The sequence below is a fragment of the Solenopsis invicta genome, chromosome 1 (genome assembly GCF_016802725.1).
Source record: "Solenopsis invicta isolate M01_SB chromosome 1, UNIL_Sinv_3.0, whole genome shotgun sequence".
NCBI lineage: Eukaryota > Metazoa > Arthropoda > Insecta > Hymenoptera > Formicidae > Solenopsis > Solenopsis invicta.
In genome coordinates this window covers 14,957,396-15,534,111 of record NC_052664.1, presented here as the reverse complement: position 1 = coordinate 15,534,111, position 576,716 = coordinate 14,957,396, and the positions used below count along the sequence as shown (strand labels likewise).

Genomic DNA, 576,716 nt, shown 5'->3' with positions numbered 1-576,716 from the left:
TTTAGCAAAGTAAAATTATTTTTGGTAATATTAATCAAATATTTAATTAGCATTATTTTATTCAGCATTTGGTAGCTTTAACAAAAATTTTTCTTTGCCGAATAACGTAATAACTACCAAATGCATAGCAAAACAGTATTAATTAAATATTTGGTCAGCGTAAAATAATTTTACTTTTTTAAATATGTAGTAAAGTTATATTAGATTTGGTAATACTAACTAAACATTTAGAAAAATAAAATTATTTTTGAACACAATGACAAAATATTTAATTGATACTATTTCACTATACATTTGATAGTTACCAGACTTTTTTTCAGTGTATTTTCATGCGATTGTAACCGTATTTTCGCGAGTGAGTGAATGAGTGCAATCCTGCTGATCTGAAGGGAAGAGGCTTGCGAGGCAACCTTGAGGTAAGTTCGAATATATACAACATATCAAGGTTTATAACATATCTAGCCTATCTAAGCAATAGATAGTGTATGTTACAGATATTTTTCAAGTTGGAAAGCGACGAGAAGAGGTCAACACCCATCGTCGTCGACTTATAATAAAATAAACGAACCGCAGCCGGTTCGTCGCGTCGCGCATTTATTCCGTTTAAGTTATCGGACTAATAGACTTTTCATAACTCCCATTTGATAGAATCATAATTCAAGGGTCGGGAATCGCACCTTTGCCGCTTGGCAGTGGACATCTCCTCATTGGGACGTTACGCATGGTGGCTACGCACGATGCATCGCGACGTCCTCATTCCGAGTGCCCGTGCTTGAGGAAATACCGGGCCGCGTTATCTTAGTGAACCACTTGGGCTGTTGACTGGGCGTATGATTGAGTCAATTTTGAACGTGATTTTTGCGAGACAAGAGGTGTCGGATTCAATACCATTGATTTCGTTTTCTTCCGCGTGGAGTTCCGCGTAATTCTTGTTCAGGGGCGGGTACGTGTTCGTCCTACTTGCTGACTCGGGGTGCTGAATCCACGGCACTTCCTCCGAATTGGAAGTCTTATCATGGGTTTCATAAACCTGAAGTGCCGCAATGTGTTCGCACGGAAGACTCTCACGGATATATTTAATTAATCCACGGGCGCAATTTCAATGTATTTAACGCGAGTGTTTATTGTGAGTGCAACAAGAGGAAGACTCGACAACCTGGAGCTGAGAGGAAGAGAAGGCCTCGGAGAGGCATCGGGCCCCAGCGGAGCAACCTTGGGGTAAATGTAATTCCTTATTTATGTAAATTTAATAATCTTTCTCTCTTTCATTCAATCCTAACGCAACAAATTAAAAAAAAGCTCCTTAAAGAAAAATAATTCAGTATAAAATTTTATATACATCGAAAGGAAAGTTATGTTTAATTTGATGAAATCGTTTCTTTAACTTGATTTTTTGAAGAAAAAATACATTTGAGGAAAATAAAAATTTATTTGATTTTAAGAAATGACGTTTAAAGTAAATAAATTATTAGTTTAATTTAAACAACTAATAATTATTTAATTCAAAGAATGTACTGATAGAAATGTAAAAAATAATTAATTGTTTTGGTTTTAAAAATATATTTGTTTTATTTACAAAAAAGTTTCGTTGCAAAACAAAATTATTTCTTTAATTCTAATAAAAAGAACAATCAAAAAATTTCTTCAAGTCAAAGAAACTTTTCTTTAACCGTATAGCAGTGCACGAATTTCTTTGAGTTAAAAAAATATATTTTTACTCAAAAAACCTTTCTGTGGGTTTATAATAAATAACTTTTGAACTTATTGATTTTGAGCGCAGTTTTAATTTTTAAACCTTATGTTTGTGTGTTACAGTAATCACCGTAGCTTCGTGGCTGATTATCTCCGCTCGTTGCGCATCGGGTCGGTGAGTCAGAAATCAATTTTCGTATTATATTTTAATATTTTGCAAATGTCCTGCGCAGGATCAAAAGAAAATTGCACTATTAACATTTCAATACACATATGTACACACAGTTAGAATACGCGATCTTCGCGATGACAGTTGCTTACGAAGTAAGCGCTGAATGAGAACCCATTAGCACTATGGAAAAGTGACAACAATAAGAGAAATCGAGTATCAATTCAATACACTTTTTCAAATAGGATTTAAATGTCAAATTTAAAAAGAAAAGCATAATCTTTACAACGGAGTAAATTTTTTTGTTTTGTTTTTCAAAAAACTCACAAGGTTAGGCCTCCGTCTATGTGCATATTGCCTCTTATGATGATAGCAGAAAGATAGATTACTAAAAATTATTAAATTTGCCGATATTCAATGTTAATGCTGAGAATGTATAATTTTTGTATAGAATACGTTTTAGATGCACTCTAAATTTGTAATATTGAAGAATGCAGTCTAAGTAAGAAGCATTTTATTTACAAAATGAAATATTCGCAAAACTAATTTAGATTCTTTTATTCTTTTGTGTTTATTTGATATATACTATAATGAAAAAACTTATTACATTATAAATTAATCAATTTTGACTGGAATTTGCAAAACGGAATTTTTTTAAAATCAATATTTACTTAACTTACATAATAATACATTTCTGAAAGACTATTTAATATTCTCTATGTTCAAGTAATATAATGTTATATTACGCAATGCGTATTGCACGCTCTGCCATCTCGGGCTTCTCTTAATTACAAGTTAAACAGTCGCGACTTTAAAGTCCCCGTGCGCGATTAGAGCTTCCATTCCTGCTGTATCTTGACAGTTTGCATAATGGAATTACATGACGCCTCTCGGCCGTGACACAGCGTCTCCGAAAGGAGTCGAGATTTACTTTGGTGGCAGCTATTTCGAAGGCAGTTAGCCGACAAAAGGAATCGTTAAATACAGACAGAAGAGGTATTTTATTTCGGTCGTCTAGCACAGCTCGAAACTTCGCGCCTCTTTTCAAGAACTTCTCGCTGTTTAGTGCTACAAGTAACAGAAAAGTGTTTTCACCTTGAAAGGTCTTGGCGATTTGTCGGAACACTGCATCACTCCGTGATGGAAACGTTACATCTATTACAAAACAATTTTACACTAAAAAAATCTCTTCAAATAGTAAAATCAAATAATAAATAATAAAATACAAGTTACAATACGAGATAATTAATTCACAAATTTTAGATCTCAGATGTGTTATTTATATTTATTCATATTGAGGTATAAGAAGATTGAATATATCATTTAGCTTAAAATTACGAATTAACGTGATGCAAGCTTAAAGCAATATTAAATTTACAACTGAGTAAATAAAGTTTTAAAAATAATTTTATTATAAATTAATTCTTATTATAAATTTTAATATAAAAATGAATTATTATAAGAGGCGACAAGAGAATTAAATATTCAGATCTTCAGCTATTTATTTAGAGTAATAAATGCTTTAAAAACTAAAAATGTTACATCTGTAAGTAATATTATATTTATAAAGTTAAATTTGCAACTATAATAATCATGGCGCATACGAAATATACCGAGAAATATACCCAAGCTCGAGATTGCGATGTTCTTTCTTTTTCTTTTATGTACCGCTTTTATGTACTCTGACTTTTAGTTTTTCAACGAACCCCCGAGATCTCTTTCCTAAACCGTGTAACAACTTTCCACGTTTATTCATTTGCTCCACATACTGCCGCCACCGACTTCCTCGTCGCGGTCGCACATTACTGTTTCGCTAATCGTCTTGAGTTCAGCTGCAATTAAGCACCAGTTTAACACGGCTCTGAATAGCAGGAATTGCAAGCGCGAGCAGTTGCGCGGTTTTTTTTTGCCGATCAGTTAGATCAAATGTCAGCGAGGTACAACTTTTCTTTTACATGCGTTTCTGACGACTCAAGCATATTTATATTTTATCGGAAGAAATAAATAAACAAATTTGTTTATCTAAAACGAATCTTTTCTCAAAGCAGTCAAGAAACCAGAAAAAAAGACTAATATTAATATTTGCAATAAAATAGAGCAAAATACTTATTAATTCTGAAATATTTTGCATTTCGCAGTTCGATAGCACGGATATAGAAACTCGTTCGTTCTTCTCGAGATATCGTGCGTCAATAATGATTCAGTAGAAACTTGGTGAAATTCTCAAAGCGACGGCAACGTCACCCGATCAACCAAGAGCGATATTCAATTTCCGCGCACGCGAGTCGCGCGTATTTGACGCGATATTTGCGACCATTGCACTGCGGCGGGTGGAATTCCCTTTTCAAGTTCGAGGATGGAGTTCAAACTGATATTCGCGAATATTTTTCGAGCCTCATAGCGTCGGATACCGTGGAAGTGTGTAGTACATGCGGGAGGAAAAAAACGGGAAGGGCGTATCGATATGTCGTTATTGTTGCACAACAATACTGCTACAGTTTACAGGAGTGCGCAAATTCCGAAGTGACTATCGCCACTACATCGGTTACCCTCGTGCCATCACGATATACACACAAACAATTGGCTCGATAGTGTACTCGATTTGGAATGAAGCAGAGGAAAATGGGGGGAACCGAAGCCCAGCTATGCGAACAACCAGGAACAATATGTCTAATTGTACCCATTTAGAGCACCCGTATAAATACACGTTCACGAAAAGCCGCTATCGTCCTACTTCATGGCAGGGCAAACTGATATGATGTTGTTGCAACAAATAACATGAAAATCGAATTCGCGTCTATTGACTTCTCTGTCAATAACATTACCTTATTTCCACCATTTATGACTATTGATGAAACGGTCTTTATTAAATTTAATCTTCTTACAACAAAATTGTGTCATAATTTTTCTATTTTTAAAATTGCTGCTATTTTCTTAGAAATAATGCGTTAGAAAATGTGTCGATTCGGCAAATAATGTTATCTTATTTCTCTGTTTAGTATTATAAATTTCGAATTTTCTTAATTGGAAAATTATTTTTTTATTATTATACGTAACACTTAAGCATATAGTATCTGTTTTCTAAGGTGAATGTGTTTTGCAACGTGCTCCACAAATGTTACGTTCAAATATTTTATATGTGAATCATGATAGAATTATCAGTGAAGATATTATAGAATTTAAAGTACATATCGCATTTCCGCAAGATAAATAACATCATTTTATTATTTCTTATATGCGGATTATGTTTTAGATACAATGATCTTCATTCAGGAAAAATGAATACAAATTCTCGTTCAACACAGAAAAATCGTAGCAATATTTTATCACAAAATTGCAACATTGCAAAAATGTTGTTACAATATTGCTGCAACATTGTAGCAATGGCAGCGAATGTCTGCCTTTAGAAATATTGCAATGCAATATTGCAGCGAAATATTACAATATAACATGTTTTATGTGATGAGTCTGATAATATTTTAGTTGCTATTACATTATCTGTATTAACGCATTTTAGCCTTATAACTTCTTCCAGGAATGTTATATGTCTCTGAATTAATTTTTACATTCAAAAATTAAAAGTTTCAATGTCAAAATATATCTCACTTGCTTTTATCCTCAAACTCAATTTTTGGAAGTTTAACTTTTCAAGGAATCATTTCATTAAAATATGTGAAAAATCTTATAACGTTACGTGCCTTTCATTTTATTTCGTGTAGTTTTTTAATTACGAGAAATATAATATTGCACCGCATTCATTTAATAGCGATCCTGCTCGCTAGTAAAACATTATTTGTTGCAATATATTTGAAACGTTATTGCAACATTGCTAAAAATATTACAGAAAAATCTTTGCAATATTTTCCTAACCGCACACACAATTGAATTGCCAAAAATTCACGACGGAAAACAATGTAACAACGAATCTTATAATTTCAGGTAGACCGCGCAAAATTACATAAACATAAACGCCGCTTGTACACGCTCGCGAATCTCCGCCCTAGAACTTTCAGTTTCCTAGAAAAAGTTTCCTATTTTCCGAGTGTTTCCGCTTCTCCGAAACTTCTGAACACTCACTGAAACGAGAGCGAATTATCCAAATGCAACCGAGCTCTTGCATGGTCACGATAAAATTTGGCGTGTGTTCATCGAAAGTTTTCTTAGTGTTTCTTAGATTTCTATATCGTACTCCTACAGGATATTACAAACGCCTGTGCACACATAAGTGCGTATTTGCCATTAAAGCAGGATATGAAATTTTCGTGAAACTCTCGTTTGTCTTTCATTTTGTATAAAACACAAAGTACATAATTTATTTTGGTACCTTAATAAGTGATGATTTTGTCGTAAAAAATCAGAATATTTGTAGAGAGCAGAATTCTTTAAAGAAAGTTTCAAAATACTTTATAAAATACTGATATAATATTTACACTAAAATAGTTTGCGTTTGTAGTTTAACTATATATTGCATTTAGAACTTTCACATTGCATCTGCATAAATTTGTAGAAAGATGCAATTTAAATACAATCAAATCATTATGAATTATGAAAATATATCTACAGAATATATTTAAATTGAATTTATTAATACGTAATAGAAACATTCACTCTGTCACTAAGCTTTCAGCTGTAGCATTAACATTTTTTGTCACAATCAATTGCAATTTATACATATCAACATATTTTCGAATATATGGAATATTTTTACATCGCACATATTAAAACAACAACGGAAATAATATTTAACTATTTTTCATATAAAAACTGACACGCTGACTGACTTATTATTAGATTCACGTGCAATATTCAACGAAATAAAAGAGACACGAGCAGGAGATAGAAATGCTTTTTCTGGAGCAAATGTACGATAAACACAATGGAGAAAAATTCTCATACAGCATTTTATACCTACTAAATATACCTCTCTGAGTTTTATATCGCACTGTTGCTGTTAAAAACATATTTCTCTTTTTAATTAATTTAATTTAATTAAATAATTAAGAATAATTCTAACTGTAATTATAACTATAATTAGTTAATTAATAAACGAAAATTGTGTTATATTTTAAATTGTCATAGATCTCAAATATGACAATTTATTAATTTGTAATTCAAGAATTGTTGTAAAGCTGAAACTTTGATTTTTCAATTCTTACTTATGATGGAATACATTCTGCGCAGTATTTCAAGATGAAAATGTAGCTCGATTGAAAGTGATTACCCGAAGGTGATATCCCAATAAGACGAAGTCTTGACGGGAAAATATGATTCTCTGACTGAACGTTAAACGTGATTTCGACCATCTTGGAAAACGTTGACGAGCACAAAATTGCATCACGGAGAACGGAACGCGTACTTTGGCGGTACGTAAGTAGGTAGCATGCGTGTGTAATCATCGTGACGTCGTCCTCGTCGTTGTCGTCGTCGAGACGTTAATTTCGTGCAAGACTATTACGAGGATTGTCCCCGCGGACGCGGGTATTTTGTGGTCCCGCACGTGTTTCGTCGGAAATAACGTGTGTGTCGTTGTCAGTGAAATGAAACAGCAAGAGTAGCGACGTCGGGAACATAGTCGACGCGCAGCGCGACAGAATGCATCGGTGTAAGCTTATGTCGCATTTGAATGTTATTTAATAATCTGCTGACAGCAACATGGATTTAATGTTTCTATTGAGAAATACACGTGCATACACGGATAACCCTGTAAACTTGCGTTTCTATTTTTTAACTATTATGGTACACTGTTAACTATTAAAGGATTAAATTTAAATCAAGTTAAACCATTTAAAGTTCTTGTGTTAAATAATATTTTATTATATTTAACTTCTGGGCGTGTGTCGAAATTTATTATTTTAAAATATAAAACGTGTAGTTAGAAAAACAGGCGTATATAATTAACCAATCTATGGTTAAGTTGTTTAATTTCAAAGTAAACAGTATTTACATTAACGTATGAATCTAATAAATAATAAATTAAATTTGAATAAAATTAATACATTTCTTGAGTTAAATTGCTTAATTCCATTATGAACAGTGACAAAAATGATTGAAAAAATAACTCAAATCATACAATTTAACATTATGAATTTGCAATATGGGATTACTGTAAATACATTTTGCTTCAAAAAACAAATATATTTCGTTAACAAATTTATTTCATATTTTTTGCCTTTGCAATAAATAACAATGTATCTATGCAATAAAAATACTAAACTGGAATAGATCTTATTTTCTGATATTTTACAAAAAAGTATTTAAAAATTAATCATAAAACATTTTTAATTATAATTTCTCGCAGACAAAGAGAAGTCATAAAATCTAAAAATAATTAAATTGATTAATCTCGTATTGTATGCCCTATTTTTTTTATTTACGATGCAACTTTCTTCATGAATATGAAATATTTAATTTTGCTAACAAAACTTTCAAAATATAATTATTAATTTTTCGTTAAATTTCTAAAAATATATAAACTTTTATTATTTTAAATAATAAAAGAGAAGAGTTTTCGTGTAGTACATATATAAATTAAATATTATGTGGGAGATAGTAAAATCCCTTTGGATTTAAGTAAAATGCAAAGTAGAAATTATATGACTGTGGATGTCAGTTTATGCGAGAGAAACATTAGAATGATATTGTTTATTAATGATCATTAAAATTCATAAATAATACTTATCAAAAGCAGGAAATTATATTCTCATAGCCCAATTCAACTTTAATTTCGTGCGCATTAAAACCATTAAAATTTCAAATGACTTCCTCATTGTTAGTTAGGAACCGCAAAGTTCACTGTACTAACGACAAACCCAGTTATACTCATTCGTGCAACATTTTTATGAGCGACTTCGACATGCTCTATGTCAGCCTCACTAGTCTGCCAAATTGGCTCTCGATAAAAACCAGCCCCGTTACCGTTTCAATGGCGAAAAACGTATTCCGAACTAACGTTTATCCGGTACAAAGGTGCTCGTTACTTGCCAATTTAAAGTTTTAAATGGTGCCGATCGATAAACGAACGCCGATCGGCAAACCGGAATCTTAAGCAAACAGGACGGTATTGGCCGTGGCCTTTAAATAACGAGAACTGCTCGTTATCCAGTTTCGGTCCGTTTCGAAAATTACGCAACCGATTGAAACAATGATTGCCTAACATCCTGTGTCCGTTATACTCTTTGCTCGGCAACGGAATCGGTCCTTTCATTTCCCCAGAGCGTAACGTTTTATGGTATCGATTGATGTGCCGAAGCCGGCACGCCGTATCCCAAAGCGGAACACAAAGAAAATCTACAAAGATTGCCGACCAGAAGAAAACTTTTCAGTTAGCTAGAGCTGGCTGCCGCTTCGTTTATAATTCGTCACGTTTTGTTCGTCACACGCGGAATAAAGAGTTTAAAGCGACCTTAAGAGCAGAAATTCAGTATTAAGAAAATCACATTGTAGAATTTTAGTTTCCATTTTATAGCTTCAAGAGTTTATTTACGTTTAAATGCTCATCTGATATTATTGAGAAATACAAACTGTATTTTGCTTCGTACGTGCTTCTTATCTTATAACTTACAGGGTCTGTTGAAGATATAGGATATTTCATTATAACGTTGCAGTATCAATACCCTCCATGCTTTCTGCACGACAGCAAGGTACGTTTCCAATTCAACTTTCTACAATCAGAGATTGAACTTCTCGAGGAAACTATAACGTATCATAGTTTCATAAGCAAGTTTTGCTATATTAGCTCAATAATTGTGCGCTCAACTGAAAATATAGAATCATATAGGATACCTGTGATGATGATATATAATCTCACATATTAACCAATGACACATAAAGTTTTGACTGAATTTCGCTATCCAATAAGAACAAGATTCGCTTTAACATTACGTATAATAATACTGATATGTTTTAATCTAGCAGAATTTAGCCAACTGATAAGACCGATACAGAACACATAGAAGTTAGTCACAAAAATGTTACACGTATGATTATAATAAAAAACCCTGGAAAATATATATAAAATATATTTCCCTAAAAATAAATATACCTTGGCGAAAAATAGCACCTATATCTTTTTTTATTTATCTGAAATTCTTTTACTTATAAGGTTCTTGAACTGCATTAGGTCCAGAATTATATAAGACTCATTTTAGAATTTACTATTTAAAAATACGTTTTATGCCTAGAGTACATGCTTAAAAAATGTGTCATAGAAAATAGATAAAGAGAAGCTAGGGAATTATAGAAACGGCAGCAGTGCGTCTGTTTAGTGTAACAAAAACTTGTGACAAAGGATATATGAATAGTTTATTTAAAAATTCACTGCAAAATTTATTAAATATACATTTATTTTTTAAATTTGTGATTATACTAAAAAATGCTGTAATATGAAATAAAACGTAAAAGTTCAAATTTTATTCAAATTTTATCTATATTTTTACTTTTAATCTTTTTGTTTCATTAATATTTTTATTAAAAATTAACAAAATATTTCCAATTAGATTAGGTGTTATTGGTCCAACAGTACTTTTTTTCTCTGTGTATAATATATTATACACAACAATATTCAATTTTTTAATTAAGGAAAATAACAAATATATCGAGTTTTAGAATAAGTATATATATATATATATATTTTTAGAAACAATGTACTCATTAAATAAGACTCATTTACATGGACATTGTTATGACTATTGTTATTGACTTGTTTGTTATGTATGAGTTTTCACCAGAAAATAATGATGTTCAATGTTGTTTACAATGATTTTCAACTTTTGAAAAACTAAAATTGCACCCAAATAGCTAGAAATTTCCCAAGATTAACAGATTAATTGAAAGATAATTGTACTTAATAGTATACTTTAAGATATTTTGTTTTTGTGGTGAATAATTATCTTAAAACTAATTGAAAAGATAATATTTAATTTCTTTGTTATTTTCAATTTATTTTTTATTCTAGTTTTACTATATTCATAAGTACAATATATAATAAGGCACAATGTCAGAATTTTGAAGTTTCCTTTTTTTAAAAATATTCCACATATAAGATACATTTTATTATTCTTAATAATTGAAAGATTTTATTCTTACAAAATTTATTAGCATTTTTCCATAATTTTTAAAAATAAATTAAGTTGGGATCTTTTACTTAAGTATATTATTACCAGTATTTCCTATTGATTATTGTCTTATAAGTTTTAAGGATTTTTAAAACAGAATAATTATTTATTAATAAGCAATATATGTTACAGGTAAAAGAATTAAATTAAAAAATAAATAAATAAAAAAAGTACAGATGCTCAATATTTTTAGTTGAGGTTCTATGTACAATATTATAATTATAAATGACAATCAATGATATTGATTATTGTTATATATTTGAAACATTACTTTTTTTCTCTCTCTCTCTCTCTCTCTCTCTCTCTCTCTCTCTCTCTCTTTCCTGCTCTTCTTTTCTATTCTCTTTATCTCTCGTGTCTGATATGCTAATTAATTTAACAAATCACATGCACGCTGCACGATATGCATGCACAAGCTGCCCTGCTAAATTAATTGACGAGATACTTTATTGGTGCATTTGTTTTGTCGTTTCCACGCAATTTTTCGGCCCGTCCGTATTTAACATTTCATCATTCTTCTGTACCAGTGAGAATCATATAAAGCATTAATTGTTATTCGCTTTATTTATGGGCATAGCTCATATAAAATCACGTTTATTGTTAAGCGTATCGACCATATATTCTAAAATATTTATTACGTAAACCATAAACCCGTATATGTACAGTTAGATACGCACATATCGAAATAAATGAGAACATCAACGCCGAAACCATTTGTAGAAATTTTGTAGAGAATACGAGACTAATATCAAGTACCATATTCTCTACAACAAATTGTCAACAAATTGTTACATCTATAAATGTAAAAAAATAATACTAATGATAGTACGTTAAAAATAAAACATGAAATACACATAAAAGCAAATTTCCGATGATACAGTTGTATCTGTACTGAGAGAATACCGTTATTAATACCTTTTGCTATATGAATCGTGTAATTACTTTCCAAAGCAAAAAAATCTTTAAAACCTAGTATTTTGTAAAATTGCTACCTTTTGATTGAGGATAATTATAGAAAATAAATCTGATTATCAGTACATTAATGTCCGCATGAACCACATGCCACGCAGAATGCAGACCTGTGGGAATACCTAATAAAATCGATATTACGTGGTCTATTCCAGAACCGAGTGCAAGTTCATTTTCATTCAGTACGCATAACTACTAAAACGCAATGCTTCAACAAATTGGCATAAATTATTTTTACATTATGAAGAAGATTGATATTATTTATTTCAACAGCTATTGTAGTCTTCAGTTATTTTTTAATAAAAATATAAAAGTGGCACGTATTATCCTCTTTAAGTTAATAAAACGATATACATTTAAACTTTGCAATCATTTCAAAATGAAAAAAGTGACACACAACTAATACGATATCAAGTTGCATAGATCGAAAAAAAGATTGTTTAATTGCATAATATATATTTATAACAATTTTATTCTTAGTCATAATAAATGTAAATGATTTGTAGAATTATTGCTTGTATAATTATTTAACAACATATTCCACATTTTTACATATGTGTGATTAATCTAAATGCTGTATGTATATACTCATGTACCCACACGCACGCACGCACGCACACGCACACGCACACGCACACACACACACACACACACACACACACACACACACACACACACACACACACACACAGTGTCTTTATCAGAGTACTACACTTTTTAAAATGCCGCCATTTTATTGTTTGGGGTAATCCTCAAAAATATTTAGGGGATATCAAAATTTTATGCCAATTTTAAAAAGAGGCTTGAATGTATAGTCAAAATAAAGAGGAGCCATTTAAAAAAAATCCTACAATAAATGTCATACATTTATGATAAAAATAAAATTTATTTAAAGAATTTATCTCTTTTAATAATATAGTTATAATAATAAAAGAGATAAATTTTTTAAATAAAAATACAAAAATACTAATTGATCTATATATGCATGTATATACATAGATATGTATGCGTACACATATATAAATTTTTGTTTAATTTTTTTTACATTTTTATTTAATTTTATGAGAATATTTAAATAAAAAAATAATTTAATTTTTTAATAATATTTTGTTCAATTTAAATTTATAGCAATTAAACAAAAAAAGCATTTAAACAATTAAATATACTGAGAAATATGATGACAAAATTGTTTATTTTTCTTTTATCAACAATATTAGAATTTGAACAATTTTAACTTGCATGTTTCATATGTATGCTTCTGTTTCTAAAAAAGTTAATGCAATAAAATATTAAATTTGATTTCCCATGAAATTAAAGTTCATTTTCTCGAGGGTGATTTTAATCGGATTGCACACACGTGGCACAATTATAATCCAATAATTTGAGCTCATTTTGCAGCCTGTCAATATTTTTATTTTGTATCAGTTGATTAGCCGTTGCATTCAATATAGTTTAACGTGGTAATTTTCCACGCAAAAATCTCCCAGTCAGAACAATTAATAAAATAAATCCGCCGTATGTGGATCGTAACAGATATGCATTATTCGCATAAAAATATTCAAGATTAATATTTACTTTCAACGACTAAAACACACACAATCGAAGATATATCCAACATGTATTTAAAATTTCTACAAACGTTATGCATTCTCATATTGATTCTTGTTAGTTCCTGTATCATTTTTGCAGTATAAAGATTACAATTGAGTTTAAAACGTTTCTCTTTTTTCTTTCTATTCTACAAAGAATCTTCTCTCTCTCTCTCTCTCTTTCTCTCTCTCTCCCTCTCCCACCCCTTCTTGCATTAAGTAATTAAATGTATACCTATGTATATTGCAATACTGCATATATTGCATACGTTAACACTTTGTAAATCTAATTGACAACTGAACAAACACACAATTTTAGTAGAAATTTGTACTATTCTATTTCAACAGTATAGAATTAATCTGCAATTGAAACATATATCATAATAACGTCCATGCGCAAACATTTAATATCTAATGAAATTAATGTATACAAATATAGGACAAAAAATGTTAAATTGTTACTCTATAATTGAATTGTATCACAAAATCATGATGAAGAAAGGCTATTGTTTTAATTTCATGTTTTATTGAATTGGAACAAAGTTCTTTAATTGACAATGAAGCAATTTAATGACTACTCCGCGGTGCAGTTTTATTGAACTGTCTCTTAGCTTACGGCTTTGTTTACAATCTCTGCTATCAGTTGAAAAATATAAACGGTAACTGCCATTTGAAATGTCTGAAAGTTTTGTTTCGGCGCTTCAAGTCCTCATTACGGCCTGTCGATAAAAATCGCAGCAAAGTCGTTAGTTTGTGTTGGCCGAGCGGCGCGTTCCGGCCTGCCTTCGTTTCTTTCAGAACTTTTTAATATCATTAGGTTTTGCGAAATGCAGTTAAGGATCTTTAAGGCGCTTTTCTTGTAAAAGAGCGCGCGCGGTGGGATTTTTAAGTTTGCCCGTCATTTAAGAACGCAGGAAGATTCGCAACAACATAGCGAGAGCGGTGCAGTAAAAATAAATCGGCGGAAACGAGTGTTTTTAGAGTATTAGTTCATATCGGCCGACATACCACTACCAACTCAAAGCCTTCTAACTTCAGTGAAGCGTTCCAAAGTTGCTCCAAAGTTGCATTAATGTCTATTACGATATGTGTTCGTGTTGATCTTTAATTTCGATATTGGGTCAGCACGCGAAAATATTTGATTTCGATATACGGTGTAACAACATGGATCGGCCAACATGGTGAATGTATATCCATAGAAGTGAATTATTGACTTATCATTTATGACACCTCATTAAAAAAGGATAATTACCGCTGCGAATATATATGTGACTAATACGTAATATCCCGCGACTATTCTACGTTTATAGATGTAATTTTTTTCAAGATGTGTTCGTTACTAGTTCTTGTCTGAAATAAAAATTTGCCATTCGAGATTAAACGCCAATATAGATTTAGCCAATTAATTTTTAACAAATAAATTTTAGTAAAATGTAAGCTAAATATGCCAGTTGATTTGCATATATACTATCTTATCTGTAAAATCAAATAATTTATCTCTTTTTTAAAAGATATTAAAAGATATTAAAATGTCGATTTTTTTGCATTTTAAATAAATGAGAGAGTTTAACTGTTAATAGCAAAAATAAATAACAAAACCTAATTTTTATTCAATTTTACAAGTAATTTATATTTTTATAGAATTTACGCTAAAGAATCTGTTAAAAATATATTTAAAATTGAGCAGAAATGTAGGATAAAAGTGACGTCTAACGAAAAATAAATAAAACCACATTCACCTGAAAAAATTTACTCAATATTGAAGAGAGAATCCATAGATGAATATCACGTGGGAAATCTGAAATATTCTACATGCATGCACCTATGGTTCAATCAACTCGTGGCCATTGCATACAGATTATATACATTCCAAATGGAAAAACTTATAAGCTCTTTAATTCCCAAGTTACGCTATTATTCAGCAAAAATAGAATGCCATGAAAGAATTCAGATTAAAAATATTTCTATTTTAAGATCATGTTAAGCTCCTTACGTAATCATTAATTCATCAAATATATAGCTTAACATTGCAATCAAATGTTACACGAATTTACTGATTTCCTCTTAAAACTTTTGATAATTATACATTAATTTTTATTCATAAATAATAATATCTTAAGATAAATAAAATGGAGCTAATAATTGAAGCATCTCTCAAGAAAATATTACAAAGTTTTTTTATAGATTGTATATTGCAGCATACGATAATACATATCTACCAAATTATTGAATACCGAATTATCTTGAGCAAATTCCTACTCTAGAAATGTTCATTGAGTTTTTCGACACTAATAATATCTTTGGTGAATCTTAAGACCAAAAACAAGTTATATGCCGCAACGTTTATCATATGCAGCTTTGTTTTCGAGTTATGAATTTTTGAAAATTTAAAAAATTGAACGATCATTCCATTTTCCACTTCAATTCTCGTTTATATTACAGAGTTTTTATGATTTATTGAAAAATTTAAAATTTGCCGAATTTTTTAACTAATATATTGGTATTGCAATCATAACAAAATACCAGTTTGCGAGAAATATCGCTATTTTATCTGCATTCATTTTTATTACAAAAATGTTTATATTACAATATCAATATTGAAATTGTTTGAAAGAAGTAACACAACAAAACACATATTAAAGAAAAAAAGAAAAGTTGCCAAACTTTAAATGCGAACCCGATTCGCCAAAACGATCGTTTAATTTTTCAGATTTTTACAAATTCATGACTCGAAAACAAAGACATATGTTGATAAATATGGCTTTGTTTTTGACATGCGGGCGACATGTAAACTTTACTTGGCCTCAAGAATCATCAAAAAGATTGGCATCGAAAAACTCGATTAATATTTCTAGAGTTCTCCTTATTAAATTGCTGTTTTGCTTTTGTGTCATCTTTGCAAGATTAATAGCAGTAATGATTAAGAAAAAGTTAAACTCTTACGTAGCGTTTCTCGCTATTAACTGAATGCTCGTACAAAGGAGACATTTGCAAATTGACAATCGGAGAACGTGTCAGGCGTTTAAACGGCGACGCGACGCTCGCCGTCGTCATAGGAGCTCTTCGTCGGTTACTCACAAGATTGTACCGAACTAAACGGACAAGCGAGTAGCGTTAGTCATTGTTCGCGGGTACGACGTCGTCGTCATCGTCGTTGTAGACGATGATCAAAGCGCATTACTCGCGCGTCATTCGTAACCAATGGAATCTGTCCGACGCCGACGTCGACGCTCGCCGACAATTCTAACCAGAACTCAACCGGGAAGCGGATTTCGTGGCAATCTGCACGCTGATATCCTGTCTAAACTCTAAATTGACAAAATCGAGGAAATAATCGATTCCGGAAGTAATGGGAAACGGAATGAGCGTCTTATTTATGCTCAACTTCACTTTTAATCAACGAGTTAAAATATTTCTGTGCACAAATGTTCATGTAACTCGTAAAAGCAGACACGCATACACATAATGTCGATTCTTTGTATTTGTTTGGAAAACTATAATTTAAATACAATTTATAGTTATTTAATTTATTTATAATAAATTAATTATAAATAATTATAAATAAATAGTAATATATTTACTTTTTTCAAGTATCTTTATAAAATGTTAATTTGATGAAAAATTAAACAAATAATTTATGAAACTATATGTTAAGTATTTATGATTTATTACAGAGGAATATTATTTGGTATATAAAAACACTTGTATTTGAAATTTATAAATTAAAGCCGATATTTTGATAATTTTCTTTAATATCTAAAACACGCACGCGTTTGTAACCTTATTTTGTTAAATGTCATTGTTTTATTTTTAATATTAAATCGAGCAAAAGTTTTAACTGTATTATACTTGGACTTTTATTCCACTTTATATAATTCGATGCATTATATAATAATGATTTAAAACACTGCATCTTTTTTTAAATGTAATTGTGTCGAACATTAAGATAATTATTATCAACTGGTAAATAACATTTGAATCTTACGAATTCTAAGAAAAAAAAAACAGTTAAGTATAAATGCAAAAGTATACATTTCCGCATTATACTTACGTGTAAATTATATTGTTAGCGAAAAATAATAAAGATGATTGGAAAAAGGAGAGAAGAAAGAATAATAATAATATACAAATGAACAGAATATGCATATTGCTATCATTTGTATATATATGTAACAATATACTTAACTATTAATTTTTCAATTCTACATTTTTACGACACATAACACAAATTTACATTTAACAAAAGAATTTTACTTCTATTAAAATATTTCAATAATAAAAGTCATTAATTTAAAATTTCATTAAAATTTGGCAGAAAAATAATTACAACAAAAATTCAGCTCGATATCATACTACAGAAAATACAAGCTGGAGCATTTAAAGCGTTACAAACAAAATAATACAAACTAAAAGAAAATTGTCAATACCCATGTCTTCTAAGGCAACACTGTTTTATTTTTCGCAAAATAAATTATCCATTGCACTTTATTAATACTAATAAAATCATAATCCGAAATAATTAAAAAAAGAAAAAATTCATAGTTTATATATTCAAGATTTTTTCTATATAAAATATGCTAAAAACAAATTCTTCAAGATCAAGAATAAAATTTTCTTTAACAATTACATAGTTTAAACATTAGTGAGTATATTATTAGATTGTTTTATCTGTTTGTAACGTCCTCAATTGCTTCAAATTCATATTTTTTTCATAATTGAGTTTTAAACATCATAAAATTGAAGTCCAACATAATCTGGCTCATCTGTCACTAAAACAGATTATGAGATAGTAAAAACAATATAGGATAGAATAAAAGACATTACTATTAGGAGATTATCTATTAAGTTAGTAGTCCAATCTTTACATTAAGTTAGCAAAAAAATCATATTGTTCGTTCTGTATGTATGTAAATGAAAGGCGTTTTTTTCATACAAAGTAAAACTTTCATTTACATAGAAAACAAAACATGACTGTTTTGTCAACCTAATATAGTGTTTCGTTAAATATCGTCTTGCGGGAGAGCATGAGGTATTTGTATAAATCGAACCTTTGATATTGAAGTGAAAGACTTCTATGAATCAAATCACGAGTATTATGAGATTTATCATAAATTTGCATCGTTTAATCTAAATCCGTCTAAAATTAACAGATAGATAACATTAGTCTATTCTAGATTTAAGAATTTTACCGTTTAAGAATAAAATATTAGATAATTATGATTGTCTCTATATTAATCTTATTTTATGATATATAGAAGAATAATAACAATAAATTCAGAAATCTCTTTTCTGTGGGTGCATATACATTGCTATTAATAAAATTTATTATTAATAAAATTATATCTCATATCTTTTATTTCGCAAACTAATTTAGTGATGCTGCCCTTTTAACATTTAAATTTGTTATAATTGTCAATTTAATGTAAATTAATGTTTACGTAGAATTTGATATTGCTTGCAATTTCGTATACGCATTCTTCAAATTTATTAACTCTGATAATATGTTTTTACCAGTCGCACGAATTAATAAAGTGCACAGTAATAACAATGCTTTATTCCCCGTTAAGTTGCTTCGAAAATTTGCCCGTATGTTTTAATCATGTATTATGCAAAAATACAGAGGAGGATGCACAGCTACTCGTTGAATTTGCACTTGTTAATATACCTACTCAAAACGCTGCCAGTGGTAACATTCATTTTATGTGCAATTCATTCTGTTGTAATAGAGTATCGATCAGCATCGATGCGAATGATACTGATATCTAATTCCAATGTGCGAATGTGCTTTCTTTTCGAATGAAATAGCTTGCGTCATCAATATTAAATTATTTTCGATCTTGCCCAAGAAAAAAATTACAATAATTTCATAATTATTTAAATAAAATGGATCTTTCTCAACAATTTACAAGTAAAATTGTATGAAAATTATTGAAATGTTTGAAATGAATAAAAACATTTAATACATGTATAAGGTTCGTATAATTCTTGTTTTTACACATACAAAGTACATTATTCATTGAGTAATCAAAATATACAGATTTCTAGCGCTAACAAATCAGACGTATAAAATGCGATACGATGCGATATCGTTTCAAATCCATCAGTAAATATCAATTTATAAAGTATACACGATGCTTTTATAGTAACTGAAACATTCAGTTGCGACATTATATTCTTGCGTAAACAAAGCCGATTGAAATGCATTTTGCTGAACTTGGTGTGCAGAGGCAGAAAACTTTTTTTGAACGAAAGAATTGTGTCCACCGTTGTGTGCTAGTTGTAATTTACAAGTTGCTTTAGTCGATTTACCGTTCCGGCTAATTGGCAACGTAATTACCTCAAAGCATTGCAGCAACGAGGTCGCGTCGGATACAGATACATACGAGTATTCGACATCGCGCTGCAGCTTTGTACTTTAATTAACGGATGCAACAACTCGCACCGAATAAATTCGCCTTTGTGTTTTGCAGGTCATTATTTACATATCATGGATTCGCGGCGCCGTTTCAGCCTCTTTTCGGCTGCATTAACCCTGTTAGCACTTACAACAGTGCAGTGGATAATGTTGGCCAATAAAATTCGGTACTACACGTGTAATTACAACTAGATTTTTTGGAGGGTCAAAAATTTGAAAATTTTTTGAAGTTACACTGCGGATCGTAGCAGCTGAATGTAGAACTTATAAATAAACAGAGAAAATTTTCTCGTAAAATTTATTCTGAATATATCATGGTAGTCATCATTGTATTTCGAAGAATTTTATGTAATTTTTGCTAATTTATTATCTATTACACACATTTTATGTTTTAAACAAAGTAAAACAAAGTATAAAGTATGTTTGATTTTTATTAAATTATATAGTAAATTTAAAGTTTAATAAATTTAGAGTATCAATCAGTTTATGATTTTTTATTGTTTTAAATGAATGCTAGACATTGACATGTACAATATCTTATATAAATTTCTTATATAAATCAGCATGATATTTTCAGTCTGACTTAATCGCAACAACATGATAAATTGATCGACATGTTGTTTAAATTATAAATAGACAATATGTAACGCTATCAATAAAAAAAAAGCGTGACACATAAGACAGAGGTCTTGTGATCCAAACTCATGGTCCTGGATTCGAATTCTTACTAAGATTTTTTAAAAGACGATATGTATAATATTAAATACAGTCATAAAGATTTCGTACATGATTATACTTCATTATAATAAAAAAATTTTATCTTGAGTTAAAAAAATTTTACCTTAAAGCATTTTATAATGCTGCATGGTAATTTTTATTAAACAGTTCATAAAATGTTTTTTGTACATTTAAAAAATTCCTGTCGTTACTCATAATATTTAATAGTTTGCCAAGCTGTCCAAAGCTTACGTTACATAGTAAAATTTGTAACGAACTTTATGATCAAATATAACGCAAAATTCTCTCCATGTAGAAAAAAGTCTCCGATATCATCAGTTTGTTTTTGGATAAACAAAAACTAAAAATAAAACTTTACAAACGTAAATACAAACTAAAAAAATATCTTTTATCAGATGATGTAACAGTTTTAATATCACTTTGAATTTTGCAAAAATTAAATTAATTTTTAATTATTAATATTTGAAATTAAAAAAACGAATACAACAGTCATAACGGATCTTAGTGTTTCAATAATAGTTTTGTAGGTGATTTTATACATCTACATTTTCTAGTTCTTCAAATCTGCGCGCCGCATATTCATCGATCTTAAAACGCAGCTCTTGAATTAAATAAAAAAAATAATATAATAATTGTTTATCAATAATATATTGTAATATTAGATCATTATTATTTAAGCTACGTAAAAAAAGAAAATTGTAAAAATTCTATTTATGCCATTGAAGAATTTATTTTTATCTGATTTTATATAGAAACAAATCACGGATAAATGAATTATGGTTTTTACTTCTTTAGTTATCTAAGCAGATCATACCGATATTAGTGACTTTTCTTTATACATATATTAAATATATATATATATATATATATATATATATATATATATATATATTAATGAAATATTATGTATATTATTCTATGTTATATGTTGAAACAAATCGACGTTAGAATAATTCAGCTTGTTTTTTTTGCGAACCTTCAAGCTTAGACATCGTAGGCAAGTTTCGTCATTAATTGCATATTCCTGATATAAACTTCATCAAAACGTAATTTTTGTGTAATTGTTCATATATTTTTAAATAATGTTTTAGTGCTTTTTTAGTATTGTACAACACGTAAAATTATAAATGCATCTAATTTTATGTTGAATTATAAAAGAATTTAATTTTGAGCATATATTGTCTAAAGTTGTCTTAAGATTCAAAAATGTTGGAATTTATCATTTATTTACTTCTTCTTTACCACGGGTTATTACGTCATAAACATACATATAATATACATGTTACATGTAAAGTGGCAGTAGAAGGGGACAATTTCCCATAATGAATTTTCTCGACGAAAAGAGCAAGAAATTTACTCTCGACGGCCCATTTTAGGATTAAAGCCAGCTCAGCGGCGACCAATTTTGTGCGCGATAACGCGCGTACACCGAAATTCGCGTCCGAAATTTTTACAGCAACGCTCTTCAGCTGCCGCCGTCACTCGGTATTCATCTGGCACACGTAACATAAATTCCACGTAGTCTCGTCGTCGGCTATCTACGTGCGCGACACAACTGACGTGCATTATCGGCAAATTATGCAGCCACACTCGCGTGTATTCACGTCCTTTTCTGCCAGAGAAATATACAATATGAGGGACCGGATCGCCCGTGCGAAACCCTCCCTTTTGCCATCCCGTTCCTCGTTTATGAAAATGCCCAAATATTTGGGTTGGTACGTTACGGGCTTCATGAGAGACCTTTTTCCGAGCGGATATACACACCCAAACGGGCACGCAAAAACGTGCGAAATTGTTCGTCGAAACGGCCAACAGTAATTCCGGAAGTCTTCGCGCGAAATATTGCACGGGAAAGCTATATCCGGCGATCCTGTTGTGGAATGAAACTTTGTGCACGCCTCTAGGAAACTACGAGCAAATATAAGGTGTTCCGAAAACAGCGGTACAAATTACAGTCGTAGATAAAGGATAAACTAAGAAAAATGCAATAGACAAGGAATTTTAGCGAATAAGCGAAGAATATAAATGGGTGAAAGATAGATTAATTGAATTTCATTTTTCTCACCTTTTTAAAAGACTTTAGTGTAATATAATTTTAAATATGAAATTATTTGACGTTAAAAAAATCACATGTCAAGGACTATTAAATAATAGCCGTAATTAATTGAGAATCGATTTCTGTCTTTAACGTTTTAAATAATAATTATCAAGAAAATATTAATGTAAGAACAGAATTTCGAGAAAAATACAAGAATGTTATTTTGGGAGCACTCAGTACATGTACAGTTGTATATTCACATGCGCTTAGAAAGTAATGTGTAGTAGTATACGTAGAGTCGCGGTAATGCGAATCCGCTTGAAATCCGTGGAAAGAGAGGAAAGAGAATGGGCGGTAATGAATGAATGGCTAAAAAGGTTAATTTACAGTCCGGGATTGAATACATTAATGTTGCCGTAGGCAACTACTTATTCTGCGAGTTATGGGGAGAAACTAAATGAAAATTGGAGCTGCATGCTCTATGCATCACTTACTGAAGTTACATTTCCGTAAACATATGTATGTGTGTTGTATATGTATCGTGTATATGTGTGTGTGTGTGTGTTTATATATATAAAGAAATGTAGCATGGTTAGTGAAAATACCAGTAAGTTTAAGAGGGAACGAACGAAAATTCTGCACGGTCTTTAAATTCCACAAAGAGAATATCGAAGCATGGAACAGTCAAGTTCGAAGTCTGGAAAATCAGACTGTGCCGCTTGCCACATCGCGTGGAGAACTGCTTTCGCGTGGAAAATGCAGGCTTTCCCAGTTTTGGCCTCAAGTTTTAATGACAAATTCTTCATTGACTTTGACGAATTAAATATCTTTCCGAATCAAAGTCTAATTGCAAATCCGATAATACGATAAGTTCACTGGAATTTAAATAAAATTACAAGGCTTGTATATTTACATGTAATTGTAAGTTTAATTCGCCAAGAGGCCATGAACTCCAACAGTTATAATTAAAAGCTGTTAATGTTTGGATTTCTTGTTCAATTGGAATATTCTCTGAAAAAATTGTTATGATTGTTACTACAATATTTTCTATGTTTGGAAAAGAAACGTAAATTCAAATTATATTGATATTACATTAAATATTAACTGTTAAGATATGCCCATCTATATGATTCTCACTATAGTTGTTACGATAAGTAACATTCGGTTAGAATATCCTAATATATGGTTATTTCAATTGAAGGATTATTGCTATCTCCTTTGTGTAGTTTGCAAAACAAATAATATAGTTGCACAGCACTGAGAGTTCAGTTTCATTGCAGCAATAGAACAGATAGCAGCAGTATTATCAACTAGCGAAGAATTTTCACAATAAAATAAAATGTACGTTATATTGTAATCCTTGGTGGGTATATTATTTATATCTTAGTCAACGAAATGTTTCTAGTATGCAGTAGATTAGCAACTGTGTTCTCATTAAACTCGTATTCTTCCGACAAAGTCTGCCAATATAACTAAACTGCGCGTAGAACTGCTCCGTTTCTGCCATTAATTCCTTATACTACTAAAGTTTGTAGAAATATGGTAACGTTGCAGCATTGCAGTGTAATATTGAACAGACATTGCAAGAATCTTTTTTGCAATATTATTTCAGCAATATTGCAGAAACGTTTCAAAAATATTGTAAAAAGTAATGTCCTATGCTTCACTTACACGTTTCTGGCACTCGGATACATCGATATTCTACTTTTCATAATTAAACCATCACACAACATTATTATGAAATTTCTCACTCTCTTTGTAATGAAATGATTCCTTGAAGATGAGTCCTAGAAATCGAGGTCAAAAAAGGAAATTAATGAAACTTATTTTAATAATAAAATTTTTCGTTGTTTCGTAAAATTAATTTAAAGATATGATATTCTTGAAAGTTATACGTACTAAAATTTGTTAATATATGACATCTGAAATATTATCAGAAACACCAAAATATATCGGTCAGCATTTAGAACACGCTTATAAGATGTTAGCGCGCTTTTTCGTCATTTTACCATTCATTTGACTGAAAACAAGGATAGAAAGCCAAAAAAACACGCTAACATCTTTATGAATGCATCCTGAAGTTACTATATTATAATATTTATACAATATTATATTGCAGTATTTCTAAAGGCGGATATTTTATCATTGCTGCTATATTACAAAAATATTGCAGCAACATTTTGCAACGTTTTTGCAATATTGCAATCTTTCGCGATGAAACGTTTTTATAATATTGCTGTATGGGTTGAGCTAAGCTCTGCATGTGAATAGATTCTATTATATACTTCTGATAGCATTCTGTTATCATCTGATACGGTTCTATTATGGTTAGGTTATAATGTAACAACTATATAGCAGTTACATCTGTCAAGGTTGGTGATACCATATAGATCACATTCAGACTGTGATTCTCAAAACTTTTTTATATGGATAAGCAAAAAATAACATTATTATTCAGTTGTGGCAGCCTTTCTCCGTGTCTAAATGACTTACAGATTGCTTAGTTCGCAAAAGTAGAGAAAATGAAAAAAGTTTAAATTTATTGCGTTTTGTAATTCAGCTTGCGCTTTATGAAAATTGATACGAGGTCGCTATTTTAAGATCTTCAAAAATTGGCTTACCCCACTCGCGAGATAAATGGCTTATATGAGTGTTCTTTATAAAAAGATACGGCTGTAAACTCGTTTCTCGGAGAATGTATCGGCCCGACATTCGCGACGCCCGCGCCGCAGCCGCGCCAATGTAGAAAACATCCATATATCTTAATAAGCATCACGTTTATTTTCATCCTCAGATGCACGTATTATGGCTGATCAGAACGCCAAGCTTAAAAGCCAAGAAAAAGGAGTTACGAAAATAATGTGGACAGAAGTGCCAACGCGCACGGAAACCAGAAATGTGTTTTAACTCAAAACGTATTACCTTTACGTGTCCTCGCTACTTGACGCGTTTTGTATGCATAATACACGGACAAGTTCTGCATGATAAGATCTAGCACGCGAGTTCGTTTCACGTCCCATTTTCATTGGTTACAACCTAGCTTCTCTATTCACAGCAATCTTATCGAAACTTCTGCAGATTGCATCTACACTTTACACGGATTTTATAACAATTTAAATAATAATGTAGACTTTTACAATAATGTAGAATTTTACATTATTTTTGTTTCAAAAATTAATATTAATCAAATATATAAAATGCAATAAATTATCATTTTTAAAGCAAGGAAATGATTAAAATTGAGAAAAGCCCTTAAATGGTTATAACAAGATCTTAGTGCTGAATTAATGCTTTTTTATGATTTTATATATAAATTCTGATTCTTTCGAACCGTGCGTCGTTATTTTCGACTTCAAAAACATGTATGTAAAATTACACAAGAATTTTTATTTCAGCACAAAGATCTTATTATGACCGTCCTTTGGGTCTTTCTCGATTTTAATTATATTGTATACAAAATCGCGGTTTTTGCTTTAACATAAAAAAATAATAATAATTTTCTCATTCATTGGGCTACACTGACTTTATATATTTTTTAAATTTGTATTTATATGTGTTGCACAATATTCTCTTAAATTTGTGAATTTATTATATATTTTAATTAATTTATTCAATTTATTTTAAATAATTTGTGTGCATGATTTTTATTAATTATTCAAAATAAATCAATAAAATTAAATTATTTTTTTACCATTTTTATGTTTTTATTTCATATTTGCTTATTTTATTTTTTTATTGCATATACAGATAATGCATGAAAATCAATCTATTCAATATTCTTTTGTATATGTGTACATCTGTGTGTGTGTCACTATACTGATTACGTACACTGCGATTATTACTGGTACGAACGTGCGATTGTGTATCGTTTTAACTATACTCGAGGCAACGTTGCTAGTATGATGTACATACCGCTCTATTTCCCAAATGTATAAATTTCTACATCGAGACTTTAGGAAGCACGTACTATAATACGACAGAACGCGCGACTAATGCTCTTTACGATCTAGCGTTCTAACACTGATTACAATGACATCTTGCAATGAAAATAACGATTCGCAGCCTCAGTTCGCGCTTTTACGAGTGTGCTGATTCGTTGCCACGGTGTATCCCGCCTCTGCGGTGCCGTGAAACACATAAAATCGGCTTTCATTGTGTGAATTACCGATCATTCCGTGAGGTTCACGATACCCTGGCGAACGATCGACTGAAATACCCACGGGCAATAAGGTAACGATAAGTGACAACCGAATCTCCTTGAAGGAAATATCATTACAATGTCATCAAACTTTTGTTTTTAGTATCAGACTTCTTTTCTATTAATGTTCTATTGATAATCAATTATTTCTATTTTATGATAATCAAAATTTATGATAATTATTTCCCCTCCTCTCCCCCCATAAAAAATTTGAAATTAAAAACATGTGCATTGTAAAAACTGCTCTTTCATATGATAGAAAATACTTTCTAATTTGTATTTATGTTTACAAAACTTTATTTTTAATTTTTATTTCATTTTAAGAAATGCAAAGAGAAAGTGGTATGTCAATATTGGCGAGTTTCCTCTACTTACAAGAAAACATATCTATGTACAAAAGATGCTCAAGAATGATATGTTATAAAATATTTTTATGTTATTATTTAACATTATACTGATTGTGAATTTTTAAAGATAGTATATATATATATATATATATATATATATATATATATATATATATATATATATATATAGTATATACACAACATTTAGTTGAATAAAATATTAAATCCTTTTAGTATTGTTAAGAAATATATCTAACCAAAACTATCAAAATAAAATATTGATAAAACATACGATTATTCGTCTAGATAAATAAAGTTGAAACAAAATCATAAGATGCAGCAACAACATTGCATTTGCAAAGATAAAGATCATCATATAATACACTCGTTAACAAAATGCTGTAATTTAAAATGGATGGACATCCTTAAAAATCGATGGCATCACATTGAACGGCGCATTAAAGCCGTCACTACGGTGAACGAGTGAAAATGCTGCAATGGCAGACATTTATTGATATCCATTGGCTATCACTATCCACCGCGCATGAAAGGCAGCCAGACCAATATACCAAAAATTTTGTATTCTCGAAATAAAAGAGTTGTAGGAGAGGATAGTATTGTGTTTACTCTTTTATATTTTATGCAATAACATTGTTAATAATCAATATTTTAAATTGCAAAATTAACTATTATATTCATCAAACTGTTTTTTAATATATTTTAGATTCATAGTTATGACATATTTATTATATTAAATATTATTTATAAAAATGTAGCAATTCTGTGTAATGGATTAAATAGGGATGATAATATAATTTATGATAGAAATAAATTTAAAAATTTAATTTTAATTAAAAAAAATACTGTTCTGTTACAAAATTACATATTTATTTAAAATATAGAGAAAATATTGCAGAATATATGCAAATGTACGTGCATACACTTGTATAAGCTTTACGCATATAAACTGCAGTATTGAAAATCTATAATGTATATAAATTATAGATTAGCAGTAAAATAATCAACTTATTTTGATGTAAAAATTTTGAAAAAGACGTCATATTATGCTTATTGAAGTGGTTAAAAGGCGGTATTAGCAAAATCTCATTGTTTAACTTTGAATAACTCGAAATACATATAACCAAATAAAAAAATTAAATAATAAAAGAATCCTCGAAGGTACATTTATTCGTGTGATAATACGTTCAAATTAATAAAAATTGAGGAAGTACGTGTAATTAAATGTTAAACTAAACTTGGAAAAAGTTTTGAAATGTTCAAGAATAAAAATGTTTTGTAATAAATGTCGGTTATTGTGTATTGACATATAAGCGCTACGACAACAGGCTACTAAACAAATGCAATCCCATAAGCAATTTTACTAGAGTTAATAACGGAGATAATACGAGTAGTCATAATACCTAGACGGCCCATAACCTTTTCCTTTACTTTGCAAGCTCTTGACGTATATTCTTAATGGATAAGAATATATTCTCCTTCTCAATAACATCCTTCAAAATTAAGAATATACTTTTTTTTAACAAACAAAGAATATATTTTTCTGGACAATGCCATTCTGCGCAAATCATGTTTTGGTATTTGGCAACAATTATATTCAATATTGTTATAATTTAGCATAGCCAGTGCAGTATAGTGTTTATGCTCAAAACCTTAAACATCGTAATATTTAAATAATAGAAGAATGATAAAAAATGGCTCGAAGAACTTGTGCGTGTTTTAAAAATCAATATTTATAATTTTTAGTTTATTTTTATGTTTAACCCTCATGGCAGAAACTGTGCGTAAAACTCTATTAGAAATTATGCGTGTTCTATATAATAAAATTTAATATTTTTGAATTATATTTTCTTTCATATTTACAGAAAATTAATCCTATAGTACATTCTATAAAAAAAGAAAAATCTCTTTTGCTTATATAAATTCTTATAAGAAATTGAAAGTATTTACTACTAATTTATCTTTTAGAAAAATTTCTTCTGACATTAAGAAAACCTTTTTGCTTTAGAGAAGACTATAAAAATAAGAGAGAAATTTTCTAGTTGAGAATACAATTTTTTGGTGTACTCGTTAAAATGACGGCACTCGCTGGATCAACGCAAATCAAATCGAAAAATCGATCAATGCGTAACGTTTTTTTTTAGATTAGCAATCTTTATGATGTTCTTTGGAAGGAAAGGTGAATCGAACTTTACGCAATCTACTTTTATAGTGCCCTATTCCTAAGAAAATAGAGTTAGTAAATTCCAACTAAGATCTGCATTTATTTTTTATTTATTTAAAAAAAAAAATAGTTGTGAAAAATAGCTAAGCTAAAAGAATCGACAAAAATGTATTGATGAAAAATTTATTTATGAAATTACGGATCTTCAAGTTTTTGAATATGTAGAATTGCATAGCATTCCCTTCTATTTTAATAATATTCCAAATTAATCCATTTTATTATATATATTTAATGTTGAAGGAATAAATTTCTTTGATTTACTCTTCGAGATCAATACTCGAAATGGTTATTATTACCAACTATAAATGTCACTTTATAGACAAATTTTCCTTAATAGTCGTCTCCGAGAATAATATGCTTTTAAGTTGAGATGCGGTCTTTTACGCACTTACTACGCGACTTTCCGTCAGAATTCTGGTCCCTCCAGGAATACGACGGTACTTGGAAACTTTAGATGTTACGTGATGCTTTCGACGAATTGTCTTCATTATCCTCTGGAATTGCGACGCACAGGATATTTACTCAGAAAAATAACGCAATCAAGAAAGTCTCTAGTTGGTATTAGACAAAAATATCAGGAATGCGACATATAATAAGCAATGCTAAACGCAATAAATGTATAGAATATTTACTATTTCATTAGAAAAGTATTGAAAATCAAAATGGAAGGATTTTATTAAAAGCAGAATAAACTCTTGTTTTTTTATAAATTTTATGAAGAAAGAGAGAAAGAAAGAGAAACAAGATTTTCATAAATTTATAAAATTTGAAATAATATAACAATAACCATAATCTCAATCTCAATACAATAAGTGGAAGAATGCGTCGTAGATACGGAGGCGGAAAGTTTGTAGAAAGGTGTTCAAGTATGCTCTGTAATGTGGTCGTAGTTATAGGAACTCGAAGGTCGCTTTTTCAAAGCAAAATTAAATTTTTCAACAAATTTTCTACATCGTCGGCCGCCGAGATTTCTCTTTTTTTCGTTATGATTGCGCTTCTTTGAGACAAGAATCATGCTCGGCATCGAAACATCCGCCCTGATACCGAGCGGTGTGGATGCTGGGCGCGCGGAGGGCATGCTTTAATTAAACTTATAACTATTATCCGCAAAGTCGAGCTTAAGGTGCGCCATTATCAAGTACGAAGCAGACGGAATAGCGGCTGAGGAGTAGCGAAGAAAGGAGAAAGGGCAGAAGAATTAGGCGTCCTGTATTTTCCTAGCTTCTTTGAAGCTAAGGATGCGAGAAATAATTTCGCAGGACTGTGCGGCATACTACATAACGTAGAGCGAGTATTAATAAAATATTTAAGATACAACCGTGAAGGCAGCCATGAAGAAGGAAAAGCAAGGTAGTTCCACACCAACAAACATTTTATACAAATAAAAATAACGAGAACTGTTTGAGTCGAAACCGCTATCTCGCATCTCTCTTGAGTTATGAAATTTATTAAACCAGACTTGTTTATCAAAGCGATACGAAAAATAATAAAATAAAGCAAATGATTGCTAAATTAAGAAGCAATGTTCTCATTGACATGCCATGTGCTCGATGAGCGACGACAAAAATTAACAAATATAATCCACAGTGAGCATAAAAATTTACTATTAAAAGCATTCTTTATGATGCTTTGGTAACGATTACGACTGAACAATAAATTGCACAATAACTTTTCCTCCAAATACCATCATAAAATGAAGTCGTAAAGTCGCTGGAAGAATTATTCCACTTATCATTATATGGAATGGTTCATCGTTTGTGTCAGGACACTGAAACACAATCTAAATAATGAAATGCTTTTATATTCCGATTTTGCGTTGATTACATCCTTTAGTTGTTTGTACTGTGCGTCATATATTAGTAATATATAAATAAAGAAAAAAGACCGAATATTGAAAATCGAATCTTGTTTTTATCGATTTGGTATGCAAAAGATTCGACAAATGCGGATGATTTTTTTCTTGTTCAAACTCGCACCCAGGGACTCACAGCAGAGTCGTTCCGACGGTATTTTTCTCAACGAATGAAATTAAACCGACGGACCTACTCCTCCAAGAAAGCATCCGACTGCATAATTCTCTGCATTTAAAACGCCGCAATGCCATTCTTCCGAGACGTGAAGCGACTTAGCTTTCTCAAAAAGGTGAAGTTTTTTAGTCTGCAGGCGATCGTCTTAGACAAATGCGTGCCTTCTTCCCGGCAGACTCTTTCAACAAAGTTCCACTGCACTTGAACTAGTCGCATACATGAAACTGTGAAGAACAGATAATCTGTAATTAGACAAAGTACATGTGTATACAGAACAGTTTTGTTAAAGTATTTTAGAAATAGCTGGATATAAATCTGAAAATAATTTTGTTGGACTATCAAAATAATTACGTAAGGCAGTCGAACTGATTGCTGGAATGTTAAAATTGTTTGTTGTATTGCTCATCATACTTGAACATCTTTCATAATTATTTTAATAGTCCTTACAAAATTATCTTCACAGATCGGTATTTAGCTAAATTTTAGATACTTTAGCAAAATCGTTTCGTGTACAATTTGGAATAATAATACAACATTAATATTTTTGCAATGCGTGTTTTTTTAATTTTATATTTTATATTTTTAATTTTATGATTCGTGAAACAGATTTTAAAGAAATTTATGACAACAATTATTATAGCTATTATTTGTTAAATAGATCGAAAGGATGATACAAAGCTTGCAAAATTTCATATAACAATGCTGTATTTTCGATTAAACTATGAAATAAAATTATCAAGACAGATTGTCTTTGTTTCAAAAAACTTACTATACAATTAACAGTCCTAAATTAATTTTGTAGGCACACTGGAACTTTTTTTCTGAAAAATTTTACTCTCAAATTTCTCCGAAGTAAAGGGAGGGAAGAGTTTAATTCCTCCTCCTAAAAAAATCTTATTAATGATGGAATCTTACAATAAGACGCCAAGCGACATCATTACTCGGCGATTTATGTAAGACTAACACGAAGCCAAAGTTGTAATTATGCCAAAAAAGATTCAGTGTGCCTACGGCATTAGTATTTTCGAAAATAAATAAATCAAGAAAATTCTGGGTATGAGAGAGCAAGTCCCTCAAAGCAGACGCGACTGACTCCAAAAACGGAAAAAGTACTCGATCTGTTCTTGGAACGAAGATAAACTTTTGTTGTGCGATTTGCGTGAAATTAGTGTGTAGAGCATCGCACTCATTATTGTCATAACTGCGTTCTATAACATTCTATAACAATTTATATTATTTAATTATATCTATAATATACATATTACGAACGTATTTTCATAACAAATATTGTTGAACATATGACAGCAGTTTAACAGTTCTTTGTCATAACAATCATAGAATAGGTGCTAATGTGTATTTCAGCTATTGTGCGAAAATTTTTTTTTAATAGAAAATTCTTGTAAATCATTATTTAAAAAGTGTTAAAATTTTGAAAGCTAATTGATTTAAAATAATTAAAGAGTGTAGAATTCAAAAATATCAAGCGTTTTATGATTTATTGTAAAATTTGTTTCAAAGCTTGAAAAGACTCCAAGTCGGATCTCTACATCGGAATTGCAACCTGATCGTAGCACTGGTGATCGGCTGACCAGAATCTGGTCTTAGAACATTTTAATTTATATTGTATAATACTTTGACTTTTTTTCAAAAAATATCGTAAATTTCAGAAGATTCCGGAGAGAGAAAATTTCAAAAAATATTCAGAAATTTCACGCACATTAAAATCTATTCGGAAAACTTTCGTTTCTTGTAGAATATCACCATTTATCTTTAATTCAAACATATTCAGAACTGTCTAGGAGAAAAAACCGGTTTCAAAGTGTTTTTAACGACACTATTTGATTGTCACAGTTTCTTTAAACGTTTTGTTAGAATGTGACATAAAATGTGACTCTTCTTCCGATTTTTTTGATGAACTGGATTTCACCAAACTATCTTATTGCCCATCGAGGGCTATATTATTCTTCGATTTTATCGTTAACGGCTAAAAAAGATGTGTAAAAACGAATCAATGAATAGAACCGGAATGGTTTGCCAGATAATGAAGATGCCCTGCCGCCATTTACTGCAGGGATTTCGTCCGGCATCCTTTATCCCGTCGAACGTCCCTCTTCCTTTTTTAGAAAAGATTTTATCTTCGGTAATACAGACAATGGATATCCGGCAATTAATAGAAAAAGTACTATTGTAACGAAAACTTCTAACTTGCAATAGTTCGATGTAGGAATAGAGTATTATACATTTATCGAAAAATCTAATTAAAAAATATTGTTTTCTCTCTTTAATTTTACTTTATTCTCTTAATTTATTTTTAATTCTTTAAATAATTAAAGGGTTGTAAGATTAAAAACCAAACGTAATAAATAAAAGCTAATGAGTCTAGCCAACTTTTCGTGTAACCATGTATATTATTTGGTATTAATGTGTATGATAAATGTGTATAAACAATACTAAAATAAAATCATATATATATTTTAACCATAAATATACTCATCTTCAATGGATGTTACATGTAAATAAACATAAACATGAAAAATTAACAATAATTAAGAAACAGATAATGTATTGTATATAAAATTAAATTCATATGCAGACTATAATAACAGTTTTCTCACTAATGGAGTATAGAAGTTAAAATATTAATGTCTAAATTCTATTTTGTTGAACAACATTTATGCCGGATACAAATGATAATATTATTGACATTATTATTGAAATACATATTTGCATATTATAAAGATTTTCTTGTTTATTATTTATAAGTTAAAATTCTTAAACTCTTATACGCCTTCCCCGAAAGGGACACATTGTGCAAATACCGTAGACAACATCTTTTAAATATTTTTAAAAAATATAACGAAAAATAAATATATAAAAAAGAATAAAAAAAACATCTGTTTATTGGAACAATAGCATCATGAAATTTTGCAGTAATTGCGATAATATGCGTAGCAGTTTTACTAAATAAAGTTAAAAGCAGAATTTGTAAATAATATTTGTAAAAAACTAGACAAATCTATATTTGAAATATACATATTTTACAATTATTTAAAAAACTATTTGATTTTTTATTTAAAATATTGTCATGCCGAATGTGTAATATTTTAGATTGTAACATGTATTTCTATGTTATAATTTAGGAATAATTACTTTTGCATTTTTATAAATATGTATATGGATTAATTATATTTTTAACTTAACATACATAATTCAACTAAAATATTTATTTCAATTATTGAACAATTTTTTTTCAAATTTAATTTTGCAATTATATTGCTAAGATGATTCGTAATAATCAAATAACTCCGCAAACAGTTATCAATGTTTTATAAAAGATTAATATTTCTATATATATTTTTGTAAATATACCTATGTATATATAATTGTAGATTATAATTTTTATGTCGAGCTTCCTATAATTTAATAAATGTTATCCTGTCGGAGTTGGAACTGCAGCTTGAACATTTTGCACGACGAAGTCCAATGTATATATAAAATACATACACGTGTTTATATGAGTTATAGATGAGTTTTTCGGAATTACGGAAAAATTATCAACTATCAGAAACTCTATGTGTCATGTCACATGAGACACGACTTCCTCTTGGCTTATACCATACCTCGCTCGATAGTGTTATTGCATTTACTAGTTTCCAATAATTAATAATAAGACACTCATTTACTCAATATATGGTAAACATATACATGCGTTTTATTTATACATTGTATATTTATACTTTGTCGTGTGAAACATTTTGCAATATCAAAATATAAGCCTGAGAAACATCGAATGTAACATAGATATTATATAATACATGTATATGTTATACATAACATATATGCATGTTATATTCGATGTTTGCTAGGCGAAATCTTAGAATTTTAACTCATGGACGTACAAACAGAAAAATCTTTATAATATGCGTTTCTCATATAGTTATTTGTATCCGGCACTTTAACGTTGCTTAACAAGATAAACTGAAATTTAAATATAACATTTTTCAACTCTCTTGGACTCTACTAGTGAGAAAACCATTATCATAATGTACGTATGAATTTAATTTTATCTCCATTATCCATTTCTTAAATGTTGGTAAATTTCATATTTATTTAAATGTAACTTTACACTGAAAATGACTAAAATTACTAAACTTATGATCTAAATTATGTGACTTTGTTTTAAAATTATTTGTATTTATCAAGTTATAATATATAGGATTAACACAAATAGCTAACTTCTCTTATTAGCCCATTCATCTTTTATTTAGAATTAATTAAACATAATAATTTAGATTTAAGATGAAATAGATTCCGTACAGACAAATCAATTATATATTTATAAAAACGTTATATAAATGTATATAAATGTACTCAAAACAACAAATATAAAATATACAAACTTAAGTTAATCCGATTATTATTCTATTTCATGAACTATTTACCATTTAATGAACAAAGTCAGAACTAAAAAGTTATATAGATTAACATTATCCGTACTCGTAAACTGTTCCGTAATATGTAGCGCTGGATTTGTAGTCAAAGCGCGAGATCGTGACGACTACGCTATTATAGGAGTTCTGAGGATTTTAGTTACGTTATTTGCTATGTAATCACTATGTAACTTTACACTATGTTGCTCGATAGTATTTCGCGTATGCTGTATCATCATACACGTTTTGATATCCCATCATCTGATATCTTTATACGATAATAATTATAAATAATATAGTATAACACTCAGTCATAAACTCTGAGAAACAATACGATTTTGTTCGTCCTTCTTTCACGCACGTGTAATCACGCAATCAAAGAACTTGTCGTATTTTGTTTGTGAAAAAAGTGTGCAGATGACAGTTTTCACTATGAAACAGTGTAACGAATATTGCAAACGATATTACACAATTGGCCGTAACCAAAAATGCACGCAAAAGCAGTGTTATTGCCATAAAATAGGTGGCATGACGTTTCAATGTATAACAATAGATAAAACGATACATAAAAATATATTTATCTCTTTTTTTCAGCAATATACACGCGATACATTTTCTACCAAGATTTTGTTACAATTGCGTAATAACAAAATTGCCTGTCCAGTTTCAAATAAAAGCTATTTCGGATACTAACAATTCACGATTTACGTCGTCATATTATTACTCAGTGCAATAAAGCTGTTAAACAGAAAACACAATTAGCGTAAGGAAAATTACTTCCTTTTTAATGAAAATTAGTTTTTAACATTCAAAGCAAAATTGTAATTAATTATTTTGTTAAAGAGGAAAATTATAATTATGTTTCCCGAAGAATATACCAGAAATTACGTTTTTATAAAAGAACGTTCCACGCAAGCTCCGACAAATCTTGCTAGTTACGTAATAAAACAAAAAAAGTGCTTAAACAAAAAAATATCGGATTACTCGGCTATATTGAAAAAAAGTTAAATAATATATATAATCTAATAATCTATAATTTACATACAATAATTATTAATTTTTTATAAAATAATTTTAATCAAATGTTTGCTTCATGTGATATTTATTGATATTTAGTAACCGTTTATTACTATAATAATATAATTACTAAATATTTGGTTGTATTAACCAAAAATTTAATTAAATTATTTCATCAAAGCTTAGTAGCTTTTATTTAGACTCCATTATTTGTTTAGACTCCATTATTGATTAAACTCTTATTCGACCTCCGTGATGTTCTTAAGATAATTTTGAATTAACTTGGATTTTATCAAATAATACAAGCGTACGAACCAAATATAATATTGCGGATTTTTCGATACTCTTTTTATCGCGATTCTTACTTTGTGACTCCATCGGGTACAGACTTCGCTTCGCGAGACGTTAAAGCGCCTTTTATGGAAAAAGTGTTGGCGGAACGCATCAGATCGTACGCCGTCCTGTGCCGTTGCACGTTGGTGTGTAATTTCGCTACTCCGCCCCTTTCAGAACTCCTTTTCCGTGGCTGCATTATCATCCCCCGAACTATTAACAGTCTTATGCAAATTTTATTTGCGACCCACCGGCGTTGTTGGCAAAAAGGAATTCAACCCGCCGCCATCGTCCTCCCCGTTGCAAGTATCCGCACTTTAATGTTATCGGCATTGCGGAAGAGGGCAGGGAAGCTTTAGGCGAATATATTTTCACTTTCGCGCAAACCTAAGACACGCGACTATGGAAATTTTTGTCATGAAACTCCACACGACAACGCGAGCTTAAAATTCAATGAATTGTCATAAAAGAGCAATCTTAATATCCTATTGATCCTTCTCTGTCAGAGAGATATAATTACAAAAATAATTGAATTTAATTGAAAGGAACTGTCAAGAACATAAGCATCGCACTAATTTATCAAAATACGCAGAACTGGTGGAGCGAATCATAATGAGAAAAACACATCAATTATTACGGAACGGCTATAATTAATAGCTAATTGATAACAATCAAATTAAATGAGTTATAGCTTGTTTGATCACTTGTTCGACATAGTTAAATGCGTATGAGAAAGCTCGACTTCTCGATGCCGTGTATTATTTTTATACGACTTAGCATTTCTTACACAAAAAAGGCATAAAAACTTTTTTTTAAATAATTTTGCGAAAAAGTTTTACACGCATTAACTTTATCTTTTCATTTTTTTTAAACTTATAATTAATATCTTTCTTCACGTGTGATTTTTGTAAACTGTATAAAAGCAATTTAAACATTGTGCAAAGCAATGTCAAAATAAACTGAAGTATTAATATATAAAACGTGAAGATAGATTAAATTACAATGAAAATTACAGTGAAAATCTCATGTGTAATCAGAGAATTGCAGCAATTTTCCAAGTGAAAAGCTTGAATAAATATTGGAAAATGCAAGTAACAAGAGGAGGAAATATTTATACGTTCTAACGAATACATTTGAATATTTCATTAAGCGCAATAAGATCGGTTAGCTATTTTTCTCAATTTAAACGTACTGATATACTTCTCGATCATAATAAATTAGTTTTTATTGGTGTCGGTTAAAAAGATGCTTTTTTATAATATCGATTGTTGCAATAAATATTATTAATTGATGATCGAACTGCTAAGATATCTGCACAGAAGGTAGAAATTAAGATCCAGGTTCAAACTCTGGTCGAGGTAATATTTTTCGCTACAAAATTTTTTACAATTTTTGAAATAGGGAAGAATCGTAGATACAGATACTTGATGGCATCAAAAATTATTATTTATCAATAATTTAATTTGTGATATTAGATTGGTACAGAGGTTCTTACTGATGCGGATAAATGTCAGTACACATGCATTAGTATGATTTTATAAGCAGAAACGTTTCTGTAAGTTGACATCTTTGTATTAATATTTATGTCTAACAAACCATAATTGTTAACATAATCTTGTATTTAATACGATTAAAAATAGAGCCAAATAAAGAGTATATTCGCCACTGTTTTTTGTTTTGGTTTTACTAAAAGCTGCTAATGCACACAGAATTATTTGTGAAATGTATGGTGAAAATATTATAACCATTAGAACGTGCGCGAATTGGTTTAAATGATTTAAAAACAGATTGCGATATTAATGACACAGAACGCTCCAAACTCCCTGCAGCTATGAACAAATTGCAAACATTGCTTAATGAAGACTCGTAAGCTGGCATTACAACTAAGAGTTAATTATTCAACAATTGTTTATTGTTTAGATGCAATCCATAAATCGGGAAAAATCAAGAAGTATGAAAGTGAATGCCACATGAATTATCCATACGCGCAATTGGCAATCGATACAACGTCTACCCTTCGTTGCTCACAAATCGAAAAAAGAACAGTTTCTTGTAGCGTATTGTAACTGGTGATAAAAAATGAATAATCCGAAAAAGCCAAAACATTGGGTGGAGCCCAGCCAATCAACTACATCGATGCTGCACCGTAATATCTAGAACCATAAGGTTCTGCTGTGTATCTGGTGGGGCCGGAAGATATTGACTTCTATGAGCTGTTGCTATCGAACCAAACCATTACGAGAGACTACAGCAAGCAACTAAGGCAACTGAATAGAGAATCAATTAAAAAACGCAAATAGCCCGCAACCGTCGCAAGATTATCCTGCTGCGTACCGATAGTAGACCACATGTTGCTAAAGAGACCGAAGAAGCATTGTTGGAGTTGGGAGATTCTCCTGCATCCAACTTACTCATCAAACATTGCTCTTTCTGATTATCATTTATTCAAATCGATGCATAGCTTATTTGGTAAATGTTTCTCAAATGCCGCAGATATACGAAAATAGGTCAATCAGTGGTTTGCCTCAAAACACGATTTCTTCTTTCGACATTTATTCGCATGTTGCTGGAAAGATGGGAAAAAGTAGTAGAAAACAATGAAAATTATTTCGACCAATTCATATTATACCATTTTTTTATTGTAATAAAAAATTGCAAAAAATCAACAAGAATTTTTGCGTCGACCTAATACATTTCTGGTTCTATTTATCAGCTGCGTTTAAAGTTCGCCAAACTGGTAGCGCGCAATTTGAGGAAGCTTGGAAATTCACCTAAGAAAGTATTATTGAGCAGTGAGATCCGTTTTCGACTGGTTAGCTGTTTTTCTCCATTTAAATGTTTAAATATTTTATTTTAATTTTCGCATAAGTCAATGAGTATGTTGTGAAATTTTGATTTTTTTGTTTGTACGTGTGTACATTTGAATTAATAGCAGTCGTTTATTAAACAACGGCTTACACCTTTTCACCTTTCCACTTTCGGATAAAGAAAAAGAAAATTTAAATTTTTTATCAGCAGTAAAGTAGAGTTAAACTAGGTAAGATGTGCACCGGTCAGGTGAATAAAATTGCCGCGAACTTATCGCAGCGTGAAATTGAAGTCTTATGCGGAAAGTACGGCTAAAACACGATGTACACGTACCACTTTCATAAGATGGTGACGAGTGAATGTTCATACTTACACTTTGTCGCGGTAAAATTCACAAAATTATTCTTAAAAGTGATAATAATTCTGTGAATAATATTTCAACAAAACACGATTATATTTTCATAAATTCATATAGATAAATGTACATTTTTTTTATTATATGTATATGTTATGTATCAGTCATATGTTGCATAAAAAGGATAAATAAATGTTATAATAATTCAGATCAATAAAAAATCAATTTTTCGATTCTTTTTACGTAATCATAAAATTATAACGTAAACGTTATTAATATTTTTAGCAATTTTTTGATTTAAGTAAAAAAATGATGGAATAAGAATGTTTTGAATCGTATGAAGAAAATGTATGCACGTGTTTTAAAAAAAAGGCAAAGAAAGATAAAAAGTTTAAAAGAAAAACTTGGAGCGCATCTCAGCTCTCTCGTATCTTATTTACTACCACGCTGGTACCGACATTTTTCCGAGAAACTGTTTCAGCAACATGCATTGTTAAAGCAGTAATTGGGAGAAAAAAGTTAATCGCTTCATTCAATCGTAGTAATATATATATCGAACAAATCGAGCGTTGATTTAACACAAATTAGATTAGACATACATAGTCACGATCTGCAATTCCTCACGGGATAAATCTAAACTTTGGCATGACTGTCGATTTTACGAAGTGAGACTACATTCCGACATTCGCGTAGGGAAAACCCACAAATTTCCTGCAACTCAATCAATTCCGTTTGCTATCCTAGATCCTTTACATCGCCACTCGGCGAATTCATTACTTCCCACTGGGATTATCTTTTCGCTTTTGGGTAATTGAGTTAACATAAATATTACAGACTTATCTCTAAAATACGCATGTTTATTCTATACAATAATAAGAAAGTCAGCGAACGAGCGAGTCAGCGAACAAAAAAGAGAAAGAGGAAGAGCGGTAGAGTTAAAAAAAGAACTTTGTGAAAATTATATAATAATATCAATTATAGATGACATCAATTAACGATCAAACAATTAGATATCAATTTAAACTATATATATCTTTAATATATCATCAATAACAGTTACAGGACGTTTAAACTCTAAACGGGGGAGGGGGAGAGGAAAGTCTTCTCCAGCACTATTAACTTTATATAGATATTACGCAAATAATATTACGCAGAATATTAACTTTACATCTAGGTGATATTACGCAAATAATACCACAAAGTAAACAAGTTATATATATATATATATGAAACATTGTCACTAATTGTTATAAATAATGTATATGCATTGAGACGTTGTTATATAACCATTTTAACGTTAAAACACTGATCAATAAGGTAATTGACGTACATTATTCACAACGCTTTTAGAAACCAATAACATTATGCAACGCAGCATAGTCAATTTATACGGTTGTCAACAAATCTATATTAACGAAAATCCTTATACCAATATTTCTCTCTCTGTTTGTCTCTCTCTCTCTCTCTCTCTCTCTCTCTCTCTCTCTCTCTCTCTTTCGTTAGACAACAACAAATTCTATTAATTCACGAATAGGGAACGACAAATCAATCACGACTTTTATTATTTTATTATATTTTCTTACGTTTATTTTTTTATTTATTATTAAGACTGCCCTTGTTACTACGTTTATTATTTATATCGATTAATTTATCCAACTGTTTTCTCATCAATTGACCTTCTTCCCATTAATTTGTTGATTTCATTTGAGTTAATTCAATTTTTTATACGAAAGATATTAGTCTTTTTCTATAAATCTATTAAATTGCATATTACGATTATACACATTATACATTATTAAACCAATTCCATAGCTTGCAGCTTCAAATATGTATATGCCATAGCTTGATACGTGCCAGTATGCGCTCTACTAATGCTAACGCTGATTGTCAGTGATCTTGGTCAACTGTATTACAGGCATGCTTATAATGCAGAAAGGGTCAGCAAGTCATCAAGTCAGTATTAACTCCGGGTTGTTGATGTAACACGCTCTCAGAATCCGAACACATTCCAAACAACGTTCACCCTTACCTCACAGTCCAGCGCGTGCATACTGTTCTCTATATGGCATATCACATTGCATTGCGGGAAGGTAACTTCAATCAATCCGAGATTCGTAGCATTACAATCAATTGATCAATCATTAATCAGACTCGACTGACTGGTAGCCATTGCGAATTGGCTTCATCCTGACACATATTACTCCACAACTTTGCATTAACTACTGCAATTAACCAAGTAACCGTTCTATAGTAACATTAGCCTTCATCCGTAAATGGAGTAAATAACGATTAGCTAATGCGATAATCAATAATAGCTAATGTGATAATCAATAAATAAAGTTGTCTTCATGTATTCAAAAGAACAAATCTGTACAAATTAAGTACAAGCATTGTTAAGCGTTATTCCATTATTGAAGAATTTAAATAATAACTTTAGACGCAGATGATAATGATTCACGAATTTATCTACGAACGATAAAACTGTTATCAATCAATTCAATTAACTTACTAACAAATTTATCTCCTAAGTTTATTGCACCCTCACAGGAAAAATGACACAAGTCAAAAGTAGTCCTTGTTTAGAAGACAACAAAAAAATGGATATTTAAAAATTAATTATTTACAGCATTATTAAACATAAGTTAAGAAGTTAATAACTTAAGGTTAATTACAAATTGCTTGGTTTTAGTATTCTAAAACTAATGTAAATATTAATTTTATTATGATATTTTGTTAGACTTTTAAAAACTACCCCTTTCTATCTGTATCATTTTTCTTGTTTCTGTTCTTTTTCTTTTTAATTCAATTTGTACTACTTTTCCTGATTAAAGATCACCAATGTGAATTTAGCACCAAACTTTATAGAAAATAAAAATAGTATAGTACATTTGTACTTGCTTGTATCATTTGTCATTTCGTTTGTAGGTAAAAAGATATAGGAGGTGAAAAAATAGCCAGCGATCAACTACAAGATTTTCAAATTTCGTTTGTACTATTTGAAAGAGAATCGTTTTACCCGTTTATACCACTTCTGTTTTCGTTTGTATCTCGAAACGTTCGAAAATACAGCGTTTTTCAGTTTTAACGTTCCCCTTTCACGGAAAACTAAGCCATTTTACAAGATATCGAAAAACAGGCAACGACATTCGAAAGAGAATCGTTTGTACTCGTTTGAACAACTTTTGTTGTCGTTTGTACCTCAAAGAGATTGGAGATACAGTTCTTTACAGCTCTCCATGGAAGAGGTATATCAAAACTGGAAAGTGCTAACCAAATTAATATTTAATAATCATATTAGTAATAACCAAATAATGATAACCATCAATTACTAATGTTTACCAAACTGTTATTAAATATTATTTAATACTTGTTTATATTAATTAAACATTTAATGTAAACTATTTCTCCGAAGCTTAGTATTTATCATCTAGGTTTGATTATTGTTACAAATTCTTTTTTAACTTTACAGTAGTACGAATAAATATCAGTAAATACAATAAAGGTATAGATGACGACAAAACGTGTGAAAATAGTTTAATTTTCTATTTTTCGAATACCAAACAAAATATTTGAAAAATGCTTTCAATTTATTTCCACATTCCTATCAAACAAATAAATCAATGCATCGTAGATTTTTATGACGTAAGAGAGAGAGGGGGGGGGGGTAAATAGTGACGGATTTTTTTCTCTTTCTCCTGCAAGCTGATTTCAGGTTTTTAAGATATATTTCACTAAAAAAAAGTACTTTTCATTTTGAAATATAAGAAAAACTTAATTAGAGCTCGCATAAGTCATGATATAAGGACTAAATTATAACAATTCAAGTCTACATTTGTCACTATTTGTCCCTAGTGTGGGGCAAATAGTGACACCCTAGGAGGCAAATGATAACAATTAATGTTTTAAATAAAACCCCTTTTATATCGTATGTATATATATTAGTAAAACTACAGAAAGAAAAATAAATCACGAATAATACAAACAAAATATCGTAATTGCAAGACGGATTTGTAACTTATAAGAAAACAATGTAACAATTTAATCAAAATTTTAATTGTTTACTAATTATAATTTTGAGTAATATGAGTTTAATTGTCCACACTCTTTTTCTCTTTGTTTCTCTTTTTGTGAACAAAACAATTCTAACTTCTCAATTTAAGTCTACATTTGTCACTATTTGTCTCAGAAGCTATTTTCTCCTTTAAAACTTTACTGAGAGAAACCAATTTGATATCCAGGTATACGGTATACGGATTATATCAAAATAGAGGAAAAAAATGTACTATACGAATCAGAATAGGTTAAATGTCGTTCAAAAATTCAACAATCAACAAAACGTACCTTAAAGTATCAAAATAAAATCTTGGTTTAACCTTGTTTTCACGAAGACAAAATTTTAAGCTTTTCCTTTAGCTATATTTGACTTTATAATTTCATCGCTTTTTTAGAAAATAGTTAGATATTTAAGAACTATCTTTGTATTGATGGTAGGTAGTAGAATAGATACGAGAAAGAAAAGAAATTTAAATTGTCACTATTTGTCCCCCTCTCCCTTACATACAGAGTTTGTCGAGATGGGTTTTTTAAATGAGTTTAAATGAGTTTTAATGGGTTGGATCCACATAAAAAAACCCATTTAAACCCACTTAAGAAACCCACCTACAAAAATCTACTCAAAAAATTCAATGAAAATTTAATAATAGTAAAATAAAATATTTAATATAAAATATTATAATTATAATTTAATATCATAAATAAAATAAATAACATATAGTAAAATTGGTAAAAAAAAGCACAAAAAATTTAAATTGACATATTTATAATATTAAAATATATTTATAATAGAAAAAATATATATTTATATTAAATATACTATAAGCAATAAAAATTTTTAGACTTCTTACGGGATAAAATCTTTTTTTAATCTTTTTTATAAGAGAATTTAAAAAATTGTTCAATTTAATTAATTTTTTCTTCAATTTTTATTTTTCTTTAAATGTTAATTAGTTGAAAACTCCATTTTGTATAGCAACTTTATTAAAAAGTTTACTATACGTAACAAACATTTTAAAACTTATACACACACGATAAAAGCATTTTTAATAAAAAAATAAATTTAATAAAAAGTGGTCGGACTCAAAGACTCGATTTAATATGGAATGCTCCTTATATAAATATATGTACATTTATTATATTAATTAATAAAATTAAATGAATAAATAACTAAATAAATAAATTATATTGATAAATTAATAAATTAAACATAAATAGATTAAATTAAATTTATTTTATATTAGAATTATCAATCGAATAGCAAATTTTGTTAATTATTAGTGGATTATGAGGAATAAAAACGCATAAAATCCAAAAAACCTCTTAAAAAAGTCGAAAAAACCCTATTGGGCTGAATTTTTTTAAAAAACCCCTGTTTTTTCAAACTCTGTTTACATAAAAGTGATCGTATTCTTTATTACGAGTATTATTTTGGAAATTTTTCTTTCTCATACACGCGCATGATGTAATGGTATAGTTAAATTTTGTAAAAATATAGTTCCACATTTTCAACACAAAAGAAATTAACATATTTTTATGTATAATATATATTTCTTGCGTAATAATATATGGCAACACAAATTTTACATAAAAATTGAGGCGAGCCCGTGTAGGACGTGGTGCGTACTTTTTCATAATCTCGATTCATCTCTTAGTAATGCAGTCAAAAGATTAATCTGCGTGTGTCCGACGGCTTGCACAGGAATTTAACACATGTACAGAAACTTGAATCGTTAAAGTTAAAACCATTGGTGGAAAAGTAACTGCAAAAAAGCTTTTTCTCGCAATAAGAACGAATTGTGATTGAACAAAAGCTTTATGTCGTATAATCTGCAATGCGAGATTATCGTTGACTTTGTTTTTGTACACGAAGAGGATTTTCTCATAAAATTTATCCTGAAAATATATCATGCTAGTCGTAGGACAACATTATATTTCAAAGCATTTTAGCTATTTTATTAATATCTAAAGGAGAAGAGGGTTTTATGGCTACTGTCGACAATATGGTTACCCTATTATTTCCGTTATTATGTGATGTATTCTAACAATTGCTTATGGAGTTATTTGTTTAATAGCCCGTTGTTTTTTAGTGATGCTAATATGCAAATACATAATGACTGACAGTTGTCATAAGGCATTTTTACTTTTGAGCACTTCTAAACTTTTTCAAGGTACATCTTTTATCTTTAATTACATACCCTTCCTTATTATTCTTAAATTTGAATGTATTATCACACGAAGATACATGCACTCGAGTGTTTTTTTGTTATTTAACTTTATATTCGACCGTATACATTTCGAGTTATACAAAGTTAAAACAATAACATCAAATTCTATTAATATGGTTTTTTAAGCAAAATTTTTATATTGAAATATTTCTTCGAATCGATTGTCATTCTAAAGAGCAGTGTTTAGAAACATTAGAAACATTATTTTATGCTTGTTGTTTAATGTTAAATAGGGATAAAATGATATTTTTAATAAAATTTCTAATGATATTTCTGAAGCTTCTGAACGCAGGAAAATTCTAAATTAGGAAAATTCTAAACAATGAAAAATTAAAAATTTTGTAACAAGGTACTGTGTTTCTTTTAAACTAAACTAATTTTTTAAAATTATTTTTATGGATAGCCACATTACAATCACTTTTTTTTCTTCCACCAATTATGCAGTGCATAAGAGTTTTATAAATCACGTCCTAAATAATAAATATTTTATTACTTTGAGTCTAGAATCTGTCAAACAACAGTCTGACGAATGTAATTGTTCAAGTTTCAATAAAAAATATTAATTATAAACAAAGTTATTCAATAAAATGAAAATGGGTGCCATATTACCTTCTTCTCCTCTACTACATATATTTTTTATTTTAACACAGTAAAATTATAAAATATGTTTGAATATTTTTACTAAATTATAAAATTTTAATGATTTTAAAATACGTTAAATAGTTATGATTTTTTTTATGATTACTTTATATAGAATATGTTCCGAGTAACAATATAAATATATACAATCCATCTTATATAAATTTTAGTATGATATTTTCCGATTTGAAATTCTACTAAGATAAGCGTATTTTACAAAAAGACGATACATATATAACAATAAATACATATACAAACAAATTTTATATATGATTACATATTATATAAGAAAATTTGTCTCAAATTATAAAAATTTTGTCTTAAAGCATTTTGCAATGCTGTATGGTCATTTTTATTTAACAGCATATACAAGGGGCGATTCAAAAATTAGGTTACAAAGTTAGAGTTAGTTACAAACACCTTATTTTTCGAGATAGTCGTCATAAGCATTTCTTGCTTCGTGATATGAGGTTAAAAATTTCCTTCTCATAAAATTTGGGCCCTTGCACTTTCAGCCAAGTTTTCACGAAGTCTTTCACCTCCTTGTTCGAAGTGAACCGTCGGCCTCTTAAGTGCTCCTTGAAGTGAGGGAACAGGTGAAAGTCACTTGGATAGAGGTCCGGGCTGTAGGGAGGGTAGTCGATGATGTCTTAACAAACCACGAGGCTGTTGTAGCAATTTCGCTGGGGCGTCATCGACCACCCTCCCTACAGCCCGGACCTCGCTCCAAGTGACTTTCACCTGTTCCCTCACTTCAAGAAGCACTTAGGAGGCCGACGGTTCACTTCGAACAAGGAGGTGAAAGACTTCGCAAAAACTTGGCTGAAAGAACAAGGGCCCAAATTTTATGAGAAGGAAGTTTTTAACCTCATATCACGAAGCGACAAATGCTTAAACAGCTATGACGGCTATGTCAAAAAATAATGTTAGGGATATAATTCAATGTAGTTACATTGATTTTTCTGAATAAAACGTTCCCTCTTTACTGCAAGCTTTGTAACCTTACTTTTGAATCGCCCCTCGTAAAATGACTTTTGTATATTTTTAAAATTCCTATTGTTATTCATAATATTTGATAGATCGCTAAATTGATTCAAGTATATCATCACACAAGATACAATTTTCGACGAATTTTACGGTAAAGTATAAAAAAAAATTATTTTCATACATTATTTGATTTATTATAAATAATGTGAGAAAAAATTAGATATCCACTGAAACCAATAGCACAGAAAAGGGGAACGCCAGAGAGGGTAGTCCACTCTGGACGTCGTCTTAACAAGGACGCCAATTTAGCACAATTTAATACAATACTTTCTCATTACAAGCAAAAATTTGGAATCAAAAATTTGTAATAAAAGATAAAAAAATCATCAATTATTTTGACTGTTTGGATAAAAGACAAAAGAGGAACAATTAAAGTAGTGAAACTTTTATAGCCAACTTTTTTTTACTAGAAGAGTAGAAGTTTTTGTTGGTAACGTGGAAAATTTTGTTGTTTGTAAACTAGTTTATAATCAAAACTTATGAATTGAAAAAATCATCTGACAATTAATCTATTGATAGTCTATCAATAGTATAGGCATAATAGGAGGAAAAGTGAGGAAACGGGCATCAACTTTTTTTATTAGTGAATTAAACTATAAAATTAAACTGATTTTTTAAAATAATTAACACAAAAAAAGTACATATATATTTGAAGAAATAATAAAGAATATAATTAATTTATCAATAATTTTATTTTTAGAAAAAATAGCACATATTAACTTAAATAATCCATTTGATAATCATATTTTTTCTGTATCTCAAGTTATTATACAAAAATGTTATTATTCTTTTTTTAATTTGTAAATGCTAAGTAAATTGTTATATTGGTTAAACATCTCTTATTTACTGTTATGTATTATTAAGATACTCTATTATTTATTTTTCTTTTTACTAAATTTCATAAGAGTATGTATACTTCCAGTTCCATATGATACTCAATTATAAACACTACGAGGCAATGTTTTCCCTCGCCGCATCTTCCAGTTTCTTCCACTTTGCCTGATACTTCTTTCAGTAGATCTAAAGAGATAGTTTGATTTATAATATTAGATAATGTCAGAATGATAAATTAGATAACAATAAATCTACACGTAAAGTTTTGTATCTTTTTGTAGTAGATTTTTGTCTAAGCAATCAACTCGCAATACGCTTTAAAAATTTTATATGTCAGTTCACTTTATTCTAAAAGGAACATCTCTATGCGGAATAATTACAAACCGTCGCTGAATAATTGATTACGGAAATGAGAGTAAAAGTATTATACAATAAGCAAGACTTTGGAATGGCCGATGAATATGATATCTCATTAACTTCCGATCTCCGTTCATAATTTCGAACAATTTCTCGCGTTTGCTCTGAAATTCAACGCTACTGCTACTTCAATAAAACATCTTTGCGGCGTTTCTGCGCGTTGCAGGTGTTGCATAATCGAAAATGGAGCCGCGTAATCGATCTCTCCCCTCTATCCCCGACGCGCTTTATCCCCACGATACTACTTACGCTTCCCTTCGTCCGTGCGCTGATCGAACTTTTCCTTCGGTATCACGTTGCGTTGAAACAAAAGTTCGATGTTCGAAAGAGGTGATATGGAAAATCAATGCCTATGGTCGAGATGTACGTGCATCTCGCTGTAAAAGATCAAGGAAAATTTTTTGAAAGGTGGGGAAAATGAACAGACTTTCATCTATTTTCACTTCAAGGCACGCTATATAATGGTGCGGATTCCAGAACTCATAAAAATTCTACCTGCTTTTTATTTGTTTAATAAATCGAGTCTTATATTGCTCATATTCACATTATTTTTATGGTATAGGCTATATTGCGTGGTTTTTTTTAGAAAGAGCTTCAGATGCGCGTCTCTCTGTTGCTACGTAAAAGCGCTAGTTTTTACAAAAGCTTTCGAAAGTCTTTCTGAAACGCACCTTTAGACTCGTGATCTCATTGAGATCGCATCTATCCACTGGGAAAAGCATCTGATCGTGCAGATATCTATTGGGAGATCAACAGGTCTTAATGGCTTCCGCAATAGCACCAACGAGTTTGCTTTCCTTCCGTTCTTTCGTAATTAGCGTTACTCGGCGGAATTCAGCCAGTCTATAAACAACGTCTCTGAAGAAAAAGACGAGAGAACGAAAGATGCGAAAAAAAGACAAAAAATTTCCCAAAAAAGTTTATCCTGTGATGGAAAGCTTTCGGATTTAATAGAAATTTATACACGCTTGTTTTGCTACCGTAAGAGGAAATTATCGAGAGTTTACATCTTGTGTTAAAATAAACTTTCATAGCAGTTCTACGCTTAAACTGACTTCTCCTACTGATAACGAAGAAATGTGAATATCTATGTGATATAAAATTATATATCATAGCAGATGTGCAAAGTGCAAATTAGTTAGCCAAGAATCGTGTTGAAAATAAAATGGTTTTAAAAATATTGAAACTTTTTTCACACGCGAAAGAAATATCAATCAGTAAAATTAAAACTATATGCATAATACTAATTTACAAAATTCATTCTTAAGAAAAATAGAAAATATTAAAGCAAACCCCATTGTAAACTGTAATCTTTGGATAAAAAATTGTCTATGCATGTTATAAACTGTGTTTTATTTTTAAAGAAAAAAGTATACGAAACGAGAAATTTTTTTTAACGCTTAATATATAAAGTGAAAGAAATTGCTTATTTTTAAAAATTGATAAAGAAAATATTGTCAAAAATCAACAAAGTGAAATTTCTTTTACAAAATTTATTTTGTAAAAAAAATGATTAAGAAAAGTTATTAATAAAAAATATTTATAAATATTTATAAATATTGCACCATTTACTACAGAGTAATGGAGAGAATTCATTTATGAACTTTATCGCGACAGAGTAAAGACTTTATTTTCAATTTTCTTCGAGAGACAATTACCCCTTATCGAAGCGATATTGGATGTACTATAAGCATAACACAAACTCAACGCTTCATCGCGGGTAGATCGTAGAACCCAATCTTAGAGAAGGCTTCCAATTAACAATTACGGCGGAAAATTACTGAATGGACTTTAAAACTACATAAGATAAAAGCGGACGTAAATTCGCTTCCGCTTTTATTAGGCAGACGATATTACATAAAAGGGGTATTCTCGAAAAGTCGAATAACCAATATCTAAAGCGCGATGCGTCGTCTCTGTTATGGAAATTGGCTGTACCCGATATCATATATTCTCACGGAAAATCCTAGGAAGTGCCAGCCACGGTAAACCGATCGTATCGGATGAAAATTGCAAGCGGTACATCACACGCGACGTGACGTTAATGGACTCTAAATAATTTTAGTGATACAACGATACAAATTTTATAAAAATAAATATAAATTTCAAAGTTAAATATTCATCTCTCTTCTTCAAATGTGATAGAAATTAAGAATATTGATTGAAAGAAATTATAATAATAATTATACATCATACAGTAGTCTCCTCAACTTTGACCCTATGGGGCGATAAGAGCGGAATGCCAAAGTTATACAATATACTCACCACAGCACGAGTCTACCAATCACTGTGTACTTGCGCAAACAAAATACACAGTGACTGGTAGACTGGTGCTGTGGTAAGGATATTCTATAAAAGAAAGAGGTATGATATTAGTGTTTGTAAAAGTACGTGTGAAGGAATGCAAAAATTATAGAGGGCCAAAATTAAGGAGATTCTACTGTAATGATATTATTACTTATCACATATAGGTATTCTTTGCAATTGTTTCCCTTTAGTTTTTCGAAAGCGGTTTAAAAAACGAGAATGATGTTACGCATAACTTTATAAATGTTTCTGAAAATTTAATTCGATATCGAAGGTAAAACTTTTTTTATAATATAATATAGGAAAAAGAGGTATTATGTAGCCACTCGTATTATCTTTATTATTAAGTGACAAATTCTAATAATTACTAATGGAACCTTTTATTTAGTAGTATAATGACGCTATTATACCAATATACAATAGTCAACATTTGTTATAAAAGCACTTTTACTTTCGAGCATTTCGAAACTTTTTCAAGGTTTAATTTAACAATTACACATACTTCCTTATTCTTTTTTAAATTTGAATGTGTTATCACACGAAAGTATTTATACTAAAGTATATTTTTTTATTATTTAACTTTTTATTCGGCTATACACGTTTCAAGTTATGCAAAGTTAAACAATAACATCAGATTTTTCTAATGTGAACTTTATGTGTACTGACGAGTTTAATACAGCCTTTTTTCAAAATTTTTATATCGAGTAATTATTGAAGTAGTTATTCGCTAAGTTGATTATAGTTTTATTGCTAACTTATAGTTTACATATGTTATAGATTTTCAGTACTGCAATTTATACGCGAAAAATTTATGTGTACATACATCTATTTGCACATATTCTGTAATATTTTCTCTTTATGTTGAATAAATATATAATTTTCTAACAAAACCCTGTGTTTTTTTAGATTAAACAATTTTTTAAGTTTATTTTGTGGTGAGCCATATTATCATCCCTATTCCTCTTCGATCCATTATGCAGTGTCGCTACATTTTCACAAATAATATTCAATATAATAAATATGCCGTAATTTTGAATCTAAAATCTATTAACGAACAAGTTCAATTAATATAATCGTTAAATTTTCAATTAAAAATATTGATTATTAATAATGTTTTTGTATAAAATGTAAATGAATGGTCATAATATCACTTTTTTCTCTACTATGTAAAATGAAAATTGGAGAGATCTTTTTCTGTTATTATATATGATATAAAATCATAGAGGCTTTAGGCAAAGGTGTCAAAACATCACGATATATTCATCTGATTTCCTTTATATATGTATTATTAGATGTGTGTGTTTATCGCACATACATTATATCGTATTTCGTGGAAGTATTGAATTATTGCATTTTTAAATCTGGGTTTTAACATCGTCCCTGTCATAACGCGAGATAATTACGCGTTAAAACAGATTGCGTGCTCGACCCTTCGGAACGACTGGCGGTACTGTAATTATTGACGAAGGAAAGTGCCGCGCTGCAACTGCAAGATTACAATCTCAGAAACGAAAATGGGGGTGAGCATACAGCGCAACATCACCGATAAACAATCCGCACGACAATTTATAATTTGTGACGTCATACTTTTACTGTGTCGTTAAGTTATGGCCGTTGTTTTGCGAAGACGATGCTAAAAGGTACATTTATCCAGTCGATTTCTTACGTCTCGTATTACGTAACGTTTGCAATAACAATGACCGAGCGAAGTTTTGCTCAAGAATGAAAGACTAATGGTCGCTTATTAATGTTCCATAGTTTCCGACCACGCGATGTTCAAATTTATTTTTCGTTGTTTAATCTTTTAATTTCAAGTTAATAATTGAGATGATTAAATATGAATTTAACAGTCTTATAATTTATATTGTTATGAAATATTTATTTCTTACGTCATAATCTAGAAAGGTTACATTTACTTTATATTTTTTTAATATTTTACTTAATTAAGCTTATATCAATAATTGATGATCAATAATTAATAATCCATTTTATACAAAAATGATATTAAAATTATGCGTATGAGTAGAGTATGTTTCACATATACAATAATGTGAAAAAACGTACGATTAAATTACCCTTTTATAAACTTGATTTGATAATTAATTCATCTCATGAATTTCTTTTTTCGAAAATCTTAGAACATCATAATTAATTATAACATTTACGTACAATTTTTTTTTTAAATAAACAGCTATACAAATATTTTTTAGAAAGCTAAAGTATATATAAGAGTCATGAAGGAGTTTCTTGTACTTGTAAAAATAATTAAAAATGAACGAATTCATTGTGTGTAGAAGATGCCAAAACACAACATGTGTACAGAGGATTAATGTTACGTGACATCTTTTGAGAAATTTTGAGACTTTGAATCGTCATTTACTGAATCCTAAAGAAGCATTTAACATGCTGCACTATCAATCTCTTATCGTTAGTGTTAATGTCGATACTTTGAAAGTGGTACAAGCAATATGTGAGTCAGTACGTAGTAAATGTCATCAGCCTACAGAATACTGTTGGCCTAATTTCAGAATTGTAGAGAGTTAGTTGTTATGTATACATACATATGTATATATCAGGATTCATGCATGTATGAAAATGCGCAATAATGAAAATCGAAATGCATGGCTCTGGAACGTAACTCTTTAATCGATCACGGCAAAACACGTTTAACTTAACTCCCCACCCCCACCCCACCTCCCCCTACACACGCACAAAAAATCGCTCGAACGTTAGTTTCTATGAGACACCAGTTGAACAGTAACGTTGCTTGCTAAAAAATCGATCGTACGTCTCACTGAATGCAAAATCATACGAATACAATACGATTAGCAAAAAAAACATGCCAATTATTATTTCAATATTTTCGATAGTCTTAAATGCTTCAGCATTTCCTAATCGACTATCTTGAGATAGAAATTGCGACATTAAAGATAAAATTAATCTTTCACGTTATGCTATGAAAAGTTACTTAATTCGTCATAATTTACAATACTATATGATAAAGTGTATTTCAGTAACAATTTCAGTAACGATATTATCAATTTATTTGTCTGTTCGTCTACATTCTATACAGTACAGATTATTCCAGCAATATTTCAGCAATGTTACATTTCAGTATTGCAGAAATATTACAAATATTCTGTCATATATATGTACATATTGTGTGATGTAATCATTGATTTTTCTATTTCACAAAATAGAGTTTCGATTCTATTTTATTCTAGACAGCACAAGTAGAGTGTATATATTTGTCTTGTATTCAAATCTGTATTGCATTATATGTTATCTTGAGTCCTTATTTCTGAAAATCCTTTTATAAAAGATAACGCCAATCACATATCAACTTTCTTGAGAGCTGTTTTGGAAACTAGACACGCGTGAGCTACTTTCATCCGTATTCGATCCCTTCCTGTCCTTCTCTCTTTCTGTGTCACCGAGCGCATAAAAAGTGATACCAATAACTTCCTGCAGTTGAGTGAATATGAAAAATTGATCGTTCCAAATAACGATCTGTGCCATAATCTCAAACTTGTTTTGTACTGATTTTGCTCGTATTTGTTGATTTACGTCTGCATATTTGGTTGCATTCCTTTCGGTACAGTCTGCGAGTAAGGCGTAACAAACATTTTCGGAGCAGCAAGCTCACATACTCGTGGAATAGTCATGAGTATTGCGGCGCCATAGACATACCATATATCCAGTAAATTTGGCAGGAAACCGAGGAAATACGGACTGGTGGTCCGTAAATGAAACTGCCAAGAATTAATTATAGCTGATGATGGATTCGTAATGATGATGAATCATAAATATTTTCTCATAAAACGAGATAGTCAATCAAATCTACCGTCGTATAAAGAAAGCTTCGATTTTACAGAACAAGATAGTACGTCGCAAATAAACTCGGATCTACATATAGATAAATTTTATTAGCACTAAATTTTGCTTCCGAATCTAGGACGGAAGAATTTTAAGATCGACAAGTTTTGAAGATCTCTTTTTTTAGGAATTACTACTCCGTCTATATGTACACACAGAAAAATATATATTGAATTATATAGGTAAATATTACTTATTTCAAATATTTCATAAGTTCATATATCTGCAGATCATAAGTTTATCACATTTATTCAAAATATATTTCAAATCCTAGTAATTTAATATTTTAAACAAGAATATTAAGTTAAAAGAAAAAAATCGATTTGTTTATTTTTTTTTATATATAATATTTTTTGAAAGAGAGTATAAAATCTTTTTCTTTAGTATATGATAATAAATTTTTCTAAAATTTGTGATGAGCATTTTAAAACAATTATCAAGAAAATATTTTTTGTTGAAAATGTAATTGTTGCTTACTGAAAGACAAAAGGTAAATTGAGTAAACACTTTTTTGGCAGTATTTTTCTGTATGTAGGAGCAAATGGTTCTAAATTTATGTATATTTATAAATAACAAATGTTTAAATGTTTTATTGATAGGATACATTAAGTTAGGACAAATTGTGTGTGTGTGTGTCTGTATGTGTGTGTGTGTGTGTGTGTGTAGCGGCACGGTAATTAAATAAATTTATACACCTTTCTTTTAATATCTTTTTCATACAAATTAAAAAATGCTTCGAGAATTGTGAAAGATTTTACTGCTTTAAATAAGACTGAATTTACTTTTAATGCGATAAAAAGCAAACAAACAACTTCCATTTAGTTTATACTAAATATAATAATATTCATATGCATAATATATATAAATGTAATATACTAGGGAAAGTAAAAATAACTAAATTAACGATAATAATTGCACAATTTATACAACACTAATGATTCTAAATTGCTCATTATATAATAACTCATCAACAATAATATTGTTATGAAAATTATATCATAATTAACGTGTGTGTGAAAAGTTCAATGTCTCAATACAGCGTTTTCATTTAATCTAAAAAATAAAACGGATTAGAGTGCCTCAAAAAATCTGAATATTAACTGTGCATGCGCGCGCGTGTATATGTATATGTGTATATGCGCATGCTTGACAATCAATTATTATCCATTTATATATGATAAAGATCTATCTTAACTTGGGAGTTTTTTAACAAAATAATAAAAGATCTTGTTTTCTAAAGGTTTTTAGAATCGCTGAATTCAATTCTAGTGTCAAAATTTTAAAATTTAAAATTCAATATAGCGGTCCGAATTAACTCTGTAGTAGCACATTTTTTTAGTAGCTGAGAGTAATGCATATGAATCATTTGTGTCCAATCCGATTTTAAAACTTCTAAAACATGTTCAAAAAATTCTATTAAAATTACGCGTGTTCTTTAAGGTCTGTGCTATACTCTACATCAGAAATAATTTTGAAAAAAATTATAAAAGTTACGCAAGTGTATAAAAAATAAGAACCGTTAGAAGTAACATGGACACGAACGATACCTGTGTGCCATCGCAGGGTTAAAATAAAATAATCTGACATGAAACTAATTTTAATTTTGGATAGGATCGCTAACTTTCAATGTGATCTGAAAACATCAAAATTCAAAAGGTAGTAATCTTTAAAGAAGAAATTGTGTTTTAAGACTCACAGAGTTTGAAAGATAATGCACTTATAGACTTCCGTTTTACTTGGTTAACGCGAGCTTCTAAACTGGAAACTTGGTGTTACTTAACAATTACGTTAAAAAACGATTGCCACTTTTTGACTAGTGTTCTGTTGAAGGATGGCAACTAGTGCTTTCATTTTACTTAAAACTAAAAAGATAAGTTAAATTTTGTTAAATTATTTATATTAATTGTTATATTAAATGTTATATTAAAGATAATCTTAAGTATACATCACAGAAAAAGACATGAATAATGTTTGTAATGGCTACGTTCGTTACACCTTTATTCTGTAAAAGTCGCCATACAACTGACCACTTACTACGTTTACACGGCCCGACTTACGCCGAAGTTATAACATCGATGTTATAAAACTAGCTAATCACGAGTATTTCTTAGAAGAATGGAAAGACTGTGATTTAGCTAGTATCGTAACATCGATGTTGTAACGTCGGGGTAAGTTGGGCCGTGTAAACGTAGTAACTGACGCTTACGCGTCGGCGGGTTAACAAAAAAAAAAGAGTTAGGACCTCCATCTGTCGAACAATGCTTTAAATATAAAGCAATATGTGCATCTTTAGGGAAACGCGCATTAATACAAAACGACTTTAATATTAAAACTTAATAAATATTGAACGTTACATAAGTGTTAACAAATAAATTTGAAGGAATTAAATAAAAAATAAGTACAAAAAGGTATCTTAACATAAAAAGAAAAAATTAGATCTCTATTAATCCATTTTCTTTCATGTAAAAATCTTATCAAAAGTGCATTTATATGGTTAAGTATACACTTTTTAGTTTGATAAAGGAGAACAAAGTCCAAATACCAGACGAAGTGAGATTCATACTTCGAAGCTTGGTATGCACGATGTACAAGGGTACGCACAGGACACAAGTAACATTTGTTTCGTGATTGCAGCATTCCGGAAGGAAGTCGACAACCATGTAAGGGTGGTTGTAACGTAGCGGACGAGATTCGAAACAGAAACAGGAGCATTGACAATCGTATGTCTAGGAAACTCGAGAATTCCTCCACACTCTTTCAAATCCTTTATGCGCTGCGTTACGTACTGTGCTCATCAGTAACGTCATTGATTTATTCACCAATTTTAAATAAATAATAATAAAAAATGCACAAAAAGTGCTTCAAATAATATCAGAGGACTTATACATATATGTATATCAAAGACAAAAAATTCACGTTTAAATTAAGTACTTGTTTTCTTTTTTTAAGTATGAAGCTATCACATTTTATTTCAGTGAATATACAGAGAGAAATGCAGAGCTAATTATCAAAATGTATTAAATTCTTTGTTATTCTTGACACATTTTTAGCTTCAAAGGTATTTACCTCAATCGATATTTAGTCTAAGTTTTATCGAGTATTTCATATTAAAGAGATAAAATTCAAACAAAAAATCATTAAAGATTACATAAGATAATGAGAGAGTGTAAAAGAATACAAAATTCACACCTAGTTTAATCACTTTTTACAGAAATAAAAACTCGTTTGTATATGAGCTTCGTACATTCTCTATTTCTGTACGTATAAATGGAAATGGCAAGATAATAGAAACTCTGGAATGTAAGATGTTTAGAGTTTCCGCGAGCAAATTCTCATTCCCTTATTTTTTTTATTCGCTACAAAAAAAAGGGTAAATTTTCTCCTTTTTTTATTACACACGTGCACAGACGAGTTACGGGGCAGCTTAATCATGATTTTTTCGTCGATAGTATAATAAAGTCGTTTGCGGTGAGAGGCGCGAGAAAAATGATCTAAATGCACAGCGGTGGTACCACTTGGGCTAATTTCTTCATTAACCTCACTGCACAATGGAGCAATGCTCTTTCATAAGCGCGCAACGAACTGCTCGTCCGGCACAATCTAGCCGCGATATAGCACTTAAGACCACCTGACGGCGGTGGCTTAATTTTCGTTTCATTAGGCCACCACTAGTAGTTTGTATCGTGCTCTTCGACATTCGGAAGCAAGATATCACACAGAGGAAAGCACAATACGACACAATTGAAGGTCTAGAAATACGATAACAATGCGCGAAATTACCCAAAGTAAATTCGACTAAAACTATTATTACACAACTTTTAAATGAATCTTGTTTTAATGAATGAACATTGCGCGAAGAGAGCTTTAACTCATTGTTAACCGGATATTTTATGAAAACTAACATCTGTATCCGATTATTTTTTACACAAACCAATATTTCGAAAACAAAATTTCGTTTTACAAAAAATCAGAAAAAACAAATCATGACAAAAAGTAAAGAAAACAATCACAAATCCTATAACGAAAACTAAATTTTAAGTTCCAACAATTTTGCGCGCTGATAATTTATATTGTATGTCTCAAAACAGGAATAAACTCTCGGTCAATAATGTTAGAGCATCAGAAAATAAGCTAATAAATCTCTGATCAATGTATAAATTTTTACATGATTATTCAAGACACAAAAGCTAAAAGTTAGTACTAATACTATATCAGCATTGTTATATAATTTATGCTTGTGTTTCTTTTTCTCTCTTTCTTTACATCTGTATAATTCTCTAGAAATTTACAAGATTCTTTAAAAGAATCTTTTCCATTTATATAGAAAGTTATCACTTGCAATTGAAATGAATATAACTACTGTCAGTTAATATTTTATCAATTCTATACAACCAGAAGAAAATTCATGGGAGATCATGAAATTGACGATAAATGAACGAATAGATTTGAAGAGCGATACTAAACTTATCGTTGGAGAGTTTTTTTCATTTGAAACAAGCTGCTTTAAAGCTTTTTCCAATAGACATTCTCGACTCTGATGTTATCTTCGTAAAGTCTCACTCGTCTTTAACCGTATCCAATAGCAGTCTGAAAATCTTCGTGGAAGGAACAAAGGATTTCATGATGCTTTAGGCGATTCTGCTTCGACAGGAATTTTTCCCGTGGAAAATCCTCGTTATTGTTAAAAATTGGCTCAGTTTTATTTTGAACTATTTCCATATTATAGTATAGTTAAATATGATTAGTCTCTCAGGACATGATATTCTAATAGGATAAATTATATCAGGATGAAGATTCTGAAGACTGCAATAAATTAGATATAGATTATATGTTATATCCTTATCAAAAACGTTTAGATTTCAAATATCTGTACATATAACCATATATCTCCAAAATATAGTTATATATCTGTATATATAACTATTTTCCATGTATATACGGAGATTCTGAATATGAAACACATTGATTACAAGACATGTACTCGTTGATCCTGTACCGCTCTCTTGCGACGTCGTTCAGAAATGTCAAGCAGGTTCCAACATTACCAGCGTCATACGAGAACTAAATTCTCTCTGAAAAATACTAGTCGACAGTATACTATCTGAAATACATAATAGAGAACGATATCAACAATACCACTTTGTTTTTCAATTCTTTTTCTTAAACAAAGCTAAAAATGAAACTTTAGAAATGTAAATACAAACTAGAAAGAGTTTTCTATTTTTCAATAACTATGTTTTTCGTAAAATAAGCAGAAATGAGATCTGACAAAATGGAACAAAATCAATAGCAATATTGCAAACCACAGTAATCAGTAGCTACATTCTTTTCCTATAACATGAATCGTCTGTACAAAATATTTTTAAGTTAATGTATATGAAAATTTCTAGAAGCCTTTCACTTTAATGTAAAACGCTTTGGGTCGATTTATACAAATATCTTAAGTTGTTCTACAAGATGCATCATATAGCGCAATAAAGATTAGATTAGATTAAGTTACTAATTTAATAGATATATCTCTCAATGTACTGAATATCTTATAATCTGTCTTATCAACAGGTGTACCAGTTTACGCTGCATCTTGAGCTTACATAAGTATAAAATCGCATTGTGAGGAAGAAAAAATATAAAGAAGACATTAAATATTATAAGAAACGGACAAATAAGATAAATTTGTGTGAATTGTTGTGAACATGTAAATAGATTGAATTTTTTACGCATCAATAAGAGGCGTAAGAATCCTATTTGGCTGTTTCCAATTAAAAATTTTTTAATATCAAGAACTCTTAGATTAATATGTAGTTTTTATAAACAATATAATTTTAGGACGTTATAAACATGATATAATATTAATAAATATTTTGTTTAAACTGTACAATTAGCAAAAGAAAATCGTATAAATTTTATGCTTGCTTTTGAAGAATTTTTTATCAGATTTTATATAAGAAAAAGTCATGAACATACAAACTGTGTTTTTATTTCTTTAATTATTTAAGTAGATTATATTTTTAGCAATATTAATAATAGTTATTTTTCGATAAATAAGGGGATATGGCTTCTAACAACCCTATGTCGATATTATAACAACTTTCCTCTACAATATATCTATTTTTTCAATGATAAATCTGTTGAAAATAAAGTTAGTGTGGCAAAAAATTTATATAAATCTAATGTCTTCGTAATAAATCTAAATCAATCTTTTAGATTTATAAACATGTGCGTTGCACAGTTGACTCAAAGATTGTTTTGAAAATTTGAATTCGCAATTAACTGATTAAACTACTGAAACATTCGTAGCACAACATGGATAATAGTGTCCGTTTCAGGATGCATCAAACGTGATGGAAGTGACCAATGGATGGAAGTTACCACGTGAAATTTTAATGGATCGAAAGCACATGGGAGACGAGGCTACTATCGATCCGATCAAAATTTTGTCGGCTTTACGTTTTTGAATTGGCATTAAGTCAACAGTTTAGAATTTGCACAATTCTTTTCAAAGAGAAAAAACGAAGAAAAGAAACTTAAAAACAATTATTTTAAATATATTACAGATCAAATATAAAGTATATATACCATTAGTAAAATATAATATTATATAATTATATAATATAATGTAATATATTGTATAAAATATATGTATTTTATATGTATAAAATGTAATATATGGTATACAATAAAACATTCTGAGTTTAAAAAGTTTTCCATTAAAAGAGAGTAGCGTGGAAGCGGATATAGAACAGTCAAACGAGTTTGTCGTGTATTTTTAAACGAAGTGCTATGAAGCGTAGTCAAGAATTAATACATTTTAAGAGCACAGAAGCTTGTCTAATACTCATTGAGCATTAATCTAGGATCAACTACAGTTTTCGTCCTGTAAGAATTAATAATGCAATTAAAAGGTTTCTTACAAAAGTTAAATTTTTTTTATTTTTGAACTTGTTTGTGATTTTTGTAGGAAACCTTTCAATCACGTTATTAATTCTTACAGGAAGCAAAACAAACTCTTCGTTTTCACGTTTATTGTATAAATATGGTAATTTTTTTCCATATAATAGATACAAAAACAAAACTTGAGTTTTAATTAATTTTTTGAGGATTTATTTAAGAGAAAAACACATCTGTAGCTATTCGGTTTTTACAGGACTTTATATTTATTATCTATTTATTCCATAATATTGTACATTTACTTTTCTTATAACGTTAATAATGATAAAAGGTGAAAAAAGAACCTTGTTTAAATAAGAAAGTAATAATTTTTTACTTTTTGTTTACAAAATTTTACAAATTGTTGTTAATAAAAATATATTTTTTATTTCCTTTTGTATAAATTTATATTTGTCTGTAGACATGGAATAAATATACGAATCAAAAATTTAAGCTTTACAATTTATAATTTAAAGAATCCATTTAGAGAAATATAAAACCTCTGTATTAGTTTGGTTTTCATCAGAGTTTTATATTTATTACTTATTTTTATTTGTATTCCTTGCTTTCAATTCTTGCCAGAAAAAAAAGTATTTATGGTGTTGAAACCATTGTTAGAGAATGATTTGGCACCAATTCAGAATGGGAGAACTCATTCTTTTTTTAATAAACTTGTTTAGTTTTTGTCAATTCAATTATTTTATTTTGCGTACAACTTCTTTCAATTCATTAAACAAGAAAAGTTTTATATTGAATATAATGTTAAAATTAGAAATTTAGAAAAACTGTGACAATATAATTTGCTTCAAATTTCTGTTAATATTTACATCTCGATATTGTCTGTTTGTTGCAGAATGAAACATAAAATTTATCTTCAATAAAGCTCGCTCTAATAAAAATAAATGACAGTTTTTGAGAATATATTGGATATAACAACACGCCTATGGAACCTCAACCAACTGTACGCGCGTGCAATACGTAAAAGTGGTGATAAGGGACAGATAGAAGAGTGAATGCATGCGGAAAATGAACGGCAGCAGTTTACGATCGCGCTCGTCGCGTAATTGATCGAGTCCATCAAGTCAAGAATGCAAAACTTTAAGTGGACAATGCATAAAAGTATTTTATTGCCAACCGATTGATTGCTATAAAAACATTTTACTGCCAGCTAAACGAGAATGTTTGTGCAGCACCGACACATCCATTGTCTTATTGAATATATCTGTACCTTCATTTACGACGGAGATTTTCGCAGATGGATTAAATTGCGACGGAATAAATTACACAGAAAGAAGTTATAGATTTCAATATTATGTTTGCTTTAACAAAATCTTTCCTCATTTTCTAAGTCGAGAGCCATGCGAAAAATTTAAATAAAATAATTACGTTCATTTTTAAGAGAAAATAAATTATGGACAACATTGAATGACTAATGTTCAATAAATTTTAGACAAGCTGCAATTAAGGATGTTTTTGGCTCTCCAATATCAACGTTGTCAAAATTTAAAAATTATAAGCTCCTTAGATTTTACTTTTTTTTTTTTTTTTTTTTTTTAGTACACGACAAAACATTCTGATTGTAAACACCCAAATTTTAACCCCGAAATCAGTTGCGAGGAACAAAACAACGAAAAATTTGACTTTTAATGGTTTTTAATGGCTTATGCAACAAAAATGTCCATATTTCACTTCATGTAAATAACTTTTAAACAAGCAAATGGATCCAAATATACTTTTGCACAAATATTTATTACAATTTTATTACTACATGTATACGAGCACATGTAAAAAATTTGGTTTAATTCATGCTACTTTCTCATCAAATTTTTATATTTTTGATAATGCTTTAAGCTATAACATATACATCTTTAAAGATATATAAGAGAATTTTAAAGATAACACTATTACTATATTTTGCTAGAATGCATTTTGTATTTTGTGTAACGCAATAAATGCATTAATGTATTATGTTTCTCTACGTAAAATTTCAAGTTTACCCTATAATTTTTGAGAAAATTATTATGAAATATGATGGACAGTGCACACATTAATCGTTTATCTGTCACAATAACTCTTATACTAACAAGAATAAAATAAAAAAAACATATTAATGTAAATTATATTTTCCAACGAATAGATCAGAAAATTATAATTAAGTCACCGTAATTTAAACGAGGAAGGTGATTTTCAATATCTAAATTTTAAAAAAATGTTATTTCTGTTGATAAGTACCTTCTAAAACTTGACAGCAACAAATAAAACGCACGTAATTTTTAGTCGCAAATTTCCCTTTTAATCTCTTTGGAAAAGAATTTATTACAGTTTTCTATACTTATTTACATTTTCAAAACTTTTCTCGTGCTTTTCGTACAATGGATAATCTCGAAACATTACAGCATTCAGGCCAACTTTGACGGGTTAGTAGGTAAAGCCAGAAAAGCCAATTCATTATTTAATATGATGTTGCCAAATTTCATTAATAATAGAACTAAATTTTTGCAACAATATAACTCTTCTTTCAAAGAAATAATGCATATATTTATTAATATTATATATAAAGCGATATACTAGACATATAGTATGCTATTAATTCTGCCGATAAATAAATAATCCAAAATACAAATTTTGCGTTTTATAAGTTGCTATTGAAATCAACACTTTTATGCTTTATTTTATAAATAAATTCCTGCAAAATTAGATAGTAATTTACTTAAAAGTGAATAATTAGCTAAAAATTAAACATGATTTAGACACTATCTTGTTGTTTAATAACAATTATTTTATTATCCTAAATTTTATCAAATGCAGATGGTCATTTGACTAGACAAGTGCCATCATGTATTCTTAAAATCCATAGTTTGATACATATTCCATTTCTTGAATTTTATTTATGCGAATGTGCAAAGGCTCTCACGAAATGCATCACACTGCAAAGAAGAAATGTCTCTGCGAGCCGACGCCGGGTGTTCGCGTGTAGTTAAATAATTTACTTTCTTCAAAGAAAACGGAGTAGACATTTCGACTCGTGATTAAGTTCTCTTCAGCTTCAGCACAATAGAAATTCTTAGTTAAACGGAATGTCCAAAACATGTGACAAACTGTAAAATCTTGTGGGCGGTGTTACAATCAGAACGTTCGTCGTTGAATATTTTACTTATCGCGCGGCCAACTTTGCTCTTATTATATTTCATAAAAATGGAATTCCTTTTTAATCTAAAACCTTTTGCTGTCCAGCGCCAAGCTAAACAATATCTCATTGATTCTGAAGAACGTAACTTTGTACCCTAAATTTATTCTCCGTCTTCTCTTCTCTTCTCTCTTTCCTCTTTCTCTGCCATAGCATCGAGGACGTCGATTTCCGGCCAACATACACTCCATGAAATACTCATGAGCGGCGAATAAAAATTCTGCCGCGCGCTCGTTTGCACACGCAAAACCCGGCTAACGACCGACCGGGGCCGTCCTTAATTACGCATTCCCGCAGTACGCGGTCTCCATTCTTCCCGCGTTTCGCGAGGTGCCGCGAAATTTTCCCTTCCTCGCAGAACCAACCGAGGGAAGCGAAGCCGAAAGATCGGCGCCGTCTACGGAAAAGCCAATGACGGATACGCGCTCTCCTGGCGCGACGGAGCGGCGATGAGAAGGAAAAAAAACGAGAAAAAAGTAATAAAAAAAAAAAAAAAAAAAATATGCCAACGACGACGCGATTGTTCGTAAGCTTCGCGGCGGCGCAGCGCGGTGCCAAAAGGAGAGACGCGCGGCTACGTTTTCCCTTTCCTTCGCCGTCGCTGTCTTCTTTCGCGACAATTAAGCTTAACGAGACGCTGTTTGCCGGACGTATTTGAGGCGGCTTCCCACTTATTAGCGCCAGAGCACGGCGCTAACTCTCCGCAGCGCGGCCCGTGCGGATCGTGCGTGTTTGCTCACCGTCGTGTGTATAACGTCGGCGAAGACCAGCGACCCGAGAATAGCGACTAACGTAAGACTGCGCGGCGCGGCGGCTTCTAAAACCCGCTCGTCTCTTCTGTGAGGAGGCGCGAACCGTGCGCTCGTATGCGTACGTTATGCGTACGTACACGCGCGAGCCGACACCGAGCAAACAGGCGTCATTTACATACGCGGCTTCTTAGCCTTTGCTTAATTACGGGAACGTGACGCATGATCGTCGTACCGTAGCTTCTGCCGTTCTTCTGTTCTCCCATCCCGATTGTCATGCCGTCTCGGATTCTCTCTCGTCTGCAGCGAAGCCCTTCGAGCATACGAAGAGTGAAAGCATTAAACAACCCGCTAAACAAATTGATAAACAAAATACTTTGCGCTACCGAATTCATCTGTCGTGAATTTTATTCATAGTATCATTTTTACGTTGGAAATTACGTTGTGCGATAAGGTCTTAAGAAGACCTAGGCCGGTATTCATAGTCGATTCTTATATTTAAGATTGTGTTAAGTACCATCTTAAGATATCATCAACCAATCAGAAAATCGTATTAGCATCTTAAGACAGTCTTGAAATAAGATTCGCTTATGAATACCGGCATTAATGTGTCAAAGATTTTTAATGAAATGAAATTTGTTGATAATTTTAATAAAGATATTTCTTAATTTGTGTATTAATGAAAGCAGCATGAAACTTGTTCGTTATTATTATCTTCAACTAAACGCTAAAGTATCAATCGACCAAACTTTGATATAATTATCTAAGCGATGTAAAACAAGTGAAACAATTATACTAACAAAATATATTTTAAAAAATTGCAAAACAAAAATGACAGAAATTGTGAGAAAAAGTACTTTGCAACAAATATTATTTTACATTGTTGCGAGTTTAACGAAAGCTCATTTAACGTCAAGCCCATTTGAATCAATACAGATTATAACTTTAATCTTAACTCCAATTTCTACCTTTTTTTAATTTTTAAAACTAGATAAAAATAGAAAGTATGTTTAACCAAAATTAATTTTGGAGCTCTACTTTTATATATTTTTCCTCTTAATTAACATTGTTGTGGGTGAAGGAAAATTCACTTACAAAATTAAAAATTTTTATAATTAAAAAAATTTGTATATTTTTCTCTACTTTGCAGGTGTTATACAAGATATTCTAATAAATGAACTAGCAGTATTTTAATGTAAACAAAATCTTATTAAATGTTATTTTAAATTATCAAAATTTTAATAACAAATGTACTAAATTTAAATTAACTCGTTAGACAAAAATTCACGCACTCACCAAGGTTAAATGTAATCTTTAAATTGTGAAAGAAAGTATTTTTTTGATATTATTATATACTGAAAAAAGTGTAATATGAATTAAAAACGAAGTTTGATTCAATTAAACATTGAATTATTGTCGCAAATAATTCGATGTTGATTTAACAGAATACTGTTAATTTAACAGCATTTTTTTCTGTATAAGTTTCTCGATTCCGACTACTTTTTCATTTATTTAAAGTTAAAAATATTTCTGAAAAACGTATTTTCAAGTTTCTAAAATAAATGGTTGTATTTCACTTTAAAAAAATGTTACGTGAGTGTGTGTGTGTGTATGTGTGTATACAGGGTGATTATTAATGAATGTCCCTACTTTTTACCATAAGAGCACGCATTTGTAATTTCTATTACAATAATACGTATCCGTAAATTATGCTCCTATAAGTAAAAGTAAAAAGTGGGGACATTCATTAATAATCAGCCTGTATATGTGTAACTTAATCATCTTTGAAATTTCAAAAAACTTTATGCAGAGCCAAAACTAAACATTTCGTTCAAGGTAAAAGAGAAAAATATATATCCCTCATTATCAAAAATATTTCTTTTACAGCATGTAAAACATTATGAGGAACGTAGTGTTAATGATATTTAATGTGTTAATATTAATTTAATAAGAGCAGCATATGTAATTACGTGTAAATTACAAACATACAGATTACGCGCACAGGTATGTACATTACAAACAAATTAAACATAGTTATTATAATCAAAGTATTTTACATGTATATAAATAGCATCAATTCTTAAAAATTCACAGGAATTTTTTAATTTAAAATAATATTTTTTGTGTTCTGATAGTCGCAAAATCATCAATTATTTTATCAAAATTTATATCCTTACATATTTTATTTTCAATTAAAAGAATTTTCATATTTCATAATTTTTCTTAATTTAGAAATGATCTGTAATAATTTTTTATTAACTTCGATTTACAAAACTTATCATTAAACCAGTATCGGAATAATTAAAAATATTTTTAATGATACTTCTAAGTTTGAACATGATTCAATTAAACAATAATTATGAATTAATTTAAAAACGTCTAAAGTAAAAACTAACTTTATATTAAGAAGTATTGCATGCTGTTTTAAATTTAAAATTTTAGAAGATATTTCAATTGTATTTGGATCATTTACATTTACTTTAAAGTTACATTATTATCGTCATTATTGAGCTCTTTCAAATTTTTAACATCAGGCAAAAGTGCCTCATTTGCCACACCCTAGTTCTAGCTCAGCTTCTACTCCGATAGAAATCATTCGAACATGAAATACCCATGATTGTATCTTAAAGGTTAATCTAAATACATTGGGTCGAACGGGCCTAAGTCGTCTACATCAATCTCCGTTTCTTCGATTTTCTACATCTTTGTACATCCGATTCTTCGCAATCATAATATTATGGAAAGTTATAATCATTGAAGAAGAAATAATCGCAGGAAATAGGCGGTAGATTGTGCAAAAAGGATGACGCAGAAAGGAGCGCCAGTACCAATGAGTTACGATTGGCAAACATCGGCAGCGTTTCCTCTCCCTGATACGCGGCGCCTCGTTGATCATTGTTATCTACGAGTTCTCTGGAATATACGAAAGATTGCCGTGAGAAGGAAGATGAGTTCCTATTTCCTTCTCCATCTTCGTTATTTCTCTCCGTATCTCGATCGTCGTTTTATCTCGTGGTTAAATCGTTTCTCTAGAAGCCGAATATAAATGTGGATCCATGTACAATTGCTCTAAGGAACACCCAGATAGCATAGAATGATATTCAAAATTATTACAGTTAAACTATGCACTAATTAGGCATAATTTGTTAAATATTTTGATAGTTAAATTATTTATACCGTTCAAGTGAAATGTGAAATTAATTAGTCTTCATATTTTTTCGCAATTTTTAATCAATTTAATTTTTTCTCAGTAATTATATAGCACCAGTAAATTCTGTTGAACTAACGTTTGCTTAAGATTAATCAAAATATCAGATTATATCATTTGTTTGTATCTCTAAAAACGTGATTCGTCAGAAGAAACTTTTGACCACACTTGGAAAAAACAAAATATAGCTGACACTTTTTCGAAGAATGGTCTAGTTTTAATTTTTAAATTAGATAGGTGGTCCTAATATATTGGGTTTTAACTAAATTGTTAGAGCCTTATAAAGAAAAAAAAATGGAAAAATAATGAACTTTAAGACTTCATATCAGTGACAAGGTAATAGATCGAAAAATCTGTTGACAACTTAAAAGTACGAAATATATAGAAGTAAGAAATATCTGGATGCTGTGACCACTGCACCTACCTACTTAAAGGTTACACAAAAAATATCGCCTGACATGTGGTAGACAGGGTGGTCTCTAGAAAAAATGTATGTCAGACTCGTTTTTCAAGAGTTTACAGATGAAGTCATCATTCCTGTCACTCGCCGAACAATGTGCCACCAACGTAGAAATCAGAATCTTCGCTGTAGGTCCATGCAAGAATTCAACAATATTTGGTCGTAGCCACAATAGTGCTAACGAACCATGCTCATCGCTCAAGGGATTTTCGTCTTGAGAAACCAGCTGGTGTTCGCCTGACATCATCACTCCCCGGAAGTAAGGCGATACTTTTGAGTCATTATTTAGCACAAAATTCTTTGCAGAAACTACTGCAGCAATTATCGCGGTGTCTCAGTCAAATTTAAATAGCGTTAACACGATCGAATCTTCTAAAATTTCTAAATGCTGGCATCATCGTATCTAATTGTAAGAAAAAATATGCATTTTAGTAATAATTAATAACAAATTAATCGCAACTGTTAGGATTAATGTTTTTGATATTAGAACTTGCAGTGTGTTCTTAATTTTGAATTTTGACAATTTGTTTATGTATCATTTCTGATATACATATATAGGATAAGATAATTTCTGCTACACTGTTAAAAAAATGAAACTTAATGTATTTTTAAAAGTTATACAAGTACATTAAATTTAATACTGAAAAATATCTGTATGAAATTTACTGCGTTTTTGACAACATTAAATTGTTTTAATGTACCTGCTCGAAATTTGCTTTCGTCATTTTACATTAAATTTTGCTGCGTATTTTTAACAGTGCACTGTACCAAAAATGAAAAAATACAAAAGTATAATATACAATAGTATAAAAATATTAGTTATTGTATTATATATAAAAAGTATATATAAATATTATATTTTATATTGTATTATATATAAAATAACAAAAAAGTACTGTCGATACATTAAACGATATTAATTTTTTTAATTGTACTTTCAAGTTCTATATTTTATTAATGAACTGTCTGTAATAAGACAGGCGCGACTATAAATTGAAAAGTAATCAGTTGAAACGTTACTTGCAAATGGAATTTAAAGTTTCTCATAATAACACAATGAAATAAAGGATATAAGTCGACTCGACAGAACAATAGTCAGAGTAGACACAATTAATTTCACGAGCATAAATTAAAATGCTTTAGAGCACAAAGTGCCGCGCCTAATAGTAGTTCGGTGATAAAGGTGTAAGGATATCATTTAATACTTCTTTTCATTGCTGCAGTAAAAGCGCGTAACAAGATTACGAGCAACATTTACTGCGGCCGAACGAGCAGTTAACTGTACATCGTTTTCACAAGCAAGCGGCTCGTAATCATGCGTGGTTTTATGAAACTGAAGATTCTTTTTCTCACGGTTACTTTGACGTGTCTTTTATGAGCGCGAAGCAACCGCGCAGATTTAATGCCTCTTATAAAGGAGGATACATAATTAACGAAAAATCTGTGAGCACCCATACGCACGCGAACACAGCGGAGGCACGTGCTATGTCGCCGATAGTATTCCAAGATTGTTTGTCAAAAGAGCGGAGAGATCGTACTTTTTTTGAGTAAAATTACCTTGAAGGGATAAAAGGCAACGAAGATTTTTTGATCATTGTCGGATTATCTCTTAGACTCTACGAAACATTTTGTTTGTATAAAAACGAACGTTTATACATTAAATATACACACATTGGAAAAATTATACACAATGTAATATATTTATATATTATAATTAGACAATTGTCATTCAGATTTTAAATTTTATTTAACGGTATTGATTTTCGTACAATTAAATACAAAAAATAAACAAGTATTGTAAAATTTTTAAATACAAAAAATGATATTTATGTAATTTAAAACTAAGGATATTTTTTATATATGTGTATATGTATTCTGTTATATACATTAAGAGAAATGTTTTGACGATGTCAACAAAAAAATGCATCCTCATATTATTAATCAAAGTTTTGATTGTTATAATTGAATTTTTGATTTTTATAGAATGTTTAATATATTTAACAAAAAGTCTCTCTCTCTCTCTCTCTCTCTCTCTCTCTCTCTCTCTCTCTATCTGATTTATAATTTTCTAGTTAAATCTTTACCAATCTCTTCCAGATTTCCAATTTATTGGCAACCAAATTTTTCTTCCTCTATATTAGAAATTACTGATCATAATTTTTCAAGATTTTTCGTAAAATCTCTCTAATATTTATAGCAGGAGATTGTCACAAACCCTCAAATGCCATAACTATGTCTATAAGAGACTACGCAGTCTTAAATTATCAGGTCAGGTTGTCTGCGCTTCCACGAAACTCTATTACTGTCTTTTCAACGAAGATTAGAATCACGTCGCGATTTCGTGGTTCCTCGGAAATGACAGGAGGCTCCCGTTCTCTGTGATACGCGGCTATTCAGATTAGCGAGAATTCCCTTGATCGAAAAGGAAATAAATCGTCGTGCGAGGGGGTTAATTAAGTTTTACGACCGTCGCCGTTATGCAGGTGCATACAGCCGCATTATCTACGATATATCTTCATCTCCGCGAGATCCGCGAGACCAGTCTCTCCTTTTTTTCTCTTTGTTCTCTTTCTTCCACTCTTGTACGCCCGGTTGCACTTGTACACCAGCGATCGTATCGCGCCCCGACGAAAACAACAGGTGCAGGAAATCACAGACCGGCCCGCTGTCACTCCGAGATTCATCTCGCCTCTGTTGCTATGACGTCTCTCGCTAAAATTTAGGGCAAAATGCCGGTAGCAAGATTTCATTATATTAACTCACGACATTTATCATTAATAGTGCGGATCGGCAAATCAACAGTTCGTGGAGTACGATGTGCGAAAGCCACGTTATTTATTGAGAGATTCGCGCTATGAGCAAATTACGTGAATGCAATTTTATTGCAATTTCAAGGTGAATTAAAATACTACAAATGAAACATTAGAAATTTAATTGCGTTAAGAATTATAGATATACTTTCTTACATTGGATATTCCAAAACTATCATATAATTTAAGAATAACAGAATTTAAAGTGAAAGAAAGCAAAGTAAAAGTTTCAATTATTCGCAGAATACAAACAACTAAAATCTAGAAATTTTCTGTATAAAATTTAACATTGAAATATATTTGATATATTAAAATATATTAAAACTATTTTTGAATGATATGTATGCGTCATAAGTGTTTTATTATTATAAATTGAAACAATTATATCATAAAACTTTTTCGTTAATAATTATCAAATATAATAATTATTATTACATGTTTACAATTATCGTCACAAGTACGAAAGTATATGTGTTACAACTATTAATAATAAAAAAATTATTTAATTTTCGAGAAAAGATAAATGCATTTAATAATGTTATTTTTTTATTATATAGAATATTTTATTATATAGAAAGAAATATTTTATTACATGATATAAAAAAGTTATTGTAAAATATTCAAATATTCAATAGAAAAGAAATGTTTCTTCCAACTGCGGCTTTAAATTGATACGAAAGTTTCACAATAAAACCATAAAAATTGTAGAGATACTGAAACAAACTTTGTTTCCTTTCTTATACAATAGTTTTCCTAAAATTCTGATAAAAAGTTAAGAAGTAGATCGCAAAATACTTTGGCACAGTTCATGCGAGGGGTGCCTTGAGATATCGATACACGGCGGACACGCGAAGTCGAAAGGTGTTAAACGGGCAAGCGCGCGCGGAACCTCTTTCTCAAAGAAAAGGAACCGGTACGAGAGCGGCGCGGTGGCGGCGACGGCGGACCGCGCGCGGGAATTGAAATTGATTTCGGCTGACTTCCATTACTCAAAAGGAGAGGACCGGAGCACACACCGCGCACCGACAAAAGTCTCAGGATCGATCCTACGAGGATAAGAGCTCCGGGGCCGCCTGAGGCCACGACGCCCCCAGTTGGACACGGACAAGAGGTCCCAGCCGACTGTGGCCCCAGGAATTCCTGGCGCGTTTACCAACAACCATCCAGAGAGATAGAGAAGGAGAGAGTGAGAGAGAGGAACCGCCGACTTGCCCCTTTTGCTTGCGCCGACGCCAAGACGTCGCGCCGCGTCGCGCCGCGTCGCACCGGCTGGTGCCCAAATTTTGTCGACCTCCTCAAATCAGAGCCGACGATACCGCGTCGTTGCCGCGATATCACTGTATTTCGCAAAACCCTGGATGAATTTGTCAGCTTTTCCATTCTGTGTCATTCGCCACATGTGATAGCACTTTACAACCGATGGTCCTATATCTTCGGTGGACCACCCAGTGGATAGGACCATTTTCGAAATATCTCTGAGAAGTGGTTTCCGAAATCTCTTGAATACGCTTTCCACCGCATATTTGAAAGCTAATGAAGAGGTTTGCTTGTTTTGGTCATTTTTATAACGAGCGAGATTAATTTATTTCTTTTGCTACGCAAGCACACGCACGCACACATATCACACATATTTAAAAAAAAAAAAAATTATATATATATATGCAATCTACTATCGATATGTAAAATATTAATTATCATTTCACATTGGCTGTTATGATAATTTGTTTCATCGATTTTTACTACTCGTAGAATTCAATTAATTTAGTATAATTGGCAAAAAAATAATTATTAATTTATACATCTAAAAACTGCAATTTTTACATCTCAAGTTTATAAATTTTTTTGAATTTTTAATTTTTGTTTCTACATATCTCATTAAAATATTCCTGAAAATATTTATTATTAATTTAACATTACATACGTATATATATATATATATATATACACACACACACACACACACACACACACACACACACACACACACACAAAGGCGTCCGAAAAGTCTGTTCCCATCTCAAATACAATATTTCGGAAACGTTTCAAAATTATGAAAAACCGCAAAATACTTTGATTATTTTGAGGGGTTATTTTTTTAAGGGGGTTGAAAAAATTGTCCCTCTCAAGGGATACTCTAGGAAAACCTAACTCAAAAATTTCAAATGACCCCCCCCTCTCCCCAATATTATAATATATTGATAGAAAGCGCATAAAAAAAGAAAATTTTGAGTTCAAAGCGGAGGTTAATTAGCCTTTTTAAAAAAATCGTTATTCTCATTTGGAAAATTCAAAAAAAAAAACATTCGAGATGTAAGTGTTTATCTTTTTAAATTTTTTCTATTTTTTTCGCAATTGTTCATCATTTTAAACCGTTTTCAAAATATATGAGACGTGAACAAACTTCTCGGACACCCTGTACATATTTTATATATACATAAAATGTAAAACCTACATAATATCTATCTGTATCTGTCATTATATAAGAAACGTACTTAGAATGTGAATTTATCATAATTTATCTTTTTCTTAATTAAATGAAAGACATTAAAATAAAATCAATTCAAACGATTACCATTTATAAAAGGGAATGGTATGGTTCTCAGGACAAGTTTTGACTAATGTAGCTAACAATCTCCACCAATTGATCACATCCTATAAAAAATGTGATCCATTCATAGTTTTATGTTTGCTTCGGAATTCGAGTGTAGGAGGCGTAATGTTGACATAGCTGCGATGAGACGTCAGCGATACGTCAGTATGCGAAGGCAACCGAATCGAGAAATGAGCGAAAAAGAGAGAGAGAGAAAGAGAGAGAGAGAGAGAGAGAGAGAGAGAGGCGTATACGATGGCATCGGCGCTTGTTAAAACGACCTCAGACTATCGCAGCAGGGTACTTCCTTCGGCGGCGAACCTCCAAGAGAGCGGAGGGGCCTTCCGAGAGAGGTTCCTCTTCGGCCTCGGAATCGCCGCCGCGTGTCCACGGACGGATCGTTAAAGAGTAAGAGAAGTAATGGGACTCCGTGCCGAAAGTGGCGTCACGGTTACCGTTCGATGAAGAGAGCGGGGGCTCATAACGACGTATACTGATCTCCGAAAGATTCCCAAAGAGAATCAGGCATTTCAATGAAACGGAACACATCCGGCTGAAGATCCTATATAGTTGCACTCTCGTACACGATACATTTCACCGTGTGTAAAACGAGTCATATTTATACGAGTTAAATGACATCTCTTTCTCATATGACAGATTTAAATTTCATTTAAATATAATTTGATATTACTCGATTATTTCAGAATAGGCATCGATAATTTCCGAATGGTTACAAATCGAAAACAAAGGATTGATACAAATTAACGAACTAATTTACATCAAATCAAATTATTTCAGTATTTTAGCAATGCCTGTCATTTCAATTACAGCAAAAGCGATATTTTACGTTCCTCGCGAAAATAATGGCACTGCATCATAAAAACAATTTTTATTCGCGACGATTACAAAAAATATACTACGTGCACTAAATATAAACATGATTCGGATCGAAACTGCGGTAAAATTCTTGAAACGTAATTACAATTTTTAAACACACTTTTTAGATTATACCGTGCAATGTTTATTTATGACAATATGTAACGAATCGTATATAATTACGTGCAATCTTCTCTTTCTCAAACGCACCGTACGTTTAGGCGTACCATGTGCCCGTCTCTCCTAGACGTATATATTATAATCTGTTATGTTTATTAGGCAGCGAAAACATTTCTACCGGTGTTCAGGCTGGAGGCGGTAACTACAAAGAGAACCGGGACAAGGTAGTTTGTTAGAGAGCAGCTTGCACGAACTAACACGAGCTACTTGTTTGCACGAATGCGGAACGAACCACTCGAGTGTACGGGATTACAAGCGCCTACACACGGAGCTACGCCCTTATCTTCGATTTAATTTTGCTTTTATGTGCGCTACCGACATTAATCGCGTCGGCTATACGAAAAGAACTCTACCGGAAATTAAATATCAGAGTGAAGACAAGTTTACCCACCTCCGCGTGGTAAACTTAGCTTTACGAAATCACATCGCGTAAAAGTCCGAATTCGTTTTCCTCAAAATATAATTTTTTAATTACCATCTAGTAATAAATTTCGATAAAAATGGAGTTTTATCTTTAATTAATGTTACTTGAAAGAAGAAAAGATTCTTCGAATTGATTTTTAACTCTTTCGTGACACGTATATGTACTAGAATTTTTAAAAAATCATATTATTTGATAAATATTAAACTGTCTAGTTCAACTAGAGCTTGATTTAAAAAAAAAACTGTGTAAACTTTGACTAAAAAATATTGATATAAATAAAATAATAAAATCTAAAAAACTGTTTGCGTAGTAAGATCGGAAAACTCTCGGAGCTAACCGTGGAAGGTTATATTTTCGTATGGTGATCAAATATAACTCAAATATAACTGATGGCATAAATTTTTTTTCTGATGATATTTAAATTATACATAATGTATAAATTTACGCTTTTGTTTCAATAATTAATAAAATAACTATTGATGGAAAAATATTGATTGATATTTACAAATACAAGGAAAAAAACGCAACAAACGATTTCTTTCCATTTACGTCAAAACGATGAAATACATTCAATCACAACTTTATTACAATTTAATAATATTTTATTCCTTGGATTCGCTATATTAAATCTGAATTTTGAATTTTTATGCTTTTGGTTTTATTTTGATGTTCCCCAGCGTTCCCCCATTCAGTAAATCTTTAAAACTAACTATATGCTCTCAGAAAGTTATTTCTTATTTCTCAAAAGATTTAGATCTTAAAAGGGTCAACATATTACTCTTTTAATTATTATTTCTTAATTCATTCATCATGGCAGAAGTAAACTCGTATTTGATCAGTTTAGTGAAGAAAATTGTATAAAAATCGAGCTCGCTATCTTAAGAGGCTAAATCATATTAAATCTCAAAAATAAATCATGGGGCTTCTTTGCGTACATGACAGGATTCGTGGGTGGTCTTCGGATTTAGACGGATTATTCATCCGAACCACTCGACTTCGTCATCGTCATCGTCGCCTTTGCATTCGCATTCGGGGAAGGCTTTCGGTTTAGCCAAAAAGCATTCCTCAGCGAATTCCGAGCGTATCGGTGCAAGTAACGCCGCCGATGGGCCTGCGACAACTGACGTTTCACAGAGTCTTTTCGTGGCGAGAGTGTAAAGTCGCTGGCATCTTGATGGGCGGTTGCTTCTTTTTATCCTATCGCGAAACACGTACGTGTTTATCAAGCTCGAACCTTTAGCCTTTTATCTCACAGAATAGGTATCCTGATCTCTCCGAAGATATATCTTTCTCTCTTGGCGGCGTTCTCGAATATATCCATACAGATTTTTTAAAATTTGTCCTAGTTTGTATTTGCAATGCAAGCTCACAAAGTTAGATGTATATTTCGTTTACAGGCACGGTTACAGACACGTTATGTTTATATAATATGCGGTTTAATTTTATGCTCCACCAAGCAATAAACATGCAAATCACGTAAAATCATAGAAGAGATAAAATATGAAAAAAAAATAAATAAAAAAAATAAAATAAAATTTGCGAACAAAATACAGATTTGAGATAATGTTCGAAAGAAATAAATAAAATAAAACAAAAATATTTTTAAATGTACATTTTGTTATTAATTTAAATACGATTGAATATGTTGAAGGAAATTTCTCATTACTTTTTTCTGTCACTATGTTTTCCACGATTCATGCGTTTTTTAAGCGTACGTTCCATTTCTCTCGCTACTTCTCCCGCTATCTAATGGGATGCTAAGTTTAACTTACGGAAGAAGCTGAATATTTTCGTGCAGCATGTACGTATGTGCTCTCTCAATAAAAAGCAAGAGATGATGGTTAGTAAGCGTCCGGAGATTGGATCAGATCTCCCGATTACCGCGGTAATTACAAAGCCGCGCCGGCATTTTGCGGACTCGTGGAAGCCGCCCTGGTCCAGCCGGCCGCGCGATGCATTACGCGACGCACGATGCAAAAACCGGCATCCGCGCGCAAAGCATCGAGAGATAATCACCGCCACGTGACCGCCGCCAGGCCGGCCCCGTTTTTGCGGGCATTACGTGGCCCTAATCCGGCCGAAGAGGCGCCATAATTACTACGCCCTGTTCGAACCTCGTCACCGTGCGTAATTTAATAAGTTTACGCGCGATGACGATGCCGCCCGGTTGTGCTGCCCGAAAAAAAAGCTTTCGTCGCGTCTTCCGTTCCGCAGCCACCCGGCCAAATCCCTTTTAACGCACGTTAATCGCGCACGCAACCCCGATACGAGCGATCGCTGACGATGCAATCGGCATTTAGTAATGGACAAAGCCTTTACGCAAACAGAAATCGCTTTAAGTATATATTGATTTATAGAATTTAAGGATGTGTGTGTGTCATCTTTCGAAACATTATCAAAAATATAAAAATTTTACTGTTTTAACGTTTTATTATTACACCGAGAAAAAAATTCCTAAATTTTAATGAATATTTATTCAAATAGTACTAATAAAATATTGATTTACGGTACATAAATATTTACCTTACAAGAAAAGAATCATACTTAAATTAATACTTAAATTAATAGTTCTTGTACTAAATAATTTTACATTTGCATTTAGTAAACATTTTAATAGTATTATTCGCATAAATATTTATTAAAATGTAGTAATTTTTCCTCGGTACGTTTGAATATCAACGGAAATTTGAATACAATTTTTTTATTGGTTTAAAAGTTATTTAATTTTTTATTTACTCTTGATTCTTATGTAAAATCGCATTTTGCAGTATTTATTTGCAAATTTAATGAGAAAATAGCATTATGAATTAAATGAAAATTTTATATTTACTAATAAAACTCTAATAAATATCTGTGCAAAAATTCATTTAGCTCTATTTACTCGTTTGAAAGTTATTTATTTAAAACTGCAGCAAAGTATGATCATTTTCGTTGCAAAAATTATTATAAATCACATTTTTCGTTGTTTTCTTCTTTATAAGTTTCGGGCATTTGCGATTAAAATCTTTTGTCGTTAATTTGGAAAAAAAGGAATAAATTTAAGAATCTTTTAGTTTTTTTAAATTTCGATAACTTTTATCTTGTATTATATAACCAAAACATCCTTAAATGAGTATGAATGTTATAATAGTTTTATGAAAAGTTTTTCTGATCCCTGCAATTTCATTTAGAAAGTAAATGGTGAATATGAAAATTACTTTTTTTTTAATTTTTTAAAAATAAATCACGTTAACTGTATTATTATTTCTTATCCATGTCTATAATGAATCATAATATTTTCTATAAAAACATTCAATTTAAAATCTGAACAACATATAACACGCAATTTGCATAATTATAAATACGATGTGTTTAGAACATTAATAACAATATGTTTGTTTTATTTTTAATTTATATTGAGATAGTTCGGTTACATTAATCATTGGTGTTATTTCTTGTTATTCTGTTTTACGTTGATTTTATTTGACGATAAACTAGGAAGTCTGGAAATGACGATTCAGCCAAATTCTCTGACGTAAATCGTTTACCTTAAATAGAAGAAGTACACCGAAAATCGACGACGTTAGCAAGTTTCGCGCGCTTCGCCAAAGTTAGTTGCGGCGGCTCTTATTTGATTTTGTTGCGGGTTCTTTAAACCGGCGCGGCCGGCCTCCTATCGATCCGCCGATCTCCGCCTGTAAATCTCCGTCATTTATAAACGCCTTTTAACGACCTCTTCTTTCCCGCACGAACCGCCGATTTGGTGCACGCGAATGTAAATGCCGTCGGCCGAATTTGTCGGGACGAGATCCGCCAATGACAGCCTCGCGGACGAACGCTTCCTGATTGCGTGGCGCCTTCTTAGAATGGGTCTTTATCACTTTTACGAAGTGGCCGAGTAGTTTTTATTAATTGGATACCGCGCGGAGTAGCCTCGAGCTGCGACAGCCGCAATTTGTCTTCCTCGTTTCTCGCCTCTCTCTTTCTCTCTTGTCGGTTTCCTTTTTTCTCCTTCCTTGTAAGAAAGAACTCGGGTCTTCCTGTCGTCTAATCTTTCGTGCGCATCGGGCGCCCATCAAACGTCGCATTTCACCAACGTGTATGTAAATGTGAATGCTATTTCGATATGGCAGGCATCGGTCGCAAGGAGAAATGATAGAATGTTAAGTCACTATCGCGGCGTTCGACGGACGCCGTCTGGAAACGGGCTCCGTCTTCATCGCTTTTATGAAACGGTCAAGCGGCCTTTATTAGCCTGCCACTTCCCGGAGTAATCTCGACGATGGAGAGGAATACAATTTATCTTCGTTACTTCCACGGGATTTAATCTCTGGACTTTTTAATTAAAACCGCAACATCGTTTAAACCGACTAGCCTCCGCCGCGTCTCTCGCTCGCTAGGATCGATATTATTACCTTATAGATATACGTGCGCCGCTTTTTAGTGAATAGAAATGAGTGCACGCATTAATCTACATTAATTCGCGCTGATTTACGTTAATAAATATGCATCTTTCGTGTACGATTGTAAAAGCCGAAATGGCGCAAGTTATTGAATTATAAATATACGCGGCGAATACCATCCATAAAACGTTCTATACATATGTATATAAAATCGGATTTTCCTATATATTTCTGCAAAAATATTTTAAATATTGCTTATTGAATTATCAATAAGTCAGAAAAAAAGATTTAAAAAAATACATTGTACACAACGATTAATTGAGATATTATTGCATTTGAACGCAAAAAAATAAACAAAAGAGACAAATACCACCATCGACTGAACAAATTTTTTTCAAGTCAATATTAAATCTCGTGTTGTTAAACTTCAGAGATTACACGGATAAATATTCTGTAACATTGACTTATAAAAATTTTTATTTCACCCCGCAGACTCGTTAAATCGTTGCAGTAACAAGAGTACATCGTTAGTAATCTAAATTATATCGCAAATAATCTTCAGCTTACGTACAGAACTGAAATAGCCGGAGTAAAGTTGCAGGCTTGGCTTGCACGACTCCCGAGCTCCGCAAAGAGAGACAGAGAGAGAGAGAGAGAGAGAGATATGAGATTTCCAACGACAATTTCGCGAGGCCCTCTTTCCCGCGCCACGAAAACGGTGTAAATAAAAAAAAAAAAAAAGATCGCACGCGGATGGAATAATCAGAGTCCTGATCAAAGCGCGGTTTCGCGCGACGGACGATGCCGACGGCTAATTAAGCGCCGGCGGACTTCTCGATGCGCTCGCTGCACGCCCGCGAGCATTACATGATCGGTCGCCGTATAAGATTACGTCGTTTTTGCCTGTAAAAAGATCCTCCGGCGTACGCCGTATTCGTGCAACCGCCAGTGTCCACGGCCATGCCGGGACATCACAGGAAGCTTCCGATCTTTTGAATGCTCCCTCGTCTGACTACGCTCGCGAAGGTACGGTAGCTCTCGCCTTATAAGCGGAGCTTGCACGTATGTACATTTGATCACGGACACCCGAGCTGCTTAGCACCTCGTTGCATTAGTTTCAACCAAGTATCGCGGATTCCATGTAAGCCTAAGTTACGCAACGAGTCTGTACGTGCATTATGGCTCTCCACGTTTTCCCAAGTTTATTATGACACGCGGACTTTGAGAAGATTGATCTCAGCAAAGAGTCAAATATGTTTCGATTGCACAGAGCAATATATATGTATATATATAATATTTCTTTTTATTTTTTCCATGTAGAGTAGAGCGAAGCTTTTTCATCCATGAGGCTATTCCGTTATCTAGCGACAATATTTATGTTTTTGAGCAGTACACATTGATTATTTGAAGCTTATGCTTGTGTTCTCTTGATTTTGAAGTCCGAAATTTGTCTCTTGAGCACAAGCATGAACTTCAAATAATCAATATGTACTATACAGAAACATAAACAGTACCGCTAAGCGGAATAATCTCGTTGACGAAAATTTCTCGCCCTAACTCAATATACATAAATATTCAGCAAGTAAGAGTAATTAACCCTTCGTGGGGTTAATTACTATTTATTTATTGAATATTTATAAACGAAAATTTGAAGATTCAGTTTCTAATTATCCTGCCTCAAATTCGATATGCACAAAAGAAGTGAGAAACGTTTCGGGTCAAACAAACGGTTGTGAAATCGTATCCTGGAACGTTAGGAAAGTAGCAAAATTTTTTCAGATCTTTTAGGGCCCAAAATTTTTTTTCAAAAGCGCTATCAGGTACCAAGTGGTTTAGAAAAGCAGCGAAAAAAACGTTTGACCGCAGTGGGCTAATACTACCGTGACAATTACAAAATCAAGTGAAAAGCTGGCCGAAAACCTGCATGACTTGTAGATACTCTCACTCCGTTCGTAAACAATCCTCCTACAAAGAAGACGTACGTTTGAGATAATCGACGGCAAAAGATCAATCGCGACACTCACCGTGCGAAAACCCGCATGATGGTAGGACAAATAGCCTGCATATATGGCTCGTCCTTAGCTGGAACTGGGTATTGCCATTGCAGATGGACGAGTATAGCCGATTGGATCCGAAATCGAGCATAGTAGTGTTCATTGGTCATGGCAGGGCGACAAGAGAATGAAGGAATATGCAGGTAAGTGGAAGGGGGATGCGTACCGAGGAGCTTAGAAGAAAGAACGTGGCGGCATGGTTCAAAGCAATGGTGACATGTGACCGGCATTGTGAAGGCCTGAGCCTCTCTATACCGTGTGGTTATACGCTTTTCTATTGCAATGAACCGGGCTTGCTTTGACGTCTCGCCGACGTAGCGGTCCTCCGCGTCGTTTCGGAGCAACCCTGAAAATTGCCGACTACGATCGTTCATGGCGTACATGTGCCACCCTTGAAGAAACTTGCCTAGCAAGAACCTTCTTCCATACACGGAAACAATAATCCATAGCGTATTTCCTCTCAATGACGCAATACCTTGCTATTGTTAGTTTTTCGTGTCTTCTTTATGAGACCATAAATGTATTTTCACAAAATTCATCGATAAAAAGTCGTTACGGTAAACTCGATTGTACACACTAACACGTATTGGCATAGATTAAAGCCTGCTATATACATTAAATTCACTTGGAACATAAATAGAAGCGTCTCGTTTTTGATAAAATGTCTAACAAACAATATTCCGGACATTATCTAACGATAAAACTCTTAAACAAAAGTTTCGTTATCTTTTAATTCAACAAATTATGCAACTGCACAATTTTTTAATTTATAACATATTTACAACAATTTTTGTTTGATATTTTTTACATTTATTTTTTCAAATTTGATACCTTCAAACTTATTATTTTACTAAACAATTTAACAACATTAAAGTAGACTGTGCTTGATACACAATTGCAGAAAAGTATATTCCATAAAAAATACCGTGATAGTCTCGCGCCATCATTTTCAGCATCATGAACGCTCATTACACGCGATTAAAGCAACCCTAAATGGAAGTAATCAGCTTGATCAAGCAACGTTCTACCTCGAATCTCTCAAGGATGCGTATCGCGGCGATCTAAAGACGCAACGACCGATCTTACGTAGTCAAGCCACGAAAAAGACATGTGTTCCAAACACGTGTGTCCTCATCGTGCTTATCTTTCAGCCTATCTAGCCGCATTGTGTTCTGGCCCAACCTGCTTCCTCGAGTCGCGACCACCACTAAAGCTCACCCCGTAAATTTTGGCGCAGATTAATAAAGTGCACCTCCCTTCCTACTTCGCTTACTCTCTCTTCATATTTTAACTCCCTGAGGTAACGTGTAATTTTCTAATTCTATGTTAGAACTGTTATAGTATCGAAGTTATAAAATCATCTATGGCCAATTATTACAACCTTGTAATTAGTTTAATTAATCAAGAGATTCCCATTGTTTGTAATGATTATGAGATAATTTACCATTTACTACAACTACTAAATATGTGCAAGCTTCGGCTCACGTTATCGGCATCGCATACATTTTATTGCGCGTGATTGTATAAACGCCGCGCCAATTGAACCTCCCAGGTATATTTACATATAATTGATCAATTATTAACGTAATTGTATCACGCTTAAATATTTTATGCAATTAACGAACAAGGATCTAAAAACAGTATTGCGCCAAACTGCTGTAAACATTATGAATTATATGTTTATACAAAATGTCTTCATATGCGTAGCTGATCCTTTTTTTTCTCAAACTAACAGAGATAAAGTAGCAAAAATAATATCAAATTAAATTGCGCTGAATTCTATTGTAAGCACACTGGCCACTCGTAAAAATGATCTGTGTTAGAGAACAAAGAGGTATGCATAACTTTTTCACAGTAACGTGAGTATTTTAATATAATAAAAGTTGTATTCGATATAGGGTCACTGCACCAGTCAATGAACAAATAAAAAATTGAACTAGTCAATGAACATATAAATGAAATTTTAATACAAAATTTTAATATAAATGAAATTTTAATATAATCACATTTTTAAATAAAAAATGATATTTTAATAAAATGTTTATGAAAATTAGATCATAAAAAATACAATTAATTTGCAAGTTATTATTTCATAGTCTTATTATTTTAATACTTTTCTAAACATAATTATTTACTGGTGATTGTTCAACGACTGGTGCAGTAACCTTAATAAAAATTTATACAAATTTTAAAGTTTCGTGATTGATTACTGTCTTACTTTCGGTCCTGCCGTGAAGCTGGACTTAATAAAAATAATATCAAAATTAAATGGTTTGAATTGAACTCTATTGTGAGCACAGCAATCATTAAAAAAAATTTATTTATGTTAAAAAACTGAGAAGCATTTTCATAACGTGAATTTTGATATAATAAAAGTTGCAACGTTTTTTTTGAAAAATACAGCATGTTATATGATATAATAAAATTATTTAAAAAAATTACATGACAGCTATCTTTTCATTTTCGACCTTGCGGTGCGGCTACTTTTGACTCTCTCATTTATTTATTGTGATTAGATAACAATGTGTTATATATCAATTTTGTTATATCATACATCGCACTGTACTCTTTAGAAAGAACGCTACAATTTTTATTATATCAAAATACTATGAAAATATTTCTTCGTTCTTTAATATACAATATACATAATGCTTTTCATGATCAATAGAGTGCTCACAACAGAGTTCAAACTATTAAATTTAATATTATTTTTATTAGATCCATTTTTGTTAGTTTGCGAGATAAAAAGGAAGAAGCTTATATAAAAGACACTCGTTGTTAATATTATTAAATTAAAAAATAATAATGAAAAAAAGTAAGAAACGGAACATCATGAGTATACCAACCAACACCTCGAGAAAAATTATCTAAGAGGGAAAGATGGTATTGTGTGCTCGGAGAGAAACTAATTTTAATCGAGTTAAAGATGTTTAGTCGTAGTTATGGAAAGGAGAGATACGAAACACAAGTTTGACAATAGACTACAGATGAAGACCGTATTGATTCCAAGTTTACTACGAAGACGTGAACTCTCTTATTTGTAGTTTTCAACCAACGGGAAGATATTAATTAAGGAACTTGTTATGAAAGACATTGCAATATTTCAAAAAGAGAGCTATTATGAAAGACATTACAATTTTTACAAATTATTATTAAACTATTATTTTCTTTTTACGAATTTACAAATCTCAAATTATAAATCTCAACAGTGAAAGAGAGAGAGAGAGAGAGAGAGAGAGAAGGGGGGAAGAAGGATAGTGGAATATTGTTTTGTTTTTTTAACATAACTCAATCAATATTAATACAACACAGTTCTTATCAACATATGTTTGTTAGCCATAAAGTTCTATCAATCACCTTATAAGTTCATTGGATATATCGTTCACACGAATAAAATAATTTAATAATTTTTTTTATACTTTTATAAAATAATTAAATAAAATAATTTTTTAATATACTTTTTTTGGTTTAAAAACTTCTTAAAATAATTTCTTTGCTGTGCTAGTAACTATTACGTTTTTTCAACATATATAATTATGTTAATTGAAAAGTTAATTGAAAAATTATATATTTTCTCTCAACACAACTGCTGCAAATTAATTGCAGTTGTATTATAACAGTAACGATAGATCGATATTGCTCAATAATTTATTCATACAGAGGGAGAGCAATACTCGGTTGGCAGGTAATTATATTATGCTGCGTTAATCCGCGGGATTGGAATTAATTAATCGAACTTATTGCACAAAGTTTCCGGGCGGGCTCAGGTGTGCCATTGAACGCATACTTTGACTACCTCCAGCCACAATACACGCTGGGATTTAGCGCGGGTCAAACAGGAAATGCCGTTGTTGAGTTTGATTGCATTGTACCACGACGTTGATTACATCAGTTCCCGCACCTAGCATCCTTCGAATCCTTCGCGCGGACATTGGCTAGTCACGTGTTATTCTCTTTGCAGAAAGCAAGGAAATTAAATGCACGTGAAAAGCGGAATCGTTGAAATTCCACAATTGTCCGTCTGCGAGATTGCTGTCAAAATTGAGAAATATTGAGCGAAACGATTTAAGCGAGAATTTTGACGTAAGAATCGAATTCTTATTAAATTTCTGATGCAATTAAAATTCGAACCTCGATACAAATACGTTTTTCAAAAATTTGCCAGCGCATTCCCCTTGGTAGGCGATACGTCGTGAATCGAACAATTTTTCAGATATTTACCTGTTACATTGATAACGCCTTTGGCTGTTTGAGTTTAGTAGGCCAAAAAAATTGTTTTCACACACGAATTCAAAACTGCCTTGATCTAAAGTACCTTTTCTGTAAATACACAAGTACATATTTTTCCTAGCACTCAACGAACGATTGCGATTGTTATGAAAGCGGATGTAGGTTTGGGATCCTTCGAATCCCGAGCGTTAATTTCGGCGAGCCGCGTGCCATTCCATATTTGCGCGCGGGGATGATTGCCAAGGGAGGGCGTGTGTATGCGCCCGCCCGCGCAGTAACTTGTAGCCATCAGCGAGCATTACATTAATTTATCGGTCACTCGTTCCGCGGCGTTTGCTTCGAGAAACTGCGCGGGGCGCGGCGTCGGCGTCGGCCGTCGTAATAACAATAAAGTAGAGGCTTATGGTGCTCGGACGGGCTCGTTTTCGCGAAAAGGCACCGAAAAGGCATTATCGATATTTATTCGGCGACCGCCCTCCATAATATTCAGAACGATTGCCGGCGTTCGGACCGACGTTCGACTGCGTGTCCGATGAAATTTCTGTTGTGCGCATACGCTTCAACGCATAATCGTGGAATAATAATTAGAGGGCTCGTCGGCGCCGCGGTGGTCGCGCTTTAACATCGTTATTTCTTTCCTCCCCTCCTCGCTCCCTTCCTTTCCCATTTCGATCTCTTCCCGCCCGCCCTCCCCGTCTCATTTCTCTCGCGTATATGTGCGCGCGTGCGAACGGCGTACATCGGTAAAAAATGTTTCCTTACGACCGTAAAATTGAAAAACAACACCGCTGATCACGATACATGATGCATGAAGCAGGACGCTAACAAGCCGGAAAAATCGTGCAGCGCGGTTTGGAGAAACAACGAAAGATTATTGCGAAATTTGCAAACCATGGAGGAACACTTGTTTTCTTTCGACATTTAATTGAAGCACGACAAACACCGGAGGGTAGTTTGTTCACAAATCGATTTATGATGCTATGTTTTTTCTTCGCATTCTAGTCGCGCGTGACTGTTTCAGGACAATTTATTCCAATCAATCTTTCTCTGGTGATAACTATCAGCTGTGTCAATATTTTTGAATGATATTAATGAAGTACTTTATTTCACATATCATGAATTATTAAAAATATATTTGTAACGGTGTCAAAATATTTGCTATTTAGTCAAATATTTGATATTCCGTTTATAATGTTATAATTAATGATACGCACTCAGAATAAACAATTATTTTGCTAATATTTCGGCAATGCTATCAGAGTGAAAACCATTAATGATACATGTTTTATGCATGTAATCGGTAAACACTGCAATTAACAAAGTAAAATCATTACCGCTAAATTAAATCTGCCGTTGCCAGTAGATTTTAATATGAACCGTCTTGAGAGAGTAATATAATTCAAATAACAATGAAATTTTCGTAATTTAAAACTAGCCTACGAGGACTAATACTATGAATCAAAGTGTAGTTTTGTTTCTGTCTACACATAGCAATAATTCATGATTACAAACATAACAAATTTTATATCTTTCAAGTTAGCAAAAACTCTCAAGAAAAAAAACACATATATTTATTATTGTGTTCATTTGAAAAAATACAGAAAACTGTTTTTATTTTCTAAATTCATTTCGTATCTCATAAAAATTGTCATAAATGTCTATTATCTGCAGATACCGCTTACAGCTACCTACAGCTTTTTACAACGCCATTTGTCTTACCAAATGGAACCTCTCTTAACAAAAAGGTAATCTGAAAACATGACGTTTACAGCCTTTCTATATATCAAGTCTTGAAATTTTTTCTCTTTATTCCCAGAAAGTAAAATAAATAGTCGTGATAAACTAAGTGATCCTATCTTCATCTCGGATCAAAAATTCAAAAATAATTCGAGGATAACCATCCTGGTCTCGTTAACGACTTATGTATTTTTCACGTAGAGCAGGGGTCATCGATTCGGCATCCCATGGTAATTTCGCGAATGGACCGTTTCGATGGTTCCCTCGATTCGGAGAGAGAGCTGGAGTTATAGGTCAGCTCTGCGGCGGCCGGCACATGGCGGCGAGATGAAAGCCTCTCTACTCCGATGTTTACATAATAGTAGTCCACCGTAATTCTCCCTCTCCTTTTTTTCGCCCTACCATTTCTTCGACATTCTCACACTCCGGCCATCTCTCTTTTTCCGCGTCTTCCTCCGTTAGCCGCTACTCTCTTCAAGCTTCCTTTCAAAAGCATCCGCCTTCCTCTTTCATTCCCCTTCGATTTCTATCGCCCGCTTTAGTCTCTCGTACTTTATTTGTACGGTAAATTTTTCTTTGATTGAAGTGAAATGTTCTTTCATTTGAATTTATGAGGATACGCATGATTACTTTATCCTCATTGTTTCATTGTCTGATTCTTTTAAGTTTTCACTAATTTTACGCTTTTATGTTCTCTTACATATTACAGAAAATATTAGAGAAAATTTTCTTTGATTTGAAGAAATTTTTGAATTCCTTTTATTAAAATTTAAAAAATAGGTTGATTGTGCAACGCAAATCTTTTTTTAAATAAAAGAAATATATTTTTAAAATCCAAATAACTAAATTATTCTTTACATTTTTATTAGCATTTCTTTAAATTAAAAAAAATATTTGTTTAAATTAAATAATTTGAACAAATAATTTATTTACTTTAAAAAGAGCTAATAATGTAATTTGTTGAAATAAATTTTTGATTTTCCTGAAAGATATTTTCACTTCAACTTAAAAAAATCAGTTAAAAAAACAATTTTATCAATTTAAACATAATATTTCTCTAGTTGCATTTTTTGTTTCTTTTGAAAGATTTATATGGATAAAGTTCCGAAAAGGAAAATCATCATTTCGTCTAAATGTTATATTAATTACGAGTTCTGAAAAGAGATAATTACGAAAGAGATTGTCAGATTCCTTGTTCTGAATTTATCCAAACATTCAATGACGATGATTTCTATAAAAAAGATTAATATCACATTATTTACTTTAATTACAGTAGTATGAATTATGTGTATTATGTGACGACTTATTAATCGTTAACCAATTTCATTATCATACGTATATAAATCGTCATTTACATATATTTTGGGAGCAACTCAAACATAATAACAGCTTCTCTGATCCAATAATTCGCTTGCTTATCACAACACATCGTCATCAGCCAATTATCATTATCTCATTCATCCACCGGGGTTAGCCATTCGGCGTTCTCATACTACCCGATTTCCGCTCGATCGCTTTTATCCCCCCGTCGTTTCAATATTCTCAGCCAATCTTTTTTTTCTCCTATTCTTTCTCTACATTGGCCCGCGGTATCACGCTTCTTCCCATCCCTATCATCCTTTCCTAGCTCTCAAAGCCGCACTTTTATTTCCTCTCCCTTTCTGTTTCTTTGATTCCGCATTTCTCTTATCGCTCTCTTCTCTCTCTCTCTCTCTCTCTCTCTCTCTCCCCCTGTTCTCTTCGTCCCCCTCGAAAGTTTCCGTTTCGTTGACCGCACCGCTCCTCCCCTAAACCCCTCCTCCAACCCCCATCCCTGGCATGCACACGCATCACCGATTCAAACGCGACATACGCATCCCCCTCCGTTCTCCGTGGAGCTGCGTGGCCAACATCAAACGTGCCGACAACCACGACGTGCACCTGCCTCCGTCACGCGCGCGAGTAAACGGCTCGTTCCTTCCTACTCTTATCCCTCACGAGTATTCTCATTACCCCCACTGGGGCAACCGAGTACCCTCATTGGCAACGACGTGTCTTGGTAACCCATTACCCTGCACTCTGTTTACTCTCTTACACACATACAGAATCATCTTACTGATCTTATATAAGAATCAAATGTATATCTTGGTTTCAACTATCTTTATTCGTTGCAAGCTAAACTTCTTCAGAAAGTATGTTTTAACAAATCGCAAATAAAGTATATTTATATCTGTAAATATTTCTATAAAAATCAAATTCTTTGCATACTCTACAAAATACTAAAATTTAAAAAAAAATCTCTTTATTAAAACTAATTAGAGAAACTTGTCTTAAGAAAAATCAAAAGATTAACTTTGTTTTAAAATACTTTTAATATGTATGAATGTATTCAATAAGTAAATCAATATACAATAAATGTCCTTTAATAAATACCAGTTGCAACATGCATTTTAAAATATTTTTTTACAACTATTAATATAATACATGCACAAATGTCAAAACATTTCTTTACTATTATAAAAATGTATTTATTAATAATTTATGTTAAAATCTGCATGTAACAAATATCTTTGAAATAAATTCCAATACTATTTTATTTTAGACTAAACATTTTTATATAAAATTTCATACACATTCCTACTTTTATCTTCCTACTCCATACTACTCTCACATCTTGTACATGACAAACGAAATGGACAAACAATTATTGTGTTATGCCTTGAATTCATGCTTTGTTTACGTTATTTCCTCTAAATCCTTCAATTTGGTATGCGACTGTATATATTCTCCACCTCACATTTAATTAGCTAGAAATTTGCGACAGTAGGAAAACCCTTGAAACGTTAAGAGCTTGCAATTGTATTCTGTTATGGCACCGCTGCATGATACAATACAAAGCCGTAATCATTTTCACTGATAGACAAAGATAGCAACAATGAAGAGCCAAATTAGCTGCATTTATATATTATGTTTAATTTTGCGCTCGTAATTTCAATTTAATAGATAAGTTATCATACAAACTATACACGTAGATACATTTCTCAATTAAAGGAGACATCGAAAACTTTTTAACGTAAAAATAATAGCTAGTTTCCACAAAACGTAAATCAAGCTGGCATAGGAAAATCTTGGAGACCACCTGAGACGGGCACGCAAAAGTTATATCGTGTTAATGTCTAGCGATATTTAAAACTGACAGGAATCGTTTACAACAGAATTGCAGAAGCGTTATTATCATTAATTTTCACTGCGATATTAATAATAATAGCTGCACTTTAGTCGCGAGAATTAATGATGATAGCGCGCGTTGTCACGCTTCTTTATAAGATGCTGCCGGCATCTTCAGCCAAATTCGCCGCGAGCTCTGAATTTCGCCTCTTGAGGTTCACACCGATTCAGTCGAAGGATATCGCGAGCTTGCTATCAGTTCCCCGCGATTGTGACGGTTTGGCCACAGCGTACAGGCGGCATCGCTGAAGCAACAAGGGGGCAGGACAAGCGAGAAAAAAAGAGATAAACAAGAGGTAGATCGTCGAGGAAGGGATGAAAGAAGCCGACTGCCCTCCGAGACATTCCCCTCTTATATTCCACGAGAGGCCCCTCTTTCTTTTACTACACACCTGGTCGCAACTCCCTCGTCATATCCTGAGCCTGCCCGGTATCAAAACTACAATTGTGCGCAACCACGGTCTGCAAAACTATTTATTTATTATGTCCCTTTGTCGAGTAATTAATTGCTCGAAAACGAGGAGTCGCTGAGAAGTCACTAGAAATAAATTATATATTAATAATAATTTAAAACGCAATAATAGTTCATTATGTAAACCACGTATTCGAAAAATGTTACAAATTAAATTTGGAGTATTGCAAAAAATTTAAATAAAGCGGGAATGAAGTAGAAATCAATGCAACATGAATAATTATTACGAGATGTACAAGCAACATGTTTGAATTTTGTCTTCACAATAAATATCCTTAATTGAATTTCCAATTGAAATCATTGGGACGTTGAAAAATAGCAGTTTAACACAGAGAATTTTCTTGCCAATAATGATTAAATAAAAATCTCTGGTAAAGTCACATCAAAAGTAGAAGTATTCAAACAAACAAATTTATAAATAAGAAGTTGGCTACTATCATTGTATGAATAATTGTAATATAAACATTCTCCCTTATATTTTAGACTTAGACTTAGCTTCCCAACAAAACCAGGGATTAACCCATTGTTGTGCGATTTCAATGTTTAATCATGATCTTTCGTCGCGACGCGATTATGACACTGTTGCCCGAACAGTGGTATACCAGCATTATAATTCGTTTTGCCTATTATCCCAGTAAAATAGGTATTGTTCGTCGCATAATTGCATCGCGTGCGCGTCATTAACAGAAGAATAGGCCACGACTATCAGTCTTTTGAAAAGCGTATTCGTGCGCAAATATAGGACACACCATGCAACATACATTTAAATTACTGCATTCTTAATACAATATTCCTGTTTCGTTATGCACATTAAATCCATTTCTAAACCCATTATCCATGTGACATTTTTGACGATACCTTTGACGGTATTGTAGGGAACATAAAGATAAGATATTCAAACTTATTCAATAAAACTTTAGATACATTTGCATTAAAGCTTGTACTTTTATAATGCTTTCAATATCGTGGCCACCGAAATATATATATATATATATATATATATATATATATATAAACAACTGAATGAATTTGCAATGAATTTGTGAATATAGAACAAGATCGTGAATAACCATTCGTCCAGAACACTCCTCGGCACTTTTCGAGCATCAAGTCGGTACTTGGTTTCGACTGCGAATCGGCCTAAATTGGCATCGACCGGTTTGACGATGACTCACAAAAAAAAAATCCCGCTGCCCGGCTTCTGATCTTTTGCTTATCATTAATTCGATACGATAATATTACGGCGACACGTTCTCCACTAATAATGTCACGTCGATCGCCGCTTTGATCGCCGTTTTTCTGGACGCTGCCGATTCGATCGCCGGCATTCGGAGATACGGTAAGAAGGAGAAACGCACGTTCGATATTCGTAGGGCGTACATACGTAATCTTTACGCAAATTTACTTATCGCGGCTCCATTACGCTCACATATTCATTTATTTATTTATGCGCGGTTCACGGCATGCAAATGCGGGCCGTCGTCGTCGACAGCCAAATTTGGATAAAACTGAAATTCAGATTTGGTCAGTCGGAGATCCCGCGTTAAGCCACGGTCGAATTTCGACTGAAATTCTAATGTAAGTGGTAAACGGCGCGGCGCCAGGTGTCGAAATGCGAAAGTACATTGGTGGAAAAGCAAGAACGGGAATTATTTGTTTGGTTCGTTCAAGACTGTGCGCGCGCGTTCTTAAGCATTCTACGGGATTCCATTCTCTGTACTTAAGCAAATCACAGAAAGAAAGAGAAGAAACCAACGTAATAACTTAAGCTTTTTAATACATTCGCATCTTTCGATTTAGAAAAAAAAGAAACGGAGAACGGGAGGAAGCAAAACGATATAATCTCTTATAATTATTTTTTATAATTCTTATCTGCATTCATAATCATACCCATTTATGAACCCGCATTGATTAGACCTTTGACCATTAAAGAACAAATTTTTCTTCTTTCTTCTCCTTTTTCTCTTCTCTACAATCTTTTATTTTCACTTAAAAAATATGCAAATTGATTTTAATTTTTCTATTTTAGTCATTATAAAACCAATTTTATACAATTATTACCATAGTTTCTACCACAACATTACCTTGAAAAAGTAACGCGTTATCGTTACCCTTACTTTTTGTAAAAAGTAACTTGTTATCGTTACTTTTTGGTTACGCTAAAATAAGTTATCAGATTTTACACATTATTTAATAATCAATATTATACGTAATACTTACTAAAAGTATTAAAACTTGGAATTCTCTAAACTAGTCTATATATAGAACGTTTTTCTTTAAATTAAACTTGTCTAATAATTTTTCTAGGATTAAAAAATATTCTTTATATTACTATCTTAATTTCTTACTATCTTTGTTATACAATTTTTATAGAAATTTAGATTAAACATCGTTTATAGTAATTAATGTCATTAAGAGCTGCATATTTAATGTCAGTGCTGAACATGCATAATATGTAATGTAATTTATAGATTTTCAGTATTGACAGCGACTATTGAAATCTGACCAATGCAAAGAATCAACTTTAATAAACTAATTTAACGATTAATCACATAATTAAGAACATTTCTCAATTGTACATTGCGCAGTATTTTAATTTTGTAAAATCTATTACTATTTGATAGAAATGTTCATTCGGAATATTAATTTCTGTCGAATTAAAACTCTAATAATGTGCGATTAGCGCGCGATTTATTGAACAGTTAATAGGGAATAAAGTAACAATAAAAGTAACGACTGAACTCGTACATTGTAAAAATGTAACGACATTACCGTTACAAACAGTAAAAAATAACGTTCGTTATCGTAAAAAAGTAACGAAAACAGTAACAGCATTACAAGTAACGCGTTACTTCCCAACCCTAGTTTCTACATATCTTCTCTGTTCATAACAAGTTTACTAAGCAGATCTGTCATTCTTTTATATCTCTATCTTTATCTGTTAATCAATTAATTAATATCCATTGCTACATCATATTTTTTTTTACATTATACTGTTAGTCTATTCTTTAAAAACTTGATTTTCGTAGAGCACGATTAACTTTTCACATTTCCACGCTATAAATTATCATTTCATCAGATCATGAGTTTGTGTTTACGGCTTACATATGATTCTGTTTCTGCTTAATTTACGTAGAGGATTATTTCGAGAACATAATAAATTTCTACTCTACTCCTTGTCTCTCTATTGAAGCCACGGGCCCCGCGGAGGTTCCGTGAATCGGCCGCAGCGTTAAGAGTCGGTACGGCGAGTGGATATCAAAGAGAGTATCGTGCAGCCTTCCCGCCGGCAGCAGGCGGCTTCTAGCTGCTAATGATCGCGGTGTACCGTAACGTGCTACACGATTCCGACGATAAACTACAACGCACCCGGCAGCACCCGCGGCACCGCAAACCCGTTTTTCGAGCGTGGACTTTTTCACGCTCCTCCTCATCCTCCGTCCGGCTCTCATCTCTTTCTCTCTCTCTCTCTCTCTCTGACTCTCTCTCCTCCTCCACCTCTTCCTCTTGCACGTTCGCTCGTAAGTATCTAACAATAAGTACGCGCTACTCGGCGAGTGCCTCGTCGCGATAGACTACCGGCTTTTATGGCGAGCATAGTATGTGCACCTACGTTACCTTATCTCGTTACACGTGTCATTAACGTGGCGGCGCCCGGTCAAGGTATACGAGCTCTTTTTGCGCGAATGTTAACGACGTAGCGATAACTGCAACACGTTAAACGGGAACGCCTCGCGGTCACGCAGCGTGTGTTCCTAATGTTCATGTATTATCGCCAAAATATTCCTGCTTTCGGACCATCGATAAAATCGGTTGAAAATAAGTTGAAATAGTTGAATAAATGTCCAAAAATCTCAAATTTCTCTCCACTAGGCACTTCGGCATTTTCCTTTTCTGTCTGTTGCTTTATTTTAAACAGTTCCTATGAGTAGATACAAAAGTTATCTTGTTGTTATGAAAGAACTTGTTATAAAATTAATCTAAACATCGAATGAGATACTATACATTTATTTGATGCCAAAGGATTATTTTCAATCAAGTTTGTGAAACTTTTAATTAGTTTATTTATTACTAACTTTCTATCTGTCCAATAGCATGTTTCAAAGAAAATGGTAATTAGCTAACATAACGAGTTTTATAAACAAGTCAATATTACAATAATATCTCAGCTTATTGTTAATGATAAATATAATTATAATATTTTATTGAAATTGTATTTTTCAATTTTCTTACAAAAAAAATAGTAAAAAATTATCATGTATTCTATTATATTTACATAATACATTATCTTGAAATCAATTACTTATTGACTGTAATCAAAGATTTAATATTCGTCAATTAGAATTATTTATAACGTATAATTATATATACTATAAATTATATATTATATTAATATATAATATATATTAATATGTTATAATTATAAACAATAAATAGGATATTGCTGTAATGAAATAATAATCAGAATTTAGTCAACTTGCTGGCAAAATGTGTTTTTTAATAAAATGAGTCTACAACGTTTCGACGTTGTTAAATTTAAATCCTTTTCAAATGAATCTGTTGTAACATAGAAATTGAAATGAACCATAAATTAAGGAAATACTGTGACTAATCTGTGACTCCTTTTCAAAAAATCCAACAATTCGTTGCTAAAAAAACACTATACCATAAAGTACATAAAGTTAACAAAGATGCTCACTGAGTTTACATGTTTCCATTGTCCAATGTACATAAGAAACTTTGTCAAGATACAAACAATTACAGAGAAAATATAGAGTGCAATATGTTACAACCGATTCACTCGAAAAGAACGTAAATCTCAGTAAAATTGAAAGTTGTAGATTCATTTTATTAATAAACACATTTTGCCAATAAGTTGACTAAATTCGGATTATTTATTTGTAAATAATACAATTAATGCAACTAATTTAAGGAGTTATAAAAAAGTTACTGAAAACAATTTACGAATGTTCCTGAACATAAAGGAAGTAACGAATAGGATGTAGATCATTGTAATTGACGCAACAAAATGCGTGTAGAGATGAACCATTTGCTGGCCAAGTGATCGCGCGACTGCAAAGATATCCCTTTACCTGGGTCTACCGCTTTCTAATAATGCGGCTTGCAAATTGCCCCATCGCTAAATAACCGACGATCAAGGGAGCCTCCTCATTACTACTCGTAAGATTCCCGCGCGCAATTTGCATTAACTCCGTGAACGAGCCGCGACCTCGATGAAGGTCGACACTCCCTACCCTTAAGATTGATGTCGGCCGATTACGGTAGCGACGAGAAGTCAGTCAACAGGGACCGAGGGGTCCTGCCATTGTATGCGTGTCGTGTTTCCTGCCTACGTGCTGCCGTTCGATTTTTCGACTGAGAAGTGTCCACCGTGATAATCGCGGATCAATCGTTTCCCTCGATCCTCATCGATGAGGTAAGAGACCAGCACAGAAGAAGAATCGCAGGTTTTGTGTTCACGAAAAGGGCACCTGCTGTCGTCGGCCGCCTTTGTCGGCGACCTCGGATACCCCGAGCTTTGATCTTTCGTCGACGACGTTCGGGACAAACAACGCCGGCGATGACAGCGTTACGGTGCACCATGGCTATTTGCGGCGGCCGTCTATAGCGCTCGTTGGAAAACCGACCGCGCCGCTGCGCAGCGAATTGCACGAATTAGACTGTTAATTGCCGAGACGCGTCGGAAATTAATTGTGACGAAATAGGAATGTAATTGAAGATCCGAGCATCGAGCGCAAAGCCGACAAGCTTCGAGGAAAAAATCTACGGAAAAGACGTTTGTATATTATTTCTCGTTTTCACATTAAAACAAATATTTTTAATATAATAATCGTAAAAAAACTACAAAAATTTATACAACTACTTTCAATCAAATTCACGTTATTTTAGTAAATGCTTCAGTAAATAGAGGTTCACCGATGTAAAACTTAAGCATACAGTAAAATTTTTGACATCCATTTTCATGAAAATTAAAATATGTAAATATATAGCATCGTTAATCTCTCATTTATTAGAGATAATAATGCAATACTATTAATCTTTTATTTATTCGAGTAATATATAATTTGTAATGTAATACCAGAATTCCTGTTTTATATCAAATATAGACAATCGATTCACCGCACTTGACCGACGTTTCTTCAATGCTGCGAATTGTGGTAGTCGCATCACCGAATAAAATTGTAAATTTAAGCTTCAATTAGCGAGAGAAACGAGGATGAAAAAATTGACAAAAGCGCATGGACTACATTCAAGAGCCAACGTGCCATTTATTAATTGAAACCATGTTCAATGTGTGATAAAGTAAACCATAAAAACATTTAAACCGCAATTATATGAAAAAGTGTTTCTAACGTGTTCCACCACTGTTTAGCAATTTTTGTTGTTATATTGAGTGCAAACATTATGCGATACTGCGCAACGCAATATCAACAATATCGTGTATAATAACTTCACTGTCGACAGAATCGCAAATTAATTCAAGATTCTATGCTCAAAATGCATGCTCAACAGCTCGGAGATACAGCAATAACACCGAGCTCATTATTGACGGTAATTATTTCAATCAAATCGGCAATTGAGCCAAGATCACATAATGAAAACGCAATCTAATTATAGTTCTATTAATAGAAATTCAGAAATAAACAGCATTAAATGACCCTATTTACATTAGCATTTATCAGGCTTTCTTATGTACAATAACAAAAGAGCTGATATTACGCCATATTGCTGGCATTCATTTTCATGGAAACAATGTGAAAAATTCTAATAGTGGGATTATATGATTGTTTAATTATAAAAACATCCGGTAGGTATCATGTTTAGTAATTTTATTAGAAAGAATTAATTTTTTACCATATTTAAACATATTTTGAATGCATTGTTACACAGTATATCTTTTTATCATATTATTATTTCTCTATAGCTTTATATTAATTTTAAAAAAATAATAAAAAGTACAGAATAAAAACTTAATCTATAAGCTCGATGTACGCATAATGCAAATTTTAACATAAGATTAAGGTCAACAAACTAGCACAAATTAGATTAAAAATGAAAATTCTAATCTATATTGTCAATCTAACAATGTGTAAAAATTGCGTGTACTATTCTCACACATTGTTGGAATGACAATATGGATTAGAATTTTTATTTCCAACCTAATTAGTGCTCGTTCTTTGATTTTGATCTTATGTTAAAATTTGCGTTAAAAATTAAAATAATTGAATCAACAATGAGAGAGAGACAGAGAGAGAAACAGAGAGCACTTAGTAAAATTGTAATGTCGCATTAAATAATCAATTAATTATATAATAATTACAAAGATTTATTGAATTTGAGTATTGTTAAATTGAAATACCAGTAATCAAATCATGCTTTTAGCATCAAGGCACATGTTCTTAAATAAATTAGAATTTAATTAAAATACATGATTGGTGACAAGTCTCAAAAAGATACATTTATCCATGTATCATATCACTGTAAACTATGTCCACTAAGAAGTGAGTCACTTCACAAGTGAAATAACAAAATCGCAATTTCAAGGAGGCACCTGACCGAATCGATACTGAAGCGTCCGTGATCTTCGCACAACCTCGTCGCAGTCAAAACAACCCTGAACGTGCTAGTGAGAACCACACTCCTCTCCACCACCCTCAGACTTTACTCCGTCTCACTCTCTCTCTCTCTCTTTCTACCTCTCTCTTTCTTGCTCTTCCCTACCCCTCTCACCGGTGTGCTCTTACTGGTTACTTCGCACGGTTTGAGCTGGCCCGATTGTCAGTCGGTTCCCGACTCTGATAGTGCAAGGAGCAAAGTATAGCTGTACTACACGGTCTCTCATATCGCAAGATTATATGAGAACGCACTATAGTGCTCATCTACCTTTCAATTAATCGAATCAATCTGATTACGATCTAATTCTCCTGCTGAGATAGTCCTTTAAGCTTAAAATAAATTTCTCTAATCAACAATGAGCGCTGTCTAAAAGTCTTGAGCGTGAGCTAGCGTCGCGAGGTCGAAGGGGTTGTTCTGAAATTTGAAACGAGCGAGAGAACGGGAGAGGAAGAGGAAGAAGAATCGGGCGAGAAGAAGAGGAGGTGTCAGTCGCTGTTACTTCGTCGATCGTGCCCGGCACGTGCGCGTACCCGGCCCCTCGTGCCTTCGGAAGAAGAAGGGTGGAAGCATCGGCGGAAGAAGCGAAGAAGGAGAGAAGAAGAAAAGGAAGCGGTCGAAGCGAAAAGTGACGGCAGTTCGCTCCGAACCGTCAAGCGGGACGCTGAGGAAGAGAGCGAAATCGGTGCACGCGCATTCAGATGCGTGCCGCACCACGTGACTCTCACGGGATACCTTCAACCCCTATTTAAATACTGTCGGGTCACCATCGGATCGTCGTCGCGCGGTACTTAAAAAATACAACTCTCCGTGAAATTTCATGTCGTATCAATCGTATGAATGGATCAATAGAAGACCACAGTGCTGTTGTGATTCTCTGACGAGACTAAGATGATCCGCGTAAGGATAGATTCGCGTTATTGCACGCGCATGGATTGAGGGTGATCGATATGAACTGCGATGATCGCGTGTGAATGAAGATACGAAGATTTGTCACGTGAAGCTGTACTATTACCATACGAGGGGGTATCAAGATGAAGACGGCGTTTCAGGTGAGTCGAGTTTATTTTACACGAGCATATTTCACGATTCTATCTGATTTTGTGGATTTTAAGTTAGGAATATTGGAAGCTAAATAGAATTAAAATATGAAATTAATAAATTTACAAATTTTCACAAAAATTTGTACATCAAAACTTATAATCAACATATTATTATATAGTTACAGCAACAGTTATCATATAAATAATATTTGCATACCGACATATATTTTTTATATAAATTTTTAATTATTTTTTATTATTGTCACATGATTGCCATATTTTGTTTTAAGTTATATAACCCTTTAATCAACATTAAACGTACTCAAATATTACCAAGCGAGAAAAATGATCGAAGCTCGGTAGATTTTTGTATAAAAATTAATAAAGGGGGGCAAATCTGAATAAAAACAACAAATAAAACTAAATTGTCGTAACGTATGAGACACGCAGACAATAATTGATAATCGAAAAATAAATCCAAATTTTATATATCCGTAGTACGGATAAAGAGGCAAGCTATCGTATGCGCCATCATCATCATCATCATCAACACAGGGGAGAATGTCCTGTGCATTAATTCCTTCTTACCACACACACGCACGCACGCGCATACACACGGGCGCGTCGTAAGACGAGTAGCGGCCGAGGCATCCCAATCCTCTTTTAACGCTCTTTGATCATCTGGAAGTTCTGCTTTCACGGGTACCCGCCGCGCGTTTCTCACCCGTCGCCCACCCCCTCCGTCGAAGGTTTGCTCCTCTCTCTCTCTCTTCCCTCTGACAACCGTCGTATGCGACTAGGCGTCTCGCGTATACAGTGGCCTTTAACTTTTAAGTACGATTTAACGAAAGCCTTTGAACCCGCCCGTCCGCCGCGAAAAAAAACTCCGATACCGGTCGCGGATACTTCGGGGGGGTTATTTGACCTCCGCGGCCGCCGCCCTCGAAATCTTTCTTTACCACGATTTCGCAAGCCTTTGCTCTCTCGCGCACGGCAATTCTCCGCTACAGCGTTTCGCTTTGATATTTTTAATGCTCTTCGCACGTCAAAATATACGGCGCTTCTTTTGCGAATCGCGGAAACTCGAAAAATACGACAGATATTCGCGATGGCATTAATAATGCCTTTTATAATGAATCATGCGGATCTATCGCCAATTTCATCACGATACAAGAACGTCAAGCGAAATAATTAAAACGAAATCCACCGTTATTAATTATGCAATTAAGGGCACTTAATGCGATCGTATAATTGTAACAAAACTACATTGAATCTATCTCAATTAGATAAGTAAAACTAAATAAAAAAATCTCAAAGATAATACGCAACGCTTAACGTGTGATGTGGCTCGCGATTGATCGATCATTTCGAATGAAAGATTACAAAAGAGAAAGAACACAAAATATCTAATACATTTAAATTAATTTGGATCAATTAATACATTTAAATTAGTTGATTAAAATTAATAATTAAAATATTGATTTTAATGGACAATTTAATTTAATCATTGTTGCCACGTAATATTATAATGTCGATGTAAATATCGGCGCAAGCAACGTCATTAATTATGGATTGAATCTCATTAGGCTGTTTCGAGCGCGAGTTCTACGTCATCGGGCGACTTCCTAGACAGCAGACTACGATGCGCTTGATCTGGCGCATAGAATTCGCGCGACGACGCACGTGATAAATCACTGCGGCGGCTAGCCGCGCGCGCGATAAACCGCGAGCTCCCGCGATCCGCGTGCGATTCTCTCTCGCAAATTTATTGCCGTCTGTCGCCGACAGCCGCGCGGCATGTATTAAGGGGATATGGCAGCGGAAAATTAAAAAGAGAAATAAATTTATTCGCCCTCGCGATATTATCGCTGTGTCTCCGATGTGCGTTTTGATAACTGAACGATGGGATAATTCCTAAAATTGTCGAAAATTTCGCGGGAGATATATCCACTCGAGCCACCAGCTGCACTCTTGTACAAACTTCAAAATTGAAAGCGCGTGGTTTTAAACGAAGCTGTTTTTTTTTTTTTTCAAACAGCGATTACAATGACCCAAAAACGGAAGCTCGGAGCGAGTTACATTTCGAAGGGAGAACGTGCAAAATATTTTTCTGTATGAACCATAAATATAAATGGCAAAAACATATAACAATCGATATAAATAAAATACGATTTACTTTTTTTATCAATTTCTGCACAGTTATAATTTTTTACACATTCTCTCATTCAAGACTATTTGATCGAAACACTACTTTGTTTCTACGTTTGTTGAATTGAATTTATATTCAGAATATTTTATTTACTACATATTTTTATTAAATAATTGTGACAAAAATTGTTTTTACCGTTTGGAGGAGAATTGACTAAACAATATGTAATTTCTGTGAAAAATATTTTAATTGTTTCTAACAATCACACACACACACACACACACACACACACACACATACTATCTTAATTTTGTTAAGGATGTCTATAAAAGTTAATATAACGAAGCAATATATTTTCTTAATCAAAACTTAATTAAAAATCATTATATTTTAAGTGACTTTTGAATTTTTTAAATTAACTACATAAGAACTGAATATTAAGAAATTTCTTAAAGTTTAAATTTTGATTATTTCAGTAATTTAAGTTAAGTTAATTCTTGAACCCTAACATTTCAATTTTCAATGCTAAATAATTTGGAAATTAGATTTTTAATTTAGAATTTTATATACAAAGAAAATATGTTGAAAATAAGTTTTTTTTATATACCCTTTGTAAGCGTATAATTGCCCATTACGTATTACAATAATACGGTATATTTGAGTTATAAATATCACGAATATAACCCAATGCGCGGCTTTAAATGCTTCAGTGATTTCAGTTAATTACAAAATAAACAAAATGCTATAAAGTAATGTTATTTTGTATTATGGAATATATATATTTTTATGATGATTGTATTTAAATGTCAACATTAATTTATGTGTTAATATTAAATTGAGAAAAGCTTCAATAAGTCGACTTTTATCGTTAACAAAATTTGTGTTAAATATCCATTTGTTACGCAAAATACTGAACGCTAACTAGATATTATCAAAATTTATTTTTATTTTATTATACGATGATACATATTTTTACACTTTTTAACGGTAAAAAAAGTTTCAAAAAAATTCTAATAACAACACATTTCCAAGAACGATCGTGTATTTCATCGTATTATTCATTTCTTCTCTTCTTGTTGAAACTGTATAACTCGTACCGTTTTAAGCAGTTATTACGAGTGCAACAATTGACGCACCCTATAGAAATTTATTCAAGATATTCATTAGACGTCCATTAATTTACGGATGTCATATGTGTGCGATTGCGAAACGGAGATGACGCGATTCCGAAACGGAGATGACGCGTTTCTTGTTGTTTTCAAGCAGTGGCAAGCGAATATATCGATCGTAAAAAGCAGGGTGGATAATTGCAGCGATGATCGTCTATGCCACCTGCTGCCAAGGTTAACGTTACCGTGATATTCGCATGCGTGTCCCTTTGGCACCGCGAACGACCGCGCTCGTTAATGAGCGTATATTGATCTCTCGAGCGCCGCATGACCGGACATCAAAGAGTAGATGAGCAACAAGTATCCCGTCGGGAGAGAGAGAACCGAAAGCCCGAGATTACAATTTAAGCCTGTTTACGTCGGGATTCCGTCTCTGTGATCTCGCGCGCCACGCATAGTCCGCGTCGATTCGGAATCCCGTCTCCTCCGGCGTTTCTCCACCGCGCCTCTTCCCGTTTTAGCCCTTTGCTCTGCCCGAGTTGCCTTTGCGCGCCAGCAACTCCGGGATTATTTTCCCAATGTACTCTCGCGGCTCGATATTGCCTCTAAAATATAAACGTTCGTACTGCTTCGCGGAGGCGCGCGTTTTGGAAACAGATAAATAATAATAAAACATAAAAGCATATTTTCACTCTGAGCCTTGCGTAATCTCTACTTATCGAAATATAAGATAAAAATGTAAAATTTTTCCAAGTTCTTCCAAACATAGATGTAAATTCATTCTACCTGTATAAAAGTTAAATTGACATACATTGTTTAATGAAAAACATTGATATTTTTAAAGCCAACATTATTTATCGTTGAAAATTAAACTTTTTGAGAAATCAAATTATGATGATACAATACATACATATACACAATAAAATTTTAATTTTTAATTAATTTTACTTTACAATAAAAGTTTTATTTGAGCGCAGCTGATCGAAAAAGTCCAAGGATTGGAAAAAGCTATGTTAACTACGGTTCAGGACTTTATTCAATGGAATAAACTGGTAAAAATGATAAAAATTGCAAATATAAATAACTAAAATATATTTATATAAGTATATGCAACCAACAGTAACGATCCAAAAGTAGTAAAACTTTATAATGATCCTTTCTCTATTTTAATTAATATAAAATACTTAAAAAAAAAAACAGTAACTTTGGATATAAATGTGACTAAATTTTATATTAATTTTTAGTTTAATGCAAAAAACAATACAGCAACAAAATTAAACATTTTTATCTATTATATTTAACATTTTGTAACAAAAAGTCATTTATTTGTTCTACGTCATTTCTAATCCGTTACGGATTTTATTTTGGATAAAGCTTAAATTGGAAAACGTTCTCAATTGGTTCATTTAATTAACAATAATCTCTTTTTTCTGTTTATTTTATCGTTTTTGATAAAAGAGTCTAAACAATTTTTTCCCGGAAATACCGATTTTTTAATATGGATTTTCTGCAAAAAATGTGACACATTGTCACCCTTGAATTTAAAGCCATCTATTGTAAAGAATTTGAATACTTAATATTAAATTATTAAAATCTTGCATAAATTATAAATATGCACATAATAACATTATGTTCGCTTAAGCGAGAAACTTAGTCTACGTAATTAAAAAATACTGTCTTATCCAGGTTAAGTTGCTGTATTAAAAACACAACACGAGCAAGAAAGGAAAATATTCATAAGGTATATTCATGATAATGAACACTTGAACGGCACGAGTATGAAGGTGGAGGAGATAGCGAAAAAAGGCAGCATCCTGAAGCTGCTGCTTTTAAGTCCCTTTACAAACGAAAGAAGTGGCCATTCTAGATTTCGTAATGAGAGCGGTATCAATAATCATGATAATAAGCTATGGACTATGAGAAGACTGTACGTCGTTCTACCGTCATTTACCTAAACGCCTTTCGCGCGGAAAACGTGTCGGTGATAAAATCTTATTGTCGAAGAAACGACTCAGCGGCGAGATTGCTGCGATTTACCGCGAAACTTTTACAACGTTTTCCGGTCTACCGAGACTTTCGGGAGGAGAGCGGTAAGAATAGGGGCGCACTTCTCAGAGGCGAAAACGCTGGCGAGTTGGCAGAAACAATACCCCGTTAGAGAGTAATGTCAGTCCGGATTCGTTCTACTACGTGCCTTTCTGTGCGGAAACGGCGGAGACCCGGCTGGACGGATAGTGGAGCATTGTGCCAGCAAGCAGCAATTAGTAGTAGACGGGCGTTGTTACCTCGAGTCGAGAGAGATATTCAGTTTGTAGTATTTAAGAGAATTTGGACGCGGAGCGACCAACACGAGAGGAAAGCGTTGCCAGCCGCAACGGAATTGACAACTGCTTTCTATGCGTTGTACGTAAAGCAACGTCAGGTATTTACATCAAGAATGATCTCACAATTAATAGTCGCATTTTATCTTGATTATGTTCCCTCAAATTTGCCATTTTAATTATACGTACGGCAAGAGTAATTTAAGACATAAATTAAGAAATATAACAGAAATATTACAAGTGTAATAAAAAATGATATAATGAACGATATCATAAATCACGAATATTTCAAGAATGTGTTTGGAAAGATCTGTACAGATATTAAAAAGTGCAAACTTTTAAAAATAATAGAGTTAATATTGTTTATAGTTACGAATAATTAATAATATACAATTAACGTAAGAATCAGTGTGTAGAATTAACGCTGATAACTGCTAAGAGAGAGAAACATCGCTGTGACTGAATTAGCACATCGGATGTTCTCTTCTACCTGGCTGCGTGATACGCTGACTACAAGCAGCAATGGCGTCGTGGGAATAACAATTACATAGCAGACATGACTTCGTTAAACTAGGTGGACGGTGGTTTATATAAGCAGACCAAGATACAGTGTTCTCAGCGAACAGGGGCGTTACAAGCGACATGGGAAATGCCAGGACATCTTGGCGCTAACGTAGTTGTCTACGTTGTGACACCGTAAAGGAGATTCTACGTATAAATCATTATTAATGATATTTTACTCGCTGGAAAGATACGTTTTATATGAAATGAGGTCTCGGATGGACCGGTGAATCGCTGTCATAACATAGCGTGGCAATTAGCAGCGGCAGCAATTACTGAGAGTAGACGGAGAGTTGTGTACTCAAGAAGGCGATTATACGCGCATCTACTTAAGAACATCTACATTACAGGAGATGAATAACGATGGCGATGTGGACACGGATGAGGATAATTGCGACTTGGATTACAGAGCAGCGGGCAATTTAATCTTGAAGACCACGAAGGCAAAAGTATATTTACATCGCGAACAGTCTGCCCATTCTACATCCCTTTTACCCTTGCACGAATGAAAGCTTTTGAAGGTACATTAAATAATAGCTAAAATCATATTATAACGATTCTCAGATGAACGAGAAAAGGATCCTCTAGATCTACCATCTATTAGCAGATTATCTTGTGTATCGCGATGATCCAATCTACAGACACGAATCTGTATCACTGATATAAATTGTTATCTAGTGCGACTAAATATTGTATTACAATTGGATTTTGTTTCAAGTGTCTATTGTAAGCTGCTCAGAAATTGAACCATACTTGAGAATTGAGTTGTAATTGTGACAATATGTCACCGGAAAACAATACTCGTATTAAAGAAGAAATAATTGATTTATATAAGCTGAAAGTTCTACTATTTTGTCATTTAGTTCTGAACAAGAAATACAAATCTGTAATATCATATTTATCAGCAAACTTAAATTTCATTCTTTATTTCGTTCTTTTTTGCAAAAGACTGAGATCAGAAAGAGATCAAGATGAAATCCGTGCTTCTTGACTCGAATAATTTAGCGTTAACGACTGGATGTCATCCTTTCATAGAAGAGGCTGTCTAGTTTACGTTGCTCAAGATCCGAAGTAACGACGATGATGACGAGCTCGAGCTCAAGCGCTTGGACTTAGACGCTGACGTGAGACCGACGAAGACGATCAAGACGACGACGACGACGACGACGACGACGACGACGGCGACGACGACGACGATAACGACGACGACGAGGATGGCGACGATGCTTCTGCCGTGAGGCGGTGAGCAATTAGCGACACAGCGCGGCGAGATCAGAGGCCGAGGGCGGGGTGGGGAGCGGCGGCCTAATTACACACGGTACCGACCGACTTCAAAGGAGCCGACAGTTCCTCTCCTCTCCGAGCTATCCCCTCCGAATGGCCAACCCGAGAACAACGCTCCTCTTCCTCGTATACCCCAGAGCCCAGGCGGCAGACCTGACTGTGCCTTCGATACTCTTCCTTCTCTCGTCCCTCTTTTCTCCTCCCACCTCGTCTTTTCCCATCTCTAGTTCTACAAGAATACCCCTTGCTGTCTTTGATCGCGGGGTCATCCGCGGTGGCAGAACTCGTTTCGCGTTCGCGAGTATTATCGTTTCTTACTTTATCAGATCATACTTGTTGAATGTGACAATGTATTCGTACGTACTCGTCGCACCTGATAATGAATTTTGTTGTTTGCGTGTTGAAGGGAGAAGTGCATCCGTTTCTCATGATTAGAATAGACTCAACTGAGTCAAGATATTTCCATATCTTGGCACTGGAATTATTCTAATAATTATATCTATACATAAATCTAAGTTTCAATAAATTCAAGTTTCCAATAATTTTTGTAAATAGATATGCAATCACAAATTCTGCTGTCGCAAGTACATACAAGGTCGTAGATGCCCTTTTTATTACATATTTCGTAAAATATTTTGATTCATGCATAAAGATAGTATCATCGATAAAGTTATGTCAACAGTTTCCAAAAATAGATGGAAAACAATTTTCTCCTCCGTTCCGTGTATTGCGCGTCCTCTACTAAAAAATGATTCGAGAAAAAATAAATATCAAAGTGTAATTTTCTCCGGCACGTTTGAAGGCTCGACTGGTTTCGTCAAAAAAGGATACAGAGAGAGAGAGAGAGAGAGAGAGAGAGAAAGAAACCCAAATTTAATATCCCCAAAAAACGTGCGGCGAGACTTTCCGTGCCCCTGAGGGAAAGCAAGACGACAGCGCGACGGACGGTCGGCATCGCGGGCCAACGATCAAAGGGGTGACGACGAATCACCATGGCCGTGGGTTGGCGTGCGTCCCGCAGGGGCCCGCGAGCGTGGACACACGAGTGGGCACGCGTCGCGCCGAGAAATCGACGGGGACCGGTAAACCCGGCGCGGATATCCAGGCCGACGTGCGGCGGCTCTCGGACGCCGCCGATCTTCCACGAGGTCGTAACGCCCGACGGGCTTAGCCTTAGCGGCTGCCCCCTCTACCCGCGTTGTGGCCGCAAGTCATCAGTCAAGTCTTTGAGGCCGGCTTCAAGCTGCCTTCCCTCTCTCTTCCCATCTTTTTCTCTTTCTCTCTCTCTCTCTTTCTCACTCTCCGTCTTTCTCGAGCTCGCAGAAAAAGGCCTTTTGCCGATCTGGCTTGGCGGTGAGATCAAACGTTTCACGGTCCACCGTACGGTGAACCGACTGCGCGCGCGGGTGCGCCGCTTCAGGCCGATATACATAGATATATACGGCGGTGGAACGAGAAAGGGCGAAGAAGGCGGTGGGGAAGAAGGAAGGAAAGAACGGGTTGCGCGAAGGAACGAGAGACTCGCACGGAGAGAAAGGGCGCACTCGAGCGGGGAGCGGAGGAGTCTGGGTTCGGCGAAGGAAAGGGAAAAGGCCCCGGGAAGGCACCTAAACAAATACGCGTGCCCCCGCTAACCGATCGCAAATTTGTTGAGGTCCGACCTCGAGATTCGGCCTCGCGGCTGTCGTGGCACGACCGGCTGTTCCACTGATCGATCGGGGACGCAATCGATTGTTTCATGAATTTTGGGAGATATTCATGATTAGCTGACAGACTGGTTGCGCATCACAATGTTTTTCTGGGCTCGCTGTTGAATTGATTTCCGGCTTAATGTTTCGACGCACATAGGCCGATTACGCGGAGTGCGAGAGTTGTCGCAAATTCGCTGTGATGAAAAAATTGTCCTGCCCGAAAACATCGTGATCAATATATAGGGATATTTTGTTAACTTATGTTTGTGTACTCGTCGATAAAAAGAGAATAGCTTTTTAGAAATTTATTGTATCATCTATGCATCATATGTATCCAAGAAACGTTTAACACATTCAAGTTGCTTTGTACCAATATAGTTTAAATTTAAACTTGATTTAACTTACTTTCTATCTTTTTCTAGTTCTAAAAATTAGAAAGTGAGTTTAAAGTTAAGCTACATTGCAATCAGACTTTAGACGGATAGTTTTACATTTAAGACTATCTTAAACTGTGAGGAAAAACCACATTAAGACACTGTTTTTTAGGCTTTTTTACTATTTTTTTTAAGCAGATAAAATAATTGGAATTTATTTAAACTTTGGTATCATTTTGTTCATATTTTCAACTACATGTGACATTTTTTTCAAGTCGTTTCCTATGAAAATGTTCAAGATACAAGCAGCCGTTTAACAAAGATTATTATCAGAGTTGGTCATTTGCGGGAAATGTGGAGGTCAGTTTTGACCTGAAAGAAAAACGGCGAATATTCTGGATTATTGACATGTTTTCTAAGAATATGAACCACTTTGCAACTGAAAAAGTTGAAAATTAAATGTTTTAGGGGTGTTTGAAAAAAAGTTTCAAGTTTCACCATTTTTTGCAATTGTTTTGCAATAAAAAAAACACGTTTAATTAACATATCCTTCCGCAAGTTGGTTCATGTTCTTCCCAATTTTATAACAAAAGTTTTTATGTTCGTCGCATAACGAAATCGGTCAATAATTGTTTGAGCTACAGCTCCCGCAAACGAAAAAAAAGTTTCGAGAAAAACGCGTTTAGAAAAAAATGACCGAAAACTAAAAATTCGAAACAGTATTCAATGAAGTGTTTAGCGGTTAATCAGCAATTCTAGCACCATACAGCAATCCTTCCTCTTCTTCATAAATCTAAATGTGAACAGTCTAATGTGTTTTCCCCCCTTAAGTATTGTCTTAAAATCTAATCAAACAATCAGAGCCTGTACTATTAGCATCTTAACCCTGCAGAATCTGTCGCGGTATCTGACAAATACATGCAAAAACATTTTTAATATTTTTAAATAGATTGTTCGTACGACTTGGTCCCAAACAGTAGTTTTTTTAATTTATACAGTTTTCTTGCAAAAATTGTTATCGCTCTCTCACTTTTATACTATTGCATTTCTCAGATACATCGCAACCCCACAAGTAATTTTTAGGACCGCGACCTCCGCAGAGTTAAAACATTACTTGAAACAATCTCAAAAAATAAAAATCGACTATGGCCAGTATTCATAGTCCGGATTCTTATTATTTGAGACCCTCTTAAGTATCTTAGGATGTAATCAACTAATTAGTATCTTAAGACATTACTTAAGATGGTCTTGAAATAAGAATCGACTAAGAATACCGACCTCATATTGACATATATTTAGGAATACTAAACGCAATTTCCACCTTCTGATTACGTTAAACAACAATTTTTATTAAATGCATTAATTAATCAGATAAACTTAACCCACTATAGTCCAACCGGATATTTGAAGACCCAAGCGAACTCACAATTTTGAATTATACTGCCTCAAATTCGGACGCATTCGGACAAAAAAAGATGAAAAACGTTTCGGATCAAACAGTTGTGAAAACGTGTTCTGGAATGTTAGACAAGTGTACCAGAATTTTTTTAGATTTTTTAGAATTCAAAAACCTTTTCAAAAACGCTATCAGGCATCAGTAACCCGGTTGAACTAGGAAAGCATGAAAAAACTTTGGACGACAGAAGGTTAATAAAAAATTAATATATACTTATTTAACAAAAATTCAGCATTATCAAACAGAAATCTCTTTATTTCAAAAATCTTGATCATTGAATCAATTTACGTTATTATCACGGAAAAACTAATCTGGTTGAATAAATACGAGATCTGATAGATAAAACTAAAAATCCATCACTTATTGTTAAATCTATCAAACATTCTAGCTATAAAAACCAGAAATTCAATTACGATGACCAGAATGATTAATAGTATCAGAATGAATTTTATATGCATTTCTTGTTGGTATAACCAAAATATTTTTCTTAGTATCGAATTAATAATAGTAATCTGTTATTTTCTTTCTAGATCACATCATTTTTATAATACAATATGAAAAAAATCAATTAACTCGATAGAGAGCACAGCAATTTTGAAGAATTATGTATTACCAGGTACATGTGTTGTATCTTATACTCTAAGAAAATTTAGAATATAACATTGTTAATTTTAATCGCATCTATTGCGTAAGAAACCGTACTGCAAACCATATTGTCCTTAACATTTTCTCAACTTTGATTAGAAATTTGTAAGAATGACTTAAGTTATATTCCAGAAAGTCGTTTACACGGCTTTCACATAGTTTTATTCATATGTGAACACATAAGTACGATCAAAATTGAAAGAAATACATAAACCAAAAAGATTAAACAAAATTCATAAAAAAATACGATACGAGATGCACAAATCGAATAACGATATAACGGACGATGAGCTTCACGCTGTAAGCTTATGAATAAGATTCATATCCTAGTGGGTGTAATTAGCAATCGAAATAAGTGGCCGCGAACACGCGAAGGCAATCTCCCATTTACGGCCCGAGAAAACGCGGTGGATCGCGGCGTCGCGTCGCCGCCGTAAAGCCCGCTCCTCGGTCGTTACGAATCCTCTCGACTGTGTCTCGATAGCCTCGGAAAGAGGATCGCCGAGAGACGAATCTCGTTACGGGGCAGCTACGAATCGTATTATCGATTTGTACGGCGTTACGGATTGGCGGCAGCCGGATGAAACCTTTGATGTACGCCGAAGTTCGCGGAGAAGGCTTCCGGAAAGAATGTATACCTGTAATACGCACAAGTCCGGATCGGGCACACGTGAAGAATCTCCCGCCGAGGAAGCAGCCGCGAGATGAATACGAAGAGAAGGAGAAGGAGGAGAAGGAGGAGGAGGAGAAGTGGACCCTCTGAAGCGGCGCGGAGTGTGCCCCGCGAGAAAGAAGGGAAGAGAGAAAGAGAGAAGAGGGTAAGGATCTTCGAAATAAGCTCCCGTAAAATCATTGCCTACCTACGCGCCCGCTACCGCGCCGTTACGTCCGATCTCGCCTAACTCATTTGATATCAGCTGGAGTCCGATTTCTTAGAGCGAATGGGCTGTCCATCAGTTTTGGATCATAGCCCTGTCATATTTCATTTTTTCTAAAACAAATTTTGAATGATAACGATTTTAAAATAATATGTATTTAAGATAATGATCGTAAACAATCAGATTCGATCATATTAACTGTTGCTTCTAAATTATTACTTTTTTTATGTACTATTCCGAGGAAAATGCAACTTTAATTAATGTATCTGTAAATGAAGAAAGCTTATTTATAAATAAAAATATAATATCTACAAACTTTTGTTATGTGATGATTTATGCTCGATTTCTTCACATCTTCTAATAGCTATTTTCCAGATAAAGATATTCGTTAATTAACTAAAAATTCGTTTATAAATAAACTAATATCAAAGCTCGATCAATGCATATAAACCATTTAACGAATAAGTAAAGCTCAATAAACGAACGAGTTATAAGTTAGAGATAAATAAACAATGATATATGTTGAAACTCAATTTAACGTAGTGAGATTTAACATTTCGCAATTTTTTTAACATGGATGTTTCGGATTTACTTGTCTTTCTTCAGCATGTTATTATCACAGAAAATTAACATAGGCAAAATGGGCCAAATTATGTGCAAAAGATAATAAAAAAAGAGAACCACATGGCTATAGTGTAGGTGCTCGTACACGATCCGAGGACATATATCACAACCAATGTGTCAAATTGAGTCATATTGAAGATTTTTTCATCATACGAAATTCGAGCTGTAGAATGGCCAGACCTTGGTTATTATATCAGGAATTTCGTATTTTTTCCATCCATCATTGTATTACTCATATTCTACGGTTATCTAACCCAGAACGATTATTTCCTTTCAAGCTATCGCATTAAATAATCACTAGAAATTGAGTAATTAAAAATTTGTTTTTTTCACTGAAACCTCTTACGTATCTGGCGGATAGCTATTAATCTTCATACTTGTAACCTTCAACACAGAATATACTAGGATTTTATTAGATATTACCATATTTTTTCTCATGGAGATATCTCATGGATAAAGTTATCTGGAGATGAAGAAATTGGGCATTAGTCTGCTAAATAATATTCCGAACTTCTTCGATTCATCGGAATTTTTTTGTTTTTAAAGAGAGAATATAATTTATTCGAACGACATATCAATATGACGACAGGTAACACTTAGAACCGCCGCGCGCGGTCTCTTTCCTCGTTGGCAAAGAAGCCGCCCTAATATCGGGGGGAGGGGGGAGGGCAGATGGTCTCTCTCGCGCGTGCAAAAACGCCATTTCCAGCGCGCGCGGCCGAGCCCTCGAAACGAGCGGCCATAATCGATGTTCCGTCTCTCGCGCCTTCGCGTTTCTCGCTTCCTCCCCGATCCTTCAAGCGAATCAAGGTCAAAGTTCGTCGTCGCGGCGCGGCATGGCACGACGTGATGTGGCTCTACGGACGGCTCTGAAGTACGGCCGAGATTTTTCCGGAAGAGCGACTTTTTGCAGCTCTCCGCCGAGTGTCGGTGGAAGGAAAAACGCAATCTCCCGGTTCCGCCGCGGCGCGCGAGTTACGACGGAGGCCCGCGCAAGAGAGAGAGTTAGCAAGAACGCGGTGTAGGCGGCACATCAAAGGCGCACCTCGGGCGTGAACGAGCGAGCGGGCACGCGGCTCAAGTAGAGAGCGGAAGACACCGCCACCAATCCTACCGCCATCCAATATATTTACTCCGATGGACCACCGCTACCATCACCATCGCCGCCGCCGCCGCCGCCGCCGCCGTCGCCGCCGTCGCCACCACCACCACCACTACCACCACCACCACCACCTCCACCACCACCACCACCACCTCCTCCAGCATCACCACCACCACCATCACCACACTACCACTATCGCCATTACGACCGACGTCATCGTCACTGCTATCGCCGTCGCCGCCGCCACCGCCGCCGCCGCCGCCGTCGCCGTCGCCGCCGTCGCTGCGGCCGCAACCGCTGCACCGAGCCGCGTAACGACCACCGTGCAACCGCTGTGCCGCAGTCACGGTTGGCGCGCGGATACTTTGTTCGCGGCGCGCCACGCCGACCTAACCGAGCCTCTTCTCTCTCTCTCTCCCCCTTCTCCCTCGTTTGTCTCTCTATCAATCTCAGCCAGAAAATACGTACCTTAGATTGTAAATTGTGGTTCCACGCTCGCATCGATAATCATGTTGACAATCCCAACGTGGTACCATTTGAGAGACCTACACCTCAAGCATTATATACGGGATATGTGAGACCTCACCATGTTCTTTTCTTTTACTATGATTTATAGTGCTGATTATAAAAACATTCTAAAATTACACTAGCTTGCAAAATACTTTTTTTAATTATTTTCAATCAGATAAGGTGTCTTACAGATTTTCTTGTAGCTTTTTGGATGCCGTAAGCTAATTTTTATTAGCCCGTTATGTTTCCGATATAATTGAGGTTTAATATGAAAAAATAGCTTTTTGAAGATATTTAAATTCTTTTAAAAAGGTCAGCGTTATTTTAAAATTTTGATCAAAATATTTTGTTCATTCCTTATAAAATGCATTTTTTAATTTTGGTATGTTACTTTTTAGCCATATTATAAAGAATTGAATAATAGAATTTTGCTAAAATATCAAGTAATCCATTTGTGAATGATAAAGCGGATTGTGTTAATTAGACACTACAAATGCTTTGAAACGTTTGATTAATCAATCAAAACAATGTTACAAATTGATCAGTTAAAGTATAATTAAAAGCATCTGTAGCATCAACTTGACCCAACGTATTTCTACTCTAAAATTATTGATACACGTACACAGTGTAATTTATCCTGATAGATTCCATTAAATGTATATTTATATTATATATATATATATATATATATATATATATATATATATATATATATATATAATATATATGGGGTCTCATTTTAATTGAGCCTCTCATTTAATCCCACTTCGAATTTTTCGAAAAAAAATGTAGACGAAAGTTATATAATCTAAAAAAGGACAAATAAAGATAACATCATTCTCTTACCACTGCCGCTCGACGGCTGAGCCGCCAATCGCATGTGCGATGCTACCGTAGACGTAGCTCCCAGCTTTAATCTTTCATAACATGGCTAAAAAATAAAGTATCAAAATAAAAAAAATTACATTTTATAAAGAATAAACAATACATGATTCTGATTAGAATTTCCAGAGAATCCTTACAAAAAGTACACCTGACTAGGCGTTGGTGGTCCGAAATGACACTCCAATTGAGTGTTAACCCTCAAGTTGAAGATTTATTTGAAAGTTAACACTCAATTTAAGTGTCATTTTGGACCGCCAACATCTAGTTGTATTTTTTCGTAAGAGAACGTTAACTTTTTCTACAAAAAAATCTCAAACCTCACAAAAAAGCCATGTTTTATATATATTAAACCTCAATTGTTTGGATCACCTAAAGTGCTGGTGAAATTTGGTTTGTGATGTTTTCAGCATCCAAAAATCTCTAAAGAAGACATCTTATCTGATTTAAAATAATGTTTGGCTGTAAACTAGTAATTATCAAATTGGCTGTAAAGTGCAATTATTTTTGCAGCACTTTATCGGAGATATATCATTACCCTAGTATAATATATGTCATCTCGTTAAATATCATTAAAATAATATAAGTATAATTTGTAAATATAAAGAGAAAGAAAATATACATATATTAGAAAGCGAGACCAGATTACTGTAGCTTGAAATATTGTGTTAGGAAAGTCATTAACGTCGATAACCGTTATTCCATACAAAGACATATAATTCATTGCATGCTAAAAATGTACGACCTAAAAGAAAATTACAGGATTTTTCGCAGTTTTGTTCGTTACATTTTCTTAAGTAATTCGAATCTAAAAGTTTTCTTTGCGGCGTCGGATATCTGTGGTCATTGTAATTCAACCGTGTTATTCAACGGTTGTGTAGTTCCGCTTCGAATACATCTACAGAAATGTAATTTTGAATACATGGACCGAGAGAATAATATGGCAGTTAGTTTGCCAAACTTTCTACATCGTTTGTTTCGAGAAAATATAACATCTGATTGTAATTTGCAGTTGCATATATCGAAAATATTTCTTGAGCGGTGCTTGGAAGTTCAAAATGTATATAATGTTTATATAATGTTTATGCAAAATTGTATATTATACATTTTAAATGAACAAACACAATTTTACATTGTATCATACATTATTTTTCTTTACTCTTTAATTTTTATTGAGTACACGTACTGATAATCAAGCCTCAGATAAATCGACAGTCTGATACGCAACGTTGATCTTTCGTTCAACATTGTAAACATTACACTGAGAAAAAAATGGTATTCGTGATTATAATTGCATATTAAATTTGGATTAAGAGCTATATTTTTATAGTTATTACTGCTATAAAAAGAAAAACGTTGGTGTTAATAACCTTAAATTTATAGTTCTACCAACTATGACAAATATTAAATATGATAATTTCAAATATTAATATTGATATAGTAAAATATCAAGATATGGATGATAAAAATAAAATAAACATTTCTATGTAGTAAATGCAATTACAATTACAATAAATATTACTATTCTTGTAATATTTGCTTACTATTTACGTATGTAATAAATAGTAAAAACTGATAATTTGCGTGGTTATAATAACTATAAATATATAATTGGCACTAAAATTAGAAGTTATTTTATAAAAATAACTTGTTATTGTTACCGTTACTCGAAAATTATTATTTTAATTATTATTATTTTTTTTATAATTGCACTAAAAATAGCTCTAATTGTATTTTATTTATTAACTTTTATTAACAATTTACTTAAAAAAAAGAAGGTCCATACAATTATAGCAAGATCTTGGTAACGCAATAATATTTCAAAAGTGATTTTACATACAGTTTCCAATTCTTTTGAATTGCGTGTCGCTACTTCCGATTTCAAACACTACTCTTGAAATGAATTAGAAAAGTAATATCATAGAATTAAATTGAAAATCAATTAAAATATTGCCAAGTACCTCAGTGGTCGAACTGATTAAGACATCCACACAAAATCTAGAAAGTTTTAAATTCAAATCTTGGTTTACGTAATATTTTTCGCAACAGATTTTTCACTTTCTCCGAAGTGGGAAGATTTTAGAGATGCTAGTTAGTATTTGTAATATTAAATTGATTTTGAATTTAATTCTGTGAAATTTTTTTCTAATTCTCTTCAAAAGCTGTGATTGGAACCGAAAGTAACGGCGTGCAGTTGGAAAGAATTGTAAACTGTATATAAAATCGCATATGAAATATTATTTCAGCATAGCCAAGATCTTGCTATAATCGTATGGTTCTTCTTCTATTTAAATTGCTGTACACAAATTACGGTCTTAAATTTAATAATTTATATTATTTGTATTACCACTGATTTTATTAGTGCACTAAATGATGATCAGGCCGAAACGTTTGCCATTATATATTGTAATATTCAATTTATAATATGAAATTAGAATTAAGAGAACGAGTTGTTGCATTTCTAATACTGTGTTTAATGATGATGATGAAGAGGAATAATTAATATTGAGCGGATTATGTATATTCTAAATACTATAATACGTATGCATATTTATTAGTTCTTGCGCCCAACTTATAACACTGGTCTCAATCTATAAGATGCTAGAAATCGTACAAAGTAACGATAAAATTATTCAAATCGTTACCATAACCGACAAAATATAACTGCGTTACTATTAATGTTACAAATAAGAAAATATAACGTCGTTACTAGCAAAAAATAATTGTAACGGTAACGACGTTAGAAGTAACGCGTTACTTTCCAATCCTGGTTGGCACCAAAAATGACTATGAATTATAGTTAAATTATGGTAATTGCAATCATTTTTTTTCTCTCGGTGTATAATCTTTCTTAATTCTGAATTCATCTTAATAATTTAAATTTAGATATGAAATAAAATTTCATTATCTGCTCTTGCACACATACATAAGACTGAAGATTAATTCGCCAAAGGTTATTCATTTTTCTTCTTATAACTTAAAGCCTAACATATTTTTGTTTAAAAATGTCTCTACATTATTTAAACAAGAAACATATTGATAGAAATTACTCATTTGCTTAAACTTTGCGTTGAAATATGATAGTGCTAATTAATTAATATCGAGCCCTTTGACAATCCCTTCCGCTAATTCCTTAACTCTTGGCCAAGTTCACTACATTTCCTCGAGTTTCCTCGCTGTGCAGATAATTAGCGCTGACGCGAATCGCGACCTATGTTAGAGCTAGTTTATGAACCCGACTCCGGGGAAGTGCATTGATCCCGCGGGTCGCCGGCAAGCAGGCCAACCGATAAATTAGTTGCCAGCAGATATCTCCTTCACTTTTCCTTCGTACGGCGTTCGGAAGACGCGTACGATGTGGCGCGGCGCGGTGCGGCGCGGCGCGGCACGGCGCGACGAAGCCGAGCCAAGCGAGCGAGCGAGCGAGCGAAGACGATGCAGGGCAAGGCAGTCATATTTCAGCCCTTGTTAGGACGAGGGGCCCCTGCCGAGACGAGCCAGGGAGAAAATCTCTTTGACTCGCCGCTCCGTGCCTTAATCCACTGGCGTATACCCTATCTTGCCACCTGCTCTCTCTTCCTTCCTCGTCTCTTCCTTCCCTTTACCCTTTCACGTGCGCCTATCTCCTGCTTTCTCTCTTTCCTCCTCTCTTTCTCCCTCGACACCGTTGTCTCCTTTTTCTTCCTTTCATTCGGACCTACCGACGTAAATTACGGCAGATATTTACGCTGATTTTTTCAGGTCTTTTCCTGCCCGCTCTACACCCCTCCTTTTACGGATGTTCTGATCTAAATAGAAGTGATATATTTATGTCTACCATCGTTGATTATTGCGACGTTATATTAATTACTGAATTTAGTCTTAGGAATAGGCGCAAATATTTGCTTGTTCCTAGGCATGTTGATGTATCTAAACGCCTAGGATATAGATGAAATATTTGGCTTGGGATGTTTTGATATCATGTATGCTAGAGTATGCTAGTTTCAGAATCAATCTATGATTAGCATATATGGATAAGAAATAATGTTGCCTTATAGACTAAGGTGCATAGAATATTGGACTATATTCAACCATTATCGTCGGCATAAATCTATTCCGTGCAGAATTCTTTAAAATATCAAAAGAAAGCGGATTTGCTTTTCTTTCATGTATTTCCTATGCATTTTTTGAAGGATTACATATTGCATTAATGAAAAGAAGTATTCAGTCCTAAGTAAATACCATAATGCGCACGTTGCATACAAGTAATCGCAAGGATACAGAGAATATCACGCGCCTTGGCTTTTATCTGAGCATCACCTGATCGGAGCGGAAACGCACAGCTAAGTCGGAGCTAAGCCGAAGAATAGCTAAGTCCGACATCTATTCCCGTGGACAACTCAATTGCTGGAACCAAGCGTATATCTCGTTTCGCCTTCTAGTCTAGACGCTTCCTCTCGCCCCGTTAAGGAGACTGATCTACCGACGAAGCGGCACGGGAAAGAAGAAAAAGACCAAAGAAGATTTCAAATGCACCGTCATCCGTGTGAAAGATATCGAGCCTCTCGTGAACCGATCTAGCGAAGATCGAGGCATTCGAGGCCTCGACATCCGCGATACCAGCTCACGAACGATAACATATTATTACTGCAAGAGTGGCAAAAGAAAAATACAAGAAAGAAAATAGATGAGAGTTTCCATGTTAAGAGACACTCTTGTATACCAATATTCATTCAAATACAGGAAACGAAGGATGATTTCCTCGGAGAGTTCGATAACTTTGTACCGATGTATTCCAAATATCTTATCTCTGATTCGTGACAGAGCAGGAAGAAAATGTAACGCGCATAAAACACTATTCTTTTATCTTCGAGTCGCAGAATAATAATCATGGCTGTTTCATTGTATTGGTACGTGATAAATTACTTGAACAACAACAGAAATAAACCACACGGTTGGTTTTATTCTCCAGAGAAACATATAATCATGTAACGGCGAGATATCGCGCACACGTTTTTAATTTGATGTTGAGAATTTGCATGCTACATTATTCTCTATTACAGGCGACCGGTTGATGAAATCGATAGTAATGAAAAGTAATGAATATTCATTCTGTAACTGCGGTCTTTCATTATACACAACGTATTATTAAATCAATTTTAGAATTGTCGTATGAGTTAATGAATCCGGTGTAATATAAATCGCGTTGAATATAAAACAGACAAATGGCATTTTGTGAAACGAACGTAACTGAATTCTTCTTTTTTCGGAGTTCTGATGAGATCTTAACATGTTCGAGATATTCCAAAGCACTGTGGAAATTGCGCCAAATGCGGTTGAAAGTAATTTCGCATAAAAGTTCCAGCAAATGGGGGGTGAAAACTGTTTCGGGAGGATGTAATCTAGCACCCTCGCAGAACTTCTCCTCCTAGTTCCCCTCCACGCTCGCGGAACCGCGCTCGTTAAGTCGCGAGAGCGCGTCGAAAGCTGACGCTTACTTTCGCCAACTCCTCCGGAGGAAGGAGCCGCAGCAACAACCCCGCTGCGCCGCGCCGCGCGGTTATGGTAATGCGTGGTTTGCGGTGCGTGTTAGCCGGCCGGACGGCCCTCGTAATGGTAACGAGACGGTCTCTCACCATCATCATCAACATCCAGACGACGACGAAACGCGATGCGAACGATCAACGACTCTCGGGCCGGCCAGCAAGACGCACGGCCCTCTTTCAAAGATGCCGACCGCGATCCACTCTCTGGCTATTTTTAACCTGTTTTCGTCTCCCTTATGCATCCCTCTCTGTTTCTCTCTGCTTCTTTCTCTACATCGCGTTTTCTCGCAGCTATATTACGCGTTACTACTAATCAAAAGAAAGGCATTTGATATTGTCCAGATCTGGGACCTTCATTATATTTTACGGTGGAATAAAATGAAGTCAAAATTTATTGTGTTTCATAAGTTATAAACAAAGATGTGCACGCTTACATACAAAGACGCCTATATTGTCCATATTGTATATAAAAAAAACACACACTTACATATATAATTATAATATATTTATATACAATATGTACAATTCTATATGAATTTTTAAGATAAGATCATATTACGCAAACGTACAACTCATAAATTAACCAATTAATAGTTGTAGAGAAGTGCAATATATATTTGCCAAGATATCTAGTGATTCTTGAATGCCCTTTTTGATTCTGGAATTATTCTGAAATTTTCTGGAAAATTCCTGGAAAAATCTTGGAATTTTAGGACTGATCTGGAATTTTTGCTATTTTTTTTTTATTCTAAAAAATCGAGTCTATGACCCATTTTGTTCGCAATGCGCATGCCCGGTATAAAGAAGCGAATGCAAAAGAAAAAGTAGATCTAGCGAAAGAATTGCGTGATATTGAAAAGTCAAAGAAACGCAATAAACTTGTGAAAGAATTAAAAAAATAACAAAAAGGTAATTTTAGATGAAGCTTTAAAAGCAAGTGCGGACATTGAAAATCAGATTGATAATTCAATGAAACGGTAATAAATTTAATTTTAATTATAAATTTTAATTTTAAAAGTGCAATAAGGCAAGTTACTAATAGAAAACATTTATATCTTAAATTATAAAATAGAATATAAGAGAAAAATTATCATTTTATTGAATGTTTGATATTTTCATGAAGCAGTAAACAATATTGTTCCAAATTTGTGTGCTTTTTTTCATTCGTTACATAGAATCCTAACTTGAAACATTAAATGATGAAAATTAATCAAACTGGAAAAACAAGAATTTTTATCCTGAAATATTCTATGAATTGGCTAGTCAGATATCGCTAGACACTATGTATGCGTAATATTATAATCTTACTTGTTTTCATGATTATTTCATTATCATTATATAATATTTAAAATATTCATCTCATTTTCAATACGTTTAAATACTTCTATCAATGCATTTTGTTTATTATTCTTAAAGTTATGTTCTTTCTTGTATGCTCTCAGGGAATCCATGTCCCAAAGTATGAATAAATTGCACCTCTCTGTCTCTCTTTCTCTGTCCTTTTCTTTCTCCATCATTCCATGCGTGTGCGTTCGCGCACGCCGCATCGGCGGAATGCCACGCATCACCAACCACGAGAGTCAGTCAACCTCGAGAGGGAATCAGGTGTGGAACAAATGAATTCGCGACGGGGGAGGCGGATCAGCCAGCTCCTTAATCTCGCGGAAGCGAATGCTTCTTTTGTGGAGGACGGACTCGTAAAGCAGGGCATTGCCGTTCAACGTCATTTCTGCTTCGATGCTAAAGTTTGAGATCATTTACTCATGCGAAAGGATAAAGGGGATCGATGGCCTCTATATATCTTAAACCGATAATAATGAGATACAGCTATTTAAATTAAACATTATTAAATATCAAGACTGATTATTAGTAAAATATATTGTAAGCTAATTTTGTTTTAAATTTAAATAGATTAAATAAATAATATTTTGCAATTGTATGCATCGTATAAATTAGTAAAAAGTTATTAATTTTCTTTTCATGCGTGCATGTTTTATATGTAAACATTTTTTAATAATCTTGTACGTGTTGTTTTAATATATTAAAATTATTGTAATTGTTATAATATTTAAATCCAAATTAAAAAAAACATGTACACATTAAGTCGTACAAAAATATGTTCACACACACTTATAGCATATGCACATATAGAAATTTCGATGAAAATTTTTGGTCATTTCTATTGGATAGAATGAAAACATAAAATGAATAAAATCACATTGATGTCGAGCCATAAAACCAAGTATTACTGCAAGAACTGATATTGAGAATAAATCTAATGGGAAATTTTTTAATTATCCACTGAAAATAAAACCTGCTTTTGCGTACGCGTGACTCTTTTATTTTATGAAATTGTAATATATATATACTATGACAAAGGACGACTTAAATAAAAAAAGGGACGATAAATTTTTTTTACTTTTTCAAAAAGAAAATTATAAACACAAGAGGACTAATATCGTTTAAGAATAAAAGCACGATAATCATTTTTTCAGTGAGTTACTTTTTCACCCGTATTAACTATATCAATTATATAAAATCCACAATAAAAATTAATACTTAATACAATATACAATTCTATCAATAAGAATCTTATAATATTTCTCTGAAAAACTATGGATTACATTTAAAATTAAGGATTAAGATGATATATGGATGATATATGAGTTTTTACGTTTAAATGCGATGAAGCATTGGAGAAAAAAGTAAATTTCAAAATGAAATTTTTCAACCAAAATTGCGTAGGTGAAAATGTCTTTGTCGAAGAGAACGACGAATGTTTCTCTCCTTCTCTTTACCACGTGCACTAACGATAATAAAATATCGATGGATGCGCGAATACCCGGAGCTCGCATGAGTGCGCCGCGCCTCGCTACGCCGTAAAAAGCCGTTCAGATCGCGGCCATTTATCTACGGCGTGATTCATCTCTTTGACTGCGGCGCACGGTATCTTTAAACGTTTTACCTGCTACCGGATTCCCTGCAGCTAGTATACGGTGCGCCGCCGGTCCAAGTAACAGCCGTCACTTTGTCGGCCTTTGTCACGGGGATTATGCGCCGGGTGGCAAATTATGACGGACACCTTCACGCCCAGGACACCCTCTAATGCGCCGGCCACGGAGCCGGCAAAAAGAAAGAGAGAGAAAGAGTAACAGAGGGAGAGAAAGAGAGAATTGAGAGTTCTTAATATACCTCGAGTACGTGTTTCTTGAGATTATGCAAAAGTATTCTCGTTCAGATTGAAATTCTAATACGCATTATCGTATTTAGCTGTAGTATCGTTCTAGCATTAACAAGAATATGTGCTTAGTGAAGATGATTAAACGGGCGTCAAACTAATGACATTTTTTCTTATTGGCCAAAAATCAATCTCATAATTTGCTCGATTAGATAGAAATTGAGCGCGTACAAATATTTTGAAGAAACAAAAAATGATAATCCGTAATGTAAAATAAAATTAGATTTGTAACATATAAGTTATTATGGCATGCTTTTTAATTACAATTTGACAATGTTATTTAATAATTTTGCTTTATTTATTGCGTGTATTTTTTTACATTCACATACGTGAATAACTTTTTCAATTTATATAATGCCAAATATAGAAATAAATAATAAATAAATCAGAGAAAGGAAATTTAATATTTTTCGCTTTCTTCTTTATAAGAAACGAACATACTTTGTTTAATTTATGAATTTTTAATTATTCACCTATCGTTATTTACACTGTTAAAAATTGGCAGCAGAATTTAATGTAGAGTAATGGAAGCAAATTTCAAGCAGGCACATTAAAAAACACTTAATGTACAATGAGATGCATTAATGAGATTCTTTTTCGGCGTAGGAACTCCAGCAGTTTAACCAATCATGTGTTGCCATTGGCTTAGTGAGTTCGTCTGATTGGCTAAGATTGCTGTGACTTTTGCACTAGCTAAACCAAAAAAAGATCTCATTAATGCACCTCATTGTACATTTAATGTAAATTTAATGTTGTCAAAATTGGTGCATTAAAAGTGCACCAATTTTATGATTTTCAGTTATTGATATATTAAATTTAATGTACATTAAAGGACCCCGCACAAAATCATAGGATTTTGTTTGTTACAGACGTTTAAAGTATTGTATCTCACATGATTATTTTATTAATGATGCAAATCAATCTTTGTAATAAATGAAGAAACTTTAGATGATAATATGCGATTCATACATACAAATAACAAAATTTTCTATGTATGTATGTATTTTTGTCTGCGTTTGTGTGTGTGTATTTGTATGTGGGAAGAAAGTAGGTGGGAAGAGTAATATGTACTACTTGGTTCTATAAAAGTACTATAATTTTATTCGGGGTCTTTTAATGTGTAACTTAAATTTCATGACAATTTTAACAGTGTACCTATTGATATTAATTTATAAAAATAAAAAGCTCAAACTATAATTAAAATGATCAATTTATTAATAGTTTGTTATTTAACCTTTTTTACAATTGAAAAAATGTTTTTTATTAAAAAAAAGACTCGTAACATTAATTTAAGAATGTTAATAAATAATAGACGCTGTATTGTTAAGAAATAAAAATATTTGAATTGTGATATCGTTGCCGAATTATAGCTTTGTGTTCAAGGTGGTTTTTCAGGCCTCTTTCTTTTAATAGCTCTTGAATACCCTCGCTCAGAGCACAACATAAAACTACCCCTCTGCAACCATGCCGACACCCCAACGAATTGATTTACGGCATAATAAAGCGGTTAAGCGCAGAGTGGAAGCACCCCCGTTCGAGTCTTCTACTTTATTTATGGCCTCCCCGAAAGTTTCGATTCGATGCGGATTCTCGAAATCGCTGCAAGTCCGTTGCTACGCTTTCCCGATAATTTGTGGTTACGCGAAAGGTACTCGACAGGAAAGAGACATACCACTTTCGGCCAGCTTTAAGTTTTACGGTAATAGAGGGGTTGCCGTATACCCCAGGTATTTAACGTCGGCGAACCTTGAAACGTTTTCGATCCTTAATTTTTTAAGAAATCTGGAATGTTGCGTCACGCTGATATTCGGAAATCGAACTAAACTTCTTCGGCAATTTTCTATGGATGGATGAAAATCTGGGCTACACTTCTCAGAAGTTTTTTATTACCCTAAAGTTATACGAATGACAAAGAGATAAGAAGTTACATGACGAACATATAATTGTCTTTTTGTAAAAGTGACTTTGAGTTCAATAAAAAGCGAATGACTTTAGAACTATTTAAGTGTTTAAAAAAATATATCATAAAAATTAAAATTAAATTCCGAATAAAAAATTTATTAAGCACTAAATAATTGTACCAGTTTAACTATATAATATAAAATGATCACTCTTCGAAAGTAAAAAAAAATGATCTCATGTAACAACACCTATTAAAAGGACAAATTTAATAGAAATAAAGATCTGTTTATTTTTAATAACTGTATTTTGCCTATATGCTATTATTGCATATAAAATAGAATTATTTTCCTAGAAAAAAGTATTTAAAAAAAATTCAGAAAAGAACATAATATAGCCTCTTCTGTAAGAACAAGATTGCTAAATATTATTTAAAACATTGATAAAATTAAATGAAAAGGAGAAATTATTAGCAAGTCAACAAAATAAATTTCCAAAATAAAAAAATTATGTGACAATTTTTTTCCAAAACGATTTAACACATGTTCAGGATTCACAATGTCTCTGTAAATCGATATAAGGGCTAAGGCATTCAAACGGTCTTCTACCATTGATTTACGTAATTTTTTAATTGTTTTAAAGACGAAAAAGTTTTTTCGGAAGTAACAGTAGATATCAGTACTGTTATGATCGTAACAAGGAGAAAATACTTTATGTCATCACAAAAAATTTACTCAGACTCAAAAGTAAAGTTGCATTTTATAATTAAACATAAATAAATAAATAATTTCTGAAGGGAGGATTGAACCCCTCAAACCCTTCCGTTCCTGAATGTGCCAACAAGGGTTATGATATTCAACTACCAAGCTCATAGGTTCATCTGCGTTTCGCACGAACCATGGTTCTCGTGGAAAACCCTTAACTAACGATCATCAGTCGCGGCTGAATCTTGAAATCGCGTAGTGCGTTCCTTTCGCAGCCACGACGCAATGCGAAGAGAAAGGCGAGAGAGGTGAGCTTCCTCTTCTTTTTGTTTCCATTGCTCCGTACGAAGCGGAACCCAATTCGCCGTTTGCGGCCCATTATGCCCGATCATAATTGCGTCGCAACAATGTTTCTCCTTCCTATCATCCGCACTGCTAGCGGCAGGCTTTCATCTCAGACCGAGATCAAGACCGAGCTTCTGTTTCCAAGGTGTTTCCGCCGCCGGCTACCGTCCTGGATGCTGGAACTTGATCCTAAGTAGTCGTTTTCGTGAAAGAGGGGTAGGAGACCGAGGAACGTTGCGGTAAAACGCGCCACCGGTGGATATGGCAGCCGGGCGCTGGATAAAGAGGGAGAGTGGCGCCGTGTAGTTCGGCGTCCTCTGTTATCGTCATTTTTTAAATGATTCCCGCGGTTGCTCATTTGTTACGTGTTGGCCCGATGTGTTGACTCGATCGCCGATATGTTTCGTATAAAACCCGTAAAAAAAACCCCGGAGGAAGAGGCCACACACGAGTCACAAGTTCGTGCAGGATGTTTATTGGAATTACGTTTGATAACATTTAAATTAAAATATTTATAAAATATCCGTAAAATATATGTTGCAATAAAAAATTCAGTCGACTGAAATTTTTAATGGAGTAGATATATGTAGAATAGATATACGATATACATGGTGCGTCGGATTATAGAGATTTTGCGCGTGTTGCAGATTATGCCGTATTTAGCGGCGTTGATCCTGACAATACTTGCCGAGGAGAAACCGACGAATACAGTCTCCGTTTCCTCGGTTTCCTTGGGTTCGCCGACGGAGTACCAAAGCAATACGATAAGGAAGGTGATGAGCTACTTGGGGAAGTACGGGCTAGACGATCAGAGGGCCTTGAAGAGAGTGTATCTAAGCAACAGGTCGATCACTTGTAACGATGGATCGCAGGCCGGTTTCTACCTACGAAAGTCCCACGGTTCCAGGCGGTGGATCATATACCTGGAGGGCGGCTGGTACTGCTACGACCACAAGAGCTGTAGGACCAGGTGGATGCGGATGCGGCATCTGATGACGTCAACTCAATGGCCCGAGACACGCGACGGTGGGTCCTCGATCGCTTATAATTATACGTCGCGCGGAACGAAAACGATTTTCCGCTCGTGCATCCAAGCACCGAAACTCGCGCTGCGTAACTCGTAAATTAATTTCGTGGCGATCCTCTATGGACGTGAGTTTTTGAACATTCGTATTGCTCGTTGCATCATTTTAATAATACATGTTTTGCAATGCGGATCGATACGTAAGAGTACGCTTTGTTATGCACGAATGATATTTATTGCAGCGTAACAACGATATAAATCTTTTTTTCATCCAATTCATACATATATGCATATCGGAAATATTCTAACTCTTTTTGCGATATTAATGTACAAATTTATGTACATCTATACAATGTTTAAAATTATTAATTAATAAATTAAGTTATATAATGGAAAGAATATTCAATCATTATGAAATGTTCTTTCCATTATTGGATATTCTTTCCATTACATAATTTAATTTATTAATTAATAATCTGTTTTTCATCATTAAATATTTTCTCATAATTTAGTCCTAAAATAAATCTCTGTCAGAAAAGATTTAATTAAAATTACTCACACAAAATTTTTGCTCTGTAGTCATAATTGTAGAAACCTAATTCGCAAAAATTCTGTAAGTTTTAACATATAGTAACTACTGATGTCTATTAATTTATTCAATATAGCTATAAGGCAACAGGTGATTATGTACTATTGTATCGCCTGATATTGCCACTGTCGAAATAAAAAGGTATTCACAATTGTTTTTTTCAGTGGGCGGGATGCTCTCGCCGAATCCCGATGAGAATCCATTCTTTTGGGGCACGAATCACGTGTAGGTATTGTCCATCGTATAGTCGATCTCGCGTTGCCACATCACTATATAATCACGCCATAACGATGCCATTGTTGTCATTACGCAGTTTCGTTCCTTATTGCACGAGCGACAGCTGGAGCGGCACTAGGGCCTTCAGGTCGCCGAATGACATGTTCTCCTTCATGGGGGCAGAGATCGTGGTCCAGGTCATCCGGGATTTGGTTCCCCTTGGCCTCGAAAACGCGAGCGCCTTTCTTTTGGCTGGTAGCAGCGCGGGCGGCACTGGCGTCATGCTAAATCTGAATCGCGTTCACAATCTGATACATCACGAATTGGGTACGTTGCCATCAATTTGTCGTTGCTCTAATTAAAGCACTTCCCTCATTATTATTGATAACTGCCGCAATTTTCATGCTACGTGTAATATATGTTTCTCGTTTGACAAGCCAATTATGTTAAGCGTGTCGGTATCGATAATGTTGGTTATTACGAATCATTTGCATTTATCATCAATAATACTGCTTTAGTGTAGAATTATATTTCAATTTGCTTTCTCAACAGTGTTTCTTATTATCAGGACTGGGCGAAATACATCATTGAAGTATTTGAAATATAAAGTATAAAACACCGGAAAAACGTAGTAATTTATTAAATATAAAATACTTTTATCTTTTGATTTGAACTACAAAATACTTTTTAATTCGAGCTTTTAATTATGATAATATCTAATGTTAAACATTATATGTTCAACATTATATAGCTCAATGAAGCTAAGCATTACAACATTGCGAGGAAATTTTGAATAGGCTAGTTGGCTGAACAAAAGAAAGTTAAAATGTACTTATTAATTGTTATTGAATTTTATTAAAAAATCATAAATTTTAATCAAGATTTTTATATTAACTAAAGGCTGAACTATTGATGTATCAATAGAACCGAAATAAATTAATTGATTTGTTTCAGTTCCAAATTGATACTGCTGTGCCATATGAGAAAAATTCAAGTAACTCTGTCAAGAATTTTTATCAAGAATTTTTTTTAAATTCCAAATACAAAATAGATTGAAATTGTATTTGACATACGAAATAGATTGAATAACCTCTTTGAAATACAAAATATAAAATGCTTTTATGTGTTCCGCTGCAATACAAAATATAAATTATATTTAAAATACAAGTATTCCAAATATGCCCATTGTTTCTTATTATTAACACTAAGATCAAATCATCGTCTCATATATAATCTGCATTTTTAATATTTATAGATTTATAAATATAAATCTTTCAAAATGCTGTATATATAAATTTATATAAAAAAAAAGAATTTTTGTTTTAACATGAAATGGAATAGAATCGTTTATAAATTATTGCAGAATATTTAACTCAGATTAACATTGATTACTCTTCTATATTTGAGTTCGTCAATTTATTTTATCGTTAGGTATTTTAATTTTCTTCAACCATTGATATTATATAGTTCAATTATTAAGTAACGAGGCTTATCTATTTGGACAGGCTTGAGACACGTTGCTATACGCGGTGTGTCGGATTCCGGATGGTTCCTCGATAGAGCGCCTTACTCTCCGAACGGCTTGTCACCGGTCGATGCAGTACAAAAAGGAATGGAGTTATGGAACTCTCGGATGCCTCGTAATTGCGTAGTTAGATATCCTAACGAGCCATGGAAATGCTTTTTTGGATACCGACTTTATCCAACTTTGTCCGGTAAGTTTATCATCTATCGTACCATGAAAATGTCAGTATGGTACTATAATATACCGTAATGTTTAGAAAGAAAGTTTAAATTTATTTAACGTCCTAGCACCGTTGTTCGTCTTCCAATGGATATTCGATGAGGCCCAAATGAAAGCGTACAATGTCGCTGCACCAGTGACAAGACAGCAATGGGACTACATACATAAGATGGGTGACAGTCTGCGGCAGACGTTTGAAAATGTTACTGCGGTCTTTGCCCCGAGCTGCATTAGTCACAGCGTCCTGACGAAAAGAGATTGGAAGATGATCAAAATAGATGAGGTTTCTTTTGCGCAGGCATTGTTTTGTTGGGATCAAATGCCGATCGGAAATTATCGTAACAACGAACACAACAAGTAAGTAGATGAGTATGGAGTTTGTTGTGGCGTGACCATCGAGCGAAAATATATTCATCGATAGCGCGTTGTTTGAGAAAATATTTGTCCAAGTTACTTGTCGGATTCATCTTGGTAAATAAATCAATGGTGATCGAGATCAATGATAATCGAGGCCTCGAGGAGATCATGTTTTTCGTTCTGCTACAGTACTCACTCGCAAATCGAGACCACTCAACCGTGCGGGAAGTCGTTGAAAAAGCTATTGCGTTCTGGTATCAGAAAGGGAAATGGTACCACGATCGAAGGCGGAAAAAGCAGAGTTGGATCTTCTACGGAAACGCAAAAAGCTCGATTGTCTGCCGTTGGTAAAATGCAGGAGAGAAAGCCGGTCTCCGACTCGGTTCAAGAGCGGGAGAATAAGAAGAGGCGAAAGAGGAAACATAAAAGCAGAAGGAGAGAGAGGAAGGAAAGAGAGAGAAGTAAAGAAGAGAGGCTGAAGAAAGAGAAACACCAGCGAAGAAAGAACGCTGGTACGGTTTAGCAATGCGTAAACATGTTTTGAACCTTGCTCAATAACAGTCGACATTCTTTGAATAGTTCCAAGCTGTTTCATGCAATTCTATAAATTGGTCGAAAAAACTCATTTGCCATTGCAATTAATTGCGCGATAATATATTAATTTATAATGCTAATTTATGATTAATTTAAAAAATTGATTTTTTATGCGATTTGCATTGATGAACAATTTTTCAAATTATATATATGTATGTATCTTTTCGCAGGTCGTCGTAAAGGCGGCAAACTAGTAAATGGTAACAACCATACGGCTATATTTAACGGCATCAGGCCGCAGCGATCGGTAATACCGTCATTCAAACGGAAGTGCGTCAAGAACTGCCATTTCCGTATGATCGAGCGCTGCACTTGGCCGCAATGTAACCATAGCTGCCCCAAGCTACATAATCCTTTTACGGGCGAGGAAATGGACTTTATCGAACTGCTCAAGAGCTTTGGTCTAGACATGAAAAGTGTCGCGAATGCCCTTGGCATCGATATACATACGTTGAATAGTATGGATCACAATGAATTGTTGAATCTTCTGACACAACGCGCGAACTAGCAAAACATTTTGTCGTAACGATTATGCAGAGTTCTTCTGCTTGCTTTACCAATCTCCGTTGGCATGTCTAGAGTCAGAGCTCAATATTTACGTACAATTTCAAATATATCAAGTAACGTGAAACGGTTCGTATCAGCTGTCTCACTGTAATGTTACAGTACTTAAATTAGAAAAAAAATATATTGCTGATAGAAATTAAAAGTAACGAAAATCTATCCAAATATTAAAAGTATAGAATCTATACTTTTAATCAAATAAATTTTAAATGTTTACGTAGTACAAATAACTGTATTAATAATGTGAATTTAAATAATTATAAATATATATATATATATAAAGTATAATGCATAATTATATTATAGTATAATATTATAAAATTATAATATTATATTATATAATCAATTATTTAATTACTATATATAATAGTGTAATATTATATTATTATATTGTTATATATAATATTAAATAATACACAATATAATTATGTAAAAAATATGTAATTATAAAAAATGATGACATATCAAATCAAGCTTAAAAAATATTTTTTTTTTTTTTTTAGTTTGATAATAATCTTGCAAATATATTCGCGTTGTATAACTTTATATATCGTTGATTTAAACTGGAGACTGCCAATGTGTTGATTAAGTCAATGAATTATTAGCTCTGTTTACGTAACATATGAAACGTATAATTTTCTCTTCGTTCGACGGCAATAATTTAACATACGAAATATGCTTAAATAGAGACGCGTTACGCATTATAACGAAATATAACACGTTTAACCAAAATGGATGTACATAATTTCATAGAAATGCCTCTTATGGTGCGTTTGCAGGACTCGCTTCGCCAAAAAGATGAGAAAGCTGAGAGAATGGAAATTTCGATTGGCATTTTCGCCGACGGACAGGGGGAAAACAAGAGTTCTGGCGTGTAGAAAGTGTATATTTCATTGTAATTGTACGACTACACGAATATCTTAATTTATTATAATTTATATATAAAATAACCGATCATGTAAGTATGTTTTACGAATTAATTCGTACGTTCATGGCGCAGAGTTTGTCGTAAAAAAAAAAAATTGGGTAAAAGGCAGAACCTTCTTAACTTCATATCTATTTGAATGCAATTCTTTTTTATTTCGGTCCTTCGATCGTCTTTTGTTAAAAGATCCTGTTTTTAAACACATCACAATATATCTTTGTATACATTACATCACAAATCAGTCACAAATTCAGTTTGTCATTTAGCTCATTATCATTTAGATCAGAATTAGCGCAACTCAGTTACATACACGAAAGACTGTAAGGATCTTCCGGCAAATAGGACTGATTCTTTTATGTAACGTCGGAACGGTAACTCAACAACAAATTGACCGACCGACAAAGCAGCTTCATAGACTGATTAAATTATCTACCTCAACGAATCAAATCGTATTAAATGTCCTTCATGTACTATAATTGTCAGCTTAGAACATCACGATAAGAGCGATGTTACTGTAAGTTAATGCGCGTAAAATATATATTGTATCTATGTCGTCAATTCTGTAATATAATTCTGCCAAGGTAATGTTATTTATTTAATATAGCATAGTATCCGATGATTGCAGCGACACGTTTTTGTCGTGTGCACATGATGCATAATGTATCGATGGTATCAATGAAAAGTATTGTAATTATAAAACTATTGCTCCGAAAAGATTATTTATCTAACAATTTCTTCTTTAAATCTCCGTTTAAAGAGACTACCCTACTTTTTCATTGTTTAGTCAGACTATCTGATTCATTGGTAAACGTTGTATTTTTTAAAGGGTGTTTGAGCTCTAAGAAATTAGAAAAAATTCTAATGTACTCTTCTAACATTTAAGAATACGATTGTATAATTATATGATCTAAAACGGTTTTTATGACCGACTGCTGCCAACCAAAGATTGGCAAAAACGAAGGGAGTATGTGTTTCACCGAGGTGGATTGGTTGTTACCAAAGATCTTTGCAACTACAATATATATTCTTATCAACTTTTGGCTACAGACTTCTTATTATTAGATTTTTTTTATCCAAATCGGCAAAATGAGAAAAATCGTCTAGATCAATATGACCTAAGTCTGCGAAGATTAAAACTGTTTTATTTATCAGTTATGATAGATAAAATATTAAATAGATACAGATCTAGACAACATTAAGTTTAAAATTGGGTCATAAGATGTCTTTAACCATTTTTGATTTCTTCAAAATGTCTTTTCTGATTTGAAACTTTATGTTGTCTGGATTATATTGATTATTGAAAAAATAAAAACAATATTTATTTTTATTCAATATTTAACTAATAATCAAATAATCGTAACTAAATGCCTAAATTAATATCCAAAAATGTAGTTGCTTTGTATTGATGCCATCGAAATACTAACGTTAAAAATTAAATTTTCAGATTTTATTTGTCTTCGGTTTTAAATTGTGACCCCGTCTATGCGAATGCGATCAAAATAATCGAGATTTCATGGTTCAAAGCTTTTACTTGCATCCATGTATACTGTAATATGTACTGTTATCTTTTAAAAGAGCATGACACTGTAAATAAATTGTATATCTGTTCTATTGAAAAATTGATAGTTAATAGATTATTTATTTGTATTCCCGCATTAAAGTTCCACACAGACCAACAATATTCAGTAAAATATTATCATCTCTCACGTCATAATTCATGTAGAAAATATATATATGTTCTTTAACAATGCGTAAAAAAGAAAGGCTTGTAAATGGTTTTTATTATTGAAACATCAAGTAAGTTTTACGAATAACGTTTACAAATTATTCATCGTATATTGTAACGCAAAGCCAATGTATAAATGCGATTCGTTATGTACTCGCGATCGTGACCTATCCCAACAAAATGTAGTTCTACATACCATAAAATATCCTAAAATGTCATCGATAAATCGCGATCTGTAGCCTCAATCTATATGTAACGATTAATCTGTTTGCTCTCACGACGCGTTCCCTTCTGACATGCAGTGTCCCCTGTGCACGATACACGAGGGCGATAATTCAATGTAGAAACTGAATCCGTTCTCCCAACCTCCAGCGATCGGTCGGTCGGGTTCGCATCCATCGCCGACTCTCCCTCGAAACTATATATTCCGCGACGGCGCGGCGTATGCAGGAAATGGTATTTAACAGGCCAGGCCGGGTCTGACCCCGAGTGCAGCACGTAGCCGACGTGGTCAACGTGATGGAGAGGCGGACGTAGGGAAGAGAGAAAACGAACGAGTACTGGTCCCTTCTCGCGTCCAATTGACGCGTCCGAGGAAGTGACGGAAGGATGGAAGCACAATGTACTTGAATGTTCCATAAGCGGGTTCTACATTAGAACTACACCGATTACCGGTAGTAGTTCGTTCGGCTGCCTATCGTTCAGTCGAGTTATCAGCCGAGGACAACTGCACTGTTAGTAGTGAGCACCGTTTCCGAATTTGTTTTCCAATTTTCATTCCGTGCGTTTCCGAAGTTTTTTAATGTGACGATAATGCTTAACTTGATCGAGAAATTATTTTACGCGTGACAAGACGTAGACAATCGGTAGAATCGTTATCGTCACCGAGTGGAGAGGATCGTATTTCTAAGATCGTATTTCTAAAACTGCACGCGTTCGTATACTGGGTAATTTTTCACTCGCAGAGAGAACGGGAATTTTCGATACAGAATGTGGCAGTATTATCAATGATGTAGATAAATCTGACAGCGAATACTACTGTTACTTATATAAACTTCAGTCAAAAATGCAAAAATAAAACTTGATACATTTTTCTATGAAAGTGTTTTCTTTTCAGTATCTATTATTGTTTCCCTTACAATCTCTGATGCAACTTTTATGTAGAAAATGTTCTTGACTCTCCAAAGTGAAAATTTATTCACCATTATTTAATGAAGATTTATTACATGGCAACATTGTGAATAAGTTGAGAATTTCAGAAACTCTGAAGGCTCTTCGAAGATATCCGTTATGCGCAAAGAAATCAGAAACTGTTTGATTAAAACACGACTGCACAATATTTGCTGACATCGGAAGAACGGGGGTTATAGATAAATAATTTTGATTGAAATCTCATTATATCAATCATGCTGAAAGGAATTGTCTTGCTGATTCTCCATGTCTTCTGCGACATCGGTGAGAACTAAATATGTTTAAATTGCATGATTTTTTTAAGCATAATTTTTATTTTGATGGAAATGTAAAATAACAAGTGTTTAAAGCAAATATTTTTTTAATAATTTAAAGAAAAATTCAATTAAAAGTATATTATGTAAATATGTATATACATGTTGGTAATATATATAAATTATATATTATATTAAATTATTGATTATTAATTTTGAAAACTACATGTATTGAGTTGTTCAAAAGTATTGTGCAAAAATATTGAGCATCTACCGCTTTTCTTTAACAAATATTAAAAATGTATGAAAAATGTAAAAAATATACATTAATATTTACATGATTTTACGTATTGTATGTGCATATATTTATTTCTTTCATCAATAAAAATATTTACACATTTCTGATTAAACAACCTTATGATATGCATCAGCGAACAAAAATTTCAATACATCTTATATTTTTACTATCAATTCTATTTTTCATATATAAAATATAGAGATATAATATGTTTTTTTATTACGGAAGTATTCAATTATTAAGATCACAAATTGCTAAAAAATAATTATAAACTTAAATTAAATTTAAAAACAAAATGCAATTAATTTCTTGGATAGACGAATATTAGTTAAATTAGTTGGATATTGGTTAAAAGAAAAATCAACTTCAAATTTCGTGCTTAGACAGCAATTAATATAAATATTACTAGGCAACTAATGATAAAAAATATGTGAACAATATTCTTGCAGAAATCGAACACCATATTAAACACAAGTCTTTGATTAAATAAATGCAGAGTGTACAGATTGCAGTTATAAACTGATATTAATTTTTTTTTAAATCGATAAACGTGATATTCTTCAAAAAATATACGTATATAATTTCTGTTTATAAGATTAGTTTTTTTTACAAAATTCTATGCAAGAGCATATAAAAACTGTTTCTGAGGTAATTTTGAACATTGAGCTCAAATTTGCTATCAAAATATTTCCATCAGGTTTGATTTCTTTTACAAAAAAAAATATTTTTCTCATATAGCGATTTTTTAACATAATTCGTTTTATTGAAATTAAAAAAAACAAATTAAAAGTGTTGAACAATTAATTTGTGATTTTTTTAAATGAGAAAGTAAATAGGCAAATTGTAGTAATTCTGTGATTTTTTTTCTGTGATTTTTTTCAATAATATAATTGTCCACAAACATAGTAAACATAGTAAAAATACTTAGTTTGGACTGAATTTACATAATTTTAGCAACAAATTTTTACATTATAATATATTTTAAAAGAATTATATATTCTAATTCATAAAATACATTCTAAATTAAAACAATAGCTTTGTCCGATATTTTTATATACAAATGATGATACATAGTACTCCCATTATTAGTCAAACAGTACCACCAATATTATATCTTAAAAATTCAACAGAACATTTTTCTGACTCAGATTCAAATTCAGCGCTCCAAAATACGTTAAAAATTGTTTTCTTTTCTTGTACTGAAATTAATGTAAAATTTGTAAACTAGAGTAATTATTTTTTGATAATTCACAATCTCATTGAATACTTTCAAAAATAAGAAAATAAGGAGTTTGAAGATTTTTTATTTTCGACATGGAATGTATGAAAATATAACATAACTCCGTATTTTATATATGAATAATGGAATTGTTATAAAAACACAAAGTATGCTAAAACTGTTGAGTAATAGTATGTATTTATACATATTAAGATCAAAAAGATACATGCATTATTAGTTAAAAAATATATACATCATTAATCAGTAATATTTACAAAAATTATAATTCAAATTCTAATAAATACGATGAGTGAGACTTATCATAATGATCTGATAAAATCAAAATAAACTTGTATGATTTGAAACAGGTAACTAATTTTTTGAGCATAAAGATTTGAAATATAATTCGTTCCTCTTTCGTATTGTGTTTCTCAATCTATTATTTTGGCTCGCTTTCAGCATTGGCGGGGCAATGCGGAAAAGTGTGGGTCACGGTTTCTTCTTTATGGAGACCAATCGCTGCCAGCGACAAGGTGGTCGATGCCGAATTAGAAGTAAATTGGGAATTCGATTGTCCGGCGGGCACAAGATATTCCGATACCCAGATCAAGGTGTTCACTGCTGACCCGTTAGCAGCACATAGTAATAAATTTTATTTGACTTTCTTGCGTATCGTAGTCTGCTAAACCGGTTAAAATAAAGTAAAAAAGAAACATGAACAGAATCGAAAAACTAACACGTACCTTTTATTTTATTTATGTATTAACTAGTGTGTTAAATATCACAGACACAGTAACGATTCACGTCGAATTTACTTTTCATTTTTTTTTTAAATTATATCTATCCATATAAGTATTTATAATATTTATAATATTTATTATAATTATAATTTATTACAAAGTATACATTTGACGTAACAGTTGCAAACACTACAGATAAATTTATTATATTTAAAATTCTTTTTACTTATTATATCTACTTATCCCTTTTCTTATTATATGTAAGAATTTTATCAACAAAGTATATTTTGCTATCATTGATTGCTTAGTATAGATTACTAGCTTATGCGCGTTGAAACGTCCGCTTTGAGTCCGTCGTTAAAACTTGTTCGCTAAGTCTCTCTTCCGCCTATCGCATTCAATTTGAAAACATTGATCCGTTCGAAATGAATCCCTCGATAGTTTTGAACCGTTTCCAATCCGATTTATCTTACAGAATGAATCGTCGTGAAATCGAACGCGTCCATCCCTTATCATATTTTCTCACTGTAAAGCTATCGAACTTTGGATATCAAAAAATTTGTCGACGCAACCACGGATCCTATTTGTTTCAGATAAAATGATCAAACCTGAACTGATCTTGACTTCCTTACAACGTCCTCGGGGATATTATAGGACAAATATTACAGTCGGTCGTCCGCCACTTCCAGGCGGTTGGGACACAAAGGACGGGGCAACCCTTCCAGGATCACATTGTCTCGATTATTATGCAATCCTTTACAAAGACGATCACATGTTTTCAATGTCTTGTTTGCAAATTTGGCCGACTTGGATGTACGATTTAAGGTACTATAATTTTCAAATACATATTTCAAAACATTTTAGAGCGTTTATAAATATATTGCAAGAAGAATAAATCAGGCAAAAAGAAAAGATCTATGAAAGATCTGTGATTATAAATAATCTTTGACATTACACACAAATATAGCGTAAAGGTGTCGTTTGCAATTAGTTTTTATTATTACAAATTTGAGAAGTAATAATCGCTAAAAAAAACACGTAAATAATAGTAATTAACTGCTATAGAATATAGAAACGACATTTTTCTTTGTATTGCTAAAGGAGAGAAATCGGAATGCTTCCTATTGGAAGCCTAATGATACCCGGGACACACAATTCTGGCTGTTACAAGCATGGTGATCTGACGCGACGGGATGCCTTTCAGCGGTACTTGCTGACACAGGATCGTGACGTTTGGACGCAATTGGTGCATGGTATAAGATATCTGGATATCAGAGTCGGATATTATCCATCGATACCAAATGGCACCGCACTTGACGAAGACGGGAATCATATAAATAGATTCTGGGTCAACCACGACGTCATTCGCATCACACCTCTTGCAGAGATCTTAAAGGATGTGAGGGACTTTTTAGACGCAGCGAGAGGTGAAGTTGTTATTATGGACTTTCATAGGTGAGTTGCACGAAATATAACATTGTATTTTAAATTCACAAAAGCACGTATTCACTGTAAATTAAACTCGTAAAATGTACATAAAATTCTAATAAACAATCATAAAAGAAATTACATTGCGAGAAAATTGCAAAAACTAAAATAATTAAATTACTAATTAGTCTAAATTAATTTTAATTGGCTTTTAACGTGCATTATACGAGTAACGCTAAATACGACATACAAATATGAAAATTAAAGAAATACTTTTCACTTTTTTAATACATTACCCAAATTGATGTTATTTGTTGTCATTTTGACATCAAGATAACAACAGACAATGTCAGCTTGCTACTTAAGTAAAGTATTGTATTAAAAAAGTGGAAAATATTTCTCTAGTTTTTATATTTAGCATTATTTGTCGCAAATTATTAATAAGTACACTCCAATATATTCGAAAACTGTTATAATAATAATATAAGAATTAACAAACAGATTTCCTGTGGGCTTCGAAGGTAGGCCAAACAGACATCGAAAACTATTAACTATTTTACATCGAGAATTCGAAGGTTTAATCCTGAAGCCAGATAGAGGAATCGAAGGTCTGGGACCGACATTAAATGACATTTGGACCGGCGGGAAGAGATTAATTATTTGTTATGGTGACAAGCACACAGTAAACGGTAAAAAATTTTTATCATAAATTTGCAATTCGTAAGATTAATTTGTTAAAACTCTTTAAAACCTCACCAGTTCGATCGTTTCTAATAACTTCCATTTAATCCTTTTTAACTTAGAATACGACTGGCTATGGCCACCCTTAACGCAAGTATGGGGCAATCAGCAAACCGTGGAGGGTTTGTTTGAATATTTGGATGAAGAAATTTTAGGCTCAAAAAAACGTAGAAATAGTCAGAATCCATTGTGGGCGGTAATGGCGGAACTGACGCCATTCCCATTAGACATTTTCTTTAATTTATCTGGCGGGCTTCGGCAGATGGCTGATTCTGTTAATCGAAATCTCACTGTCAAGTTCCAAGAAGAATGGTGGAAGGAAACAAACATCGTCGCCACAGATTTTTTTCTCGGAAATGATTTGATCTGGGTATCGAGAATGTCGAACATAAAGAAGAGTAATATCGCGCAATGGCGTTTGTAATCCATATATAGAATTTCATTGATAAATTTTTTATTCCTCTCGTTTCGAAAATAACAGAAAAATATTATTACAGTGAAAAACAATAGCTTCCATCAAACTTTCATAAATCTTAATAAAGATGAAATTGATGCACATACACATACATTGTGATATGAATTGATATTTACGTATGAGGTTATTATTCAGTTGTATGAATTTCACAAGAAATGTAAGATACTAACTCATCCATTTATTATACAATATTGTTGCATTAAACTCTAAACTAACAATTAAATAATAATAAACAATGTTATGTAAACGATAATAATACAGTTTATTTCAACAATTTCAGCTTGCAAGTTATTAGTGGAAGATTATAACGACAAATGTTAAAAGTTTCATAAACATTAGTATTGCACAATCTGTATATCAATTCTGCAAATAAATTTTAAAATTTCTGTTCAAATTTACCGAAATAGTAACTGTATAAATTTTTAATTCGTATGTTTCATAAAATTTTAAATAAATTAAATTATTTCAACATAAGTATGTGATATATTTAACGAGTTTAGCAAGACAAAAATTTTTTCTTATAAGAAAACTATACATTTTTACAGGTGTATCTTTTCTATCGTGATCTTTGTTTCAATCATACTTTATCAATATATTTATCAATATCTTTGTTGTTCCTTTGATTATATATAAATATATCTTATAATTAGAAGGAATTTAATTGTTTCAAAATTTAAATTAAAAATTTCTTTTCCAGACCAAGTTTTTCAAGATTTTATACGTATCTATGTTTCTATTAAATAAGACTATTTATATTTGTCGATATAATGATGCAATTGATATCAAATCATATTTTATGATCAATCTACATATTACTTTCATTTAAGTTTATACTTATGGTTATCAAAACTGTGTCAATCACAGCGGTTTTTAGTGCTGCAGAGTAATAATTTTTTTCAATTTTTAACTCATTTAAACTATTTGCGGCATATTTGTCGGATCTATAGCTCGAATAAATTGGAGATTGTAAAAATTATTATTTAGCACTAAAAACTGCTGACTAACATAAGCTGATAACCTTATGTTTGACATTTTCGTCAGTCCGGATTTTACTTATTACTTTAATTTAAAATAATGCGTGTCTTGCGACGTAAATGCTCACGTTTAAACTTTCCCGCTCAAGTACCTACGTATCAGATTCTCTATCACCATTTGACTTGCTAATAGCCTCACCACTCACCAGTCCAGACAAGAGTACATGGCTAGTAACGCGACGCAACGCGACGGCTTCTTCCATGGACACGAAGAGAACGTTAAGCAAATAAGGTTGCACCAGGAACAATGCTAGCGAACGCAATTGCAAACGAGACGAAACATGAGCTCTGGTGGTCTATATATGCTTGGTGGTCTTGCGTGCTCGTATTGAAAATGATGTTGCTGACGTGGTATACCGGACAAATCCGACTAAGAGAACAGGTAAAATTTTCGAACAGCTTTTTGTCTATCTATCTGATTTTCGCAATAACGTTGTAGTCGTGTGATAAAAATATTAATATGAACTAAAAGTAATTGCCTCTTTTAATATATTTATATTATTGTGTGTGTGCGTGCGTGTGCGTTTGTACGTGCGTGCGTGCGTGCGTGCGTGCGTGCGTGCGTGCGTGCGTGCGTACGTGTGTGTGTGTGTGTATTCTTTTTTTTGCATATAAATAAAATAAAAAATAACTAAAAAAAAATATATATATATACGCAAAATATCAATTGCAATCATGTATACAGTCTATAGAGTTATATAAATGACTATATACAATATAGTCATTTCATTTGATATTTAGAATTTATTGTGTTATGATTGTTATATTAATATATAATAATCATAAAAATAAGTTTTAAGATTGTTGAATTAATGTTTCGTGTACGATAAAATTTTTTATGTGTAAATTAAATTGAATATAAGATATCGACTCGTATGTGAAAACACAACATTAAACGAAACGCCTATAGGCCATAGCTAGATCTCAGTACTGATGTTTATTGCGTAATTTTCTATAGATTTTTAATGCACATAACTGCGCACTGAATAATTTTTCCCCTTACACCTAAATTGAACAAGAATTAGTAATATCACAATATTAAATTAAAAATCTATTTAATAATAATTAATGCTAACAAGCATCTAAATGTGAGAACTTTTTTTCTTTTTTGATGTGTTTTTCATACAATCTTAGAAAATCATTCAGAAACTTAAAATTCTCATATTGTAATCAGAAAACTAGTTTGAGTTTTATTATCTTACTGTTTTTGTATGATGTACACCCAAGGACTTTGATTCTGTCCATGGGGAAATTTTCCAAACTGAGAAGTCACCATTTTCTACATACTTGCAGTTCATGATTAACGTAACGACCAATAAGCTCTAGTCGTTTCATTAATCATGAACTGCGAGTATATAGAAAGTGGTAACTTCTCAGTTTGGAAAATTTCCCCATGGACAGAATTAAAGTCCTTGGGTGTGCGTACTACATAAAAAAAAATTTGACATTTATATTGTTGTAAATAAACAAAAAAAGTAATATGCACAAGTTTCACAAATGATTAATAAAAGTGTGCATCACAGAACATTTATATAATTGATTTTTAAAAATTGTTTAGATTTAAGTGATTTTCTATTTATTTTCATAGGCAAATATAAGAATGTATTGTAAATAAAAAGAAAAGAAATTTATTAAAACTTTAATCAATCTTGAATAATATTTATAGGAAAATTGTATAAGATGACGTTGTAGACATTAACAATTGAATCATCCTAAGGCAATAAAACCAGTTTTATGCACGTATAATGAATGAGTTGAAGTACTATTTTCATTTAATGTCATTGTATATCCTTGTCTGTATGTCCTTTAAACGTTATCTACCATCATATGTTATCTAAACAAATATAATATTTTCTTAAAACAGAGAATTGTTTCAAGTATCTTATATATTACGTATCACTTCTATTATTTTTGAATTAAATAGATATTATTTTTCATTCAAATAAATACAAACATAAAATAGTTTTTTTTTATTTATTAACACAAATCTTAATTTAAATTAAGATTATGTAATTTAAACTTTTAAAGTAAAATTTTATATTCGGAAAATTGGTAGGGATACCTTTGCTGGTATTATTTTTTGCAACAAATTCTTTATAGTTATTTTAAAAAGAAAAACTCAAGTAGACAGGAGTTATAATTGTAACTTTTGTTATTTATAAGTCATGTATAAGGATAAATGTTATCCTCTTGACATCATTATGATATCATCAAATAAAAAATGAGTAATGTTTTATGTATCATTATATAATAACTTCTGTCTACTTGGGTTTTTTCTTTTAAAATATCACAATGACGTAATAATTTATGTCATCATAATATTTTTATGGCTTTGTATTCTATCTGAGAAAGTTTTCCTATTGGCATCATTGATATACTAGATACCGGTCAGCATCATTTATTACTAAATTGATTAATTTAATATTGTGATATTGCTATTCTTGTTCAACTTATAACTGTACTTTAGTTTCAAGAAAATTATGTAAATTTGTAAATGTATATAAAATCATATCAGAAATATCAGCACTAAGATCTATCTATGACCATTAAGACTCAAATATTTGTATTTGTGTTTTTACATACACACACACACACACACACACACACACACACACACACACACGTGCGCGCACGCGTGTGTATCGGTCTAGATACTTTTATTATTAAATTTATTCCTTATTTCAGCTCAAAAAAACATACTGTTTGTGCAAAAAATCCAATGGTCAAAATTAAAAAAAACATTCAATATTATTTCATTTCTCGAATGTTAATAGTCATCAGATATACTTTTGCTTACTAAACATGAATTATCTAAATTTGGCTATCAGGATAAAATTTTGAAAAAAATGATATAAAAGTGGCTAAAAACAACGTTTTTAAAAATTTTCATAACATTAATAACACATTTGTTTCTAAACTTTTCAGCACAAAAGTATCAACTTTTAGCTTTAAAATACACTTTGGTTACTTTAGATATGATTTCTTTGTTTTAGAAATATATTCATTTAAATATAAATATTCTACCACATTATACACATTGTTCAATAAAATTTGAAATTTTCTCTCGAGTGTGAATAATTATTTTTGCCTAACAAATCGATTATTCAAATTTAGCTAGCACGTCACAATTTTTAGAAAAATGATTATTTTTTAAAGTTTATCGTTTTTTACCTCTTTGACGCCATTTTGTCTAAAAATGTGACGTGCCAGAAAAATTTATTTTGCTGATCAAATTTATCGGCACAAAAATTGTTCAGCACAAAAGAAATTTATAAAATTTAAAGTTGAAACATATTGGCATAAATTTAATACTTGTGTAATTCCTTGTTAATTATATATTTGCATAGTTTAATTAATTGTCAAATCTTTTGTTATTGTCATATTTTTTATTATCAAGAAAATAATAATATGCACATATGCAGAAATTGCAAATGAATTTGCATTATTCAGTCATATACAAATAAAAAAAATTACATATTATTATTTACAGATTACGTATATATATATATAATCTTATGTATATTTAATTTGTATGTATTTGTAAATGTATTTTTCATTGGAATTTATTGTTTTGTTATTGTTTAATTAATATTTACTAGAAAATGTTTCGCGACGATATTGTGAAAAAAATAGTTAATTGCAATCTTACATTTTACGTTAACTAATACTTCTCTTAATTCAGTAATCTCAGCATTTTATTTATGTTTGTTATTATTACATCGGTACTTTATTTACGTGCGCTTTGAAATCGTAAATGACACAAATTGGTCAATCGCGTTGAATTTTATCCGTCACTTTCAATAGTTCGTTAGTAATGCAAATCATCATAAAGTTAACAAACTCCCTCAATTAAGATTCGACGTTTTTTAATATTCATTTATAGCACAATAATTATTTTTGATAAAAAATAGATACTTTGAAAAATTAAATAGTAATACTAAAGTAAATATGGATTATAATCAAAAATCACAATCACATATGTTAATTAGCATTATGATAGTCGCTTAATATTAATGAAATTTCTAACTTTCCAAATCCGCAATTCAATGTTATGTGATTTGTATATAACTGTCAATTGATAACTAATTACAGTCGTACGTGTTGATTGGAAATACTATTTAACATTACATCCGACATTTCTATTGTAATGATGAAATTCCAAAAATAATTTTAGTTTCAAATTGTGATTATATAATTTTTTTTGAAGAAACAAAAAATAAAATTTATCTCAAGTTAAAATTAGAGAAATATATATATAAATTAAATTAAAATTACGTTAAAATTTTTATACTTAAAGAATGAAAGTTGAATAAATAAAATTTATGTAAAATCTGAAATGAAGTATAAAAAATAAAACTAAATTGTTTGTTGTATGTTCCATTAAAAGTGAATTAGTTATTATTATAATTATTAGAATTGTATTTTTATTTATTTAACGCTGGGTTAAAATAACCAAAAATTGAGTACTAAATTCTACTTGTTTATATTATAAGATTTAAATGTGAAATATGCGAGAAATATGAAACGAATGTGTCAGCTATCACACGTAATGTAATTTTCATTCATTTTCAGACATTCCAATAGTTCGGAGAAAATCTATAATGTATCTCCTTAAAGTAATCAGTTGGTTTTGTTTGCAGATTGTATTTTTATTTACTTACAATCAGTGATTCAAGTAGATTACGCAAACATAATAAACACTATGACGTAAAAATATAGATCTCGTTAATTGACAAATACTGTTGAGATAAACGCATATTTAAAAAATATTGTGCATTAATAACAAAAAATATATTAGATGTTGAATAATTACAAACTTTTAAATATTTAAATTATTTATGAAATAAACAAAAGACAATGTTTGATATTATTTTAAGAGTACTTACAATTATTATTAAATTTTTAAGTGTGGACAAACTTTCCTTATAATTTAATCAAACATAATTAAAATATAATTAAAAGAAAATTGCAATTTAAAGCAAATTCATAATTTTCCTTCAAAATTTGTAAACATAGCGAAACTCTGTAGTAAAATTTCAATGAGCTTTTAAATTATCGTCCCAATACAATTCGGAATCTGATGTTTATCCAGATATTGGAATGCAAATTAAATCGGTTTGAGAAAATTTCTAATTAAATTTTGTCATAATCTCAAAGTACATCTTTTCCTCGCATACAATATTCGATAATATACAACAAACAATAAAATATAAAAAAATGAGAAAAAGAGAATAAAAAAAAGAGAGAGAACTTATGTGTATGAAATAAAAGCTTTCAAGCGCGCGTAAACCTTTCTTTCGTAATAGAAATGTTAATAAAAAGAGAGATATTTTTTTATTCCAAATATATAAATTTTTACAACCATGCCTCCGTAACCTTTCTTTTTCTTAAATAAGCATAGAAATACTGTCGCTAAAATGTGAACAAATAAATCTAGTCTTAATTTTTTTTCCAGTTATGATTTTATTATTTATACGGATCAATCAAAATTAGCATTCCAATTTAATCGGCCTATTTGATTGATTGCACAGGTAATTCACAGTGAGGAAGATAGGATGTGGATGACAAAAAAACCGGACATAATTTTATGTCCAACTGGCGATGGCCATCCTGACGTGGTTCGCATACGGCTTGCTCACCGACACGATCTTGAGACTATTCTTCCTTTTACTATTCTTACACCGCTCTGGTTAAATGTCGAGACATGTAATTCTACGGTGAAGCTCTTAATACCGAGCTTTGCATTAACCAGTATATTGTATACGTTAGTGTACATGCAACTTTTAGACATGTCTGTTCGTTGGAAAATTTTTTTACATGTAACATTATATTGCATTTTGACTTATATATGCACAATTGCTGCAGTTAGATACTCTATGATAACTCTACTAAATTAATTAAAAGAATAAGAATGAAAAAAAAAATTGTTGATACATTGTTATTCTACTAACGAACAATCTATGTAAAGAAATAAACGCAAGTTTTCTAATGAGATATGTGATTTATTTTTGCTTTATACTATATTTATTGTATGCAAGCACTTATTTTAAATTAAAAAATCATTAAAACATTAGATGATATTATCGTTCTTCATTTATATTTATATACAATAACTTTATTAATAATATTGTAATTAATATTTTAAAATCGTTTTATAATTTTTTTTTCACAAAGTTCAAATATCGACAAATAAAGATTATATGAGCGTCCAACAACGAAATTAAAGAATCACCAACAGTTACTCTCGAAAAAAAAGTGTAACATGATAAATCAACAAAAATGATAAATCAAATGTTTCAAAATGCATTTTATAGCTTAATGTTTTTACATACACTTTTAATATCGACTTTGAAAACATATACTAATTTTTTATGGAGCTATACAAATAAAAATAAGAATGCGGCAAAATTTATTACAAATTTTGCGAGTTTATTTGACGTGAATTAAAAATTACACACAAATGCACTTTGCAGCGTTCGAAAGCGTGAATTTTTATCTTTAATTTGCGTACTTATGTTGAGCATTATACGATTTTTATTCACCGATTTATTCAACATTAAAAAAAGGAACCATTTTTGTTTCAATGTTGCTTAGCTCAGTGAAAAAAAATCGTACAAAGCTCAACAAAAACGCAAATTAAAGGTAAAAATCCACTCTTTCAAATGCTGTAAACCGTATTTGCGTGCAATTTTTATTTCGCGTTGTAGAGTTTTGCAAAGTTTGTAAAAAATTTTTAAGATTTGACGCATCCCCATTTGAATCCGCGTAACTTCGTAAACAATCTGTAAATCGTTTAACTACTTATCAATCTCAAAACTAAAGATTTTAAACTTTAAAATGCATTAAAAAAAAATTTTTTACGATCATTTTTGATAAAGTTACACTCTCTTAATTACGCTTATTTTTCAGAATCAGAATATGTAATCCCTTAATTTTGCTATCAAGTGTATTTGTTATAAATTATTATTTATATTCTTGCTGTTATTTCTATGCGTTCAATCTTAAATGTGACTTGTTTTCTTCTTTTTATTTTAACGTTTACTATTCCTGATTAAGTATATATATCTACGTTTTTATTTAGCAGTTGATGATGATGGAGCAAAGTGAAAATATACTGCACTAATTTAATTTTATATATTAATGTATTGTTTTTTATTCAACATCTCAATCAAACTTGTTTTTTAACTTTTCTTAACGCTTTCTTGAATCTTGACTCTTTTTTGCTTAACTAGTTTTGAACGTAAATAAAATTGAATAAATATAAATAATTAATCACACAATTTAACGTTTACTATTATATTATTTTTTAATTATTTAATTTTAATTTGTTGAGTTAATTAAACTAAATTAGCTATAACATTATTATTTTATTATATTTTTGATAATATTTGTAGCGTAACGAATATGTTAAATAAAAACTAAATTTAAAATAAAATTATGTCCAAATAATTTATAAGATCTTTGAGCCAATTTATTATTAAATGTATTAAATTAAATAATATTCTATTTACAATATTAATATACATCGTAAATTATAATTACAAGTACATATTTATCTTAATTAAAAATTAATTAATTTAATCTTTTAAATTCAAATACGTAAAATGAATAAAACGCGATAATGTTCATCAATACTTAATTACAACTACATTACTTAATTCGTTTTCGTTATATATGATTAAAACATTAATGTAAAAGTAGCAAAACGTTATCGCGATTTTCTGAAACTCATTTTCGTTATTAATCTTCTGTCAATAAAAATTATTCAACAGATTCTAAAATTAATAATTATTTACATATTTGTTGTTTTGTACAAATAAAAAATTATTTAAAAAAACAATATTATACATTAATGTTATCAGAATTATTGTTTTCAAATAAAAACGCGAAATTCTCTCTCTCTCTCTCTCTCTCTCTCTCTCTCTCTCTCCAGGTTTCTTTATACCAAGAAAAAATGTCAGTAAAATACTTCTGCATAATCTTAGGTTAAGGATTGTAAACAACTTCATTGAATCATTTATATTCCTTGACGTAAGAATAAAGCAGCAGATACGTATACAAAATAAAAATATGAAATGAATAGTTAATGAGATACATTGTTATTTCCTAGAAATATTAACAAGAAAATAAAGCAAACACAATTTTGTGCTCAGTTCTATGATAATTATTATCTTTCGTAAAACATAAATTATTTTGTTTTAATCTTCATCCATGTAATTTACATATAATTTACAATTTAAATCAAAATTAAAAGCATTACATTCTTCCAGATATGTATTATATAAAAAAGTTCATTAATTCGATAGATAATAAAATAGTCTCATGATTATCAGATTGATTTATTTTAAAAGTTACAGAATTTTTTAAATTAAATAATTATAATTTATAAATTACTTTTTAAATAACGTCTTTAATTTAAATCAGACTGATAAGTCTACTCTTGATACTATGATCCAGCAAATCGATTCGCTGTACGTTGAACACGTCTAAAAATGTTGTTATATTTCATATTTAATTATATAAAATTATATAATAATACTATATATGTAGTATAATCTATTATATATAATTTATTTACTATTAGATATAATTTTACATAATACTGTTCTTTTACTTATTGATACATAAGTACTGCTTATTACATATATATTTATATATAAATACAAAATAATTTACATTTATACACGTACAAGAATTAAATCTTAGCTATATTTAATGTATGTGTACATATATATATATATATATATATATATATATATATATATATATAAAAAACACACACATCCAAAATTGCTAATATTTTGACTTTTTTTCAGTATATTTAATGTGTTATATTTAAAGAGAAAAATTATTTTACATGCTATTTTGCATATTTAGAAAACTCCCAAAAACTTTTATTTGAATCGTCTTTTTCTCCACCCAGTAGTAATCACATAAAAAGTTTCCATTGTGTCTAATATTTTTGTTATTAAATATAGCATTTTACTAAGTTATTTTATATTTTTAATGTCAAAACATGAAACATCACACTCTGTATTATCGATACAGGACTATACATATAATGTTTTACAAATGACACTACGCGTTTTTACTTAACCGATTTAAATTTAATTTTTTATATATTATCGTTGCGTGATATAATTTTAACTAACATTATCAGTTTTGCTTAAAAAAATTATAAAAAATAATATCTATTTTATTTACTTTTTTTTAAGCACAACAAAAACAGGCCTTTCGTAAGTTATTTCACATGCTATTCCGCATATGTAAAAATCAATATAAAAATTGTAATTTTATATATACTTATAAAAAAAGTATATTTTAACTATACATATTTTTTCTTTCTGACCACATTTATTAAACTAATTTGTCACAAACACTTATTCATAAACAAAGGTGTTTATGGATTATCGCGAAGTGTTCCATACGATTTTTAAAGTCAAGCAACGTTGACGCCCAATTGAATTAAATAGGTGATTGCTTTGGTAATTACAGAAATAAGCAATACTTTAAGTGTAATCATGGCATGAGCAGTCGTACTTTAAATGGTGAGCGCAAAAATTAAGACACTAGATCATTAGTAAAGGTAATAGAATATTTTAAGTTTTCTCGTTGATATGTATAATTATGTGTCATTATATATGGACATATAGTATGCGCCAAAAAAATGCGATTTTCACAACTAATATGAAATAGAACGTAGACTCTTTCATACTATTTATTTTTATATTATTATTTTAATATTTTTAATACAATAAATAAGAATATAGAACTACTGATACAACTTCGTTAAAAATGATATTTCTATAATGCAATAGATGGCATCACTGTGTCAAATTCAATAAACATAATAGTGGTGAAAAGAGAGTCGCATTTTCTTTTGACGCATACTTTATTATAGATATTTGTAATGCTGTTATGTAATGCTGTTATACCAAATATTGCATTTACATTACACAATATTTTTTTCTGAAACATCACAGAGAAATATTTCTTTGCAGAGTCAAAATCTACAATTAATTCTAACGATTCACTATCAAATGAAACTAATTGAGTTTATACTGCTGGAAGCAGTAGTAGTAAGAAAAACAATTTCTTACATAAATCTAAGAATAATAACGTCTAAGAATAATGTCTTACATCGATCTAAGAATAATAATTGATCTAAGAATTACAACCGGTAAATAAATAAATATTTCGTACTTTCAAATTAGCAACAAAACTCAATTTAAATTATTTTGTCCCGTAGTTAAAATCTTAAAATTCATTATTTTTACATTTCCCTATCTCATAAAGTTATGCATTTAAATTTAATTAAAACAATAAATTAGTAAATCACCTATTTAAAAGTTAATCTATTAACTCTACTTGCAACAGAGACGTGTTGTTTTAGTCGCAAAGTCGCAGAAATGCGTTTTTTGTACGTCACTGAGACAGAACCAATTTTTATGTTTTAATTAAACATATTTTAATCAAATTGAACTATACATTTCGTCTAGCAAGCATTTTATGTATGTACATAAATAAGTAAAAACCAATATTAATTTCTCAAAATTGGTTAACCATTTTTGTCACTAGAAATTTAGCTGTTAATTATGTGATAATGACGTGCCAGTCATATTTCGAACCAGATGAGACTCGCTGTGACGTAACGTACGATGAGTTAGCACAACGTTAGTGACGCACTTATTTCGTTTCGTTTGGCGCAGGGGGGAAGTATTAATTACGGATTAACAGTAATCCACCAATCTCGTTCAAGACTGAATCGTTAGATTCAATAGCAATTTTTTGTTTTTAACTCTATGAAAAAATAGTGGCTTATTTCTGAAAAAATATTGTGTAACGTAAACATAACTAAATAAGTTTTGTATCACAAATATCATCTCCTGAAATTTGTGCTTGCTTGTCACAGAATGTTCAATCAAATTATTTTTAAATACGTTATTTGTGTGTATAGTGTTCTCTTATTTAGATTATAAATTAATATTAAATGTATAAATTAATTTACTTTAGACGTTTTGTAAGTCTGGTCCAAATTTAATAATGATAACGAGTTACTTGTGATTGTCCAAAAGTGATTGTTCCCCAATCGTGACGTTATCATTAGCATTATAAAAAATTGTAACGATAAAAAATCGATAAAATTTCCTTGATTGGCTTTATATCTGTATAGAGAGACGATTTCTTATCGTGAAGAGGCACAACGAGCGCAATCACTCATTCCCAATCTAACATTTTCGATAATAATTAACATATCGGTATCACATAAACATCTCGATTAATACAGAACTCCGATAGTCTCCGATTGGCCCAATTCGTCTGCAAAGCTGGAATCACAATGCATGATTTTTTGAATGATTAGCTTGCGTATTTCTGTGCTTACATTAAAAATCGTTCTGCTTTAATTGCGACAGTCAATCAGAAGCGTCAATGGAATTATTGCGATCGACTTGCGACTAATGTAAAATGACCTTTGATCCATGCACAGCAGCAAGCAAACTAACCATTCAAGAAATGATGTGTCATGGAATCATGTGTGATTCTAGTTGTACGTAGACGTTCCCAGCACTGTACCATGCGTACATTTTGTTGGGCGATTAAACAGCGCGAAATATGTAAAGCCGCACACGTTCAAGTATGAACGCACAAACACAAGTTTGTGCGCAAATCGAAACGTCTAGATAAAACTACACAGTTATCGCAAATACGGTACACATGTTTCGGTTGACATGACAAGCATACATAAATGCGTGTGGTTGGCTTAAAGCAAATTTTTACATCTCCTAACGCGCGACGCGCGTTCAAATATTCAAACTGATTTAAATGAGATATGTGCGTGTGCTGTTATACGCGCCGTACTGCACGCGTGATTGTATTTGGCATAGGGGTATTCAATACAGCGCGAATAGAGTTGAGTGCAGAGCTACCAGGAATTTGGGAGATTTTTCCTAAAATTTGAATTTGTTAATTGTTATTATCATATAGAGTAGTAAAAACCCAGGTTTTTCATATTTAATCAAAATTACCCGGTTATAATCAGTTTTACCCAGTTTTGCTTTAATTAAATCCATTTTTGTTGTTAGCTTTATACTTCAGGGTACCAATCATGTAATTTTTTTACCTCTATTAAGCTAGTTTTCCACCAAAATTAATTTAAAGTCCGAAATTGAACTGTTCGGCAGAAAATTTAAAAAAAAATGGAAAATAATTTAAGAGTATATATTATAAAACTTAGAAGTCGGTTGCGTGATTGGTTCACAAGAGAAAAGACATCTTAAAAAATTAGGTGCTCGGGCAAATTTAGAACTAAAAAATTTCTTTGTTAATATTATTTAATTTTTAATACTAAAAAATTAAAAACTAAATAATAATAAAATTTATTTTAATAAATTATAAAAAATAATAAAATTTATCTTGGTACTAAAAAATTCCTTTTTTAATATTATTTAAAAATAATATAAATTTTTAATATTATTTAAAGATATCAAGTGGCCGAATTAAATGCTCGTTCCGTATCAATGTCAGGCAAGCAATTTTCATTTAGATTCTTATATGGATCTTGTTCAGGTATGTTTAAAGATATGTTTAAATAATTAAAAACATATAAAAGAAGGGCAATGAGAGTCTACGCAGTTGTTGATGCGTGTTCATAAATCTTTCGTTTATTTAAAAAAGAACGTTTCGACCCGATTTTGAGTCATCCTTAATAAATTACATCAAAAGAGAACTTCTCCCCATCACTTAGCGTAGTCTCGTTGACTTTCTTGTTATATGTTTTAAAAATTCGTGAGCTTTTATAACTTTAGTTTAAATTTTTTTTATTTTTATATTTTTTGATGCCTTTGGTTTTGACACGAAATATCACTTAATTATCTTCAATTTCGATATTGTTTCTTAGGGGTTTGTTTACAGCCGTCCACTCTCGAATATTTCTTCCGAGTTACTATTAATGAAAGAGGATGAAGTTGCTAGATTATGCAAATCAATATCCGATATATGTAGATACAATGGATGAATTTGATAATGATGCGATATTTCAATAAATAATAAATGGATAAAAAAGTATCCTAGATTTTTATACGCTTCTTATAGATATTCAATATTTACAAAAATTTTGAGAATTCTGATAATTCCGGAACAATTAAGAGTATCGTTCGTCTCAAAGAGCGGCTCAAGTTATACAGTGACAAATGATTCGTTTACCAATGTCGATGCTGAAGATAATGAATGACAACACTGTGACTATTGTTTCGACCGATGTAGGTTCTAGAAGTGAAACTATAACTGCTATTGGACATCGATCTTATACAGGCGATTTACCGCTGTTCAAATTTCGAGGAAGAAATTAATGGAAAAAAAAACGAAGAAGACGATGACAAGAGAAAATTATGCAAAAAATGTGGTCACTACTCTAAACGTCAGTAATTAATCTGAAAGTATTCTTCATACATTAAAGAGTATATACGCTCGAAGCTATTTTTATATTTTCGCTAATCTATCAATTCAAAATTATTTTCACGATTTGCATGTTAATAAATGTTATTTGCATATTAATAAACGTTATTAGCATATTAAGTAAAATATTAAGTTAAGTAGCAAATAAATGCGGCATTTTGCTAAATAAATTTTAAAAATCAAAGACAGTAAAATAATCATACAATAATAAAAAATTATTGTAGAAGATTAATCTGTACTTTTGTACAAGTGCATATATTCTTTATTAAGATTATTAATTAATGTATTTATTATTATCTAAGAATATCATTTATATTTAATTCATAAAATAATTACATTTATATAAGTTAATTAGATTATTGACTTTATTTTAATACCTTATAAAAAAAGAATGGCATATAAAAAATAATTAATAGTTAATTTGTTTTTGATATTTATGTACGTTATGTTAAAAGAATTGTAGCAATTATTAAAACAGAGGTATGGCATGCAATATTTTGTACGTAATAAATGTATAAAATTAAGTAAATGCAACATAATAAAGTACTAAATGATGTATTAATTAAATACTACACTTATATAATCTATTCACAAATAGACTTCACACACATAATCATGTTTCCGTGTCGCAAACATAATTTGCGGCACGGAATGATAATAGTGTGAAATAGATTTCAGATAATTACAATATTAAAAAAAAGAAGTTACACGTATCTCGTCACACGGTAATTAGTTACTGCATTTTTTATTCAAATCATATCATGTATGAGGTCACGCTAGTTGATGTAATAAATATAATTTTGATTTTTCTCCAAGATCAGCATTACTAGATTTTTTAGTTGTTAATTCTTTATTTCTTTTAGACAAAATATTTTTAACTTTTGAAATTATCCAAGCACAATAAAATTATTACCAATAATTATTACTAAAAAATTATTACCAATAATTATTACTAAAAAATATCCAATTTATATTTGCATTTATTTCAAATCAATACGTATAATATTATTGACGAATGGCGATGAATGTATATGTAATAGGAAAAGACGATCATTTAAAAGGTTAAGTATTTACACTGAGAAAAATGTTGTTAACTTAACTAAATTTTTCTTGATTGAATTTCTTTACTTTAAATATTTATGTATATAAGTTAAATATATATGTACATAGTTAAATTAAATATGTAAATGCTTAAACTGAAGTTTGAGTATTTAACATATTTAAATCAAATACATAAATGGTTAAACTGAAAAAATCGAGCTGAAAAATTTAGTCAAGTTATTAACTTCTTAGTATATGTTATTCTAAATCATTTATCTTGAATAATTCAAATTTTATTTTATATTTGTAACGTTTTTAACTTAACATGTATACGCAAAATATACATATTTGCATAAATATCTTATACGGATCCGTTATTCCGATCTAAGATAAGCAGTATTAATTCATCGGAATCCATTATTCCGATCTAGATAAGCAGTATAATTTCTCACTCACCGACCTTCATGACGCACAGCAGCGGAGTCGTAACGTTAACGTTACATTAACCTTCAACAAATACGAAATCTAGATTAGAGCTCAAACGACACAATTAACATTAAAAAATATAATGTTACTTACCACAGGGTTGTTCCGCCGTTGGCCGATTCCTCCCGGGCCTCCGCCTCCCTTAGATCCAATGCACAACACAACACTCGCAAATAGATTAATTACAATCGCGGGCTAATTTCAAAGCAAAGTGCAACTCTTTGTTGATGGCACTCCCAGCGAAGCGACATCAACACGTAGTGAAAGGGACATACAATAACCGCGAGGATACGCGTTTCATCGCGGTAGGTAGAGATGCGGAAACCTCGATTTCGACACACGCGTGATAAAATTATGCGACGAAGAGCCGCCGCGATACCGATACCATGAAATTTTCAGCCGGAACAACACAACGTTCTCGCGAACGGTATGAAGGTTACCGCGCGCCCGATTCACCGCAAATTTCGTCGTGTTGCAGCGTTTCGTGCCGTTCGCGTTATTGATATCGAGCAGATTCTTCTTGCACGTATTACAGTTATATCCGCGCTTTCGTGTGCAACGTACAGTGCCGTGAATATTCATACGAAATAGCGATCGCCCAGAGACGCGCACGTTAGATCTTTTTCTCTCTCTTGTGGGACGACGTGAAGTTGGCGAGCGTCTCTCGCTGCGAAGTCGTCCATCGCATCGCGCCGCAATGTTCATATCAATCGTACACGTACCGTTTCGCGTGACGGTCATCGATGTCGTGATATAGTTCTTTTGCAATTTTTCACATTCAGAAAATTAAAAGTTTTTACAAACATTTATTTCATATTAAAGAACACATTTTTTCAAATGTTAAAATAATTATCCTTTCATTAAAATAAATTTTTTTTAATGAGAATAAAAAATAAGAGAACTTTATTTTATTTAAAAAACTTAAAGCTTAATCTCGCGATAGAAATAATCGACAGCATAATTAAAATTATGCAATTATTAAGTAAATTTATTGCCAAGTAAACTGCATAAGTATACAGAGTGGGAAAAAACAGATATTTTTATAATCTGATTTTTATTGAATATTTAATATCAGCAATCTCAAAGTTGGAGAAAAATTCTTTAACTTGGCAACTCTAGTTCTATATGAGGTCTGACTGCTTTTTTGTAATTTCAAGGTAGTAATCCCAAGTAGTAAACATTTTTAAAAATATATTTAAACATTTAAAAAACATTTTTTAAAAACATTAAAAATAAAAGTATCCTTTATTTCATTAAATAACAGTTTGTTTTAATAAAAGGATAATTTTTAACATCTATAAAAAACGTTTATTTCAATACTTGAAAAAATGTGTTTTTTAGTCAAATTACAATTAAAGTTTTTTAAAACATTTATTTAATATTATAGAACAGATTTTTTCAATGTTGAAATAAACTTGTTCTAAACATTAAAAATTATTCTTTTTTTTTAAATGAAATAAAGAGAAGAGTCAACTCATTATTTTTAACATTTTTAGAATTTTTATTTTTCAAATTTTTTAAAAATATTGTTTGCTACTGAAATAATATAGCGAGAAAGTGTAAACGAATTTTCAGGACAATGCTGTAATTTTAAAAAATATGTAAAAATATAGAAGAGATCGAGAACTTATTAATATTTCGCGACCAACTTTATGTAAAGATGACAGAATAATTAAAATTAGCGATTATTGTGTAATTTCATTGCCAAGATGATGCTAGTGTGTAGGAAGGAAATAGAGTTTCGTGACCTAGGTTTTATTGAGTACCCCTACTTTTAACAGCCGATGAGGATAAGTCGACCTATCGCGCATACTGATGCGCAGACGTAATACGCTTAGTGCACGGTGAATAATAATGCGAAGTGTTGTTGAATATCTGAAGATGTCTGGTGCATACGTACAAGCGAGAAACAGGCTCATAAAAACGCATTATTATTTGATTTTTTAATAAGTCATTATGATCACACGAGTACGTATGTGAAGATGTGAGCGCCTGCATTTGAAGGTTATAAAACGCTTTATCTGATGCTATTTCCAGCATTCGCGATTGCGTGCGAGACTCGCGATGCATTACGTACGATAACAGTAATTAATCTCGATTCACGATTATCTGCGACCGGTCTAAAGTGCCATATCTTCTCGATAGACGAGACATTTGAATCGCATCGGTCAGACGCTACATTAGATTAGTCTCTTCATTATGACCATCGAAAAAATCGAGATGCATGAAGAGGCTTGTGTTGTTAGAAAACAATCGTGCCGTAGATTTTGGCATAGTCTACCAGAACACATATCCAGAACAGTAGAGCATTTTTTTTATCGGTAAGTCTTTGTTGCGAAATTTGAAAGTGCCGAAACTGACAAGTACTGAATGATAACAATGGAGCAACGTCGTTGCAGGCTTGGAGTACACATCGCCCAAAATCCGTACAAGTGGCTGCTTGGATGTTTCGTGGCGGTATTAATCTGTATCCTAGGCATGTTACGTTTCCGGATTGAAAAGAATCCTATGAACCTTTGGGTTCCACCAGATTCTGATTTTGTGACAGATACCGAATGGCTAATGTCGCATTCATTAAAGGCTCTACGAATTCAAACGTTTATTCTAACTGGCGATAATATACTAGAACAGCAGTCGCTTATCAGGGTATTAATGGATGATTTATCTCTTGTTTCTCAATTGTGCAAGTGATTATAACGAGTTCTTAGTAATTCATTCTACTTTCTTTTTATCTGTTGCAGTTAAATGACATCACTAAACAAATGATTTCTGTTCGAACACCAGTTGAAAACATTTCTTGGACAGATGTTTGTATGAAGTAAGTATGAAATATGACATTTTTATTATATATGTTTTATTCTTGAAAAACATTCATGTGTTTTCCTGACATCAATTGATTCATATCATTATTCTATGCATATGTATTAATATCATTATTCTATGCAATGTATTAATAAAGTAAAAAAATATAACAACTTACTATTTACATTTTATGTCAAAATATACCAGAGTAAACTGTAAAATCTGTCATAAACTTTATTATTGATTTTTTTTTTGACACTTCTACTTCAATACTCTTATATGCTGAATAAACAAAAAATTACATTATGTAAAAAAATCATAATTCCATAAAAAAAAAATAAGTAACTTGTAGTGATTTTGAAAAATTAATTTTTTCAAAAATTAATTTATCTCTTTTAAACTGTATAATTTTTGTACAAAATGTTTTTTCATATATTCTAAATTTATATATAATAAAAAATTTTAGATAAGTTTTATAAAAAAAAAACATGATCAATTATACTCACAAAAGACATTTTTATTTACAGAATTCCTTTTATCAAAGAAAATATGTTAAGAGTTAAGAGACAAAGTTCTCTCTTGGAGGACAATTTTTTTGATGATGATTTCACTGAAGTTAATAAAACATTTGAGCCTTCGATTCATGTCGATAGTAATATGTATTGCAGCGTAATTGAGAGCTTACCTATGGGCTGCATTTTGCTTAGTATTTTGGATATTTGGAATTTTGATAGTGCTAAAATTGAAAGAGATTCTATGGAAGAAATTATCACAAAGATAAATACGATTAAAGTGAGTCCCACAATGGGTCACGCCGTGAACTTCAGTGACCTTCTGGGAGATGTAACTTTAGATGAGAAAGGTAGAATTATTGCTGCGACAGCTGTAAGGACTTCTATGATGGTTTATATTAATTTTCTCAATGTGGACATGGATAAAATTGGGAATTTGGCTGGAACTGCTGATTGGGTAAGGTGAGTTCACATCAAGGCCTGAATTATATTTCTTTAATGTACTATTTTAATATTGAATAAATGTTGCGTAACATTTTTAAGTTTATTATAAATTATTTTATATTTTTTGAAATAATTGGAAAATAAATTAAAAAAAGAAAAAAAGTTGAAAACTTTAGAAAATTTTTAATATGATTTAGGCCTTTTTCATTATCATAACTTATCATAAATATCATGGATTTGTAAATTTAAAAATAATAATATGTGACATTAATGTATATACATACATACACATACAAGCAACCTACACATTATACATGTATATAATATGTATGTAGGAAGGTCCGGTTAGCGCATGTATAATAAGACACATCCACTCAAATCAATCATTGCCTAGAAGTTTTCTAGTATATATCACCAATCAGAAAATTTTACATAAAATTAGCTAATCAGCAATGTGAAAGAGATGTGTGTGTATGTCACTTATAGCAAAACATGTATACTTTATTCACTGAGAGAAACCGAATCTGCGCACATGGATAACATAGTGGGAAGAAAGCTGACTCTGAGTTTATATGGATCTGTGTGAGCAGAGAAAAAGGGAGCTTTCCAACCAAAAAAGCTCGATGCAAGAGGATTCTAGAAACATTTGATTTCTTGTTTTTATTCTATTCAGATGAGTTTTTATCCGAGAATTATGGTTTCTCTCCTCAATGAATAGAGTGTAAACTGAGAATTAATAATTGTTTTCGCTTATCTTTCAACATGTATAGAGTCTGTGAAAAGCAAGAAACCAAATTTTTCTAGAATCCTCTTGCATTGAGCTTTTTTAATTGTTAGAATTAAGATGTATCTCTTAACACTTGAGACACATAACAGTACACACAGCAGCCGTGTAGACAGAGTGCTCTGTCCTTCTCTATCTATCTATTTCAATCGTACATTTTAATAAAGTATTAAAAATATTAATAATTATATTTATTATTGGTTTTATTATTGTTATATTTATTATTGTTGTTTGTTCTTTGGTATAAAATTATTATTTCTATTGTCATCAATTACAAATAATATTTTTTACTATATTAGCAAAAAATTATTCAAAATTTTATTTTAATTCATAACATTAAATTTAAAACAAGTAAAAATTAGTTTATGAAATAAAAACCAATTATTTATATTTTATACATAGGCAACAGATAAAGTATTGAAATGGGAATCAGCTTATGTGGAAAATATGAAAAATCTTTCAAATCAACTGCAGAGCGAAAGAAATGCAAATAATTCCTTGAATCTCTATTACATAGCTGGAAGAAGTTTTGGAGATATTTCTAGCACATCCATATTTCAAGATATAGATAAATTAATTATAGGAATTTTATTAATGTTTTTGTACGTCTTAACAATTTTGTCGAATCACAATTGGGTGGAATGGCGAGTACGTATGGTTATTACAAAAGTAACACTTTCTAAGTAATTTAGTATTTTTATTTAATGAATGTTCTTCACTTTTCCACAGTTTTGTCTTACTAGTACTGGTCTTTTGTGTGTGGGTGCTGCATTTATACTTGCAGTGGGAATATGTTCTCTGATCGGAATCCCGTACGGTCCAGTCCACACGTCATTGCCATTTTTGCTTTTGGGTCTAGGAATAGATGATATTTTTGTATTTCATGCAGCTTGGACGGAGGTACACACTCATGAATCAAATTTAAACAAGCCACTCGTAGAAAGAATCGGCCTTGCATTAGGTCATGCCGGTTCTGCTATTAGTGTTACTTCGTTTACCGATGTCGTGGCATTCATCATTGGTGCTTCTACAGTATGTAAAAAATTACAATATGTACGAATATGAATGTATGCAAGAATGCGTTACATTAATCAATTATATGAGAATATATTTTTTGTATAAAATTTTTATAACATGTTTAATATCTTTTTTTTAGATATTACCGTCACTTCAATCCTTTTGTATCTATGCTGCAGTTGGCGTATTTGTGACATATTTATTACAAATTACATTTTTTATTGCCTGCTTTACCTTGGATACTCAGAGAATAGAACAAAAGAGAAATGGAATGTTACCATGTATTGTGCATGAAAACTTTACATCCAAATCATTTGACGTGAGCGATACAGTTTCCTGGAAATTTATAAATTTTCTGTACTCACGGATAGTATTGACTACGCCTGGGAAAATTATTATAGTATTAATTACTCTTGTATTGATGTCTATCGGTATTGTCGGTTCGCTTCAGTTGAAACAATGGTTTGACCCAACGTGGCTGTTACCAAAAGGATCATACTTAGAGCAATATTTAGAAGTCCATACAAGGACATTTCCTAATTTAGGATTTGAGGCTTTTGTCATTATGGGAGATGATATTGATTACCCCTCTGAATTTTCTAAGATAATATCTATGACAGAACGCTTACAGAATGCGTCTTTTATAAAAAACATAGAACCTTGGCCGATTGATTTCACAAAATTTGTGTCGACGTATTTCGCCACAGGTTACTCATCTTATATTTATTTGTGTCGTTCGTCTTAAAAGTTACGAAAAATTTTTAACTTAATTTTGAAAGAAAATATAAAATTTTAAATGAATTTACACTCGAAATTTACCTCATTGAATATAAAGATGCGTTTTTTGCAAAGCTTTTAAGACAAACGTATCATTTATTGATTAGTTAAATGATTTCGTATATTAATTGAACGTTTTTCTTTTATTATTCAGATTTAAAGACTACGAAAATCGCGGACGACAAATTCCATCATTATTTATCGAAATTTCTTTTTAGTCGAGCTGGTGGTAAATATCAAAGAAATTTCATTTTCAAAGAGAAGTTTAGATGCGGTAGAAATGCCCCACAGATTGTAGTCGCAACCATTGATTTCACCTTTAGACAATTTAGGAGTCCTGACAAATGGATTCCAGCGATGGATAATAGTAAACTGCTAGCAAGTGAAGCACATATTCATGGATACGTAACAGTGTGGTGCAAATTGTTTGGAACTTGGACTACCGATAAATTAATCAGTCAAGAAGTGTTGCGAAACGTTATCCTGGCATTAATCTGTGTTATGGGTACCACAGCGTTCCTTATCGCCGAAATGCAGACTTGTTGTTGGATTTTACTCTGTGTACTTCTTACCTTACTAAATGTATGCGGCTTCATGTATTTCTGGGGACTAACGATAGGCGTAGTGTCCTGCATTGGTGAGTATGTTTCGTTTTTGTTTATTTTCTTCGTAATTCGTGATTTTATTATTCTATTTATGCAAAAGATAGATGTACACATATACCTCAATACAAATAAGAAAAGATAAAATAGAAGAAAAATAAATATAATACAATAAATATCAAGAGCTAATGAAGCCAGCTCAATCGTGCTATTATAAATAAAGCTTTAAACTTTGTATATTAAAAACAATATCAAATGTTTTGAACTTGAATTTGGTCATCTTTAGTGAACGTGAATAAACTCTAATAGAATTGAAAGTATAGAATTATGTATCATAGAGAGCATTTATCGCTCGCATGCGAAAATGTTATTCCCGCCGGATGTCCATCAATCATCTATTTACAGAATTGTGCGTGATTAGATATGCGTGAGTAGATATTTGGTAAGAGCAACAATTCCACATGCAAGTGATAAGTGGTAATCTTTCTTTGATACGTAATTCTATATTTTCGAGTTCATTAGAGTTTATCATGTGGATGTCAAACGTATATTTTTTAATTAACTAAGTTATAATCAGGAACGTGTCGATTTCACTTACAATTACAGTCGTCATCAGCCTAACAGAAATAATTTTTAAGAATCTAAACAATATCAATATTTAAGAAGATATAAATTCATTGCAATGGTTAGACGCATGTATGACGAGTTAATATGTATTACATTACGTTGGCTGTCAAGTCGTTGTTTTTATCGTTGTACGTTTTTAAGATCTTTATATTATTCAAGTATTAAAATTATGTATTGTTGAGATGTCTAAGTGAAGTCAGAACGTTCTTATTTATAACTTCGTTGATTAAAAATATACATTTGATATCTTTAAATAGCTCGTCTATTATCTTTCTTAGTATTCTATTTTTAGACAAACGAGCTTTTTTTATTTATTTTTAGTCTTGTTATTAGAAGTTTTTCTGAGAGGGCAATGTTTAAAGTTTTATTTATAGTAGCACGATCTAACTTGGCTCATGTATTATATTACATTGATCTTTAAATCTTTTGAATCTGCATTTGCGTGTAATGTTTAATAAGAAAAGATTTATTCTAATGAAATTTTTAATAAATCGTAATATCGTCTTAATTTTTTATAAAATATTTAAACAAGTTTTTTTGTGGATTTATTCATTATTTTGTTATTGAAATGACTTTGTATTGCAAGAAGTAAGTGAAAAGATATTTATATTACAAGATCACAATATCATGTGCAAAGTATGAATCTAAAAATAAATTTGGTTCGTACTCAATTTTCTTATTCTCTCTTATAAGAATAAAAATCTATCATTCTGTTATAATATAACTTCGTTTTTACGCACTTTTTCTACGAACAAATTTATGGTCATTTTTAAATTTATAGTTGAATTCTTATTATCTAAATTATTCATATAATTCATAATAAGACTTGACGTGCTCGCGATTTCAGTTTTCTTAATATGAGTTTTTTATTATCGAAACTATTAAGAAAGCTAATAAATCTCTTTTATCTAAATCTCGATTATGTTTTATCTCCTGACATAAATAGAGTTTTATTGTATATGTTCTATTTTTAGATTACACATAATACTCATAAGTTATTTTTGTTGCCTCGAGTAGATCGTTATAAAGCGAACTTTGAATATCAAAGAGTCTCGTCATTAAACTTGTTATAGATTCAGTAAAAATTCATTTACAGGTCTCGAGCTCGGCGTCGGTTTAAGTGTGGATTATGCCGCACACGTCGCACATGCATTCCTGAATGCTGAGTCTCGAGAAGATGACGATAATGCTCGCAGAACTCGAACATTAATCGCGGTCAGACACATCGGCGCAGCAGTTGCGTATGGTGCAGGTTCGACGCTCCTCGCCGCCTCGATGCTGAGCTTCTCGTCGTCCTACGTATTCATCACCTTTTTCCGGATATTTTTTTTGGTAATTTTGTTCGGGCTCTGGAATGGACTGTTCCTATTACCGGTTGTATTAAGCAGCATTGGACCGCAAAGTTTACGCGTGATAAAACAACCACAACCGATGTCCGAGAAAGCCATTACTGCGACCGATGATGAAGATTGAAACAGAAATACAGATAGTTTGTTTAGCCAATGCTCTTTCTTTATCAATAATATTTATTTTTGGTTCAATAAACATACAAAATTATTACACTATCCGTACTATTAATCACACATTTATACAAAAATAATAATTAATAATAATAATGATAATAATACGTTTGATAACTTAAAAACGGCATTATTTATAGATTTTTATATATATGTATATATATTACGATTAAAAAATTAAGAAATATTAAAAAACAAGTACAAAATAATGTAGCAAGATTGATATAGATTTATTATCAATTATCATCGATCGGAAAGGAACATGACTATTATAAACATAACGTAATCATGTTTTGTTGGATGTGTTTATCCTTTATGTATAATCATAATTAATATTTATGACGTAAAAATGAGCGGCGAGGGAGCGACCTCAGGATTGATTGGCAAGCTCCCTCCGCTGCCTCTCTCAGTCTTACACAATTCACCTGGCATTCGTTCAGCCATTCATGCAACTCCGTCTTCTTTGTCTCTTTTTCTTTTTAGATTGTTTCTTCTAACTCTCGTGGCTCAACCGACAGATTTTCGATTGACGGCGACGAGAGAAAAGGGAATAAACAATTTGAACAAGACGCACAGAGAAGCGGGAATATAATGGATATTCGTATACATTCGCACACTCTAACATACATCAGAAACACTCTCGGAGGCGCGCACGCTATCTCCACATTCAAGCATACGACGGTAGTTAGACTGCCAGGGCAGCAAGCCACGCATGAACGATACGATGATTAAGTTATTACACATCTTCTTAGTTAAGTCGAATTTTACAAATCGGGATTCGTATATTCCATAATTGATGAGGAACCATCGATACAATAATAATAATATTTACTTAGCAAAACGTGCCGATCGGTAATTGTGGCGAATGACGCGTGATGTGAGCACAGTTAGTTGCGTTAAAAGACGGGGTGTCGAGGTACTGGAGAAGATTCAGGAGAGGGGAGGGGGAAGAGCTCAGGAGACAAAGGACGGCGAGGATCCACGATGGGTCGATACATGGCCGGGAACGTGACGCGGGGGAGAGGCTGAACTCGAGGACGACGGTGACCGAGGGCGTTGGACTGTGAGGGAATCTGTTCGCCGGGGGTTTCAAGGTACACGCACTTGAGGGGTACACCGTGGGAAAGACACTCAGGGCAGACAGACACCGACATAGAGACTAGGCTACCGACTATACGTTAATATCTATCTAAACGTTTAATTAGCGTACGCACCGCGTACACACCCGGTACGCCTGCACCTCCGCTCGCCTTTCGCGCACAATCGATTTGCGGAGGGCGCGTTAGAAGCACTCTCGCCGTGTTTCGTTTTCATTTTTTGTTCTCCTTTTTCTCTCTCTTTCTCGGCTCTTTTATTATTGTTTTATTATAATCAGCGGTCGCGTCGTAGTCGTGTCTCTTTTCCTTTCTTTCTTTTTTTTTTATAGTAAATGCTATGTAGTCTTTATTACTCAAGCTTATGCCCAAAAATCTACCAGAGGCACTTTGGGTTTATTAGTACCATTTGAAGTCGGCGTGCGCGGGGGAGGGTACCGCACGCCCCGTTCTCTCGTGCACGGAACAGCGGGCGAGCACGCGATTCACGCGCCTCATCCTCGAGGAAAACCTGGATGGTTGTCGGATCGTTCGGTTGACCCGTTATCTTCATTAGTTATATCATTTCTCGCCTCTTTCCTGTCGCGTAATTATTACCCTGTCTGGCGATGTGTCTTCGCCACCGCGTAGATTTCACCGTCTGTCCCTTCTTCCGACTTTCCACCTCGCCCTCCCCCAATTCCTTTTCCAGTAAGCCTACTCAACAACTCCGTATCTTTTACCCGCTCTTCCTTACCTTTCCACCACGGTCTTCCGATGTTTTTTGAGCAATAAATACTTTCTCCACGTATAACTGCACATTGAATTGACGCACAGGACACATGCACACGCGCATACACGTCGGGCAGTCGTCATTCGCTACTAGCCGTACGCATTGACAGAATGTCACGTTAAATGCTGCGAGCTCGAAGAAACGTCCAACCTCGAATCGCATTGGCTACTTATCTTCCCCAAGAGTATGTAAAATCCATACAAGGATCAGGCACTCTATAGATCGGACTTGTCCGATTTACAGATAACATAGTGTGATTTGGCAAATTGTGCGTAAATACGAAGGGAATGATCAGTTGATTAGACAACGTTGTTAATCGATGCGACGACTCTTCGGCGCTCACACACGAGATTCCAAAGTAACGTATGTACTCTTTTTTTACGATACTGTGCAATGCTTTCGGCTCTTGATCAAATACACATCCATTCGCGCGGTTCATTTTCACGCACACCAATATGGCTACATCCACAGAGTTAATGTTACGCTTTTAATTAATGATTATCAATTCAATATCAATTCAATATCAATGTATTACAATCAGACAATACTCAACAGTGATCGTTATTCATTATATATTACAATAATTAAGAGTGACAACAACATGACGACGGAGGCGTTGAAGCATTACAAGGGAGAGAGAGAAAGAGAGAGAGAGAGAGAGATAGAAAGTAGTATGTAGATGAATTGTAAAAGGATGAAGGAAGAACAGGACAACTTTGATGGTGGACATGCTACAAGTAGTATGAAGAAAGGGGAGAGAGAGGGGAAGGAAGAGAAAGAGATTGGGAGATAGCTATGGACATGAGGATGAGGGAGGAAAAGGACAAGGTTATCGATGATTATGGATAGCGACGATGACATCGGTGATGGATGCACGACGATAGGAATGAACGATTAAATGGCGAAATGGAACAATGAGTCGCAGAGACCAAGGAGGGGAAGCACGCACACTCAACACAACCGTCACATCGAGCTGGCCTCGCGCGCGGCCATAGTCCATAGATTAATTACTTACTAACTAATACACAGTCTGTCTCCGTTGCGCGGATGACTTTTTTTCCCTCCTTTCTGCCTTTCTTCTCGAGCGCCGTGTAAGTATACATAATACACCATATTAAATACGCACGTGCGCGCGGTACGGCGCTGCCGAGTTATGGAGCGCGCGACAGCGCGCTTATAAGCGTGTGAGCGAATGAGACTTCCTTGGGTCTCGTTTTGTGTGATAAAGTTATGGCAAAATAACTCGGCGCGGGATACCGTCCTACCTGCTCGCACGCGCGCCTCCTCATCGGATACTAGATATACGCACACGCACACACAGGCATGCTTGCGCCGGTATAAAGTGTATATATGTACACATATACATACGACATACCATCCATACATATATATAATATACCCATATCGTTTAATTATTTCATCGTTATCGATAATTATCTCTTAAAATTCGTCAGTTCTCGTAATTCAAAAAAATTCAGCTAGAGTAGCGGTGGATGGAAATGTTTCTTCGTTAAAAATCGCCAGATCACCGAGATCACGGTGCCGGCAATCGACCATTTTTTTTTCATTTTTAAACACATTTACAAATTATCGATCGCGGCTGATTCCCTCACTCGCGCCTCTCTTATCACTAGTGTGTGTTTCACATTATTACATTCATTTTTAAAATCACTCGCGGTGCAAACGGACGTGCGACCACCGCGCAACGAGGGAAACGCTTTCGCCCCGCTTTTACACTCGACTCGGCCGTCGAAGAGTGATCGTACATTTAATATCCTATTACAATTATTCATGATTTTTGATATCTTATGTACAATTATGCGCGCACGCGGCAATGTGCTTATGATTATGGCCACACCTACGAACTGGCGACCTCTGAGAAGACTTCCTCGACATGTACTTTTAACACTTAGTCCTTTAATTAATTCTCAGTTAACTCGCGATATTTTTTAGCCCCCTTTCCCCATCGGAATAACTTCAAAGTTCACTCGCGATTTGCGTTAAGCTGAGAAAACTGGCTTTTGCACGGAACCTGAGATAATCGATTTCAAGGTAGGCCAGTTCCCTTCGTTCGCGCCGTTGATAATTATACCGGATCGCGATTGACCGCTCAGCAGGGTAACTCTTGACGAGCAGGTTTCGTCATGTGCTTCATGGAGTTCATGGTCATGCATCAGGGATTGTCCGCCGCCATTATATTGTGCACTTGCTCGAGCTTGTACGCCAGTCTCTGCTTCTGCGAGAACTCGTCCTCCTCGAGCGTGACTATTAGTTGTTCGTTGTATTTACCCGCGTATGTATACAGTTCGTATAAAGCACAATTCGTGTTAAACTCCGTTGTATGCAACTGAAATAAAATCAGACGAACAATGCGTTAGAAATCATTCAAACAAATTTTGTTCCGAAATTTATGCATTACGAATATAAAAATGGATAAATACCCTCGACTCTTCGGCAAGCATGGCATTCATGTCTTGATCGGATATGGCTGGCATGACTTTAATATCTGAGTAGTAACGCTCCACCCACTCTTTGTACACTGGAATGTCCTTCGCATATAATAGTTTCGAACTCGGAGAGTCCTTACCTAAGAATGGCAGAAGAAAAAATCTTTTGAATCTCCTCAATCGAAGCGAACATAATATAGGACTTGATAAAAGGTACATACCTAATCTATGGTCCGACGTCGAGCAGCTGTCCATGAACGTCTGCGCTACGACGGACAAACATGAGTCCACGATGTTGGACTTGTGTATATCGAAAATAAAATTCGGATTTTTTATGAGATTAACCCAAAACCTAAGGGGAAGGGAATTGCTCTTCCACGTGTGGACCACTTCCGGATCGGATATGCCGTGTTGCAGAGCTTGGTCGTCCATGAAATCGAACATGTATTTGATCGCGAGAGGTAGCGCCGAGCCTCGATGGGCAGTGCTGAATATTGTTTCGAACAGATCGTCGACGAACTTTTGAAGCGTACCCTTTGTTGCGAGTAACCTCGTCAAATAGATCTCCGAAACCATTTTATTGCCGCGATCTCCCTCCTTTCGCGCATCGGAATCATGATGCTTAACAAGGTGCCAAATCTTCATACCAGCTTCGATATTCTGATTGAGCGGCGAAGTTGCGCGAGAAAGCGGGGGACTCGCCGAACTAAATTTGCTAAGATTCAAGGTTTCGTATTTGTGCGATTTGTCCGTCTTTTCCGATAGAATCGAAAGATTGTATATAGACGATTGTTTGGAGACTAAATTGAGCGACGCTCCGTCCGGTACCCTGTAGTGATTCAAAGTATTTCTCTTTTTCCACTCGCCCTCCGTTTTCGTTGTTGAATCTTCGTCATAAAGAATTAATCTACCGGACGCGCCAGTTCGCCATTCTGCAACATTTCATCAAGTATAATGTAAAAATGATTTACTTGGTTTTATATGACTTTTAAATATTCAAACATAAGAGTATTTTACCGAGATCAAGATCCTCCTTTCGGGGTCTTTGGCTGTATGGAGTCGCTCGGTAGATTGTATCCAACGCTTTCTCCTTCACTTGAGATATTGTGTCACAGTCAAGTACCTTGACTGGCACATTCTCCGTGTTAGGATCCATTCCTCCAACAAACGCGGCTTGTTGAGATATCGAAACGTAAACCGTCTGAAATTGTAAGAGAAAAGTTATATATTACAATGCATCAACTTATGCAACCGAAGACTCGCTCAATTAATACCATAAAAATAAATACCAATAAGAACCAATATAAAATAGTCGTGTGTACATGCAATTTATTATATCCAAACAATTAATAAACGTTTTAACGTCCTGGTTTTTTGGGTCATCTTCAGTGTCAAAGAATATATAAATTATTATACATTAAATAAATTTAGAAAAATCGTATAGGAACTATTACAGTAAGTGGAAATATAGTGCTCAATTGAGTTGCAACGATTATACTTTGTATCGCTTGTAGCAGTTAAATAACAAAAATAATCATGTGTGTCGAAGATGTCAAATATCGCAATGCAGAGCGACGTTCTTGAAAACGTCCTTATGCTATTGAAGTATGTTATTGAAATATTGACGTTTCTTTACCATTGCTTTGAAGTCGATAGATTGTCGGATCAATTTTTCTTCGGACAAGGAATATCGTGCTTCTGATGTAATCGCATCGACAGGACCCTTATCGACCTGCTGTTTTACCGCGCGAAACAGTACGTACAATGGTTCACCGGCGCATTCTCTCATGAATTTGTACAAGAGAAATGTGAACCAAGCAGACAGCATCTTCTCAGCGACGCTCTCAGTTCTATAAAAAATAAATAAATATTATAAGTTTCCTCAATATCAAGCATTGTTATATAATATAATAATTGAAAGTTTAACGTCGCATACTTACCGTCTCAGGAATAACTTTGGATGGCTCTTGCCTTCCGTGCACTTCTCTATAAGATCCGCCAGCAACGTTTTCAGGATGTCTGTGCAATATTCCATTTTGCTCTGCAGTGTAACCATAATCAGACTGGCAACGTTAACTCGATCTCTCATCGAGAAGTAACGATTGCTCTCAAGTGTTCGTACAAACAACAATAGGAAAGTCTTGTTCATTATCAATTGACCGAATAAGCGCAATCCCTTTTCTTTTCGTACGAGTTCTGGCCTGTCCCACTGCAGTACCGGACTGTTGTCGTCGCTGGGGAATAATATCATCATTGCATAAGTGCGATAATCAAGGAAGGGAATGCCACCACTGGTAAGATCTCCCGTGAGATCAGTCATTTCCGTCTGTAATTCGGCAAAGGCCTCCTTACACTCGGCAGCGACTCGTAGCTCAAGAATATCCATCTGTTCCTGCATATTCTTCAATACGCGATTGCTCTCCGTAGACTTTCTGCGATAGGCGATAAGGAACGCTATGAATACAAATACTAAGATCACGATGGCGGCGATCACGCCGATAAGCGCAGGTTTCGACAACGGCCCGTTCAATCCAGCTGGCAGTGCGTAGCTAAGCTTGCCAATATTATAACGAAGCGTACCACCCACTATTAGTACCACCTCCGGCAATTCTTGTTTATTGGGCAGACCCTGGGCATCGATAGCCGGTGGTTGCGTCAAGGGTGGCCGACAAGTGAGCTGTTGCCGCGATAAGGACGTGACATTGCAGAAGGCGTTACCGATTTGAACAACCACGTCAGATTCTTGGCAGGCACGATCAAGGTGTTGACCATTGATCGTCAAATAGTCACTCTTGTAATATTTAACTTCCTCCTCGAAGACTTCGTAGATCGGATTTGGATACAGAAGAAAATGATTAAAGCCATGCTGCGAGAGATTTTGCACACCGGTAACATTGTCCATGCGAAAACCATATTCGAGAGAGAGCGGACGTTCGGCATCCAGCATTATATGTTCTGGGACTTCGATGGTTGGCGATTTGCACATCATGCTCTCTTGACTATGCACCTCACACTGCGACACGAACATTTTCTCATCGTAGTAGACGTACATTTGTGGACTCTGTATGTAGCCGAGGTTTTTACCGGTGACGGAAATCTTTATTCCACCCGCCGGAATTCCTTTCGGAACCTTCATCTGACCAGCCACGCCACTTTCCACACTCTCGATTGTCGGATCGTCGACGTATTCGAAGAAGCCATCGTATAAACGCTTACCACCGTCAAAGGACATCTTTAGCATGCCGCTCCGCTTTCGATCACTTGGACTCGTCATGCAAAGAGCCTCATTGGGTTCAGCGCTTATTATGGAGCAAGGTAACTCGTCGATGTCAGCATGGATAGTACTACCGGCGTTCATGTAATTACCGGTGATCTTGATAGTAGTGCCACCGCTCAAAGGTCCATATTTAGGTGTTATTGAGATGATCTGTGGATCTACAAATTCGAAATTGTAGTCGGATTCTCCACGGAAGTCCTCAATCTTAACGATGACGGGTCCGCTCCTGCCTTCTTGCGTACCAGGTCCATCAACTCGGCAAACGATTTGCTTCGTTCGAATGTAAAGTTCCTCATAAGGTAGACACCGCATACCGGCCACGGTAACGCCACCGACTATGTCCTGCAACGTATTAAATAATTATGTGTATTAAATAAATACATTTTATTGGGTAACAAATGCCAATATTGTATTAATTACGATAAAAGTTTAACATGCAAAATAAATAAATGCAAATGTTAAAATTAAATTCTGTAATGTAAAAAAGTCTTTAGGTATTGCATATCGATATTTAAAAAAAAATTAAAACTCGCTTATTTAAGAAAGGACCAAAATAAGAAATTGAGTTGTTTCTAATTATATGTTTAATTTATATTTAATCGTCAATTTATTTATACTTTTATACAAAAATACTTTTATACAAAAATGTCTAAAATCTAAAAATACATATTTCCAAATTTAAAAAACTTTAAAAGTTTATAATTATATTATTATTTTAGTCTTTAATCATTAAGTCTTAATTTTGCTACATAGCAGGTTCAAATAATAGTTCGTCAGTTCATTCATTAAATTGGAATCTGCTTTTTGTCAAATTTTTTCTGCATTCTTTTAAAAGTTAAGCATTTATCTTTTTAACTGTAGGTTTTATTATAGTTTTTACCCGTTATTATTTTAATTTATTCAATAAAACTCTTGGGCCTATGAGATGTCTTTAAACAATAGCAAGTTATGGCTTATTAAGCAGCGCGCTGTAAAGCACTTTCAAAAGTGTTTCATTACTTTGTTATTTCTTCAAAGTAGTACTCTAAATATATTTCTTAATAACTAAGATTTTAGAAAAAAATCAATCTTTCCGACTTAAGCTCTCGTTAATATTTTTATAATATCTCTTCATCCTTTACATTAATCTTTATAATATATTACTATGTAAACAAAAATGAGGATGAAGACGACTACATTTTACCTCGATAACGAGTAACAAACAAATAAAAAAAAATTCACGCTTTTCTCACCTTGAATGTCTTGCCAAGATTGATGCCGCGAATCGTCACGTTTGTATTGCCTTCCCAGGGGCCCATTACCGGCTCAAACGATTTTATCTCCGGATTTGGGCAGGTCTGGTTGCTGTTCAGCCACATGCCTGAGCCGCGGTCGCACTGATCCTTTACCTCGCATCTGTCCGAGCTCTGGCACCAGCCACATCCGTACTTCGTTGGCAAAGCCAGGCACATGCCGCAGTTGTCAGCCATGTCGCGGCAACGGTATATCACAAGGTGTATATTGTCCGGATTATCCAAGGGTTTGGAACCGCCCCAGATCACTGCAAAAGGTACCGTGATGTTCGGCGCGCGAGAGGTGTAAGAGAACTCCGTCTCCTCGCAGTAAATCGTGTCGGCTAACAGACGCGCGTTCACGCTTGTTACGCGACCCTCGATGTTGAATTGGCACACAAATCGCGTTTGTATGATGAATTGCTGAAAATTGCGTTTTACATAGAGTGTATATTCGTATATTTCTCAATAGAATCCTGAATTCAATGATATACTTAAAATTTTGCATATTAAAAAATAAACTGTAAAACTTAAGTATTCATCAAACTCATCATTTTATTTAAAATGAAATTTAGAAAAATGTGAACTCGTGAATTATTTACGATGTTTTAAAATTCTTTTTATAATTCAATATAAAAGACTCAAAATAAAAAAGATAAAAAATTGATCAAAAATTTAATCAGAAATAATATTTTTTAAATATTATATTTTAAATATTATTTTTTAAATGTGATATAATAATCTTTTGACATACCCCAATGATATGCACTTTGACTCGTATCGCCTTTTTGATACCGGAAGACACGAGGATCTCTTGAGATTCGGTGGCGTTTATAGTGGGACAAAAACCTGGCCCACTCCTATAGCTTGGTCCCATTCTCTGCAAAATATACGTGAGATTATTAAAAAAACAAGCAAACTAATATTTTTACTTAACATTTACTTAAAATTTATTTAAGCTATTATTGTTGAAACAATTAAAAATTTTAATTAAATTAATCTGTGTTCAAATTTTATTTCGCTTGCTCCATTTATTTCATTTGATTATTTTAAACATTATGCAATTCAAATCATAGAGCGAAGTTCTCAGCATTGAGTTTTCATCAAAAATTACAAATTAATTGATAATCACGCATTAATATTCATGGAGTGAACGCTACGTTTTAACTTCAAAACGAATCGAGTTGATGTCGAAATGAAATTAGTCGATGCATGTTAACATGTGCGCAACAACAGAATTGCAATTCTGCTTCGAAATTAGGTGTTGTGAGTTTGCAGCACATATGAATCGTTTATCTTGCCAAAACGTAAATCCATTTTCAAACTATAATGAGTTTCAGTGAAATATGAATATAAGCGAACCCACTATTATATCGATTTTAGCTGATTTTTTTTCCTTATTTAAATTTAGTTTCAATAAACGATTTAATATGTAGATAATTGACCTATTAAGGCAGGATATATCATTTTAAACACGAATAAAAAATTATGAATATTAGAATTATATGTATATTAATTTACTGTACAATTTTGGGAATATTTCTATAACTTCTTATATATTTTCAGTTGTATATAAATTATCACAGATCTCTAGAAATTCGTGTTATCGGATGAGTGTGTCTTGAAACTATGTTAATAATTAAAGCCAATATGAAGAAATTTATTAACTTCGCTACACTCAAGTTATTCGCAAACTCATATATTCATTTAAGTAATGAAACTTTAACCAATAAAGTAAATAAAAATTTATTTAATATCTTCTACGTTCGATCGCTTGTTACATGACATTCCTATTTGCTCGCAAAATTCAATAAGAAGTTAAACGGAGAAAAATACATTTCCTCTCTAATAAATCTAAAAATAATTCAGGATTATTTAAAATTTAAAAAACATAAATTATTTATTAAATAACATAAGTCTCATTTTAATCTTGTTTATTTTTTTATTCATATAATGAATCAATCTGTCATGCATTCTGGTGAAAGATTTAAATGAATAGATATATTTATGTGTAATTAGATAAATCATTAAATTAAAATTAAAATATCAACATCTCTAATGTAACGATCGTGATATAGAGTTCTGCTCTCTGTGTCGGGTTTAAATTATCGGATTTTATTCGATCGCTATCTCTCAAAAGGCCAAACTACTATGATCTTTCGGTTAACCAAAAAGTTAAATTAATAGTAAAGTTAAATTAACTTAAAAATTAATTAATACATACTTCCATACGCTTATAATTAAATGAATTAAAGATTGAGCATATACATATATATAATCTTTGGCTTATTTAGTTATTTAATCAATCATTTGTGATAAAGGAATATTACTTGATTTTTAAGTTATAATTAATCTAACCATTTGATTGCCATTTGATATATTGAGAAAACAAGCGTGAGAGTACCTTGAACACCCTCTAATTAGAATGTTCAAAACCAGCATTTGAATTATAGATCCCATATATTTGTGTAAAAAATGTATACCACACACGCTGATTTCTGTAATTCCTAATCTAATAATAAACTGATGCTCACCACGCCTTTGATAAGAGATTGAGAACGAAGAGAGAACAATATCTTCGTTACGCTTCCGATAGTTCTCAATTGAGCGATAATATTCGTAATTTAGGTGACAAGAACCGATTCAAAACAAGACGCAATATATGATTAAACCAACGAGAAAAGATTATGAGATATCCTCGAGTTTTTGAAAAGTTCTTGATTGTAAATTAAAAAGCACATTTTAATTATGAAAACAAAAAATTGTATTCTGGACAGAAAGCATTTACGAGAAAACTCACTACTACAAGAACTAGTTGAATAGGTTTTTTACCATTTGATATCGTCGACTGTACAATTTTATAACTCAATAAACGTTTTGATTAATAGCGACATTTCATACTGTAATATTACTTTACATAACACGTTTTTTAACTTGTAAAAAACTGTTCTTAATCATAAATTACAATCTATTACGGAATTGTTCATTACATGATTTATTATATGTATGTTCAAAATACAATTTTCGTATGTATATGGACGTGTTTTAAAACATGGAAAGTTATAAAATTGTACAATCAAATGGTAAAAAATGACTTATTACAACACAATTTCCAACACAAAAGTAAAAGGTTTTCCTCGTAAGAGAGAAAGAAAGGTTTTCCTCGTAAACCTTTCATTCCAAATAATTTTATTTTTTCATTAATTAAAATTCTCTTCAATTTACAATTAAAAACTTCAATTTTGAATACAAAGGACATGGTCAATACAAATTTATTTCATAAACCGTTATATATTTCGACAAAACAGAACAACATTTTGGCTGGCGTGGCATTTGTACAGCCTTAGCATTTGTTTATGCAGCATATGGCAAGTTATATTATATTAAGCTGGAATCAGATGATGCATGAATTTCTCGATGATTTAGTTTGCACGCTGTTGTGTCTGCACTAAAGGCCGTTCTATATTAGTCGCAGGAACATGCAACGCTTGTTGCGACAACCAATCAGAAGTGTCAATGGTACAATGCAATTGACTTGCGATTAATAGAACGGCTTTTAGTACAAGCACAACAGTATGTATAGTTATCATTTAAGAAATTATGCATTATGTAATTCCAGCTTAAGCAAGATCGCTACCATTCACACGGATACTAGAGCAAGCAGGCAGTGGCGCGATACGATCTGCGCCATAATATTGTTCTGTATAATGTGAATATTTCGATCGATTAATGATTATCAGTGCGCGTAATCAATGAACTTGATATACATACAATTAACACAGAGAGTATCAGGGTAAAAAATAATTGTCAAAGTAGCGTTATTTCGCGCATGGTATACATTCGTTTGTTCATTTGTAGCTCAAAATGGCAGGAAATGGAATACATATAATTTACTGTTCTGCTGTGATAATTATTCCTGTAACTTTATTTAGATTTATTCTCTTTTCTTGAAGTAAAAGTCCATTCGAAAAATGAAATGATTGATAATTATTCGAGTTAAAGTGATTTTTCATTCATATGACGTAAATTTTTCCACTCTGTGTCGTAAAGTGAATTCTTTCCTTCTGTATATCGTTTATTGTAAATATTATTCCTTATTATTAATGAATGAATCTATGTTCCATGTTCCATGTTACAGTGCATGCGCTAAGGTTTTTTGCACAAGAAAATCCATAAAGCACAACGTTACGTTCAGTATTGATTTTAAACTTAAATCTGTACGTAAACTGTTAATGCATAAAGAAAAATCTTAACGTAACGTTTAACGTTTTCTTTGAGCTTTCACATTTTATTATTACATACAAATTTAAATTAAAAATATTGAGTTTATTTATTACTGAGTTTTTAAACTTATGAGTTAATAGTTTGCTGTGCGAATCAACATCGCTCTCTCTCTCTCTCTCTCTCTCTCTCTCTCTCTCTCTCTCTCTCTCTCTCTCTCTCTCTGCACGCTGTCAGTTTAAGAAAAGTTCTGATAAATTCTAATCACTCTAATCCGAAGTGAATCATTTATTCTAATGGAGCAAACCATTTACTCTAATCGAGCAAAAGAATCACTTTACGGTTGAAGTTAAACATTCACTCTTATGAACAATGAAATATCACTTCGCTATGAGTGACAGTAATTTCACTATCGATTAAACTTTCATTTATTTTGAGTGAAATTTCACTTTGGAAAATTTACAGAGTAAATATATCTTGTGTTACGTCATATAATTTTTGTTGTAATTTATTTACTATTATAATTGTTACTATAATTACTATTATAATTACTGTTATAATTACTATTTCCAAATGTACGAATGCGAGAATGGCGTAATACGAGTAACACACTAGTTGTTTGATTGAATAAGTCAATTGAAATGGTACTAGTATATTATTTTATTAATAATATTTCGCAAAATTGCGCATTACTGTCGAAAATGTGATGCAAAATGCTACGCAATCATAATATTTTAACAATTAATGCGTGCGATTATTGTTAACTGTAAATTTTCTCAAATATTGTGTTTTGAGTGCAACAAAACCAAAAGAGAAAGAAAAGAATTGGAAAGTATTAAGCGACGACGTACCACGTAAGTTATTTAACATTTACACATCATTTATTATTTGACAAGTTAATAGTTCAATCCCTCTTATTTGAATCGCTTATTTGAATTCAAATAAGAATAAAAAAAATTGTTTTGGGAAAAATATATCTATATATAATTATTTAATCAGAAACCTATTGATGAAAACATATTTATATTATATCTTTTTATTTCCCTTCAAAATCTGAAGATAAATAGCAGGGAACTTACGCTGACTCCCGTGACAAGAATGTCGTTCCGACAGTTCTCCGCCGTATCGTGAGTGCACCGATGACCATCAACGCACCAGTCACACGGGAAGCTCGACGATACGCATTGCGTGCATGAACTGTACGTGTTGCAGTCAAAGAAAGTGAAATTTGTCGCCACCAAATCGGGCCCGTTTGTCATTCGAACGGACAACTTGGCTGTGAAGTGGTGTCGGCCCGGCGGTATCGACGGCAGTAAATCGGTCCTCGGCGTGGTGCAGTTCACGCCGTAGGACTTCCGCGATGCGTTCGTAATCAGAGTCTTGTCGAGAGCGGAGAACGCGCACAGGAATTGCCCGGACAGTGTCGGCAGATTCTCGATGACGAGCTCGAGAGTTCTGGCGGTGGTGCGTTGCAGTTGGTCCGGCGTGACAGTGGTGATCGTCGTGCATCTACCGCTCTTGTAAGAGATCCAATAGAGTGGATCCTTGGCCGCGTCTTGGCAGTCACTGCGGAGGTTGCACTTGTTTTCCAACGAGCACCAGCCGCAGTACGGATCCTTGGCGCCCAGGCAGTCCCAGCAGGTCTTATAGACCGAGCACTCCTGCACCTTGACCTTCGAGACCTTCTTCTCCGTCAGGACATAGAGATGCATCAGCTGCGAGTCGAATAGGAGATCCGGGTTCACCGGAGATCCAGGATCGATCTCGAGATCACCGTATTCTAATGCCAACGTCGAGCTCTCCACAACCACCTGCAACAGGAAAACAGATACTTTTTTAAGCAAATTAATTAGCGCAGCTAATTTTATTTTAATTAAATTATTGTAGAATATCCAATTACAGGAAGGTGTGTAATTATATATTTTCCGATAATTCAAATTTTTATTTTTACATACTAAAAACAGAAGCAGAATTAAATGTATGCACGAAAACAACGGTTTTGCTAAAGATTTAGCTGGACACAAATCTGAAAATAATTTTGTTAGACTATCAAAAATAATTATGTAGAATTAGCAAGTTGCTAGAATGTCAAAACTTTGTTAGCATTGCTCGTCATGCTTGAATGTACTTCAAAGTCCAAGAAAATTCTTTTTAAATTTGTATCTAGTTAAATTTTTAAATACTTCAGCGAAAACATTCTATCCATATAAATATCAAATTTTTCCTAGAAAATATAAAAGAGTAATGAAGTTTTAATAATGTTTTGCAATGTAAAATTTCAAATTTTATTGAGCTTGTTGCGGAAAGTCCATTGACTTTCCTGTTCATTCCAATGCTATCTATTTAGTAATGGTAACAATAAAATAAAGCATTCATGTCAGAAAATATTTGACAAACCTAATTAAAATCTAATTATTTTTAATAATTTAAAAAGAATTGACATATATCGAGTGCCATACAATTGGCTGTAAAATACGGCTCGTCTGGCTTGGTCGAAAATGTTTCAATTGCCTGCTAGTTCGTTAAAAAATCAGGAATTTACAATAATCAACGAATTTGCGTAAAATTAGAGAGTCGGAGTTATTGATGATTGCAGTTAACAGGCTTGTATAATATATTTATCGTATATGTATATAATGCCGGAGTGCTCTTGTGTTAACGAAACGGGGATGACACGAGCGGGATGAAGAATTAAACATTCACGACAGAATTATGAACAACTGCTAGCCTGGCTAGCACGGAATAAATGCTACTTCCGTTTAAGTATTTATTGGGTATTAATTATCGATATTAGTTCGGACGACCTCTCATTGCGTATTCCGTTTTCCCCATTCCCACGATAGTGAACGTTTCCAAAAATATTTAATACGTGCAATCCCTCGCGGACGTATCACCAATTTTAATAGTAATGGCGTATAATTATTTGACTGCAGCAACGTTTCGACAGCGGTGAATTCTACCTTCGCGTTACGAGAGTAACGCGGATATTTACATCGTCGCGCAGATTCATCCTCGCAAATTTCCCAGGTGGATATCCGTATATCCGTTGTCGCGGGTGAGTTTTTTTTTTTTAACTTCAATGCCGGTGGTCGCCGGACATCAGAACATAAGATTGTAGTCACTGAAAGTAACACAGCGTAGCTGCAATTTGCACGCTATTATTTTAACGTGACACTCTCAGCGCGTCACATCTTTTTCATGGGACGCGCGTGGTACAATCATCTTTGCCAGGTGCACTCGCATAACATTCATTTTCTTAGACCTCACCGCGAGTCTCATTCGCGGTCGCGGTTAAGCGGTCGTAAATTAAATCCCAGTCTGCGACGTCCCGAGCTTTCAATTGACAGTGAAATGATGACGATAGATGTTGATAAATCACCGGGACTAGAATCATTCACGAGTTTAATAAAAAGGTCGTACTTTCGAATAGTAATAACAGTAATCATGTCGAAACACGACGTGAATCGCTGTAGAGGTAACGTTTGTCTTTGATGTAACGAATTTACCAAGAATGACATTCAGTGTTTATTTGATAATTGTTACTATCATTAGAATTTTTCGTAATAATCATAATGATTATAATATAACAATCGCATCAATTCTTTTGCAAATTTTTAATTGTATAGGCTCAACTAATTAAATCTGTCACACGTACGTGAGAGAAAGATAAAAAACAAGCATACGTAAATGTCACAAAATTAATAATTTATTTAATAAATTTAGTGGAACATTTTAATCATACTTAGTCATCTTCAGTCCTATAATAGTTTGCGATAACCTTAAATGTTATTGTTTGAAAAAAAAAAAAAATTCGTTAAATTTGAAAGAATAAAAGTAATAAGTGACAAACCATCCAAGGTTATAATATAAAAGATGTTTAAAAATTAACGAAACTACATTGTTTGAAGTCTTCCATGATGAAAAGTCCAAAAGTAAATTGTTCCAATCAGACTATTTCCTCGATTAAAAGCGAGAAAAGAGCGTAGTCATATAGATTTTTGATTGTTGAGTTGCCAATAAATTAATGTTTTACTTTCATTTTTCTTTGTCAATATGTAAAATTCATTCATGAAGACTATAATCGTCAAATAAACATACAAATCTTTTAAAGTAATGCAAAATTAATCAGTTAATTAAATTTGTCTTTCTTCTTTTAATTACGTAAATTTTTACTGATTCTTCTTTAATTAATTACAAGTTTTGTAAAACTTCAATTCCATAGATTAAAAAAAAAAAAAAAAAAAAAAAAAACACTGGTCCTTCCACTCTAGGAAATATTTCCCGAAATACTAAACTTTTCGACATCAGATTGCACTGATATTAGCCCAATTTAAGATTCGTAACTCGTTCATATAATATAATATGGAAAAAGATGTACACATTACTGGAAACAAACTATTCTGCCGGAGCAGAAATGGAATAGTTAAGCATTTGCGTGTAATTTACAATAAATTGAATTGAGAGCGAAGTTCGCGGTAAACGCACGGTGCGCAGTCACTATTCCGATTTAATTAACAAATATTAATTAAGTCGCGTCGCACGGCGCGAATCGAGCCAACAGGCAATTTACCGCAATTTGGTAAACATCTGTTTGCCTATTCTACAATGCTCATTAAAACAATAATTAATACCTTCTAATAAAGGTAGAGAGAAGAATGGATTATTACTTACATCATTGACAATTTCCCATAGTCGCGAATACAAATGCAGGAATTAGAGGCTAAATGAACAAGTTGAGAAGTTTGTTCAAGTTCGTATTGTAACATAAAGCAATTTATGAAAAGTATTTCCTACAGTCCGTAACATTGTTCAAAAGTTTTTGTCATTTCTTTGGTGGTCTAATCGTTTAATTGAAATTCGACTTGATGTCGAGTAATCATCGCGTTTTCCAGAAGAAAACTGAAAGTCGCACTGTTAAGCTGATTCAACCTTGCGAGATGTTGAGAAGGATCATAGGATGATAGAGTCCGGAAGAATGGAGTCCTAAGCAAGAGCTAAGGGGCTGTCCACTATGTACCGATCAACATTCGACCTCTGGCCGAGTAATGAGTCGTTACTTAAGACAGGCAATCACGGCGTGGTAACTATGTTACAATCTTTGCGTCTAGGCGAGCTGGAGACGGGCGGGATAGAAATAATAACAATAATTATGAGGCTACCGAGTGTTAGTGGTGGTTGTTAATTCTAAGGTTCGCTCGCGGTATCCGCGGCTAGTCTTTTTAGCGTGATTTCGTTTGCGTCGGTATACGGTAACGCGAGTGCGATGTTCGCGCGTCATTCGGCCTCGGCAAATCCTCAGCCAACGTCGACGCACAAAGAGGCTTTAATAAACGCGCGGGGATAAAGGCAAGGTCGGTGAGGTCGAGGATGAGCCGGTAGGAGGGTTAAGAGTGAAGGGAGGAGACGGGGGAGTAGATAGAAATTATTTCTTAATGGAAGAAGCATCGTGAGGCAGACGCAAACGCAAAGGGGGTACCTGGTAATGATGAAGAAGAAGGAGACAAGGCACAGGCAAAAGGCTTGCAAGAAAGTTGCGTGCAGACGAGCGCAAGCACAATAGATAAATGCAAAAGAGAATAACGCCGATAAAATAAAAGTCCAATAAACTTTTGGAGATAGGCGGATGAAAGATCCAGAAATTATTAGCTGGATAAATGTAAAGAAATTTTATAAGGATATAATGCGTCAATTTTCAAGTGTCGTAAACAACGTACGCGGAATTCAAAATTAACATTTTCTTAGAGATTGTATAATTTAAGTTACGAGTAAGAGAGGAGGAGAGAGAGACGCGCGAGTATTTAATAATTATTCCAATTTAATTTTAGAAATATGCTATTAATCGAAAAAAAAACAAGAATCAAATTTTTTTATTTCTCTATACAAAACCAAAATATTAATAGGAAATAATAAAGAGATATTACATTGTTAAAGTGTTACGCAATTAGAGTTATACTTCACGTCAAAATAATAACTGTTAAAACTTTTTTTATCAAAATTGTTATCGTTGTCCCTTAACTATTTCATGTGATACATAAAAGCAAAACTAGGGAAATTTTTTAAAGGCAAGCGCAGGTGCAGAGATGTAAAAGAAAAATGGCGTGCACAAGAGAAAAATAAAGGACGAAAGGACAAGAAGGGGATTAAGTGCAAGACGGAGGATAAGATACCGTTGTCTTTTGCGTTTCGACATTCTATCGATGATGTTTAAACGCGAGGAAAATAATAATTGCGACGCTACCGAGAAGTAGGCGGACGTCTTAATTAACGAGCTGGTTGCGTTCCCGCTTTTTCTGGCACGCGCGATTGCATCTATCCTTGCGTTTGTATTGCGTGGGCAATGCTGCCGATCGGTGGCATCGGGTGCCGACCGATAAAAAGCGAATCGAACGTCGACATTCCTGAATCGATTTCGAGCTGAGCGTGTTCGCGCGTCCCACGTAAGGTGCTCGCGCATTAATGCCACGATAAAATCCACGCCTTAAATTCATTGCATGCAGGAGCCGGTGACCGAGCGTGATTAACGAGATGTATCTTTGTCTCCATTGGCGCATGCAGGAAGCGACGGATTGTCAGTCGATCGGTATAATCAATCGTTAATTACTGATAATGTGTTACAGATATATCGTGAGCTTCATGAATAACGAACTATGTTTATTGGAAAGCTTAATGAATAGTTTCTTATGTAATTAATGCGAGCGTGAACAGTTGTTATCTGCACGAGCGCGGTGTGATAGCTTTTTTTTTAAGCTTCATTAAGAAGAATTGAACATTAAAAATAGATCATTTATATTTGTGACAAGTCGTAGAATAAAATTTTTGAAGAATTTAAAACGTTTTATATTTAAAATAAGTTAAAAGCATTAAACACACACAGAAAGATACAATTAATAGCTGCAAAAGTAGGCTCGAGTTCTATATGTTGTATAGAAACCGAAGCTTCACTTCAAAGAACTGCAGCGAGCGATCGAAGTCCGATAGAAAATTCCTGTTCCGTAGAAGCGTTAGAGGCGACGATGTGAAAGGGGTTTAAGAGCGATGATCACAACAAGGACTCGACTCGAGGCACGTTCTTGCATCCTGTCAGAATGTCTCAAGGAACAGCGACAGGGAATAGCAACAGGACCGAAGTGGGGTGCGATGCGATTAAATCCGGAGGTACTCCCGCCGTCGCGATGCATTTCGACGCGGTGATTATACGTCGAGTTACGTATGCATCCCTCCCCATCTTCCCTCCTTCCCCTTTTCACCCCTCGAACGGCGTCTCTCCGGAATTTTTAAATGCATTCTTCGACGCGGTTCGCCGCACCATCGGATTTCTTCTCGCGGATGCGACGGTGAGAAGAAAGAAAAGAAGAGGGATTTCCCCGCCGCCACTCAGCGACGGGGGCGAAGGGAGCGGCGGGAGGACAATGTCTCCGAGAGGCATTCGACTGCGCCACAAATGTAATCCGCCGCTGAGAGATTCCTAGAGAATCCTATTTCATGAACCTTATCCATCGATTTTATCTAGCGAATCGAATGCGCATTCATACAGAGGGGTCTGAGTGCAGCGAAATCGATTAGAATTAACTCTTATTAACCCCGGACGAGAAATATGGAATGTAATGTGCCCTATGATAATGGATCTATCTCGCAAACTTTCGTATGATCAAATCCATTCGTCATTCATCATTTATGACTCTCCCCTCTCATGTAACTCTAATCTAATATTAATGGGAGAAGTTGCTACTTTCCATTTGGCACCAATAGCAAACTAGCTTGCCCTAGTTTGACAGTATAATAGAAATATTTAACGTAAAATATAATAATTTTTTTATCCCAACTTGAAGCAAATGGAATCTCCCTTCTGACGCAACGCATCATTTTTACCTTTTCAAAATCGTGTTAACACATTTTCTATGCTTCTATTATGCATTTATTGTACATTTTCAATACGACAAAATCAATTTTGTTTGACAATACAGATATTTTAAAAACTGTTGAGAAAAAAATACAATCCATTTTCACTTCTCTCGTTGGTACTTTGTCTCCATAATTTTATATATCGTTACTTTTCAAGTAACGAAAGTTGAACTAACGCGGTTTCAAACTCGTCAACGCAGATTATCATAATTATAAGACTATTTATTTATTCTCGTGAAACAAGTCTCTATCAGCTGCATTACGCAAATCTAATCATAGCGGTTTAGAATAAAAAAGGGGCAATGAATTGCTAATCTGGCTTCGGTGAAAGCAAACCGCTGGTTTGAGAAATCCGTACTTCGCAGATTGTCATCGCATTTATAGGATGAGATTCTAATGCGCGCAGACACAATGCAGTGGAGGCTGCATTATCCGTACGTCGAGTTACAGCTCGATGCTTGCGACACGTCAGCCTGAAATAGTGACGGAAACAGATGAAATTGAGGATCTTTCACCGTGTTACTTCTAGCATCGACAAATTAGCGTCGTATCTCTGGAAGATCTATAGAGAATAGTACAGTTAGTAAGACGCAAAGTTCGATAGCAGAGAACACTGTCTCAATTAGCAAATATTTAACAATTTCCTAATGTTCAATTTCTACATAAAGATTGCATCTAACTATTAAATTGCGTGTAACACTGCTCTGTTTCTGCCACCAATTTGCTGTTAAGTGCTGCAAGTGAACAGATTCTATTATATTTCTGATAGCATGCTATCGTCATCATCTGATAATACGGTTATTACAATTAAATTACGATTGTAACATCCACGTAGTAGCTATACTTACTAAGGTTGGGGTGACCATATAGGTCACTTTCCAAGTACAGTGAGGCGCATAAATGAGTTCCTTTTTCAGTGTAACTAGTGCAAAAGTTACAGCAATCTGAGCCAATCAAACGAAGTCACTAAGCCGATGATGACACATGATTGGTTAAATTGCTGGAGTTTCTAAACTGAAAGAGGAACTTATTTAAACCTCCCTGTACAATGGTTCCCATAATTTTTCACATGTGTAGGCAAAATTAACATTATTATTCTGTTGAGACAACTTTAATTTTTCCTCCATGCTTACAAGATGTTTAAGCGTTTAGCAATGATGTATTGATTACAAATCCGTGTGTTCACACAACTCTGTTCATTATCATTCCTAATGTTCAACATAGTACAGTAATACGTAGCCAAAAGTGCTAATGATGATGGGTTTTGAAAGTACACTAAATTATATATCCCGATAACGACGCGATGAAAAATAATCGCGAGAAATCCATTAAATTGAAATTAACAAGCACCGGAGATTCATCCGTAGGTGTCATTAAAATGCCGCACGCGCGAATCATCGTTTCTCGGCGATAATCGTCGTCGATAAGAAGCGACGGCCGACAGTACGCATTTATAGCCGACGAATCGCGTTTTTAGTCGGCCCCCATGATGGAAGCGCAAGAACTCGCTATCCCACGATTTGATAAATGAACTCACAGTATGTAATAACCAGGTCGCCGACGTCGGTAAAAGCGCGCGCATAATGTGTTTCACCCTCGTGTTCCCCCGCACCCCTTTGCCGTCCCGTTCGCCCCATCCATTCCGGTATAAAACAACCGGGAGTGACATAATGCGATTGTACGCCGCGGTGTTACGCGCGATAGTCGGCCAACAATTTTTCATTATTCGAATCTGTCGTTTTTCGGCGCGAAGAGATGCTGGGTGAAGGAGCGCGAGAGTACGGGGGAGGTGCCGGCAAGAATCCAGAATAACGCTGCGAACTTTTTATCGGTTTTTCCCCCCGAATAAAGGGTTCTCCACTATTTACCTGCGCGTCCGTCCTCGACAACGTTCGAGATTAATTGCCATCGAATCGTCGAATGGAATAGCTATTGAAACACGGGAAAAAAGTCTCATCTCGCAAACTCTAATTAAGCGGCACGACAATCCCAGAACGAGATGCTGGAAGGAGGGAAAGGCGAACGAGGAAAAGAGCGAGGATCAGCGAGGTTTCATTCCCGATGAAGCCGCGGAAGCGAGTGAAATTAATACACTCGACATCTTCTCGGTACGGATCAATTGATTCGACCGTATATATTGTGCTAGAATGCTACTTTTATGAGTGCCCTCGTATATTTCTGATCCTAAGGTGTCGCTTGGTCCCTTGCAAAGATTATTCATAAAGGAATTACATGTGTATCGGAAATTGATAAATGACAAGCATGATATCTAATGAAACTTTCATTGAGACCGGATCAAATCATTCATCTAGGATCATCAGAGATGAACTGTGTAATTCTTTTTCCAGGCGAGAAGGGCGAGCGAGAAATAAAGGTGAGTGGCGGAGGGATGATGAAAGGAGGAGATAGCCATGGTGAGAAGATATGTACCGGAGCCGAGAGTAAAGCTAATCGGATTTTTCCTATAAATCATACTTTGCACGGCTAACGCATTTCGGAGCCTTCGATACAATCCGTTGGACGCTAACGACCATACGATGCGATAGTCTTGCAAAAATCGTGTCGCGGAAGAGTACAATCGGCGAATCTTAAGTCGACGTGAGAACATATGATATAAATGGTTTTTCAACGAGCCGTGCCCGAATGATCGCTAAATAAACGTTTGCCAGTAGCGCGATCAACGCGCGGTTGCAAACTCACGTTCACATCGTCATCCTGCCGTTCGTTATGTGCACGAGAATCTAAAAAAATAGCTTTCTAAAGGGAAAGTTTGGTTCCCGTAAAATGTCGAAACTGTTATAAGAAACACGTAGTCGAATTAATCCTCCATCACTTTTCGCTGCACTTCTCTCCTTAGATTCTTTCGTCTAATCTGCGTAAAGTTGACTTTTTCTTAGAGAAAATCCAAGTTGCATTTTTAAATATTGATCATAAACATATAAATATATAAATAAATATTAACATTTTCGTACTTTATTAGAACTGATCTATATATCAGTCAAATTCTAATAAAATTAAAAAAAAAATTCATTAGAAATGCAATTAAAGTTACTGCTTATTGTTATTTAAATATTTCATAATTTTTTAATACAAATATTTGTTAATACGTTTTCAATAAATTCATGCAGAACATTATTTAATTTGTGAATTTAACAATCGCATACATTTTTTATTATCAATCTATTATTATTAATAAAAAAAGTCACAGTTAAAAAGACATAAAAAAATCAATATCTTTTTTAAATCTTTCAAATGCGCTTTAATTGATCCGATATAAAGAATTAATCGTAGGAAATAAATAAAAAATGAATTTAATCTCCGTAACGTTTCGATTTATTACGATTTAATGTAATTATTGCAATATAGTTATAAAGATTTAAACGTATGTAATCTCGTGCAAATACGGACAGCAAGTATCGATGCGCCTATGCTTGTGTCACAGTCGGATATTTCTTTATTAATATTAACGGTAAAATCTGCTCGGTAATAATGAAAATATATCATATGTCGTAAAGTCAGTAGTATAAAACGTTTGATTGCCGTGTTTATAATATATTTTCAGTATCGATGCAGAAATCGAGTGGGAAGGGTGGCGTATAAAGCCGGCAATTACCTATTGGACAACGTATATATATATATATATATATAATGGCAGAATCTAATTTATATTCCGGATTTCCTATAATGCAATTCATTAGTCTCGAAACAGGTCTGGCATGGAGAAACAATGGCTCGTCTTCGAAGTTTCTTCGGTGCGCCCTCTCTTACTCTCTTGCTTTTCCATTCTCTTCTTTTGCTTCTTCTCTTCTCCGTCATCTCTTCCGCCTTCGTCGAGTCCTCCCTCCATCCACCGTCTCGCCTCATAGCTTTTCTCCGCTTCATCTTTATGGTTTTGCTACTACCATCTACCAGCTTCCACCCAATTTATTAACACACTTCATTCCGCTTTCCCTCTGGAGATTTATTTTATAATTATCTTCGCCCCCGTTCTCCATCGCCGGGCCAGATGAGTGCCAGTAAGTTTTTTTACACCGTATGCGAAAGATAATTTAGCACTACTAACAGCCATGTGTCGCACGAATTCGATTTCTGTGCCTCACGCGATGGTACGACGATAACTGTTATTGGGTGCAATAAAACGTTTTACTTTGAAAGCGATATAAGTTCAGTTTTAAAATATAATGCGGTTCTTTAAGACTTCTCTCTCAGTGTGGATTTTTGAAATCGCCGATACAGATGCATCCAAAAATAAACTGATATGTAAAATTACGAGAAATCTTGAGAAATGAAATGTGCTTGAAATAATTTGCTCGATAGTCACATTGTTATAAATTATTTTGAACTTTTCGGACAGTATACTTTTTCCTTTAAATAATATTTCAATTGACGCTGATATAAATTAGTTAATCGTACATCTCTTACCGGGTGACCGTGATTCTATCAACCACTGTTTAATGGGATGGAGAGCGCATGAGATTGTTATGAATTAACTTAAGGTATATTATTTTAAAAATTCGTAGACGAAATGAGTTTTCTTTGACTACAAAGCAGTCAGATTTGGTCTCGCCGTCTGAGGGCTAACATTAATAACACTCTTCGTGCTTTCCTTTCTCTGGTCGCCGAGTTTTCTCTCGAGTATATTTTCCTTGCCGGCGATTTTTCCTTTTCACCTTATTTCGCCTGCCCGATTCCTCCGTTGCTCTCTCCACTTATTGTCTCGCTTCCTCTTTATAGCTCATACAGCTCCATGTTCCGACTTCTGCCGTATTTATGGACATACTTTACCTTGCTCTCCCTCGTACACTCTCGCTCTACCATAGTTATCTATATTTTCTTTGCGCTCAGATCTCTAATGTACCGGCGCTTTATTGGTCCCTCGATCGTGAATGGTATGTGCAACGTGTTATTTATCAATTTGAAATAAATGAAATAATTTCTCAGTATGTTAGTAAATACTCATCAAAGTTTTGCATCTTTCTACAATATTGCCGTTAGCTTGTTCTGTTCGTATTCCTTGCAAGTCGATTTTTATTCTTCTGCGTTGAAAATAGCCGTGCTAGATCCGACTATCGTGCATATGTTTCTATAAGTTTGCTCTTTGCTTTCTTTAAAAAATAAAATAAAAAAAAATAGATTTTAATAATTAGTTCCAGGCAATAAATGTAAGATTGTACGCAATTGATGTACAGTAATTAAAATTATGAAAGCTCATAATGCAAGTGTGGCCCTTTACCATATAATATAATCTTAAATGTCGTATTTATACACATTATACGTTACATATTAAATTCAATTATATTATGTGAAAGCCACATTCAAGAGCTCAAGCTCGATTAAAATTAAAACGTTAATATCTAACATACTTCTCAAAATTACGTAAAGAGTATAAACATGTAAAAATCTTTGCTACCTGTAAAACTAAAATTACTAAAATTCGGTTTTTATGAAAATGAACACTAATGACCAGTAACCATTTTATAATGTCTAAATAGACTGTAACGAAATAATTTTATAATTGCCCCTAGAATTCAACGCAAACAATACGCCCCTAGAATTCAACGCAAACAATACGCGATATCATAGTATTTATCTCACATCTATCTCACGATTGTCCATTCTCTTCTATCATAAAAGTATTCCGTGTTGAAGATTTCGAAAAATAATTTCATACATTAATGTATTAATAGCGCAATTATTATTCTATTTCGTATTTTATCTGCATTTCCTTTCCCTTGTCTTTCACCTAACGATTTCACCGTAGATTTTTTCCTTCTTCCTTTCTTATTTCATTTTTAACAATTTTCATTTCTTTCTCTTCGTTATTTATTGCTTTACCCTCACTACTTTATTTAATGCATCTATATAGTCGACCTTTGCCCTTCCGTCTTTTTCAGGTGTTTCCATATTTTTGCCCTCGCACGCGCTCTTTTACGATTCATTCTCCAGATTTTTACGCGACGTCGCAGTTTTCTCAGTTATTTCCATTTTTACTTCCGACGCGAGTACGGTCCGTGACACCAATCGTAAAATTCTTGTTCCGCTGCATTGTGATTTCCGCAGGCTCATTATGCAATTCAGTACTTAGCGCATACCAGAATAATAAATTAATAGGCTATTGATAACTTGAGATTCTTTCCATGAATTTTCTTGGATAAAATTCGCGGTAGTTACGATCTCCTCTTCATTTTTTTTTGTACATCGTTCTTGCATGTCGTGTCGTCCGTTACCCTTTAATGGGCGAAACCGTAGAAACAGGATAGAGACAAGGTGATGTAGTTTACTGCTCCTTGCGATGACACGAAATGATTTAATGCACACAGTGGCAAGCCTGTCTTCTATCTTTTCTGTATTTTAGTCGTGCACGTGACATCACAAAACGCGTTAACGTTTCAAGACCGAAATAAGCAAAGAAAGCACGTCTCATCGTAACCTACTTTCCGATATACGGCATGCACATTTCTGCTGAATTTGCGTTATATAATAAAGTCTTATATATTCTACGTGTCTTCCTTATTTTTCCTCAGATTAAGGTTTCGCTGGAAAGCTCGCTTTTACATTGTTTCCGTCGAATCATATTTTGTTTTGACAATATACTTTATTGTGTACTGATATAACTCCTTCGTTTCACATATCACTGAAAACTCCGTGAAAAATTGCATTCGGAAACAATTTCACGATAGTCTTTTGATGATTGTTTTTTGAAAGTCTAATTCTACATCTCTCATCAACTTGTTTAACCCTTTGAAGCGCTGTATGTATGTGACACCTTTCAAAAATTAAAAAAAAATTATTTCCCTGATTTTTTTTGCAACTTTATATCTAGTAAGATTTTGAATCGTTGAATCCAAATCTGAAATTAAATTTTAAAAATTCACAACGGGTGATTTAGTACGGCGTGGCTCAGAGTCCGATAAATTTTAATTCTGTATAAAATAAACTGTAATAAAAGTTTCCCCTAAGCACAGTATATTGAAACTCTGTTTTTTCCCGGCAGTTTTTGGGGTCGCTGATTACGAAGAAATTAACTTGCAAATGGGTGCAGTGTCACAAGAATATAAAAAAAAGGAAAAAATACAAAAAAAAATCAATAAAATATACTTATACATTAACTAATACATTTGTATATCAAATTTCAAATAACTGAGTTTATTTTTTGTATTTTTAGTGCACTATATCGAATTATAAATTTTAAAAATTTTCAAAATCTAACTCCAATTCATAATTAACCTCGAAAACCCTTATATACCAAGTTTCAAAACATTCATATTTAAGAAAAAATATATTTTAAAAAATTAAGACGTATATTAACGATGTTTCGCCAGTAACAATTGTTTCATTAAAACATGTATTCTTTCTCTCTCTTTCTCAAGTTGGTCCTTTATGACTGAAGATTATGATCTCTTTTGCATCTTGAAGATTGCGATCTCCTCTCCATGCATCTTTGATGCATGCGTTCATGCATGCTCCATAGTTTGTCTTGGTAAAGATACTTTCGATAGTTATAAATATTATCTTCCGAGAAGTGATGATCGATTAAAAATCTGATATGTTTTGAGTAAATTTAAACTTGGATTATTTTTGACAGAGAACAGACGCATAACGTCATGATTATCACACAGTTATTATTAAATATCCAAACCTTTCGTTAAACTTCAACTTTAAAACTTCGAGAGCAAAAGGTCAAAAGGTCAGAAAAATCAATTTGCGGGTTTTTTTTTATTTCCTAAATATTTTTGCAACTGTCAAACTTGTATTCCCTAGCGTCTCCATCGCTGCGCATGTTTAATGCATATATCTATATTAAAATTTTTTTATTTAAGCTTTATTTTATAAAACAAATAATACTATTTTTGTACAAATTAAAAGCGGAACCTATTTGATATTTACAAAGTACGTCTTTCAACTTTATTTTTAAAAGAATACTATATTTCTGGAAAAATTGAGTTTGATAGCTGTCTGCAAGGACATATCAACGTTATAATATATATAAATTTCTTTGCGTCTACAATATTGCTAATTTACTAACAAAAATATAAAATATAATAATAAACTACAATAAGAAGTAAAAAAGGCTAATGAGAGTGCTGCGCGATTATTTTTGCGTGAAAGTGAGTAGTCAGTTACAAACCAAAAATCATTTAGTTGAACGTTTCGACTCTCTTTTTGGAATCATCGTCAGCAAAAATTACAGTAAAAACGCGTTAGTCTTTTTTACTTCTTATTGTATTTAATCTCGAGAGTCTTTACTAGTTTGTTGTTAATAATAAACTGTAATAATAATGTAATAAAATACAATAACTAATACAATAATAAAAATATAAATAAATATTTTTGTTATTATATTAGTATTTATTTTGAAAGTATTGAAAATTTTATTAAAATTGTTGCATTATATATCAATTTACTTTTGCATCTCACTAAAAACCAGATAAACCAATATAACGTTTCAAACTTGATTTCGTACGAAACAAACCGACTAACACAGTATACTCGCTGAACATTTAATGCATTTAAAAATTACTATCAACTCAAAATACTGTCTGCCGAGTTTATCGTTACCTTGCTGCAGACGGGATTGAAACCAGAGGGAATTTAATTCACGAGAAAGACAGAAATATAGAGTAGAGCAACAGTCCAGTTAGTAGATGAAGTTGTATACGTGATGGTGGTAGAATACCAATGTCGATTGTGCATCCAAAGATTTACGGTTAAAACCGTGCTTTACGCATGCGCTTCCCGTCAATTATGCCAAAGTTCGTTACTTCGGTCGAGCGTTTTCGCACGAAACGCGAGCTGTCGAGTCAGCCCGAACTAATTTTGAAAAACGAGCTATCGGAAATTAAAAAAAAGAGAGAGACAGAGGGTCACGTTCGCGTCCCATCGAATGGTCGTTAATGTGCAACGACGCTCCATTAGTGCTGAATTTTTTTAATCGATAGTGCCTGAAATACTTTTCTCCCTTTTTTTTTAAGACCATGAGAGGATTACAAATAGCTTCAGAATAATAAGCATTTTGCTATATTTTCAGAGATATAAAATATTTATTTTAATTAGTCTTGACACTACAAAATAGACATTTAAAGTGTTCAAAATGAAAATGTCTTTAATCAAAATAAAAACGTTATGGAATTTCAATGAAAAATTATTATTTTACATCTCGCTCTTTTTTATTTATGGTTGAAGCATTCGTGAAAAATGCTACATTGATGCAGTAAAATTAATTATATTGCGCTAATTTCGGGACACAAAATCTCAAAACGATATCAAGCGATATGTCTTCTTTTATATTTATTAATAACGTGTTAGACAAATTAGGAATCTTAATCATACGAGACGTAAACATTTTCTTTCTTTTTTCTCACTAAGTATATGCGTATATAATAAAAGTGACAAATTTGAACTGGTTTTGAATAAACGGAAAATACAAAAATCTCTAATGATCGACTAGACATATTGAATAATAATATTAAGGCTGCTAATTCATTTTCGAAGAAAAATATCGAAATTATTCAATATGGTAAATAAAACTATTTTTAGCGACAGTTAACGCCGTGTATAAAAAGTATTGATTTCTTCAAATTTTCGGACAACAAATATGCGATTGAAGAAGAAAAACTAATTAATAATTAAGCCCAGAACATAACAAGTATTCGAGTTCTAAAATATTTAATACGAAAAACTTAATAACTGATGCTACAGATAAAGTTAAAAGAAATGTCACACGCAAAGCTAAATAGTGCCAACATAAAGATCAATTTTATAGAGAGGAGTTCGTTCCTAAGCTATGTTTTATATTAAATTTATGAAATTTATAACCAAAGCAAATATTTAATGCAAATATCTATATCATAGTCCAATAACAATAATATTAAATTAAACATTTTATATAATAATTTACTTCTTTAAGATACATTTTGAATATGAATGTTTATTAATAATTATGTAGCTAGGCATTTTGATAGATATATTAAATATTGGAATAGAAATTAAGTTATATTATAAAAATACTCAATTCTTTCGAGTTAAATTATATTAACATTCCAAATTAAATATTTTGAATATAATATAGAAAGACTAAAGCATTTTCATGTTGGATGGCTTATGATCGGATATAATTTAATTCAAAATAAGTAATTAAAAATTAAACGTAAACAATATAATTGCATTAAACTATAAATTTCAGCGATATAAGCGTAATTATCATTTATATTATATTTAAAGATAACTCTTTATTCCCAAAGCTCATTATTCCGAAAAGTTTCAATTTACTACTCTTACTTTGACTTATAAATAGCTATAAACTCTCTTTTGGTTTTATACAGGATTTTGACTTATGCTCTATGCACCAAGCGCCGAGTATAATATTACAATGCGCTTCCTAGAATACACAAGGGTGTAATTAGTAAACTTCGTTGATATATGGTATAATATCCAATCTACTTCTCTCGTGCTACCGCTAAATGTACATAATTCAAACTGCCAAGAAATGACGGTTCTTACGTAAAAAGGCTCATTTAAAATAGACTTTATCTTATCGAGTTCTATAGAGTTTTTACACACAGCACACAATCATAAAAGATAGATAGAGAGATAAATAGATAAATAGATGGATAGATAAATAGATAGAGAGAGAAAGGGGAAAAATTGCAAAAAATCGACTTTCAACAAGGAGAGCGCACATTCACGACTTTCTTTTTCGAAAACTAATCGAATGGTGCACATTGCGCCGATAATTAGCGCCGGCCTAGCTCAAAGATTTAATATCGACGAGGGCCGCATACCTCGGCGTCAATTACGCGAAAGATACGTTCGCTTCTGTCGGTCGCGTAACTTCGTCTCGTATTTCTTGGCGAAACGTAGAGGAAACGAATAGATATTCGAACAAGTTTTGATTAATGGTACATCGGGACTTGGAAAGGAAGAAAGAGCCGCCTCAGGCGTGCAAAAGGTGTAATTAACAACGGCAATCAGATAAATCAGTGCATTTTCTTTCTCTCTTTTTTTTTTAGATAGACGCCGATCCAAGCTGGTTGAACTGACGAAACTTATGACAACTGGACTAGACATTCGTTCTAACATTAACAGTACTTGAATCTTCTGTGGAAAAAAATAAGTTATATTTTTATTAAAACTAAAATGTTTATTTTCGTTAAAATTTCTGTGTCTCGAATTATAATTTTTCGATTAATTGTTGTTTAGTTAAATTTAATTTTTGATAGATATATCTCTTTTCCTTTACTTTTTCTTTCATTCTTTACTAAAAGTTCATTATCAGCAATTATTTGTTGTCTGTTATTTTAAAACAAAGAAAAAACTAAAGTCATAAATCTCTATTGAAAAAGCAAGCAGCATTGTTTTAATCGGCAATTAAACAGACTAATTCTTATTGAAAAATTTAGTACTTTTAGATATTAAATCGAGCAATAATTGATTCAAAATTAACGTTGGCGTAACTTGAAAAAGGATAAGTGAGTGAGTGTAAGTAAGTGAAAGAAAAAAAAGGAACGGGGGGGAAGAGGGACTAGGAGAGAAAATCGAAAAGTTTGAAGGAAGCTTCAAAGGAGCTTCTTCGAGACTTTGCGATAGCAACCCCATGGCCTTTGTAGATGCCGAGAAATGTGAGGATAGTGGAAAGCGGCAGCTGAATATCGATCACCAAACAAAACAGGCAGCGATGTCTCGCGGTGTAATTTCTGACAATCCATGGGATACAGCAGAGCCGGTTAATATCCCCACGGTGTCTTCCATTACGTAAAACAATATTTGTGATGTATTATAACTGGTGATGTGTACGCGCAAGAAATTGCAAGTATGAACTCGTTACGAAAGCTCGTTATGTACCTTGATGTTCGAAAAAGTATATACGCACAATTTTGGTTATTCAATTATATTCTTTTGTATACGTTCAACAGCCCGAGTTGTTAAAAATTTTTCAAAGAGAAATTTAAAATCATGACTTATCATTATTTTTAATTTATAATTGTATATGTATATGCTGTGTTTATATATTATTAAATTTCTGAAATATACATGAAATGTATATACTAAACAGTTAATTTTTATGATTAAATATTATATAAAAATTTATTGATAATCAACTTTGATTTTAGTTTGTAAATATAGATTTAAATATTTCGCTCTGCAATTAGAAATGTAAGTTTAACGGGGATTGATAGTTAATTAAAACGAATTCGATTGGAGATGCATTAGTGCACACTAATGCGCATTAAAGCGTGCACAAATCAACGTAAAAGTAGGTGATACATGATATGCCACTTTTACACTTGGGCTACATTAGCGTTTTTAGTAGCTTTATCGGTAATGCAGTCCAATCGAATTCGTTATTAATCAGCTTTTACAATTTTTAGTTATAGAATATCAGTGACATGTTTCTTTTAAATCTTTCTCGCCTTCAGATTCTCGTTATTCAATTCTGCTCGAGGATCGTTTGTTTTCTTCGATCTAGCAAAATTCACTTATTCCAGACTCCAATTTCAACGAGAGATTGCATCTATCTCTCTTTGAAATTTCTTCTCGTACAAATTCTCGATTGTCTCGGCAGATTCTCGAAATTGTTTCCTACGCGAATACTCGTTCGACGGTGCCCTTTGAAAAGGTGAACACAGAGAGAGAGAGAGAGAGAGAGAGAGAGAGAATGTTTCGGTGTAAATGCAGCGCAACCGACGAGCCCCGGGGGTCGTCTCGAAGCTCAAGTGCAAGAAAGTTTGGCAGGCTTGCCTTTTTATCCCTCCAGACGTAAAAGGGCGCACTCACACACTCCACGTGCTCCATACCTTATTCGCTAGTCCTACTCTTTCTCCCTTTCCCTTTCCCCATTTCCTATCGCCGAAGTCTCTAGAACCGATATATAGCTACATCCACTCACCGATTCCTTTCGTCTCGAAGAGACGTTAAAAATCTCCCCTACGCTGTTGCCTGTGAGGCTTTCCAGAAAAGCACGGTGAGGCCTGCCTAGGAGGAATCTTGAGGTACTTGCCGAATGACCCTCGAGAAGGGTCGCGGCGAATGATCGGATATCTCGTTTTCTAGAAATATCGTTCGCGTGCTTTGGACATTCACTACTTCCGCTGTTTCCGACTTTAGGTTAACGGTATACATGATCTTTATTGCTTACATAAATTTTGTTGGCTTTAGGTTGAACTTGAACAAATAAAGCGTAACAAAATATTAAATTGTTCATAGAGTTTAATCCTAGTTAAACAATGTAAATTAGAGACAATTGTAAACAAAATTTTTTTTATAAAATGATGTTATTTTAAAAAGACGTAAAATAAAAATATAATCAACAATCGCGCATGACTTATTGATATAGTATACATGTATACATACTTATATTGTAGTCATAATTTTAAATATCTTTTTTAAAAGAAGACTTCTTTATCATATTTTAATCATATTTTATTTACGGATTCCTATTTAAATTTTTAAAATAAACTTATGTTTTATGATCATGTTATAAAAAATTATTAATAACCAAAACTGATTTTAGTTTATTACCAAAAATACAAATTTAAACATTTTGTTCTACAAATAGAAATATAAAGTTTAACAGGAATTGATTTTTTATAATTAATTATAATAAATTTGATTGGACGCACTAGTGCGCACTGGTGCGCATTAAAATCGTCGCACACAAATCAACGTAAAAGTAAGTAGACTAAATTAATTTTCCATTCATTACTCCGGTAATGCGCGTTACTGCGGTAATATTTTTCGCAATAAATTCTTTACAACGGTTTAAGATACTTACAACATCGTTATTAAAATTTGATGATGAAATTAATTTAAGATATTATTTCCAGTTTTAGTCAAGATTGTGTTTCAAGTCCGACAAACCATCGGCACACAATTTGCAGAACTAAAAAATATATTTAATAATTAATATAAAAATATTAAGCACCAAGATCCATTTCGACCAATAACTTCCTTTTATTCCTTGTATTATTCCTATATCACTTAAAAATTATTGCTTAGGCTTGATAATAAAAAACAACAGCTTTATAATATTAAACTAAAAGTATCAATTAAATTGAACTTTATATTTCCCTTTATTTTAGAAAAATCTAAGTCGATTAATTTTTTAAATCAAAATTTAAAAAAAAAACAAATAGAAAAAGAAAGAACAATATGTAGATAGATAAGTTAATTTATATATTCAATTAATGATTAATACAAAACTTATTGCATTGATTGCACGTTCTGAGTGGTTTGTCGAATATTATACCAACAACGTTTCCAGCGTTTCAATCGAACAATTCTGTTAAATGCGCAGGTAAAATCTCTAAACCGCATTTTCGAATTGTCTCTATTCCAGACAATTAATGGTCGCGTTTCGTCCTGCATTCGGGCGAATTTATTGTCAATGAAGCGTAACGTAGTGCAGGCTGCACAGCGTGTATCCCATTTATACTTGTGGACTAAATTATGGGAAGCACAACGGTATCTGGCTTCCTTCGCATCGATCGAACGCCCGCGATCGTGATCGTCTCTTCGCCGCCGAGAGAAAAGAAGAAATCAACGAACGAAAAGTCAACGCGGGTTCATGGGTGAGACCCGCGCGGCGTCGTAATTAGAGCCAGCACGACGACTGTCTCATCGGCTGATTCGGAAAACAACCGGCACCGTTACGCGTTCCTACGATTCTCGTGATGATCGTCACGACGCGACGCGACGTGTCGTGCCAGTGTCTGAAAAATGCATACGTGTCCGCCGCAACAAAGCACGCTACGTTTCTTCCTCCTTTTACCTTCAACCTTATAATTTACAATTAATGGCGCGACTTTAAAATTAATTTGAACGTTCGAGTAGCCTTCGTGTAGCGTACGAGTGGTCTCTCTCTCTCTCTCTCTCTCGTGCCAAGCGGAAAGGGTTAAAGTCACGTTTTACTTCGTTTGTGATTTTATGGCGGTTGGAGGTAATCCGTAAGTAACGCCATCAATCACACGGTCTGCAGTAATCGTGCCTCTCGCTTCGAGAAGGACGTCAAGTTTCGGCGTTACGACGGCGTGAAGTAAGATGGTACGTAGCACCGTGAGAAATCTTCATCTCCAAGAGGATAAGGAGAGGCGCCTCTCTTTAGAGACGTCCTGGCATTGTCTTCTCGATGACAAAGGGACTCTTGTCTCCGTGCATTAGCGCAATTCGTGGCCGCGGCCTTTAACGCGAGCCCTCAACGGCGGCGGATACGTGCTAACGCGCTAGATCAGACAGAATGAAAAAGAAAGAGAGATAGAGAGAAAGCGAGAGAGGGAGAGGGAAACAGAAAATTATCACGGAGAAAAGAAGAGATATATCGACATTGTCTCGTCGCGATATATATCGCAATCGCGCGTACCATAATTACCGAACAAAGACGACATAATTAAGGAACCGAGGGCAACACGTCAGCCTAATCAACCGGTCCGCGGCTCAGACAGCTGTTCGTGACAACGTAACGATGTCTTATTTGCCTCCACAATACGGTAAATTACGGACAATCGCATTCGCATTGTATAGAACAGCCGTTCTTGCCATTTTTGCAACCGCTCACTGTAACGTGAATATTAACCACACTAACGAGGCGGTCTCGCGACCGCTGATTCGCCAACACTTTGCCGTGTTAGAGCGACAGGGAAAATCGTGACAAAATTTGCCGAGTTAATCGAGCAAATAAAACGGGATCGTACATTTTGAATGAAGAACGTTACACAAGCGAATCTCTCTTCGGCAACATGGAACACAATTATGCGTTAGCGTTGTCACTGAGGATTAATAACGTTAAATATTTTATACATAATGTTGAAATAGCTGTACTTGTAATTAGTAAGTAATAATAATTGAAAATATCGTATGTAAATTACGGAGTAAATTATCTGATTCGTGAAAAGAAAAGACGACGAAAATGGATGTACATAGAAGTAAATAATAGATAAGAAAAACGAATATAAATACATTGGAAATATATTTTTCGATTAAACTCAGAGTGATACTCTGTTTAAAGCAGGAATCGTTCTGAAATGCTGACGAAGTCAATTTGTGTACTTTCCAGAGCCAAGGAGACGCTGTTCTTTATGCCAAACAAGATTTACAGTTTCACGAGTGACTTCGATTGAAGGGCCACATTTGTGACAAACGCAATTCAAATCGCGTTTCCCTTCTTGATAAAATGGTGGCTCCTCTTTGTTGTTCTTTCGAGGTGGCTTGATTTTTGTAGGAAGTACGATTTTTGACGTTACGCCGAGGGTACGGCGAGGTGACGAAAATTGACCCGACTCTCCCTAGGAATTTCTAATCCAATTTCTGTCAAGTTTCTTACAGACGATGCGACGTGAAAATTTTCTCGCGAGCCCACGAGTGAAAAGTTCGAAGCCATCTTACTATCCTAGCAAAGAGTAAGAGTTGAGCTAGCACTTTGGTACCGGCACGACGGTGAAGTTTCCGTACACACAACGGCAACAAGTAAGAAATTTCGCATTTACGCTCGCATTCCTGAACATGGATCTGTATCAGAACTTGGATCCCGCGCGTAATATCTGACGAGCAAAATTCGATCCAATAAATCGCAATCTTTTTCGGACGTTTACGATGAATTGCAGAGATTTATTACGATAAGCTGAGTGAAACAAATAATCGTATCAAATCGAGGTAACGTTTGAATATAGTCGTAAACGAAGCTGGCAAGCAAGCTTGCAAAATGTGTAATACATTTTAATAGCGACGTTACGGTCATCACGTTACGGTCATCCAAGCTCCGCTTCTCGAACTCGACACTATGTTATAAGCGTAATTTGCGCTTAGTACTCGTTCGCCCTTTCGCTTTATCATCAGATGCGACGAGGCCCGTTCGCCACGTACGACAATAAGTGGAAAATTTTGCAATCGCGACTCCGTCAGCGATTTTCCTATTTGGCCAATCGCTGTTCCGCCACGCACGCTCTTTGAGCGTCGTGATTTATACCGGAGTCTCTCTTAAATCGTTCAGAAGATTAACTTAAAAGGTCCTTTATAGCGTGACTACCATATCACGATGGCGGTCTTTGTGCCGGGACCCGGTCCTTACGAAATGAGATTAGCTCGTCGTTCTTTTGTACCGAACGTTGAAATACTCAAGACTTAACGTGAAAATACGCGTGCAGGAGATTCTTTCCCACAGACAATTTTAACTCGCATCCCGTGCAGATAAGCATAAAAAAAATAAAAAAGAAAATTATGAAGAAAAATACGCTACAAAGAGAAAAAGATCATCTTCTTATCGTACATTTAATGCTAAGTATAATCGTCTAATTTTGAGTCTTATTTCTTTAATTAAACGTCAATAAAAGAGAAATATTCAAAGAGTCACATTATCCTATGTAGTATCCTACTTATACTTATTATAATTGTTATATAAATCATTTAAATTTCAGATAAAATAACGCAAATAAGAAGAACGCAAATAACTTACAAAAAAATCTTTATTATTCACAGTAACACCGAAAGTTTCGACTCGTTTCGAGTCGTCATAAATAATTTTGCGAAACTTGTTTCTCTAGTCTCTTGATAAATTACATGTAATGATAAAACGATGTCAGTATAAGCGTAAACAATTTTCTTTTAAGTTATTTGCGCTCTTCCAATCGGGTTATTACTTTCATTAGCATTATTATCGTTTAAATTTAGAGCAACATTATATAGCTCAAATGTATTAATATCGTTATTCTTATTACCAAAATATTTCCATAATAATATTTAATTATTTTAATCAATTAGGAAATGATGGTGATAAAGCTAATAATGATTAAGTGTTGGTAAGTGTGAATGCGTGTTTGCCAAATGTGAAATAATTGTAGTCTCGTTGGAAACTGCACTAGTTAAATAAGCTAGCACAGGGCAAAGGAGACAAACTTACTTTTCGAGTTCAAACAGAATGACATCTTGCATAAAACATAAATGTCGATATTCGTTTGCTCGTTGCACACAATCGCCAGTTAGATTTAAAAAAAAAAAAAAAAAAAAAAAAAGATTCATAATACATATTACACAAATAAAACTTATAATCATAGTATTATACAAATAAAACTCATAATCATTGTTACATAAATAAAACTCACATTCAAATAAATAATATAAAATGAAGAAACTTAGCATTAAATGTCTATTGTATTATTCATGGCAACTCTACGCTCTATATATAGCAATGAGGACGCAATAAGAAATAGAATATTCGCCAAGAAAAATGACTAGTGAAAAAGTTTTGACGTAAACATTCGTCCAGCGGTCAGTTCGGAAAATTTAGCTTCGTGGTTCTCAAAACTCTGTAAAATAACGAACAACCAAAGGGAAAAGAAACCGCAAAAGAGCCCTCAGACTCGTCGCGTAGTTCCTCAAGACGACACTTTTATATCGCGAATGCACCTTGAGTATTCCGTTGCCCGAAATGCAAATTTAATTTTGCAATAAAAAAGTACAGCTTCGAGAGAGCGGGCGAGTGAAAGACGAGTGCAAACTCTGCAGAACGTGAATCGCGATGGGTGCTTTCAGGCGGTATGCAGCGAGACGCCATTGGTGTTCGCGTGTGCCTTTCAGTTGTTCAGGAACTCCTGAATTATGACGAAGTATCTCCGTTGCCATCGCGCGTTCTAAGATTCATCGGCGAAAAAGGCAAGAGAGAGCTTAATGAGCTGCGGTCGAAAGAACTTAACAAAACGGGTATTATGGCATCGGCGCCGCTATACTTGCCATTACCGCGGCTGTCGCTTGAATAGAGAAGCGAGTTATTATATTTTCATAGACAAGCACTCGAGAGCTGAGAGATAGATATGATTTATGTAGAAGATGTGAAAAAGTTCATACGAGACGGAAAAAATTGAATAAAAACTGAGATAAATTTGTTTCTCTAGGATATCATTCTATTTGTAGTATAAGTAAAGAAAAATTTAGTTGAAAAGAATTAGCGCTAACCGATGCTGGAAATTTAATACAATCGTGATTGTTTTAAGCGGCTTAAATGCAATTAACAATTCAATTCAGAATGTATACGCGAATTCGTTATAATCCTCTCGAATTCGTTATATTCTCTCATCTCCATTTAATATCACTCCCTCTCTCTCTCTTTCTCCCTATCCCTTTTCTCCATTTAATAATACTATTGGGAATACGCTGTTATATCGATGTATACACGTTATATGTAATAATTCACTTTCAGTACGTTCATAAATGTGAATCAATTTACCAGAAATCTAATTTCTGCCAATCTAGAAAAAAATCTTCAACGCTAATGGATTAAACGTCAACTTATATAATATTTGCAAGCTTGAAAGAATATGTGAAGCAACTAAATGTGGATTCTCTCATTTGAAAACGTTCTGCCTTGTATAGGTGCATAATGTAAAAGAATATAATACTCTAAGAATATGGAAAACGTGCACACGTTAAAGATTAAATTATTATCCGCGCAATGGAATAAATATTTCAAGCAAATGTCTGTTGACACACACACACACGCGCGCGCGCGCACACGCAGTAATATAAAAGTACTGTCACGTAAAAATACTACATATTGTGCACGTTCGTTTCACACGCTCAGGCCCAGTGCTGTTGCACGACGCAAATTTCGACCTCTCGGAAATTCTGTGCCGGTCACAGCAATCTACCATTCGTGTGTTCTCATCTACCTTCCTCCCATATACGGCCCATGACGTAGTATCATGCCCATCCTCGGATCTTTCTGTCTACCCATTTTTTTTTTCCCTCTCGCAAGTACCATTCATCCGCGAGCTCTAATTGAAACGCGGACTGCGGGCGCGGGATATCGAAATAAAAAAAAAAAAATCTCGTCGATTCGCCCGTCGTCGAGCGATCTCTGCACGCGTTGCATGATCGATACGCGGTGGCGGTATCCTGACGTGGCGCGATTGGTCGGTCGGTCGGCGGTGCAAAAAGCGAGAACGAGGGAAAAGAGATGCGACACATGGACGGACGGACAGATGGGCAGACAGGCGGACAGAAAGTGAAATGTCCTCGGCGGCGAATTAAATGACGTTTTCGAATTCGGTCGCTACCATCCGCCCGACTATCCGGCAAATGAAAGAGATGAAAGGGAGGCCCTCCTCCCTTCGGCGTCGTCACCGGGAGGACCCGCGTGTAAATAAACCGCACGCTGATAAATTGCCGCGCGCTTACGTGTATCCCGGAGAGCACGCTTCTCCGTACGTGATTTAACGTAATGGACGTCGACTTGAGCTCGTCGCTGCCTTTCGAAGTTATCGTCAAACGAGAATGGCTCGAGGTGGCATCGCCACCTCGGGGATAAATACCGATTAAACGTTGAGTCACAGTCGTAGACCTGTCGGCGAGCAGCTGGGCTGTTGGCGATCGTGACAGGAACGATAAGCGACTGATATCGAAATTGTCTTGAGCGTGAAATGAATCGGACATTACTGAAATCGAAGATCTCGAGATGCAATAATGGGTCATCTATCTAAAATATCTTTCATTGTTGCAAACTAATGAAATATTTCCGTTAAAGAATAAAAATATTTTTGCTTATTGATTTTTCGTTATAGAAAATATATTTTCGGTGCAGAGAAACATGATCCAACAGAATTATTGATCGTTTCATTAACATCGCAAATGGTCATGCACATAAGTGCTTTTCCATTTAAAGAAGAAAACGATATTTTTACTTCGTTATTGACATTTTTCAGAATTTATTTTTATTACAATTAACATTGCGAGACATTTGTTAATGTATCTATAATCAATATTTAAGTTTTAAAACTATGATTTAACAGTATCGACACTTTGTAATTGGCAGTCGCCATTTAAACATGTCTATTCGATTCTTTCTGTACACACACACACGTAACAGATCGTCATCGGATATTTGTAAAAGAAACGGTATTATGGCATTAACGCAAAAGACTGTCAATCGGCAGTCACTTAAGAATGTATGTCATATCTCAAAACATTACTAAAAATATAAAAATGTCATAGATTGTAGTATTATCGTGTTTGAGTATCTGTGTAAAATTTGAGTACAATTTCTTTGTTTAAAAGTAATTTTATTTTTTTAATCTTAATTCTCTTATGTAAAATCGTGTTTCGTAGTACTTATTTGCAAATTTGATAAGAAAACTGCATTACGAATTAAATCATAATTTTTACATACACTAATAAAGCTTTAATAAATATATGTGAAAAAATTCACTAGATCTTCTTATTCATTTAAAACTGCAACAAAATATAGTCAGTTTCGCTGCAACAATCATTATAAATCCAATTTCTCGTTTTCTTCTTTGTAGCGGGTTTCAGGGCCAAAATTTGCGACCAAAATTTTTTGTTTAAGAAATAAAAGAATAAACCGAAAAAGCTTTCAGTTTTTAAATTTCGATAATTTTTAGTTTGTAATTGTATAATTACAACATTCTTAAAGTGGACGTCGTAAAGATAAAATTGGCGTTCAGCTCTGCATTTTTTTTTCCTAACAGAATTTAAATGGAAGAATAATGTCAATCCTACTATCGACGATTGTTAATTGACACTCTTCCTTGAAACATTTGTGATCAATTTTATCTTGAAAAGTCATCGACATTCGCGCTTTTCTGAAGATACTACAGAGAACATTGTTATATTAGTATTATTTGTTAATTTTTCTCTCCATAAGCGTTTATCATATCGATTACGTCGGTATGAGAAAAATACAAATATAATCTAGAAGCGATTAAATTTGAAGGCAAATACCAATTAAACTGTTTTAGTTTTAATCTATCAATCGAGCGTCGTTTTCTCAAACGTCACTTCAAGACGTCCCGTTCAATATTGACTTCTCGAGAGTCTTCAACGAAGGTGGATGATCTCCGCATCGAATAGCTTCAAACGATTCCGTGACAGCTTCAGCGAAAGCTTCGGAGGCAATTTTCGCGACGACGCTTAATAAAAAAAAGAAGCACCGTTCATGAAACGTAAAACGTCTTGCAATAGCCCTCGAGACATTCTGTTCGTTACAATTCGCTGTGAAATAACAAGTCGGCGAACGAATCGCACGCTCGAATCGTCCACGTCACCGACCCTGACGTCGCGTATTAATCGCGGAAATTTTCCATCGCGTCTATTCCGCGACGCGTAGGGAATCTGTCAGACGTGAGAGAAGAAGTAATTATATTTCCGGTGCAGAATGACTTGGACGATGAACTGGCGGCGCTATTTTGCCCGTGACTCGTCCAAACGTACGGACGATGTGGCGTACGGCGCGCAGGGTATTCCTACATCGCAATTACAGAGACAGCGCCGCGTTCGTCTCGCGTGGAACGTATCAAGAAGTGATTTTCTATTACGGCGGTATTGAAACGCTAAATTGTCTCGCGACGGCGCGCACCGGGAAGCCGTAATGACGTGCACACCGCGAGCCGAAGCGACTCGTTACCTCCGTCTTCTTAATCACGACGCATAATATACGCATAATAAGCGAGCGAAACAAGCGTGATAATACGTAAATGAAATCAGGAAATAAACTAGTTGTAATACCAAAATGAAGAAAATAAGTAAACCTTGTCATTATCGTGAGATAAGATATATACAACGAACAAAATAGAGAAAGTATACGGAACAAAAAATACATAAATGTATTACTATGTGATAGGAGAACAAAGACACGATCGTTATCACCACAAGTACACTGAGAAAAAAAATATCTTAAAACAAAAAAATTTTACTTAACACAAAAACATTGTTTAGTCAATGAGTCCTAATAGCTTATTTACTTGCAGTCAAATAAAATATTTCTTAATTTTTATATTTATGTACAACTTTTAATCAAATAATTTTTTCTTGCAGTTCTAGAAAATATTTGTTAGACTATTTTTATATTCCAGATAATCAGATGTTTTAATCTATAAAAGCAATTGAATTAAGTTTAATAATATTATTAGCCCATTTGTAAAATCATTATTTAAATGTAAAAAATATAAAAATATAAAGTTATATACTTGGTAAATGTCCAATTTTTTTTAAGTAAATATTTTTATTTAAACAGAATAAACAAATGCTTGCATCAAAATATAGGGTTTTAATAAAACGTATTTTTTCATTTGAAAAAAATTTTTCTCCCAGCGTAGACTAAATAAATAAAACTGTAACGCGTACGTAAGGAGGTAAGGTATAAACCTCGTTATAGATCGAGAAAATATAAATAGCGAGTAGAATCATCATACAAAGAGAAACTGTGACAGCGTAAGTAGCGCGAAAAACAGAATGGAAAGCGAAATAATCATAACGCGAATAAGATAAACTAAAATAAAAGCGGATAAATAAACGAAAGGGTCGTAAATGCAATTCAATGAAATATCTAAATGGACAGACAAAATAGTCGAACGTAATACTCGCACGTACCATCGATGGGGAAAAGAGTACAAGTTTACAGGTACTTAATAAAATACGCTCTCCTATACCAGACGTTGCGACCAATTTTCCATAATCATATCGTATAAATCGCACCTGTGTTGCGAGCTCGCGAATGCACGCGCGTATATACGTGGCGAGGGTAATGTATCGGTTACAATAAGACATCATTATTTGTCGCGCTCACGTCGAAGCACTAAATAGTCGCGCAAATATATCCCATAATTTCGCGCAAGTTACGACGTTATGGGCCGCGTGCCGCGAGTTCCGGCGATCCGTTACGTTATATTTCTACGCCGTCGGCGTAACACGTAGCGCGTAGCGTACACACGATATTGCAACGACATTGCCATGTTACCATAAACGCGATGATGTAAGTGCAGTCGTATCCGCGTTCGCGGATTCGCGAATCTCGCCGTGAGCGAGAGCGCCGTATATATATATGTACATCGATCAAGATGAGAGTCGCGTCCCTTTGTCGCGAAGAAAGGAAAGCGGAAAGGAGGAGACCGTCTCAATTTCCGCCCCAAAATCGAGTGATACTATTTCACTTTATTCCACCTTTCGCGCACACGCGCAGGGTGAGCGCCCGCTGGATTTTATCACCATAACGCGGATACGAACCCATACGCCGACCTACCGCGAAATTATTTTCTTTCACGGGCACTAAACGACCTCGCCGCCGACCTGCTGCACCGGATTGCGTCGTAAATGCTTTATGAAATACCATCAAAATTTTGACAACGAGAACTCTGATGTAATAGGAACGAGATTATAGTGCTCTGTGCTTTTATTACAGTACATCGAAAGAATGTTGGGAATAATTATTAACGTGTAGCAATTTGTCTCTCTCTCTCTTTCCCTTTCTTTTTCTCCCTCACTCTTGCGCCCTTTATGCATGGAATAATAAAATTGTCTTTGGTGTGTAAAATGGGTGACTTTTAACGAGTAGAAAATAAACGGCAGTAATCTAATTTGCATTCTTTGCTCCTCCAGGCTATGTATAATTAAAGAGCCGAATAAAAAGAGAAACGTTTATACATTCTATGCACAAATTATTCTCGTTTGCGTATAGACGTAGGGAAATATTTTTTTAAAACGTAACCATTGCAGAGATAACGATTGTAGAAAATTAATAGGATAACAAGGAAACGATGTGTTTAGGCAAGACAGTCGGGCAATTATTTTGTCGCGGAAAAATATAGTAATTTGGAAAATTACGAGTCGAATCTCGTTGAGAGGGTGCGCTATAATAATTTAAGAAAAATTACGTGGGCCGCAAATTATAGTGACACATATCGTAATTACAGCGCGGAGAACGCTGCCCTGTATGTATGTACGAGTACAACGGCGGCGGTGCATTGCCGCGAGTCGAGAGGCGCATTTTGTCGCTGCATCGCATAAGCGTGTGCAGGCGCATATGCCGCGCGGCAAGCGCGTGCAAAACGATCGCGATTACGCGCGTATACGGAGGTGCAGATTTATCGGCCGAACATTGCCTGCCGGTGAAACGATCCCGCAACGAGACGACGCATCGTTCCGGCAGGCTAGTTTCAGCATCGGCCTCGTCCTCACCCGCGCTGCCTCCCTCAGCGCGAGCGAAAGAGCTCATCTCCGCCGCCGCCGCCGCCGCCACCGTGCCGTCGAGCCGTCCTATAACTCGCCTTGTATAATGTTTAAATACTATCGCGTAGGTCATAGCCTGCTACAATATTATCGCGCACGCAAGGAGGTATCCTGCAGGCATTCCGCACGCTTCCTCTCATCCACGAACGCTGGCTGCGACAAATCTCGACTCGATTTTTCTCTAATGAGAAGTTGATCGGTATATCTTCGGTCACATCGTTTTCTAAGCCTTGTATATTTATGCTTGCAATTTACAACTTTCATTATACGAAACTTTCATTAAATCCTCAACTTTGCGAAATGCATGGAGTCCAATGTACTTCGGTGCACGGGCTCATATATTTAAGATTAAATTAATATCGTTAATATTATTTTCGGCAATTCGCAAACATAAATAATCGATTGCCCTTGCTCGTCTGCTAATTAACAGGTATTAATTAGAGCTCACGAGGATACATCTCGAGACATTTTTATACTCTAGGTGAAATGGGGTACATTATTTTAGCTTATTTTGCACTTCTCGCGTTTCTGCATACTGTTCTCGTAACGCCACGTAAAATATTTTAACGTGTGTAATACGCACGTACACACTCACATACACGTATGCATATTACTCATATTAATATATTTTTCCCTACGTATCGTTATAATTACATATTTATAAGCTCTATGTTACATTGGCTAGTTTTTCACGAGATTATCCAGCAAACGTGATTTTATCGGAAGCGCGGTGCGATGTAGCGCATTAATCGTTCGGATCGTAAATTAAAACGCACTTGTATAACTCATACGTATAACGCGAGAATAGTAATTTATGCAATCCGCACATAGGCCGGCGAGAGCCAATTAAAATTGTACCGTAAAATTGCTTAAGAGCGATTGCTGTACCGACCGTTCCATTAACGCAGAAATACCGCGGTACACGGTCCCAAGCGTAGCCACATATGATGCGAACCTCAACTTTCGTAATTTTTTAACGTTTCCCGTCCACGTGAGAGATAACTTACATTTGAAATTGCAGGAGGAAAAAATACGATACAACAGCTACGAGACATTTTTTTGTCTTACTGTCAGAATACGTGATACGTGATAGGTAAATATACATCTTCACAATCTCATTATGTTTTTTTTTTTAAATTAAAATATACAGAACTAGCATAAGCAAAACAGGATCCAGAAATAAATAATAAAACTAGAGCGAATCCTTTTCTTTATCTCTATTCTCTTCACTTCGCGCGTCAATTTTTAATTAAACTACAAATAATTTCAAAAATATAAATATACACGCTCGTTTAGCTAAACAATAGAATCATAAAGAAGATAGATCCAAGAGCTGTTAAAAGATGAAAAAAATATATTTTATTAGAAATACCTGAAACAATATACAGGTGAAATAGAAATATAGTAATAATCGAAAATCACACGAAAGTTACACGTTAATAAACAAATAATTTCATGCAAAATATTAGTAATACAAAAAAAAGAGTAGCTTCAAGAGAATTAAATTACTATATGAGACGTGCTAAAGTAAAACCTTGCAAGCACCATTCTTTAAATTTTTCAGAAAAAAGAGACAACTTATTTTTTTTAAAATTATTATTTTAAAAATTCTACAAAAAATTGCCGCAATAATTAAAGATACGGTCAATCAGTCTGCAAATATTTTTAATTAAGCTCTAATTTAAAAAAATTGTGCTAAAATAATTAAAATTTCAAAACATTGTGAATCCAAGTAAAAATGCAAAGGTTGCTCTCTCCATTTTTTTCCGCTTGTAGCAGCAATTGCCACACCACATATGATAAAACATAGTACTCTCCATTCATACAATAAAATGCATTTGCACCATTTTGGCATTTACAACGTTGATACTTTATAGATTTATTTATAAAATATATCTGAAAGTGCAAAAAAGAACTATAGCCTGATCGCTTCTAGTATGCCAAATAATTAAGAGAATAATTATAACATTATAAAATAACGTTATCGTTTGTTTGTTAAGATTTACTATTAATTTTTTAATAACAATAAGTAAATCCTCTCTCGTAGCAGCAATTTTCCATTTAGTCATTATCACACGTTCACGGGTTGCATTTATTTACTTATTGCTCTTGCGAGGGATCTCATCCCGGTGTACATAACGGCCTTCCCACTCTGCTTTTCCGATCATTCCGGAACCGAGTGCAATCTCTAACGCGCGGCTAATTAATCGTATATTGCGGAGCGGCAATACGGGACTCGACCCGTTAATACCGTGCGCGACAACCTCTTCTCTCTCTCCCTCTTTCCCTCTTGTCTCGTTTAAAGTGTCGCTGCCGCTGCAAAAGTCGCGCCAGCAACATCGCCAGGTCACGAAGCGCTAATACCGCTAATCGAGGCGATTTGTCGCTCGTTCTCACGTATATGATCTCGCAGAGGAGCCGCGCGATTACGCTGGCGCACCGCGATCGTGCAGATTTATTGGTCGCGAGAGAAACCGATCTGGTCAGCCGAGGAAGAAGAAAGAAGGAGAAGATCGAGAAACGACGATCGCCCATCGGTACCTCCGCCTGCTCCTCCATCTTAAGGGGGTTCGTCCTCTCGTTCCGCGGCAGCCGGGGAACCGGTTCCGCTGGAATTCCAAGCTTTCGCTCGAAAGCGAATTCCACCGATAAAAAGGGAATCGCGCTGCGCAGTGAGGTCGTCTCTCGTACTAGGGTACACGGACTTATTCGTGCGTGCCGATGCTACAATCGGTGGGTTATTTTTGGCGACACGACCAGCGTACCTGGACGACGCAAGGCCGAGGCTTCGCGCGCGTTTCACGCACGTGAGAACGCGCACAGCCGCGAGAGTCGCGAGGGTGGCGTAAACACGTACGCTCGCGATGATTATCAGTTTTATATTTTTTTACAAAACATTCCCTCTTTTATACAACGTCTCTTTAAGTTTCTTCTTCGGGGCCGTATGTTGTATGTGTGCAGAAAAATGTACACATATCCGGTTTAAAAAATTGATGACAGAATATTTTTAACTTTATGACGTAATAAAGATTGCTGTCGTGTGTGCGCGTGTGTGTACATGACCTGAGAAAGAAGTTTTTAACTGGATTAAAATTTTCAACTCGATAAAATTTCTTCAATTCAAGTATTTATATATTTAAGTTAAATATATAAATACTTAAATTAAGGTTCAAGCACTTTTTGTATTTGAGTCAAATGAAAAAATTTAATCAAGATGAAAAATTCAAGTCAATTAAGTTTAATCTAACAATTTTTTTTCTCAGTGCACATATCTCATGTCTTATTCGCAGTAATTCGACAATAACTTTTTATTACGTAAATGAAAAATATTCTATTCAATTTCTTTTGTTATGTAAGCTACACGATGTAATATAGCAACAAAATGTTTCGTAATTTTGATTCGTCCAATATTTCATAAAATAAACGCAACTTTACTGTTTCAAACGATCGAATTCTCAATTTGACAGATATTTACTGATAAAAATTATGACACATAAATGAGATAAATATATACTGGTAATGCTCTAATTATTGTAATTGAACATTCAAATTTGTGCTAAATATCATTTGATCATTGAATCCAACACTTGATAAATGGAACTCATTGTCCGTAACGTTTTCGGATACGTAATTAATTTGTAATTTGCTTTGAGACCCGAAATAATTGTTACGCCGATTCGCACAAACGAATATTTTTGCAAGTGCGAAACCGCACCGGAGAATTTTCACTTCATTATATAATGCGTCTCGTCTCTCTTTTTTCGCTTCGACGTTTCCAATTACGGCGGATTTTTTGTAAACGGGCGAATAACGGCGAAACAGTCGACAGCGCTGGCGATGTAAATTTCACCTGCGGGCGGTCCGAGGCTTTTAAGTTGCAAATAGATCCGAAAAAGGGTAATTTGGTACGAGAAATCGTTTCGAGACATCGCATCGCCCGGTGCATTTTGTACAACAATGCACTGCGCGATTCACGCAGCGCGGCGGCAGGCGCGAATGCAATGACGCGCCGAGTTAACGGGAGGTCAGCTCCGCGTACCCGGTTTAATTAAATTTCATTCGGATTTTTAGAATTACCTCACGCGTCCGACGTCCGGCGAGTCGCACTCTCGCGAGTGACGTGATTGTCGCTGCAACGACACAACGGAGTGCGTGTTCGATCGCACGCGTATATGCGTGCGTTCGCGCGTGCACACGTTGCAACGAGACGATACCGAGATAAAAACTTGTGTACTGTGCACGTACATTTTCTCGCTCCTAGAGAGCCGCAGTTTTGATGTAACGACATGAGGGATATTTCTGTCGTTAATAATATATTAAGCACCCTTTTCAAGTTTTCTAGAGGATGACCAGCTATGTTTATTTATATGCACTTTTCATATTTAAATATATTAAAATTTTATTCTTAACATTCTCGAGTGCGTGAATTTCCATTTTGATTAGCGACACTCCTGTAACGCTTTGTCCACAGTAAAGGTATAGTAGATACTAGGAATAGAAATTAAACTTTCAGAATCAGTTTTCTCATTGAACACTACAGACAAATAATAAATTATGTTACATCTTGTATGACGTATTTATGGCTTATTCGTATCCATTGTGCGTTACGTTTAATTTTCATTCAAAAAACTAATTTAAAAATTTTAATTTCTATTCCTAATATCTGCAATATTCTAATTTACTTCCTTTTTTGAATTTTATGATTTTATACAATCTCCAAATATGAGCGGTACTATTAGCTGCATACATGTGATGTATTATAATAATTTGCAGCCACGATGTATAGCTATCATTTTAAAATAGTTTTCCTATTTTTATTTTTATTACGATACTCCATTGCCATTAATACATCATCATCATTGTAAGTGATATTTTTTCATTATCGTATTTTTTTCTTTTTTTTTTAGTTACAGGTTCGTATTATTTTTTCTAGTTAAATTGCAGCCACGCTCATTATTACGTCCAAATGCTATAATCCTGTTCACATTATTTTATATTAGCCTATATCTCATAATGCGATCATCCCTGGTGCGACACGGCGCTCATTCAATTTGTTTAATTATTATAGCCATTATCGTTTTAATAGAAAAAAAAAGTTAATTTAATCGGGAATTGGTCAACCAAATCGTAATAGACCTCATAAGCAACGATATCGAAATCAATAGCTTTACTCCCGATCCTGAGTTAATTAAATCTCGTTTCGATTTTTCGAATTACTGCGCGCCGTATGCGACGAACCGTGCGCGTCCCGCTGCTTTAATGGAATGACACGATTTTCACGGGTGGCTTTCATTTAGCGTGACGCAGTCGGCAGCTGCTTTTATGCACATTCTCGCATCGTGAGCCGATCTCATTTTTAACGACGTCATTATGCGGATTTATAACGTTAACGTTTGATTACCCGCCATTATCGTCCCGCAACAAAGTCTCTACTGCGAAAAATTTAATGACAATTTTACCAACAATTGCTTCGGGAAATTTGTATTTGCTTCCAGTCGTAAGAGTTAACACTAATTGTAAGCGACACTAAACGAATGAAAGTACTATCTGTGGCAGAGCAATTTTTTTTTAATTACACGTCATTCGAATTTACTTCGGTAACATTTTAAATGCTGCCCTATAAATGTGGAACTACTAACTTACGTATTAATATACTTTGGTAAATGTCAGTCCAATTTATTTAAGAAGAGAAAAAGAACATTACTACAGTCAAACGAGTGTCTATTACTTTTTATTTATGTCTATTTATTTTCTTCAAACATAAATGTATATGAATTTCTCATTATTAAATTTCTAGAAAGTTCTACTTTTTAATAACGTCTTAGAAAAGTCTTTCGACTTTTTTCACGTGTATTAGGAAATATTTAGAGCGATGTGACAGAGGAATCTGAATCGCGTGATTTCTGAGACTGCATTTTCTACATAATCGTTGACCGCAGGAACAATTTTTCATACTAGTCGCATGAACTAAGTTTCTAACGATTAAACGATTAAACGATGAAAGTGGATTGTAAAAGCGACTCGCTGCTATTTGCGCGACTTTAGAGTTTCTGTACTCCAACACAAACGGCATATAATCAATGACAGCGCTGTCGCGCAAACTTATCGTCATCCTAAAAATCGCTCGTAAAAAAAAGTTACACCTGATCAAAATAGATTTACTTTAAAACCGTATTCTGACAGCTTTCCGATGGCCCCGATGGCTGCGTCATATTTCGAGAAATGACTGCAAAGTGCACAGTAACATATTTACATATACACACACGCGTGTACGCGCATACATCGCGCCGCACAAAGCAACAATATAAATTTCATGAGCGTTTCATAAATACAAACCCCGTGAATATTTGATACGCACGCCGGCAACACAATGCAGTTTATAACGCGATATTCGCGTTTGAACGCGACACACGCGCAAAAGAGGACACGCGAATTAAAGCAACGTTTCGTAAATTTCGCGGATTGCCTGACGGAAATTATTTTCGATTATCACGACCGCTGACACCTGACACGATCGAGCAAATATTCCAAATGGGATTCTTTTCGGAATGAACAATTAAATTTGGACTTTATTAAACGTTGATTGGAAGCTCGTCTGGTAATTAATAATTTAACTGGCATTATATCGATTTCCTAGAGCATTCTGAAAAAAAAGAACAATTGTAAATATTGAAATTCGATTAACGAAATAATTCAAATTAAATGGCATTAACTCCGAATACAGTGGTATATATTGAGCATTCGATCAATCAGATCAGATGCATCAGATCAATGCAACTTTCGCTTGAATTTAAAAAAAAAAACAGAACAAAGGAAACCGTCCACGTGAGACAGGTCCGCCATTCGTCACTGTTGGTTTGTAGGCTCGTGAAAGCGCGTGCGACGCGCGTGCGGCGTGAAAGTACGTCCTCGCCGAGTTTGGACAAAATGTGCCGTGTGTTACGGGTCGGCGGGTACGTGCACGACCGACTCTCGACATATTTTTTTTTCCGCCCTCCTGCTTCCCCCGTTTCACTCTCTCGTTCACTCCCTCTCGTTATTTCGGCGCACCGCGGACCGGTACTTATATGTCCACGTGCGCGTGACACGCGGCGCGATCGAAAACGCGAAGGTGGAAATCGACATTTCCGCGCGGAGAAACAAACGTCTGCTGAATTTTCGGATCGCAGCAAAAGGCCGGGAAAAAAGCAAAATCATTGTGCTCCAATATCTGCAATCATCCATTTTGCACCTGAATGTTCTGATAGCTGTGTGTGGTTATTAGTTAATATACAGCTGTTGCATATCCCCATAAAAAAAATATTTTTATTTTGAAAATAATTTTATTTTCGAAATGTTATATATTGAAAAGAGCTTATATAGTAAATTTTCATTAATCAATAATAAGTTTCATGAATTGTAGAGGAAAAGTATCAGAAAGAAAATAGCATTTTCCAACCAAGAAGAATGAGAATTTTATGCACTATTATTATATATTAAAACAATCATATTGCGTTTTTCAGATGACTATTATAATAATAAAAACAATAAAAATATACTTTACTAAAATTTAAGATTATCAATCTTTTTAAAGAATATTAAATAATATATAAGCAAAATTATAAAAGTCATTATTTTATATATAAGCAAGAATATAATTTCTTGTTTATATATGAAACCACGATTTTTGGAGAGAATTTTAATTTAATAATTATATTTGATTCTGTACTTTCTGTGCTGTCAGTTAGAAATTTCTGCAACGATTTGTAATTTTCCTTTTAACGCGGAAACTAAATGGAGTACAAATTTTAAATAACTAACAAATTTTTAATCTCTCATTAAATTCTTATTAAAAGTTTACATAAAAGTATAAAATAAAATCTTGTTCTCTATTTATGCCTACAAATTTATGTTAAGTTTTTGAATAACTGAAATATTAATTGTTTATATAGTCAAAACATTTTCATTTTAAAAAGATCAGTTTTATATCGTCAATCCAGAATTGCATGAAACACATCGGTTTTCCCGATTGTTAATAATTATCGTATTTACAATTACATTATTTGCTTTTTACATTTCATCATAACATTTCTATTTGCAAATCTCACACTGAAATAATTTTATCCCGATATACTATCAATTTTTACGAACTCTCGAGATGTACGTTTCCGCATCTCACTACACGTGTATTACAAACCGTTGTACGAAAAATGGCAGATGATAAAGCGCTACAATTCACCTTCCAGCACGTTATTGCATCGATATTTCTGCGAAAATATTGCAGCTCTGAGATGATCGACATAATTCTGCTGCAGAGGAAAGCGTGCCGCTTTCGTCCGATAGCATCCGTCTTCTATTTAACGCGTCCATTTAACTGCTGACACTTTACACATCGGCACTCAGGTGTCAAATGGATGGTTGTTCTATATAACGGGAACCAGACGTCAATTTTAGCTACATTCAGATAAAAATTTATCGGGAAAGTTTAATCCTCAAAATATTTATACAAAAAAGTCTAGGAATTGCTAACTTTTCTTGTAGTAACGAGCGCTGAACAAACAACCAGTCAATGTTACTCAATTTTTCTTTTATATAGCCATAATAAATTCTTAGAATATATTTAGAAATCGATAGTGTATCATACTATTGATACTTTTAAAAATGGGTATAATGACAAAATTTTAATAATCACTTTTTTAGAGAAAAAAAAAACTTTGAAACTTTATTTCTTGTTTTTTAGAATGTTTTGCAAGGCATATTTTGATATTTTTTACGTATAAGTAAAGACTTATTAAACTTCTGTGTTCATGCCTTATGTAGACAAGAAAACTGCGCGATGCTGCGTACTAACTTGTATAATTTTACTGTAGCAAAATGTGTGTACGTTATTTATTTTATACGTGCAGCATTCCTATACAGCGAACGCGGTCAAAGTTTGAGTAACCCGGTCTCGGAATGTTGATAAAACATCTTAACAGAGCACGAGAATGAATTACATAAAAGTATACTTCTCCATTACAGCGTAGATGTTGGAAGTCTGAGAAACTAAAAGAAACTTCCGTGGATATTACATTTAAGTTCTTAATGTGCTCACTTTTATATCAGAAAAATATTTCTCTCTCAGACAAAACATTTCAGATAGCTATAAATTTGATTAAACATCGTATCATCGCTTGATATCACAAATAATTCAAATTTTATCGGGTTATATTACATGCCTAGAGTACGTAAGAAATTCTTTTCAATATTACAGATAGATAATATCGTAGCTGAAACTGAAATATATATACCTATTCTGAAATATATTTATATATATTTATATAACAGTATGTATTGTTATATTCTTAGAATACTTTTATTTTTCAGATTTTATTAGTATAAAATATCAAGTTGGAAAACTAGTTCAATTATTTATCTTTAATAATTAAACTAGCTAGTCTAATTATTTATTTTTTCATTTATTAGTAAACAACGAAAACAACGGAATAATAACGCAATAACCAGAACAATAAATCGTATACCTATATAGCACAACATGTGGAGTAATTACAAAATATTAAAACTTGTTTGTAAAGTTCTATTTCAAAATAACTGCTTTTCATCAAGCACATTTTATTTACAGTATTGAACTGAATACTAATAATATTTAACGATCGATACGCTATCCATAAAAAAAAAATTCTCAATACCTCAACATAGTCTTAAGGTGCATATCTCCTGTCAGTGCTGCGTCTTTTTAATATCCAAGCGAATGCGCCCCGTTCGCAGAGCCATTTATCGAAAGCTGCGGATCTCCAAGAGAAAACGGAACGTCATGTAACATTTACCGCGAATGCTCGTCGAGCGATTCACTCGACGTAATCCGCTAAATCTTTCAGGCGTGTTCGCCAGCTAAGCCCGATAAGGGCTCGCGGTTCTCACGACGAATTCTTGCTGTTCGTCTCTCGTGAGGGAGGCTCGTGCGCCGAATAATGCATCGGCTGGGTCACTTTAACAGGACTATGGACTAAATGGGCTACAACGTTAGCACGCTAGATGCCGAAAGATATCGCTGCTAGACAAATATTTTATGTACGGTGTCTTTTTATTCTAAACTTCTAATTTCTTATTTTTCTTTAGACTAAAAAAAAATAACGCACATTTAATTTAAAATTGTTAATTGCGACGATCTTGTTAGGTATCAGAAGCAAGGAAAAATCAATTTTTGTAGGTATACATCAAAGCAAAAAAAAAAAAATATATATATATATATATATTAGTACTTCTGCAGAATAGACTTGTAAAGTCTTTGTTATCACTTTTTATTTTTATTTTTATTTTTTTTATTAAAAATGTATACCTAGAATTTTTATTGGTATTTAAAAAATAAAAAACTGTTTGAGGAAAAAACATATAACATTTTTAATCGTAATGTACAAAAGTTTCAAATAAGTCGTTTCATCCCGTTTATAAAATAAAAATTAAAAAAAATTAAAAAAAAGCATTAGGAAGCATAAAAGCATGGGAATGTGCGCGCGCAGTCAGGCGCCGCACCAACGAACATTGAGCAACGTATGTATTTCTTTTCTCAGCGTTCTCGCATATTTTATCAGCTCCCTCGGCAATTTCCTTGAGACACTTTCCGACCGATTTTCCAACCCGGCGCCGGCGACCGATTCGCCGGCGTTTCTACCCGCATTCTGCCTTTCGACCCACTTTCGTTTGCACGACTCTCAAGGACTCGACCGCCACGCGCTGGTTTTTCCGTTTCCACATTTAACCGCTGTGAGATGACGGATTACGCGTCAGTTTATCCGCAACCGATGTCAATCGCGTTTGCCGAGGGCTGTATCACGTGAATAAGCGCAAGTACGCCCGCGCCGACGTTACACGCGAAATATTACTGCAATCAGAGTACATTGCGACTGAATTATTAGACAAGCCGCTATAGCGTTAATTAAAATTTATTACATCGTACAAGCTGTTCAGATAACGCATTCAGTTGAAACCCAAGAGTTCTGATTACTACACCATTTTATTAAAGTATTGCTATATATAAATAAATAAAAAATTAATAACTAAACTAGTTTCAATAATTCGCTATAATTTAAAGATGCTAATCATCAATTAACTTAACCTTTCTTTGTTAACTTTAAAGTGCATATGACAATCTTTGGAAAATTTTTTTGCATTATTTATTTTCCGTTTATTTTTTCCGACATTTAATACACATGTATTTCCTCTTTCAAACAATTTCTTTCAAACAAACAATAATTAATTTTAAATTATCTCTTTATAGTATTTAATTATTCAAAATATTATTCGTCTGATTTCATGTCATTTTTCTCTCATTTGAGTCTTGACAATACTTTATTACGAATACGATTCGAAAATTGAAGTAACAAAGACATTTTCTAACATATTGTTTCGTTGTATAGTTTTACAGATGAATAAACGGAAATTTTCCGACAATTTTTTTGATGAACCATTCTTATGATGTAAATGTTGATGACGGATAATGGAGAAAATTAAGGGATGATTTTTCTATTGGCATTGTTGAGTAACTATCACCACCAGCGTTGTTAATACTGCTGCATGTGTGATAGTAGTGACATTAATACTCTACTTCTATTCTAACTTCTATTCTCGGTCGGTACAACGACCCGATCGGCTGAATAGCCGCATCGTAGACGCATTTAATGAGTGCTGTGGGATGACGCGATGCCGAGACAGAAAAATTGGATTATTCATGAAATTGACTATTTGAAGAGCATCCCGTGAGATATACAAAGCGACCCTCGTCAGCGTGCGATTATAAGAAAAAATTGCTACGATAATGTAATTGTTCGCGACACAAATGGAGGAGCGTCACCGACGCACAGTGGATAATTTAATGTATAACAAAATCGATAACTTATCATCGCTGTATAGCGTCGCTGCGCGGACAGATTACAAAAAAAAGCACAACCGCATTTTTAATCCATTTCGTCATAATTGCAAACTTTGTTACGGAGAAACACTATATATTCTTATGAATAATGTATCAGAATAATGCAGGTATTGAGTTTCGCGAGATAAATCAGAATACAAGTTACGCAGTAACCATAATTAGGTCTTCATCGTAGTTAAGTTTCTAGTCCTTAGACAAGTATTTTAACGTTCTTTATTAGCAGTTTACAATTTTTAAAACTTTTGATTACTTTTTCGATTAAATTGACTTGTGTTGAGACCATTTCTGATTTAATTGATATTTGGCTGAGTTGTTATCTTTAATATATTTAACCATTTTCTAGAGTTCCGATAATACAACTGTTACAGTAGACTCTCAAACTTACAATTTAAAAAAGTTCAAGTTAACTTGAGTATATATTTGGAAAATTTGTTAAATTGTTAAATTTAATATATATGGTATGTACCAAATGGCCCATTCAAATTTTTGTATTAATTTAACACAAGACAAAAATATTAGAAATTAACGCAAATATTATGTACAAAATTAACACGAGAAATGTAATACTTTGATACAATTTGGAAACAAATTTTGGAAGCACATTTCTTCAGTAAAATTAACATTTATAATGTGTTAACACGTTCATTTTAATTCATTTGCTCACAAATTATATCATTTTAAAAGAAAGAAATATTAAATACCAATTTAACACAAAATATTTAAATAATTTAATCATATTATGTTAAATTAACACTCGATTATGTTAAAAATTCAATACGAAAATTTTAACGAGGACTTTTAACGTAAATACAAAATGTTCCATTGTGTGGTAAAACTTTTATTCCATCTTAAATAACTCGAAGACTCGCTGTTAGAATCGAGATCGAGATGACTCTCAGCGTTATCCCCGGTTTTTCGGGAAAACAGCCTTATTATTCCTTCTGACAAATCGGGGCGAGATGGGCTACACGTGGAATCGGATTTAGTGAGAAAATCGACTTTCGAGTAGTCAGACTCGCTCTCGTCGGCGGGTTCGCCGCAGCTGATCTGATCTCCCACCTCGTTTCTCCATCTCTCCCGTATCCCTACGTGTTACTCGGCCGCCTCTGCAGCGAGCAACGGCAAATTGGACCTGCCCAGCTCGTTGTTGTTGTATTCACAGTTGGTACGAGACTGACGTACGATCTCTCACGGGGAAACCGTGTGGGTGGAGCCGGTTGTGTTCCTTATTTTTACCCATTGCACTGCCCGCTGGAATTGTACTGAGTTTCCATTGCTGCAAGAGACGCACTGTATCCACGTATATACGTATACGTACGTATGTACACAGTCGAATGCAATGGCAGCGTTTGCTGGGTGGAAATGCTCTTATCATGCCTTCAAATTTTTCTTTCGCTTTTATCTTCAACCCGTCCGCTATTATAGTACCACTAGAAGAAGAGCGATAAACGAAGTATGATCCGTAACAGGTTGCACGCGAAGAGTTAGAGAAACGAAAAATCAATGTCAAGTGAGTCGAGAAAATTAATTTATTAGCGATCAAAGTAATTATTATATCATTGCAATCTTTTTTCTTTCTTCTTAAAATAGATTTTTTCTTTTCGCTGATGAAAGTCTCGTCTTTGAAAACATTCAGCATTATGTTTATTATTTTATAGATCTGTTAGATCTTTATGACAATCTTTCGGTTATCATCTAATCAACTCTCTTCTGCATCTGGGTGGTCAAACTGAACTTATGCGCTGCCCGTATAAATTTCTTCATCGCACGCGCAGCTTTCGAGATGTCGGCGTGCCGCGTATAGTTCTCATTCAACTGTGACTGTCAGACTACCGTGCGGAAACAACGGTGAAAATTAAATCGTCTTTGTAAGCTTGATCGCCATCGATTTTCCAGCCAGAGATAAAATTGAATTGTGCGTCAATGTGGGCAGACAACGTGGGTTAAAACGAGATGCAGGGATCGAAGGGAGAAGAAGAGTGGTACGTGTCGAGAGGCCGGCCGAAGGCATTGTAGCGCTAACTAACTGGCTGCTCGGCCGTCTTCTTCGCGTGCGTTCGTTCCGTCGTGTCCGGCGTTTCGGTTGACCCGGCCTAACCCTCACGACGTCTATCCGCGTCGAATCCTCTACATGGTGCGGCGGACGAGGTGGTTTATCGGCCGGAACGGTTCTCACAGGGCACTGGACTCACAGCACTCACGGTACGCCTGAACCTGACCTAAGCCAACCGAGTGACGACCGATCGCCGCCAGGAACGCCAACAATGCAGGCTTTGCTCGTTGATGTCTGCTGCGAAAGAGGCTCGCGTTTATTGTCGGTAGGTTCGACGGAACGTTAAAGAGGTAAGCATGAGTTAACTCGCGTAATTTTAATTAATCCTCTAACAGCGGCGATAGTTGTTTGGAATACGAATTGGCTATTGACTGAACGCGAGATATGTAACGATTCTCATTCAGCTTCACTTACTTTCATCAAGTTTGGAATAATTTCAGCTCGTGTAAATTTCTGAAGAAATTAACAGTTTTATTAAGTTTAGATAATTCCAGCTCGTGCATAATATGTTTCAAACAATAGTTGTAAACAATAGTTTTGTCACATTTAAATTCTCGTTATATTCTTTCGGCTTAATAAAGGAGCTTTTGAAACGTGTAGAAAATAAAGAATCGTTTATTCAAATTTAATCTTTTCAAATTCTTCAAAAAAATATATACATATAATTTGAACAGATTAGATTTGAATAAATAATTCTTTATTTTCTACATTGTTAGCAATGCTGACCATTAATTTTTTTTCAATTAAATATATCAATAGTTCTAAAATTCGTCAAGCGCTAAATTAGTGGATTGTACATAAAGTGCTGAAAGTCCCGTTAATGAGAAACTGTTATCGAACTTGAAACGTAGACGAGAATCGTAAGGTTCACCGAGAGTCAAGAAAGGTCAATTGAAATGATTTCTGTGCATCAGATGATAGTAGAAACTGAGAGAATTGGAAGAAATTAAGAATAATCAGCCATAGAATTTAGTTGCAGCGTCATTACGCGGATGTTTACGTCGCGTCGCTTTGAATTAACTATTCATAGATCGTTATTGCGTGCAACGTTCACTTTGCATGATTGACGAGAATTTTGTAATTCGCAATTAAGTGCGGAGAAAGGATTGTAATTTGCGAATCACATCATTGCATCAATGCCTGTCTCTAACTTGTTTATATAATCTGTTAAATCGTTAAAGTACAGGTCACAGATGATTATAATTGCAGGGCCATTTCTCTGTAGAATACCGATTAAGTTAATCAACCGTAACATCATTTCTCTTGCACCACACAGCTACTACCTACTTTTATTATTTATCTTACGAATAATTTCAAGCAACATAAATATGTAATTTTTCCAAAGGATAATTTATTACTAAGATACTTATTCGCGCTAAATCTTATATCTTGTTTTATTTTTTTTTAATGCAAAATGTTATTTTTTTTATCTATAAGCTTTTTATATTATTAGCAAGTTATAACTCGTATTAATTATAAATCTATCTCCATCGTGTTCCTGTTCCTTACTATACGATTATCGATATAAAAAATATTAGATGGATATTGCACAAGTAGTGGTCGCGATAAAATTGAAGAGGAACGCGGAAAAACTCGGCGCTTCCATTTAGTGCGTTCCATAAATTCCGCAAGACCAGCCACGAGATGATCAGCGTGATATGCAAGCAAGAAATAAAATTGATTTTAGAATCTGGAAAGCAAAAGGCATCACGTAAAAGCTAGAAAAGTTGACTTCGAATGATTAAAATATTGATTTTGTAAAATAATATTTCGACACGAGTAAGCTTCGTCCATCGAATCCAAGGGTGTGAATCATATTAATAGTAACAAAACTAGTAGAGATGTATTAAAAAAAAAAATTAATTGTTCTTTGCTTTATCGATCGCTATCATTACAAAACATGCATCGTTCACTAATTTTTCTTTATCATTAATTTTAATAAATTTATATTTTATATTTTCAATTTAATTTCATTCAAATCAAATAATTTTAAACAGCAAACACAAAAATATTTGTTTTTCATCGTATGTTTAAATTGTATATGCATATTCTTGTGGTATTACGCACATAATTAACCGTATTTATTTGTTAATAAATAAGTAATGAAAATATCAGTGTCTCTCTCTCTCTCTTTCTCTCAAACTCTCAAATAGGTATGCAAAGTCAATTTTGCGTGAATGTTTACAATGTTGCTCTTAGAAAATTTATTCGCCATTAAATATTATATTACCAACATAAATTCCATAATTCATGAGCGTATTAAATGTGCATGCGCGTACAATCAATTAATTACTTCGTTATTACCGAGTGGATCAATTTTGAAAATGTAACGCGTCCGCGTGAGTTAACGCGGTTTCATCGTAATATAAAAAAGATAGTGATATACGTTTATCAAGGGATCGGTGATCAGTTAGCTTCGCGAAGAAGAGAGCTGTTCGCGTCGTCTTTTTTTTTTGCGATCACGGTACGATGAAGCACACTCTCTCCGTGCGCTAGATGGTAAGGTACTTTGGCGGTTAGACAAACCGCCGAGGTGGCGCGTCGCAAATCGCCCGGCAAGATCCCCCAGGTGGAACGATGTCGCAAATCTTGGCTCGGGAGAAGTAGGTAGAACCGCCGCGCGGGGTTAAGATCGACTCGGATTACGTAACGATCAGCTGGGAAGTTCCTACGCTGATTTATTTACGGGCGTAATCTCCGGCGACGATGAAGCATCAGTCTACCCGTCCCGGGCTCGCATTAATACCGGTTCAGTCATCGTAAATTCCGCATGTTTTCAGTTAGACGAATGTAGTTGGGCGACTTAGTCCCGACCCTCTTCCCAATCGCCGCTCCATTCCGTTTCGTGTTACGTTAACCGGAGTTACTGGTCGATCCGAGAGAGGATCAGCCAATAATGGGGAGGACTCACCGTTTTAACGCGAGAAACATCCTCTATCCCAGAAAATATCCTCCACGCGAGAGGAATAAATTTCTTTCTCCGATATGGTCCATGTGGGAAAGGCAAAAGTGCAGTTGACTTACGACCGTGATGAGAATTACAATCGTTCAAACGTTATGTTATACAAGGATCGTGTATTGTAAATCGTGCAATTTCTCACGCGGATTACAGTTTCTCGGGTTCTAGAATCGATTCCTTCTTCGTAAAGAAAAATTGTTTAAGATATGTACATGCTACATGTCGATTATTAAAATTAACAAAGTAACAGAAAAATTTAATCGAGAGTAAATTGAAATAGATGTTTTTAATCTAATAATTAATAAATTAGCCATTGTCCTTCTTTTCTGTGATTTTCCGTAATAAATGACATTATCGATATGTAATAAAGTCACTATAAAGTTAAATTTGAGCTCGCGTTAAATTTTTCTGCTGGATTGAAATTTCATTTCCTCTCCGAGCAAGAAATGACAAATATACACGCAAAATCGCTCCATAAATAATAGAAGGAAATAACGCGAATTTTCAACGCTAATCACTTCCAGCTCATAATTCATCAACTAGAAACTTCATTGCCGGCGTGGAAAAATGACGCTACTTACAACGACGAATGGCGAAACGCGGCGGGTAGAAAACCCGAAAAAAAGCCGGTAGACCGACACTTGACAGTGGTTCACAAGAAACAGGGTGGTTTTATGCCTCCGCCTGGAATTCGCGACGGCAGCCTGCCACGCAGGATTTCCCCCGTGTCACCGGGTTACTGTACTCTCTCTCTCCCCGATAACGAAAGCAAGAAGTTTCGCTTAACTTGCGCGTCGCGCGGAAATTCTCCCGGCGGAATATGGCCGCGCTGCTTAACTGCGGGGCGCGGCCTGGCAACGACGAAACTTTCGACGTGCCGGGAAGAAAACGTTTTCTGTGAGGCACTCGCTACGGCGGCCTAAACAAGACAAGAGTTCTCGCCGTCTCGTAATTTATCACCGAGACTAACTCGTTCCCGCTATGTTCCACGAGCTTCGCTTCTCAAACATGGATTATAACGCAAAGTTAAGATTCCGAGTAATAAAATGAGACTTTATTTCAATAAAACGTTTCATTAAGAGATAAGCGCGTAATAAAAACCAGAGGTAATGAAGTAGAGTAGACTGAGATGAATCGGACCAATTTTTTTCCATAGGTAATAAAATAATAAAAAAATAAATATTGTTATTATGTTTTACTATATATTTGTAAACTTTATATCTTTGGCTTGAGTTTTATATAATAAAATAATACGTAGACATGATATTTCTTTATTGCGCAACGAAAAAATCGGTAAACTCTTTTAAATTGGTGATCCACTTCTAATGCTGGCAAAGCGAATCAATTTGAAAGAAATAAAAAATAAACGAATAAACTCTTTGAAATAAGCTATTAAGCCTTTTCGTTACAAACTCACAAAACTGGGATCGCGATTTCATACGAGAGACAAAATTTCTTCAGGCACTCACGTTCTTTGTGCTTGTATCATCGATTGACTCTGAATCACACGCAATACAGAATTGTCCTCTATTGTTTCCGCTGCAGAAGGAGCGGAAGTAACTAACATGATAAAGCAGATAAAATAAAAAGCTAAATGATAACTGTCGCAAAACTTATAATCCGATTCGCCTCGGTCTAGTCTAATAAAGGGCATCGAAATAAATAAAGTCCGTCGAAGTTTCGAAATCTTCGCGTTTGAAAGATGTGATGTTTATCATTTAGAATCGCCCGAGTTAAAGTTGTCGAAATTACCGTGGGGAAGAATACGTATACGTACAACATATATCCTTATACTACTTTGAAGTCGGATTACGTTATAAAAGATAGTCGGCTCTTTGAACAGTTCTCGTCCTCATCTCGCTGAAATCTCGTCTCGTATCCGTTTCGTATCGACTACATAAAGAGACGTCGCATACGTTTCGCGAATAAAGAGATATCGCATCCGTTTTTCGAATAAAGAGATATCACGCGGATATCTTCGCCGAGACGGGGCGGCGCGGCGCGGCGGGTTAGGCGGTGCGTCTCGCTTCCAATAAGCCGGCATCGTAAGCGAACTCCACAATATTACCTCGCGGAGCAATAACCGCGACTGCAAGTCGCAACTTAAAGCGGTTATAATGGGAAACAGAAACTCTCGTAGCTGTCAACCTCACCTTTTTCATTTCCAACTTGCTTGCACCACCGCGATATTTATTCCTCCGGGTCGAGGGCGAGATGCCGGCGGATATAGGGGGAAACGATAGCCGGAAAAAGCAGCGTGCGACGCGACGCGTCCCAGACACAATTTCCGCCTTGGTTTTCGAGCGCTCGCGGAAACTTATTTTCTAATGCCGTCCACCCTTAAGCCCGCGTCCCTCTCCCTCTCGCCTCTCTCTCTCTCTCTCTCTCTCCACGTGCACTTCCGTCACGTTAATTATCCCGCCCATAGCGCGCGCATGGACGGCGAATGTCGAGAAAAGCTTATTACTCTTGGAAATTTGCCGACAACGCGGATGGAAATTTCGTGATGTAAAGCGTATAGGACGCCTCCTTCCGTTCAAAACGGATTGCGCGATCAATAAGCAATTTTTGCCGTCTCATTTGTCGTCGACGAAGAAAATTATAATATTAACACATTACTAAAAAAAAAAGAAAAAAAAATGTCAGGACCAGTTAAAGCAGCGTCAGTCACGCTTCGGTTGATTTCAACTGCTATAACGAATAAGTTAGTGATGATAATAAAACTCTTTACAGTCCACTCTCTTTATTATTGATGTTATTGCGTGCGCGCTTGTGCCACGGCGCCGGCGCCGGTCGGAAACGAGAATATGACGGACGTGAAACACATTCGGTCTCTCCTTTCCCGGTTCTCGTCTCGTTCATAATTTCTCCTGGGCGGCCCCTGGGAATATGGGCATGCGGGAATCCATCCGCGGGTCCGAGCAGGATTAACGACGGAGGGAAAGACGGAGAGAATAAGGGCCGACGGTATCGCGGCTGGAATATTTGCGGAACCCGCCCGAGAACGAATAATATATGTAATACGCCATCCCAGAGTCTCCGCTGCTTTTGGAAATTCTCAACCACCATGGAACATCGTTGTCGCGATTCCGGCTCAAGCATTCGCGTCATCTCTCCCGCACTTCCGGTGCTCGATCATTTCAGCGCTTGTATTTCGATATCCATCGTCGATACCTCGTCGTTTTCGCATTCAATTCTTCAATTTCTCTGATACTGATTTTTGTGTGTGAAATGATTTTACGTGTGAAATGATGGACATGAAGATGGAAAAAAGAATGATCAAGACAAAAAAAGAGCATACGTAATTACAGATAATAGAAAGATGTTTTGCATTATGATGATTTAATGGAATTTCAATACATATAAAGGTTTTAATTATTATTATTTTGATACATAAAATAATATGTTAATACGAATTAAATAACATTTTATCAAATAATATTTTAAATAATATTTTATCTTGCTGTATAAGAGATACAATTATATAAACGAAGCAAACATTTATTGTTATATTAATTTGATCTCGTAATTAACTTTAATTTATATCTATATCACATCCTCATGTCGTTTTACGCTTTAAAAATCTATGAATTATTGATGTTATCGGTGATTACATCGGAAATCGGCAGATTAAAACACGCGGAGCGAATGGATAGTAATCCCCTCGTTTCCTTCGTCAAAGGGAATCGGCTTTGTTAATCAGAAATTAATTGCGATAGTTTCGTCATTTCCCAATTATCATAATAGATTTTTTTCTTATAAAGGATAATTTTTCCAGACAGAAATCATCAGGCCATCAGAAGCCAAACATACCAAGTGCGGATAACAAAAAACTACGGAAGAAATCAGACAGGCGAGTTTGAAGATACCCCGAAGACAAACATTGTCGCGGGAGTTCTTCTGATTTTCGATTATTTGGGCAGAAGAACGATCCACCCCTGTGCAACGAAGTCTGACAACTTCGTGTGATCAGCGCGGCAATATTCCAGTTGTTCTTTTTCAATATATTTCAATCGTGGAAACGCGACCCTGCAAGCGCAAGAGAAAACCGGGCATTGGGTTCAATAAAAGAAAAAAAAAGGGAATAAGATTGAAGAACGATTGAAGAAAAAAAACGTCTTCGTACTTTACATTTAAAAATTAAATTAGTGTCACATTCAAACTTTATATCCTTACTTAAAACGTAGGTAAAATTACTCAAAGTATAAAATCTCATTCTAAATTAATATAAATCTTTATTAATATGAATGAATACGTTTCCCCAATTTAATTTTAACCATTAAACGCTTTGCTGTCTTTTTATGTACATTCGAGGTTGTTGGACAGAAACAATTCTAATTGTTAAAAACACGTACAACTGTTTTTGCACATTATGAACACTGATCGGCAGTAACGAAGCGTTCTTCGATTCATATCCAATTTCTTCTCACCTCTAGATAAATTTATCTATAAGATATCTTCCAGAGAACATGGTAATTTCTTTTTAAATTTTAGTACATTTAGTGTCAAAAATTAATAACACGAAGAATAATTATACATTAAATATGTAACCAGAGATCTCATTGAAAAAAACAAATTTTTAATTAATTGACGGATATCTTTAGAAAATAGCATCGGGGAGTGGGAAAAAATCGGGCATTAGTCAATCGCTGTAAAATCATTAGATAAAGTAATGCATTACATATATTGGCATATGTATATACGTATCCTAAAGACTAGTATTAAGATAATAAATTATACATTATATGAACTCTGTGACAACTATGAAAGTTATTTCTCGTTAAGCTTCATCTTGCAATGTAAACGAGTTATAATAAACATTTTTGTGATCATACTGCCTTACACTTTTCTCCTTGTTCAACAAACAATATAAATGCCTATTATATATTTTCTAACAAAAAAAAATAAAGCTTTTATGCCAATTTAGATATAATTCAATCTTAAAAAGTGTCTCCTCCGGAAAATTTTGTAGATACAAATCTCAAGAAAATACCTTCCAGGTATCCACGAAATTGAGAAATCGAGAATCATTACTGAGTAAAATCGGCGTTCGAGCGGAAACAAGAGGGTGACGACGGCACAAGCGGGACAGGGTGTCGAATTGAAAAGAGAGGCAGGGATGGCCTGAGTGGGAAGTAAGGCACGAATGGAAAAAAAGAGCGAGATAGACAGAAACCGTAGAGAAATGGAGGCGTCTGGTTCGACACTGCCGAGTGCACGGGTATTTCGAAAATTCGATAAATCTCGCCCTCCCTCTTTCACCCCTTTCGCCCCTCTGCCCCGTTCTCCCTCTCACTCCCTCCTTCTCTCCTCTTTTATCTCTCAGTTTCGCCACACACGTCGATCGCCTGAGCGAGCGATGAAATTTCCTCGTCGTCCCAATCTCTCGTTATTCCCGAGGCGTTCTGGACCGGGACCCGATATACCCCAGGCTTTCCTCCCCGAAAGCTTCTACCGCCACTCCCGCTCTACTGATCTAGCCTGGATCCACATTCTGCCCTCTTTGTCCCGTATGTTCCTTCCTGTGTGTTCACAGCTTACCACTTATTTTGCTTTCTCTGATTTCTGCGAATCGATTATAGAACACGATCTCGATTCTCATAAAAAGGTCAAGCAAAAGCGAGAAAGAAAGAAATAATTAATAGACAGAATCGAGATCCACGATAACACAACCGGCTGTAACGAGGCAGGATGACGATGATGTTCATAAAAGTAGTTTTACGAATTCAGATTTATATAAATTTTACAGATATCTAACTTCACGAGTCATAAACGTGATAAACCTAACGTACAACAAATAATACTTAGCCCTCATCTGCTCCACGTTGTCTGGAATGAACTCCGTCACTGTTCGTTTATTCCAGATAACGATGGATGGATGATAAAGATATCTCAAATAGAAGTGAATTCACAGATCAATACACAAACACCAAGTTTTTACTTGTTAAAAGTATTTATCGATCTGCTCAGTCGCTATTCTGGTTTTAAACTGATCAAAATTGTGAGAGAAGATAATTTAAAGCGATATAAAACTCGGTCCAATTTTTGGAAAAAAAAGACTTTTATTTTTTACATGACATGTAAAAAATGTATAATTACTTTATATTTAAAAAAAAACATCTTTGCGCGTTTTTTCTGCATAAATACGTAATTAACTGATAATACAATAAATTTCGTTACTTTAATATTATTTGTCGCCATTTATTTTGCTCTATTGTTATTTGTTGTCATTTAATTGATTTATCTATCCATTTGACTGTGATAAACAGCTGCGTGTATTATTGTTAAATCGAACCAGCAGCATCCGTAAATACAATTTTAATTAACGCGCAAAGTATATTTCTAGTAACGGGGTAAATATTTACGACGCTTACAACTTATAATAAAGGGCGGCAAAGGGGAAGTAATATATCCACGAATAAACGTCCGAGAAGCACCATATGGCGGAAGATACTCTTTCCGACAAGACTTTGCAAAAGCGTGTTAATAATTCGTGGCGTGGCAACACGACGTGCTCGACCGGAACCCGGTAGTCGATCGATCGCCGCTGTACCGAACTAATGGTCGCGGCTGTGTCTGTCGACTCTCACCCTAATCGCGAGGCCGATTAATTCCGCCGTTATGTCGCACTTAATTTCGTATCTTTCAACGCTGCAGCAGCACGGCTCCCGTGCACTGACCGCAATATCACGCGTGACGAACTTGATAAACAGTTACGTTCTAAATTAGATTCAAAACATGATAAAACGTTAGAATATTGATTTTATTAATAATAACAGATATTAATTATATCGATTAAACAGTGCACTAGAATGTTATTTTTCCATTTGCATTAAATTTCATCGTATTGAACTAAATCGATAATCTAGTTATTTAATAATACTGTTATATCCGGTTGTATCAGTTAAATTAAATTAATAAATTATACAGTTTACTTCATTTATATTAGTTCAATATCTAGAGTTTTAAAGCAGCCGTCGACAAAGGACATTTAAATTACGATAGCTACTATCCTTTCTTTTAGTGCAATGTGTAAACATATTATAAATCTCTAAATATGATATTAATAAAAACAATCGTTAAAATTAAACAACGTTATTTATTAATGCGATACGTATAATAGACGTATAAATTATTAAAGCCTCGTGAGCCAATATAGCAATCGATTACAGGACAAATTGAGCCCTTGAAGGATTTGATGTTGATCCGCGGATCGACCCTGACCGTAGGGCAGGCCCCTCGGCAAGATATACTGGACTGTGCTTTCCTCGTTAATATCTCTCTGTTCAACGGATTAATTAATTTATCCGTATTACGTTATGGCGGGCTCGGTAACGCAAAGGATTACAATCTCGGCCGCGAGGTCGTCGCCAGTGCGAAAGTGATCGGGGGTCGAATCGACTGAGCATTTACATCCGCCAAACGATAAGATCGTTATTGCTGATTAGAATTTTCAGACGTGGTCCGAGTATACTGTAATCCAATTGTTCGCGAATGCTGCAGTTGCAGCGCGGTCCGCCGCAGCCTATTATTGCGCATTGATGAAACTGTGCGACGAGGAGGACGTCCCCATTAGCCGCGTTTACCGCTCGCTCGTTCCCCGCGCGCGTCCCAACAGCGTTATTATCACCGAACCGTCGCGTATTATTGTCATCGAACGTCGCGACGCGGGAGCGAATAATAAATTATGGGCGATCGATTCGTCGCGCGCGGCGCGACGCGACGCGATACGCCGGGATTCTTTCTGTTTGACAGAACGGTTAACGCGAACGAATGAGAAATCCACATTGAAACCTTGATTAAAAAGCAGTCGTCCTATTTATCAAAGCTCGAATTTAGCAGATGGTTTCTTCTTTTCTCGAATCAAACTTTCATGTTTTGTGAAATAATCTGTTAAATCGCATGTACGAGTATTGTAACAAAAGCGTTTTATCAAGTTGTATGTGTGTGTGTGTGTGTGCGTTAAATCTTGATTTTATCTGTATCTCGTATAATTCATATAAATTATGAAATTTTACAGAAAAATCAAAATCAATCAATTTAACGGTTGTTTCTTTCTTTTTTTTTTATAGAATCAATGTATTTCTTTATTTTTTTTATGTAAAAATATTTGTAGCAATTAAATAAAAATAAGTGTTTTTTTGTTTACGTTAAAAGAAGTATGTAAATGTAAATATGTAAAGATTATATATAATTCAAAATTACTTTTAATTTAAAATGTAAGCATCACGTTGTACTATGCGGAAAATTTTATGTGAAAAATGTACTTAAATATTAAATATTAAAAAATCAAATTTAAATCAATTCAATCCATAATTAATAATTTGTAATTTGTAACTTTCATGTGTGTTGAAATTTATTATTTCAACACAAAACATGGGGTTAAAAAAAAACAATTCTATTTAATCAATCCATTTTTGTAGTTGAACCGCTTAGTTTCAAAGTAAACAGCATCCATATACGTATCTAGTAAATAATAAACTAAATTTGAGTCAAATTTAACATTTCTTAAGTTAAACTAATTGATTTAATTAAATTAATGGCACGTAATTAGAATAAAAGCAATCTCATAAATGATTGAAAATAAATTGGGTACAATTCAATACTACAAATTTAGCAGTGTGGCAAACAAAATTTAATATATATGTTGTCCTCTTTAAACTGTTATATAATCGACGTAAAAGTGCACCTTTTTTTGCAAAGTTTTAAATTTTTACAATTCTGTTATTCGTGATACCTACTTACGTTTAATTTATGCTCTCTGCGTACGACGCAGGGTGTAGAGTGTAGACCTTTTCGAATATTGGGATGATCCCCCGTTTCGCATCGCGTCTATCCCTATCAAGCTGCACGTTAATACCAATTAATTAACCGGGAATCTCTGAGCTTAACCCATTACTGGCCCTTAACCCACGGTCGCCGTGCGGTCCTAGCGCACGTGTTCTCGAAACGCAACGTGCGTGCAATAATCGCGAATACGCCCTTCAAAGTACGCTCAATGATCCTTCCCTCTCTCTGACCGCGTGATGTTCGCCAATCATGAACAAATTGAAACTGGTACACTTAATTACACCGCGGATCAATATTATTTGCGGCTTAGCTTGCGATTGTGTTAGTGTTGCCTTCCAAATCTATTATCCGTGTTACAAGGTTTGTGTCACATAAAATTTATCAATTTGACCGAGTATGTATGAAACATTAATGGTACATTAATGTCTGTGGATCTGTCGGCGCTTTGCATATTGTTATTTTCTGTCCTCCATTCTAAATGGAAATAATGAAAACAAAGTAAAGTTGCATTTTAACGCGCTAAAATTGAAGTTATTTATTTATTGATTAAACTAATTATTAATTAAATTAGTTCCATCGAAAGTTCACAAATTTATATTCAAATTTAGTAAATGAAGATTAATATTGCAAAATTTAATCAACGTAATAAGAATTCAAATTACATGAAATTATAATTTATTACACCATTATGTGTTTGCTAAGTCTTTAAAACTTCCATAAAAATTACGATAAAAATAATGTAATAACAATTACTATTACATATTTAATTTCTTTTTTATCAAATCACAAAACTGCTATGTAAAATATAATCAAAAGTTACGTAAAAATACAATGAATACAAGTATAGATAATCTTATCGACATAGCAAAATAATGTTGCGTCACAATTATTAAAATTAAAAATAAAAAAGCATAGTATTATCGAGTAAACGCGTAATAAATCTACATATTGAATTGCAATTCATTAAGAAGTAATTGCGTTTATTAGCTTTACAACGTAAACATATTACTATGTTCGTACATTTGAATATACGAAAATGCGAACTCCGGAAATCCGGAAAATAATAATATTTTGCCATAATGATAATTACCATTTCCTCATTACCTATATAATAGTTTCCTATTATTGTTACAACTGATGAATAATATCAATTCTGATTTTCTTGAATTTGTCACCACCATATCATTCAAATTTTTTCAACGAAAATTTAATCGATCTAATAACTTCATTTGCTGCCAATGTCTATCTCTTTTTTCTATTCTCAGTCTTGAAGTAAGAAATACTGTATCAAGCACAGGTAATTATTCACATCAGGATGTTAAACGCAGCTATTGCCGTTATTAAGCATAAACCTATGCAGAATGGGTCGATTGATGGGCCTAGAATTAATCTATGATCCATGTGATTATATCTATTCTCGTAGCAGCTATGACTGATTAAATCCTCGTTACGTTGCAAATTAAATTCTGCGCGATGGAAATGTTCGGAAAATACTGTATTGCGCGTGGTTTTTTTTTCTGCTCATGTGCAAGAGCGGCAGGTTTGATTAAAGGAAGACAAGCGTTTTTAAATCTCAGAAAACAATTTTTATTTGAGGAACGTTCAACGTCAGCGAAAAAATATGCAGAAACGGACGATTATATAATGAGCGACGACATAGCCGATTCGATTGTCAGAAAGAACGAGATATTGTCGGAATCGTAAATTTGTAACTATCACGAATGTCAAAATTGGATTTTGTGGGATATTACGGATTGAAGCGTAGAAAGAAAAATGTAATGAACATTTTATCGAATGCAGAGAGAGGCAATGGAAGCGTATAACCGTCTGGCATGCACTTCGGCAAAATTTGACGTTAACTCTCGTTACATCGGATATCGGAAAATCAAACAATTTTATCCAATCACGTTCTATGACTTTTCGACCTGAAGACCTTCCGAATCGGACTTCCATTTTGCGATGAAACATCGTTCGCTCGCAAAATGCATAGTCGATTTTATTCAGTTATGGGAAGAGTATTTCTAATCCCGTTTCTCTCCCTTTCATCGATCTGCTCACGCAATACGATTAATCGAAGAATCGACATCGACACTGATGTACGTTAAAATTTTATATCCCATAAAGCTATAAGCTTGTTTTTATAGCTGAAACAGTGGACACTGTCTGTACTTAAAGTGAAATAGGTTTGAAGTTAAAAACGAGGAAAAAAGTTCAAATGCAGTCCAGTGCAACAATAAAAAATAAACCTTATGTTCGAATTTTAAAAGATTTATTACGTAGTTTTAATAGATTATTCTAAATAAATCTTTAAAAAATGTTTATTTACGCAGTCTTTATCTTAATAAATAAAATAAAAATTGATTGTTTCAAGTAAACCAATTATACTATTAGCTCAATCGTTGCATTAATGGTTTGATTATAAATAATACTGAAATCGGAATTAATCTCTTCTCCTAACAATTTTCGAGGTATTAGCAGCTTTTAAATTATACGTGAATAAATGTAGATTTCTACCAACTAATATTAAGGAATATGTACATATCTTAATAAGATAGTATATTGTAATATTAAGTAAATTAATTATATAATAATATTTATGTGTTAATTTTATTTCAAATCTTTTATAATTTTTTCTTAAAATTTAGTTATTGATTAGTATTAAAATAAAGAAAAAAAGACGGCATCAAATATGTAAAAATAGATACATTAAATTTTAATATGGAAATTTTGATTCCAGACTTATCGACAAGTTAATGCACGAAGTTTCTCAACGTTGTTCAGAATCTACCTACCTACGTATACGTCTTATTCAATATGTTCCCACAATTACTGCGGCGAGAACTTAAAAGATAGTTTCCGATAGTTACGCTATCGCTACCATAAACGTCAGTCGCACGTTGTTAAACGCAGGAACTGGCATGCGATGGTTAATTATCGCCGCAACGAGAAGCCGTAGTGGTCTATCGACGAGACTCGGGAACCGCCTCGACCGATCGATCGGCTCGTTGTCGCGCTCACAGCAACCGCGGGACCGCGGAAGATCTAAGATTCGCGTATTAATTAAGAGATCGACATCGGATGCGTCGGCAATTAGCAAGCAAACAGAAGCGAGACGCAGGGAACCTTCCATTGAAGGAGATTATAACGGAGTAGCTCAACTCGGGGAGACGCCATCAAACATCTTAGGACTTGTTAATTACAGAAATCTGCGTTGATTAATCGAAAGGGTAAACTCCGCTAAGACCTCCACGTATAAACAAAAATCTATTACTTAAAAAAAAATGAAAGATAAATAACAGCGCAAAATAACTGAACCCTACATGGGGAGATTGCATAAAGTTTTAAAATTATGTATAGGAAACGCTAATAGGAAATTGAAAGATTTATTAGAATGAATAGAAAAATAACTAATCAAAAACATATTAAGGCAGCTGATAGCGTATCCGGGTACTATATCATGATAAGTATATCTAAGTGATACGTAAACGATGAAGAGAATTGCGCCGATGAGTATTAAGAGGTAATACAATGATACAACAGGCTTGACCGGTTATATGTCGGTTTTTTGCCGTCACATTAAAGAAGTCAAGCGAGCATGGACGGATATGCCAATCACCAGCTTCATTCTTTGGTTTTTTTATTATTCTCTCGTGAAGAACAAAAAATCTGATATGGAATCGAAATTTCAAGCAAAGTTCGAGTCGAAGTAATGGACTTATTTATTACCTTTGATCATAATATTTTGAACACGCGTATCTGAAAAACTTTTGCGCCAGGCAAGAATTTCGCCGTTGTCGGACAGCTGATCGACGCATCAGCTGTCTGTTAAATGATTAAAAAAAAAACAGGTTCCGTTACTTTATGTATTTTGATGCGATTGGTTAAAGTCGAGCCTTTAAAACGCCAATTTCGCGCGAGAAGGTTCGTCAGTCAGCAAAGTAAATCTTGCTGTTCACTTCAAAAAAATTTGTATTATATATTATTTATGTTTTTAAATGAAGTAGAGCAAAGAAAAAGTTATGAAACTTATTGATTCGTACTTAATAGGAGATTCATCACTAATGCTTCTTGAATTCTCCATTTCTCACTAAATCATTTTTTAAATCATATATTTCCAGTGGAATGTAAATTAATATTGATTCAGATCGCTTTCGTAAAAAATTTTGCAGCAGAGTTATCACATGTTGTTGAACATTTTTTCGTTCCAAAAGAAGGTTTTCTATATTTTACAAGCTCTGCACAGTCTATAAAATCCGTTCTTTTGAACTTTGAGAATAATAATAAAGACTAATACTTTCATAAAATTCTCGAGTAAAGAAAAATATGGCACGTATATCTGCTCTTCCATACAGAGATGTAGGTTGAGGTATATTTAAGCTTTCTGCCTCAATTTGTTTATATAATTCAGTATTTGCAAATCCTCCACGTCGCGGAAATTTTTCCTTTTCCATCCCACATCCACAAACATAAAGTTGTAGTCAGTGTCAACTAAAAAATTCGTTCTAAAGAGAAAAGTACAATATTGAAAAGTCCTTTGAAGTTGATGAATTCACTGCGGCTGTTTATCGAATACCGTAACGTGACGTGTTTATTATCCACAGTTTCTAAATAGAGTGGAAAATTTCATGCAATTTCAAACTCTATTTTATCCATTCTCTTTGTGTTTTAGACATTTGTAAAAAGGAGTAAAGAGTATTTTTGTATAAAGCAGTAAATCAGTATTAGTACAATATTTCAATTGCCTACAATCTTCGCATATCTATCAAATGAGAAATGTTATCATTTTAGAAACTTTTTTGTCTCCAAATTAAGATTATATTTGACGTACAGATAAATTCAAAATTTTTAAGCAGTTAAAAAATCAATTTAAAATTAATTTTCGCGTCTTTCTGCGATTATGTAGTGTTGACATATAGTTATTAAAAATAGCACTGAGTTTGGCAAAAGATTTCAACATAATCTTAACAAGTCAATTCAATTTAGTAGCGGCAAAAACATGGCAACAGATGTGATGCATATCTAAAACCGTATTCTTTACAAGTTTTAACAAGGGAAAAATACTGCAGAAGGGTGCAAATCGATTGGTTCTTTTCTTGGCGAAGAAGTATCGTACAATGCGTATTTTGGTTTAACCGGTTTAACAGTGAGATTTCAATTTGATCCACAAATAACGCTCTCGAGATCCTCGAGACTCTCGGATGTGCGACAATGATGATTTGGAAAAACTGCACGGTGAAAATTTGGCACAAACGCTTAAAAGAGCTCGCAAAGAGCAATTACAAATAACGCAGGAAATCATCTCTACATGCCTAAACGAGTTGGAAAACCTCCTGTCATCGCATATCATGATTTGAAATACGATACGCGCAAATTACGTTTTAATTATTTTGATAAATGTAATAATCTTAACAATACTTTTTTTTATTTGTGTTAGACATTCTCTGAAGGAATTTTCGATTAAACTGAGAAATGAGATATGAAACTTTGATTGGTCCCACGATTCCTGACTCGCGGGCCTGAGGCCATATTTGCGCAGCGCTACCGGAAGGGACGTCGATGAGCATGCGTAAATATATCAGCGACGACCTTTCACCATGACCCTCAGTCATGGATTCCCGCGCGGTCGTATATAATAAGCAGCGGAACTTTCATTAACAGTTTAAGCAAAATTTCACACGTCGATATACTTTAACATCGGAATCTCTATCGTGAACATATAATTCGTTAAATCTGAGACATTATTAAAAATAAACTTTAAAAAAATGAAACAAGCAGAGTGTGGAACAAATAATAAACGAGAAAAATAAAACGAGCTGTAAGAACGGTTACAATTAAACAATAAATAATGAATAAGCTAAAACAACACTATCTGCATGAAATAGAAAATACCAATTAATAAATAAAAAATTTTGCGTTAATTTGCAATTAAAAAAATTAAATATAAACATTTTAGAATAATATACAGTTAAAAATAAAATACAAAATTTGGGTTTTTAAAAACCTCTTTCTTTAGTTCTATTTGGGCTTTGTTTTAATAGAATTTTGAGAATAACTGTCTTGAAAAATAACAATCAAGATATATTTAATGCTAAAATTTTCAAACTTGCACAAAAGCTATTTGACATTTCTTAAATAACCAACTTCAAACGATAGCCAAACATACAGCAGATTTTCGCTCATTAAGTGCTCTGCTTTCGTATGAGTCAATCAATATCATTAAAGAGCTGCTACAAGAAATTAATGGCGATGTATTCACAACAATATCAAAGCGCATCGCAAGGTTATTTACCCGCACATTCACACAGTAACCGCTATAAATATCTCGAAGATGACCTCACGGCACGACGATGAAAAATGTTGGTCTGTATTCGACCACGTTTTATCAATGTATGTATATACAAAACAAATGACTATATGTATGTATATATGTATATATAAGTGGACGCAATCATTAATTAATACCTTCCGGGACCGAGACGAGTCATGAATCAATGCCCGCCACTTCTCAGCGCGCGGCGTCTTCTCGCGTCGTACCGGCGGAATTGCGGTCAAAATATCTCAGCGCCGCCGGGTTGTGGTGATGATGATAAGAATGATAAACAATGCGATACGATTATTAATTGCCGACCGACCGATCCAGCGTAATTAGCTCGCGCAAGTCAATGCACCCGTGGGAAATAGTTCTATCCGCAAAAAATTTATGTGTGTGATCGGTGTGAGAAAACCACAAACTTTCTATTAGTCTAAAATAATCGGGCTTATACAAATTGTAGAAATGAATCGATGTCGGGTGTATTTATTTTGGAATAATCTTAAAATAACAGCAAATGTTCGAATAATCTACTTTTATTTATGTTTTCACGCTTCTTGCTAATTAAATCACAAAAGTATAATCAAATCTTGGATTTTTAGGATTAATAAGATTATTGCATTAATTCTGAATGCAATAATTCAAATGTATAGAGATTTTTAATTAATTTGTGTCAAATTTTATTTTATCACGAAATTTTCTAGATGGACAGCTGTATATTAAGCCGATATGATTATAGACAATTTTGTTAAAAATAAAGTTGTTTAGTTTACACTACAGCATATCGATTTTATTATCATAATAGTAATAATGTTCTCTAATAAATAAACAATTTATCAATTAATAATGATTAGTTAATATATATACATAGTATTTTAGAAATTACGCACGTCTCTTGAAACATAAGAAATAATCAAAAATTCTGTTGACAAAGATATCTTATGAAATTTGAGAAATCAATATGTATAGATATAGGTAAATAAAATCGATAAAATTATATTCCGCGGGGGCGCGATATATTTAGACGAGTCAAGTTTCGTCATCTCTTTACATGGCAAAAACCAAGTTATTGGCTTCGTCAGTTACCGATTTAACTGTATCAGTTAATATTAAAGACAGCTATAACAAGCACACGTGCGTCATATATTGCCACGTGTCACACGCGCGAATGCGCACTATTGAGTCGAACACGCGAGCGAGAAGGACAATAAGAACTAAAAGTACGATCGAAATCGATTGACCGATAAATTATACGGAATGTAAAATTCAGTGGGGATGACTTCTCTTTCTAACTCCCGCATCACTGATTCGCGTATGGCGCGTGTTTTATTGTACCATCCCCTTCCCATCGTTCACCACCAAATTACCTCGATGCTCGATACGAAGACTTCGCGTTTGACACAACATACGATCGTAAAACTGTTTTACACCGGCAATTTTGGATACTATTTATTTTAATATTACCATATTGATGTTTTGACATCAAATATTTTCAGTATTAATATTTTGATCCTTTGATTATTAGTCAGCTTAAAAAAGATCGCGAAAAAAAAGTTTGTGCATTAAATAAACGCACACTAATTTTCGAGTACTTTTATTAATAACGGTTCGTATTTATATTTATTAATTTATGATATTATAATAACTTTTCTCTTTCCCTGCGTTATTCCCCACTCGACACACTAATACCTTGAAATAGCGCTTTTTTTGTAAAAAAATATTACGATAGAGTTACGATATTCGATATTGAATGCAGAGAGATATTGATAGCCTATTAAAACTAACAATAAGTATTCTTACATGGCCAAAGGAACAGTTCGTGACGAGATGATCTCGAGAAACTAATAAAATAAGTTTGCCGAGGAAATAAAGTGGAGATATAGTAGTTTGCCGATAACAATATTCTGTCATACCTTTAAAGTATGCGCGAGATCTGCTTTCACTGAGGATGAAACATTTAATTTACGCAAACATTTTACCATCCTGTTTAAACTTTCCTTTTCGTGGAAATCGTATTTTTCGCGCTTTCTCAATAATCAACATGTGAACAAAAGAATAAAAGACGTGACCGTAGAGAATTTCTAAATAAAATATATTTCTCTTTCATTACAATCTAATAAAAGATAATAGATTTTCAAAAGCTATATATAAAACAAAAGTAACAGGCGTGCATGCATTCTCTTAGAAACTATCACAATCCAATACGCATAATTATATTCATTATTATAAATATTCATGACATCATGATTACTGTGTTATCAACGCTATTATTATTTTTTAAATGTACTATTGTACTTTTACTTAGAAATATTAATTCTAAAAAAATAGAAGTACAATAGTTCATTTTTATTATATCACTTAATATTATCACTTCAGCATCTAATATATGCATTTGTTTCCACCTTGTACATTCTTGTAACTGTATATTAGTGATTCTTGTGATCAGCTTGTGGATCTAAATAAATCTTCTCCCCGCGATAGTAAGCGCACGCTCACGTAAATCGACTTGACCTATCGAACGAGCTGATCGGACGCTCGAGAGGAACATTAGCAAGGCGCGCTCGAGGCGAGGTCTCGCCAAGATAATCCATTTCCGTTGAAATGGCAAAAGGCGTATTACGTCGCGAGTCTCACAAAAGGCGAATCACGAGCCACCCGACTCTGGATGTGCCGTTCCGAGTGTTAAACGTCCAAAGTAGGGTTACACGTCGTCGTTTACGAGGCCGATAAATCTTAGAAGAGCAGCACGAGTCGTGGATAGAGATTTCGCCTTTACTGTGTCGTAAATAATATAAATTTATAACGAGATATGACGTTGCGGGGCATAAAAACGTAACGTCTCGCGCCTACCGTGGTGTAAATGTAGATGTGGAAATAGAAGCATGCATATATAGATACGCGCGTGTGTATTCCGCTTCCTCCTCTCCTCCCCCCACCACGATATTATATACTTTATTACTCTATAAATACTATTATCTACAATGGGACGGCCAGCTATATTTATCGTTACTTTCTCTGTCGAGACGACGACGGTGACTGCCGCTCGAAATCGCGAACGCGGTTCCTTTCTACCCGCGGGTAACTAACGCGAACAGAGTTGTGAAAAATAAATTAACGAGAAAGACATTATTAACGGCTTTTGTATAAAGGTCTTTATGCCAAAACAGAGAAAAGATTCGAAAGCTACGCTCTGGAGGAGCGTAGAAAATGAGAAGTATAAATCTGTCGGTAAATCAATCAATCGAGATTAGAAAGAGGGGAAAAAAAAGCGTAGAAATTCAGTCCGTACCACGGAGAATTCCCGTTCGTGGTGATCCAGCTAGCGATGTAGCTGTTCTGTGAAAATTTCCAAGGGACTGCTTCAATAGCGATCCGTGATAATGCATTATCCGCGATCCCCAATTCTGCGAGTACACGCCGCGCGCCGTACGGGTTTTTTGGGCGAACCCCGGTGACTCTATCGCCTATCGCGGATCCAATTAAATGGCCCGTTGTAACGTTATGCGGCACGTTGTTGCATCGCGTTTTGATTCACGAGCGTGGTAATCGTACGGTGATCGCGATTAATTTAACGATCATGCCCTACGATGATCGAGGAAGACTTCGGTACACACGCGGGCGTGTGCTGCTTCGGTGCATGCGATACGTGTGCATGTGCATGTGCACCTATGCAACTACTGAACTTTGCCATTTGATCCTGCTTCGCCCCGTTAAGTTCAGGGTTGCTGAACTCCTTGCCTCCAGCGCTGAAGAGATTGGGGGAAGCAAGTAGCGTTAACCGTCGAGCTATGTTTCGCTAATCGATGACTTCATAATGCTGATCGCTTCAGTTGTTTTATGTATAAATTGTCTATTACCACATAATTATAAGCCGGTAGAGATTGGTGAACTTTTATTAGATAATTTTCAACAATTTGCGCGCTAAGTCTAACTATTCCCCGTTGTAGTGTCGTATGCGGCCATCCTAATATTAGCGTGCTATTCCCGATATCGTATTTTCATTAAATCTATTGGTTTTAGATAATTTGCCGTAATAATCTAACCACTAGTATTCTGTCATAACCGATAATTCGATCGAATCTTGTAGATTCCATTAGTAACCTCATTATTTAGTGATTTTGCTCTATTTAGAAATGGCTTAGAAATTTACGCGAAGACTTTCTCCTCTTTGCTGAATCACAGAAGACAATTTGTGGTGGAGTTAAATTATCAAATTAGTTATCTTCGAGCACTGACCTTCTTGAGGTGTCCCTTGTTGGTGCCCACGAAAACCACAGTGTAATCACCAGTTGAAGTGGCCGCCACAGCCGTCAAGTGAGTCTCGAATGTCAAAACTGCAGCCGCACCCATCGGCTCTTCGCCGCCTAAAGGCGTATTCACGTCGAGGCCGCAGAAGTCTTCGCCAATCGTTTGCAGTTTCTGTAAACATAAACAAGGATCCAATAAGTTATACGCGGAGAGTACAATATTTGATAACGGTTAATTGCCGCGAATATCGATTATCTATACGAATAATCGTAAAAAATACTATGAAAACAACCGTAATTTTATTGATTAATTGTAATGAGTTATTTATAAATGTTGCACGTAAATTATTCCTTATCTAAAATTGATGTATGTGTCATACACGATAAAGTTCAATTAATTGCGATGGTAAATGTAATAAATAATATTTAAATGTAATTCAATACTGTCGATTCAATAGACGTCACAAGTCTTTATGACAAAAAATATGATATTCAAATGGATATACGAGTATATACAGAGAGAGAAATTGATTTTATTATTGGATTTATTTTTATAAATATATTTCATCACTATTTATGTACGCATATTTTTTTAAACATATCACAGCTGAAATGTTTTTTAATTACGCTCGTCTAATTAATTATCCCGGATGCAGTATTTAACATTCCTCTCTCGGAGGGACGTTAAAAAAAAAAGACGCAAGCAAAACAAAAGTGTCCTAGAGTTAAAAGTTAAAAGCTCACTTTATAACGACTAATTCACCGCCCGAGGAAATAGGCCGCAGTTAATTTTACTTGCAGATTCTTTTAGCCTCGTGCGTTAGAATGCGAAGTACGACAACATAAATTCATTTTTTTTCGCACCAACAGGAAATTGCAAAATCACCCATCCTTCTAACTGTCCTGCATACATGTGCGCGAAGTGTTATTAAAATCTGAATTTTCTGCGGAGTATGTTGTCTCTTCTGTGCAGCATACTCTCTCGTCATACGTGAAATTGCTATCAGTACTATTAGACTGGTTTATCTATCGTATTTCATACGCTTTGACATAGATTTATAATATCAAAACAACAGATCGTTAAGTCGATATTTATGAAGTTAATGTGTCATAAAAATGTATCGAAAATATACACACTTAACATTTGAAACGTAACAAAAAGAAAAAACTAATTCAATTAAAAGCATCCATGGTTTAAGAACACTTTATATGTGCAAATTACAATTAATGATATGCATATGATAAATGTATAAAAAAATATTGTCAAATATAGTTAAAATTTTGGAATAAAATATTAGAGAGGCGAAATAGTATGTCTATTGTAACAAAATAATATATTTTTTAAAAATATTTCAAAATTTCGAAGAAAATATTGAATTAAAAAAAAAGTCGATTTTATGCAACGAATAAAACGTCTCAGCGTTAGTATCGGTAACTGAAAAAATTGTTATTTTCCGAGATCAAAAGTACCCGAAATTCTCGTGTTGAGGCGAATTGTCTAGGAAGGATGTATGTACAGGATACAGGAAAGTGATCTGTGTAGTACGAATCTCGGTGGACACAGAATCGAGGGAGTGATTTCGCCGAGTCGGAACGCGCTTCCTTTTTCCGGTGGAAAAGCGGAACGGTTAGCGAAGCGCGAAACCAGGAAAAACATCCGCGGCTAAAATATCGCGGCGAGACGGGCCGCGATAAATTATCGCTGCGCCGACGATTAATTCTTGCCGGACCGGCGATTAATCGCGTCCTACGACACGGAGATGCGATATTTTATTGCCCTTTACCAAACGTTTCTTTTCCCCCTTCGCGAAACTTGAAACATGAGAAGCGCGAGACATGCAGAGCTCAAACAAATCCTCTCCCGTGTTCTGCCGCGACGTACAAAGGCGCATTACATAATGCATTATCCGGTCAGGCTTGACGATTAACGCGTTTAAAGACCCCATTGAAGTAAACAATCACTTATACCAGATAAACTGACTGAGAATTTCTTGCTCTTTTGTATGCAGCTGTTACACAACACGTTACAACTGTGCATATTACTAATGCAGCTTTCAAGAAATTTATCTAACAATAGAGAAAGCGAAAGAAAATGTTTTCCTCCTCGTCTCTTTAATTGAAGATTTGTAAGACTGTCAGCCGTTAATTGCAGTGTATCTTGCTGGATGACCTTTACGATGCTCGAAATCGTTCGATTGTGCACCCACAGACAAGATTTTTGGATTCAATGCTATTACTCTTTTATGTATCATAAAATAAAATTAATATAGAGATCATAATTATTGGTGGAACAGAATTTCATTCTTGAATGAAAAAATTCTTATATCTAAAATAAAATAATCTTGATACTGTCCTATCGATTTGCTCAGATTTAAATTAAACAATGGAAATTCGTGATGAATCTCATAATACTCATGATTTGATCGATACATTGATCTGAGGAAAATTTAAAGAAATTTTTTTTATAAAATATCACGAAGGCTCACAAGGGAGTTACTCGTTTCGTAAATAAAAGGCTTAGTTTTCGAGGATGCAAATTTTTCTTACGAGAGCGCGCTTGTTCGCACGGTCTCCTATTAATGATATTTCAAAGTACGCGATTAATTATCGTGTATTATTACAACAAGCAAATTTTCATTTCAAATGGATATATAAGTTGAAATGTAAAATTTATTCTTGTTTCAAAATAATAAATCAATCTTATTTAACTCGCTAAAGGAGAATAGAAAATATAGACCTCGTCTTTGCTTTATTTTTACATTGCACAAGATTGCAATAAGATTAAGTACGTCAAAAATATTTTCAGTCTTGCTATTGGAAAACTTTTTTGAGAGAATGTGTTCCTTTTTTTTTCATGTACGTTTCGAAGACATTCGCCTTTCGCAATGACTGTGAGCTGCCTTGTGCATGAGTCGACAGATAGGATAATCCGCCACCCGGGCGTGTTGTGTGTGAGCATACAAAGGCGTATGTATCCACATCAGCGAACAAACCAGCCAGCTCGTTCACGGCGGGAGTCCCGCGCGAAGTCGGCTCTATTTGCATTCTAGGGTCGGTTTCGCCACCCCGTACACACTCATGCATACGCGCGCATACGCGCGCACCGCGGCGAACAATTATTTGCATTCCCGGTGCTAATACGACGGCGCGGAAGGGGCGTCGCGGCGCATTCTCGCTGCGGCCGTCCTCGCGGCGACGGCAATAATTATGGAAAATCAGCGACGGCGGTACGTCCTTGCGCGAAACCGCGCCTAAAGCTGCATCCGCGTATGTGCAACGAATTCAATTTAAACACGCAAACATTTGCGGACGAGATGCAAATCGCACAATGCAAGTTAAAATAATTTGTCCTTCCATATTCATAAGTCAAAGTTGATAACAAAAATTATTAAAATGATTACTAACATTAAATGTATTGATAGATTAATTCTCCGAGGACGCCACGGTTCTTTAAAGACCCGAGCGCGAATTTTAAATTTTAAATTATTCGTTACATGGTAAAGGAACGGAATCGATTTTTCTTCCCCAAAAAGTTGTTGGTAGTGAGAACTTATCGGCTATATTTTGTCAGTCATGTTTCGTACAGCGATACATGAAAGTTGATACGCCAACGACCATCCCGGGTCCTGTGAAGTAATATTTCTCGCAATTTCTCGTGAATATTTTTCGTTATTTTTAGCCTTAATTTCGATATATAATGTAAGTCAAAAAATTACTTTAAAATAATATACAATTTGGTTAAGTCGTATTTGTGCGTTCTGACAAATTTGAAAATAACACACTTGGATTTAAAAAATGTGATAAAATATAATAAAAACCTCTTGCGTAATTTTATAATAAAATACTAATTTCTTTGCAAAAAGTAATTTTTTTCAATTTTACGTTATCTTTTATTAAATAATTATCCTTTTTTTTTTAAGTAGGCACCATTACATTATTTTTTCCCGTAAATCCCAACTTTTGACTATAGCTAAAAGGAATTTTGTAATGTACGTATAAAAAAAGTTGTAAATGTTTTAGTACGACAAATTTCAGGCTCAAATTCGGTCTCGTAAAAAATAAAAAATAAAAAAATAAAAAAATAAAAAAACATTTCGTATTAAATAATTATAAAATAATATTCTGAAATGTTAAAAAAGAATACTAGAATTTTTTCAGATTTCGTAGAACCCAAAAACCCTTTTAAAAACACGTGAGGACGCTAACGACCCGCGGTATCCAAGTAAGCAGTAAAATACAAGAGGGTCCTCGGAGGGTTAATAATTTATAATATTATCACTTTAAAGGGATGCACGCGCGTTCAAAGTCAAGCAGTTTAAAGGTATGAAAGATACATGAAGTCTTTAACATTCACCGCGATGTCTTTGTATCTTATACGGAAGTCAGATGTATAAAAGATCGGACCGTGAGAAAATTAAAAGGGCTATGATTTGATGATGTGCCAGTGTGCGAGTGCGTAATACGGACAAATATTCGTTAATAGTAGTTCGAGCGGAGCTCTTTATGCGCGCGTGCAGCAATTTGCATATTTAGCGAAGGGCGCAACTATGCACCGTTTCTCACTAATTTTAATTCCGACGGTAAAAAGATGTTAATGCGCGACGTTAATATTCAACCTTAAATATTCGCGCGCAGCCTTCGAGTTTGCTGGATTTACTTTTTATATTTTTCATGCAAAGGACGAGACTTAAAAAATTCATAGTATGCAAAATTTTGCGTCGGCTTTTAATATCTCAGGCACAAAGCCGCTGTGTCAATGCTTTGACACACTTGATATTCATATGTTATCTGACGAAAAACCTCGAGTGCAATGAATTATTCCCGACACGATGGGATGAAGGGGGAGGGTCGCGCCCGGGATTTCTCCTTTGCACGCCCGCTCTTCGTCATTTAATTTGAGATGAAACAGAATAAACAGCTTAAGTGCGCGAGTAAGCCGATCGTTCCTCGATTGGCCAAAAATGAAATAATCAACGGGCGGTGCAGCTGTAGTTACGTGATTGAGTGATTTTAATGACGGCCAAATCAGGGCGTAACTAATATCAGGATCAAAGGACGCGCAGCTCGACGGTCGCCTTGCGCCAGGTTTACCGAGATGAATATACATGTGTACGCAACGTGTACCCTCTATACATAGATACACCTGGACGACTAACGTCAATAGAACTAATTATCGATCCCCTCGGTGCCGCTTTGATTCAAGGTATATATCTATATTCCGCTAAGCAAAGTCAATATGTGGGGATAACTTCGGGATGCGAATTTCGCGTTTCGTTTCTCCGCTCTGTTTTTTTTTCCACGTTCGAAACGTATTTCCTGTTGACTGATACCGTTGAGCAATAAAAAAGCGCACCCACGGCTGTTATTACAAACGCGCAATCATTCTCGAAAACGTAAACATATTTTGCACGCACACGCTGGTCTGTCATTCTGATAAAATGTTTTCCAACGAAAAACTTGGAAACTTTTGTGCCTGTTGTAATCTGATAAAAAGACGCGCGCATACATGTATATGTACATAGTTTCTTTTTTTTATATTCTACAAACGCGAATCGCGAAAACAGCTTGTTACTAATTCAACAATTTAATGAAACAATTAAATTTTCTTTAAATCTTTTAACATTTTTAATTAAACCTTCGATATCTTAAATATTCTTAAATAAACTGAAGCGAAATAAATGAAACAATTAATTATTAACAAGGAACTTTTATAAAATTGAAAAAAATAAACAATAATTTAAACTATTAAGTGTACAACGCTATCGATTAAAATATTAATATCAGGAAGTTTGCAACGAATTCGCAAGTAAATGGCGAATCGGCATTTCGAACCATTTCCGCGAAATCTTGCCGTCATGCGATAAAAGCGTCGACTGGGCGCTAATCTCGTCCGACAGCGAAATCGAATGAGAGCCCCGCAATTTTCGAAAATATGAAAATGTCGACGGGCAGGCAATGAAATCGCAAACGCGCGCGCGCGCGCTCGTGCGCCATATTTCGCCGTTCGGCAATCCGATTAAGGAGGACAATCCGTTCTCTCTACCGCCGCAGCAATTTTTCGCGTCGTCGCCGAGTCCCCGCCGAAATCTCATTTTACGGAAAAAAAAAACGCTCCTCGTCGATTTACCCGTCGTGTCGATCTGCGAGCGACGACGGACGGTGCGATTTCGAGAACGTCGAGAGCACGGCACGATCGCCGCATTTTCTCTTCTTCGATCCTCCCGTCGACGTCGTCGTCGTCGTCGTCGTCGTCGTCGTCGTCGTCGACGTCGTCCTCGTCGTCTATTCCACCTTGGTTTCCTTTCGATCCTTCGCCTCTCTTCCATCTTGGTTTTCCGCCAATAATTTCGACTTTCGTGCACGGAACTGCACCTCGCTGTCGTCACCTGACGATATTTCTCAGGGAGTACGTGACACGTAGATCTTTTGGTAACATAAATCGACGCCTCCGATATGTGAGGCAAATATTTCCATCTCGTCGTTACTATATTCATTTTATTTGAATATGCTGATTTAATGCAAGATAAATTGCAATTTCAACTTGCTATGATGGATTTTTTAACGTCAAGATACGATTCAAGTAAATTTACATCGATATAATACATATTGCGTTGTTAAACATTATTATATGAAAGAGGAGAATATTTTTTATAATTTTCATACATGTGTTTATATGTATATTTAAAAAAAGCAAACTAAATGTGGTATATTTTAAAAATTTAGTTACGAAATATGAAACTTTTCCATTTGTCCAGGAGTAATATTAAACTGGTCGTGCGCTGCACGGTAATATTTAAATGAACACGTCGTTATAGCAGCGCCGCGCGCTTTTAAGAAGATAATGTCGAAAATTATCTCACGTAAATAATGAAAATTTAATATCACGGTTTGCGCGCGCTTAAATGAATAGTTAAACTAGAGTACGATTGAAAGAAAAAGTAGCCCCCGCCCCCGTGAACGTTGCATCATTTATGGAGAAGCATACACTCACTCGTAACTCACAATTATTCATGTGCCATCAACGCTACAAAGGAATGCATCATACGGAGCGCTAGCGCAAATTTCCCCAATTAACCCTATTCCCCGCATGTTTCGCATAATCCGTAATAACATGTATATCGCAGTCGGTTCGCGCGACGCGCGACGCGCGCGCGGCTGCCTGCGATACGTTAAGTTTCCGGAGCGAATAACAAACGGCAACCGGACACAATAAGCGCCGTATAATCCGCGGGAAAATACGCGCCGCGTTAAATTAACATTCGCCGTCGTAACGGTATCGGCGAAACGATCTTAACGACGTTGCGTGCCGCGACGGTAACAATGGAATGCGCGATCGCCGCCGCGCATTTTTGCATCGCGACGCGACGCGACGTGACGTTACTCCACCGAACGTCCCGCGAACGTGATTTTCTGCGGCGAGATCCTTTTCAGAGCGATACTAAGAGAGTGATTTAGGAGAACAGTCGGAGCTGCAGCGGCCACCGCGCCGACAAAATGGCGTGCGCGTATCGAGTTATTGGGCCACTTATCGCGAGTGCCTCTCGATCCGCGGCGAAAGTCCGGCGAAATCGTTTCAGCGCGATTGTTTTTCTATTGGATTTTGTATTACACTGTGCTGTATGTCCCTCTCGACGCTGCAGCGTCACAAAACGCGCGAAATTTCTTTTACAGCGAAACGGATTTAATTGAATTTCTTTTTAATACAGATGCAATATTGCGAAAATCCTTCATAACGATATTAATAGCGTTTGTTTATAAAATTTAACTGTCATTAAATTTCATTAACATTTGTCCGATAAAAATGAAATATAACTGTCAAATGTGTTCTCCCTTTCGGGAATTTTCGCGGGTGCGCGATGAATAGAACATAAACTTATTATTACGTCTGCTCTTTTTGCCGGTTAATTTTATATGTTTTCCCAAATAAAGTACATTATGTAGTAATTAAAATATCGCAAATTATTTTATGTTTTAAAATATTGCAAATATTCTACAATCTTTTCGGTAACGAATTTGCTATGCAATACCATTTAAAAAATATTTCTTCCCCCAATTTATTTTATTAGTATTTTTAGATGGAATTTAATCGTATGGAATCGCTACAGAGAGCTTTATTCAAATTTACAAAAAATCTATACACATTACGTGATGAAAAAACATCATTGCGATATATAGACGGTACGAAATGTCGCAATCATTTTGAGCAAATAACTTCAACTTGACGTTACACAAAATCAAAATATTTTAATGAGATTCCAAGCTGCAATAATTCTAATTTAATTGTTTAGAGAGTAAGAAAACCATTATTGAGGGTTCGAACATTGGAAGGAACAAAAAGCGGTTTCAAAAGATTTCGAAAAACCGGAAATGAAACTTCTTCTGAAATACTCCTTTTCTGATTGAATTTGCTGTACACGTCATTGACATTCTCGAAATAACGAGTTATCGACAAAACATAAATAAAATGTGACAGACCTGTTCTCGCAAACATAATTTTCGCTCGACATAGTCTGTTTCATTTTCTTTCCGTTATTTTATTTCAATGGTCGCGTTTTTGTCTATACGGGAAATTGATTCGCTTTGATGTTATCTTACTCGACAGAACAGAACAGGAACAGATCGGAACTGATTTATTTTCCCGTCGGCGATCGAGCTGCGTCTGGATACTTGTCATCTCACGTTATTACGTCTTTTACTTTGCATATAAAAAAAAAACAAAAAAAAAACAATCACGAACGATATTAACGTGGCTTCCATTGAAAAGGATGTCGCTCTCCTTTCCCTAGCGAGATTAAGACCTGATTTCGTGCAACATTAATTACTCTCGATAGATTTGCCCTTAAGCAGTATTACGAGACATAATCTAGATATGTTTTATGTTCTCCGTTAAAGATAGACGTCCAATCTAGAGATTTCGCGAAGCGAGTTTGCAGCTTTTTCACATTATGCGTTGCGCATTTTGCCTCTGGGACTTTGTTTTGATACAAAAGGATATTGGAAAAGTTCTCTTTTAGCATGTTATTATTATGGATGTAAACTGACCTATTCGATATGGATGGCTTTCATATAAAAGCTGAGAAATAATATAAGCTTTTCAGTTTATTTAGCAAGCTCTTTCGTTCAAAATTTAAATTAACGAAAAAAACAATAAATATATTTGTATGTATAAATAATAGATGTACATGTACACATACACACAAGATATCAACAAATTACAAAAATTACAAAAAATATTAAACACACGCTGAGTGAAACTCATATGCGAGACGTTAATGCGAAAATGTATTTGTATACATGTTGTACATAATTGAAAATTTACAAAATACAAAAAAACAAAATATACACTTTCACTCTTATTCGAGCTTTCCTCAGGATTCGAATGCGACGCAAAATATCGTGAACAAAATAGTAATAAAGTAGTTGTCTCAATCAAACATCCTGCCATAAAAAGCAAGAGAGAAAGAGAAAGAGAGAGAGAAAGAGATGAGCTAAAAAACATGGAGATATCTTTTATATCATAAAACATGTCGGAAATTAAACCGCAGCAACATATCTTATGTGAGAAAACAAGTAAAAAAACCGTTGCTAACGACGTGAGTACGAAATGACGCGCGTTTATGTCCTAAATAATAAACACAGTTCTAACGAGTGGTTGAAACTAGCTTGTTTAAAATTGCGGTACAAGATTCGCTCAGATGTTCAGCGTCAGTCTGCAAATTACTGCTATTCTTTTGTTTATCAATGTATATTTTTGATACAAGTCCTGCTTTCTTAAGAACCATTTGAATCCAAAACCCTTTAAATTCGAATCCAAAATCTTTTAATTATTAACAAACAATTTACAAACAAATTAAAACAAATAAAATTAAAAGATGTAAATAATAATAATATTTATTTAATTTAATTTTGCTATAAATAAGAGTAAAAAAATTTTTTTCATTAAAAAAAAATCAAAACTCGCGCAACTTTCGTTTTATTAAAAAATATTCTTATAATTCAAATCACTGTCGAAGAACAGTAGAATTTGATTTTAAATTAGAAAATAAGTCTTTTGATATCGGATCAATTATTTTCGATCAATTATTCTTTCTTATAATATCAATTTTAATAATCTAATCATTCTATACTTCTGTATTTAACATTCTATATTTTTACATAAGACTCTTCAACAAATCTTTACACATGACATTGGTTCAAATTAAGCAATAAATTAAAAAAAGAACTGATTAGTTTTTGCTTGGATTAATTTTATTTCGCTCCTTCCTTACTTAGATCATGAATAAGATTAAGGTTTTCATATTTCCCTCTAACGTATTACTGAACGTTTATAAAAGCAATACTGCTCGAAACAGATACGAGCTGGTTTCTAGCGCATCATCGGCGAAACGTGGGCGGACGAGACCCTCGGGTTATAAACTTCTGAAAGAAAGGAGGCGTGGTTTTATAACGATTTATTGCGCGCGGCCGTAATAGCGTGTAACGAGTCGGAAGTGGGTGCTTTTACTGCTTTCCCGCACGGAAAAAAACGAAAAAAAAAAGGATAAAAAAAGCCGCGCGCACGTTCAAATGCGGAGTTCGGGCGCGCGCTGTTTCGCAGTGAAACGGGCGATTTTGTTTCGGTTACCGGTGCGCAGCACTTCGCCTCTAATATGAGACAGTTAGGAGGATATATACGCCTTATATAGCCCTAGCCAGGTCGTTCCATGGGTGTTACTTCCACACGTGAAATTCCGCACGCGATACCTCGTAAAGTGAATCGAATAAGAGGCACGACCCTCCCCGATGCGAGAAGCCAAGGCAGTTTTTCGCAATGGGTGTCGGAAAAAAGGGTCACTTGAATTTTACAGTCTGTCTGACTCTAGAGCTTCCAAAGTATGATCGATGTGATGATTGAAGAGTTGAATTTATAAAGGATGTAGTATCAATGTAAAATTAATAATAAAATTTATATTTCATTAGCATTATCTGATTTAGAGTGATGAGAAAATGTAAAAAGATGCGATAAAATACAGGAAATTATATTGATTATTGTTAATAATTTTCCAAAACATCTTTAGTCATTTTGCGGTGATGATAATTTAACGATTTTTCATCAAATTTAACACCCGATACTTTCTGTGAGCTGCAAGTGCGGAGCTTTGTTCAAAGTACCGACTTTTCTGATAAAATATAAACGCGTGTGGTATAGTGATTACGGTTAGATGATGGTATCATTAAATTTTATGAGTTCTGACGAAGATCAAAAAATAAGTAAAAATATGAAGCTTACAGATCTAACAGTAAAAAAATTATATGAGATGCTGCACATTGTGCCATTCACAAATTAGTAGACTGAATAAAAATCGATTCTTTAATAACAAACATTCGATTTAAAAATTCAATCTATTCACGGCTTTATAATTTCAAAAATGAAATTGTATCTAGCAATTGAGAAAAATTGTATCTACATTGAGAAAAAATTGTACAATAGTCAAGTTAAATATTTAAACTAAAGTTCGAGTTTAATACATAAATATTTGGACTGAAAAAGGACCCCGCACATTTCTTATGGATTTTGGTTTTCGGTTAAATCTTCCCATATTTTAGGAAGGATATTTACCGGGCTGAAGAGTGTAATTTTAAGGAATGTTTGGCAATTCTTTGAGGGTGAAAAAAATCCTGATCTAATGGCGCAATTCTGAAGTCATATTCGGTTTTATTGCCTCAGAATACATAGAGATACAAGGGTCTAATCTCTCGGATCTCATGGCACTTTTTTGTGTGGTTGTGTAATTAAGATGTTTGCCACCGGTAATTATTTAAGATTGGAAAAATTCTGTAGTGAAAATTCCACTATGGCAACACTATTTCGCATGTTATAAGGTTCATCTAAATATTTTTTTCAAGTCTGTAGGTTTATGTGGGACTGAGAAACAGAGATTATTTATATCGCTCAATGTCCAAAATAATGGAAATTAACCAAATTTGACGAGTTATGTCAAAAACTGTTAGTTTTAGGAGGTCGCACCCATTGACACTTTAAATCAGGACACCTGGAACTACAATTTCCCAAAATATGAGAAGATTTAACCGAGAACCAAAATTAATAAGAAATGTGCGGGGTCTTTTAATCAAGTTAAAAAATATAGTCAAGTTAACAACTTCTTTTTCTCGGTGTATACATGCATATACATATATACACATATTTATATTAATATCACGATAATACCACGAGTTGTCTCTCACTTTTGCTTAGACATTGATGGAAAACTAATGCTTTGCATAGGAACGACGCGATAGTCCACTCGTTCCGAAGCTTTTAGCGATACATCGCACATTAACGACTAAAGCTTCTCATCCCTTCTACCGTTTTACTGATGTCCTTATGCACAGTTTGCACGCTTGGCTCCAATGCGAAACATCGCTCGCCTCAAGACACGGTAATGATGTTATAAGAGAAAAAAAGAGTATCGCATAAAAAAATATCGTATGCTGCATGTACAGCATCAAGATATAATACAATATGTATATAAATGTATGTATTACATATTTAAAAAAGTAATAGAAGAAAACAGAAATGTCTAATGACATGTACATTAATCTTATAAAACTTAAATTAAACTTTTAATGTCACTTCTTCACATATAAAAACATTTGCTTTTATCATTTTTTTTTTTAAATAAACACATAACATAATTAAAAATTCAAAAATGCGTTGAAGATATCGATGCGGTATTTAGTGCGCAATTTATCCTAAAAATATCATAAAGCACCGCATCAATATTTAAAAATTTATGAAAATTTCATTTAAATTTTAAAAGATTAATGTGTACATTTCTGTTTTTCTTTTATTATTTTTTTAATAAATATGTAATAACTTCCTTGCTTAGTGTTGTTCATAATAATTTATTAAATTAATATTTATTTTTTGGATTAACGAGCTTGCATTTTTTATTGTTTATGAAATCTTTATATGAACAGATTAAGAATTATAATGTTAATTTATACATTTTAAAAATGTTGTATACAATAATTACAGAGTATACCACTGAAATCAGGCTTCATTGTTTTTCAATGAATAATACACTGATTCCGATTGAGAAAGTACCGGTGATTTATGTTTCTCTCTTCAATTCATAGTTCTTGTCAGCATAGTGACAAGACCTAACCTATTTCTATAGTGTGCGTAATTTTTTTATAATTAACACAGAATACGGGACCTATAATTTAAACGTCGGTTCCGAACAGCTTAACTTAAAGGGGTTTTCATGGTGAGATACACCTCGACGGCTTGCCATTGTCTTCCGAGAGATAGCGATCGAATAACATCAGATTAATCAGTTTCTGATCAATTGAGTTTGAACCCGGATTTTTGGCACGGAGAGTAGACGTACAATTCTCTGCGCCACTATCACCACTAATTGTGTTTTAATACTGAAAATATTTTTATTAAACTGTTGTTTAAACATATTACCTTTAGAACCAATATTGATAATTTTAATATTAATTATGATTCTAACAATATTGTATTATACAATTACATCGTAATACGTTATATTTTGTATACGTCTAAATATATATTTACATCTTTCTTTATTTTAATAGCAAAAAGCCCAGAGAAATTCGTAACATAAACAGGCTTAAAATATAAAATTTTCTGCTGTATAAAATGAAGGAAAAAACAAACATATATATATACTCGTACATATATTCCAAAAGTATACTGTATTTTTAAAAGAGATTGAGGTCAATTTGATTCGAACAAATATCATCAACGATTTCGTATCGAGCGAAGCTATAATCAGCTTGGTCGAGAATGCGATCCGGGTATCAGTATCGAGTTGCTCATAAGAGAAAATGTTCCAACGAAAAGTGCAAACGATACGGAACGTGTTCGATATCATCCGTGGCTATTTCGTTGTTTTCAATCCCGTGCGCCAGATATTTGACCGCGTATTCGCCATATTCGGAACACTCGCAATACTCGCGGCTTCGAAAATGTTGCATGCGCGGTCGATTAATTTTGGAGAGCAATCTAGTTATTTCGGCATTAAGGGCAATATGTATCACAGAAATCAAAAATAGCTCGTATAGCTTTTATATTCACATATTGTAGCAATAAATGTATAATACTTCTATAATACTTTACATATTAATTAAATTATTATTGAATATGAAATTAATAAAATTAATTAATAAAAATATTAAAAAGTTACTATTTTGTTTTATTATTATTGTAATATTTTTAATTATCGTAACATATAGCAGTAATAATTTCAATGGCATCATATAACACATAAAATTAATTTAATCAAAAGTATGTAACTGTATATTTTTAATTAGCAAACTGTTTTACTCAATTTAATAATTGTTATATTTTTATTGTGACTTTCATGCTCAGCAAATATTTTTCTGCAAATTTTTTAACAACGCTAGAATAGATTTTTTTGTAGAAATGTAAGCAATATATGTATCTTTTCATTTCAATACTCAAATATATAAATAACTTAACATTAAATTAAAATTCTTCCCCCCTCTCTCTCTCTCTTTGTTTAATTAAACTCATCTCAAAGATATTTGAAAAGTGAAATGTACTTTTCTATTTTTAATTTTAATAGTAGTAGATTGTAATTCAAGGTTATTCAATCGCAAAAGCGTAAGAAACTCACGTCACTTGTCCTCGATCAGTTATACAATGTGTCCAGAATAGTGAATTATTGTAAAATAATTCACAAATTATAACAAAAATAATTCAACAAAATTCTACCTGCTGAGTCAGGGGTGTTATCTGCATTCGAACGCATTTACGATGACAATGCATACAAACGCATGTCCCGTCGCTGCATTTCCTCTGCGGGTGATACAGAAATCGCTCGTCGCGATCAGAGTATCCGCGATTTAATTATAGAAACGGCAATTTCAAACGATGTCGAAGTCACTGTCTCGCTGCGCAATAAGAAATGATCTATCCGATCGTTAAATTCTGGTCCCGCGCCCCGCCCGTCCGGTTACGCAGCAATTAAATTCTAGTCCGCCTCCGTTTGCATCGAATGGATAGATCGATCGGTGCACAATGTGCCTCTCTCGATGCACACGAAGCACATTTCCTTCTCATCCTTTGTGGGTAACGTGACTCGGACTTGGAAGATCGCTCTTCCGTTCCTGCTGCACGTAAAGAATAGCTCGATATTCGCCAGGTGTATCACTATTTTCGTGGTATATTCACGTTTCTTGGAATTCGCGACGTCTCGAAGAACGAAAATGTCAAAGGAAAGTTTAAAATGTATCTAGTAGAAATGGTCAAGAGTAAGAAATCACGAAATACGATAATAGACGAAAATCTTTACATTACTCGATCGAATCATCATGAATGAAAAAATGTAGAAGAAATTTTCTAAATAAAAAATATATATTTGTAATTTTCGTATGATCGATTTATAATAGAAACATTAAATAATTTTACAAATAAAACAAAATAATGCAGAGAAAGTTGTTCAAATATCCGATTTTGATATTGTAATGTATATTTTTTTCACTCTTGAATTCTATTATAAAACGGATATAAAAAGATACTTATCTTACTTCGAACTGTAATAAAATAGAAAATGGTCTTATGGAAGAAATATAATTTATAACAATAAATTTATTCTCCTTAGATATTACGGAAGTATATTATAGTATAAATATTACAGTTATACAAGTATAATATGTAAGGAGAATAAATCCATTGTTAAAAATTACGTTTCATCCATAACTACTTTGTTAATCATGGCTATTTTCTATTCTATTATATTCGCTTTGCAAAAAAAAAAAAACAAGCGCTACTAACATATTATTATTACTTGAAAGGAGTCTATAATCCAAGGACTAGTATCTACTACAACCGCGAATATCTTCTTGTAAACGTTTAAAATGCACGTGTTAATAACAATAAGACAATAACTGTGAATCGATAATTTTTTCTCCTAAAAGTTGCGAAAAATGAGAAAAGTACTTGGCGATAATCTCTCTCTCTACCTGAGTGGATCGCGTCGTGTATACCATATTTAGAGAGACAGAGATATCACAAGTACGTCCATTGCAAACGACTATATAAACGAGATGGCAACGTAAAACGGGGCGCCGCCGCAGCGAGATTCACGTAGAAAATCGCGCTTCCCTCGGATTTTCGTTGTCGTATTTCCCCCGGCGACCGTCTCCCTCTCCTAGACGATGCTGCAATACCCGCTCCGCCGGAATGCTACCGAGGACAGCTGCCATCCCTCGTTCCATTGCGGGATCCCGACTGGTAAGTTACCGCGGCACACAGGGTAAACTTACCAATGGCATCCGAGTGGACGCCATCCTTGGTCACGTTTCCGCTCACGGTCTCGCCATTTGTTTGAAATCGCATAACGCTTACACGAGCCACCATTACCACCATCACCGCCGCCGCCGCCGCCGCTGCTGTTTCCTTCTTCCCACTCGATTTCCCACTCTGTTTGTTTCAACCCTTCTCGCTACTCCTTATCTCGCGTCCCTATTCCCTCGCCTTTTTTTCTGCAGGACATTGCCCTTCTCATTCCCACGTTTTCCCTTTATTTCGCTGCTGAAAGAAAACATGTTCGACGACCTGTCTATGACTGTCAAATAATTTGCAAAACACTCGTAGATATCGTCGGATTATATTTTTCCTTGAAAATAAATAGTAATAATTTAAAAAATCTAAGCGCAAAATTTTATACTCTAGAATTAATTCCTTGCAATTCTAGAGAGGTATATAGTAATTCAATAGACTTATACGTAGTGACTCCTTCGTTAATTTTGTCAGTCGCAGATATTTCTGCGCTATACAACCGGTTAATGAATATTTCTGCCACTAAATTTATTAGCGGTTGCGACGAGGGTAAAGACAAAGGCGACCGACGTGGTGTCTCGGAGAGATCTCACAAACGTTTCGTCAACGTAGAACCAAGAAATGTAATTGGCTTAATTCGCATCTAGGGTCGTGAGGAACTCCTACATTTAAATATGCTTAAACTCAAGCGTTATTATGTTTCTCTCGTACTTGATTTAGGGAAGGGTTTCCTCGGCTTTCTTCAAAACTCTATCGCTTTAAATGATACGTGTTTCATACTAATTTTAATCGTTACTTTAATAAATAATAAATAAAAGATAAATGCTTTTTATAAACATACGTACAAAGTCACAAAAAATATTCTACAAAATACATAGATAAAGTACTTTTAATATGGGAAATAAATAAATATGACAGTGTATATGTTGTATGTTAAAACTAATAATTCTTTTACGTGATAGTAATTTTCTGAATTTAATTTTAATTTCAGTTTTTATTTTTAATAGTTATATTTTCACAATTTTTTCACTTAAATCGTATATATTAGAGAAGAATTGATAAATGTATACTACTTAAGCTATTATATTTCACATTTGAGGTTGTTTTGAATGTAAATCAAAATTCGAAATTATAGATCGTGATGTTTCCATTAGCTATTATGATATGTTCAATCTTTCAGTAGCAACAAATTAATTTGTTATAAGCTTTTCTATAATATTCTGCGAAAGATGTGATTTAGAAAACCAGTCGTCTAAAGTGTACCCGTTGTCTCTTAAATCGTATCGTCTTCGAAAATATCGAATTTGTGATTTAAAATAATTAAAAATGTAAGGAACCATGTTGACTAATATTTATTTTATTAATGATTATCGAAAAAACAATCAAATATTCAATAATTAATAAATAATAATAATGAGAAAGTACAAACATCAAAATAAAACTAGCTTGAATTTATATTTGTATTGACTTATTTTTATTCATAGCATTACTAGTTTTACTATTATCGTTTATCAATCTTACATTAGTATCATTTCTTTATAGTAAAATTTGTAGTAATACGAATTAGGAAAGTGATAGAGTTTATGAAAATATCGATTTAATTTTTATAATAATTATATATACAGAGAATGCAAAATATTTTTAAATAAACCTTCTTTTATAAACATATAACAAATCAAAATAGAATTGCATAATTACATACATTATTATCAGCTATGTATAAAGTTGATGAAAAATTTATATCTGATCTGATTTTCTAAAATAATCTAAAATACTGATAGCATGCACAAAACAAAATGAAACAATTGTTAAATTTTTGTCTACATTACTATTTTTTATTTGTTTTTCATCTTTGTCACTAAACGTTGCTTATTTGAAGTAAAAATGTAAAATATTGAATAGATACGCTTTAGGAGATACGCAACTTTTCCCTATATTTTCTTACATCTTTCTCATATAATAACGTATTTTACAAGACGATATCGTTAATCTTTATCGTTTGACCATTAAACATTTCGAGTTTGCTCAAAAAGTTTGATTTTTATTGTAATTTCATGTGTAGCGATCAGACGCAAGCACGCGCATATACACTACTACAAAACCACAGAGGTACACTTGCGACTCGATGTCCCTTTCCGGCTTCCAGCGGTAATTAATTAGCGTAATGATTCGTCCGCGTAAACATTCGTTTCGTTCGCTTCTAACGAGTAGAGTTTCGTAAAGTTTCGCCGACCTCTGCAACGTTGCTAATGTTGCTCCACCAGCTAGCATGCCTTGCTCTCTTTTCGCTTCCCCGACTTGCCTCATCGAAATTCGTATCGCAATTTTAATGAGCGACAAGCTAAACAAACATACGTGTTTAAGGAGAATTTTGTGTCTGTACAGTAACGACGTTATCAAAGCTGGCGTATGTATAAAAAATTACCGCATACGTGTTCAACGAAAAAACATTTTATTTATCTATTACAATTATACAAAACGATTAAGCTCAGCTCAATGTAGTTTAACCAGAATCTAATATTATCGATTTATAATAAAAAGTATAATTAAAATAACATTAGATTAGTATGACGTAATTCATTAGTATTGTTCGTACATCACATCTTTTTATTTTTTCAATCATTTTAAGATTTTCCAGCAAATAGTTTTTATTTTTTATTTATTATCGTATCTTGTTTCTAGAATGCTTTAAAAGACAATAGATCACAAAAATTGCTCTAATTTAATTATATTGATGTAATCGCATCAACCACGTAACAAATGTAATTTTCATCCCTACTACAGTGCAAAATATTTCGTATGTGTGTAAGTCGTTATAAATTATTACTTTCTTGTGTACGTGTCTTTTAGGTCACGGAGCTACTTAGCAGATTGAAGAGGCGAGACGCCGGTACTTTTTGCGATATACCGACTCGCTTTCGCAAATTGCTTTTCGATGTCACATGGACATCGCAAGAGAGTCATGCTAATATACTCGAATCGATACTCCAATGAACAACGTGCCAACTCGAACAATCTCATCGAACCGGATTGGCTTAAGAGTTTCAACTTGGACAAGCGCATACCTATCGCCAAATCATTAAAGTCTGTGATTTTATATTGAAGTATCTAAAGTTACTGAAGAACTAATAAAAAATTAATTTTTCATTGAATAGAGAAACGATTTAAAATCAAGATTGGAAATAATCTCTTTGCCCGGAGCAGATTCACTGAAATCGATTCACACTCGGTGAACGTATCCAGTTCAATCGTGTTTAATATGATTTACGCACTTGTGCATTTTCGCGGACGTATTGATGGCCGAAGCCAGACGTCCGAAGTGTCGTACTCAATGACAGATTTGGAACGTAAATTACGCAAAATCCTCGACCGACCGATCGCCCGCCAAGGGACGCGTAACCCAAGATGAATGCCACAGAACAATATTTATTGAGATCGATCGAAAAGCGGCCAGAGACGTGCCGGTTTTCGCCGTTACCCACAGTAACTCTTAAACGTCGTTCGAACGTCTGAATTATTCATTCAATGTACGCGTAACTCTCGCGTTATTCTCGTCGATAGTAGACCCGTCCCTCTTTAATATAAAAATATGCAAAATATGTATTTCCTATCGAAAAATAAATGTAAAATCTAATTAATAGAGAAAAAGGTGCTATTATGGGCCGTAGGTATTATGGCCATTCGTATTATCTCCGTTATTAGGTGACGAGTTCTAGTAATTACTTATGGAATCAATTATTTAGTAGTACGCAGCGGCGTTAATATGTCAACGCACAATAGTCGACATTTGTTATAAGGCATTTTTACTTTCGAACATTTCGAAATGTTTACATTTTAATATCAAATTACACATACTTCCCCATTCTTTTTAAACTTGAATGCATCTCATACGAATGTGCGTACACCACAGTACTTTTGTTCTGTTATTTAATTTTTTATTCGGTTGTATACATTTCGAGTTATGGAAAATTAAACAATAGCATGGGATTTTGCTAATGTGCACTTATTGATGTTTCAACAAATTTAATACGACCTCTTTTTCAAACATTTCGAAGTATTATTCGGTAAGTACATTGTAATTTTACTGGTAATCTATATCTCTATCGTTTACATTTACTACAGATTTTCAATAATGTAGGAAGGTTTATGTAGGTATACGTATATTTGTAACATATTCTGCAATATTTTCTCTTTGTTTTGAATAAGAATATAATTTTATAACAAAATCCGTGTTTTTAAAAATTAAAATCCATTTTTTTAATTTATTTCCGTGGCAAGTTATACTACCACTCCTGTTTCTCATTATGCAGTGTCGCTACATTTTTAAATTTAATATTAAATAATAAAATAGTATTAAAAAAATTATTACAAAAAATTAAATAATAAAATTAAATTAAGTAATAAAATTTTAAATAATATTAAATAATATTCAATATAATAAATAATTTTAAGTCCAGAATCTATTAAATAACATTTTGATGAATATTATCTTAAGCTTTCGATTAAAAATATTTATTATGAACAAAGTTATTGTATAAAATATTAATAGATGGTTATAATACCATCTTTTTCTTTATTAAATATAATAATAAAGTATAATGAGAAAAATATCAAAAGATAAAAGCAGTTAGAAAGAATTTGTAAAAATCTTTACAAGAGTTAAATATTAATTGTAAAATAAAAGTGTCTGTAATTAAAACTGTAACTAACAATAAGACTAAAAAGTTTCTTAAATAATTCAGTGAATTAACAATGTGAATCAATAAATTATTTTTAACATGTATTTTCTATGTTATTTACAATATTAATTTCTGTTTAAATGTAATCATAAATCAATAATATGCATTTACTCATTTTAGAATTGGCATATAAAATTTATTCAATGTATTAAAACAGGATAAATTTTTAAATTTTATTGATTAAAATTTGAGTAATACAAACAATAATAATAATATTGAAAACCAAAAATTATATTTATTAAATTTCATCTAACGAAGAAACGGTATCATGTTGAGGTCACTGAGTTTGATCGAAATGAGCGGTAACCCCAACGTTGTGCCGTTCTCTGGTGTGTAAACCAATATCATAAACCTCTCTATATGTAACAAAATTATGCTGTCTTTAAATGAAATAGGCACGTCATGTAGCTATCATTCTTTCATCCAATCTATAATCTACATTAATCTAAAGCAATGATTCAATTTTCAAAAGAACGTTATACCCTTCCTTCAGTCGCTCGAGCCAATTAAATTTTCAACGAAAATTAGGACGCCTGAAGTGCAGGTAGAGCTGTCGGGCGAGAGAAATAAAACGAGGTTACGTTGCTAGAAAAAGAGAGAAAGAGAAAGAGAGAGGGAGAAAGAGAATACCGTACGCTTAAATGTTCATTCGGTCATTTATTTGTCTATCACGGAAAGGTTCGCCTCTCAATTCTCGGCCGCAGCTACGACGAGCAATGGCTCAGAGAACCATTTTCTTCGTGAAAGAATCACGCCTAATGGAGTCAGTAGAAGGAGATTCGAGCTTGCGTCGCACGACAAGCTCCTTTCTCGCATTAATGCAGCGCATTTCCTTTTTTTTTCGCGCGTAATGCCTGCTAACGATCCGCCGCAAAATGTGGACGAGGATAACTGGCGAGGTTGCAGGTAGTCAGCGGGATTTCAAAAAGCCCCGGGAACATAAAAAATGCAATTTACCAACTACACCGATGCGCTCAAAGACAGCAATTCCGCGCGCACACGTCAGGAATATGAGATTAAAGTGGAAGATTCTAAAATGCGCCCTCTCGCCTCCGCCTCTTGAGTGTCCCACAGGTCGCGTCCGATCAAATTCTCCCCGGGGAAAGATCGAATCGATTTCTAAAGAGTTTAGTCGAGAGGAATGGTGCAACTCTTGGGATCTCGTATATTAATGAAAAGCACTGCTTTCTACAGTGTCGAAATGTTCATACGGACGCAGATCGCTGTGTTTGTAAAATTAATTCCCAACGTTGCAAAAGTTGAAGGTATAAACTTCAAATTGTAATATTAAATCAAAAGATACGTACATACTATATATGGAATTTAATAAAATAAATTGATGTAGAAAATATATAATATCATCATTCCCTTTCTATCTGTTGTGGGTAGACTGTTCGTGAAGCTGGAATATAATTAGAATAATAAGCCGAGAAAATTATACGTATCATTTATGCGCTTTACATTTAAGAGCTTTCTGCAAAAGTATCGCGATCCATGCGTAAGCTCGATCGATTCAATTTATCTTCAATCGATGATTTCCCTCCTATTCCACGGGCGACCTGCTCGAGATGGAACGTCGACAAGAAGGCCGTATCCTTTCCTCAAGAGTTTTCTTTGTCGAAGGAGCAGAATCGCGTTTAATGGAGTCAACGGAGGCGGGCTCGGGCCGTGAACCAAAGAGAGAAGAAGATCGTTTCCCCGCATTAATATCACTTCGCGCCGCTTTTTCCTTCGGATCTTTTCTATTTTTCGCATTATAAGGTTCCCCCATTTACGACTGGGACGCGCGGAAAATCGAGAGGCATCCGGCGTCCATTAGACCCCCGGAGGAGGAAAAATATTCAAATCGCCCGGAGCTTGCCGCGAACGCGAAACGATCGGATAATGAAAGCTCATTTCGTCCTTGATCGATCGACTCGGTTGGGGTCGGGGAGAGCGTGGGTATCCACCGATTTAATTAGTCGGAAGGGAGGCTACAAGAGGACGATTCCTTCGACGAACGTCGGAGAGCTGCACATTATAAAGCTGTAGCTTATTGTCTTCAACGTTTCTCTCTCCCTCTCTCTCCCTCTTTTTCCCTCATCCTTCCGTCCTCTACATTGTACAATCAATCCTTTCTGATACAATAGCTTTTTTTTTTTTTTTTTTGTTCGCCACTCTGTATGGAAGTGAAACAATAGCTTCTGTCGCGTGCTTGGTTTTACACGCTGCTAGTTTCTTTCTTTTTATAGACTAAAAGCATGCAATTATAATAATTGAATACACAATGTAACAACAATAATTTGGCACATTCAAATTTGCATCTTCTAAATTTTAAACATCATCTAATTTTTAAGTGCCCATACTTGTATCCTTGAAAGATTTTAGAATTTTCAACCTATTACTTGTAAACGTTTCCATCCTAACTCGATTCCACCGCCTGTACCGTTTATTAGTTAACTGCCTGACAATGAGATCATTACACCTTTGATCGTGATATTAACAAGTAATACTGTTACAACGCTCTAATTCGAGAAACATCTGAAATAATTGTGTTATCGTTAATTTAATTATCTTAGCAACAACGTTTTGTTTTTAATCCACACCATCGAATAATCTTGCGTGCTTTAGTGCGCCTCGCGCCTAACCTTTGCCTCGCTTCACATGGTGAATGAAAAAAACCACCGTTGAATGATAATCTCGGAAATAAATTTGTATTGAAGGCATATTGACGTTTGTTCGTTACAACTTAGAAAACCAAGATATTTTCACTCGGATTATCACCCGTTAGCGACGGAAATAGCACATCTAAATACGCATGTAACCGGTGGAGGCCTTGGTTATTGTAAATTATCGCTGAAGATGCCTTGGGTCGATACGTTTAAAAGTTTTTAAATTGATGCTATCTAATAAACAAGGAATTTTTTTTATACGCGCTAACAACAGCGTGTTTTGACTCGCATTAGACCTCTTTCTTGATTTGCTAATTTTTAACGCTTCGTAAAACGTTGATATTATTTAAAAAAAGGCACGAAATAATTGAAATGTCGCAGATTCGAGAATAATGTCGACAATTGTGAGATAATTGCGGTAATAAAGGAAATAAAGTGATTCATAATAATGATGAGGAATGTTAATAAAATATATAGGGAATTTATGTAAAACTGAATATACTGATTGAGTAGAATATTTTTACTCAACGTAGAACTGAATGTACTGATTGAGTAAAAATATCAGTTCAGTTCTATATAAATTTCCTATATTCCTTTATTTGCATTTCGCTTTATTGTAGTGAATTTTATTTCCGTTGTCACCGCAATTATTCCACAATTATCGACATTCTAATCGAATCTGCGACGTTTCGATTATTTTGCGCATCTTTCTATAACATCAACGTTTTACAAAGCGTGACGCGAAAGAGCCTCGTCATTATATTTAACGAACGTCGAGAAGATCCGCGAGATGATGCGATTCGCTAAAGCATTGCAGTTTGCAACGAACTGGCCGATGCGAAAGCGCGCGACAAAATATGATAGCGCGGCAACGGTCTCCCGGTGGGGACCTGAATAATGCATGAGCGCATAGCGAAGTAAAATATACTTTGACCGTTGTAAAGGCAGAGATTCCCGTGTTCCGCGTGCTACATTCGAAAATCCGTTCCAATATCCGTCCCGCGGCGCGAAGCGCTCTTTCCTTGCGACAACGATTGCACCACATTGCGAGACAACGGCGGCCTTAGGTAATATTGGCATCCCGAAGAATGCTTTTTGACACTCTCTCTCCTTAACGCAAATAGAACTTATCGTTGTTTGAGTTCTATTTGTGTTAAACTGTATTTTATAGGTGAAACTTCGAAACATAAAGTTCATAATTCATTTCGTCCTTAAAAATGCATTTAAATGTTATAAATTACAAATCTGTTTCTTTCGCATTTAAAAGTACTTGTTATATTAAACTAAATGTCATTTTTATTTTATATTTTTTTATATAAACTTTTTAATATCTGTAAGTAATATATGTATAAATAAATATAAGGTCGAGTTAAAAATGGCATACAATTTTTCCAAGATGTATTAAAATAACAAAAAGGTAAAAATACGATGCCTTTCTTTTCTAACAATCTAAATGCTCCCTTTCCCGTTCTATTTCTAAAAGTGATACTGTTACGAGATATCAAGAACAGAATGAAGCCGAGATGGGTGCGGTGAGTCGATTCGCCGTTTTCGCAACTTCGATAGCCGGAAGTGCTAATTATACATGTGCAGTTCTACTATTGGCACTAACATCGGCATCAATAGCAGAGGTCGACGAGATACTTGCAACACTAAGAGATAAAGGCAAACACAATTCGATGTAAGGCTTCTCACGCTCAGTATTACTGCTAGTACGTTCTGTATCATGCTGCCAATCACGCAAGGATAAAGCGAACATTTGTAATTGATAACGGGTCGACAGAAACTTAACACTAGTATCTAAAAATTATTGAAGATAATCCGTTTAAAGTGGAATTAAACAAAAATAAAATTATTGATACCACGTATAAATTTCATATTTATATATAAGAAAAATAATGAAAAATAGAAAGAAAAATGTTATTTCGTACGTTATTTTCCCCCTGAGCCTATAATTCTGAGTATCAAATATTCTAATGCAAGCGAAATAAGTGCAGTTGACGAAAAATAGACTTCCAGGAAAGAATAGGGGCGATTTGAGGCTATCGCTGACAACAGGACAGCTGGCGGGAAATCAAGAGATACACAAAACGCGCATCCTGTATTGATATGATATCCTATTATTATACGAAGAATAAGTGTTCAACAGTTCGGATAAGACATGAAAAATACAGAACTTAACGAAACATGTAGTTTTTAGATTCTAAATGAAGGTAGTAGTTTGAGATCCGCTCGTAACAGCAATGCGGAAGAGAAAATGAATATTGGCACGTATACGATGACCTTGAACGTGAAAATCTTTATTGCGTTACACGCGACAACGGGGTATTTACTTTTTGTCGCCTGCGGATCGTATAGCCTTCAAAATTTACCGTCAGCGCAAGTTGCGATTCAGCTAATTACAAGGCTCCGATCAACGAGCTCTACGTGTTCGCGTGGTGAATTGCTTCTTTTCGGGAGTGAGTTGTAAATTCGAGACGTTTGCGGTGAGCACGCGACGTATTGGGTTGCCAAGATTGCGTCCGACGCAAATAACGGATATCGTATTTCGTGCAAATCAGAGCGAAAGCTAGTTTCCGGATGCGCGAAAATGTTTAGAAATGAAAGTTTTTCATAAAATCGACTGTAGTTGAGAAAAACGTTCAATTTAGCGTTGCGACGTGTCGTCGTTCGCGAATGCGCGTTTTACATATGTCATTAAAAAAAATAAAATAAAATAAAATAAAAATAAAAAGAAGAGAAAAATAAAAAATAAAATTATATTCATTAATAAAAATATCCGTAAAACGTATATAAATGTTTTTTTTTAGCAATATATTTATACAGACATTTTTGAAATTATTTTCTCTCAGTAAAAATATAATATATAATTATAATTTTCCGTCGCTTTGAAAAATTATATTTCTGCTTACAGCGGGTGCTCTTTCAGCAAATGGTCCTTCAATTACGAATCCATTTGACGACCACTTTATTTTATACACAAGTTAATCGAGCGTAGCAAAAGACATGAAAAGAAACAAAAGAAATTGAGTTTAAAGGGAGAGACTGAACGATGTTCGCGAGGCGTGAGGAGGCTGTGGAGGGACGGGAGATCGATCGGCGGTAAGAAGGAAGAGGATGAGATCTCTCCGCTTCTCGATTCCGGCGATAGTCGGACGAAATTGCGAATATCGAGTTTCGTCGGAAAGGTCCCTGCGCGGCGAATTCGTCCCGCGGGAAAGAATCGCATGGCGAGCCGAACGGAAGGTTGGGTGGCGCGGCCAACGGGCGGGTTGCAGGTGAACTCGATTCGAACACTGATTAAAAATACATATCAGATCCGTGTATTTAGGGAATACGATGAGAGCGGCGGAAAAGCTGGTCAGAAAAATTGCGTGGGGACGCCGGTACCCTTCGGTACGTAACATGAAGAAAGATTCCCTATCTCAAGCGCTGCAGGTCCAAAAAGACCCATCGTCAATTATCAATTTATCTTTTTTTTTTTTTAATAATTCAAGTGGAAGGAAATGATAACATTTATAAAACTTGCAAATTGTCTTTTATTAAAAAGAGATAATACCGATAATAATTTGCAATACTATATATTGATATTGGAAAATTAGAATCTTTTCCAATATCTAAGAACTTGCGCGCAATAAAGAAATATATATTAGGAATAAGAATTAAAATTTTATAATCAGTTTTCTTAATAAATATTAAATGTAACGCGCAATAGATACCGAATAAGACGTGAGACAGAAATGTTTCGTGCAAGATACAACATAACTTATTATTTAACTGATTGTAAAATTCAAATATCTGATATTCCATCTATTGTGCGCAGGGCCTCAGGATACGAAACGTTATAATTATTATTGACATACTATTATACATCAGAACTGCTGATACGTATGAAAACTACGCATTATTTTCTCTTAAATGATTGCAAGACGCTTTTTCCCATCTCGGTCACACCCGCCATTGCAATCCTATCCTGTCTCACGATAGACGTCAAATTGATCAACTTGGCGAAATGAGAATTGAACGTTGAAAGTAATCAAGAGTTCGCTGGTATTCAAAGATTATCATGATAATGAAATTATTTTCTCGCTCGGTATTCTCTCTTTTTCTATCTTGCGGAACAGTCCGAAGTTTCTCACCGACAGTACGATGAGGTGCTGCCCTCGGATTATACGACGAGGAAAGGCCGCGAAGAATTAAGAAAGTTAAAAGTATTAATAGAGCCCACGGGTAAAAATTAATTGACTTCGCTGCCAGAGCGAATAAAAACGCGTGACCATTGCATTACGCAAGATTCGTATTGGTTAAGAAAGAGAATAGATAAATGACAGGAAGCAGGAGCAAGACAAACGGCACTCGGTGCGTTCAGGGTCTGAAAGGCGGCGGTATAATGCGCAAGTGAAAATTATTCCGAAACCACCTGCTTCGTTCTCGTTATTGTAATGGAACTATACGTTAAGTAAAGTAACAAAGAAATTTCAGTTGCTAAGATTCTTAACGCAATACCGCCGCAGGTTTTTCAGAAGCGGATTCAAAGACAAGAAATTGTAAAAATCACAACATTCTTCGAGTATACAATTTATTAATAAATGTTATAATAAATATTATAATAAAGATATAAAGTATTGCTCCAACTTTTTATTCAAAATATCTTGTTTTTCATTTTTTATAAGTTTTTTGCAATAAAAACTACCAGTGTTTTTTTCCTTTTAAAAGAGATGATTTGAAACACCCTGTATAAGCATAAAATAAGATAAATATAATAAATACAAAAAATAAATATCTTAGAATTGGTTAAAATATTTCTCTTTCTCTTTATATTTTTTTTTAAACTTTGTACTAAAAGTTAATACTGCTTTGTACATGTACTATATGTGTATTGACTTATTAATATTTCATTTATAAAAATATTAAGAACTTTTTGTTAACTAATACCCGTCCAATGGAAAATTATCTGAATTTTTATTTTTGCTCGAGGAAGATTTAGAATCTCGGTCAAACTGAATCATTAATACGACATTTATAAAAGAGGAATAAAAAGTAATATATTGATCAACGCTACATGCATCTCCATTTTTATCAGACCACTACTATGATCCTATGTCTGTCTTTTCATTAAAATAATTTTTAATTTTTAATTAGAGACATTATTATGACTAAAATATGAACCATCATAAATAAGAAGGTTGTTCCGCCGGCATTCGAGATGCAATTAAAAGGTGCAACTCATAAAAGCTGTCTAAGACAGCCATACAATCTGGTATATTTTACAGTAAATTCATCCATTCTTCATAAAAAATTAAGAGTATATCTAACGCTCATACCTGTAAAAAGAAATATTGTCACAACAAAAACGACATTTATAATTCAACATAAATAAAATTATATTACAAAGGTAGCATGCAAAGATAAAAAAAAAAAAATAATGTATGACAGGTGCATTTTAGAAAAATTCAAATTATTTTATATAATAAAACCAGTTAACATTTGGTTAAATACTTGAAATCTAAATATTTTTGTACACTGCACATTTTATAATTATTGTGTATTTAAAAATACTCGCGTATCTACAGTGGATAAACTTCTTTTCTTTTATTCACGGAAATATTATCCATAACGTTTTCATGCAATAAAATAACGATCACTCTAAGACTTCTCGTTTACTTCTCGTTTCGACATATACAGACGTTATTTACCAATCGTTCGTTTAATTAATTTCCTCTTCAAAGGAAAATTAATTAACGTAATTTCAAATATTAATGAAATTTCTTTGCGGAACAGCTTGATTAAATTGAGAAATCATTACGTCTGGATGTTTGTATGCATATGCACTTGTCCGCATGTATATCTATTGTCCCAGGTAGTCCTCTATCTGAAGGCACATGCCAGGGTTCGATTTGAGCGATAATCGATCGGATGAAGGCGTCCTCGTAACTGACAATGGCCCTTTATTCTACGAGTAGCGCACGTATGTACAGGTGCATGCGACGTACGATACGACGCATTAATGGCTCTGTCGGCACCATCCCTACATACTTCACTTCCTCCACGATGCAACAGTATCGGAAAACGCGAAATGCCCTAGTATTTTTGTTTCTAATTTTAGTGATGGATTCATCGCAGCTAATTTTCGATTCAAACAAATATTTTCAACCATAATTTCAGAAACTAGGAAGGAAGCTAGTAAATAGTTTAGTAATAAATAATTCTTCCATTAAGCACGTTATCTTAACAACTTTCTTTAATGCTTAAAAAAATATGATATTAATTACTGAAAAGTTTTGGTCCACGATTTTCTGTTTGTACTTTTGCCAAGAAAAAAAAAAGACATGATTCGTTAAGGAAACTTTTATCCTAATTAACTGTTAGTAAATTGAAATTTTGAGACAAGAATTCAAGATTGCTTGCTATTACGTTTTCTGGTTTCTCTCTCTCTCTCTCTCTCTCTCTCTCTTTCGTTACTTTTGTTTGCGAAAACCAAATTAGTGTATAGCAAGAATATCTTAAACAAAAGAAGAAGAATAACTTTCTAAAGTTCAGAGCTTGTCGTGTATACTGTGCATGTATGTATTTCTTGAGTTTTGCATTATTCATCCTACGCCGCCACGAGATCGGAAGATTATGCAATTTAAAAAAAAATTATGACTTTCTCGAATTGTTTCTAAACTATCTGATTCAGTCAAAGACTAAAATCGGATTAAACCATTATTTTTTTATAACCTATTCTATCGATACAGACAGCCTGTATCGAGTTATGCACATAATCTGATCAATGCGTCGAGAAAGAGCCTACGCAGTATTATCAATGCTTTATACTGCACGCAAAGATTGACACAAGCAATTACGTATCATTGAATCACGAGGAGAGAGGAAGATGTGAAGAAGACAAAGATGGAAGTTGCAACAGAGTAAAAGAACGCGGATGAACGGAAACTCTCGGCGAACTACGAAGGATGCGCGAGATGGCAGGGAGGGGGAGGGGGATGGAACAGCAGAATGATGGTCGCAACTACACGTCGTGTACAAAAGAGAAAGGGAAGAGGCAAGGGGACGACGGAGGGGAAGCGGAACGTTGCTCGAAATTAACCGGAACGTGACTATTTTCCAGCAGCCTCTTCCCGTACCGCGCGCGCCTTTCGCCGGCATTTTCCTCCGTTCCGTACCGCGCGCGTCTCTCTCGTAACGCGCCCTTCGTTAGTTTCTCTCTCTATTCCGACCGCAGAGATACGTAGGAAAAAACAGAGACACGAGAGGTAGAGGGTGGTTACGTGTGCAGGGCGCTGGAAAAAACGGCGAGCGAGATTCCAACCGGGGGAAGAGGAGGAGGAGGAGGAGGAGGAGGAGGAGGAGGAGGAGGAGGAGGAGGAGGAGGAGGAGGAGGAGAAGGAGGAGATGGTGGTGGTGGCGGCCGTTATGTACCTACAAGGGAACGAAACAAGCGGCGGGAGTGACGGTAAAGAACAGAGGGCTATGCGGGAGAACCGGTGAAGGGTCGTAACGAGCCCTCGCGGTAAGCCCGGCAAGCGGAGAGATCGGCTCGCTTATCGTGTATCTTGGAATTGATTCGAGCGTGGAAGTCTTAAACGAGACGGTCAACATCTGTTGACCCCGTTGCTACGCTTCCCACTAACGGATGACGTTTATTAGCTCTGCCGCTGTTATCGTTAGCTCTGCCTCTAAGCTTCTCCTTCCCGGGGCTGTTTGCCCTGTCCCTTCGCGATTTGTTTTGAAATTAGAAACGTAGAAATTACGAATGGTCTCTCTATTTAAGCCTCGGAAAATTAATTTCTATATACTCTTATAGAATTTGCTAAAGGTAAGCTGCTCAAATCGGAGCCGCCATTCGCAAATTAATTATTGGGTAAGAATGAAAACAGTATTTTTTTAAAATTAATTCATTAAAACAGTTGGAAAAATCATATTTGATTTAGTTCACTCTTGGGAATTTTAAGGAATTCTCTAACCGGTTAAAGCTAACACAAAAAAAAAAAAAAATATAAATGACAGTCCGTTTGTAATACACATTAATAATTTGCCAAGATATTTACCACAGTTCGATTTCTTATATTTATTCTGCATTTCCTATGTCTCATTTTCATCGTGTCTTAGCATTAGCATAGAAGACACCATTTTTCGTGTGTGCGGCTTGCCGTGTTACACATCCATCGGCCAAAAATTCCCGCGTAAGCACGGCCATGCGGAAAATCGAGCCGGAATTTCCGCAGACTCGCACAATCTACGGTTGAAATGGCCCGGAACGATGGAAATTTTCGCGGTTATTGATTTTTCCCAGCCATGGCACGGGTGCAGATGCGCGCGTGCACGTAATCCCACGTTGAAGGGGGAGGAAAGGGAGAGTGAGATGTAAAAAAAAGAAACTAACAAAAATAAACTGATAAAACAGAATTGTTGGAATAACCAAAAGTGCAATTTTGCAAGTATTCGAATTCCTGTAAGAATTTCTTTTATTTACTTTGGAAAATGGCAGTTTGATAACAATTTAATTGCTTGTAGCACCTTAGCTATTCATTTACGTGTTTATTCATTAATTATTCATAGATATTAATCTTAATCTACTGAATATGATTTATTCTTCGTAATTGTAAATACGAGATTATAAAAAATCCTTTCGCTACACAAACACGCTACGCAAGAACATTTTTTAACTTTCTCATTCTTCTATTTTGCACTTTCTATATTTTTGATGCAAAAGAAAAAAAGAGAAAGAAAAAACACCTCATACTGTTATTGATCTTTTGAGATTTTCTCACTTCATTTTGACTTTTCAATTTTTATAAAAATTTTCAAATTGTTTGACTTTTCTTAGAAAATTCCAAGTTTCGAATTTTCAAACGGCTTGCACATACATACACATTTTCTAAATTGAGATAATTGAACAAGTGCATAAGAAATGCATACATATCATAAACACCTTTCATTTTTTGTTTGCCATTACGAAGAGAAAAAGGTCGTAAAATTATCGCAGCTCGAGCTACTTGATAATAATTCGCACGCCGCGAAAGTTAAGAGAACCATGATTATAGACGAGACTCTCCTCTTTCTCTATCGCTCTCTTTTCTTCTTCTTCATCTTTTTCTTCTTCTGGTATCTCAACGTTAACACGTCGAAGGAACTCGTTCGACGCGCCAATTAAACGCCGGCGCGTCGAAACAAGAAAGCGAAGCGACGTTTCGCAAATTGCTTTTCTCGCTCCCCTCGATGCCCCCGATCTTTCCCCCCTTAGACTTTGCAGCCCCCTCACCCCTCCCTTTTTTTACTCGGTCTCGTGGGAGTCCGCGGCAGGAATTCGGTTGAATGATTCACCTGAAGTCGGAGTTCTCGGCGGTGTGTGTTCGAACTTTGCACCAGAACCTCGAAAATTTACGATTGAAACGGAATCGGCGCGTTTTTTATTTACTTACAACCAAATATACGCTTTTACAATGCATCTTGATTAGTTTCCCTTTGGAACAAGGTGTTGGCTTGGCTCATTAAAAATAGATCACCAATAAGGGTGATAAAGAAAGCAGCAGAGAGAGAGAGAGAGAGAGAGAGAGTAGCGCAGTATATTTCTTTATAGTTTTATACTTTCTGCTAAATTCACAAGAACACTTTTGTGGATAATTTTTAAATAAATATACCTTCAACCTAAAAAAAATGCAACTGCATATAAAAAAAACACTGTGCATTTTTATCGCCAGTATATCCGAATAGAATAAAAGCCAACAACGTTCACTCGAAGGTCCGTTACAGCGTGAAAATTTCGTGCGGCATGTCAGCCTCCGTAATTGCCGTGCTGGTATAATCGGAAAATTAATAACACTGGTAGTTTTATTAACAAGCGACCTCATTAATTCCATAATTAAAATTGCGCATATCAAAAGCGCCGGCGGGCTGTCGCGCGCGGATTTATCCGTTTCAAAAGGGGTACCGCCGAGCTTCCTCGCAGAGAGGGGCGGTCGGATTTAACGTAAATCATAGCGAGTTTTACGAGATGTATCGGCATGCACCTCGGCCGAATGCGCTGAAAAACATTTTGCGGCCGTCACGATCGCGACACAATGCAAACTGTCCGCCAAATTGATGCCCGGACGACCGCGATGCGTTTTGGTTTAATCGCTTTTCGTCCGCTCGTAATAACGCGAAAAATAATTGTCGTGCCGTATAATTTATACCATAGAAAAATACATAAATAGATTCACTCTGAAATTTTATCTCGCGCGTTTGCGTTGAAAGAACGCCACATAAATCGCACAAATAAAATTTACTATATATCAAAGTCAATATCCCGCTGTTATCTCTCTAACCGCATTTTCGAAAGTAAATTTTTCTGAAACCACAAAAATTATTCTATCATTAATTAAACGACCCTGTAAAATATATAATTCAAAAAATTGAACAAACTTATTTCGAGAATTCTTAAATTAATGTGATTTTCTTTCAAAAGTTACATGAAACATTTATTTTAAATAATATTAAAATTCAATTATTTTTAAATTAAAAATTTTACTGTATAAAACTTATATATATATATATAATTTGATAATTCATTGTAATATCAAAGCTACAATTCAATATCATCTCTCTATCAAGCACTGTATCTGCAACTAATCGCTTCACGTTTGAATCTGTATCGGGATAACAATAGGATAATTACAAACCGCGTCGGAACAGCCAACTAGATTCACAGATTCATTCTGCAACCAGTAGCATGAGCGAGACGATTTTAAGTCGCATTCGTTCCAGAACGATTGCTGATAGTATAGATAATCGTGTCGAAGGCAGCTTGCCAGCACCCACATTAAAAAGGAATGATCATTGCCGGTAGTTTGGTTGTATTGATAGGATCCGAATTCGGTGTGCATATAGAAGCGAGAAACTGAGCGGAACGAAAAAGTAGGAGCAAGAGGCGGAATAAAAATAACAGAAAAGAAAAGTACCTCCGGTTAAAGAGACGGAAGATTCTAAATCGAATCTTAGGGTTTCAAATGGGGCATCGTGCCAGACGAGTCGTTAAAGGACGTATGTCTTCGAGAATGTATGCCACGATTTTTCACCGTAATCCTCCGCATGTCTTCTCCATTCAATAGAAGAATTTAAGGATACATTGTTACCAATTGTATCGGAACAATAATGCTAAATGCATTCCTGCAATGTTCACTCAACATGCCACAAATACAATTGTAAATACAATCGTCGCGATTGACGATTATAGATTTAATATGTATGATAGTGCACAGATTTAAGATAGGTAGCATAGATTCAATATTTTCGAATAACAGAAAAAAGTAGATTAGGTGATTCAGCAAGGCTATAGCTTGTCGGGCAAATTCAACACCTATAACTAAGGCGATTTGATAGCTTAACAAAGGAATTATATCTGAAAGCAATGAACGAATGATTACAACAATTAGCTCTTTGCAACAATAAAAATTGCTAACGTAACAAGTTTTCTTCATTGCCGCAGCAAAAGTATGCGCCAGCTTAGCTAGCAGTTTTGTCCAATATATTGGATTGATTTTCGCAAAAAGTTGTTGTATGTATGTATATTAACAAATTTGCTATGCCATTTCAGCAAATATTAGTTATCTAACTGCTAATTTTATTCAGACACAAAACTTTGTTACTTTAACATAGAAAACTGACTGTCGATTCCTATATTGCGGCTATGGATCTGCTGAATCAGTAAAATTCTTATTTGTTTTAACAAATCTTTTTTTCCGTGCTCATACAGTTATTGAGTAAATAAATATAATTAACATATTATCGACGCTTCAGATTTTGTATATCACTGAAGGAGAGAAAAATTAAGAAACGTGCAAAACATTTTGCAATAATTAATGAAAATCAAATTTATCATAAGAACATCAAGGATACAAAAAAGCTAGTTAGCAAAATTGCCTACAAGATATACTGTCTTCACGAAGTATCGGTATTTAGCTTAATGTCCAAGATAAGATATCAATGTTACAGACACTCAGTCCCATAAAAACAAGATGCCGCTGCTATTATTAAAGCGTCCTAGTATTCCCTAATCACGGGTTCAACGATAACACCCGGCGGTCGAGTTTAACGGGGCAGTGTGCCAGCCGTTATTATAACGGAGTGACGGCGATGATGATCACCGTCGAAAGAGCCTTCGTTCCGTTCTGTAGAAAGAGGGTGGCGGGACGTAAGAGAATGGACGTTTAAGAGGGCGACTCTTGGAGAATGGTAAGAGACAGTGTGCAGGTCGAGGAATGGGTAAGATATCAATGAGTCGCGCAGCCCGGTTTTCTCTCTTACCCCGTACCTTGCCCTTATCCCTACCTCGTAGCCCTTCCGCACAGCTCGCAGGGGCCCACCCTCGCGTAGCACGCCACCCTTCTCTCAGGCGCAGCCGCCCCTGCGCGGACCAAACGAATTTCACCAGGCTTAGCCCGGGGGTTGGCTGCTGCTTTAGGGCGCTTCGCTCACTCGCTCGCTCACCCTGTCCCTTTCCCTTCCTATGGTCTAGTCAGCTTCTTCCTTTACCACCGTCCACGCTACCTTTCTCTGTCTACTCATCTGTCTTTCTCTTTCTACTTCGCTCTTCGGCTTACGGAGCTCGACGAGACTTCGTTGCCAAGTTTCTCGAGAGTCTCACCTACTCGATGTTGTGTACGCGCCATGAAATATGCTTAAATCCCTAATTACGTGGAGTTTCGGGTTTACGCGATTTTTCGAACAGTTAAACGAGCACTTGCTAAAATAAATCTGGATATAAATTTAAGCTTCGCTTTTTAAAAAATCCCATTTACTGTGTGTGTGTGTGTGTGTGTGTGTGTGTGTGTGTGTGTGTGTGTGTGTGCAAATACAGTATAAGTAAATATTCGTTACTTTGTCAAGTGATTAAGAGAATTAATTGGACTATCTGTCCAATTTATTTTCGATTTATATTTGTGAATTGTATTCTCGATAGTGGCGGGAATATGCTATTTATATTTTAGACTTAAAAGATTTATATTTTTTTTGCTTTCTCTCGCAAATATAAAACTTTCTAGATAAATGTGAATCATTATAGAAAAAAAAACATAAATGTTTTATACTTTTATTATGCATTCTGTAACAAAAAAGTTATGCGTAAGTCTAAATCATTTGCTAAACATTTCTTTGTCAAAGAGTGCATTTACAATCTTTCCTACTATAATTATTAAAGTCAAATAAAAAATCAATTTAAACTTGTAAATAATTTATGTTAATTACCATAAACGGAAATTTTATCTACTATCGAGATAATCCACAATTTTGTAACATAATAAAAGAAATAAAATAAATACGATTTATTTCCATTTCGTTGCTTTCCAACGATCATTCTTCCCACTTCCTCCACTACAAGGACAAATAATGAAAAAAAAAAGAGTTAACGCTGCATTCTAACTCATTTAACGCTGCACATACAAATTCGGTTATTTTTGAGGTAAGAACTTAACCAACCGCGCTAGTTACGTTGGCCAAATATAACTATGGTAGTCGGTTAGCCTCGCAATCTCCGAAAACGGATGCTCGGCTACGCCGAAATCCCGCGTACGCGTCCGAGTTAAGGATTAACGGTATGCATCATCCAGTGTTTCCAGCTGAGGTAATCCTTCTAGCTAGCGGCAGAAGATGCGCCCGAGAGCCGCGGAGAATGATGCGCCCGCAACTACGGCGCATCTGGATGCAGCCAGCTGCATCGGACAACGACACTCGAGCGGCTTCCGTCCATCGAGCAATGCGGCTCTCAAGAGCGTAATGCACTTCCCATATCCGGGACATCGCGCTCACTTCCGCGATCTCGAGACGTCGTCTCTAGGAAGAATGCCTCCGCCTTTGTTAGAACTTACGCGCCATTTCTTTTCATGATTATCCCGCGCGTTAATCACCACGCAACAATGCCGCGAGATCTTGATACGGTGGAAAAATGAAAGACTTCACTGACTGAGCACGTCATGTTCAACTCCTAACAATCCTACGACAAGGTTGGGTTCGAAGAAATGTGATTTTTTCACATTGTTCCTTTTGACAACGTGTAATTAGCCGTCGTCGCAAGTTAATCCATATATTTTTGTGATTAGTACAAATTATCATAAACTAAAAATTATTTTACGATCTAAGATCAAAAGAGTAATTATTATATAGTATCAAAAAGAAAAGAAAAAATATTTCCAATTAAAACTAATTGCGAATATACACGTATATATATATCATCACTATATATATATATATATATATATATATATCATCACTATACAATATAAATATTTTATATAGTAAAATATATAAGGAGATGATGATCCGTGACGTATCAGGTAATGTGACATGATGAAAAGTGACATTATAAAAGATCGCTGAAAAAAGCTTAAAAATAAGGGTTAAAACATACAAATTGTATCAAGAAATAGAAGAGATAGCCAAATATAGCACGCATATGCGTACTAAGAATAGCTTTGCCTCTCATTTGACATTAATTTTTTTATTTTTGAATATCGAGAGTCCCAATTAATCTTGAATTATTTTCAATCCTATTAAAATATTTATATTGTTTATACATTATAAACAATATAAATATTTTAACAAGATACTACTTTAGAGTTAATATGAATTGTTCATGAGGTATAAAACAAATGCTTTGGAAACGCTGAAGAGGTTTCATTCAAAAATAAAGATGTGATAGACACGCGATATCGTTAAGGTTTGACTTTCGCCATTGAGACACGACAGTTAACCTTCTTTGATGGAATGTCTTCCCGGTCGCCTCTTCTGTCGATACGCTCCTGACCTCGTGGTCCGTCGTCCTCTGACCCGCCACAGTCCCTTAACCCATGATCCCGTGACCTAACCCGGACCAACGAGTGCATTCCAGCCGACGGAGCGCAAAAAAAAAAGATGTTGAACGACGATAAATTAAAAGGCGGAGGTCGTTGGCTCGTCTAAGTCAGGATGGTCAGGAAGGAGCGCAAGGTGCGCAGCTGACAGAGATACAATCAAGAACTAAAAGGTACGAAAAAGTTGAAAGAATTCGAGATTCAACAATGTGATGCGAGTGCAACAGAGTAGATGAAAATTTTCTCAAAAAGAGCAGAATAAAAACAAAAAAATTATTTGTAAGTCAGATTGGCTATATCTAAAGCAAGAGAGAAAGAAGCATTTATCATGCTATCTGAAGAAGTGAAAAATAACTAGAGAAAGAAAACGACATATTAATTTAATTCTAATTTATAAGATATATGTATAAAAATACGCTGTATATAAGAAATTTATTTAAAAATTAATAAAAATTATCGATAATATAATTGCGATTACATGTAATATAAAGTTTTTGAAAAGAACACTCAGATTTAACACATAATCGTATACGAAATTACTAGAGAAGAAGCTATATCTTTTAGATTTAAAAAGATCTCAAAGAAAAAAAGTGGAAGAGAGAGAGAGAGAGAGAGAGAGAGAGAGAGAGAGAAAGAGAGAGAGAGAGTCGATTCCACTCAGCAAATTCCTTAGAGGACCGTTCGATAAGTCGATAGATGCAAAAGAACATGCCGTTCAAACATTTATAAAAGTCGGAGTGATAGTAATTAAAGACAGCATACTTCGGCTTTAGAGATGTTGTAAGCTTCTGGGAAACAAAGTTTCAAACCCCTTGGTGTACTTGGAATTTCCGAGTCCAGCGGAAGACGCAAGATCAATAGAATAAGGCGGGGATGCTGCATAAACGAGATAAATACTTGGTCACTAGACAGGCAGAGGCTTTCGCTCGCGCTTCAACATTTTACTCGTTACTTGCTTCGAGGTTTTACTTTCGCGTTTGTTTTATTGTCATAGCACGGGATAAGAGATCTAGCTGCTCCACGGAAAATTGAGATTCATTTCCGCAAAGACAACGTGTTACTCCGTATAATTTAATTAGATAGTTTTTATTTTTCTTTTCGTGTTTATCAATGGTGAAATATTTACAGATGAATCAAGTCCCTGTGTACTTAACAATCCAAGTCAAATCTAATGATTAAATTTTATTTTCTAGGCTTTAAGTAACATTCGTAAGAAATATTTTAAACATTATACTTGTGCGAATTGATCGCGATCGACTAGATATCGACGAGTTATTTTCGAATTTTAGAATAAGTACAAAGATTCAAAATGCAATATATTTATGAACAAGTTTTATTATAGAAACTGAATTTTTTATAAATAGTACTCGAACATTAAGAATAAAATTGTTAATACCTTAAAAGAAGCATGATAATTTTTAATAAGTATTGATCAGCCTACATTCCTTTAAAAAAAAACTGTGATATAAATATATTGTTATACAGAAAATTCCAATCTAAATCAAAATTAGAAATGGAAAAATTTGTAACCAAAAAAAACAATACTAAAAAAAATCCATCAGTATAAATATAGTTCAACAAAATAAAAAAAAGAAAATAATGTATTAATGGAAAAAAATGGACAAATAGACAAATGAAAAAGACAAAAGTAGCAAAGTGTTCTGGAATAGACATCCTACGAGTAGATAAAAAATCACCAAATAAATACCACCGTGCAAAATATAATGTATCTCGATAAACTAAAGAATGATAGAGAAATGTGTGCGAGGAAGGAGCGAACGCACCCTCGACGTAGAAATTCGTCGATCGCCGTACCCCATCGTCGCACGGAGAATCGGTGTTCTCCGCTGTTGCTCGGGCGTCGTCGCGACCGCCTCTACCAACCCCCGCGAGCCGACAAGCAACCATCCCCCTTACAGTACCCGAGCCGAGCCAGGGGGCGCCGCGACTACGCACTATTGATTCGCACGGGAACGAGGGTGAGAGCCGGGTAGCGAGGAGTAAGGGAAGGGGATGACGAGGGTGAGGAGGTGTTCAGGGTGGTCCAGGGACGGCGATGCGCCCTCTTCGTCCGGTAGGGGTGCTCCAGGGACAATGACACAACGGCCCTGACACTCCCCTCTTGCTCTTTCTATATCTACTGGTGTAACGCAGTGTTCTAACAGCCAACGGAACAAATCCCCCATGTATCTTATTGTCATTTTTTTTAGAGAACAAATTACATTGTTCAGATACATCTTTCTTAATAACAGTTTGATCTTTAATTTTTGTACGAAAGAGCTAATGCAAAGGCACAATTGTTTCTGTACACGTGTGTTATCATATAAAGCTCGAATAAGTTATTAGATTTTTCTATGAGTTGTTTTTCACATATTTCCTCATTACATTTTAATGTTTGTCACGTTGCAACAATTCAACGCTTTCAGTACTGTGAGAGCTATCTATAAAACTTGCGCAACGCAAATACGTGTCTCAACGAAAGAGCATTTTATTTGAGATTTTAGCTAAAATGTTTCAAAAACCCAACCCTTTGTTTAATTCAAGATAACATGTCCCGATGTGCTGTTTGCGCTTTTGCGTATGATTTTAGCTAGCCGCAATGTACAACAGTTTAGCAGAGTATTACAGTTGCTTCTCTTGGCGTGTTTACAGTAAAATATAATCCTGGAGCGTTTCTGGTTACGTGGAAATTTCAACTAGCGATCCATCAGCAGATTTTAAACGCTAAAATATTGATTAATCTTTTAATAGTAAAAGTCATCGTTTAACTTCTAAAGATCTAAAGATAAAGTATGTAAAGTAAATGTTCTAAAGCGCGAGAAAAGTATATTAATTATATTAAAATTTAAAAAAAAAATGAGATGCTAACTTTACAGTGCAATATTCAAATATTCATCCTTCTCTCTCCTTTTGTTGAGCATTATAAATAATTTTATACAATTTTTTTTTCTCTTCGATATACGAATGTAAAGCAAGTGCGTTGCTACAAATAAATGTCGTTAGTATGAAATACAGCATGGCGGGTTAGTCTACTAGCTAAATTAATGATACTCTAGTCACAACTAGAATGTCAGAGTACGGAAACGAGCCTTGAGAAGCAACGTCCTTCGAGATAACTTGGACGTTCGTGAGGAGAATTTTGAGCCGACTGGTGCGATAGTACGTCGTTAATATGTCGGCGAATAATCCCGTAAGTGTATTTAGTCTCTTCAACCGTATGGGAGTGGATAGAATGCAGCAGACTCCGGACATTGACTTTAATATGTTCGGGACAAACGTGCACCATCGGGAGGATGCGTTGCGGATTTCTCATATGGTCGTTCGGGGCTTACTGATAATACAGAATCGGCGTAATGACTGCGGCTAGTAGAATCTCGTGGTACAATTTCAGAAAATTTAATATTCAATAAAAGCGAGGGGAACAATTCTTTAAATAAATCGATAATGTGTATGTTGAATAAGGTTTTTCAAAGAAGTTAATATTTACGATATTCCCCGAATGAGAACCAATTTGGTACGCGGAGAAGATTTTTATAAGACCTCAAATCGTGTATCAAATCTCGTCCTATATTGCAGTATGATATCACTAAGCGTGTCTTATACTTGTCGTACAAAGGTTATCAGAGATGCCAATCAACTGTCGAGTAGCGAATATCCGGGGTCTTCAGAAGTTCCCCAGTCAACAGCCAACTCCTACGTTTGACAAATTTGTCGTACAAGTATAACAGGAACCTACGATTTATCCCCTTATGAAACCGCATGTATAATGTATATTTTCAAAATTTCGATAAAACTTATGTACATATAATCTTCTAGATGCAATTAAGGATCTATTGTAATCAACCATTACTCACGAATTAAATATTAAATAAAAATAAATGTGGCGCGATTTTACATAGCATATCAATTGCAAAACGTACACGTTTGCCGTTATATTGCAGAAAAGCGTATGAATTTCAATTTAAGACGCATTAAGGTTAAGCTGTCGGTTCAACGTCGAAAAAAATTAAATGTGCCATGTATCATGCACGATACGCAGGGTCTCGAAAGGTTAATAGAAATATGTCGAAATCTCCCGCTTCCTATTTCTACCCACTCTCGCCTACTCTCAATTCTTTTAAATCTTGCAGGCGAGGGTATGGTGTTATTGTTATTATCAGGTATTATTGCTGGGTACACGTTATCCTAATAGAATTTAGGTGTGATATTTCTTATTGCAATGACTAATTATACATCCATTTATGATGTGTTACATGTTTATATCAAATGTATTATATTATTATGCAACACAGATATATGGAGAGCAACGACATAGAAAGATTTAAATAGAAGTGCTTGTCACGATTAAATTTACTATTACCGTGTATTAATTAACATGTAATTATGAAAGAATAACAAATTTATAATCGGCCGATAATGTGTGGGAAACCAATTAGAACCTAAATATCTGTTCGCGGATCCCGTAAAATCGGAAGGAAATTTAATCGATTCCGCAATTCATTGTCGCCGTCTCGTTTGCATCTTACTCGTGTTAAGGAACTTCTGGGTGAAATTCCGGTCGACGAAAATCAGGTCGAGTTACAACACAGATCCACTTTCGCCGCCACGAGAAAAGGGATCGCCGGGGTTCATAAATATTGCGATCGTTCTCTTCGTCTCGGGGAAAACGTACGCGCGGAGGCGGTGCCCATTGTTACGGCCGTGAAATCGCGAACAACATCCTGTCGGAGCGCGTATGCTCCGAGCGGCGGTGCAGAGAGAACGCGTATAGATACGCCAGAGATTTGTGTAAATCCCGCCGGCCGGACTCCGATTCTCGTGCGCCCGCGCTACGCACGTGCGAGCGTGCGTGCGTGCACGGGCGCGTGGCACGCGTGGGCGCGATGTCACACGGGCCGCGTATGCGGCGAATCAGTCGCTCACGAAATGGATTCCCGATGTACCGCGCGACTTAACGCGCGCGATCCCCGACGAATATCGACGAGAAGAAAAGCTCGTATTCCGCTCTCTGACGCGAAAAATATTCTCTGATTCCCTATAGCTTACTCTAACCGAGAATGCGTATCAAGTGCTTAATTGCGATAATGGAATCTTTTTGTATTCTCAAAGACCAGCTCTTGCAAACAAGAAAATTCTTGTAAAATTTCTGTACAATATTTTGAAATTTTATACACGTTGGAAGGAAATAACCTGTGTGTGTGTGTGTGTGTGTGTGTGTGTGTGTGTGTGTGTGTTTAAAACCTCTCTAAATTAATTGTTCAAATATAGGATTCTAATGAAAATTATGTAATGATGATTGAACGTTGTCAATGGATCTATATATTAAAATAAAATAAAAATGCAATGAGAATATTAATTAATTATGATCGTGTGATGTATAATTCATGGCAATTACATGTATATAATTTCACTGTAAAACGCATTACACGTTATTAAAATCAGAATACTATTATAATCTACGTAAATTTCATCATATACATAATTTTAATACTTGTAATTCTCGTAAATAAAATCACGATTCTTTTAAATTTCACCAATTCGCTACATATTCAATTTTGGATGATTTACCAACCGATTATAATAAGTACCACGGATAAAATAACTTTTACGTTTAAACGCTAATAAATAATCGTATCTTTGTCAGTGAAGAAATAACACAATAAGTTTATAAACGTGCGTGAGTGTCTTCTAAAACGTTCAGCGATGTCGCTTTCGTGCTCGCATTTATGCAAATTTACGCATGATGTACGTACAATGCAACGCCATAAGGCACAACTGCTGCACGCAACATGAGCTACGCGAATCTATGCACTCGCAAATGATGAGCCGCGAAATTAGTGTACTTAGGTTGGCCATCTGTACCGAGTGTATCAGAATTATCATCGTTTCCTTCGCAGATTTTTCTTTCAATTCAAAAACCACTTTTATTCAACGAAAATTCAATCAGATCCTTTCAAAATATTATACTTTAATTTGCATTTGACAACTTAGAGAATAGAAAAATGTTAATGGCTCAAAAATTAGATTTAAATTCATATTTTTAAAATTCTACTAAAAAAAATTCCGTAAGATAGAGAAGAATAGAATTTAATTACCTGCTTGCTACTAAATCGTTTATGATTCAACAAGTATTGGCTCGACACTTTTATTGAGGAAAAATCGACTACGAATTGGTCAAAGAATCTGTAGAAGTGCCAACGATAGTTTTGGGTCACTGTGTAAATACGAGTCTGGGAATAGGGCGCGGCAGGAGATTATTCAGTCACCTCGTACCCCCAGGAGCGTACGAGGCACATATGTAAAGGTCTCACATCCCCACGCTACAGACAACATCGATATACCATCAGTGATGTGCAAATTTAGCTATGAGCGATCGCGTTTTTTTTTCATATTTTTAATTCCTTTTTTTTGTATTTCATTCTCATTCATACATTTCGTACAATTTGCTACGGTGCATTATTTTCGTCACCAATTTTCATGCAAAATCAAGTGAAAAGAAATTAAATTTAAAATAATTTCAGACACGAACGTATCGTTTATCATCATCATTGCTCGATGGTATTTTATTGTCAATACTGTAGAATTCTGCATAATTTTCTGTACTTTTTTCCGCTGATTCGAGGCGAGAATGTGTGACGAGAATGTCCCGCTCGATCGGCTTGAAATTAGGTCGGAGGTCGGTGTACTACAGCGTCGAGCAAGATCTCCTCAGGGACGACTGTCGACGTCATTCTCTTTTTCCTTTTTCTTTCCCACAGAATTCTTTCTCTAATTCTATCTTTAGCGACAGTCAAAGTGCAGTGCGAATGTTATTTAGGATGACAGACAGGGTGGTGCATTGTGCGCGATAATTCCTTTGAGTATGAAAAAACAACCCTCTGCCATTCCAATGTTGCAGTTGGTCTCCCTTTGGACCTCGATACCATGGGACCTCCTTTAACGTTGATAATACGGTTACGTGAACGCAACGTTAGAGGCGGACATTTGGGGTTGAACTGCACATCTGCGAAAGCGAGTTCATGTGAAAGAAATCTCATGTTGAATGATAAATTTAGGTAGCGAAGTACAGCTTACGAGAATACCGAGTCTCGAATTTTCGATGCAGAGGTAACATGAAAATAGCAGGAGAAAAGTATTTGAATTGGTTAACTCACGAAACGATATGACTCCACAACTTTGGAAATGAGACGCATTTTAAAAGTGCAGAACCGCAGTCTGGATGAAAACAACGTCTAAGTAGCATTTGCATCGTAATGTTATTCTCTAAACATATAAATGCTGTTTCCCTTGAAAACAACATTTACGTTGAAAAATTGACATATTTGTAACATACGTTAAAATAGTTCATAGTTATATTATTTTTTTTAATGTATATTTTTTTTAAGCTTAGATAAATTTATAATCTAACCTATTAAGTAATTTTGTGTAAATTTAATAAAAGAAAAACTAATTCGTCGTTTTTATCATATAAGACATTTGGAAGTCCATTAGCTTTACAACAAAAATATTCATCCTTTCAATCGTGCCGCTTCGTTTTAATGTAATTTAGACACAAGAATTCTTGAAATGGCCGAAATGCCAGTTCATCAATCGTTAAAAAGACAGAAGGCAAATTTTAAGAAAACAGATCATCCCGCTGGCAAAAATATGACAAAATGTCTGCTTATTTTACATTTTATTTTGCGAAAGAAAGCGAAGAGTTACATTTGCATAAGATGCAGATTTGCGCATCGCGTTTTCGTCCAACTTAAAGATATCCAGCGTATCTTTCAGTTTCCACTTCCGTTCCTACGGCGGCACTCCTGCTTAGGATTGTCGAACGAACGGTGCACTCGCAGACGCAACCTTTTTCATCTGCGATCCCCGTGTTTCACGTCCCCTTCTCCGTCCCTCTCTAACCCCTCTCTTCACTTTTCAGGCCGATTCTCTAGTACGCTAGTAGGCACCGCTCTTTGGTTACGCTGATCCTGCCGGATTTGCAGCCCCCCCTGGATCCAATAAATCTGCTCCGCTACACGTACCTGCCCTCCCCAACCCCTTATCAAGCCCCTTTCTCCCCGTAAATCGATGCACCCGCGCCCCGTTCTCGTCACTCGACCACCCTGCCCGACTACCACCCTCCTCCCCCGCACGTGCGTGCGTTTCTCTGCGTTTCGCTCTCTTGGATCATGTTCGCATGTCAAGCCCAACCGCTCTGACACGCTTTACGCTCGAGAGGCTCCTTTGTCGAGGTGCTCGTCGGCGTAATACGCACGTAATATACAGCGTGTCCCGGAACTATTATCACCACTGATTCGTCTTGAGTTTTTCGATTTCAAGAGGATTTCTCTTCGAGACTCGCGATTCGCAAGTTACGAACGGTTATCATCGAAACGATTGCTAAAAGTTCAAGTTTTATTCCAACAGACACAATGAAACTTTAGTTGATTTCTGACTAACGAAATCTTAGTTCATGGCACAATAAAAGTTTTTATAAGACGTAAAAAGTGACAGCGTCGAAAAGGAAAGTAATTTCAAATTTGAAAGAAAGTGTAGAATGCCCGGGACACCCTGTATACACTGTGGATTATCATCCGGATGATGTACGCACGCTGCTTATGTCTTTGATATGATGTCATCAAGGTTCGAGGTCGTTTTACAAGGTGCAAGGTTTAGATCGAACAGTAGACTCTTGTTCTCAAAGTTTGATGAAACACGCAACTAGTTATTTTCACACTGTACTATAGACGCTTTATGCATGAAACGTCATTTGTTGGTTACTTGTTAACAAACACTGGAAGAATGCGTAATCAATATTCTATATCTATTGATCGTAAAATAACTAATTTCAAACGAAAACAGTCGGAAAAAAATTAATTAAAAATCCTATTATACAAATAAAAATATGAAAAAATCGTGAAGGAGAAATACAATTTATGCTTGCGATAAAAAATTTATAATTTTTCTTACACAAACATAAATATAATAGATGGCAATAAAAATATAAATAATAAAAAAAATATACAAAGTAATTCCTAAGTGCAAAAAGTTTGAGGAGATATTTCTGAGCTTATTTTATGAAGAAAAGATCCTACAAATACATGTGCCCCTCTTAAAATGTTTTGTTTTTAAAACATAGAGTGTCAAGTTAAGTAAAAAAATATAAAAATTTAAAAAATTTAAAAACCGCTTAGAAATATTTTAATCAAATTTGATGTACTTACATATGACATTAAGAATCATGTTCCAGTACCAATAAAACATTTTTAGATCAGGGACGTTCGAATAGATAATCAGTCAAATTTTTAAATTAAAGAATAGTATGTCACTGTCTCTTTTTCAGGAAAAAAAAAGAAAAGAAACGCAAAAGGCAGTTTTTGAAGACTTTATTTCGGGATTTCAAAATAATTGTTAAATTCTCTTGAAAAAACAGTATCGTACCACATTTTAATTTTAAAAATTAAATATGAGTATTCCTGCAAACGCTCCTGGTAGATCTAAAAACGTTTTTTGGTATTGAAAAATGGTTCTTAATACCATGTACGAGCATTCCAAATTTGATTAAAATATGTCTAAGCATTTTCTAGATATTCAAAACTTTTTTCTCACTTTTACACCTTGTATTTTGAAAACAAAATGCTTTAGGACATATGTTTATAAGATCTTTTCTTCATAAAAGAACCCAGAAACACCTTAAATGTTTTTACTTTTAAGAATCATCCTGTATACACTGCTGAATCTAAAATTAAAGTAATACAAAAGTTTTACAACCCAGTTGTAATATTCGTAATTAATTGCGCAGATACATATCCACAGAGCTCAATTCATAACTAGAAACAATTGAATAATATGCCACGGCATATTATCGAGGAAAAGCTCAATGGTTCAATCTTACAACTCCATTTATAGTCCGTAACGAGAAATCTTCTATTTTCCATCCTCCTATCGCGAGCTGCGAAATAGTTTGAATATAATAAGACGATAAGATTCAATTTCGCATCAGTGTGCGGGACAAGCTCTAATGCTGCTATTTCGAATTCGGCGGTGATATTTGAAATTGATTCGCCGTGGTGTTGCTGACGCCGGCGACGGTTCGAAATTAATTTCTGCGGGCAACGGGAAGGAACTTCGCCGCGGACATCGATTACGGCGGCGTCATGTCAGCGTGCTTTAAACGACGAAAACAGGCGGCACAAATGTGTGCGCGCGCGATATATTCACACTCGCATGCGTACGATGTTTCGACACGATGCGATGGCGGCAGCGAAAACCGTAAGACCGGTCGGTGGTGCGGTCGCCTGGAGAGCTCGGACTGGAATAAAGCGCCGGCCGTCTCTCTGCGAAATACCGTTCGGCGCGTCGCATGTTTCAAAGTGATCGCGCCGGTCGCGAATTTCGTCATGGCGTATGCAGCGGTAAGCGATCGCGGCACGGAAAATGGACTTCCGCCTTTTACCAGGCTTCCGCGCAAGAGAAAAATAAGTGAAATTATTGGCAGGAGGCTCTCCTAACGGGAAGTGGTCGACGCGATATAATGAACGACCACCGCTCGATATTGCGGCGCGGTTGTATTTACACAGAATATAATTCCGAGTTCACTCTTTTCTCTCCCTTCGATCTTCCTGACTTTCAGATCATGCGTAAATGGACGAAAATATGGATGGGAATGATGGAGGCGCGAATTAATAGACGAGTCCATCGCGGGCAGATAAAATTTTCATTTTTTCAAATTCTTGCTTCTTTAAGCTTCTTTAGTTTCTTACAAAATAAAGAGAAATTGAAACGTGTAGAAAGGAAGCGGCCAAATTAGCAGCAACTGGACGTAGTTCTTTTAAAACAATTTATTCTCCTTTAATATTACATTCGTACGTTTCGACTATACTTAATCTTCATCAGTTCAGTAGAAATAATTGGTAAACCCGCTCAGTCGTCCTCGGGTTTCATCGAAGGCATAGAGACCATAAAAAATGATCGAACAATACGATCTTACATCAATTTCTAAAATTTTAACTTGGCATAATCTCTTAATTAAAAACGTCGAGTGGTTTGTCCGTTAACTTAACATTCCTACGAAATAATTATCTAACTACAACGGAACTACATCCCTATTTTAGGAAAATATAATTTCGTATTTTATCGATTTTTATTTTCATTAATAGCTAACAAATGCAATACCTTTTCAAATATAAAACATGCATTTATAATATAATGAATGAGAAACCAAATATACAACATTTTTCTGTATTTTTTTAATTGGTATAAATTTTCTTGGTAAAATGAATTATTTTGAATAAAAAGGCAATAAATTTTAATAAATCAAAATCATAAATTTAATAAGTTATTACGTACAAAGAAAGGAAGACTAATTGCTTTGTGCTAAAGAAATGTTGCATGTTTTTAACCTACTTATGAAGACAAGAAACAAAAAATTTTCAATATATCAAAATATTCTCTTAAAAAATAAATACATTTTTAAAGAGATACTGTCAATACATATAAATGATATAATTAGAAAGAGAAAAAAAAGTTTCCTTCCATTACAGAGTTTTTCCCGGGAAAAAAAATGTTTCTTTCTCCCGTTCTTTTCCTTTCTTTCTCGAGTTCTTTCCCGAGTTTCTTTCCTCCTTCACATTAACTGTTACTAACTGTAGACATAAGATGATTTTAATTAGTTAATTAATATGCGTTCAAAATAATTGTCAATTATTTCCACTGAGCTGATGAAGACCAACAAGTATAATCGAAACGCGCTAATGCAATTTTAAAGAAGTATAAATTGTTAAAAAAAAAAAAAAAAAAAAAACTATATACACCATTCAATTGTTGCTTGTAATTTGGCCACTTCCCTTTTGTATTGCAAAAATAACGAGTGATACAATTTATGTCTTTTGAAAAAAAATTAAAGTTACGTATAGTATAACAAATATCAGCAATACGCGACGTGTACATTGCAATGGGATCTATCTGGGACCACGTGACATAAATTTCCACTTCGGAGGATTAAATCAAGCTGTCTTCATTGGTCGCGCTCGCCAGTTCGATCGTTTTCTAATTACGGTGATACCCACACCGCCGCAGAGAACACGATACAGCGCAATAAAGCGTGTAAAAGCGCAGTGAGAAATTCGATACGATTTTATCTCCGACGCCCTTTTCGCCAGCTTATCGTCGCCAGTGATCACCGGTTCGATCGTTGCTCTCGCGAAAGCGGATGCAAATAAAGCCTGATGGTACACTTGAAGTTTTATTCTGTGAAAATAACTATCGATAGCGCGACGCTAAGATTCGTGAAAGAGCGATTTCCTTGATTGTACGATGTGCAGTAAACATTGCCTTAAAAGCCATTTCTCGTAAACTCGTGAGACTTTTACTTTAAACACGAGTCTTGATAGTGCAACCTACCGATTTGCGCAATCTTTGGAGTAACTCGACAGATATATCTAAACAAGAGTTTTATTTCCGATAAAACAACATTGAAAGGTTACCTTCGACGACGTAATGCCTAATAAATCCAGGTAAAATTATTAAATACCTATTATCATGAACTCAAATGATTGTTCACGCGAGTTTTATTTTCAACAGAATTTCGCTATGAACGTAGACGTGGACAATTGAATGTTACTACTGACCATAAACTGAAAAATGGCTCTTCAACGAAGAACATTTAAATTTTACATTATTTTTTAATGAAAATGTTTCTTATTATATTTCTTCAATAAAGTTTTATTGAAGTTAGAAAATTTACGTGAAAGTTTAAGATTCTCATAAAATTGAGCGGAAAAAATATTATCTTTTATATTGGCTTCAAGAGATGTCATGCAGATGTTACATATGTGCATATGTGTGGGATAGATAATATGATAGTTTCAGGTAATACTATTAAATATTGAAGAATCAAATTTAAATTAGTTTTTTTGAATTAAACAACATTTTGTTATTTTTAATATTTATGTGAGTTAAAATTTGTTATTTTAACATACACACAAAATATATAATTAAGAGAACAATATCATCTAACCATTTCAGTTAAATTACTTAGTTTCAAACTAGTCTAAATTAATGTATGTACCTAGTAAACAATAAATTAAATTTAGGTCGAATTTAACAGCTTTATAATTAACTTGTTTAAATTTATTAATTTAGTTTAAATTAACATATCAAGTAGGAGCAATGGTGGCCTATAAAAATAATTAAAAATAACTCAAACACACAAGATTGACAGAATTACGAATTTAACAGCGAAGAACAATGCTTGATAAAATTCTTGAACTTACAAATAGCTTTTAAAAATATTTACAAAAATATTAATTTCAGAGAATTTATACTTGCTCTGAGTACGATTTTCGGTTTTATTAGGTAAACATAAACTTCACGGTGGTTCCTGGGAGACGTCCATGCCAGAAAGAGAGAGAGAGAGAGAGTGTGTGTGTGTGTGTGTGTGTGTAGGAAGGAGTTCGAGTAAAACTCTCGATACTGCACGGTCTAATAACGGGGCGCGCGAGATCAGCGCAGTGGCAGCAAAGCCCGTAATTTTTGAAGGGGTGCGATGCAAAATCGAGCAAGGGGTGGGCACAAAATCAATTTCTAGTTAGCGACTCGCAACTTCCTCGGGCTGCTTGGGGCGCGATAGTTCACGCCGCGGCGCCGTCGGGTCGCAACCTTCGACATAGCCTGAACGTGCGGTCGGTTTACGAGATTACGAGCTAAAGTGGTTAGTGAGAGGTAACCTCTCATCCTCGTCGTTGCAGGCGCGGACGTTACCTGGACCGAAGTCGTCATTAACGCGAGATGACAAGCGGGGGAATATCGCCCACGTGTTTGTTTGCCCTATCTGCCGCGAGCACGGAGATAATATCATCACGCAAAGATGTCAAAGTGTGATTAAGTTTAATAACGCATTTGATTGGCGAAAAACACAATTACAATTGTTTGAAGGATAATTTCTATAGATATTCAGTTTCTTCCTCATATTTCTCTTCTGCGAAAGAAAATAAAAAGATGCGTAAAAAGATGTGCTATATATTCATACGAAAGATGAAGGAAGAAATGTAACGTATGCTTCAAATTTATGAAATCTGTATTAAGGATGTTTTGACTATACGACACCAGCTAAAAGTTATCGAAATTTAAAAACTGAAGGCTTCTCTAAATTAATTCTTTTCTTTTCCTAATTAACAAAAAAAAATTTTGGTCTCAAATATCTGAATTTTAGCTATAAAACTAGCTGCAAAGAAAATAAACAATGAAAATAATTTCTGTAGCAAAAATTATTATATTTTGCAGAAGTTTTAAATAAATAACTTTTAAACAAGTAAGTATATTTAAATAAATTTTGCACAAATATTTATTAAAGTTTTATTAGCATATGTAAAATTTTTGATTTAATTGGTAATAATACTTTGCCATCAAATTTGTAAATAAGTATTGCAAAACGTGATTTTACGTAATAATCAAAAGTAAATAAAAAATTAAATAAATTTCAAATGAGTGAATTGTGTTCAAATTTTACATATTTTTTATACTCAAACATAATCTATATTAACACATATACATAAATATACTCTATAAAAATATTTTATAAAATTTTTATATTCTTGCTATGTTGTTTTTTTTTTAGATATGACCCATCCTTAATGTACATCCTTAATGTACTAAAAAATAATTTGAGGAAAGATTAGTTAATGTATCAATTAAAAATCCATTAAAATAGTAGAGTTAGTTCCTAGATGACTATAAGTATATTTTTTTCATACGTTATAAACTGATATATAAACTGATATAACGCGATTCACGTGAACCAGTGTGTTACATTTTTGACGTAATAACATTGCTTCATAATGAAGGTCAATGATAAAGGCCAACGACATTTTGACGATTACAAGACGGCCTGTTTAGTTTTGCGATACTTTCCCAACATCTGCTTTCGAAATTCAGAAAATTAAAACCGCCTCCACTTTCTAGCCCGTGAACACTTTCGATAATGCTAACACCCAATGAAAAAAAGGAAAGTGCGGCCATTACAGTGGCGGTTACTTTCCCCGTAAAAGCTACTCGAGCATGTTTCCATCACGTACAATTCGATCAAATTATCTCAAGACAAATAGGGAAAATACACGCGCATAATCATTATGTGCTTATAATACTTCATCCACTTCTGCGTTTCGCGATGTCTCCGCTTTTTTTCTCTTACGATCCAGTCAACCGCGTCCTTGTCCTCGAATCCCGAGTTTTGCATAAAATGTAATAAAGACCAATTATCGTGTAGTACCAGTCGGGCGCGCTTTATAAAAGCGAAATAAGACGGCGGAGCTTTCATTGCGCGTTTTACGGTCCTCTAATGCTCGCATAATTGTCCGCGACGCAGGGGTTTGGCCCATTTTCGGTCGAAAATATGGCCGTGAGTCGAGCCGAATGTCTCGCGCCGACAAAAGTCGATACTTCGGACCGAGAGAAAGGGAGACAAAGAGAACAGAAAGAGAGTGAAAGCAATAGAGAGAGAGAAAGAGAAGGGAGGAGAGGGTTTGGTCGGTCGTTATATCGCTCGTAAAAGCGGGCCTCCTCCGTGAGTTTCTAATCAGCGTACATCTGCCCGTTATACTACCACATAGAGTGCACAACCTCGAGCATGCATGTGCCATCCATGCACATACCTGAGGGAAATAGAATGAGAGAGGCGGAGCAGGATAGAAGAAGGCTTATTTTCATCCCAAGGCAAGGTCTTGAATACTGAGGAAAAAGGGTATAAGGAAACAGCTATTGAGAATTAACAGTATATTAAAAACGTTATATTAAAAAAGGGGATAGGTACTCAATAGTACGTCATTTATTGCACTAGAAAAAAAAAAGAAAAGAACATTGCGACAAAAGTCATTGTTAAAAAATTATAAATTATACAACAAACCGACATATCGAATGTATAGTCATCATAATATTTATACACTGAGAGAAAAAATTACTAAAACAAATTTTAATAAATATTTATTTGAATGGTTGCAATAGAATATGTACTTACGGTGCATAAACACTCGATAGAAAAAATGATAGTTAAATTAGTGGTTCTTGTACTAAATATTTATTTACATTTATTAAATGTTTTATTGCAAATATTCAAATATTTATTAAAATTAAGTAATTTTTTTCTCTCAATATACGTATTTAAAAGCTTAATAATCGAGTTTAATAAGCTTACAAACTTACGGACTCCATGTAACAAACTGTTTACATGGTATAAAAAAGAACGGAGAATGTGGAGCATGAACGCGTCACGGATGCATAAGAATGAGAAATATATGTCAGCAGGAAGAAAGAGAATAAGTGAGAGAGAAGTAGAGGGGCGGAACGAGAGCGTGGGGGAGGGGTTGCGGGGATAAACCGAGGTATCGATTCCACGCGCGATACGCCCGGGTGTTTCCGGGGTCTCAACGGTTCGAGCACCACCTTCGACAACTTCGACAACGCTAATTACAAGACGACGGACCGCGCGACCACAAGCGGAAGCTGGCTGAAAATTTCGTCTCCCGTGAAACAGAATTATATGCGCGATTCTCGTCTCGAATAATCTAAGTTATTCACCGGCATCATCGCGTCGCTGTATGCGATGCGAAAATGTTGAATCACGATTAGTTATTTTTCGATCTGTCAAATCGTCGGGTCGCTTCAATTTAATACCGAAATATGTAGAGAGATATTTCAAGATATCCTTAATTAAAAGATTCTTATTCAGTAGAAAAGAAAGGGATAATATCGCAATCATTTTCATTTTATTGAATAATTTTGTTAATAATCAATATTTTATATTGAAACTCAAACAATTATATTCGTCAAAGTGTTTTAACAGATTCTAGACTCAAAGCAACGAAATATTTATTACTTAGGACGTGATTTATAAAAATGCAACGCACTAAGTATTATAATCGGTGGAAGAGGCAAAGTAGTGATAATAGGACTAGCAAAAAAATAAATTTAAAAAATTGGTTTAGTTTAAAAAACACACAGTATTTTAATTTTCCTAATTTAGAATTTTGCGTTTAGAAACATTAGAGATATAATTTAATTCTTGTTTAACATAATACTCCCTTCTCTTCTATATATCTCGAAATTATTCTCTTAAATAAATATTTCAATAAAATAAATATTTCAATATATTATATTATCTCGTTATTTTATAGTTACCAATAATTTGTTGTTGTTTTATTAACAACTAGCCTATTTCGACTATTGATCACGAAATAGCAACAATAGTGGCAATACATACTAAAACTACATCTACTCGTATTTCTAATTTGACAATAACAAGATTGATATGTCAATATCTATTATAATTATTGAATTAATATTCAGTCATATCAATTCATATCAATATTAATGCAATAATAAAAGTTTCTATTTTTATTATCGTACGCGCACAATCGGTGATAGAAAGATCGAAATTCGCGACGTGAAAAGAACGTCGACGAATAACCGGGTACGTCACGATCGGTCGGAAATCGTACGACTTTCGGTGAAAAGAGGGCTCCTACAATTTTCCCAACGCCATTCTTCGGAGCGGTAGCTCCGTGAAATTGGCATATAGGTTTACAGGCGCGTAGCGCGCACGATTGGTTTCCTGAGGCTTCCGGGCCGGCGCGGCCCGGCCCGGCCACTCCGATATTTTTTAGCGTCGATCTCGCATTCCCGGCTAGGGGAAACACGAAATTCGAATCATACAAGATTGCCGGGACTACCGAGGTGGTTTTTCCTGCGATAAAATCTGTCAGGTTGGAAGGGAGAGAGCTCGTTTCCCCCTTCCCCTCCGCCCCAGCACTGGGCTATACGTAAGCAAGAAATCCTTGCCATGCGCAAGATCGGCGGGACTTTTTTTACCGCACGTGAAACGATCTTTTCACATCATCCAGCACACAGATATCGGAATCGTTATGAAACATTTTGTTATAAAACAAAATAGCATTTTTTCGCGGCTGTTTTATCTGCCGCATGTGCGTGGAGTAAAAAATTTATCAGATGAATATTAAACTTTTACATCCAGTGCTAAAATAGAAATTTTTTCCCCGTAAATAACGACACAATTTATCAAAACAGCAATCCTCTGCGGTCAAAATATTTTGATTTACAACGTAAAAAAAAAAAAAAAAATTAAACGGACATTATGTCATTCTGTATCAGAATATGCACGTCACCTCCACATTGCATTAAATTTCAATAATGCTATCTGCTGTGCAAAACATTATACGAGACGTTATGGTCTTTTCTTTTTTCAAACGCATGAAAGCGATATTTATATCGCTTCATCGATCGTTATGCAATATCATGAAGAATGAAATATTTATAAATTCGCATTTGCATACGTGCCATGCGCTTACGTATGCCATTTCAATTATATATTCGTACGTATTAAAATCTAGAAACGTAATATTCCGTGCGGAAGAACAACAGGTGCCGCGATTCGTGCACGACCGTTCTCACATTCAGCGTCGGGTCGGCCCGAACTCGGGCGGGAAGAAAAAGAGGAGCGACTGTTCGAGAATCGAGCGTTGCGAATATATCAGGACACCTCCAAGCTTCTTAAGGCTCTCAAGTTCATACCGCGTACCGACGTAAGCCGGAAAAATCGCGGCTGCTCGTCGTCGTAACGACGAGGACCGACAAAAGCCTCGCGGCGAACGTGACGGTCATAATAATCCCGGGTGATCCTACGCCGTGACAGGACCTTAAAGGGCCGCGAGTAGTACATCAGTGGAGAGAGGAAGTAACCCGGGCTAAAAGTCATCCCCCTTACCCCCGTACTATGCCGGACGACGTGACGTAATTCCTTCTCCGACAATCACTTTCTTTAATCCTCTGACTCTAGAATTACTCGTTTATAAAACTAAACATAAAACCTGATGGTATAAAATAAATCCCAGCTTGTTTTTTTTTTACAATAAGCAATATACAGTAGATTTAATTGATACAATTAATCGATATACGTATACAGCGCAATAAAAGTATAAATAATAAATATCGTCTCGTAAAAAATACTCAAATTTAATACACGTGCATGACTGTAATACATATTTCTCAATTTGTATTGAACCGTTGGCTTTTAACCGTCTGTAGGGCAGAAAATCGAGGTCTGTTTGAAAAAGGCAATTAGCGCAAAAATCTGCGGTAAAACGTAAAACATATATGTATATTTGTGAGAAAGAGAAACAATTTTCATTTTCGTGTTTACCTTCGCATTTATCGTTATTCGACCGCTGAAATATTTTCTCCCGTTGTCAATATTATACTATTAATTATAATATCATATCATAACGTATTACGTCAATCACATAAACTCGCAGCGTTAAAACGTATCAGCGTCTCACAAAGAATTAACCGTATTAATGTATGCATCGATGTTGTAACCGCTGAGCTGTTTATTGTCCCTATTTTCCATCATAACTTTTACGTCATCAGTTCTCTAAGAATATAATCGGATATCTCTTACACGGTCGGATAGTGCACCCAGAGCTAATCAATATGCAGTAATACCGAGTGTCGACGATGTTAAACGTTAGTGGACATTTTAGCCGACTGCATATGAGCAGTGGAAAACGAATTGCACAAGCGACGTTGGATATTTAATCTCTAGGATATGCAGTTCTTTGTGCGCGTGAATGTCCCGTTTCTCGACAACACACGGCTGTTTTTCCCGACTGCCATATGCGACATGCTTGCACGTTTACGTCAAACAAAGCAGCGGACACCGACGGAACGGACAGGGCAGGCAAACAGCGCACTGCGTTGAACGCCGATGCGGCCACGCCGCGCCGCGCCGCGTCCTCCGAAACGTCATCGCAAACTTTTGGGCCATGAAAAACGTCGCTATCTCTCCAACGTAACGGAATGTAATATTTTTCGTGCGAAGCCAATATTCGATAAAACCAATTTCCAACGAACGCGCGAGCCGCGGCCAAATTACGTTCGCCGTCGTTCGAGTTACGCGCGACGGAAACACGGCGAATTTAAAATCTCATATATACTTTCACTGGCATTGTGAGAGATCGCCGAGGCTCACGAGCTACGAAGTTCAGCACGGGGCAAACAATGAAGGTACTACATACATGTCAAACATGTTAAGAATGTACGTGTCATATCTCAGAACATTATCAAAAATTAAAATTTTTGTAAAATATTCTAGTATTACGTTTGAGTAAACGTAATACTATCTGTGTAAAATATTTGCTATGTAAATAATTTGTTGTTTCAAAAAAGTAACATTTATGTATCACAGTTTTATTGTTATGTATAAAAATTTAAAACACTCTTAGATCCTACATCTTATAAAATTATAATTGGAAAACACAATTTAAGATTAAAATTTACGAATTGCAGAGCTCGTTATTTCTTTAATACCGAACGCTTTGCCGTTTTATATATAAATAATTTTATTTTTTACATTCGTACTACAAACATAAGATCGAACTCTCTTTACGCATGCTCTTTTAATATATCAATTACCGGATTGAAGATTATTATGTAAAGATATGTATCTCTCGATCTAATAGATACTCACGTGCAAGAAGTCATTTTGTCATGGGTAGATACGAAGTAACAGCATAAAGATTACTCACCTGTAATAAAAGAAAATACATGCATTAAATATTAAGCATTATCTCCATAAGTGAATAATTTTTACAATAATTTTAATTAATTTAAAATTATTAATTTATTTACGAAGTGCATTTATACACGTTACGCAAATTATAGACTTAAGTAAAAATAAATAACAAACAGACGAGAATCATCAGTTCTTCTTTTACTTTTCAATTACGAAACTTTCCTAAAATAAATGGCTCGAACATTAAAACATCCCACTTTTTAATTCTTTCCTGCACATGTTTCTCATTTTGATACTTTAAGGATGTATAGTGTCATATTTCAAAACACTATCAAAAATATAAATGTGGTTCTATTATCAACAATTTCACACATGCACACTAGAAATAAAGTTTCTGCCGATCAAATCATTTCCTTTAATTTAAATAAATGTTGGGTAAAATAATTTATTTTTAAACTTAGAAAATATTTTTTTTATCAAGAACATCAAGAAAATGATGTTAAAAAATATATTTATATTAATAAATAAATTTTTTCGATATAAGAAATATTGTGAAAAGAAATTCACACATATACGCTTCTAAATGTTCTTATCTCTTATCCTATTGCCTTTAAATTTTAGGCTAAATAAAACTATGTACTAGAAAAATGTTTATAAAAAACTTTTATACAAAACTTAAACATATACGTGTTAGTATAAATTCAAAATGTAAGAAAGAAACGTTAACTCGCGTCGTTCAGGTGAAGCAAATTCATCCGTCTTCCGATTAGTTTGCGCCTAATTAAGTGTCCACTTTGCTTCTGCGAAGAGGCGACAAATGCACAACGGGAAAATTAAAAGCGCGCGATAATTACGGTAATGGTCGTTGCCGCAAGTGCGCGACCATTACCAGATATTTCAGTTGAAACCGCCGGAAAACTCGAACGTTTAATCACCGAACCGGGCGGTGTAGCGGCTGAACTTTGACAGAACCGCAACAACCCGGCGCTGAACGTTGACCACGTTGGCGAATGCGTCCGCCTTCGTTTCGTCCTGAGCACAGCGGAGATAATCACTCGACGTCACGTGTGCCCATGCTCATTTGCTGATTAGATCGCGAAGCAGTGCCGATTACGATACTCGCGCTCGCAAAAACGTGACGGTGGTCGCTAGCAAAACAGTCGGCAGTGCCATGCTCATGTCTAAAGGTGTCGCAGGAAAAACGAATGGCAAACGTGCTGCCTTGTGGAAAAACAATTTCGAAATTTTCCACGTTTCTTCTAGCAATCGAAATTATCCAGAAAGTCATTGAATACGCTCATTCGCGGGATTTAACGGCGATTGTACTTTCTCGATTATCGATTCTCGATGAATATATACCCAGGGAGATGGCAGTGTTCTCATTTCTTCCTTTTTTTTCCTCTATAAAGATACGAGATGCAATTGCGCGAGAAGTTTGCGCGGACAGTCGCTACGAGGATTAACGAGACTGCGCGCGCGGCTTCTACGGCAGTTTCGCAAGGTCCACGAGGACATCGACCTCCGTTACAGCGAGGTCTCGTCCGACGAGCCCACGCTGTATCTCGTCGTCGTCGTCGTCGTCGTCGTCGTCGTCGTCGTCACCTCGCACCGTACCCGCTCGAAATTACACTTAACCTTTCAACCGTTCTACGTGCTTTCCGAGGTACCGGATGACGACGCTGGTTAGCCTCGCAGTCTCCTTCGAGATCGAGATAATTATCGAAGGTCGTAAAACTGAACGGAGAACGATGAGAACAGGCCGGGTAACACTAGTTGAGATCACTTTCTATTAGACTTTGATTTCGGTTTATTAGTAAAGAATCAAGAATCAATTCATGTTTATTAAGAATTAAAAATACTTTCTATTTATTCTTTAGCGGAAATAGACTTCACCTTTTTTTTTTCAAGTAACTTTTAATTTTAGCATTTGGTTTGGATGCAGTTTATTTAGATTCATCCGCAAAGACCAGTGGTACACGGAAAGAAACGATTTTATTGAAGTATCTAAATATTTAGCTGGATACGGAGCCAAAAATAATTTTATTAGACTATCAAAATAATAATGACGGATGTTTAAACCGGACGTTGATGAGCAATGCTGCAGAAAATTTTAATATTCTAGCAATTCAGTTTGAGAGCCCAACATAATTATTCTGATGGGCTAACAAAATTACCTTCGGACCTGTATCTAACTAAATTTAAAAAGAAACCATTTTTTCCACGTATTAATTTAATTATTGTGAAAGAGAATGAATTTAATGTTGCTTTCATTTCACATATTACTATTTTACACTACAGTTTTTTAATCCAGTTTTTAAAAAAGGCACAAGAGCGCACGAGAGCACTTTTAATAATACAGTTTTATAAATGAAAAGAATGAAGGCATTTAATTACTCTATAGAAGAAAAAAAGTTTTAATATCACATAAGAAGGATATTCAGCTCGAGATAAAGTGTGACAGTTTTTATCTTGTTACGTGTACATATAAATACACATATACGTGAGAAAGATAAAAACAGTCTTCGACAGTTTGCAAGACTTCTTGCCTCGTTAACGGACTTTGGAAATATCCCTATAAATTTATGTAGCAGGGCACAATGTAAAAGAGTAAGGGCTTCATTTCAACACCAGCGTACGGTTCAATGAAGGCGTATTTATCAGGCGCGTCGATACCATCGGCATTCGTCGAGCGACGCGTCCAATTTGAAAACGTCGAAGCTCTTTAATATTCGTCGATCGGCGGCAGCGGCGACGGACGTATGCGCACGGCGCTTTCGACTTTGTTTACCGCATATATCTCACGCGTGCCAGTCGAAATTCGATTTACGAGCGCCGTGCCGCGCGGGAATTACGAAAAATACTGACGGCAATCCGAGAGATAGCCCGCGCGTCCCATTGCCGTAAACAAGTCGGACGAGGCAAAAAGCGATATTTGCGCCGGAAATGGGACGGGCGCGCACATCAAGTCGATTCCGTTCAACGAAGACTCGGAATGATTCCACGACGGATCGCGAGTCGTGTTACAGCGAAGGCGAATATATGCGATTTGTTGTTTGCGGCGACTGTCCCGGATGAAATTAGTTCAACGAGTTTTCGCTGAAATCCGTGTCAAAGTAAGAGAGCTGTTCCGATCAGTTGCAGATGAAAATGTTTTTGCGAATATGAATTATCGAATTTAACTTGGGCGATGTGCAAGGCGCGCTTGTCGCGACATTAAATCGTTTGCGCAATATTAAAGGAATACTCCTGTGGTTGAATTTTCAAGTATTAATTAGTACAGTTTTTGCCATTAAAATTTTGACAGCAACTTAAAATAACATTTAACGGTTTCGTATAATTAAAATAGCGAATTAATAATTTCATTTATTTTAACATCATTCAATCTAAAAATGTAACAAATTCCTAAAAGTGTAAAAAAAATTGTTAATTTGATAAATAACTTCACAAGAGAGAAATTACTAAAATTTAATAAATATTTATTCGAGAAGTATTAATGAAACGTTTACCATGTAAATACACTTTTATTCAGTACAAGAACCACTAATTTAATTTATGCATCATTTTTTTCTTGTAGAGTAAATATTTATGCATCGTAAGTAAATATTGGTAGCACTGTTCAAACAAATATTTATTAAAATTTAGTAATTTTTTCTCTCAATATTTTCGCCTACAATAATATTAATGTACAAAAAAATATATATATTGTATATAAGCAGCACTCTAGGGTTAAATCGCAATGACGTTTCGATGACGTGATTATGAACAATTCCACGATATACTATATATACAAGAGGTAATCTCTACCCGTATGAGCGAAACAAGAAATTCCGAGCTTTCTTCGCGCGTCCACGTGTAATCGTTTACACAATTCTTTCCTATCTGGGATGATTCATCCGAGACATGGTCGTCAAAGGCGAAACCGCGTAAATTTGCTGTAACATACACGCGGCATGCCACGAAATGTATGCTGTCTCCCGGCGCGAGAATTTCGCGCGCTTTACCGCGTTTCATTGCGCGCGATTACCATCTCTCCTGTCTCTCTTTCCGCGCTATAAATTCCTATAGTGTCGCGCGTTAATCCACAGATTAGCCGCTGACTGCGGCGGCCTGCAGCGGTGTTCGTTGTAAAGAGCGTACAAGCGAGACAGGGGCAGGGAAGCGTTCACGTAGGCTCTGGGACGAATGCAATAAAATACGGAAAACGACATTCGCGAGAACAATTAGCTTCATGTCTTCCGCATTTCATGTAGATTGTCCCGTAGAAAAAATATAAATTACAAATGTTTTACTGAAAATATATTTCTGAATAAATATATTTCTGAACCGGTCAAATTGTAAAAACATTGAAATAAAATTCCACATTCTCTTGCTTTAAATTAAATTTAAAAAAATATATCTGTATACATTTAAATATTTTTTCAGATAAAATAACAGTTCTGTATAAATTTTTTAAATAAGCTTTTTATTTGTATATTCCATTTACTTCATCAAGTGAAAAATTTAACGGAAAAAAGTGAAATAATACTAATGTAAACAAGCTAAATAATATTAATGTAAAAAAAATGAATGCTGATACAAATTAGCCGGAAAAGCGAAAAAGGGGAAAGTAAACAAGACTTCAACAAGACCAAACTTCTTTTCAGTGAAATTGTGGATTATCGCGCTATTAAGAGAAACGAAAGGGAAAAACCGATCTCGAATGGCCGATAAACGTCGGTTAACATAAAGGAACTATTGTGACACACGTACCCATGGAAGATCGATCGATCGGAGGGTAACTGATAGTCGGTGGTGCGCACGAAAGCAATGTAACTGGTCAAACCGCTAGCCGATCGCGACCCCAAAATTGTAAGGGTGGCGTGAAAGGGTGAACCAGCCTTCCTTTTCATTTTCGTCAATCGCGATGAAAACGATTGATCCTCCAAGACCTCCAATTATCGCAAAGATATAAATAGAGCGGAATTTTGACGGCAAATTGAAAAAGTAAATTTTGCTCCTTAACAGCATCATTCAATGTTTAATAATGTCAAAGAGGAATGTAATTATTTTTCTTTGTGTTTATGCTTCTAGAATTTAAAGATACAAATTTATATTTATAATATTTATCATTTTTCACAAAAACTTTTAAAATTGAATTTACCTGCAACCAGAAAGCAATCAACATACTAAAATTTTAAGGAAAAAAAGCAATCTTGAGTTGAAGAGAAAAAAATTCGTAGATGAGAGAAAGAATTGAGAACGTCAAACGTAATAAACGATAACAAATGAATAGATAAGATAATTTCATAGAAAAAACTTGACACGATCTTTCAGTCTCTTTCATATGTGATCATATGAGTGAACCAAAACCGTTCCAAAATTTAGAAGAATTCCCGTAATACAGATCAATCGTGAAGTAAGAAAGCGAGGGAGGTAGACGAGGGCTACACGATTCCGGGCCGCTGTATCTCATATAGTTATGCGTCGTGAATTGCGAGCGCGTAAGTTTCCGCCGGAGAATCGCGCATGGAATATATCGTGGTATATCCGTGAAAAACGACGCGAACGCGCGTCTTGAGGGAGGCGAGTTTATAGGCAAAAAATATTGCATTTGCGCGGCAAGGAGATGGAAAAGTGGGAGAAAGAGACGGAGAAGGCGAGCGGGTGAAGGACGACGAAGAGGTCATACTTTACTTACTTTGGTATGACCATCGCCCACTTAGGATCGTAAATGTCGGCGACTGTGAGTGCCATCGCTTATGGGACATCGGAGTCTGGGAGGGCCGTGCTTCGGAAGAGATCCCCAGGTGAATGGAAAGGAGGAAGGTGTGAGAAGGACGATGGTAAAGGAGGGGGAGGAAGAGGAGGGAGAAGGGGAGAATGACGAGCCCTTGGGGGTCGAAGCAGCCGGAGAGCTCGTAAATGCCCAAGGAAATTACGCCGGACTCGCCAAAATTACGCCTTGCAAGATTGTAATACCTCCGTAAAATCGCGAGACGTCCCCCGCTACAACTCCTCTGTACTTCAGTGTACCGCTGCTATTTCACGCCGAAATTATGGAACGTGACGTTTGGCAGTCTGCAAAAATTGTTAACTGACCATACAGTTAAACAGAGTAGTGTAAGCAATCGCGATCGAGAGCTTAATCGACATTTAATAATTCGACTGAACTTTCTTGAGCTCAGCGCTGTTCATTAACTTGCGTAATTGGTTAATTCACTTAGCTAAAGCTAAAGTAGCCAGGTAACTGAATTACTACTAGATTAGCTAGTTCACTCGACTGATTAGTTAGAATAATTAGTTAACTGGAACCTTGCCTATGCAGCAACGTCAGTGGATTAGATGACTTGGTAGACAAAATCGTGGTGGACAAAATGAAATGACAAACTAGAATTGAGCTCAGCCAAATAGCGCAGCTTACCTTCTTATCATAATTAAGCGAAGCCAGTTAATTAATTGGCTAAAGATTTAACTATGGAAATTAGTTAAGCCATCAAGTTAAAACCTTAGCTTAACCCGGAGCACCAACTTGGCCAACGCAAAGGACCGGATGGTACAATTTCACTACCCTAATTTCACTCGCTTTCTACTTAATTAATACTTTTCTCTGATGACTGCGCACGTTCAAATATTGATGCAATTTCGATAGCTCTTTCCGACAACGTTCGCGTGTACGGAAGCACTTTGCCGATCCGTGATCATTATTTGCCGCCGCGTGCATCGTGAGACGCGCTCTTCCAATTATTCCATTATTAGTTGGGGAAGCGAGAAAACGCTAGCCAGAAAACAACAACAACACCGTCATGTTGCAGTGATGGTGAATTGCGTAACGCTGGTACACGACTCGTGAAATCGTCGAGCGCTCATTTACACGACTTTAGCAAGAGCCAGGCTTAGTGCACGAATCTAAGCAAGAAATAACAGCCCTTCACATGCGCTACACTATCTAATATATACTTCTTGTAATTTAATTAAATAGCGTGCGATTTAGAATTATCGTTTTTACCTTTTTCAAAATCAAAAATATATTGCAAAAAGAATGACCCAACAATCACCTATGTAACTATATGTACCAATTGTAAGTGTTATTAGTCTACGACTGATTAATACATATCTATGGTTGAAAGTGAGCAAACTATAGGTAATATCTTGGTGGAAATGAAGTGAGAGAAAGAGAAGAGGGAAAGGGGGGGGGGGAGGAGATAGATAGGAGACGCTCGTTACTGTCGGGTGTTCACCTGGGCTAACTAGCCCAACAATCGCACTGTGCACGCCGCAGCAAAATAAACGCCGCTCCGGCACGGCATGCAGCGTGATACCGTTTGCGCAATATTTTGATTGCTACCTTGCCGTTGGCATAAGTGCAACGGCCGGCTCGAACTCCGCTCTCTCGTGATAGGCCAAGGAAGGATGATGATTCTGCCGTTCTGGCAGAAGCCGCGTATACTCTGTCTGTGCCTTCTTCCTCCATCTCTCCTTCTCTCGTATATTTGTCGATGGAAGAGCGCTTTGCAATTTCGATGATGCGCCTTGGTGCCGCACGCCGTGCGGATTCAGACGTAATCGATAATCCCCCTGCCGCTCGCAGCCAAACGATCGCGTACTTCTACCGGTTTGGCGGAAACTCTCGATACAAACTCGATTACGAACACACGGGGGGATCGACACAGAGCAGCGAGATCGTTTCGGATTCCTAATTGCTTTGTTTTACGCCGTTTGGTAATCGGATGACACTCATTGTCGCTAACTGTTAAACCACTGCGGCGATGTAGTAGCGAGCGGAGGAAAACAACATAATTGTTTTGGACTGCTTTAGTATTGCAAATAAAAATTGCAAAGCTTGAAACGTATCTTCAAATATTTTAAATACTTAAATAACTGATAAGTTCAACTAAAAAATTATAAAATATTCAAGTAAATGGTGTATACAAAAGAAATTTGAGTAATGCTCGCAATTCTTCCAAGAGCACACATCTCTATACAAAAGAGAAACGTGATAATTTGCCATTTTACTTTATTAATGAACTATTACTTTTATATAAATATATTTTAGTATAATATAGCGAATAATTTTTTTTCATATTTACTTATCTTGTCTACTTAGAACAATCAATTTTATAACACTTAAGTGTTGTTAAAATAATTAAAAATATTGTTTGACATAAGAATATAATAGAAAGCATAAAACTTATACATTTTCCAATCGCTCTCCAGTTTTTGAAAAATTTACATTTCTAAAACTGTTTGTTGCATCGAGTCTACAGTTTTACTGTGTTATATTTCCCTGAAAGGCGTTCCAAATTCGCGACAAACATTTACCTATTTATCCAAGTATCTCCCCTTCTAACTTCGCTTTTGACTCTCTCTCACTCCCTTGCTTCTTGACACAAGTCAAAGATGCAAGACCATCGCTTTGCGAACGAGACAGCGACGATGCATTATTACATCGGCGCGTTGCTGGAGATGAATTTTTAATAATCATTTCCAACCTGCCTTCTCTCCTCTCTCTTGAGGTCGCTTGGTCCAGAGAATTTCCCCTTTTAGAAGCCAGCACGAGGATTATGAACATAATAATTAAAAGGTTTCGCGTCGATAGTATGCCGGTTAGCGGTTCGTGTTAAATAATGAGAGCGCAAACGTCGACATCGTTTCGAAGAAAATTTAATGGTCCTTACATGAGACTATCTATAAACTGTTGCTATATTAGCACAAGCCAAGTTTTAACATACATATATACATGTAAGCTCTTGGTATCGATCCGGTATGTACACGTGTACAACCTTTATACATGCTTTTCACACACAGCATTTACGGGATCTTCAATATTTATTCCTCATCCTCCATTTCAAGCCTTATACAAATGTTGCGAATTATCTAATCCATTAGTTAAACTGACGACAATTTTCGTAAACAAAGGTAATAGCTGGGTGACAAGAGAACAGTGAGAGAATTCGACAAGGGTTGTGCACGGGTCCATCGTTCGCACGCGCATCCTCGGTGTTCGGATCTCAACGACAGTCAGCAACAATAATGGCGAGCTGGATGGTCGGCCGGAGTTTAGCCGCAAATTATCGCTGCGTTAGGACGATAATGGAAATCCGATTGAAGCCATCCATTTGCGACGCGTTATGGTGGTTGTTTGGCATTTTAATTGGGAAATCGCAATTAACCCGGCAGTATGATCGTTTAGGTTCGTGACGCTGACCGAATCGCCGAAATCTCTTCGCGCCCTAAAATGTAGCTCAGACTATAGACTAAAAGTGCTGTTCTTGCGATCATTCACAGCAAGATACAAATTAAGAAAATCTTAAATCGTTCACTTCAATTTAGTTTACGTAATTTTTGATGATAAGTATCTTTATTTATATTTTTAAAAATCTATGATTATTAATCGAAAATACGTAGAATATCTGAGATTTAACTTAGGAATGTTGGACTTAGTGTTTAAGAGGGGAATGTAAAAATTGATTTCTTTTCATTGCATATATATGTAAAATATTTTAAGAATTCAAATTTTAAGTTCTCATATTGAAGATCAACATATTAACGATCCTACAGACAAGTTCATACGTATGCGTCCAGTAGATAGTCACCCGCGTTCTAAACTTTGAACGTGTTTCTTTCGAAGCTACGTCTTTCAAAATGACGTACAATATAACTCAAAAAATATTCGATCAATATAGCTGAGACGGTGCATGTTTATTTTTCATTAAACTCTCCACCGAAAGTACCTGTAAAACTAGCAAGAATAACTATCCAAACTATTTTTTTCACATGATAAAAATAAAAATTTTATGCGACAATTCAACATTCTTTTTTTCAAAACTATGTAGAATTTTTATTTTAGTACTTTTTCCTATCGGATTTAGGTTCCTCCGGTGTGCAATTTTATTAAAAAGACTGATTCGTTCGATTTTTTATTTCAGGATGAGATAAAAAAATACTGCATTGTACGCCATTTGACCTCCTTGAAAACCAGGACTTGGAGAGCGAGCGTCTACGTCGCCATATATAAACTAATTTGGTTTAAAAAAACGTTTTTCTACAATTACAAATTGTAAAAAATTTGTGAGAAAAGTTATGGACAGTTCATTAAAAGTCTGGTGCCGCAAAAAATTGATGAAAATCAGCTCCTTTTCGGTCGATTACGTGACCATCCTCCCCTTAAAAAACTTGATTTTTTTAACGAGAGTTGTCCAAAGAGATTATCAAAGTTGAAGCTATTGATGTTTATTTTAGCTGACTTCACTCGTTATACGAAGAGTGAATAATGGTATTATTCGTCGTAAAGAATTTTCGTCAAAGTTCTTGTCTCGCCCGGTACGGAGCCGCCGATATCGACGAACACTTACAGCCAAACTTCGATCCCTTTTTACGGTGGAGACACGGCTTTCTCTCGTCTACGTCGAGGCGTCTCCTCGACGGACGTTTTAATTGGAAAATTGTAATTGGCTCTGTCTACTTCTATGGGACTCGCCGCCGCAGTCTTCGAGAGCCCGAGGATTCCCCGGAACATCGACGTCCTTAGAGACTACCGATTCTTTCACATTTGTTTCCCCGCCTGTCCTTTCCAACTCTCGAGCTGTTTCTTTCTCTTTTTTTCCCCATTACCTCACGTCTGTCTTACTTGTATGTATTTGATAACATTGAATGTCATCAAACTAACTTTTTGATAATGCTTATCAATGTTTTGTACAACGTACAAACAACTTATTGTATTTTTAATTAAGAAATTATGATAATAATAAACTCATGATAATAATAACTTATGATAATAATAAATAGAATCATGTCTTTCAATTAAACAATATACATAATTATATTGTTAAATTTCTATGCTTGAATTTTTAAATGGAAATAAGACTGATAAAATTAGAATTAAAAAAAGATAAAAGTTAAACAAGTTACTTTCTTTTAAATAATTTGATTATTGTATGTACAAATGCATCTCGTGCAAACATTTCATTTGTGGCTCGTTCATTAATGTTTTATAATTAATAAAATCTCTTCCTTGTTCTCGTACCCTGTCCCCTTTAATCCAGTGCTTCTTCTGAACAATCGTAAACGTGCATTTTTCTTATATTCGAGTCGGTTCCTCAAGCCGAGAACGGAAGGTCCTTTTTATAGAGCACGACCAGTACACCGTTCCAACTTTTAATTGGCGAATGGTAATTGGACACACGGAAATAGCTGGGTATAGCAGGATCCTTTGACTTCGACCCGTGAGCCGTCAGCCGGAAGGAAGAAAAAAAAGGACCGTCGAGAAAAAAGAAGAGAGGACCAAATAGTTTATCGCGCGTTAAGATTAAGTAGTGGCACGCGAGGAAAATAGCGGCGCAAAGTCGAAGATAAAGCTCAAGTCGGTCCAGAATGCAATCGTAATTTCATCCTAATTGCAATTTAAATTAGTAGAACGATAAATCGCGCCGCCCGCTGGATATAGCATGATAGCAGGAGCCATCTTTATACCAGATAATTTAAAACAAAATCTTGTAAAAATTAAAAAAATTGTTGGAGGCATTCTATCGTTCAATCTAGATTTAAAAGTTATGTATAAAAATATCTATAATTTACATCCTTTGTTTATCATTATTCGAATGGAAGTTTTACTTCTACTTTCGACCTCTCAATTAGACCTTTTCGTCTATTTCGATACTTTAAACAGTTAAATACTTCCTCTTTCGACACAATACTTAACCTATTGACTATAATAGGGTCTGGGAAGAATTTTAAGAGGTTTCACTGAAAACCTCTCTTTAATCTCAAAGTGGGAAATTTTCCGATAACTACCATTTTGAGACACAAAGTAAAAGCTCCAAAGGTCTAATTGAGGTCAAAAGTAGGAGTGAAATTTCAACTTAAGTACTTGTACATATAATGTAAGAAGATAGTATAACTTGTGAAACTTTTCATTAGTTTTTACGTGAACTTTGGATAAATAAAATAACTTTTTTCACAACAGATGACTGTTGCGGATACAAGAGGATTATATGAGTCTCCTCGAAAATCCGCACGCGAATCTCACATGCGAGTTAACAATTATGAGAGTCGAGGTGCGAATTACGAGGACGATAACGCGATTTCTCGGTGTCGACGCGAAAGATAATTCGCTCGAAACGATTCTCTCTATCTCCCGGCGGAGGGCGCGAGATCCCGGCGCCTTCGGCGCCTTAATTGGAAAATGCTAATTAGCATCCAACTCCGACGCGATATTCCCTTTCGAGCGAGTTCGCTTTCTAACTCTCCCTTGCCGCCTCATCATCCACCCCTTCCGCGCCTTTCCACCTTTCGACCTCACCCTCATCTCTGACGCGCTCTTTGCTCTTCCCGCGCTCGATCTCCTTCATTCTGGGGGACGAAATTGAACCTCACGGGCGGAAATTCTAGTTTGTCTACCATCCTCCCTACGGAACGGACGAATGGACGTACGGTGACATCGCAAGCGGGATCGATATCACAAAAATCCATGTTACGCGGTTGTTCACAAGATTTAAAAAAAAAGAAAAAGGACGAACTGAAGAATTCGATTCTAGGCAATGACAATGTAAAGCGTACTCTCGGATTAAGGAAGTTTCTTAATTGCAATTTTATAATTACGTTTTCTCGCGTTTAAAGAGTTTCTCAATAGATTTCTTGCTATATTTCTTTCTTGTTTTCGCTGAAAGCGAAACTTTTATTTTAACACCTTCCTACAACATCCTATTACAAACTTAATCTATTTTAGCATAATTCTATTACACACTTAAAATTAGTATATTTTAACACGAAGTGTAAGACGTAACATAAAGTGTGTTAATCATTATCATTATGACTTTGAGAATTTGGAGAAATGACAAGTATAAATCAAGTGGACCAGTTTTAAACCCCATGATATTTTTATGTGCTTATATTTAATTTTATATGAGTCATTTTATAATATGGTCTTATATTCTCATCCACTAAATATTTATCTTACTTTATCTATGTATTAATATTAATAAAACTTGTTTAAAAAATAATATAAAAAACATATTAATCATAATTAGTTTTCTGTATTATTCTTAATTATTCTTATATCTTTTATCTTTCAAACTTCGAAAGATTCTCAAGATGTGAACAAAATTTATGTTTAATTTTTGATAACTAATTAAACTTTACGCACACATCAGTATTTTACATTCAAGCATCTCAAAAGTGGTGTGCGGATATCTTTCTGTGATCCGTAACAGAAAAACGGTGCTTGCCGGAAGGACTAAGGAAATTATGCAATTTAACGAGGCATTCGCGCAAGTAATCCGAGTTAAGTCGAGCGCCGCGGCGATTAAGCAGCTCGAAAGGAAAACCTGTCCTAGGATTTAATCCCCAATTTTTGTTGCCCGCTCGAGTTCCCGCGGACATTCGTTCGCCACTATTTTACGGTTCACAATAAATTTATCCGTGAGATTTATACGCGGCAAGACATTTAGCCGACATTCAGCCGAATCGCAACAGTGCACCGAATAAAAGCGAATAGGTCGACCGCGCCTGAAATTACTTCATTTTCATGACAGTATACTACACTTTGAGGGATATCATTATCCAGCGGCAGGCATCGAGGATGTTAATCGGAGCAATCGTGCATTACGATGATTGCGCAGGTTAATACAAAGTAGTCCATAATAACGCCGTTTCAATGCTTGGAATTATATTCCGATCCTGATTAATCACACCAATTATATCGAGGACTGAAATTTGTAAAGAAAAAGTAAATTCCAAATTTTCAAAAAAATATCAAAAATTTAATATAAATACTACAAAAAGTTCTGTACTAATAAATTTGATATTCTACACAATTTATACCAAAATTTTATAATTCTATATTGCAGCAATCTCGTGTCAAAATGAGATTCTTAAGATGTGAATGTTGTTATAAAATGTGAAAAATACTCCGAGTTTTATTTCTTTTTTGAGACTTTTCTAGAGTATTAAATTTTTTTATGTGATGTGAAGTTAATGTGAGATTATCACATTGTATGGATTCAATAATTTATTGACTTTTGTACATATGTAGTTTTTAGCTAATAATTTTAGAATTTTCCAATTTTTTAAATGAGAACAATAACGTCCATTTTAATTATAGAAATTATCTTTTATCATGAAAACGTGTGGCGCGAAATATAATGAGACTAAAATAAACAATTAATTTATGTCTGTCAATTAAAATGTTTATATCGCTAAAAATTGATTTTGTAAGTACAATCACAGTTTTTTGCTGCAAAGAATTAACTAAAGTAGATAAATGATTAACAAATATTGTGATATCGCGTATGTTTCGTACTTAACCAATCTAAGTAATAGACAATTTATATGTGAACTGTTTGTGCAATTTAGAAAGAATATTTTTCAATGACGCTTATTTATGTTAAGGACAACAATATCTACTCGTTATAAAATTTGACTGTATAATTGGTGATGAGACTAAATTTTCTAGAAGAATTACTAAAATGTTGCCGCTATAAATTCTATAAGTGACAATCGATATTTTAGCAGATACAAAAAATAGCGATAAATTTTTGTTATGACACCTATAAATCTACCTACATCAGCAAAACATTTTTTTTTAGTGACAATACGTAAAAATGATACACTAGGTGATCAATCATCTAATAAACTTATAGTTATAAAAAGATATAAAAAGGAAATAATACGGGTGCGGAAATTAACGACTTTACAAAAAGAAATCAGACTAATATATAAGCTCCTAAAGCTCGTTTTAGAGAAAGAAATATAATATTTTTATATCGCAAATTTAATCGATTCCTCACACAGTTCTAACATGTGTAAATAGGTTTAAGAATATAAAATATCCACTTTTGTCCACTTTTTTCTTCGTCTCTCTTAAGTATAATAAATATACTTGTGTAAAACCTATTATTTACAAGCTGTTTAGTCATTTATAAACATTTATAAAAAAAATTGGGCATTGCACAGAAAAAAATTATTATTAAATCAACAATTCATTGTTTCATACATAAGTAAGAATACATAAAGAAAATTCTTTTCTTCGTGTAAGCAAATTATGTTTGTTTAAGATTATAAATTCTACCAAAAAATTTTATATTCTTGTTTATATATGAAACAATGAATTGTTAATTTGATTCTATTTTTTTTCTGTGTGGAAAATAATATATTAGTTCTTTCGATGCGCATAAATATCTTTCATATCTTTGCCTTGAAATGCTACCGACTAAAAATAATTCACGCTTGCATTAGGTCCCTTCCATACAAACGTCGCGCGATTTAGCATCGCGGTCAGTTCGCATGTTTCGCGCGATGTTTCGCAACCGACGGCGACGCGGCGGTGACTACTATAACGCGCGTACTACAAGAAGTCTCGCGATTACGTCACGCTGTAACCGAAGACAAATGAAACACGCCGGTTGCGTGTGGTACATACAATGCGCCGAAAGCTGTCGTCATCGTGCGCGCGCTTGAGGTAAGAGAGCGGCCTTTATAGGCGTCGAACGTAAGACACTAAAATAAGTATCTCGCGCCTCTCCTGTGTACTTTACAACGGTGCGTACATTTATTACACTGTAAAGACAGGCGTGTCAAATTCATTTCGATTCACACGCGCTACAGAGCAATTTTGCGCCACGCCGTGCGACGGCGTCCGTTTTCGATAATTGAAAAGGAAGACCTTGTGCTGAACCCTCGCGATAAAGCTTTTTCAATAAATTGGAGCCAAATTTGTGCTAATGCTGTTATTTCTGTGCAAATAGTAGCCAGGTGTTAATAAGAGTGAAATCTTCTTTTAAAACGACGAATTTAATCGCAAAGAATATTAATTAATGCAGACGTTAGGCTGAACATCAACACATTTAAATTAGCCGCGCATAAAAGCGGCCAACCGGTCGAAAATGGATTTTAGTGCTCTATAATAATTTTTTAGGTAAATTTACATACATCTACAAGTTCCCTGCGTATCGCATTTGCCGAATTTTAAAACAGCTGTTAAATAGAACAAGAAATGTAAATCACTAGTCAGTTTGATAATGTCGATGCCCACAAACACCTCCACAATCCCTTTTATCCCGAAAACTCTAAAGAATGTTGTTTGCTGGACATGTCATATGTCATCAATCGTAACAGCTAGAGGCCTTACTTTGTTAGGAATCTTACGAAAATAAGAGCAACGGTTACTCGATTGCAAGACAGTGACCAATCTCGCGTAAAAAGATTAAGTACAATGTAAATTTATGCGTGCGGTGGCCAATCCCTATAATCGCCTTAAGAGCGTACGGAATTAATGTCATCCATTGACTCGTGCATAATGTATTTTTTTTTGTACAGGCGACAGGTTCTTTCTTCGTCGATCGCGGCCACGCTCGGTGTGCACTGCGATTAACTCGATGTCACCGCGTGTCCTCTCCAGGAATGTCTACGTAATGAGTTGCGAAAGATTGTACGGTATAAATAACGGTGTGAAATTTATGTTTGACAAGTGAGTTATACGAATCCAGTTGACAATGAGAAGCCATGAGTGAAACTATCCATCCATTCATTATCTATCTAAAGTCGTGCCTTGTAAAGACTAGTAATTTATGCATAGTAGAGAAGTTTGAGAAAGACACATTTCTTTTAAGTCATAAACCACATTCTTTCTCTCTCTCTCTCTCTCTCTCTTTCTATCTATCTCTTTAAAAAGAAGACTAAAAAAAGACGAAATTCTATTTGATTTATAAAGACAATAAGCTTTCCTTCGCAATGTTTAAATATCAGACGTTAAATAAATTAAATTTTATTTATTATAAATAATTTATAAATATATCCTGCATTAACAGTCAGACGTAAGACTAAGAGGTTAAAGTTGTCGCTTGAAATAGATGTTAGTGTAGACAGTCCGTCCATATAGAGCTATTCCGGAAAAAGATCTATAAGAATAATAGGATTTTGCTTGCCCTGCAACTCATAATCGATTTTTCCTTGGTGAATTTAATTAGGAGCTTAATTAGCACGCTGTTTTACATTGGAGATTAAAGGACCTTGACGAATTAAGCTTCAAAAATGCAGATGAGTACCGGAACTCCATTTCCCTATTAATCCGAAGTAAACTTTGGCGCGAGAATATCTAAATTTGCGATTTAATTAACATTAATTAATATTTAACTTAAAAATCAAAAGTTCACCACGCGATGCATAAAAACACGCGAAATAGATTCCCCGAAAGAAATATCGAATATCTTCAGCTCTGCTCTTGAGAAGACCGGACTTTCGCTGTTGCATCGCATTCGCGAAAGCTCACTGTTATCGTCAGAATGTCACAGTCGATTTACTAAATCTCCGCCGAAAGATGGCCGCGTTGCTTTCGCTGCACCGGGTTCGACCGAATGTGGTCAAGACACCGTGCGTAACCACGCCGAGAATCCCAGCCATCTTGCCACTACGTGACAGCGCTTTGGAAGCACCTTATAGAGGTATATGTTGGAAGACCAGGCGGTACGTGTACGCGAATATATACATATGCAGAAGCGGTTGTGACGCCAGTGTACACACCAATACATGCTCTCCGTCTGTGCTATCCTACCTCTCTCTCATTGATTACGCTCGAGTATTTCAGAGCTTAACAGATGGGACAAGAGAAGATTTGTGAGGCGACGATACGAGGAAAATGATAGCTCAGTAGGAAAACCTAGATATAAAGGAAGACTGAGAGAGAAGAGCAAAATGAATTATTTTATTATCCTCAGTGTGATCTTGAAAAAATAAAAAAATGTACCGAAATTTTAAGACGAATGCGTTAATTGACATTTTGTTCGTTAGTGAGAAGACGTCAAAAATATATTTCGAAGATATTCTTTCTTATTCAAAAGATGATTCTTCGATAAAGTGTTCTATCATACAAAATTCATGTAAGAGAACGAGAAAATTATATTTTTTGTTTTCCACCGAGTTTTTTTTAAGCATGCTAAGAGCAACAATAGTCATTAATAAATCGCCAATTCAGTAATTTAAATATTGAAGAGAAACATGCATTAGGTAAATAATTATGCTAAATTGTGTCTATGATACAGGTAAAGAACTAGGTGTTATTCTTGCGCAGCCTAACAAATAGATACTTCAACAAACTATAAGGAACGAGACGTGTAGAGAGAGAAGGAAAGAGAGAGAGAGAGTCAGAGTGACAGATAGAGGGAATGGGGAACGAGAGGGAAGTACCTATATGCACAGGCTCGCATAATCCTGCCAGTTCACGTACAGGGTGTTCGTGATTATCCGACATTCTGAGCAAGCAATTTCTCATGGTCACTCGAGAACCCGTTGGTAATCTCCCGGCCACTCAGCGCGCTAACGTACGGCGCCGCGACAAAGGGATTCTCCAAATTTCTCTCCTCCGACAAGGAGCCGAGTCTGTCTCGCGATATCAGCGCCGACACGTCGGCATTGATGAACAGCGAAATTCGATCCTGACCGAAATCTACATCTAGACAAGGTCGTCTTTGTAGCGTTGCTATTCGAAAGGCACCGAAATTATTCCATGTCCTATTTAAATATCAGTTTACTCGTGAAAATAAAAGCAAGAATAGAATCCAATATATCCATTTATTGGTTTATTTGATTTATTTTTTATATTTTGTGATTTTGAAATCATTAAAAGATAAGACGAGTATTGTTGATAACTTTTTTTAGCTGATATGATAATTATATTGAGCAAATATTACCAAATTATTACAAAAATTTTTAATAACAATCTTTTATTCTATAGATGTAAATACATTCATTTAAAGTAATAAAAAATAGGATAACATTACATAATATTATATATTCTTCTTTCACTTCGAACTTTTTAATATTGATTCGATAAATCTCTAGAATTTGGTTATCTGTGTTCATTTATCCTCGTTAGGATATGAAAAGGTAATGCAGCGAGTGGCGAACGTCAAGAGATCCCTAAAATATTTATTGATGACAGAAATCTATCAATTATTTCTGTATTAAACACGAAGGTTCCATTAGCCATTAGCTTTTGTGAGTAGGTTTAAAACTTGATCTGTACATCTGTATATCTATAAACTGAAAAAGTTTGGAAACTCCTCTTTTCTCTTCGTCTCTCTTTATAATAAAAATCCTAGAAATAGGAAAAAATTATGTTATTCTAATTGTATCGATATATATGAAAAAATCAATATATAATATCATGCATTTTAATTTTAAAAATAATAGTGTATAATTTGTTTTTGGTTCATTAACATATAACACATAATTAATAATTGATCGCTGGTGTGAGTTTAAGGTGTGATCGAGCGTGTGATTGATTAAATTTTTTAGTAAAAAAACTTGTGCTCGAAACGATCAAAAAATAGAAGCAAACCCCTGATTCGTATTAGCGATCAGTTATTAATTACAATATTAATAGAATTTTTTAGGAGTGAAAAAGGACACGTACTTATTTCAAGCGCCATAAAGAATAATTATTACACTGTTAAATTGAAATATGAGTAATGTGAAGTTCTTATCGCGCTCCAAGAACTATAATAATGGATGCTACCGATCGTGAAATGGGTAATCTACATAATTAAATGGATTTAACGTCCCGCGAAAGAAATTGAGCCGGCCACAATAGATAATGATTGAGAGGGATATAGCGCATAAGTACACGTTAATTACATTCATTAAATCCGCCATACGATATCGTGACATCGGGGCGTCGCGTGCTATGCGCTGCGAAAAATGAAGTAACGAGATTACTCTTTCGCTCGTCGAAGCGAGCGAACGAGCGAGCCAACTTCTTTTTCATCATGGCCTTAAGTCAACAGCATTAATTAAATTTCCAGCCAAAATTAAATTTACATAATTCCCCGATTGAATTTCGATCCGAGCTCGGGAGCAGGTAGCGAGGATCACGCGGCAAGCAAAAACAGAAGAATTAATTAAAAACACTCTTTTATGAAAAAATAATCTTCTGTATCTCACCCTTCCCCCCTCCCTCACTCTTTTTTTCTCTGTTACGCGATTGCTCGTTTAGTGTATCATAGCCATCTTCTATGTATATGATGTACGTCTGGTGGATTAAGTATGCGATGTGATCGTAGCAAGATCGCTTCACGATCGGCAGGTAGTCCCGGCGTTTTCCCGGGGTCATCCTCTACAAGGTAGGGGCCTCACGGAGTAGCCGTTAATGTAGAAGAAGAGATGAGACGGGGGCGAGAGGAGGGAGACTTTGTCGTGGTCGGGCCTTTAGGATCGAGTCCCACGCGTTCCCAGACATTCCAGCTAGTAATTGCAGGCTGCCGCCTCCTATCTTGTCGACGTTGGCTCGCTTCTGAGCCAGTCCGTGGTCTCTCCTTCGCTCTTCCGAGGTAGGTCTACCTTCCTTTCCTCTCTCCCTCCCTCCATCCGTCCCTCTTTCTTTCCCGCCCAGATCTTTCTTTCTCTCGTAACACGTCTGCCCTCTGCTCTTCGCCATTGCCCTTTCCCTCGCACACGATTCTTTGCATCGTGATGCTGCCGTTGCCGCTGCTAATGCCGATGCTGCTGCTGCCGTTGCTAGTATCGTTCCTCCTTCACCGGCATATCACCTCCACCTTCTCGCTCTTCCTCTCGCTCGCTCGCTCGCTCGCTCGTTGCTACGGTCGCTCGTTAGTACCGGGAAAAGCGAATCGAGTGCCATGAGTATTCCGGTGCTAAGAGAGCATCGGCTAGAAGTCGCTCGTAGAGCATGCATCAAAGGACGAGTATACGCAATGGGAATAGGCACGAGAGATATCGTGACGACGACGACGACGACGACGACGACGAGGACGACGGACACGAATAAACGGCGCGGTAGGTAGTCGGCCGTTGATGGTCAAGCGTTGCCGAGTAAGCCGCGTCGGCTGGCAAAGAGTAAATATCAATCTCGTAGAGATGCCGGTAAACGAGAGGGCTGCAGAAGACCAGCGACGTGAACAGTTACAAATTATCGCGATTAGCGCCGCGGTAGGTTGAAACTTAGTCAAGGGAACAAAAATCGGAGCGTGTAGCTTATTAACTGGACGTGGAATAAAGATACCAGATTAGAAAGATTTGCGTAATATAGTCATATGGTCGAGCTACAGTAAATAAATAGACTACAGCGTTTTAAGCACTTCAGCATTTTAAGTAGACGAGTCCTGATTACCGTCTCGATGTGTTTATTAAAATTGATAATAATTTTGAAAGAGATGGATGCTAATTTTCTCTGAAGAAAGTTTTCTATAGTAAATTCGTTAATAGGATCAGGATCGATTAACCGAGCAAATGAGATGGAATATTATGAAAATACTGAAGTATTTCATATATTCGTATCAAAAAACATCAAATGATCTAAATTGATTTAATTTCTACACATTGCAACATAATTAATAGGAAGCTTTGTCATAAAGTTAGATATTGACTATTAGTGTGGTTCGAATTCCGTTTCGGTCATGTATATAAAAAATTGTGTACAGAGATTAAAATACAATTTTCTAATAGTGATGCATTCGAGCGAAGCGAGACGAGAAAATACTGATACCGAGATTTATTTTCAATCAAATAATTGAAAATATTTTTCTAGCCTCGAGATCCTTGAATTTTATTTCAAAATGTTGGAGACTATTAACTATCTCATCTCGTTTGTTTTTTTATAAAGAGATAGCATATTATTTATGATTAACGTGGATATGATGAGAAATAATAAGATGAGAAACAAAATAAAAAAAAGAAAAAAAAAACAAATAACAGATAATAATCTCGGAGATATTACCTTAAACAAAACGAGAAATTTTGAGATAAGATTTCAAGATTCTCGTTACAAATTGTGTCAATATTTCTAACAATCTCATTTAAAGGCGAGAATATGTTCTATCCAGCATCATGTGTTAAAAGCAAAAAAAAATTGAATTGCGTAAATGTTCTTGGGAACCTGGATGAAATCTTGTGCGAATATTTGAATGTCAAACATCAAACTATCTTACTTGTGTCTGTACTTTTTGTCTACGTATGAATTAAGCCTTGTGTTTGGCTCCAAATATAAGATAACACTTGAAAAGTTTTCTATTTTTATATTCAATAATCGATTTCTTATTGATGGTTTCGCGACAATTTTCTTAGAAAGTAAATGTTGAAAAACGTGCTTAAACCCGAACGTAAAATAATAATCGTTGGCAAACAAACCGTACATTGGCGGCTGCTTGTTTCGAGCAGTGCATACAACACTATTACTCGGACGAACCTAGCTTGGATCAGTTCCAAACGTGCTTATCGTTTGATTAACTGTCTTAGTCCCTCGCTATGTACTTGTGTCAAGAAAGGAGCAGACAGAATCACCGGACCAGCATGTTGGGCACGTATTTATGTTCTTAGCCAATCCTGCGATATGTTTATGTCATTTCTCCAAGATCCCATATTGCACTGTTTAGCAGAATCATTGAGTAATATAGCTGACTCGAGAGGGCAATACGCGAGCTACTTATCAAGTAATAAAAATCGTATAACGCATCCGATCGATCCATATCAAATGCGCGCGCTCCTTTTATTTAAATGCCAATCATGTCATCGTGCTGTACGAGTATCAAATTTGACTTCATCGCGATAGCTGAGTTTACATTATATATACACGAGCCGAGCGCTAAAACATATAAATAAATAACAATAAATAACTCGCGATGTTTCATATGCAAATTAAATTCCAATCTCGTGCAAAATGTTATATCGAATACTCGTCAATAGAATAATAGAAGGTTGATCCCAATCGACAGTCGTATATCATTTAAACATCAATATGTACAGTATCTTGGCATCGATCAGATCGAAGACTCTGCTTGGCATGTTTAATCCGTCACCCTTCTATCGATTGAAGGTTTCTTGATACGACCGATATTATAATTGCGAGCGTTTATTCCCGTCGCTGGAAACGGTGATTCGGCTCGGTATATCGGTAAGATCTATTCGAGAGATCCAAAGTGTCCTCAAACGCGATTTCCACGTCCTGACCGCACTCGCAATCCTACTCTTCAACCTCCCACCGATCACGTAGCTCTCTTCGATTCTTCTTCGTACTGTCGCTTCCTCACCCTCTCCACGATAAAGTGCTGCGCCACTCTTCTACTGGCCGCGCTCCAGCATGCCTGGGGCCTTAAGAAGAACGCGGTCACTTCAGCGGCCACGTCGGGGTCGCCAGCTTCCGTGTGGGAACGATTGGAAACTGTCGATTTTCGTGCATTTGCCTCGAGAATAAATAGCATTCGCGCGAAAACCGCGCGAAACTGGCAATAGAAACTGATAAAAATTTACTTTGCCCGAAGTGCTTCTATTATTCAAAAGGCGAACTATACTTTAAAAGATAGACTATGTTTTTATACAACTAAATATAAAATGTTGGGATATAAGAGATATTAAATTATACCTTCCTATCTTTGGAATTAGTTAAACGGAAATGAGAAACTTGATTGACGTTTTGTTGCGATAAGTTTTGTCGACGACGAGAAGACACACATTTTGCGCAAGGCGACGCGGAGAACGATAAAAATCTACTCTGCTGTCTATTTTTACTCATTCGGAACTTTCGCGGAACGAATTGGATTAATGCCCGATTCGAAAGTTTTCCTGAGCGTTCGGAGTTTGTATCCCGCGTAGCTTGCGGCTACTCGTGAGCAACAACCGCGAAATGTTAAACCGTTTCGAAATGGGAATTTCAATTTGTACAACCACCGAGCACCAAGAATTCTTCATAAAGTATGAGGTAGTTATTAAAAATTGTTTCTCTATCCGTGGAATTCTTATGTTAAATGCAGCTGCAAGTACGAGTGAATTCTTTATTTCCAAGCTTTAAAAAACTCTATTCTATTATATATTTCATATCTTATATAAATTTAATATTGAGATGGATTGTATCTTCAGAACATATAATTATTTATATTTTTCAAAATAAAGTATTCATTATTTCAAAATTAATTATTAGTGTTATTAATATAATGAATATAATTTTAATTAATTTATAATTTTATATTTTATATTATATATAAATATAAAACATATTTTATTTCGTATATTTTATTTCAGACTAAACTCACAATTTATTATTATGTAATTTTAATCTTGGAAGGCAATGGAAAGCCATCAAGAGTACCTTTGCCAAGACAGACACAATAAACATGCACAAAAATGCATCAAATAAAGATCACAATCTTCAGTTATCTTCAGAAGAATCGACTTGAGAGATATAATTTAAAAAATGTAAACATTTAAATATAAGTAAAACAATTAAAAAAATATCACGCAAAAAACAATATATATTATAATTTATATAAATTTTGAAAGTACATAAAAATGTTTCGACAGTATAAATAAAAGAATTATCAATATAATAAAAAGTAGAAAATTTTCTTACAACACTAGTTCAGAATAAAACAAATAATATTCTTTAAGATCTGTCTTACGTTATTATTATATTAAACAGTTCGCACGATATTACTATTAATATTCGAGATACAATATTCAACGTTATTCTACGGCTTAGGGCTGACAAGACGAATATCTCGCAAAGTAGGAATGCACTCTCGCAATTTCGTACGAGTCATACAACGTCGCATGCGACATCGCGATTAAAGCCGTCGTCGTCAGTCGTTATTACAAACATTAGCGTATAATTGACGATGAAAATGTTTCGGGTCTAATTGCCATCGTGCGGACGATGAGTTCCATCGTGAATTCTGAAAATGCATCCATGCCGGCTGTGACCTGTGCAATTGCTAGGCGAAGTGAACGAATGAGTTTCTACATTGCCAAAAAAAGCGAGCAATTGCGTAATACGATTTTCGTATTTCGCAGATTTCGCTATCGGTAGTTAAAAAATAATAAAACGGTATTAAATGTCGCGGTCTTTATCGTCGTCGTTCTACTTAAAGAATTGCAAACGTGCCACGGAGTTTCTAGATCCAAGTATTACAATAACAATTTCTATACATTTCAGTGTGAATTAATTAAATTACTTTCTGGAAATAACTTCCTAGAAGAATCATTAGCCTCATAAAATAGATGAATTTAAAACAAAAGTGATAAATACTTAATTGGTATTACAGATTAAATAGTTGATTCATTGTTGCCAATCGAGAAAGATATTTTCGAGGCAATACAGTCAATGGCAAGAGTTATCCGTTCTATAAATCTTGCTAAGGATGTATCGGAAAGAGTCCTTTCCCCAAGGGATGCGGCGGTACGTACAAAAGTCTGAAAAGGAGGACGAGGAGCAGAGCAGTACGACGAGCCGGATTGCCCCAGGATCGAATTCGTCAAACCGTAGACCCGATAAATCTCGACTATCGAGAAGTCCAGACCCGCGGCGGACCCCCACGGACCAGTTCAGGACTGACTTGTCGTCGTCGTCGTCGTCGTCGTCGTCGCCGCCGATGTCGCACGAACCGACTATGCGGCGGGCTTATAAATCCCGACGTTTAATGCGAACGCGAAGGCAATGCTAGTTCCAGATAATCCCGCGGGACTCACTCTGTCGACGTTTTTTTTTTCTTTCTTTCCTCGTAATCTCTCGCGCTGAGACATTTATTACGAGCGAGGGTCGCGAAATTCGATATGGCCGTTGAGAACTCCGCCGATATGTCTTAATGGCAAAGCGCAAGTTACCCTTGCATATCTAACACGTACAATGCCACGTGGCAATCTATGACGTCATTGGCTGACGGAGAGGGCGGAATATAGTTGACCCTACGTCCTGAGAACAGGGGTGATTAAAGAGGGGCATACGTTTGACAGGATGCGCGAATCAAAATTAGTCGAAATAATAAACAGTACTAATAACGGTTCTAGCAACTGAAGTCAGCTTGAAGTTACGCAGCCAGAAAATAATATAAAAAAACAAATTAAAAACTGGTGTTATTTATGGAGCATCAAATATAATAAATCTATTAATAATTATTATTTTTAAACACAATTAACTTTATTATTTTATGTGGTTTTCGCACAAATTACAAATTTAATTTGTAGAATACATCAGCTCATTTTTTTAAAATTAATGAATTTACTCTATTTTTATTTTTTCTATTTGTATATATTATATAAAAATAAAAATATTACATTTATCGTTTAATGCAAAATTCCATTCATTACATATTTATTTGAATATAATGTTGTTTACATTAAATTCATAAATTTATACATATATAAATACAAACAATATTATATGCAAATAATAAAAACTAAATACGAAGATATACTATATAACTTGTTTATAATAAATATAATTATATAATTTATATAAAAAAAGAGAAAAAGAGAAAAAGATAAGAAGAAAGAAAGGGAGAGTGGCAAGAAATTCTAAAACACTTTTAATTTAAGATAACTCTAATTGATGTTTGAGATACACGTAAAAGCTATCTGCCTTAAATGTCTCCGTTACACACATGGTCACATTGGATATAAAAGGATCGACACCTTCCCCGACCGCTCAAAAAAAGCGATCCACTCCACTCCGGGCGGCCGCATATCGTTTTTCTTCGAAAGCCGAAGTGAAACCTAATCGAATAGTGATCGCCGTCCCCGAACAACGTCGCGCCGTCCGGAACACACGTTCGCCGTCTAGCGAACTCCACCATCCCCCGTCATTCCGTCCCTTTTCACCCTGACCACGGCGGCACCCCTCGTCGCCCCGGCGCCTTCGGGCCGCCGCCCCCCTCCCCGGGGGGTACTCCGAATATCGATTCGTCGGACATTACCGTGTAGCCGCCGTTGGAAAACGTTATCGACGAAGTGTCCGCCCGTTCCCTCTCTCTCTCTCTCTCTCTCTCTCTCTCTCTCTCTCTCTCTCTCTCTCTCTCTCTCTTCTCTCTCTCTTCACTCCCCCCCCTCTCTCTCTCTCTCTCTCTCTCTCTCTCTCTCAATAACGTCAAAATCCGATGAAGCCGCCATCGAGCGCATCGGCCGTTTCGAGTGCAGTGGCTCTAATACAGTTATGAATTTACAGCCATGTGTACCTGTATATGTGAGCGAATGGTAGAGAGATCAGCGGAAGGGAGGATGCAACGGCGTTCGTTCGTGGCGCGAGTAATATTCGGCGTTACAACGCGAGAGTGAGTTTCTGTAATGCTATTGATTCGCCTGGGAATCGTCGGTAACATCGCGATGTGTTCGGCCAATGAGAGACGTCGGATTCACGCGACGACGTGTAACGATATTGTTTTTCGCAAGGGGCGTCTCTCCTCTCTTTAGCATCTTGTCTGGAAACGCAGTGGAATCCGACGACGAGACGTCGGGTTGGTTCGTTTCGTCTGCGCTCCAACGTGCCTTTCATGTTTGGGAATATATGTGAAACGCAAATACTTGCTGTTCCAAGACTTTTCTCCGTCATCTTTTTTGTGAAATGAAATCGATTCTTTTAATAAAAATTATTTTACAATTATTAATCAATTGGTAATAAAAGAAATTTAATTTATAAAAAAATAGATAACAAAACTTTAATTTTTATTTCTTTCAATTAAGTTTAAATAGCTACTCAATTTCGATTTAAAGTTTATTTTTTTAAAAATAAATAAATAAACACTTCAAAATTGAAGTAAATTAAAAGCTTCGAAATACAATATAAAAAAATTAGCGTAAAGTAAGTTTTACAGAGAGTTTTAAGTGATTCTAAATTGAAAGTAAATGGATACTTCCTAGAGTAATTATATATTATATAACAAGGAAACTTTTTGTTCCCGAAGTACTTTTTAAATATAAAATTTCCTAAAAATTTTTCAATATTTGTCAATATCTTACTACAATATATTGTATATATATTATATACTTGTGTACGCGACTGTTTAATGAAGTTTCGATAATCATCAGTATCTTTCGCGTAATAAGGAATTCTGTAGTTCAATACACATCAATTTGTCGTCGATCCTTTGCCCAAAGTTGGGGTGTGCATTTTGCACCCCAACAACGAACCGAGATTAATTTTCTCTTCGATCCGCCATGAACACATCCCGGTAGCATAATCACGGACTTCATTGGCCACCGCTATCGGATTGACATTTAGCAGAGCAAACAATTATGCTTGTCCATCCGCCCGCGCCCTGTGCCATCACCCCTGCGTTAAGCTCGGATTCATCCCCGCGCGCATGAACGCTAATTTATAAACATTCCCTCTCTAACGTGAATTTACGCGCTCGTAAAAGAGCGTCGATGTACTTTGCGTCGGTCTATTTCACGTCGAAATGTGTCGGGATGTGCACTGCGCTATATTTCATTGGGATATAAAAGAGTATTTGAAAAGGAAAGCGAAGATGTAACAGTATGTTATATTAATTAATGCGACATAAGCTTTTATATAAATCGAAGTTAAGCTAATAACTTAAAATACTGTGATAACCACGTTATATAATCTTAACAATGTTTTATTAATAAAATAAATGTTTGATTACATTTTTCATTAACGTAATGTAAATTATAATAAATGTGATATATTTATTTCTTTTTATCGTTATGATTTACTGGCAAGAAAAAAAGATTTTTATCATCAATGTAGTTTTTATTAATATAATTAAGAAACTTTTTAATAAGTCTGTTAATTAAAAAATATAAATCTTAGAAGTCTGTTAATTTAGTAAAAAAAATCTACATATACATGCAAATATTATATCTGCGTTCAGAAATTCATTATTAATGAACTGAAAATCTGTAATATATGTAAACATAAGTTTTCATTAAACATTATATTGCTAGAACTAGCAATATGTATCAAAACAGCTTATAAAAGTATTACATTTATTTTATGCACTTTTATATCCATATTTAATTTTATTGTAATACAATATATTTCTGTTTGTGGCAGAATATTTTATATCATAGAAGATAATAAAAAATCCAAAATGTCTGTACTAAAACTGACTTTATTATAATTTAAGAGAATATTATTAATAAAAAGTTATATATACATAACTTTTTATATAACATATATGTATTAAAATAAAAATTTAAATCTAAAGTTTAATTAAAATATTGATTTTGTAAGAAATACAACAATTTTTCTTCAATGTGTCAATCAGGAAATAGCAGCCTATGTCAAAGATCGGTTAATTGAATTTGGAAAAACGGATGTTTTGATTCAATACGCCAATGAAAAATTGTATAAAAAATAAAAACCAACAATAAGATTTTAAAATAAAAGTCCTCAATTATTGGAAATTGGTTAATTAAAATTCTGCATCAATAGTTATATAACGTTTTGGTATATTTACAAAATTTGAAATATGATTTTTTTCAAATTGAATAATGACAAAGAGCTTTGTTTTCTCAAATTTCGATAATTCCATTGCACAATGAAGTTGACGAAGATAAATGATCTCACGGAAACGTTATACAAAATTTGCAAAACTCGCTCAACAATTAAGTCCATTCTTTCTATGTCACGCGAATGATCATTAAATAATTTAATACTCGTAACCTTTAAACGGATTATTTTTCCTGGAAGATCGTAGTGTCAATAGGTGCATCGTCTTTAAAAGGTTACAAAAAGGACGTGTAACCAGCATCTCACTCGCGCTGATTATAAACGCAAATTTATTTTTGTACTAACAAAATATCGCATAATTCCTAGTTCAACCATTCCTCATTGCAAGAATAATGATCATAAAAATAGAAAATTGCAAATGACGAAGTGCTATTCATACTAAAGAAGCTTGTTTGAATTTGTCGCAGAAGCAACAAGCTGATTCAACGGCTGTACGAAGCCGCTAAGTGAAAGTGTTGATCTAGTACTAAAAATTATTCAATTAAGACAAATCTTTTCACAAGTATTTCTATAATTTCTGCGAAGGTAGTTGTAGAAGGTAGTTGTAGAAGTAGAAGTGTTAAAATTATCAATTTTAAGAGAGGTCAAAAGAGAAGATTTACCAATTTGTAAATTCAGAAACATTCAAAACATTCCAACATAGTGACTCAGTCTCAGTCTAAAATTAGATTTTATTGTAGTAAAAATGCAGAAAATGAAATAACACGATTTTATAGTTGACAAGATTTTTTTATTTTTTCTGACAGCTTTGGAACCGTGAAAAGTACAAAGAGATAAAATAAGACCTGTCTTTTTTCTTTAAAATATCTAATAACGTATTTTAAGTCATTCAGGGAGAGATTTGACATTGATATCGATATTTCCCGAGTGTCACGAGCTCTTCTTATCCTACGCCGGATCAGGGTTCGGTGTGGCTAATGGAGACACAGGCGAGAGAGAGCCAACAATTGCAGTCGGTCTTTAAGGGAGCCAGAACGGAAGCGGAGAGGTAGTGTGGAGAAGGCGTTATTACGTTCCATTTCGAGGAGAAGACCCCTCGGCGAGGACTTTCGTCGATATCCTGGTGGGCGCCACGCCACCCCTACCGCGGCGACGGGCCGGTTAACGCCTTTGAGCTGCGCGTGCTCAGGCACCCCTCTCGCCCTTTTTTCTCCAGTTCTCCTACCATCAGATTCACAGGCGGAACGACAGAGGGGTAAAGGGGCATTGAGAAGAGGAGTGTGCAACACCCATGTTTTTTCATTCGGCACTGTGAAATACCCGATCTGATACTTTCCCTACCTCCTCTCTCGACCTTAATCCCCTCTCCAATGCGTCCCGATATCAAAGGAATGAAATAACAAAAGTGCTTGAATGTACGTTCTAACTTATTCACCCTTTCTCATCCCCCTCTAGATATCAATCTTCGCTCTCCTTTCCCCGCCCTACCCTGTCCGAGAGAAACTCGCCTTCCGCTCTTCGGAACGATATACCAGGGATGATGATATAACGAACGCGTCGCTATCTCTCACCTGCGGCTCCCGTTTCCTTTCCAGGGCCGCAGGAGACTTCCCGATTCCGATGTCCGTCGAGATCGCACGACCCTCTTTATCAGCTCTCTTCCCGTCGTCAAGGAAATGCACGAGAATCGATCCAAAGGCATCGATTGTTTAATGGACGTTTGGTCTGTGCTTTTCATTAGCCCAACGGTCAATATGTAAACGTCGCTTTCTAGAACGCAAGGCGCGCGCGTATGTATATATGTATATGTATGTATGTATGTATGTATGTATGTATATGTATGTACGCATGTATGTATGTATGTATGTATGTATGTATGTATGTATGTATGGAGAATGGATTAAATGTCCTGCTTTCGATTGCGGCCACCAATCCCGAATAACGGCCCTTTAATCGCGGCATCGTGGAAATTGAAAGGGGTTACAAACGCGGATTATATTGCACCGAAGAGGATAAAGACATTCCTCGCGGCAAAATAAATGCGAATTAATCAAACCGTCTACACAGACAGATTTAGAACATACAAAGTATAAAGAGCGAGGAATAAAATAATAAAATTGATAGATACGCGATGTATTTAATTGCAGATATTTTTGCCGCATTTATTACATGTTTTTCATGTTAATAATTTGCATGCTGTTAAAAAACGAAATAAAAAGATGAAACAGCACATCTGCGTTTTTGGATGCAAATAAATACCTTCATTTTTAATATATTTATACAAAATATATTTTGCTTTCGATCTCTTCACTAAAGCCACATAATAACGCTACCTTTAATTGCAGAGTGGACATTTAAAAGGTACAAATACCAGTCGGCTGACTATTAAGCTGAACACACACTATAGCCAATGCAGCGCAATCGGGTAAAACATTAACAAAAATTTATTACTTTTTCTCGTAGTTTTGTTGTTTTATTCACAATTTTACGGCTGAGACCAATTCAATAAAAATAATGGCAGTGCCAACTTAAATTAACACAGACACACTGAGAAAAAATTCCTAAATTTTAATAAATATTTATTCGAATGGTATTAATGAAATATTTACTTACATAAATATTTATTCTATAAGAAAAAAAATAATACTTAAATTTAATTAGTGATTCTTGTATTAAATAAACATATATTTTTACTAAACGTAAATATTTTACTATTCGAAAAAGTGTTTATTAAAATTATTAAAATTTAGTCATTTTTCCTCAGTGCACTAAAAAAATCGAATCCCCACAAACTAAACATATTTTTTTTGTACTTTTTGTACTATTTTGACGTTAATTAATTGCTCTATTACCAAGTTGGTTGCATTATTCTTGATTCAGAGATATCATCCTCCAATTATACAGTGAAACATTAATTTCATCAAATATCTTAATGGATTATTATATTTGTTGCTAGGCATAATTAAAATCAATTTTATTGCTTCATTCCTCACGTTTAAAAACTAACACTCACTTCCTAATTACTCCGTGTCATTAAACTTAAATTGATTTAACCACTATTTTTACCGCAGCGATAAAATAGCAAATAAAGCAGCAAATTAACAACAAAAAAGCACTAAAATTTTCATATTTTATCTGATTGTGCTGCATTGGCTGCGCCAGTTTAATACACGTAATGAGACGATTAAAAGCAAATAAAAACATTCTTAACAGCAAAGTTAAATGTAAATTAATTTGATTTCACTTGTAAAAATGAAATGGAATAAATAAATGGGGAATAGAACTTTCTGATTTCTGTATGCATTAAAGCTAAAGAATTTTTGTCTCATTTAAAGAAATCTATACAAACGTGTTGCTTTAAATTAACCACTAATTATAAGTAAAAGTCCTCGTCTTTTAATGACGGAGAAAATTGGAATAATCATAAATGTGAATAATGTAAAAATTTCAAAGGAAATAAGTATATACTTCAGATTCAAATAAACTATAAAGATATGCAGTTATTCTTAAGGCATACACAATCTGTTTAATAAGTATGTTTAAAACTACTTTCTAAATAGATTTAATTACAATTAAAAATAAATTTGATTTAAATAAATCTATAAATAAAATAATAAATTTTTTAATAGAACAATAATATTCTAGATTTATCATTATCGAGAGAACACAATCTTTTCTCATAAGATCATCTATTCTTGGTTGGAGCAACAGCCTTTGTCATAGATTATGGCATTATCTATGCAGCAATCTCGGAACACATTATACTCACGGCTGCGTATCTATGCGTTTTGTTTACATTGCTATTATCTACCTTGTTATATCTATGACACCATACTACAAATAATAGCATAAGTTCTTGAAAGACATTTCAAAATAATTCTCAGTGTCAGATATACAGATGTCTCATTTAAACTACATCAGCTACCAGTAACAGATTTTAAGTTTTACCATATCCTTTGTGGATAGATAAGTAGATATATAAATAAAAGTTGCATTTAATAATAACTGTTTTGTTTTTATCTGAGAATGTTAATAAGCCATAGGCATGTTAAATTCCCTGAAATTTATCCAAAATTAAACATAAAAAATTTAAATTTTTTTAAAGTCATTGAGATTGTATGTATAGAATAAATGCACATGCAACGTCTTCATACTTTTTTTTTTAAATAAATTCAAAGGCTATGTATCACTGCTATTTATCCATTTAATACTAGTAATTCAATACAATTTCATTTTTAAATCCAAACAAAGATGTCGTATATAACTGTATTTCCTGTACACGCGTATTTACTTTCATCTCATTTAAATTACGACACGAAAAAGATATTTTGACATTGATAAACGCTGCTGTATTACAGATATCTTTATATTTTGATATTAATAATATTCGTTCAATACAGCGCTTCATTTGCGATACACATCCATTTCAATTGTGAGGCACGTACGTTTTCAATTCGCGGGCAATCGCGGCGAGAGCTTTCACCCGGCTGACGCCTTTATCGCGTCCGTTTTTGATTAGGGTGTTATCTGACTGGCGATATCACGGTGTCATATTCATTGGTGCGTACTTATGCGGTAGTGCGGTCGCTTTTGAGAGGGAAAGAAGGGGAAGAGAGCGAGAGAGAGAAAGACCGGATTCCCAGGGTGCATTAAGCTATCTATCAATCTATCTCTTGTACGAAGAGAGTGCACACGCTCGGTACCATACCGGTCACGCGTGTGCATACGTGAATCCACGCGTAGGTTGGCAAATGCAGTAATGTATGGGCGGTGCAACGCAGTGCATTGTCGTATGCGAAAGTCACGCTAATGTCAGCCGTGGAGATGCTTGGCTCGGAGCGATCGCGGAGATAGTTGTCTCGTACACAATTGTGAAACGAATAGACGTTCTCGCTGGATCAATATATAATATTTGCAATATACAAGACGTATAAAAGTGTAATCCAGGATACATCTCGTAATGTTATGCATAAGCTCGTATGAATATTAACACGAAGGAAATGATAGTACGCCAAAATATGAAGTTATTTTCAACGAACTTTTCGTTAAAATATTATTTTAATCGTAAATCATAATGAAAATTGTTTTAATTTATTAAATTATTTAACTCTCAAATATTTACGGTTATTTTACATGTCCAATTATTTAACAAACTTCAATTCATGTTTCGCATTTACATTATTTTACAATTGCAATTTATCAATTTCCAAAGTTGCGTATATATTTAACTGTAAGTATAACAAGAACCGTGCGATTCTCTGAAAATAAAGACATTTCGAAAGACGTTCCGCGAGAACTGTAAATCATTGAAGAATATGCGATTCTTATCGGTGGCTTTCGGTAAATTTTTACGATGTGCAGCGGCGCGCTTTATACGAAAGTGTATAGGGAAGACTCACTCTCGAAGGGTATACGAAATAGCGCTTCCTTCCCTTCTTCTCGATCGGCCCTCTCGCGCTTCGACGTTTCCTGCGCGTAAAGGCAGCACGCTGCCAAACAAGGGCTGGCGATCTAACAAAGGGCGGTCTCTAACTTCACGACGGCACTGTGCTACTATCTCCACGACGTACTTCCGCCCTGTTGCGTTTTTCCGATTCCTCCTCTTGGACTCTCTTTTTTTTCCTGCCACGCGCGCTCCGTTCTTAACTCCGCTCCCTCCCCATCCTGATCGTACATCCTCGCCAACAATCGCACTAGAACCTACGCCATTTCCTCGCTTACCGACACCCTTGAGCCTCTTTCCGCATCCCGTCCCCCATCCCACGAGAATCTTCCGTTAACGTATGTTCGCGTATTTAGATAAGAGTGGCGAGGGGCGTGCCTTTACGAAGCACGTGCCTCGTTTTATCGTACGAGGACTCTTTGTGCAAAGCGCAACTCGTCATTCTCGTTTTGAAAAAAAAGCGCGATAAACACGGGGTAAATAGGGTACGATGATGGGCACTTTAATCCTGCATTGGACACAAAAGAGCAATGAGCTTTGAAAGCTTAGATATTTTAACGAAAATTATACAAAATCATTTTTTTTATTAAATATGTATGTATAATGTAGATTTGTAGATCATTAAATATTTATCAAAATTGGAGGTTGCAATTTTTAATTAAAATTTACTCGGTCAAAAAAACCATTTAAGGATGTTTGACTAGATAACACAAACTAAAAATTGCCAAAATTTAAAAATTAAAAAATTCTTAGATTTATTCCTTTCCCTTTCTTAATCAACGACAAAAAATTTTGGTTGCAAATGTCCGCAAAATTTTGAATCTGAAACTAACTGCAAAGATGAAAACAATGAAAATTTTGATTTATATATATACTTATAATGGTTTCTGCAGCAAAAATTACTACATTTTACTACAGTTTTAAATAAATAGCTTTTAACTGACAATGAATAAGTAGACGTAAATGATTTTTTGCACGAATATTTATTAAAGTTTTATTAACGTACGTTAAAAATTTTGATTTAATTGGTAATGTAACTTTCCCCTCAAATTTGCCAATAAATACTACAAAACGCGATTTACATAAAAATCAACAATAAATAAAAAATTAAATAACTTTTAAACCAATATATGAATTGTGCTCACAAATACTCAAACGTAACACTAGCATGTTCGATAAAATTTCTATATTTTTAACAATGTTTCGAAATGTAACCCATATACATCTTTAAAATGTTACAAACACACAAACAAGTAATATTTGTTATTGAAAAATTACGTAGTATTGTTTGCTTTTAAATTATATTGAATAATACCTTTTGTTTAAAATATCGTCTCGCTTCTACAAAAATACAAAAATACAAAAAGTTTGAGAATTCATTTGTTGACGTATGTTACAGTAACAAAAGTTTTTGTAGCTATAGTTCTGAAATATTTTCTTTCTTTCTTGTTGTAATGTGTCCATGTAACAGCTTGGTGAGGTAGACAATAGATTCTAGGCGATATGTTGCCATGATGTAGCGGTAGATTATATTGCTTTCTTCTTAAGATATCGTTACTAAATAAAGAATTCCAATGCTGAATTCTTTTTTACAAACAACAGCGAAAAGGAGAAATGGAGAATTCACAATTGCATGTTCATAAATCGAGCGATTATATAACAAATTATGTAAAAGACATACTCGAACGTATTGTTTAATAATAAGTTCCTCGAGTAACGGGCACGCTAAAAAAGCGCTCTTTATCGTAAAACAAAGACTCCTACAAGTTCCTCCGAGGTAGAGAGTTTCCCCACAATGTTTTTGCGCAACCATAACCGTGCCGTCCACGACGTACACTCTAATACAGCCGTGCAATGATCGATGCGAAATTTCTAAATGAATACCAGGAGAGAGAATTATGACGACGTCGTAAACTTTTCTCAGCTCTCAACCCCTCGAATCGCGCGCGCCCGGGACTCACCCCGTTCACTCGGAACTTTCGCCATTTCCTTCACCCCGAAGCTCGAGCTTCCTTCGAGACCCCCCCGCTGACTGGCGTTCTTCTAGTAACGTATGTTCGTGTGTTTAGATAACAATTGCGAGGCACGCTCAGTGCTCGAAAGCACGAACACCGTCTGGTCAGACGGCACCGCGACGGTTCTCTCTTTCTTCCTCTTCCTCTCTCGCCTCTTTTTCTCACCCCGATGGCGCTGGTGATTCGCATCGTCGTATAAGCAGGATGTATTACGTACGCTTTATGGCGGTCATGACGGGCAAATGGGTTAATGCAACTACACGCTTGCCGTACATACGGCTTGTCGTTAATTTTTACTCCCAGCTGTCGGTTGAGAAGAGGAAAAGCCCACCTACGTATCTCTCTTGACTCAACCAAGTTGTTAACCCGTGCGCTAATTAATTACCCGGCTAAGCTTCTTTCTTCTACGGGGCGGTCAGCTACTACTGGCTATCTACTCTATTCGTTTTAACTCATCCTACTTTACTTTGACGTTTCGAAAAATTTCCTTTAACCTCATCGGCGACGTGAACGTTAAAAGTACGCTATGTTTTCAACACTCTGCGGTTCTAGTGGTATCTACATGATCTGTGATATCTCTGTTATTGAAAAGCAGAGATCATTCGTTATTATAATTATTAATATTGTTATTGTAACAAATTGCAGTGTTAACATTTGCAGAATTACGGTTTACAGAAACACGAAATTCTGCACCGCAATGAAGCGATGAAAGATTATGTTTTATTTCAAGATGTGAAAATATGATTTGTTAACGTTAAAAAAATATTTGTTTATATCCACAAGATTCCACTCGATCCCTTTCTTTAAACTAAAAATCTTATAAAATTTACAAACTAATTTTTTTTTATTTTTTATGTATTAAATAAATATATAAATTAGTAAATATATAAATATCAAATTGTTTATATATAAGTATATAAATAATAATGAAATAATCTCTCTGTAAGTGTATGAATAAATAGCAGCTTTAATTCCTCTGTACGCTTTTATATTACCTCTTTTATTCATACGTGACGATTTAAATTCACGCTGTCACATCATTCACCGTGCATATAATTACCCAGAAAATCTGGTGTAAGTCGTCAAAAGAGAAAGAGAAAGGGAGAGGGACATAGACGTTTCGAGTCTTCAATTTTAATGAGCAGCGGCTTAAACAGCGCAACGAGTTGAGCCGCGGATTTAAAACCTTAATTCCTATGTTTAATCCGATAATTCGGTAATACGAAACTGCGGCAGATGCCTCGTTGCATCTGCATACCTAATCGCGTATCCAACCAGAATATTCAAATCGTAATCTAGATCCAGGTCGGATTTCATCAATCTGGAAAATCGCACATGCAATAAGATGTAGAGCTGTTCAAGCTAGATATCTCAAGTATCTCGTATAAAATTATTATCGCAATAAAGTTGCTAATTAAAATCGATAATATTAAATTGATTTGTCAATTTAATTCTGTCACGTTACTTTTCTAATTCAATCTAAGATTTTTGAAAGCAAAAGTAAGGCACATAATTCAAAAGAATTAGAAATTATATGTAAAATGACACAAGATTATTTCAAGATCCTATTACCGTATATAAGCCTATCTCGTTTTTAATTAAAATCATTATCATTATCATTTTAAACTTATTTTACTTTAACTTGACATATAAATATTTTCCAATTTATGTAAAAGTTCATATTCTCATCGTATTAAGAATTAAAATGGTACTACATTTTAGAATTACATGCTACTGAAAAAAATCCTGAATAATACATAATGAAAGATAAAAATTATCTGACTATTACTGATGTACCAACATAAATTAAATTTTCCATTTACAAATTTCCGCAATTAAATTGTTTCTTCGGAAACCATTTCTTTCTTTAAATTAAGTTTGTCGGTAAATTATGAATAAATAACAATTATAATAATAACTGCTCTACTCGGAATAAACATTTTTATCCTTGACTTTTTTCTACAACAAATCCTTTTCTTGTAGATAACACTAAGTAAACTCGCATGCTTGAGTGTACTAAACTCGTAAGTAAATGCTGCGAAAGTAGCTACATTAAGATGCCACGAGGTAATAAACGAATCGCCGATGTAATAACTCGGAGGATTTCGCAATGCTGCGCAATGCTTCGCCGATTCATTAAAGTGGTTGAATTATTTGCCACGATTTTGACACGCGGCTTCCTAACGCATTGCATAAACTGTCGAATGCACACGAATGGAACGCGGTCGCTTTGGTGTTGCGCAATTTTCCTTGGCCGCATGAGCCTATATCGTATGAGAGGCAGCGTATTAGAGTGCGACGAAATTAATCGATTAATTTAGCTCCCTTACGGTCGACGAAGCGCGAGTCGAATGTAATTCAGCAAAATTTCCAGCCGAGACCGCCAGTCGAGAATCTTGCCGGGCGCGATTCGAGCTTACGTTAATAATTTCCTCGTCGGTTTCCGCGTCGTTACTTACTTTTGCGCAATCGTTAGCGTATATCGTGCGAGTGGTACTTTTCTAGATGAAAGTTATTTTTCCTTTTCATTCACGGATTCTTTGCTCCTAGTTTACTTAGGATTGAAAACTGTAACTTCTCTGAACTGTAGAGAAAAGACATAGTGGTAGCAACTATAAAAATGACTATACGTCATACATATATAAAATTAATATACACAGTTGAACAAACTATTTTTTTTTCAGTTGCAATAACTAAAAAATAGTTTGTTCTCAATTGTATATATTAATTCTATAGATAAAACTTGTATAGTTGTCACTTTTACAGTCGCTATTACTATTTTTATCTCTGAGTGTGTCAATATCGAGATGCCATTGACCTTCAAGTTTCAAGCAATTAGAAATGATAGGCTTTCACAGATTTTTGGAGATGTAATTATATTATAAGCGCTCTATTATAAAATTGCGATACGTTTCGCTTTTCAAAATTATAATATACGTTGTTGTTTAACCGGTTTCTCATGCAACATCCTGTACAATCATTCAATGTTACGATCGTCCCACGTGATTACGTCGGCGCAACGGAATGTCTATGATCATCGCGTAGCTCGTTAAAAAAAAGATTGCGTTTTTTTCGTCGACGATGATATCAAACATAAGAAGAAGCAATTTGCGAGCAAATAATCTTTTAATCATACACAAATACAGCATATTGCTAAATATAGCACATTGAAATAATGGTTTTACAAGAAGAAAATGTCCAAGTGTTGACATTAACGATATGATAATAAGAAAGAACTTTTCGGAGAATTGAAACACAGCTGTTAACCAGCTCCAATTTTCATGTTAGAAAAAAATTCATTTTAATTGGGCAATTTTATTTTGCGGTCAAGAGATAAATGTTTACGATTAAAACAAGTTGCCAAGAAAAATTTATGATTATTGGCCAAATCAAACAAGTTCGAAAAAATACATGTGTGCCACTCGTTATAAAAATCGACAAGAAATTGTAAAAAAAAAAACGCGTCAAAAAATTTATCGACTGATTCAATTGCTTTACAAATCGTTAGACTTAAACTACATTCCAATACACTTCATTTTCGTACCATCATGTTCATGCTCATGAAAAAAATTTCAGGTTATAAACCTGATTGTATCGCCGTCAACGAGCACGCGATGTCATCACTATTTGCACCTCGATAAGTTTCTCCCTTGCCGATCCTTGTTGCCACTAAAATTTATTATTATATTCACATAGAAGACAGATAGAAGCAGAGAACGAGAGAGATAGAGAGCTAGAGAGAGAGGAGAGGAAGAGAAAGAGAAAGAGAGAGAATCACAGGTTCGCCGAAAGAAATGAGTTATGGTGCATTATTTACACGAATCCCAGCGTTGTAATATCCGCAATCCGATGCCGGAGGGTCGCCAGCGGCGGTGTCCAAATGTAATTAACATATTTCGGGCGCGAAGGGTGGAAAAAGACTCCCTTCCTCCCCCATTCCTTCATCCCCCGCGGCTCGTATTATTCTCGCCCAGCCCCAATTTTCTTGCTGATGCACCCTCCGCTGAGGGGCCGCCGCAGATTTTCAATCTGCATTTCTCTTTCCCCCTCCTTCTTCCTTCCACCTATTCCCATTGCCTCCCTTTACACCAACCATCACTATCATCCCCTCCTTCTCTCTCTCTCTCCTCTCTGTCTCTCTCACTTCCTTCTCTTCGTAGAGGCCCACGGCTGAATTCTCAGCGGCCACATAGAGAAGAAAGTGTAAATGCGACAGGAAAAAGGGAACGGGAAAACGTCGAACTTTCACGCGCGCGTACGTCTCGCGCAACTCCTCGAAAGCTTTTCTTCTTGCAGAAACTCCAATTTCGTCGCATTTACATGGGCAAACCTGAGAGCAGAGGCTCGTCAAGCCGAACGAGATGTGGGTATTATACATTTCGAGGGCAGTGATATCGAACTTTGCCAGTTTGTAGGAATGTACTTGAAGAACAAAAGTTTGTCTGTAAATTTCAATCAAGAATCCATATTAATTTGCTTTCAAAAATTTACGGCAAGAAATGAATTCAAACTTTGTGCCAACAAATTCAACCTATTATAGATTAATTCAGGATTATTGACAAAAAAAAAAACATAGATTTCAAACTTTTGTATTTTCGTAACGTAGAAACAAAAATCATTCGCAAAGTATATAACGCTAACAGAAAAGTTTCGAAAATTTAATTTTGTAACTAAAATATTAAGAGAGGCAAAAGAATCATCGAGAATATTATTATAGGTACAAAATAAAATAAAAGTAAAAAAAAATCGAGAGCGCGGATCTTCATGTACTATCGATATTTTCCTGATAGTGAGCTAGAAATGTTGGTGCTATTTCTGTCCTATATATAATCTTCCAGACTCGCGGAGGTCAGTGATCTCGTTCTGTTGATAAATTTCCTATCACATGTATGGTTTTAGAACACTGACTCATTAAGATAAAAGACAATGGTAGTGTAATATCTTCAATAACATTACTTGAATAATACAGAAATTCAGTGTATCAGGTTCTGAAGTCTATTATATTTAATTTCAAAATAGTTTCACGCAAAATTCAATGGTGCATGAAAATATTATTGAATGCAGTAATTTTAATTAAACTAGCGTATATTATAAAATCGTTTACAATCGTACAAAACAAAGCTAATTAAAATCTTACTTAACGTTTTCCGTTAATAATCATTATGTTAAAATCTACATTTGCTAAAAAAAAAAAAGTTAAAAGAAACTTTTATCCATTGTTTACATAATTCTGCTGATTTGAATCAAATAGATTTTTTATGTAAAAATTATGAAATTAGTGAATTGCATGCAGCTTTCTAATTGTAAGTCCTTCAAGCAATAAAATTCAAAGTAACCAACAACAGTGTTTGTTGGAGTGCCTAATGCAAACCTATCATCATCCATCTATTTCACCACACTTCCGGCTTGTTGCATCCCGCTTTATATTATGCGCACAACGGGTGTTCATGTAAAAAAATATGAGAGAGTCACTTCGCCGCTAGCGTGAAGGACACCTGTCTACTTGTGCAATCGAGAGAATAAATTATAGTAATCACAAGGGTTGTAGACAGATGAATTCGCGCCAATCCTAGTGAGTCTAATTTTAAGTACGAAATTAACCGCAGTACATCACGCTAGGGTCCATTGCAGCCTGACATTAAAAGTTTCTGTTTCTCCAAGAAAACTCAATTTCAAAGCAGTTTCTTCAATAACGTCAAACAAAAACTGTAATTTGACGGATCGATGGTATAGAAAATGAACTTTGAGAAATTATAAGAGAACTCTGAATGATACACTATAAAAAAAAAATAAAAAAAAAATTAGTGTGTTACTTTAAGATTAATTCTGTACCACTTTTTATCGTTGCGTTATACAGTAAAATATCATAAAATTTCAGTATTATTTGTACAATTTTTTTATTAATAAGTTGAACCATCGGTATTGATTCGTTTCAAACAAAGAATCGATTTTTCAAAAAAAAAAAAAAAAAAAACTATTGACTTTTCTTACAAGAAAATTCGTCGAAAATTTTATATTGGATTTATAAGATCATTTATGGAATAAGGTAGTATGAACATCTTACAGCTTTCAATAAAAATAAAATTTTTAATGGTGTTAGTGAATTATCAACAGTCTGTGACCGTGTGTCAGCGATAACAACGGAAACTAAATAACACAAGTCAAAGTTCAAAGTATCACGGTATTATCTTTTGTTATACCAAAGAAATACCAAAAATAAAAAGTTCTACCTTATTTCATAAATGGCTTAATATATAATATTTCAAATGTATTTATTTCCGCAAAAAGCGGATTTAAGATCGTCATTTAAGTACAACTGTAATATCATAAACATAATGTAAACTAGACTTTCCATTTTGTTGTGGTAAATCAATATATTAAATCACAGCGCACCGCGAAAAATAACGTGAAGCCACAGCGCCGAGATAAATCCCTGAATTTCCGTCATTTCCACGCGCCGCCGCGTTTTAACAAACAAATGAAGATATGGCGGACAAAGCAGTTTACTAATACCGTTCGTATAAATGGCTTACGTCGCGGCTCGCCTTTTATTTCGTTTTCAGCCGCTACTCGACATAGAAAAATCGCACTTGAGGTAAGCGCACTGCGTGAAGCCGCAAAGCGCATAAAAGTTAAAACGTTTCGATCGTGCGATAACGCATCTCGTGATATCTCAATCTAAAGAGACGGGTGAACTACAATGACGGCAACGAGACACCGTTTCTCAGCCGCCGTTTTATGCTGGAGAGGTTCGATTAAAGTTAGCTCGATAGATTTCACGCCGCCGCCACCGATGGCGACGACTACAGCTCGATAAGGATCTTTCCCCGGGAAAATGGAAGGCCTCCACCATTGGCTCTTGCTCGCCAGTTTATACGGTTTCCGCCGCTCCTCGCATTATCTCCCGCGATCCGATTTGATTGTCTCGTTGGGAGTGCGAGGTAACTATATAGACAACGTGTTCCCGATAAAATTCCGCTGCCACCTGGCGCCTCGCTAGATTATTTCGTCCGTCCGAATTCCGGAGCGTAAAAAAAAAGGGAAAGGCTTTTTAATTAGATTAATCCCCGTTTTTGCTGAGGGTTTTCGAGATTCTCATGTAAAAAAATTGCATCTCACCCCTTCACTTAATTATACAAATTCAACGACGTTAATAAAAGTGACGGCTTTCAGTGCAGTTTGACATATAATATATAATAAAATTTGGCATAAAATAAGTCAAACACACACTTTTAGTAATAAAATTTATTTAAAATTTTTTAACTTTTAATATAACTTGAAATTTCATGATTTTAAATTACACGTTCTATATTTTAAAAACAAAAAGAAATTAATAAAATGGAATACCTATTTATTAATCCACAAGCATTGTAGATTAAATATAAACGGAAATATGTAGTACAGTTTCATAATCGTGATTAATAAAACGGTATTGTGATTTCTCTTGATCAATAAAAATACATATCACGCATTATTGCGAAAGGGAAACCTAATACGGAATAAGAGACGTAATATTGTAATATCATGCCTCCAAGGAAACATCTCGGAGAGATATTATCTTTCGATATTTGATATTTGGAAGAAGGAGGCGGGAGCGTTCGTAAAAATATTTGAGAGTTAGAACGAATAATTAGTATCATTCGTAAAAGTTAAAGACGTTCGAGGACGTTACGTCCTTCGAGGAACAAAATTTGTGAAAAAATAAAACTGTATAACGTTTGGAAAAAGAATCAAGATAGAGAGACTAAATTAATCTTGGAATTGAAATCGTGCTCGTTCGATACTATTTCTGCCAAACTTCCTTTCGCCAAATCCGATCTATGACAGATACATGTGAATGTGCAGGATCGCTCGGGAAGGTTCTGGCAACCTTGCTTGCCACGTGCCAACAATAGCTGCCCAATTGGGTGTGCGGAACGTAACAAGGTCTGAGCACATTTCCTGAGTTATTTGGTCCCTAATTGAAAGCAAGAACATTTCCAAGGCGAACTTTCATCTTTATTAGAGAAGAAAAATAACAAGAGAAAAGAAGAGAAAAAGCGAGAATATTTTAAAATTTTATTTTCATTATAATATTCTGTTTTACTTTCCAAGCAATTTGAATAATTCGAGTATTTGACAAGTTCACATTTTCAAATGTCACCGAAAAACTGAAAACATTTTTTTCAACTTCAGTGATTTTACTCTGTTCGTTAAAAAAAATATTACTTTTATATGCTTGAAACCTTTTTATACTTTTTTATATCATCTAGACAGTACACATGTTAGATTAATCATGATTTACTGAATAATTCTTACACATCGAGTATGATTCAACGATACTTTTATCAGCTATGATGTGATGGATGATTCTGCAAATCAACTGTAATTCCATAAATAATTCTTATGTCAATTGTATGATTCGATCTATGATTTTTAAAACAACTGTAATTTTATAGATGACTTTTTTCATTATTCACCGAGCATTAAATGGTAAATAATTAATTCGTCGGAAAAAGCAAACCTGCTCGCTTGTGGCAGTCGAGCGTTCAATAAAATTGGTCGTGCGATGAGGGCAGGTGGCAGCAGCAACAACTCTTCCTCCCTCTCCCTCCCAGTAATCCTTATTTATAGAAGTCGAGACCGCTCCTTCATCGTAATTCGCGGAGGAGGGTGATCGTTGGCTCGTACCGAGGGTGCCTCGAGGGCAAAGGGTAAACGCTCGATTGATTTACGGAATGCCCATCGGACCATGTGGAATTTTCACATCCGTACGTGGACCCTCCTTGATAGTCTCTTCTAATCGGCCGAGATTAGCACGACCCGAGAGGCATCGTTTAATCCATACGCTCCGACTTGTACTTTGCAAATGCGACTTCCCACGCCTCGTCGCAAATATAAAAATGATATTTTGGAGCCAGCGCTTTACGTTTCATATATAAAAATTTTGTACAAATAATATAAAACCAAACATTATATATTTCAGAAAAACATCTAGTCCTCATAAGGTTATACATATATTGAGGGAAAAATTACTTCAATTTTAATAGATATTTATTCGAATAGTACTAATAAAATATTTACTAAATGTAAATGTAAATATGTATTTATTTAGTATAAGAAACACTAATTGAATTTAAGTATCATTTTTTTTACAGAATAAATATTTATGTATAAATATTTTATTAATACTATTTAAATAAACATTTAAAATTTAGGAATTTTTTCTCTCATTGTGTATAATCTAAATTTTGAAGCAATCATTGCTCTTTCAAACTTCTAAATTCGGAAAGATAATTATACAAAATTATGTAATGTAAAAAATTCACAAATACTTTGAAACATTTTTATTTCAATTTTCATTTTTATTTGACATTTTGTTTTTAACTAACTTTTAAGGTAGGATTTTAATTTAAGTCTTAATTGTCAAAATATATTAATATTAGTAATTTACATAGTAGGTCAAAAAAGACAATGTTCCTCATAAGGTTTTATTCCAAATAACAGATTATATCTAGATCATCTCACTTTGGTTCAACGTATCAAGCACCATCTCATCGCTAGGAGAAGCAAGATGATCCCGGAATGACGATAGAGAGCAGAAAGGAAAACGAGAGAGACAGAGAGAAAAGGGGAGAGAAAGAGAGGGAGAGATTGAATACACTCCACGGCACCGTCGCTGAGAAAGGAGTGCTATCGTTCCCGGTACATTCTATGCTCAGACAATAATACCGTTGCGTCACGCTGACCGACCTAGCGGAGAAGAGAACGCCAGTATAGGAAATGGGGACGATAAAGAAAATGAACGAAGAAAAAGAGAAAGGAAAGTAAAGTAAAAAGGAAAGGGGGTGCGACGCACTTTGCGAAGCACTCCATCTCCAAGGGCAGAGGAAAACCGCTCGCATCCCGGTGAGTTCTCGCGTGAGTATACGGTAACCCAGTTAGATAGAACAGTCACTTTATCTGCGTAGTTCCAGCGAGGTGTGCGCTCGACCGGAAGTTGAGGCTCCCTTTCGTCGAGGAAAGGAACTCCGTAGAGACGAACGTTTTCCTCGGACGAAGGCACGAAGGCAATGTGCCAGCGACGCTGTATCGGGGGCAGTGTCGTTATATGTACATCGCTCTATTAACCGTTATCCTTAGGATTATTCCCGCCACGTCGCGTTGGAATGCTTTTAATTGGCGTTCTCTCCGAGGTGTCTACGCGTAAACAGCGACAGAGACTGTGTAGACTGTGTAAACGCGCTATGTAAATCACGCCAGATAAACGGTGTTCAACAATTTCTTAAGTTCTCAATACCCAAGTATTAAATAGAAATAATACTTATTCAAATCAAGACTATATTACAATTATATGGCGACTAATATAAAAAATTTTTAATAATTGCATGTAACTTGGGATAAATTTTTCTTGAAATCACAGGCAATTGTTTTTTAAATCTTGATTAAATATATTAATAGAGTATCTATTGAAATAATAAGCTTGATTTCTGGCAATGGCTTATGCAAGACATTAAAAATTAATATTCATTGGAAAAATTAAATTTACAATACTCGTTAATACATTGTAATGTAAATTGATATATACATTAATAACGTATTAATACGTGTCGCGATTATAGCTCGTATGATAAAATAATAAACAAATATACGTACAATAATAATAATAATGAATTTAATTTATAGGAAATTATTAGTTTGCAAATCAAATCAAAACTGAGCACTAAATTCCTCGAAAGTATAATTACGTTATATCGATCTACTTATTGTTAGTGATATTAATTTTCAAAGTGCATTTTCGTATTCGCCAAATCGTATTTGATAAAGCAAGAGAGCTAGTGTCACGAGAAATATTGCTCGGAAAATCAAGAAAAGAAACTAACCGATGTGAACTCAGACATGCGATATCATATCTTACGTATTCTACGGGGTAAACCAACAGCAAATGTTTCCGAATATAGAACATGTTGCTCATGCGCGATCAAAGTCTGAGCAATCACGTTAGCTACCTTTCGTCTTTTTCGCATAGCAGGACGTTGCAGTGACGAAAGCAGAATGTTCATGGGGTGGCATACAGGGCAATGTGCCAGATCGGGGTTCGTGATTATTGGTTCAATGCATAGTGGATAAACAGAAGGGGAGAGAGAGAGAGAGAGAGAGAGAGAAAGAGAGAGAGAAAGAGAGAAAGAAAAAGAAGAAGAGAAAAAAGAGAGATAAAAGAAAGAAAAAGAAAGGTTTATTATGTACTTTGAAAAATTTAGTTCTTTTAAAAGTGTTTGTATAAAAATAGAAAATAAAATTAATAACAAGGAATGATACACATATACATACATATATAAATTCTCTTTTTACTAGGATTAACGAGAAACTATTTTATAAATCAATCAGTAATAATAGTTAAACACTAATTACTACTGCAATATATATTATGTAATTCTTTAATAATATTAGGAATATTATTTATTCTTAAATATTTTATTATAATTTTCTTGTATGTTTATGGTTTTTATTTGTAATCTGATTAATGTATTTCAATACAAAAAAAGAATGTTATTTGTCTCGTTTTATTGTGCGGGAGATCATATGCAAATTAGATGATTCTCCTCTCTGCTTGTTTCACACTTTATAAAATATTATAGATTGTAAGATCGCTGCGGCCTTCGTGTCAGGTTACAGATTGGTATTTCAGCGGAATGTTACTTGTATTCGGGGTGTTAAATGTCGTGACATTTTCTAAATTTTTCCCTTCCAGCGAATATCATGATGGTGTTTGACATCGAAGATACAGAGTTGCGCCTATTAGCGATTAATCGATTTTATCGCGTGTACGTGTTTTTTTTTTCATCGGCGTGCTCAAAACTGACTGGTTTTCACTGTGTTTAACCAATTTACGAATATTGTAAAGACTACATTTAAATGTTTAATCCTTCCTCGGGCAATCGGATTACGATCGAAATACTCATATTTGCTTTTATAAATAAAAAAGAGAATGAATCTATATCTGAAGATATAGTTTATTTATCGTTTCAAATTTCTCTATTCACCATATTGTAGTTAATAAATAATATAAATGAATAGCACAGCAAAAATCGTTTTTACTTCTAATTACAATAAAAGTTTGTACAAACACAAATTAATTAAAATATATTACTACTCTTAAAAAAAATTAACGTTGACCGATCCAAAATTTCTAATAATTTCCTTTTAAAGGATTATTTAATAAAAATATTAATATAAAAAAATAAATATCAAATCACTGGTAAAACTAAAATAAAATTTTTGAAAATACAATTATACAAAAATCAACGTGTCTGATTTTATAATTCTCTGTCAAAAAAAAAAAAAAAAAGGGAAAGGCTTTTTGAGCCAGCATATTTTTTTCGCGTTTGTAAAGCTTCTCGTCCGCGCATTTATGCGGTCGTTTAGGAAAAGCTGCAGGGGTTCTGGAACGCGTTCGCGGGGATTAAAAACGTTGCTTCTCCTCGATGGCACCGAGCTTGCGGTTCACCGTCGCGACGCGAAGGGCCGCCGATTTCGAGGGCACAGCTTTTTTTCGATAAAAGCTCCGAGCTTAGTCCCGAGCTTAACGGATTTGCATTTGTTTGAGCCGCGCCCGTCGAAGCGTCGGTCGGACGAAAAACTGGACGCCGGGACGGGATTCGCGGGGATCGGAGCGTGAATTTCACTGGCACGTCGGATTATTCGGCGCGATGGCGACGAACGGAAGGAAGAGGCGGTCGATTATTATTTCAAGCAGCCTAATGCGCTGGAAACGTCAGCGGAGAAAAGAAGGGAAACGGGGCAGAGTATTTATTGTTGTCATAGGGCAAACTCCTTGCGAATTAAAGCAAAAAAAGGGAATGACAGAGATCTATGCAAAAATATGTATAATACAAATTGAAATTAATTAAAATACTTGAAAAATATAAAATACAATCAGAATATTAAAAATGCATAAAATTAATTAATAAAGCAGTTGCTAATGTTCAAAGATTTAAAAATGTATCGGATATACAGTATCTGAAAAGTGAATAAAATTTGAAAATGTGTTTAATATCAACTTAAAATAAACTATATACATATAAAAGTTATATAAATAAGATTTTTAATAATATGTTTTTATAGTTTATGTACTCTACCGTTGTTAAAAATTAAATGATTTTTTACTTCATTAAAAAAAATCTCTATTTTTTTGTGTAAGTTCTCCAAGTATTTAAGATAATTTATACAAAGTTTTATTGTGATTACCTGTTTAATAATTTTGTAAATAAGAAAACAAATAAATTATGTTTATTTTGCAGAACTGATCTTTGCAGCGCAATGAAACTTTACATAAATCATCTTAAATATTTAAAGTACTTAAATTCAGATTTTTTTCATTATTTCTTATTTCATTATTGATTATATTTTTATTAGAGCACATGCCATATCGAAATAATTTTTAGAAAATCATCGCCAAATTTTTGCTACTATTTTTAAATGCAACATAAAACAATCTGTAATTTTTTCATAATTTTTTTTACTGTTTTGAGAATTATCCTATACACTTTTAAAAAATTAAGTAGATAGATAAATGAATGTAATAAATAATAGAAAAATAGTTGCCGATGGTGGTGAGACACAACGAAAAATTATTCGAAAGTTCGAAAGTGGCCTCGAAATCGTGGGCGTTTCGAAGCGACAAGATCGGTGCGAGATAAAAGGTAAGATAAACGAGCCGCGATTCGATCGACGCCGAGAGAGAAAACTCGTTTGACGCGAAACAATCTTTGTTACGGATGCTTGTCCTGAGGTTCACTAACAATAAGAACGGAACACATTTTCTTTTAGCTATATAATAAATCTAAAAAAAAATAATAAAATATAAAAAATAATAATGCAAAAATAAATATATAAAATTTAATAATTTCCAAATAAAATTTTAAATATAAAACTAATATCAAAGCTTGCTGCTTGATCCAATAATTGGTGAAATATAATAGAAAAGAACAAACGTATGTAAAAAAAAAAAATGAGATATTGAAGAAGAGCGATTTTATTTTTAAATTTAATTCTTCTTAAATGTTCTTTTATCATCATTAAAATTTAACTTTATGAAAAATACGTAAATTATAATTCCGATTTTCCCATATTTACAACAATAGAAAAATATCTTGTTATATTATGAATTTATAATATAAATTTATATACATATAATACTACTAGACTTTCTCTCCTGATTTTCATAATGATAACCTTAATTAGGCAAGTGACTAAAAATTCATAATTATTACTTGTATAAATATTCAAGTGAATACAATTAGAATTAAAGTTTATTTAATAGAAATTAACGATTTATTTAAAAGTACTTAAGTATTTATTTAAAAGTAATTAAAATTCGACTTTTCCTCCTACAGATTAGAAACTTCAATAAAAATTGTTTTTCACAAATATACATATAATTTAATAATATTGTAATTTACACATTTATATATCTTGAAGTAAATTATCCTAATTTGATCTGTATAGTATAGATAGATTTTTGATTCTTCAAATAATAAGACTTACGAGCCGGTTATTGCAAATATGATCACAATCAGAAATAAAACAATAGGAAATGTATGAAAGTGACGAAATTTTATGACTACATCAGTAAAAGCGTATCACAGGCGAGAACAGAACCATAATAACATTGTAATAATTTGCCATTGAAACCACTCCATTGTGTCAGTAGGACAATTTCGTCCGGATGTGTAATAAAAGCGTTTCAAGGACACTCAATTGTTTCATTACGAGTAACGAAAGACCTCGATGAAATTCAGTATTCGAAATTAATGTTAGAATTCTGATCAAGGTACAAAAATATCTGTAAAATATGTATACATAATATTGAATATTGCAAATTTTGCGTTATTATATTATTTATATATGTATACATGTATATATGTAATTAAATTCTATTCACTTAAATTTTTTATATATATTTAATAAAAAGTAAAATATATAATTTTATATAATCCCTATGAGATTGAACGTAGAATACGATGAATAAAGTCTTATATTCTATAAAGATAGATTGCAGTTTACCGTTACAACCAATCTCTCGTGTACAGGTCTGTTATTAAGTTCCCCATTAAAAATCGAATAAGAACGGAACAGCGATGTTTCGCGTCGATTTACCGGTATTCTTGCTTGCTGCGATTCCGTTGGATATAGAGCAAATCCTGTTTCCAAGAGCAAAGCGTCAAAGCATATCAGTTACGCGTATCCTTTTAGGAAGCACACTAAATCAAGCTTATGCGAGCTTAGTATACTGAGAAGAAAAAGTCAAAATATTAGCAAACAAATGTGATATTTTCTTCGATATTTATCGATTATAAAAAAAATTTGATTGTAATAACAAAATATACATTTGTGTGAAATATATTTCGTTTCGGTAAAATATAATTCATTTTTCTTATTAATTAGTTTATTTGATAGGAACAACATTTTATTTCACACTATTTAAATAAAGATTTACTTTAATGAAATAAATTTAAAGCTCACAAATCAATTTTTAAGTATTTTTTCAATGTAATAGAACGTTTTAACAGAAAGTATATCAAATTGTCAATTTCTATTAAAAATACAAAAACATAATTGCAATTTTCTGTTAAATAGTATCAAGTGTTAAAATAAAAAAACAAAACATTAAAGTAATATTCAAACATTTGACATTTCCGTAGTTTCCAAGTCATTGTTTCGAGTTACGAGTACTAATCCAAAGAAGATAAAACAAAGTAAAAGTAAACATATAATAAATGTTTTACACAGTGCGCCGCTTCTCTTTCTCGTATTTCGTAAATATATTTTTCGCGAGAGATGCGTCTTATTAACCTTCCCGAAAAACATTGCGTCGCTTTTCGGAACTCTTTCTACGGGTCAGATGGCGCGAAACTTTTGGAACGAACATGACGGAGCCCAAGATTTCTTATTTTCCCCTCCAGCATCTTTCTTACGTATATATGTTCCACATAGATTACTTTTTCCCCTCTTTTCTTTGACTTGCGTCGCGCACAATCTACAGGAAAACGGCCTTTGGCTCGTTTTCAACTCTTTCGTTCTATTTCTGTCTAGTTTCCTACGTCTAATCTCTTTCTCTCTCTCTCTCTCTCTCTCTCTCTCACCCTTCAGGAAATACCTTTTATTCGCATGTGCCGCGACGTCGTTAAGCGTTCGTCATTATCGTTTCGCCTTTTGCAGTCTTTCGCGAATATAGTGAAATAATTTCATTCTTTTGCTCCATGGAATTTCTGTTCTCTTTATTCATGGATTCACCAAATTATGCGCACAATGGTATGCCTTAACGATGAGACTCTCGCAAGTAAACTACTATGTAAGCTGAATATAGAATTGTAACCAAATTTCCAAGAACGATATTGTACGTCCTAGTTACAGGTACGGTGTTGAATATTTTTCGTCTTTCTCGATTTGTTCGAAAAAATATTTTCTAAAAATTATATACATTTATATATATATATATATAACATTCTTTAGAAAATATTTTTTCAAACAAATCGAAAAAGACAAAAAAAAATTCTATAAAAAATGAGTCTTTTTGCTTGTGACATCGTGCTCGATTTATGTATCCCGCGCGCATGAATTTTGCACGTATTCTTGTTTTTATTCTTCTTCTTAGAATAAGTTATCTTCCGCTTTTATCTTTCTTAGGTTATTCGTCGAACTCAAATTCGTGGGTTCGCGAGGTTTCGCCCAAATAACCGTACGGACGAAAGGATAAGTATTAACGCGGACGAATGCGAGCGACACGCAACGCAACGACCGTAAAATAACGAACCGACCGTGAAGGCGGGTACTCGCACGTTTTAAATGTACGACGCAAATGCAATGCATCGCCGCGGCGATGCACTTGCATAATGTGTACTCTATCGAAGCACAACGCGTGTTTTTCCCCGACACGATCGTTCTTAAGGTTCTTGCGCAGAAGCGGCTCAGGGAGAAAACGTTTCTTATTGCAGCGCAGTTTAATTCGTGCCGGATATGACGCGCCGACGTCAATACGTGCTCGCGCAAATCGACGATTCCGCAAAGAGCTTCCGTCAGGTGTTTCCGGGAGATCGACCTAGTTCGCCGAACTTTTAATCGAATAGTGTTCATTCACCCGTGACTAAAATAAAGTTGACGACGATGATCAAATGCATTTCCTCGATTTACTCTTCGATATATAGATTAAAAAAAAAACTTTTAGAGTAGCTAGATAAAAAAATCAATGTTATTATCAGATCTATACACACTTTATTCAATAATAAAAAGATTGAATAAAATGTGTATAAATTTGATAATATTAAAATGAATAATTTACACTTATAGAAGAGTTAAAACTTGGATATATTCTTATACAGTGTGTTCACATATAATATTAACAAATGTAATACATTAATGGAAAGAACAACTTTTTAATCAAGTATCTAAAAATTTAGTTGGATATAAGTCTGAAAATAAATTTGTTAAACCATAAAAATAGTTATATAGGATATTCAAACATGATGATAAATGTTGCAAAAAGTTTTGATAGTCTAGCTTGAGCATCCTACATATTTTATTATTTTCAGAGTTTAACAAAAAATTATTTTCAGATCTGTACCAGACTACATTTTTAGATACTTTAATAAAAGTTGTTCTTTTTGTGGCTAGATAAAAATACAAAATTCAGTTTTTTTAATAATAAAAAGGCAAAAAATGCATGTTTTCCATCAATAACAAGTCTAAAGTCTATTATTCATTGTCGCATTTTTTTTATAGTCTCTCGATCCATTTTATATCTAAACTAGATTGAGAGACCATAAGAAAAATGTATACAGTTTATTTTAAGTTGATATTAAACACATTTTCAAATTTTATTCACTTTGCAGGTACTGTATATCCGATACATTCTTAAATCTTTGAACATTAGCAACTGCTTTATTAATTAATTTTATGCATTTTTAATATTGTGATTATATTTTATTTTATATTTTTCAAAACGTTAATAAATAAATTTTATTAATTCAGACACGCTATTTGAAACACACAAAACGCATAAGTGTACACATATGCGAGCGAAAGGTGCGCCGAGCCTATGATTATTCATAAATGTACACGAACTAATTTGATCTTTCAAAGCCAGACATTATTGCAAAATTAAATGTGATATATGCACCTGCAGCTGACTGAAATTAGAAATAACTTTTATAGATCAAATTGGTTCATAAATTCAATTGGGTGAACGTTCTCGTATTTCACGTCAATCCATCCTTAATCGGCTGACAAATGATGAGGTCTCTATTTCGGATATTGATAACTGATTTTAAATTATTTAAAGCGTTATTTCTGAAACCTACTAAGAAGAGAATAATTATATTTTCGATCGGTACTTTTTTGTTAGACAGTATATTTAATAAAAGTAATTCTCCAAGTCTTTTTTTACAGAATATGAGTTATTCGTCAATAAAAAAAAAAGATTACATTTAAAATATATTTTTGTTAAAAAATAAACAAGAAAATTTTTGCTTTTTGCGAAATTAAGTCAGATAAAAACATAAATGTGATAAAACCAAAATACATTTCCAATAGCATTTCCACAATAGCACATTTATATATAAATATTGTACAATATCTAAATAATTATGATACTTAAACACTTAAAATTCTCAAGGGTTTGCAAAAACAAAAGTTATCGATCTAGAGATTTTTTCATGAAAAACTGAGTGAGAATCTTGAAACGGTAATCTTGAATTTTATTACAACATCTTCGAGTCCCACGATTCTCAGATCTCAGTTATTTCTCGATTCCTTTTTTTTTTCAACCTCCGATACTTGAGAGAAGTTGTTATCACAGCGGTTTGTACCTCGACACGATTGCGCGCGGCTTCGTCGTCCAGCAATTACTATTCCACGCCCCAGTAAGTCCAGTATATGGTATCCCGCAATGTTACTTCTAACTGTTCCCAGGCGCGAAAGTGAGGTTGCACTCGAATGAAAAAGAAGGAGAAAAAGTAGAACGGCCGAGAGAGATTCATCTCGGAAAACGAACAAAAATACTATCAAATTTTCCAACATGCTGGAAAATATCATATCCTAAGCTTCCGTGCGTTTGATTCAATTTTCCCCGATATCGCTTGTCATAAGGAACAACGATGATTTCGTCTCCTATAAATTATGATCGAAAAAAAAACATGAATATCGGATTTCAATCGGGCTTCAATAGGGGCTTCAATCGCGACGATTAGATTCGATCGATCGACGTCGATGATGTTGGCTTCTCGTGTGTACATACACCTTATCTCAAGAAACCTGTATAGTGTATAACGATGGTATTAGAAGCAGTATCTTTTATCAAATTTTCTGTTTTAACAATGTATCTATCTATTACAAAACTGGAATTGGCGTCTTGCTACATTAAAAATTAATTTTAATAAAATAAGAAAGATATTTAAATAACAAGACTATTTCTCATTTAACTGAAAATAAACTTGGTATCAGCAAAAATTATTCTTATAAAAAAATTATTAAAAACTTCAACTTAAAATTTTAAAAATAAAAAATAATATGTAAAAAAAGAGACGAAGGAAAATTACGACAATTAATAAAAAATGATTCCCTGCTGTCAGACAAGATTTTTCGTAATATTCTGAATATATCGGAAGTACTACAAGTACTTTATTATGCTGATATCCTGGAATAAATTAATAAAAGGATATTAGGAATAATAGGAGAGTCTACGCCTCGTATATCCATATCTATACATATTCATGTTATTGAAAGCATCCAGTATTTTAGGGCAGTATTTGCAGTTGCATCATGTTATTTCGCCAATTACATTTACTTTGAATAATCGCGTAAAAATAGAAATTATAATACTTTTACTACTACAAATTTTATTTTAGTAACTAATTTTTAAAGTATTATAACATAGGTTAATTTACAAAATTAATTAAATTTGCAAAACTTAATAAAACAAATAATACTGCACATCATAGATTTGTTACATCAAATACATAAAAAAATACTTTTAAAAATAAAAAAACGAGAAACAAATATTATTTCACTTAATCTTTAAAATCTGTCACATCTAAAAATACAAGTTAAATCATAATGTCAGTAAGTTAAATCGTCTCCGTTAATGAAAAATGTATTTTAATAGATAGCTAGGCGGCGTCGTTTCATTGTCACGAATAAATGTACAGATTATTTTCGTGCGTCTGCAGTACGGAAATCCGTACTCTCTGAAATTTTACCGGTTTCAATCCCTGATGAAAATTCATCCCGAGAGAATTTTATTTCATAGCTGCGAAACAATCTGACGTCTGTCGCTTTAGAAATTCCCTTTAGTGTGAACAGTAGTTATAAGCTTACTGCGAAACAGTTATATTTTTGTTCTGTGCTTCCTCATAACTAACAAAATTTAAAATAAATTACAAAGTTACGAATGTAAATTATTAAAGTAATACGAATATAATGGAGTGTGTGAAACATACAACTCCTAAGGATTAAAATCAATATTTTTTTTTAAATTCACGTACGTACGTTGTCTTCAAAATGAAAGGCTCGTGTGGAAACAAATAAAACTTTGCATGCGCGCCATTCGATGGCAAACTTATTTGCTCTTCTTTGGTCCATTCACGCACCTTCCATCCTCTATGCCAATCGATTGAACTTCTATCTTCCGTAACAATTGAGTGCGAGCGATTTTTTCACGCACGACTATTCCGTTTTTCAAACAGAGAGGAAAAAATCCCGCGAAACTGCATCACATTTACACTATCTACGAGTCGCGAGTTGTTTTTTACCGTGCAAAACTTTTTAATTGCGAGGCTCACTCCAATGGTTGAGGCAAGAGGAGGCTATCCAATTTGAGCGAATGGGTTTTTCTCGAAAGCTTTCCCTTCCTCGTCCTATCCCCTCGTGTCGACCCTTTTGCCGCGATTCTTTTGTGACGTAAAAATTGAATCCACATAGCTATGGTATATTCACGGACGTGGACATGTGTTCGTGCATGTCGGGCATACATGACAAAATTCGGAGGAGAGACCAACTGCCCATTCCCGCTTTTTCCTTTCTTTATCCGTTTCTCCTCTCTTTTTTCATTTACAATTCGCTTTTATTCTCTTCTTAAAATAACTGCAGCTACCATTGCTATTGGCACTTTTTGCGAACGTTATAAAAGTACAAAAGTCACGATTAATCTGCAAAATTTAAACAATCCGACAGAAATTACAAATATGCAAAATTTTAGAAATCTTTTCTCATTCTCAGCACTACTTTCATATAAAATGAAAATAATTGCAATAATTTATGTGGACCTAAATAAATAATACACGTTACACTACCACAAAAAATGTCAAATTGTTTATAAGTGATGAATCCTTTTTGTGAGCCTAGACCGTGTGTGGAAAACAAAAATGTACGTTAGGAAAACTATAACTGTCAAGTTTCAAAATTAATACTTATTTGTTATTATGATTTCCTTATATTTCTTTTCTGACGTAGCTTAATTGCAAGATATATGAAGACTAAACACGATCTTCGAACAGTCAAATGAAAACATACGCATCCGGTGAATTTGTCTGTTTCCGTTCCACCGGAATCTTGCGGTTGTCCGTTCGAATAAGACGTAAAGGAAGAGGAACAGGAAGAGGAGGAGGCTCGAGAGTCGGTCCGAGTAAAATGACGAAGAAAAAAAAGGGAAAATAAGAATAAGAGACGAACGCGTTGTCCCACGGTAGCTCGACGTCGGCTAGACCAAACAAACAATCTTTATCTTCTTTATGGCCGCCCGCTTATCTCCGTCCGGCGACTAACTCTCAGCAGGTTCCGCGCCTTTTTCTCGCCTTCCTACGCAAAGAAATCCTTTGTGTTCCGGCATACGTTCTCACGATGGAGGAAAAGTTTCACGAGGAAGAGAGACGGGAGAAAGAGAGAAAGCGAGACGAAATGCAGAAAATTTGAATAAATCTCGCGCCGCGTCGTGAATATCATTTCGCTAGACTTTGCCGAGTGTTCCGCATCTTTAAGCGGGCACTGAAAACGGTTCTCTAAGTACCGTTCCGCTAAAGTTTTGAGAAAGCCATGCACCCCGCGCGACGAAACCTGGGCAAGCTTCGTTATAACCGTCGTTCAGAAACCTTTAACGTTCTTTGCGGGAGAGAAAGAGAGAAGAGGGAGCGAGAAGTCTTACAGATCGTTTAGCTGATATCGAAGATAAATGGTTGCGTTGATATGAAAAATGGGTGGTTTCTTTTGTAAATAACTGTCCCAAATTTGTAAAAATAAATCAAACAATTGAGATAAATGTGTTTAATCGAACTATTTTATGAAATTTGTATGATATTCTTCTATCCTTCTCCTCGGAGTAATCTATTCCAATCAGTTCCTTTTCTATCTTACTTTTCTTTGTTTATTGTGTGTGTTAAAGATTTATCATTATATATGTATACAATTCATTGTTTTTTGGGTTTAAACACGTTAAAATTGTGAAATTTATCGATACATGTCGAGAAATCGTCGCAAGACTTCCTGACAAACAGAGATCAAGTGCTGGCGACGTACAAATGACGATAAATTGTTCAATTCACTAATACTGCTTTTTCGCAAGACGGTAGAGAAGTCAATTTGCGAAAATTCTGACGGATACTTACAATTAGATATAAAAGAACATATGATATTTTCTTTGTTCAAGATTTTACAATACTGACTAAATAAAATTTTGCCAAGAAGTATTCGCCAATTATATGGAAAAAATAAAAAAAAATAACATTTAGAATAAAGATTTATAATACGAAAGAATCTCTTTAAAGCATAATCTAATTTCAATGATTTTTATGAAATGCTGAAAAATATTTTTCTGTTTATTACGATATGTTTGTGGTCTCTTTCAACCTCGTTCTAGATAAATAAAATTGTATATCAACTTTTTTGCTCTAAATAAAGTGCCAAGACAAAATTAAGCTTACTCCAAAATAATTGACCTAAAATGAAGTTACAAATTTAAATCTAAAACTACAATATAAATAAAAAAATTACGTTAAATAACAAATGCGAAATGTACACTACCCAAAGTATATAATTCTGAGCTTGGATATTTCGAGAGCAACAAATTTAAACAATACCCTAGTACCAAATACACTAAACTAACTAATTTGTTTCTGGTAGTTTACTTTTGCAGCTATCTATAACGCTGAGAAGTTTTCCCTAAGCTATTGTTTACACTTATTTCACAACGAAATCTGAAGCAGTATATTTTGCGCTCAACAAATTGTGTGACAATGAAAATATCAATTAGAATTTTGTATGGTTTTGAGTAAAATAAATTTTGTTCTATCCTAGGTCGAATTAAAATATACTGAGAAAAAAGTTGTTAACTCGACTAAAATTTGCAACTTAATTAAATTTCTTCAATTCAAGTATTTATGTGTTTAAGTCAAATATATCCAGTATTTTATGTATTTAAATTAAATATATAAATATTTATATTGAAAAAATTTAATAAAATTGAAAAATTTAGTCAGTTTAACTTTTTCTCAATATACGATATAAGAATTTAAAAAAATTTTGTTTGTGTACATCGTATGGTGATAGAAATATAATCATATATCTCTATCGGTGAAAGTAATTTAACAAAGCCAAATAATAAGCGTGTTCGCCTAATTTAATATCAAGTCCATTTTGCCCTCTTTCGAGGGATGACTTCGCAATACGACTATATAGGGAGAAACGTTCCTCGTGATCGCTTATTGAGACGAGCATGAATCGTGAAATTTGTCCGAAGTCGCGTGTATCCGTGCGGAATCAATTCGCCAAAGTTTTCGCCGGAAGAAGGCACAGAGCGATCTATAGATTTCCTTTTATATGCGAATTTTTTAACCAATTGAAATCATTTTTTTTCCGAAAAAAAGGGATACTATTACAATCTCTCTCTCTCTACTATAAAAAATTTAGGAATTTCAAGAACAAAGTTTTATACGAAGTTTTATGAACGTTTTTGTAGTATTATCCGATTAAATTTTCAAAAAGAAGGATTTAGTTTCAAATTCGGAGAATTCATAGCGAGTGATGTTCTATATACTTGTATGGTATGTCAGGAAAAGCGATCAGCAAAACCGAGAATTCATCGGCGTTCTGTATAAGTTTCGGTTAACCACTGACGAACGATCGGCAGCGATCGATCGCGAGGAGATAGCCTCGTGGTGGTTGCGGGCAGGAATGACGCAGCAAAAGCAAAAAGGTGTATTTTTGTCGCGTTTTTGCCTGTGTCGCGCGGAAAAAATCATGGAATGCGATTGCCGTTGGCTGCAAGGAAAAAAATTGCTCCGCGCGGACTCTATAGGTACGCTAATAAATTAAGGAATCTACACCGCGCTGGTCAACGATGCGTGCGGATCCGGAGAAAGGCTCCACTCGGCAGTCTCATTAGAGGCTTTAATTACGGCAGGTGAGATCTTGGACGACCATAACGACAAATAAAAATTCGGTCGCTTTCCCGGAAAATAATAAACCCGCGGCCTTATGAATTGATAATCAAGTCGGCTCGTGACGTTCCTGACGAGTGGTCAACTCAACGGCGTTCCTGTATACTCGCCATATAATCGCGGGGGTTAAATATACAGATTTTCCACTTTATCACTGCGAATCACAATATACATTTTAATTGCAGCATAATGCTAATTCTGCGATTACGTAAATAAAACAATATCCTGATGCGTGTTTCCGCATTAATGCAAATAATGGTTTAAATGCAATATTACACGTGTAATTTAGCAGATCGCATACGACGGGTAAATATAATAACATTTTCAGAGAGAGAGAGAGAGAGAGAGAGAGAGAGAGAGAGAGAGAGAGGAAGGAGGAAGGGGAGAAAGATAGATCTCGATAAAATTAACGCACATTTGTCCGCGTCTAAAATTCATTACGCGCATCAATATAAGTATATTTCGCGATTCCCTCCGGTACGAGAGTGAGAAGTATCGACGCAGTCTACGCAGGCGGACGCTGCGGCGGAGAAAAGATTGTTCTCGCGCTCGCATGCGCAAATGACGCGAGAGCCCGTGTGAAAGGAGCATATGGCGCTTTGTGCGAGGCCAGCGTCCTCCGGCGTCTTGCCTTCTTTAAGCTTTTCGATGCCACCTGTTACGTAAATGCGAACGAGAGAGAGAAAGAGGAACCGCGCGAGCTTCCTGCGAGACGCGGCCGATTGATTCGTGCCGTAATAATCAAGGAGGACGAATCGCGTCCTTCTTGCGACGGGAGGTGGTCTTCCCATCTGACGGCCATTCAGCCGCTCGACAACCATCAATGCAACCACCAATGCGCCCCACGCCGTGTGGTTATAATAATTCCGGCTAGCGATGGCACTGATACCCTCGCGGTGCCGAGCTATCGAGTACCGTGCACACGCGGTACCTTCCGCGAGTTATTGTTGGCCGGCAGTAGCCATACTGCGAGATATCAATTCATTTAAACGAGCTATCAATCTACCGCCAGCATCGAAGGGAATGAACGAAGTAACGAGAGATTTCAACGAGACAGTGAATAACAACGCGTTTGTATATAGTTTATATATAGTTGTGAACCCCTCTTGGCACACGATCGATCAATTTCTTTTGCGAAATCTAAAAGATTTTTCAAGATAAAAGTAGTAATCGTGCTTTACGTGAATTCTTTGATTAAATTAAAAGTAAGGTTCCCGAGTGGTCACCGCGGCCATATTGAAATCGTGACGTTGGCATAAGCGAGAAATCACACATAAAATTTTCTTGCGTGCCATTTGTAAATAAAGAGAATTTGGATAAAACAAAATAGGATTACTTGTAGAACTGGGACTGAACTCTTCTTTTTTCCTCTAAAAGTCGTAAATAGTCGTAAAAAGCACGTGAAGTGAAGCCTATTCAGGCCATTTCAGAAAAACACGGATTGCTACTGAAAAGAGTGAAAAATATGTTTTTACGTATAAAATTCAAAAATAACTTGCGGCTCATTTTTTACGAATTCGTTAAGTACGAGACAGGTCACATTTCCACAATGAAACACATAACGAAATGACACGCAAGACAAAACATCATCGTCAACATGTCACGTTTCCTGTTAGTTCTAATTTTTTCCGCGATACCACGTCGCCACCATCGACGCGAAATTCTCCGCCGTCTACTGAAGAGCCTTAAAGAGAGAGATTTAAAGTTTTCTTTTTACAAAAAAAGGCATCTAATTCAATAAAGCCTCTATTAAATAATTTACGTACGTTCAAAAAACCTTGGTGTTAAAAACACTTATCATAAATCTCGGACCGTGTTCGTTGAACTCCGCGCTTTTTACAAGGTACAATCAGTACAAGTATTCTATCTACAAGTTTTTTTTTTCTCCGGATAACGAGCAAGATGTCGAGTGACATCGCCGAGATTATGTACACGTCGGAGAAGCGGCAGTGGTTAAATTAAGCTGTTGAAAATGACTCACCGTTGATATGCATTTGTGGCTCGGAGAGATGAACTCCAGGCCCCGCTGTCCCTCGCCGCTGAAGCATCTCTGTATATTGCTCATGAACTTGCGGCGGATAGCCTTGAGTGAGTAGACGCACAGAGCCGAGTGCGGCCGCGGCACGTCACTGTTGGGCCCGTCGCTCTCGGCGAACACAGCGAACAGCACGTCGTCCTGAGCGGTGATGCCCAGGTCGCCGGCGAGTACCGAGCCGGCCTTGCCGACGTAGGCGGCTTGCACCAGGTTGTAGATACGCTCGTCGCTAGTGCAATTAATCGGTATCTCCGTGTACGAGTAATAATGCTCGTCGTCCTGGCACACGCGAACCAGTTTCGAGAGATAGATCGGCGTCTCCGTATTTTTCATCTGCGTGGTGAGGAAATAACTAAACCCGCCACTGCTGAAGCCGTAGATGTAGTTGATGGGATAACGTTCGCGCGACAGAGAGTTGACGTACATACGCGTACCGGTCGTGACTGCCGCTTCCGCGATGTTGAGCATCTTGTCCTTGTCGAGGGAACGCGAACTCACTGCCGGCACTTCCGAACGATAGGGCGAATTGCCGGTGAAGGTCACGCCGACGTACATGACCTGGGAGACCGGTGGATTTGGTGGACCGGGTGCGATAAACGCGACCGTCGAAGCGGTGGCGTTGTTTGCCACCACCGCCTCCTTCACTTCCTGCACCACATCCGATATGTTGTGCAGATTGCGCACCGTGCACATGCCCTGGAACAGACTGCCGCAGGAGATGAGCCGCGTGGTGGTGTAATCGATCACCAGGGCCTTGTTCACGTTGTCGACTGGCCGCTTCTGCGCCTCACGGGGGCAGTCTAGCATCGAGCACGCTGTCGAGTCGCCCTTCGGTCCAGTGACCTCCTTTACGACGAGCAGCAGGTCCGGCGACAGCTGATAGAGACGATTAACCGCGCCTACGTACACCCGGCCGGTGTTCTTGTCCACCACCAGATGGTTCATGCGCTCCACCTCCGGATCGTGAAATTTCTGCACTATATCGGCCGGCAACGAGCGCGCTGTCGGCAACGATAACGATAGCGTGATGATCAGAATGAGCGACAGCGACGGGCGACACCAACATCGTCGACGCGACCACCGTACCATCGACCGCACCACCCTCATCGTCCCCGTCGTTGTTGCCGGGAAGACTGACAACATGCCTACTCTACTTCCTCCACACTATGGACTCCGTCGCGCCTTCCTCCACCCCTCCCCTCCTCCCGCCTCCTCCTCCGCCTCCTCCTCCTCCTCCTCTTCCGCGCTGCCCGGCGATTGTGGCGGAGGTGGCCTCTTCCTTGAGCCTCTCCCAGGTCTGCGACAAAATAATCAAAATTGATGGTTAACATACCTTAAAGTACACTTGAAACACTAACTACAAGAACATATGTACATTATAACAAATAATCAATTTTCCAAATTTTAAAAATCGTATGCATTTACGGAGTGCTTTACTCCAATTTTGTAAAAGTATTCCTTGATAATTCCTGGTCTTTTTCAAGAAAAAATTATTCAAAATTCCTGATATGATTAGAGAATTTTTTAATATTCTTTCGAAATTTATTTTATTATCTTTTTGTATTAGATTTTTATTTTAATGTTTATTGTAATGTTTTCTTATGTAAAAATTTTTTAATGTAAAAAAAAATATGAACTAAATGACATATAAAGGTCTGCGATATACAAAGTTCTGTACATTTTAGCACTAGAAGTTGAACAATAGAATTTGAGAGGTGATTAAACACAGCGCCAATTTAGAACAATCTATCGTCTTTTATTGTCACTGTTTTTTTTACGAAAACTTGCGAGTTACATGAGAATGTACTTGATGTACGTAAAGATATATGCCATGCATATTTATCGATTGTCAACATTGTACATTCATAGAAAAAAAAATTATTTTCAAATCAACAATCACGTTCTCATATATAAGCATGTAAAATTTGAAAGAATTTGATAATCTTAAACAGAGACATAACTTACATAAAGAAATTTGTATCTTGCATAAAGAATTTTGTTTCTTCATGTAAGCAAATTATGCAAGATTATCAAATTCTTTCAAGATTTTATACCCTTGTTTATATATAAAATGATGATTATTGACTTGATACTAATTTTTTTTTCTTGTGCTATTAAGAAAGAATGATTAAAGAAATAATGTTGTCAGAAATAGACAAAATTTAAATTTAAAACAATAAAATTTCCAAAATTTTTCGAAGTACTAACATTTTATGATTTTCAAGAATAAAAAATATCGCCTAAAAATTCAAGGTTTTTTCCATTTTTTTTCTAGTAGAAAACACTCTGATTTAAGAAAAAAATTTCTTTTCCAATCATTTCTTACAAATATATATATACATATATATTTAAAAAAAAAACAATATATAGTAATTAAAAAATATATATTTCATGTACAGTGCCAAATTCTGTCTTTGTTAATTATAATAAAGTTTTTTTTAAATTTACGAATAAAAAGAATTATATGGTGTATTTCTAATTTATAAATACATCAAAATTATCACATAGAATAACTTAGTTTTATTTCTCTCGAGGTATTCAATTATTTTTTGATTGATATCGTTTCCGAAAATTATACATTTTTATCATTTTTAATTTACTTTTACATATGCACGTTCGCATGCCAAAAGATAACTTACTATTCGTAGTATCGAGATGCGAAACATTGTGCGCAAGAGACAGTATTCACCATACATAATTGTAACGATTATCTTCTCGGACTCAAGGTGAGAGCACCCCTTGCACGCAATGTAATCTACTTTCGATCGAAGGGAAAGGTGCAATTAGTGCAACGACACGGAACAATTATTGCCGAGAGCGCACGATAATAATCAAGAATAATAACGCGCAACGTGTGTTGAAAACTGCATTTCTAGAAGTTGTATTTAAAATATCTTAAATGTTTATGTAAAGATCAAAAAAATGAATAACATTTACGCAAAACTAATAATAAAGCTTCTCGATTCGGCGAACGTACAAACTAGCGTACCAACGTCAAAGGCAAAGACATTTAAATGACATTTTGTTAATGGAATGTAAGCATCTCTACGTGATTAAGGATACCCCTTACCGACCGCTCGGCAGTTCACGTCCTCACAGGATCCGAAGGAGGAAAAATAGTAGGACGAAAATAATGAGATCGCGGCGGTAGCGAAACGGGAGGAATGTCCGATTTATCGAGCGAAAGAAAACCAGGTGCCTTTGAAACGTGCCCCCCGACGCATCTCGTCGGCCCCCTCTTAAGAAAATGACTTCGTGCAGCCGGCGAGCGTTGGAAAAAGCGAACGGGAGAACGAAAGAAAAAAAAAAGGAAGAAGGCGACGATCATCTCTCTTTCGTTTCTTATCGCAATGCGGAGAGTAACGGTCGATCGGGAACAAAAGTTTTCTTATTTCCTGAAGACCCATTTTCCCCACTCTTTCCCTGAATTCCCGGATTACCCCCCGTCAATTTCACTCGATGTCAATCTCGGTTTATAGCGCTCTACCCCTAGGAAGATTAGAAACATCTGCGTGCGAAAATCTCAGATACTTCGCGCGATCTTTAAGAATAATTCTGTCGTGAAAAATTTCAACTGCTTATTTTCCTTAATGTATTTTTTTACATAATATTTACATCCACATAAATTTAATATCAGTAATCGATCACATTTTTCACATGTAGAATTACAAATACAGCAATTTTATGTATAGAATACAACAAAAAACAGATTTTTATAATGACTAATGATAAATAATTTTATGTTTTAATTTTTTACGAAATAAAAGTAACACAATATATAAAACATTGTCTTTTATTTGTTCAATAATCGATGTATTGGAAAGATAATCCAGAGTTAGTAATATTTTCTATTATAATTTTTATTTTAAAACTTTAATTAAATTATTTGTGCTAATCAAATAAAGAAAAACTGTATGCTTGGAAATATATGTAACTTTTAATTAATCTTAAGTCATCAGAATAGAAACATTAAGAATTTAATATATTTGAAATAGATATAATAATAAAATTTCAAGCCAGTACTGAAAATAGCAATTTTTTTCACTCGATATTTCAGCTGCTTTTGATAAATCATGTGAATTATTCAGCCATAAACTACTACATTTTTGAACAGATACCATCGCTACTATGCATAACAAGTAATCTTTTTAAAGAAAAACTACTTACTACTTTAAAATGCGAAAAAATGTTCTAGTAACTATGTATTTCTTCACGATATCATAACTTTCGCATAACTTCATAAAGTAACGACTATCTTGAAAGAACAAAAAAATAACATTACAATCCCTTTCTTCGTGTATTTGGAAAGAAACGAATACTACTGATTTGTTTATTCAACTTGGCATAGTTGCAGTCGGGTAGGACTGCAACTTCGAGCTATAGAAACTTCGATCCAATAATGCGCGTCATTAAATGACGAATCGGGGAGTCCAATATCGCATAAAAGCACTTGTTCTACGAAGAGAAAAAGATAAAGTTCGCGCGACTGTATGAGCCATTTGCAGTGAGTAAGCAGTACATACAAGTAACGATTGCGCATACAAAGAAAGTAGACCAGGTGACACGTGCGCCGATAAGTATTGAATTGACTGCGAGCACGCGATTTCTCAGGAAAGAAACGATGCAAGAATGCGCTGAGAAAAAATTGCATAAGAAACCAGTGTCGCACAAAGGGTCCTTCAGCTAATGTTTAAAGAAAGAGTGGTTATTTAATATTTAAAAATAATAAATGATTTATGCATCTTAATATGTATGCATGCATACATCGATGCATATTGCATTCCCAACGTCAACTCGCATGTCAATTAGATAGACTGCGACAGTCTGCCGTATCTGATGAAGAGAACGCGTGCCTTTCTTCATAAATTCCCATTGTACTGAAGAAGAGCGACACGCACTTTGACGTCGGTAATTAACGATCTTAATTGCTCTTGGTAATTTGCACCACGATTTCGCCAGAGCGATACACGACGGAGACACCTCTCGTTTCCGACAACGAGTTACGTTAGTCGAGAAAGTCAAACATGCGTGAAACTACGGGCTAATTAGCGTGCAGAAGCTCGAGACGTTGCCAAACTCATAGCTGTTGAGATGTTTAAATTTATCAAGATACCATTATTTTCATTCGAAGATACTGCGTATCAACATTTTACAATGTCGATGTACCGTCGATTAAATGAAGGAGAAATTATAGAACAAAGGGAGAATATAAGATAAAAAGTTTTAACAAGCGGAAACATTATATGCATTAAAAGTTACAATATTTCGTTGATGATAAAAAAAAATACACAATAAATTTTATGTAATCTTATGAGAACATTTAATAAATATTTTAAATATATTTCGTACAAAAATATTTCAGAATTAACAGTAGTAAAAAAGAAATCAATGCATCTTATAAATATTCACGATGACATTGATTTCTCAACTATCCAATCCTCATGTAAAAAGATTTGTTTGCAATGGCCGCCACATAGAACGTACACTGAAGATAAGATCGTTCATGCAGCTTGAAAGACAAATTGCCTTTTCAAGAAAAGGCCACGTAACGAATGTGATTGCCCGACAAATGTGCTTTAAAAGAAAGTGTAAGTATTGAAGGCATGAAAAAGAATGAGTATGAGCGTCGAAAGGGGACGATGATGGGCTGGAGAAAAGCCGAAACGCGTAGGAGAACAATGCAATGCTCCCCGCAATCCTTCAAATGTTCCAGTCCCTTAACTCGAGATCCTCCTGATTCCTCATTAAGCAAATGGTCGATGTGAAAAACATGTCGCGGAAACTTATCTCATAATTCAAAGAAACATGCGACATAAAAATGAACTTAGCTTTTCATAACATCTAACTGCTCTTAATAATTTTAATGCAAGACTCGAAGTAATGACTTTTTTAATATTTTAAATAGTTTTAATGCATTAAATACACTTTGAGCGCAGTAATTATGATTGATTACGTGCAACTAATTAATTATTACTAAATTACTATTAAACTATATTATTTATTGTATTAAACTTGTATTAAACGGCTTTAAAATCATAATGTTAAAACAAAAACAATGAAATTAAACAATTTAACAACTAAAAAAATTAACTCAAATGTAGATGCATATATCGATATAGACGCTACACACAAAAATGGATTGATTAGATAAGGTTTTTTTTAATTATGTTTTGTGTTAAAATGATAAATCTCGACACAAAAAAGTTGAAAATAATAAAATGTTATTTAACTCAAGAAATTCGTTTAAATTTGATACTTTAATATTTAACAAAGAAGATACTAATTACAGTTAATACATTTCACTTATTCATTTTATTGATTGATTTGCTTTTATTTTTCTTATATAATTTTTCCAGACAATATAATATTATATCTCATAAATGTGATAATTCAATGAACTCTCAAAATTTAACAATACGATAATTGAACAAAGCTAATGAGAGTACAGCGCGGTTGCAAACGCGCAAATTCAAATATAAAGACTTTCATACTTTATTAAATATATAACAGAACGCGTTTTGTGTGTTTTAATAAAGTATGAAGGATTTACATTTAAATTTGTGCACATAACTGTGCCACAGTTATCTGACTTTGTTTAATTATCATATTGATACTATGTATTAATTATTACGTTAGTTGTTAGAATTTCTAACATTTGATTTTTACGTTTAAATATTCACTTTGTTAAAATTTCTGCAAATTTTTATTAATAATTACTAAAATAATTGATTTCAGAGTCTAAATAGACTTTTCATTTTCCAATTTATTAACATTTTTCTAAAATTTTACTTTTAAGCAGAGAGAGAGAGAAAGAGAAAGAAAGAGAGAAAGAGAAGACTGCTGAGTAAACACTGTTTTCGATAACAGCGATTTATTGCTCACCAAACCTAACAAACTAAAAGCTCTTAAACATAGCAGCATAGCTATTATGGTCTACAGGGAAATTTTCCAAGGAGAGAACGGCCGTTAGTAAAAACTTACTATAACCAACTCGGATGGGAAAACTTGAATTAATTTGCCACCGCTAAAGCGCAGGAAGCGAGGGCCGAGAGACTTCGAGCGGCGGAAAATTTGCGCGGTCTACCGAGTCCGAAGCCTCTAATGGATCCTTAACGAGTTGAACAATCGTTAGAGGGTTTAAACAATCGTCCGGTTGGTGACTTTTTAAAAACGGTCGATTCCTACGGCAAGTCCGGCATATTGAGTTACCAACAGCGACACAGAGACAAACTTTTCTCTCTTCGGCAAACTTAAACCGAAACTAAATGTCCACGAAGTATATAACCGCGAAGAAGCGTACTCCACGAAGACATCCTGGCTCGTTATCTCCGCCTCGGCCCCAGAAGATTTACAAACCCGCTATTATCTCGGTCGATTTTCCGGTATTTGCGTCGAAAATGCAACGTCTTAGTGTTTTCAAGAAAATGTATAAAATATGTTTAACGCTCCACTTAAAGTACAAAAGTTTTACACTTTTAAATTGTATAAAATTTCTCGTAATTTTTTTATTTTTGTCAATTTTAGAAATTTAAATATGTAAATAATATTAAAATATTATGTTTATTGTGTAATATATCTTTCGTTTCGAATATTTATCATTAAAAAATCAACATGAAAAAAAAGCGTCTGTCGAAGATCTAGGTTCAAATCTTAGAATATATCAGATTTTTAATTGGCTATTTCTCAGAAGACCTTGACAAATCACCGAGAGTACCTTTGCAAAGACAGTCGTTATAGAGCATGTTTTGCGCATCGAATGGAGACTACGATCTTCACTCATGAAAGACCGATTTGAGAGAGAAAAAAATAAAAACTCTTATAAAAATAAGTTGTAAAATAAGTTGCGTTGTCATAGATAAGTTTTTATCTAAATAGAGTTTTTGCTTGATAAAAAGTTAGTTGTCACGATGCAATTTTGCAACTTATTTTTATGAGTTTTTTAATTTGTTAAAAAATTTTACGAGCTTGTGCACATACTTAATGTAATAGTCAAAAGTGTTTAAGAAATTAAAAAAGCTATTGCTAAATAAATAAAGAATTGATGACATAAATTAACGAATACATATATTTGAAAATATAACTTCTCAATTCTAGCTAGACATCTGCGTTTAACGACTGTTATGAGTATCGCGCAGACATAAATTCTGCACAACTGTACGGACGCACGTTGCAAAACTAAGATCATTCGTTCCGTCAGCTAACGAGGTACGATCCATAAAGTAACAAAGTGATGTATCGCCCGGCTCGTGGAAATGATCACATATCAGGTGATCGCTTACAGGGAAAATCAGGTCGGACGTAAAAAAAAAGACGGAAGAGAACGAACGTGGGTCCATCGAAGCTAATGAGAAGTAAGAGGCCACCCGGTAGCACATCAGCGATAATAACGCCTGATTTTTATTAGGCTCGTTTAATGAATCCTGTTGCATGGTAAGATTAAGCGGCGTTATGACGCCGTGTCACATGAGTGACAGGACTAACTAAAGATAGTCTCTAAATTTATTCTTCATCTTAGCAGTCATCAATCTTCTCTAACAAAATTATATGGCTATATATGTATATTAACTATACTTGTATGTTTCTTTGAAAATAAAAAAACCACGCAATTATTTGAAACAGCGAAATGTTTTAATAAGTGCTAATTGCTGAAAAATTGAATTTTCAACTGTGTCAATAATTTGACATAAACGTCATAACGTGATACATAATATGATAAAATATTAATGACTCTAAAAATTTGTTTATGTTATATTATATGAAGGACAATTAGCATTAATACTGTATTACGTATAATATTATAATGTCAGGCTAAAAAATAAATAAATGGGTCACAATAAACATTTAATAGTGGACCCCAAATCGACATAAAATGTTATTGATTTTTCTAATGTAGTTGATCGAGTAGAATTTATTTCAAGCAGAAACTGTAACTGGAGCTAAAAGATATTTTATATTATTAATATTATTAATATTAATATTATATTATTAATATAAAATATCGCGGCTCCAGTTACAGTTTCTGCTTAAAATAAATTCTACTCGATCAATTACATTAGAAAAATCAATAGTAAATATGAATAAAATTATGTAACTATTAATTCATTTATAGATGTCTATTATATAAATCAAATTCATAAAATTCGATATTAAATAAAATGAATTTTGCCACTAATACCTGCTATTCAATGATGGGTGGCACAATGCTGGTAAACAGACACGCGACGCGGTGTCTTGGCAAGTTGCCAGTATCAGTTAACCCTTAAAGTGAATGTGTGTCACATTTGTTATCGTCCGTTTAGGAAACAATATTACATTATCTTAGGCTCAAAGCTTTTTGTATAACAACTGGAATTTACTTTATCGTTTTAATAGTATGATATTAAAAATTCAAAATTATTACTGCTAATGTCTATCAATAAAAAACACAAATAAATATTATATAATTATATAAATAATTTAAAAAATTTGTTAATTATTTATGGTTACATTTTCTAATGTTTTCTATTCCTTATTAATTTTTCCTAAAACCCATTGTTGATTATTATATAATTTTACATCAGATTACAAAAATTAAAGCATTTTTAAAAAGTATAATAACAGATAAAGACTTATTGAGCAAATAAGCTAGGAACGAAAGAAACATAAATAAATGAGATTGTGCCATAAAGCCAAAGAGAAATAGAAGTAAGAGTCCTTCCAATGGCGTCATCCAAGCCGATTTTTATCGGCCCCGACTCGAGGCCTAAGAAGAGAGAGAAATGTATAGGAAGGAACGCGTGAGAGGCATAAAGAGAGAGACAAGGAGAAAACGGGAATCCTCTGAGAATCTGCGGACTCAGAGAGAGAGAGAGAGAGAGAGAGGGGAGAAGAGATATCTGGAAGACTCGTCGTGGTGCTCAGCAAAGGCCATTTACTGGTGACAGAGACAAATAGAACCGGGTACGTTCCAGGAGGAGGGTTCGCCCGAGGAAGGGAGACCCTACGTGTGTCGTCTAGTTAGACGAAGCACAAGGGAGGGAAGGACGGAATGAGAAACCCTATGCGCAGGATGCACTACGAGAATGAATTCCGTCACGATGTGCCCCTTATGGCAGGGCTGTGGCTCGGCCTGCGAGTGCCCTATGCGTCCGTTTAATAATTTCGTGACAATTAACGGACTGGGCGCGCCCTCCAGTAGCAAACTAAGTGGTGAATGAGAGAGAAGAAACAAGAGAGAGAGAAAGAGAAAGAGAACCGGCAGAAGAAAGAAAAAATACATTTTTCATGAAGCTGCACAACAAAAAGCGATTGCTTATGCTTGCAAATATTTATTATTATTGCATAAATTGTTTCGTTAATTTTTTATATTTTATTTACATAAAAAAAATGCTTTATGAGTTAAATAATTTTAGTAAAAACAATCTATAAATACTTCCAATCGTTTAAATCTTTATTCGTAACAAAAAGAATAACGAAAACAAATTTTCTGTGAAAGACAAAATTTTAAATCTAATAAAATATCAGTATGTTCTCTGATAAATATTTTGCAAACTCTATAGTGAAAATTGTTTTTGCATATTAAAAAAAAAAAAAACGCGATTAGATAGGTAGGTAAACGAATAACAGATGAAAATCTACAAAGTAATGAATCGGCGAGCCGCATGCTGATTCCAACATGGAAATGGAGATAACTCGCTAATTTGCAACACGAAAGTATTAACGCACAGTGCATGCGTGTGTGTACATATGTGTGTTTATGTGTGGATGTGTGTGTGTGTGGATTAATATCAGGCGCGATTAATAACGGGGCGGGTTTATAAACTTCGATTACTACGCGCGCGCACGTGCTGGTGACCGCTCGTTGCGTATTATACGATCGTGCACATAAACCGCCTATCACGGGTCAAAGTGGATAACGATGTTCGCTTACTGTCGAAAGTTGCATACGATCGTTACTTGACAATGCCTATGTACTAGAAATAACATAGAATGGTTCAAAAAGGAATCATGTAGAATTCTAGTTATTAAATCAATTAATTTTAATATTCATTTTAATAAGAAAAATATATATTGAGATTTTACTAAATATTTATTTGCTATCTTTTTTTAAATACATTGTTTTGTTCAGTAGAAGTTCAAAAAATTATATTCCTCTTGCTCCGAAGTCACTGTCAGTTTTAGAGTATTTTTGCTGTAAATATAACTGTAAATTATGTAAATAAATTTTCCGTTCTAAAGCTTAATTCATTAAAATCTTATTTCTACTAAATAAGAACTGTTACTTTATTTTTTGATAAATATCAATCATTCTGAAATTTATCGAAGAATTGATTAACAAGAAAATAGTTTTGGAACATCCTCTACACCGCACGAAAGCCCGTAAAGTTCCGTGGAAACGGTTTCGAGCTCTAAATGTAGTTAACGGTCGAAGCTGTTCTCGGCCCCTGTCGAAACGCTCTGCGCAGTGTGTCCCCAGCGAATTCGGGACCACCTTGCACATGCTCCGAATGTAATTGCAGCTCATAATCCGAAGGGCTAACAAGCGCAGTTCCGAGGCGCAATATTAATATTCGACAGACATCAAAATGTTATTTACAGTCGCGCGTCACCAATAACGATCCACACACTGTTGTGAACGAATGGCTGCCAAATTGCAGAATTTGTAGTCCCGTTGGAAACTGCATTAGCTGAGATGCGCTAGCATATGGCAAAAGGGACAAAGTTTGCTCTTCGAGCACCAACGGGACATAACATCTCAGGAGATAGGTAAACGTTGGCATTCGCTACGTTTGCCGGCTGCTAGGTTTTTACAGCAAAAAGAAACTTTATTCTGAAAAAAGCTGCGATAATGTGAAATAATATTGATATAGAAAAAGTGTTTGATCTTCTCTGGAAATCGCCGTAATATTTTAAGTGATAAAAATAATAGAGAATATTTATAATCTGTACATAAGATTTAGTAAATTAAAAGATTAATAAATTTATAAAAAAATTATAATTTTGTAATTTAGATTTACAACATATAGAATTATCGAAACATAACATAAAATAAGAAACGTGTTAATGTTTATAAAAAGTCACGAAGATACACTGAAAACAGTTTTGTTGCATTAATAGGAATTCTGTTAGATTCAACCAGTGTGTCTGACAAATAAAAAATCTTCTAGAAATTATCATCTGGTACTATAATCTTATAGTAAAATCTATCAAACGTGATTGTAACAACCAGTCTTGATATAATAACCAGAAATTCTGTTTGGTTTCGCCAGAAACACTCAATCATATAAGTTTTGTTAATATAAACGGATCATTTTTCTCAGTATAGTTATCATTTTATTTTGAAATTCTTATTTTAAAATATACATTTCTTGTTCGCACGTTTCCTAAAGAGAAAAGCGTTTTCAAGTTATTTTGTTCGCTTTAAAAACTTTTCTTATTTATGACGACATCAGAATTCAATTCTCAAATTCAGGTCACATCTTGGTGTCCATCACTTGATACAAAACAGTGGCTGAGTTTCAACAAAACCGTGGCCAGCTGTTCCCATATTACGAAATGGGGTGAAGAGAGACTGTTCAGAAATTCGAATACGGAGCGAAGCCGGACACGAGGGTTAAAACTTTTCTTCACAACTTACAAAATTTACAGTTTGAAGGAAAAGAACATGCGTATGGATGAATATTAAACAAGAATTTTGCGAGAATATAATGCTGCTATCGATGGCAAAAGGGATGATATGTCGCAGAAAGGTCAGGAGGATGAAGTAGAAGAAGGATGTACAGAGCTGCTTGCTAAGTTTCCCGAGTATTATAGCGTACGCCGAAGGCCCCCGAGGAACGGGATTTTGGGGTTGATTGTTCAGGAGGATCGACCCAGGGGTGTGCTCACCGTCGTTCTGGCCTAAACCGACTTGGGAGGTGGGGAACGGGGTTTCCCCCCATTGCCACACTGCCGTTGTCCTATATGCGATAAATTGCCAAAAGTGCACATAGAGAGAAGTAAAAAGCGAAGGAACAAGGAAAGGGAGACAGAGAGAGACAGAGAGAAAGAGAGAGAGAGAGAGAGAGAGAGAGAGAGAGAGAGAGGGAGAAATATAGAGCGCTGCAAGTACAATGCCAGAAAAGTGCACTGCATCAAGATAATTGAATTAATTTCTTTTTGTGCGTACCTATATATATTTTTTCCCCTTTATTTAAATGGATTAAATGCCTTTTGTGGCAGACTTATAAAGTGTTTACTGAAAATATGTTCATATACAACATTCTTTTACTATCTCCTAAAAATAAATAATTTAGATATCTTCTTAAAAAAAAATTATTTTACAGAGATAATGCAATTCTAATTTATAACACATTTTTAAAAAGTGAGTATTAACTGATCAATTTTAAAACAACTCATAAAACTAAATTTGAAATGTATTTAAACTATATAACATGTATACGCAAAATTCATGTGCATATTTACTTAACAGAATAAAAATAATATACGACAAGTAATATTTCTTCTCTCTCTCTTTATATATATATATATATAGTTTTACTCAACTAAAAAACAATACTTAGGACAAGTAATATTTCTTCTCTCTCTCTTTATATATATATATATATAGTTTTACTCAACTAAAAAACAATACTTAGGGACATCAAATATATCAAACATCCTATGATGACATTATCATTTACTGCAAGTTTATGAGAACCGGTCATTTGATAAGACTAACACTTCAAGTTTCAGGAAACTTCCATCATATTGTATTGTGCTGTCCAAACTCTTGTGACAAATTATCGTTAAAACAAGTACAAAATTAAACAGTTAAAGATAATAGCTGTACTGTGACGATTATGATGTCAAGTAAATGAGTCAACGATTTCCGTGACTTACTAGATAGGCTTTATCAACGAAACCAGAGTTTAATTAGATAAGATAAATTTATTAATTACATTAGATAAAATTTAATACCAATTTAACATGAATTGAGTGTAAGATATCTAGATTTTAGGCCATTTTGACAACTATTTCATTTTTAATTGTACATAATTTTGTATATTCCTTCCAGATTAAAAAATTTATTTTTGTCTTTTTTTTTCGTCCCTCCTTCCTAATTTTTATTATTTCTATTTTCTTAATTTACCATATTGCAATACTTTACGGCGATAGTGCACAAAGCAGTCGTTCATTATTCTGCGCAGTAATAGATCGAAGAACGAAAGACAGTGCTGGATGACATCCGTCATAGTGCAGCAGTCACCGACGATGCGTCAGAACGTGATGAATCGGCGTAACCGAAATAATGCAACGAGATGCGCGAGCGTGTTGGACGACCATATGGACGTGCATTTGCGAGCTGTCACGTCAAGAGAAGGGCTCGACGAAACCGCCACGAGACATCGTCGTTACACAGTATTCCGCGACATCATGTCACAACTTCGTGATCTGATTTCTCGTCGCTAGTCTAGTCAAAAATCTTGTACAAGAGTATTTCGTAATGAATAAAACACAATTGTCGTGCTTATATAAAAACGAAATCATATATAACCAATAAAATAATTTTTTAAACTTTATTGTACTCTTCTTTATACTAAAAAAAATTTTTTTTTGTTAATTATAAATCATCTTTGTATATTTTGTAATTATTTACGATAGAATTCAAGTTTGCATAAAACATTCTTCTCGCAATAAAAATACTGAATTTCAAAATCAAAACTTATGAATTAGCATTCCAGACAAATATTTGAAAATACGTAAAGATTATATGATTCGTAGTTATTTAAAATTAGATCCATTTTCAAAATGTAACATTTTTAACTCGGGGATCACTTCAGAAATCAGATTCTGAGGTTACGACGTAAGGTCGTGGGATGCCGTGTATTATATAATACGACGTCGAGATATCGCTATCAAACACACCTGTCACACACCGACGTAGGGTTCTCGACGACTTTCCGTTTCGCCGCGAGAATTCGTATAGCCTCTTCCCATTGTAACGTAATAGCAACAGTCTGTGTCACCACCGTAATACTATAACCACAAATCATTCACATTTTTAGATACTTTATCAAATAGAACTTTCCTTTCACAAACATACTGTCTCGTGTAAATTGCTTTTATTATGAAAACTAAAATGATAAATTAGTTTCTTTGCATTAAATGCAAAATCCAATCTTTCAAAATCATGAAATCCAATAGATTGTAAATTTATATTTAATATTCACAATAACGTACTCTTATTCTAAAATGATGCAGATTTATCTTATGTACACATGATGGTGTAATTCATATCCCGCGCAATTATTTTCTTTAAAAAATTAAAAATATTAAAACGAATTATAACATATATATTTTTTTTTAATAAAAAATCATATAAATACTTTAAAAGTAAAAGTAATATAAATTAACTCAGAAGTATCACGACCCGTGTGTAAAAGTGTCAAAAAACAATTTTTTATAAAAAGAGTTTCTTAACTAAATATTAAATTACATTATTATTAGATAGAAAGCTGTAAAAACGTTAAATACAAAATGAAAGTTTTCATTATATTATGTTTTAATCTCTATAAATCATTAATTTATTTTCGTAACTATCAGTACTCTTTCTCCAAGAGAAAATAACATCTGTAGCATATTAATGAAGTGATTGTTTGCAAGCGATTGTGATACGGTGTTACTCGCTACACGCGAATGTTGTACCGAGACTTGAATGTCATCAATCGCATCGATAGTGTAACACAACAAACGCACAGCTGCATATTAGTCACCGCGTGATAAACGTTCATTGGACCGATTTGATTGCAATCTGCACAGAATAGATTTTTAGCATGGAATTCAGCTCTCCATTACGTGCCAATTTCAGCAATTAATCACTATGATAATCACGTTCATCACAATTATTACACAATTTCCGTCGCATAATGATAAACATCAAAAAAATCACATTTCTACGTAATTATCGGCACATTGTGATGGAAATCTCTGCGTGATACTCATGATACTTATCGTAAATTGGTATTATAAATTACATATAGTATATCCTAGAACACAACGATAGAATTCATAACGGATTTTGAGTTTTTTTTTAAAGAGAGAAAAAAATGCGCAATAATACATTCTTTGAAATATCCATGATTAAAACTTAAACATTAAAGGTTTCTGCGATACTTTACATTAACCGTAATCACATGCAGAGGGGAAGAAGGAAGTGATACTGATGTTGCAAACACAGAACACGCTTTTGCGAGAATCCCACGTTTAATACACTTTGGACGACTTTTAAATCACCTAGCGGAGCCTGTCGCATAAAGCTCTTGGGCCTCGCCCCGAGCTTGCGAGGCAACTTAAGGCTTTTCCAACCCGCCTCTAATCCAGTTTTGATTATAAATCACTTAAAGCCGCCGTCCCGAGACGGCGAAACGAAGTTTCCGAAGGCTGTGCCACGTCGCGTTCACATTTACCGACTTGTCCGGTCGGCCCGTAATTGAAGGATTTATCTAGATAAAAAGCGCTGCGCGTAGAGAGAAGTCGAGGATGTGGGCGACTGGGTACGAGAGATACAATTTTTTTTTTTTACTATCCAAGAATCTTGCTTCACTATTTTACTGTAACGCTATTTGTTACATCTACGATATCGATTAGTTTCGAAGCTGCCGTGTGATAAACGTATCGTCCATTTCGAAAGTGGCGTAAATCGAACTTCGAAACCCAACCAATTTTACGCAAGATGCGATTACAAATTAACGCGGCGTGTCGGTTTTAATAGGATTATCTAAAATTGATTTACGTCCCGTGAGCATAAGCAGCAACTCGAGGCTCCGGTAAATCGCTACGTCTTGCTGAAACATTGTCCGTGCGTGCTTATATTTAGATTTGCGCGTCATGCGTCACAATGAAACGCGCGTAATTCACCGTCCGGAAAAAGAGACGAAACGAGATTTCTGGGTTGCTGTAATTTATGATGTCCTAAATGCCATTAATAATAGGATATATTTACCGGTGATCTAAACAATTATTTATATATTTACAATAAATTTAATTTTTTTCAGATACTTTTAAATTTCACACATAAGATTTTAAGATGTTGACTTTTGAAAAAGTTTTTAAGATACAGTATGTCGTATTTATAAATATTTTAAGATACAGAATGTCGTATTTATAAATAGATTAATATAATTTTTTAAATTTAACATAATTTATGTACATATAAATTATGTTGAAATATACAAAAATTCAAAAAATTTCTACAAGTAATTTATTAAATATTTATAAATGACATACTATATCTTAAAAACTTTTTCAAAAGAAATCTTAAAATCTTATTCATGAAATTTTAAAATACCTAAAAAAATTAAATTTATTGTACTTTTATAATAAATAATTCGATATGGTGGATGGTTATTGATGCTTTTCATTTTATAATAATAACAAAGTAACTCAATAAATATATTATCAAATACATAATTTAAAGGTGTTTATTAAGCTGACTAAATTACACGCGGATTTTCTAAACAAAGAAAAAGGAAGCCGTCCTCATGAGAAAAGGCTATGCAAGACGTTAAATTAATTTTCATTGAAAGGGTTAACGAAGCGGCCGGCCTGTCTATGCGATTAAGCCCATCGAGATGCACTTTATTGATTATATTTCCGTCATGCCTTTCGCACAGATGCTACCCGAGCTGGCTTGCATTAACTACGACTATAATAGTGCATCTTTTATTCGGCCATTCAATGATGAACGGATTTATTTGCTTTACAGTTTTTCATTTCCAAAATATTAAGTATAATTTGTTTAATTAAGTATAATTGTGTGCATTTCTAATATTATAAACATTAAAAATCACATACATTTTTTACGTTTTTATGACTTTTGTTTCTGAGCGATTGTTTTATTAATTTTAATTTTATTTCTATATTTATTAACATTTTATTAAATATATTTTTGTAATATTTATAATTTGTTTGATCAGAAGTTTTATCTCATAAGCGTAAAAAATTATTAGTTATTCACAATAAAATTTATATTTAAATAAAAAATTATATGTATATACATATATCAGCTAAAGAAATTATTCCTCGTAATGTTAAAAATTATTTTTACATTTGCAATTCTATTGTATTTTTAGCTCACGTGTGGATGACACATACCCTGCATGCATTTTACAAAAGTGGTATTGTGGAGATTAAATAAATTAATGTCGGCTGATTCATAGCGAATCGCTTTACCAAGACACAAGTTAAAGCCAATCTTCACTTATCGTCATATTATCATGATGATACATCGCGTCAAGGTTCTTTGTCCTAAATACATCGCAGCAACATCAAACTGCAGTAGACACGCATTACGTCAGGTTAGCAGGTGATTCATGACGGATAACGTCGCGTCAAGATAATTGCGATCGTTATGCGCAAACAAAGACGAGCGGAACCGTTGAACGCGTAACGAAATGTCATATCGAAACCTAGAATCTATTGCATGAAACTGAGACGAGGTTCACGTCTTGGAGAGAGAAAGAGAAAGAGAGAGAGAGAGAGAGAGAGAGAGAGAGAGAGAGAGAGAGAGAGAGAGAGAGAAATGAAACCCCATCGTCGATACAAATCTTATCGAAAATCTCGAAACAGACCCGAATGTTGATAACCATTTAAATCATTTAAAGTGCCAATTAATTTATTTATAATCACAGTTAGGGGAAAGTTGCAAAATGTATATCACTTAAACTATTATATTTTGCATTTGATGCTGTTTTGGACGCAAATCATTGTTCGAAATTGGAGCCCGATGTTTCATTCATCTAGTATTACATGTTAAACCTTTTAGTAATAACAAATTAATTTGTTACATAACAAATTAATTTGCTATTCTGTAACATGTTGCGAAAAATATGATTTAGAAAACGTATACCTTTTTATTCGTAGCAATTACTATTTTTACTATTAGATACAATTTTACATTAGTATCATTTTTTTATAGTAAAATTTATAGTGGTACAAATTAGGAAAGTATATAAAAATATCGATTTAATTTTCATAATAATAAATATGTATATACAATGGATGTAAAATATTCTACAACAAGCCTCCTTTTATGAAAATATTACAATTCAAAATAAAATTGCATAATTACGTAATTATAAGCTACATAAGTTAATAAAAAATTTACATTAGATGTTCCTGAGTTTCTAAAATGCTAATAGCATGAGCATGTACAAAACAAAGTAAAACTTGATAAATTTTGCTCTACATAACTTATTTCTTATTTACTTTTCATTTTTATCACTAAATTATTGCTTACATAAAGTAAAAATGTAAAATATTGAATAGATACGCTTTAAGAGACCGGTACGCATTCAGCAACTTTTCCTCCAGTAGTAATTAACTTATCTTCTAAATTTTCTTTGTTAAAAAGAGACAAGGTCATAAATAACTACTGTACTAGTTAACCTTCTAAAAATCCTCAAGATATCTTTTACCTATTAGCATACGTAACGTGTCATAGACGTAACTCCGGAGTACGGGGGACGATAGCACCATAGAAGAAACGGTTAAAAAAGAGAAAGAAGCGCTCTCGCACGGATACGAAAATATCTCGGAGTTTCCAGGAGAACGAGTTAGAGTTCTCCTTATTTCCCTTTCTCGCCGTTTAATTTTCCTACCGTGCGGAAACTGTGCGAAAGGCTGATGCGCAAGCTTCGGCCAAAGACATCGGGCGCACACACATTTACAAACGCGACTCGCGACCCTTATCCGGTAATCTCTTCCCCAAAGAGAACGCGCGGCGATGCTATCTCCCGACGAAATTGTCCGCTACAAAACTCCGTACTCCGCCAGCAGCGTGGCGTGCGTATCGTCGCCACCGGCGTCATTTTGCTTACGAGTAAGAACCATTTCCGTGGGCAAAGGCGCGATATCCGCGCGATAACTCGTGAATACGGTGGCGGCGGCGGATTTTTCTCGGGTGAGGCTGCATGGTGGCGAGGAGACGACGACTAGAGGGTAAGGTAAGCCGCAAGCCGGCCAATGTAATTTCATCCACTTTTTATTGGCGCGAAACGGACTTTAAGGCCTTAAGCCACTTAGATTTAATAGCGCGACCGCGTTATACGGTCGGCCGTACGTTCTGGCTAGCTCGGCGAGAAAAGAGAAAAGTAAAGGGAAGATAAAGCAGAGTAGAGTAGGACAGAGACGGAGAAGGAAACGCTTATTGGAAGATAAAAAAGATAATATTATAATATTGCATGTTGATTATATGCCAACCAGAAATGAGATAATATTATATCTTAATAAACGTCAAAACTTCAAGCAAGGTCACAAAAAATGGGATTTAATTAAATTTTAATAGAGTTCAATCAATCTTTCCTCGAAAAGAATTCGATTATACTCGCTTGAACGTACGTATTACTTTATATTACAGAATGATCTATTAAATTATATAAAAAATTTTTTAACGACTTGACGATAAGTAAGCTATCGTATATAATTAAATATATCGACCAGTAATTTTATAAATTATTTCACAAAAGTATATGAAAAAAAGAAGACAGAAAAATATAAAAGTATTTAAATTAAAATCTCTCCGCGTAAAAATGAAACAACATATCCTTCAATGATAAAAGAGAAAAATGCATATTGTGACTGAAGTACATTCATAATATTCCGAATAATGACTCGTTTACGAACACTTGTAGATCGCATACGTAAGTGATAATAATAACAAGAGAAAGGGAGAGAGGAAGAGGGACATCGATTGAGAATTGCACACGCGAGATACAGAGCGGATTAAATCGTGTAATCCATTACATGCGCCGGTAAAAAGAGCAGAAGCAGAGAATAGGCTCGCGCGTATACGTGGAATGGAACGGAGCGAAGCTCTCGCACCGAATCGCATCGCTCTGCTTTTGTATTAACCCAGTTCAGTTCGCCGGGCTCTTTATTGATTCCGGTGCCGGCAAGGCGGTGTGAACGAAATCTCATTCTTAACAAGTTCAACGGCTCCAAGCCGTTGGTGAGCGTGCACTTTGTTACCGGTGTGTAACGGATCGATTATTGGGAACGTCGAACGACCTCGCTGAGCACATCTCTCGCTCCGGAGTTAAATCGCCAAATCGAACGATTTCTCAGTCAACTCAAAGTTGGTTACAAAGCAAATAGAAATAATTCGAAGACCTGCTTAATTTTACGTAGATTTGATTACGCAAAATAAATGAAAATATTTGAAACAATTTAAATTATGAAAAAATATGTACGTGGGAAAAAGTAGATTGGATGATTCAGCAAAGCCATTGCTTGCTGTGTGAGTTCAACACCTATAACTAAGAAGATTTACCAGTTCAACAAAGAAATTATTATTCAAAGCAATGAATGAATTGTTAAAGTAATTAATTCTTTGCTACAATGAAAATTGCTAATATAACAAATTTTCTTCATCACGGCAGCAAAAATATACGTCATTTTAGTTGATAATTTTGTTAAAAATTTTAATCTACATATTCGATTGATTTTCACAGAAAATTGTCTTGCTGTATTAACAAATTTGCTGTGCTATTTTGACGAATATGATGAGTTATAATCGCTAACTTTATTCAGTTACACTAAAAGAAATGGAGAGAATAATTTTGTTAAAAATACAATTATGAAAACAATTATGTTGCATCATTAAAATAATTACATTGCACTGAAAAAAGAATTTGGTAATTATATACTAAATTCAGTAACTTTACCAAATTTGGTAATAGTTTCTAAATCCTTTTTTCAGTGCAATGTAATTACTTTAATGATCCAACATAATTATTTTCTTATTTGTATTGTCAACAAATTTGTTCTTCCAGTGTATAAAATTTTGCTGCTTTAACAAAGAAAACTAACTCCGTCCGTATATGACTGTGGATCTGATGAATCAGTGAAGTCCTTAGTTATTTTAAGAAATCTTTTTCCCGTGTAACATTCTTCTGGAAATACGTTTCCTGACTAATTGTATTTCTCCATTATCTTGTGTAATTTTTATACATAAAAAAAATTAAATTACGACTTCAAATTGTTAATATACGTTTAGAAAAAGCTAATAGGTACGCATAGGTTAGCAATTAATTAGTTCGATGTCAGATATGACATATATATAGTGGTACCTATAATGTTACCAGATCAATTAAGAGAAATAAGTCGAGAATTTTAAATGAAGCCCGATATAAAACACGGTACATGTCCGCTAATGATCTGTCGCCTAGTCGACAGTCTTGAAAAAAGATTACGTGAAACTCGTACTAAACATTTTAAGAATTACGTGATCGTAGGAATGCCCCATACTATTTTAGAGTCTTATCAGTAATTCTTACTTTATTATCTTTCCGTTTCATCTTAACGTGTATGTATTGTATAAGCGCGCGGCGCTTGTGATCTCCGTCCATAATAATTTACGCTAATTAACAGGTTGGATGTCACGAACATCAAAAGCAGTGTTCAGCGTACTTGCGTTCGAGATTTGAGCATAAAAATATTCTCGACGGAGAGAATTAATTCGTGCGACGAGAAAGAAGACAATTTTAGTCACGCGTGCTTCCCGGTCATCGTTTCAAGAAGGTTTCTTGAAAATAGCACCGCGGTATCGCGATCTGGATCTGTGAACGAGATTTCCGGTATGCAAGGGCACTAAGCCTCTGAAGATGAAAAAAGAGAAAGTACGATACACGAGGGTGCGGCACATAAAAAGTATGTGAGAATGACGAATACGTCTGCTAACATATGTGGCTGCCGATAGCCGTTCGCGCTATCCTTACCAATCAATTAATTACCATATTCGACCATTATATTCATTCGTACACCCATAGAAAAGATTTGTGGATTCAATGCTATTACTCTTTCATGTATCGTAAAATAAGATTGATACACACTGGGAGAAAAATGTCTTGAAAAAATTTAACACAAAAAATTATTTATTCGGTGGATCCTCCTATATAATAACTTATTTATTTGCGATCAAATTAAAAATCTCTTAATTAAAATATTTATGTAAGTAAAATAAAGAAATAATTATATATTATAACAGCGAGTAAATTTTTATTCTAAATGCAAGAAAAAAAAAATATATATATATGTTGAAATTTATATGTGTTACTCCTATCTTAAAATAATAAGTAAATCTTATTTATGCGATGGAGGAGAATAGGAATTATAGACTTTATCTTTACATTATTTCATTTTTATATTGTACAAGGTTGTAAGTATAGAAGTCAAAAAATTATTAGAAATCTTTTAGAAGAAGTTATTAAAAATCTTTTCTGAGAAGATATTAGTCAGTCTTAAAAAAAAAATACAGACAGCCTCTTTACAGTTCGACCATGAGAACCTCAAAAAATGTTATGCGTGAAACTTGTGAATGTAAATGACACAATCTACAGTTATCGCGTGAAAAGAATGTCAATTGTATGTAGAAAATTTTAGCGAAAAAAGTTGGACATTTTTTAATAAAAAAATATATATTTGCTCATTTTATCTAGTTTTGACCGTAATAAAAATCATTTTAAAATCTGTCAAGTGTCTATAAAAATGTTTGTGAATATAATACTCAATACAATAAATTGAATAATTCAGTTACTAACGCTGACATAACAAATAATAATTTTGCAATACAGCATATGCCATTAGACTACGTGAATATCTACTGCCTTTAAGATTATCAGAAAGATATTATATAAATATTAATACTCTCTCACACTTATCAGTTATGAGCTTTTTATTTATCCCTTTTTTCCCCAAGCACTTTAGGTATGCATTTTTCGTACGTGCGTTCGAGTCACCGCATTATTCTCCGCAAAGTACTGTCACGCATTCCAACAGCGTTTCGTAATGTGCAGTTTTCTTAGCGATAACTGTTTTGCTTAGCGAAAGAAACGCGTCGTAATGCGTAACGTCTCGGCGTCTGGGCGTAATTGTTTCGCGCGTACGCGACAGGAGGCTCGTTTCTCGTTTTACGGGCTGAAAACGATTAAATTCTCATGCATTGATTTTTTTCTCGAGATAATAGACGGCTAATGTAGCCGTAAGTATACGCGTAAGAAGCGACGCCCGAATCGATAACAAACAACAAGATTCGCGAGATGAATCATGGTAGATTATCTTTTTCGCGCGTATCTGTTGTATCGAATCTTTTCGACGACGACGACGACGATCAATCCGTTCGATAAGCAACGCGAGTCGTCCGTTTTCTCAGAGGACTCCGGGTAATCATGCAACGGCACTCAACACCGCTAATCGATACGTATTATTTCCTGAATCGCTCGGAAAATCGCTTGGCAATTTGCATTCGATTTATATTCCGAGAACAAGACAGATTATAATGCTTCGCGACGGAGATTAAGTCCTCGGATCTTCTTGACTCAAGAATAACTCGAAGGCCTTGGGGGGCTGGAATGGCAATGAAGCGATAGTTCAACTTCCTGACTGAACTTCGGTAAAACTCTATACTCGAAGCTTACTTCATTTTAAACGGTGTAAGTTCGGATAGGATAATTGAAACCATTGGATGAATGAGATATATAATTGATTTTATGAATATAATAATTAGTAGTTATTACAATATTGTCAAAATATATATTTATTACCATGATATAATCATTTAACAACTATTTAATATTCATAAAGTTATCTCGACATAACAGCAACTATTTTTAATATGAGTTTCAAAGCTGTCTCATTTATCCTGATAAATTGAATCCTGAAATTAAATTTTAAGGTTCTAATTCGGTTTACGTTCGTATTTTAATACTACACCATTTATATTTTTATTCAGTAACCCTGTTAATAATAATCTATAATTATATTATATTATATATTATACCCTGTTAATAATATTCTATAATTATATTCATACGTGCGAACACTATTCTAAAAGCTCCACCGTACCTGTTCGAAAAGTAACCTCTTTCCAAGTCATTAAACTTTCGAATTATGTTTGCTCGTCAGCATCAAATAATTATTTGTCGGACACTTGTCGCAATTTGCATTTGATTAATATTCAAGATTAATAAACACGGCTCTCCAGTCAAGGTATTGAGTCTGCGGTTTTTCTCTTCAAGCTCTCACGAATTAAGCCTAAGATAGCTCGAGAGAGTCTCGAGACGAATTACAAAGTAAAGGAGATACGGCTCGCTACATGATATTTTGTTTCGCAAAGTGTGTTCAAGCTTATAATATTCGAGGGTAGGTTTTTCAGGTAGGCATTGCATAATCGGGTAATGGCTTCATGCTACAGCCAACAATAAGCGATTGTTATTATGCCGCAAAGCTAAACATTTGTTGCGATTTGCATTCCATTGATGACGCCAGAATAACAAACATTATTGCTATTCAGCGTGGATATTAAGTGCGGCTTCTCGCCAGATAAACCGAAGGTCTTGGGCAGGATTGCAATGTATGAAGAAGCAAGAGGCTCCACTTGCTACATGAACTCTGATATTTGTCTCGCAAAGCGCTTTCGAACATATAATTCCTTGGAATCCGGTATTTCCGAAGTAAAATAATGGCTCGCAGAATCGAGTTAACGGTTTTTCAGCGCGGTTAAGTGATTGGTATTATTTCTTACATGAGGCGGGAAGTGTGCGATTTGCATTTGATTTGTGAAAGTCTGGGAAAATTTGCTCACAGTGTAATCGGGATGGATTCCACTACAGAAATTAAGTCTGTATAAATTCCTTTATAAGTTCGGATATATTGTATATAAAAAAGATATATATTTTAAGTTCAACGATACAAATAAGAAAATATTAATAAATTCAAACGTATTCAAAAGGAGACAAAGAAGTTGAGCAATTTAACTCTCTCCTCCAAATGTAATTCGTTTTTTTCTTAACATTTCAAAATTATTACATCATGAAAATATTAATAACATTATCACTTGCTATTCGAAGACTTCCATTCGAAGACTTTTTCATCATTAAGGCGATTAAAAAGTTATTTGTGCACAATGACAAAAGATTTGAATAGCATGTCTCTTATGTTGATCTACAGATATTACTATAAATTTTTAAAATGTATTAATTTTGTAAATTTTATTGTATAATCTTCCTTGCTTTATACTCTCCTGCTTAAAAAAAAAAAAAAAAATCTTTGATATGAATTTTACACATTTTTATTAAAATTATATAGACGCATAATTTGTTCTTCAAACAAACACAATTTACAACAAACTTAAAATAATTTTACTTAAACTTTGGTAAGAATTATTACGAAAGGACAATGAAACATCAATGCGAAACATTAGATATCTCTTCGATTACCATTTCAATAAGGAAGAGAATCTAACCGTATTCAATCAACGACAAAACACCACTTTTGTATTCTAGAAAGTAGGATGCCAGAGATCTTTCATTCAAACATTAAAATAAAAAAAAAAAGAAAACCAATCTCGCAAATAGTTGTAACTGCGCCTAACAGAAACTTTCAACAAAGAAAAATATAATAAATTAAAGCTTTCAGATATAGATAATCTTTTCAATATGATTTTTCTTTTCAGCTTTTCGTTGATTGGTTTTCTCGATGGAAACTGACAAGAAATAATATTGACGCGAACATAAGAAGCTCGTGGTCGACTTGTGCAAGAAAAAAATTGTGCGGATAACTGTTCAAGAAAATCGAGAGAAATTGAAAATTGCATCGGCCAACAGTAGTTTCTCAGTAATGTGTCTTATATTATCGATGGATAATTTAGGCAAATTCGCTGACACAGATTCATTGAATATCGAATTTGTATCTAATTCAGAAATATCTTATTCACACCATCACTAATTTTCATTTCAAATTCAGTTATATATTACTCTAAGGAATATCAAATTTTATATTTATATATATATATATATATATATATATATATATCCAATATAGATTCCGTACAATAGTTTACATTTATCCAACTTTCATGTCCAAATCTTGTTATCATTATTCAATTATGGATTAGAAAATTAGATACAAAACTGATCAAATTAATACTTAGAATAATAATAAACAAATATTAATTTCAATAAAACAAATTATAAATATAAAAAATGGATATATAAGATGTATTACAGTTATAGAAAAAAAACAAATTGTGATGCAAAAATCATAAGACTAATAACAAAATTCTTAAAAAATTTCCATGTAAGAGTTTCCATGTAAGAGATTCTTTTCATATCTTTACATGTTCTACAGTACAGATATTGTTAATTACTAGTGGCACCATTTACGTCTTCGGAATCCCAATGAGCAACGTCAGGTATTTACATTCACTTCCGGCGTCCCAGTGCCCTTATGCCATGTTCACAGCGGCATCAGCGCGTGACGGGAAGCAGCGACACGCGATTCTTTCACGATTAGAATAGCCTAGTCTAATATTCCGCGCACTACTAAATATACAGAGGAACGAGAACGCAGAAAGCAGCACGTAAATTTTCTAGACACGTTGCATTCTTGCACGCCTAATTGCACATCGTGTTTCCCAAACATGAATATAATTTGAAAATTTCCGTTTCCTTTATAGTTAATAAAGAAAATTTACAAAGTGTGTGTAAGTATAGCGCAGCAGTCAACTACAAATAATTTTAATGGAATAATTGAAATTTGTATTCAAAATTGGTTTTCGATAGAAATTTATTTAGCAGCGTAAACTAAGAACTTTGTTAAATTCGAACTAAATGGATGAAGTTGCAGTAATAGAAAGTAATGTCTTTTCAATCGATCCAATCAGCGCAAGTTCACTCATTTCTTCCGAAAGAGAAATCCTATGAAAAGAGACCGAGAGCTCTTTAAAACGAGAAAATGTTGCAAATCGCAGTTTGTAGATTTCCTCTCGAAGTTAGCTACGGGCAGGGAGAAAATAGCGAAGTATAATATTACGATAATGACGTAGCCAGTATCTACGGATCTATTATTTGAAGACAGTCTTGTAGTAATAAGTGCAACAACTAGTCGCGCAACTTTGTAGCAGGCAAAAATAGCATCGCCGTGTGCCGGTAATTTGTCTTAATTACGCCCCCGATAACCACAGTAATTTCGCTAATACTGCGTATGACGTAGTCGTAGAAACATTTCGTCGCCTATCGCAATCTTACGTTATGTAATACCAAGGTGAGAGAGCGAGAAAGAATAGAACAAGAAGATTCCCTCTGCAACTCTCTCTCCGCACTTTCAAAACAGTAAATAAGTATACGAGAAAATATAGGAAAAATAGACTAAATAAAAATAAATAAAAAGTAGATAAAATAAAAATAGATAGAATAACAAGTAACTAAAAATAAATAAACAATAGATTTCATTTAATTGTTCAAGAATATAAATTAAGACAAATTTAGATGTGCTTTAAATATGTAAAGTAAAAACTATGTATAAGTAAAGAATTATTCTCAAAATATGTTATAAAAGTATTCAATACAAAAGTATATACAATACAAAATTTTTGATGACACTTATTATGCTTTTAAGGATATATCAGACATACGATCCTCGCAAAATAAATAAAACTGGAAAATGTGTTAATATTAACACTTCAAATAAAGTATGCATATATAAAAGTTATGTGAATAAAATTGTATTATTATTTAAGAACAAATTTTTATAGTTTATGTACTTTATTATTACAAATTATTTTTCACAACATTGAGAAAAATCTCAATTTTTTGTATAAGTACTTTAACTATTCAAAATGATTTATACAAAGTTTTATTGCGTTTGTTTATTTAATTATTTTGTAAATAAAAAAATTTTGTTTTATAGAACTAGTCTCTGCATCGCAATGAAACTTTAATCATCTTGAATATTTAAAGTATTTAAATAAAAAAGTTCAGAAAAAAACATTTTATTCAGATAGAAAATCGCCGTCAAATTTTTTTCTCTTACTTTCAAATGCAGTATAAAACAATCTATTTTTTCATTTTCTTAATTTTGAGTTTTGAGAAATGTCCTACACGTTCTTAACGTGGATATTAATTTATTCGCAATCAAATATCTGTAAAAACGTGTTATAAAAAATACTTTTATTAAATCTAGAAGAGTCTTACATACAGAAATTATAATAGACACAAATAGTAAAGCGCGGATACAACAGCAGATCACAATAAAGTAAAATCGCAGGATGATTTCTTTGAAGCAACCGAGTTCATTTGCACATACAGTGGCAAACTGGTATTAAAACGAAACTCTAGTATAGACCCACCGTAACTATTTCGTACTTGTGGAGAAAATTGCTTTTCGTTGTTTCCACGACGACGATACGAACGGGATTATTTCGTTTGGAAGCGGAAATAATTTGCGTTCGTTTGATCCTCGTGCTCTCGCTCTGTCCATCTATTTCAATTTCTCCTTCTCTCTTTACGCGACAACGCGAGATGAAAGGCAAAAGGATGTCAAAAGAGTATTCTCTTTCACTGTGAGTAAAATCCAATGAAAGCCAGAACATAAACTCGGTAAGCTGATTCTTTATCATCATAATATTTGCTGTCAAAGATCAGAAAAGAATGAGAGTTATAATTATTCCTATTCTTTTCGATAAATAAATTTACAAGTTTCTTATTGCATATTGAATAAATCTGCATAGTAAACATCAAAAAAGATATTTTTTAATGAGCGAAAATTCTTATTATTTTAATCTGCTGTCATTATTGAGCGTTATAATTATTAGTTAATATTATTTAATATTAATTAACTGTTTATATTTTGAAGAGTTTACGTTCAAATATTACAATAAAAGTGACAACGGCTGTTCATTCGTTTCATGTTTATGTTTTTGTTTTTATATCTTCAAAATTGTGATTTGTTTGATTTTCGCGCTCACCTGTTCGTGTCGTGCTCTTAGCAGACGAAGAAAAGGAGAAAAACGAAAAAGAAAGAGGGTTACGGATTGTGAGTTACCGAGTGTAACGTCGCCCGAGGATGACGGCTTAGGTATATAGCGTCCAAACCACCACCTCCCCCTACTCCTTGCCTCACTACTCCTCGTAATAACGGTTCGCCGTTTTACAGCTGGTCGACTCTTTTATTCGAGGATCCACGTGGATGGAAGGATCCGAGGCCATTCCAACACGGGAGTTTTCCCCGAGAGCAGAACGGCACCAACATTCCGTCCCGCAATTTGCTCGACGTAGCCGCGCCAAGAGGCCGTTTTATCGCCCGGGTAAACTCACCAGGATGAGAAACGCCCGATGTCGCGGATAGAAAGCCAACCCCTACCATCCTCTCTTCAGCCACTGTCGTGCGCGACAGGTGAAGCTGATCGCGCGTTTGATTAACACGTAAAACACGTTGCCAAGGAACACCTTTCCACCAACTCGTTTCTCTTGTCAATAATTAAAGGCCAACTCTTCCGAGTCAACTTTTATTAAAGAAGAAAACATTAAAGGTCTCGGGAAATTTCATTAGAAAAAAATGTACAGTTTGTAACTCTCTGAAAAATTCCTACCTCAAATTATCAGAAGGAAAATTAATTGCCTTAATACTTGTAGATATCCATTGATAAAATATGCTAAAAATTAAAAACTGATCTTTAGTTTTATTTATATCTTGATTTCAATTTTTAATTTCAAAGTATACCGCTTCAAAATAGGTTTCAAAAATACCAAAATTAAATAAAGTTAAATTTCTAGAAATATTACTGGTAAAATATACACATTACAATTCATTCTGTCAAGCATGTACATTTTGTCAAAATTTCAATTTAAAAGTTATTTATTATGCTATATGAGAAAATAAGTAAATTGTTTTCTTGGTCTCAAAAATTCGAAAACGCTAATAAACAAATAATACTTCTTTTAAATGTTTATTGATGATTTTAGTGTTTCCAAAAATAGTTTACTTATTTCATCAATATTGAAAATTGGTTGTTGGAACGAAAAAGAAAATACAAAGAGAGCGAGAACGAAAGAGAGAAATACACAAATAAATAATGCATTTTTTCAAATAGCGCGTTAATAAGATTAAATTGATTTTTTATATGAATAATTGTTTTTAAATCAACTTATCTTTTCATCACAAATTAATAACAGAAAAATGTAAAAATGGAATACAAACAAAAACATCATTTAAAAATTTGTATGTTATGAAACAGTAGATTAATCAGATTAATACGTGGCAAAAAGTTGAAAAAAAAAGTTACAAATAAGTCAAACATGCATAACATATAATTTTATGTTTTACTTTTGTTCAATTCGTGCTCCATGGATTTATTTAAAAAGCATCTTTGAACAAAACCGCGACTTTTTAAACGAGAAAGTCGACTGGAATTGCAAGTTGCATTTCTTGCCAAACTCTGAGCAGCATAATAATGACTGTTCGTACCTTGATAAATGTCGTTTAAAAAACGATAAACACGATGGTTAATCTTGCCACTGAATCACTATTATTTTACAATGTCAGTGTGTCAACAACGAAGGCCGTTCTAAAATGTGCTAAATCCCTACTCAATTAACATTTCTTAAGCGGTTGCTATAAGAAATAATCATCGTACCGCAAGAGTCATTATGATCGGGTTGGACACGTTATTACGATCATGTTACATGCAGTAGCAGAGAAAGATAATTATATTTCCACATGTCGGTTTTCTCTGCCAGCGCAAAGTCGTTAATGTGGAATAAAGGTGGGTCGTGCAGTTTTATGTAGTTCATGTACACGCATGCTTCAAAAAGTTTCTTGCACTCTTGTATGCAGACTTATGTTGAATTGAAAAAGAACTTATATTTTTATAAAATGGTAACATGTAAACGTCATTTTATAAAATATTAATAATACTGAGAAAAAAATAACTAAATTTTAATAAATATTTATTCGAATGTGCCAACGACATATTTACTAAATGTCTAAAATATATATTCAGTACAAGAAATTTTAAAAATCCAAATGCTATTTCGACGCAAGATCGAATTTAAGGTTAAAGAGATCCTAAATCAAATTACCGACTTTATTTATTAGAAAATATTTTTGAATTGGCTTGACGGAATTTCAAATGCACAGAAATTGTTCGTGTTAATAGTGAACAAATTTTTTAAGCACATTATAAATTGTTAAAAATTAAAAACAATATTTGTTTGTTTTTATCACGAAAAATCGCTTTTTACCCTCTTCATTTTTGTGTGTATTTTCATTATGTAAAAGAAATTGGAATTCTATAAAACCAATTCAAAGATATTGCCTAATAAAAAAATGTCGATAATTTGCTATAGAATCGGCCAGACAGGTTCGAGCAGGATCAAGAATGCGATCGTTTTCGCGGGTCTCGCTCTTGCTGGGCCCATCGAGATGGGCCCGAAACGAGTTCCAGGAAGAAAGACAAAGGGTCTATAATGATGGTGAAGCAAAGCGGTGAACGGAGAGGGTACCAAAAGACAAAAAGAGAGGGAAAGAGAATCGTCGTTGCTGGTCTCGACAAAAGCTAATTTGACTTCGCACTTTCATTGCGAAATCGCCAAGGTTCAGCGAGGACAAAAGAAAATATGTATACTTCCTCTTTTTTTCTTCGTCTCGAGGAGAAAGACCTCCGGAAAAGAAGGTCCAGTCGTTATTATCAGAATGAAGGATCGAGAGACACACTTATCTTTAAAGAGGCCTTCAAACGCAAAACCAAAAAGAGCCTGAAATCGTTTGAATTTTAAACCACTCGGTCTGCTCGAAGATTAATGGCTTCGACCATCCTCTCGTTTCTTCCGTCGAAAACCGAGAGCCAGAAAAAATATGTGCGCACATGGAACCAATTGCGAAAATGTAGAGCTCGACGACGCATGTGAATTCACGTTTTGTGTTAATTCTCAGCCGGAAAGAATGTTCCTCCTTGTTTCTAATTTCAATTAATCGATTAATATACAATTAATATACAGTCGGTAAGAATTCAAATAAAAAATAAAGCTAAAATTTTTAATAACTCGTAAACATACGTGGATATTTATTGCGTGTTATAAATATGTGTATAATACAATAGTAGAAAGATATAAAATACCAAAACATTTTTAAAAAATACCAAAAATTTGAAATATGTAATTACAATATTTCACACACAATTACTACACTTTCCTCAAATATAATATTATTTAATAAGATTATTGAGAACTACTTGCTAAATCAAAACGCGTCTGAAAAAAGAAAGAAGAAATACTAAATGGAATAGTTAAGCTCAGCGCTCTAATCTATAACTTACAGTATATATCTTTATTTCTTCATGTTGTTTGCTACGGACTAAAATATAATAACATATCTGCCATCGAAACCATGCTTAAAAGGCATGAAATTTAACGTACCACGCCTAAGATTGATACACACACCTTTATTAATGCGCATTTAATGTGTTACAAAATGTATGCAGTGGCGAAATTAAAGCGCACTGAAACGAAAACGATGATCATTTAAATAATGTCCTTGAATATTCATTTCGATTGGTAAGAAGATAAACGAGTCGGGATAAGATAATTATAAGGAAGGATCTAATTCATGGAATTGCGCTTCTATACGTCGTATGGATATGGAAGATTATAACGGTGTCGTGGATCTATCTACTCTCTTTTCTAATCCAGCCTCTCCCAGAAAAAAAGGGTCAACTCAAAAAAGATATATGCACGCTAAAATAATTCATATTAAGTTATAACTAATAATAAAGAAATGTATAATTATGATTCCCAACCTTTCTTAATTAAGCATACTCATAAAACTATCATTTTTTAAACAGAAAGTATAAATTAAAATTTAATACAATACTATAATTAATTTTGGAACATATGACATGTACTCAGATGTTTTTTTCAAAGGTTGATCAACCTGGCAGACTTAAACACATTAAGATACGACAGAATAATAACGATCAAAAGTTCAAAGAGTATGCCATATCAAAAAGTTTTTGAAAGATATAACTGTGACATTTTTTTCGTTAATTCGAAGCATCTAGTTTTCGAAACATTAAGAAGCCTTTTGTTTTAATTTTTCTAATAAATATAAATTGTTGAAAATTAAAAAAAAAATTTTTTTAATTTTATAACTTATTTAAAAATAAAAATATATATATTTGCTTGTTACCGTATTCTTTAAAGTTTGGCGTTTCAATTAAAAGATAACTGTTTAAACATGTTTTTTTATGAGTTATAGATAAGTTATAAATAAATAATAAAAGTTGAATTTTGCCATATTTAGTGTGTAGTTCACACATCAAAACGGATAATGCATCATTTTAGAATTAATACTCATCAGCATTTAACTTTTTAATTAACTATGCAAAGTGTAGAGGAATGTATTTAAATGTCTTGAAATTTTTAACTCGTTTTAACTGTATCAATTGCTCCAAATAATTTGCAAACTCGTATGCGGATTTATTTTAGATTTTGCGTACGTGACGCCATCGATCTATTTATATAGTAACAGTCATGTCTACTTATTGATTAGCATATCGATAATGAGAAGAATAAAAACAAACCGCACAGAAAGCAACGCACACTTGTCACACACGCGATCCCTCGTATATAACGCATCTCACAAAACAAAAATCCAAGATTTCAGTATTAACAGACACATCACAGACACATTTTATTTATATTTATATTTATATATAAACAAAACTGCTAAATTATTGCTATAGAAGCTTACAGGTTTTAAAACGAGAAGACAATATATAAAAATTAATTTTATATACATATATAAAACTTGATTAATTTGAACTTATTATATTCACTGTACTATATGTGTACCTCTATGTACGTCATATATATAACGGTATTATATAGCTTTATCTATTATATGAACGATACTAGTTCATGATTTTTTTTTAATATTTAGATTCAAGATATTCCATGTGAAACGTTCGCCAAACCTAGTCACATATCTTACACCATCTATGTGATATGATATCCGCCTCGGGTAGACGCATATTTGGCGAGCGGAACCGGCTTTACTTGCGCTCGGGCGTCGCGATATGATATGTATACACATGCATGCAAACATACACACACACACACACACACAGAACGCGTGTAGATGCACCGTCGCGCGTGTAGCAATACGGTCGAGCGCCTCCCGGGTGTGCAGGCGTGGATTATTGCGCGAATGATTCAGTGACCAGTCACTCGCGCGAGTTCACGGCTGCTTTCTTGCTATCGTCGATAGCATGATACATTCGCGATTCTAGCGGCGCGGCAGGATCGACGGCACACCACAACAAAGTTTTCTTATTAAGCGAATCGGCCAGGAGTACCGTTACGAAAGATATGTATCGCGTTACATGCAATTAGGACAATGTGTCGCTTGACCCCGCGCCAACCCAATGTCGTTTATCGAGGAACGTGCTCTGAAAGTTTTACGTATCGATAGGCATTATCTTATATAAAAGATGTATTTAAATATTTATTACGGAAATGAAAACGTTAAAGTGTATAAAAATAAGCGGCGAGTAAAAGAAACTCTGAGGACTTTAAACCGAATACCGAAAACCACAGTGAAAAAGAGTTTGGTAATAATAATTAAGCTTTGGTAAAATAATTTCAATTAAATATTTGATTGATATAACTAAATATTTATATAATATTTAACAATAATATTTAATTATTAACCAAATGTAATAATGGTAATCAATCGTTACTAAATGGTTACCAAACGATTATTAAATATTACTAAATATTTGATTATATAATAAACTGGACATTTATTCGAAACTGTTTCACCAAAACTTCGTAACTATCATCTAGGCTTCATTACTATTACGTTTTTTCAATGCACTAAAATCTTTTATGACTTTCGATATTAAATTATGACTATTAAAGGTAATAAAAAAATAATTTAAATAGAAAGATATTTCGTCTAATTGAATTAAATTTTTAAACAGATCTTTAAAATTATATGGATCTCCTTTTATCTTATTGCCATTTTCTTATCATATTACCTATATTAAATTATTCTCGTTAAATGAATTAATTTTAATCGATCATCGAAAATGCACGTACACTATCCGATTTCTCTTTTATACATTTTTGCACCTTTTTCTCTCTCATACGATATTCGCCGTTCGTAGCTAAAAATTTTTGATCCCACGACAGTCGGGATGCGGGCAAAGACTACGCCTGCATAAATTGATTAACCCATTCATACTTTCAGCTCACCCTCCCCCGCCTCTTGTCCATTCATCGCGGTTATGCGCCTCGCCGTTATAAAAGCCAACTCCAGACGACGCGTTCGCTTATCAAGTATTCACGGATATTACTAAAACGTTTGAATAAACTCTGCGAATATATCTTTTGAGTTAACGTAATCAATTTTTTCTCGTGCGTAAGCTGAGATCGGAAAATTCTGTTAAAATTTATTTCAAAAAGCAGAATAGAACTTTTATTTTTAAAACTGTATTCGCAAAAAATTTTTAAGCGATAGAAACTCACGAGCTATTCACATTGAATTGATTACATATTGGTTTTATATTGTTGTTACATAATTGCATTTATAATAACCGTTTTAGTACGAGCAGATTTCTTCCATTTAGATTTTTCCCTTAATAAGAAGTGCGTTTGCCCATTCAAATTAACGACGCGTTGCTCCTTAATATTCTTACTGCGATGAGGCAAAATCCGACCAGGCGGTAGTGCCATACTTCCCGAGATTGTAATGACGTCGTTTCCGTGCTTCTCTATGTAACGTACCACGTGCGGCACAACTACACCGTTAACACCGCGTTACCGTCGCCTTTAATGAGAAAATTAACTTTTCTACCGTGGAATTGTTCGAGTCGGGCAGACGTCTATACTAGGAGGGATAAGACATTGCGTCGATTCCGATCAATGGATTCTTCTCTCCCATACACACATGCACGCATAACATACGGACACGCACGCAGCACGCGCACACATACGAACACTTCATCTCAAACTGCACCTCGTACACGGGACTGGCTGGATGACGTATCTCTCCATTATCCATGCCTGTCCATCTTCAGATAGTCTGTAGACAGTGGCGTAGCTCAAAGGTACTAGCCGCAAGATAATATATTTTCGCCCACCCGCAATTCTCCCATCCCGCCTAGAATATTATAAAATATTTCGAAAAATTTTACTTACGTACAAAAAAACAAAGACTTACAGATTTATTCGATTCTGTTTATTCGTTTTGTTTACGCGGACTCTATCTTTAAGTACATTATTATTTATGTAATCTTGGATAGACTTATTATTAGATGCCTTTACCTAAAAAAAACTTTAAGGGTGAGAATATGCAACATCCTTGAAATATATCAATTATATTAAAATTTCTTAATTTCTTCGAACGCAAATTGGGATGCGTGACTCGCGTGACTCGGTGTGAAAGCGACGGCTTTGTAACTGACAGGTTGCGAATTTGACCCTCCTTTTAACCCACCGTGTGAACCGTAAATCTTTCAGGCAACAGTCAAAGTTTCAAATAGCTGCATCACTGCTCTGTATTTTGATACATAAAAAAAAAAACAATACAACATCTGAATTTAAAATCGTTTAGAATACAAAGTAGAGACCTAACAGAATACAATTTTTTTAATTTTTTACAACTGATTTATCAAGATAAAAATGACAATAATAGCGTGAATAATCCACGATTCACACGACGTGAAAAACGGCGGTTCACACGGAGGGTTAAATTCGTAAATCTTTAGTGCAAGTCATAAAGAAAATCTTTAAATCTGGGGGACGTCTACACTGAGAAAAATTACTAAATTTTGATAAATATTTGTTCGAGTAATTTAACGATAATCTTTTCTTATTCAATAAATACCGTAGTAAATATTTCATTGCAACTATTAGAACAAATATTTATTAAAATTTAGTAATTTTTTTCTTTGTGAAACTGATAATCCGCTCCATTACTACGAAACACAAATTACAAAATTGAATAATAATAATTTTTACAGAAAAATGTTGGCGTTGACTGCGTATCGCGTTGTATTTACTTTTTCCTTCACGGTAGAATCCGAGGAAAATACATCCTGATTAGGCACTGTTGACACAGGCGGAGCTTATCTACTTTCCGTGAAAACGGTCTAACGTTTCACGAAGCAATGAGCCTTCAAGCTTGAAGTAGTACAAACCGCTTGAAAATGCAGTTTTGTGCCGTGGACGGAGGAATAAAGAGCGCGTTGTGGCCGTTACGAGGACGGTGGATTACACACGATTCACCGCTCCAGACTCAGGGATGATATATACGCAACGGAATACCGTAGGGAAGAATACTAGCCGCATAAATTCGGGGCGCGAGTCGCGGCGACGACGACGACGACGCTAAGCGACATATTTCCCGGGCTAGCGTTTGTATCCCGAAACGGTATTAAAGTATTAAAACGTCCTGGTGAACGCTCTCATTCCGAATCGTCCTGTTCCGCCTGCTCGCTCGGATCCTCCGTTTTCGATTCTCCGCGAAATATATATTGCGCATTATATTCAAAACGTGAAAACTGCGTTATCTTACTATGAGCGTGAGAATTATTTTATCACGGAAAGTTCCGAAACACGGGCCGCGTGAAATATTCACGCGTGCTCCGAAAATTTTCCGTACCTGCGATCGCTCTGTAGGAGAATACTGAAATATTTAACTCCGAAGAACGACTTTACTATCTGTGTCTGAATAGCTTGTTTCCGGCTTGATTCAAAAAGTCATATGCAGGTATCTTTAAAATATAAGTGTATATACAGTTGGCCTGAAAATACCAAACACAAAGAAAAATTTCTACGATAAGATTGTAATAGATTGTTCTCAAAAGAAAGCTTGTGTCATTAGTTCTTAGATTGTAGAATTTTAATATTTTACATTACATACACACGCAATTCAAAATTACACTAGGAAAAATTTTTATTGTAATAACAAATAATTTGGTTAAAATATACTGAACAAAACTATTTAATATATGTAATTATTCAGTTCATGTAAATATTTTTTTATTTATATGTATTTCGTACAACCAAACAAATTTTTTGTTATGTAAAACAAAATATTTGATTCCAGCGAGTAAAAAATGTTTCGACTGAATGGCTTTTGCTGAAGGCACTAAATTTTTTCTTGTGTAAAGTTGAAGAATAAGATATTTTAAGAATACGTTTTCTTGAATATAAAACTTTTTCGTTTACATTTAATGTGTCCTATTATTCAATCTTACACATCTCAATAATCAAATATTAAATACAAATTCTGGCAAAATAAAATCTATTCAAAATTAATAATTTAACTGTTTAAGTAAAATATATTAAAAATAATACAACATTATTGAATATATTCAAATAACTTATTGATAACTTTTTCATTAATTTCATTAGGTTTTCATTAATGACAATGTCTCATTATTTACACATTAGTTTCTTATTTTTGTGTAACTAACAATTTATTAGAAAATTTTAAAAAAATTTTAAATTTATATTGTAGAATATTGCGCAAGATTACATCAATATATTCGTGCTCCGAAAAATTCTCAGTTTTACGTAGTTCTCTGAAACAATATTAGGATATTAAAGTTTCGTGGAAATTTCTTTTCCCATGGCAATATCTCATTTTCTGGAAATAGCGTTATATGTGCATAATAGGCAACAAATCACAAATACATTATTTTATTACAAACTCCAACTACATTGAACACCGATTGATGTATTGCGTTTTAAAACGCAATTTTATTCCTTCGTAATAATTAATAAATAACTGCAAAATAATTTTAATATGCGTCAATATTTTACTGTGTATCCTGTAATTAAAATATCTGTCTTGTGCTTGTTTTAACCTTGGCATACTATTAATTCTATATTAATTATGTGTGCTATTAAATTTATTAATACATATTCATCCTTAGTGACGTAAATATATTATATCGGCTACAAAATATCAAGTATCAAAGATGACTACATTTGCAATTCCGAGTGCAAAAGGATGTCAGAGAACATTACGCAGCTCCAAATAATATAGCAGAAAAAGATTTCAAATATTCTTCGCATGAAACAAACGCGTATGTATATTCATATCGGAGCTATGTATAAATTGTAAATTTCTAAAAGGTGTAATATCCTCCAATCCCAATTTTATAGGAATTTACAGAAAAAATTACGAGAAAAATGTTTTTTTGTCTAATTATTTAATCAATGCCACCAAAATTTGCATAAACATTTTATTGGTGATCTGTTCATGATTTCTAGTGGTGTATCTATTTTTAAAATTTATCCTGACTAAATGAAATTTGAACGGATAGAACTTCTTTTCAAAACTAACGACGCAAACTCATATAAGGTGACTAGTTTTTATCAATAAAAAAACATTTAAAATTACCAAAAAAACTGTTTATTTTCATTAGTGTATTAAAAAATTAAAAATCAACACTAAAGTAACCTGCAATAATTACAACTCATAAAACCATTTCAAAGTTATTTTTTCTCTTTTTCAATACAGAATGTGACCCGCAAATGTAATTAACAATGCAAATAAGCGATAAGAATAAGAAATGCAAAAAACCGCATTTTCTAAATGCGGTTTTTTGCATTTCTTATTCTTATCGCTTATTTGCATTGTTAAAAAAATGTAACATGACACCTTTTCAAATTAATAATCATGTATATACACAATAGTTATAAACATTTGTCATATAAAAACAGAGATACTAGATTATAAGCTTAATAAAAAAATAATTGTTTGAAACGATTATGTACCGTTGAAATTTGAGTTTTAAGTAAATTATAAGAAAAAAGCAAATTATAAACAAATTATGATTAAAAGAACTAATAATTTCAGATTCTATATATAAAACTCGTAAAATCAAATAAAAAAAGCATTATCCTTCATTCGAAGTAAATATTATCAACCTTGACAGAAGTTAATTTAAAACTTGGAAAAACGTATGACGTAAAAACATTAAATAAAGCAAAAAGCAATGACTAGGAAATTTTTATTAAGAAGAAATGACTAATTGTAAGTGCATTCAGAAAAAAAAAAGGTAAGAGATAACGTTCTAGGCAACAGAATATTGACGCGTTTATGGCAGATATAAAAAAAACTATATATAAGATAAGACAGTATCGCTTGAGAGCGATATTTTATTTCATTACATGTTCACAATACTACGATAAATGTACGCCATTATTTTCTTTCAGTTACGCGACCCAAAAGATACTTTCTAGAACACTCCTTCACAATGAATCTTGTTAAGTCACTTTTCGCCGACAGCGTAACGTACAGTACAGGTTTACACTACAAAAAAAAAGTTTAAAAGTTCCGTAAGTTTTCGAAAGTTTTGTATCTTATTAATCTATATTTCATTAAGGATGTATGTGTCATCTCAAAACTATAAAAAACATAAAAATGTCACAGAATATTCTATTACATGGCGTATCTGTAAAATTTGAACACAATTCACTTATTGGTTGAAAAGTTATTTAATATTTTGTTTATTCTTAAATCTTGTGTAAAATCGCGTTTTGTAGTATTTATTTGCAGATTTGATGGGAAAGTAGCATTACCAATTAAATCGAAATTTTTACATATACTAATAAGGCTCTAATAAATATTCGTGCAAAAATTCAATTAATTCCACTTATTCGTTTAAAAGTTATTTATTTAAAACTGCAGCAAAATACAATAATGTTCGCTGCAGAAACTATTATGAATCAAAATTTTCATTGTTTTCTTCTTTGCAGCTGGTTTTAGGATCAAAATTCGGACAATCGCGATCAAAGTTTTTGTTGTTGATTAAGAAAAAAAGAATAAACTAGAGAATTCTTCAATTTTTAAATTTCGATAACCTTTAGCTCGTATAGCGAAAATATCCTTGAACTATAGCAGTACTTTAGTTTTAATGCATTTATTATTTTTAATTGATCAAAATAATCGAAGGGAAAACTTCGCTTAAAAAATTCAGAAGTTGGTTTACACATTAACAATTTCTTTCTTTAATCGCTTGCGTTCTTTCGACCAGTTAGACAGCTTCGCGTCACGCTTAAAATTTCATCCACACCCTTCTTCCCCTCCTCCAATTTAGAATTCAATGGTGTAGCTAAAGCAGCGGTTCTCAAAATCTATCCGAAATAACCTCGAAAGTATTGCATCACTGAAAGAAACTTTATTATTATAGGAGTATACAAAGTGCGTCTCTACCTATTATCTTCACCTGGAATTTGACTGAACAATTTAAAGCAAGCTTCCGCTCCGGAAGAAACGATTCACATATTTTTGATGAGCAATCGGATTCTCAAATTTGTTAAGAATATGAAAATTACATAGGCGCCGGAGATTACCCCCCTCCCCCAGTTCATACGTAAAATTGAAAACTCTAAGCGAATATAATCTGATTTACGATAGTGAGATTCAATGGGAGTCGGAGCAGGAGTCGAGAGATTAAGAACCGCTGCTCTCTGGAACGATGTTCTCAAACACAGACCGGACTCGCTTTCTTTCCGACGCAACATCTAGCACGTCCGAACCGAGGTGAACGAAGTTCCAGCTCCCCGACGAATGCAAAATGCAACGGTCCTTTATGCTCCATAATCGACTCGCAACACTCGCTTTATCCGTGAAACCGATACCTGAGAATAAGGCGAGAGAGACTGAAGAGCTGGCCCTCTCGGAAAAAAATAAGACTCATGGCTCGTCCGCAAAGTTGTATTCAAAACAGAGATAAATTGCTTCTGAAGTGTCCAAATAACGATCGAACAAACAAAAGAGACGTGTCATTTCGACTGACCAACCTAAGCGTAATTATCTAATCAATCGCAATAATCTTTTTATCTTTGGTTTTCTACGAGAAACTCTCAGAGAATTCTCCAGATTTCCCCCATGGTATTACACTTGGCAAGGCGCCCTCGTTGATCGTAGCAATTTGATATATAGGATATCGCAAAAACCACGCCTATGCGAAAGGTATCCGTCGTGCCGGAGAGCCGTTCGACGCGAGAATTTCGGCCGCGAGCCAGCAGCACCATGATGGTGGAGGAGGTTAAGTCTTACCTGTCACGCGTGTTGGCGCCTGTCGGCGGCTTTCGTGCTTCTCCGTGAAACTTCGACGGCGGCCCGCACGCCGACACGCCTGCACATTATCCCTCGGTACGTCACTGAACCCCGATATCCGCTCTGTGCCGGTGGATTATAACGATATATTTCACTATTCACTTGTTTCTTTCAGGCGGCCGCGGAATGCAACACCAGGACGCGCGACTACGCCACGCACGGACGCGGTTAGTCACCACCGAACCGATGTATCGAACTGCTTCGCACTGCTCTCACGTGATCACACAGCGGCCACTCGCGCACGCGTCCTCCCGCACGGGGCGACGATCGTTCGACGAACTGACCCGGACTGTGAATCACAGCTACGGCGGCGGCGGCGGCGGCGGCGGCGAAGGGCTCGCGAGCTCGGAGCAGCGGCGGGGATGGCCGAGCCCGCGCGGACGCGGCCGAACGCTCACGGACTTACACGAGCAGGCGCGGCTCCGCGTTCCGAACTCCGAAGCGCTCCCGACGGACGCACCACCGTCGTCGTCGTCGTCATCGTCGTCGTCGTCGTCGTCGTCACCGCCGCCGCCGCCGCCGCCGCGCGTTGCTGCGCGCCTTGCCTTCGTGTCTCTCTTCGAGGGGTGTCGCGTGACCACGAGAAGTCGCGCAATGCGCTGTACACTGTCTGGCACGAAGGCTACACAGCACACTCGTTATCTTTTTGCTCTCGTTTCCGATCGTGAGATTCGCCGTAGGTCATAGCGGGTAGGCAGGTAGCGGAGAGTGAGAGAGAGAGAGAGAGAGTAACGAGAGCGTGATCGGCCCTTTACTCCGATGCTCTTTTCCCCGAAACGGTTTAAACGCCCTTTTTCTCACTTCATTTGCCAGGAGCGATGCGAGAGACGACGCGTCCCCGGGAGAGAACGTACTCGCGTCGCGCGCCTATGAGAGACGCGATGTTACAATCGATGTTGCGATGAGCGAAGGCAGTCTCCTCGCGCGAGCGAGACGACCTTCCTGCGAGCGAGGACGTCGCTATTGCGAAACGTTGCTTGGGCAACGCGCAACCCCCTTGCCGTCGAAGCTTCGCGTATACCTGTCGAGTTTCTCCGCGGCGATTCTTCCTGCTCCTCTCGGCAAAGCGACGAGACGCGGCGCGTTCTCACGCATTTTTATCGCGCCCGCCGCGCGGGGAAAGCTTCGACTTCAATGGAATTCCGTCTATAGTCGGTGCGCGCTGCACCATCGGCCGCACCGACGCTACCTTGCGCGATGGTCGTGCATGCGTCCTCGCGCGGATTGAAATAACACGCGCGAATTGAAACGATGTAATCACAATCGAGCAGATCTAAGAAGGTGCTTAGTTTATTGCACACAGAGCAAGCACTTGCTCTTTCACTCTCACAATAGCGGAAGCGAAAAGCAAATAAGTTATCGCGATAACGTTAATTACGCGAAAACATATATCATTTTTCATTGTTCCACTTTATAATGAATAAATATTTAAGTAGCACTTAAGTAATACTTTTAGGGAATATATCATTTATTATTTGTCGTATGAGAGAAATAAAAACAAAGCTAAAAATGAAGTTGTATCTTTTTCCTGTTATTTTGTGAAATATCATATTTTTTAATTTGTTTTATATATACTTTAAATTTGCATTTTGTGATAACCGAATTCAACTGCAATCTATTTTTGCCAGGGGTCGGCAAAATAACTGATACGACTTATTTAAAATAAATAATAAAAATAGGTAAAAAAAAGTTAAAATGATAAATATTAAATAACTATTTTATTTTATTTTAAATTTATATTTTAAATAATACCAATTAAAAATTATTGTAAATGTTTGTAAGCAACGCTAGTTTTTTTTTATTTCAATAAAACCAATCCAGTCAAAAATAACCAGCAATAAAAACTTATTTATAATATTTATTTAAACTTAAATAATTTCTTTTTTTATTTAAAATAAGAAACACATCATAAAAAGTTATTTAAAATAATAAACAGATAAGAAGAGGGTATTATACTACTACTGTGAATTACGTCTATTCCTATTATCTCCATGACGAATTTTAACGATTGCTCATGGAATTCTTTGTTTAGGAGCTCATCGTTTTTTAGTGACTCTAATATGCCAGTACACAATAGTTGACAATTGTTATTAGGCATTTTTAGTTTTGAGCACTTCACACTTTTCCAAGATGCATTTTAGCACTTAATTATACATGCTTCCTTATTATTTTTGAACTTGAACGATTATCACACGAAAGTATGTACACTCGAGTGTTTTTTTATTATTTTACTTTTTATTTTATACACATTTGGAGTTATGCAAAGTCAAACAATAACATGGAATTTTGTCAATAATGTGGCTTTTTAGGCGAAATTTTTACATTAAAATGTTTTTTCAATAAATCGATTGTCACTGTAGAGGGCTGTGTTCAGAAACATTAGAGATATCATTAGAAATATCATTTTATCCTTATTTAACAGTAAACAATAAGGATAAAATAATATCTCTAATGTTTCTCGCACAGGTCTCTATAGTGATAATCGATTTATTGAAAAAACATTTCGAAATAAAAATTTCGCTTAAAAAACCGATGCATTATTAACAAAATCCTATGTTATTGTTTAACTTCGCATAACTCAAAATGCGTACAGAATAATAAAAAATTAAATAACAAAAAACAACACTTGAGTGTATATATATTTGTATGAAAATACGTTCAGAAACATTGAAGATATCATTAGAAATATCATTTTATCTTTAATTGTTTAATTAATATTATTAAACAAGGATAAAATAATATCTCTAATGTTTCTAAACAAATTCTAAATTAGAAAAATTCTAAATGATGGAAATCTAAAAATATATAATTTTGTAAGAAAATACTGTGTCTCTTAAACTAAACCAAAATTTTTTAAATTTATTTTTAAACTAACTATATTACCATCACTTTTCCTCATCCGCAGCTTATGCGTCATATTTTCATAAATCATGTCCTAAGTAATAAATATTTCATTACTTTAAGTGTAGAATTTGTTAAAGAACACTGACGAATATACTCATTGCATTCGAGTTTCAATAGAAAACACTGATCACTAATAAAATTATTCAATAAAATAAAAAAGGGGTGCCATATTACTCCCTTCTCCTCTATTGAATAATTATCTCATTTTATTTTATTTTAAATACATATTTTGAATAATGTTATTTTAAATACGACCAACCTCTTAATTTTTGCATAAAATGTACTAGAGCTTAAAGAGCAATCTTGAATCACATTTCTGATTTTACAATGCAGATATTTCAAAATGCAATCGAACGTAGTCGAGCACTTAGGTCACTATGCACGGCTGCAAGTCGCTCGCCCGTACATACACCTTATCCATTCCATAATGTGTAACGCCGCATTAATGGTGTCCAGGTGTTATGCGATACGGACGACGAAATACGATAGCTTCCTCGTCAACGAGCGAGAAGTGTTGCGCGTACCGACATAATGTGGACATCGAGCAATTCTACAAGTCGCTCGCTCGCGCATGAAGCGAAGGAATATCGTTTTTCGTCAAGCTTTTCTTCCGCCTGCCGAGACCGAACGACTATCGCAAGATGGTTCACGCAGTGGCTCGAAATCCGAGCCAGTGAGTACTGTTACGCGTATTTGCATCGTTGCAGGACATTGTTCCGCGTATATTAAGCTAACCGCCATAAGAGTTTCAGGTTTGGAATTTTTTAACTAGAATAGCAAGTAATAAGAAAAATTAAAAAATTATTAGACTAGATACTTGGACTAAAATAGCTCATGCCATTATGTAATATTCTCAAATAAAATAATATTTCATTAACTAAACAAATATAGAAATAAGAAAGAAATTTGTAATGTTAAAAATTTTAAATTTGACGATACACAGAAAATTACCAAATTTTCAATCTTAATGCGTAAAGCTATTATGTCGATTTAGTTTAGGTTTTTTTTTTTATTAATGTAGCTACGATTTATATTATTCTCAATGTTTCTTATAGAATGATTCTCAAGTATTATATATATATATAATTAGATTAAGAAATATATAATAAACTTGAAAATGATAATTTAATTAAATATGACGATTGTATAATTTTAAGAAAAGGATCATTAAGACGACATGTAGTTTCACATGGTTCTTCATTAAACGAAATATTTAGTACAAGGTTCATTACGATGATGAAAGCGTGTTAGGAGTCGTATTATCGCGACATCCGCCTCGTCCGTTGCAGTTGATAAGACGGGATAGGCCCACGCCACCCACGCCTGCCAGAACGAAAGTTAGCCCACTCATTCTTTCGAGCAAGTCGAGTTCAACGGCGCAATTGCTTACAAGGAGATTCAAAATAGTGTCAAGCACATGATCTATAAAATATCGAACTTATCACCCGGATATCACCCTTAAACTCACGACACTGAGATTTACAGAAATATTCATATATTTTTTTATTCACTCCAACCATTGTTGAATGATATATATAAACACTTATCTAAGATAAGTTTCGTTTGATAATATCACAAAAACAATTTCATTCTTCTTTCTCGCATGAGTAATATGAAAGATCAAAATAGTAACTCTAAACTGTTTTATCGTTGCTGTCACGAGGATTTTTCGTGTTGCCGAAAATTCGTCTCCAATCTCTGGATCTAACACACGTAACGCGAAGTCGTTTATCCACGTGTACAAAGGATCAAAAATAAAATCTTACATCACGAGAGTGAAGAGGATATTTGTGTAAAAGAGTAAAGTATTTTTAGAAATTTATTTTCACAGACAAAGCAAATTTCAAACTCCAGAGGTTTTAATTTATTTCTGTCACACTTTTATCATCTTAATTGTGCATTTAGGCATCTTAATAATATGAGCAAAGTTATAAACTGTTCTTGAATCTATGTTTTTCCAACTAATTATCATCTTGAAAATTAATTGATAAAAATTAATTAGCTTTTAATTTCACAGATTTCTTCAACACAATACACACACATTAGTTTCTTTATATTTCCTATTAAAATTTTAATACCTTAAATATTTTTTCTTTTTTATAAAAATTGAAAAATATAGTCTAAAAATTAAAACTTTTATTCAACTGCCATTTTTATTTATATCAATTTATTTTAATAATTTTCGTAAGAGCAATAAAGACACGTTTTCTGATTATAAAAATTCTTGATTTATTTTAGATACTTAAGGAAAACGAAATCATGGCGACCATTGTGGCTTACCTATTATAAAAGTTAAGAACTTTATACGAGTTATTAAAATATCCAAGTTTACAATTAATATGATAAAAGTATAATAAAAATTAACAAAAAAGAAGTTGCAAATTTGTATTTTCTGAAAACAAAATTTTTGAATATCCTATTTCTCCGACTCTCTTAAGCGAATATCCTTTTAACAATATAAGTTTACGAGCATGCTAACATTCCTCTGCGTTTACGACACGTCAATCAAAGTAAAGTAAAATGTCATAGACCTTATTATCGGAAATATCTTTTCTCGTTTCAAATGTGCATGACACCTCAAATCTTAATCGTTGACTGATCTGTTAACCGTTTACACGTTCGTGCAAGTTCGTGCAAGTTTAGCATGAGGCTACCTGTACATGTCGGATCAAAGGAAACCTCGTGGAGCTTGTTCAGCGAAAGAGAAAGGAGCGTAAAAGACGGACAGAGAGCGAAAAAGAGACAAAGAGAAGGCGAGAGGTAGGTAACGAGAGACAGAGAAAGAAAAAGAAAGAAGGAAACAGAGGTGAAGAGAGAGAGAGAGAGAGAGAGCTGCAGGATAGGTAAAAGAGATACGGTCGTTGGCCGGTTCGGGCAAGGCTGCTGGCAAGGAGAACCAGGGCTGTAGTCACAAATAAAGAAGACGGGCACCTCTATCGACACCGCTGCTATAATAACGGGGCGCGCACGAGAAAAGATGAGAATCGTTTCTCCATCCGTCCCGCCTCACCGAAGGGCCCTAAAAACCGGTGCGCTACTTGTAAACCAGTTCCAGATTTAAAAAAAAAGCACCCAGTGCTATCGCGCGCGATGCTCGCGAAAATAAAGCGTTATCTCAGCTAGCTCGTTCCACCATCCAAAAATTATAATCGGATTCATCACAATACGATTAATGAGATTTACAATACGTAGAAAGCACGGTGTAGAAACACCGTACCATACTGTAGATCGTAGGGTTTCGTTCCAAGGCTAAAGCATCTTGTTCTTCGCAATCATTTCAAACGTTTGTAATTATCAAAAAAAGATTTTTCCAACTTTATTAGTTTTAGAAGAAACACACTTATATTTTGTATAAATGTCATTAAAAAAAATCTTATAAATTATATTTGTTTCCCTTCCTCTCTTATTTAGATTCTCTTTTACAATTGTATATAAATCTAATTATAATGTATTAATCTACACTTTTTAAAATAGTCTAGTTTTTCTAAAGAAATTCTAGTTTTTTTTATATAAACTTTATATTGAATTAGCCATTAGCTTGAACAATTTGTAATCGCATGTCAAATTATTTTATAAAATTTATGTAAAGTTAGAAATCATACAACATGTAATGCGATTTAATGTTGTACTATTATTTTCACAGCATTACACATAATAGATCTTTCCGATCTATCCGATCGAGTTACAAGCAAGCGTAAATGATTACTTTTACAACATAAAAAGGAAACATAGTCATTGGAAAACGTATCGATAGCTTCACATGTACGTCGTTTATTTTAAAACTGTAAATCCGGTTTCGAAGATCTCGCCGAACTCGATATACCACATGAGTTTATATCCGCGTCACATTAAAATTCATAACGCTTGAAAGCTGGACACATATCACTTTCAAAGCAAGCGAGACTATTGCTGCATCTGTACTAACCACCTCGGAAAACAGATCTGCACACGGTGCATCGAGAGATTGTAATAAACGTGCCGGTCGTGATTGGACATTCCCACACGAAGAAAACCGAGAAATAATTCGTATTCGCCGCGAGTGACCGTTACGCACGCACCAAGCGGTAATACTACCGTAAGCAAGTATGGTATACTCCACACCTTGGCGATAAGAGTTCCCAGTATTAATCATGCCCTGGCTCCCCTTATCGGTGCATACTGATTATTAACCGCGACGCGGCGTCTCGCCGTCAGTTAAGCGCGTATCCGGCGCTTCTTTTTCTACGTTGCACCAGTATTTCCACCGATGATAAACTGCTTATCTGCGGTTAAACACAAAATTAAGTTAATTAACTTGTGATTTAATGATACACTCTTTAGCAACTAGCTGTTCAAAGTGCCTGTCAATTTATACCTATATTCCACGCAATAAAATTCCGTAAAATTAAACGACTGTGTAATTTTCTACTCTCATTTTCGAAATTATACAAAATTCTGTTTTGTTTTCTTTTTTAAAGAACGGATGTCAGGATCAGACAAAAAGATTCAAATTATAATGTATGTTCGATCCGTTCGAAAAAACGTAATCATTCAGTTTGAATATTTCAGATAATTCAGACAGTAAAGAAGGAAAAGGGCATGCAATATGCATTGCAAAAGAGTAGTTTTTTTCCGAATCTTTACTCTTTTGCATAATACGCAAAAAAATTTAGATTTGAATTATAATAATTTAGGATTTTTGCATCTGAAATGAGCTCAAACAGTTCGAACAATACTTTTAAATCAAAAAGTTCAAACTATTTGACGTTCAATCTTGAGAATGAAACTGGTTCCGAACTATTCGATTGTCTGATGTTTCCAAGCCCTAGTTTAAAGTGAGAAAATGAGATTTCGATCTTTCTCTCTCTCTTTCTTTTTCTAAAATACAATAATAAAATAGATTTTATCCCTTTATAAAATTTACTCAAACAGTAAAATAGTGCAGTCTCATTCGTGCATTGCACATAGTGTAACAATAGTCATTTAAAGGATGTCCGTTCGTATTACAGCCCTGAGAACAACTCCCTGTTGCCGTTTCGCCATATAATTCCGAGAGACGAGGAATTCTGTTTGGTCCTCAGGATGTGAGCATTGCGAGTACCGAAGTATCGGGACAAAGGAACTCCAAGGACAAAAGGATAATTCGCATTGTATCTTGACACTACGGAATCCGTTGCTATTTGTGTCGTAATGTAACGAAATTACAAACGCGGCAATTCGATGAAAAATACTGTGAAAGGCGGTGCTATTGCATTGTAATGGGCAATATTTATACTTAGAAGTTACCACTTTAAGAACAAAACTCGAATAAACGGCTTTTTTATCCTATTTCTTCTCTCGATAATTTTGCGAACATGTTCAATGAACCAGACGTATAAATTAAAATTTCTTGTATAAATTAAAAAAAAAAAATAATAATATAATAATATATAAAAAGGAGCAAACAATTAAGTATTAAAATAGTAATATGTCTTTAATCTTTAGAGAGACGGCCGGCATTTTTTTTAAATTTTGACTTTTTTTTAACATAAAATTTATGCATATATAAAATCAAAGTATTACGTAAAGTTTCAGAGATGCTGACTACTACAGCGGCCACTGGTGTACGACGTTTCAACTTCACAGAGTCCTTTTCAGCATTCATATAAATTTTATTAGAAAAAGTTTTTTATATAACTAAATTATTAAAATTGACATCATTATGTATCATTCCAAGATTTTATTGTTAAATTATTTCTTATTTTATTAAAGATTAAAGACACATTAATACTTTAGCACTCAATTGTTTGCTCGTTTCATTTAACATTTTCATATGCCATTTATCATATTATACTTTTTTTTTAATTTCTTGATTATAAAATATTTTTCATACAAACTATGAAATATTATAATAATTGCATATATTATCTGTCTCGTACATCTAAAAAGCTTTCTGGTTACAAATCTCAAAAAATACAATTCAGGTAGTAATCTGCTACCGTCGAGAAATATAAAATGAAATTCTAACACGCGAAGCACCTCGAGGAATTCGGCAAATAATTATCTCCCCGTTTGTATTCGTCCGTAACTTTCCGACCTCGACTTGTCTGCCGTTTGAGTACAACGACTAATTCTCTGGTATCACAGATTGTACATTGGTTAAAACTTCATATAACACGACGACAACAGTGGTGACGAAGTTCATTCGAGCTTGACTTTCGACGATAAAGGCATCCAGGAACTCGGGCGACCTAGAAGCACAGTAGGTCTGACCTAGAAACGTCAAAACGACGGCGAAGGCTCGTCGAAATAGCGAGGACGTTCCGGCGCTGCATCGCCTGCTTCGCGTTCGTCGACGACAGATGGAATTCACTTAGCCATCATACCGATGAGGCCAATCGGTGGACTCGTCGGAGCGTGAACCGAGTTAACTGCACCGCATGGAGAATGGAATCCCGCGGATTCCCGCTGAGCGTACAATTACAGCTTTTTCTCGCGGGACTCGCCGATCCTCGAAAAATACGTTTTTCGACTGATCGATGTAATCGTGCGGCAGGTAGACGGGAGGAAAGAAAGAATTTTATCGCAAGCGCATCCCTAACTGAGAATGTCATCTCGGTACCGGGGTGAAATCGATGGCGACCGCGCTCGAACGTCATCATCGGATAAAAATGCCGGCGACTGGCGTGTGAAAGGCGGGTTCATTCCGATGGAAAAATCGAACGGATGTATGCGATACGCAGGTCCAGTACATGTTGTTGCCTTTGACAAATGCGAGGGATACTCACGAGAACGGAAACGCGGCATCTAATTTCCGCGAGTCATGTGATTCCGTCTGACGCGTGGGTGTCACATTATGTATGCTACGCATGAAGCAAAAATGATTCTGAAATCATAGTACGAGGACGAATGGTATAAGTCAGGATACATAATGAAACGTGAACGCAAAGTATACGATTTCAAAATCTAGACTTGCAGATATTTTCATCTATGTACGTTATTGGATTACCTTCGGTATTAACAATAATGAACTTTTAATGATCCAGAAAATCTAGAATTTATTGCATAATGCATGAGCTACCTTATACATAAACTTGCGTCAAACTCATTCTTAATCAACCAATCTCTATAAAATTATTTCTGTACCTCTTCTTGCTCTCTTTTCTGATTTTCTACAAATAAAGATGCTGAAAGATTAAATCAACATAATCTAGATCAATAACAAGCCATTTAATTTTAATGTAATAATTGCATATGTAATTAACTATCATCTTACAAAGTATATAATTAATAATGCTAATAATGAACGTTTTGCATTTAATTACTTGTCCTTCTTCAGCGTTTATGTTAGTGTATTCAAACAAATTAAAATTCATCTATACAAGTACGTTATTATCTCTGATTAATGATAAAACAAATGTCTCAAGTATATAATAGTTTTGTGATTAAGGTCGAGATGCTTATAAATACAATTTCAGAGTCAATAATCATCTTATGAGCTGTCACATTCAAATATACCTTCCAGTTTATTATTAATTAGATATGATAATTTAATTATATAGATCAACTTTAATTTGTTTGAACATATTAACATAGATGTTGAAGAAGGACAAGTAAGTCCAAAACATTTATCATTAACAACGTTAAATATGTTCTTCACTTTGCAAGTTAATAGATAATTATATTTATAATTAATATGTCTAAATGAAATGGCTCATAATTGACCCACATATTGATTTACATTTGCATAAATTAAGTCACAATTAGGTTTCTTAGTCTTCTTAATTAAATTAATCGATTCTAATTAGTCTTTTAGTTGAACGGTTGAACATCTTCATGATCGATTTTCTAGACATATAAAGATGAGAATTTAAAAGCACAGAATAATGCCTACATATTTTATGTTCATAATGCTCTAGAATGCAGATATTTTGAAACGTAAAACAATACTCAGCGGTATGAAGAACATTATGCAGCTTCACAAGCTTCTAATTTAAGAAACATATTTCGCAGCGAAATATTCTGAATCAAAAATACGTAATAAACAATGCTGAAAGATTATAAATTATTAAACTTAATGGTAAAGTTATTACTCTAGAAAATTTGTCGATTTATCCGCCCATTAAATTATCGCGACAATCACCGCACAATAATTGTGGCGCGCAAGACGATTCGAGTCGATCGTGTGCGAAAGTAAAAGTCTCCTTCACAATGGCGAGGGCAAGCATTTGTCCGCTCGAAGAGATCGAATTGGAAATAATTATCCATCACACGCCTCGCCGTCGGAATGCAAAGCGATAACACAATGCTTGATTGCAATCTCCGCGCGCGTACGATCTCGCGGGTATACGTAGCGCCACGTGCATCGGTCGTATCGCGAATTTCCATTATCGAGATCTCGATCTGCCCTCGACGTACCGACAGAGACGATCCGATCTTTACACCCTGGGAACACTCTTAGACCTCGCCGCGCGCGCTCGATTTCGCTCTCGATAAATTCATTCCTCCGACTGTAAACTCGCGGCGCTCGGCGAAGTAAAGCAAGTCGGGCTTGAGGGGACGAGAAAAAAAGTGAGAAGAAATAAAAAGGCCAGAAGAGATATCGAGTCCCTTCAGCTACGAATATTTCAAGTCACACGCGTCCATCGTGCGAGCGCGAGAAACGATCGCACAGCTAATTACAGCTTAACGCTCTTGCGGGCGTATGAACGTAAATAGCCTTCATTTCGTGAATTAAAAATTGCATCACGCGGAACCGCCCCGCCGTTGTTGTCAGTGAATGGATAATAGATTATTCATGCCTGATTCGAAATTCGAGCAGGTGCTTCCATTGCGTGAATGAACAATGAAGCGGCGGATCACAGCGTACTTGAAATTGCACGCTCTATATAGAATACTTGCTTTATTAAATTATTATTTGTTAAATATATCGTTTTATGAATAATAAAAATGGCAATAATAATTTTTATCTTCTCTAGACGGTATCGATTTTACTTGTATGCAGCAAATGGTGATTCGCGATTTCGAAATTCCTCCTTTTCCATACGGCGTCTATCTCCTTAACCCTTAATGGTCACGCTTCGGTAAAGTATCATAACGATTGGATGATTCCAACTGACTTTGAACGATTGTCGCGCCCAAACTGTTGATTGTTTTAAGTAAAAACAATTACTGAACATTCTTTGAATAGTGTAAAATGTAAATTAATTTTATGTTATGATGAATTTTAAATTGCATATAGCAAAAAATTATTCAACAAAAAGAAATGTCAATATTATTCATATTTAAAAAAAAAACATAACTTCTTAGATTTTTAATAGTTTATAAAAAAATTGTTAAAGTATACTGTTCAATACTTAAAAAAAAATCAACGTTATAGTGCACGTTCAAAAAAAGATATTTAGTTTAAGGTACAACAGGGTGATTCAAAAATGAACTGACGAATTCCGGACAGCACTCTCGCATAAAGGAAACTTAGAATTGTCGTATATACGGCATATGTATATACGGCAACAGAAGTCCAATATTAAAATAATAATGTACAGAAAATTTTGTTGAAACTTTCGTTGAGGTCACACAAACCTGCAACCGTTAAGAGTTAATAATAATAATGAAGTCGCAGTGTTGCCAGTTGTCATCATCGGAGATCTTTCCGCAATTTTCTCAGACAAAAATCAAGAGACAGAATTTCCTTTAAATAAGGCAAGATCGTTCACAGACATTTTGTAACTTTTTTGCACACTGTACGTTGAATTCGAAAAATTTAAAACGTGCGATATACTCGAATCCAAGTGTCGCAAAAAAAATAGTTTGTATATATATATTACAATAATTTATTATATTCAGTCCTACGGTCTCAAAAAATTTATATAACAAATAAATGTGTACATACGTAAACTACTTCTCTTATAAAAAAGCTGGTGTTTTGAGTAATTAGATATTCCCATTGTATGGGAATTATTTAATCGTACGGATAGCCTCTAAACTGTTTAAAGGGCGTATCGCATTTGATGTCTCTCCATATTCAAATAATAACACGATCCACAGCAGCATGTACCCATTACGAATCTCGAATCTCATCGTGCAAATGACAACACGGAGTATACGAGGTAACGGACGCTATCAAACAAACAGAAGGCGTACACCAACTAATTTTGCTGCTATGTTTAATGTAATAATATACTGAATATTCAGTTTCTTTCATTTCTAATTGATTTCAACGAAATCACCATTTATTTTTGTATTTTGTTTTCTAGATTAAAACTCTCGTAGAGTTGTTTAAGACGATGACTTATTCTATTCAAGTAAAAACCGAATAAAGATATGCATTTAAATAAGCATTAGTTTATTAATTATTTCACTTGGAAAAAATTATCAAATATAATATTTGTTTAAAAAATAAAATTTACTTTCGTTTAAAAAAAAAAAGTATTTTAAAACCAAGAAACGGCCAATACGGTGATAGCAAGAACTTGGTGTAGAAAATAATACTTCTCATGTAATTGTTAAATACGTTAAAACTATTTTAATTAAAAGAATGAAGGAATGAGTATTTAAATAAAGATTCCACCCTGTCACAAGTAGTTCCCGGAATAACAGAATCGATATTTTGTTAAATTTAGGTATCTCTTTAGCTCAATTCATCAGAAAGATTTTCAAATTTTCTAGAAAGCACGGCAAAATCTTTCCTCCCCCCTTTCTTTCATCTTCCTTCTCTCCTTCTCTCATCCCTCGACACACTTCCAAGAACGCAAAACGACGGTCGCGCGGCACGGATTCGGAAATAGAAGTTCGCGTGTCCCTTAAAAACCCATATCGATCCCCCTTGGTGCACGACGCGACCCGGCGATTTCGAGCCCGGCGGGCTCGCGCGTTCGAGACATTCGTCTCGTTCGCTAAATTATTCCACCCACTCGCGCGGCATGTAGAAATTCGAGCCCACCTACCTCCTCGCGAGAACACTACCCTCGCGCTTAAAGGAACAATGGGATACGCAGGGGTGTCCCGCAACTCCGTGTACTTGGCGCCGCGTATACCGAGAGAACAAACGGAGAAGTACAAGCTCGATGAGATGTGCGGCATCGATAGTCTCTAAATGATGGAAAATTGAAGGGTTACAATGTGACGTATAAATCGCTAGAGAATTAACGGGTGTTACTTGAATAGAGATTAGTGGAGAAATTTTTAGTTAACGACTTCAACCGTTGATTCTAAGAAAAAAAATTACTTGTGCAAGAGAGAGCCAGATAAATATAGTATATAAATTACTTGACAACGCTGTACGTATAAAAACATCTATAAATTATCAAGAGTTAATTAGCTATATATATTAGCTCAATAATATAGTATCGGTTTGAGCTTCAAGAACAGATAGTAAACATTTTTTGATAATTGCAAATAGACTTATTGTGACAAAATTATCTAACAAATGTTATTTTGGATGTTTTCTCCAATATTTACTCGTTGTAAAAACATCTGAGTGTGGCGATGAAATATACCTTTCTAAAAAAACTGATTTTCTTTATCAATTGGTTCATTTGCTAAAAACATAATGTTACTTCGTCATATTTAAATAAAAATTTATTTCAATAAATTTAATTATTTCCCACAAGTAAATTTTCAAGTATCTTTTTCTCCAAGTAGACTCGCGTATCATTAATTTCGCAAGTGCTTATTATCACAAAGAACACGTTTTTCAGCAGTTTTGAATCGCGCAATGGTTATTTTACAATGATATAATGCAACATATTTTTGTAATATATAATTTTTTAAGTAAAATATCGATTTGAAACTAAATTAGGCACAAACAACACTTTGTTGCATTATCTCGGCAATAAAAAGGGAGATACAAGAATATATAACTCGATAAGTCAAAGTTCGCTGGCAGCAGTCAGTCGTGGTATAGGTCGCCCATTGACGACATACACATGAATCGACCATCGAGCTTTGACTTTTCCGGTCACAAGTATACCAGTCATAGGCGTACACTACTATAGTGAGTACAACAATAGCATCCTCGCTTACGCTCGTAACTCGATGTCTTTAACCTTTAGTTCTCAGGCGGCGTGACGCGAAAGAGACTTCGCGCCGCGGCGCCGCCGCATCGATGTGCAGCGTTTCCGCGAGAGTACCGACGATAAACGGCGAACTATATCCTCTTTGCAACATAATTATGCAACACCGAATCGCGCGCGTTTATCGGCGCGCATACACCCAATGGACAGGAACGGGAGATAAGAACGGGTTGCGATAAAGCGACGAAGATATCGCGCTAAGGAGAATGCGTTTCCCGCAGATAATTGCATTGTGTCGCGAGACGATTATATATCTCGTACCTGCACTTATGCCGACAACCTGCATTATTTCGCCACCTTAAACGCGTCGCGAAACACGCATTTCTTTCAGCTAAAATAAAAAGCTCAGGGTGCGCTAAAAGATATATCAGCTAATCTACGTTGTTGGAATCGATTTTCTTTTTGCGAGGTTTCATAAAATAAGAATATTAATTATCTCAGATATAGATTGACAAAGTAGAAAATTTCTGAAAAAGGAGGTATACACACAAATATTACATAATCAATTTTTGCTATTTCATTACATCTTGGAAATTATTCAGTCGACATGAAATAAAATTGTAATTTAACATCATAAATAATTCTGTCATAATCAAATGAGTATAATTTATCTACACTGAAAAGTTGTTTATGTTCAAAAAAATATGTTTATTTCAACCTCATTTCCTTGATTTAAATAGATATTAGCTAATATAAAATAATTTTTTTTTAAATTTAAGAAATACTTTTTTAATTAAGCAAATGATGTTAAACTGAATCTATTTGCTTGAATATAGAAATTTGTTTTCAGTGTACATTGCAAAAAAAAAGTTGTAGATGACAAAACACGAGAAAAACGAATTATATGCTGCGGATTATTCGAATCGCAAGAAGAGCATAAAACGCGAACGCACACGCGTTTTCCTTAAAAGCGGGCCATAAATATCGGTCGACTCCCATCCATACGAAGTCCCGGTGAAGAGCGAGGAAATTCCTTCTCGCTTCTCGTCGTCGGCGTACCCGCGAGATGGTTTTGCATCGCAATAACGTCGGGTCGCGACGTTACTATTCTTCTTCTCCAAGTTTTTTTTTTGCATTATTATTTCAATTTCCGCGCACGTCAGTCGCACGCGCGACGGCGACGTAGCGAACGCGGTCGGCGATGAAAACACCAATCAAAACTCGATAACTCGCGTACGCCGTTTCCGCCAACGTGGTGTCCCCGGCGTGCACTTAATATCGATCGCACGGAGCGGCACGGAGGCGCTATTGTTTGCCGGGCAAATTATTGCACGCGCGCCGATCGGTTGCTCCGCGCGGGATTCATGGCATCGGCGCGCGATAGCTCGACCCATTGTGAGCCGGTTCTTGCCGGTATCGCGTATATCTTCCCGCAAGAAAATTATCGCGCGCCCGAGTTCTTGACCTTACTTGAACGCCTGCCAATACTATCCGGTAAGTCGCACACTTAAATACCGTACCGATGTACAAAGGCGTGAGATGAAAGACGCACCGAAAATTAAGAGCGAATAAAGAAATTATAAATTAGGATTTCACGTTTAAACTTTAAATGAAGTTTTCTAAATATATGTTGGAGAGAATTTTTCGATCAAAGTTGCGTATAAAGAAAACAAAAATATAAAAAATTATAAAACTCTTCGTCAAATACAATAATTTTAAAACAAATTCTTCGTAATTTTTTGCTAGGAAAAATAATTAAGAGGATATTCTAGCTTAAAAGAATATTTTAAAGACTATTTTGACAATTTTGTTTACTCTGAACTGAAAACATCCAAGGTATTAGCATTTTACGTACACGTTTATTACTTTTTTAACTTTATAAAAATATAGTTTCTAATCCTTATTCTTAATATAAAATTGAGATTATGTATAAATACAGAATACTTGAAAAAATATTTATATTGTTCGGATTGCTTCGGGAATTCCGTGCTGATTTCAATTCAAAATTCAATGATCCAAGGTTTATTTTTAATCTACACAAATTTGGTAATCGTTGGACCTAGAATAATTCATTTATCGCAATGTTGAATCAAATGAATATCAATTAAAAAGAAAAAAAATTTGCAAAATTTTTTAAACTTTTGCAAGCTGTAAAATAAAAACTTTTCAAGATATTAAAAAAATACTAATGCCAACCATAGCCGCAAGTATTACGAATATTTTGCTTCAAAGCAGAAGTCGATCGGTTTAGTAGTTTCTGAGAAAAGCTTAGGGCAAAGTTCAAAAACATTTAAGAAAAATGCATTTAAAGCTCAATTTAAAGTTTTACAAAAGCATCATTTGGTCCATACGTCGCGTTCTCCGAAACATGAAAACCACGACAAACTATTCCAATTTCATTAAATTGTTTTACAGGCTTATTCTTGATAGTATAAAATCAATCAAAATCAATTCTTTTGACACACAAACTAAAATACTTCAAGTATGCAGTATATGCAAGTCCATAAATATGCAAGAAACCTTCGCTTCAACAATGTTAAAAACGTATAAAATATATAATTACGCCACATATTATAGAATCTTGTTTCCGTGAGAAAACATCTTATCCTACATGTTTCAGCATCTATACCTTCATGGAATATTGATTAATACTGTGGAACAAGATAAACACAAATGCTTCCGCCGACGAAAGAGAGCAAGCATTTATATAGCGATAAGAAAATTATCTCGCACAAGCGTTTGGACTGCCGTGGCCGGTTGCCAACGCTATACAACATAGTAGCCACTCGACCGAAATAACTCCGAATTACTTAGTTTAGAACATACATGCTAAACGCTCAAACGGCGGAATAATCACGGTATCACGTGGTTGGAGCGCGCAAGAATATATTATGGAAAAATCTACACGCCATGAAATTTGGTTTCTATTTTGTGAGTTAATTCTACGAATTTTAATGTTATTAACTTTTATCAGTTTTTCACATAAACTATTAGAAATCATAAAAAGTTTACTTATTATTTAATTTTCAAATTAAACCAACGAGAGAGAGAGAGAGAGAGAGAGAGAGAGAGAGAGAGAGAGAGAGATAGTATTTATATATTTCCTAATAATAAAATATATTAACACTTAATATTTATTAGAAAAAAAATTTTATCAAACCTGACTCTCACTTGCTTTCTCTTTTGCTAGCGATAATATAAAGAATTCGCGTTTATCGTCAATGAAAATAAATAATAAATTACTTTTATGCTCGATATTTTACGAAACTGATATCAGAAACGATGGAATCTAATTGAAAATGCCAATTATCTCCCTTTTTATTTACGATTTTCATTTGTAAGCATACATAAGAGCGAAATTATAAACATACACAAAGCAAAAAGCGATAATCTTTTTATAAAATACTTACTTAAAGCAAAGAACTCATAGAAATGCATAAATAAGAAAAGAAAATAAGTACGCAATAATTTCGACTTTTACAATTTTCACTAGAATTGTATAAATTGTGTCTTACATTTACAATAAAATAAATGACAAACAGATAAAAAATATAAATGATTTCAGATGATTATATTAACGATTATATAAATCACAGAAAAAAAATGTTGTCAATCTGAGATTCTACAAAGAACAATTTTACTGTAGCATCTCACAATTTAGCTAAATATTGGGCCATCAAAATAATTGTATAAAATGCCAGACCATAATAATGTTGCTGCAAACAGTTTTCATATTAAACATTCAAATGCAATTTTTCCAACGGTTCAAAATATTATAATTGTTTTCAGCAAAATTCTTTTCGTGTATAAAAGTTCTGTTTTCAGTACTTATCTTAATAATGTTAAGTGCTTTATCTTCAATTTCTCGTATCATTAATATAATTATCGATATATTATTTATTACAAAATTATTTCTCTCTTGATAATTACTTCAAAATTAAAAGGATAAAAAAGTGTAGAAGTATATGGCAAAATCAGGAATGTCCTATTTGCAGCACAAAAAAGGTATAAAAGATCAACGAAGAATAATAAGGTAGCCATTAATGTAGCTGCAATCAATCGACCGTTCAAAATGGAAACATCCCTAATATGGTTAACGATATTGTTAATTCGTTAATGAGTCCGTTGTCAGTGAACGAGAGATGTATAGTGACAATTGATTGATGGCCAAACACCGCCGCCACGCGTATGCGTTTAACAGTTTCTCGTTTGAGTGCAATATAATATTTGGGTTATAATTAGTGCGACTTTCATTTTTTTATTGCTCGCATCGACGGCAGAGATCACAAAACTGGCATCTTCCGCGTAATTTTCACTTTCTCAAAAAATTTTCACTGCTCGTTTAAAAGTCATATTCGCACTTTCGCGAGCTAAAACAGCTTTGCTAGATACCGTATTAAGCAGTAAATAAAAATAGTTCCTGCTACACATTACACACTTTTATAATATTATACGATTCCGATCGGTTTCGCTACTTTCACAGTGTTTTCTTGTTTCTTCATTATTGTTCATTTGTAAATGATAAATTAGTTGCATATAATTTAGCTACATATACTAATATCTTGTCTGTTGATTTTTAATTTATTTTTATGCAGTTATTATCATATTAAAATTTAATTAAGTTTCTTAAATTATAACCAGAACTATAAAAATATAAATGTAATTTTGTATTTCTTTTTACTACAATATTAATTTTTTCTTAGAAATAACATGTTTCTTTATTAACATGTTCTATAATTAAAAAATTTAACTATTTTTATTAAAAGTTAAAGTTACAGACATTTTGATACACTGTTTGATTATATTGTAACCAAAGTTTAAACTTATTAATTCAATTCTACGATAAATTAAATCAATCTATATAAATTCGAGTACGCTAATAAGCTGATACCGATATTAAACGCTAGTAACATTAACATGAACTTCTCACACAAGTTTCCAGTATGAAACATTGCTCTGTGTTACAACAAGACTGATATTGCTTTATCGCTGATCTAATGGATGATTACTCGCTTTCAGATATCCTAATAAACACGCATCAACGTTAGAAATTTGAAGCATGAATCGTGATATACATCATAATCGCAAATTCCGATCATATCCGTTATTTCCGAGAATATCCGTTATCGCGATATGGGTTATCACGATTTGAGATCTTTCGATTAATTTGGAACTTTTGCCATAACGAAAACATCAAAACATCAATAAATGTTGAATATCATGAATAATTATAAATTAATTTCATTAAAACTTTATATTATTAATAATTAATCAAATCTTAAAAATTCTTTGTTAAATTCAAATTTTACTTAAGTAGAATTTTGTTTTAAATCTTATTACATATTTAAGAATATATGTGTCATGTCTCAAAACATTACCAAAAATATAAAAATTTTGTAACATATTCTAATATTACGTTTCAGTATCTACGTAAAATTTGAGCACAATTCACTTATTGGTTTAGGTTATTTAAATTTTTCGTTTACTCTTAATTCTTATGTAAAATCACGTTTCGCAGTACTTATTTGCAAATTTAACGAAGAAATAGCATTAGCAATTAAATTAATATATTTATATATACTAATAAAACTCTAATAAATATTCGTGCAAAAATTCATTTAGATCCACTTACTGGTTTAAATGTAATTTATTTAAAACTGCAGCAAAATATAGTAATTTTTGCTGCAAAAACCATTTATAAATCAAATTTTTCATTGTTTTTTTCCTTGGCAGCTAGTTTCAGAGCTAAAATTCGAATATTTGCAATCAAAATTTCTGGTTATTGGTTAGAAAAAAAAGAAAAAAAAACAACAAACCTAGAGAATTCAATTTTTAAATTTCGGTAACTTTTAACGCGTATTGTATAGCCACTATAACCAAAACATCCTTAACATCAAATATATCTAATTGCAAAAAAAGAATAGCTTGAATTTTAACAGAAAAATCGACTTCGATCAAATAGATGAATAGATGCATGAAACATAAAGACGCAAACTCCAGGACGTCCTGTGCGTCCTCGTACAGCTAAGTATTATAAATAGAAATATCGCGTGAGATAGGTAATGCGATCACGCGCTTTATTTTCCTAGAGAGTGTGCTAAAAATTCGCTTTCTGCACGCGTACTCGGCACGCAGAATGAGGGAGGAGAAGTGGGGAATGGAAGATTTATTGGAGCGGCTCGAAGCCGCGGAGTTGCTAATTGCGTTTGCTACTGTGTGCAGGAAAGTGTATTCTCGTTACGCTGCTCAGGTTTTCAATTACGGGCTGACCGACCGGCCGGACCCGCGTTTCAGGATGATTATCAGGCTGCCATTATTTCCGGTGTACTTCCGCCGAGTCCTACGATATGTTTATGCCAATTATGGACGTCGGTGGATTCGCGCAGCTAACGGAATAATCTTTCGGATGACACTCGGGCAAATGAGCTGCGAACACGCGCTGATATTATTGCGACTGCGCATCACAATTACCGTGCGATAATAGATCGATATCATCGTTGGGGAATGCAGCGAACAATGCGAACGCCCGTCGATGATCCGCGATGATTGAACATTTGTTTCTTTTGTCTGCACTTCATAATCTATTAGAAATGTTTCGCTATTAAATGCGCGAATTCCAATTCTATTGATTCGAAAGTCAGTTACATAATGAACCTTCACGATCGTCATATTTCTTGTCGAATCTCATCCAATCAAATCTTGTCGCGTGACCGAACACCCGAAATAGACTGCGTGAAAATGACGGAGCCGTGCGGATTTTTCGAACGCGCAGCTGCGCGATCGTAATAAAGTTTCGCGCCGGTAGAATTTGTACATGCACATGCACAACTTGTCGCCGGTGAGTGAGTACATATCCGGGTCCGATGAAGTTCGTTAACTTTGCTACGCGACGGACCCGTTCGCTCCCGCTGCGAATTATGGCGAGCATCGCGTTTATTGTCAACTGCACACGAGGCACGAAGCAAACTCGCTGTTTCCGTCTTTCTCTCTCTCTCGCTCTCTCTCTTTGAAAACGAGGCTTAACGCGCAACGGGGGATCGAACCCTCCCTACCGACGCACCCCGAAGGGCTTCCAACCCCTTTTCATGAGAGAGGAGATAGCGTAGCTCTTCTCTGTCCTTTTGCTTGGTCTCCGTTCAAACCCTGGGCGAGAGAGCCGCGTGTACCCCCGGTAAACTCCACCTGAATCATCCAATTCAGCAACAGCCCTTCAAGAAGAGATTAACGCGCCACGTCGTGGCACAAAGAAAAACCAGCTTGAGGAAGCTGGCAAATCCAGATATCTCACCGCGTAATTGCTCTATTGAGAATGCGAAATTTTCGAGAGGCGCGGCTCTGTCAGAATCAGAGGGAAAAGTTCTATGTATTTGAAAGAGATCAACGTATGCTTCACGTGAATTCTTGAATGGATGAATTTATGATAGTAGAAAATGAATTATATAACGATTAAAACTATAATAAAAAAACCTGAAAAAAAAAAACAAAAAGAGCATATTTTTCAATAATATTCTATGATATCCATTTCACAGATAAATTTTTTGATTTCTTTATTTTTTTAGAATGTTAAAATTTTGGAAAAATATGTATAATCGAATCTTTTTTACACAAATTATATCAAGTATTTAAAACTATCAGTTTTACTATCTTCTTTTCTAAAAGATTATATAATTTTCAATACCTGAATATTGTTTACAATAACAATTTTGTATTCAAAAGTTGCTAAATTTTTCTTATACATAAATTTTACAATTAAAAAAATTTTTTTATATATAATATTCTTCTTTGGAATAAGATATTAAAACAAAAGTGCTACACTAGAGCATATTACTGCATAATTATAATTGCAATATTCAGATTACAAAACAATTGCTTTGATTTTAACATTTTCTGAATAAATACATTATAAATAGAGCTGCAGACAAATAATGAGACAAAGAAATAAAACTGACTCAAATACGGATTATATAGGGCGACATTCATTTCTCTTGTCGTAAAATAAAAAATTTTTTATGCATACGAAAGTCGCGCGCGTATTCAATGGCATCATGGGTTAAGCAGCATTAAGTATTAAATACGAGATATGGTCCAAGACTATACAACGAGAAGTAAACGATACAAGTATAATAATCTTGAAAATAATATGAGCGAGGACTGCGCTAGCAGATAGACTTATCTCAACGGAACTCGCCGACTTCTAAACCTCTCCAAGACTTGATATTCCCTTTCCTTCTCTGTTTTCTTCTTTTTTCATACAAATAAGCATAATTCGTCGTCGAGTAAAGCATCCATTATAGAAAAATATAAGTGTCGGCGTCTATTTAACTTGATAACCTGATTTTATGGAATTCGTCGTTACATTATGCGGTCGTATAATATAATGAATAAAATGCTTATTAAAATCGACCTTCACATGCTTTTAGCAAAAATTAGGAGCATCAGCATCACAAATGAAGAATGTACAGTTAAAAATGTATTTCTGTTTCGCATCTTCATATTTCTGAACAAATAGTATAAATACACTGAGAGAAAAATTTTTTTAATTAAAAAAAATATATATTTTATTAAAATCATATTTTTTTATGTAAGCATCTTTTTGTTCTATTTGAGTGAAAATATTTACTTTCAAGTAAATAGACATGCTTCCTTAAATATATAATTCTGTATTTTTATATTTTTTGCATTTAAATAATGATTTTACAAACTAATAATATTATTAAACTGTATTAAATTGTTTTCTTAGATTAAAAGATATCATTATTTTAAATATAAAAATAGTCTAAATATTTTTTAGAACAGCAAGAAAAAATTACTTGATTAAAAATTATTTCTTTATTTTATTTACATAAATATTTCAATTAAAAAATTTTTAACTTGACTGCAAGTAAATAAGCTTAGAATTAAATTAGAATCCACTGAATAAATCATTTCTTTTATCAATAAATTAAATAAATTTTCATATTAAAACTTTCAAGAAAATAAAAATTTCTAATTTCTTTTTTCTTACGTAAAATTTGTACTGGAAAGATTTTAATACATTTTGCTGAAATATTAACTTATAAACTTTTTTCATGTATAAGCATTGTGTATAAATATGTTATACGTACCTAAACATACTTTTCTTCAAATATCTAAACAAATTAATTAAATTTTAATTTAATAAAGATGTAAGAATAAGTGCATGTAAAGATTAATTTGCTTTCGTTGTTTTTTACGTTAAAAAACAAACTTTTTATTTTATAGTCTAACGCAGATCTATAGCGTTCATACTAGAAGTGAGAAAGAGCTGCTTCTCGACGTGCATTTTACTCGTTTGTCGACTATTTACAAACTATCGCGATATTTAATGCTTCGACCACTTGCGAGTACCGTTTACGATGTGCAGTAGTAAACTTCGAGAAATCGTGGGATTACAGCCGGTGGCGGCGCCGATTATTTCGCTACATTCTTGCATCGTCTTCATTAATAGCGAAGCATCAACAAACAGCATCGCTTAACCCCTTGCACTCGCGTGCGCTTCCTGACTCTTCAACCCGAGGTCCACAATCGCTAAATGTCGCCATATGATCCTCAGATCCGTTAGGACGCCGCATGCTGTCTTCACATTAGAGCGATAAAAATCAAAATCAGAGCTACAGGTACCGTTAAATGTAGGATACTAATGCACTGCTTACCGTTAGACATAAACAGCGAAGTGTTTCAACGTCGAATTCAATAGAACACTCTAGATAGAAACAAAGAGAGGATTGTCATTACTTTGCAGACATGTGTGTATAATACTTGAATCAAATAAACCTACACAAGATGGAAGCTAAGAAGATAAGTTTTAAGAAGTTAATCTAGGCGATTTGTGGCGAACAGAACAATGCGTACTAAAAATGAAATCTACTTTTACGAACGTGGATTTAATGAATTTAAAACTACTGATGGAGTACTCCGTTTCAATTAATTCAAATATAACGCTAGTATCTATAAAAAAAAATTGAACTTGAAAAAAATTGAACAAATCTTTGAACTTTCAAGTAAGATTTGAGAAAGTAAATTTTTTCTTTCGCTACTTGCGTCTTTCGAGTCTACAGATTCACGTTAACGTCCACTCCCGTCCCGTTTCCCTACGTCGTCTTTATTCGCGCGAATTATCATGCCATTGTCGCAGCGAGGTGTCACGCCTTTTTTTGCTCCTGCGTGCAAGCGCGTGTCGCCGGCGATCAGCCACCGTGAATGAGCGTCCGACGACGAAGGGGGGCAGCGAGGGAAAGAAGAGGAGAAAGCGCAGCGCTGTATGTACACGTGTCATTCGCAAACGGCAGCCGCCACGTGCTGCCTGAGCGCTTTCCTCGAAAAATAAACAAAACGTAGCGCCACGTCACGGATTGACGCGCGTTTACATCGCCCGAATTGCTGACATTGCTGGACGTTTCTCTCTCGTTCTCTCTTTTTCTCTGGCTGTCATTCCCTTCCACTTTCTCCTCTTCTAATTCTCTCTCTTTTCCTTTCAAAAAAAAAAAAAAAAAACTCGGACCAGTCCACGTGCGCGCACGTGGTGAGATTTGTTGCATGTTTCATGCGGACAATTTGAGAATCGCGACAAGGGACCTGAATATCACCCTTTTCACAAAAGCTCGATAGATTCTTGATAAAGAAAAAAAAAATAAAATAAAACAGCGATGTGTAAAAAATTTAATATAGTACTACACAAAATTAATTAAACAAAAAAAGGGAAAAATTGTAAAACTCCAATATTATTTCTGTGTAAATGTAGGAAAGTTAATAAACAAACAATAAAAATTCAAAAATAAATTCCAAATTCAAACTTCGAAGCTAAAAAACTATATTTTTAGATATTCAGAGGCTATTAAAGACGTAAATTTTGCCGATTAAACAACGACTTGAACAAGGACTTAACATTGTATCTTCGTGTAATCTAAACTATTTTTATTTTATACAAATACACTCTAGAATTTTTGTATGAAGCAAATAATGGCACATGTTAACAGCTTTAGATGCCATAGATTAAGAATAAATAAAACAGATTTAAACTTCTTAATTTTTTTTCGTTTTCAATATAAAATCAATGAGTTTCTAATATACATTAATTATAGAAAAGGATTTTAAATCTGTAAGGACAATTGGAAAATAGTATGCTGGAAAAAAATCGTGTTCTGTCAGTAAAACAAAACTACGTTAGGATCTCTTTAAATCTGTAATTTTTGTTTTTATTCATAAAGCTGTATTTTATTAATCCATTGTCTTTTTTAAATTATAGCAATCTATTGTACATACACACAAACATTCGCGTAATGTCTATCTTAATTTAATAATTTTTATTTCTTATTTTAAAATATATATTTAAAACAAATTAACGAATACATTTAATCAAACTTACATTAAAACACGCAGACGTCTATTCTATTATGCATGTAATACACGGAGTAGCAGAGAGGTTTAATAATGATATTAAAATCTTTATTTACCGCAATACAAAATTATCCTCCATAAGAAATCACACAATCTAAATCCGATTTGATGGCGTTTCGTCATCAGAGTAGAATTATTATGGATACAACCAGCGAACAAGCTTACGATGGTGATGCATGGTGTAGAATAAAAAAAAAAAAGAGCGGAATCGTAAGGATAAGAGCGTATGTTGCTACCACGTCGACAAGTCGTAAAGACGCGTCGAGAGATTTTATAGCAGAGGCGAACGATCGGATCCGCGCGGACTTTTAATGTATGTAACGCTTTCTTTTTACGTAGCCGGCGGGTATGCCGTTCATAATAACACCGTCGTCGTCTTTTCGCTTTACTGCGTGTCACGGTAGCAGTGATCGTCCCGCATTATAGCGATATGGCGCGTAACACGTTTCAAAGCCTCCCCCTCTCCTCCCCGACAAATTGTCGGGAGCATTTACAGGATGAGATTTGCATCGATCTTTCTTCGATTACAAGAGCTTATGATCGAAGAGATGTTCAATCATTTAATCTTTTACGACTTGACGTGACTCCTCGAAGAAAAAACTCTATGTTGGTTTTCTGTTATATTCTTTAGTTGCTATTGATTGCTACGTGTAATAACCTGAATTCTCAAATATCTTTAAATGTTTTTTTTAAGATTCTACAAAGTATTCTATTTTTCTTCTTTTCTACATTACTAACAATTTTCTTACGTACATAAAAGAAAATTAAAACGCTTATTTAAATTGCGAGCAAACACAATGGAAAAAAAGCGATGTGCGCGGGGAACGAAGCTTGGACATCGTTGTATGTTAATCTCTTTTTCAAAGAAGAGAATTGAGGGCGCAATGGGGTCGAGTGTAGTTTTATACAAGCTCGAAGTGTACTCATGAAGGGCTGTTGCTCTTTAGCAAGAGAAGCGAAGAACGTGAAGAGAATGAGAGGGTCGAAAGATCTGTATACTGAAGAAGAACAAGAGCAATGTCGTCAACATAAAACTAGGTGCGATGATATTCTCGTGATATCAGTAGATCAAAGCCTTTATCATTTTATTTAAAGATTTGCAAGCGTGATACGTGCAATATAAAATTTAAATTTAAGCATACAATTATAATACTTCTTGTACAAGTGCAATACATGACAATGGAATTATATCTGCGTCACAATAAAGCTGTCCTCAAAAATAGGTGCATTCTTAAAATAAGCGTATTCTTCGTCACATCTTCATATTTCGTTAATGTATTTAAAAAGGAATAGATTTATAAAATTATATTTAATAAAAATTAAAGTACAGGAATGGAGACTTCCTTATAAAGGATTTGGAGCTTTCTACACCCAAAGCTTATGTGAATGTGGAATTTTGTATCCAGAATTTGGTGTATTTATAATACTCGTAAAGAAAAAATATATGAAAACAAATTAAGTATAATAGAATATATGTGCATTCAAAAAAAAATTTATTCATTGAAAAAAAATTTTTATTTCAAGTAAATGTATTTATTTTAAGCGTTTCCTTGATAAAAAATATTTCCTAAACTTAAAAAAAATTATTTTATACTAGGTAATATTTATTTAAATCAAAGAAATTATTTAAATACAAGAAACTTTTTCACCGTAGAAAATATATTTCGTACACACAGCAAACAAGATAAAATATTTGTGTGTTATTGAAACCACTCCCCTTTCCTCCCCACCCACCTCTCGTTTGGATGTGATACTTTCCAGAAAAGTCAAAAGTCTCCGTCCCTGAAAAAGTAGGAGTAAAATGATATAAATAAGTAATCAATTTACATTTCTCCCTCCCCGCTTTTTCATATTCTCTAAATAACTACATGAGTCGCGAACATTTGCTATTTAAACAAAAATATGGGTCGCGTTAAGTTTGAAAGCTCTGCTAGAGAGTTTTAAAATCACAAATGCAATTTTCTGTAAAACTTTTAAAAACTAGTAAAATATACTTTGCTTTTACACAATCTTTAAAATAATTATTACATTCAATATATCTATAGTGTTTTAAATTACTATGTTTGTCGTATATGCTCAATTATATTTACTCTAATTGTACAGATTGATACAAATCTTTATTATCGCGTATTTCAATTTATCTATAGTAATATTAACACAATACATCTGATAAATTTAATTCTACCATTTACACACGTCTGACCACTTCGATCGTGCGTCAGCGATGATAGATCCCTGTCGGAACGTCGATCAGACCACGCTCTGGTGAACAGCATCAAATTAATCAGGATGATTTTTTTTCTTTTCGTCGAGCTCAGAGTTTCTCGATGGAGAGATAACGCAGTCTCGATACACACCTTCCTTTCTTTCATCGAGAGCTAAGGAGATCATCGGATCCAAACAAAGGTATGCCTCACAAAAATTATTCCTTCTCGAACAGGTTCATTTCTCTAGATCTACTGCTCTTTTCATTTTATTTCTGTTCCTTTATTCCGTTTAAATATTTAAAACTAAATATTTATTGATATTTTTCATATTAATTTCACCAGTTTTCTCCCCTTCTCCCTCTTTTCTCAGAAATTAAAATAGCTGTTGTAATTAATTTTTTTATTAACTTATGATTTATTACAATTAACCCAAATAAATTTCTTAACTTTCACGTAGATCTATGTACTATACAAGCCAATAATTCTATCTCATTTAAACCAGATTTTAATTTGCTCTCTTTCTCCTTCTCTCTCACTCTCATATAATAATGATTTATAAATTCTATTTGTAGAATTGCAATGTAAATCTCTTGCTATAAATCCATAACTAACACTGTTCAGCTCTTTAAAATATTCTTCTTGTATTGTTGTGTGTGTGTGTGTGTGTGTGTGTGTGTGTGTGTGTGCGCGCGCGCGCGCGCGCGTAATGTACCATATCTTACTTCAAATGTTTCTTTACATTCTCCCTTCCCGATCATTCTCAAGTGAATGTTCGCGATACACGTCTGTATAGGTCGGACATTTTTTAACTTTGTACTCCGTTACTATTTACTTTTAGCTTTTTGCTGCTACATCATTTCTAAGGTCCTGAAAGAATTGAAGTCCTTGGGCACGTAATATACCCTATCTATCTATCATACCTATCTCTTTTACGCGCTTCAAAGGTTCACGTTACGATCCGTGATCCTCGATGACGACGAGCGATGACGCCGATTAAATTCCACCACGGCTCGCTCCATCGACTCTGACGGCCGCGGGAAGGAAGTCGATGAACTTTCGGCAAGCAATCTTCGGAAAGCCATAAAGCGAAACGCAATTCGCCGGTGTTACCTCCCGCCCCGCAATTATGACGTAATTGACGGTTTCGACCGTCAAGCGGAGTTTAATAGACGAAAGGAGACAAACGCACTGTGAGAGAGATATTACATCCTTTTCCGCGCCACGCCAACCCACCCCCTTCGTCGTGCGTCAACGAATTACTTTCCAATTTGCTTGGTCGGCGGCCATGCATATAAAGCTGCCGTAATCTCGAAGAGATATTAATTTCGCGTTCCCAAAATCTACAACCGTCGCCGATCCGCGACGGTTAAAACGCGAAAATCATGTACAGACGATCGCTTGAGATTTTAATTAACGTGTCTCGAGATTTTGTCGATGAAGGAGGGGGGGGGGTGGAGAGCACGAGCGAGGAAGGACAAGTAAAAGTAAGAAAAAGAGAGGGAGAAATCGATACGACATGCTTGGCGGGGAGAAAATTGCCGCTCATTATTCCTCATTACGATAAATTAGTTCGGGAGTCTGAAGTTAAGTTTGATATATCTCGCTGGGCAATGTGTATTCTAAATTTTGTACACCGCACCGGGATAATTACGCTCACAAAAAGAAGATAGTGAGAACGATAAGAGAGATACAAAATGTAGTCATATATGGCGTTTAGTTTCGGTCAAAATTTCGAAACTCTGCCGGAAATTACATTATATTGGAAGAGACGGAGATCTGAAAGTAGATATTCAAAAGTAAACTCATCAGAATTTCATAAATTAATTACATTTAATATCTTTAAAACATATAATTTAGTATATAAAATGATGTCAAATAAGAAATAAAAGAAAAAGAAAAACTTTTTTTTAATTCAAATTAATATTCACATTTTTCGATATTCACTGAAAAATTTTTTTTAATGAAAAAAACTACGTTTTTGTAAAACCCTGTATTTTAATGCAAGCATTTGTTTGTTTTATTTAAGTAAAAATATTTACTTTTGAGTGAATAGGCATATATTACCTCAAGTATATAATTTTGTATTTTTATATTTTTTACATTTAAATAATGATTTCACAAATAAAATAATAATAGATTATTAAACTTAATTAAATTGTTTTCTTAGATTTAAAAAATCTTATTATTTTCAATATAAAACTAGTCTAACAGGAAATATTTTCTAAAATTATAAAAAAAAATTACTTGAATAAAAATTATTTTTTTATTTTATTTACATACAAATATTACATAATTAAGAAATTTTTAATTAACTGCAAGTAAATAAGTTATTGGGACCCACCGAGTAAATGATTTTCTTGTATCAAGTAAAACTTTTTTTATTATTGCAAGGTATTTTTTTCTCTCAGTGTATAAGCGTGCATAGAAGTGCCGTAAGTATCGTTAGACGCTAAGTGAAAAAAGACACACAAACCATAAACACGCGATTCGTTATCGTTAATACACGACGCGAGAACGGCCCCGTGCGGAGATTACATCGATCCCACGCATTTGAATAAAAACGAACAGATTTTCTTTCGACCGCGGCCACGATGCGATCTGCGGACCTTCGGCAGAAAAGAAATAAAATAAAATGAAACGAAATCACCCGAGCGGGATGAATCTCGGTCGTGACACGAACTTCTGTGATTATGATCGAGATAACGTCGCGTCCCGGAGAAACGAAACTTGGGTGCCTAATCGCGAGGAGGTTCGGCGAGCGCAAAGACGAAGCGGAGAGAAGCCGGGCGCGTCGACGTGGAACGCCGTGATTTATCGTCCTAACGCGTGTACTGATTTATTATCTCAGGAATTGACCCCGGGACGCGATCCCGGGCTCCTCGCTGCTGATGAGCGATGGCGCGTTTCCGTTAATGTCGGGAGCACACATTGCGCGAATTATTACCACCTTCGCAAAATTAAGCCGAATTTACACGAGTTGCCTCTCGATGATTCTGCTGGATAAATCGTTCGCGGCGAAACGTAAGAAACGAAACAGGTTACCGTTCTGTCGTTAACATTTTCTTCGTCACGAAGTTGCGAGATTACATGAACCGCTTGGAATATAATAAACGTATTATGTACGAATATAAAGAACAGTTTTATAACTCGATGGCATTTGAAGTAATATTCTGGCATGGTGAAAGGATTAAAATGTCGAAAATAAGAGATGTAGATAAACTCTCCTCCCATTTAAAACTCAACGGTACAGCTACAACGTCGATTTGTACAATAACCGAATCATAATTCATTCAACATCATCTATATAAATCTAACCTCTATAACTACATGCGAAACGAAGCCTTCTAATGTACTTTCACGAATCAATTGTTGAAACTCGTTGTCTGTTTCACTTTAAATGATTCATGCCGGATGAACTTCCAGAGTGTATAGAAGTAGAGAAGGATGACTCAACTTCCTTCAATTCCATTATTATTTTGTAGAAATATCATTTTTAGAAATAAGTTGACTCATTCTTTTTCATTTTTAAATTGAGACAGAAAAATTAAAGATGAGCTATATAAGAATAAAAATATTACAACTAACACGTTATTGAAACGAGACACTGAAAAAAAGTTTGGTAATAATGATCAAGTCTGAACAATTACTAAGGTTTGGCGAAGTAGCTTCAATTAAATGTTCAGTTAATATTTAATAATATAACCATTTGATAACAGAAAATCGTTCAATCGAGTGGTTACTATAATTATTAAATATTATTAATATTCGATGATATTAATCAAACGTTTAATTAAACTTATTTCATCAAACCTTAATTAGTATCACCAATTTTTTTTCAATGTACAACTGCTCGAGTAATACTCTCTAATTTCTAATTAATATTCGATTTCTATTTTATATAAAATTCCCTTTCTCATAAATTATTTTTTGCATTTCGTTAATCTAACTTTAATAGTACGTAATTTCATCTTGATATAACATGCATGTTATTATTGTATTAAGTGAACGATACAAAATGACTTATTACTTACTTTTTTTCTGAAAGATGTAATAAGCGTAAGACATGAATCTCCCTCCCTTGCAATATTAATTCGAAAAGATTCGACGTAAGTTTGGCTGGGCGATATTACCGGCGTATTTCGGCCCTAGTAAAAACCCTCTCGTAAAAAGTAAGCATTACATCCAATTATCCGAAGTTTCACCGTTAGGGATGCTCAAAGGCACTTCCCTTCCGCGAATACGGTAAAGAAGTCAGTGGCATACGCCCTGCATAGCTCGATGAGTCCGTTGTACTTTGTCTTAATCGCGAAGGCACGTTCCTTGTAGAAAATTAAGGAGAGGAGTTCGTCATAGCGCCGACGAAGACGACGATGATGCTAACAGCGTCGAGAGGAGCGGAGAAAGTGCGCAAGGTAAAGTGAGAAAGAGCCGGAGGGATACTATGACCCCCGAGGATAATAGGTAAAGGAAAAAAGCGAAAAGAGTAACAAGATTTCGCAATATCATACATAGAGAAGAGAAGAATCAAGAAGTGGAAAAGATAGCAAAAAAAAAAGAAAAAAGACAAAGACAAAGAGTGAACAAACAATGCGAGAAAGTAATTTTTAATATTTTAACACTTTTACAATCTTTTATATTATACAAATACGATAGAAATTGTACGATATTTGAAAAAGAACGAACAAAATCAAAAAAAAAAAAGAAAAAAAGGAAAACGAATAAGAGAGAAATATTAGGTCACTTACAAAATAAGGTAGTATGAACATTTTACGGCTTTCAATGAAACTGGAACTCTTAACGGTGTTAGTAAACTACCAACAGTCTGGGACTGTGTCATCGATAACTACCGATGAATAACAATTTCAAAGTATTATAATATTATCTTTTGTTATACTAGAAATACCGAAAATAAAAAGACCTTATTTCGTAAATAATCTAGTATATAATGTTCGAGAATTTTCTCCAAGTTTAAAATATCATTTACAAGTAGATGAATATAAAAAATAAACACGAGCCTCTTGAAATCATAGAAACAGTGCACTACGTTATCATATGAATCCAAATCAGATGTGTAGTTAAATAACGTGCAAAGTACAGATCATTGGGGAATAATATGCACATAGAAGAAAAAAGAAATAGAGAAACATAGATCACATTATATAACTTACGACGTGTAACATGAATTCCAAAGATACTTTTCAAAACAAGTTACAAAGTATAGCTCAAAGTAACTCATTTTATAAAGTCCGTATAGTTGTGAAAAATAGAATGAAAGACAGAGAACTAGAGAAAAGTAAGACAAGACCGGTAGAATCAAAGGAACAAGCGCATACATCGCGCAATATAAGAAATGCGAAATACTAAAAGGTCTATTTAGACGAAGAGAGATTACAAGAAGAGCGGTAGGAGACGAGAAGATGGTAAAGTTTGGAAAGCCCCGAGGCGACCTGGAAGACGAAAGAAGAAGAGAATTCCTACGGAAGAGTGCAGAGGAGGGACTGTAGCGAAGGCAGGGGAGGTACGAGAAAAGGAGAAGGGGCAACGAGAGAAGTTCTACGGGAGGGCTATGGGTAGACGAGAGATCCTCTGGAGAAAGAACAAGAAAGAGATAAGAGACAAAGAGACGAACATTGACAATGAGAAAACGAGCATGGCGAAAAAGGAAGGCAGGAAGGAGGTCCGGAAGGGGAGGAGATAGAGAAAGAAGTATAGTGGGCGTTCGTATACGAATACCGACAGCCATCCGAGAGAAAATATAAGGACACGCCGCTCGGGGCCGAACTCCGAGATATTCGACGAATTCGCTCGCGAAATCACAATGAAAGCCTTTCGTCCTGCCGTACGCGAGGCACCCGTCGTCGTCGTCGTCGTCGTCGTCGTCGTCGTCGGCGCGACGGCGGCGGCCGCCGTCGGTCGCTTCTCCGGGAGAGCGAGCCAGCTGAACGACGCGGCGACGTCCTTTAAACTCCGCCGCTGCGCCGCGCGGCAACTCCTCCGGAACACGCCAATATTGACTTCCGCTGTATTACGCCGGAATAATCGGAATTCGAATGCGGCGTACATTTTCCGACGGCACCAAAAGCGCCTGGAATTTGGTGTCATTGAATTTCGTCGTGGGCACGCGGTCCGATGAATACAATTTATTTGTCGCGAATGTAACATGTATTATTTGTCGATATATATGTATATAGTGTTTCTTGTATTGTACCTCTTATCTTTGCAAAATATTTGAGCGCAACCTGAAGTATATTTTCAAGAAATATCTATAATAGGGAGAGTTACCAAATATGTACTACTTTAGCTATTTTTTATTGTATTTCATTAGTTGTTTTGGATGTGAATCAAAGTTCGAAATTGTAGCTCGATGTTTCGGCCATCCATTATTACGTGTTAAACCTAATAACAAATTAATTATTAATTATTAATAAATAACAATATTGAAAAAGTAAGAACACTGAAATAAAACTGACTTGAATTTATTTTTGTAATTGACATATTTTCTTCATAACAATTATTAGTTTGATTATTATCACTTTTCAATCTTACATTAGTATTATTTCTTTATGTAATAATAAAATTTGTAGTTGACCAATTAGGAAACTTGATAAAATTTGTAGTTGTACCAATTAGGAAACTTGATAAAATTTATAAAAATATTGATTTAATTTTTATAATAATTATGTACATTCAATACATGTAAAAATATTCTACAACAAACCTTCTTTTAACAAAATATAACAATTCAAAATAAAATTGCATAATTACATCGTTATCAACTGTATAAGTTGATAAGAAAAATTATTCCTGATTTTCTAAAATGCTGATAGCATGCGCAAAGCAAAATCTTGTGAAATTTTTGTCCATATTATTTATTTCTTATTTACTTTCTATTTTTGTCACTAAATATTGCTTATATAAAATAAAAATGTAAAATATTGAATAGGTTTGCTTTACAAGACCAGTACGCATTCAGTAACTATTCTCTATATAAGGCAAAAAATTAACGTTAGTTTACTTTTCCTAAATTTTGAAAGCTGCATATACATGACACTTTCGGAGAGGCAATATATATTAAACTATTTAACATCGTTTATATTCGATGTGCTGTAACATTAGATTAAAATTTTTATTTTTAGCAATCTTAATGATAGAAATATCTATTTGTAAATTTCTTTGAAACATCCACCGATAAACCGAGAGAAACAACCGCAGCAAATATTTTGACTCGCATCAACCTGAGTCTGTCGAAGATGATTCTGAGTATCGCGGTGTTATCGAATACGTGACCCTTTCGTCTGACACGAGATAACTCCCGCAGCGGATGATAACGCGTGCACATCAGCAAACCGATCCAGCCGCATAGGAGTGACTACGTGAACGCAATGCTCGATTAAGACGGCACACATCGTTTGATCATTACGCATCGACCTAAGGAAAACTCTGAATCCTGGCGCATAGCATCCTTCAGATTCAAGATTTATTCCGGACACGAACGAGTCATATATCGAAGAACGATTCGAGACGTTTCGGAGCCGAGAGTGAAGTCCACTGGACTGGCGATTTTTCCATCTATCTACTGGCAAATCGAAAATTCATACTTGAAGAGCGAGAACGATTCGAGTATGCGAATTTTACCTATGCAAAAGGGATAACTGGCAGAACCGTTGTAACACTGTCTGAAAAGTTTCGATTGCTATATAGAACATTTTATAAAGAGTCGAAAGAACCGTACTGTCCAAGGATGATATTAACAAATTTTTTAAAGAAATTTATGGGCAAGACATGTGCACTTTGAAAAGGATGACTGGCGTACGGAAAAGAAAAATGAGCAATGAAAGACTGGATGAGGATGATATGAGCGTTCGACTGAACCTCGAGGAAGAAAGAAAGAGAAAAGAAGCGAACGAGAAAAAGATGAGTGGAAACAGGATAAGGCCGCATGATATTCGGGCAATTTTTATTGGAATCCAGCGGCTACGCAGCGCATATTATGATAAATCTCGTTGGAATTTGACAATGGCCAATATATTAAAAGTTTTTAATATATTAATGTTTATTAATATTTAATATTAAAATATTTCAACTTTTAGTTAAACATTTATAACACGCGATGGTCGTTCATGTGATGTGCGACTGATAATATTTCTGCTTGTTTTCGGTTGATTAAAATTCCTTTTTAGATATTGCATGTAAAAATAGTGTGTTACATGAGACTGTAAATAACAATGTAAATTTAAATATTTATTGGTATGTATATTTCGCATATAACATAATGCAAAAATAACGTTAATTTTTAATACATAATCAATTTTTATGAATTAGTTATTTTAAAAATTCAAATTTATTACTTTTCAAATAGCATAGATGGGAATTATAGATAACATATTAATACAGTCATTTCGTTACTATTTCAAGTAATGGAATATTCTAGTGGCTGGGAATAAAATCTCTCCTATACATGTGTACAGTTATGTAGAAAGATATGTATTCATACACGTACGGTGAAAAAGCGTTATCGGCACTGGAATAGCCTTTCCTAAAATGGTCGACTCAATCGAATTAAGAAGAAGTATACGTAGACTTCCCTCGTACGCGCAATCCACATGCATCTTTCCAATGTTCGTGGATGAAACGAGCTGTATGACGAGCGCACGCCGTAATGATGCAACCGGGCACGGCGCCCTTATGGCAAACGTGGCGCACGAGGAGGAACGAGCGAGGCATGCCTCATGCACGACGCGCCTCTTCGAGTACGATCTAAGTATATACACGGTGTCCCGGGTATTGAACATTTCTCCTCTCGATTCCACGTTCTTTGACGAATCGATTTCTTTCTCCCCCCCCCCTCCCCCTCTCTCAGCAATTCGCGAATTTATTCCTCACGATTTATATACGTGCAATTATTGAATATCTCAGAGATAAAACAATCAACGTTGTCCTATGGTTTCAAACAATAAAGGACGAAGAAAATTGCACTCGGATAATTTATCTAATATGAAATAATGATTGCATAATATCGATTGTTCTTGTTGAAATAACTTGACATTAGCTGAGACTATTTCTTAGCTATTGTTTAATTTATAAAAAAAATCAAAGCTAATTTTTGCTATGAACAGAGTGTATCCAAAGTCAATGTGATTCGGGCACGCCTAGTTTTTGCTTCATTATAATCCTGTTGGTCATTTTATTCATTTTATGCTCGTTTTATTCAATTTAGAATTTGAATAAAAAACAATGAATGTGTTAAACTTTCGTTGAATATATTTGTGGATACGTTAAACTTTTGTTACACGTACTTCTGGATGCATTAAACTTTTTGCAGCATATACTTTAAAATGTATTAAACTTTTATTGCGTATAATTTTTGGATACTTGCCATGATTATTTATCCATTTTTACCCAAATAATTCAGTAATTAAGTTTTTATATCGCTTTTTAAAGTTTTTTTTGTAAAAATATACTTAGTTAATTGTATTGATCTCATAATTTTTTTGACAATTAACTTTTGAATAAATAAATTTTTTTTTACTTTTATTGCGTACATTTTAGAATATATTTGAAATCTTTTTTTGAAAGCATATACTAATTGTAAACTATTTGTATCAATCTCATATTCTTTTCGACAATTAACTTTTGTACAAGTTTTTTTTTATTGCATACACTTTTAAAGGTCCAAATTTCTGTATAAAAATTTAAAAAATTTTTAATTGAACAATGAGCTTTTGGGAGTCTTGCGCGGTTATCAATGCACTAATATAAATATTTAAACTTGTTATACATTTCACATAAAGCTAAAGTACTACATTATGACATGTTTCGGTTCAATTTCGAGCCAACTTTATGTAGTTTTGTAAAATATATAAGTTCAATGTTTATATTAACTCAATAATAACCGCACAAGACTCCTCAAAACCCATTGTTCTCTCTCTCAAATTATTTTATATTTAGGAATCCTTGATATCTTTTTGTTTAAAAAAATTGTTTGAAACAACTAATTGTAAGTACTAACAAGTGTACCATAAAAATCATTTAAAAATCGTATGAGACATATTACACTATTATTATTTTAAATTATAGTATTTTACATTCTATATTGAAAATTATTATTTAACATTCAATTAGTAACAAATTACAGAGTGTGTATCAGCATGTGTGTGTATGATTTAAATATAACAATTTATTTCACGTTATTCTAATTCCAGAATTATTTCAGCTATGTAAGGCATGCTTTTGTACATAATTACATTTCCAAACTTCATAAAACGAGCATTGGGAAAAAAACCTGTGGTCACTGCCTACTTTAAATTCAAGAAACCTTGCTTACACTCTTAAGAGGGCGAACGAGTCGAGACACCCTGTATACACGTGTAGACGTGTATACACGTCGAGTCCTAGATTCTTGCTTTCGTATCCGTGAGAGAGGAGAGAAGGAACAAACCCGTGGCTCGCCAGTCCCACGGGGCCTCGGTGTCCTCAGTTATCTCGGCCGGGCGGCGTGATGGGAGGAGGGAGGCAAAGACGCGGGGCCTTACCTCCGCGATCCTCTTCTCGGTCCCCTTTCTCTCTCGTGGCCAGTCCTTTCGAATCCATCCGCCTGCCTGTTCGCCTCATCTCCGTCTTTTTCCACAGGACGCCAACGCCGCGCTGCGCCACACCGTCCGAGATCGTTTTTCTTCTCTCTTTCTCTCTGTCTTTCTCTCTCTCTCTCTCTCTCTCTCTCTCTCTCTCTCTCTCTCTCCCCCTATTTCTCCCCTTGCTATTTCTTACATTTAATTCCGCCTTGTCTGGTAGTGATCTCTACCTCTTCGTCACGACCGCGAGAACTCACCTCTGGACTTTCGTAAAATATGTATCCGCGTCTCGCTGATAATGAGAGGAGAACTCGCGAGCGAGGAGGCAAAGCTCTCGACTCCGATCTCGCGACTTCTTCGCAGAGCGAGTGATTTCCTCGTTGCCCCCCTTGATTTACGTTTGCCAATGATTTATGCCGGCGCCGTATCGATTAATAAGCGTAGCGTGCACGATGTAACGTTTGAAACCCAGCAGTGGCAAACATTAGCAAACGCCGTACTGGCGTAGGAGTATCGTAGTGCGCAAGAATTTCAAGGAACGATTATTCTCCGCCATCGCTCAGATTTGATACACGAGCCTCTTCTTGACATAAAAAAAAATTTTACGCAACTTTCAGCGCGATTTGTCTAAGCGTTATTTCAAACGTTTCAAATATAATTTACGGAGATGGATATTGTTGTACTGCTACTTAATATTGTTTTCTACATCAGGTTCTCATTTTGAAAATAAATAAATCCTTAAACTGCAATTATTATAAATTTAGATTGTTAGCAAACAAATCATCTCTGGCGAAAATAGAATGTTTATTGAAAATTTATAAGATGTTCGTATAAGTGTTGAGTAAATGTTTAATTGCAGCTTTAGAACGTTTATTGAAGTGTTTATGAGGTAGAAATTTAAACATGGAATTGTTTATGAGATGTTCATGACTGTTCGATAAACATTTGAAAAGTGTTGTATGTTTTCAGAACGTTGCAAGTATTCAAAGGATGACAAAATATTCCCCGAATATTTGTAACATTCCGAAAACATACTTTTTTCGAATGTTTATCAAACAATCGTGAACATCTCATGAACAATTCCATGTTTAAATTTCAATCTCATAACACTTCAATAAATGTTTTAGAACTCTAAATAAACATTTACTCAACACTTAAGTACACATTTTATAAATTTTCAATAAACATACTGTACTTTTCGCCAGGGATGGATATGAAAAATTACAATCTCTATAAAAATAAAATACCTATAGATAAGAAGAAAAACACAGAAATTTGAATGATGATTAGTGTAATTCTTCATCCACAATATGGAACATTTAAGTCATTGAAACGATATTTTCTATTCCTCATGTTAAAGTGTACTAATTTTGTTCTTCTTCCATCTTTAGTTCTCAATCTTTAAACGTATACACGTGCACTTTTACCTGTGAAAGAGACAAACAAACCCGGGTGCCAATGCGTTCTAAAAACAATTCGCCCCCTCTAAACAAATATACAATGTAATCCAGCGACCCTTTCGCGGCTGTTATTTCAGGTACCCCTATTCCAACTCCGAATGATCTTGCCCACGTTTTTCTTTACTCGATCGGATTATAGTTGATCGTATTTCAAAGAGGGTCCGCTTAGACATGTGATCGAAACAGAGATATTTGCCAGATTCAGCGTCACGAAAAAATATAACAAACTTCTCTTTTCGTCCAGATTTTGCAACTTAATAAATAAAGTATCTTAACACGCATACATGTACACATATATGCAATTTATATTTATTATTCTTATTAAATCAGATTATTTCTTGCGCTTTCCTTCAACTACCTGCTACACTATTTACAAAAGAATATGGATATAGATATCGGTGAGTGTCCACAGTGAGACAAGTTCGAGTCTGTTTGCTAAAGCCAAATACTTGTATAGATTATCATGCAGCATATTTTTAAACAAAAAATGATGAATGATCATTTAATTTCAGAACTATAGTTCCTTTGCAATAAGGAAACGGAATAAGGATCGTAATAAATAAATAAATTATAAAGTTTTTTCCTATTACTTACGTAAAAGAAAAGAATAATATGCAAAACAAATAAAAATCACAAAGCAAAAATAAAAACAGGTTCAAATTAAGCGAATGACTATACCGGTTGAAAGCAGATCTTAGTGCTTAATAATAATTTCCTAAATTTTACAAACATTTATATAAGTTTCCCAAACGCGCCGTATATTTGCCAGATTTCAAAATACAGCTGTTAAGTAAAACCAGAAATGTAATATGACGAAATTAAATTGCTAGTCAATTTAATAATTTTGATGCCTACAAGCATCTCTACGATTCCCGAAAAGAATTCCCCTTATCCTGTAAAGAATTCGTTGCGAAAAATATTACCTCGTCCAGGGTTTAAACCTGAACCTCTTACATTCCGTTGCCAGTTCGACCATCAAAGCACTTGGCAATATTTATCGCAACAACCGATAATCTCCAAAGAGCGTTTTTTCCCATGCGTATACATATATAATATAAACAAAACCTTAATATGATCGAAAAGTGTATTAAATAAATTTTAATTAAATGAATGGCTTAATTATATCGGTCAAAAGCAGATTTTAGTATTTAATAATAATTTTTTGATAAATTTATAAAAATTTCTAAATTAATTTAAAAAAATAAAAACACAAGGTAACTGTACCACATATATGGCCAAAGTTTGGGATTTTTTTCTAATTATATGTTTTCTTCTTCTTCACAAAAAGTAATAGAAAAATAAATAATAAAGTAATCTAATGTTACATTTTTATAAGTTTATAAATTTATTAACATATAAGAATGCACAAAGAACTATTTTCGTCAACAGTCCATTAAATAAATAATTGACTTATCTTAACTTTTTCCCCTTAAAAATGGCTTATGAATCAAAGCTTAATAAATGAGTTAAAATTTATGATTCAAAGTAATAAAAATACTATAAAAACATTACAATTGATGTGTGTGTGTGTGTGTGTGTACTCACACTGATTATTGATCTAGGATTCTAGGCCATATTTATTGTACCATGTAAAGAGTATTCTTTCTTTAACTATAAACAGGATGTTATAACAAAAATATAAATCAAATACAGCATTGTAAAATATAAATATAAAGCTACAATAATATAAACTGCGGAAATAAAAAAAAATCATCACATTTGAAAGTTATAGAAAGCATTAAACTTCGCTATGAAATATCATGAGAAACATAATCAAGGAAAATTCTATTTTTGACCTCACTATCAACAACAGAATACATTGAATACAAACTGAACAGTACTGTTGTAAGTAAGTTATATTGACAACCTGTATGACATACTATAGCGTTATTTGTTCAATTCATTGTTCCATTCAACTGTTTAGAAACAACAAGTAGGCTATATTGAGTACTAAGCCATACAGGGTACGCTTACCTTACGACAAGAGGTATCAATTAAAAATTGCGTTATTATTCTAAAGCATTCATATTAGAACAGAGAATATGATCGAAGAGACGTTACCCGCGTCTCTGGCAACGTCGCTGAAAGATCGCTTTTCGAGTCGGGGACCGGAAAAGGTACGGAGAAAAAGAACGAACGGTCGACCTCGTTCCCCGTTGCCATCCTTCCTCATCATATACCGGAATGAAATTGCCCGCGGAAGGCCGGCGGAAGGCCGACCCGTAGACTTTCTGAGGTTAACCGTGCCGCCTGTTAATGGTCAGAGCCACGAAAGCCGGCCGTATTTTAAAGTCGCCAGTAGTCGGCAGCGAACTCTTTTGCGGCGTCGATTAACTCCAAGAGAGCGCCGAAACGAAAACACGGGAACGAGAGAAAAAAGGAGGCAGCTCCGTTTTTACACGTTTCTTAAGAAAACCAGAAGACTGGATAATTGAGGGATCTCTCTACATTCACACGAATTCATCGTGCTGTTATGAATTAGTACGTAGCAAGAATACAGAAATTAGTAAATATGTAATCACAATCTTATGAATATGTCATGATTATCTCTCTGTTGTTCTCTTTCTCAAAAAAAAATACCTACACAAGGGCTGCCATTAATCTGTCAAACTATTTTTCACTCCATTTCACACACCATTCTTCGAATAGTTTAAAAATTGATTTTTCTTTCTTCTTTCAAAATTAAATCATGAAAACTGCGTCTAGAAATTATAGACCTTAAGAATGTACAGGATATTTCTTGAAACATTAAGAAAATTGTGAAAAAATGACAAATTGTTTTATATTGTATTTGAAAGTATGTAAAAAAATTTGGCAGCAATTTTCTACCTGGATAAAATATTATTTCAATAACAATTAGACATGCTCGAATAAAAATATAATTAATAATGAAATAATGAAATAAGACATAATTTTACAAATCTGAATTTTTTCTTTAAGTACTTTAAATACTCAAGTTAATTGATGCAAAGTTTCATTGCGATGAGGAATCAGTTCTGTAAAATAAACAAAATTTATTTATTTACAAAATAATTAAATAGACAAACGTAATAAAACTTTGTATAAATCATCTTGAATACTTAAAGTACTTACACAAAAAAACTAAGTTTTTCTTAATGTGATAAAAAGTAATTTAATTTTTAATAACAAATAGAGTAAATAAGTTATAAAATATATTATTAAAAAAATATATAATCTTATTCACACAACTTTCATGAGTATATAATTTATTTGAAGTGTTAATATCTAGGTTAACATTAAACACATTTAGAAATTTTATTTACTTTGCAGGGACTGTATGTCCAATACACCCTTAAAATTCGTTAAAAAATACTAAAAGTCGACATTTTTTCATATACTGTGCATACATTGTGTGTGAAAAAAACAATGAGTTTTTCGAGACTATTGATTTTGCATCTAGTCGCTCTCATCCCGTGGATTCCTGCAGCGGTAAGAGGAAGTTTATTGAAGAGCACGACGATGAAAACACGCCGATAATGCGATATTTCATCATCGCGGACTTGGACGAGTCGAACGAAGTCGCGGACCTCCCGCGTCGAAAGCGCCGAATGATCTCCCGAGAGCGGCTCCCGGTTATTGAATGTCGAACGCAAAGAAGCGAACGATCGATCGCGTGACGAGGCGAAAAAAGAATCGAGCGCGCGCGCTCGCGCTATCTAGATGAAGTTCATTAGAACGCGCGCTCCGAAGTTGAACACGTTAAAGTCGTTTACGTTACCGGCACTCTAGTCCCTCCATCAAGCGTGAGCCTTGACGAAGTCCGGAGAAAGGCCTGCTCCAGTTTCGAAAAAAAAAATGGATTAATTATCATCGGTGTCAAGTACCATTTAGTACCAACAATCATTATCACTGTACAGCAAGCTCTACAAAGTAGCGATCATTAAGATCCTTTGTTTTTCACTAATGATGTAATTTATATAAATTATAGAAAATAATGTATATAATAATTTCATTTTAGAAAATAACATTCATCTTTAATAAAAATATGTAAGAGATATTACTGTGCCATATCGTTATGTGTTTATTGCACATATGTTTCGCAATTACTGATGACAAAAGTAAAGAAAGAAATTTGATCAAAGATTAAAGAAAATTTTTTTATATCATGTTATCAAATTTATAAAATTGTTGTTGTATTATTTGTAATCTTTTATGTTTGTAATTGATTCCACTTTAACATTTATGTATTAAATATGATATTCTTAATAGTATTGATTTAACATCACATTATTATTAAAATAATATTGCTAATACATTCATCGTTCTACTAAATATCATGTTTCATGATTAACAATATAAAATCTGCAATCTTCGACATGAGTGGCGAAATGAGTAAAACGCGAGTTGCACTTTAGAATGCGAATGACATTACGTTTACATTCCTATTAGGTAATATAAATCGATAAACACGCGTGATATACGATATGTAACGAACTGGATACGAGTGAATTACAGTAAATCACTCACTGCAGATCGTCTCATTAAGCATAATATCATTATCGAAGCACTGAATTACGCGGGAAAATAGCGCGCAAAAGTAGACGTTGTGCATCAGGTAACGTTATACTTTTCGTAAATCATATACTTACGCGGTCTGCCTTGCAGGCAATACCGACATTTATGGTACAAACATGTAGTAGAATGTTAAATCATAACAGCAAATTACATATTGAGGTGACACGCAAGGAGTACCTCAGTTTCAATAAAATCAAATGAATATGGAATATATTATATAAGTCAAAATGTTTTGTTTTTTCAGCAACGTAAACGGACTAGTTTCATTATCATATATCTTCGATAAATAGAGGAGATAACAAAGAAATTATATCAACTCTCACGAATATTTTCTTCTTTAACATTCATCTTGTTATATAATATTAATTCAAGAATTTGAATAAATATTATATATAAATAACTAAAAAAATAAAGCGTTTGTGAAAAATACGCTGAGAGAAAAAATTCCTAAATTTGAATAAATATTTATTCAAATAGTACTAATGAAATAGTTTCTTACGCTGCAGAAAATATTTACTCTATAAGAAAAAATAATACTTAAATTAGTGGTTTTGTATTGCCCTTAAGAAAAAAGTGTTTCAATAAATTAATTACAGATTACTGATGAAATATCATCGGTTACTGATATAGTAATAAATTTATTGAAACATTTTATCAGTTCTTTTTTTTCAAGGGTAAATAATTATATATTTACATTTAGTAAATATTTTATTAGTGCCTACTATTCAAATAAATATTTGTTAAAATTTATTAAAATTAGTTTTTTCCTCAGCGTAGGTAACTGATAATACTCAATTAAATAACATTAATCAGTTAATAATATAATATAATAATTTCCATATGTAATACTCTAATCTTTTGTTCAGCTTATCTGCAAATTTTTTGTAATATAAATTACAGAAAAAAACTTGTATTTATACATTACAAAAATAAACATATCATTGAAACTATCATTGAGAATTATAAAATATACTTTAACTTTAGCCTCTGTGAAAATCATATTTTTCTTACATTAAAATCCTATAGTGCTACCTGGATGAAAATTCATCTAGATGCTACTAAATCACATATTTAATACAATTTTAATTATTAAAATTTTGCTTAGTTTAAAATAATATTAAAATTTTTTACATTAAAATAGTGTTTGTTTAGTTATTGTAAGAGATTAGGCCTTTTCGAGACTAAAAAAGTACTTATTTTTGAAAATTCTTTTTGAGAAAGATAATAAATTTGATATTTACAAAAAGAACACGTTTGAATATTAATGTGTAAAAAAACAATTTTTTCAAACTGTTTTGACTTATTTAAATTGACTTTTACTGAGGCTGCTCTTGGACTCACTCCTTTAAGTCTTAGAACGCTAATTTAACAATTTGCAATCTCCTTTGATAAAACGAGTTTTCACTTGTGTAAAATGGATGGTCTATGCAATGGTCTATGACCTATAGAGCCATTTTTTACATTTAAACAATTTTTATAAATATTTAAAGATCAAAAGTTTCTCGCTGAATAAAAAATTTTTTTTTTTAATGTTATAACTCATCAATTTTTAAAAAATTTTTAAATTTAACCCGTTAGAAAAATATAAATAGCATAGTTATTCTATAGTATAGTTATTATCTCGATTATATTGTTATCCTGAATGATAATTCACTCACATAATTAAAAATCTTTTTTATCTTTTTTCTATAAATTACAAATTTTCTCTATAAATTTTATAAATTATGAGAATTATAATAACTAAACTAACACTATTTTAACAATATTTTAAAACAGAAACTTTTATTAAATATTATTTTGAGTTATCAAAATTTTAATAGCATAAATTGTATTAAATTTAAATTAGCATTTGAGTGAACATTCATCCACAGTAGCATTCCAGAATTAATAATATATCGTAGAGCATAGTAGGGGATCGGGGAGGCAGACATTATATACGGAAATGTAGGTAAAATGATTCATGACATTTCTGTGACATTAATTTTACAATGTATGTAATTACTACCGTATTTTTAAAAGCTAAAATAAAAACGTATTTGTGGAAATTATGTGCAATTTATGACACGCACTACGAGGAGTATCATTTGCTGAACATAGTTCACGACAACAGATAAGTAGAAGAATATATCTCACTCTATGAGCACGAAAGGGTTAACCCTGAAGACTATAAAACACTTTATTTGCGTGAAAACGAGAAAAGGGATCTGACACAGTTTGCATATATTACAACGATGAATTCGTATTTATCATGCTAGCGACATACTTAACAGTAGACAAAGATTAAAAAAGTTTAGAAGAAGTTGATTCTTATTTGTATATTATAAATAGAAATAGATAATCTTGTAGAAATTGCATAGACAAAAATATTATTTTATTCCTTGTTTTATACTCATAATGAAATTTTCAGCGCTAAATACACATGCACGGAAATAAATTTAATTTTTTTAAAATAAAAATAAACTAAAATGACAAAAAAAGAGTCTAGTTAAATGTAATTGCTTAAATCAATGAGATATTTATATCCAATTCAAATTGATAAAAAAAAGAAATTACATACAATATAATGGTTATTACAATACAAATGCTTTGGCCATGTATTAGATTATCTTCAGTAATAGATAAAAAACCGAGTCAAAATGGTGCATTATTTACGGTCATAGAGAGTTGATAAACATGTAGATTATATGCAAACATGTGTGCCCTCCTATTAAGATCAAGTACAAATTATTTCCGCCATGACTTAAGTTAGTGAAACAATTAATTTTTTTAAAATAACGAGCGTGCAATCAAGATGTAATGCCAGCGATTGCAAGTTCTCAATCGGTTGCAAAAGCTAATCATACTATACTTTTTGTAATCCCAGAAAAGAGAAAATAGGATAGCAAAAATAGGACAAACTGTAGAAATAAACTGGTTTGAAATTTTAACAAGTGGAATAGTGACTGTTAATTTTCCTAAAAACAGCATTTTAATAAATTAAATTACAATGTAAATTGTTCCAATTGTACCTTTTTTCGAGCGCAGAAAGTCAATTATTTAGATAATTAAGAATTTTCAGAAACATCGATTTAAATTTCAATTCGTATTACTCATAACGAGCATTGATTTGTTAGTAATAACACTTTTACGACTATTATAAAACCTAATAACGATTTAATTTCATCATTAAAAAATACTGTATACTGAAAAAGGAGTTTAGTAATAGCTACCAAATGTTGAGTAAGATAAAGCCAATTAAATATTTGATCAATATAACCAAAAATAATTTTACTTTTCTAAATATTTTGTAAATATTACTAAATTTGATAATACTTGCTAAAGTTGCTAAATATTCTGAAAAGTAAAATTATTTTTGATTAAATTAACCAAATATTTAATTGGCATTATTTCACTCAACATTCGGTAGCTATCATCAAACACTTTTTCCAGTGTAGCGTCGTTTTAATTGTCTCTTAATTAACGTAATTATTTCGATATAACCTTCAAACAAAAATGAATACAACGAAAGCTACTGTCCGTAACTGTCATTTCTGGTTTGCCAGCTGACTACACCGTCCGTAAACTCGGAGCGGGTGCGAAATTGATATTTCCTTAAATCGGTAAACGAAGAGAGAAGCGTGACAAATGTCTTCAAGACTCACCTAAACCGCACCGCTGCAAAATCGACGCCGAATCCTCTCGACACCGCGACGAGCCGTTCAAGGGTGCCGATAATAGCCGCAGGGGCGGGGGGGCAAAGTCAGCTCTGCACGCGCCCCCCCCGACGTCACTCGGGACCCCTCTTCTCGACACGTTTCCTCGTGTTTCGAGCGGCGAATACACACTCACATACGGCCGCCGGGCTTGCTATTATATCGTTATTCCGGGTCGTCTCGTGACTCCGATCGCGCCGCACACTCGCGACTGTCGGTTCCAACGCGCTCGATCTCTTTCTTTCTTTCTCTCTGTCTCTTTCTTCCCCTCTCTTTCCTTCTCTCTTTCTCTCTTTTTCTCGTACAAACGCACTGTATACGTAGCGAAGCACTTGATCACCACGAGAAACAACCCGGCGATGCCGCGGGGCCCAACATCACAACTCCTCGGCGATCCTCGCTGCTCTTTTTCTTCAAACAATCCTGTCGCTCGTTGTTCTCACCGGTGACGGCGGCCCGGCACGCACGCGCGTTTGCGCGCGTGTATGCGTGTGCACCTCCCGAGTCCCTGTTTCACTCTAACCTGTCTTCGCCCGTCTCACTCGCGCTCACGGAACACAGTCCTATGCCGTGCAGAATCATCGCGCGCGTTCGCGCGCACGCGTGCCCGTTCGATTCCCTTCGGCCGCGTACACGCGTTCCGCTCGTCGTTCCTTTACATGCGCCGCAGGGGGCGAGTTTTCTCGGCGGACGGGCGATCGCTGATTTCCGGGTAATCCACGGCCAGGTGCGTGGCGAAGGCGACGCGCGAAACGACGCTCCGTCGCGGAAACAGATGTCGCCGCTTTGGCATCTAGAAAAGCATCGCGAAAACGCGATCGATCAGAGCGCGTCGTCTTTCGGGACGATCAGCGCGAATCGCGAAACGACATCGCTCACTCGCCAGCCGGCCGGCCGGCCGGCCGGCGTGCGTGCGTGCGTGCGTGTCGCAAAACCGCGGGGAGCCAGTATGGCGCCGGGCTTCTTTCGCACTCTCCCCCTCCCCCTCACCCTCTTTCTCGCCCGCGCTCACTCTTCTCTCTCTCTCTCAGACAGCTTTCTCCTCCCTCCTTCACCCCGGCCGACTCACTCGCTCGCTCGCTCACTCACTCGTTCATCGCATTCGCCCATTCACTTCTCTTCTCGTCCGTTGATTCACTTTGTCTCTCCGTTCTGCCACTTGTTCGCTCACCTTCTCCTCTTTCTGCGTTTTCCGTCACTCACCAGACTCACGCATCCACCGTGCGTGCTCGGACATCGTTCTTTCCTACTCCGTCCTCTTTCCCGCGCTCAACTTCACACCGCGAACCGACGACGACGAATCGTATACCGCCCGTGTTCGTTTGAATGTCGCGCCTATTTTCGTGAAACTGACGAGACTTCAGATATCGAATAGGCGCTCGTTCACAATTACAATAGCGTTTCTGAAATTTGTGTATATCCACGAACAACAGAGATGAAGATAGAGAAAGATTTCTTCAAGTAAAAAATATTTGTTTGACTCTCAAAAAAATTGTGCATAGCTATACCTATGATTAAAGAAGTTTCTTTAGTTCGAAGAAATTTTTTTGTTGTGTGATTTTATCTTTTTACTAAAATTTAAAAAAAAAATGGTTTGGTTATGCAAGGCAAATTCTTTTTTTAATGAAAAAAATATATATTTTTAAAACCAAAACAACTAAATTATTTCTTATATATTTTTATTAGTATCTTCTTTGAATTATAAATAATTACTTCTTTAAATAATTTGAACAAATAATTCATTTGTTTTAAAAAAAAGCTAATAACGTCATTTCTTAAAATCAAATTTTTATTTTCCGCAAAAAGTATTTCCACTTCGACTTGAACAATTCAAGTTAAACGATTTCATCAATTTAAACATAATTTTCCTTTGCGTAAAAATCTTCGTCCATGGCAAACAATGTAACATGAAAAATCGCGTCATAATATTTGGAAACCAAATGAAGTAAGCAACTGGTCGAACGTACGATTGCACTTGCATCACTCGATAGCATCTCGCGAGAAGCGCGCGAATCGTTCGCCGCGTTCAAAAGACTGGACTCGTCTTTAGAAATCAAACTACTAATGACCAACGATTATTCGAATTACTAGTGCACAAATATTTTGAGATACATCCACTATCGCCGCGTGCAGCACGCAACGGCCTAGAAAGCTCGCATTTCCCAACACGCAACGTCGCTCCAGACTGAAAACGATTCTCGATGAATTAAGAATTAATTTACTCTTCTCGGTCGTGTTTGAAAAGATCGCTTGTCAAGAAGACCGGTATCTATGTCAAATGGATGGACATGAATACAAAATCGAAAGTCCTTTTCTCTCGCAAAATAAAAAGTGCAAACAGCATCCGGGAGAATCGCGAGCGTTATCGCGACAGATGCACGCGCCGACGAGGATCGCGCGTGATTATCGCGTGATTCCTTCGGGTTTCAACTTTAGCGCGCGTTCTCTATCCCAGAAGAGGAGGGGGGACAGAGCAGAGAAGGAGAAAGGGAAAAGTCGCGAAGCACTCGCGAGTGCTCCGGCTACGACGAGGGCGACACGGACCAGGCGAGGCGCATCCATTGCGGCGCGTCGTCGGCACGCACCGGCCTCGACGTGCGTATCCTACACAGCCGTTCCTCGGCGCTAAAATGGCGATCGAAGTGACAGCTCTCGCTGCTGTTGCCTCTCCTCCTACACTACCTCCTCCTGCTCCTCCTCTCCTCCGCCGGCTCGACGAGCCTTCGCGCGCCGCACGACCGGTAGGCGCGTCCTGTCCCTTACCCCTCCGATAACAACTAGAACGGGTTACTTCTTTACCGCTTTTGAGAACGTTTCATTCTCCCTTTCTCTCGCAATCGCATTACATTCTCTCTATCTCTCCCATTCATTAGCTTTCGCTCCCTTTCTAACTCATTCTTTCCATTTCTTTTGCTCGCTCATTCGTTCGCATTAACTTTCTCTCTTTCTGCCTTTCTCATTCTCCATTTCGTTCTCCCGACACGCGGCACGAGAGAGACGAGGGAGGCTGTTTACTCCTTTCTTCGGGGCTGGGCTTTTACCGAGTGCGCGACGGCGACGCACCGCGGCGGCACGACGGTAACGATGAACACGAAGACAACGACGAAGACGGCAACAACGAAGACGACGACTACGGCTACGAGATGACGATGACGGCGGCGGCAGCGGTACTCGATGGCGGTTCTCTCTCGGAGGAATCTCTTTCTCTCTCTCTCTCTTCTCTCTCTCTTTCTCTCGGTCCCGGACGACGCCTAACACCACCACCTCCACCACCACCACCACCACCACGATGCCACCTACTCGATAGCAGTGCTTGCCCGGACTCACGGGACTCGACTGGGTTTCGCCAGGCCGCGATACGCCCCTCACCCCCGCCGCTTCCCCATCGCACTTGCGCCGACCGGCTATCATTCCTGCCTACCTACCCCCGTCTCGCCCTATTCCCAGGTATTAACCGTTCCACGCGCCTCGATTCACCCCCAGCACAGTTGTACTAACCGTGCGACGAGCCGTGAACCCCCGCGGAGCTCCCACGCCCGCGAGACGGCCAATCGCGCGACTCGCCGGTGGCAGGGATGTACCATGCGAAAGATCAAAAGAGTTGCACATGACGTACGCTCGCAGCTAAGACTGATGACGAAGGGGGGGGGGGAGAGAGAGAGAGCTACAAATTACGGAAATCGGGCAATTCGGGAAATAATTTGGAGCACAAGATGCATATGTTTTTATTTTTTTCATCATTGGTAATATTATTCATCATGTAACGTCTTACATTATAAAACAAATATAAAATTTATATAACTGCTGATATGTCATTAAAAAAGATGCATCTCTTTATTTAAAATTTGACGATTTGTTTGCGTAAAATATTGAATTTTTGCAATACGATATCGGTATAAGTATTACGTAAATATATACACTGAAAGAAAGTTTGTTGAAAAACTAAACTAAAATGTTTAGTCCGATTAATTAGTTGAGTTGATTTAGTTAATTCTTGATTAAAAAATGTTAATGATTGACATGAATGAACTATACCTTTTTTTGTACAATTAAATAATAATTGATTCAACTCAATGTTTAGTTGAACGTACTGGACTAAAGATTTTATTTTTTCAATAAATTCTTTTCTCAGTGTATTATATAAAAAATCTGTAAGTTTTTTTTTTAATAACTCTTTTCGATTTCTTGCATGTGCGTGATATACTTTCCACGTTTAATTGATGCCGTCATGCTTAATCATAAATGTTTTTAATAAGTTAAACATCCTAGAATTTATCGTATAAAGGTGAGTGCAATTTGAGTCTTACCCAACCACTCATCGATTGCTCCAAATCTAATATTTGCACATGCTGATTGCATCAAATCTAATGGTTAGAAGATTATATCTCCTAATAATAGTTATGGTTCTATTACGTGCATTTTGCACTCTAAAAGATTTGATGGTATTTTACATTTTCATGTCTCGTTTATCATGAAAAATTAGTAGTTTGTTGAGATGTAATGTTCGTGTTCTCGTTTTGCATGTACAATTAGATTCTTAAAATATCAGGTTTCCAATGTCGTAAAATAGTATCTTAGGATTCTAGAATATCACTATTGCACATGCAAAATGGGGACACAATCATTAAGTACATATACTAATGTCTTATGATATTTTGAGTAAGCGAGACATGAAATCTCCACCAAATATTTTAAAGAGTAAAAGATGAGGATAACAGAACCGCGACTATTACTGATGTTATATAGGAAATCATATCTTCTAATCGTTAGATTTGATACCATCACGATGTGTAATCACTAAATTTGATGCAATCGACTTTGTAAAGTGGTTGGATGAGATTCGAATTGCAGACACCTTTATGTGATGAGTTCTGAAGTATTTTACTTACTAAATTTCGCAGAGAATTTCATGCAGTGACACATAAAAAACATAAGTACAGTGAATTAGCCATAATCACAGTCGAAACTCAAGTAAGTAATAAATCAAATAGTAAAGTAAGCAGTAGCAAATATATTGACTTTCTTAAAGCATACATGTTTTACTGCTTAAGTTTTTCCATATGTCCCTTGCCATAAACATAATTTACGCATTATAATTCTAAAAATTCTTTCAATTCTCTCTACAGACTAAATTATATGTTTTTTAATTACAAAAGATGAAGAAAATTTACTTGGGAGATAATTTTCCATAAGACTGTGTGCACGGGATCCTTCGTATCATTAAACATTTTGATGCAGTAGCAACGGGACACCCGGTATAAAATCTCGGCGATAAATGACTACACGCGCGAGACGACACGCGTTAAGTTGCAATGACGAGAACGTGAATGAAGCGGAAAAGGAGATGACGGCAAATGCGTATGCAAATGCGCGTATCGCTCGATGTTCGACCTCTTGCGCGAGCAAGATACGCGAAGGAGGAAGACGAGAAACAGAGGGAAGGAGATAATTCGCGAGAAGGGAATCGCGTTGATCGTTTCGCGAAGGTATTCCCTTATGCGGGGTCGGTCCCACACGAATTTTTTCGCGTCCCTTTGAAGTCAGCCGCTCAAACTCGAGAGTTACTAACCAAGCCGCAAATGTCGGCCGCAAAACTGGCCCCACCTTACGTCGCCGACCTCACACCACGGGCATTCCGTACCTCCTTTTGAGCGATTAAACATGGAAGAACTTATATTTGCAAAAGTCAAACGCTGTTGAGCCCAATTTTCGTGTCTTTCAAGTTCCCAGACACTTCCTAGATATGATGACAGTTGGATGTGTGAATACTTACATGCGCGAAACGAAACGCTCAAACGAAATGCGCTTCCGGTATTCTTCCGTGGGATACTTTGCACACATCAGGTAAATTGATAGTCAAGCAGTTAAAGAAGAGTTCAGTTTCAAATTAGAGTTAAAATTGATTTCTACAAGATTTTAAATTTCATTTGAAAAAATTACAATTATAATTTTTCGGATTTTGAAAAAATTTTTCAACAAACGAATAAATGTAAATTCAAATAAAATTCAAATAAAACGACGAATCAATGCATTTGAATAGATTTAATAGGAAATATGAAAAGCCTGCAATTTTCATCAACGACAAACGCGAATAAGAACACGTGATCGAAACGAATGGATATTTGACTTGGAAGTTGCATTGAATGGCAGAGAGTTAAAAATAATCGGCGTTAACCAATCGGTGTTTCGGTTAAAGTCAATTAGCGCCAGCCCTTGTTTGATCTGAACTTCATTTAGTAGGCATGTTCGCAACTTGCCTGGCAACGGCCGAACGGCGCTTAAAACAACGCAAGTATCGGATTATGTTCGTTAGGTGCCGGAGTGATGGCGGTGTCACTTTCGTTATTTATGCGCGTGTAGGGTATAGAGACGCGTTAGGTTTAATTCAATTTTCGTCGTTGATCTCGGGAACGCTCGGGCATGCCACTCCGTGCAAAATACCAGGGCAGGTCGCCCGTAATTGAATCCGTAACGGCAAGCAAATCAGCACGGCGGTCATTACGTTACACGAGTCCCGCACTCGGCGAGGCGATCGACGTTCGTTAGCCAATCGTTCGTTTAATTGCCGGGGGCAAGCGCGATAGGCCCCGGTCAAGCCGCAGCTTTGTATTTAAAGCGTGTTTAAATAAATACGGTTCGGGCCCGGGCTGATAGCGATCTAATGGACCAAGCCCCCATTATCGTTGCCACTTTTCCGGCAGGTTCGTTCAGGAGAGATAAGAAAAGAAACGGCGTCTCTCGTTTTTTTTTTAATTGACCTAAAGATGGGAATGATGAAGGTGGTGAAGGGACTCGATTTGCATCGCGCTCAGATTGTACACTCATTGTCAGAGAAAAATTCATAGTGGCAACTACAAAAGTGACAACTGTACAATATACAAAATTAACATACACAGTTTAATAAACTATTCTGGTGTAGTTTATTGTGAAATAGCATCTCAACTATAATTATATAATTATAATATGGTAATTATTTAGAAAAAGGACGTCACCTCAAATCTTAATAAAAATGTACTCTTTCGATATGTTTTCATTCAAAATGAAAGAATCTGGAAGAAAAACGTGGCGGTCTGTCCCGAAAAGCAAATTATTAAACGTTAAATATAGCGAGATAAAGCTGTTAAAATATCTGTTATACTGACTAAAGCTGCGGTCCGATTGGTTTACATAAAAAATTCACGTTCAAAGCGCTAGTGGCCTCTTTTTTTATTGTTCATTACACATAAACAAGAATATAGAATAAAGCCAATAGAGGTTTGAACGCGAATCAGACCACGGTCTAAATGTGTCGACATGATGCAATATGTATTTACGTTATTCCTGTTAAGTTAACTCCCTCCCACAAGTGCAAAATTAATTTAAAAATTAAGTGCTAATTAGGTGCTAAAGTTCGAAATTAGATGCTCAAACCGCTTGTCAGACAATTAAAAAAGAAATTAGGCGATATTGGCTTAACATTAAGTTAGCCGCTCCCCCCCTCCCAACAAAAACATAAATATTTTTTATGTAAATCAATAAACAAATACAGTAGAATTAAGTGCTAATTAAATGCTTCACAAAATAATAAAAATAAATGGACGTCTATTAAGTTGGCACAGCCATTGTAGCATAATCAAATGCGACTCATACGGGAAATATTTGCTTCTCTTGCTAATTTTTTGCTCTATTTACGATTTTTTTACTCCAGTCATTTCGCTAAAAACGATGGCTGTATTAGCTTAAGGTTAAAGTTAGCACAGACATTAAAATAAGACAAAAAAAGAAGAAAATTAAAAAACAAATACATACTTTTCTAATGCTATCTTTTTCTCATTTTTTTTATATTTAGAATTTCTTTCTGCAGCTGTTAGCTTAATAAACATTCTCATTTTATTCTACTATTTTGTAAATAAGTAATAATCAAAAATACTTTTAATTTAATTTAAATTAATTTAAAAAATTATAATGTAAGTACTTGAAAAATGTAGATTATTTTATATAAATATTTTATATATTTTATATACCATATTATTTTATATAAGGATTTTTATAATAAAAAATATCTCATGGTATGTTCAATTTACTGAAAATCTTGCGGGTATAAACGCTTGGCAAAAAGTGTATAAAAATATTTCTTTACACGCACTTACATGTTTAATCTACAAATTTCAAACAAACAAAATAAGATTTGTGAACTCTATGTTTTCCTGTGACATCAAAATATGCGTTAACAGATTAATATAACAAGTTTTATTTTACGTACTGAAGTGTATATTTACGTACAATAAATTATTGGACAGAAATACTTTCCAGGATTACATAGTGATCTTAATGTAGTGTAACGCATTCATTTTAAATGGATCTTTAGCAATGGATCTTTATCAATATCTAAAGCAATGGATCTCTTCTATCAATATATATTCAAGAGATTCATTACTAGATTAAAATATAATTATCACTCACCGACATGCGCAGCAGCGGAGTATTCAACGTCGACCTGTGAAACACAAATAATTATAATTCACATCATAATAGCGTAATTAATATTACAAAAACTGATTACTCGAAGCTGAAGCCAGCAGCCAGACTTGGCAGCCGAATGTTGGAACCCAGATTTTTTATTAATTCATTAGGAACACATCTAGGCAAGATGTAAAAAAAGTTTCAGCGTTTGGCCACGTTTTAAATTTTCAAAAAAATTGACATTTCGAAAAACGGGTATAATGCCTTAATTATTCATCTATAATTAATAAACAAAAGGTGGCCAAACGCTGAAACTTTTTTTACATCTTGCCTAGATGTGTTCCTAATGAATTAGTAAAAAATCTGGGTTCCAGCGTTCGGCTGCCAAGTTCGGCTGCTGGCTTCAGTCTTGTGTTAACAGATTAATATAACAAGTTTTATTTTAGGTACTAAAGTATATATTTCAGTGTAATAAATTGTTGGATAAAAATTTTTCTAAGATTAAAAAATATCGATATTAATTTGCTGCATCCAATTAAAATGGATCTCTATCAATATATTCAACAGAGATTCATTACTGGATTAAAATATATTTGTCACTCACCGACACATGATGTGCAGCAGCAGAGTTTTCAACATCGACCTGTAAAATACAAATAAATATAATTCACATTATAGTATCAACCCCAGTAATTAATATTGCAAAAACTGAATAAGTTACATGCATCTTGAGTTTTTATTCATCCTTCTTTTTCAAGCACAAATGATTAATAAACTAACTGTATTTTTAAAAAATTACGTGTAATATCATTCTAATTAATATTACATGTCATTTTCTTAAGATTTCAGAAAAAGCAAATCTCGCTATGACTTTAAGGGCCAGTTTCACAATCTCTGGTTAACTTAACTGACCGACCGGTTAAGTGTCAATCGTGATTGGTTATTTTTGGTAAATTTTACTAAACGATAAATGTGATTAGTAAATTCCAATAAAAAAATTAGCAGATTAAGTTAATCAAAGATTGTAAAACTGACTTTTGAGGTTCATGATTATAAATTGAGCAAGTTATAGGCATTACAATTGTAATAAGCTATTTATTTTATCACTAGTTAACAGTTTCAGATTCATATACTGACAAACAATGTGTAGACCACTAAAACTAGAGTTCAGAATGTAATTATTTCAGATCAGATGTGTGAAAGTGAACATTGTTCTAATTGTAAAAAGTGAGATATCAAACGGATGAGGGCAGGAAGGTAACAAGGGCACAAATATGAAACTGTTAACCAGTGGTAAAATAAAAAACCTTTTACAATTGGAATGTCTGTAGCTTACTCAATTCACAATCATTGACCTTAAGGGTCTTAGCGAGATTCACTTTTTCAGAAATCTTAAGAAAATAACATGTAATAGTAATTAGGATAATTGTGCGCTTACAATATTGTTCATTAGAGATAAGAGAGAGTGGTCATTTATACAAGTTACATATATCAATTAATAAAATTATGCACACACCGAATTGCTCCACGAAGGCCGTCCTTCGCTGACGATGTCTCTTTTTGTCGCTCTTGAAGAATTGCACATTAACGACGACCACACGATACATTGTTCACCACTTCCGATACCGCACCACGACACCGTCGGGGAAGTTACCGTCCCGGCAAACGACGAATCTCAAACGCCAGAGAATCGCGCGCGTCGTAACATAACCTAATCTAACTAACCATTCAACCGGTTGGTCGCGGCCGTTGCTGACACACAACACGTAACACGCGCGTGACCGGACGATTATTATATTCACGTTCTCACACACTGATAAACATACGAATTGAGACCGAAAACAAACAGCCGCGGATTGAAAAATGCGATCGACCCAGGGGTTGACGCCGTCGCTAACGCAACGAGCTTCGATCGAACGGCTCGATATTTTAGTCGGCATTCACGATACTACGCGGATAACATGTCACACATGAGCTTCAACAAAACGTGATACGATCGCGGCTGATCAGGAGCAACGAAGATTGCGAGGCAAGCGGAGAATCGAGTCGAGTAACGTTACACGAGCACGAGACAGCAACGAGACGCGAGCAACAGGCTCGTAACGCTTGACGAACGAGATACGATCTATACGATCCTAGCACCTACGCTGCTACTACACTCGACACACCCGACATTGTATCCGTACATAACTTCATCACGAGGAACACGAAAGAAGCACCGGGAAGCACGGAGCGTCCGCCGGTCACCGGTACAAGCGGGTAGAAGACGGAGCAACATGGCGGTGATAGCGACTCGACGACCGTCGTCGGAGCTGCGCAGTCACTGCGCCATCTACGAACGTTGCCGAGGGGCGGCGGACGCGAACGAGTGCCGGCTTGCGACCAAGCCGGCACTCGTTCGCGTCCGCCGCCCCTCGGCAACGTTCGTAGATGGCGCAGTGACTGCGCAGCTCCGACGACGGTCGTCGAGTCGCTATCACCGCCATGTTGCTCCGTCTTCTACCCGCTTGTACCGGTGACCGGCGGACGCTCCGTGCTTCCCGGTGCTTCTTTCGTGTTCCTCGTGATGAAGTTATGTACGGATACAATGTCGGGTGTGTCGAGTGTAGTAGCAGCGTAGGTGCTAGGATCGTATCTCGTTCGTCAAGCGTTACGAGCCTGTTGCTCGCGTCTCGTGGCTGTCTCGTGCTCGTGTAACGTTACTCGACTCGATTCTCCGCTTGCCTCGCAATCTTCGTTGCTCCTGATCAGCCGCGATCGTATCACGTTTTGTTGAAGCTCATGTGTGACATGTTATCCGCGTAGTATCGTGAGTGCCGACTAAAATATCGAGCCGTTCGATCGAAGCTCGTTGCGTTAGCGACGGCGTCAACCCCTGGGTCGATCGCATTTTTCAATCCGCGGCTGTTTGTTTTCGGTCTCAATTCGTATGTTTATCAGTGTGTGAAAACGTGAATATAATAATCGTCCGGTCACGCGCCTGTTACGTGTTGTGTGTCAGCAACGGCCGCGACTAACCGGTTGAATGGTTAGTTAGGTTAGGTTATGTTACGACGCGCGCGATTCTCTGGCGTTTGAGATTCGTCGTTTGCCGGGACGGTAACTTCCCCGACGGTGTCGTGGTGCGGTATCGGAAGTGGTGAACAATGTATCGTGCGGTCGTCGTTAATGTGCAGTAATTCTTCAAGAGCGACAAAAAGAGACATCGTCAGCGAAGGACGGCCTGCGTGGAGCAATTCGGTAAGTGTGTGCATTATTTTATTAATTGATATATGTACCTTGTATAAGTGACCACTCCCTCTTATCTCTAATGAACAATATTCTAAGCGCACAATTATTATCCTAATTAATATTATATGTTATTTTCTTAAGATTTCAGAAAAAGTGAATTTCACTAAGACCCTTAAGGTCAATGATTGTGAATTGAGTAAGCTACAGGCATTGCAATTGTAATAAATTTTTTATTTTATTTTATTTCATTAGTTAACAGTTTCATATTTGTACTCTTACCTTACTGCCCTCGTTCGTTTGATATTTCATCTTTTACAATTAGAACAATGTTCGCTTTCACACATCTGGTCTGAAATAATTACATTTTGGACTTTAGCTTTAGTATTACACATTGTCTGTCAGTATACGAATCTGAAACTGTTAACTAGTGATAAAATAAATAGCTTATTACAATTGTAATGCCTATAACTTGCTCAATTTATAATTATGAACCTCAAAGGCCAGTTTCATAATCTTCGATTAACTTAATCTGCTGATTCTTCTATTGGAATTTACTAATCACATCTGTAGTTAAGTAGAATTCACCAAAAATAACCAATCATGATTGAACACCTAACCAGTCAGTTAAGTTAATCAGAGATTGCGACACTGGCCCTTAGAGTCGTAGCAAGATTTGCTTTTTCTGAAATTTTAAGAAAATAATATGTAATATTAATTAAAATGATATTACAAGTAATTTTTTAAAAACACAGTTATTTTATTTATAATTTGTGCTTGAAAAAGAAGGATGAATAAAAACTCAAGGTGCATGTAACTTAATCAGTTTTTGCAATATTGATTACTGCATACGACAGTATAATGTGAATTATATTTATTTGTGTTTTACAGGTCGATGTTGAAAACTCCGCTGCTGCACATCGTGTGTCGGTGAGTGACAAATATATTTTAATCCAATAATGAATTTTTGTTGAATATATTGATAGAGATCGAGGGGGAATTCACAACCCAAAATTTTGTACACCAATGCCGATTTTTGGCATTGCTGTAAAACACTGCCGACATTTTTGTACACTGCCGACAATGCTTATTGTTAGTCAATGCCTACAATGCCGTCAATTCTATATTAAAATTAAGGCAATGCCATGCAATTATGAACACTACCGCGTGCCCATTATCATACGCCAATGCCTGCACAAGAATTCTAAAGCTTTCCCGAAGTATTCTACACAATTATACAAAAAACTTCCCAAAATTTTATTTACGAACTGTATCTATACATTTTAATATAAACTACCAGAAAGAAAGCAATTATGAAATTGATTATAGGCTTAAAATATTCTTTTATTTATGTACTTTCGGAATATGCAAGAAAAAATTTTTGTGCTCAACCCCATGATCGAAAAACCGACTCTGAAGTGAGCTCACCACTCCCCAACCACTGACGACAATGCCGTCAATATTATAGGTCACTGCTTACTTTTTTCGGCAGTCCACTGCCGAAATTTTGTACACCAATGCCGGCTGTGAATTTCCCCTCGACAGAGATCCATTTTAACTAGATGCGGTAGATTAATATCGATATTTTTTAATCTTAGAACAATTTTTATCCAACAATTTATTACACTGAAATGTATACTTCAGTACGTGAAATAAAACTTGTAATATTAATCTGTTAGCAGTTACATTTGCGCATAATGCGATTAATCAATTGATGAATTAAAAAATTCACCCTACTTAAGCTATTTTTTATTATATTTCGCATTTGGTACTATTTTGCCAGATGCAAATCAAGATTCGAAATTGTAGTTTGATGTTTCAGTCATCTATTATTCTATTATTATTGTACATATTGAACTTTTCAATAATAACAAATTAATTTATTATTATTTATAAGTATTTATATGCTGTTCTGTAAAATGCTGCGAAAACTGTGATTTAGAAAACTGGTCACAAGAAGCGTACCTGTGATTTCTAAAATTATATTGTCTTGGAAAAAACAATTGAATTTATGAAAGTAATTAAAAATATTAGAAACTATTGACGTGTGTGTGAAGCTGGCACATCATTTGGTGGAAAATCACTAAACATTGACAGTTCTGAGTTTATTTTCAATAGTTCTACAGTTCCTGATAGATAAAACAAATAGTTCTGGCCTTTAAAGCGAAAAAAACGCATAGGACAAAGTGAGGTGCCAGATTCACGCAGCACCTCACTTTGTCCTACGACATTTTCCAGACCGAATTCTTGTAGGATTTTAAAAGATCTATAGTTCTAGATGAGTTCTAGAAAGAGTTCCAGCGTTTAACATAGTTTTTTTATTTTTTTTTTTTTTTTTTTTTTATAAAACATTTATGTTATAATATTATATAATAGAGTTCCGTGTACAAAAAAATATTTTTCCTACAGTTCTCAACATATTAAAGCGCGTGCCGAAGAGTTCCGGGCGATTCCGATATTAGTTAATTAACAAAAAATTAATAACTCCCGAAAAAGCCGATTTTCCGCACATATAGGTGAGGTGCTGGACTTTTTCGAAGAGTTTATTAATTTTTTGTTAAATAACTAATATCGGAATCGCCCGGAACTCTTCGGCACGCGCTTTAATATGTTGAGAACTGTAGGAAAAATATTTTTTCGTACACAGAACTCTTCGAAAAAGTCCAGCACTTCACCTATATGTGCGGAAAATCGGCTTTTTCGGGTGTTATTAATTTTTTGTTAATTAACTAATATCGGAATCGCCCGGAACTCTTCGGCACGCGCTTCAATATGTTGAGAACTGTAGGAAAAATATTTTTTCGTACACAGAACTCTTCGAAAAAGTCCAGCACCTCACCTATATGTGCGGAAAATCGGCTTTTTCGGGAGTTATTAATTTTTTGTTAATTAACTAATATCGGAATCATCCGGAACTCTTCGGAACGCGTTTCAATATGTTTAGAACTGTAGGAAAAATATTTTTTCGTACACAGAACTCTTCGAAAAAGTCCAGCACCTCACCTATATGTGCGGAAAATCGACTTTTTCGGGAGTTATTAATTTTTTGTTAATTAACTAATATCGGAATCGCCCGGAACTCTTCGGAACGCGCTTCAATATGTTTAGAACTGTAGGAAAAATATTTTTTCGTACACAGAACTCTTCGAAAAAGTCCAGCACCTCACCTATATGTGCGGAAAATCGACTTTTTCGGGAGTTATTAATTTTTTGTTAATTAACTAATATCGGAATCGCCCGGAACTCTTCGGAACGCGCTTCAATATGTTTAGAACTGTAGGAAAAATATTTTTTCGTACACAGAACTCTTCGAAAAAGTCCAGCACCTCACCTATATGTGCGGAAAATCGACTTTTTCGGGAGTTATTAATTTTTTGTTAATTAACTAATATCGGAATCGCCCGGAACTCTTTGGAACGCGCTTTAATATGTTGAGAACTGTAGGAAAAATATTTTTTTGTACACGGAACTCTATTATATAATATTATAACATAAATGTTTTATAAAAAAAAAATAAAAAAAATAAAAAAACTATGTTAAACGCTGGAACTCTTTCTAGAACTCATCTAGAACTATAGATCTTTTAAAATCCTACAAGAATTCGGTCTGGAAAATGTCGTAGGACAAACTGAGGTGCTGCGTGAACCTGGCACCTCACTTTGTCCTATGCGTTTTTTTCGCTTTAAAGGCTAGAACTATTTGTTTTATCTATCAGGAACTGTAGAACTATTGAAAATAAACTCAGAACTGTCAATGTTTAGTGATTTTCCACCAAATGATGTGCCAGCTTCACACACACACTATTGACTAATATTTATTCTATTAATAATTTATCGAAAAAGCCATTAAATATTCAATTATTAATAAATGACAATAATAAAAAGGTAAAAACACTAAAATAAAATTGGCTTGAATTTATTTTTGTAATTGACATTTTTATTTACAGCAATTACTAATTTTATCACTTATCAGTCTTACATTATAATAGTATCATTTCTTCGTACTAAAATTTGTGTGGTGATATGAATTAGAAAATTTGACAGAGTTTATAAATATTGATATAACTTTTATAATAATTGTGAATATATGTACATACAATAGATGTAAAATATTCTACAACAAGAATTGTTATATTTTATAAAAATATAACAATTCAAAATAAAATGCATAATTACGTTATCATTAGCTGTAGAAGTTTGATGAAAATTTTAAATTATGTACCTGATTTTCTAAAATGCTGATAGCATGTACAACAAATAAAACTTATTAAATTTTTGTCTATATTATTTATTTCTTATTTACTTTTTATTTTTGTCACTAAATTTGCTTATATGAGGTAAAAATGTGAAATATTGAATAGGAACTGTTTAACAGATCGGTACGTATTCAATAATTTTGTCCTACTTTGTATTACTATTTTTCTATAGTTTATTTAACAATTTTATTGCAAATGGTTAATATAACTGCATTTTCTTAGTTTATATAACTTATTATTGTTTTTATTACAACTTTGTAGTACATAGTTAAGTGCTGTTCATTCACAAATTAATAGTTGCAAAAACAATTTTTTTCTCTGAGTGTAAAGATACGTGCTAAGTGAACAGTTAAAGACTAAGATTAGTTCATTTGTTATCCGAGATGAAAAACTTTTGATAAGTGAAAAAACTGCGTGGATGATCTTGTCAGACGGGACATTTGCGCGACAACTTCAATTCACTGCGTAGCGGTCTCTTTGGCTACATCGTAGCGCCTTGATATACACATTGGGCGGGTACAGCGGTGGAGACCTGTCGTTCGGTCAACCACTGCGATAATTAGGTTTTACTCAGCTCGCTTTAATAATCCAAACAGCACGCAAAGTGCATCGCCCGCGTCGTCGCGCGCCGCGAATCCTGGCCGCAGGAGCGGTCGTAACATTAGCGTCACCGTAGCCGCGGGTGTGTGACAAATTTTGCAAGATCCCCCTTGTCACTCTTCCCTCCCGCTCCATCCCCCAGTGGAGCTCGCCCCAAGAATTGTTAACGCTTTTCCCGGAAGCGGGGAGATTACCACGAGCGTACGAGCGAGCGAATGAGCGAGCATGCGCGCGAAATTAGCGAGTTGCGAAGCGGCGGCGCTCCGCGCTACAAGCGGATTCCGATCGAGATAATGAAAATTAATGACGTTAAAGCGCCGTCACGCCTGCAATTAATTATCGCCACGATCCGCGCTGCCGCCACTGCCGATCGGCCCACACGGTGCCCACCGCCGGACCCCTCTTCCGCGCTATTGCTACAACATAATCGCGATATCAATCCTTCATTAATTCCCGCAGCCAAAGGACGACGCGCGGAGAGTCTGGGACTCTTCCTCCGCGCGGCGCGATTAATTCTGCCGGAGTACTTTATAAGGCTACACACAGGGTGTCCCGCCGTCACCGGATATTAATGACGCGTTGCTCGGGTTAGTGCGTACTCGAGAGTTTTACGGTCGAGAGTCGCCCGCATAGAACGTAGCTGTCGCGGCTCGTTGGTAATCACCCTCCTCTCTTCACCCCTCCGATTCGCGTTCGTTTCACGTTCCCTTTGACTGAATTTTACGATGACACTCAGTCGGCATAGCTATCGTGCATTCGGTGATAAGAAGGATAGGAGTTGGAGTGAACTCTCGAGATTACAACAAGCAGATTAAGTTTCTCGTTTAGATAAAGGGAGCGTTATTGTGAAAAAAATAACATTTCACTTTGTTATAGTCGTATAAAATTACCGGGACACCCTTTGGACGCGCAGAGCCATCGAGTTCTATGAATTATACATCGCGCCGTGACGGCACCCTCGTCGTGAAGTTTCTCTCGCGATGGTTGATCGCCGGCACATTCCGCGCGAGCGAAAAGATAAAGCAAACAAACGGAACTCTTAATAAAACAGCGGCGATAACTAAACGAGGCGAGCAACAATCTTTTCCATCGAGGCAACGATCCGAAACGCGAATCGATCGTCAGCCAAATTTCAGGCCACGCGCATCTCCGCGTGAGAGCCTAAAGAGCTTTTCCTTTCGTGGAGATCCTTCTTCCTATTTCAATGCCTCTCACCAGAATACATACCACATGCAACACTGAAATAGCATCGTATTTTCCTTGGCTAAGAAGCATGAAGCACGAAATCATATGACGAACGCATCATCAAACTTTTATTTTAAAAAAATGGAAGTGTTAATAAAAAGTTTAAAAATTTACAATTCGTTGAAAATGTTTCAATCTTTTCTGCCAGCAGAATGTTAATATTTATACAACGGTGTGATATAATCGATTACCTCGGAAACGAAAAAAATCTATGGAAATTTTTCAAACAAAATATGCTTTTGCGAGATTATATGTAATTATAGAAAAAATACATCTCTTGAAAAGCGTAGAATTTAAAAAAAATACAGTTTACCATTTTTACGTTTCAAAACGAATATGCGCAGTTCGAAGAACTAGAAAATGTATATAAAAGTCATGCACCTATGCCTATAGTGACTATACGTTCTTTATTTTAAAGGCCAGTCTTTTTCGGGTAACTGTCCTTTAGATTTATTTATGTTCGTAAAACTCACGACAAATGCACGTTTTCGCTACTCAAACTAATATTTATTATAATCATTCTCATGGGTTAAAAAAGGTGAAATATTTTTAAAATCATTATTTGAACATTGTGAAATTCGTTATGGGTTCTCTAATTTGGAATGGAATCTCACTCTAAAGAATTTAGAGAGATTCTTGTAGACCTTTTCTTGATTTTAATTGTGCTGTACAATTTTACTTAGGTTTCAAAATTTTTGATAATTATATTAAAAAATCGTTTAAATTTCTTTATATTTTATAAAAAAAAGAATCATGAACTTCGGTCTTGAAGATGTTAAATTTATTTTCAACTTTTTTCGCGATTAGGTTTTGACAAGTGCACAATTTATTGAAAACGTTGACAGGTCTTTTCCATTCTTTAATCAGCATTCGTAAATATCAATGGGAATATTAGAGGGTTCAGACAGCGCAAGCGATAAGCTTCGTTTTAAGTACGAAATCCTATTTATAGAGCTAACTTTATAAATTGTATACTTGCTTCGCCTGTGCTTAAGCGCCGTGATAAAGTCTTTAATCTTGTTAATAGTCCTAACGAGTATCTCTCGGTTGAAATTTTAAGTCGTGTCGTCTGCCGATTGCAGAGAAACACGTGCTGAGCACGTGTACATGCCGGGCTGTAAAAAGAAATGACTTCTTGGCAGCATGCCGTGCTCAAGGATATCCTAAGATTTTCAAGTGCGTTCTCTATACTATATGTGCGCGTGCGTGATTCATTCGAACAAAAAACGTTCTCGATAATTCAGATATTTATATGTAAATTGAATACGTATGACTTCTCCGATAACAATGGCGACACATGTGTTCGTTATCTCCTTATTACATTTAAGTGCAAATCATAACTTGTGAATCATGCAATTTAGTAAAGATCTCCGATATGTCTGGCGTGAGAAATTTAAAATATTTTGTTCGGGAAGAAAATGATTGTTTTTTGTAACATTACAATGCCATTAAATGCTCACGTATATAATGATAGATAATATGTAATCTTTTTTTAATCATAAGATAAAATTAATCGATAAAAAAATATCTCTATCATCAAATTATTTTAAATCTCTACAAATAATATATATCTTAGCTCTTTCTAGTACGTAGAAGGAAACAGTGCAAAAAATACTGTATGATATAAAATGTTTTATTGCTTTAAATTATTTGTTGCTAGAAATTTTTTAAACTTTTGAATATCGACCGAAGTGGTGAGCACTTCCATAATTAAATACTGAGCATCGTTCGGATCTGATTCGGCGTTTATCACGGTCGTCATCTTGTACAACCAGCTGGCCGCGGAACTGCCCGATTTTACCCTCGCGCGTATGCTTAATAGTCCAGTGGTGGCTAAAAGGACCTCTTGTATCTTGAAGCGCAACAAATCGATTCCTGGAAATATTTAAATCGTTTCGAAGTCGTCACTCAAATTGCATCCATCCGATTCATTAATGAATTCTGATCACACCTGTTAAATTCTTAGCGGAGACAGCAATTGCGTCCTTGGGTATATAGTCGCTTTCAACAAGATCGCATTTATTAGCGACGTCGATTATTGGACGATCGTCCAACATAGGTTTTATCGTCTCCTGAATGTGTTGATATTGCGCCTTCATATCCGGATGACTGACATCGTATATGTGAACTATCACGTCCTAGAAAAAAAGTGCTTCAATTGAGAAACTTTTTTATTAAGATAACAGCGAGATAAAGGAGGGGGGAAGAGCCAATATAAGATCAACGTACAGCAATTATGGCATCTTCTAAGGTAACAATAAATGGTTCAATCAAAGTTTCCGGCACATCTTGAATGAATCCAATAGTATCCATGTACAAAACTTTTAACTTGTTGGGTAAAATGCCTTGATGCGCGGTCGTATCAAGGGTTGCGAATAATTTGTCCTTAGGTTGTAGAGAACTGTCATCCGTGAGAGCTTTTATCAAGGAGGTTTTTCCTGCGTTCGTGTAACCGACTACAGCAACCGTGGGGAAGCCGCGTTTCTTACGCTGGCTTCTGATAGTTTGTCGATGCTGCTTTAGCTTTTTCAATTCGTTTTTCAATTTTTTCTCTTTGCCATCGAGTAACAGTTTTGCCTCCTCCGTCATGTTTACCGCGCCACTGCGGGTAATGCTTGTTTCAAGTATTTTTTTCCGGATATATGGTATCTCCGCTAAGGCTACCTGCAATTTTGCTTCTGCGGTCTTCGCGTGCTCGCGGAATATGTGGATGACTATGGAATAACGGTCGTACACCGGTAGATTAAAAATCTTTTCCAATTCGATGATTTGGACGAATTTCAGTAGATTGGTGCTAATAAATACGGCAGTCGGTTGGCATTTGTGTAACTCCGTTTTTAAATCCTTCATCGCGCCAGTACCCAGCAATTGTTTCTTCTGCAACGTAAGTAACGGGGCGTACTTCGTTCCGACTACGCACCAGTTAGGTAGAGTGTTTATTAGTGCCACAGCTTCAGCCATTTGTAGTTCTGGCGAGGTGTTCCTCTTTTTATCTCTACCCCATTTTATATAGGGTTGTAAAATAAATGTTCTATGTCCACCAACTGCAATGCTCAAATAACGACTGGCGATCTCAGAGTACGCATCCTGCTGCCCCTCATCCTCAGCAGATATGTATTCTTCGGAGTCGTGATTCAAACGACAAATAATATTTTGTAGCAGTATTCCTGAGCTTTTATAGACTGTATCAACTTTGATACGTACTTGCAGATTCCGCTGCGCAATGTTTAGGATCTTGCGTACGCAGAGCATGTTGCAAAAATATTGTCACTTTCGACACTTATTGTTAGTATAATGGTCGCTAACTATCTAAAAATTGTACTAAATATTCAATATAATTTTAACTTTATTATGTATAAAATGTTCAGATAGGCAAATCTGCTAAGAGTATGTGTTGTAAATGTGTGTATATTGTAGTAAAAATTTAACAATAATCTATTATTTCTCTAATATTATAGTAATATTATCTTATTACCTTAGTCAATAATACTATCAGTACCAACAAGTACAATATTATTAATCATATATGGTTAATATTTATGGATTGATGTAGAATATTGACGATGATATAGAATTCTTGATTCTCGAAAATTAGCATCCTTATGTGATAGAGATATCGACAATAATACTGATTGTTTGAAGAGAATCCGTATTTTTGTTAATATAATTTTACAATTATGGATGGCATAATAATATTGGCGAAATAATTTCAAGTTACAACAAGAACCTTACACGATTAATAATACTGATTATATTATGATAACTACAATCTGCATTTTTTTACAGTGAATAAAATCTAATTATATGAATTAATTAATATATGAAATATAAAATGATATTAACATACGAAAAAGTTTCAAATAGTTTTCAAAATAATAAAAATTTGTAAAGCATCCGAATAAACCAAAATCCTGGACTCTCTGAAATGCTTATTTTTAATAACCTAAATGCTTATTTTACACAAAGAAATAATGATGTTGAACCAACAGCATTAGCTTAATTAGATTCTTAGTCTTAATTCAATAACCAGTATTAATGAAACAAAAAGATTAAAAGTAAAGACAATAATAAACATAATAGAATAAATAAAATTTAACTGAGTCAACTACATATATTAACAACAACCCATGATGTTTAATTAAATCAAGCTACATAAGTTTTAATTCGTATTACAGCAATTTTTCAGCAAGTGTAATGTTCTAAATATTTTTTTCTTAATATATGTTTATAAAATAAATACAAAACAATATTATCTTGATAAATACAAAATATTTCTTAAAAAATGTTAAGAACATCAAAATATAAACTCTAATTTAATTGTATAATATATTTTTAACATTAGTTTTTATAATATTTAATATATTTTACCTTATAAACATCTTAAAGTATTTAAAGTTACAATTAAATTTGTGTATTATAAAAAACACACTTGAGTTTAATAATAAGTTTTTGTGTAAGTGGCTGGGTATGGAGCATGTTTGATCACCAGGATATTTATTATTGATATCATACATGCTTGAGAATCAAGAAATTTGCATCACTGTGAATATTCCATATCAATCCATCAATATTAACCACACATAATCAATATTGTCAGTATTTGTTAGTACTAATATTAGTACTAGTATTAGTACTAATATTAATAATGATTGTGTAAAGTTCCTATTACAATATTGATACTGTTACACAGTATTACTGATTTCATATTACTGATCATTATTACTGATCGTGTAAGATCTGTATTAGAAATACTTATATCAAAATATGAGATGATATCGTGATGACAGTGCTCTATTCCTGCTGCATTTCTGTTGTTATATTATAATTTGCAGATCGTAACTAATGTCAGAAACTAAGTTTAGTTTCACACAAAGGGACACAGAATAAAAATCTGCTCTACAATTATAATCGAATTTGCTATCATATTTTTGGCATACTGCTAACATTTGCTATCTGAGTACATAAAATCATGTAACGTACTTTCATGTTTTATTTAATTTTTATTAGCAACACAAAAATGTGTAATAATAAAAAAAAAATAAGTAACATAGATAGGTTTAGAAAGTTATAAATAGCGAAAAATCACGTTGCCACTCATTATTTTACTATTCTTTGTAAATTTTTGTACAAATTGCACAATTTCTTTATTTGAGGTTATGTTTAGCCTTCTTAACCTCATCACTGGCCGACACGTCTCTTTCACATGTTATAATCTTGCTTACAAGAATTATTTGAGGCGTATAATACTAACATACGGGCACACAAAAAATACGAGGTTATTCCAATCATAAGAAATGATCAGAGAACGATTAGCGCGAACGGCATTCTGTGATCAGCTGATTCCATGAAACACATGCACTTGATATAAATACAAGGGTATGTTCTTGCGCATGGTAACGCCAGCCAACCAATGAGAATTGCAGCCTGATACGTCATCATTAGGCGGCAAATTCGAAGCGCTTATGCTTAATTTGTCGAATACACGTAGAGAAAGCTGAAAAATGATCGCTGTCACTTGGGATAATCAGTAAAATAAAGTATATAATAAATAATTAAGTGAATAATGACAATGTTATTACAGAACAAACGAGACTCTCACCAGAGTAATGAATAAGAAGTATGTCACATCAGTTTATAAATTAGCTAAGCTAAAATTAATATTGGAATCTATGGAATACATTAAAATATTTTGGATACTTTGGAATTATGAACAATATTGGAAATTATTAATTAAAAATGAATTAATTGTTAATAAATTGTACTATTTTTAAGTAGCATTAATATAATTAAAATAGCATTAATATAGCAATTTTATTGTTTATGTATGTGTATTTGTTGCAAAAAACATTGAGTGAAATAAAGTGAAAATTAACTGAAATAAAAATCAATGAAATTTTAGTACTTTATTTGAAAAATTGGGGATTTATGAATGGAAAGGAAAACCATTGTTTACATATATATTATCTCTCTATGTAATTTTATTATTGACAAATTAACGTAGCCGAGGCTGTACAAATGTGACGTAAGCAGGCTGCTGCGCAAGAATGTTCTAAACTCGTCCATCGGAAGGGCATATCCTTGTATTTATATCATAGATACACGCAACAGGCAATACATACGAAGTATATAGATTGTGAGAAAGTGTGTGAATACTTGTATGATATACTTATAAGAAATTATCACGATTAGCCTGAAATTTTATATCAGTTAAATTTACATCAATGTAAAATTTGTAAAATAAAATTTAAAATTGGTTTAAAAGTATTAAAAAAAAATATCTAAAAGATCTAAAAAATATTAAATTTATAAATATTATTTAGGACACTAGAACACACTAGGCATATATTCTATTTAGAGATACAATATGACACAACGTTAAAAGATTTCCACACCTGAAGTGATTACAATTTTTATTACTTTAGTGACAGAAACGCAAAATCTTCTCGTTCGATATTAGCATTGATCGTAATCACACCAATTATGGCAAAGAAACATACTTCAATCGCGAATAATATTCACATGTCATACATTTATCCAAGACGGGAAGGATTTTCTCTCAGTTAAATGCAACATCACTTAATTGCTACACAATATGATCCACGAACACACAAGAGCGTATGCCACGTGACAGCCACTTATCGGAGCAGTATCGGCTGTCAGGCGCCTCGTCAGCGCTTGCGAGTCACAATATCATCGTAGTATCGCGAGTTCAACGGATGCGAGTGCGTCGCAGCGGAAATGGAGCCGGGAACGTTGGCGAGGGTGCTCCACGATTTTCTCACCACCGTCGACGGGGAGTTGAGCCTCTCCAAGGGACATTATTTCCTGGTACTCATGAAACCTTGACGCCTAACCTAAAAAGCAATCAAGTGTAAACAGCTGAAAGCAATGCAAGCTGGCGTATTATCCTGGTTTCAGATACACGAGATCGTAGATAAACACTGGTGCCGTGGTCAATCTCAAGATAGAATCGGCAAGTTTCCCTTGAGTCACTTGCATAAGGTGGAGATCCCTCCTTTTGGCGAGACAGAAAGACTGTTCATTTCCATAGCTAACTTTCCTGGTCAAGAAACTGGAGATTTGTCTTTTGCAGAAGGTAAGATTATTGTTGAGACATGCTGTTACATCACTTTTTTGAAGAATACAAACTCATTTTTAACAATTATGTAAAGATGTAACGACTTTTATGTTTTGATATCCCAGAAATAAAAGTAATGATTTGAAACATTCAAACAACAAACAAATTCTCTCGATATTTAGGACAACTCATAATTGGAATGAGGGACATTGGTTCGGGATGGTGTATGGGCAGGATAGGTTCCAAAAATGGAATTTTTCCAATGACACATACATGGGAATTGGATATAACAATGATAAAGGTAAAATATTATAAAGATTATATTTTATTTATGCATCAAGACTATTAATAAACTTGTTAATTAATATAGAGATATTTCTTACAGAAACCAATAAAAAATAAATCAATAAGGAAAAGAGCGAGGGTAAAAACAACATTGAAGGCACAACTCGATGAAGAATTGGACTTAATTGCAGGCGAGACGGTTATTGTCACAGAAATGTTAGATGACGGTTGGTGTCGTGGAGTTAAGGAAGATGGTAAAGAAGGCATATTCCCTGAAGGATTTATATCCTACATAGAAGTAGATCAAGATCAAGATACAATTGATCATGAACAAATACCATGTGCAACTGAGAGCAATTTTGCATCTTTCTCGACAATCCACAATGGCACAATTTCCAAAGATTTTGGTGAAACTTCTTTACATTCTTATGCAAACATGTCAGATGAACCTGCTCCAAACTACTTCGACTTGTTTCCAGAGGTGCCAACAACTAGTAATATGGAAATCACACAATATAACAGTCACACGAATTCTGTCGATATTAAACCATATGCTATAACATTGTATCCATTTAATGCACAGTTTCCAAATGAATTAAGCTTTGGAGCGGGCGAAGTGGTGCATCTTACCAGGTATATTGATTCCGAATGGATAGAGGGTATGATTGATACCACTAAAGGCATTTTTCCAGTGTCTTATGTCAATATCATAGTTGATTGTGCAGAAGCAAAGCAGCATCAAGCTCAATCTGAAGTAATTCTTGCAAAAAAAGATGCTTTAGAAACAGGTGTTACTGTAAAAGTGCTTTATACCTTTGATGCACAGATGAATGGCGATTTGAACGTTCACGAAGGCGAGAGTGTCATTGTGCTAGAAATGACCAATGAGGATTGGGTGAAAGTGAAAAATAAGAGTGGTCTAGTTGGTCTGTGTCCGCGGGAATATTTGAGCTCGGTATCCGAATATTCGTTGGACAGTCTACAGGAATCGAATTTGGAAGATTTTGAAGATTTTGTGATGATTAGGCATAAGGAAGCAAACGCGAATGAGGAACGAAATCCGAAAAGGCTGTCTCAACCACATAGACCAGCACCACCGGTTCCAGCTCCAGGCAGAGTGCCATTACAAAAGGAAACTGTTGCAAATGGAGAATCTGCTCAAAGTAGAGAAACGCAGGAAAACGAATCTGCAATCAGTAATACTGTAGATATGAGACAAAAGCATGCAGATCAAAGACAAAATGTAATATCGGAATTAGTTTTAACAGAAAAAGAATATGTTCGCGATCTAAAGTTAACATACGAAACATTTAACTTGCACAATCCAAGTTTTCTCGAATCGAAAGGGATTGATGTTACGACGTTGTTCGGAAATATTTTGGACGTTATTCACGTTGCCGAGGAATTGTTGGATATGATATTAAGAGCTATGAAAGGCTGCGATGAAAGTTTGCAAACAATTGGGCCTTGTTTCGTGAAAATGGCCGAGAAATTGAAAAGTGTTTATGTTAAATATTGTGGGAATCATGAAGCTGCATTAGCTCTGTTGAAAAAGGTATTTTATATAATCTGAAAATTTTGATTGGTAATGTAAATTTGAGATAATTTTAATTTATAATCGAATCTCATTTGTATTTTAGTATGAAAATAATGATGAAATCATGAAAGTATTTAACAAGGGTATTGAGACGTTACGTCGTCAAATTGCTTGCTTTGATATGAGTTCTATTCTGATAAAGCCGGTTCAAAGAATTTTGAAGTATCCATTAATGTTATATGAATTAATAAAGGTAAGCAATTGCACATTAGTTACATTAAATGTAAAGAATTATATAAATTATGTATTTTAAAAGTAGTAAAAGTCCAATTTTGAAATATATATTTTAATGAATAGTAAATTGAGAGAGATGTATGTCAATTCTAGCAGCATTTGCAAAATTGAATTCAGATTACTTTTCAGATAAATGTTTATACGCATGTGTATGTACAAAGTTATATCACATTGTAATATTTTCCTGCTTGGAAAATAATTTTTAGTGTACAGAAGATAATCATCCAGATAAAGCAGCCATAATGGAGGCGTGGGAGGCTATGACGAATGTGGCGAGTTACATCAACGAATACAAACGAAGAAGAGATATCGTTTCAAAATATTTAGATAATGATAATACTTTATTTAGTAAAATGTCGAAATTAAGCATGCACTCTGTGGCAAAAATGTCAACAAGACTAAGTACGAGATTGTCGGCGAGTCTGGGATTAACAAACGTCGCGAGCGATACCGAGTTTGAAGAACTCGAAAAACAATTTCGATCCATAGAGAAATGTACATGGCAATTGGTAAAAGATGTTGAGCAATGTATCACATATTTGAGTGATGAAGCTATGTCTGGTGAAGCAATAGCCGATTTGTTGGTTCATTATTACCAAGGAAGTCCGACTGCCGAAGTGAAAAAATTGCAGGATATAAGATCTATAATTTGGTCACAATATATGCGGGATTTTAAATCGTGTATCGAAAAGAAAGTTAGTGCACCATTACATTTCTTAGCAACGCTGTTAGAAGGGCCGGCGGTATTGGTAGCGAAGAGGCATGATAAATTGCTGGATTACGACGCTGCTATTTCAAAGAGTGAGAAATATAAAGAATCAAAAATTGTAATTGTTACGTTACTAGATGTTTTTATTTATTGTAAGCATATTGTTTCTTTCATAATTTTTTGTTTTTGTTTTAGGTACAAGAAGAATTATTTACTGCTAAGAGTAATTACGAAGCTCTAAATCAACAATTACTGGAGGAATTACCAATATTGCTGAATGCAGCGGCAAACATTTTAGTTAATTGTATAAATGTTTTTGCTGGCGCTCGAAAATTACTAAGCGGAAAAATTACCAAGCAATATCTGACTCTTTGCGAGGTATTTGGATAAAACTTTAATAGAAAGATAATAAAATCTATTAATAGGTCAAGGACAAGCAAATATAATTAAAGATTACAGTAATAATAATATATTAAATTTTCATATGTACATTACAGTAAGTTTCTTATATTTAGTCGCGGAACAAGTTTCTGCTTACTAAGTTTTTATCAGCTGCTACATTTATATAAAATGCATTATTAACATTAATTTACTAAAATCTTACTCTAAAACTAGTCATACAATAAATTAATCAAAAATAAAAACTAAATTCATATCTATGCATTATTGTGAGTGATGACGGTGTTCTTGTGTACATTGTTTCATTTGTTCAGGTTGTTCGAGAGATCGATATTATAAATCATTACTCATAGATAGGTTTCATAAGAACAAATTATGAACAAATATGTAATTTTATAATGTTCGAGATTATAATATTCTGCATTATTAAATCCGCAACGAGAAAAAGAATCGAACTTAATGACAGATTATAACGGATTTTAATAGAAAACTTTCAGTTTGACATAATTTGAGAATGAATGAAACATGCTTTATTTTCAGACCTCACCACATTTGTCGTCACAAGACGTGCTGGAATCATTTCTTGTGAGTCATGATTCAATATGGAATCAAGTAACGCGTTTCGCATTTGCTGGTACGAATCCACGAACAGGCGAGAGCCAATCGCGAGTTTGTAAGCAAACCGAAGAGCAGAGATCCTCACTTAGAGAGAAATATACCGCAGACAAATTGTACGTGGTGGTTGAAGATATTGCCAGTACATCTGCATTGGATGTGGATGCTGCAAGAGGTACGTTGATCGGAGTTATAAAAAAACAGGATCCAATGGGAAACACTGCGAGATGGTACGTTGATACTGGAGTCACTCAAGGATTTCTGCCTTCTCAAAAATTGAGACCGGTTCAACGGCAAAATCAGCATCATGATCAAACTACGGACGTCACTGCTGCTGAGAGAAAGAGTTCCAGCCCTCCGAATTTAATGTCACTCGATTCTCCAGAAAAAGAGATCAAGAAGGTATCTTCATCGCATTTGCAGGATTTGCTTTCGTTAGAACAAGAAACGAAAGTAAATCATACTTACAGCAACGTTCTCGAGGCGTCAAAAGTTGGATTGTATCAGAATGTACAATGCGAAGTTAGTATTCTTGTATACTATGTTTCAATATTGTGCTCTATCTTTTTTATTAATATGATTCAATTTTTAGTTTTACTACGCTATGTATAATTTTGCTGAAAATATGCCGGGTACGTTGCCCATTACTAACGGCCAAGCTTTGAGACTCGTCAGACCACACGACGAGAAAGGAAACAATGAATGGTGGCTCGTAGAGAATCGGGATGGTAAACAAGGTTATGTTCCGCGGAATTATTTAAGGCTCGCCCATTAAACCAAAGTCATAACTGATAAAAACTTAATATTACACACAAGTTCTATATTTATAGCATTATAATTTTATGCTAAAATTATGATAATTATTTTGATCGCAAAATAATTAATCATTAATAGAAACTATTAACAGTAATCTGTTAATATTTGATTTTTTAAATAATTATCTCATAAAAAATGTATATTATATCTTTTGTTAACGAAGAAGTATTTTAGAATCTTTCTATTTGATCTGATTAAATTTAAAGATATAGAAAAGATGATCGATCAAAAATTATTAGATATTTATGCCATTTAACTTGTAAATAACTTTTAAATTTTTTTGATAGTTTTTTTAAGTTTATACAGATTTGATTTATATACTTTTTAAAATATTTACATATGTCCTGAATTCATTAAATTGTTATATGTATAAATTGTAACATATGTATAAATAAGTGCTCAAAAACGTCAGATGATTGAATAGTATGGACAATTCGAAAATTTAACGTCAAATAGTTTGAACCTTTTGAACTGAAAATATATTCGAATTATTTGAACTCAGGGGATCAATCATGTAATTTCACGTGATGCTTTTTTTTATTTCGAACTATTCAAACAGATTAAACATACAATATATTCGAATTTTTTGTTTGGAGAAATCCAAGTATCTCGCGAATTTTAGAAAGTTTGATATTAAGAGATAGGATTTGATATTGTAAAAAAAGTAACGTATAACATTTAGGTGCTAATGAAGGATTGGAGTTACAAGATTTTAAAGTTTAAAATGACTGCGTACAGATATTACAGCGATTGATCGAAGTTTCACAGAAGCTATAGTGCCTAAATACTAATTCTCTCAAACTTACAATTTTTATTAACCGTTACATATTTAAGAAATAATTTAATGTTTTGACTTTTTTAAGTATTATTTATTTTATTTCTTAAATCAATTTTAAATAAATTAAATAAATTAAAAAAATTTGTTTTATAAAATAATAAAATAAATTAAGAATATGAGAAAAATAAATAATAAAGAAATAACCTAGACAAAAAAGGTCTTAAATAGTCATAACTTTGTGTTGTTTGGGAAGACATTTACAATAACAGTCGATCTCCAATAAGAAGAAAAAAATGTAACTTTAACTTTTTGTCCCATTGACGCTTAAATGTTATATATTACATTCATAACATCAAATTCTATAGTCGAATTTTTAATACTAAATTTTATAAAATTCGCGAGATACATACCTGAATTTCTTATGAGCTAGCTTTAGTAAAAAATAGTTTTATCAGAAACAAATTTTTTGTGATGATTTGATCGTTATTTATAACTGTATTAATAGTTGATATTAATAATTAATAATATAAAAAATTGCACGTACGTTCTTGCCTAACAAAATTGTATTCTAATAGATTATTTCTGCAGTAAATAATATATGCCACAAGCCTATCAAATATGTACATATATATTTGTGATACTCTTTTTATTTGTATACTTTTATCATATTTATAAGTACAATCGATTTTTTCCGTGCAATTTTTAATGTATATTTGTATATAGTGTTGAGTTTTTTGAAAATTGTATATTATTTTAAATATGAATATTTACGGCAAAAGATATTAATAAAAATATTACGAAAATAACACTGATCAAGTCTTAATTAATGACTGATTTATTTTAGTTAGAAATTTATAAATACATTAATTCTCGCATTAATTGCTTTATCAATAATTTATTTAAAATAAATAATTTAAAATAAATAATTATTCTTAAGGAATTCATACTCCTATCATGTCAACGTATTTCGCGTTGTTCCAAAATAAATTTAACGAGTTATAATTTTAGTATTACTAGTGTCTAATTACATGGCCAAGTAATGAATATTAAATGTTTATTGCAATAAAACAGTGCGATTTCTTCTTAATAATCGTTTTTATTATTATATGTACAATCGTCAACAGTTCAAATAAGCACATATGTATAAGAAATTTGAAATATTCAATATAATTTATAATGTCGTTATGAGAAAGATTTAAAAAACACAGATGTTATTTAAAAATAAAATAAGACATATTGGCATATTATATTATTATCGTAATATAATAATGCATCTATAGTTACAATCGACAGTAGGTATAATAATATTACATGATTCGTGTGCTACGGCACTAAGTGGCTATCGCCTAAATCTACAATAAAAAATAAAAAAAAGGTATATCGGTATACCGTTTAAAATAAACAGAACAGTCTTTCTAAGGTACAGCGATTTACGACTGTATTGTGACCGACGCGAGGATCGTGTCGCGAATGGACTTACGTTAACTTATGCTAGGCAAAGATAAATACTGATCTAACAATAAACGACGATCAACGAGATATTCCGGACACGAGTATATACTCTCAATAAAATATTATGCTCTTATTGTGCCGGTTAATGATAAGATTCGGATCTGCGTTTCAGTTTCGCGAAATCGGCAGAGGTATGACGGCAAGACCCGATTAGCGTGCAATGCGTCATTTAACGATCGTTTTTTCATGACCTTGAAACGCAATTCACATGCACTTTTACATGCAACTACGCTTTAAATACAATCTCAATAGAATCTTAACGAAGTAATTCGATACCATAAAGTGACGTATTAACGGTATAGCGAGATGACCACGTTGGGAAGAACTTTAATTAGGAAAATATTATCAGACGTGACCAGCGCTGATGTAGCTTTGGTCTAGTAAATATATTAAGAAACTTGAGCATAATTAAATACGTCGATATATCGATTCACTAAAATGAGTTTGCGGCTACGATGATATCGCTCTTTCACAGCAGAACGCCTAAAAAAGTGCTTGCTAATTAAACATGTGGAGTAATTTATCTTAATCATTTTAAAATAATGATGTGGCAAAGTAGAGCCTGTGAGTTTATTTACGAAGCGATTATTGTTTTTTCATCTACCTTGCAAAGAAGCAAATCTTTATTGGACAGCTTTACAATTGTTCATCAAGTTTACATCATTTTAGGATTATCTCGCTATAGAGACGACTTTATGGTAGGACAGATATATTTACTACAACTCGACATACTTATCTTGACAAGAAACTTATTCTAGGCGCTTTTACAGACGTATCCGATCGATTATTCCTGAATTGACATTTAATATACATTTGATCTTTCATTGCAGTATGCATTGAAGTGTGCTCGTAAATATCGGAAATATCGGACTTGTTTTGGGTTCTGCAGTGGTATTTACCTTTTGTACTGCATCAGCGGTATCTTTATCGGTGTCTTTTAATTATCGAGGAACATTTATGACAATTACATACAATAAAGATTTTTTATATTTCCGACAAGTATAAGAGATGTCAATTTGTCATTATTATCGCGAGTAAAGTTTCTCGATAATTAAAATAAATAGCACAGCAAACGCGTGTATGTATAATAGCATTAACACCGTAAAAAATACCGCTTATAATAAATGTGTGCTCAACGAAGCCACTGATTCTTATCGTAATTAGCGTGAATCACTGTCCAGATCCTTCAAAATCTTCGGTTCATCGAATTTCTAACAAACCGGTCTGTATTCTCATCATGTTCATAAACATTCAACAATATCTTACACATTTGAGGTAATTAAACAAAGGTTGTTTAAAATTACATTCCAAATATTTTAATATAAATTTTTTTCTGAACATTTTGCTCAAATACAAGCAACATTAATGAAACATTTCATAGAAAAATCTTCGACATTCTTTTTCATCTTTATGTTTTCAGCAAAAATATTAGCTTTAATCCTTTTCGTACTATCGACATTTCTACAGATACCAACAACTTTAAATAGCCATTATTAACTCTAATGTAATTAGAATAGCATATTATTGTAGGTAGTTGATACGATTATTCGAAATCATTTCAATCCTTTTAATCTTTTTATCCATTTTTAGACGTCAATAACTTTAAGTATCCATGTATTAGCTACAATAAAAATATTAAAGACAGTACAGTTAATATAACTATTTTACAGTTGCTGGTATGAGTTAATTCTTAGTAAAAATATCAACACACATTGGAAGTCAAAATTATCTTATTATCATGCGCATTTTGATATGATAGCGCCAAAGCTTTACGCGTATCGAAGAAACGCGCAATTGTATTGCTTTGTCCTCTGTTCAGTGTTTCCATTCGTATTCAAGAATCCTTCGATACGAAAACAGAATACTCGTACATTAATTGCTTAACTTCATTAGTGCTTTCGGCACAAGTATCCATAAATCATAATGTTAACCTGGACTTTATCTTGTGTTAAGAAATGAAAAAATATTAGATACCCATTAAAGAAAATAGAGAGTGTCACCTCATTTACGATAACGCCTCTTTCTTGTCGTCCTGAGATCTTTACGTCATTTTTTTTCATTCTATCTAAGCTCTTATGTCGGTTTGACTAACGATTGTTTCTACCCATTTGCGAAAGCTAATTGCTCGTTGTCTAAAAAAGAAACGTAAAATGATAAAAAGTCACAAACTATGATTACTGCTTCGTTTCATTAGTAAACTTCCAGGAAAAAGAATTATTTGTAAGATTTTGTTTTTTTTTATGATAAAAATTCTCTTTTGAAGATAGCACGTTTTTCAACATAAAAAAGAACGACCAATCGACGAATATAACGGAAATACTCAACGAAATCAAACTGAATTAGCGTAATATTTTGTATTGTTGTTATTACAAGAATTTGTCAAGTTAGCAGTTAATATTTGATGAGTCATAAACCGAGATGTCGATCTTTCATCAACTTTCTTATCATTCGTGGTAAAGTATCATCAAATTTTGAGGGTTCTGTGAAATCTTCGGTGGGTTAAATCTTTTCGAGTTAATGTTTCGCTCCACTCTACGAAGATCATCCCTGTATTCTTCAAATCTCTGGATTCGCAAACTATCGTCCTATGGAACGTTCGCCTATCAACGTTTTATCTCCGGTTCTCCGTATGAAGCAACAACTACTGTTGCATTCGTTAGTCCTCCTCAGTTTCATATCCAAACTTCGACACGCACACGCGTAGTAACCATATAATTCTCAACAACCGGGCCGGGCCTGACTTTTTCGGTCGTCGTCATCATCGAATCTGTCGCTTGATCCGCGATTGCGGAGAAATCTCTCAATGGAAAATTCTCTAGTCCGCGGGGTAGAAGCGAAGAATCGCACGACCCTGGATCTCTGAGTGGCAAAGCTTTTGGACGACGTCCATAGCTTCCTCGGCGGGATACACTGTATGCGGGGGCGGTTCGATGTCGCCAGAGGCGACTAATTGCACCAGTTCCCGCAGTTGTTCCAGCGTGCCCGGTTCTACCGCTTTGATGGATTGTTGCCGCTCTTCCGCTCGTCGACTGAATTTAGGTAACAGACGATCGGCGACCTCCTTAATCACAAATACCACGCCGCTTTTACTTAGGCACTGCATGCTGCGATGGAGGTTGCGTGAAGTCGTGCCGAAATCAATTACCACATCCACCTGGCCACCGCAGGCATCCATTGTGCGTTCAATCAGCTGCTTCTCGTAAAGATCCTCGTTCCACTGTACCACGTTCACCCTGTAACCGACATGCCGACTGTTGCTGAATAAATCGAATGAGATGACAAACGGGTCTTTAAGGCATCGAAATTTAGAAACGTATTTCGCTGATCTCTTTACTCTTTTTATATTTTTCTAAGATTTAGGAAGAACGTGAGAGCCACATTTTTTAAATATTTTCCTCATACAAGTAATAACAAGAATTTGCTCGTACTCTTCGTAAGTTTGTTTAATTTATTCTATACATGACTATACTTAAAAAATTATGCAAATTTATAATTCTACTCTATTACATGATATATAATTTAATTGAATAAACTTACCGTTGGAATTCCTGAGCTATGAGAAGGCCTTCATCCTTAAGAGTAGCTATTGTAGTAGTGACTCTGTCTCTCATATTACTGAAGTGATACGATGCGATTCTGAGGGCCCACAAGGCAAGACCACCTGTGCCAACTACCAGAATCTTGCATACGCTGTTTTCACCTCTTTCCTTCAATAATGCCTGCAAAATTTTATCACAACTTGAAGAAAGTTTTATAGAGAAGCATCATTATCTTGTATTATTAGCTTTAAAGTATGTATTATTGAAGCATTTGTTTTTTATCAGATTATTTATTAAATATAGTCAGTAAACACACCTACTAATAATGAAAAATAATTTGACACTTAACAATATGAATGTAATATACGTAATACATATTCTACGTAACAATTACAATGTTAGTTGGTATTTACTAGAGTGTCTTTATGGCGTATTATTAATTTAACAAAAGTGAAATGCAATTATGAACAATTATCTACTAATAATATACCTGTACGTGCTCGTGTGCAGCGAAGACGGTATTCATAGCGAGAAGAGCGCCGGCCGGCAGCATAGCCCCCACGCTGAGTGACATATTGTCCGGAAGCTTGATCAGGTACTTGAGATCGTGCACTACCAGATATTCGACGTAGCCGTTGGGAATGCCGTCGTAAGGATAGAGAATAACGCGGTCGCCAATAGCGAGTTCATTGTCCTCGGGTACCTCGGTGCCGAACGACTCGATTACTCCGGCCACTTCGTAGCCGGGGAACAGAGCGGCGTCACGTACCCCGTGATGCGGCATGGACATCGGATAATCGCTTTCCATGGACACGTCGGCGGGCAAACTACTGCCACTCGAGACAGTCGAAATCGAAGTTAAGCTAGTGAGACTCGGTGATCGTCGGGGATGATAACAAGCACCGGCGCACATTACCCGGATGCGGGCACCGTGTGCCGGCACATCCGGCACAGGTACATCGAAGCTGAAGACACAATCCCGGCCGGTCACGCTCGGGCTCTCGATCGAGAGTTGACGGCACAATTTATTCATCTTCTCTCTGTAACGCAAAAATCGTCAACATGAAGCTTTTAAGATAGGAAAATCTATTTTCCAATTATATTGTTTGTCTTAGATATTTATTGTTATTCGGCATTCTTTACGTTAATAATACAACAGTGATAAATTCTATCGCTATTTCACAAAGAAGAAATGTTGATAATTACTACAAATATAAAACAGTATTCTTTAAACGATAAAAGTTTAATAAAGAAATCTTTCTTCTGCTATTAAAATTGAATTAATTAGGAATATCAAATTATTGTCATTTGTTATTGAATGTTTTATCAGTTTAATGCATTTTTATGACATTTATATCTCAAGTTAGATATAAATGTTTAAATTAAATCTTTTTCATAATGAGAACAGAGTGCAGTATTATATTGAGAGACGTATTATTATTTTTATACAATACACACTGTAATTCTATACAATTTATTAATAAATTTATAAAACATTCCAATTGAAAATAAAAGAATTAGCAAAATAAATTAGTCCTAAAATTGAAAAGCATTATCGATTAACAATACTTGATAAAAGTAATATATTTGTTTTAAAAAAAAGTAATACATGAGTATCCCACATAGGTATGTAAATCTTAAGGACTTGTGGAAAATTGTTTTATATATATCTTTGATTGTATTTATTTACACTCATTATAAACTTTATACGGAATATGTTGCTTTATTAATAAATTATACATAATTATTTATTCATTATTAATTTAAAAAGTGTTTTTGTTGAAGTAGTATAGATTAGTAAATTTATTTAATTTTCTTTATCACGGAAATTATAATTGTATATACTCAACAAAAAAATCTGTTTTTTTTATAGAATTTTAATAAACATTTTAGGTGTAAAATGTATTGAATATAAGAGAAGGTGGTATTATGGGACGTGTATTACGGTCATTCATATTATCTCGTTATTAGGTACTGAATTCTAATGATTACTCATGGGATCACTTGTAGCCTAGCGTTCTGTAGTAACGGTAATATGCCAATATACAATAACCGACATTAGTTACAAGAAATGTTTACTTTAAAGAATTTAAAACTTTTACAATGTACATTTTAATATTTTATTATACATTTATTACACATACACAAAGTATTACATACTTTCCCATTCTTTTTAAACTTCATGGTATTATCACATGAATGTATGGTTTTGAGTGCTTTCTTTTTATTATTTAACTTCTTATTCGTCTCTAAACATTTCGAGTTGTGCAAAGTTAAAAAATAACATGAGATTTTGTTAATGTATGCTCCTATACATACTGGCTTTTCAATATGCTTAATACGGCCTCTTTTTCAAAGTTTTCTTATCGATCTAGTTATTCAGTAAGTTGATTGTATTTTTACTGTTAATCTATAGTTCTCATTAGATTTTCAGTACTGCAATCTATATGCGGAAGGCTTATAGATACGTGTACATACATTTGCACATATGCATATTCTGCAATATTTTCTCTTTATTTTGAATTAATGTATAATTTTATAACAAAACACTGTAATTTTTTAATTAAAACCATTTTTTTAAATTTATTTTAGTGATGGACTATAATATCACGCCTATTCCTTTTTAATCTATTATGCAGTGTCACTATATTTTATATAAATAATCTTCAATATAATAAACGTCATAACTTTGAATTTATTAAAGAACAATTTGATGAATATAATCATTAAGTTTTCAATTAATTTCAAGATTTTATTAACAAAATTATTATATGAAACGTAAATGGATAGCTATAATACCATTTTATTCTAAATAAATACATATATACATACCAAATATTTATATATTGGGTTGAAACAAAAGTTTGCACATATAAGGTTGAATAAATCTATGTACAAATATTTAAATATTATCTTTACATTTCATTTAAAATATGCCATGAACTTTTGTTCCAACCCAATATATTGTATTATATATCTGTACTGTAGCTATATTTAACTCTGATAGAGCTTAACAAGAAGATTCAGGAAGTATTAATAATATAACGCGGAAGGCATTAATAATATGACATTGTCCGATTAAAGTAGTTCTTAGTTCTTTTTAGTAGCGAGATAAAGAGAATTGTTATAAATAATGATCGTAAGTGGAAAGAGGATTTAATTAGCACTCAATTAATTAACAGTGACATATTTTCCCTTTTCTTTTATTCCTTAAATCACTTAAGGAACGATCGGACGTTGATATTAAAATTAACGGAAGTGTTATTAATGTCGACAGGTTTGGCACGAAGAAACCTGTCGGACTTGTGAATCAGCTGTTCGAATCGCTCTCGATGAAAGGCTCGGAGACACGTTTTGGTGCATAAAATATTGGTCATAAACATTGTGTAACAAGCAGAAAACACGTGACGTGGCACACAAGGTTTGTTCTTCTCTACACCATAGAATTGAACTCCCACGGTTTATCTTTTTTTTCTCTCCAATGTAAAAAAAAAAAAGAAAGACGAACCGTGACAATCATGTAATACTTTTATTAAAATCAATTAAATTTAAATAAATTTGAGAGACATGTTATGTCGATAGCACCAAAACTTTTTACATGACATAAAAAATAATAAAAAAATAACAAAAACTTTGACATTTCGATCAAACATATATGCAGGCACGTTCGACAAATTTTATATTGAATAACAAATATTGAAGTTGAATATAAGCTAAATATATTTTAGAAATGTGTTGCGCTTTTCATTAGTAAATAATTTTACTTGTTGCTACAAGTATATTCTTTGTTATTTTATTAAAATTTGTCATAGTAGTCCGTCAAGAAATATTTGAACAGCATACAAATATTTTTTGAAAGTATGTTAAAACTTTCTCGAATTAAAAAATTCAATTTGATAAATGCGCATTACGTGCTACTAGTTTCTAAATATCAACACGATGCATTATTTCTTTTTGTGCACTAAAGGAGCTAACGATTAAAGAGAATAAAATCTTGTAATCTTATAATTGCCTACCCATGAGAGATAGTTTTGTGAGCGATGGGCGTCATCGATTCCAATTCCACCGGCATAACCAGTTTAATTTATTTTATTTTTTAAAATCACAAAAAAAAAACAGAATTATCTTTCACCCAAATATATTTTTATGGACACTCTGTTGATTTATTGTTTTAACAAAAACACTGTTTCTAACGATTAAATCGTAATATTGCAAAAGAACTTGTAACGATAGAGAACAGGAAGAACGAACGCTCGATATTCTCGCACCGCGTAGAAGGCACTAACCCGCACTGCTGGTGCGCGTTTGCCTTTATACTCCTAGCAGGCCAACGCATTTACGACAGGACGGTAGGAAAAGTGAACGAGGGGAAGGGTGGAAGACACGCGACCATTCGCCGACCACGTGCCCGTCTGTTTTTCTCGTCTGCGTACCTCAGAGCATACACACAGCTACGTTGCTGGAAATCGCATATATGATGCGAAGCGTTTTGTATTTGTATCGATAATAAGGAAATAATCGGAATGGTCTTTTTTATGATGAAAATGTCATAAATACGGATAACTACAGATTTCTCGATCAATTTGAAAATAATTTTTTCGTGGCAAATATTTAATTTTTATTTTGTATTTCGTTGGTGTAATCGTTGGATATTTTTGCAACTTATATGTTGTATGTTGAAAGCGTATTTAAATGCAGTTTGTTAAAATCAAATAAAAAAATAACTTTTTTTTTATTAGCGTATAAAGTGTATTTCGTAAAAAGCTATACAATTTTTCTCGCAATTTTTCAATTTACTTCTAAAAAGGGGACCTTTCGAATCCACATTTGAGGAATTTTATTTATTTTAAATAAACATTTTATTATAATATTTATAATATTATTTAACGATAAAAAATGAGCATTTAGTCATTCAGCGGTTAAAAACATTTCTGAAAGATATTATTAAAAAAACAGTTGAATTTAAATTTACCAAATAATTTATAAGTCTAGAATCAAGATCACAAATAATGGAATATTTAGTAATCTTAATTTATAGGTTCCTTTATTTTACTTTGCTGTTCTTTTAATTTAAATAAGAATTTATTTTCGGAGTTTGAAAATTAACCGAATAATTTTGTTTGTAGATTTTGTTGCGTATTCATGTCATGTGTAAGGGTATGAATCATGCGTTCATTTGTTGTCTGAAATACACTATTATCGAATGGTATCTTTCCATTTACAAATTTATTAGCTGTTTGACCTATTAGATGCCAAATACGTTATCTAAGCATGACTGTTTGGCATATAATCGTGTAATTTTATGACATATGTGCACATTTGTGAGGAAATAATGTTTTATATTGCGTAAATATGTCAAGTATTTTATAATTTTTATCAATATATCCAAAGCGTAATATAATATATTTACAAAATTTAAATCTCATGATTTTGTCCGATGACAATTTCTTGTCGCTGGATAAAGTTGTAAGATATTTTTAATTGTTCTCTATCATAATATCTCTTGATTTTCATTTGTTATGTGTCATATTATATTGCCGATATTTTGTAATAAAAAAACACTTATTAAGCAAACATTTTATACGGAGTAGCGATAAAATTGCTTAGTCAGTCGATTATAATAATTTTAATTGAAATGCAATGACTTGTATTAAAATATGAGAGATTCAAATATAAAAATAAGTTGAATCTCTCTTTCTCTTTTAAAACAATATTTATTTAAATTTTAATAAGAATATAGAAAAAATGGAAATTATTCTGTTATTCATGAAAATTATATTATTTTGTGAAAATTAATTATATTTTAGAATTATTCACTTATTTCCAAGAAATATGAATCAATTTGATCACAATTTTGTCAGAATTAACACTTTCTTTTCAATCGGTGTTTTATTTTTTGTAACAACTAGATACTTTAGTTAAAAATAAATGGAGCAAAAGAAATGAAATATTTATTTCTGGTTGAGTATAAAAAGAACTATATTTCTTTTGCTGCTTTAATAAGTTATGAGTTGGACGACAAATACAAGTATGTGTATAGTTTCTACATGGACATGATAATTTGTTCATCTAAAACTTATCTACAATTTTTTTAAATCCATGCACCGCATAACAGATAACATTTATTTTCCTCGCTGTCAAGGATACTAACTATAGTCAGCACAGTTTTATCTTTGTTGGATATTTAAGCTTTAGGAGAGATATGCTATTTTTGATATATCGGTCGCTCGCATGATTTATGCGGATGTTGACTTCATTATCCAATTTTTAAATCGATTATACCATGGAATTTTCATCGTTTCATACATAACACATTGTCTAACAATAGACAATAGAATTTGCTTGAGATTCCGGAAGTGCATGGTTCAACGTTATTCAAATAAATATGGATTGAGGTCAGTACATTCGTGATTACGTCGCGGTTAAATAACTAGCGAACCATGTCTTACAATGCTGAAATAAATGAATATTATTTTATTTAAAAAATCTGACTTTTATACTCTTTGTTAACAAATTTTTTATACTTATTTTCTGATTTAATCAAGAGACTCCAGATTATCTTATGTTTACTAATTATACTAATCATTATAATTGATACTTTTTGCATTGTTCGAAAAAATATTAATCAGCACATCTAAAAAATAAAATATATATCACATTGATCGATGCATAAATCTCGTGATAATCAAATCACGTTTGTTTATTGCTTGATATCAATAAAAATTAAATACACGGTATATTTATCATAAACAATTCTGAGAGAGGCGTGGCTGCACACTTAATATTATCATGCACGTGTTGAAAGTTGTGATATAAATATAAATTGTGAATTAACAATCGCTTCACACTCTTCACGAGCATTAACTGATAAAAAATCTTGATAAAAAAATCTGATAACGATTGTATATAAAGATATCTCAGAAACAGTTGTTAAACTTTTCTTGAAAATGGAGATATAAAAAGATGATATTTCGCAATATCTCAAATATCGAAAATATTGATTGACAACTAAACATCTTATTGTTTTAATTCAAGACAAACCTCAAATGCTATTGTATTCGATTCATATTAGCGGCAAGGATATATTCGTGTAAAATCACATTGCACTGCTCTATTTATTCCAAGTTGGTAGTTAAAAGTTTTGTTCTAAATTTATATGAAGCTGACTTTGAACAGACATAAAAATATAAAGTATTTGAGTATCAAAGATTTTAATAATTTTACTTTCACTTTTTTGGGTTCGTATATGCGTCAAAATTTTGAATAATTAAAGTGTTAAAAACAACATATCCAAATAAATATAATAAATGTTAGGGAAAAAAATGTAAAAACAAGGTGCATGTCTGAAATTATAAATAAATAATATTATTGTAGAATGTATTAAATTTTACATTTTTTAAATTTTACAAAATCCAAATAAATAATTATATCATTTTGATGAAGTCTATCATCTTTAACTATTCAATCATATTTTGAAATTCAAATATATTTCTCATTATAGAATATAGAAGCGTGTCGTATAAGAATCAATCGAAAGAAATAATTAGATTCGTTCTGTACTATACTTTATTTGTTTTAATTTGAATAGAATATAGTCGTTAATAAAAAATGTTTTAACTACATGCACTTTTTTAAAAATAAAAACAAAAAGTTTTGATGTTTTAAGGCGCAAATATTGGATAATCATTTTGCGAAAGTATTTAATCATGACTTCGTTTCGTGATGTAGAATTAATATTGTTGGAGAGAAACAAAATGATTTCGTCTCTTTTTCTCCTTTGCTTTTATTAATCTTACGCAAAGATTCCATTTGCAATCTGACGTAAGCACTTCGATGAAAATGGCACCTGACTAGACTCATAAATTTTTCCTCGATTATGAGATGAATCACGTACGGAATTATTTGTGACACATGATATTTTTGATTTTTATTTCTTCTCTCGTTAAAAATAAAAAATTAAATTTTTTTAATAATAGGCAATAAAATAAATCTTTTTGGAGCATGAAATATTATTTGCCATTTTTTTTAAAGAGATAAATATTCTGTCAAGATAAATGTTGCAATTAATGTTATTAAATACAATTAAAAAAATATAAAAGTAATAAAATACAATTAAAAAAATATAAAAGTAATAAAAAAATATACAAGTGCATTAACTGTCAAGGTTACTGATTAGTTGAGGACATTTTAAGACAGTACTTGAAACGATCTTAAATATAAGAATATCCTTTTTCTGATAAACCAAAACTTAATTTTTACTTCAGCATGATACACTCTGAATGGAGATTTCAATCGATAATTTCATTAAAACTTTTTTTTTTGTCTATTTTCATAGTTAATATCTAGATAGGATTTGCTTGATACATTACATTGCAGTAATTAATTGTTTAAAACGTTTGGATACAGCTATTTAGTGAATTAAGATTAATTTACTTATTTATTTAAAAAAATTATTTTTATATCACGTATCTCTGTATCGTTTTGAATGTGTGGAAACTATATTCCATTAATTACCAGTTTTTTATTAGTTTGATCGGTGGAATCATTTATAGAGCTCGTAATCACGTGATCTGTCTGTAAACAAGTGATGATATTGGAATAGATTGTGCGTTATTCATGTGCTTGGACTCTGATGCTCAAGGATAAATACTCTGTTGACTCTTCTAAGCTCGCGTCATCAGATTTTCTCAAGCTGACGTGAAATTTATCACATGAAAATAACATTGTTAGAACTATTGTGATATAGATAATTAATTTTTAAACTTATAATCTCAAAGTTTTTCAAATTAAGAAAGGCTCACATAATAAATATTTTTAAAATTCTTATGATGATTAATCGATACTTTTTAGATTTCTTCAGTAATATTCAATGATACGCTTTAAATTTATTCACTCGTGACGAGAACATAAAAAATGTGTGTTATAATTTTAGGTGATTATTGGTTATTCATTTTACTCCAAGTTCGTGCTGTAAAAAATTTAAGAGATTGTATCTTTCGTCATAAAATTACAGGAAGCATATTATGCATTACGTTATGCAACCGTTGCGATAATTATGGCGAAGGTGCAAGGTATCAATATATTTGCTGATGCATGAATGATATGACATTTTTGCTCTGACCTAGTCCGAGCAAAAATGTCATACAATCATGTCCAGTATGTTCATAAACTCGTTCCGATATTATCAATAACTAGTTGTCCCAAATATTTGCAATCGATTTATAGTTAATGACAATTTGATTACGCGTCATTTTTTTTGTTGCCATTGATATCAAGATCAGATCTTCATTTTTTGATAAGTTCTAGACCTTAATTAGAATATTAATTAAATTAATTAATATTCTATTAAAATTACAAATTAACATTTTGCAACGGATGTAAATAGTGTACAGAAAAATCTGTAACCTGTTGTAATTGAAAAAACTTTGTTAAAAAATTTTATTGATCTTGACTTTCAATTCTTTTACAGTCAACTGATTTGATTCATACTTTGCCTCGATGGAGCGAAGGCCTTGAATATTTATTGGTGAAAGTAGTATTTGAAAAAGTTAGGACGTTTCTGGAAAATTTGTATATGGATGGACAAACAAACGGACAAACGAATATACAGATTAAGAAAATACGTATCTAATTATTTTTTTATTATTATGTACGATGCATTTACGTCATAGCATTTATCGTTAACGATTTCAAGAATTTTTTGCGAATACGCAAATAACATTCGCATGTATTTGTAAATGTAATTTCTCATCAAGTATAGATAGTACTACGAAAACAACATTGAATGACAGTAAGGATTTAAATATTTCTGCTAAGAACGTTTAAACAATCACCGAATAAAATTATCGGGAATTTCCACGACAAAGCACAGTATTCTTTTTCTAGTTACTTATCAGTAAGAATCAGATATTTTTTTAAGGAGCTGATACATTTTGTAATATAGCAAGCGTTATAAGTTGCTCTTTTTCCTCATCACCTTTGGAATGTTTACGTCATTAGTGATGGACAGGTAGATATAACCTTCAGAATTCTCTTATCATTTGACCTATTTCAATAAAAAATATCTGTGATAAAGCAAATCCTTTGATAAAGAGTTTACTCGCTTAGATAACCGCAGGAGATTTTATATTCAATAAAAATAATAAATTAAATTGATGTATTTATACGAATTATGAGCGTTACAGAATCATAATGTGTAAATTATAATATGTGTCCGTAAAGTTTGCGTTAAACTTAAAAGATTATTAAAATGTTATAAAAATCCGAAATGGAAAATAGCGATAATGCAAAAAGTTTCTAATATCACTTTGCAGGTGATTTCATAGTTTTTCTTCATCTACTGATTCCTTGATTATTTTTGTTTGAGATATTTTGATTAAATAAAATCATACTTCAATATTAATTAATATTAAAATTTTTAATTAATATTCTATAAAGTAAACGTAATTTAAAATAATTTGTTTGCAATTTTTTTTATATGTTAAGAAATAAAAATAAATAAATATCCACTGTTTAATAATTTAATTTATAAAAATTTCTAATTTTTTAAATTCAATTAAATTAATTATTTATATGAATAAGAAAATGAGAAGAGATTAAAATTACAATGGCAAAACTGCAGTAAACAAAGAATGCAGTAATGTAACGCAGTAGTGTTGAACACAAAGAAGTTACTTGCTACGTGGAACACGTGTGAAACGCACTTTGATTCGTATTGGTGCTTTTAAAAATAGATTTCTTTATTCCGCCGAGTAGATATATAAAAATCAAGAACGCGACTCATATTGGTGGCCGAATACAGTCTCAACTTGAAATATATTTTATTATTATATAAAATATAAATGCATTATCTGAATTTGCTTTTCATTTATTTTTCATCTGTTTAATTATAATTTATCACCATAGATAGGAATTTGCTCGGAAATATGGTAAATATGGTAAATTCTATATTTTCTAATTAACTAAAGCTTCTAACAATAAAAATGCATTTTTATTTGCGTTAAACGTTATAATAAGATATCTACTTTTTGTGTAAATTTTAATATTTTTCAATATAAGTCTAAAATTTGTAAAATAGATATCTGTAAAAATTCAAGTTGTATATTTGCCTTTTTTCACATCATTTCATTGTGCAGAAACAGGTCGAGTCATCCACCGTAACGATGCCAGTCTTTGTCCTCTCGTTCGTAACACATCGTAGTAGAGTCAGCTGACGTACAGCGTAAAGTCTTATAGTGAACGCTCAAGAGGAGAAAATATTCGACGCGGCTGAAATTTCCTTCCTTGAAGACTTTCCCATTTAACGGTTGTATCATTCGTTTTCTTACAATTCATGTATTTCTTTAATTTTTTGATTTTTAGAAAGGCAAATTAAAACTTCATTATTAAATATTCGCCTAGTCACTTTCTCGGATATTAATAAATAAAGAAAATATGTGTCTCTTTCTCTATATTATACGTACGTTTAAAATAAATAAGATGTATCTGGCGCTAATAAAAATTGATCTTTGCACAATGCAAAGTAAAATAAAGAACATTATTACAGTAATATTAAGTCCAAAAAAAATAATTTTGTTTGCTACACTCTTGTCCATTACGTTACGCAATGCTGCAGATTGAAGCGCAAGTACAGTTTTATTTGCTGATACTGTGTTTCTACACGTGCAAGAATCGCCTCGCGTTCTCTCTCGAGGACACACGCTCCCTTTTTATGTCGCATATACGTCACGGATATTCCGAAGTGACCGCTATCCACAGTTATGAACAACCACTTTTAGAATTGATATTCTTAAACAATGATAATTACGTAGAGACAATCGAAGAAGAGAGTGATATAGTTTTGACGCCGTTGCACGTTTTTTGATAACAATTAAAAACGATGGATATTGTAATGACCGTCGAAGACTGACCAACACCTTGAAAACTAACAATCACGACTATACACGATTGTATTACAAAAGACATAAACCGGATATCAATTCAATAATTTGGCATTATAACAAAAACAAAAATACGATTCTCAAGTAGTAACGTCTCGTGACAATAACTTTTTAGTATTTTTCAATGATATCCCGATTTTACAGTAATATTCTGATTAATATATTTATTCATGATCTTTCATCGTACATCTCAAACAACTTTGGAACATGTTTAGAAAGTGCATTTTTAAGAAACTCAAAAAAAAAAAAAATACAAAAATTTATAATTTAAATATCAATTCAATACGTCCTAATTCAATTTTATATTAAAGTTAATATTTTATACAAGTACAAGCTGTTTAAATAACAAATAATATTTTGTTTTGAAATAATATTATATTATTCCGCCGACTCAAAGATTTGAAGACGAGCGCCCATCCTTATCGCAGCTCTCTGTGATCGTTTCGAATCAAATTAACGTTGATACAATCAATTTCTAAATGATCGCAAATTTCCGCGGTTATATCCCATTTCGGGCATCTCAGGGTTAAAGCAGACGATATACGTCTCGTGTACCGTTGCAGGTGTCGGGAAAACCGGAGGATGTGTGCGTCGGCACGGTTGTATCAGTGTACCACGAAGAGGGGGAAGTCGGTCGATGCCGCGGAACCGTGGCACGCCGGAATCACGTGCACATCAGCAGGCATCCGCGTGTTCAGCCGTGCCGATCCGCTTGGAACACCGCGCTCGCGAGTATAACGGCCGCGGTGTTCCAGGGCATTTTTAACCCCCTCGCGCCATGCCAGAGCATCCACAATCAGAATAAACGAAGAAAAAAATACGTTTATCTGCATTACTCATCCTACACACATCGATAAAATCTGCATGACGAATGTATTTTTTTCATTCGTTTTACATGGCATATGTAGCGTCGAGTCGTATTGTCACCTAGTTATTTTAAGTTATTATTTGAGTCACACAGTACTATCTACGATTTTTAAACAGTTGTAAACGAACAGGAGATAAGTTGCTGCGCCTCGCGCACTCAGACACTCGCGCACTACATCCTTTTATTTTTTATAACGTTTTATGTAACAAGGCACGTTAAATTTATATGCATATATCGGAAGTGAAGTTTCCATATTGAAATAGCGGACACTTAAATGATTAAATATTTAACCAAATGAACAAAATAATCACAGATATGCCGTAGGTACACTGAGACAAATGGTTGTTAACTTAACTGAATTTTTCAACTTGATTGCATTTCTTCAGTTCAAGCATTTACGTATTTAAATTAAATATATATATATATATATATATATATATATATATATATATAAACTGAAGTTCAAGTATTTCATTTACTGAAGACAAATAGTTAAACTGAAAAAATTTAGTCGAGTTAAAAAATTTAATTAAGTTAATAACTTTCTTTCCTCAGTGTATATGTTTTACTCTATTCACGTGAATGATACATTACTTGCAAGAACGTTGGCACTTATTGTTAATAAAACCACACAACTGACATATTCTTAAAAGTAAGCACTTGTTTCTTATTGTGTTTTATTGCATCGTTTCGCAACTCTGCGTGCAAGCGACTTTTGATAACATAATCATTTATACCTTTAATATCTAGCTGCTAAAGATGCAGGTTTTTTCACGACAAAATGTAACTTGATAAAAAAATGCTCACATTTATTTTCTTCCGTGGCCTATTTATTTCATATGATGGTCGCCTGTAAATCGCGTGATTTCTGTATCAGCGTTATTCATTGCTAAAAAGTCTGACTATTTGCTGACTTCAAAATATGATGTCATAAGCCTTTTTCATTTTAGAAGATAAACAGGAATGGTGATGATCGTACATACATGTCCGATAAGAATTGTGTTATACACGGAAAGAACGATTTTTTTTAAGTATTTAAAAAGTTGGATACAGATCTGAAAATAATTTTGTTAGGCCATCAATATAATTATGCTGAATTTTTAAATTGAATTGATACAATGTCAGAAAATTTTTTGCAGCATGCTCATCCTACTTGAACATCCGTCACAATTATTTTGATGGACCAATAAAATTATTTTCAGATCTGTATCCAGCTAAATATTTAGATATTTCAACAAAATTGTTTCTTTCGTGCAGCTATAAAGAGTTAAAATAATAGTGTGAAAAATTGCATTCCAAATTAATTATTAGCGCTAACATTGCTAATATTTTGCATTATTTTATGACTTCTCTCTCTCTCTCTCTCTCTCTCTCATTGAATTTTACAGCAAAATAAAATTTCGTACCTTAAGAATATATGAGTCGTATCTCAAAACATTACCAAAAACTTTAAAAAATATTTTAATATTACGTTTGAGTATTCGTGTAAAATTTTAGCACAATGCACTTATTTGTTAAAAATTTAATTTTTATTTAATTTTTTGTTTATTATTGATTCTTATGTAAAATCGCGTTTTGCCAGTACTTATTTGCAAATTTGATGAGGAAGTAGCATTATTAATTATATCAAAACTTTTACATATATTAATAAAACTCTAATAAATATTTGCACGTGTAAAAATTCATTTAGATCTACTTATTAGTTTAAAAGTTATTTAAAACTGCAGCAAAATATAATAATTTTTGCTGCAAAAATCATTATAAATAAAAATTTTCATTGTTTTCTTCCTTGCAATTAATTTCCGGGCCTAAAATTCGCGACCAAAATTTTTTGTTTAGGAAAAAAAAAAGAGTAAGCCGAGAGAAATTTCTAGTTTTTAAATTTCGATAACTTTTAACTCATATTGTATAACTGAAACATCTTTCTAATTCTGCGTAAATAAATTTTCTTCATTTATTTTGTTTTGGACAAAGTATAAACGTGTTTCAACGATAATAATTTCATTTGCCAATTGTAGAGAGAGTTAACGTTAAAATTCAATGTTGTTCAATACATTGGCATAAGACAATTCTCATGACTCACCAGAACTCTTTCCATATGTATTTTTACATATGAAAAGAGTCCAGGTGAGTCACAAGATTTTCAAAGAACTTTGCAAAGTAAAAGTCACGTAAAATTATAAACAGCGCAAACAAAGAGTAGTTTATTTACAATTTAAATGTGTAGCTTAACATATAGAAAAATAAAATGCAATGTATAACTTCGTAGATGACTTCATCCATCGACAACGTATTCTCAGAGATTAAGACAAGCGTGTCCAACTCGACGAACGCCACTTACATCATTGATGCGCACTGATCGGTCATTCGAACGAAGTCAGTTGTATTCGAAGGTGTTAGACTGTAAGGCGAGCGGAACGACAAAGTTGTAATGTATGAATAACTTTTCTGACGTTGCATTTGTTCGTTCCGATAATGAATGACTTTTATTGTGCAAATCGAATAATCTACAAGTTTTAGATATAATAATCGATATTCAGGATTTATTAATCTTTCTTCGATTAAATATTTTCCATCAATCTGTTTAATTAATCTTTAATATTCTCTTGTAAAAAATTCGCGTGTTTGCGAATACGTGTTTGTACTTTCAGATAACTCTTATCAAGCACGATTCTCTCACATTGCTGCATCCGAAGCATGTGTATTGGCGTATGTACATCGTTTATCTTGCCGCCTGTCACTTGTAGTTTGTCACAATAGTGATCATCACAATAGTGACAGTTCTATGAACGGCATTGCTTATATATTTTATTATTTTCGTACGGTTACAGCGTCAGATTCTTTTCAACTCTGTGCAATTTAACACACTTTCATATGAGACGTAATCTCCAATTTTATAAATCCTTTATTACGTCTTATCAAATAATCAATATTGACATTTCCATTGCGAAATGATAACAGTATTAAACTCTTTGCTCTGGATCATGTTAGAATCACTTCCCTGTAAGAAAGCAATTATGCGCTTCACCTTCACTGCCGCTGTTCAGGGGTTGATGACCTACTGCAACGTGAGAAAGTCTCAGACTTCCTTCAGAAATTCACGTACTGCATTTTCCTTAATTGTCTTGCTTCAAATTTTATTTAAATATTTTTTGATAATTTTATCTCGTATCTTCATATTCAGTATTTTTTAATATAAAAATATGCTACATATTAATGTCACTTTTTTTTATTATTTCAAACACGAGAACAATTTTAATATTTGTGCTCATTTATATTTTAATAAGATAAAATAGAGTTTAATTATTTTTATTTTTTTTCTTTGCATTTTAAAGTTTTTTGATGTAGTCTTTTTTTATAACTCGCACAAATCAGATTAAAACTATTATATTTAACATATATATATTCTGCTTTCAACATGTTTATACTATGAATCGAATTTGTATTAATAAGAGTTTAATTTACTTAAAATAATATGAAATAAAGTTGAAAAATTGAAATAATAATTAGTATTATACTAACAAGCAATACGAACATTGTAATATATTTAAAAAAAAATATATAAAAAATGTGTATAAAAATATAGGTATTATACATGTAAAAATATATCATATATGGAAATTAAAAAACAGAATACGAAGAAACATGCAAAACAATACGAAATGTCACATTACATCGTGTATTTATTTCTACACGTACTGAATTCAATTGAAGTCAATTAAAATATTTTCAAGGATGAATGAATTTACAAGACGTTTTTTAAAGATGATATAACATTCTTTCAATTAAATATTAATTTTATCTTCACATTAAGTACACTCGATAAACAGGTAATTTTTTCATTATCAAGAAAAGATACTTATCAATTATAATTTTTCTTGCGATGAAAAATAAGATAACTTTTTTTTAGATCAAGAGTGAATCAACATACGTTCATAACAAGATTATAGTATTAGACTGAAAATAATATTTCTTGTGCGATTTTGCACACATTTTTCTAATTCTTTTTACATTTTCTAATTTTTAAAAGGTAGATTTCGTGTGCACAATATTGAAATTAAGGGAGAAGTTTAATTTAAAAAAAAAAAATCAAAATTTTTTTGTTTTAATCAATAATAATCCATGTAAAAAATGTATTCTCAAAGTTTCGAACAAAATACAAAGTTTTAACGAACCTACAATTCCATTTCTTGCGCATAGATGTTGTTTCTTCAAAAAATTATATAAAATGACCTTTGTTCAGCAATTTAAATCAGCCTCTCCTTTTAAGGATAAACTTATCGCTATATTTATCATCGAATAATGAGCTGGTAATAGATTAAGCATGATAAAATCTGTTTTTCATGATTATTGAATACTTCACTTTGATTAATTTTTGGATTTCTGTTAATAACAATCGAATAAACGATTAATCAGTTGATTGCTTACGCAATTGGGAATGTGCGAATATTTCTTGTCTTGAAATAACAGTTCTGTTAGAAGACAGTGAACAATTAGATGACGTAACGAGCGAGTTTAACTGTAATAAACGATTTCAATCTTGTTGAACGATTTCCTTTGAACCAGTTATGTCCAATTGGAATACTAATGTTAGCCCCATGCAATGCAGTTCGTCGTTATATTATTTTACAGTATTTCGTATTAAGTAGAAGTTGTTATTTATAAAAATACTATTTGATGCGCGCGAAGAATATGGATAATATATAAAATATCTTAAGTACGTTTTTTAATCAAATACTAATAACAAATGTTAGATGCATCTTGGTCTCATTGGTCTCTTGGTTTCACAATAGTTTATTAAAACAAACTTGATTATATCAGTCAATTCAAGGACATGTTTGGATAAATCGATTGTTATGTCTATCAGATCATTTCCTTGACAGGCAAATCGAAATTGAAATGCGCATGTCGCAAACTCTTTGTTTACACCTACACATGCGCAGACAATTGTTCTAAATAAATGGAACTGTTGCTTCAGAAGAAAAACATTTTTTGAGATTCTGACTAGAGTAACTAGCTCTCCGATATCCTGTTTACTGTATTTTCTTTACGAACAAGTGAGATAGTGTGCATAATATTGATTGTTAAACGATGCGTAACGTACTGCACACATAGCTCGAGTCAGCTGTTTGCGAAGTGACAGACAGGTGTTCGAAGACATGATATTGTTGGCATTGCACATAAAATCCGAGCAATATATCTCTTTTTAGTCAATAGATCGTGTTCAATTTGATATAACGTAATAAGATATACCAACATATAACCCCGTTGTTCATTTTCATGAATGCTTGATGCGTCGGCAATAAAAATTTCTTGAATTAGCTACAGGATTTTACGCAGTTATTGCTCGAAAAGATAGTAAACAAGACAATTATGTCACTAAGAAACAATTGTTGATGATAATATTTAGAACGCAAAATAAAATTAAAACGAAGAAAATTATTATATGTGCGATGTATAATCCGTTAATAATTTTATAACTAGAATGAAAAAAATGGTATTAACGATATAATTAGTGCTTTGATATTTTGCATGTAAATAAAACATTTTTTTTATGTTCATGAAGCTAATAAGGCTGATTTTAATTGAATAAAAACAATTGTGTGTATGTGCTTGTGTAAGAAGGGAGGAGAGGAGAGAACAATTTTGTTTCATTATTATATAAAAAAAATCAATTTTAAAAAATTGTTTAAGCAGTATTATTTATTATTTATGATATAAAATCGTCACTGTGCATGATTAATCCTATGATGGATAATTAAATGGCATAGATTTTTATAAGAAATATTTCTTCTTCCTTTGTTAGAGAAATTACAGCACGTCAATTTATGTTTTTTTTTTTAAATCAATTATTGATTTATATTTTATATAACTACATAATGTATAACAATTTATTCACATACGAACAGTTTGTAAACAAGTCCATCTTAATAGATGTAAGGCACTCGAGAACATCTCAAAAGAAGCAGTTCTATTAACGTGCATCGTGTTATGCTCTATGTTTACCAATGCAGAATTTTCACGAAATGTTACCGACTTTTCGTCGAGGATTAAATTTTTTTCGGCAGCTGCGAGCGAAATTAGAAATGGATGAATCAAGGTCAAACTCTCACCTTGAAGATCGATCGCGTCGAGGACGCCGGTGACCGCGGGGAATGATGGCGATTGTCGAGGGATGCACGTCAAACGCGACAAGCCGAGCTCGCGTCTCGTTGCGAAAAATACTGACTGGCGTGTCGACTTGCTGGAACGAAGCTTCGTGAGAGTCTGATGGGGCTTGATGGAGGGCCCACCCGACGAGGGCGCTTCAAGGGGATCGCATCATCGCGCCGACTCCGAAAAGTCTGCAAAGCTGATGTTGGGTAGTGAATGTCTCGTGGAAGGGATGCATCATCGATCGTTCGTGCTAGGTGAGGTCTATGGCCTTAAATGCAGATTCTCTTCTCTTGCGATAACTTGTACTTTCAACGGCAAATATAGGTGACACGAGACGCAAACACCATTCCCTTTTTATTTTTATCAAAGTTCTTGTTATCCATGAATTTTCTTTGACCAATTTACAGTTAATCTATTCTTAATAAAAGGACACATCAATAGCTTTAAAATTACAAACTATGTGGTATGTCTAGGGATTTTTATAAATTAAGCATTGCCGGAATAATAAAAATAGATCACAAGTTTTTTTACTTTTTTTCTGTGTCAGATAGATATTGCACTAATTATGAGTTTTATGTTATGGATTAATTATATATAATATATTCATAATTATTATATTATAAATTTAAAAAAGAATACATATGTTATAAATTTATAGTATAATATAAAAACACAATATTTATGAATATATATACGAAATTTAATAATTGTGAGAAATATGTGTGTTTGTTAGAAGTTTATTAAAAAGGATAGATAAGTAAAATAACAATATGTTAAATTAAAAATTTATTGTTATAAGACATATAATTAAGTTTAATGAGAATTTATAATTAATAGATTGCGAGCTGATAAAATCTTAAAATTAATATTACAAATGCTTCTTATGGTATTTTCTCTAAGTACAGTACAAGTCACAACTATTACTGGCAATTAGTTTATTTTAATTCATTTAATTTGTTTAATATTTTAAAAAAATTTTGATAAATAAAATTAATAAAATGTTTTTTTTGTATACATTATTATATTAAGTTTTGAACATTTATAGAATTTGTTTCATAAATAAATTTATTTATAGAAAAATTATTTATAAATTTTTAGTAAATTTTTATTTTTATATATCACGTTACGTTTGATACATTTTATACAAGTGCATTATAGTCATGTATTTAACGGCAGTAGATTATAACGTAACTTCCGGTAAGATTGAAGAAATGTGTTGATAACAGTAAATCAATGGATTTATCAATTATTTCAAATATATGTACTTTAAAATATATTTTTAATTTTATCTTTTCGATTTAAAATAAATTAATTTAAAAAATATTATGTTTAAAAATTTATATATTACAGAACTATGTAACAACGGTAGAAAAATGAGAAAATCTGTTTTCGACTGAATTCTCACTTGGTATACTAGGAATTCTCCAATATCAGCTTATGGTAACGATTGCAACATTTAGCCATTTATAAGAAAAATAAATAATTTAAAAGTCTAATTTAAAAGTTATAATATTTTAATTCGTATACTCACATATCTCTAAAGTTTCTAATTATATTTTAATGATACATGACTCAATCAACAAGTAAAATTTCAGTAATACTCAGCAAGCAAAATGTTAGCAGTATGCTAATAGTTTACCAGAAAATTTGATCAGTATATTGCAGGGAGTTGACATTAACTGCATATTAAGCTTGTGTTTATACTTGCAGAGCTTTGAAGCATTATACGTGCGGCAACGAATAACATTAATACGAACAATATTAATTTGTCTGCAAAACATTATTAATATTTTATTGTTAATATTATATTGTTAATTATTGAGAGAAATGATACGACGCACAGTGTGCCATTTGTTCATTCTAACTAAACAAAAGTATTTCTACTTATTTAGTATTCAAATATTCAGCATTATTCTTTAGTTTTATGATTATTTATGTTATTTATAATATTTTTTAAATGTAAATTTAATGGATTGTGAAACGATATTTTTACTCCAAAATTTTAATAATTGTATTATTCGTATGTTATAATATTTAAACAAATCTCGAGTTTTCCAGTAAGTTTACTTTTTTATTTCATATTAATTGACATTTTTATATGTATAAAATGTGTGGAAATAATCAAAACCTTGTTTCACTTCACTGTTGATATTACGTGTGAAAATATGAATAATATAATTGTTACAATGTTTTAAGTAAAAGAATATTTTTACAAAATCCATTAAATTTTCATTAAAAAAATATAACGTAAATAATCATAAAACTAAAGAATAATACTGAATATTTTAATATTAAATAATTAGAAATACTTTTATCCAGTTATAGTGTGAACAAATAATACTCCGTGCGACATTTAATATATAAAATGCTAAAATAAATGAGACTAATTGAAGCTTCTCAGCACGATTCAAAGAATAATTTTTCGCTATGAAATATATGCAATTCATACACTCTTCAGTAATATCTTTTATAAATTTTTAATATCTTTTTCAATAAAATGGTAGAAAAGAATAACCAAGCTCAATGCATTTGCAATAAGTTTAAAGGAAAGTTAATTTCAATAGAAATGCTTGGTTCAATGTTAAGGATTATCTACTTTTGAATTTGTTGCAATAAATGCAGTACAATGCGGTAAACTCTCTGTCGACAGAATAAAAATCTTTATTGTTCACAAATCTCATTTTCCGCGCCATTGGAGTTGGTCAGCAGAAAAACAATTTTCTTTAGGAAAACATCCGTAGAAACACGATAACAGAACACATTTATTATTTCTAATTGTGCCTTTGAATAAGATTTAATTTATGAATCGTATGTATTTATATCAATATTTCTTTGAATATACTGTCAGCGTGGATATGTGATAAAAAAATAATATAAGTAAATATTTAGTATAAGTTCATAAATAACTATATTATATGTTTAAAATCCTAATTAAATAAATAGATATAGAATATTTGCCAACGTGACCCTTCCAGTGTACAGTAAAACAAGTTTTTCAAATTATAATTTAGACATATTAACAATAGAACCATAAGTTTCAATCTTAGATTTGAATCTTCTTTACAATCAGTGTCATAAATGATCAGGTAACAAAGAAAGAGTTTCACAAAATCTGCTACGATTTCTCTTCGTAATGATGTCCATGCAGATGCAAGTTAAACAGCAAACAAAGTCAATGTGAAGAGGATTCGGATTCAGAATCGAAACGTATAGTACACTACTGTCATTTTATCTATTCAAAGCCAAGCTGTTGAACCTATTCAGAATTTGATCGGTTCAGTCGTTACTGAGATCCGATGATTTTGGATGCTCGCATGTCACTGGTTCGCGTGAGGAGACATGAGTAGTGGTTCACTTGGTGGTGGGAAACTATTGTGTTTCTTGACATAAATTATACTTAATTTGGAGAAGTTGTTCCGCATTGGCAATTATATTTATTTACTTAATTTAGTCGTTGGAAGTAGTTTTATTTGGTTATTTATAATTAATTATAATTAATTAAAATACTAATAGTTTATAATTTTATAAATAATTTTTGTAAAAGAAAGTCAAACTGATGTAAACACGTTTCGAGTCGCGCCGTATTTACAAATATGCTTTATTTACTACCAAGCATTCCCATTTTTATTGACAAGATAGTTTAATACAAACTCGATGGAATAAAGTACGCATGTTTCATGATGCATCATGCAATCGAAAGAATGCATCAACGAGCGATGCGCTCGTACTCGGTTCCGCACGTATCAAATAGCATACGGTATTCCGTAAGTTTATGGTAGAACTGCGATGGCATAAAAAAAATTAGACTGCATAATTCTTCTCGACGATTCTAACCGGGAATACGCGTATCCGTAACCAATGCGCTGCGCCCGTAAACTCGAGTCGCCGTAAAATTCAAACGTTTCTCGTATGCAGAAAGGAGTGCGTGACGAGCCACTATAAATTTCCGGAATTTCATTACCGGGTCATTACCGAATTTTACGACATCAAACTCGGTGAATTTACACCCAATCTTTTTTGCCCCAGATATGTCCATTTCACGATCTTTTAGTAGAATTGTAAAATTTTTAATTGCAAGTTGGTTTTCAGAATTCGAGTGAAAAAACCAAACTTGCATTAAAAGGATTGTTGAGAAAATGATTAAAAATGTTTTTTGTATAAAACGTAAGAAAAAAATTTATTAATTTGTAAAATATTTTTGCAAAATATAATTTAAAAAAAATGTAATTAAGATAACATGTAGCTTTGATAACTTTTTCATATTTAACTTTATAAATACACACTTTTTTTGTACATATGATTATTGACAAAATTAAAGTTTTGTGATTTATCATCATTTTTTTAATCAACCGTAAATGCATTAAAAAATTTGTCTCTTTACTCAGAAATAATCTAGAATCATGACAAGTACCGTAAAACATGCGTTAAAAAATATTAATTATTTTTTGAGCCAAGAAAAACATTTTAATTCCAAAAAAATTTTACCATTGTTTAAAAAATTTATAACTCTTTTGCTAATAAAAATAAAAAATTTTTTATTTTAAAAAGACAGATTTTAAGCTGTTAAAAAATTTGGCGATTAAAATTTCGATTATATATCAATCGATTATATATCAATCAAACTTTAAAGTTAAAAAAACAATAAATTTTCAGAGTTCTGTTTTTTTGACAATTTGACGGATTGATACAAAAATTTGTGTTAAAAAGTACAACTGCAACGTTTTATGATGCATATTTATTTATAAAGAAATATTTGTAAAGAAATGATTAAAATGAGAAGTAGAATAAATTCATTATTTACATATTTATACCTATACATAATCTATACAAGTATTTTATACACAATATTGATCTCAGTGAGACTCGCAAGGAATTTTATACTGCGAATACACAGAGTTCTTTTGCTTTTTTTACCTGGATAAAATTTGCAAACGAATCACTGACTCCTTTCTCCGACTCTACTTCAGACATGGATCTTTTTAAATCTTCAGAGACGCTTGAATTATCGTATTATTTCAGTTTAAATTGAAAACATCTTTCTTATCTCTTTATAGCTATACGAATTTACATATCTACTAATAGATAACAAACTAATATTATATATTTACTTGCAAAAAGGTTTCACGGAAAACACACTAACTGGGTCTGAGAGATTCCTAACTAATTTTATCGACATCGTCATATAACATAGCAAAATACATGTAATTGACTATTTTTGCTATTGCTAGTTATTAAAGGGACTCTTAACTTTTCTTCTAAGGCCTAAGGTGATCATGACTCGTTTGTTTATTAATTTCCTAATAAAAGAATTTTAAAACTTTATTGAGGTCTGGAAAACTCTAGAATATATAAATAATGTATATAATAAAAGAGAGAGAATGTTGCAATGTATTTTGATTTCTGATATTTTTGCATTTATATACATTAGTTGTAGCAGAGAAACTTTGACAGTAATTTATGGATGGTTACATCATATTTATATTTATATTGTATATATGCATTAATGTATAAATCATATTACAATAATTAATTTAGATATAATAAATAGAAAATTATTTATTATAATTATTAAAAATAATTATTAAAAATAATTATCACAGCATATTAATGTTAATATAATCAATAAAAATGGTTATTTGAAAAATTTTTTTCATATAAATTTTTCATAAATATATACAGTTTAAATCCAAATTATATATGTTTTCTCTTTGAACAACAAATATTTCTTTATCCTCGCAAGAACAAAATGTTCTTCGTAATCAGATACGCAAGCTTCGTCGACATTCAACCGCGAATTTTATAGTAATTTGCTTGTCTCTTCTGTCTCTCAAGAAAAATTGACATCATTATCTACCGAGAACACAATGGAATACATTGCTGTGGGATAAATGAGAAACATGTACGGCTTGAAAAGTAAAATATATTGAGGTATATTTTCTTATGGCAAAGAAGGAAATAATGATGAATTTTACTTTAATATCGAACATATTCGCGAAATAATGAATCTACTTTCTCCATCAAAAGAAAACTACTAAATATAAATTTTTAATTTATAAAATACCTTTCATAACTTTTCAATAAAAGTATAATTATTTTTATTAATTCTAATATTAACAGTAATAGGAATTACTGTACAAGCAGTTACATCCTACAATATTCAAGTGATTACCTACTTATCTTAACATTTACGAAGTGCTCTTTTAAAACAACTATCAATAATTCATATAATCTGTATAATCGTTGCAACATTATCGACTTTAGCATTAGACAGAATGCTTAATAATATAGAAAGACTATTTGTAACTCAAATGATCATTTATAATACCTTATTCTCCTGACTCCGCTTGTATGATACATTGCGGCATATCGATTATCAGCGCTACAATCGGTGACAGAGTTACATTACTAATTTGGCGAATATAATGTATCAATTATTGGTGCTATTGTTGACATAATTATGTCAATGTTTCCAGTATACTGCATCTCTTTGGAGATAATATATTGATTTTCTCTCGAGACCAATTGTCGTGATTCCGTCAGGGTGCAACAGAATGCATCGTCGTTAGTAACAAAAGAAGATTCGAAAGCGCGCATTGAATCTAGAAAAGAGAAGATATTCGAGGATATTTTCGAGAGTGGCAAGATAAGAAATAGGCAGAATGTCGTTGCGGTAATCGGCGATCGTTCTTCGTTTCAAAGAGACGGCCGCGAATTTTTCTTACGTAGACCTTTCCTACTTTCGAAATCCTACTCGCATGGGATGATGACCATTCCTTTTTATACGACAATCGAAAAAATAATTAAATAAAAAGATTAAAATAGTATATTTGCAATTCTTAAAAAAATATAATTAAGTAGCTTTTTTTATCAAAATTATGCGATACATAAAATTATTTTATTATTGATTAACGTTAAAGTAAATATAATCATGAACTTGTACGCCTCATATTTTGTGTGAAAACACACACACATATATTATGTAAAATAAAATAATTTCGCAGTTTATCTTAATTTATATTGTATGATTGGATATAAGAATGTAAAGACATTTAAATATATCGAATAAAAATATTCATGTCTGTACCCTCCTTCCAAAACTTTACTTGCGCTGTGGTTTTTCTGCGGAATGGAAGAAAGACAGAGCAGCGAATTCGCTGTCGCTGAAAATCGCGAGCGAACGGGGGGACAAGTGTGATTTGTGAGACGTTTATTCCGCGCGATTGCCGCATTTATTTCTACGTGCCCGGTTCGCGCAACTTCGTCCAATGACGTGGAGAAAGAGTACGCAAAAAAAAAAGAAAAGAAACGAAGAAACGCAGCACGAACGAACGAGCCGGAGCGCCGATTATTCGACGTATTCTGGATTATCTCTTCATTTCACCGCGTTTCGCTCGCACACGACGGTATTCTACGTGTTCGCAAAATTTCGTTTCGCTCGTGGACGAGGAGAGGAGCAAAAAATATTTCTGTATTGAAGAAGCACAAGAATGTAAGTTCGCCGACTATCTTTTTAGCAAAAACTTGCAAAAAAGTTAACGCAAAGGTACACCGCTTTAAAAATAGATTAAATAAACACGAATAGGTTATAGTATAAATTAAAAAGGGACTTTTATAACGGGTAAAATAGTAATTCGCTTAAACACGTTTATATATATAAAAAAAAATGTAAATATCAAATTTATGTAAAGTTCTAGCGACTTTTTATTGCTACGTGAGTTCGTATTAATGTTCGTATTTTCAAATAATCGTATTAAGAGTCATACTTGCAATTAGTCTTTATTCTGTAATGTACAAAGTTTGTGTTTCCCTCCCATTAATAATATAAGTATTTCTTTATGTTTGGACTTATGTTTGGACTTACCACTTCTACTTTTCAAGTAGAGATTTTACAGAGCCCGGAAGAAAAGATAGCTAAATATAGAAGCACGAACTTTTCAGTGAGTCAGAGGAGAGGGAGAAAGATACTCCGTCATTTTCAATTAGAGATACAAGCAGGAAGTTTCATGTAACGTGAAAGCTACCTTTTCCTCGACTCTTCATTCATAGTTCAGATTCCACGTGTTTCTTTCTCACGCACGTTTGCTGTTCCACGTTGTTTTATATAAAAAAGAAGTTCGCGACATGCTCCTATAAACTTGAATAATGCGTTTTAAAAGCACGTCATTGCCAACGGTTAGTTATTTTGCGCGTGGGGACGGGCAGATGAGCGGATTAACGAAATACGCTTAAGGAAATACTCGCTCCGCGAGTATGCATAAAATGTTCTTTATTTTTTGCCAAATTTAAGCAGTACTGAGTTCGCTAAAGCAGAAACTACGAAAATCGGTTTGGTCGTCGATCAACACTTCGGCGATAGTGTTCATGGATCAACGCCGCAATCGTCGGACTATTGTTTATCAATAAATTTTCCCGAGAGGATAACCAACAAGAATAATGGTACATTGATTGGAACGAATGCGTGACATTTTTTTAGTTTTCGTAAACGTTGTCAAAAGCAAACGCGAAGCGTTCACAGTTTCAAGTAAATCGCAAGCATGTGTATGCGTGTATATTGGAATATACATCATAAAATCAAACATTTTTTTATAAATATCTCTACAGAAAAGCAATATCATTATTTAACGCGCCATTGATAGATCGCAAGCAATGGTATATCAAAAATAACAATGGTTTTCTTTCACGTTTTCTCGCACAATATTTTTTTTATTTACATTTTCACTTTTTTTATATTGTTAAGATTTTTTTATTTTAAATCAAATTTATCTATATACAATTTTCAATACACGATTTAATTATAAAGTAAAAAATTCACTTAAATTTTTGATAAGGAAATAAGCATTTAAAAGTTTCATAAAAAATATAGTTCTTTTGCTATCATTTTTTGCTATTATTATATTTTATAATATACTGGATAATATAATAAATAAAAATATAGTTACCCGTTCAAAAAAAACTTTTAATATCAAGACTAAAAATATTCTTAATCTTATTGCAATCTTATGTAATATAAAAACAAAGATGTATTAAGATAAGGTCCATAATTTCTATTCTCCTCCATCGAATTAAATAAGATCGATTGATTTATTGTCTTGGAGTAAGAGTAACACATATAAATTTTCAATTTATATATATTTATATTTAGAATAAAAATTTGTTCGTTGTTATATAACGCACGATGATTAATTGTTACGCAGCTGTTTCAGGACATCACCGATAAGGGACCATGCAGACAAGGGCTTTCTTGTAAGAAAGATTCGCATGCAATGCATTATACTATTAATGATTAACGCATTCACGGAAAGCTCAGTAGTCCTTTCCTATATGTAAGTGTCCTACTGGGCCTTTACGTGGGCATCGGGATGAGATTTTTTAGTTATGTGCAAAGCAAACTCTCTTGTGGGTTTTTATATTTTATTTAAAAAAAATTTTTTTAAATTATTCTTTTTTTTCAGATTAATCTATTGTTAAATCAAGAATGTTATAAGATTCGCACAAATTGTCTAATTTAAATTTGTTTAAAAAAATTAATGGAACTACATCAAAATATTTTTATTCTAGATTTAAGAATTTTTTCCTAAGAATAATTACGATAATCTCTATATCTCTTTTATTTTATGATCTTTTATTTATTTTATGATTTTTATTTTATTTTATGATAGAAGAGTAATAGAATTAAATTCAGAAATCTTTTCTGTAGGTGTAGTATATTGCGATATATTTAAAAAAATACACTTTATTCTAATTGAATATGTAATTCTCGATTATAAAAGTATATCAGTATGTATTTTTATAATGTCAAATTTGGATATATTGTACAAAACAAAATAAAATAAAATAAAAAATAAGCGCAATCACGGTTCTTCGTTTTTATTGAGATGTGAATCAAGTAATCTTTCGTTCTTGCGTTCTTTGAATTTTTTATGATTAAGCTGGAAAGTTGAAAAAGTGTAGATAAATAAGAAGTGCGAGAAAGATACAATCATCGTTATTTTGCATGTTGAATTGCCTCTCTTTCAGCTTCAGCGCACGCACGACACGGTTACTTACATTTACATCTCACGGACCGAGTAAGATTGATAATACCGCCGAAGACGAATTATGGTACGACGCTCTTCCCTTTCCATTTAATTCGTCTGTTACTTAATAATTCAGTGCCCGCAGAGAATTTCAAACAAGCTATTTAATTCCTCAACCCCTGTGCCCCCGTCACATCTATCAGTTGTATTCTTCTTTCTCTTACTGCGCTACTTTAGCAGAATATATGAAATTTTAATATACTATCACGTTCGGATGACATTATGACGAAGAATCTGTACCTATTATGTCATATTTTGTAGCGTCTACGGAGAACAAGTTTCAAAGGAGAACATTGTCCCTGAGGAAATAGCAGATTGACTTTAATAGAAAGTGTTCTTCTTGAGATAGTTGGTTGTTTTCTTGTAGAATATATATGACATATATAATTAACAGCTAACAGTTTTATGGAAGGGGAGGGGGGGGGGTTAAAATTGCAGTAAATACATGTTAAACAATGAATATTATTTTTTAAAATAATAAATGCATATAGATATGTATACATAAAGAATTTTTTAATATAATTTTTCATCGAATGTTGATTTTTATAAATAATATTTTTTTACAATTTATTAGGTTACCTTTTAATTTATATTGAGTTAATTCAATAAAAATATTTAATTATTTAATTAAAACAATATTTATTTATCGTTCAAGCGTCAGCAAGTAAAAGTTGAACGCAGTTTATTTCACAAAGTGGACAATGCAGTGAATGCACATTTCACTTGCATACTTCTCTCTGTTTGTTACAATCGTTTGATTGACGTAAAATGCTGTGCGTTACATGACTTTCATCAGTAGAATGTGGTAGATCAAAAGAATTGAATAAGAGCAGTGGAGCAGTCGATCATTTGATGGGATTAGTTTGCCATTTCTTCCTTTTCTCTTTTGTTTTATTCGACTTGCGTTATTCCTTTTCCTTCATAATACGGTATTTGCAATGTTGTAATTGATATTTGTGAATTAAAAGATGCTATTTTAATTTTTATATAGAATTATAACTTAGTAAAATTAATCTGTTACTTCAATTTTTATTAATTGCATTCCAAATTTTTGGTTCAGGATACACATTATTTTTCACGTTTAATAATCAAATATATATAAATATATTTAACTGTACATAATTATGAATATCGTGATAATAAGTATGTTAATTTATTTTATAATTATAAAAATATTAACAAGTGGCAAATACAAATTTCTACACAGTTAACCAGGTGACAAATACGAGGAATAGAAAAGACATTTTTGCAATTTAAACTTAATTACAATGATATTAAATTCATATTTGTTTGATGTACATATTAAAATGCACACATTTCTCTACCATTCTACGAAAGATTCTTATAAAAGAGTTCGTATAGTATACTTCAATGCATCTTTGGAAGCTTGTGCAGCTCTCATTAAAGAGAGTTGCACGAGAAAATGAAAACGGAAATGCAGTCAATAATACCATAAAGCAAGAATCGTCGGATTTCAATATTACTTCGGGCAAAAAGCTATAATGTTTATGTATACATATATGTAAATTGCTTTTTTTGATCATATGCTGTGTTCATATTGCAATCGTTTGCTGAATGAATAAAAGACAAGCTGAAAGTTCGGAATACTGAATGATTTAAATAAAAATTACACAGTTTTCCTCTCATAGGAAAACAAGAAGTTTAATACCAGTATGTTGATGTTATAAATGTTTTCCCTCGTTCTTTAAACGAGAATACTGATGCAAACAACGTAATTTCTTACGTAATTTCTTTGTGTTGATGTAACATTATAAAAAAAAGATGTCCGTAAATATAAATTGTTGATGAGATTGGAGAACCATAAACTGTTGAAATCTTACATTGCAACTATTATCGAGTTAAATTATGGCATGTTTGTCATACTAGAAAATTATACTGTGTAATTGATACCCCGTTAAATTAATTTCTGCTTTATCCGTTTAATTTATCTGTCGGTCCTGTCGACACGAACAAATTGACAGAAGCCATGACCGGCTTTGCGGTAGATCTGGCTTACATTGTGAAGTTTAGCGAACGATTATTACGTTATCAATGTGGTGGTTCATAATTTTCTCACGATCTATCAGTAATCAATTATGCGTTATTCGACGATTACCAGCCGATGTTGTAACCACAATGTTGTTTTATTTAATGATGCTTTATTATTCTGATCCTGTTAGTACAATTTTAATAAGATGTCGTACAATTAAATAAACATTAGTATTTAGATACTAATGTCAGCAAAAATATTGTAAATTTTTTAATATGTTTACAAGAATTAAGTGCAACTCTAATTATAACATTGTATATAAGAGAAAAGAAATATTAGGCAAATAACAAATTCTAAATAATTTATAAACTTCAAAAAAGACTTCAGATATGAAGTTGTAAAAAAAATTTTTTAAATCCTTTGAGTTACATAAATAATTTGCTGCTTTATTTATTGTAATATTACATATGTTAGAAATTAAATCTGTAGCCCGTTTAGAATCTCGAAATAATAATTCTCAATCAAATCTCGAAATAATAATTAGTAACATACAGTGTTTGCCATTATCTATATAAAATTATCTAGATAATCATTTAGATAAAGAAATAGCCTCATCTTATCTTTATCTAAATTATTATACTGTACGCTATCTTTATCTTAGATAAAAGAAATATTATCTTTTTAAATTATCTGAAATAATGCAAATAACGAAAATAAAGTATTATAACTTTTGATCCGAAATTTATTTTATAAACCATTAATTTTAATTTTAAAAATATTAAATATTAACTTATTTAACCAACCCTGAATATTTTTTTTTAAGTACCCAGAAGAGTTTTTAATATATTGAACGTAAGAACATTTATATTTCAAAAATGGATTCTTCGAATTAAAAATAAAATTTTTTTCTCATTAGTTTCTAAGGGAACAAGAAGGAATTAGAAATGTTTATATATCTGCTTGCCTAAAAAAAAACGAAAAAAAATTGAGGCCAACATCACACGGTGTTCCCAAGCGGTCACCCATCCAAGTACTAACCGTGCTCAACGCTGCTTAACTTCAGTGATCGGACGAGAACTGGTTTTCTCAGCGTGATATGGAAGTTGGCTGATCACTTACGTTATTGTATCTGGTTTTATACTTGTTATTTCCAAAATTTTATTTCTTTTTCATATAAAATGAATATCATAAGAATCAACCATATCACATTAATTAACTAATTAATTAATTAGACAATATTCTTTACCTACAAGTTACCATTTATCCTAACAATTTTTTTCAAGATTGCAAAATTTATTGCCAGTACTGAAAATCTATAAATACGTAATGCTAACTACAGATTTTTACTGGCAATGTATATCGAAACGCAATTCAGATCAACAGTAGTACAATATAAAAATTTCCCCAAAACTATAAATTCGAAAACTTTTCCGAAAAAATTTGTCAATTATTATATAATGTGATTTATATTTATATACCTTTTTTCTATTTTTAATTTTGATTTTTATTTGCGTAAAATTAAAAACGAGAAATATTTGTTCTTAGTATAATTATTTGAAGAATTTTTGTTTTTAAAAATATTATTTTAGAAATATAAAAAATATAAACATATTTTATATTCTAAACTGTTTTTTGCACAATAACGATATTATCTGAAAATTATCTAAATAAACCGATAAATTTTTTTATCTACATAAATGAAAATTAAATCATCTTTATCTTATCTAAGATACATTTATACGTAATTTATCTTATTTATATCCAGATAAATTTTAAGTTATCTAAGCGCTGCTAACATATAGTTTATATTTTTATTAACCTGTATTATCTTTATATAATCCATACTTCAAGATATTTGGCAATAATTTAATTCGTATAACGCGTGACTAACTTGAACATGTTTTCTGGTATACTTAATAATTGGCTTTTAAGGCATTAATTGCTGCTGAATTTTTTTCATGCATGATCGATATCATAGGATACGAGTACGGCTGCCGAAAGTGTGCTTCCATTCGTTCTCACTGGCTATGTGCGGAACGGTGCATTCAAGCGTGAATTCTTGCATCCAGGAACAGCGTACATTGGCATTGTGGATGCACTCTTTGAAAGCACTGGCAGTCGCGCGTTCCTAAAATTTTGGGGGGTAATCTTGTGGAAAATACTTCCGCCACAATGCGATGACGCGCGATTATCTAGAAGAAATTTTATTTACTGATATTGATGATTGAATCAATTGGTCGATTAACAAATCTTTTCGCAAACTTTTTAAGAAGCATAATTTTTGAGAAGCTGTATATAATGAATATTTTTAGAAATCCTATATTATAATATTTTGTAGTTTTTTCATATTTTCGAAAACGTATTAACAGATTTTTTATGAAAAATATTTACTATAAAGATTATGAAAAGTATAAATCATATAAAATAGATTTACTGTCTATCAAAAAATGAATATGATAATATTCAAGCTATATTAATCTTACTTTTTTGAGATGATCTTTTTTGGATAAAGAATAATGTTGTTTTGATGGTTTATATTTTAGTCGTAATGATATGTTTCCACGTAAACAAAATTTGTCTTATGTATCATTATACAATAAAATAATAATATAATGATAATAATAGCATTAAATAATTCGAAATCTGTTTACTGCAGAATACTACATTCAAAAATATTCGATAAATATATATTATCACCTACATTACGATAAAGTTTCAAAATAAAGAGACTCACGGAGTATAATATTGAGGATTTAATGAATATAATGTCGAAATATACGGCTTTTGGTACCGGGTGTTTCCGAGAATACGGAATAATTTTACGAGAGAGTTACATTTTCTGCTTCACGGAGATAAATCGTTTTTGCTTTGACCGACGTTGCGAAGTTAGTTCGAAAACCACATATAGCTTGCAGAGTTTCGCTGCGGGTTAGTAGAACCGAAGTCGATGCGTTAACAAAATTTAATCTGTAAACGTAATACTTGATTTCAGCGTTCTCCGAATGGCATACAGAAGTTAAAGCCGGACTTACAATCGTAAGCGAGGATTAAGACGTTAAGCTTATAACGAGAGCGGGGCGCTATAATTATCTAAATTTTACCTGCGCTTTCTCGCAGGCCGAGTGATTACAAAGACTACTAAGAGTTTCTCAGTTAATTTTCCCCAAGTCAAATAAATTGTAAAACGAGCAGAAATTACGAGTTTCACGAAAGGATAGATTTTCATCTTAAAATTCAATATGTTTATAAGCTAATCTAGGTTACTCTAAGCTAATCTAGCTTCTAATTTCAAGATTTTGTAAATAGTTAAAATTTTCTATTTACAATCAGTTCGATTATTATATCGTCTTATCAGTTTGGGAATGAGTTTCTTCGTGAGTTTCTTTGTCAGTTTACCAGTGAGTGACGAATGATTTTACATTGGAATATGCATCGGTTCCCGGTGGACTGTAATACGGCCTTCACAAAAACCGATCTTTCCACTGAACAAACTTAGATATTTCCTGGAATAAAGTATAGCTTCTTTCAACAATGTCTTGCAATCCCTCAGTCCCTTAACATCGTCCCAACGTTCAAGTTTTGTTGCACTATTTTTTATAAAGTATTAAATTTTATAATCTTGTCGCGCTACATCACTCAAACTTGCTTCCATTTATTTTTCTTCTATGTATAGCTGTATCTACACATAAAGAACGATTTTGCTAAAGTATCCAAAAAGTATAGTTGAATTTGTGTACAAATCTGAAAACAATTTTATTGGATCATCAAAATAATTATGTAAGACGTTCAACAACAATGATCAACAAATTTTGTAAAAAGTTTTGACGTTCTGGCAACCGTTTTAAATTTAAACGTCCTAAATTAAATAAAACGAATAAAACAGTCGACAGAAACCTGTACCTTTTAAATATACATCTTGCTTTTTGCCATATATTATTTTGCTGACTCTATTTTATATTGCTTTGCAAATACGAGCGATCCAAACTTAGTTTAAGCGTCCTACATAATTATTTTGAGATTCCAACAAAATTATTTTCAGAATTATATAGCTGAATTTTTGGATACTTCAGCAATCATATATGGAAATTATATAATAATCGATATTTATTTTGATGATTTGTATGGAATTGTTATTATAATATAATTAATGCATTGAAAGATTATATTTTATTAGAGAAAAGATAAACGCAATTTCCGATCAAAGTACAATACGTATAGTATATTTTCATTTTTTACCCATGACGTAACATTCGCGATTTCTTTTAATTCAGAATCGAATGAGTAAATACTATCAATACACTTCATCAGTAGTTCGTCGTTGTCGATGAAAGTTTCGTCGGACATTGGCACAGAAACTCGATCGTCACTTTCTGCTGGAAAGATTGGCGTCCCTGTCAAACCAAAATTTAACTCATTCCACGTGGAAGATTGTCCATTCTTTTGCATGACTTTATTTTTGCCAATATCATTACATTCCTCGGGAAGGAGACGACAATACTCCTACTTCAAACAGACATTCGAAACGCTCTCCCTCTTGTTGCTGTTATGCGTCACGTTGTAAAAGATAAAGTGGCTTTAAAAATGTAATGCGTTTCTCCTATCTCGCAAACCAAAGATACAAATACCGAAACAATTTATTTGAATTGTCTTATAAAACTTTAATATTTATCATATTTGAAAACATTAATATTATACTTAAAAAAATTTTATGTTACTATTTTTTTAAGGTGGTTGCTCAGAGAACATTCTGACATCTAAAAAACGTCCTTTAGACGTCTTAAGAATTTCAGACATCCCTTAGACGTATCAGAGTAGACAGAAAGACTTATCACTAACAAGAGAAACCCCAGAAGTGATACCCGTGTTTTTAATGTCAATTTTTTTAGTGACTTTTAAGGCAAAAAAAATATACTACAGCAAAACGTTGTAAGTGCTAAAATTATATAAATGTGTGTATGAATGGTTTGTATGTGTTATGTTCTATCGCATACTAAAATGTGTTACTAGCGAAGAAAAAAGCACGATGCAACTCTTGCGTTTTATTTGCACTTACATTTTGAAATTCGAATTGTCTTAAAACGATTTTTTTTATAATTAGAACTTAATTGAAAATTTTTGCCGAGACCGTTTGTTCATATTTTTAGTTATGACGGTAACTTCTTATAAAATTGTTGAAATGACAGTTTTCAAGAAAGTTTCTCCAAAAAAGTTTCAAAACTAACATTTACATTATTTTGCTCTTTTGCACGTTTCAATTATATATATTTATAATATATATTTTCCGTTTACGGATGTATTTCTGCATAGTCGCGGTTAGAGTATCTTCGTCGACTGTAAATTTTACATTTAATTTGTTAGTCAAATATCTCCAGTATGGTAAAATGTCGTTTTTATTTAGACGCGTTCTGGCATCTGTAGAACGTTAAAAAACAATTGATGCTAAAAAAATTGTTACATCTGTCTCCTCTGCTAGACAGTGGAACGTAGCACAGATCAACCAAAATGCTAAACGGGGCCAGCTGAAACCGCGCGCGGTGTTATTCATTGCGCTTTTCAAGAGGCGCGCTATATTTCTCGTCCAGTCAAGACCCGGATTACTCGGAATGAACAGTCGAAAGCGCGACCTGTAGTACGGGAGGGCTTACTTGTCGTTACGACAAAACATGAAATACGTGTTAAGCCTTTGCGAAAATGACTTTGCGTAGAATATGCGTCATAGTGTGCCTCCTCTCTCCGTAAATAAGGAAGCGAAACGTTCGGGTATAATGCACCGGGATCGTCAGTGAATGCAATATTGCAAACGACAAATGCATCTTCACGTTGAGTTTCGAGGTCGGTTGAAAATGCACGGTAAATTTATGGAAAAGTATTCTTGTTTACTACTTAAAAGGTTCTTTGTTATTTATACACAAAATAAGAAATAAAATATAGTAGAAACACTGAAAAAATTAACTTTCTTTCACTACGTACATATATATGTACAAATTTTTTTAGATTTACATTTCTATATATTTAATACCATTTTTAGCAATATTGATTTCATGTTTTATTTATGCATTATTAATGTAATAATGAAATTTAAACATGAGTTAAGAATCATATTTAAAATTAAATGCTAATGCATCTGAGTAAATAGAAAAATAAAAAAATAAAACTATTGATGCATAATGCTAACGTTATTTATACTTAATATTATAGATAGTAATAAAATAATGTTACAAATATTAATTTCCATTGTTTACTGATGTGATGCAATAAACAATGTGAACAAGAATTGACCAAAAGAATTTTATACGTATATACGCACGTACGCATGCACGCACACATACATTTAAATATATTAAAAGATTTATGTAAGTTTTTGTTTTAATAAAAAATTGTAGTGTAATCAAATAATGTAAATATGCATCATTTTTTTTCTGCGTGAGAATCATCAGTTATTTTACTATATGTTTTTGTTAATTATGTTGCAGTATGTTGCTCATAAAATTTAAGTGAGAACAGCTTCTACAGGCGAAAATCCTTTCTTGACAGCTGTGAGGATTTACACTATTGACCAGGTTCCGCAGGCTGTACGCCGAGTTCTACAAACCTATATGCCAAGTTCCGCCAGGCTGTACGTACACCGGGTTTCGCGTATCGTAATGTCAAGTTCCGCTTTATTCCAGACATTATACTAGGTACCAAAGACGCTAGTGCGTTGAGAGACGTAGGCAATACGTACAGAATACAGATTCTCAAGGTATTTTCTTGACGAATAATTTTGACGTCAGAAGTTCATTCTACGATTCAGTGCTCCCGACATAATGAGAATGAATGCGTTAATATGCTTTTCTGCAAGCTTTTTATTGTCTATTGCAAAGATTCTTACTTATGAGTACGACTAGAGCTCCTTAGTTCTTTCCTGGGCGGTTGGCGAAGCTACCTAAAAGTGCTTGTAACCACCCGTGCGAAAGATGCATCTCGCTTCGATGCGTTCGAGAAAGTATCAACTACTGGGTCGTTGTTTGGTACTCAAAAGAAAATGGTAGCCGGTTTGCTGTGTTATCAAGTGCTCAGTAATTCATACAGTTTTCACAGTTACAATTTCAAATATTAATTTTATTTGAATTGTTATAAATTTTGACATAGTACTATAGATAGAATGGTAATACTTGAAAGTTCGAATTTTATTCAGGAAAGGTGATCGATTAGTTAAATACATAATAAAGAATTAATATATAAATAAAATGATTAGATTTAAAATACAATAGCATTACCAAGCATTTCCATTTGTATTAATTTTGCAATGTTTTCAAGTGCGATTTACAGCGTATTAATAATTATTCGACATGTAATATGTCCAGGAGTTCATATCGCTCATTTATTATAACGATGAAACTAAAAAATTGTCATTTTTGAGTTTGCAAGATAAGAGAATTCTGATAAGAATTCAATACACTGAATAACATCTTTATTTTTTTTTATTCAGTTATTATATAAAAAAAAATTTTTTTAAAATAATATTACGAAATTTTAATAAATTTAATTAATTTCAATAAAATTGAAAACATTTAAATTGGACATTTTGCTTTTTAATTTTATATCGTTGTTGCAGTAAATGTAGATACGTATCATACATCAATCTGATGTAAAATTATGTTTATTCTGTTATTAAAATCGCCTTATATCTGTCAAGCTTTATAATCATTTAAATATTATTTAAAATATTAATATATTTTTAAATTTTATTTGAGATGCTTAAAGAAAGATACTTCCATATTCTGATATATACTCGCTGCTACTTCGTTAAATGTTTACAAAGTATGTTCCACATTAGATTAATTAATTACAAAGCTAATTAATAAACTGTTATTTAGTACACTGTATAGATATGTTTATCATAATTAATTGTGAGAATATGGATAGAATACGAAAACATTAATAAAATAATAAATAATTTGTTAATAAAATTTATGAGATGGGTTATTAGTTAAATAAAAAATTAAATTTTATTCATCACCTAAAATTTTTCGAAAATACGTGAACTCGCAGACTTATATAATGGAATACGGTATTAATTTTCCGTTTTATCATTATCGTTATCGTTACGTGGTGCTGAAGTCGTTACTGATCGCAATTCTGCTGCGGAAAATTATCATTATTGGTATGCATATTGTGTAAAAGCAGAACATGAACGTATGTAAACGATTTAAAAACAAGAAATAATTCGCGTTAGTGTAATAATACAGAATCTCCGAAAAATTTAATGTTACGAACCTACGTTGCATCAGCTGCATTTAAATGATCTAAGTTGCATCATATAAAAAAGAATTAGATCATCGCTTTCTTATTTCGCGAGAACATCGCGGATATTGAATGCTAATTAAATTTTATGCGACGTGCGCAAAGGATATAACCGATAGGAAAGTATTATCAATGAACACAATAAGGGCGGTGCAAGTGTATCATGAGCGTGTGCTGGATTTAAAATGTAAATCACGTACATGCGCGTACACATTAATGCGTAATTAAATGTTAATATATTCTGTGAGCGAAAAGGAGAAGTATAGAGAAGAGAGAGAATGAGAGGGGGAAGAAGGGATGTGCACAAATTAATATGTTCCAGAGACGGGAGGTTAATTATTCTGCGTTTCCATTCTTTTAAAGGTTCTTTCACAATTATTGATGTGATAATGCTACTAAATAGTTTCAGCTTACATTATAATTTTTTTATCACACAAGCACTTACAAAAAACATATCACAATTGTTCGAAACCAATACAATTCTTCTTGAAATAAATTATTAAACATAAAAATTTAAGAGACAGTATATTTTTATGTGTTCAATTTGAGATTTAAACAAAATTTGAAACAATTTTTCAAAAATTACGCTTCTTTTAATCAATTATTAAACGGTGAGACATAGAAAAAAAATGTTTCAAACAAAATATTTATAGTTTCCATTTACTTTATAACTGTGTATTTAGATTTTTTAAAATTTTATATTTTACAATATATTCCTTCCATGTCGCAAGCGTTGTATAAAAGCATAGATAACCTACAGTGGGTTTCAGTTTATTTTTCAAAGATACGATTTTGTAAAATAATATTAACATATATAATTAAATTTGCATAAAATTTTCTTTAATTAAATTATTCTCAATAAAAATTTGAATTTCATAAAAAAATAAGAGGATAGGTATTTTAAAAAATATTAGATATTTGTTCCATCAAAATACATAGTTATAAAGTACATAAAAACGTTAAAGATTTTGTCTATACTGTTTCGTTAATAATTGCTTAAAAACAATTGTGTTACTTTTGTTTCACATCTTCAATCTCAAATTAGGCATACATAAAAGAGTACATGTCTCTTGGAATTTTGTATTTAGCAATATATTTTACAGAGAATCAAAGTAAAAAACTTTATTGTTAGTATTAAAATTTTATTAAAATAACATTTGTTCTTATACATATATCCCAGCAAACATCAATTACAGTTAAAAAACTAACATGTAAATGTTAGTTGTAGTTTTTCACTTAACAATGTAACGGTTATATAATACACTCGTTATATATTGTTGAATAGGAAATTATAATTAACATTATATAACTGTAGCTTTGGCGAGGTTGAGTTTGCTGGAATATATTTATTTTCGTTGTACGAGTAATAAAGGTTCAAAAATATTCTATCAATTTAGATTTTTAAATATGAACTAGTTTTTAAGATCACTTATTAAATAAGTCAATTGCAAAAGGTATTTGCAAGTCTTATTGTTAGATGTTAAGATAAATAAAAGTGGAATCCAATAAAAGCGTTGAATGTAAACAGAAGAAGAAATAGTGCATAAAACAAAGAAATCGATCTATGAGTGAAGATAAGCAGCATCAGTTTATGAAATAATCTGTAACAAAAGCCATTTAGCCATTATTGTTAATCTTCTGTTGTATACGTTACGAACTATATAATCCCCTATGGAGGATCTTGTTATTAATATTAGAACAGCGGAAGGAATGCTAGTATTTACGGAAATAGTTCTCTGTTTCACGTATAGAAATGATAACGCTTTGAAATTAATATGAGAAAGGATAAAAGATCTCTTACAAACTCTTTTGATCCTTTTAAACAAAGATTTTTATTAATTATTTTAAACTAAAATATATGAAAAACAGAACATTTATTATTACAATAATTTAATATCTTTAATTTTATTTTTATTCAACACATAACAAAAATTAGAAAAACCAAATTTGCTGTTTTTAAATACAAAATTTTTATATAATTTATTTGTCGATAAACAAGTAAATTAAAGGGAAACAGGACTTTTTGCTAATATTGCACTTTTGACATACTTTACATTTAAGCTTTTAGAGGCTCTTCAGAAAAAATACCTTGTGCAATGCGATTCGAACTACGAATCGTTCAATATAATTGTTGGGTTTAATTACCATTTACTGCTTTATTGGTATGTGCACTCGTAGAATTTGCGGCGTATCGAAAGCGCGAATTCACGGAAGCTCTCCGTTTAATTGGCTAACTTGAAACGCTACGAATTGCGCGAAGAATGCGTATGTGTTTCTAGCATAGTTCTGTTAATACTTTTTCACATATTTGTGCAAAGTGCATACTGTAATTTTATTATTAATAAAATTAAACTTAATGCATATAAAATAGACAAATAGAATATTTCTAATAAATCTAACGTTTTGTTATTAAGTAGATCATTTCTTTAATTTTATAAATCTAAAGAGTATCTTAAGAAATAAAATCTGAAGAACGCGAGAAAGAACTTTTTGTGAACATTTCTTCTTGTTTAAATTCCCGGTGAGTCAGGAACAATGAACGAGATGGCACTCGTCCGTGAATAATTTACAAGTCGAGGATGATATCAGAATGTAAACGCTGTCGAGGATATAAAAACTCATTATAAATTGTCGCATGATGGTGAAAGCTTCTTTTGTGTCATTGACACAAGTAATGATTTCTATTATAAACCAAATTTGTAATAGAAATCATCATACAAGTTTTAATTAATATTACAATAAAAAAGAAATAGGAACACAAATTTAGTTTCTTATATATATATATATATATATATATATATATATATATATATATATATATATATATATATATCTTACGATAATTTAGATAATTGTTCAGCAAAAACTTGAAAACAATTTATCTTTATAATTTCTTATTTTAAATTTCGATTATCACTGATTTATGAGAAACCGAAAATCGGCTTTAAATATCTAACCGAGAGTATATTTGCAATTTTTATGATCAAAATTTATTTGAAGAAGCTATCAATGCTTCTTCTATTTTTCTAATTGTAAGAGGAATGGATTCTGAATTTATATTTATAAAAAATTTGTAAAGTTGACATATAATGTATTTATTATAAAATGTTCTAACAATATTTACAAATATGTATTTATGAAATTTCTTTTCTGCTCTGTTCTTACGAAGAATAGATTCTAAACTTATGTTTAATACTTAAAGACCATCTTTGTGAAGAATGTAAGTATATTTTAAATATTTTATATATATCAATGTAAATATTTCATTAATTTTTTTACATTTAAAAGTTAAATGATCCAATTGATATAAGCAACAAGGCATTAACAAAGATTTTTAATTTGAAATTATAGCGTATTTTTTATTATGGGTTTGTATAAGCAAATTTTTATATTTATTTCCTCTTTATTATAATATATACAATACATTTCCTTCTTTCTTAATTTCTTTCCTTCTACTCCTGTTTAAGGGCACCTCTCTCAAAAATTCGCGTAGTCGCTAGTTACGCTGATTTGGATTTTCATACGAGGAAATGCGAGACGCGCGAGATATTCGGTGCATTTGTATTCATAGGCAAACACCCATTACCACCTCCTGCTGGGGGGTGCACTTATTTTTCTTACTCGCATTTCCATTAAACTCAAGGGCGAGGCCTAACTTAAAGGGGGTAATATATTCCCCTCTCTTTGTTACGGACGACTAAATTACGTGGTACTCTACCGGCAATTACCAAGTCAGCAACCCATTAAGTGAAGTGTGCTCCGATGAGGGGGTACTGCGCTGAAATCTTTCTGCCCGGAATATAAAATTAAGCAGGCAGCTCGATACTCCTGAAGAAAAGCACAAGAGAAAAAGAGAGCGGAAGACGGGAGGAGAAAAGCGCGGTATCAGAGAAACTGTAAATTGCAATTAACTCAAATTCCGCGGCGATTCGGCAAATCAACAATTATAAGATTTGCTAAATAACGATCTCGCGGCGTATCAAAATTCGTTTAATTCCGCGATCGCTTCATTTGCCGCATCGTTATCCGACAACAAAGTGTGATATTAGCGCAAACGTAATTAGCGAATCGTTTCTGTCGAACGGATGAAAGCCCCGTCCTGTGAAGAGCGCGTTCATCACCGGATGAAATCGTCGCGCGCCGACAGCAAAAACAGAGGCGAGGACACGCTCCCTCGCGTCCTCATCCTCTCGGTTATAACATAGCGCCATTTTTATAACAGATGACCCGTCGGTCCGGATGCTGTGCCGGACGGGCACCGACAAATACCCAGGCCGCCACTGTAAAGTTTCGGGTTGGGCGCGGTCGGCGAAAAAAGAAGAAAAAAAAATAGAGAACCAGACCTCATAAATATTTAACGACTGAAGCTGCAGCCCGCGAATTTTATACCGTCCCCGTTGTTTCTCGTGGGCTTCAACGAAAAAGGGGAGCCGGAATACTTTCCGTCGTTGCCCTTAAGCAAGCCCTTCTCTAAAGGGTTACACTGTGACTGTTTTATTCGGCGCGGAAATGTACGCTTTCTGATGCGATCATCACGTGTAAACCTTGCTTTGCGTAGATTTAATTACCTTCAGTCTCAATCTTTATTTCCTTCAAACAAAAAGGAAGCAAAGGAAAGGAGACAAAGAGAAAGAGAAAGAAAGCAGAAATTTATTCAATAAAGTTTGAAGAAGTTGTTCAGAGCAAAAGATAATTAAAAATGATACACCCAAAAAGTTACGTATTTTGAATTGTACAATACTAAATGTAATACATCACTACACATTTTCGTTAAAGAGAAACAGACTTATCGTAAAGAATTTGTAAACGAAAGAATGTACGTCAGTATAAAAAAAGAGTAATTGAAAGTAATTGATTACATAAACTTGCTAAGTAACTGAACAATTTTTGAAAAAAAAGTGCTTTGCATACCTAAAATATAAAATTGTATTCGAATCTACGTCATATAAAGGTTTTTATTTTCGTTCCATTCTATTCTCACTCTTGTGTCGCTTTTCCACTATTTTCTTGTGACAAGCGGAGGCTTATAGATGTTGTTGTCGCGCTGGTTCGCGGATTAAAATTCTCGGCCATTTGCATTCTACAATTTCCTCGCGAGAGCACGATCACCGATACGAATGCAGCTTCTTCGTTTCGCGGCGACATTTATATCTTGGTCCTGCTGTTTTCAAGCAAACTTTTACGTTCGCGAGCGGCTAACGGAGGGTTCGCGGTAAAACGTTCACAACGATACTATCATGTTGCATACAAACTTTTGCAAAAAGGTAAAGGATAAACTAGGTTAGCGCTGCATTTATAAATTTAGAAACGTGAGATATTTAAATTAATTTAAATTAATTTAATCTTTAATTAATTTAATATGTATATAAAACAGTAAAATTCTTCATTAATTATAATTTTTTACAATTTATAAAGTAAATGACTCATAACTATCAAAATTTGTACTTAAAATTTATGATTCTGAAAGGGATTTAATTGATTTTATGCGTTCTTTTTTCATTTAGAGACATCTTTTAATTCTTTCTTAGAAGAAGAAATAAAATATTTTTAATATTAAAAGTTTGAAAACATAACTTGTGTTTTTGCTTATAAAATGATTAAACATTGAAAGAAATTTCTATGATAGATTTGTTCGATGTTTGACGTATAAAATAAATAATAAAAAAAATATATATAATGGGAGTTGTTACATTTATTCAAATTTGATGCTGCATGAACTTTACATATAATAAATTAATGACAAACGAGCAACATACAAATGTTTGGTTATGATTTTGAGATATTTGATATCTATATTTGGTATCTGAAAATCTATGAAAACCACTTTGTCTAAAAAAAAAAAAAAAAACGTGCTGTGACATCTCGTAATCGTTCTAATTTTCGGTCGAACGTTACCTGGCAGAGCTCTTTTCTTTTTTCACCGATAAATATGCATGGAAAATATGGTTTCGGTCCGTTAAATCACATTGCCGGAAGAGTGAAAATTGTCTTGGGGAAAAAGAAAGCGGATAAGCACACTGTGTGGGCACCTGGGGAGGTCGCACAGCATCCGACTTGCCAATCCCAAAGCTTGAGCGCGGTGTACGTGCGCCGGTACATGGAATACGTGCGCGGGGCGGAAGAATATTTCGCGGGGGATATTCCCAAAGAGAAGAGAGTTTTCTCGTACAGAAATGCCGAAACGTGACGCCATCACGGCTATCTAGGAAAAGCATCTGATCGTCGACGTCGTTCCCGTCAAAGAGGGTTAAGCTTCGAAATTTACCACAGACATCGGATGCGCAGTTAAATTCTTTTCGATAAAGACACGGTTTTTAGGGTGAAGCTGAAAGAAATTCTATCGCAGTTGAAACTACGCTAAACTCGTGAATATAGCTAATATTCGATCTTCGTCATATTATTGTTAATGAAACATCTATTTGTGTCTTCTTCATTATTGATAAAATACAAAATAAAATTTTTGTTAATATAATATACTTCTTTAATTATAAATTAATTACACGTCGTTATTTTTAATTGTATTTATGTTTCATTTAATAAATTTGTTGACTTTTTAAGCTCGGCTTTAATTACACGGAAAGAACAATTTTGCTGAAATACAGATCTGAAAATAATTATGTGGAACCATTTATAAAGTGTGTCGAATGCTTAACTTGATTGCTAGAATGTCAAAACTGTTTACAGCAACGTTATCATGCTTGAGCGTTCTACATAATTATTTTGATGGATCAACGTATAATTATTCTCTGACCTGTATCTAGTTAAATTTTTAGATGCTGCAGTAAAATTGTTCTTTCCATATACATAATAGAATATGCGTATATAAATAAGAAAAAAAAAACTATAGCTCAAGTTTTAATATAAAGCAATTTTCACGGAAAAACAATCGTGCAGTAAACTTCATCTGTTTAGATTATTGAAATATTTACACCGATAGAACGGCGGTCTATGTTGCATAATTACTGACTATGAGTTTTGCATCGCGAAAGCCGATCGGTGAATAGTGGCCGCGAGATTGTGCTTCGATGCGATGGTGTAAATATTTTAGAATACCGTTCGAAGGCTCCATGCATTTTAGATCGTCTGGTTTTGCATTCCGCAGCCTACTAACTCTCTCTCTTTCTCTTTCTCTCACTCTCTATCGCTTTCCTTTCGAACGTATCCAGACTCTGCGAGGATCGACCCGTCTCTCGCGTTGCATGAACAGGGCCTCTTGTAATGCAATATCCTTCGAAATGATTCGCTTTCATGGCACGTGTACCATCGCGGCGCAAGATTTCCTTGCGCGTTAAATATGCGAAACCGAATATTCGTCGAGCGTACTTTGTGTAGCGAGTCTTTAATTACTTTGCGAAAAGATTGAACCTTGTCACCGATGCGGTCCGTACAGTAATTCGATACACGAAGCGACGAAGACAGCGCTTTAATCCTTTATTGATCCTTACGAGGTATTGTCGCGCAAAGGATACGAGGTATACCGAGTATCAGTAACCCGACAGAAAATTTGCAAGTTTATTTTTAAATTAAGAATTTCTACGTATTACGTCAGAAAAAAATACTATAATCTGGCACGATTATTTTATTACACTAGTTTACAGCAAAAACTATTTGAATCAGACAAGACATTTTTTATAGATTTTTAGATGCTGAAAACGATTTTACTAACACGCAAATTTTACTAACACGTCAGGTTTTCACCTGTAAGTAAAAATTCAAATCCATCAATTTATCTACAAAAAGTATTTGTATTTCTATAATGGCAATAAACAATGTATTAAAGTTTAACAATTAAACGCTTCTTTTAAGTAATGCATTTTTTAGAAAGTTACGTATCTTGCAACTGTTTCATGTATAAAGTATATTTTCAGTAAAATTTTATCTTTGTATGTCTTATTGTTAATAAATTTTCTACAAAGTTTAAGCTGATCAATAGATTGATGTTTTAAAGAGGAAGACACGAGAATTTTATTATATCCTTTTTTGTTTATAAAAAAATATACATTTTATGTATATTTTGTCTTGAAATATTTATTCCTTTTTATTTTACTTTAAGGATTCAAGCTATGGCAATCAACAATATCTCGTATTATCATAAATCAATTTATAGTGCGCGAGAATGCAAAGTTCGATAAGCTATCGAGTGCATAGAGAGACACGACTGCACTTCCGACCGTCATTTTCTTCTTCGTCAAATCCGATCGCGACAACTAAAAATAAAAATGTCATTTTGATCTCTTTAATACGCAACGTTCGAGCATGACGATTGTATTCATATAATACATGCACAAAAATAAACTTGTACTTTGGGATAACTTGAAATTATGAATAATATCTATCATCACAAAAAAAAATAGAAATTAGAAATAAGAAATATCTATATATAATGCAAATATGACTGATTTTAAAACTTATATTTAAATTTCTTGTAAATATTTATAAAATAACAAAGTATCGGTAGATATAAATTTGAACTTATACTATACGACTGAAAAGTTATTATTATATCTTATTATACACGTATTCTTTTGTTAAAAAATTTGAGAGCTTGCGGAATGAAACAATAATGTAAGAATGTTACTAAGTTAAGAATTATTTACTAGTTGCTCGATTGCGTCGAGTATTCTCAAAGTTTCGAAGAGTTTATGAATTGTATTTTTGCGAAACTCTTCTTCCACGTTTCTCGTTAAATATTTTAATATTTTGTTAATTATTTTAATATTTTAAAATTTTGGCTGTAAATGTAAACAGAATTTTATTAAGAGTGAAAGTAACATTTTCCTCACATGTTCATATGGTCTAGATTTAAGCATTGTAATAATTTGATGTTATAATGTATAACAAAGTAATCAGTGACACAACAGAAACATGTATCCTGATGAGAACGGATACGTGGAATCCACCTTTTCACGTGGATTATCCAGGTGGAATCTACGTTACAAATCGAGTGGATAATCCTCTCAATAACAGTACTAGAATCCACGTAAAAACCGATTCTCCTTCTATAAATTTCTTTGAAATATTCATATAAATATTACATCATTACATCACATAATATCATATTATCAAAACAATATTTTTGTAACATTTTAAAAAAACATTTTTCACAATGAAAAAGTTAATCAATAATTCTATGTGGATTGTATAGGATCAAAGTCGATGTGAATTTATTCCTACGAGATCCACAATGCTATTTCCTATTTTAATCTCCAATTTCATCAGTAATTCTACGTGGATCAAATGTATTAAAATCTATATGGAAGTGTCCACGTAGAATTCATGTGGATATCATGTAAATAAAGTCCTATCCACGTATTTTACATAAAACACGTGGATAGAACGTGGAATCTACATGTTTTCACCGGATACTCGTTCAACATTCTTATCAAATCGCTCGACATCTTATCGATTTTACGATACTTGCAATGCGGATTTATATCTAAGACGTGTATAAAAATTAATATCTCATGCGAGAGGTTGTCCTTCGGAGAAGTCAAGGAAGATGGATACGCATGCTAAGTTGAATTTCGATAGCTCGCGCGATTGAGCGTATCATCGTAAGAGTGCCTCTTTTTTGAAGTCTAACAGCTCTTTTTTTCGAACGAACGGGGAAACGCGCCGCGGCGCGTACTCGGCATGGGTCGCCATGCAAAACGGCTAATTGGTATGTTGCTACTGCGACCCCGTTGTATAAACTGCGCCGCCACTACGTTGGAATACACAATGCACTTTGACCCCTCGCGTACCACCCTCTTCGGTGTAGTCGTCTACATCGCCTCTGCTAAATGGGTCAACCTTATTTATCGCGAGGGAAATATGTACGTGGACATCGACGATGAAACTCCAACGGTGAGATCTCGTCGCGGGAGACAACGAGATTCCAGGTAGAAAGTTTTCCCCGGCAATCTCGCGCGCGCTCGATATGCATCCGGCAGTTCGAGAACTCGGCAACTTGGGTTTATAATATTTTAAGCTGTCGCTAGATTTTCCAAGTTGTCGTTCTCTCTCGTTCGAAATATCTCAGCTTTCTGCGACGCAACTATGTGATCGGGACCAGTATCAATCATGAAATATTGGTATTTGTTTAGTAAACGGAGAATGCATTAGTTAAATCAGACATTTGATTAAATGTCTGAATAGCTTCATGATTGATGGATCGATCAAATAAAGTAAAAAAACATCGAAACATATACGAATACTCTGCAAAAATATGTCTTTAATAAATCAAGTTAAATCGAATTGCGATATGTCAATGTTTACAGATCGAGGAGCATATTAAATTTTTATAAGATACGATTAAGATAAATTTACTTTAAGTTATGCATATTCTTGATATTTTCCATGAAATGAATTAAACTTTACAATTTAAGATGTTTCACTTTATCGATCATAAGTTTCTATATATGTTAAGATAATTTTACTTCGCTTTAAAGTTGTACATATAAATTCTTAACATTTTGTGACTTGTAAAAATAATTAAAGTTAACAATTTTAGATAGTTTACATCTTCACTCTACGTTACGTATCATAGTCTTAAAAAAAAACGAGAAAGAAGGAGAATTATTTTCTTATAAATTTTCATTCCGTATTCATCATCGCTATAACTTTCAACGAAGTACATTTATAAATGAAGAATCATGCGTTTTATGTTGCAGCGTTCATCAGATCGGCTTTAAAATTGATAACTTTAAAACGTCATAAATATTACTGTCTCCATCATTTTCTTGCGTTCAATATGAAGAAATTCTTGCCAACTAAAACTTTAGTATCTAGTATCGTTATATTTTGACCACGCGTCTGGTCTACTCATCCCGAACAAACTCGAACTCCTATTTATCTCGGGGAAATTTATTCTGAGGCACCAACGATGAGGGGGGTTTGCCAGTGCAATAAAGCGACGATAAGCCGGCTCACGCCATCGGCACGAGTCGACGAAATTTGCAGCTAAAACTTTGCGAAAGCGTTCGTGCATTCTCAAGCAGTTTCTCCCGAATCCGGACATCGTCCAACTTCGCTCGTCTTATCGTAGCGTCGCGCCGTTGATGCAATAGACATATATTGATCGTCATTGAATAATAAGCAAAATAATTTGCCACAAAAATATAGTATAAAGGAAATTACGTATTATTATGTTCATAACACAAATAGTTCTCTTCTTTGAGAGATTTTTCTTTTCTTTGTATAAAAGTTACAAACTGTTTAAAACTTTCACAATTTAAATGCAACTGCGATTTTCAGAATAAGCATTTATATACAATAAAATAATTATTTTAAGGAAGTGATTAACAATGGGCTGGTTTATTAATTCATATAGAATTTAGAGTGTCTATAAAATCTGTCTATTTTGGAAATGATTCAGAATTATGAAAAATCTCAAAATACATGTTCGATCGTTTCAAGGGGTTATTTTTTTAAAGAGATTGAAGGTTAGAGTAGCTCTTTAAAATGATCGAATATGTATTTTGCGTTCTTTTTATAATTTTGAATCGTTTCTGAAATATAGGTAGTAGGAACAGATTTTATAGTCCTTTTGTGTAAGAGACATAATCGAATATTTGTGCTTCTCAACTGATCTTCAAGGAGGTCAAGGTCATTGACCGACGCTCGTTGTTTATTAAAGTTATTAACAAAACAATTTTCATAAGTAGAACATAATTTTTGGTCACAAGGTAAAAGTAATATAAGCGCTGTGGGGTGGACCTCGCTTCGCTTGGAAAGTCGAAAATTCATGTGAAACAGTTCAACTATCGACCTCTCGTTGCATCCTGTGAGCAAAGAAAACAAAGTCAAAACCCATGTGAAACAATACAGATACAGATCTTGTTTCTCTCTGAACAGGGTGGAGAAGAGACAGGATGGACCTCCCTTCAACATACAAATTGAAAGAAGTTAGGCTTGAGTGAATTAAGTGAGAAAAATATAACGAAATAATATGGCCTAACACTGGACGTTCGTGTGTATGTAACTACCGTGTCTCTTGATAATTTTATTATTATAACTTCCAGCTCATGCAAACCGCGCGCCGCATATTTGTCGGTCTTAAAACACGGTCCTTACATAAAGCTAGAATCCGCAATGCAGCACATTAAATTGACGAGCAATTTAATAGTTTATGCTAATAAGCTTCTATAAAAGTCCAACCATTTTCTGTAATTTCAGAAAAACTGTAAAAAATTTATGGCGAAAAATAACAACTTAACTAAAATTTGAATCCGGATCTCCCTACATTCCATGTGGGCATCCTATCAATTCGACTATTGAGTCATTAACAGTTCTACGGCCTGAGCAAAAACTAAACACGGGCTTATTATCTTTCGAAAAATATAAGTTTTACAAAAAAGTGTTTCAGATAAAAGTTGTGGGGTATAAAATGGTCTATCTACTGATGATACTAGTTTGACCTCGAGAGATGTCGCCAAGGCTAGGTGGAGGATAAATAAATTTTTTTAAATAGAGTGCCTTATTTTTGATTCCAGAATCTAATAGCTGGTCTCAAGAATTGTTGAAAACGCTATAATAAAGTTATTTTTTCTTAAGTGTATTCTAAGCTCTGACGGTTAAGAACGACAAATATGCGGTACGTAGTTTGTCATGGGCTGAAGATTGTAATAATAAAATATTATTATACGCACGAACATCTAGTGTTGGCTCGTATTGGCACTATTTCGTTATATATTTCGGATGAAAGTGGTTTAATTAAAATTATGTCTTTTTGGAATGGTCCCACCCTCTCGTCTTTCTTTCACGCGTGTATTTTGCAATGCAAAGGAAAGTCTTTTATGAAAATGTTCTTTATAAAAATTATTTAATAAAATTGTTGCAAATAAAATATGAAAGATTGAAATAGTTTGTAATACTTATTTACAATAATCTGGATGTTGTATATGGGAGTCCACTTACAAAAGTGCAAAAAATACATGATAAATTTAATGACATTTGAGAGGAGGTTGCCAACTGCATATTACTTAAGTTATTTTTTATTATATTTCGTTTTGGTGCTATTTTGGATGCAAATTAAAATTCGAAAGTGTAGCTCGACGTTTTAGTCATCTTTATTATACGCTAAATTTTTTAGTAATAACACATTAATCTGTTATAAGCTTTTCTGTAACATGCTACGAAAGGTGTGATTTAGAAAATCTCTGTATCTGTAATCCCTTAAATCGTATTGTCTTCAAAAATATTGAATTTTTATAAATTAAAGTAATTAAAAATATAAGAAATCATTAAAAAATATTTATTTTATTAATAAATTATCGAAAATGCAATCAAATGCAATAATTAATAAATAATAATAAAAGAGTAAGAATACTAAAAAAAAAACTGGTTTGAATTTAATTTTATATTTAACATTCTTATTCATAGCAATTACTAGTTTTACTATTATCACTTTTCAATCTTATAGTAGCATAATTTCTTTATAGTAAAATTTATGATGGTACGAATTAGGAAACTCGATAGAATGTATAAGAATATTTAATTTTCATAATAATCATAAATATGTATGTACAACGAATTTAATGTAAAATATTGTTCAATGAGTCTTCTTTTGTGAAAATATAATAATTCAAAGTAAAGTTGCATAATCACGGTATTATTAGCTATATAAGTTAATAAAAAATTTACTAGATATACCTAATTATCTAAAATGCTGATAGCGTGCATAAAACTAAATAAAACTTATTAAATTTTTGTCTTTATTACTTATTTACTTTTTATTTTTGTCACTAAATGTTGTGTATTAAAAGTGAAAATGGAAAATATTGAATAGATACGCTTTAGGAGACAAATACGCATTCAGCAACTATTTTCTATCAATTATCAGAAATCATTTTTATGTTTAAAGCATCATCATTTTTTTATTAAAACATGAAACAGTTTTTTTAAATTAATATATTAATAAATAACTTTTGATAAAAATAATGAAATATTTCAAAAATATTGTTCTGTGTATTTATATCGGTTGACATATCTCCTGCAAATACTCAATCAGTAGGCCATGTTTTTTTTAAATTAAATTCTTTAAATATTTATTCTTCGTTATATAACGTTTTATAAATGTTTAAAAACATTTAGAAAAACATTGTCTGCTGATTAAGCACTGATACGACACGTATCGTTGTAGTAACATCGAGAAAAGTTTTTCCCCTCCAAGCTTAGTTTCTGTACGATAAGATACGCACGATAAGATATATGTTGTGCATGCCTATAAAAGTCTACACATCCGACGAAGTGTCTCGTTTATTTGTTATTTTGTCACGTTGCGATGGATTTGTCTTTGCTTTCATCGCCTTTTGTGCTACTATTAATTACTCTGGTGCTCATCGTCGTTTTGAAAATTGTTACTGTGCTGCATCATGTATATTTTTACTGGAAGGATAAAGGCCTACCTTGCCTGTATAATTCGTTATCGTCTATTTTAACGGATTGGAAATTGTTTTCAAATTTTACTTTGGTCGAGTACGGTCAATATATATACTATAACTTCCCAGATGCTAGATATATTGGAACAGTGGATTCTTCCACACCGAGTGTGTTTATACGTGATCCTGAGCTGATCAAAGACATCATGGTGAAGGATTTTGAGCATTTTACAGATCATCGGAGTTTCATTGATGAAAACTCAGATCCGTTGTTTGGCAAAAACACCTTCTTCTTGCGCGGAGATCGTTGGAAAGAAATGAGAACTACACTGAGCCCTTCTTTCACCGCTAGCAAAATGAAGTTCATGTTCGATTTGGTATCAAAGTGTTCTCAGGATTTCATCAACTTCTTGATCGATCATCCGAATTTCTGTCATATGATCGACATGAAGGAAGCTTTTCGACGATACACTACTGATGTAATTGCTACGACAGCCTTTGGCATAAGTGTGAATTCTATGAAAGATCGAGACAATGAGTTCTTTACAAAAGGAATAGAGGCTACTCAATTTTCTGTTGGACTGCTAGCAAAACTCAAGATCATATTTTTACGTGAATGTCCAAGGCTTAGTAAATTAATGGGACTGACTTTGTTTCCGTCAAATATGTCCAAGTTTTTCAAGAATGTCGTAGAAGAAACTATTAGAGTGCGAAAAGAGCAAAATATTGTTAGACCGGATATGATCCATTTGCTAGTTCAGGCTCGAGACAAGGAAAGTGCCAGCGTGCACAAAATGACATTAGACGATATCGTGTCACAAGCTTTTAGTTTTTTCTTCGCTGGTTTCGACACCACTTCGACCTTGATGTGTTTTGTTGCTCATGAACTTGCGGTTAATCAAGATATTCAAGATCGTCTACACAAGGAGGTACTACAGTGTCTTGCCGAAGGAAATAATGAAATATCTTACGAATCAATATTGAAGATGTCTTATATGGACATGGTGATTTCCGAGACTCTCAGAAAACATCCACCGCTGATCTTCCTCGATAGACTTTGCACTAAAAAATATGAACTGCCTCCATCGCAACCAGGTTGCAAGAGTGTGATCCTCAAACCTAACAATATACTAATATTTCCTGTATATGCTTTACATCATGATCCGAAGTACTTTCCGAATCCCGATAAGTTCGATCCCGAAAGATTCAGCGAGGAGAACAAAGACAACATTTCACCATATACTTATTTACCATTCGGTCATGGACCCAGAAAGTGTATCGGCAATCGATTTGTTCTTATGGAGGCTAAGATTCTACTAGCTCATCTTTTACAAAAGTTTACTTTAAAGCCTACAGAGAAAACCATCGAACCAATCGTATACAGTAAAGAATTTACATTGCAACCTGTTGGCGGATTCTGGATTAAGTTAGAAAAGAGAGAAACGTGAAAATCTTACACAAAATATATTATTTTACGATATAGTTGTATTCGGAATATCAACTTTCAAATTATTTAACACTTTCAAAGATATTTGAAATGTACAATAAGATTTATTTACGATGTATTACATAATGAATGATCATTCAAGTTAATCAATGAAATAATATTCAAGTTGCTAATGCTCAAGATAAACAATCAAATTTTTATTAACAGAGAACAGAAAATATTAAATATTACATTAAACATTGTAATTTGCTGAGACTTTTTAATCTATTTGATATAGGTTTAATAATACTCATTGATCGTTATAATAATTTATATAACTTCCACTTGATTGTTTAACAGTATAGTAGAGATAATAAAGAATGGTATGATTAATTCTTTATGTAAGAGCAAAAAATATTTTTATCGCACAAATGTTAATATTTTTATCACGTTTTTATAATTTTATATTTTTAAAACAATGTCCTTCCTTATTTAGGTTTTCTTGTAATTTGTTATAAAATTAATCATTCGACATTTACAGTTTTTTGAAAAATATCATTAACTATGTACAGTGAATGAAATACATCATGCTATTACGTATAAAAAAACACACACACACATACACACAAAATATGTATAATATATTAAAAATTATAATATATTAAATATATTAAATATTATAATAGTAATACTTTATAATGTATTTTTATAAAAGTTATAATAGTACAAAAAGTCACCATTTTGTTAACATAATTATATTATATGATATTTCATAAAAAAATAATTTTAAAAAAGTAAGAAATGTCAAGTTTATAAAAAATATTTGAACGTTTATGTATAATTAAATAAAAAATCTTTTGATTAAAAATACATATGATATCATGCTCCTCCATCTTTGCATATTTTGTAACGGAAAGTCCTTTTCACACCACTTCCTGCAAATATGTACTTTGTATTCAAAAATACGTTCCATTTATAAAAATTGTTTTATGACTAACTTTTTAAGAGTAAGAATACCGAAATAAAACTAGTTTGAATTTATTTTTATAATTAATATTTTTATTCATAGCAATTACTAGTTTTACTAATATCACTTTTCAATCTTATATTAGTATAATCTCTTTATAATAAAATTTGTGATGGTACGAATTAGGGAACTTGATAGAATTTATAGGAATATTTAATTTTTGTAAATATGTATGTACAACGAATTTAATGTAAAGTATTCTTCAACAAGCCTTTCTTTGTGAAAATATAATAATTCAAAATAAAATTAATCACGGTATTATCAGTTATATAAGTTAATGAAAAATTTACTAGATGTACCTAATTATCTAAAATGCTGATAGCGTGCATAAAACCAAATAAAACTTATTAAATTTTTTTCTATTAGTTATTTACTTTTTTACTTTTTATTTTTGTCACTAAATGTTGTGTATTAAAAGTAAAAATGGCAAATATTGAATAGATACGCTTTAGGAGACAAATACGCATTCAGAAACTTTTTTCTATCAATTATCAGAAATCATTTTTATGTTAAAAGATTCAACATTTTTTATTAAAACATAAAACAGAATTTTTTAATTAACATATTAATGATTGACTTTTGATAAAAATAATTAAATATTTAAAAAATATTGTTCAGTGCATTTATATCGGTTGACATATCTCCTGCAAATACTCAATCAGTAAGCAATGTTTTTTTTTTAAATATTCTTTAAATATTTATTCTTCGGAAGGACTGAATCAAAGTTATGTTACAAAAAGAATAAATGTTCATCGATCTTCTATCTCTCGAGTTTGTGCTCGTTATCAAGAAACAGGTGGATTTCGAAGAAGAGGATAAGGTCGAAGACGAATAACGCGAGTTAGAGAAGATCGCTTCATCATCAATGAGACAAATTGAAATCCGAGTAATACTGGCGGTAACTGACAAAAATGCATATATAACTTTGATACATCTTAACTCCTCGAAAAAAAATCGTACAAATCTGTTTTTTTTTTAATTTGCAAGGAAAATCCCAAATTTTACGATAGCTATCGTGATATTTGCGAAAAAAATTTATTCTACCCCGTGGAGTGCGTCAAACTATGGAAATGTTTGCAAACAAAACACGTCTTTACTTTTAAAGAAATAGCGGCAGAAGGAAAGCAGAAATTCAAAATTTACCAAGTGCACCTTAGAGATTTTAAGCTTTAAAATAAAAAAAAAATTTTCAAGCACGATAATTTTTAACAAAGTTATGATTATTTAAAGTTGTGCAAAATTTTGGTATAAATGAGTGTTGCGATAATTTTGTTGCTTAGTGTAAATCTATAAATGAAAAAACCTCGATTTACATTCCAATGAACAGACAATATTTTTTAAATATTTCCTTAATAAAAATTTTTCATAATTAATTTAATTATTGTATTATATTAACATATATTTTCTAGTTGCATTCTTATTTAAAGAAATAACAGAAAAGTTATTCCAGATACTATTCCGCATTTATGAAAATCAGTAAAAAAAACTATAATTCTTTATATATTTATATAAATAATATGATTTAATTATACATGGTTCATCTTTTCGATAATAGATATTCACCTAATCTATCAGTTATTTACATATATTAGCATGAAGTGTTCACAGATCATCACAAGGGATCCAGTTCGCAGCAACTTTGGAAGTTAAGTATCGTCCACCACGGTCATAACTTGGATGAGTGGCCGCTTGGAAATTTCCGAGAAAAAATTCCCGATCTTTTTTTGTGAAAAATATTTTTTAAAATGTTACAAAAATATTGTTTTGCTCATTGGAATTATGTGGTGTAATAATATAATATTTATACGGATATTTCGAAGAAATTCATAGAAGAATTCAAAACATTGATTAGATTTCGACGTGGATTCTAGTAGAGATGGTATAAAGATAGTTGTGCCAATGTAGGTGCCTAGTACTGATTGGCTCCGCCATTGATAGATAAACTTCCGGTAGCCAATCATTTTTTCACTTTTATAGAAAGAAATAAGAAAGCAAAAGAATGATTGGCTACCTCGTATACGCGTAACGCGTTGACGCGCTCTATGTGTATTGAGCCAATCAGACCCAATTGAGCCTCAGTCTATAAATGGCAACTTCCGTGTAATTAGCGTAACTCTCTTTATACCAACTCTAGATTCTAGTACCGTTCTTGAGTGGACCATCACTCGATTGGTTACGTAGATTCCACTTAGATAATCCCCGTGAATAGAACGTGGATTCCACGTACTCTTCTCATCGGGACGACACGTATTCTTGTAGTGACATCGAAAAAAGTTTCTCCCCTCCAAGCTTAGTTTTCTGTACGATAAGATACGCACGATAAGATATATGTTGTGCATGCCTATAAAAGTCTACACATCCGACGAAATGTCTTGTTTATTTGTTATTTTGTCACGTTGCAATGGATTTGTCTTTGTTTTCATCGCCTTTTGTGCTACTATTAATTACTGTAATGCTCATCGTCGTTTTAAAAATTGTTACTGTGCTGCATAATGTATATATTTACTGGAAGGATAAAGGCCTACCTTACCTGTATAATTCGTTATCGTCTATTTTAACGGATTGGAAATTGTTTTCAAATTTTACTTTAGTCGAGTATAGTCAATATATATACTATAACTTCCCAGATGCTAAATATATTGGAACAGTAGATTTTTCCACACCTAGCGTGTTTATACGTGATCCTGAGCTGATCAAAGACATCATGGTAAAGGATTTTGAGCATTTTACAGATCATCGGAATTTCACTGACGAAAACGCAGATCCGTTGTTTGGTAAAAGCACCTTCTTCTTGCGCGGAGATCGTTGGAAAGAAATGAGAACTACACTGAGCCCTTCTTTCACTGCTAATAAAATAAAGTTTATGTTCGACTTGGTATCGAAGTGTTCTCAGGATTTCATTAATTACTTGATCGATCATCCGAATTTCTGTCATATGATCGACATGAAGGAAGCTTTTCGACGATACACCACTGACGTAATTGCTACGACAGCCTGGCATAAGTGTGAATTCTATGAAAGATCGAGACAATGAGTTCTTTACAAGAGGAATAGAGGCTACTCAATTTTCTGCTGGACTGCTAGCAAGACTCAAGATCCTATTTTTACGCGAGTGTCCAAGACTTAGTAAATTAATTGGACTGACTTTGTTTTCGTCGAATATGTCCAATTTTTTTAAGAATGTCGTAGAGGAAACTATTAAAGCGCGAAAAGAGCAAAATATTGTTAGACCGGATATGATCCATTTGCTAATGCAGATTCGAGACAAGGAAAGTGCCAGTGTACACAAAATGACATTGGGCGATATCGTTTCACAAGCTTTTAGTTTTTTCTTCGCTGGTTTCGACACCACTTCGACCTTGATGTGTTTTGTTGCTCATGAACTTGCGGTTAATCAAGATATTCAAGATCGTCTACGCAAAGAGGTACAACAGTGTCTTGCCGAAGAAAATAATGAAATATCTTACGAATCAATATTGAAGATGTCTTATATGGACATGGTGATTTCCGAGACTCTCAGAAAACATCCACCGCTGATCTTCCTCAATAGACTTTGCACTAAAAAATATGAACTACCTCCATCGCAACCAGGCTGCAAGAGTGTGATCCTCAAACCTAACAATATAATAATGTTTCCTGTTTATGCTTTACATCATGATCCAAAGTATTTTCCGAATCCTGATAATTTCGATCCTGAAAGATTCAGCGAGGAGAACAAAAACATCATTTCGCCATATACTTATTTACCATTCGGTCGTGGACCCAGAAAGTGTATCGCCAATCGATTTGTTCTTATGGAGGCTAAGGTTTTACTAGCTCATCTTTTACAAACGTTTACTTTAAAGCCTACAGAAAAAACCATCGAACCAATCGTATACAGTAAAGCATTTACATTGCAACCTACTGGTGGATTCTGGATTAACTTGGAGAAGAGAAAAACCTGAAAATCTTACAGAAAATATATTATTTTACGATATAGTTGTATTTGGAATATCAACTTTCAAATTATTTAACACTTTTAAAGATATTTGAAATGTAGGATAAGATTTATTTACGATGTATTACATAAGAATAAATGATCATTCAAGTTAATCAATGAAATAATATTCAAGTTGCTAATGTTCAAGATGAATAATCAAGTTTTTATTAATCAAGAACGGAAAATATTAAATGTTACATTAGACATTGTAATTTGCTGAGACTTTTTAATCTATTTGATAATGATTTAAACTTATTGATCATGTTAATAATTTATATAACTTCCATTTAATTGTTTAATAGTATAGTAGAGATAATAAAGAATGATATTATTAATTTTTTATGTAAGAGCAAAAAATATTTTTATCGCACAAATGTAAATATTATTATCACGTTTTCATAATTTTATATTTTTAAGACAATGTCTTTTTTTATTCAGATTTTCTTGTAATTTGTTATAAAATTAATCATTTTACATTATATTTTTTTGAAAAATCATATGTATTTCATATCATATGTATTTTTAAGCTAAAAATTTTTTATTTAATTATACATAAACATTTAAGTATTTTCTACATACTTGACGTGTCTTACTTTTTTAAAGTTTTAAAGTTCTTTTTATGAAATATCATATAATATAATTATGTTATTGAAATGGTCACTTTTTGTATTATTACTAATTTTTTGAAAATATATTATAAAGTATTATAATATTATATTTATATCTGAATATATTATCTGCAATATCTTCAAAATATTATTTGAAGATATTATTTGAATATTATTTGAAGATTCTTTATAATATATTTTTGTAAAAGTAATAATAATACAAAAAGTCACCATTTCAATAACAAGAATTTAAGATGTGCTGTATAATCAGTCTTACCTTTATCTTACAGTACACACAAACGTTTACACGTAACGTTACACTTTTTTAACTCGTCGTTTTTACGGTTCAGTACAGGGATTCACGAAAGAACGACTAATTGGCTTCTTGCGAAAACGCTTCCGCTTTTCCTATTTGTAAAATTGGAAAAAGTCGACAATGCTATGTCCGTGATTTGCATTTTGCCGTTATCGCACCGATTTGTCACAGCTGCCTTTCAATTTTTCACGATTGCCACGTATTGGCGATTGAGCTGAACAAAATTCTCATTTGGCAAATATTCTCTAAATATGTAAATATTTATCCGTTAACTCTGTATTCTGCTTGAGATCAATTTTAATTCCGCGTTGTAGAAAAATTGTGAAAGCCAAAACAATTTAGAGAATTAAAATTGTTAATCAGTACTAATCGAGCGTTTCATATATGTATATATAAATATAATCGTTAAGTTTTCAAATTAAAATATTGGATATTAATAAAGTTATCGTATAAAATGGAAATGGCTGTCTATACCGTCTTCTCCTCTATTACACCATTATTTTATATTTATTTAAAAAATTACAAAGTTTTGTTATAAAATTATAGATTTATTTAAAATAAAAATAAAATATTACATAACATGTGTAGAAATGTATGTATTTGGCTCGAAATGTGTACAAATAAAAAATTAAATAACAACAAAATGTCAAACGTACATACATTCATATGATAATACGCACAAGTTTAAAAAGAATGACAAAATATGTGTAATTAAATGTTAAAACGAATCTTGAAACAGTTTCAAAATATTCGAAAGTAAAATTGCCTTATGATAAATGTCGGCTATTGGCATATTAGTGTCATTATAACACAGGCTAAACGAATGATTCCGTAATTACTAAAATTTGTCACTTAATAACGGAGATAATGAGATATTCACACGGCTCATAATACTACCTTCTCTTCTAGTTAATTTCTTCGCTCGAGTGTTGAAACGATATTCCGAGCTCAATTAAGAACGCAAAGCAGTCGAGTAATTTAGATATAAATGCGTCTATTCTCGCTGACATTTGTAGCCACAGATCGGTTTTCAGTCGAAAGATTGAATGGACGGTAGGTCTGCAAGCCGCATCCTGTTAAACCACACAAAAACTGTGGTCAGTAGTTTTGCCTTTTTTCACGAAGCGAAACTTCTAGCACAAAATCCCACCTACAACTGAGTGACTGGACAATTTGCACCTACTTCCCTGCGGCGAAGTTTACGTGCCGCGTCGCTGCGGCGTCGTCGCTTTATTAGTAATATTCTCTCAGATCCTCTTCCGGCATTGTGCGAAAATAATTATATCCATTCTGCGGTTTTAGACCGGCTTTTCAAAACCACTCGACCTCGAAGAATTCGGGAGGTGTTAACGAAATTCGGGCAAACGTGCTTTGTTATGCAATAAATCATGATTTTTTTATGGCTGCGGCACACGAGAGAGATTTAACTTTTGTGCGCGCGCGCGTGCGTGTGTGTGTGTGTGTGTCTCGTGTTTTTTTACGTTCAATATAAAGAATACGTGTGAAAATACAAATATTCTAATATTAAAAGACGCAACAACATTTTATCAACATAATATTACGGAAAAATTAATTAAATTTGATAATAGAGAAAGGTCAATCATTCGATAGTTAGGCTATATCGATAACTATCGAGCGGTTAAATTATAAAGATGTTCAGCAAATAATTTCAAAAACGTGGTCGTGCTTTCATCCAGTTTCTTTTACAATCACTATGACATGGATTGACTCGATTGTCTTATCGGACTAGAGTTATTTAGAGTTTTGTGATGCGCGTTCTTGATTTAGTCTCGGATATACTGCAAATCAAAGTATTGACGCTAAAAATGAGATGACTCTGAATACAATACGGATATAGAGATTCTCGCGATCAAACGAAGAATCACCAACTGAAACTTCACTAACTCAACATTTTTAGACCAGATGATAATTTAAATCTACAGTGCAGTCAAAGAATGCGAATGTATTATTTTGCGAATGTCTCTGTGCCGTATTAAGAATTTTTTGTTAAAGGTAGGATTATTATTTATGTAATAAATTAGACGGCTAAAGAGAACCAAGTTAGGTCGAAATATCCAGTCAAACTGTATAAATAATTATATAAATTTAACTCTTTCGTTTCTGACTTTTTTTTTAGAAATAATTAGCATCTACTTTATATCTTACTAAAGGTTTCTATGGTCACCGAGTATAAATATGTAATCAAACTTTCAAAATTCAAAAAAGCAGATTCAATATAGCTGACCAAAATATCACTCAAATCCAACAAAATTTAATATTTTTATCTGCCATTTGATAACAGATTTATAATCAGTGACTCGAAAAACTTTTGGGGTATAAATTTATTCAAATCCAAAAAAATTTTATGTTTTGGTTTATCATATTGGACCGCTATGTTAAAAGTAAATAGCGATTATTTTATAAACAGCCCTTACATTGATCTTCAAAATAAGCCCAAAAAATTCATTATCAATTTTTCTGAAAGATAAGTGCATTTTTCACTTTTATCCTATGTTACAAATTTTTGATCTGGTATGCAAATCAAGGAGGGAGGGGGGGGGGATTCCTAAAAGTGTTGATTTTTTGTGAAGAATTTTATTCTTTATCTTTAAAATGAGTTCAGGAAAGAATTATCTTTATTTTTCTAAAAAAATATGAATTTTTAAATGTTTGGCACATATATGTGCTACCAGGTACGAAAGATTAAACTAAGATCCAAGATATTATGCTCGCTTAATTTGACAAATATTATTATGTTACAATATAAAACGCTGATTAATATTAACAATTAATAGGCGCATTTTTTCTATAAAAAAAAGAGTAAAGGGACGAATGAAAAATTTGAAAAAACAAATGTCATTAAAGTTGATTTATATTTATATAAAATCCGTCGTGTATATAAATCCAGTATTGAGAGAATTGCGATTTTGGCGAGCAAACGAAATAGAGCGAGTATGCGACGTGTAATCGTGGAAAGCGACGGTGTATGATGCATTTAAGTTTCATGCGTGAAATCCGCGGCAACAACAACTGCGCGAGTCAACAGTAGCGCATAGCGGCAGCTGGCATTACATTTCGCAAATTCTGCATTAAATAATACGTGCCATGGGAAACTTTAGTTCGAGTGCAGCGACGATGAGAAACGTGATCGTTCTGTAAAGGTTTTAATTAACTTATTATCTTGTCACACTACTACCAGATTTTCAGGTTTCATTATTCCGTTTTATAATTTGTTTCTGTATTTAATTGGAATATCGCGCGTGGAAACCGCTAGAATTTTCGAGGCGATGATGTGATGGAAAGATTTATGTACGCTATCACCTACGGCAGGAGGATTCGACATGTTCGGACACATTTGTTGTGAATTGATGGCTGATCACTTTATACCGGTTATCCGGTTGTAAAATAGCTTCAGCGGTAGAGAAAATTATATGCAGATGGAAACAACGATACGCACGTACATTAAACATAATAGTTTAATTATTAAATATTAATTACGGAAAATGCGCGGATCTTATATTGACTGACAATATTGACGTAGTCTAATAATTCTTTTTGTATAATTCATTCTATTGTTATTGCATTAATGTGACACGTTCACTATAATTTTGCGCATATTTTAGATATTTTAATAAATTATCCACATAAAAGGAGCATTTTATTTAAGTATCGATTTCAATCTAGTAACGAATTTGTATCAGTTACATTATGTAGAGTACTTCTGATAATGATTGAATTAATTATTTGTGTAATACATTTTGATTTTAACGAAACAAAATACGATATTATAATACGCGCTCTTAATATACGTATCATGTTGATTTACAATGGAAATAGCACGTGTGTTATATTGTAAAGTAATTCCAACTTCCCTTCATTTTCCCTGCATATGCTAATTTTACATATATGGTTGGAATTCCTATGTTTAATCTATGTTCAATCCACAATTTAGTAAAATATTTTATTATTCAATTTTCGTACAGTTTACAATCGTTTATTCACACCCATGAACGAGCACGATGTTTAATTAGTTGACACAGTATAATTAATTAATTTAAATGGAATAACACGGCTTAACACGGTATAATGCATATTCAATGCACGAGATAAGATGTGTGTATAATCTTATGTCTTCTAGATTATAGATGAAACAAACTGCTGTACGAAGTTTACGTGACATGCTTGTGGAAAAAAAATGATGTTCCTAAGTACATAGTACTAAAAGGTGGCGGACGAAAAAGTGATGTCCCGTAAATACACGACAATAAAAAGCGTGGTAAATTACGCGAGGTCGTCGCGTATGCACGTCGCGAATGCGCTGTATGCAAGAGGTGCATTTTGCAGTAACGCGTCCTGAATTCGCGCGCATCCAGCTTTAATGACGTTGCTGAATTTCACACTATTGCTATATTTATTGCCGGCCGTATTTACGATCGTAAAATAAGATAGAAGATTCACTAGTGGTAACGATTTCGGATAGATGTTTAAATAATGTATTATAAGAACGAGAATGAGATTTTTTAGAATTGTAATTTAAATTATTTTCAATCTAACAATAAGTTGAAATTACTAGTTTTATATTACAATCACTTAAATAAAAATATTATGGAAGAATTATATTTCATTTTATACGCATTCACAAATATACTGACAATGAGAGTTCCATTTTAATGGAGATAATGGAATTTTAAAATGTCTTGAAAAGAAAGCATTTCAGGAAAAAATGTTCTAAACAAAGCATTTTAGAAAAAAATGTTTCAAGTTATGCGATCTGAAGAGGAATAAATAATAATGTAAAATTAATTTTTAAAATCTGTTTTTTTAAAATTATATAAAAATTATTGTCTCTTTTTAAAATCGAATTGTATGATTTTCTACATAATACGCTTCCACTAATTATTCTGCAATTATTATGTAAAAGTTAACGTGGATTTATAAAAAAAATCAATAGTTTACGAGATATTTTATATTTTATGTAAAAATATACCGAAATAAAGTATAACAAAAAGTAATATTAAGGCCTTGTTGATATTTGGTCACTCATAATATTTATACGTTAGTGACTTATAGACTCATTTAGTAGTCTACCGTTATGTAGTCACGCTAATATGTTATAATGCACAATAGCTGATATTTATTATAAGATAATACTTCTTAACATTTTGAAACTTCTACAAGATATATTTTAGCATTTAATTACACTTACCTCGACATTCTTTTTTTTTGAACGTATTATCATACAAATGCGTATGTACAAATAAATGTTTTTTGTTATTTAATTTTTTATTCGGCTGTACACATTTCGAGTTACGTAAAGTTACAAAATAACGTAGAATTTTGTTAATGTGTGCTCTTATACGTACTAACTTTTCAACAGGCCTACTATGGCTCCTTAAAGTTGTTATATTGATCTAGATATTCGATAAGATAATTGTATTTTTACTGCTAATAGTTCACATTAAATGTGCTATAAATTTTCAGTACTGCAATTTATATGCGGAAGGCTTATACATACATTTGCACATATTCTGCAATCTTTTCTCTTTATTTTGAATAAATATGTAATTTTTTTAACAAAACACTGTGTTTTTCAAACAAATTTTTTAAATCTATTTTTATGGGAAAGAGTACAGGTATATTACTATTTCTGTTTCTTTCTGATCCATTATGCAATGCTGTCACATTGCTATAAATAACATTTTAAGTAATAAGTATTTCATAATTTTGAATGTAGAATTGATGAAAAAACACATTGATAATCGTAATCGTTAAGTTCTCAATTAAAAATACTGATTATTAACAAAGTTATTGTACAAAATGTAAATGAGAACCGTATTACCACCTTTTCCTCTATAAAATATGTCACGTAAACTATTGATTTTTCGATCAATCTACTTTAATACTTTTATACGCAGAATAATTAAAGGACTCATACTATGTAAAAAAAAGTCATATAATTCCATTTAAAAAAGTAACGGTAACTTTCATATACTTAAAAAAAAACTGATTTCGTCGAAACTTGATTTTATCATTATTTGTCTCTCTTCAGATCATACAATTTTCATTTAGATATTTTGTCTAAAATGCTTGTTCTTCAAGATATTCTACTATTTTCATTAAATTAGAACACTCACAATATTCGCGTTAGTAAAATAAATTGAGCATAAAAATCTATAATTTAAATAATATAGTCGTGATTATTCATATCACGTAAAGCTTTAATCCTTGACAATTTAAAAAAACTAACAAGTACGATCGTTTACATCTTTCAATTGAATTTAGTATATATTTTAATAAATAGTAGATAATAGAATATATTTTAATTTTTCTTATTTAATGAATCAAGTAAAATATACGTTTTACAGTTTCTACTAAAAGAAAATTTTCCTTTTACAATTTATTACAATTTTTTCATAACGCTAACGTGAAAACAAGCATTCACTAACAGCACGAACTCAGGATACATGTGAGAAATAATTGTCGTGTGCACACTTCAAACGGACCGTGTCGGATTTTAAATTGTTGTGTCTCCTCAAAGATTACACAGCCTCGTATCTGCTGAATATTCATGATTAACACCCCGGGATATGTTGGTGATTAACAAGGACGCGACATGATACACGCTCCTTTATGAATACCGACGCTGGGATAGCGTACTTTCGCCAGTGATTAAAAGCGAGGACATTCGGCTTGAAGCATACAAGTAGCCTTCATGTACTCACCTTTAATTAACCTTTTCGTTGCGACAGTCAAAGTTGCTCTTTCAAATTTACTGACAAAGGATATAGACTAGCTTTGCAAATTACGGTAAATGTATATCGTTCATATTAGATGCTACATTAAGCGCAGCATAAAATAATACAATTTGCCCATAATTTGAAATGTGTAAAAACTGATTTAATTAAAAAATTCCAAGAAAGTTCTAAATTAGGTATAATCATAAATGATCATTTAATTTAAAAAAATTTCAATTCTTAATTAACAAATAAATTCATCAAGTTCTATTATATCAGTTTGAAAGCTAAAATGGAATATTTAGCTGAAATGGAATACATGAAATATTTGGCATTTAAAACGATTAAATAATTTCAAAATGAATATCATTTCAATGAGGATGGGACGCCGTTTGAATGTTCAAATGAGAGCGAAATAAAATAATGAGAAGTAAATATACGAAAGAAGAGAATAAAAAATGGACAAGAGGAGTAGGCCGGGAGTCGGCGGACGAAATGTTAAAACATACGATAATTCCTTTAACGAATCATATTCTTCCGCCTTTTAGCGCCATGCAATAATTATTCGTTTTGCGTCAGTACGCTCGGTACACGCGGATACAGCCTGCAAAAATGCCGGATTTTGCTCGTCGGGAACAAGCCTCTGGCGAAAGAGCCCGTACGATTTACTCGTATGCTGCGCACATGAGAGAAACGTATGTTACTACAGGGTGTACCAGAAGCTGACTACAAAGTTTCAAAGTCTTTTAGTCACTGACTTTTCTTGATTGACTTTTAGAGATACTGTCAATCAGAACTGTGTCTAAAGTTTATAATTATTCTTGAAATGAAACTGACTTGAGGATGTTTTGGTTATACAACACAAGCTAAAAGTTATCAAAATGAAAAAAACTGAAAACTTCCCTAGATTTATTCTTTTTATTTAATCATCGATAAGAAATTTTAGTCGTGTTGACTCTGAAACTAGCTGTAAAGAAGAAAATAATGAAAAATTTGTTTATAATGGTTTTTGTAGCAAAAGTTACTATATTTTGTTGCAGCTCAAATAAATAACTTTTAAACGAGTGGGTCTAAATAAATTTTTGCATAAATATTTATTAGAATTTCAATATATGCAAAAATTTTGATTTAATTGCTATTTTCTCATCAAATTTGCAAACAAATACTGCAAATCGCAATTTTGCATAAGAGTCAAGAGTAAACAAAAAATTAAATAACTTTTAAGTCAATAAGTGAATTGTGCTTAAATTTTACACAAATATTTAAACGTAACACTAAAATATTCTATGTGAAATGTTCTATGAAATTTTTATATTTTTGATAAATTTTAAGACATGACGCATACATCCTTAAATATAACTGTTCACTTTTATTCTTAAAGTTTGATCTAAAATGTATTTCTTGAAATCAATTTGTAATTAGAAACGGGCCGAAAAAGTTATCCTTAACTTTTAACTTAAAACGCGCGACTTCTGCTACTCCCTGTATCTCTACATGGAAAGCATTTTCGTAGGGCGGGAGTCGCACGAGTGTCTTAATTACCTGGGAAATCCCACGGAGGCACGTACTTCTTATTATATTAAGGTGGACGCAATTCCGGTGTGCAGACGCCATAAATGCAAAGTACGTTCTAACAGTGAAAGAAGACGACGGCTTTACGAAAATGTGTCGCGGCGCTCTTTTCTTTCGCAGGGGTGCGATAGTAGGAAAAGGGGTTTTCTCTCGTTCATACACCAGACACGCGTCTCCTCTATGTATACATTTGGGCAAATCTACACGCACGAGCGCGCGTATACATTCTCGTCGGAGATGACGTCCACGTTATACTAGCTATTTGCACGTAAGAGGCTGCGATTTTGGAAATTGTTCGCTGCTAGCGATGCTGAATTGTAAGAAGGACAAACGAAATAAAAAAGCGCTTAAGAACTTCTGCATATCGGAAGTTTTTCAATGATTACGGCAGCACGGACAGCGTCTAATTGATTTCTATTGTCTTGCCGTCTTGTACATCGCTAGAGCACAAAGAATGGGAATTAACTGTCCAATGATGCAGCTGCAGTTATTCAACCTGCTGAAATTCGATAAAACTGTCAGCAATAATTGAAAGAAAATTGAATTCGCATATCGCGATGTGCAAAAAATTGCACGCTGAGTCACGAGATGCGCGTATTCGATAGCAAATTGTCTTATAAAGTTGAATCATTGAAGGTAATAAACCTTTGATATTTATGTGCATGTTTAGCAGTATTTTTTTTAGCGATTATATTTTATTGATATACAGCAGGATGAAGAAATTGTGTGTGTGCTTCAAAAACACATTAATACGATAATTAATAAATGTATATATTTTTAAACTAAGAAATCTGATTTTAAATTAAATAATTGTATTAAACTATATTAAATTATTTATTAACTTATAATCCACTTAATTATGATAACCCATGTAATTTATTATAATTAAGTATCAATTTATTAATGAATAAATTATTAATTAAAGTATATTAAACTAATTATTAAATTATAATGCATAATACATTATTATGTATGTCATTTTGCATTATTTTAAATCTTTTAATAAGAAAAATAATACTATATTGGAATTTTAATTATGGCCGCCTCAATAAGGATATTCCACGTCTATGTTCATACTACACGCTCATATTTGAGAGTGTAATATGAACATAGACGTGGAATATCCTTATTGAGACGGTCATAGTTAAAATTCCAATATATGTATATATACAATACACAACATTTTAGTAAATGTAATTTGTTATTATAACGTTTACGTAAGAGAAGTAATTTATTCAATTACAGAAAAGTTAATTAAAGTTGTCACTATTTAAGTAAACGGGTGATCTGAGCAATGCAAAATGTTGAACACAGAATCCAGAATTTCTCCTGAGGCCAGTTCATGAGACCGGCTTTTCGCACTGCACAATATAATGGGAAACTTGTGCCTAAAACAAGAACAATGTGTATCCGAAAACTTTACCAATTAATGAATCTCAAATAATTGCATCTCATCATCAAGTTAGGTGCGATCGCCGACAGCCAAACCGCGATCGTCGATAGTTAGACGAAAGTGAGATCCGGTTGATGTCGGAGGACGATGACACCGCGCGACGTGGGAATCGACGACAGGTTGGTGCTTCTTGGGAGATACGCGCGCAAAACCTCGTTGGATAGATTTTACACGATTATGTAAATTTTTGACGACACTTTGGCGAAGTTCGTGTGCCGTGGAACTATGTTCGAGAGGCCCTCACGAGACTGGACACGTGCAGCCCCGAATCACTACTTACTATGCGGTTTTCCGTCAGTTTAGTCGTTACACGCGCATATTGCAGTCTGCACTACAAGAAAAGGAAGGCTAATGTGATTTTAAACTGAGGATTTAAAGCAAAACCTTAAAGTGCAAATTTAAAGCAGGATTTTAATTGTAGATTTATTTTACTTGCGCGAGGACATGGGCTATTTTTGCAATAATTATTAATTATTATTAATGCAAGTTGATATTTTTTATTAAAAATTAAAAAATTTTTTTAAAGTTTTATATTTTAAAATTAATGAATTATATATTTTATATATCATAATTATGCTGCACATAAAGCTTGACATGAAATTGGTGAATTCAATCTCGACATCTTATTTATTTATATATTTATTTTTGTGTATATCAATATTTAATTTATTAAAAATAAAAATTCTTTTGAAACACATGTTATTTCGTTTACACTTTGTGACATTTACCGATATTCAATAATACGTGATTTACGATAGTGCACTGAAAGGTGATAAAATGCTTCTTTTCGAAAGTGATTACAACATATTTGTAGAGATACGTAAGACTTTACTATTTCTTGTTTTTCTTTTCTTGATTTGTTATTTTTATTGTGTAGTACTCTGTGATCTGACAGTAAGCTCTCTTTCCTTTCCCTCTCTCTCATTCTCTCTTTCCGTCTCTTCTCTTTCAAGGAGTCAACTTTAAAGACCGAGTAATTAAAGAAAGGTTTTTGTAGAATCACAGAAGGAAGTTTTTCGTGGCAAATAGCCAGACTCGTACTTTTACGGAGTTCAAAGCCGGCAAATGGTGCGTGTTAAATATTATTCATCCCATTGGGATAGTTTTGCACAATGTTTGCAACAAGAAATGAATATGGATTAAACAATCTAAACTAGAACAAGCTGGAAAAATTTTTTTTACCATTTTCCGTTGAAAGTACTCTCTAAATCTGAATCAGTGGATAATCACTGACATCAGTGCCAAGTATGCCACTGGTAATCAGTGATTATCTGAACTAAAAAATCAATAAATTTATCGTGTATTTATTAATGAATATTGCGTATTTATTAGTATTTACGAGTGGATTTATTAATACACTGATCAATAAGAACTTTTCAATGATTACCAGTAATTTTTCATTGACATTTAGGTTAAAAAAATCACTGATTTATCAGTGCCAAGTATGCCACTGGATAATCAGTGACTATCCACTGATTCAGATTTAGAGAGTACTATTAAATGCGATACGTATTAAGGACATTAAACATGATGACAGTTGTACAATTCAGCGATATGGCTGCTCGTTTAAGAAAGAAATGACCATGTTATCGAAAATCACGTGGTCATATTTAGCACTGAATATACAATCTAGACGCGGATGGATTTTAATTTCGATTTGCAAACGAATGCACCCAGTTGAAGCGAGTCAAAGAGGATCACTTAAGATCTTAAGGCGAGTGTGCATCCCCAAGTGACGAGGCATTTCACCGAGCCTTTGTGCAACTTCTGGGACAACGCGGACGATGACGAGAACTGCCGCGAGAATTCAGAGTTCACGGAATGTACCCGGCGAATGGCGTGCATTAATAGTTCATTGTTCCCCCGCCGCTTAGAATGCCTCGCACTTGGGTACCCACTGTTATACGAACGCTCAAATATATGTGTATACGTTCCCGTATACGAGGCGTCTGCGAGAGAAGAATAATTGCATTACGCGCAGTAGGTAGCTCGTATCGCAATTAATAATATCGTCGCTTAACGGCTTGTTCTAATCACGTTCGTAATTTCTGCAGGTCACGTTAGTAATAGCTAATACGAGAAGGACGATCAGTCTTAGCATTTTCATGTTTTTACTATTTATAATTAAAACCTTAAAAATAGAGTACTTATATAATATAAATCAAATTACATAAATATGACATGAGATACGAGTTTATACATGTATGTATATAAACTCTTGTCTCATATTATATTTATATACATAGGTATATAAACTTTTTATGAAAATATATTTTTTTGAATATATATATATATCAGAATTAATTGACTCAATTGTAATCCGCAGTAGTATTCTGACAAAAACTATTTGGTAATTGTACACTATAGGAGACTACTCAAAATAAAAATAAAAAAATTATTTTAAAACTTTAAAGTTTTTCTACTATAACTACAGTATGGAAATTAAGTAAAATATGTATATATCTTGTAAAATAAATATTTTCTTAAAAAAAAAACTGTTTTTTCTTTCTCTAAGTATATCTCGAAATTTGTAGGAAAGCGTCAATTAATTTATAAGGAAAAGTTGTTCAGTATCCTTGCCTCTATAACATATGTTCATATGTTAAGGTCAAAATGATTGGAGCTGGGTCTCCTATAGTGCACAATTACCAACTATTTTTCATGAAATTAACTTAATTTATTAATTTATCTCATTATAATGTAATAAGAATCAAATTAATCTCATGAAAAATGTTTTTGTTAAAATATTACACAAATATTAGTCGACAATAAGTCAAATTCTGATATTTTAAAAGAAAAATTTAATATCACTGTATATTTACTTCAGATAATTTGTCAAAATGATTTATATAAAATTAGTAGTAAATACGCATGTCGCAAATTAAAATCTACCAAAAATTCAAAATATTATCTTATAAATATATAAGTATAAGATAATTACATACTTACGTAATCAAACAAAAAACATGTTATAGATTACTTTTAAAATAATTTGCATAAGTTTATTAAAAACTTGTTCGCCTAATGTATTCACGTCAAATAATTCATCTGAGATAATATTGAATATTGTGTTAGTTGAAGTGTTTCCACGGGACTATTATCATGGGTAATCCAATTTCGACAATGAACGCTTACTTATTGATCGTACGTGTACATGTCATCTGTCACACTGTTGATTATTGGGAATGTATTGCTCATTATTTCAATATTAATCCTCTTGATTATACGGTCGTCTTCCCAATGAATATTTGAATATTTCCTTAGTGTTAACAGGAAGCATTTTTTGAGCGCAGTTTTGCTAACTTTTTTAACAAATCGTTAAAATTTGCTATCAGATAGTTTCATCGCAAGACAGAGCACGCCAATTTCCAGGTATCCTGTATGTACTATAGAGAGATGCGCCAGTCAGATGCGAGCGTTGGCGCGCGAGGTATTCATTCTTCGTGGTGTCTGCAGCGTAATAAAGCGAACGGGAGAACGCAGACAGAGGGTTTTCCGCCGATGTGGGAAACCTCCGCAGGAAGAAAGAAGGTAGATAGGCATGAAAAGAGGCGCACGACCTCGAAACCGCAGCCGCATCCGCGTGTACGTACGCGTGGAAATTGAAAATACTTTGCATAGCATTGCGACTAACAGAATCCCTCTAAGACGATTTGTGAAGCGTTAATCGTGAAACACACCCAGCCTGAAGATATAGAAATACTTTTAAGAGACAATTCTTAATCTAAGATAAGATTTTAGAAATCTATTAATTCTGAGTCCGATTTTTAAATATTCATATTTAAAAATATATTTGAGAACTGATGTTCTAGGCAAACAATCATTTGGTGGCTACAAAATTGAAAAATTATTGACAAAAATCTATTCAAAAGTTTTATTTTCGATAACTTAAATATTTAAGGACACTAATAAATCTCAAATTAATTTGTCAAATTTTAATAAGTATCTTAAGTTTAATATGTTAAAAAAAGACAGTGTGAAAAATAATTTAAGATATTACTTCTAGTTTCAATGTACTCATTTATGTTTCAAGTTCGAGAAACCATATCGGCACGCAGTTTTTTACAATTAAAACATATATTTAATAATTTATGTGAAAAATATTATTAAGCATTAATGTCCGTTTTGAGAAATAGCACTGTTCTTATTTCAAGTATTAAATTTATGTTTATCACTATTAATTCCAATTTTGTAAAGATGTATGAAATTATTGCAGTATAGTGAAATTATGAAGTAATTTTGACTGCATTCTTTTTTTCATAAAATTGTTTAGTTGTACAATACAAATACATAAGAATATCATATTAAAAAACTAATTTTTATGTATAAATATATTGGTGATATAATAAATAACTATTACAAGAGTATAATAAAAATAAATAAAATATTTATTATAAAATATATTAATAGATCACGCGATATAGGTATATCGATTTGTGGGTCTATGAATAAATTTCGAGCGTGCAATTATATAGGAAGATTAACTTTACGGTATGAACTATGTTACCTTACGGAATGTGTGGAATCATGGAGGTGTACGATAAATTCTAAATTATACGATATATGCTAAAGTGTTTATATTGCGATAAATATTGGTTTTTTGGCATTTTGTTTAAAGATTTAAATAAGTTATGAGAATTACAAGAAGAAAATTACGAGAAATTTTTATTAAAATATTAAGATATAAAAAGAGTATTAAAGAATTTTATTAATACAAAAAATAAAAACAAAAAATTGAATCTACTGTTTTAAACTATATATAATTTAAGATTTATTTAAAATAATGTATTTATTTTACATATTATATTTACTTTAAGTTTTTTTAAAGAAATAAAATATTTTTATATTGTAGTGAGTTGTTGTATATCGAAAATTAAATTGCATTCTGTTCACGTTTCTAACGATAACAATGATAATTGGAATAAGAGATAAGCACGAATCTCTTCCAAAATGTGGTTTTGCGTGAAGACAATCTTGTCACGGCTGGTCGGTCTGCTATCTCGACACGAATTTCCAAAATAGTCATAATTATAACGTCCTCGAGGAGCATGTACATCCGATAGAGGGACATAGTAGGTGCGGTGAACAAACATGGCATGTTCCAGTGATAATGCCGATACTAGATAGCAGGCTATGTAATAGTAGAGGTTTAAATGTACGTGTCGGGCAATTTACCCAATAGAAGTATGCTACTGTTGAAGAAACTCTGAAACTACGAGACTATTTGATGATTTTCTCAACTATTTGTTTACATATCGCACCTTTCTCTATTGATAAAAGCATTCTCATTCTCTCTCTTTTTACTAATTCAATATTTAAAAATATATATTTTATTTAGATTTAAAAAATAAATATTTTGGCAAAAACAATCATAAAAGAATACTATAAATGTAGTATCGAATATATACTACAGAGTCAGCTTATGTATATTAAGAATTATTTAACAAATTTATATTTATGATGTTAAAATAAAAGAAAACTTCATAACTGAAATTATGTTTAATAATATTAAGTTCATATTATAAAATTTTTTGAAAAACGCAATTACTATCAGGGTAATAAATTACATTAATCCTGTTAGCAATTAAATCTAAATTAATTTTTAAATTTCTTTAGCCTATTTGTAAATATCAATATCCTCAAAATAAAACGATAAAAATAAATCTCTATTATCTTCAAAAATTTCATTAAAATGAATTGGACAATACTTTATGTACTCCTATAGTGGCACATATTTAATAGTCAGTATGTCTGACTAATCTTTGCTTTTACTACTTTTACTATTTTGTTTTACTATTTTTTGCTTTATATATGCTGTAAACCATAAAAAATTACTATTAACATCAATAATAGTATTAAAGAAACATTTCAATTTCGCTAAAGTAATTTGAAAAAAAGCAGAATTTAT

At 33.7% G+C, this 576,716-nt stretch overlaps 9 protein-coding genes, 1 long non-coding RNA gene and 1 other non-coding gene across 27 annotated transcripts; 6 read left to right on the top strand and 5 right to left on the bottom strand.

Annotated features, from left to right (window-relative positions):
- The first annotated feature begins 100,511 nt into the window (after positions 1–100,511).
- Positions 100,512–136,974, top strand: LOC105194307 (palmitoleoyl-protein carboxylesterase NOTUM). Of its 2 annotated transcripts, XM_011159159.3 has the most exons (9): positions 100,512–102,061; positions 129,997–130,375; positions 131,127–131,187; positions 131,276–131,505; positions 132,684–132,893; positions 132,991–133,279; positions 133,469–133,791; positions 134,044–134,331; positions 135,217–136,974. In XM_011159159.3, the coding sequence occupies exons 1-9, from the start codon at positions 102,044–102,046 to the stop codon at positions 135,237–135,239; spliced, it is 1,821 nt and encodes a 606-aa protein (XP_011157461.1). In that variant the 5' UTR covers positions 100,512–102,043; the 3' UTR covers positions 135,240–136,974. The 2 variants fall into 2 exon arrangements, with proteins under 2 accessions (XP_011157461.1, XP_011157460.1); XM_011159158.3 differs by lacking the exon at positions 135,217–136,974 and having other exon boundaries at positions 134,044–134,674.
- A 711-nt stretch (positions 136,975–137,685) lies between these two features.
- Positions 137,686–143,687, top strand: LOC105194308. 3 transcript variants are annotated; one of them, XM_011159161.3, is made up of 7 exons: positions 137,686–137,822; positions 138,348–138,543; positions 140,510–140,692; positions 141,384–141,615; positions 141,892–142,245; positions 142,720–142,907; positions 143,022–143,687. In XM_011159161.3, exons 2-7 carry the CDS (start codon positions 138,495–138,497, stop codon positions 143,381–143,383), a joined length of 1,368 nt encoding a protein of 455 aa, XP_011157463.1. In that variant the 5' UTR covers positions 137,686–137,822; positions 138,348–138,494; the 3' UTR covers positions 143,384–143,687. The 3 variants fall into 3 exon arrangements, with proteins under 3 accessions (XP_011157463.1, XP_011157464.1, XP_039303743.1); XM_011159162.3 differs by having other exon boundaries at positions 137,722–137,829; XM_039447809.1 differs by lacking the exon at positions 137,686–137,822 and adding an exon at positions 137,867–138,035.
- A 435-nt stretch (positions 143,688–144,122) lies between these two features.
- Positions 144,123–150,460, top strand: LOC105194309 (prostaglandin E synthase). Its single transcript, XM_011159163.3, has 2 exons — positions 144,123–144,850; positions 150,000–150,460. Exons 1-2 carry the CDS (start codon positions 144,716–144,718, stop codon positions 150,363–150,365), a joined length of 501 nt encoding a protein of 166 aa, XP_011157465.1. The 5' UTR covers positions 144,123–144,715; the 3' UTR covers positions 150,366–150,460.
- A 10,790-nt stretch (positions 150,461–161,250) lies between these two features.
- On the top strand, positions 161,251–168,736 carry LOC105194311 (patched domain-containing protein 3). 3 transcript variants are annotated; one of them, XM_011159166.3, is made up of 10 exons: positions 161,251–161,418; positions 161,488–161,771; positions 161,850–162,096; positions 162,192–162,268; positions 162,780–163,221; positions 164,395–164,640; positions 164,722–165,024; positions 165,149–165,716; positions 165,941–166,423; positions 168,112–168,488. In XM_011159166.3, exons 2-10 carry the CDS (start codon positions 161,650–161,652, stop codon positions 168,486–168,488), a joined length of 2,865 nt encoding a protein of 954 aa, XP_011157468.1. In that variant the 5' UTR covers positions 161,251–161,418; positions 161,488–161,649. The 3 variants fall into 3 exon arrangements, with proteins under 3 accessions (XP_011157468.1, XP_025987980.1, XP_011157467.1); XM_026132195.2 differs by having other exon boundaries at positions 161,251–161,454; positions 161,596–161,771; XM_011159165.3 differs by having other exon boundaries at positions 161,251–161,771; positions 168,112–168,736.
- A 7-nt stretch (positions 168,737–168,743) lies between these two features.
- On the bottom strand, positions 168,744–468,005 carry LOC105194310 (plexin-A4). Of its 3 annotated transcripts, none has more exons than XM_039447734.1 (13): positions 467,987–468,005; positions 464,636–465,479; positions 372,943–374,293; positions 250,778–250,960; positions 182,697–183,428; positions 178,151–178,276; positions 177,358–177,819; positions 174,789–176,467; positions 174,485–174,698; positions 173,866–174,049; positions 173,070–173,780; positions 172,843–172,988; positions 168,744–172,748 (listed from the first exon to the last, which is right to left on the bottom strand). In XM_039447734.1, exons 3-13 carry the CDS (start codon positions 374,137–374,139, stop codon positions 172,575–172,577), a joined length of 5,808 nt encoding a protein of 1,935 aa, XP_039303668.1. In that variant the 5' UTR covers positions 374,140–374,293; positions 464,636–465,479; positions 467,987–468,005; the 3' UTR covers positions 168,744–172,574. The 3 variants fall into 3 exon arrangements, with proteins under 3 accessions (XP_039303668.1, XP_039303663.1, XP_011157466.1); XM_039447729.1 differs by lacking the exon at positions 467,987–468,005 and adding an exon at positions 467,728–467,946; XM_011159164.3 differs by lacking the exons at positions 464,636–465,479; positions 467,987–468,005 and adding an exon at positions 415,870–416,227.
- Positions 468,006–473,012: 5,007 nt separating this feature from the next.
- LOC120358343 lies at positions 473,013–475,423 on the bottom strand. Its single transcript, XR_005575295.1, has 3 exons — positions 474,645–475,423; positions 473,733–473,771; positions 473,013–473,162 (listed from the first exon to the last, which is right to left on the bottom strand). It is a non-coding gene; the product is annotated as an uncharacterized LOC120358343 (long non-coding RNA).
- Positions 475,424–484,068: 8,645 nt separating this feature from the next.
- LOC105194312 (putative GTP-binding protein 6) lies at positions 484,069–487,836 on the bottom strand. Of its 7 annotated transcripts, none has more exons than XM_011159167.3 (4): positions 487,679–487,836; positions 484,686–485,765; positions 484,408–484,594; positions 484,069–484,331 (listed from the first exon to the last, which is right to left on the bottom strand). In XM_011159167.3, exons 2-4 carry the CDS (start codon positions 485,706–485,708, stop codon positions 484,090–484,092), a joined length of 1,452 nt encoding a protein of 483 aa, XP_011157469.2. In that variant the 5' UTR covers positions 485,709–485,765; positions 487,679–487,836; the 3' UTR covers positions 484,069–484,089. The 7 variants fall into 7 exon arrangements, with proteins under 7 accessions (XP_011157469.2, XP_025987975.2, XP_039304577.1 ...); XM_026132190.2 differs by having other exon boundaries at positions 487,631–487,835; XM_039448643.1 differs by having other exon boundaries at positions 484,686–485,777; positions 487,679–487,835.
- Positions 487,837–488,854: 1,018 nt separating this feature from the next.
- On the top strand, positions 488,855–496,338 carry LOC105194314 (dynamin-binding protein). Of its 2 annotated transcripts, XM_011159169.3 has the most exons (9): positions 488,855–489,284; positions 489,375–489,552; positions 489,717–489,835; positions 489,920–491,374; positions 491,460–491,609; positions 491,857–492,477; positions 492,555–492,737; positions 493,299–493,895; positions 493,966–496,338. In XM_011159169.3, exons 1-9 carry the CDS (start codon positions 489,195–489,197, stop codon positions 494,146–494,148), a joined length of 3,576 nt encoding a protein of 1,191 aa, XP_011157471.1. In that variant the 5' UTR covers positions 488,855–489,194; the 3' UTR covers positions 494,149–496,338. The 2 variants fall into 2 exon arrangements, with proteins under 2 accessions (XP_011157471.1, XP_011157472.1); XM_011159170.3 differs by lacking the exon at positions 488,855–489,284 and having other exon boundaries at positions 489,423–489,552; positions 489,660–489,835.
- A 729-nt stretch (positions 496,339–497,067) lies between these two features.
- LOC105194316 lies at positions 497,068–519,119 on the bottom strand. 3 transcript variants are annotated; one of them, XM_039453610.1, is made up of 4 exons: positions 518,939–519,119; positions 500,509–501,058; positions 500,017–500,198; positions 497,068–499,730 (listed from the first exon to the last, which is right to left on the bottom strand). In XM_039453610.1, exons 2-4 carry the CDS (start codon positions 501,049–501,051, stop codon positions 499,295–499,297), a joined length of 1,161 nt encoding a protein of 386 aa, XP_039309544.1. In that variant the 5' UTR covers positions 501,052–501,058; positions 518,939–519,119; the 3' UTR covers positions 497,068–499,294. The 3 variants fall into 3 exon arrangements, with proteins under 3 accessions (XP_039309544.1, XP_039309541.1, XP_011157475.1); XM_039453607.1 differs by lacking the exon at positions 518,939–519,119 and adding an exon at positions 504,035–504,319; XM_011159173.3 differs by lacking the exon at positions 518,939–519,119 and adding an exon at positions 504,035–504,315 and having other exon boundaries at positions 497,068–499,712.
- Positions 519,120–532,036: 12,917 nt separating this feature from the next.
- On the bottom strand, positions 532,037–532,155 carry LOC113003328. The gene has a single exon (XR_003268397.1). It is a non-coding gene; the product is annotated as a 5S ribosomal RNA (ribosomal RNA).
- Positions 532,156–553,559: 21,404 nt separating this feature from the next.
- Positions 553,560–560,105, top strand: LOC113003292. Its single transcript, XM_039451618.1, is given in 4 exon segments — positions 553,560–555,137; positions 556,765–556,807; positions 558,497–559,140; positions 559,142–560,105. Coding segments are annotated over 4 exon segments (3,177 nt in total). The 5' UTR covers positions 553,560–553,596; the 3' UTR covers positions 560,091–560,105.
- The last annotated feature ends 16,611 nt before the right edge of the window (positions 560,106–576,716 follow it).

Bases quoted from the DNA above. Each gene is read 5' to 3' on its own strand.
- LOC105194309 (XM_011159163.3), top strand. From the start codon at position 144,716: ATGCTAGCGAACGCAATTGCAAACGAGACGAAACATGAGCTCTGGTGG. The intron at 144,851-149,999 runs GTAAAATTTTCG...TTGATTGCACAG, and splicing joins AAATCCGACTAAGAGAACAG to GTAATTCACAGTGAGGAAGA.
- LOC105194307 (XM_011159158.3), top strand. The intron at 131,188-131,275 runs GTAGGTATTGTC...GTCATTACGCAG, and splicing joins TTTTGGGGCACGAATCACGT to TTTCGTTCCTTATTGCACGA. The intron at 131,506-132,683 runs GTACGTTGCCAT...CTATTTGGACAG, and splicing joins TCTGATACATCACGAATTGG to GCTTGAGACACGTTGCTATA.
- LOC105194316 (XM_039453607.1), bottom strand. From the start codon at position 504,090: ATGCCGGTGGAATTGGAATCGATGACGCCCATCGCTCACAAAACTATC. The intron at 500,199-500,508 runs GTATATTATTAG...AAAATTTTGCAG, and splicing joins CTGCACACGAGCACGTACAG to GCATTATTGAAGGAAAGAGG. The intron at 499,731-500,016 runs GTAAGTTTATTC...ATTCAGCAACAG, and splicing joins ATAGCTCAGGAATTCCAACG to TCGGCATGTCGGTTACAGGG.
- LOC105194311 (XM_011159165.3), top strand. From the start codon at position 161,650: ATGACCATCGAAAAAATCGAGATGCATGAAGAGGCTTGTGTTGTTAGA. The intron at 163,222-164,394 runs GTAAGGTGAGTT...TTTTATACATAG, and splicing joins TGGCTGGAACTGCTGATTGG to GCAACAGATAAAGTATTGAA. The intron at 164,641-164,721 runs GTACGTATGGTT...ACTTTTCCACAG, and splicing joins ACAATTGGGTGGAATGGCGA to TTTTGTCTTACTAGTACTGG.
- LOC105194312 (XM_011159167.3), bottom strand. From the start codon at position 485,708: ATGCTCTGCGTACGCAAGATCCTAAACATTGCGCAGCGGAATCTGCAA. The intron at 484,595-484,685 runs GTACGTTGATCT...CTTTTTTTCTAG, and splicing joins TAGAAGATGCCATAATTGCT to GACGTGATAGTTCACATATA. The intron at 484,332-484,407 runs GTGTGATCAGAA...AAATATTTCCAG, and splicing joins CTCCGCTAAGAATTTAACAG to GAATCGATTTGTTGCGCTTC.
- LOC105194314 (XM_011159169.3), top strand. From the start codon at position 489,195: ATGGAGCCGGGAACGTTGGCGAGGGTGCTCCACGATTTTCTCACCACC. The intron at 491,610-491,856 runs GTAAGCAATTGC...AATAATTTTTAG, and splicing joins TGTTATATGAATTAATAAAG to TGTACAGAAGATAATCATCC. The intron at 492,478-492,554 runs GTAATTGTTACG...TTTTTGTTTTAG, and splicing joins AATATAAAGAATCAAAAATT to GTACAAGAAGAATTATTTAC.
- LOC105194310 (XM_039447734.1), bottom strand. From the start codon at position 374,139: ATGTTGTCAGTCTTCCCGGCAACAACGACGGGGACGATGAGGGTGGTG. The intron at 174,699-174,788 runs GTAAGTATGCGA...TATTTTTTATAG, and splicing joins CCAAAGTTATTCCTGAGACG to AACTGAGAGCGTCGCTGAGA. The intron at 173,781-173,865 runs GTAAAATACTCT...GAAATGTTGCAG, and splicing joins AAAGGAGGATCTTGATCTCG to AATGGCGAACTGGCGCGTCC.
- LOC105194308 (XM_011159161.3), top strand. From the start codon at position 138,495: ATGCTGAAAGGAATTGTCTTGCTGATTCTCCATGTCTTCTGCGACATC. The intron at 140,693-141,383 runs GTAATAAATTTT...TATTTGTTTCAG, and splicing joins TGACCCGTTAGCAGCACATA to ATAAAATGATCAAACCTGAA. The intron at 142,908-143,021 runs GTAAAAAATTTT...TTTTTAACTTAG, and splicing joins TGACAAGCACACAGTAAACG to AATACGACTGGCTATGGCCA.